The sequence below is a fragment of the Nipponia nippon genome, unplaced genomic scaffold (genome assembly GCF_047370975.1).
Source record: "Nipponia nippon isolate SJK-2023a ecotype South Korea unplaced genomic scaffold, ASM4737097v1 scaffold_1, whole genome shotgun sequence".
NCBI classification, from domain to species: domain Eukaryota; kingdom Metazoa; phylum Chordata; class Aves; order Pelecaniformes; family Threskiornithidae; genus Nipponia; species Nipponia nippon.
This window is the reverse complement of record NW_028262290.1, coordinates 39536286-40010413: the sequence shown is the minus strand read 5'-3', so window position 1 is coordinate 40010413 and position 474128 is coordinate 39536286. Positions and strand designations below refer to the sequence as shown.

At 39.3% G+C, this 474128-nt stretch overlaps 3 protein-coding genes across 6 annotated transcripts; 1 reads left to right on the top strand and 2 right to left on the bottom strand.

Moving 5' to 3' along the window:
* Positions 1–11918: 11918 nt before the first annotated feature.
* NKAIN3 (sodium/potassium transporting ATPase interacting 3) lies at positions 11919–396237 on the top strand. 4 transcript variants are annotated; one of them, XM_087752480.1, is made up of 7 exons: positions 11919–12262; positions 191513–191650; positions 200700–200780; positions 296425–296622; positions 364350–364410; positions 384657–384740; positions 388384–396237. In XM_087752480.1, the coding sequence occupies exons 1-7, from the start codon at positions 12209–12211 to the stop codon at positions 388395–388397; spliced, it is 630 nt and encodes a 209-aa protein (XP_087608606.1). In that variant the 5' UTR covers positions 11919–12208; the 3' UTR covers positions 388398–396237. The 4 variants fall into 4 exon arrangements, with proteins under 4 accessions (XP_087608606.1, XP_087608617.1, XP_087608628.1 ...); XM_087752491.1 differs by lacking the exon at positions 200700–200780; XM_087752502.1 differs by lacking the exon at positions 384657–384740.
* A 13250-nt stretch (positions 396238–409487) lies between these two features.
* GGH (gamma-glutamyl hydrolase) lies at positions 409488–426305 on the bottom strand. The gene is made up of 9 exons (XM_087752465.1): positions 426106–426305; positions 425448–425562; positions 424098–424148; positions 420816–420900; positions 417407–417545; positions 416429–416535; positions 416232–416322; positions 414814–414951; positions 409488–411567 (listed from the first exon to the last, which is right to left on the bottom strand). Exons 1-9 carry the CDS (start codon positions 426230–426232, stop codon positions 411446–411448), a joined length of 975 nt encoding a protein of 324 aa, XP_087608591.1. The 5' UTR covers positions 426233–426305; the 3' UTR covers positions 409488–411445.
* A 172-nt stretch (positions 426306–426477) lies between these two features.
* Positions 426478–445119, bottom strand: TTPA (alpha tocopherol transfer protein). Its single transcript, XM_087735463.1, has 5 exons — positions 444571–445119; positions 436281–436434; positions 434111–434304; positions 431374–431484; positions 426478–429348 (listed from the first exon to the last, which is right to left on the bottom strand). Exons 1-5 carry the CDS (start codon positions 444763–444765, stop codon positions 429169–429171), a joined length of 834 nt encoding a protein of 277 aa, XP_087591589.1. The 5' UTR covers positions 444766–445119; the 3' UTR covers positions 426478–429168.
* Between the last annotated feature and the right edge of the window lie 29009 nt (positions 445120–474128).

The following is a 474128-nucleotide window of genomic DNA, read 5'->3' as shown; positions in this document are numbered from 1 at the left end:
AATTGTTATTTGCTCCCAAGTTTTAACCCCTTTTTTTCCTTTACATAGGCAAGTGGGTAAGAAAGCAGAAGTATGAGCTGTTTAAGACAACAGCACAAAAACTTTTCTGAAGTTTAGTTTTTTATGTTTGCCATGGAAACATTCTTTGAGACATTAATTAAGAGCCAAACAGGGACTGCAACACAGTCTCTGCCTTGAAGTTTTATATGAATATATCAAGACGTATCAGAAAACTTTCTTAAGCATAAATAGCAGACTCTGATACCAGACATGCAAATGCGAACATGGCCCTCATTTCAGATTACCAGTTTTAAAACATTACATGAAAATCCACCACAAAAGTCAATCTCGGACAAAAGCACTGAAACGTTTTAACATCTATAGCAATCACTGCGTCTGTATACAGCTTTGTTAACTATGCTATTAAAAATGAACTGGGACTCCAGTTAACAGTCACAGCACTGTAAATTTGTTGTGGTGCATTAGAGAATCTGGCCCAGTGTTTGTCACAGTTGTTTAATTCATCTAAGGTTGGCAGGGTTTCTTTTTTACTTAAATGTATTCCCACCCATGCAAGCTGTCAAACTGGAATTACACTTAAGGGCTTCGCCCGAGCTGCAGCTGCAGCAGCGATGAGGGCAGAGAGCAGGGGGGCTTGCACCACTCCCTCCCCTGCTGCCTGGGACTAAAAAGGATGCCCCTTCGCTGTTGGCCTGGTCCTGTCTTCCCTGAGTGTTGACTGAAGGTCTGCTTGACCTGGCTTTTGTCTGGACTTTACATTTCATGCAATCTTAAATGACTTAGGGATACCATTTGCATTTAGCAATGGGTAAAAATCAGGTATTGAAGAGAATATCCTTGCAGCTTTAAATGGCAAAGATATCATCTGTCACCGCAGCCCTATTCTGCCTGCTGCTAGAGCAAATTCTCTTCATTAGAGGTGGGAAAAGTATTTGCAGTAAAGCATTTATTCAGAGAATTTAGCCTTTTATTTTTTGCTTTTTTCCTATGGGAATTTATCTGCAAACAGTCTGATTTTCATGTGCTGGCCTATTATTCAGAGTTATTCAGTGAGTTCTTTATGGAACCGTATTAGAGTTTATGCACTGCTCCTGAATTGCTCACTTTGGCCATTTTTCTCAAGTATGAGCCAGTCATAAATTGCTATTTGTTCAGGGGAACATTCAAAGAAGTTTCCTAACGTTGCTTTCATTTTCTTCCGAGCATCCTGGAGGACTGCCTAACGTAGGGCAGGATCTGTTGCTTAGAGACATCCATGCTGTCCAGAGTCTTCGTAGAAGCATCCCTGGTGACACAAGGGCTTTCTGTCTCTGACACGTCTCCTTCCCTTCATTCCTCCTACTGGCTTTGTGTTAGAACTTTTGACGTCTCTCTATAACTCAAAGGGACTTCCTGGTATCCTATAGGGCCCTGGGATTGCAAGTGTCTGCGTGTCATCCACTTCCCTTCATTAATTTGTCAACTCCATCTCAAAATTAATTGGCTTAATTTGTTTCTCCTAATAGCCTTGGGAAAGCTGTTCTAGACTCTCATTCCTTTGTTGGCTGGAGTCCTCCTAATTCCCAGCATAAAATCATCGTCAAAATACTGCCTGCTACATTCATCTTTGAATCCTGGAACTGAAAGGTTTTTTTCTTTAAGAGCCCTTTTAAAGCAAGGACAGAGCTGGATGCAGTAGTGAAAATTTCCAACCACATATTTAACTTTAACATAGCACTATAACTTTCAGGAATGTCAAATGAATGCAAAACTATATGGCTACATTATCTGTATTAAAATAATTAACTAATACCCAACTTCTCAGTATTGGTCATCCAAGCTGAAAATTCATCAGTACTACCTTCTTGATGAGTATATACTATGCATGATTACGTTTAACAGTCAGAGTGTACGCTATCAGATTCTAGAACTGATTCAGCTTCCATTCAACTGATGTATTACTGTTATCTTTACACACTTAACAGCTCTACTTTGTCATGGAGAAGGCTCAGTTTATTGTTCTTTATGCAAACTAAGTTTCCTGTATAATAAATTGCCTCCTGGAGTTGGTCTTATACAACTAACAAATATTAGTAAACATGATAAAATCATCATACTTGGTAGCGTGTATTGCCAGTATGTATGGACGTTGAACAGCGTGCTTACGTACTGGCAATTCAAAGTCTACAACAGAATTAGTAGGTTACAGAATGATATCTACCATGTGTAGGAGACTGATTGATAGAGAAAACAAAGGAGGAGTGTATTATTTACCTCAGCATGCATGGATCATTATCATGCAAACTCATAAACTCTGGTCTGTCTGCGAAGAATTGTTAAAATCTCTAAAAATAATGTCATAGGGTCATCTAAAACAGTGAGCCTGAAGAAGAAGTTCACTTTGAAAGTCAGGGAGATACTTATGTCATAGACTTTAGGTTATTACAAGCATCAAATCTCAATACAATTTAGAGAACCAAGGTTAGGAGCCTAAGTTCCCCACACTGGAAGCGGTAAAAGTCTTGGTAGGAAAAAGTCTCTTTAGTCATTTAATAGACTAGAGCAGAGAGTGCATCTCACCTTCCTCCTTTCCCCCAGCTCCTAGAGAAGGATCATTTCAATGTTGTCAAGGTTTACTCGCCCCACAGGTAATCCAGTAAGTATAACAAAGGAAACCCTGTCTGTAAATTCCATATAAGTACATATATGACAGTAGAATACTGTCATTTTATTATTAATTCAGATATTCAGAGGCTAAATTATGTTCCAATGAACTCAGCTATGGAAATTGAAAACTGAAAATGTATTTATTTCAGAGCGACACATAATTATATACTTCTAGTTTGCCCTGTCTATTTTAAATTACTTCATGCAAATCTCATTTTCAAGGATTATGTGTAGGGTAAAATTAGATGAGCCCTTAAATAGCTAATATAATATAATTGTGGAATTATTGTGTGTGTGCATAGCGTGCACATAAGATCCAGATGTTAATTAGTAAATCAGGTTGATTTAGCAAACAGAAATTTGTTCTGAGGAAAAAATGAAAGGAGAGACAATTACTTCCTAGAAAGTTATTGTGTGTAGTACGAGTTCACTGAAAGGAAAAAATTAACGTGGCAAAAAATACTTTTATAAAAAAAGAAAACACCAATTAAGTCATATAAGTAGGAATTCATGCTCCCAGAATCTAGTCTGATGGCTTTCTACAAAAAGACATGAGATGTTTACCACGCGAATGGATTGTGTAATGGTAAGGCAGCTTTATGTAGTCAAATCTTCCACTCACGTGTATCACTGCATTTCACCTGACAGTAATGGAGTTAGGGTAGTTTGCATCAGATGCAGATCTTGTTCCTTAACCCTTCTTTTGAGGGATACAGCTGGCTTCAGAGGGTTAAAAATTCAGTCAGACAGCATATAGTTCCCCTGAACCAAAATTCCCCTAGTGCATCTCCTTGGATGGATGCTGTTCACAGGCTTCATCCAAACGGCAACCTTGCACTCTGTGGAGAAAGAAAACTTAAGTTAAAATATTTCAGCTTCGTAGACATATGTCCTGGTTTCAGCTGAGAAAGAGTTAATTTTCTTCCTAGTAGCTGGTATAGTGCTGTGTTTTGGATTTAGGATGAGAATAACCTTGATAACACACTGACGTTTTAGTTGTTGCTAAGTAGTGTTTACACCAGTAAAGGACTTTTCAGCTGCCCATGCTCTGCCCAGTGCAGAAGAAGCTGGGAGGAGCACAGCCGGGGGGGCTGACCCAGACTGGCCAAAGGGCTATTCCATACTGTATGATGTCATGCCCAGTATATAAACTGGGGGGAGCTGGCCGGGGACGGGCTGGGCATCAGTCTATGGGTAGTGAGCAATTGCATCGTGCATTACTTCCTCTGTATATTATTATTTTATTATTATTGTAATTATTATTACTACTACTACTACTACTACTATTTTATTTTATTTTACTTCAATTATTAAACTGTTCTTATCTCAACCCACGAGTTTTCTCACTTTTACTCTTCCAATTCTCTCCCCCATCCCACCGGGGGGAGTGAGCGAGCGGCTGCTGGCTGGGGTTAAACCACGACAACATAACAAAAGAAGGTTTTTAAACTACACGTATAATAACTGTAATTTAGGTAAATTTTGTTATTTGGCATCAAGCAGACAAGTCAGTTTTGCCTTGTATTGGGTTTGCGTGGCAAGGATTTGGTAGCAGGGGGCTACAGGGGTGGCTTCTGTGAGAAGCTGCCAGAAGGTTCCCCTGTGTCCGACAGAGCCAATGCCAGCTGGCTCCAAGACGGCCCCACCACTGGCCAAGGCCGAGCCCATCAGTGACAGTGCTAGTGCCTCTGGGATAACAGATTGAAGAAGGGGAAAAAAACAACTGCAATTGCAGCCAAAGAGAGGAGTGAGAATATGTGAGAGGAACAACTCTGCAGACACCAAGGTCAGTGAAGAAGGAGGGGGAGGAGGTGCTCCAGGTGCCAGAGCAGAGATTCCCCTGCAGCCCGTGGTGAAGACCATGGTGAGGCAGGCTGTCCCCCTGCAGCCCATGGAGGTCAATGGTGGCGCAGATATCCACCTGCAGCCCATGGAGGACCCCACGCCGGAGCAGGTGGATGCCCAAAGGAGGCTGTCACCCCATGGGAAGCCTGTGCTGGGGCAGGCTCCTGGCAGGACCTGTGGCCCCATGGAGAGAGGAGCCCACGCTGGAGCAGGTGAAGAGTGTGAGGAGTCCTCCCCCTGAGGAGGAAGGAGCGGCAGAGACAACGTGTGATGAATGCAACCCCTATTCCCTGTCCCCCTGCGCTGCTGGAGGGGAGGAGGTAGAGAAAATTGGGAGTAAAGTTGAGCCCGGAAAGAAGGGAGGGGTAGGGGGAAGGTGTTTTTGAGATTTGGTTTTATTTCTTATTATCCTACTCTGATTTGATTGGTAATAAATTATTTTTTTCCCCAAGCTGAGTCTGTTTTGCCTGTGACGGTAATTGGCGAGTGATCTCTCCCTGTCCTTATCTCGACCCATGAGCCCTTCGTTATATTTTCTCTCCCCTGTCCAGCTGAGGAGGGGACTGATAGAGCAGCTTGGTGGGCACCTGGTGTCCAGCCAGGGTCAACCACAACATGCCTTTCTTATGAAAAGCTGACATTTAATGCCTGAAAATAGCTGGAAAATGAGAGTGAATTACTCAGAGAAAAATATTGCCTCTACTAAAGCTGACAACAGAAACTTTAAAACAATTGCGTGGAACAAGCTGTCATCTCATTCAGGCCCTAGCAATGTGTTCATTGCTTCCCAAACTCCCATTGATTTCAGTGGGAGTTCTGCATGTATCCCGAGCAGGAGGTACTGCCCGCATTTCCTACTGTGGCAAAACCTGTGCCGTGACCTGTGACGGTTTATCACTGATCCCCAGATCCAAAATCTCATTCACCAGGGCCCAAAAGCTGAGCAGCGCATGAGTGCAGCAAGTGTCACAAGAATATTTCAGACCAAGCATCTAAAACCTAGCATCTACCTAGCATCTAAAACCCTTTGGTTGTGAATAACACAGCTGGTATCAGTGCCATCTTTTAAAAGCCTAATGCAAGAGCCTCAGCAAGCAAAGGAAAGCAATCCATGCTGCACTCCATTTCAGATTACATAAATTCAGCTTTGCATTTTGAAGGACTTTTCTATATAAACATGTACGCGGTGAGAGCGCTGAAACATTTTTAAACAATGATGAATGGCTCATTGAAAATGTTTGTCATCATACATCTGCAGCTGGACACCTGATAAGCTGTTCATGGTTTCAGTGGGAAAAAAATGCACCTTCTCCTATGCGTTTATTCTCATCAGGGAAATGTCAGTAAAAATAACGTCGGTGTATCTGCATCCATCTGAAGAAATGCTTCACCAAAAAGTACCTTTTATTACCAAGAAATACTCTGAGGATAGAAAAAGCTTGGTTTATTGTGTAAACACCCTGTATCCATCTTTCAACGGTTGTTTACAACAAGCTTTGTTGTAAACCATTCTTGTGAACTCCACTGTACCTCCACTCGAGTTGTTCCATATTAAAATTGAGGATCGTAGCAATGCTTATTTACACAGAATGGTTCAAAACAAATCACTTACTGACCTGCAAACAAGAAGAAAGCCTTATTATTTGTCAGCTTGTTGTTCCTGTAGTTAATATGAGAGACAGTTGCAAAGATCTTGTGCTTTATCCTAGTCTGGCTTGTTCCTGGCTATAGGCACATGGTAGCACACATTTTACCAAAAAAAAAAAAAAAAAGGTAAAGAGAGAAAAACCAAACACAAAGCTGAGCTGGAGTCTACTGCTGACAAACCAGAATGGGTTATAGGGCGCCAGTCCGTGTAGTTAAAGCACTCATGTTTTCAAAACTGCTTTCGTGCAGTCGGGGCCCTGCCTGTCCCTGCCCACCCCCAGGGCTCCCCCACCCTGCCCACGGCCCAGGACCCCATGTCAGCCGCCAAGGGCCATCAGTCCCTGCCCAGCGACACCGCAGCAAGGCCGATCCCAGGGTGGTCCCCACGGCTCTGCCCTGCCCAGCCATGGGCTGACATCCCGTCCTGGCATCGACCCGTCCCCGTCCCCATGGACCTGCCCGGCCGTCGAGGGGCTGTGCCTCACCCTGCTTCCCCATACTGGGCCTGATCCTTTAAAACACTATTTTAAAATAAAAAACATCATTCACAATGAACTTATATTTCCATTCCATAAAGTACTTACATTTTAATGAAGAATACAGTTTCCTAGCAGCAGGTGTTAACATGGAAATGAAAAATTAGGTCATTATATTGTGTATCTGCCTTCAGAAGGATAAATTGAAAATAGGATTTACTAAAAACACTGATAATATCTTGAAACTCTCATTTGTCTTTAAAGGTATATTAAATTTCATGGGGTTTCTAGTTTGCTTGAGGTATTTCAAGACTGCTTGGGGAATACACAGTGGAATGTTTTTCTAAGCTATTACAACTGTATGTCTGCCTAAAGTGTGACCTGTTGAGAGCTATATGGAGATGTATTTTGATCCCTGTATCCTCTCTCATTATGGAAAAGCTTAAAAGGTAATTAAAAAGCTTCTGATTCCCAGTCTTTCTGCATGAAATGCCAAAAGTAAAGGTGAAATCGGAGGCCATGGGAATCTGTTCTTAAGCTCTGATTCTGCAGACCCTGAATGTACTTACCTAATCTCTGCACAATATCGAGGGCTACTCTCAGTGTTTAAAATTAAGTAAATACACAAATCTTTCCAGGATTAGGGTTATTCTCTGAGACTCTTGCTCATTTTTATCAGTAATTTCCTCTGAATAATATTCATGATCAAAGATGGCAAAGTCAGGCTATGAAGGAAGCGTTTCTTCTATAGTCTGTGATTATTACTGTAGTCCAACGGGCACAGTTAACAAAACGCAGCTCCTTAAGCCCAGGTCAGTCAGCAAATAAGTTTGATGCAGGCTGAGGAAAACACCAGCACAGGCAGACAAGTAAATGGCTTACTAGATGAATACACCGTTAAAAAGCTATAAGGACAGTCAAATATTATTAATTTCATTTTGTCCTCTTGATATGAGATCTTTTACTGATGGGTTTATGTCCTAAAAACTCAAATTTTCATATCTTTCATTCTGAAGAATATAACCTACCAAGGAATAGACCTGTAGGAAATACAAGTCTCTACTACATAGTCGTAATATCTCTTATAGGTATTTGTGATGCTATTTTTCTATAAATGTGAACAACCTTAGGTTTCTGCTTTGAAAGCAGTGAGATTAAAAGCACAGGCTCTGAAGGCCTACAATTGCGGCTTTAGCATAAGGACTCATCCAGTTGTGTCAGGGTATGGCCGTGTCTACATGAACGTATCATAAAGCTTTTGAGCACGTGCTTTCTTCTCAAGCGCACTAAATTTGCATCCATACAGCACATCTTGTTAGGCATTGAGCTCGTCCACAGGGCTTTTTAGTGCTTACACCATTTTTTTACCTACTTGGCATGCACAGTGCTATATTAGGGCTGTCTTCATTATGAAGCTGGAAATGAGTTTCTATGGTTATTTGACTATCAGCTTCTCTAACCAATTCATGGGTAGAGAAATCTATAAAATACAGCCCTTCCTCTTTGCTTTGTACGTTATATTATTCTTATATTGCATTCTCTGGTATGTTCTAGGAATCCTACGCCTTCTCATAATCATACTTCATTTTTAACCTCCTCCTGACCCAGGTTCCCTCTCCTGTGTCTCTCCTATGCCCAGTGCTTTCAGCTGTAGGGCTATTACATCCTAATGTAATTTAGTTCCTTGTGCTCCTGTGGAAGTCATGTTCTACAGCACTCTCTTGCTAATTAACTTTTTTTTTTTACTGCTTCCCTGACCAGGTAACAGGTTTGGTTTTTTTTTTTTGTGGAACCTTATACTCAGGAATAAATCTGCTTTACACAACTGTTCTTTTCATTTTGGGATCAGTTTTGGCTAGCTAGAGGACAGAAATTGCAAAGTACTTCAGGAACATGAGAAAGCAAACAGCAAAATGTTAGAGATTTGTAGAGCTCTAAGAAACTTCTCCCAGTGAAGATGGGAATTTCCATAAATTATAAGGATAGGCAAGGATGCAAGTGGTTTGGAAATGAGTTGGGTTTTTTTGCCTTTTAGATATCACTTTTGAGACTTACTTTTACATGCTCTGGAAGTTATCAGCTCTGGAATTCGAGTTCAGTAACACAAAAGTTAGAAAGTGTGAAGATGGGTGAGTTAAACTGTCTATACAGAAATAACCACTACTGGCATTCTCTTTTTTCTGTTTGTTTTTTGTTTGTTTGTTTAAGGTTTTTTGTTTGTTTGTTTTAAAGTACTTCTTTGCTTCTCATAGTCTGGAAGACAGCTTGAACACTGCTTGCCTCTGAAATGGCAACACTGTCCTGGTTTCAGCTGGGATAGAGTTAACTTTCGTCTTGGTAGCCGGTATGGGGCTGTGCTTTGGGTTTAGGATGAGAACAATGTCGATGATGCACTGATGCTTTGGTTCTTGCTAAGCTCTTGCTAAATAGGTGCTAAGTGGCGCTCACACTGGTCGGGGACTTTTCAGCTTCCCCTGCTCTGCCGGGTGCACAAGAAGCTGGGAGGGGGCACAGCCCGGGGGGGTGCTGACCCAGACTGGCCCAAGGGCTGTGCCATACCATATGACGTCATGCTCAGTATATAAGCTGGGGGAAGAAGAATGTGGCGTTTGTCTTCCCGAGTAACCGTTACGCGTGATGGAGCCCTGCTTTCCTGGAGATGGCGGAACACCTGCCTGCCCATAGGAAGTAGGGAATGAATTCCTTGTTTTGCTTTGTTTGCGTGCACGGTTTTTGCTTTGCCTATTAAACTGTTCTAATTTATTTTACTTCAATTATTAAACTGTCTTTATCTCAACCCACGAGTTTTCTCCCTTTTACCCTTCTGATTCTCTCCCCCATCCCACTGGTGGGGAGTGAGCGAGTGGCTGCGTGGTGCTTAGTTGCTGGCTGGGGTTAAACCACGACAAACACCCACTTGGTTCTGCAGGTTGCTGAAACAATAGCTTGGACGGGTGAAAAGTGCCTTGTGTGTCTCAGCCAGGTCCTCAGACAGTTTTGCCTTAACAAAGAACATGGATGGGTTAAGGATGTCAGCTACCGTCCTAGTACCGGCAGGTACCTGCTTTCTTGCGAGAAGGAAAGGTGAGGATTTAGCTACTTCTCAGAAGAGCGCTACCCCTGGGGAGAAAAAGAGGGGGAAGAGTTACGGACCTCATCCCACTGATGTACAAGCAGGGGCTGAATATGGCGAGTACAAGGAAAATCTCTTCAGCAGTAGCTCTTACCATTTCGTTTATCTGGTTCCTTACCCACCCTTGCCATTCTTATTATTAATCTCTGTATTATTGGGTTTAAGTAAAAAGCATCTGGTAGTGTATTAAATACTTCAGTGAAGTCCAGAGAGATGATGCCTGCTCTAAGTCCTTTGTATAGAAAACCAATTATCCACAAAATTTACCAGTTCAGGCTGGCGCAATGTATTTTTGGCAACTACCACCTTTTCAATTTACTTCCATATATTCAAGTATTCATCCTTCAAAATATGTATGTTCTCAGAACATGTAACTTCAGTAAAGTTTAGTCCGAGGTAGCACTTAATCTTAAAAGCCATACACAGAAATATAAATCTCAGGCTGCTTTATTGAAGTTTTGTATATTGTGCAATGTGGGTTATATTTTTCACTCCTTACACACACACCTAGTCAAATACATATCCCGGATGAGCAGAATATGGTTCTTACTTCTTCTGGGTCTTACCTCCTTCAGTTTGGTATATAGAACTATCTTAATGCTTCCCTACTTAAAAGGGAAGTGGTAGAAAAACGCAGCTTTCCAAATCTAATCTGACACAATACTTGTTTTGCAGTAGCTTTGTAATTATTTGACTATTGTCACTACCATTTAATGCATAAATTAAAAGTTGTATGGAGTTTGGGGATACAATACTGTGTATTTCATGGAGACATTAATCAGGTATCTTGCTAAAATGCCTTGCAGAAGGTAGTTGTTTTTTTTTCTCAGGGCAAGCTTCACTGTTCTTTGGCAGAAGTCTGTGTATCATGGAACAGCAGCTGGTAACAGGCTGTAGGAAAGCACTGTCTGGTGAGTGGAGCATGCCTTAATGCTTGTAAAAATAATCTAATTTATCCATACTTTGTTGGAGAAAAAAAAAAAAGGTAGTTGACACTTAATACGTGTAAAAATATTTTTAAGAGACAGTGTGCATATTTGTATTTATTATTTCTCCCCGAAACATTACTTGTTTACGACCAAAGTGCATACATACACAGATGTAGGGACCGCAGTATCTCCCCTGATGCTGTTTCTCTCAGCTGCCCGCCGAGGTGCTCCTGGAGAGCAGCGGTTATTCACCCCTCTCCTTGCACGCAGGGATTCTTTGCAACTCTCGCAGCCCGTTTACCTTTGCCAAGGGGGATCATCGCGGGGCCGAGCCCCTCTCCCCGGGGGCCCTTCCCAGCTCCCACCCGCCGGGGAGAGCGGGGGCCGGCGGGCTCTCCCGGCACAACGGCGCTGCCAGGGAGGGACCCCCGCCCCCAGCACCGCCTGTCAGCGGCCGAGGCGGGGACTAAACCCGAGCGCCCGCCGCGGACACCCGGGCCCCTCGCCGCCCGCGGGGAAGCCCGCTCGCCCCGCCCTACGCCCCGGGGGCAGAGGGAGGGAAAGGGGCTCCCCGAGGCGCCCCCCGGCAGCGGGCACCCAGCCCGGCAGCGGGCACCCAGCCGCTGCCCGCGGGACGCCCCGAGGCACAGGCGCCCGGCCGCCTCCCGCCCACCCCGGGACTCCCCTCCGCCCCCGGCACCGCGCAGGCCGCGAACAATGGCCCGCTCGCCCCCGGGCTCCCCCGGCCGCCGCACGGGCGGGTGCTCCGGGGCCGTCCCCGCCCCGCCCCGCCGCTCGGCGGCCGCCCTTCCCCCGCCCCGCCCCGCCCCGCCGCAGCCGCCCAAGTCCCTTGAACTTTCCCCGGGCGCTCGCAACAAGCGGCCCGCGCCGGGCTGCTTCGGCCGCCGCTGCCCGCACAGCCCCCCCGCCGGGTCCGCCTCAAGCACCGCCTGCCCCCGGCGCCTCCGAAACCCCTGCGCACCGCCCACCCAGGGACCCTCCGCGCCCCTTCCCCCGGCGCGGCGCCCTGAGCGGAGCCCGCCGCCGCCCCCGCTCCTCTCCCCCTCGCACCTAGCACAGCTCCCCCCGCTCGCCCGCCCTCCGCTGCCCTCCCTAGCACGCCCACCCGCGGCACCCCTCCAGCCCCCCGCCTCCTCGCACGCCTTCCCTCTGCCCACCCCCGCCCCGGTCCGCACACGCCCACCCCCGTCCCCTGCCCCTTCCCCAGAGCCAGACCCGCGCCGCGCCGGGCAGAGCGCCCCGCCGCCGCCGGCTCCTCTCCCCGGGGCAGCGCCGACCTCCCCCCGCTCCTTCCCGCCGCCGAGGAGGAACCCCCTCAACAAAGGAAGGGGAGCAGCGAAAGGCGGGACACACGCACACACACGCCCGGCCGCTCCGTCCGGATGCGGTGAGCCCCCCGCTTCGCCTCCGGGGCCGCGTCAGCGCGGGAGGGAAGCGGCGGAGAAGCGGCGGCTCTCGGCCGGCGCGGCGCGGCGCGGCCAGCTGCCACCATGGGCTGCTGCACCGGGCGCTGCACGCTGATCTTCCTCTGCTCGCTGCAGCTGGTGAGTGCCCGGCCGCCCGCCCCGGGGCACGCTGCGGCTTCGCGGGGGTGGGCGGGAAGGGACGGGCGCTCTCCCCCTCCCCGGGGCACGGCCGCCGGGGCCACGCAGCGGCGCTGACCGAGCGGCGGAGCTGTCCGCGCCGTGTGCGAGCGCTGGCTGCCGGCCCCGCTCCCGCCGCCCCGACGGCCCGCCCGCGCCCGCTCCTCGCCCCCGACCCGTAAGTTTTGCAGTGCGAGAGCGGCCCGGTGGCTGGGGAGGGGGCAGGGGCGGCGGGCCGGGGCGGGCAGGGGCGGCTGCCGCGGCGCCTCAGCCCGGGCGGCTGTCAGCGCTCCCCGCCCGAGGGAGGGAGACTCCCCCGCCCCGGCAGGCTCGCTCCCCGCCGGTGCGGGCAGGGGCTTCCCCCGTCTGCTGAAAGGAGGCGCCGAGGAGAAGAGCGAGGAGGACGGTGCCCCCGCCCGGCCGGCAGCCGGTGCCCGCGGGGCGGCGGCGGGGCCCCGGGGCGGGCGGCGGGGCCCGGGCCGGGCGCTGCTGGGCGCGGCCGCCTCCCCTGTCAGCGCCGTGGGGAGGGGTGCGGGAGAAACACCCCCGTCGCCGCCTCTTCCCTTCTTCCCTTTTCATAACCTTTGTAAAAGCGGGGTCCGCCGGCCCTCTCCTGTGACTTCTTTGGGGATTCCTTTCCTCTGAGTAAATATTCCTCAGCGTGCAATTGAAACAACAGGACGGTGCATCTTCTTCTCTTTGTTTACTGAAGTTGGCATATTTGTTTCCGAGAAAAGATTTGTCGAGACAAAACACTGCCAAACAATAATAATCCTTCCTCTGGCTCATTAGCCGGATGATAAAATAATGCTCTTCCTTTAACAGTAGTCCCTGGTCCCAAGAGTATTTTAAAAGATTTTTCTCTTTTCTAGTGACTCAGAGTCATCATTTTGCCACATGATCTTTCTTAAGATGAGTACTGTTCCTTCTGTGTGTGTCTGTAAAGAAGAAAAGTGGGATGCGTTTACTGTTGGTTGTTTTTTTTTTCCTAATCCTTTGCTAATCTTTCTAGTTTTCTGTTACAGCACTTTGAAATCGCTTCTGTTTCAGGCGTAATACACTTAAACGCAGTACGTGCAGTTACTTCATGTGAAGATCCTCCTTCGTTTTCAAGGCTTTATGCCAGATTCTCAGCCTGTGTAGGCTGGTGTACCTCCATTGTTTCCAGTGTGAGCCTGGACCTTATTCAGATGTGCTTTAGTGTGATGGAGCTAAGTGGGGTATAAGTACTTCAATGGCACAATCTTGCCAAAAAGCAGAGAAGACGTGCGGTTTGTACTTTTAGTGTGAGGAAAGCTTTGTTTATACATTTCTGGCCTTTTTTTTTTTTTTTCTTGTTTTGCATGAGTTTTGCAGATACTGTCCTATCGACTGCGGCAGAATCACTCCTGATTTACTTCAGTGCGTGCAGGAGGGGAAACAAACCCTTTCCTGAAATATATCTCTTTGCCAGTTATGAAGGTTATAACAACTGTATTTACTATTCTGTAGAATTACTTGGAGGCTCTAAAAATTGAAGTGCGGTGTGAATAGCCACCATAATCTGCAGAGAAATGCACATAAAGTCTTTTGGAAAAAGATTAGTATTTTATAAAAGACCTATGAGATGATATAACAACTTTCAAAAATTACTTTAACGCATAGTTTTTTCTACTGTACTTACCTGTTTTATAATAATGTTCCACTGTCATATCCACGTCTTTCAGGCACTGATGAATGTCTGTATGGCAAAATGCTTTCATTTTAATTTCTTTTTAAATAAAAGTCGTGTTTTAGATCCAAGAAGTAATGTAGCAGACGTGAACTTAAAGCTCAGGTACTTTCTGGGATCTCGGTGGTGGTAGTGTTCAGTTTATGTCGGTAGAAGTTGTTGCCACAGGCGGTGTTAGCTCCTTTTCTAACACCTCAGAGGTGAAGAGTATAAAGCATGTACAACAGAACTGCATCTCTGGACATTTCTGTCATTAAGCGAGATTTATTTTACTTTGCATCTGTTTATGGAGGAGTGAAAGAGGTATTACTGACTGTGGACAACATTTAGATTAAATGTTACGAAACCCAAAGCACTGGTAGTGCTAATTTGTAGCATTTCAGGAGTACAGATGCTTTATACCATTTGAGGAAAAACTTCAGAAAAGGAGACAAATGGGCAGGTGTTTTAAAAAAGGAAGTTGTTCACCTCAGCCATTTTCTGGTCATGTCAGAAGAGGGCCTGGCAACAGTTGAGGCTTAACCTTAATACTAACCTTTAGATATCACCTGAGAAAGTGATACCTTACAAAACACAGTTGGCAACACCCTTTATAGCATACATCTACTATGTAGATTCTCTTTGGTATAAGATGATGTGAAGTAAAAAAGCCAAATTCCTGGAAACATGTTCATACCAAAGATTTGGTTCTTGTTCTAAAGAAAGGTGCAGTGCTTAGTGGCCTCAAAGCACAGTTTCTTGAGTCCCTAAAACTGTTGTCTTCTCTAACTTTTGCCTAGGCTGCATGTTTCTGTGTTGCTGGGATGAAGAATTATGAGGTGAAGAGAACAACAGTTATTGCATGACAGTTGATAAAATACCCTTTCTCTAACAACAATACGTTAAGTGTATTAACTTCAAGAAGGTTTGTTTGTAATTATCGGTGCTGTTTGTCAGTTGGAGGATTTTGACATAAAAATGACAATAAACACCAGTTTTCAGTTATGTTTTGATCCATGAAAATGTTTATTTCTGACTGACAGGTTTTACGTTTTATAATAAACACGTTTTAATGTTGAACTCGGTAAGCCCAAGGACAGTCTGTAGTTAGTCTTCTACCGTTTAATGATAACCACATTCCTAAACGTGAATCCATATCGTTGTGTATAATACAGGATTCCGGAAATAATCACCGAGACAGGGGGCTAGGTGGCACCAGGTCAGGAAGAACTGTTAGCCGCGTGGTCTCCTTGAACCTCTTCAGGTGGACTCTGCTTCTGAAAGCCAAGGGAATTTTGCACAAGGAGAACACCGTCGCGCTCCCTCCCAGCCCCCCCACCGTGATCCTCCACTGTTTTGCTCTTCCTGACTGAAGCGCTGTCATATGCCATTTCCAAAGTTGTCAAGCTAAGAACTCGGAAACGTGTGTGTATCTCTTTGTGCATAAATCTGTCATTAAGACTATTAGGAGCTACGTATACATCGGGAAAATATATCATAAGGATATATGAATCCTTTGGATTACAGCCACAATTCTTACTGGTGCCACTAGAAGTCTCAGATGTTGGCCTTGTCTGTACTAGAAAATGAAAGCAGCTGCCAGAGACAGTGGCTGTGCTAGTGTAGCCACCATGCCGTAAAATACCGCAACATGAAAATGTTGGGAAAATAAAACAAATTCAAAAAATATTAAATTCTGGAAGGGGTAAATTGACAAGGAATTGCAGAGAGATTTAGCTGTGTGAATCCAATTGATGTTAATACGTGTCACACAGTGAAAACCTTCATGCTGCTTTGAAAATGTGTTTCTGAGAAACTACCATTGCAGGATAATTTTGTTGCAACATTTACAGTAAGCAGAAGTTTTTGGTACCTAGAAGTATGCAGATCTACAAACACAAAGAACTCTAAGTAACAGAGATCGTGAATGAGATTTTTCAAAGCGGTGAAGGGAAGATTAATGGAAAGCGCATGGCTAAGTCCCCTTCATTGCTTTGACAATCTCATTTCATGTGTTTATCCTTGGACTTTCCTGCACTGTGTTCATTGTGTAGGTCTTGATTTAGAAGTGTATGTTTTATCCAGTATAGCTAGTGTAAAACAGGCTGTTCCCTATTTAACCTCTTACTTTCCAAATAACTTAAGTGTCCAATAACACTGGAAAATGATTCCAGTGAAAACACAGCTTCTGGGTGTTAATGTTTTGACTAGCGATTGTTTGGGGAGTGCAGTTGGTCATTTTAACAGACTAATTCCTCTCAATATTCAGAAGATTTACGTTTGTGATTGCCATCAGCATTAATTATACTGATGTATGTAAATCCTTACGCTTGGAGATAAGACTATATCCATTAGACTGAATGATAACGTTTCATCATTCGTTACTGTACATAGTGGAATTTCAGCAGTTATGTGGGGGAGTGATATATGCCATTCATAGATTTTAATTGCATTTTAAAATGCTTTATAAAGCTGGAAACTCTAACTTACGATTTTGGCTCTTTGCTTGTATGTTAGAACTGACAGATAACAGTTATTCCATTAACAGCTCAGGGATTTCAGGGATTTGATAAATTTGAGAAAGTAAAATCTTTGAACCGGTAAATTGCTGCATCTTTTTATGTTGGTAGAAGAATCACTGGCCCATTGATCTGGAGATGAGGCATCTGTCCACTGATAAAGGAGGAGGAAGTATGAGGGGGTGCCTATTGTACTAGCAGGGGCGGAGGAGGCTTGGGATTTTAGCCCCAAACAATGCGCTGGTTGCAGGATGTTGCCCTTTCTGTTAAGGCAGCTGATGTGGGAATGGTGTTTTGCTCCAATAACTCAAATGACATCCCCAAAACATGTAACCTTTGCTGGTGGCTGTGCCTAAGAGGCTGATACGCTTGTTGTACGGGTGTATAAGTGCATTTAACATTAAGATTGGGAGTAATAACACTGCATCCAGTAGCACTGCTTGAGTTAAATCTTTGCAATCCAAAAAATGTATGACACTATATCATTTTTAGGATCTCTCTCATCAGGGACAAAAGAGTAACAACTAGCAATAAGTGTTTTTCACGTTGTGTTTTTGGTTTATTTTACAAAATTGTTGGGAGATAGCTGTTAGTAAACACACATTCCCAGTGCAACAGCACTGTGGTGTTTAACCACTCCACGCACCAGAAATTCAGCCTCAGTAGTGAAATCCCCTCCTGCCAAAGCTGCACATAATACTTCTTTCAGTGCAGTGATCCAAAGTTGAGAATTCAAAACTTGAGGAACCTTGAACTTTCAGAGCTCTCTGAAATTTCTGAACGAGGTGAATTTCTTAAAGAAGCCATGCAGCTCTTGCTTAGTTTTAGGCTCTGTTCACCACAGCAGGCTATTTTTCTGCAATTCCTTGGTGCTCTATGACTGATGGTCAATTGTCATATAAACGTTTAATGAATATTTTTACAGTGATGAAGTGAAAGAGTTAAGATTTCAATGAAAAAATGGCAATTAATTCACTGAAAATTGGGAATTATATAGCTATCCTTCCTGTCTATAAGATCAGTAAGTCTTGGAAATAATTATTTTAAGAACATTGGAATATGCTGCTGATCTGCTTCTATTTCAAGATCTGCCACATTCTGCCAAGACACAATTCTTGGGACTAGGAAACAAAGACTGTGTTTTTGGAAGTCATTGAAATTCAGAAGGATTGTATTGTTGGATCCAAATGGAATTTAGGTAGGACTTGCAGGACTTGAACACACAATAGGTTTATGTGTAGAGATCATATGGGATTGACTGCACTTGCAGTTAATGAGCTGGTTTTTAAATCTTGGTGATTTTGTGAGGTTTGGATCTAAAATAAAAACTTGTAAGACTAAGTAATTGTAGGTCATGTTTTCAATCTCTGTGTATCTTACATGCATCTTACAGGTATAAAGTGGATCCTTTTAGTTTTGGGGCCAACAAGTTGACAAATAAGTAAAAAAAAAATCACCATTCTTTAATTTTTCAGGTAAAAGTGTTGCATTTTGGCTCCTCTATGATATCCAAATTACTCTTCTACATAAATAAATGAATTTAATTAACTAGGTGAGCAAAGAGGGAGTCAAACCAGTTACACAGATCATCGGCCCTGATATGGCACAAGAAAAGTGAGCGGAAGTTTTGTCCTTCACCTGAATAGGACCAGAATCAATTCACACATTCAATACAGATTTTGGTAAGATGGTCTGTTCTTGGATGTGCTCAGTGAAAAGAGGAAAGGCAGTGGACCCAGGATGCAACAAGGGGGAAATTCTCATTAAATATTAGGAAAAAAAATTCACAGTGAGAGGAGTCATACATTGGATCATGTTTTCCAGAGAAGTTGTGGAAATTCCATCCTTGAATAAATTCAAAACCCAGCTGAACATAGCTCTGAAAAACCTGGTCTAACTGAAGTGTATCTGATGTTGAATTTGGCCCTCCTATGAGTAAAGGTTTTACCAGATGACCTCCAGAGATTTCTTTCAACTTAGGTTATCCTGTGATTATAACCAGAGCATAAGGAGTAAGGGCCTTCAATTCTTTATTAGGAGGGTATTTAAAATACACGGTAATTTGGGTTGTTTTGAAATAATTAATTTCTTAATTTGTTGTGGGCATAATACTGTGGAAATAGGCTTGATATGGCAATAACAATCCTAGTATTCAGTTGTATCTCTTGCAATCAAACTTCAGCATTAAATTAAATGAGAAGTACCTGTGATGGCCTTGTCATTTATTATACCACAAATAATAATTCTGTGATACAATGTAGTATGTCAGATCTTTTGAACTCATTAGTATTGAAGCAAAATATATTTCATTCATTCAGTCCTGTAATTAATTGCTAAGCAGTCATTTTGGGGCAAAGAGCCTGTTATTTCTAGCTGTATGGGGAAATGAGCTGCACATTTTCAGGTTTAGATGAGTAATACAAAGGAGCAGTAACAGGTGACTGCGTGTTTCAAGAGACTGAAAATATGACAGAGTTTTTCGCCTGTAGGTCACATTTTGAAATTCACTGCAAGTTAGATGAGGGCAAATGTCATTATGGTTTATACAAAATGTTAGTGGTCTTGATATTGTGCCAATATAAAAATACAATCTCCCTATTAGCCCTAATTTCCACCTTTTATGTTATACTAGGAGGGTCAAGGTTGGTGGCTGTGGTACTGTGAAGACCAAAGTGATCTTTTTGCTAATGTTTTCTTCAGGTCATCTTTCCAGGGATGCTAGCGGGACAGCGTAATGAAGTTTGCACTGCCTTCGCTCATACAGGACATGGTATCTTTGCTAGGGATGTCAGCATAGGGAGGCATTTGTAGGCTTCATGAATCACATTAAATCAAAGTGAAAAATAATGTTGATTGCATTGATTTTGTTTAAATTTCATCTTTTTCATTGGTCAGAAAGAAGAACATTTCTTACTTCTTTTTATTTAGTACATTTTGCCTTGAAAATAGAATTTAGGCAATAGCAAATGGAAAATGTCTCACTTTGAATCTTGAAGCAGCTCAGATTTGTCTAAGATGAAACAGTTTTCTCCTCATCTATCAAGAGCAGTTAATGCATACCTTCCTAAAGGGTATGCCAGCAGGTTTCGGATCATACAGTGCTACACTTAGTGAGACCTGCAATTCCTTGACAGAGCAGTGCCAGCAGCACTATGACAGGTTTTAGTATGTCGTGGGCTTTTTTTTTTTTTTTTTCCCCCATGCGTGACCAGTAAAATCTTTGTAATCTCACTACAGATCTGTGCCTTTGGTAGGCCTGTAAAAGACAGTGGTAAGCTGGATTTAATCACTGTTCTCTGATCTCAGGAACATACAGAGTGCTTAAGACCCTGGTAATAAAAAGGTAGTAAAAGATTTTATTTTAGTCTTTTTACTTTTTACTATACTTCCTTATCTTCTTGTCTTTCTTCAAACACACCCATACCTTGCATGTAATCTCAGCTCAGATGGATTTTTTAATGCTGTGGTGATTTGGGACTTGTTCTTACAAGTTGCTGAGTGCCCTCCAGCTCTCATTAAAGTTGCTGAAAGTCATTCTGTTACATATAGGCTCTTTATAATGATAGGTTCAAGCAAAAGCAGCAGTGAACCTCTTCCACCTAGTGAATGCCAGCATTGCAGTAAAAGGAAAGGAAAAAGAAGAGTTTTCTACTTAATAGAACAACTGGTTTCCACCAGACAAATATCCCTTACAGAAATTAACAAAGTAGTAAAATTGAAAATTTTATGAAATTCAAAAAGAAGATAATTGTAAAACAATTATTTATGATGAGAGTGACTCTCTTGAATAATCACAGTAGGTTCTTCCACAGATCTCTCCAAAGGGGGTTGAGAGAAAGGTTTTTTTATTTCATCAGTACAGAAGTTTTGGCTGAGAGTAAGTATAAATGTATGTAAAGAGCATGTGTTTGACAATGAGCCAAATGGAGCTTCCCTAAGGAGGGTTTTGACACACGTCAAAGAAGCTACAGATAAAGCAAAGCAAGAATAATAATTAGGAGATGAACCATGAGCAGAAAGATCCTGAAATGTAGTGAGGGAGATTATGTGGGAGCATGGGATGAAAAGTGTAGAAAGGTGCATTTAGATGAGTGTAAAGAAAGTGGGACATGGAAGCCGTCTTCAGCAGACAGATGAAAACTGGCTCTGTGTGTGCGAGGAATTCCTATCCTAGGCTTCACTGAAAATAAGTTCTTAATAAAAATTTTTTTATCCATCTTTTCTAACATGTTGCTGCTGATAAACCAGTTTCTCACTATTCTATTGTAAAGTTACTGTGTTAGCGTCAGACCTTGTGAATAAAAAGACCCAAGGAAACAAACCCATATTATGATGATATTTTCTAGGGAGATTGGAATGAATGGCAATCTTTCTCATCCAGCTTTAGTTTTTGCCTTTGGTTGAGCCTTGAAGCTGTTCTGGGAATGCTGCAGCTTCACTGCCCTGTCGGCAGTTCCCGGAACCTCATGTGAGCAAAGTGCTGCTGGAGCTTACGAGCGTGCAGCGGAAGCTCAGCGCAAGCCACAGTGGAAATGAGTAGACACGTAAATCCTTATCAGCCTTGTGCATCCCTACAAAAGAAAAAACCCCGAACAATTAAGTGCAGATTTTTAGATGGATTGAAAAGAGCTCATAATGTGTCTAAATGCATTTTGGAAACTGGATTCTGTTAAAATGGAGTACATAGAGAAAAATCCTTTCGGAAGTTTAGTCTCCACAATCAAAGAATAAAAATCTGAAGAATTCTAAAGCTGGAAACTGTAGTGCATTATAATGCAGGAATAACATCACAGAAATGTATAGTTCTACCTCTGCTTGTGAGCTATTTATTTTTTCCTGCTAAAAGCTTGCTGTATCTTTCTACTGCAGAGCGAGCAGAGTGTTTAATTTCTCTAACATGTATTTTTTTCTTGAATTAAGTAGACTTCATCAAGGTAAGTGTGTTTAGATTTTAACTGGAACAGAAACCTTGCTGCTCCTACAAATTGAATAATTTACATCATAGAAACCTCAAAAGCCTCTCTGCCCTTTAACGCAGATGGAGCTACTCAGAAAACTGAAGAGAGGTGGTCTCCTCATGGAGATCCCCCGAGCTACTGAAGATTCTTTAATCAGTCTATAGTCAGCCAGCTGTACATTTGTAAGTTTTAGTGTACCCACTAACACGTGCATTCAGGAAGCCTTAAAAATGCCCAGATTTGGAAGATATTTTTGCCAATTCCCACTGTTTCCAGTTAATTCTTATGGTGGTGAAAGCTGCAGCTTGGTGCTCAGCTTCAGCCTTCTGATAAACTGTTTCTGTTCTCATCAACAGGAAACTCTTGGCTCCAGTGCCTAGCTGTGAAATGATAACGCTATTTCCATTCTCCCATTCCTCTTTTTTCTTGAGCCAGATGATTTGTTCCCAGTGCTCCTCCCAGCTATTTCAGAACAAGTTCCAAGTTCTGATCTTCATCTGTTTTATCAAAGTAGGATTCAGATCCTGTTCCCCCCAACCCCAAACCAGTTAAGACTGTTAAAATTTCCTTGTGGCTGTAAATGGGCTCAGTGAACACCAGGTTTAAAATTCTCCCCATCCTGAAAATATCCTGCACTTCTGTGGTTGACTTCTCCCATAAACTGTGGGTAAAAATACTGCATCATTCTAAAGAACTGGAAAAAATGGCAAATGTGTTTGCAGTTACAAATGACAGATATAATTCCTCAGTTAAAACAGACAGAGTAATTAATGCTGTTTAGCAGAGCACTTTCAAAAACAAGGATGAATCTCCAGTCTTAAGGATCTGCATGTGTATTTCTCTAACTTCTCTTCCAGCATTATTAAGAAAAAGCAAAGGCATTCAGAAATGCATTTATGGTACTGTGGTTCATTTCTCTTCACTTGTAGGAAAATCAAGTTCGTGGTTGTTATCATCTGATTGATTTGCATCTATACAACATGAGTAAGATTTCTTGTAGTCTAAGCCACAGTTACTTCTGGTTCTTCACCTCGTGTTGATTGCACAGCATTATAAAATGTTCAGTTCAGAAAAGGCGGCAATGTGGGCGAGTGATACCTGATAAATGAACTAGTAGTGTGATTTACTGTAACGCTGTTGTCAGAGGACTTTCAACAGGAATGTTGGAATGGAATGGAAAAAGTGCTTCCAAGTCTGAATTTACAATGACAAATTAGATGTATGGATGACGGTAGCCTAAATCCAAACTTTATTCAATACTTAAACTCATTTAAACAAATGAGTTTAAGTATATTGAAGTATATTAGATGCCATGAATGGCTTTAAGTTGTATTACTAATGTATAATGTAATCATAGTGGTTTGATGAAAGCCAAAGCTGACTGAGTTGTGCCAGAAGTAACCACAAAGTGCCAAAGTTTATTTAAATTGGATTAAGTGATGAAGCCCTTCATTTCTCTAATATGTATTTTTTCATGAGTTAAGTAGACATCATGAAGATAAGTGTGTTTAGATTTTAATTGTAACCAGTTACATCTGTGAATCTGTACAACTGTAAAGGGTTGAATGTACTGATGACTCATCTCAGCCTGTGCAGCTGAGATGCGGTGTGCCGTCTTGCACAGCGGTGATGCAGGGTGCCTGAAGCCTTGTCCTTAACTGCAGTGTGGAGCGGCCACACCAGGATGTTAGCGGGTCCCATCACATTGGTACGTGCACCTTGTTGCTTGTTCTGTTGTGGGACAGGTACTAAACCTGTATCCACCCGGATCTGCTAAAATTTTCTACACACCCCACGTTTTTAAAAGAAGTGTATTGCATGATGGCTGGAGAATATACTACCAGTAACCTCTTTTGGTCACATTTAAGAAGCCTGGATCATCGAGAAAGAGGGTGGGAGAAACTGATGTCAAATAGTTTCATTGTGGTTTTGTATCCATGAAAGTTTCCAGGTTTCAGCATTCAGCCAGTATGTGATAACGTATTTGCACTGAAAGCTGAAGAACTGTTTCTGCAGAGCCTTGTGGCCAAGAGTGTCAAGGTTAATCTGAGATCTCACAGAGCAACCGATTCTGGCCTTGTCCTTGTCCAGGTAATAATTTCATTATTTGTTACTTAGCTTTCTTACGTATTTGGTTCCCTTGGCCTATCTGACCTGTGAAATTCTTGGCCATGTGAATCTCTTAGTTTTCTGTGAGATTTCTAGGCTGTAGTTAGATTTCTAGACTGAACTGTAGTTAGTAGGCATGCCAAGCATGGGGAGTGCTCCAGTACTGCTGGGGTTTCATTCTGCATGTTCATCTGTTGAGAAGACGAAGTAATTAATGCCCCAAATCCAGTCCTGGGTTTGCACTTTTAAAGATCATTTGAAGTATATTGCAGCTGAGGTTGGCTCTGGACTCGGATGTGTATCTGAGATGATACACCTTGCCTCAAGTGCTTACAAACCAAAACAGGTAATGGAGTCAGAAAAGGAAGCATGCAAATGTTTTGCTTTAGGCCCTACAGAAAGTCTCTGGAGTCCTAGTTCAGGCTGTTTTTCTACTTGGTGCTTCTTCATGTTTCTGCATACAGTTACCATAATTCCTTTTTTATATTGGCCACAAGTGACTATGAGCATCTTAACATTTCGCTGGCAAGTTGTCTTTATTTGGGTGGGCTCATAACTTGGAGAACGCATTTCTTTTTAATTGTGTATTGTTTGCAAAGCGCTTTAGAGGTGCTAAAATTCATTGCAAAGACAAAAATCTCTTTCTGTTTGAGGAGGAATGTAGTAACTATGGATTCTCTGTTGGAAAGATTATTTTCAGGTGTTGACAGATTTGAGCTGATCCTGACAGGATTAGCCCTCCTGCAGAATGAGACTTGCAAATATCTACATCTGCACTGGCTGCGTGCTTAGTTGGGGATTCCCCCTCGCCTTGTCACCTCTGGACACAGGCTCTTAGAGAAGACAGGAGTCAGTCTCTTAAGGGTGTTCTGGAGAACGGGAAGATAAACAAGTGTGCCCAAAATGCTGGAACTGACCATCTGTGTACAGGGAAGGGACAATTTTGAGTCGGGGAAGAGTTTTGTTTTCTTTCTGCTGATTGATAGATAGAAGCACTGTTTAATTTGCAGTAAAAGAGCTGTGAGTTCATGGTTTTCTTGGTATGTTACCTTTGTCAACCCATTTGTTCAATTCGGTTTTCAGTAACCGAACTGGCTAAGAAATTACAGCATATTCACTGCAACAGGAAGAAGAAATCCTAATCTCTTGGGAGGCAAACCTTATTTTTGCATGTACCTTTTACTCTGAATGACAAAAGCACATCTGACAGTGAATCCCAACTAGCTAGCAGAAGAGTAATTTCCAAGGCAACCCGTCCACATTCAATTCTCTTCCTCTAAAAACAAAGCAATAAATTATGCTGGTGTTTAAGGGGTAATCTCTGTGGCTTTAAAGAACATAAACTATCAGAAGCATACCAGTCTGACTGTGCTAAGTGTTGAGCACCTCCTCTATGGGAGTGAGTAACCTCATCTCCCACTGAGAACAGCAGGAGTTACGGATACTCGTGTCCTTCCACTCAGGCATCACTACCCGGAGGGATCGAGCTGTAACCGAGGCAGCTGTACCACTGACTGGGCTCGGTAAGTGCAGGCACTATTAGGGGGTGCCATTAGATGAAGTCATTGAACCATTAGGAAGCCTGCAAAAATGAGTACCCTCTTCTAAACTGAAAAGCGTTGTGGTTGAGAATATACTCATCGGACATCCTCAGGGGAAGATTTCTTTCACACATACTGACTCTGTCAGTGTTACCAGCCAGCATTTCACTAGCACGGAACTTAGCTTTGTAACATTTCATGGATCCCTACATCATGCTGAGTAGTGCTGGTCATCTATTATTAATATGCTCACATTTTTTGTTAGACTAAAAGTATCTTATTATCCATTTTCTTATTAAATCTTCCATTACTTCAAGATGCTTTCAAGGTCTGTTCTGCTTTCATTTTATTAGTTGGGAACAAAGGCTTTTCAAATGTCAGAAGTTAATATATGCTGATTTCTGGATAAGCAAGAAAATACCTCAGATTTTGAGGCCATTTTATTAGGTAATCATGTCTTTTAAGCTTCATATACGGTTTTTCTAAAATATTTCATTTGTGCTATTTGAGTGCATATCTGTACACAATTACAGTTTTGCATTAGAAATACTGGGCGTTTGGCAAGGTGCGACTTTCTTTTGTTATCGTAACCAGTTATTCTTTGGCACATATACAGAATTCAAAGAACTCTTAAGTTAGAGAATTAACGTTGTGTTTGCTTACACAAGTCAATGGAGACAGGCGCATGTTCATTCTGCTTTGAGATGGCCAGAGGCAAGCCAGTTTGCATCTGGGAACCGTGGAGTTAGCATCGTGTGGTGCCTTGGTTAATGAGCCTGCGGAGAATATTGCAGCTCAGGCAGTAGAGTGCTCATGCATCCACAAGGCTTCTGAACAGAAGCTGGCCTGTATCTGGACAGGCTGGAGTATAGGCAAAGCAGTCAAACCCACTCTGGAAAAGATACGCACCTCAGTAAGGTTAGTACTGTTACATAGATACTTATTCTCTAAAGAGATGTTGTTATCTGAGTTTCTCAGCTGCTGACATTGAGGTATTTCCTGTTAATTCCGATTGAGGAATTGCTACCAGAGAGCCAAACGTGTTGAGATGACATTGTCACTGAACAACCTTGAACAAAGTTTGGACTCCAGTGATTTCCATCTGCTAGATCATCTGCATCTTTCATTCCTTTCTCATGGGGGAAGCTAACAGGGCCTTTGTGTGGGGGTCTGCGGTATAATCAGGCTATTCACTTGAACATGAGAGCTGGGTCAGTGACCTGTCAACCAGCCTCATTCAGATTTTTGCATTGATGAAAGTAATAGTAGTAATAGTTACTTACCCCGTTCGAGGGCAACTGGCATAAAAAGAGGAGAGTTAACAAAATGTGAGGACGCATTCTTTGACATGCTCAGGATGTGAAGCAGCTATTGCAAAGAGATACATTGGGAGAGCAGACTGGGTCCACCAGTTACTGCTTTGTTGGATTCCAGCGTATTGCTTTGATGAGAACCTGATTTGTTCATGCCAGTCAGGTTTCTCTCGTGTTGGTTATTCTTGGGCAGCAGAATGGAATGGGCCATCTTAATACATAATGCTGTTGTAATGTGGTTTTAGGATTAGGTGAAAGGTAAGAATATCATGACAGAGCAGAAATACGCCAGCACAATCTCAGGAGTGCTGCGTTAATATCCTGCTGCTGATGGCCAGGTGTATCTGGAGTGGTTTTGCCTTTGTGCCCCTGTGGCTGAAGCTCAGGAGAGAGGGGCAGATTCTTGGAACCGGGTCAGAAATTGTATCATGCTTTCTGGAGTTGCCCTGCAAATCTCTTGCAATTTTGATTTCTGGAGTTCTGTTTTCTAAAACTCTACACAGGAGCTGTGGGTGGAGTAAACTTTCCCTTTATTATTTGGCTGATGTAGGCCTAATTTTAAGTGCACCACTTTTTCTTGGGTAATTTCTAGTTTAAAGATCTATTTTTTCTGTCCTCTTTGCAGGTTATTTTTAATCTTTTGGGAACTCTGAACTATTTCCCACAGCTATGCTCAAAAGTGGATTTGTAGCCTTTTACTGCCATTGCTGCTAGGAGATCTTTCTTGAGGCCATAGGGAAGTTGGGACAAAGCCAGGGAAAAAACCCAGACTCATGACTCCCAGGCTCATGTCTTAAGCACAAGATCACCATTCGTCTTTTATAAGCCTTTCTTGTCTGGTGCTTTCAGATTCTCAGAAAAGTTGGCCTTGAGATTGAAGCATTCATGCTTTTTCATAGCACAAAGATAGATTTTTCCTTGGGAAAGTTTGGTTACATCACGCTTGTCTGTTTATGAGCAATAAGGTGTGTGGTGATGATACAACTGAGATCATTATCACTTACTTTTTCTATTATTAGATCATTCAAAACTCGCTTTCTCTGGCTCTCTAGCCTCTGTAAATCCATTAACATAAATGGAGTTATGGTCATGTATACTTGCTGAATATCTGTTTTAAGAGATGACAGCTAAATACTTGATGGTAAGCATCCTTCGCATATTTGAAAAATTGCTTTGACAATGAATGTATATTTTTAAATATTTCTTACCTCCAAGTTTTAATAAAACGCTTAATAGGGTTTGAGATAATGGTGTCACTGGTTTGAAATATGTATATTTTAGTAGTTTCTCATACCACTATCTTCATTAGGGCGTTTGTCCTCTACCCGCTCTGCCTCCTTCATCCTTGTTCTGTTTTGGAAAGTGTAAACATCCTAAATGCAGCAGGACCCTCATAGTTTTTAGCAGAAGGCTGTTGTTACAGGGAAGGGTCAGAATAGTCCTGTAACTTCTGACCTTTCCAGAATGTGTTTTTATGTCTCCTTTGAAGGAGCATGGAGGGATGATGGTAAGGGAGTTGAAGGTGTGGCCAGCAAAAACAGACATGCTCACCATCATTTCCCTTTGTGTGTGTGTGTGAGAAGCAGCTGTGGTTAATGATTCTGCTTGTGGACAAGTGTATCTGTTGTTGTTCAGATGACCACTGCACACCTTTCAAGGCAAGACCCATTTATGGTGCTTGGCTGTTACATAGGATCAAGAGGCAAGGGATGGGCTTGAGACCAGAGTAACTCAGTTTCCCAGTATTTTTAAATAGATTTGTCTTTATATACTGTTAAGGATTTATGTACCATTGGGAGTGAGGTGTGTTTGACTATGATTAGCGAAGATTAGGGACAAGATGCGACACTGATTTTGTCAAGAGTACAAGTCTGTAATTATGGATGCCCCCACTTTGGCCTTTCTATTGTAATTTTTGTCTTTATTACATGTTTTGTATTATGGGAGAAAAGAAGAAACTATGCAGGATGTGACACTTAAAACCTTATAAACATCTAACCTAGCTTGATGATCCTTGTGGGCCCCTTCCAACTCAGGACAGTCTATGATTCTATGATTCTATGATTCTGTGATTCTATGATTCTAGTGCTGGCATCCACAGAGACATGATGTAGCTATTTATCAGTACTTTCTCTCATTTCTACCTATTCTCTGCACCCTGCAGTCCCTCCAGGACACGTCAAAGAGGCCTCAGAGTTTGTAACAGTACCCCTGGATTCATTTCCAGAATTTGCACTCTGTGACAGTCAAGATTCTATAGCAAAACCATGGATTCATAATGGGAACCTATGGGGAGGTGGGAGGGAGAAACTGCCGTTTCCTCATATTTCAATGTTTTGCTTTGACTATTAGTATTGAAGAAAAAAAACTTCAAAAAACTAAGGGTGTGACCTAAAACCTATTAGAAATTAGTGGAACAGATCTCACTGATTTCAGGTTTTGGATTCAGCCCTGCACATAGTTTTCTGCAATGCTTTTTGTGTTTTCCTTTTGTGTTTTCTTTTTTTCAGACACTTAAATGCACTTTAGTAGAAATGCTGTGAGAGGCAAACTTTAGAGTTTGTCTGTGAGAGGCAATAAACCTGGCTGTTGTTTATTGAAAATCTCAACCATAACGACGCATTAACAGAATTCTTTGCATTTAGCACTCTTACTTGACAGGGTAGAAACTTACTTGTGTCTGGAATCGTTGTCTAAAGACCTTTCCAGAGGTGTCAGCAGAGGCACTTTGTTTATGTGTTCTTCACCTCTCAGGAGAAAGGAAGGGCTGTGAGCCAAGCCTGCAACTCAGGGCTGGAACCAATGCATTCCACAGCATCACACAAAAATATTGGTAGAAAGTGAGAAACCATAATAAATGGGCACTTTTCTAAAAATGTAAGACAAGATTTTTGAAATACACATCATTTCATTTCTTATCTCAAGGAGCAGTAAGAACTGGGGCAATGGGAATATCAAGAAGAAAGGCAAAACCTGAACAGCTTTAACAGTGTTTTCAGATACAGGTGCACTTTTCCACTTAGGCAGGTGACGAAAGCTTTGGCTTCGTTGCCCTCCTTTTTAAAAACAGGAGAATATTCTCACTGAATTTCCTGGAAAAAGGGTTATGATTCTGGTTTGGATGGTGCACACTTTCCCCTGTCTTGCCTCATTCAGGAATTATTTTTGCTTGCAAAGTATATATATGATATGGGTTAAACACTGCTTCATCTTTACTTTTTCATGAATACAGTAAATTTGTCAGGGATTAGGGATTCTGTCACAGGGATGTTTGATCAAGAACATATAATTTGTACAGTTGATTCTGTCTTGAGGCAGATGATCTCTTGTGGCTACTTCTGACCCTGATTTCAGAAATGGCCGAAAGGAAACGGGCACAAGCTGAAGAAAAACTCATAAGGACTTGCAACGTTATATTGGATATAAAGATCATATAATAAAGACCCTGGAACATGCAGATATTGTGGTGATATATATTGCTTAGGCTTTGTCTAAATTGCAGGCTACAGTCTTAGCCATATTGGCGTAGCATTGTTACAAGAGCCTTTTGGTGTAGATGTGGCATATGCCAATAGGATTTTCATTTTTTCTGCAGGCTGTTACACCACGTCTTTAAATGTATAAGCTTAGCTAAGACAGCTCTTATCTACTGATGCAACCATGTCCGTATCAAGGGCTTTGCCATCCTAGAGCAGTTACCTGTGGTGTTGAAGTTTTCATGTGAGCTAATAGAAATGCAGGGCAGTTATGGCACAACTTTGTGATGCAAACTGGATAGTACCTGCCTATGCAAAAGTGAGCAACATATTCAGCTGCTATCAATTCTGACATATGAATGTGAAAGCTGTCTGTGCTACTCCTAGTCCATGCAAAGTTACGAGGCAACCCTTTTTCCTTTTAAAACAGTGAATTAAATGGTATGTTTTGAAGAGTGAGAATCTCATCAATGGCAAGCGGAAAATTGTGCACACCATTTGGATGCTGATAATCAGAAAGGCCTTTTGTTAATTATGAATTAGGTCAAATATGTCTGTTTTATGCATGTATTATGTTGCTCTAAAAAGCAATTATCAAGGGTTCTAATAATGGCAGAAAATAAACAGCTGAAAGGATGGGAGGGAGGGCAATGGGAGGAGAAAAGAATATGGGTCTGTTTTTGCATGTGAGGGTCTTTTTTCTGTTGCTGTATCATTACAGCCTTACTCTTTTAAAGTATCATCTGACCTCTGATACACATATTGATTCCAGGGGCACTCCTTGTTGCTTAGATTCTAAATAAAAAAAGTAAGTCTGCTGGGGTCAGCTTCTCTGCTTCTATGTCTTTAGTCTGGAGAGTTCACAGTTTCTCACAAACTTGATGAAAGGCCCATTTCTTCTGAATGTCTGGCAATGACTTAGAACCCTGTTTTGTCAGTCTTGGATTTTATAGTAGTTTCCCTCCATATACATGTTGTTCTGTTGCTATTTACTGAATGTACAAGGATGACCATGCCTTAGACTACACAAAACCATTTACTGAGTGGATATTGAATTGTATTGAATCATATTGAATCATATTTCATATTGAATCATTACAGTCAGCATGGGTTTATGAAAGGCAGGTCCTGCTTGACTAATTTGATCTCATTCTATGACAAGGTGACCCGCTTAGTGGATGAGGGAAAGGCTGTGATGTTGTCTACCTGGACTTTAGTAAAGCCTTTGACACCGTGTTCCACAGCATTCTCCTGGAGAAACTGGCTGCTCATGGCTTGGACAGGCATACTCTTCACTGACTAAAAAACTGGCTGGCTGGCTGGGCCCAAAGAGTTGTGGTGAATGGAGTTAAATTCAGTTGGTGACTGGTCACAAGTGGTGTTCCCCAGGGCTCTGTACTGGGGCCAGTTCTGTTTAATATCTTTATCAATGATCTGGACAAGGGGATTCAGTGCAGCCTCAGTAAGTTTGCAGACGACACCAAGTTGGGTGGGAGTGTTGATCTGCTGGAGGGTAGGAAGGCCCTACAGAGGGACCTGGACAGGCTGGATCGATGAGCTGAGGCCAACTGTATGACGATCAACAAGGTGAAGTGCCGGGTCCTGCACTTGGGTCACAACAACCCCAGGCAATGCTACAGGCTTGGGGAAGAGTGGCTGGAGAGCTGCCTGGTGGAAAAGGACCTGGGGATGTTGGTTAACAGCCGGCTGAATATGAGCCAGCAATGTGTCCAGGTGGCCAAGAAGGCCAATAGCATCCTGGTTTGTATCAGAAATAGTGTGGCCAGCAGGACTAGGGAGGTGATTGTCCCCCTGTACTCAGCACTGGTGAGGCCATACCTTGAGTACTGTGTTCAGTTTTGGGCCCCTCGCTACAAGAAGGACATTGAGGTGCTGGAGCGTGTCCAAAGAAGGGCAAGGAAGCTGGTGAAGGGTCTAGAGCACAAGTCTTACGAGGAGCAGCTGAGGGAGCTGGGGTTGTTTAGTTTGGAGAAGAGGAGGCTGAGGGGAGACCTTATTGCTCTCTACAACTACCTGAAAGGAGGTTGTAGCGAGGTGGGAGTCAGTCTCTTCTCCCAAGTAACAAGGGATAGGACAAGAGGAAACGGCCTCAAGGAAGTTTAGGTTGGGTATTAGGAAAAACTTCTTCACCAAAAGGGTAGTCAGGCATTGGAACAGGCTGCCCAGGGAAGTGTTTGAGTCCCCATCCCTGGAGGTATTGAAAAGCCGTGTAGATGTGGTGCTTAGGGACATGGTTTAGTGATGGACTTGGCAGTGTTAAGTTTATAGTTGGACTCAATGATCTTAAGGGTCTTTTCCAACCTAAATGATTCTATGATTCTGTAAAAACTCCAGTTAGAGAAACTATCAAGACTCAAGTAAGCCATTACTGAGGCCTCAGGGCAGTATCAGCCTATCTTTGTCTAACTTATTCATAAAAAAGTTATGGAAGTCTTGTCATTCTACTGCTTAAGTTTCTTTACAACTAGAAAGTGTGTCCCAGTGCCTCACCCAGACACAGATTTACTTGGAAATGGTAGGGCAAGTATCCCCTTCTCTCATTAGAATTGTCTGGGCGCATGGGATGGCTATGCTGCTCATTCACACCACTGTTATATCCAGTCCTGGTGTATGTTAAATCTCTTCTGCTGCAATTCAAGACAATTATTTCCACTTCTTTTCCCTAATGATGTGCAACTTTCTTCTCTATAATAGCCCTTGATGGTTTTGGTTATTACAAATAGCTCTTCCAACAGTTTTCTTCAGACTGAACAGTTCAAATTCCTCTTTGGTTATGCTCCCTTGTTTCTGACTGTTCCTGTTGCCCTCCTGAATTTTTACCAATTGGTCCACATTGTTCTTGAAATGTGGTTCCCAAATCTGAAGTCAGGCCTCCAGCTGAGGCCTCTTCATTGAGTACAGAGAAAGAGTTACTATATATATTTTACAATTCTTACTCTTGTTGGTACATCTCTCTTTTTTTGAGGTTGTTTGAAGTAGTATGACACTGATGACTCATTTGGTTTATCTACTGTAAAGTGCAGTCCTTTTCTTCAGAGCAGCTACCTAGCCTGCTGTTTCCCATCTGGTATTTATGCATGTACTGGTTTACACTGTATTCATACCTACTTACCATACTGAATTTCATTCTTCATCTTAGACCATTTCCCCATTTTGTCAAAATAATTTTAAATACTATATTCCCTTCTAACATGACTACAATGGTTCCTGCCTTCACATCATCCATAAACTTAGTAAGTATATGTTTTATTCTAGCAGCCAAGTCATCAATGAATCTGTAAGATAATTTGCTCTGTGGAACCAGGACAAACCCTCCAGCAAGCCCAGTTAATCTGTCAGTGACCATTGGTCAAAATTCTGCAGTGACTACAGAAATGGCTTTGGCTTTTACAACCTCCTTGAGGAACCATTCTGCTGATGGATCCTGAGACATGATCTATATGAGAAAGTGTAGCAAGAACATCTCTGCTAACCAAGCAAGGGAGGCTTCAGATTATGCTCTGGGCATGAGCTGGCAATGTGTGCTCGCAGCCCAGAAAGCTAACCGTATCCTGGGCTGCATCAAAAGCAGCGTCGCCAGCAGGTTGAGGGAGGTGATTCTGCCCCTGTGTTCTGTTCTGGTGAGACCCCACCTGGAGTACTGCGTCCAGCTCTGGGGTCCTCAGTGCAGGAAGGACAGGGGACTGTTGGAGCAGGTCCAGAGGAGGGCCACAGAAATGATCAGAGGGATGGAACACCTCTGCTGTGAGGAAAGGCTGAGAGAGTTGAGGTTGTTCAGCCTGGGGAAGAGAAGGCTGCAGGGAGACCTTATTGCAGCCTTTCAGTACTCAAAGGGGGCTTATAAGAAAGATGGGGACAGACATTTTAGCAGGGCCACTAATGGTTTTGAACTAAAAGAGGGTAGATTTAGGCTAGATATAAGGAAGAAATTTTTTACACTGAGGGTGATGAAACACTGAAACAGGTTTCCCAGAGAGGTGGCAGATGCCCCATCCTGGGAAACATTCAAGGCCAGGCTGGATGGGGCTCTGAGCAACCTGATCTAGTTGAGGATGTCCCTGGCAATTGCAGGGGGATGGACTAGATGACCTTTAAAGGTCCCTTCCATCCCAAAGCATTCTATGATTCTAAGAAAGATGGGGGCAAACTTTTTAGCAGGGCCTGTTGTGATAGGACCAGGGGTAATGGTTTTAAACTAAAAGAGAGTAGATTCAGACTAGATTGAAAGAAGAAATTTTTAATGATGAGGATGGTGAGACACTGGAACAGGTTACCCAGAGAGGTGGTAGATGTCCCATCCCTGGAAACATTCAAGGCCAGGTTGAATGCTCTGAGCAATGTGATCTAGTTGAAGATGTCCCTGCTCATTGCAGGGGGGTTGGACTAGATGACCTTTAAAGGTTCCTTCCAACCCAAACTGTTCTGTGATTCTATGTTCCCTGGGGCTTGTGATCAATGTCTGGAGCAAAGTTTAGCTGTGGGGGGCAGTAAGGAAGTGGACAGCAACAATTCCCCTCTGAAAGCAGCAGGACTGGGGGCCCATTATCAGGTGCCAGTACATATTGTCAGCCTTTGCACCAGTGACCATGACACTGTAGATTTTAAAATCCTGAGAGGAGTGAACAAGACTTGCAGAATTATGATCCTAGCCTTCAGTACAGCAGACTTTGACTTGCTCATGGATCTGCTTCGGAGGATCCCATGGAGATGTGCTGAAGACCAAATGGGGGCCAGGAGAGCTGGTTTATCTTCGAGCACAATGAGGGGGGGGAACAGGCTGTTTAGAGGGACAGTGGTATCTCCATTCTTGCAGATATTCAGAACTGGGTATTACAAATAGGTTTTATAGGAAAGAAGTTCTTTTAGCAGCTCTGCCTCAGCAGTCCACCAGTAATTTGATATATAAGGAAGCTGGAAGAGGTTTTAGAAGAACAGAGAAGTGATTAATGCAGATATTTCTAGTGGAAAAGCCCACGTACCTGGAGAAAAAAAATTACTTGAGTGGCAATTTAGACTGTAATTAATCTTCAGTGTCATGCAGTTATTTTCTTTGTCTTCACTTTAGGCTGCTAAATAAATATTTTTGAAACTGCACAATTAATAATGAATGTCTTCTCTTGGTGGCTTTGCGAATATCTACTAAGTAAATCCTCAAAGAGGTGTGTTCTAAAGTAATTTTCAGGAGAGGTTTTCCTCTTGGTTGGAATTTAGCCAGGAACATTGCTGATAAGATACCATTGGAATATGGGATGCAAACATGGTAAGACTTACAGATCTGCTGTAAGTTCCTAGGGGAAAATCTTGATACTACTGGACTCAACATTTTCATAGGTGTTTTTTTCCCTAACTCCTCATCCTATTTTTTGAGATGAGTCACACAGTTTATTCAGTTTGAAAACCGTATTGTATCTGCAGCATGGCAATCTTCAGGGGGCTCTAGGATTTTTTTCTGCATATTGAGCACAGCATTTTGATATTGCCTCCTACTGGTTGGGGTTCTTTGAAGGCTCAAAGCTCACTGAAGTTTCAGAATGTTTCTAGTAAGGGCTTATTTTTAATTATCATCATTACTTCTTTATTTTCAGGATGTGCTCAGTTCTTTACAAACAAATAAAAGACCAGCGTCTTGTTAATGACTTTAAGGTCAGCATGTCACCCAGCATCCACTCCCTGTGGACCTCCAAAACAAATGGTGATGCCATTTCAAGGACTGTCACAAGCATGAGGTTAAATACACTTGGAACTACGGGTTCTTTGGGATCAAAGGTTCACACGTGATACTGTTGCTTTCCTGGCTGGTGAAAAAACAACCATAAAGAGAAGTGGTCAAAGGAATAAATGAGTACATACGCTCTTTTTTATTATCACAGTAATTTAGATCATTCTGTTCAGTCAGTGGAGTTCAAAGATCCAGTTTCAGATAACTGTCAATTTACTACTTAAATCTTTATCTCTTAGTTTGTACAACATCTGTCACCATGGGGCTGGAACACTGAGGCACATCCATAATAAAATTCATAGTATTTTCTACCTTGTGTAGATTAGAGTCTATGAACTATATAAACGTATAAGGTATGCAACATAATGGTATATTCTCTATCAGCAAAGGTAAGGTGTAAAGATCAAACTTTATACATTAACTCGTGGAGTGTCTTCATTAATACATTGGTTTAAGAAGGAACTACACTAGTGGTCACCTGTTTCTAACAGTCAATAAAATGTGTTCCCTGTGGGAGAGCTTCCATATTAATGATAGCTCATTCTGCAGCCAGATGTTTTAACAGCTAGGAAAGCAGAAGGATTTTTGGTAACTACTGATAACAGATCTGTCAATATTTTTCTTTTTAATGCAAACTATAAAACTCTTGATGCTGTTGCCATACAGAGTGAAATATTACATATTCCTCTACTATATGATGGTATTGTTTTACTTGAAAAAATTAGAACTAGTAAAGAAACAAAAGAAAAGAAAAGCTTCTTTTTTAATAGGCAAAAATACCTTCAGTAAGAAATTTTTGGCAGAGAACATTACCTTTATTCAGAAATTCTATTGTGGTGCTTCTCTAAGAGTTAACACCTCTTGACATACCTTCAGTCCTCTCTGTGGATGTCTAGATGACTTCTGCTTTGTGTAAAGTGACATAATTTCCTCTGTTGTCATATGATTTGAATCTCTAGTCTTAATGCATTACGACAGATACGGTACAGGTGAAAAGCACCTAGAAGAAAGAAGACAAAGCTGCACAAAAATTGCCAAGAAGCATTAAAAAGCACTGTCAAATTCAGTTTGTTTGAATTTTATGCAGAATATTTTAAACTGAAAAGTCAAATTTTCACCTAATGCAGAAATTGTAATTTATTCAAAAGTCTGTCTGTGTGTCGTGGTTTAACCCCAGCCAGCAACTAAGCACCACACAGCCGCTCGCTCACTCCCCCGCGGTGGGATGGGGGAGAGAATCGGAAGAGTAAAAGTGAGTAAACTCATGGGTTGAGATAAAGACAGTTTAATGGGTAAAGCAAAAGCCGTGCGCGCAAGCAAAGCAAAGCAAGGAATTCATTCACTACTTCCCATCGGCAGGCAGGTGTTCAGCCATCCTCAGGAAAGCAGGGCTCCATCACGCGTAACGGTTACTTGGGAAGACAAACGCCATCACGTCGAACGTCCCCCCCTTCCTTCTTCTTCCCCCAGCTTATATACTGAGCATGACGTCATATGGTATGGAATAGCCCTTTGGCCAGTCTGGGTCAGCTGTCCTAGCTATGCTCCCTCCCAGCTTCTTGTGCACCTGGCAGAGCACAAGAAGCTGAAAAGTCCTTGACTAGTGTAAACTCTGCTCAGCAAGAACCAAAACATCAGTGCGTTATCAACATTATTCTCATCCTAAATCCAAAACACAGCGCTCTACCAGCTACTAAGAAGAAAACTAACTCTATCCCAGCTGAAACCAGGACACTGTGGTCTAACAGTTATTACAGAGAAACCTCAGCCATCCCTGTAAAAAATCTGAGCGCATACGTATGTGGAACAGGAAAATAGAAGTATTTTAGAAGAATGTCACTAAAGATAAATAAGTTACTGTGTATGTGTGAGTTTGTTTGTAAACACAGTTTTTGTTTGCGTTCTGCTGCCTACCTCCCCATGTTGTTTACTCTTGGGAAGGAATTGTTCCTTGAGGAATTGTTCAGTCAATCCAGAAAAGCAATGGTGTGAGGAATTGAGGGGTCTGGGCTTGTAGAAAGCCCACCTGTTTTGTTTCTGATAGGATTTTAACAGTTAATGGGTTTTCATGGAATAGTTTTATTACTGTTGAATCAGTATTTTTGGATAAAAAGTCTTCCACTGTAAGATTTTTTGATCAGTTTATTATTGATGTGCAACATTTAGACTGCATTACTGCACCTCTCTCCAATATTCCTTAACAATCAGCATATACTTAAGCACAAGCCTGTGAGCAGCGTCTTCAATAATAATGAATGCAAAGTTCAAAAATGAATTTCAGCTGTCACTGGATAGGCTGTTATTAGTTCTGGGTAGGTTCAGCAGTTGAAGTAAATGTATAGGGAAAAGATTCCCATACTGAAAAACAAACTAGTATTTGTTATTTTGTGTAGTTTGACAGGCACAAAATTCAGTAGATTCATGTAGCTGAAGTTAAATGCATGCATGAGTGTATCTAAGACTGGGCTTTAAGCTATGAATAATTGTGCCTTACCAATTTTATCGGGGCTTTTTTTTAGTGTAAAACTGTATTTTCCCTGAAAGGGATTGATAAGCAAATTGTGGATGTGACATAAGGGCTAAATAGTGAAACCACTTCATACTTAATATATCAATCTTACCATAAATTGTCTGGAGACTCTAGCATCTGCAGGAAAATTACAGTAGGCACCAAAAAAGCTGGCAACTGCATTTTCAAATTTATAGATGGAAATAAAAAATAAGTAATTGTTGGAATTCTATGTTGTGTGATATGTGCTCGCCTAGTCTTCCTTTTCTTTCTGCAAAGGGATTAATTTATAAGTATATGAAAAAAGACAATTTTTGTGTGTTTGAGCTCTTAAACAATTTTTCATATACCTCTTATTTCTTAATGTTTTCTTTAGGAGTTGCAAATATTTATTTTTAAGAGGCTTCATAGATTATTCTTTACTATACGTGGCTCTCATTCTTTCCGACTCCTGTTAAATGTAATGTTGAAGGTCAGACTCTCAGGTTGCAGCAATAGCAAGGGGATGTATTTCAGTCAGTGTTGGCTGTAGTTTCTTCTTGATGCAAATGTGATTTACTAGGTTTCATATATCCCGTAAAATAACTCATGACAGCTACATGCTAAAACAGATAGCTTTTCTTCTTTCCATAAACCTTTGACTTGGCTGTTCTCTCCACTGCCTTTCACTAAATACAAAATTTATGCTAACTCTTGCCCAATAGATGTTCAGAAAGTATGTTTTAAATGTGGTGGAAACCCATGGAAACATTTTCAGGGATCAGTTGGGTCCAGGTGGTGTTCATGCTGACAGAGATGGAGATGATTTATCTGAAGTTTTGTTCCTTCTGGGGGAAGGCCCAGTAGTTATTTCAGCATGGGTGAAATGTCTGTACTTACTAGTAAGGTGCTGGTTTGAGATACATGATGATAGTCGCTTCCCCCTTCTCCCCTTAAAATCCACCCTGACCAAATCTTCCCTAGCCTTTTTTCACATCACCTTGACAGATAGTCCTATGTTTCCCTACTTTTTTTAAATCAAAGGACTGTGTATCCTTTCTGAAGAGGCTGGAAGGTGTAGAGCATTACCACAATTCTCATGATTGAAAACCACGCTGAATACCTTTTTTTTGGGAAAGAAAAAAAAAAATCTTTTCCCTAGTTTTGCTTGTTTATATGCTTATGTGTAGACGATCATGCATATATTATTAAAAAAATATATATTCCTAATTATTTTGTAGACAATTTTCTAATGCCTTTTGAACCACCAGCTACGCAACAACTCTCTGGACTGCTAACACAGTTCTAACAGAGCAAAAATGTTCACACTGGAATAATGGTGAACTCTTATTAACAATAGCAGGGATCTAACAGAGCTTATTTTAGTGATACACTACATTTTAGTGAAGTTTCCAGAGTGGCTAGGTGTGAGAGAAATGCAATATTAGAAGACTATAAACTAGGAACTATGAATAAGGTCAAAACAAAGGCTGGAAACAGCATGCTGAGTACATTTATGAAACTGAAACTATTCAGAAAATCACAGGCAAATTGGGTTCCCCTTGCTCTATGTGGGGTGGATTCCCAGCATGAATTTTAGTTTCTGGAAACTGTGGAAGCCTAAGGAGTACAAATGTACCATATACCATCTTTAGTGTGAGAAAATTTGAATGAACCATGCGGGACTTGGTCAAACATAAGGACAAAGTGGAGACAAAAGGTATAGGTTTGCACTACAGACCTGACTTCTTTGTAATTAGTTGGTACTAAAGCAGCCTCCAAAACCCATTGGTTTATACATTGCTTTCTTCTGGTTTAGTTAAGGAGATGCAAATTATTTTTCAGAACTGTTTTTCAGGAACTAATTTTCAGGGAGCATATATGATAGGTGTAAAACTGCAGATATTTCCAGTAATGTTTGTTTTTTTTTTTTTTTTTGCAGTAAAGTAGGTTTATCCATGACTACTCTGATAGTTTGGATATTACTTGTTTAGTACCTTCTTGAAGACAAGCAGACAAGTTACTTGGACGGAAGAACGAGGAAAGCAGGTGTCATGTGTTGTGCTTCGATAATCAGCTTCACTGCAGTAAAGCCAGAAGGATTCAGAAACATAATAATTAGATCTAACAGGAATAGATTCACTGTAATGGTTAAACATTGGAACATATGAGAAGAGCTGGAGGCTGTAATCGGGTCTTGTAATGTTTTTCAGTCTGTGAATTCAGACTTTGCTAGTGTTACATCCGATCTACAGCTGTGTCAAGGGACCAGTGCTGCATTTGTGTACGTGAAGATCCAACCGTGGCCAAATTCTGCTCACTTGCAGAAGAATTTAAATGAGTAGTCTTTATGATGACAAGTGTTATCTTTTCCTACTAATTTCATTAATATGAACCTGCCATTTTGCATATTAATTATTACATTTCTGTTCCACTGTTGCAATCAAGCAGTTTAAGACTATTTTTTGGTAATTTGAAGTTATATGTACAGTCCACATAGTGCTAAGAAGGCACTCATGTTCTTGCTTTTGCTGTAAGTTTTCTTTGAAAATATTTTAAAAATTGAAAATCAAAAGCTGATTTTCCATGTTTTCTAATTGTTTGAACGGAAAACAGCAGAGTTAGCAGTTGGCTATCATTTTAAAATTGTACTTGAGTTCTCTTTGAGCAGAAGTACTGTATCTTAATGAAAATGGCATGATATAATATGAATTACTTCATAAAGACATTTTTCATGAGTAATACCAATTTTAGTTGTATTTCTTACCAAAGTTGATTTTAATCAAGTGAATAAGATAAATACGCTTTTTTCTCTTTAGTTTCTTATTCTTTTCTGCCAAATATACACATACAAATATGTGCATGTATTTATTTACTTTCTGGCTCATACCAGTACTTGCTGTCATGTAGCTATTAGCTAGCATGTTCAGAATTTCCTCTTCGTTTGTTCTTGTTAGTTTGTAGTAGTGCCGAACTGTTTGGGAAGATGTGGGCAATACAGAAGACTAATGTGTTTTTGACAGGAGGTATATTTTGAAATGCTATTAATATTTGTGTTCGGATCAAGCTCATAGGCTCAGATCTAGAATCAGTTTACAGTAACGCTTGTTATCTTCAAGAGCACTAATAATGCCAGTTGGAGAGCTCAGGGCAGCCAGCACCACACTTGACACTGTTTCAATTAACAGGTGAATGCTGGAGCTTTTGGTTGGATTTGGGGTTGGGTTTCTTGGGGGTTTCTTCTGTTTTGATACTGTATGTGTCCCCTGAAACTCTGGCACTGAGATTCTGTGCAATGACTATCAAGCTCAAAGATCCAGCGGCTAAGTGGCAACTCCCTTTTAAAAAAAGAAAAAAAAAGTGCAAGTGGGTGGTTGTTTTTTTTGTTTGGTTTTCTGGTTCTTTTAATTTGCATGATAAATGCCACATTCCCTTGCTTTCTGTCCTGAGACATTCCTACGTTTTTCCAAGAAGTGGTGATGGATCTGCAAGATTTAAAATCTTTGGAAAGTAAGACAAATGTTCTGAACTAGTAGTAATCACAACACGATTACTCTCATGTATGACATGTTTTACTGGCTCACTACAGTTTTCACATGCCAAGTATTGGTGGGATATAATTCCTTAAGGGGGTTAAATTTTAACCTCGTTATCATGAAGCGGTGGGTATTTGAAGATTTGAGTGCACTGGATAGAGATATTCATTAAATCACCCCCTGTTATTCTGCACAGATTCCTGCGTGGAAGAGTGTCTCCACAATTGGTCTCATCCTGTTGTACTAATGGAGAACTGGCCATTTCTCTTGAGCTGATCTCTTCCCTAAAACCTAGTAAGATAGATGGATTTGGATATGGGGATGCAAGGTGAGCATAGGACATATACATCCTTCACATTGGTCTACTGGAAAACTTTTGGAAATTAAATATATTAATGGATTGTAGACTAGCAGGCCCAGCTTTAGGCTCTGGAACAGGTATGAGTATTGCTGGACTCACAGGTTGCTGAAGTTAGACATGTTTTGGGGTGAACATCCAATGATTGACTAAAACCACAGAAATATGGATTCTCAGTCAAGAGGATGTCCAAAATATGGAAAATAAGATGGATATGAGGAATGTCTCTATGGATGAGAACTGTTATTTTTTAGGCTAGTATATGTTTACATGCCCTGAATCTTCTGTAGTTCTCCAATTACAGCTTTTTATTGCTTCTTAGCAGCTTAGTATGACTTAGGCAGAAAGTAGTTGATGATGCATGAGAGAAAATGGTATCCACTGGGGTGTTGTTTTTTTTTTTTCCTCTCTTCATTTTAATGCACTGCATCTGGATATCTTCAGTGTCCCCTTTTATGTATTTTTACTATCAGTGCAGAGAAGTGGAACAAATATGGGCAAGAATGGATTTCATTTGCTATTCCACTGCCATTATCCTGTTAGTACTTTATTACTTACTGAAAACCTATCTTGAAGTAATGGTATGGCACTGCTTAAGAGCAAAGTTGTGATTAATGGCAAGGTTTTGATCTTTTTTTCTGTTGTAATAGGGGAATGCTAAGTTAAAGCAGAAGTTATGTCATTTACCTTACTCACTGGGAGTTTAACATAAGCAGCGTGGAAGATGCCTGCTGTTTGCAGTAGAGCTGATGACATTACTCATTAGACATATATTCTTCTAGTGGATGGAGGCAAATTCTGCACATAGAGATCTCAGTTTTTACGTATCTATGCATTATTCAAGATAAGTGATGAAACAGTTTATGTGGATTTATTTCAGGCTCTTGGCTGTTTGGAAACCACTCACGGTGGTTGTTCTAGGTATCAGAGCTACATGACCAGTTGCCTAAATCACAGGGGATTATCTCTAATTTCCAACTGGATGATCAAACCTTACTGGGTGTGCAACAGTGACAAAGCAACATGATAAGGACAACATTGTCCTTTCCTTTTCCTGTGAGTCACTGTTTGATCTTTCCAATTTCCTGAGACAGTGGATGGCCATGGCTAGGGCAGCATTGCCAGAAGCTCTTTGAGGAGGTTCTTCTTGCACCTGCTGAAGTGGTCACTTTGCACTGAGACATTCACCATGTTGGAGAGATACCAAGAACTGCATGAAAGTACATTATCCTGTCACTTGTGAATGAGGCTGGTAACACTGGAAAGGTTTCTGGATGTGTTTTCAGGGCTGCTTATACATTTCAGTAATTGCCCAAAACATAACAATCAGCCTGGAGAAGAGCCTGAACTGCAGGTGGTCTGATAAGCTCTGAAATATGGATTTAATATTCTTCTCTGTCACCAGCAAACTGAATGAAACAGATACCCCTGCTTCCCTATCCTCTTCTAATCCTTCTTTTCTTCTCCATTCATACAAACACTCACTATCAGTCAGACTAGATGACAACCTAGTGTTTAGAGTCATGGGTTTGCTTTTTCAAATGCTGAAGAAGAAGGAATTGAGCTTGTCTCCCAAAACCCAGGCAAGTGCTCTCACTGCTCTGGAGAGGAAGCAGGGAACTCCCCAGGATGCTTTTTAAAAAGCTAGTGATGGATGCTGCTCTGAAAAAGTGACTCTAAAAAGTATGAAAGCTCCAGTGTGAATATCCAACTCTGAAGTGCCCAAATTAGGGTATTTCAGATCCCCTTAGTTTCTGGGTTCAAATTGATTTAGGAATCAACTAGATGTCAAACACTTCATCCTTCTTTAAGAAAATTTGGCATAAAGCAGAAAATTATATTCTAAAGTGCCAAGGGAGATCTAAGGAAGCAGCTGTGGCTGACGCTGAGGTCGGGAATAGTTAATGGCTATGTAGAGTTTATCAGGTTCAGAGTTAGGCACCAAAATCCCTGCAGCACTTTCAGCCTGTAATCTTAGAATTGCTGATCCAGCTGGTTTCATAGTCTTCAGATGTCTCCTTTGAAGGCAGCGGATCTTTAGGAGATCATAGGATCACAGGTCCTATATCAGGATTAACACTCAGTTCATGAAATTAGTTTATTGAAATCAGTGTTGGCACTAAATATTTCCACAGTGCTCATGGGGAAAAGCTTTATCAACAGAAATGTTGCAGAAGCAATGAAAAGGCAGTGCAAGCCTGACTGAAAGGAAATGTAGTTCAGAATCTGGGGGAAGAACTGTGCGTGGTTTTGCTTCTCTGTCTGTCCAAACTGATCTTGGGATGCTCTCCAGTACTTTGAACTTCTGCCTCTGATATCTTTGTGCTTTTTCCCCATGCTTCTCCTGTCATTTCTGGAGTTCTCTTTCATAACATCCAACATCCTTGCATTGTCCCGTCAAAAACTCATCTTGGCTTAAGAAAACCCAATATAAGCCATAACTTACTTCCTACCCACCAGGATGTATATAAGCCTGGTGTAAGGAGCTGAGGAATTGTCTTTCCCTTCCTTTCTTAGCCATACTTGTATAACACACCCACTGCTTAGTTCTTGATCTTCAAAATATCATGTAAACTGCTTTACTGAAGTTCATGGTATACTTATTTATGCAATTACTTATATGCTTTATATACAAAAGCAAATTCCATGTCAAGTTACTTGCATACCAGAGTGGTTGCAGAGAGCAAGGCCAACATTTCTTTGGTCATTTCCAGCTGTGTTTCCTGTCATAAGCTTAAAACAATCATGGGTTGGATAAAATAAGACCTAAAAATTAAAGCAGTTTTACATCAAAGCAGAATGAAATAGTCCAGGAGCTGCAGCACAAAACTGGGCTATATCTTCTTCATCATTAGTGGCACCTCTGTGGTCCATACACGCCATCAGGTAAGGATGTACATCTGGGCTAGGCGTAAGAAATTTTCTTCTTCTTTGCTACATGGTTTAGCATGTTTACATGTGGGTATCCATATATTTTAGATAATTTAAGAAAGACTGAAAGGAATTAAGAAATATTTTTTCATGCTTTTTAAATAACTAGTGCGTGGACTTGAGCTATCCTAGTGTGTATTATTGTCTGGCTTAATTCCTGTGGTTTATCTGAAGTATACTACTGATGTTTTTCAAGACAAAGGTTTATTGATTATTATGGTGCTCTCAGGGAGTCATTACTGTCTTTCTAGCACAGGTGCCTGTAACCTTTTGAGAACTGACTTCTATTTAGATGAATTGTCATCTGTTTGATCTCTGAAGAGCCATGAGAGGATGAGAGGTGACGTGGACATCGCACTTTTTTGATAAACAGCTTTTCATTGAGCTGAAATGCGTGTTGCTGTGCTTTTAATTATTCAAGATACACTTAAAAAATGCAAATGCAAAAAGAGAAGAAGGCAGTCTGAAGAAGCTATTAATGACCCCAAAGCAAAAGCAAAACCAGAGCATATAAAGGAGGAGAAACAGTCTCCTGTTAAATACTTCTCACAAAGACAGCACAGTTAAACAAGGCCTGTAAATTGTAACTATTTTTTTTTTTTCCTCAGAGAGGTGTAGGAAGTCACCAAGACAAGAATCTAAAAACTTGAGACTGGCTGCTGAAACTTAGTCTGATAGGGTATACTCAAACAATTTAGAAGACAATTTATTTGCCCAATGACATGGATTACAAAAATGATGCTATTTAGACTTTAGGATGCATTTTAAATCTTTGCAGAAGTTTTTATAAACATTAATGAATTAATTCTTGGAGCCTGAGTCAGATATATGTATTTTTAAGCATAGATAGGCTATGCATAGGTCTGGTCAAATTCACAGGGTAGTTTAATCCGAAATAAAAAAAAAAAAAATTTCAAAAATTGAAACAGGGCATGTAGCAGTTCATAAATGAAACATCATAAGTTTTCAGTGACTTAAAAACCTTACATCAATATTAGTGGCCCATGAAGACTGCAACATAATGATAAATGATATAGAAGGGAGCCTTTTGAAAAGACTGTTTGTGTATGAAAACTCCATCTCTGGCCAAGTGAACTTTTCTAGGCAAGTTTTCTGCAGGCTCATTTAGTGTCCTAATTATTAAGCTGTAGTACATGAGACGTTATTAATTGATGTCCTTGTGTATGGTGTCTAAAGCCACTTAACCCAGCCCTGTGTTTCCAAATTGTCTTTGCTTTTATTAACAAAGTTAAAAATGACCAAAGGGGAAACTGGGTTTTTTTAATTCACTAAAAAACTGGAGCAAATTTGTTTTTATATTGATCTGCAATAATAATGCATGTATGTATTTATTGGAACTGTCAGCAGGGTGAAGAAAGATTTTTGCACATTTGTCATCACAAATCCTGTCTGAAGTATAAATAGAATAATTTCTGCTTTAGAAATAGAGAAAGCATTGTGGGGAGAAGTAAATTTAAGGATGAAGTTTGTATTATAAATCTGAATTTATGTAAGATTGATTAAGAACAGTTTCTTGTTAATTTTGGTGAGACCATACATTACTCAAAGCTTTAGTATTCTTTATCTCTACATTATGTAAAAGTATCAAAGTCAAATAATAGCAGGTGCTTTTTGGTTTTCTGAGGATAAAACACTTTAAAATTATTTGTAAGCATAGTGGATGTAAAGACTTCAATTTTAAACCCAGGAAATATCTAACAAGTTCTTCTGCAATAAAGGCAATACTGTCTCTTGTTTTAAAATCTACCACCATCAGAGGTTAAGTTCCTTCTCAAAGTCTACAGTAAAGAGCTCTTTACTGTAATTACCTTGAAAACGTGAAAGATTAGAGTATTAACACATTTGCAGCATTGGGGCACAGAATAAGAGCTTTGTTTTCCATCTTTCTGTCTTTTGATCTCTGGATTTGAAATGCATAGAGAGTAAATATAAGTAGTATTGTAAGAACAAACCTTGTCACAAAATGTGTTTATCCCCTTGGGAAAAAAAAAATTACGTTAGAAAGAGTCCAACTGATTTTCTTAGTTTGCCAAAAGTTTACTTCTTCCTGTTACAAGCATAAACTGATTGTTTGGAATATGTAAGAAACCTATAAAGAAAAGAGTTTAACTTTTCCCATTTTCATTTTTGCAGTTTTGAAACTACTAAATAAGCTCTTTGCATTTTTTCTAGCTTTGTAGAAAGCTAATAGGCATTTTATGTCCTGGACATTATCTATGAATAGAAATCTCATCTTAAATTTACAGTAAAGAACGTGTCTCAGGTTTTAAAATACATGAAGAGAATTAGTGCTTCATGTTGGAAGAACGTATTCTATACATAGGATGTCCATGTAGCCTTTAGAAAAGGCAGCACTTCAGTTTTCTGAAGTATAAAGAAACTATCTATACTTTTATTCCATACTGCAAACCCTGGTTGAAATAAATCAGAATCTGAAGGTAAAAGATATATAGAGCAATTATATATTGTTTTAAGTATATGGAATACATATTTATTTAAGCTATTTGATTGGAGTGCTTATACGTATATATAAATTCAGTTAACGTGGGGCAGAGGCAAAACTGATGTTACTGAATGCATGTGATTTGTATGATATGGAGGATATTTTTCAGGGTTATAAGCAGCCCATTTGTTTTTTGTGATACTTTAAAACCAATCAAATTTCAACCAGGAACAATATTGCATCCTTGGGGTTCACTTTGGTTCAGCTGCCATTTTCTGACATTGAAAAGTAACATGGACAATTGTCTTCTGAAAAGATGATCATGGAGACTTTCAGAAGTCTGGGGTGGACTGTAGCCCAAAACCAAACTCAGTGTTTTGTTTTCTTACAAAATCTCTTGATAATCAAGAGAGTCCCTGATTTTGGTCCTATTTTTAGAGTGTACAAATAACACAGTGTTATGACCAAAACCATCCCACTTTGGAGGGTCATTACAGGTGAAGAGACGTAAGTGTGAGCAAGATCTGATCTCAGTTTGAGTCAGCTGTTGGGTGCTCAACACTTCTGAAAAAACAGACAGGTTACAGGTAGCTAAGGATCTAGAAACCTAGATCCAGTCACATGTTTGTGAAGACTATCACTGTAATACAGCATCTAAATAATAATGAAGCTATGAATCAACCAAAAAAAAATCAACAAGGCTGAAGCATAATGCCTAAATGTAATTGGATCAAATTAAGATTGCTTAGGTGACCACAAAACTCAGGTTTCCTAATGTTTCAGGGCAGTATTCAACAGCTAAAATTGAATGTATTTGAGCATTATATTACGTTAAATTTTAAACTCTTTGAAGTAGACTAAATTTATTTCTCATTTTATTTCCATTTGGCTTTTAAGAAAAATATAAAAGCAAGTTCAATATTATCTATTTGTTTAATTATTGTAAATACTTAATTGAACAAGTAAGTTGGAGAATGTTCTACTTAATATGTAAGTGAATGGGGAGACTACACATTTGTACTGTTAATATGTGGTCAGGTTAATTTAAAATAGTGTTTCTACAGATATAGTGGAAATTCTCATTTCAGGTGACCACTCAGGGTAATAAAACCTGATCTCACAAATATTTGTAGAAAATGTACACAAGAAGGTCGGAGCATCACGTAAAGAACTGATGTATAAAACTGAGGAAACATTTTCAGGATTTTTCTTATTCTTATTACTTCTCTTGCTGTGAATTCTCTTAAATTCAAAGTTACCCTCCCTTAATTTGCATGAAACCAAATTAAGCATAGCCTTGGTTAATATTTCAAAATATATTATGGAATTTCAGTGGGTCTAGCAATAAATAATTAATCTTTAACATTTCCATACATTATATTTTCAAAATATGCTCAAGGTATATTTTGTATTTAATACTTTATAAAATACCATTGTATATGAAACTTAATGTAACCCTGGGTTGTTTTTTTGCAGTATACAAGAAAAGGCATTTAATGTCTCAGTATAATTAATCACAAACTGTTTGGAGTTTTGAAGCTGAGAGCCATGCTTGTTTCCTAAATGACCTAGAAGGGCAATTATCTCTTACAAACAAAAATGCTGGCATTCTCAGTGGTAAGTGGTTGTTGGGAAGCCCTGTACAAGCACTGTCACCTTCTTTGGAACATTTTACATTTCTTTATTTAGACCCAGTAGAGAATTGTTAGAAGAAAAAAATCACATTTCCATTCTTAGCAGCCATCTCCCTTAATTGCCTGGGTATTTCTGTCAAGCAGAGGTTTTTAGTGTGATGGGGCGACGAGGCTGAGGAGCTGTCAAACACTTTGTTTCACAGCAAATGGGTTCGTGATGGATTAGCTGCATGCCTTGTACCAGAGTGCGACAGGCCCAGATGACACCAACTGAGGTCCTTTGCCGCCATGCAAGCAGGTCAGCATCCCAGGGAGACCAATTGGGATGCCATCAACGTACAGTGGTCTTCAAGGCATGAATTCAGATCTGGAAACCTAATCCCCTGGATAGTTGTCCTTTACAATATACTTCAACACAAATTAACTTTATTTTGTCATAAGTCCTCACAAATAAGGTTGCCTTGACCTCAGAACTTTGTTTCGTCTCTAGACAGATATCGATATTTCTCTGAACTTGCTTACTGCTGGCAAATTTTAATATCCCAGTCATTTTGCTGTTTGTCTTCTGATAAGTCTGCATCTTTTATTCAGGAGAGCTGTTTGATAGTGCTAATTTGTGGTACATTAACTGTGGGCTCTTTTATTGTAATGATACTCAAAAGAACAATAACCTCGCAGCATTTTACAGGAACCCAATATCAGGTGTTGAAGTGATTTAATTGCACAGCTCATGTTTTTTCATATGATTTTGTCTTTGTATTTAAATATGTATAAATGGTACAATAGTTTATAAGTGATATATGTTGCAAATCAAGTAACAAAACCACACCATCTTGCATATGGGATGCTATTCTGTGAAGATGAACACATTATAACTACTCTGGGCTTGATGTTAGCGTGTCATATACCTAGAAACTCTTGATTTCCGTGGTGTTTTTTTGTTGTTACTTTCTGTGTGTGTGGCATCCTCAGAAAAGTGTCTTGTGGTGAAGTCTTTCAGTCTCTTAACTCAGCCTTTTGAGCTTCATCCTCTCCTATCACCTATCTCCTTTCTGCATGGAAGGGGAAGCAGCTTCATTTCTAAGCAGACCCTTCATCAACTTTTTCATTGTCAGAAAAAAAGTATTGGTATTGCTTTCAAAGTTAGACTGTTTAGGTACAATTCTCCTTAAGTTTCCACTGACAGAGGGGAGTCTCCCTTCAGGGCAGCAGTTATTTTATTATTCATGGCTCCATGCTGGCCCCTTCCAAGAAGGTGCCTACTCCCAGTTGCCAGGTTTCTTGGTATGATGTGAAGGTCTTCCTTTATGTGAATCCACAATGGTCAAACATCTGTTTTGTTTGGTTTCTTTCGTAAGTTATACACAGAAAAATATCTCCACAGGTTTTGAAACATGGCTGTTAAACTTACCTATCCAAGGTCCAAAGAAAAAGCATCCATGAACACTTGCATGCCAGAGCTAACCACCCTGCAAGGGGATCTAAGTGACCTGGTTACTTTCTTGGAAGGAGAAACTCACATCAGCTGTGTAAAATCCTGCATTCTAGCTCAGTGGGAGGAAAAGCTTTCCAATGCTACCTGTAAGACCTTGTGCTGTACAAAGGGATGAGTTAGACTTATGCCATGGTCCAGATTTTGTGTCCCCCAAAGAAAACCACTTCCTTGCAGGATGCTAGGAGATTCTGACTGCATCTTTATTATGGACATTTTTTCCTTTGCCATGTGTTATATTCATACATTTCTACAAGACATTCAAGTTGATAGGGTTTTTTAATTTTTTTTTTTTTATTTTTTTGCCTTCATCTGGAATTATTAAAATATGGGCTTTAGATGCCCTTTTTTGTGCAATAGCATTAAAATCAGTTAGGAGGAAATAGTTACTAATACTGTTTGTCTAATCTAGCTGGCAATGAACCGGCAACGTGCTCTCGCAGCCCAGAAAGCCAACCGTATCCTGGGCTGCATCAAAAGCAGCATGGCCAGCAGGTCGAGGGAGGTGATACTCTGCTCTGGTGAGACCCCACCTGGAGTGCTGCGTCCAGCTCTGGGGTCCTCAGCACAGGAAAGACATGGGCCTGTTGGAGCAGGTCCAGAGGAGGGCCACAAAAATGATCAGAGGGATGGAACACCTCTGCTGTGAGGAAAGGCTGAGAGAGTTGGGGTTGTTCAGCCTGGAGAAGAGAAGGCTGCGGGGAGACCTTATTGCGGCCTTCCAATACTTAAAGGGGGCTTATAAGAAAGATGGGGACAGACTTTTTTTCAGGGCCACTAACGATAGGACAAGAGGTAATGGTTTTAAACTAAAAGAGGGTAGATTCAGACTAGGTATAAGGAAGAAATTTTTTACACTGAGGGTGGTGAAACACTGGAACAGGTTTCCCAGAGAGGTGGTAGATGCCCCATCCTGGGAAACATTCAAGGCCAGGCTGGATGGGGCTCTGAGCAACCTGATCTAATTGAGGATGTCCCTGCCAATTGCAGGGGGGATGGACTAGATGACCTTTAAAGGTCCCTTCCAACCCAGAGCATTCTGTGATTCTATGATTCTATGAATCTACAAGATTTAGGATGTAAAGAATTGCTGTGTGGCATCTGAAAGACATTTGATGGAGCCAAATGGTAATAGGGGATTCCTTCTTTGGATGAAGTGCCACTAAAACTTTTGCCAGTAGGTTGGTAGAAGGGAGAGACTAGCAGTCATCAACACATTTGCAGACAGCAGATCATTTAGGTGTCTTAATTCAGGCTTGGGAAAGAACTAATAGAACTCAGTGTCATGAAAGCCTGAGAGATTCATTATAAATACATGCAAAGCAGTGCACACTAGAAGGAATAATTTGAGATGCCTTGGATCCAAATTCTTTGTGTCCACACAATTAGATAGTTCTAACAACCTTGTTCTTTTGAAGAACCTTGCTTGTTCTTTTTTTTTTTTTTAAATCTCAGGGAGAGTATGTGTCACTTTACTTTCTAGAACTAGTACTCACACTGTACTTAGTAATATTTACTAAGGGTACTAGTACCCTTGAGGTTTCTTACTAATGAGCTAGCTTCTCTAACACCTTCTCAAAGGAGACACTTCATCAGCAGGATTGTTTGGTAGGTCAAATTGGAGGCATGGCCTTTCAGGAAACATTTTGGAGCCTGTGGTTCTTGCACAGTACACCAAGTGTGCAGTTGGCAGCAGTGGCCAAAGGCAAAGGCACGCTGAGTCAGCTACCAGAAACTTAGGAGCTATTGTCAACAGGACTCATTATCTTAACATTAGTAGCTCAGTTACATAGGTTTAGTTATTGCTTTACTAAAACAGACGGGACGGCTGCAGTTCAGCACTGTTCAGCTGAATTAGCAGGTGAAATTTAATAGTGAGCTACTACACAAAAGAAGCAGAGGGTCACAGAGAGAGCATCAGTGGACAAAGGCTGGAAGCAATGTTTACCCAGGGAGATCTAATCGGTACTCAGGTGGTCGGGAACAGGGATGGCCGGTTTTAATTAGTCCTCAGAGACATGAGAAACATGTGGCAAGCTACTTACTGTTCATTTTGGATAACCAGACAATACAAAATGCCCAGCACTACACTTGAGGCTGTAATTAAGGGTTACCATTTTTCATGCTGTTGTTTACTCAGTCACTAATTGGCACAGCCATGTGTTTTGATCTAAGTGAGGTCCATTTACCTAGCTGTTACTAAAGTTTCTGGTTTTCAGTTTAGACAGCAATAAATAAAAACCATGGAAAAAATCAGTCAGTTTACCTTCATCAGTCAGTTTTGTACTACTGGAAAGTAGTTCAGGGCTGATCACCTGAAGCATTGCATTAGGATTAGTTAAAATTCTGTGTACAGAATGGAGTTTTACAGCCCCCCCATTGAGTTGCTTCCTTTCTCCTCTTCACTGCCCTCTCATCAGGGGAATCTCAGGAATTACTTAAAAGAAAAAAGCTAAGATTATGGTGATGGCTTTCTGTTTGATATGCCTGTCCAGAACAAACCAGGCTTATTCTAAATTCATAACCAGCTCCTATCCAAAATAAAGTTTTGCTATGTAGGGCTTTTTTTTCTGAAGGGCCTAGAGACAGGGCACTTGGAACTGAAATCTCATATACTATCTGACATAGCCATTGATTCAGCATCGTGCCAGCTAAAAGTAGTTTTTCTCTCTGTAGGTTGCCTCTTGTTACCTCAGCATGCTCTAGCTAGGAAAAAGTTCATCATTCCTGTATGAGTTTATTCATGGAAAAATGATAATTGTTGAAATGGGGAATAATCTATTACAGATTTTCTGTAGATTTTATTTGAGAAATCTCTGTATTCCTTCCTCATGAGGCAATATTTAAACTTCAGTGCTACTATTGTATCTTTAATACTGTATCATTATAATGTATGTAATAACTAAAGCATGGGCTTGTACAAGCTAAATGATATTAATGTTAACAGAAACACAGCTAGACAAACCACAAGTGTGCTCAGGTATGCTGTCTGAAATAAACGAAGAGGAAGTTTACCGCTGTGAGCTGTGCAATGTGAGATACAGTACCGTCTCATTTCGTTGCAAACGATCTTTAGGCATGTCCACTGAGTGCAAAGAAATCTAGACATCTCTTGTTTCTACATTGCAAAAAGGGGATATGGCTCTTTTTAGCATGTCCTGAGGGAACCGGTACCCTGTTGGTACAAAAGGGAAGGAAGCACAATGTATCCTCTGTGTCAAAGCTGGTGTGGGTTGGTTTTCCTGTCCTACACATGGAGTAGGTAACCCAAGGAGGGATGACAGCCCTCTGAGGCACAGTTCTTCGTAAGGCACTCTCCCTGTTTGCTATGTCTTTGTGAGACTGTAGTCAAATTTAACGTGGTACTAAAGTCAGGGATGATGAGGCATTTTCTGGGAAAATATTTCTGCTGAAAAACAGCTTTGCCAGTCCCACCACCCCTCCCCCCAAGCACACCTTTTTGCAGAAGAAGTCTGGTTTAGACAGAATAATTCCTGTACTGGAGGAAAAAAAATGAGTTGTGAAAATGTCCTCTTTTAATGCTTTGAAAAAATTTCAAATGAACACATAGCAGAATAGCGTTTGTGAGCCTCAGGCTGAGAAGTCAACTCGTCTCATGCTGTCTGCAGCTGATAAGCCATAGTTTCTCTCTGCTGTGTAGTCTTGAATGAACGCAAATGCACCGATCACATGTACAACATTGCATAAAATATCCCTCTTGGGCTTTCATTTAGTAATGAGAGTACACAGCAGAGGTGTATGTAGTAATTCTGAGTAACTTTTACACTTTCCTACTCAAAGCCTTCAACTTAAGGCTTTTTCTTAATGACTTAGTCTGCCAACGGTGTCTTAAAACCTTTGTTTCCATTTTTTCCTTGGGAGAAAGTCCTAAATGCTTCCTTTACATCCATCCATCCCTCCATCCAGTCTGTCGGATCTTCACTCTCCACTGAGGAGCATTGCTTTCATCAGCTAGTCAACCCTGTAGTCATCTGTTCTTACTCTTAGTTCTGCACCTCCCGAGCACTGAGGAACATTAGACACGGCTCTGCCTCTCGTGTGCCTAGAAGGCTCCTAAGTCACTCACAGCAGGAATAACTACTGCAAATACGCTCTTGATTGGCAAGGACTGTGTGGAAAACCAGAGGGAGATGGTAGTTTCTGAAGTATAATCAGTCATTCTAAAAAGCAGAAAAATAAATTACATGCTTTTGCAATAGCGCCACAATTAGGGTATTGCTGTATTTACCTTTGTATTTCTATCAGATGAAATCTGTGTGAGAAGGTGTGGCAGAGTCTGTGAGGACAGGAACGACGTATGTTTTTGCTAGGTTGGAGGCTCAGGAAACACTGTTTAGGAGAAGTTTAACAAGCACGCCAGATGTACAGAGCTATGGTTCTTTCTGCTGTTTGCTACTTACACTGTGATTGTGCTTACTGGTTATGCTATCACTGTGGCATATTTTTTTCAAAATTAACAGTAATAACAAATTTGTACTCCAGCACTGGTATTTCCCTGAAATGTACGTGCCATTGTGGATTAAATGAGAAAGTTGATTCTTTTCCTTTGAGATTATGGCAAATCTCCTGGAATTTCTTCACTGTTTGTTGAAGTTCTTTTTCTGTCCCTGAAAATGTACCTGTTAGCAAATGCAATAGTTAAGAAAACCGACAAATTTTCTGGTAGAAGCTTTGTCTGCTTCTAAAAGTGAGGAAAAATACTGTGGAGTAACTGGGACGCTTCTTAAGTTTATTTCAAGTTTTCACTTGCATTCTTTTCATAAGGAGTAGGAGCTTTTAGAAATTAGGAAAAATAATAAAATTTAATTTTAATGCGGACATGGGGGTCGATTGATGAACTTGAACTGGAGCATCATCCATTTACAGTTTATGCTCACCTCATGACGTATTTATTCCCTTTGCTTGCCTAAGTCTGAAGCTTTGGAACTCAGCGTTATCCATATGGATGCCTGTGTTATTGAAGAGGTTTTGATTGTGAATCCGATTTCTGTATCACAGTTTCAGTTCCAGCCACGTGTCCCACAACGTGTGCCAGGAGAATGACACAAGATCACTCGTGACATGACCATAACATTTCACTGCCACCTTCTGTGCCTGCCCTGTTGCACAAAAGACAGCTACCTGCAGGGGTGTGAAAGCTTCCAGTATTTATGTACGTGTACAAGCACAAATTGAGGAAACAGATTGAGTTATTTGCTCCTTGATAGGAGTTTCCTATGATTTGCTGGTCCTGGGGTGGTGTGATTCAACAAGGAAGCCTAGATGAATTGACTTTACTCTTTGGGTTTTTTCCGAGTTAATGGAGCTTTCCATGTGTACATGAACAAGGTCAGAGATGATGGCAGTATTTATGGACTTGATTCAGAGCGACAGCATACTCAGTGTCTGTCAGGACAGGAACCTGTAAAGTAGAAGGGTGATGGATATGCCAAGCTGCTTTTGTTCTTCCTGTGTGTTTGTTCTGCGCTGTAGTCTTGTAATTGTAGTTTCCACTCCGGTGCCATGTAGTGCTTCACTCTTTAATAAAGAGTACATTGAATCTGTCAGTCTTACGCTGCGTTTCACTTTCTCAGAGAACTGTAAGGATATATGAAAAATTTGTAAATATATGGAAAAATTTGTAAATATATGAAAAAAAATTTGTAAATATATAAAAAATTTGAAATCAGGTTATTTACAGAAGACCATTATAAAATTTTTGTTACAGTCATGTCCCTCCTTGTTCTCTGCTTGTGAGTACTCACCAGGCTGTTGTATTGGGCCCATGACTTTTAAGATGACTGAATCTGAGGACTATTCAGAAGCTGTTTTATGTCTGGACTATGGAATAGTGAGCTTCCCTGTGGTGTGGAGCTCTGAGACGGGCTGCCGTATGACCAAAGATCAACGGTGAGAAGTCAGTTCCTCTTTATAGAGGATATGAATACCCCTTCAGAGCTCTGCGCTCATGGATGTGCTGCATTACTGTTTCACCCTGGAAGGGTCTTATGACAGTGTAACCCATACACACTCTATCATGCACACAGCACAAGAGACACTGAAAAATGGTAGGTGTCTCCCCACAACATCTTCCTCATTTGGCTTCCTGACAGCCTCCTTGGGGATGCTCAGTGTCTTCCACAGACCATGCACCTCTCCCTGGCAGTCGGAGCCTGTTTTTCCGTAGCAGTCTCACCCTTTCTTCTTGAACTTTTCCCTCCTCCAATCTTCAGTGAGTTAGTCACTAGAAGAGCAATAGCCCTGGGCTGGTGGTCTTGGTTGTGCTACTAGGACAACGTTGTGCTACGAGGACAGGATCAGTCAATTGCTGATGGGTCTTTCAGGGACAGATGCAGGGAAAGACACAGCAAGTAACATAGAGGAAACCCTTCCAGCAAGGTTGTAAACTGGATATCAGGACTTCAAGTAGATTAATTTCTACATAGTCATAGTTTTGATGCATTTTAAGGATGCCACAGGCTAAAGCTTCATAATAAAAGTGAATTAGTATTAGTTGGGAAAATGTATTCAAATACATTTTTTCCAGTTGTTGATTTAACACTTCCTTTGAAAGCAGCTGTAGTCTTTGGTGACTAACTCTATGACAATTAAAATGAAATGTGTAAAAGTGCTGAATTATCTCTGTCTCAGCACAATAAAACTGAACATACTTGCTAGTGTGAGTAGATCTTTTCCCTTCTAATTTGCTAAGGTCTTGAAGAGTCTTGAAATATAGCCTATTTGTGCAGGTCTCATTTCCAGCCAACTCAACCCCTACTTCATGTTTTTTTAATATGTTTTGTACAAAAAATAAATTAGGTATTTGGAAGGAACTCACTATATTTCAAAATACCCAAGTAAGCCTTTTGCTACTTGGGATAATGCTATTTAATTGCAGATAACATTGCTGCAAAACTGTGGTTCTTTTTCAGGGTTTGTTTGACAGGGACAGGTCCCTAACTGAGTAAAACCAAACAGATGGCTGCAGGTGACTGGCCTTTTGCTCTCACGTGTTACTATTTCTCTCTACTTTGGATGGGAACTAAACAAATGCAATGCCTTTGTGCTGTTCCACATGTTCCATATACATGGTAAGGGCAGGTGATTTAAAATCTACAGTGTTTTCACTGACTTGTGGCTGTGCTGAACGCTTCATTATTTCTTTTCACGTCTTCCCTTTCCCACCTGTTACTTTATATATACATGTTGTACATTGTCTTAGTAAACTTCTTGGAGCAGGTACTATGTCATTGCTGATTTTTTTGGTAATGCCTTCAGTGAGGGAACTCCTGTTTTTTAAGTGCTTCGTCATTAAAATAAATAACCTTACACCTTATAATGATAATAACCTCTATTTACAAGAAAGATGAAAAATAGTGTCTGAAAAGAATGTTGATAGTGTAATTTTAATTGAGTTCTCATTGGAATATTTGTTAGTTTGAAAAAAACCATAAGGTATAAACTTTACATACAGTTTTCAAGCCTGAATTCTACTTCAGGTTATGTGGATATAATCTGTGCATGTACATTATTATGCTGCTTCAGGCTTGGATATTCACGAGACAGAATAAACAAAAATTAATAGAAAAGGATATAATGCAGGCTGTGGGTTTGGGTGGGGGTTTTTTTGGTGTTACCAGAGGGCTACTCTTTTAAAGAATAAGGAAATCATCCTACAATTAAAACACCTAAGATTCTGCCTAGGAAATGTATTTTTTAAATGTAGATCATGGCTATTAGCCTAAGTACTGTGCATTTAGTAGGAACTAATGAAAGAGGGGGTGGCAGCTTTTTTCGAGTGTGGAATTGTTGATCTAGAGTGAAGATACCGGTCCAGTGCCTTGAAAAGTGGTTTTGGAGCCAGTTTTAGCATTTGCAGTGATGACCTTGCACAAGAAGTAACGCTTGTGAAATTTGGTGATGGATGAAGCCAGGAGGCGTTGTCAAATCAAAGGCAGGGTGACTGAATGGAGAGAAATGGGTTGAAATTCAACAGTGCAAAATGCAAGACCTTGTATTTAGGGGCTGGTATTGGGATTTACTGCTCTTAACATAGAACTACTTTGTGGCAAATAGCTGAGGAAGAGAAAGACATTATTTTATCATTTGCTAAAAAATGTCTATAAGCAGTTAGGGAAAAAGTGCACTAGCAACAGGCTGGATGCAACGACCCATGAAGTCCCTTTCAATGTTCCTAAATCAATTGCTGATTTAACAAACTTGCACACTGTTTGAAACAAAAGTGAATACAGAGACATTTATTGAATACATGATGTCTTTAATATAATGTATATACTTTTACAAGCAGTATTTTGAATAAACCAGTATGTAGTGCATGATGGAATATTGGCACTTACAATTAATTCTTTATTTCTTCTCACTTAATTCAGTGTTTCTAAATAGAGAATTATCAGGTGATAATATTCAAATGATTAATTCTTTTCCCCTTCATATACTTGCATGCTAGAGAATGCACATAGAACTTTATGCCTGCTTTGGAGAAGACTCTGCAGCTTGTAATTGAGAGACATCAAGCTTCAGGGAGAATTACATAAAAAAGAAAAAAAGCATCCAACTTTGGAATAATAGATGGAATGTGATAGGCTACCCTATTGCCTGGAGCTTTGTGTCTATGTTTCTGTATTGACTGAAATACTTTAATTTTACATTCTGTCTCAGTTACAATTGTGCTTCCAATACTGCAATTCTAAGGAAGAGAATATTCTAATTAAATGATTTTTTTAAAGGGAAATGTTTGATGATACACGTTTGCGTGATTACTTGGAACTCTTAGCTTATTTTGGAGCTCCAGCAAATGAAACACAAGATAATTTATTTTGTATAGTGGCGTTCATATCACAAAATGATTCAGAAGGAATTGACTTCTAAACAACAGAGACAAAACAAGCCTTTAAGGTGTGATTTAAGGAGATAAATGCCATTGTGGCTGAGAAGGGAGGAAAGGATTGAATTAGAGAGAGAGGAGATAGAGAAACCAAAAGCATGACCTTCCCAACTGGGGAGGGATGCAGGGACACCAAAAGGGGTGAGTGGAGCACCACGAGAAGTGGGGGTAGGTGAATGTGAGATCAGAGCGGTCAGAGGAGAAGGTCAGCAAGAAGTTTTACACTACAGGAATATGTTTTTAAAAACAATATAACTTTTTTTTTCCTTTAGGTTCAGAGGTGGATGGGCTAAAAATGGGAGATATATCTTCTTGTCTCACAAAGTAAGATACATATCTGCCTAAGGCATTTCTGGTGTTTTTAAAGCTGAGGGTGGAGTGGTGGGAGGAAAATAAAAAAAAAATTGTGGTAAGCTGGGCAATGTGTTGAAGAAGGCAGTCCTACAAGCCACCGCTTCCTCCCATGTTTAGTCCCTAAAGAAAAATATCTCTTGTCTTTGGCTATTTTATGTGGTTTTCTTTTTTAAATTTCAGGGAGCAAAAGATATAACACACCTCTGCTATTTAGCCATGTGTCACAAAATACTTCCCATCCTAGTCTTGGCTAAGAGTAAATGTAGCATGAGAAATATTCAAGCACAATTTATTTATCTGTTGTTTTTGGTAGGATATGCTGTGATAATTCACTATAGAATAATCTTTGAAATAATTTTTCTGCTGTCACTCAGAGCTGTTGAGGAAAGCTCAATCTGATGGACTTTGGGAGTTGTTGGATTTTTCCAGTTCAGTCCACTAGATCCAGGTTGCTGCGGTCCCATGCTCCTTGGTCCCAGCAGGAGAAAGGCTGAGCATGTATTCCCAATGCATACGCACCGCTAACCACCAGCAAAGTAACACACACAGGAGGACAGTGCCAGGTCTGGCACCTCACGTCTAGGTGTATGGTCATATGACATGAACGATACAAATGGGCTGATCTTGTTCTTTGCATCTGGCTAATCAGACTCCAAGCATGCTAGTACATCTCACACTCATGCATCCATACATAAAGACACACACAGAGAGATGTCTCCAGACCTGTAGTTGCTGAGAATAGCCCACTCTCGGGCTCTCCAGACCATGCTTTTTCTGGTAGCTGGCTCCCCAGACCTTTTACCCTACTCGTTGGCTAGTCCAGCATGAAGTTTGCTAACATCTCACACACGCACTCATATACAGAACAGAAAGCACATTTAAGCATATTTACAGAGAAAACAGTTGGGTGTAGAGTTTAATAAGACAGGGTAGACTGGTGATCAGACAACTGTACTGACCAGTAGCTTGCTTATGCTTGGCTGGGCCCTTTTATCTCCCCTTCTCTCCATTTTTCCATACTTGTTGTCCCCCTCCCCGCCCCCCCCCCCCCCCCTTTTTTCTCTCTCGGTCTCTGCCCTTGCCTGCTTCCCAAATAAACAACTTGTCCCTAATTATTTTTCCCTTGCTAATCCCAGTTTCACTATATCCGTACCTAAATTTGATAATACTGACAGCATTACCTAGGTCTTCTCAGCCTTATATGGTATCACTAATATGGCCATCTAGGTACTCTTGGAGTTGCAAGACTCTTCTTCTCAGAGGTCCCCAGTGCTTCTCTCAGCTTCTCAGCGAAGTTTGGCCATTTCTCACATAGCTTCCCCATAACTAACCATGTGATCCAACCATCCTTCATGGCACTATCTGTACCTTCTGTCAGCTTCTCACTCTGGTATTTGTTACTGTCCAGCAATTTCTTGTGTCGTCTTCAGAGTTCCTCATGTTCTGGTGGCTGGTATAATTTTGTGTTTAATGTATACCATATAACCCTTTTTTCTTAATTAGCTATAAAACATTATTTTTCAATGCGGTGTAAAAAAAGCAATTGTACTTCTGACAAGTTTAGCATTCAGTATGTTGCAATATGCTTTGGAAATGAGGTATTTTTATCATTATCAAAGGGTTATTTTGGCATTATACACTTTAAAGGATGCAGTAGTACATCTGTTCAATTTAAATAGTGAGCAGCACATTCTGTAGTATCTGTGAAATTATCTACGCAATGGTCATCTTTGTGTTGTCAGCTTTAGGCAATTTGCAGTTCTCTTGCAGCTGTTGGTATTTAATTCTATGTTACTTCATAACAGTTTTTCTTCACACATTCTTGTCGTGAAAAACCTGGCACATAAGCATATCCTTTCTGCTGTCACGTAGTGGAATTTGTAATTTGCCTAGGAAATGTACACTATTTTGCTTTTAATGTACTTTAAATAGCAATCAAGCATACGTAGAAGATAAACTATACATCAAGAAATTCTGCCCTTGGTCCAGCCCACTGAATGGCAATTCAAGTTCTGTTTCACTACTCAGAGACGCTTTTACAACTTTTACTGTTTAAAGAAGATTCCTTGAATTAGATTCACTATGTTGTTTGAAAGCGTGGGCTATTCCATCAGAAAATACCGAGGAACCTTTTGCATGACCAAGTGCTACAACTAATGGTAAAATATCTACTGCATGTATTTATTTTGAAATCTAGAGTACCTCAACCCTTCAGCAGAAATGTAAACAAGTATCCTGAGGTCTACCAATGTCTGTATAGGGTGCTGATGAGAAATTTTCTTGGTAAAATAAGTCATTAGTGAACTTTTGCTTTCTGAACAGAAAGTTTGAGATTGTGTGAGTGATATAGTAAATCACTCTGGATAAGTCACTTTATTGAAGGCAGATTGGAGATTTATAAATACAGAATAATTTTTATTTAATACGGAGCTTTACATGCCTCGTGGAAAGTTCAGAAAAAAATTTGTTGTTCAGCTATATTGCTGTTGAAACACAAATGACACTTCAGTAGTTTTGTGGTGGGTTTATGCATAATTGTCTTGTAAGACAAGAGTTTCTTTCTGCTTAGGAAAATAAGTGCCCAAGAGTGTGTATATCAGAAATTTCATGAGAATTCTTATTAATTATTAACAGCTCAAGGGTGAAAAATTAGATTTCACCAGTGGGAATCTCATAGATAGGAAAAGGTGTATTCACTAAAAAAGGAGATGCTTTCTGCTTATATTCCTTCAAATAAAAAAAACAATAGCTGCTACCAGACTTTCTACCGGGGTATGTGAAATACAGTCTTTTTGTCCAGTCATCTTTGTCAAAAGCTTTGGCCACTGTGAATGTATTTATTTGACTATGTTTTGAGAAAGTACAAAATCATTCAGTATCTTCAGACCTGTAAAAAACTTAGGTTTCTAGATCTTAGCTTTTTAAGAATAGTGTAGAAAAGCCCACCGTGATGGAACCTGAACTTTATATGCTGTTTCTGAATGAAAAATTAAGGCAAGTCTGCTTCATGTGATTTATGTAAAAAGGCTTCTGATGCATTGTTGGCCCTCAGTAATGCAGAAGTGTGCGTATCCTAAGATAAATGTAAATGCCTGGCAAAATTTAACAACAAAGATGAACTTGTGTTTTACAGAGGACGCCCAATGCCTGGTGTTAAACTATGCAACTTTGTGAACATTCCCTTTATGCTGAATTAAGGTCTTTCTTATATAATTCCACCTTATTTTATTGTCATTCATTGTTGTCTCTTTGCTCATGCTCTCAGATGCATTTCTAGCGTGACTTTCAATGTGGGTTGAGTAGCATCCTGTGCTTTAGCTGGTATTTACAAGCAGGAGACTTACTTTATCGGTTGTCAATTGATTTTTCCATTGTGAGGTTGAGGAAATTGCAATCACAATACTGAATTAATTTACATGAATACTGGTAGCTGCTGCTTTGCTTCTTTCACTAATTTTTCTTTAAGACAGAAGACAGTTTTCAGAAAGGCTCATGGACGAAGTGGAGCAGAAGCAGGATTCAAACCTCGTGTCACAGAACTAGCCAAACCATACCTGGAAGAAATGGGAATCAACTTTAACTCTAAGACTAGGCCAGTCAGTACATCTGGTTACATTTTGAAAATCATTAAGTGTTTCATATGCTAACTGTTATGAGAAGGGCTATACAGGCAGTGTATGTGCCCACCAGTCGAAATGAGAAGCTGCACCTGCTGATGTGCTTACATTGGATAACAGGAGTGAAGCCATCCATATGTGCCTGCCGTTTCCATGCCATTTCCAAGTTCAACTCTCTCTTCCTGCGTTGGAAAGTATAAAGAGAAACACTCCGAAAAACGTCGCAATGCAGGTAGTGACTTTGTGGGTGTCAGAGAGGGGACACTTCATTTCCCTCTGCCTCAACAAAAGAAAAATCCAGGGAAGCACTTCTCCTCAGTTGCGTGTCATTCCTTTCTTTTGTGCCAAATTTGCACGTGCTCCATTTCTTTTGTTTAAAAACCTGTGGAAGGTTGTCTATATTGCACAATTTTGGTAACCCTGAATAGTAAATTCAGATCACAAATCCTCAAAGCAGTTAATAAAGTCACTGCAATAGACCTCCCACTGAATCCTGCTGGGGCTCCTGAGAAAAAGAATTAATCTCAAACCTACTTATTTCAACATTGTTCACTCACTGAACAAATGCGTGGAAAAAAGACCTTCCTGAAATAATTACCTAGTTCACAGATTATGGTTCTGACTGAGAAAAGTGCTTAGCCATAATGGAGACGCCAGGCCACTTTTCTTATCATTTTCCTAGTGTAGATTCCCCAAAAGGAAGACTTAAGCACAAAAGCTGATGTCACTGAGAAGATGTATTATTACTATTGGTATTTTTTTTTTTTAGTGATATTTAGGAGCTTGTATAAATCAGGTTCCCACTTTGCTAAGCATTTTGTATGCAAATAGTGGAGAGATTGGCTCTTTCTTTACAGGGTTTACATCATAAATAATAAGATGAGGGGTCCAGCAGATTAATGAGCAGCTGAGTTCTCTTTGAAAAAAAATAAAAAAGGTTTAAAATTGTTGCGGTGCTTTGTCTAGATTGTTTTCCCTAATTTTGAAATATGCAAGTTTTCCATTGTTTTTGCAAATTTTTTGGGAAGCAATGTTCAGTTCTCCCTTCCAAATTTACAGCAGAATATAAAAAGTGTGGCTTGTGAGGGGCTAAAGGTATGTGGAAAGGATTTTTCATGCCCTTAGTGATTCCCTCACCAACAATGAAGACAGCATGATCACAAAAAGTAACGTGAGCATAGCCCTGTAGCTGGGCAAGTTGTGGGCTGGTTCATGGCCAAGCCTGTCCATCCGCAAGGAAGGAGCAGAGCAGCCTCTGCAGCGTGGTTGCATTCCCAGTCTGCACAGGTGAGAGAGAGCTGCAAAAAAGGTGGGAAATGGGCAGAACCTTGGCTTTATGGTTGTCACTGTAGGACATAGAAAACCCCTCGAGAAATGATTTTCAGAATACATAACTGTTGTCCCATTGTGGGAGACGTAACACCAACACCTTGCATCAGCCATAGAAAGAAGGCACTGCTGCTCAATCAGGTGTTCCTCTCCAGTCCAGGCCTAAGGATTTGGTACCTGGGTACTGTTGTTCACTTCCAGTTTCTTATCATTCTCGTCTCTCTTCTTGCTGTACTGTCTTTCAGAAATAAAGTAGAAATAAATGGCCTGGGTTCTCAGCACGTCCATGTGCTTGTTTGATATCTACCTTTAGTGGGGCGTGTGGTTTGATTTTTGAGTAAAAGCATCTTTCTCAAGAGCAGTGCCTCTGCAGTCAAGAGCTCTGTGCCCTGTTCTGATGGAGCCAGCTGGATGCTTTATTTGACTTCCATTAAATTTCTCTAAGGTTTGATTTTGCCCTCATCTAAAGAATGGCAGGTAATTCTTACTGTGCCAGGGAAGTCTGTAAGGAAGCTTAAAATCCCAGACTAGGCGGCAATGTAGCAGAGCAGGTTTAAAACCATCGTGCAGTACCTGTTCACTCAGTGACAGAAGCTTTGAAGATGAACAGTGTGATATGTGACAGTAGCCCGCTGGTGAAGGTGTTGTGCCACACACTGTTGCTGGCTGTACCGACCGGCAAAGGAGCTCCGGTGGCTGCGGCCGTAGGTGCGTTGGCTGGTGTTTGTGTGCTGAGTTCGCCTACAGGCACTGTAACTGAAGGTAATTCTTATTTTAACAGGCTTAGCTATTCTGAAAACAAATTGGACTACGCCATGGAAAACATTTAATTTGGAAATATTTATTTGTAGGCAAGTGAGCTGTGAAAATATAAATCTCTTGATAAACTCTCCCTGCTGTATCAACATTGATGGTACACAAGGCAATTTCTTGCTGTGCTCTGTTCTTTCATGGGAACTAGAAAATCCCAGGAAACATTCAGTTTGTCTTTAAAGCACAGCACTAATGATCTTGTTATAAGTTTACATCTGACACAGGAGCTACTTAGTCTGTGTTTGCAAATGTTTTCTTCCTCTTGCTAAATAAGTTCTATCAGTAACTGATTTGAAATTTAACAGGAGGCTTGCAGCAGCATACAATAAATTAACTATTAATTCAGAGGATCATTTTTTGAATGTTTGAATTTCAAAGCAATTAACTCAATAATGATTTTTCATATTGGTTCCATCCTCAACACATTAACTGCTCGTTACATCTTTGTATTGTCTATTGATCCATCTATTATACCAGTTTATTCCATTCTCCTGCTTACCAATTGCACCCATGAGCCTGAATTTATTGGAACAGTTAAATGATATTTAATGCACTGTAGCTGGGAAACAGAGCCAGTAGACAAACCTATTATTATACTAATGGAGTTTTTTGGATTACATCTCACTAAGCTCAACGTTATCTTCCATGGTGTTCTCAAACCCAGTGACAGGTGGGATAGTTTAATATCTTCTAAGCTGTGTACAGTTCTGGTCTGTTTGCTTAATGAACCTGCGGTTTCAGACATGGTTTTCCTTTATTTCTAAAGAAGCTTAAATGTTTAAAACAGTCATAAACAAAACAAGCAAGCAGCAAAATTGTTCTGGAATCCAGGTAGTTTTGCTTTCAGAAATCTGAAGAAGAAGCAGTGCACTGCTCCCATTTCTCAGTCAGAATAAAATTAGTTGGAAAAGTCCCTCTAGAAACATAAAACAATACTGGTATAAATGAGAGCAACTCACCTAATTTCTGTGGAATTATGCAGTTAAAAAATTGGATTCTGTCTGTGGATTGAAAGTTATGTCATTTTGGAGAGGTAGGAAAAAACTCACCCCCGAGGGATCTTCTCAAGTCTTTGCTGTGAAGCAGGAACAAGTGCTTTAATGTGTAAGTAGAGTAAATAGAAACATTTGTTAAATTGCTGATGATTCCCTTTAGCTAGGACTTTGTATAAGTTTGAAGAAGGTTAAACAAACCCCAGTCCACCAAATCTTTTGCAATTCAGATCATTCCTCTCTTCTTCTTATGAAATTCAGCTGGCAGTCACATTTGAAAACTCTTTGCCTCCTGGAGGGTGCAAGGCAATATTCATGCCTTGGCACCTCCTCTCCTGTAGATAAACAAATGCAAAACGACCAACCTCGTTTTGTCCTGGGAATAAGCAAGCAAAAGCTGCCAGTCGGCAGGAGATGAGGAAAAGTAGTTCCTCTGCAGTTGAGTAACTCCTTTCATGTTCACTAGGCATGTGAGCAATGAAACTTAGTTATGTTTGGGTTTTTAGCTATAGGAAGAGATGATGGCCCACCTTATTCTTGGTACTATCAACAAGAAAACAAATCTCTTTGGGAATATTAGGAATTTTACTTGTAACTATAGTAAATACAATATTAGCTTAGTTCTTGCTGGTCTGCTGGAGGCAGACATGCAAGCAGGCTCTTCTGCTGAGGCCTGACATACTATGCCATTAGTAAAATCCATTGCAGAGGTGACAAAACCTCTCCTGAGTGTGAGCTATCCATGCAATCCTGACACTCTTCCTTTGTAACGGAGCTTTTCATCCTGTCGCACTCCGCATTCATGGAAGTGGTTTGAATCCATCTCTCGTACAGGGGCAGGCTCGCGGCTCCTTGCTGGTGCTGGAGCGGGGAGGCTGCTGGACAAAGGAACTCCCAGAGCTTTTCATTTTCATGATCCGGTGGCACAGAGTTACTCAGCTCCTCTTTCATTGATGAGCTGGATGAAAGAAGGGTTATCGCAACAGCCCCAGCCTACGTGGCACTCACTGCCTGCCTACATCCTTTGTCACAGAGCCTGAAAAGAATATATTACTGGAGTCAACAGTTGTCTTGGGTTGTCAGTCAGTCCCACAGCAGCCTGCTTAGAGAGAGTTGAGGCTGGAGAGTCACCTTCCTCTGGCCCCCCGGCTTTATTCACAAGGAGTATTCTGCAGAGGCGTCAGGAGAAGCCGCAAGCAATGTTAGAAAACAGACAGGAGACCTCACTTAGGATTCAGCAATGAGCTGAATGAGACGACGGAGCTTTATCTGCACCTTTCTGAAAATCAAATAAACGTATCCCATGGATCATGTGTCGTTGTGAAATAGGATACACCTGTCCAAGAGTACTTAATCTTTTCAAAAATCTCTGTTACTTTTACTTCTGCAGTTGTTTCCTTTCCTGTCACACACGTTTTACTGAAATAAATCACATCTGCTCTGCAATTAATAATTCCCATGAAGGCATTCGACAAGCCCTTTAATATCTGAGGTCTTAGCATGAACTGTCCTCCGTCTTTTAAGGAATTTACTCCTAGGGGACTTAGAAATGAACAAATGAGATTTACAGTCATTCTTTACAAGTATAGAGAAAGCCAGTCTTTGAATAACCTATCTCAAATTAGCATTATTGGCAGCTTGGCAGGTATTAATAATGTACCTTTCCCACAATCACCTATGCTAATTTGAATGTATAAAGCTGGGGTTTTTTTCCCCTAAAGGAGACCTAAATATCACCTATGTGGATACATTTTGGGTTTGCACTCCAGATTCATTCGCTGTTACTTTTAGTTGAAATATGAACAAATGAGATTGTAAGAGCATATATCTTTTCTGTGGTCTGTCAAGAGCAGTGTCGCTTGATGTTAGGAGTATTTAGATGTGGTTCTCTTGGAATCATTCTGATTTTTATGTAAGAAAGTCCCTCTGGAATTTGCACAGAATTTCAATGCAGCCAGGTACTGGAGGACATCCAAGATCAGAAGATACATCTAGTGAAGACATTAAATAGCTATCTCAGCCTAGTAAAATGACAAAACAGATTTAAAAAGGATGAGGATCCTCTTAGTGGCTTTTTGTTTTCCACTTTGAATTCTTGCAACTCTTGGTCTCCGGTATTTTTTCCAACTTTAATTTCTATACTGTTAATGCCACTGGCAACTATTGGCGAGTCAAGAAAATCAGAATGGCTTATCTGTGACATTCAAGGTGACTTTTTTAAAAAAGGGTGACAAAATGTCTAGCAATCACTGTAAATCTATGTTAGCTGAATTAGAAAATAGTTTTCAATACCAGGAACTTGGCAGGAGTTTGACCCAAATTATTTCAGTGCAACCTTGGTGATAAGAATCAAAAATATATTAATCCAGGAGAGGGCTGAATTATTTGTTATGGGCAGTTTTATGTAGAGTTTTTCTTTTTAATGAGCAATTCACCAGCAGATCAGGCACAGCTTATCTATTATATTTACTTCCCATAAAAGTAAATATAATATAAATATAAAAGTATAGACTTCTTATATAAATCTAAAAGTATAGACTTCTGCCTTTGATGACAGTACATTTCTTCCATTTGCTATAGAGCACCTGGTGTGCTTTCCCTTCCCAGTTTTTAAGAAAAATAAGAAGCAATCATCAGTCCTTCATTTCCTTAGAGCAATAACTGAAGAACAGACCTGGGGTGTTGGTGATCTTTTTTGCGAAGATAGCATTGATCCTACAGTTTGTGGGCGTCATCTCAGCTGTGCTGAGGAGACTCAATTTTTACTGACTTCATTATCAACAGTCATTGATTTTTGGTGAAATCAACTAATGTTCAAGATGCTCAGCACGAGGAGATGCTTGATACCTTTCGGCACTGAGCTGTTCCCATAACCCAAGATTTAAAATGCCTCCTCGGCCATGAGGGAGAATGAGATATACGACACTTACTTGCTATTGGGTAGATGCTATAGTCAGCATTCTTCTCTCACATGAGCACAAATTATTTATGTTTATATTTGCATATATAGTGCCAATTGTGAATGGTGAGTATCATCATTTTTCTTTGTCTCTGTTGTCTGATTAATTGCCTGAGCACCAGGGCTTTTTCCAGGACTTTTCAGGTAACTCTTGTGTATTCCCCGATTGGCACAGCTGATAAATTCAGTAATTAAACTGTATGGTGCTGTCTGTGTGATCACTTATTTTTATCTGTCCCAGTTGCTTATCTGTGTCTCCCCCAAAGCTCTGAGTGTGGACAAGAGAACTGCTGGGTGTTCAGTAAGGTGATATTTATGTGTTTACCTATGACGTTTACTAAATTTCAGTCCTTTCACTGCTGCCCTTACTCACTCACTCCAATCACGGACCAGTTCATTGCATTTGAGAAGTAGCAAATGTAATTCACACTCCCAAATGAGACTCTTTCTGCTATAAATGCATCCCTTTCTGCAGTTTACCTTGTTTTCCTTTCTACCCTCATGTTGAAGTAGTATTTAGATGCTTTATTTGAGAAAGCTAGTGATTCTGTCAACTCTTTCTAGCTTTTTATCACCATCACTTCCAAACACAGGTAAGCCAGTCAGTTTAGGATAGACACGGTTTACTTGAATTACAAATATAAGAAAAGTCGTGTGACTAATTTTTCATCTTTATTCTGTAGCGTTACCCTCCCAAAGCCAAGGGCAGCCTAGAGGGTATCCTAAAATAATAGATGTCTTCACATAAGCTTCATTAGTTGATTTGTTAGAGAGGGATATTCTGTTTTAGCCTTATGGCCAGTACAAAATTCACCTAATTTGTCAAAAAAAGGAACCGTTTTATTTTTTATTGCTCATTCACATCTAAAAGTGGTCATAGGAATACTTTTTATAAGGACTTGCTGGAGGAATAACTGCTTAAGAGCAAGGCAGGTTAAGTTGCCAAGTAACTAGGGAAAAGAACTGGAAGGTGCAGGGCAGTTGAACATGAATCTTTTATTTACATTTTCTTCTTTTATTTACATTTTTATTTCACATTTTTGGAAACAAATGCTTGAATTTGAAAGAAATTGTTCTGTAAGGTAGATACATTCCCATTTAAAAACTGCTGTCTTGCTTTTGGCAATATTAGCATTTCTTTTATTAGCTGCTGTTCTTCAGATCTGGGCTTGCTCATCTGGTTTCACATCTTCTGTATGGTACCCTTTTTGTAATTCTAGCTTGTGTAAAATCCATGTGCATGACATCATCACATAGTAGTTGCAAAATAGCTATTGTTTTCACTTGTTTTATGCGGAAGTCTAGGACTTTCTTGCTGTAGAGAAGCTTTTGTTCCGCTTGTACAGAGTCAATGGGATGCCAAAATAGGTGAACAGTTATCATATCAAATGAGGTTACCTTTTTCATACTTTTGGCATGGCTCTAGTCTACAAGAAAGTGAAGGAATTTGATGACAGTTGTGAAAATGCTGGTTAAAGTAGTGGAACCACCCTCACGGGCTGCAGCGTTCCCCCTGTGGTCCCTACACGGCACTGCTACTGCTGCCTTGCGCAGCACTGAAAGCCACCGGGCTCTGTCACTGCTGAGTTGTGTTACTTGTGTTAAAGTCCATCAGAAATAGGGCATTCTGTGCTTAGACCATACCACTCAACAGCACTTTAGAAATGATGGTGACACTCACTTCTTATGTGTAAAGGCATAACAAGAGAGGGGTTATGGGAATCTGATCCAAATTCCAAAGGCTGAGGGAAGAGAGACCAAAAGCTACCACAATAATAACAGAGCTCCATAATTTGCGGTTGTTGTGCTGAGGTTGGCTGTTAGCATCTTTGCCAAAACAGATTATATTTACTTTCAAAAATCAGAGATTTTATTGGGTGCAACAGAAGAGAAATGTATGAAGCAGCTATAGCAAAACTGTCTGGATGCACAGCCTGTAGAATAGCTATTCCTGATTAGTCTAAATGAAAGATTGTAGTGCAAAATAACTTTCAAGCTTAGACAAACCATAACACATACTCTAATGTTAATATCATGCTGAACTTTCTGAAATTCATAAAGCGTATTGTTGGAACTAATTAATATGCTGCTTTTTTAATACTCCAAAGACCTGAAGTTGGTAGTTTGATAATTACACTGGTTCGTGTTTAGACACAAATTGGAGATGATTAGAAATGCTGAGGCACCGTGCAGGTCAAGTGTGCACCATTATTTGAGCTATTTAATGCATTTTAATGGTAGCTGATAAGGTGCAAAGTGCTTTGTAAGCTGGACGGAGAGGTTCTTTTCCATTATACATTAAATATGTAGGCATAAATAGATTTACATTTTTCTACTTCAGTTAAAAGAAACTGAAGCCCTTCATGTGATGCTACAATAAGTAACCAACTACTGCTGACAGCGACATCTGCTCATGACTAGGTACGTTAGGCTTTTCAGGAATGAATTGTCATTTTATACTTTGTGCTAGGGTGAAAAGAAAGATGATTTTTAACAATGCTACACCGTGTCAAATAGCTTTGCAGAAAGCTCAGTTTCTTAATTTTCATGGGCTTAAGTTGAGCTGCCTTTATCTTCTGCTGCCTACTTTCTGTTCTATCTTCATCTCCTCCCAAAAGGTATTCAGCTCTGCCTGAGGTGTGTGTCAAGAAGAGCTTTGATACAATCTTCTGTCAAATATAAGCTATAGGATGGACATGCTCTGCAGTAATGATAGCAACAAAGTTACAGAAATTTTAAAATACAGCAACAAAAATTTCAGAATAATTTGTGTGCCGTCAGTTCTAGACTTGAGTTTTTGAAGTTTTGGACACTCATCACCTGCAAATCAAACCTTTTCAGTATCTCAAGTAAGGAGAACCTTAGAAATTAAAGCAGTAAGTATAACTTGGCATTTTGGAAAATGTTGATGAAAGATTTTTCTGCCAGCACCTCCAACTACTCCACTGGCCAACTGTTTCTAGTAAATTTTCCTTAGTATTAGCATGCCTCCAGTGCTTAGAATGTACATATTTTTCTGAAGGGCTATGTTGCAAGTCACTATGGGAAGGGGAAAGGATAACAAATTCTCATTTGTTGCAGTGGTGTTTTTGCCATTTTCAAGAAGGAGTGAAAACTGATGCTGACCTGTTCTGAAAACAGCAGCTTGCTGAGGAGAGAGGCACCTCCAGCCCTAGGGATATCATGATACAGAGGAAAAGAAGAATTGTTTCCAATGTCAAATTGTACAGTGTTTAGAAGCAGGTCCCCTTTGGGTAGTTTTTTAATTTAAATTGCTGCATGGGAACCTCCATTCGCTAGGGAAATAGGTCATGCATAGACTGTCTTTGAGCAGAATACATTCTTCCTAGGGCCTTTTTGGTGCGTATCACGAGGAGCAGCTCTTACAGGCTAGTGAAAAGTATGAGACAAAGGCAATGAAAAAATTCTGGTCCTGGTTTGAGTACCTTTTACACTTGTAGAGGGTACTTAACAGAAAAGTTAACTGTTATTTGGACCTACAGTATAAGACGTGTGATTTGTGTATTCAGGGCCAAGTTTCTAGACTGTGCTATCCTTTATCCTCCTACAGATGTGTATTGGTTAGCATCATACTTTAAGGATGCTGAGAAGATTAACAGCTAACTTCCTTAACCAGGTTTATTTAACTGTGAGTGCAGTAAAAAAAAAATCTCACTTGTATCACTGAGAGCTTCATGCAAGAAACAAGTTGTTCCCCTCTTTCTCTGCATAAGGCAAATGGGAAAGTATGGTCCCAGAATGACTATGAAAATAGAAACAAGTGGAGTTTAAATAGTGTTTTCTACTCCTTTACATGATGGCATTCTTTGCACTAGTACATTGTGACTAGGGCTGCATATGCATCGTGGTTGAATAAAGAAAGGATTTGTAGTGGGGAAACAGTTGACAGATACGTCTTGCGGGGGAAGTCAGTGAATTGCAGCTAATACAAAGCCTTGTTTCACCAAGCCTGATCAGTTTTCGATACTAACATTTTTGATGTTATGCAGCTGAGATCAAGCTATCAGTGGGAATGTGGTGGTCAGTAACTATTGAGGTAGTGGGGAGAAATGACTGGAGGTATCCAAAAACGTTGATGGTGGAACAGAATGTGGGATCCATGTGGTGATCCATAGCTGGGGGAAAGAGGAAAACTCTACTCTATGGAAAAATGGAAACAGAAAGGCCTCATCTTCAGGAGCTGAAAGTTAGTATGGTTTGAGAGGCCGATGTCTTATGTAAAACCAAGAAGGAGTGCCAGGTCAATGCCATACAAGCACAGATTCCAGATTTCAGTTCTGCTGTCTTACACCTATCACAACACCTTCTGTTAAAGACAAGAAAAATTTGGAAGGCCATTTACAAGTAAATTTTTTTCTCTTGAAATAGAAGGCTTCTGCTTGTTTGTTTTTTTGTTTGTTTGTTTGTTTTTAATTAAAAAATGCTCAAAAGCTTTTGCCTTTATCTCCCTGTTTGTATCTGCAGTGAAAGGGGAAGACCACAGACCTGTTCTGGATATTGTAACTTTTTTCCTTCTTCTCTTCTTTACCCTTCATGTTTTCCTGAGGTTTCTTAGCTTTTTTAATATGTCATTCATTCATATATTTATTTATTTACCTATTTTTTGATGAGGAAAAATTTTTTGGTTGACTTACTGGTCATCCAAGACCATGCTTACATGGTCTTACCATGCTTGCATTTGTATTGAATAATTTACAGTCCATGGGAACAAAAAAAAAAAATCCTTATGTGTGATTTTTAAAAAATTTTTTCATTGAAGTATTTGATCTTGAAATTATTTGCTAAATTTAGGAGCAGCTGAAGGTCACTGGCTAGTATAGAAATAGCTTGTGTACATTGCAGAAATTTGGCAGTGCTTATAAATTTATACCTATACATATTCACATATCTACGTTTATATCTGTCAAAAAGTATTTCCATTTTGACTGCAAAATTTAAAATCAAAAGTACAGGTTCTATTTGCTGTAGGTCAATAAGGGATGATACAGTGTTTGACATCTCCAGTTATCCTGGTAATGTCTCATATACAGAAGTTGGCAGTACCCACAAGTCTTTTGAATTTTGGCCGGTCTATTCAATGTGTCTGGTTTAAAATAACTATGGGAACTTTGTGTTCGTTGTCTGATTTAAAGGTTTTAATATCACAGTCATGCAATGATCTTTGCATAAAGATAACCAGGGAGATCACTGTATTGTAATCCTAATGTTAGATTAATGGAAAAAAATTATAAGAATTTTCTAGTACTATTAGTACTATTGTTTGCAAAGTTTTTAATTGTCATAAGGTATCTACACATGTTTAAATCTGCAGCTTTAGAAAAAAAAATAAATCTCATTCAGTTTTTTTATCTCTATAGCTTATCTCAGTCCTTCCACAGTAGTTTTGTGTCCTCAGTGATGTACACAATTCTCTCAAAATCTAATATCATGAAGTGTGTAACTATGTTGGTACAGCAATAAAAGTCAAATCAGGTCATGAAAAGATGTTAGCTCTTCTTTCTAAGACAAAGACAGAAAGTTGCCCTACGTACTTCATTAGACCTTCTGCAGGAGAGTAGCGAGTGACAGACAAGTAATAGTTTTGAAATGATAGCTCTGGGAATATGAGAGCCACCGACAAGAATGCAAACAGCTGTGAGTTCAATTTATGCCGTTCAATTTCCAGTCATTAATATGCTTTAGTGTACACAAGTAGGACATGTAAGGACAAATATTCTTGTTATTTTGGTGTTTGTAGGGGAATATTACATATAAAGGTCCCGGCTGATATTTTTTTGAAAATCCATACAAAAAAGTTCCAAGTCTCTGAGTTTCTGCAGGGAACTTTGAATATTCATGACGTGGCTGCTTTACTACTTTTTTATTCTTAACTCACGGTTTAATGAACTATAATGGAGCCAAGCATGGAGTCACATCCCTACAAAAGCAGGAGAAATGTGTCGGGGGAGAGAATGCCCCCTGCTTCGGTGCCGCATGGATTTCGTGGATGGCTTGGGGCCATGGAGGGAGTCCCTGTGCGGCACAGGGATGCAGCTCTGATGGTTTCTTTTCCACCGCTCCTGATTCTTTACTACTCACACACACAAACTAAAGATGATTCCCCTGTCTAAATAGAAAGAAACACATTCATTGAATCTGTCATCCCTGGTATATTCAGTCATGTGTTTAATCAGGTTCTTACTTCTATCTTGCTGTTTTTCAGCCCGACTGAAGCAGCAGAAAGCATTCAGTGATGTACATAACAATGTGGAATTGATGCCTGCTGGATTGGTGTCTCGCCTTCATTCTTCACATTTTGACAGTTTATTGTGTTGCTTTTCTCATTCTCTCCTGCACATATATTCCTTCTATATTTCTCTCTCACGTATACACACCCTTCTTACCTAAAACCAGATGACAAGCATGTACACTGAATATGTAAATGAGTTAATAATTTCTATATATGCTGCATTTTGTTCCCATTAAGTGAGGGCATTAAAACAAATTAGAACATTACTTAATGTGGTGTAAAATATTTACCATATGAGCAGTCAATTAACAAGATAAAATTTGCAATAATGCCTTAGAGGTGAAATGTGAGAGCTTTTAATAAAAAGAAAATGAAAAAAAAAAAAAAGAAAGTCCTTCCTGGTTCTCAAATCATTATCAGAGTATTCAGACAACCAACCAACAGGTACATTTTACTAAAGATGACTTAAAGATCTCTTCCTTCATTACTGCTTTATCAAGGCCTAATTGGGTGCCCATCCTCACTAGGGCTGATAAAGTTTATGCAGGGAAGACAACTCCAGGAGGGTAGACTCAGAGGAGTGCACCATCACTGGGTGCAAAACTTACCTTCCATCTCTGGGCACTAGAAATGACCTCCTTTTCCTTATCTTGTGCCAAGGACAAAGACATTTCTGACTTCAGAATGAGGCTGAGGACTCCAAATCCAGAGACGCAGGCAGTGCAGGCAATAAGATGCCAGTTCTCCCAGGAACCGCGACAGTCAGCCTCCTACCTTCAGTGTCTGTGGCAGGGAGGGAAGTTCAGGTGTTTGCCATCACTCACTGCTGAGTGTCTGTACGGTGCCAGAGGTCTGGCAATCCACCTAGCAAGCCTGAAGTCATGCCACCAGTGGTGCCTTCTTTATTTATGTGTTGGCGGTTTTATTTTAAATACAAGTCATACCATAGTTCCAAAGAAAAATGCTGCTTAGGACCTTGAATTAAATCTGATCTCAGCAATCTGGCAGTTTATGTCTACACAATGTACACAATAAACCAAGCATGCACACAGAATACACTGATATGATTTTACCTATCTTTTGGATGGGTATAAAGTCTGTTTTCTGAACTACCAAGGCAGTTTAATACTTTCTAAAATGTGACCTTAAAATTTACCATCTTGTATTCTTAACTCTGTGTGTGAGCACTATTGCCTTTGAAAGAGGGAGGCGAACCGTTGCTTGGGTGCATTTACAAAGATGGTCCAAGGTGCAGGCTCAGGCCCTGCACATGGTGTGTGGTCATCCCTCGCCACAGATGGACGTCTGTGACTCTACCTGATTTATGAGAGTATTTACCAGAAGTCCACTTGGGAAAAAGACTAGGTAGAGAATTCATTATTTTCATTTTATCTTGACCCCTGTGGTGTTTAATATGATCTCAGTAGAAACTGTTCCTGAGTCAGTAGTGTTTTTCAATAGAGTTGACTATTTGTTTTCCCAAAGACTCTGATTTTTTAATGCCGTTGTGATGTCCTAGCCACAAAATGTCCTGCATACAGAAGCCACGGGATTTCCATGATTCAATTCCTTTTTCTAAGTCCAGTAGGTTTTTCTAAATCACAGCATGTTTCTTAAAATGCATTTGAGGGTCTGTAAAGAAAAGGGCTTTGTTCTGTGGTGCTTTGTTCTTGTATATGTATAAAGTCCTTTGTTCCTATATGTGTTCTTTATACCAGCATGCACGCAAGTTTTTATTCAAACTTGAGTGTTGTTCCTGTTCTAATGCAGGCTTCTGGTGTTCAGTGAAGATTTTGTTCTTTATGAATAAATTCAAGTCATAAAGACAGCCTGCCTGATTAAGAGTGCACTTAAAAACAGTAACTTCTTTCCTTTGTACAGAATAATTTTAGCAAATATTTAGTTTAATGGATGCAGAGAAATGAATCAGCCAAAACCTTTGCTAATATCTCGTCCATTCAGCATTACTGTTTATTACAAGCACAACTTCAAAATATGATAGAAGTTAAATATAAAGAAACAGCCTCTGCTTGAAGAAGCTTGAAACCTAAATAGACCACATACATACAAGTGATGAGACACAGAGCCCAACAAACTGAAAGTAAGTCAACAGTAAACTCTAATTTGTGTCTTATTGGACTTAAAAATGAGAGGCAGTTACTGACACTGCTTCTGTCCAAGCTTCAGTGAAGGGAGAAAGCTAAAGTGTAGTGGTAGCAAAAGTGTATGCGTGTTTCAAGGAATAACTGTGCAAAGAGTCTGCTGCAAAACTGATAGATTTCTTTTGATACTGATAATAATTTTTGTAATGTCTGGCATGTTGCCTTTCCTTTGCAAATGAGGTTGCAAATTAAAAATGTATTACATAGATTGACAAGCAAAGTGCTTCCTGATCATAAGACTTGCAGCCAATAATGTATGGTTGCTATACTTCTTCGACCTGTACAGGAAATCAACAGAATCTGCCCAACTAGGAGAAAGGTTTGGACTGCAAGGCACTAGCTGTGCATATTTATTTATTTAATATCTGGTATTTTTTAACATCTCTCCTGCTGTGGCAGCATCAGGCTGTAGAGGTGTGTGCTTGTAAACCTATTTGCAGACGTTATTGTACGTGGTTTGTGGAATGCACTATTTGATGTAGTATGCTTCTCTTCGCAGATGTCTTTGTCTGAAGGATTTGATTGAATGAGTTGTCATATCAGGAAACTCAGTAAGTCAATTTGTTATACTGATATTCCTGTAAAATACATGAGGACTGAGCCAAGAACTGCTGTCTTCCAAGAGGTGTTTCAACAGTCCTGTCTGATAAATCAGATTGAATTGCATTCAGTAAATGCTGTAGCTTGAATTTCCTTCCACCCTAACTTTAGCTAAACTGTGAAGGCAAGGGTATAAAAAAATCCAATCACAAACCACAAGGCTTGACATATGAGAAAGTGGAAAGGAAAGAGGCAGAAGAAGAGGAGAATTTGTTTGATAGTTATCAGCTATGCAGCCCTTGGTCCTCTATATCTGTGCAGAGTGTATATGGTTGAAGTCTTAAGAAAACTGTTCCATGAACAGTAGGAATAATTCAAATGTCGCGTATACAAAATTATGAATGGAAACAGCAATGCCTATTGAAATATACTTAATTATTGCCAGGCACCTGGCAGTTTCATTCCTTGCCATTGTAAGAACCACGATATCTGAACTCACTACAAATAGAAGCAGCAGGTAGCTGTATATGTTAGCTTATATGAAAAAGATCAAACCGTATCTAGTAAGGATATCACTAAATGGACTTCATATGTTATTGCATTATTAGTACGTACTGTAAGGGACCGGAATGCAGAACAGTACTAAAAGTTGTGTAATTCCTTTATTGCATCTGAATCAGAATCTGATAGAGAAAATGTGTCCGTTTGCAAAGTCCTGAGCAATGGGTCATTTTAAGGCTTGCTGACCAAAGCAGCAGACTATGAGTCTTAGCCTAGAAGTAGGTAGAGAAGCAATTTACAAACCATCTGAGAAGCATGAAACTGCGTTCTGTGTCTCCAGCTGACCCTTCCTGGTCCTTACTTGCTCTTTGACATTGGCATCTGAAATACAGCTTTTGCAAAGAGGATCTAGGCCTGGGTAACCCAGAATTAACTTTTGGCATTCCACAGTGTGTGGACTTTTACTTTAGAACTGAAGCGCAGTGCGGAAGTGCTTCAGCTTATTCAGTGTTATATGTACAGGTAATTTTGATGATGGGTTTTTAAGATCAACAAGTACTTTAATAGAAGAACGTATTTCTGGCTTCTGCTATTAGTCACTTTATAGCCTTAGATCTAAAATGATTATGTATGATGAGGAGGAATACTACTCATGATGCATAAAGTCTTTGCCGCCTTAGTCATTGTTTAGGCCAGGGTCACTCTCTGCCTGGAAGAGTCCACCCTCACTTGGGCCTAATCCAAAAGGCCTTAATACAGTTTGCATGCAACTTTAATCTTTTTTTTTACTTCAGTAAAATAGTTAAAGCTGGTTAGGAATTGCATAATATGGCTATTTTGGAGTGAGAAGAAGATTGCATTGCTGAAACTGTGGTTTTCCAGCAAACACAAGCTGCAGTTTCTCTTGCAAATGAGAGGCTGATTTGACTGCCCAAACAGAATTAATCAGGTGGTAAGGTGCTCACTTGGGATGTGGGAGATCCTGTCAAAGCCCTGATTGGAATTAATCAGAGTGGAAGGTTGCACTTTGGTCTTCTCTATCATGGGCAAGTGCCCTGAACACAGAACTATTTATTGTCCTTGTGGAAGGAGGAAAAAGGGGTAGATGAAATAAATCTTTTCTTCTTGTTGTTGTTTTTCCTCCCCCCCGATTTAATGCAAACTTTTGAAAAGTCTTTTTTTCTTCCTTAAATAGACGCAAATTTTGGTCAGATTTTAATAGGGTAAGACTCTGCATTTAACTCCATCTTTTCACCAGTTTCCCACATATATGTATCATGCCCTACTGCTCTCTAGAACTATTATTTATGTTCTTCCTGTCTCCTCCCATTGTGGTCTTAATCCTGTTTATAACCGTATGCCACTGAAGAAGCTGTACATGTAGATAGTAATAATGATGTGGGCAGATTTTAGCCCATCAGACAGGCCTTCCTTTTGTTTTTGTTTCTGAATGGCTTTCAGAAGAACGCTATTTTCTTAATTAAGAAATATAAAGTTGAATGTATCTTAAGTGTGTTGAAAGTATCTTATCTGAGTGAGAGAAAAACAAAGATGTTCTCAGAGGGTGTTGATAAAATGTAGACAGCTAGCTAATGTAAGCTGGCAAAATCTTTTTCCTTTCAATGGAGCTAAGCCAGTTTATGCCAGCTGAACTTCTGGTGTAAACATAGTTTTTTCTGTTTATAAAGTTCTCCTGATTGTAAAAGGAATCAGAATAATCAAGCTGAATTTTTGATGCTACATAAGAGGACCTGGACAGTTTTTCTCCATGCGTATATGCTTTCCCTGCACTCCTTGCTTCCCAGTGCTGATTGCAGAAAGATCATCTTTACAGGAGAAAATACAGTTTTGACCTTCTACATCTATTTAATTTCTGCCCTCTCCAATGGGATTTCCAGCAGGGCTGCCAGGTGTGAGTTAGATTTTCTTTCATTATCAAGAATAAAGCAGACATCGTTACATCAGTATCAGATAATCAAACAGCTACCAGGTAGAAGGTACACTGGGCTTTTACTGGTTTGTGTCACTGCACTCTAGTGACCCAAAAGCAAAATGGCTCATTTTGCTATAAAGCCACTCAGCATCTCCTCTTTGCTGTTCAGCTCCAGTGAATGAAATCATGGGGCATGTTTAGAGCTCATCTCTATTGACCAAGTCGTTGTCCCCAGGCAGCCGTTGTTCGTAAAACTGCGGTGTGATAAATGGGACCTCAGCTTTAAAGCTGCAGCCCAGGGATGCTGTGTGAGGGGCAGCTCTGTTGGTAGCCTGTGTTGCTGCCTGCGTAGGGAGGCTGGCAGAAGCATGCAGGGTAATTGCCCTGGTCCCTTGGCCAGGCTACTAAGGTGCCCAAAATGAAGATGGAGGCTTCCTTAAGGAGTCTCCCCTAGAAGAGAAAAAACAGAAAATGTTTGTGTGGCAGAATGGTTGTTAGAGAGGCAGGAATGCAGCGAGGTGCGGGAGTGAGCCTGGAACGGCAAAGTCACAGATGTCTCTCCAGTGGGTCACCTGAATCATGTCTAAGTCGTGGGGGCAGTGGACCTTTTGATTAAGCCTTCCCTGTGGAATTGCTTTTGAGTGAAGCTTAAGGCAGGTGCCTGAGCACAGCTAATACCTCATTTTCAGTTTCTTCAGGTAGCGTAGCATCTGGAGGAGATAAGGGAAAAATGTAGCTTCTTACACCATCGGTTTTCATTGGCATCCCTCACATACAGAGACACAATATATTGCACTCCTCCAGCCTCTGACCCTCCTGTAAACCTTTACTGTTTCCCTCCTCTTTTCTACTGTATCTTTCTGATTTCTGCTGGGGATAAATAGATGGTGCTTCGAAGGACTGTCAGGTACCCACTGAAGTACTGTGAATGAAGAGGCTTTGCTGGTGATCATTCCATTACTTGCAGTGGGCTTTGGAAAGATACATGCTATTTCTCTCATATTAATTTGTCCTTTCTTCACTCTTTTAAATGGGCCTCCTTATGACTTTTCTTATCTATCATTTCTTCACTCTTCCCAGTTTCTTTAGTGCATTACAGAATTTGTTCCTCCTTCTCCTCCCTGTCCTTGTCCACAGCCTTCTCTAACAGAGCCCTGTGACCAAGAAAGAGTTTTAGAAAGAATCAAGGGAGTCATTTGCCCTTTTTACATTTAATTTTCTCCTTTTTAACTTTTTTCTCATTTGTGGGATTAGTATTAATTATTTTTCACTATCATTTTACTTTATCTTTACTCACTGGAATTATTTATTTGAAAACAGAGAGAATTTAGAAAAGCTGATATTGGTAATTGTTGCAAGAGTCAGATAGTTGCCTATATCTTACTCTGATTGATAGGTTTGACTTGGGAAATGCTGAGTTGGGGCTGGAGATGTGGTGTCATCAAGAGCAGATAATAGCAGGACTGGATGCTTCTGTTACTCCTGAACCTCCTCTAGAAGTTGTTTGCAGTGATACAGAAATAGAGGAAAGAGAAATCTTTGTAGCAGAAACATTTGTTTACTCCTGGCTGTTAAGGTTTGAAAAATGAATATATTCTACTTTCTTTTAGCCTTTTTGAACTGGAGCATCCTCTCTCTTCCTTAGTCTGCCCAGCCACTTGGCTTCTTTTAAAGAGACCTTTAAGCTATCTACATATTGAAAATTGTTTCCCTTGTTCTTGACACTGCCTCTGAAATTTTGTTTCCTTTATAGATGGCCTCTTATTTTCTGTCCTGTTGATCTCTGCTCTGAAATACTAGGAGGGTGTTGAGTTTGTCCTCTCTGCTCCTAGAAGACGCTGAGAGGAGATTTTTTTCCCCTTATTGATCTTTTAAATAACACTTTCTCTCCAGTCCATGCAGTTTAGCTGATCAATGGTGTGGCACAGCAGCTATAATGTGTGAGTCTGTAAGAAAACCACATGCTAGAAATGGTTTGTCTAGCCTACTTGCCAGACTATTATCTATAACCTCTTCTCAAATAATCCACAAAACACCAACATAGTATTCATGGGAGAAAATCCAATTGACTCCATTTCTTCTGCATCATTAACAGACTAAGCATGCACAGATATTTATTTAGATCACACAGCATGCTTTATAACAATGCAAAACAGTGATGTCCTCTAAACAGCAATGACAACAGTGTTGCAGAACATACAGATTCCCCCATCACATGCAGGGTGGAATTCTAATCTGTGCTCAAATCAGTCACCGTGCTCTCATCCTTGGTATCATGAAGGGTTTGCTTACAAAGTGTATTTTCAGTGCAGTGCTAAGGTATGCATAGTCAATATAGCCCTGAAGGCTGAATCCCTTTTTTAAATTTTGAAAATACAGCCGTAGTTTAATAGTGTATTGGTTATCAGCTTTTGAAGAAGTGATGCTGTAAGATGAACCCTTATAAGGCAAATATCATCCTTGAAAATCACCTCTAATACAGTTTTATATACAAGGTGAAAGCCTTCCAAAAGACTGAATTAAATTAATTAGCTCTAGCTATGTAGCACTGCTCCCATCTCACTGAACTGACAGCTGAAGTGAAAGACATGCTCAGACTCCGCAGCGCTGTTACATTATTCTGCACCTCTGGAGGAGTCTCAAGGGTCAAAACCAAAGAATATCTCTGCTGTCAAAGGAAAAAATGGGCAGAACTTGCTTCTTTCTGAAAGTTCCTAATGTCATTTTGCACTTTGACCCATAAAATGAGGGTTATTGGCAAGTTGTAAAGGGATACAGGCTTAGATATATTCTGCTGCAGATTTAACATTATTGCTGCCCTTATGCAGCTAATAAGCAAAGTTGTGGGAATTATGACACTGTTGCAGCCAGAATCTTGCTAAGTGGCTTCTAAAAGATGCTTCTATCAGCTTAAATGAATAGCTCCTGCCTCCTCACTGTAGTTTAATTGATGTGTGCTGCCTTCAGAGCTGGCCTAGTGCTGACTGTATGGGAAGAAATTTCACCTGCAAATACTAAATATGCAGTTGGTGCACCTACTAATACCAAGTCGCAGGTTAAAACGCTTTCTCAGCCAAGGCTCTGAATATGGGTTGGAACAGGCAAGAACTGATGCAGACGCTATTGGGTATTCTTAGAAGAATGAGGGGACAGCCTGTGTGATGTTGTGGTGTTGTGGGTTTTAGGAGAGGATGTCATTAGAGTGACAGGGAGGTCTTTAAACATATGGGAAAGAAAATTCCCTTCAAATTCAAGGGAAATAGTTAAGACTGAAGGATTCAGGACTTCAGTAGTTAATATCTTGTAGAATCAGGGCACCAATTTCAAATAAATTTGCCTGTTTTAATGCTCTAAATAAATATATTTAGGTATATGAAGATATTAGAGGTGTATTGCTCTGTATGTATATACATAGAGATTATAAAAGTTATAATTTCAAAATTGCTTCATTTCAGGCAGCCTTTGATTTTTTCAGTTTGTTTTTTTTGTTTTTTTTTTTTAAAGAAAACCACCTCAAACCCTAAGCCCAACCTAGATTAGAAAAGCCTTTTCAGGATCCTGCATTGTGTTGCTCTTGATGATGGTGGCACCTGTTAACCCCTGGAAGTATCTGAACAACACATGACGATATTCACTATTGCTGATTGTGGTTGTAGTCCACATAGTAGAATTGTGTCTTTCTCAAAGGCTCTTGATTCTTAGCTCAAAGATTAGTGACCTCTTAAAAGTACCGTGAAAAGAAGAAGTTGTGAGGTGTAAGTCACTTAAGGTGCAAACAGCCCTGCAATGCCAGCAAGAAGCAATAAGAGAATAATACAAAATTACAAGTTGAAGAATTACTTATAGTGAACTTTTGAAAGAGATGCACACATTCTTCACTGTGTTGTGCATGTGTATATGTACACATACACGAATACAAATGCATTCAGAGTTCTTGTGGTATGATTGATCTTAGCCATCATGCAAGTCCTAAAGGACAAATAAAGTTTTTCTTTGACAGTCATTTTTGTACTCAGATCTGGCAGAGAATTCATTTTTAAAGGCATTTTTCATTTTCTGCACTTCTTGAATGGTTACAACCCAGAACAGAAAAAGGCAGAAGAAAAAAATGAACTAGAAAATGTCTACAATCTCATTCAGGCAGGTGCTATGTAGTTCTGAGGGAACCTATTTTGGAGGTGGTTATGTGGTTGAAGGGTTTTCAAACCTGAGATTTTTTTTTTTTTTTTTTACTAAACGAGAACAGAATAGCTCTAGAAGAATCTAATGTCCTAAATATTTAAAATTGCTTTATAAAGTACAAAAGCCAAACAAGGAACAGACCTGCACTGTAAGTACATTAGAGGATGGATCATGAGCAGAGGAGTAAAAACGCAGAGATAATACAGGATCATTTCCTTTGGCCAGAACAGTTTCTGTAGGGCAGGCGGAGAGAGGCTTTTTACCAAGGCCTGTAGTGACAGGACGAGGGGCAACAGTTTTAAACTGAAAGAGGTTAGGTTTAGATTGGATATAAGGAAGAAATTTTGTACTATGAGGGTGGTGAGACACTGGAGCAGGTTGCCCAGAGAAGTTGTGGCTGGCCCATCATTGGAAGTGTTCAAGGTCAGGTTGGACGGGGCTTTGAGCAACCTGATCTAATGAAAGGTGTCTCTGCTCATGGCAGTGGGGTTGGACTAGATGACCTTCAAAGGTCCATTCTGACCCAAACCAGTCTGTGATTCTATGATTCTGTGAATACCAGTCCCTGATTTCACCAGGGGGACTGAAGGAATGGGAAGAGAGAGCTAGAGGGAAGGACATGGTGCTGGGGCAATATACTGAAAAACTCCCTTGCAGCATCTCAATATTGAAGGATATTATTAATCAAAATATTAAGCTATGAATCACAGCTATACAGCAGAAGCTCTTAATAAGATTTTTCTCCCTCTTTATCTGAACAAAACTGTGGAATTATTGGACCACTTGGATAGGAACTGAGCACTTAATTGATTAATTTTTTAAGTCAAAAGGAAAGGAGAGTTAATGGCAGACTAAAGTTGATAGCACTTCTAAAAATTTATTCCAGGGGCACTTGTTTTTGAATAGAACCTAGGAACCAGTTATGATTTTTATTTTTTTTCTCAAGCGTCACATAATCATAAGGCCAGGCTAAAAAAACAGAAGAAATTATGCTGTGTTCAAATTCACCAGGCCCTCACAGGTTGCTCTGGAACAGCGAGTAGAAGCGTTCTCAGTAGACTGATAATTGCTATATTGCTTTTGGAGTCAGTTAAATCATAGAATCATAGAATCATAGAATCAGAGGGTTGGAAGGGCCCTTTAAAGGTCATCTATTCCAACCCTCCTGCAATGAGCAGGGACATCTAGATCACGTTGCTCAGGTCGCTAGATCATGTTGCTCAGAACCCCATCCAACCTGACCTTGAACACATCCAATGATGGGCCATCTACCACCTCTCTGGGTAATCTGTTCCTGTGTTTCACCACCCTCATCATAAAATATTTCTTATATCTAGTCTGAATCTACTCTCTTTTCATTTAAAAACATTACCCCTTGTCCTGTCGCAGCAGGCCCTACTAAAAAGTTTGTACCCATCTTTCTTATAAGCCCCCTTTAAGTACTGAATGGTTGCAACGAGGTCTCCCTGGAGCCTTCTCTTCAGCTGAACAACCTCAGCTCTCTCAGGCTTTCCTCACAGAAGACGTGTTCCACTCCTCTGATTATTTTTGTGGCCCTCCTCTGGACCTGCTCCAATAGGTCCATGTCCTTCCTGTGCTGAGGACCCCAGAGCTGGACGCAGTACTCCAGGTGGGGTCTCACCAGAGCAGAGCAGAGGGGCAGAATCACCTCCCTCGAACTGCTGGCCACGCTTTGTTTGATGCAGCCCATACCTTACTGGCAGACATCTTAAGCCCTATTTGCCAGGAAACCTGTGAAATACCTTCAAAAGACAAGCCTAAAATTCATGGACTTAGTAGAAACGTTGGCTTTGGCACATGCAATTTTCCCCATGTCCTCTCCCAGCTGAAGTGGTCCTGTGTTGCAGTTGGTAATTGCCTCTCTCTTTTCTCCCAGTCCCACAGGGACGAACAAGCTTTTCATCTGTCTCCTTGCTAGATTTGCTCTGCTTCGCAGATGCCAGCCATACTCTTCTCGCAATCAGTTATCAAAATGATTAACATAATTAAGTTAAACACAGTGCAATTGTTCCCAGATTGTATTTAGCCTGAGGGTTGTTTTGGCTTGGAAGTGGAGCTGGTATTTTCAACGCCCCCCCCCCCCCCTTTTGTTTTTAGTTTAGGTATAATATATCAGTTGTTTTCCTTTGATTTCTTTTTTTCTTTATAGATGAGAACTCTAGATCACTATAACTTATTCCATGGACCTGTCAAAACTCAAGATCAGAGGTAGTCACTTGCTTAAAAGCACAAAGTCCTTTTCCTCTGAGCAGTGCATGGAGTTATTGATGAGATTGTTAAGAGTTTATAATAACCGATCAGCAGTATGGCAGCTCAGCCAATGCAAATGATTGCTGCTGTGGTCTTTAGAGCTAGCAAACATGTTTTGTGAGTGAGATTTTGTATTTCTTTATGGGCAGAGAACAGGGAGAACAGTTTTTAAATGTCTATGGTTGAATAAAATTATGGATTCTTCTAGCTGCACTAGCTGCTTAGATCAAGAGCAGCAAACAACATGAGTTTTAGAACAGTCACATCAGTAATGAACCCCCCTTTTTGTCTCCTATTGGCACAGATTAACATGAGCCTAGTTGTCCCTATTTTTCATAATTACTAGTCTTTCAAATATGTTTTTGTTTCCAGAAGTACCAAAATGCTTCAGTAAGTCATAGTCCCGTTGTATTAAAAGCTGAATAGAGCTGTACTGAAACAGTCCCTGACTTGATGTTCTGGTGATTTAAATGGAAACTGCATCAAAGTCTGGTGATTGTACTAGTGTAACATAAACTGACATGTAAGCAATTTGTGCAAAACCCTATATAGAACATTATTTTTGTTAGTGTAGCCATTTTAATTAGAGGCAGATGGAGTGAACTGAAATAGCTTCATTTATATATGCTTAAGCTGTGTGGGTAGATGCCTCTTTGCACTGATGGAGCAAAGTATCTTAAATTGCAAAATTAATTAGAAGAACAGAGTGTTGCATTTAATCTCATCCTATAACATTGCTGAGAATGAGCAACCGCAAGGGAGAATATGGAAGAGGAGGGAGAAAGAGGGACTGGAGAAAAAATGTGGTGGCTATTTGAACTTGCTTTGTACTAGTTAGTCACTACTTCCAAAGTCAGGTTTTTTTTGTTTTTGACATGTGAATGATGCTGCTAATTATGCTGACTGCCTCCTCCATCAGGCTGGGCTTGTCTGCCCAAGTGCTTCTCTTTGGTGTTACTGTGTAGAACTTGCATTCAATTATTTGCAGTAATTTGGGGCACGACTCATCTTCTAGATGATTCTTCATGCCACAGGGGTTGAAGTGGTTCCTTTTGTTTAGCAAAACAAAACTGAATTCTAATGAGAAAGTTAATGTATTGGAAAATGGCTCCAAATGGAATAAAATCGCATTTTGCTAACTAATTAAATTTATTTTTCATCCTTTAACATAAAAAATATAATCATTTCCAGAGCCTGGTATTTTTTTCCTTTCAAGGCCTTTGGGGGATGTACTGGCATTCACTGTCTTACTCGCTCTCCATTCAAAAGATTGTTTCAAATGCCGACCTATTTCTCTGTCTCAAAGATTCCTATACTTCTCTTTCTATTGCCTAGTTTCTTTGTATTAAGGACTCTTGCTTTCCTTTGCAATCTGTAGTACTTTTATGCTATAAATCCTCTTTTTTTTTGTTACACCATTAGAACATGTAATCTAAGTTAAATCAGTCAGCTGTTAAACATTTAATTTTAGTTTTCTCTAATTTTAAGTTCTTGTGTCGGTGGGAATCCTGAAGAGTCCAACATTTTTGTTATATTTATTATAGCTTACCATTAGGTTTTATTTAATCTTGCAGCTATTTACTTGGAGAAATAAGAGCATTGGATAAGAGGTCCATTGAGGGAATCAGAATTGCCTTTAAGATATGAGTGCTTCTGCGTCACCCTCTGGTCTACAAATGAGTGGCTTTTGGCAATGTTCTTGCTGGGCCAGAAAGGCAGCAGGTAGAACTCAGAAATGTACCTAACTTTTCCTTATTACATTGTAGAGCAGTCATGAGAAAGGGCCTGAAAAAAAATGAGTGCTTTCATTCAGCCAACATGCTGAAATTTGAATGTTTGTTCAATCATTGGCCTGAAAACTTATCTGGGAGTCCTGTAAACACAGACTTTCTATAAAATGCTCCTTGTCGCAGCTTTCTTGCAAATATCACGATAAATAAAATCTTTCATTATACTTCATTTTCTGATGGCCTTCCGATTTATTCAAAAGTTGGAGGATCATTGACAGGTGTGGGTTTTTTTTAAATACTAAACAATTTTTTTAGAAAACAAAAAGATATTTAGTTCAGTGGTGTTTGAACACAGACTGCTGTCTGAGTATATGACCTAATCTCTTGCTGGTGACTGATGTTACAGACATGTCTGAGTTGAAGAGATCTTTGAATCTTTTATCTAGTCTTCCAGTCTTTTTTTCCTTTTTCCCATTTTATGTCCTGGCATCGTGAAGTTAGAGAACGCAAACTACTGTGAGTCAAATGCGATGGCAGTTCTGGGCCTCCAGGCTGGTCCCACTGATTTCATGGGCTTCCTGACACATGAGAAAGGGTAGGTTCCCAAAGTCTGGGACCTGTCAGGGCTGAAGGCTTTCGGTTCCCATCATGAACGACATCGCGGAAGGACTTGCCTCCAGGTGTACTTCCAAGACCTCAGCATGGTCTGGCCTTGCACAGACTCGTGGCAGGGAGACCTCTCAGCAACTGCTATTCAGCTCTTGGGCTTCAACCTCCCGGCTCTGTGTGGGAAAGCCTAGAAGTCATGAGAGCCTCCAGGACAACCAGGGTTACCAGTGAAATCTTATCGATAAGGTAGTTCCATGAAGCACTTTGATTTTGGTTAAAGACCATTTTTAATGAAACACATTTTTCTAATTGGCTCTTGTGTTAGACAGGTGCAATTTTAGTTTTCGATTTACTAAACAAGGAACAAGTCCAAGGCTTTAATCTACCTTTCAGAGAAAACAGTATACTAGAGAATGTTTAAATGAAAATAATATTGGATTTGGATGTACTGTAAGACCCTGACATTTTCCTCTTGTATTTTTTGTGTACACTGGCATTTAAAGATTGAGAATGCTGTTCCTTGAGGATATATTTTGTAATCTCAGCTCCATTCAGGAGAATCCAAAATTTAGGTTATTCCAAAAGAATAAGGAGAATGAAAAGAGATGTGTAGTACCTTTATTCACTTGACTCAACTATTTTTAAGAAAAACTAATAATATAAAAGAAATCATCATGAGTATATTCAGACATAATTCACCATGTAAAGTAGAAACTCTATTGTATTATATGGCAAAACAACACAGCATCCATAAAGTGCTAACTGAGAACTGATTTTCATATTAAGAGGTATTCCATCCCAAACAGGGTTTTATAATTGACTTTATAAAAAGCCCATTGAGACTTTCTTCGGCTTTGGCTTTGAGTAGCACAAACTTACGAGTATTTCTTGGAAATGTAGCTTTTTTTGAGTTACTTGCCGTGGCGTTTTAAGGGTTTCAACTCAAATGAAGTGTCGTGCTCTACCAAACATCAGTGACTGAATTCTTCCAGAACTTTCTTGCCTGTTCAACACTTACAGACTATTTCTGCAGTGTTTCTCTGCTTGCTTTTCTAATGTCGGCTGCTACATGTATTTGTAATATGGAATGGAAGTTGCTTAAATATTCACGTAGCATTGCTGATTTACCCTTCTCTCCTCTCTAGCCTCTATTACTCCACCAGGGACCCTTCCCAGGGGGAGCTGGGGATGCTTCACTCCCTGCCTTCTTGCTTCAGCACACGAACGGGCCAGAGAGGGTTTACTCAGAGGAATGAGTACAAGGCCTTCCCTTACCTTCTTCTGAACTGTAAATCACCTGCACATCCCCAGCCCTTCATCAGGTTCAGCCAGAGCAGTTTTGGTGTGAAAAGTGACTACAAGCCTTCAGGTAGCTCTGCTGTTAAAATTATTGCTACCGTTGCTATTTCCAATAAGATTACCAAAATGTCTAACACTTGTCTGACCTTTATTCCATTCAAGTCTTGGGATATTCAAGTTTAGAGAGCCTGACAGGGGGAAAAGAAGAAAAGGCTATGTAGGAGTTTCACCCCTCTTTCATGAATATGACAGTGTAATAAATGTAGCTATGCATGACTTGCTGTTTTAATTAGTGGCCTGTTACAATACATGTAATGAGCCTAGATGGAAAAAGTCCTAACATAGCTATTATCATGTACATTGGGCTGAACATTTCTCTGAAATCAGCTTAAGATTTGGGCCTTTTTAATTTTTAAAAATTAATAATTAATTGGAGCAGTGGTTAATTAAAGTGGAACGGTGGTGTTAAGTTAGTTGGCAAATCTTTTTTTCTAATACTCTAATGGGAGGCGTGTGCTTTGGTTACATTCCCTCGTATTTAGAAGAGAACTTCCAAACTTGCTTCATTAGCTGTTGTTTTTATTATGTGCAGTTTTCTACAAGAAAACAAACCAGGAAAAGAAGATGTTAGCAGACGCAAATTGCCTCTGTTCCTTTCCATAGCTGTAGGTACCACAGACTCAGAGGTGTCTGAAACTTCAAGCAAACTCTTTTTAACAGGATGAAGCACCATCGTTATTGCCATTTAGAGCTTTTTCTAACACCAGTGGGAATCTGTTAAAGAGCACTGTCTGATGAACAGTACTGTATCAGGGATGGTTGCCAACTTATTAGCACCAGCCTGACCACGGCTTCACTGCTAGCATGTGTGAGTAGTAATTTGTGTTCAGAAAGTAAAAACAGGGAAGCTGTCATGAGAATAGCGGGGTTTAGTTTTGTTGTTCAGTAGAATCACAGGGGTTATTTTGTTGATGCCTAATAGTCAGTTATTCTTTTGAGAATAGGGTGACCAAGGGAAGGGTATTTATCATTTTTAAATTGTTTTTAGCTGTGCTACCTTATTAAAAGTCCTAGTAAAAATTTAGGCTATGTTCTTCTTAAGCATCCAAATTGTGCTGGACACTGGATAAGGAATCCTAACAGGCTTTGAATACTAGTCGCTAATTTTCAGTGAACTTTGTGCAGGTGCATTTTTACATCTGACCAGAGATGTCAGAGTTAGTTTCTACCTGTGTGTTTTGAACAGAATTAAGGTAAAAACCTGAAAAAAAAAATGAGCAGAGAGGATACAGAGCAGAAAAAATTGAGCAGAAATGTCTCAAAAAATGTCTGGTTAGATGGATTTCAGTAGCAGCAGTTGTGACTGTAGGACCTCTTCAGGGAAGACGGTAGCTGTATGTAGGTATGATGCCAAAGATCTCTTGTATTGAAAGAATAAGTCATGAAAGTAATCAAGTCACTCATAATACATGAGCACTAAGTAGCAGTTAGTATCTGTGCAGTAGTCCTGTTCTTTTTTATGGCTTTGGCATTTGATTCTGGTACTTTGCCATTCTCCAAGAACTGCTGGATAGCTTTCTAGTCATACTGGCTTGCTCAACATTTGAGAGCCCTTGCAGCTTGTTGGGAAAAAACAGAGATTAAATACAAATTGTGTAAGACTGTACTCTTTCCTTACCTCCAGTTGAAACCAGTTGGACCTTTAAAGGTCTCTTCCAACCCAACCCATTCTATAGCGTATAAGTAAAAATACCTATATTTAGACCAGCTATAGTGTTTGGCACTCTCTCTGAGCAATGTTTTGAACATTTAAAGAATAATCGTACACACTTAAATACTGGGAAACAAGGGTAGAAGTGACATCCCCAGGCAGATCATGTAAGCCAGTGGAAGAGCCACAGATAGAATTGCTGCCCCTGCTTTCCGTTCTGTCTTAGAACACCACCCATAGTTTTGAGGAAAAAAAAGAAAAGCTGCTAAAGAAAAGCTGAACAGGGCTGTCAGTCCTGGTAAAAGTCTGTGCAGGGAGTAGGGAAAGGAGAAAGGACCATCTCTTACTTAAGCTCCAAGGTTGATAATGTGAAGTAATATTTATAGGCTGAGATCTGTAGGTTGTTTTAGTTATAGTGACATGGGACAGGTATCAATTAGAGAAAATTTCCATAACATAATTAAGAGATAACACTTTGCTGTTCTCAATTTTTTTTCCTTTCACTTAAAAATTCTGCATTGATTTTAATTAAGCTTGTCTTGGACTCATGACCATAATCAATGTGATTTTTTTCCCCATTTAACAGCTAGCTTTGCTCATCAAGGAACTTTTCCCAGGTGTAATATGCTCTAGTTACGAAGCTTCATTCTGCACTGTTCAACTACTGGTTCCTAGAATGACTTCAAAATGCCTTCAGAATTTAGAGCTAGAGCAAAAATAAGTATAATTTTCTCAAATTAGTGCATGTTCTCAAGTCACTGTGAATGCTTTATCATTCCACAAAAAGCAGATACTTTAAACATTAACATAAACATTGGAAAACACCTGAAAATATCTTTTTTTTTCCTATGCCATCTTATTAAGAGAAAGGGAAAAAGGGGCACTTGCTGAAGTCTTACTTGTGAATTTGAATAATCATTGCAATGTTTGTCATAGCAATTTGAGCAATCTACTTACCGTTTCTGGAATCAACATAAGTTCTTTTAATCTCCCATCGTATATACAATAATCCTGCCAAAGGAACCATTCTGGATTGTTAGTTAAACCAAATTACGTATGCTTGAATGCTGAAAAAAAATGTTTCCTTTGTAAGGGATTTTTGAGTTCCCTGTGAATGTGTTTGCTAAAACTCGGAACCTGATGCCCGTTTCTGTAGCGTCTCGTCGTTCCTACAGCAGGAAGTAACATCGACTGCCACTGACTTTCAATAGTTTTCTTCAATTTGTTGCTTGGGGAATTTCAGGCAGTGACCCGTAGAATGGGCTCATGTCCTTCATGTCTGATTAAATTTAGCTAAGAGACAAAGGATCCACTAGATGTACAGATAGTCAACAACTTTGTAATGGAGGGCAGCATGCTAATAAAGCCCTTATGCAAGTAGTACTCGGTTCTTTCGAATATGTGGTTATTAATTTCCTCATGGAAATACTCAAGAGCACTTATCTGCATAATCAGTGCCTCACAAATATTAACTAATTTCTTCTCACAAAACTTTAGTAGTTCTTTTTCAAGTAACTCAATTTTCTTTCTTTTTTTTTTTTTTTTTTTTTTTTTCTCCCCTGGGGTAGATACTTTCTTCTGTTGGAAATTTCTTGTTGTTTAAAAAAAATAGATCCTGGGAGTCTCTCACCTGAGTACCAAACACGAGAACTGTAAGAATAAATGGTTGCCTTGAAAAATTTAGATGAAGTTGCTTCCAAGTAACTTCAGGTACTTTTAAACTTCTGAATATTTGCTGTAACATTCTTTCATAACATATAGTGATTTGAAGTTCCTTATGTTTACGGACTGAGTATTTGAATAATTTTTGATATGTATAGTTTAATAGCACTGTGAAATAAGGAAGCACAGTTACTCCCATTTCACAGACTGTGAAGTATCAGACTCTCAGCTAATGGATTTATATTGCTCTGGGATCTGAGCTCCCAGCTCTGCTTGGTACTCCACCAAGCCATATCCGTAATTTCATCCAGTCTAACTTTAAGCACCTAGCTGAAGTGCTTCAGCAAGAAAAGCCTAATCTTACTGTTCGGTCAATGGATAATTATAATGTTACGTACTTATTGACATTGATTGCAGAAGGGGACTATTGTCTTCCCTTAGATTTAGGTAAGTAAGTTTAGTACCTGAATTACCTCAGCAAGTAATCCAAAACCAGCAAGGAAGATTGTGAGGAGCAGAGACTGACAGCCAGCCATGGGCTAGAGCTATTAGTATGAGACCTTTGCCCTTGTCTTCTAGTACAGCTTTTGTATAGTGTAAATATAAGGAGTCTCTATACTAGCATTGCAAAACAGATCTGTCTAAATAAACGAGGGAGAAAATAAATCCCTATGACCCTGACGTACTTCTACAGGCCCCAGAGGCTCTTTGATTAAGTAAAACTGTCACCTACTAGTGTTATCTTTTCACTTTAATTTTGCTCATTAATCTTCGATGCTGCTAACAATAGGACGTATTTAATGGGTACGTTAAGTCACTTGTAGGCCTTTATCTGTAGATTGCTGGCTTCTCTCCAGCTGCTGTAAAAGTGATTAAAACACGTTATCGTCTCATGGCTGCTCAGTAGCTGAGACAGTCCAAGTCCTCTGCCAGTGTATGAACGCCCACATCAGCTAGGCCCAGAGGATCTTCATCCACTTTCTACTGAATTCAGAGTCTGGCTCTGACATATGTGGAGATAAGTTAGTGATGCTGCATGCATCAACTCCCATCCCAATTTCTGTCCTGTATCCACTCTGTGGTTGAGAGGAGCTCTTTGGTTTTCAAGGCTACCTGTCAAGGAACTTCTATGGACAGAAGGATACCTAATATTAAATTTTTCAAACCAGCAAAGTTTATTACCTTTTAATAATTATGGATGATATCTCAGAATGTTAAATTTCACTTTGGTCCTGCAGGTCTGGAGGTTTTGTTCACTATCCGGGATCCTAAGGCCTGCCTCCTGGAGCTGCCACAGGACGTGTTCAGTGTACTACTGTGAAATCAGAGATTTGAGGCTTCCAAGGCAAGGCTGGGTATTCATGCGTCAGATGGATCTTGGCTCCTGGCTCTTAACAAAATTCTGGTTGAATCAAAGCTTCACAACAGGGAGGCTGGAGGCACAAAGAAGCTCTACTTAATTTGACGTTTTTAGCATTTACAGATCGCCTACCATGAATTCAAGAGCATGGAAACCTAGAGAGCTTTCAAAGAGGCTTGGCTAGCTTAACAAAGAGGAAGGGCTTGATCAACTAGATGAGTTAAAATTTCTGGATTTGTAGTTTTCATGATGAGAACCTGAGGATCTGGATCCTTATTCTGTTAGAGGAAAAACTGAAATTTCCCCTTTGAGCTTAACAAGAATGAAATATTGTTTGAAATGCAGAATTCCCTGTGAAAAGGGAATTTTAACTTTTGACCAGCTCTACTGTAATTGCCTATTCATCAGCTTCTGAACTAGCTGTAAAATGGCCAAGGAATGGCCTTTTTTATCATGGTTTTGATGTCAAAGTTCAGTTCACTTCATTTTGCTCTACCTTGGCTCTTATAAGTGCAGTAATACTTTAGTTTCTGCTTCAAGTTTTTTTAATTTCTCTCTCACTTTCAGCTAAGGGAGGATGTGCAGAGGAATCATAGTAGTTCAGGTGGAAGAAAAATGTGTATGAGCTCTGTGGATACAGAAAGTATTAATTAAGAATATGCATTATAAATACACTTTTATTTTAGACGGCCACGAAATTGGTTGGCTGAAGCAAATGATTTTTTTCTTTGCAGTGGGAGTTATGAAGCAAAGTAGATTTTAGTGTTCAAAGTACTGTAGGATTAATTATAGTCCTAAAACCATCAGACTTTCAGGAAACAGAACCTCATCCTTGAAAAGAATGTATTGCTCCTGAAAAGAGAGAGTGCAATTTGAGTATGCTGGTAAGAGGCTGAAAAAGAATGGCTTCATCTTCTCTTAAAAAAAGACTCAGTATCTCACAGGATTAGGCTCCTTATTCTTATTAAGGATATGCATCTTGAAGTGTGTATGTGAATTCAGATATGGCATCGTTGGGAGCAGGTAATATATTCATAGGTCTGTTGAAAGGCATAAAGCTTAGTTTAAAAATAATTTAGATAAGGTTTTTTTAATAAAGAAAAAGTTGAAATGTTTATAACATTTACAGAAACCTATTGGTATATTAAGTTAAAAAAGTTATTTTGCTTACTGAACCTCTTGATTATGCAAGGAAAACCGCCAGTATATTATATTCATTGAACCATTAAATGGGAGTCCAGCAAGTGATTAAAATTAATAGGTCAGCATGAAACTTGGGTGGATGCAGAGGAAAAAGCCCAGGGTGCCTACCTGTCAAAATGTTGCATCTGTTTGTCAAGGTGAATGGCTTAGCCCAATTTTTTTATTATAGTCTTCCTATTTTGGCCTTCTTATAATTCGTGTGCGCTTGTCATCTTTAAAGTGTTAGATTAGAATTAAATGGGCAATGTATAACCATCCTTTTTAACAATATGCTGAGGAATATATTGCTAGTTAACTTCCAAGAAATTGATTTCCTATTCAGTGGTGTTAGTTTCTTGAACTAATAGGTAAGGCACAATAGGTAAGTTACATTTTCATTAAAGACCTACGCAGATGTTTGCTGTAGGTTTGCTAGCTTGAAAGCTGTAGAAGAGATTGTAAAGCCAAAGGAAACATACAGAAGAAGAAAAGGAAACAGCTGAATGTGTGCTGCACTTGGTAGAAATGAATAAAATGAAATAGTGTGATCACAGTTCCCAATGCTATCTGAATAGACTGATGCTTTGGCAAAGGGGAGATATGTAATGTCAGGCAGGAAGATGTGGTGGGTTTCTGCTTACTTCATTGATTATTTTTTTTTCTGAGAAGAATGGTGGAGCTTCTGGGTATGAAGAATTTTTAACCCATTTGCTGCTGAATAAATGACAGGTATGTCTATTAGATTGCACCACACTGCGCTACTGAATCCTAGTGGCCACCGCTTTTGGTGAAACGCTAATGGAACATCTGCAGCACAGCAGGGAACAGGCTGGGCCTGCAGTGAAATGATTATGCTTTGCTGTAGGTCCTAATCCTTATTAGTAAGCATTTTGGAGTCCTAGCTCATTTACCTTTCTCATTTACGACAGTAGGCAGCTTTCCTAGTTCTATTATACCTTGTTGTGGCTAAGCCTTACATATGTGATGTCAGTAACTCTCTGTATCTCTTCTGCATTCCAGGGACTTCAATTAAACTTTCGGTATGAATAATACATATATTTTGAATTAAAATGAAAGAGCACTGGGTAGACACTGAATATTTTTATATCATGTTCTAAGCTGGCTATCTGAAACAGGCACTAAATTGTAAAAAGCCTGACATAGTTTAATCGTTTAGTAAAAAAAAAGGTGCACAACTCCATGTCTGATTTTGACTGAATTCAAATGACCAGACTGGATTCTCATCACAGTTAAGCAAGTATGAGTCTGAAATAACTTTCCTCACAGTGCTATTGTGGATTTACACTAGTGTAATGTAGAATTGAGTATGGATTTTGAACTTAAATCCTTTCACCTCTCACTTAAATTTAAAAGTAATTTACCTGAGCCTTTTGCTATACCAGTTCTTAAGTCTGGACAGCTCACACTAAGTCCATGATCCATCTGAGTGACAGCAGGAATACTATCTGAAAACTAGGCAAGGATGCCAAGCAAGTTTTGTGGTTAGTACTAACTTAAGTCATGTTGAAACCTTCTCTGAACACACATGCAGTACACCTTGACTCCTTTTGAGTCACCACAATATTCCTTCCTAGTGCAGTGAACTGCCTTCATTTTGAATCATGTATATTGCCTTCCATAACAAACCACAGACTGTTGGTGTTAACAGGGTAGATGGTGATGCATTGATTATTGGTTTGACCTAATTAACTCCATGATGTTAAACAACAATCAGTGGTAGAAATAGCTCACAGGTCTGTCTTTATTAAAGAAAGCCATTGGATTCAGATCCAGTAAAATTATATTTTTCTCCTGCTGTGCATTTTCTACCGTAATTCTATAGGAATTCATGCAAATTCATCTCTGAAGCGGAGATGCCACATTGCAGTGCTGGTAGGAGATGGCTAGGCATCTCCTGAGGCACAAATCCTAAAGTTTTCTCTTTGCCCCAGAAGGATTTTGTAACTGCAGAAATGATTGTCTAGCATACCAGAGGAAAAGCTGTGGGATGCTTTGAGGTGCAGAGCTGTACCTGGCCTTACCTTTTGCATAGCATGGTGTGCCACCTTGATGCAGGCCCTGCAGCCATGCAGGAGAAAGAAGACCAAATTTGTTTCAGGAAATTCACCCCTTTCCTTGGTCAGAGTATTTCACTTTGGAGGAAAGGGGAAGATTGCAATGTGGCTGTGGAGCTACCTCAGCTCAGGTAGTCTAGACAGGATGATTTTGTAAGGAAAGCAGTAGACCTACTTTTGTTAAAGCACTTCGCATGGACGTTGGTAATAAAAATTGTGGCCCTTTTTGTCAATATTTAAGCTTCATGTGATATTATCCAGCTGCTTCATACATGCATATATATATATATATATATGTTTATAAACACACGCGCACACACAAATATTAAGGAACTCATAAAAGGTCAGTTTGCACACAACCTGTCTGAATTACTGTGCTGTTTATTTTCAGACATGTTTTTACTTATCTACAATTCCTGCTTTCTTTCCATCCTCTAGGAAGGTACAATACTATCACTTTACCAATTTAGCTCACCTGAAATCTTGTGTACTGTACATGGGCACAAAATGTATCAGAGCTGGTCCTTTCAGGTATGCATTAGCCCCAGAATAGACTTAATGAAGTAAGCGTTCATTAGGAAGAGGTAAGGTAATTAGGAAGAGAATTATCTGTGACTTGCGGAAGAGGTTTCCAAGCTTTCTCATTTTCTTTTTGCAGATTCAGGATTGCTAAAGTAAATGTAGCCTTTGAAATAAAATAATTTTCTGACTGGGAACATTCTGCTTCTCTGAAAAATAATAAACATGTGGATTATATTGCTATACAATCTGTGCTTTATTAAGGGTAAAAATAATACTGTGTAATTGTGTAGTTCATTTTGAATAGAAACCACAAAATTATTTACAAAAGTGACTGTGTTTTGCAAAATGGAAAATTAAGGACAGGGAGGTTAACGACCTGCGTTTTAGAAGTGTGGAACATTTAGAGTTCCGCTTGAAGTCTTGGTGATCTGTAAGTGCTCGGCACCTTTGAAAATCAAGCTTGTCCAGATAGTCAGCCAACCCAGGATTAGAATTCAGATCCCTCACCCTCTTGTCTGTGCTCAATCCCTTAGACCCTGTGTATGTTCCAATATATATTTAATTACTAAAATAATAATTACAAATCCATATGGTAATTGGTTTTAGTTCTCTTTGATGTGGATTGTGCAGAATGATGGGTAGGTGCCAAGAGTCTTGGGAGGTGTTGGACGGTCTCATGGGGGTGTCACCATGGCAACACTGATGGATGCAGAATTTCCAAGCAATGGGTTTACAAAGGAGAAGGGAAAAAGAAGACTCTTCCACATTATGCAGGCTGTCAATATCTGTTCAAAGGCAGGGAATACGGATGGAATGCTTCCTAATAAAGTTATTATTGTATTGTCTCAGCATAATAATGATGCACTAAAAACTATTGATCAGCAGCTGAAAGCTAGAAGTAAAGTCAAAGCAGCGGGTATATAACTCTGCCATACCCTAATTTTGTTTGTAGTTGCTATTCTGTCTGTCCTGTGACTGCTGCAGTGTGGCTGTGCAGCTAAAGAAACTAATATTGAAAGAGTTGTATGGTTTTGGTTTCATTTGTCTTTTGATTACTGAGCAAGTGGCCAAGTGTTCAAGTGGCCACTTAGTTCCTGCTGTGAAGGCTAACCATGTTTAGAGATGGGCAGCAACTGTTTGACAAAGTCTTGGTCTTCAAAGGCACCAGTTTATTGAAACCCAAATATTTACATGCTTTTATAAACTTTCAGCAAAACACAAGCATGAGAACCTTCTGAGTTTTCTAATTTCCAGGAAGATGTGCTAGACGCATTGCCTCAGGGTTAGTGATTGCAAGGCTTCCAGCCTGCTTCTTGTGAGCTGGGAGGGGTGGATCTGGGAGAGCCTGAGCTCCAGGGAGGGCTCTTGTAGATTCAGTTCTGGCTTTGGAGCAGGAAGCTCCAAGTTCCCTCCCTGACAGGAGTCTCAGGGCTCCCAGGTTACTGATGGTGCAGCTCTGGAACTGGAGGACTTGAGAAGCATCGGTAATCCTGCCTGGAGTCATAGTTCCCAGACCTGCAGGGTTCCTGCTCATTGGTCCAGGGTGCTGCAAAATCCAGCGATCTTCCCTGTTATTTACATGGTGTGATTTGATTGGAATAAATAGTATTTTTTCTCCTCCCCTGAGGAGTTTCAAAAAGTCTGGTTTCTGTTTTGTGTCAGAATAGATTGTATCAGGGTTCTGCATGCAGAACTCCCATTTTTCTCTAAGCAAGGTTTCTTTGTTCTGCCTTCTGTACTCTGCTCTGAGGGAAAGGGAGAGGGGGAGGAAACCAGGAGAGCAATAGCTTCATGCTTGTAAGTGGGGAACTCCCATATCACAGTGAAATGCATCTCTAAAAAGAAATAAAACAAGGAAATGGACAAGTAGGGTAGAAGTTCTCATTTGTTAGCTTTGAATTTGGAGTTTCCCCTTGCTGAAGAACAAGTGCAAGCCCCAGCCATAAAGTGTAAGGAAAAACTGTTGCTCCAGAACACGTGCTGACCTTTTCCTTTCCTTATTATATTTATTCATTCAAGGCTACATTTGTCAATCTGCAATGTGTAACTTTTGTTACTGTAAATCTAAATGGTGACAATAATGTTTTCTTTGTTGTTTTGCTTCTGCTGCTTTAGATTTCACTCTTTTATAGTGAGCTCTCTTTGTATCTCTAGAGACCAGCCAAGAATTGTTTATCTGAAATCTCCTATTATAAAGATAATGTGCAGTTTTAAAATGCACTGTATTTAGAGATATTTGGACCAGTGATTATCTACACATTAAAGTCATAAAAGAGGAAAATTAAGAGATAAACCCTGCAGGAGGTATATAAATGGATACTTAAGGGCTTTAAAATGGTCCTTTTTGCTTTCATATTCGTATTTCTTAGCACTTTGTAACTTACAGCTTGCAAAATGGTTGTCACAGAATGTTTTGCCAGGAATTAAATCCATCTAACCCTTTGACCAAGCCTCCTAAACTAGTAAACATTAAGTCCTTAGAGAGCATATTTGGCAGGGCAAAGACTTTATTGTTTCTTTTTGCTTCTGTGCACAAAGCTGTCACCTCTCTCCTTGCCTTTCTGTCTGTTGTACGTTCTCTGAAATTTAACTGATATCAAGCTAATGGTACAGGACTTTTTTTTCCAGTAAAACCTTGGAGTATCACATGTAATCAAATGCCCTAATCCTGGATATAATGTGTGTCCTCCTGTGAACCGGGATGTGCATTTGTTGGAGATAGTGTCACTGTTGGTCTCATCTGCTTTGTGGGAAAGCAAACTGTTGGTCTTTGAAATAGCTGCTATAGATACTTGGATTTTGAAAAGAACCCCACACGAGTTTATGGAATCATAAAAAACAGGACAAGAAGGGATTGCAAGGCTTCATCTACTCTGTCTCTTGGGTATGAAACAGGACCAAATAAGCTTGCTCTGTTCTTGACAGGTATTTGCCTAGCGTGCTCCGGAAGCATCCAAGGGTGGTAATTCTACAGTGCTTTCATGCAGTCTGCCTCATCACCTGACTGTCCTTGCCACTAGAAAGTTGTATTTTCCCCTCAAGTGTTTTCTGCTTGTCCCCTGCTACTTTTTTAGCCGTTGCTTCTCTTTCTATTGTCAGAGTGGATATGGAGATCAAAACCTTGCATTTCTTTTTACAACTGCCCTTTAGGTATTTGAAGACTGTTATCTTGCATCCCCTCAGTCTTCTCTAAGCTAAACAGTCCTGATTTTTCATGATCTTTTTCTAGATCTGATCATTCTTGCTACTTGCTTCTTGACTCCTTTTGGTAGGTCCACATCTTTTTTGAAGTACAATGCTCAAAACTGTGCAATGCTGAAGAGTGGGTTTTACCCGTGCAGAGGTGAGCAGGAGACTGATTAACTTTGTGTATCTCACAGGTGCTATTTGTCTTTTGTACATTCCAGGTAGTGTGAAACTGTTGGCAGCAGGAGAAGGGAAAGAGAAGTTTTTAAAGGCCAAATGTCTTTCACCTTTCTTAAACGAATGGTCCCTCAGACAGCGTTGGGCTAATCGCATGAGTAAGACATGGAGGATTCTGACTTCAATAAATGCTATCATTTTATGTCATCTCAACATTTTAAAATACATTGAAAGAGTTTTAATGCATTTTTCTATCTGATTTTAATTTAATATAGTTTCACATCTGGCTAAGTAGAGATAAGTATGCTGGTTATCTCAAAGTTTACAAAGTTGCTAGGTCAGTGTTTTGCAGCCAGGGTTTCATAATAGTAATCGTAACACCAGAGCTCTAACGAAATGGAATATGCAACTGTAATCCCTGGAGAATCATATTAGCATTTCTGCATTGCTAATTCTGACAATGGTAACATACTTCAATTTGATAAGAATTTCATTAATGCAGCACGGGCCTGTGTCCTAGTTTCACATTGCTTTAATATTAATGACAACATGCCTGAGACTAGATCACATTTAAATGTCAGTAGAATTGGTAGGTGGATCAAGATGAGAATAAATTATTCACATACAAACAAGTGCATTAATGATTTTCTGTAAGACTTTTAACTTTTGGGAATGGCACTTGTATACCTGACAAGAAGCACTAAATATGTCTGGCAAAAGAAAACTGCAATATGGCTGATTTTTTTGCCAATCTGCAGGAGTAACAGATGTCCATTTAGCTTTCTTATGTAAAGGAATAATTTAAATCTAACCTCATACTGTAAATATCAAAGATATTTTAAACAAAACAGGCTTTTTTATCAATTCAAGGAAAGGTCACCTATAAATATTTCATTAGCCAAATTCATTAATTTCAACTACGCACAGATTGAATCTAATCCAATCACTCTTCCTCTCAACTACAATTAAAATATAACATGGGCTGAATCCACTGTGGGATATTTGACGCTGACAATTAATAAAGCAATATTCCAAATGAATTTTACTGTGCAGTGTTGCTGGTTATATGAAATACATTGAAATTAATAAGGACAGGTCAATTTAATTCCTATTCAGCCTTGCTAGTCTTGTAAAGACATGTTTGGTCTGAATATGAAATTTGGCCCATTTTTTTCCTGGCTCCCTTTGATGTAATGATATACAATATGCAAAGAGAAAAGCAAAAGAGTGATACAAAGATTTTTTTCCTGCTAGAAAATCTAACAGAGAAGATGAAATACTGAAGACCTGTGAATGAAAGACATGACAGGCTTCTTTCTTGTACTCCCCCCAGCCCCCTCTAACTGTGTTTTTTGTTTGAATGAGTTATTAGTTTCTCCCTGAGTTCCCTTCATCTGAGTGACACACTGCATGTATAAGATATCAGGAATGTGAAGCAAAATGTAGAATTAGCCTCTTGAAATTATGCATCTGTGTTCAGGGTTTTTTTCCATGTTCAGATTTCATGTTTAGATTTTCTCAGCCTGACTGTCATGTGTAGCTGTCACTGAGCTGTCACTTATCATTGCCTGGATAAGTGTTTTAATTAACTCTCTGTGTCCAAGAAAGTAGAAATTTCAAATATTAGAGTTTTGAGGGGTCAGCTCTGGACTGCAGAGACATCCCCAAAGTGCTTAGCTGAGAGCTGGGGGGAGACTGTGCTAGAAGCCATCTGAACTATTTTAAAAAAGAGGTTATTTATTTTCAAAGATATTAAATATAATACATATTTTCTTCATGTATTGCTCAAAACTGTGTTGCACAGTTGGTGGGATTATGAAAAGCATGATGGAAAATGCACTGAAGTCGATGGGAGTCTCTCCTTTGGTTTCAGATCAGACCTTTAATAAGGATGGTCTGTTCTGTCGTGGAGGAAACCTCGGCCTCACTCTCCGAAATGCCAGTTATGGTGGGACTGTCGCTCTGGGATCCAGTCCTCAAGTGAATGGAGCTGATGTGCTGCTGTATCATGAACCCAGATTTTATAAAATCTCCTTGCTCCATGAGTGTGCCGTGGCACTGATTCATTCACTTCATATAAGACATATATAATTACTTATGCACTGTGTGTGAAGAGCGTCTGGCTTCCACTTCCAAGGTGACATTAGTGCTGAATTTTGTTTAATGTGCAGATGTACTCCTGAGAGAAGGCGCGCCTCAGTTTTCTGTGCCAGCATTGTAACTGATGAAGCGGGCACCAGCGGTGGTGTAGGGGTTCCTGGTCTCTCTGGGAACCATCACGGTACTCCAGACAGCGCTAATGGTGGCTGGAAATGAAGTGGGTGAAAGATGGTCGGGATGGGCTCTGCGCTCAGCCAGTTGGATTTGCCTGTTTCAGACAGGACCCAGCTGGACTTTAGACTTCTCATACAGTTGTTAGGGAGATCCTCCGTTGGTCTCATTCCCACCTTTATTTTGACATTTCTCCGTTGTTTTTTAAAATGAAGCCTTCATTGTCTTTTCAGTGATCAGCTTTGATAGAAGCATTTAAGTTTGCCAACAACATGGTCTGTAAAGACCTGTTGGGTAGGGCTTCTTTTATTCCTGAGCCTTGAGTTGCAAATGTCTTCCTGTACTCAATGACTTGTCTTGCTACATTCAGAAATATCTGTAGAGAATGAAAACAGTTCCAGGGGTCTCTTCTAGCTTAATGTATTGATTAGTTATGCACACCTAACTGTAGCAAGATAGTCGCAGATGTGTGTGTTGATTGTGACAATAATTTCTCATTAGAGTGTTGATTTTTCAGTCTTTCCAAATTAGAAAAAGGGCCAGAAGTGATGCAAAGGAGAAAAAAAATCATAACAGTCAGTTCAGCCACATAAATACCTTAACAACTCTATACTAGTATTGCACAAATCTTGATGCAGCCAGCAAAGTGTAAAAAGTAAACATGTAGTATGCTATGAGAAGTAAATTAGATTAAAAAAAAATCAAGTTTAATATTTCAGAATGAGATTAGTGCAGGGAAGAAGACTTTTAAATATGATTATAAGATAGCTGCTATGGGTTATTTACTTGATTTGGGATGTTGAGAAGAGGAGAATGTGATATTAATCTTTAATATAATTTAAATGTTGGGGAGGGAGTTCAAATAGTTATGGCATTATTGATTGTGCTGAAGAGTGTAGAAAACAGGGCTTTATCCAATATGTAAGTCTAAAAACATGCTTGGTATAGGTTACAACCTCTGCAATTGTTTTTATGAAATACTTGCATAAAAGGAAGCTGAGTTGAAAGACTCTCAGTCATTAGCCCAATGCTGCAGTAGCCGATATCCTCGTAACAGTTATTTTGCCATGTCTGAAGGTTTTCAATGTGTATTCTCATTGGTTTATAAGAATCTCTTTTTATTTAAATGCTTACTGATATAGTGAAAAGTGTGATAAGGTCTCAATCACGTCTTAGGTCCAGAAGACCGATATCTACACAGTGTGTTTGTCTACAAACATAAACCAACATCATGTTTGCCTCAGTCTAGAGACATCAGCATTTGAGGTAACTGGAACTGTTAACAGTTTCAGTTAGAAGCACAGGTTTAAGACTATGGGCTGAAAGATTATTCTATTGATGACCATAAGAAAATTATATTTCCTTCACTGTGTTGATGATTTTTTTTCTTGTGTAGTTGAAGACTCCAGCTCCAGAAAAAGAAAAGCTCAACCCTACCAAAACTTAGGTGAATATTTGTTGATAACCTGACTATGATTCATGAACTGACTGAATCTTACTTCAAAGGCCTGGAATTACGATCAGGCCTGGGCTGTCTCAGGTTACAGAATTTAGGTGTATGCAGCTCATCTGCGGTTGTACATATGGAATTTCTTCTCTTCTGAGTGCAGCTTTTTTCTGTGTAGTTTACTTATATATAATCAATAGCTGTTTTTTTGAAATCACTTATAGATAAAAAAAAATGCAGACTAACTGACAGAAATATCCTTTGAGCTGAGTTTTTTATTGGCTGAAATGCCACATTCAGCCCAGTAGATTTCCAAATCTAAGTCATTATGAAAATCCAACATAGTTAGTTTTTAATCTAGGGTACATCTTCCACTGAACATAGAAAGTTCTGAGAAGTTTATTGATGCTTTGCTCAATATCGTCATAATAGGTATGCCTGCTTCTTCCTCAGCTAAAGGGCCCGATGAAAAGCATAAGGTGAGAATGGTGAATCCAAGAATAAACACTGATTGTGAGAAGTTGCTGACACTATTCATCTGAGAAATCCACACATTTTTAAGATCCTAGTCTTTGTTTTAGAGTGCTTAAGCCTATGTAGTGGAAAAATGGGTTAACAGAATAAGTTAGTGATTTTAAAACCGTAGTTTAACTACAGTTGCCGAATCAATGTGTAAGAGACAGTATCTAGAGTAAAACCAACAAATTTATCTAGTCAGGGATGCTCATTTGATTATGTATTGACTTGAGCCGGGATGTTCAGCTTGTTCTCAATATTGAATATCACATTTACATATAAGGGGCTACTACTGTTCCACTCTGGCACAGTACCCTCAGGAAAACAGTCTGAAGCCCTGACACCCTGAATTTGACTATGCTGCTTGTAAATCAAACAGCTTTTCCTGTTCTGGATTCTGTTTAGAGTCAAATCATGTCGACCAGTATATTTCTGAGAGCAGAACCCAAGGAAGGGTCTCTAGAAGGTGTGGTAAAGTACTATGTGCATTAAGGAACTGCATTATTTGGAGCGGGACTGCAATGAGGTTATATGTAAGGAAGAACCCTTATGTACAGGTCGCGCCAAGCTGTTCAACACTGACAAAATACTAGGGCACGTTTATCTCAGAACAGAGGTTTAGCCACCTGAGGAATTTTACTAACAAAAACTTAGAAGATAAGTAGGTGTTCAGGGTATCTTACACCTGGATTTCAACACCCAAGTTTTGTAAAAGAACAGAAAACAGGTTTCTGTTCCTGTTCTTGATCAAGGTGTGCTGGGTGAAGTGTCCGAGGTAGAAATATATGTGAGATACAGATCCTAGCAGGCTGAGGAGGTTTCAATCACATTTCAGGTGACTAACCTGTTCTAGGTTAGTCTAGGTTCTAGGATGTTATTTAGACAGATGATAACCCTTCTGGTAATGGTCTTTTGAAGGGATACAGGAGAAAGACTGAGGAATGCCCTTCTGTTTAAGTTGCATACCTGCAGCAAGTAATGCGTCATTGGATCTGAAATGAATCAGTGATGCTTGCTCAGGAGGAAGGAGATTTGGAGTTGTAGACCCAGAGTATGTGTGTACTGAGGCTGAAAGCAGAAATAGCCTGGAGAGAGGGATGATGTTTTCATAGCCTTGATCAGCTCAATTTCTTTTGGTCAGCACTACAAAATTTTGCTGGCCTAAGAAGCTGCAGAGTTAGATCATTATTCGTAGAGTCTAATAGCAGAAATATTCTGGGCTGCTGTTCATGAAAAAGTTTTTACATTCTAGAGGTAGTAAAAGGCAGTTCCTTATTGGAAGTCCTGGTTAAGCAAGAATATACTTTGTTTCCACTGTTCCACTGTGTTAGTTAAAATGTTTTGTTCTGTGCTTTCTCAGTGGGGAAACTAAGCATTTTTCTTTGAGTTCAGCTGAGTGGTCAGCACTTTGTGTAACTTTTGCTCATCACCAACACCTGAGCTCTCTTCAGTAGCCAATATAGCTAATGTTTGTCATATATTTCCTCAGCAGTTTCTTTATCTGCACCCAATGAAGCAAGGGGTCAGCAATATCTTTCAGTTATTCCACTGTCTGTGGTGATTGAAACTTGCTAAAATTTTTATTTTTAATTAGGTTCCTTAAAAGGTACACATTGTGTATGTGCCAGACAAGGTGATATCAAAGCAGTATCCTCTGCTCTAGGAAGAGAAAGTAGTAAGACCTCTGACTTCTCATAACTATTCGGAAAGCTCATGCCCAAATTCCCAGTCATGTTCCTAGTCTAGTCTAGTTTTCTCCTCAACTTTCTGTTGTGCCACAGCAGATGCTGTTATTAAACACAATTGTCATCTTGCAGTGTTACAAGTTCTTGAACTTGAAGGGACAAGGTCTTGTACCCGATTTGAAATTTCATGGAAATCAATAACTGTCAGCAGGAAAAGGGCTTGATTAGCTCATAGTACCATATTCTGCAAAGGAGATGTGTTGTAGTGATCTTTTTACTAGTTGGCAATTCCTAAGCATTGAGGGCTGTATGTCCATCTGTGTCCCATTACCATGGTCCAGCCAAGATATGATGAAAGTGTGCGCAACATGAGCCGTGTCAAGAGTCATTCATGTTACAGTGGCAAATCCTGCATTTCTAGGAAAGGTGAAAAACATTATTTGCTGCTATAGGGGCAGTTCAGGCAAGAAACCAGGAGTGCATAAATGAAGGGCTGGGTATCTGAAAGGGACTCAAAAGAAGACTTCTCTTTCTCATGACTGTAGCAGTCTCATTTGGTGCAGTCTGAGCAAGGAAATTTTAGAACTTTTCTTTCTCTGCTTTCAAATCCTTTATGCTCTCATTATCACTTCAGAGAAGTTCTGTACTTTTATTCCTCTTGCAAAGAAACCAATACTAAAATGAAGAGCAAGGCTCCCCAAGTTATTTTATGTTTCTGGATGTAGTATCTAAAATACTCCACAGAACCTGAATAAAGCCATTGTTGTCTATGTTGAGGTTGTTACAAAAGAAAAGCAGAAACTCTTGTGGTGCTGGTGTTAGAAGCTTATGTTAATAAATAACTATGTAAATAATGCTTGTGTTTGTATATATGATTGAATACCTGAAAATAAATAGATATTTCTGTTTTTTAAATATATCTGTAAATACATTGGACAGTGTTTGTTGGAGAACATCATATATTATACTTAGTATCATTCTCCACTTATCAGAAAGAAACTGAATGTAGGTTCAATGAGATTTAGTGTCTGGTCAGTATTACTTTGGGGAAGGGATTCAGACACCGTGTTCTCAGCTGACTGCGCTAAGTCATTGTAATATTTTCTATCCTATTTAATAAGTGGAAGATAAGAGTAAAAGCAAGTGGGACCACCTGCAGTGAGAGCAGCAGTCCCTTAATTATACTTATATCAGCCCTGGAATTTGTGTTGGCGTGAGAATAAGGAAAGTAAATTCGTAGGAATTTGTATATGATACAAAATAAGCAGCAATATAACAATCAACAAAACAAAACCAAATGTGTTTCTTTTACTAGACTGACATTCATTCAGAATAAATATAAACTTCTGTCCTGGTGACTCAGGTTAGTATTAGGTGATGGTACAAACATGTGCTGACCGGTTAGAGAAAATCATCATCAGCAACAGCAGTGGTAGTCTCCATGGTGACAGAAGAGCTGACAACAGACCAGCTATTTAAAAGGAAGAATAATGCTTTTTGTTGCTTTTAAAAGAAAGGGATGTCTTTATGACAGTTTGAACAGGTTTGAATCTCTATTTATTCACCTTTGGAGAACTAAGCATGTGGGACAGCAGTACTCTTACTTCTTTTTTTCTTTTCTTTCCTACATCCCCTACTCCTCCACATTTTTTCTCAAGACCCTGTCTCGCAGCCTGCTTGGTGCACTTGTAGAACACAGTTCACTATTAGATTTCACATCATCAACTAAAAGATTTGAAATGGTTTCTAATTTGGGGAGGAAGTTCTCTAGAAAAAATATTTAGGCTGTAATCATATGTTTGTGGAAAAAGTGAGACATCTTAGCCAGACCTGTCAAACTTGGGAACCTAAAAATAACAGCTTAAATCCATCCTGAAGCATGTTAAATATTTGAAAGTACTTACGTCATGACCTAATACAGCATACTTTCTGCCTTTCCAAGGGTGTTTTGCTAGAAGCAAGGTATTGAAGTGAAAAACCTGTGTGCACAGCTGTTTATCATGATGCCAGTAGTTTTACCTACTGGTGTTCTTTCTTCCCACTTTCTCTTCTCAGTCCAGTTCTGTCGAGGATTATGGACTTTTTTAGTGGACATTTCCTAGCCTCACCTAGAAAAACCTCCTAGAAACCATTTCCAAACACCTCAAGGACAAGAAGGTGATTGGGAGTAGTCAGCATGGATTTACAAAGGGGAAATCATGCTTAACTAACCTGATAGACTTCACCAATGAAGTGACTGGGTTGGTGGACCAGGGGAGAGCAGTTGATGTTGTTTACCTCGACTTGAGTAAGGGTTTTGACACTTTCTCCCATCATATTCTTATAGACAAGCTGATGAAATACAGGTTGGAAAAATAAACAGTGATCTGCATTGAAAACTGGTTAAATGGCCAGGCCCAGAGAGTTGTGATCAGTGGCACAATGTCCAGTTGGATGCAAGTCACTAGTGGTGACTGGACTACTGAAAGGGGTCAATACTGGGGCCAGTGCTGTTTAGCATCTTCATTAATGACCTGGACACTGGGACATAGTGTACCCTCAGGAAGTTCGCAGATGATGCCAAACTGGGAGGAGTGGCTGATGCAGGAGAGGGGATGTCCTGCCATTCAGAGGGACCTGGGCAGAGAGGAATCTGATGAAGTTGAAAAGGGGGAAATACCAAGTCCTGCATCTGGGGAGGAATAACCCTTGGCGCTAATATATGCTGGAAAGCAGCTTTGTAAAGAAGGACATTGGGGACCTGGTGGACAACAAGCTGAGCACGACCCTGCAATGTACCCTTGCAGCAAAAAAAGGCCAACAGTATTCTGGGCTGCATGAGGAAGATAATTGCCAGAAAGTTGAGAGAGATGATCTTTCCCCTCTACACAGAACTGGTGAGGCCACATCTCGAGTGCTGAGTCCAGCTCTGGGATCCCCAGTAAAAGAGAGATATGAATTTACTGGAGCAAGTCCAGTGCAGGACCACTAGGATGATGAAGGGACTGGAGCATCTGCTGGGAATGAGGAAAGGCTGACAGAGAAGGCTTAGGAAGGATCTCATCAATGTGAATAAATGCATGATGGGAGGGAATGAAGATAAGAAAGCAAAGATTTTCTCAGTGTAGCCTACTGACAGGACAATACGTAATTTTAAAAAAATTATAAAATAGGAAATTCCATTTGAACTCAAGAAAACACTTTTTAATTGTGAGGGTGGTCGAGTGGTGGCACAGATTGTGCAGGAAAGTTGTGGAGTCTCCATCTGTGGAGACAGGGGTTTTCTATTACATTTTCTTTCAACCTTTCCTTGCTCTGCATATCCCTGGATACATAAAATACATTTTGATGGAGCATTTAAATCTGTATGAAGTACTTCGGCCTCTTGTCAGTAGTGAACTGCCCCTGACTTATCCAGTAGCATTTCCAATGCACAAGGTAATACTTGGGTTATTATTTCATTGCAAAGTGCATGACTGGATGGTGCTACGTGGTGCTTAATGACACAGCTTCATCCTGTTCCCACATTTTTGCACAAATTACATTTGAGAAGAGCATAATTTCTGGCTGGTGGATTCATAGGCACTGCCATATGACAATGGTGCAATCCTGGAAATCAGATGATAAAGGACAGGCCCGGCTCTAAATAGAGGCAAATTAGGCACAGTGCTTATGGTGGAAAAAAGCAGACAGACCACTTTACCTAATTGAGATCTCTGAAAAGTCAGACTGTCAGCTAGTGCTACCATTACTTTCAAGTAATGGATGAATGAGGTGGTGTGCTGAAGTAGGGAGAGAGATCCTCACAGAAGTTGCTTCAGGTACCCTTTATATTCCTGTGGCTGCCTGCTCCTTCTCCCTGTTCTCCTTTCCCTACAACCGTTTACCTAAAAGGAGTGGCCCAGTCCTTGCACAGGTCGTGAGGCATCTTTCATGGCAAAGCTCATGTTCTATATCTCAGAAGCCTTGAGCTGGCTCTTGGTAAAAAGAAAGTAGCACTCTTTTGTGTCTCAATCTGCCTGTGACAGTGTCACTATTTGTCATATTAATAGCAAAGACAAATCATTCTAGCTTCAAAATAATTTTGTCTTTATTGCTGTAACCTTGTTGGAAATATCAGTTGGATTATGAAGACTAGATTTAGAGATGCTGGCCTCAAATACTTAAAGCAAAAATCATTATGAATGCAGTTTTCACAACTTTAGTTACTATCCCTGCTCCTAGGTGTAAAAGATGATCAAGGCAGGAATTTATATGGATGCAGAGACATACTGCGGCATAACTAACTAGCACAACCAATTTCTAACACAAGTTCATACTTGCATATTTTCATTCATGATTTTACAGAAGCTTGATTAATTTCCTGATTTTTTCCCTATGGATTTCTGTTCCCTCAGATCCACTATTGTGGCAGAAGTCTTTTATCAGTGCACCACTTATCCTAGGATCATTATTACCTCAGACTTTGGGTATTACTGTAGCTAAGATTGTCTCTCCACAGCTAGTAATGAATGACTTGGATGTTTCTCCCTGTTAACTCATATGCTGGTATGGGATCATTCTAAGTATATAAGAGTTACGTGTTGAGGTCTGAACACTGCCTTCCCAGTCAGTCGGGTAAATGCTTTGTTTATTAGTTGAGTTAAGCACTGGTGAAATCATCAGAATGTTCTGTTTATGGTCTAGCTAGGAGATGGTTTTCCTAGCCATGCCCAAGGGATATTTTTGTTTCTAGAGTGAGGTAGGGGTCAGCTGATAGTCTTGGGAGAGGAATATGAAAACTTGATGTTGTAATTAATTATCACATTCATGAATCATGGGTAGTCTTCAGGAAAGTGTGAATACAAAAATAAATTCCTAGGGGAAAATGGGTATATGCTTATAAATCCATTTGGAGATGGTTGTGAAAGGCCACTCAGTGAAAATGATTCATGGGGTAAAGATCATGGCTGAGAACTGGATTCAACTGCCCAAGCATCTCAACAGCTTTTTAACTGGATGGAACAGAAAGGAAAGCTCTGGGAAGTAAATGGAAAAATAGATGGCTTTAAACAGTACTTTTTTACATCTCTGTAAAAAGAAAACTTCTTTACATTTGTTTTTCAAATCTGACTCTACTAGTAATTTGTTAATAAGTTGTTTATAAGATAATTTTATTCTTTGTTTTTCATTTTTCTGGTTTTAAAAAGGTGATTTAAGGTGGCAGGTTATGCAGTAGCCTTGCCTGGAGACTGCAATATCCTGCAATAGTATCCTGCAATAAGCAGGAGACTGTTCCACTCTCCAGTAACCTGTCCTGTTGCACAAACTCAGAAATACTGAGAAGTAGTAGTGTTGTCTCTGAAGGTGTGTGGGCTGTTTCACCATCTGGTAAAACAGATTTCTTGTTTGGAAGACAGAAGGACAAGCATTAGCCAGAGAAGAGCTGTGAAGAATGTAGGAAAATGCCTGAGCCCTTGGGATCTCCTGCGTATCGCTGTTTAGGTTGATCTGCTACAACTATGCTGTGGATATCCTGCAGTTTAACATCAGCAAAATGCATGAGCCCATGAGACATCTAGGCGAGTGCTAGACTATCCTATCTACTTAGCTCTACTTAGCTGCATAGTCATCAGCTATGGGAAAATCAAGGAAACTAGTTGAACAAAAGCACCGCAAGCATCTGCAGCTTAATCGTAAGAATAATGTAATTAATATTTGTCAAAGGGCAAACAAAGACTTTGAGAAGTACTTAGTTGGAGTGCTCACATAAAATGAACTGCATGTGTAAACATTCATGGTACCAGGATTCTTTTTAGGAATAGAGCTGTCAAAGAAAGCAGCAGCAGAAACGGGTGCAAGAAGAATGGACAATGTCTCTCTTGCCATGTGTCTCTGAGTTTGAAGGTATTGGCAACACAACTTACACTAACTTAATGCATTTTTGTGGAATAGCTGTGTCCTTCAGATGCAGTGTCAACCTCTCTCTCAAAGAACAGATAATGAAGGCAATTTAATTTTCTTATTTTGAGTTTCCAGTTCTAATTTCTGATGTGCCTACAGTCTTTTTCACATTTTAAAGATATCCAAAGTTAAAATTCCACGAATGAATCTGTAGGCTAGTATATTTATTTGGTCAGTTTTCCATTTTAAGGACACTAACATAAAAAGAACAAGCAAAGATTCTAGACAAGTAAAATAGAACAGCAAAACTGCCATGACTTTGGTATAAACTGACTCATGTTCTGACATGCATCATAGTTAAATAAACATTTTAATAACATTGGGTTTTTTTCTGTCATTTCTTTATTCTTTTTGATGTGTCAGGCATATTCAGAGCAGATTTCTGTACAAACTCTTGTTAATCCAAGAGTTCTTACCATGACATGCACACTGTACTGGAGTCCATGAGTTTGCATTTGCTGCTGCGTAAGGGGCAAGAATCCAACAGCTGAATGCGCAAATACACATGCTTCTTTCAGATACATTAAAGATTTTGGAAGGTATCTGATGTCTGTCTGTGTACATCCTCTCCACAGTCTTGTATTTAAAATCATTATTTGCTTGTGCTGTATTGATTGGTTTTTCTCTTTTTTTTTTTTTTATCAGCCGTAATATTTTATGTGTTCAGGTAACTTGACACTAGAATCTCATTTATTTTCTGCTAAGTGTTGTTGGTGATTATGGTGAAGACTGACAGTAACAGTGGCTTAGACCTCTAATTATCTTGTTTTTAGAGACTCAAAAAAAAATTTGAAACAACTTTAATAAAAAAGAGTGAATTAACTTTCCCTGCAAAATATAACCTTTCCAATTATATTTGACAAGTATTTTGCTTAGATAATACAAGAAACTCCAATACTTTTGTGTAGCTGTAGTAACAAATAGAAGCAGATTAATTCAATACTCAAGAAAGTTGTGGTGAGTTGACCCTGGCTGGATGCCAGGTGCCCACCAAGCCACCCTATCACTCCCTTCCTCAGCAGGACAGGGGAGAGAAAATACAACAAAAGGCTCATGGGTCAAGATACGGACAGGGAGAGATCATTCACCGATTACCGTCACGGGCAAAACAAACTCGACTTGGGGAAATTAGTTTAATTTATTACCAATCAAATCAGAGGAGGATAATGAGAAAATAAAAACTAAATCTTAAAACACCTTCCCATCACCCCTCCCTTCTTCCTGGGCTTAGCTTTACTCCTGATTTCTCTACCTCCTCCCCTCCATGGAATGGGGGTTGCAGTCAGTTCATCACACGTTGTCTCTGCAGCTCCTTCCTCCTCAGCGGGAGGACTCCTCACACTCTTCCCCTGCTCCAGTGTGGGGTTCCTGCCACAGGAGACAGTCCTCCATGAACTTCTCCAGCATGAGTCCTTCCCACGGGCTGCAGTTCTTCACAAACTGCTGCAGCATGGGTCCCTTCCACGGGGTGCAGTCCTTCAGAAACAAACTGCTCCAGCGTGGGTCCCCTGTGGGGTCACAAGTCCTGCCAGCAAATCTGCTCCAGCGTGGGCTCTTCTCTCCACGGGGCCACAGGTCCTGCCAGGAGCCTGCCCCAGCACGGGCTTCCCATGAGGTCACAGCCTCCTTTGGGCATCCACCTGCTCCAGCATGGGGTCCTCCATGGGCTGCAGGTGGATATCTGCTCCACCATTAACCTCCATGGGCTGCAGGGGGACAGCCTGCCTCACCGTGGCCTTCACCATGGGCTGTAGGGGAATCTCTGCTCTGATGCCTGGCGCACCTCCTCCCCCTCCTTCTTCACTGACCTTGGTGTCTGCAGAGTTGTTGCTCTCACATATTCTCACTCCTCTTTCCAGCTGCAATTGTGCAGGGTTTTTTTCCCCTTCTTAAATCTGTTATCCCAGGGGCGCTACCACTGTTGCTGATGGGCTCGGCCTTGGCCAGTGGTGGGTCTGTCTAGGAGCTGGCTGGCATTGGCTCTGTCGGACACAGGGGAAGCTTCTGGCAGCTTCTCACAGAAGCCGCCCGTGTAGCCCTCCCGCTACCAAAACCTTGTCACGCAAATCCAATACAAAAATACAAATGGTTTTCTTAATGACAAACACTATGTGATGATAGATTTATTTCAACTCTTTGACTGTCTTGACTTGACAGGCTATTCATCAAAATTGACAGCTGGAATAGAGCACTGTTTGGAGGGAAAATTTAATCATTCTTGAAAGACCACAGACATTCTCATGATAAATCAGAGGTACAACATGTTCAGAAACCCATCGAAAAATGAGCATTTATTGTCTGTACATAATATGTCAGGAACTTATGCATTCACGAAGAGTGTACTTTGCATCTCTGAGAACAAAGTCCAGCTGAGAACTTTCATCTAGTTTAATTTTCAAGTTAAGACTTTTCTTCCCAGAAGACCTTGTCTCTGTTCGAGTCTCTACTCAGGCCAGCAGAACTTGAAGAAGAATATTCAAAGCATATGTCTGACCAAGATTACTTCCCTATATCTCTACAAATATTTTTAATGAACTGCTTCTGTGTCAAAAGAAGATGATGCCATGCCTTTTAATTTGGTGACCCAGAAAACTCTGTGATGTAGATGTGACCCGAGGGCTTGTGCATTAAAATTAATCTGCGGCAGACACTGCATATTAACATGATACTTGATGCCTTGTCATACTAGTTTTAGACTTTATATTTTTCTTCCTGTCTCTGATCCTTTCTGGAGGGCAGAGTTCGTGGCTGGGAATAGCACCCTTAAAGGAAATGGACTTGTGCAGCGTGCATGTTGCAACCCTAGACAAAATTGCTTTTATTTCTGTAAAAGCGCATACTTCCTGTCGCTGGAATTACAGAATGGCTAATTCTAAAGGTGGATGAGTGGCAGCTCCAGATGACTGGCCTGTTCCTGAAGTTTAAAGTGTTTAATGAGACACAGATAAGCAGGATGCTCGTTGCTTGCAAGTTTTCCTTTTAAAAGCATTTATCACATTGTTCCAAAGTGAGACTTTCAAGTATCATTCACATAAACTGGCCTCCAACTCAATTTGCAATTGCTGTCTTTAGTTTCCTACCCCTGCCCACCTCAACATCTCCGTTTATGAATATATTATTTAAAGACACATAACAAAACCATTATGTTAACAGATAACAGCAGATTAGAGATTTTATTTTGGGAGTATTATCTTTATTTATTTTATCAGCAATTCCCTTTTATACTAAAAAAAAAAATCTTCTTATGAAAGAATTTAAGAATTTTTTGTTTATTTTTACCATTGCAGAGGATGTCTGGAGGAGTGGTTTCAAGATGAAAATTTACAGTGGCCCCAGTTTTGAAAGTTAAAGTCAAAATACAGCTGAGTCACCATATTTGTACTCAGTTGTCACATATAAAGTGCTCTGGAGAAATGCTGGTTTGGGATATGTAGAATACTTAAAAAAAACCAGTGGTGTCTTAACTCTATGTTATTTGTCTGTGGAAAGGACTGGTCACTCAAAATGGTAGAAAGAACATTCTAATTACTTAGATTATGTAGGTGGTCTGATTTGAAGCATAAGATATATTATATATTATAGCACTGTCAACCTGCAGAGCAAGAGCTTCTTGGTGAACAAAGTTACAGTATGGATTAGTACTGAGAAACCAGAGTGTGAAGTACAAACTGGCAACATGATTTAGTAATAGGAAAAAAAAATGGTCGGAGAACATCTGCGGCTTGTAAAAGTACTACAGTTTTATGGAGACCTGGTAGACTCAACCTCTAGGAAGGTATACGAAGTGCATAATGCACTGGAAGCTTTTCTCATTATCTGTCATGGATAAAGGTAAAGGGATAGTCTGGAGCTAAGTGCTTGTTAAAAGAAAGAAAAGGATTTGGGCTGCTTTCCTCCATCCCAGACTATCCTGAAGAAAAAGATAAGGCATTTCAGTAGACACATTTTTTTTTTTTACATTGACCTGTGGTGTCAGCTGGACACAAGGAGGGTACCAGCCTAGGCACTGCAGTGAAAGGTGGAGTGGTTGCAGCTCCTGTTGTGCCCATGGCCCAGGATCCATATGCAGAGCTGAAGTGGGTGAGGTATAGTCTTCGTCACTCCCACCTTGGAGGTAAATACAGTATGCAGCTGGATGGATGCACACTGGGAGAATGGTGTGTGACCAGCACACTCTATCTCATAATCCACATGTTCAGAGTTTGTTTCTTAGCATTCTGTGAACTTGTGAGGGTTGTGGCTCAGGTGCCTTATAGGTGCCTTTTGATTATGATCTTTGTGCAGTAATGATCCATATTCACTTATATGGCACTATCACTTGTTCCCTTTTTATGCAAGTGAAGTACATTTTCATAATTTAACCTTTCATGTCATTGTTTCCATGATCCATTAACACTGTGAACTGTAAATCCATAATACATAAAGATGACATTGGTCTTTAAATGAGAAAAACAGCTTATTTTTGGAATGGAGAGCCTAATAACTTAGAGAATTAAGTGAACAAATCAGGCACTGGAAAGCTGAGATGGCAACATCAAACAATATAATGAACAGAACAATCATTCTAGGAAGAACAGAAGAACAGATAAGAATGAAGTTTATCTTTGCCCTTAGGGAAGCACTATGAAACAGAATACAGGATTGCCTGTTTTCATTAGTGAGTTAAAAAAAACCCCATGCCTTATAGGTTATGGGAAAGAAAATTTGTTTTGCTTTTTAGATTAAATTTCCTGAGGCCAGAAAAATATATAATGTTTATTAAAGTTAGTACTTAATTTTTTTTTTCTGTGCACAGCCTTTATTTACTTTTGTTAAAATGATGAGATTGTAACGCTGAACTTTGATCGGTAGATTCTGCATGTGTTTGCTGTATCTCCAGAGTTGTATGTCTCCAGAAGAATCTTTGGGCATGAAAGGCTCTAGTACTTGATGAGTTAGTTAGACAGACTGATGGATTTTATGTCCAAATCACTGAGAATCTGCAGAATCATGTACAGTCACATTTTAATGCAGAAAACTACATAAAGATGAGTTTTGACAAAAGTTCCCTAAAATCTAAATTTCAGACTTAAATCACAGGTTTGAATTTTCTTGAGTCCAAACTAAAGGAACAGTTTACACAAACCTCTAGAAAATAAGCCATATTCATTCACCTATTGGTACACTGCACGTTTGTCTTTCTGACTGTTAACACATAAGCTTATCTACCTGAGGTCTAGTGTAGCTAGCAAGCTACAGCAGGTATCTCAGTAGTAGACCATGTCTAAACATCATAATTAAATCAGCATTAAACAGCCGAGCAGGCTCCTGAAAGTGCTCCTCTGGCTATGTTTCAACAATCATAATTCAGGAGAGTGGTTTTCTCTAAGTTATATTTAATCTAATTTACTTTTATTAATTATTATACAATTAGTACATGAAGAAATGCTAAATTCTTGCCTCAAGCATCTCCCAGTCAAAAGGCCTGACCAGTTCTTTCTCAAATTAATGGAAAGGCTACCACTGGTTTTGATTAAATTTATTTAGAATTTTAAGACACTATTTCTGGGATTATTGGAATGAAGACATGGTAAAATGGAGAGCTGGCAGGCTTCTCAGGCTTCTTAAGAGGCAGGAGTATGGGAGTGCCAAGAGCAAACAAATGGCGTGGGTGAGACACGATTCTTCAGTGCCAAATTCGGTAAGGCCTGTCATTTTTATCAGTAAGTTTCCTGATACTGATCCCACTGCTAATATTGTTTTCTTCCTTGAGTTTTGAAACATGCCAGACTGATATTAGGTAACTTCATCTTCTGTCTTCATCTTCTATCTTCGTACAAGATAACAACAGTCTTCATTATATGCCTGCACATAATTAGTTAAAAGAAAAGGACATTTAACTCTCTAGAATCGTTCTCGTGATTCTCCTGTTTTTATGTTTCCCCTTCCTTTTGTCTGTAGCTATTACCTAGGGCTGTAAACCCTTCGGTGCTGAGATCCTCTTTTGCTTTATGCCTGTAAGTGCTACCATTCCAGTAGATTGAAACGGAGCCGAACTTTCATCTGCACCTGCAAATGTTGCAATAAGAGCATGCTTTTTCAAATCCTACCTTTACCCAGTGAGAGCTGAAGATGGTAACTATATCCCGGGCATTATCCATGAATATTTTCATAAATAGAAACAGCAAAATCCATTCAATGAGTTTCCAAATCCCGCACTCAGTCAATGTTCATAAATTTTTGAATGGATGAAGAGTCATTTGAATTTATTAAAATATTAATGAACATTGACTAAGTTAACATGAAAGTATGGGGAACCTTTCATAAATGAAGAGGCACTCATTTATATGTGAATACTAATTTTCCTGTCCAGTAATGCATCCCTGCTGGAACATGTAAGAAGTACAATTAGTCATCATGTCAGGAGACACAATACTATTATTTTAATGAATAATACAAAAGCACAAATAGCAAATGTGAAGAACATTGTGAGAAGTAAGATGTAAATGTAATAATATGATATAAGAATCTGTAATGTTTTCAGATAAAGGGTACACTGAACTATTTTGTTTTAGGAAAGAATTTGTAATATTATATACATCCTTTAGAAACAGAAAAAAGCGGCTGCATTTAGTGAATAAATTTTATTTTTTAATAATCTTCTTTACTATTCCCAAATCTGAAAAAGATTGTCAAAAAAAAAAAAAAAAAAAAAAGGAGCATTACCAGGACTATGGGTCTAAATGGATCCAATAAGGAAAAAGTTTAGGCAGATATTGTTAAAAAACCCCACACTTTTAGAAGTTACTGTCTTCATACCAAAAATTTGGATCAGTAACAAACTGCTACACAGAGAAAGTGTTGCTCAATACTATCTGACACCTTTACAGTAGTCCTGATTCTCCAATTGTTATCCTCCTGTTGCAGTGAAAGATTCAAATGGTATTGTTGCCTCCAGGTTTTATACTGGCTTATGAATGCTGTAAACAAAAATTTTCATTTTCACTGGCACTTATGTTCCTCTGTTCATATAAACTCAAAGACCTTTTGCCAAATTTTTATGTTCTTTAGTGGAATCTTCTTTTTTTTTTGCCTTGCCCCTGTTGTACCTCCCTGGTTGAATGTTGAGTTAGATCTCTAGAATGTAAAAAAACAGGGAGCAAGGTGGGAAACTCCTTTTCTGAAAGGTGTGTAAGATCTTAAGCATTTACAAGACTGAGCTTTTCTTCATTTGGGAAAACTTAATTATCATTTTATTGGTCCACTGGAGCATTTGTACTTCCTTTACTGGTCACCAACAGGGCTCAGAAGACTCAAAAATTAAAATTTTACATTTGTATGACTTTTTATAGCTGATTAAATTAATATTCTTCAGGTCATTAGTAAAAAAACAACAAAAACAAACGAAACCTCCTGCCTCACCCTCAAACCAAGCAGCCAGGCACAGCAAAGCTAAGCGTTATACTTTTCTGCATTTGGAAGAAGACCTAAAACCTAGTGACCTCATCTTCATTTCAAGGTCACTTCTTACTAATATGGATGGGAGAAGTCACTGCTGAATACTTCTGAAAATTAGACCATGTGTTAGTACCAAAATTGGAATTGGATGAAGAGACACTTTTAATGTGTTAAGGATTCTCCAATAAATCATCAAGCTTTTTTTTTTTTTGAGTGTTTCTTCTACCTTGCGTGCTTCATCACAGCTCTTGGGGAAAGGAGCATGTCCTGCCCCCTTACAACTAGCAGTGTAGCTGCAAAAGCACATAGTGGAGACATGGGACTCAGGTAATACCTGCCCACTGAACTAGGGGCAAGTTTGAAGCATCTCCTTCAGTTTCTACCACACAGAGTTCTCTATTTTTGTATCAATAATTAAAGATTGACTAAAGCAAGAAACCAGGACAGGGATCTCCAACATCCCACAGACAGCAGGACCTCACTTTCTCACTATCTTTAGCTGGAACATTTTCATTTTACCCTTAAAGCATGTGAGACAGTCACCATGGTCCAAGGGGTATCACGCTTAACAGGCATGTGGGTACGTCAGGCTCACATTCCTACCCCAGTGAATAGTTCATTAGTTATACAAGGTGGAACAGGTCATCCCACCCACAATAACCAATAACCTGATCATAAACACATGCTCTTGGGCCTTGAAAAGTAGTTGAACAGTTTGTAGCCCGTGTTAGGCAAATTTTCATGTTCAGGAGGAGTAACTTTAATGTTGATCATAATGGCTGTATGGGGTAATTTGTCTTTAACCCTGCTGTAGACACAGCTGGAAAAAAACCCTTAACAAAACTGAACTAATGTTTTTGCAGAGAGTTTCATTTTCATCAGATTGGCTTCTTTCTGGAAAAATGTCTTCCTGAAAATCTTTCTGAAATCAAGCACTGGATACTTATTGGTGCAAATCCTGCAGGAATTGAAATGGTCCTGTGAAGTAGGCTGGGTTTTATACCAGTTTCCCCAGGCAAAGGAGAGAGAGTTACATCTCCCGTGGAATTTGTGGATAACTTAGTAATAATAGATGGATTTTTGACTGAGAAGCACTCTGCGAAGGTTTAGCAGGTGGTGAGATATGACCCCAGCCGGTGACACTAACTATAATTGCTTCATGTTCACCTTGTGCTGCCCTGTAGGTTTTTGGAGGCCTCCATCTCTTACTCCCCACATTGCAGGTGGATTATCAGCTCCTTGGGGCAGTGATTACCTTTTCACGATATGTATGCTTTGTTTTACACTGAAGGGATAAGCAAGCCCTGATGGTGGCTTTTACATGCAGCTGCAAAATAAATAATTCAGCCCCAACAGTAAAAAGTATTTTCTGCTGGGACTATTTGCTGGTGATACGAGAAACCTCGTTACAGAAATGCTGTGGGAGCTATTCTGTTTTGCCTCTGCCTGTGCATCTTGCCTCTCTGCAGTTCGTTAGGAGCATGGCTCTTGTCTCAGATGTGCAGAGCGATTCAGTGACTTGCTGACATTTGTACAATGGGCCAGGGAGAAAACATTTTTACTAAAAGTATGTTTCTCTGTTCCCAAGGCACTGCCTTTCCAATACATATCTCTCCTCATCACTTCTCTCCTTTTTCCTCCATTAGGTACTCTCTCCCTCATGCGGCTTAGCTCAGCTGACCTTTTTTCTCTCCTGTTTCATGGGGATATGGCATCTATTACAACTGAAAAGGAGGCACAGAAATATCTGAACTCCTTCTGTTTTGACATCATGTTTCTGGTCACAGGATTTTTAGAAGTGAATAGACTGTTCTTTTTCTGTGCAAAAGGTATAGTAATTTCCTACTTTCAAGTATGACTCACATTGTAGAGTCAGGATGGCTTACTATTCAGAGTGGTTTCTGATTCTCTGTTTACAACTTTATTATTTCTCTGCTTCCTTCTACATGTTTTGCTTTAGGTTTTTCTTAAAGCCCTAACTTTATTTTGTTGTTTCTCCAGGTTTCACTGTCACATCAAAATAATAAGAGTATTCATCCCTCTGTAACTTAGGTGCTGTTGGGGCTTTCAGGTGTGTTTGGTGAAGAAATCAACACAGTCTGTAGGTGTTTAACATATTCATAAGTGAACAAAATTGTCAAAAAAGACAAGCTTACACTTTACAGATATGCTCTTCGGTAGACGTAGAATCATAGAGTCATTTAGGTTGGGAAAGACCTTTAAGATCATCAAGTCCAACTGTTAACCTAGCACTGCCAAGTCCACCACTAAACCATGTCCCTAAGCACCACATCTACACATCTTTTAAATACCTTCAAGGATGGGGACTCAACCACTTCCCTGGGCAGCCTGTTCCAGTGCCTGACTACCCTTTTAGTGAAGAAATTTGTATTAATATCCAACCTAAACCTCCCCTGGCGCAGCTTGAGACCATCTCCTCTCATCCTGTCCTTTGTTAACTTGGGAAAAGAGACTGACCCCCACATCACTACAACCTCCCTTCAGGTAATTGTAGAGAGCAATAAGGTCTCCCCTCAGCCTCCTCTTCTCCAAACTAAACAACCCCAGCTCCCTCAGGCGATCCTTATAAGACTTGTGCTCTAGACCCTTCACCAGCTTCCTTGCCCTTCTTTGGACATGCTCCAGCACCTCAATGTCCTTTTTGTAGCGAGGGCCCCAAAACTGAACCCAGTATTTGAGGTGCAGCCTTACCGGTGCTGAGTACAAAGGGATGATCACCTCCCTGGTCCTGCTGGCCACACTGTTCCTGATACAAGCCAGGATGCCATTGGCCTTCTTGGCCACCTGGGCACATTGCTGGCTCATATTCAGGTGGCTGTTGACCAACACCCCCAGGTCCTTTTCCTCTGGGCAGCTCTCCAGCCACTCTTCCCCACACCTGTAGCGTTGGGTTGTTGTGACCCCAGTGCAGGACCCAGCACTTCGCCTTGTTGAACCTCATACAGTTGGCCTCGGCCCAGCGATCCAGCCTGTCCAGATCCCTCTGTAGAGCCTTCCCACCCTCCAGCAGATCAACATTCCCGCCCAACTTGGTGTCATCTGCAAACTTGCTGAGGGTGCACTCGATCCCTTTGTCCAGATCATTGATAATGATATTAAACAGAAGTGGCCCCAATACTGAGCCATGGGGAACACAACTTGTGACTGGCCGCCGACTGGATTTAACTCCATTCACCACAACTCTTTGGGCCCGGCCATCCTGACAGTTTTTTACCCATCAAAGAGTACGCCCATCCAACCATCAGCAGCCAGTTTCTCCAGGAGAATGCTGTGGGAAATGGTGTCAAAGGCCTTACTAAAGTCCAGGTAGACAACATCCACAGCCATTCCCTCATCCACTAAGCAGGTCACCTTGTCATAGAAGGAGATCAGGTTAGTCAAGCAGGACCTGGCTTTCATAAACCTATGCTGACTGGGCCTGATCCCCTGGTTGTCTTGTGTGTGCTTCATGATGGCACTCAAGATGATCTGCTCCATAACCTTCTCAGCACTGAGGTCGGGCTGACAGGCCTGTAGTTTCCTGGATCCTCCTTCCGGCCCTTCTTGTAGATGGATGTCATCTACATGCTCATGACTAAAACCCAACTCTGCTCTAAAATTGACTTTAATCAGGGCAGAGGCCAAATTCTCTTCTGATTTGTTATGGCTTCTTTCCCCCAAAGCTCCTCCTCAGAACAGGCACAGGATTTCACACTGCTCAGATGCTAAGAGGGAGAGCTTGTAAGGATGTGTGCAACATTATCATGTAGGAAATTTGACCTAATTTTCACTTCAGAATTTTAATTAAAAACATTTTTAAGTTCTCTTCATTTGCTTCTCCTTTTCCAGCCTAGCTAAACATGACTTTGCTGTCCTGCTAACAGCTGGCCTCAAGATGCTTTGTTCGTAGCAAATTGTTATGATAAGTCAAATACATTATTGACTATTTGACCTTTGATCTTTGCCATGCATTGCTTGCCATGTTTGTATCATAGGAGGGTTTTTCAGTATTCAGTCAGCATGATAGACAAGGATAAAAAGTGGTATAGTACAGAGCTGTATCAAATGAAAATCTGTTTCTGCAAGGATTTGGTATTTTATTTTACTAACCATGTGCAAAGTCAGATACTGTGGTGACAGTGCAGTCAAGATGTCTACCCTGTACTATTCTGGGACAAGGTTCTTCTTGGCAACAATGTACAACTTCCCTTTAAATAGCAAGCATTTCCAAATAGTGACAAGTAGACTTAGAGAATAACTTAGAGAAGTGGGAGAGTGCATTATAGTTTTTTATGCAAGAGATGATATTGTGTTTATAATCAAAACTGTGAAGCAATGCTCATTTGTTATGTGAAGACAGGTTTATTTTTGTTCTATCATTATGAATGATAGATGTAAATTGGATGCAGTCTGATATCTTGATTTTTCTTTTTACATGAAAAGGAAAATTAAATTTTTAATATAATTTGCACAATGAGTAATGAAGTGACACGGGAAGCAGAGACCAAAGAACTGTCATATGAAAGGAAACTTTATTTAGTCATGTTATGATCTAATTTTGCATCTAATCAATAATGACAAAATCCTTGAGGACAGGCAAAAGGCTAGAGTAAAAAAGAAATTTCTTATACACAAAAATCTTTTAACCAGGAGACAGCTGGAATAATGCCCAATCATATGTCCATATGATCAGTTCTGCATTTGTTCAAGGTACAATGTAGGTGTTCAAAATCAAAACAGATTTATTTTAACATTGTAAACATTTGGGCATAAATGGATAAACATGAACAAGGCCATTGGTGCTAGAGACTGTACCACGCAGGGAGTGACTGGGGCTCACGGCTACCTTGTCTGGGCATATTCTGCCTGCAGGTGACATAGAGCAGAAAGGGTATCCATGGGAGTAATGAGGAGATGCACATACAGAGCATAACAGATACTTAAACTGTGGAAAATACTTTTCCTGACTTCATGATCCATTCAGTATGTTGAGTGGATGGGGAAGGTAGAAGGGAAAATGACAAATTTCATGTTTCTGTCCCCTTGGACATTCAAGCCTCCTGTAGCAAGAGGTACTCTGTCCCCCTGGCCCCCATCTCTCCTACCTTTTTCCCTTCACCTTCATGAGAATGATTTTTGTCTGGCCAAAAACAGAGGAGAGGAAGGTTACCTGTGTGGTAACCTCAGCTGCATTCAAGGCACAAGGCCAGCCTTCTGCCCGCCCTAGCTGTGCCTGAGGTGCCCTGCACCTACTTTGCCAAAGTGGGGACTCAGCTTCTGCTCTGCACAGCCAAGCGCCTGCCTTTGCTTTTTACTCTGTAAATTCTTTGAGACTGGCCTTGTCTTCTGATGAGTTTATATGTGAATTCTCTGTATGAGCTTATGGATATCGTGCAATATACAGTGACCTCAGCAATAGCCCCTGGATGCTAACTTGAGGAGCCTAATTATCATGATGACTGAGTCTTTCTTAAATGTCACTGTATGTGTTTGCTCTGTACAAGCAGACAAATGAAATCCTTAACCTGAGCTATTAAAAATCTAAATGAAGACAGAGAGAGGCAGGATATACTGCGAAGACAGAGGAAGGATTTGTCTCAGAATTCAATACGTGCTATTCAGGGCATCATGGAAAAATTACTCTTCAGGAGAGACGGGGTATGAAAAGACCAGTAAATCAGGATGACGTGTAAGGTACAATGAACAAGAGGAACTGACAAAGCAGGAGAAAAACTTGTTGAGGCTTATTTCATTGGCTGGGTTTATTAATGAAGGGGAGGTAGAGGGTGAAATATGATGGGCTCTGATATTCATCCTGTAATTTAGTGTGTGCATGTGCACTACTCTGTTTTCTTCTTCCCCACATTATGCATAATTCAGATATTCCATTCCATGCTGATATGGATTCAGATTTATAACAGTTTTAATTTCTAATCTACTCCTGGTGCCTTTTATGTCTATATATTATGTCCATATATTATGCCTATTATGAAAAGCCCTTTCTCTCAAAGCCTGCGTGTATGCTGTTCATGGTGTGTATGCCAAACATCTGTTGATACGATTAGGAAATAGGGTTTCCAGCTCCTAACTAAAAACATCTGGAACATTCTGACACTTAATGCATGAAAGTTCAGCACTCAGACTAATTGCAGTGTATGACCCTGAAAGCTTTAAATGTCCCGGTAGGTATTTACTGCAAAACCATCAGGTAATGGGTGGAAATTGGCTGAATGGCCTGTTTCACCATTTGCTAGTATAACTAGCTCTGTTTAACATTGGGAGCAAAACAATATTCTATTAGAGATACTCAGATTATCAAATGTTATTGTACAATTTTGATTGCTCCTCTCTCCGCAGTCCTATCCTTTGGAGCGACAGGGTCCCGTTTTTCTTATTTCTTTATGGCTTTATTGAAGGGACCATCTGAATGGCATCTATGTTCATAAAGTTAAGAGGGAATCCTGGGTGTGTAATGGGAACTAAGGAGGTTGTTGGAAAACCTTGGGATGGGTGCACGTTTTTTTAAGTACATATGTTGCAGCCCTCCCTGAAAGACTAGCTTCAAATATTGGTAGAAAAATAATAATTTTTCATGATCTCATGGGATAATGATTAGAATTTGTTCTGTACCTGGTTTAAAAGGATAAGAAAATAGACTTTTTAACATAACCATTGTAAATGAAATGAAGTATGTATGAAGTTCAAAAACTCAAATATATCATTAGTCTGACAGACTTGGGAATCCTAATGGAATTCAATACAACTATATGCAATTTCAGGCATTTAAAATATTGAATGTAAAACTACAAAGACATAAAGGAATAATTTGTATAAACTGTCAGTCAGAATAGAAATACATGTTGTACAAATTTTTCCATTTGTCATAACCGAAGGAAAAGAGAAGAGACATCAAGGCACACTTTTGGAAATGTGTTTTATTTTAAGGGCAGAATAAATGGGTTATGACTTACACAGTTGGTAATGAAGAAGAGAATCTTTCACCTCAAAGTCCTTCATTTAAATCCCAGTCCAGGTTGCTGTAGTTGCTATCACCTGAAGACTGCTGGGGATCTTTTTATACTGATGACCAAAACCAACGTGAGGTACTTAAAACAGGAAGATAAGCAAGTGGATAGATGTAGAGACTTTGTTGCTTTCTGATGTCCTGCAGTAAGCTAAAACTCTTTGAGTATCATGGTGCTACCTCTTCTGTTTGTCCATCCTTTTTTATGTCTAGATTTCTACATCATAATCTTTATCACTATCACTGTGAGACCAGAGGTCATCCATAAATGTGAATTATTAGTACCATGATAGACAGTATGTATCCAGTACTTATTGCAAGTCATTTAGAGCCAAACACTTTGTTATACAGACTTGCTTCTTTTCCTTTCTCAAGCATGGTATAAAGAAGATCATCATGAGCAAAAATCATGTTTCTTTTCTGCCATCTAAGGTTTGAATTCATGGGTTTGAAGCTTCCCAAAAGTCCAGCTGAATGAAGGAAGGCCAAAGCTCGGTTCAGTTAATCCACTTCTAAAACTTGCAGTTTGCTAAGAATATTTCTGTCCTCATGATCTGCTGCTTTAGTCAACTTACTGTATTCTGATTTCTTTCTGTATTAGACTGGAAACATTAACAAATGGGGAAGGCATAAAATATTTAAAGCCTATAAGGCACTGCAGACATCAAAATGATCTGTTCCACATGTGTGGCATTACACTGAGTCTTTTAGGGCAGCATTTGCAGCTTGTTAGCTATAGCCAGAATTGGTGGTTTGTTATATTTCACTGAAGTCCATCATGGAAGTAAAAATAAACTTTGGAATATACTTTACAATCCTAGTCTTCCTTTCTCACTTGCTTTTGGGTAACACATGTTAGATTCCAAAAGAGAGAGTAAGAGATTTACTGCATTGCCTAATAAGTGACTGAAAATGATTGAACTGGAAGTAAACCGTGGAAAAGCTCTAAATCCCTCCACTCATTTGGCGCTTGCTGTTTCTGTATCTTGCTGAGCTGTTTGTATGAGCTGAAATATTTTTATTTAACTGAAGAGGAAAGTAAGTCAACCTAAGGTTATAAAACTTCCGTTTGGGCCTGAAGGAAACTCATTAATGTCCACAGCATGTGGTCCTCTCACACTAGGACTGCCACCTGTCATCGGCTTAGCCTCAAAGCTTTGACTAAAAAAAACATGTAGGAGGGTATGTATATAAATTGAAGAATAAAAAGAGGATTGCTGTCCCTAGGGAAGAAGTGGAGAATATTTGAATCAAAATGTCTTTTAATCTTGCCCCACCAACTGTCCAGTTAAAGCATATTTAGAATTTTGTAGCTTTTTATTTTGCCTTATCTGCAGTCTCTTCCTGTGCTATATCTTTGGGCCAAGTTGCCTGGAGTTCAGAAAGCAGAAAGAAGTAGTGGCTTAAAGTGTGTAAGAACCTAGTAATGAAAAATGAAGAAGAATTAAACAGGATTGTTATAATTCCCACCAACTGGGGGAAGTCCCCTATTAATAAACCAGAAGAGCAAGGGATTCAATAAATGAATCAAAATATGTGTCCTGTGTCATTACTAATAACACTCTGCTTGAAGGAAGGGCTTTTGTAATAGAAAGTATTGTTAATAAAGAAGGCTCTTTGCGGCCATTGGGATTTTTTTTCTTAATAACAACAGTGGTGCCAGTTGGCACTGGATTTCCTAGGTAATTTTCTGCATTTCTAATGAAGTAATATATTGAAGCTACTGTAGGGATGTGCATACTCAGGTTTTTGTTGCTGTTGTTTTTTCAATTACCCTCTTTGATGAAAAAGGTCAAAGGATAAATATTTGATTTGACTGAATCTCCTGTGGGTCCCTGGTGGAAGTTCCAGCTTGTTTCTTACCAGAAATGGGTCCAGGGAGGCTCTTAGCACAGCTGTAGCTGCCAGATTGCACACATGGAGGTGCAGCACACGAAGAGGATGTTGTGGCTGGCTCGACATAGGTGGTTGCATGGGTGACGTTTCTTCCACCCATTTCACAGAGGGTTCAGCTTCTAGGTCAGGCCCTCAACTGGTGTAAATCCCCATTGCTCCAGTCATATTGTGGAGGTAGAATGACAGGTGCGAGCTGAGGTTTTTACATCCTTAACATCCATACGTATGTCAACAGAGCACTGACAGACCTACAGGCGCCAGTTGGCTTGTTCGGTCCGTTATTGCCAAGAGCTTGTTGGTACTACAGTGGTTCTCATAGATGTTTCAGAGCTTCAGTCTTAGCATTTCTCCACTGAACTGCAAGGTATTTTGCCTCCTTTCAGTCCCACAAAGAAACTTGCTTTGTCACTGTTACAGGTGTAACCTGATGTGTTTTCATGTAAGGAATATGTTAGCATAGGTCCTAACTAGGGGTATTGGAAACCTCCACAGAAGCTTTGGTGTAATGGTGTGTTGCTGACCTGCCAAAATTGAGGTTGGACTGTATGTCCTGGCTGCACTGAGTTATACCACTACAGCAGACTTTTCTACCAACAGTAGTAGAATTTGATGTGAAATTAACTTAAGATTGAAAATCTTGAAAATTTCTTTTCAAAATTAGTATTTAGTCCTATATGGTGATGGACAGGGATGGCTATTCATAGCATCTTGACCCTTTCTACTGTTAAAGAGCATACTGTCTTCTGATTTCACTGCTACCTGAGGAGATATGAACTGATCAAACATGAGAACTGAAAGGAAGGCAGCCACAGGCAGTCATTTTGTTTCTTAAAAAGCCTGTTCTCAGAATTTCTAGTTCACTGGAAATTTTTTTCGGGAAAAAAAAGGTTCCATTTGGATTGAAAACAAATTCTGAACAAACATAAATGTTTTGTGAAAAAGTAATCCTGCATTTTAGCCACCTTTGTTCTGAGTAGATATCCCTCATTCATGATATAATCACTTGAATCTAATATTTTTTGTCCATTGCAGGTAAAAGCCAAACCCTCAGTTGAGTTAATTGATACAAAAGATACAAATCAAAGCTTATTGTGCCTACTTAAGAACTTCTTTTTAAATCATTCATTCACTGTACTGAATACTGCACTTCAAGCAGAAAAGGAGGAGAAAGCTGCTGTTTTCTTCTGCATTCTTTTTTTTAAGAGTATGAACTGGATGTTAATCTCTGGCACAGAAATATCTGAATATTTAAACAGAAGAAAAGGTTGCTTAGACATTTTTCTGATGAAACTTTTTTGCTTTTATTTTTCTGTCCTGTTTAATTGCATTTCTTCTTGCAAGGAAATTTTCCTTTGAGCCTTTCCTTTGCCTTTCATATGGCAAAGAAGAAGAATGAGCATGACAGTTTATTAACTTTACAATATTTCTTGGCCTGGTTTTCAAATGTGAAGAGGAGACATTTTTTGATCATGTAATTTAACTGCCATTATCTTTAGACTTATCTGAGTATGAGGTACAATATGCATAGTTACGTGCCTTTGTATTTCAACATCATATAATCAAGAGCCCCCATGTGATAATTATTTAGAAATGGATTCTTCCATATTAGTCAGATTGAGTTGTATGTTACTGAAAAGTAGCCCCATTCAGGGGAATATCTTACTCTATTGAAATGAATAAGATATTATTTAGTATGAGAAAAGGAACTTAACTTGACCCAAAATTACTGCGGAGTGAGTCATTAGGACAGAATCACAGTGTTATTACGCCAATAGCTTGTTAGGAAGATTTACTTGGCAGCACATCATGACTTACAGTTATTCCTCCTGAAAAATAACTAAAGAAAGTTTACTATTCATTGAAATAGTTTGGATCCTGCAACATTTGGGACAATCAGGTTATGTGACTAAACTTAAGACATTTATTGAATAATTGTATTCAGATTCATACTTCATAGATCCATTTTTGGCTGAAGATGAACCTATATATATCCAAAGGTTGAGTGCAAGGCTTCTTTCGTCTGGCTGAGTACTTACATAGGTGTGTTCTTTTTGATAAAAATCATGTTCTCTTTCTCACTAACAAGTCTTTGCTCCTCATTGTAGCTCTAATTAATACAATGGTTGCAGGAATAATTTATCACCGATTCTGCTTTTCACCGAGGAATCACGGTTTATTTACTTAAGGAAAATAAATATTTAAAACCTAGCAGATTGCCTTATATTTCAAATTGCTTTGTCTCAGTATTAGCATCAAAATTTGCCCTTTGCTCATCTACATAGCAGGTACTAGTATCTTGTTATTTCTGTATGTTAGACAAATGTCCAGAAACCACCTGAGTAACTGCAGTATTTTCACTATTGATCATATAGTGATTTTCTGTCCCCTTTGTTTGGGTTATATCTCTATGAGAGCTTCAGAAATAAACAGCATCTATTTAAATCCATTTATGGCCAGTGAAGTTGTAAAAAGGTTTAGATAATTGTATGTGTGTCTCTCTGTGCGCTTGAATTTGTCTGTTACAATTAATCTTTGCTTTTCTGTCCATTAAATGTTGCCAGTATAAATTCACATTTTCATCATTTCTGTTCATTGGTGCCATTTTTAGATGCCATTCACTGGATTTAGATTTCAGGCAGGAAAAAGGAAAAACAGAAAAATGAGGCTAGTAATGCCAAGGAGTTGGTGGATACAGTGTTTGTAAGATGTGCCAGTGTGCACAGGTGTAGATATCCTGCTGTATACATGGATGTCTCTGTCCTCAAGTTTCTGGTAATGTCTCATCATATGATTTTTCATCAGCCATGATCACCTTGTAGAAATGGACAAAAGCACTTTTCACACAGTAGCTTGACCTGAGAAAACTGCTGACATAGATATATTACTGATTTGTTTTTCCTTTTCTGTATTTTTGTCTTGTCTAAATGTTCTTTAAAAGTTTGATGCAGATTCAAACTTACTCTGTGAATCTATTTTCCTCTGTCCAGTCCTTAAGGAAAAATGGGCTTCTTGGAGGATTACATCAATCACCAATATTAGATCGACAACATGAGGGTCAGCATCTCTATTCACAGAAGGAAGGGAAGTGTTGATGCAAGAGCTTTATCACATTTTATATCTTGTTATTATGACTTATTTCAACTTGTTTAAAGGGAATCTGAACGTATTAATAGTGACACGTTACATTTTTAGCACTTAAGAAAGTTTCTTGAAAAAGGCTTGAAAATAATCCAGAAATTTATATTAGGGAATATCTTTGTGTGCGCATGTCTGAATAAGTATCTTTGCAATTTCCTACTTTCATAATTTCCTGCTGAAAAGGAATGCTCTGATATGACAGGTCAAAACTTCCCTTCTTCACATTACTTAATTGCAAAATAAGAAAAGGTCCTCTAAATATCTTATTTTCAGATTTTGGGGTGTTTTTTTCTTCTTTCCTTGTTAATTTTTTATTTCACCAAATGCTCACCAAATCTATTAGCTCAATCATGTTGAAGAGTTCTTTACTCTTTAAGTAGTAATTTTTACTGCTCCCATAGTAAGAAAGTATACTTACTGTGAAGGATGATGAGAGAAGAGGGTGCTACAAAAACACAGAAGAAGTTTTAACAGGATTTAAAGTGGGATGAGGGTGTCTCTGAAGGTTGCAGGCTGAATCTACATCTTGGAAATGTCAGAAAAACTCTTCCTAGTAGTTGTGTATGAGTGGTCAGAATGAGAAATGAGTTAACAGTCCATCTGTAATATGAAGTCTGTTTGTGTTGCTCTTTACTGAAAAAACAAGAACCACATGACTGCTTGAAAGCACACTAGAATGACTGAACAAGAAGATGCAATATAGCCAAAAAGTGCTGCGTATCTATTGCTGCATCTTGTCATTAATGGTATAAAGTGATCAAACTACTTTGTTGACTATTTCTACTTTTTAAAAGAAATTCATATTTTATTAAATTCCAAAATAGAAAACTCTGCTATGCTTTCTGGATATTATAATTTATTGTTGTGCAGTGCTCTGCTGCTGAAGGATACCTATTCCATTTTTGTGGGATTATTTGTGAAAGAACTTGTTACTCATTATAAGCAAGGGTGGTAGATAAGGATATAATAGCAGAGAGAGAAATTCAGATGAAAACTTTGCTCCCAAGTATTTTTCCCCATAATTTAATATAAATCAGACATATATTAAAGACCCAAGATGTTCTCTGGAGCTGGAATGCAGTTATCAGTATGTAGGGAGAAGGCATGAAAATGGGGGTGGAATATTACGGGGAGCTGATGAAGAGAAGGGTAAGCAGCAGAGAAGAGTCATAAGGAAAGCTGATGTAATGAAGAGAGATGTTCCTTAAAGCCAGGGACAAGAACTTTAAGCATGGTGTAGATGAGAGAAGAAGCTAAAGGATATTCAGAAAGTGGAATGGCTTGTTGGTTATGAATATAAACAAATAATTCAGAAAAAACCTAAATTACCTATAAATCATAGAACCATACAATAATTGAGGTTGGAAGGGACCTCTGCAGATCGACCCCATGCTTAAAGCAGGATCAACTAGAGAAAATTACTCGGGACACTGTCCAGTCAGTTTTTGAATATCTCCAAAGATGGAGACTCCACAACTTCTCTGGGCAGCGTGTTCCAGTGTTTGACCACCCTCACTGTAAGAAAGTGTTCTGAGTTCAGATAGAATTTCTTATTTTTCAGTTTGTTCCCATTGCATATTGTCCTCCCACTGGGCACCACTGAGAAGAGTTTGGCTCCATCTTCCTTACTCCCCTCTTCACTTGCTGGCAATGCCCTGCCTAATGTAGCTCTTGGTTGTTGGCTGTTGGCATTTGCTGTAAGGGCACATTGCTATCTCATGTTCAACTTGGTGTCCACAAGGAACTCCAGGCCTTTTTCATTAAACTGCTTTCCAGCTCCAAGCAGTTGTCCTCTAACCTACACTGGTGCATGGGGTTATTCCTCCCCAACTAAGGTGAGGTGGCGTTGAGTACTTTAGCCTTTTCTGTGTCCTTTGTCACCAGGTGCCCTGCCCCATTCAACAGCAGGCCCATATTTCCCTAGTCTTCCTTTTGCTGCTGATGGACCTGTAAAAGCCCTCCTTCTTACGCTTCATGTCCCTTACCACATTCAACTGCAGATGGGCTTTGGCTTCTCTAACCCTATAACTGCATGTTCTGACAGTGTCTCTATATTCCTCTTGGGTCACTTGACCCCTCTTCCACTTCTTGTATGCTTCCTTTTTATGTTTGATTTTAGGCAGGACCTACTTGTTCACCCATGCAGCCCCCCTACTGCCTTTGCTTAACTTCTTGTGCATGGGGATGAACCAGTCTTGGTCTGGCAATCCTTGAAAATCAACCAGCTGTCCTAGATCCCTCTTCCCTCCAGGATCATCACCCATGGGATTCTTCCGAGCCCATCCCTGAACAGGCCAAAGTCTGTTCTGCTGAAGCTGAGGGTTGTGATCCTACTACTTGCTTTGTTCTCACCCCTCACAATCCTGAACTTTACCATCCCATGGTCACTGCAGCAAAGACTGCCCCCAGCCTTCAAATTTCTGACCTTTTCTTCCTTGTTTGCAAGTGTAAGGCCCAGCACAGTATCTCTCCTCTTCTGCTTCTTGATCATCTGTGTCAGGAAGTTGTCATCAATGCACTCCAGAAACCTCCTAGATTGCTTGTGCCCTGCTGTGTTGTCTCTCCAGCAGATACAGAGGTAGCTCAAACATCATTACTTTTTATTGTTAAATATTGTGGCAGCTCCTGCAATGTGGCTGCTGTGATGGATATTGGATAAGCATGTAGCATGGAGGTGATTTGTGTCTCAAAGGATAAGGGGAAAGTTTGTGGATGCAGAGAGAAAACTTACAAAGATAGCTCTTGAGCTGAACACTTAATGAAACAATGCTGAAGCCATCAGCAAAGTATTGCCTACTGAATTCAGAGAAACGGGTCTTTGTATACTCTTTGTGGGTAAGCAGGATCACATTAAACACACCAGACTCCCCCCATTAATGTCTTCTCAAAATGCAAACATTTTGCAGGGCTCTGGAATTTGGCTAGCATCCAAAGGTAAAAAAAAAAAAAAAAAAGTTATGAATACCCTTTGCTATGTTCTTTGCTGTTTCTCTTCAAAACAGCTAATTGATATTTTGATTTGCTTTTGCTAAACAATACAGTGGATAAAGAATACATTGGACAAAATTAATCTCTGATGTAATTCCATTAGAATAGCTTGACTATGGTAAAGTAATACAAGGGATTCATTTGGCTGATAAAATTTACATACTCTCACAAGGACTTGATGTTTTTCAAGCTGTGTAATTGTAAACCAAACAATTACTACAATAGGTCAACAACTGTCTATTCCATGAAATGCACATCATATTGTTACAGAAATTATAGGTGGTTTTCCATGCTGCTGCACAGTGCTTTATGAGCTTAAGCAAGGTCACAGAATATGAAAATCTGGAAAAGCTTGTGATGACTTCCTTATCTCTACAGATGTATGTTCATCATGAATTTTAGCACTGCAAATTTAAATGTTTTGGGTTTTGTTTTTTTTTTTTTTTTCTTGCTAGTTCTATTTTCAAAGTGTTTGAGAGAATCTCTTCTTGCAAGGCTGGTTGCCACTGAAGCAAAATATATGGCTGTCAGTGAAAGAAGACTTTCACAAGATAATGCTTTTCAATCTCCTAACTGTACATTTTCAGTCCCTCATAGTTTAGTAATCTTATCCTACTCCAGACTGTATGAAAAGACTAAATAGGAGAGACTTCTCCCAGGCTGAAAAGATTTTTCTTCTTTCAATCTGTTCCCTCAAAAATTGGATAAGTTCACTCATGACAAAACTCAGTATGTATTAGTAGACTGCCACCAGGGATGAATATATCCATACATTTTCATTCTGAGGGCATTTCCTCAGGATATGCAAGTCTTTCTCTTACACTTTTGTAGACGTATTCTTGAAAAGTCAAGAAGGAAGTAATGATAAACTCAAATAGGAAGAATCAGGATATAAATGGTAAGAAAAAAGGGATATGTTGGAATGGCTCATAATATTTATCATATTTCTACAGAAAAAAATGAACAGGCATCTAAGAAACAAAAGGAAGGGTAACGACCTAATTGACTTCTTTGTGCCATTATTCAAGTGTCATTTCAGGCCTCTTCTTTCTGCCTGGGGAATGCAAAGCGGCAGATTGAACTCAAGGTTTGAAACTAAAGCAAGAAAACCTGTGTAAAGTGCAGTCCAGATTATGAGAAAGGCAGCTGTCCAAAAAAGTTGACCAAATCAGCTCTTACTTTCTCTAAAAAATATTAAAAAATCTCCTTTACTTTTAATGTCTTTACTTCCCAGCCCAGTCTGAATTTCTTCTGAAGAAACAAGCATAGCATGATTTTTAATGAGCAGGATCGTCTTGGGAAGGTCTTCAGTTGAAATGGGGCTTCTACTATGATGCACGAAGATCTCAAGTTATGTATTTTGGTCAGCAGGAAGTAAACAGCATTTTTTTCGCTTGTAACATAAAAAGCTGTAGCCTAGAGATCAAAGGATGGCTAACGAATAAATAGCTATAAGGAACATGCTATCAGTGTGAAAAGAAAAGTGTTCAGTAACAAAACCAGTTATTATGTAACAGCATGTGATGATTTTATTAATAAGTTGTATGTACTGTTTTGTAATAGTCCAAACAAACAAAAAAAATGTTTTTCAAAAACCTCACATAGACACGTAAATATATTCCTATCAGTCACATGATTCCTAGTCCATCCTGCAGAATATTTCCAAGTTTATTCTTGCTGATTCACTTCTTCACTTGAGAAACTAAATACAACTGGTACAAAGCTGATGCCCTGATTTCCTGGAGACACGTACCAGCCAGACTGGTGAGCAGATTTATACTAAATGAGTATCTCCCGAAAAGATAAGGAACTACTTTGTATATTGATCATGTTGCAAGGAATCCTGATCAAGGACAGTCAAGCTAAAATTCATCTGACCCTAATAATTTATATGGATTTTGTGTCACAATGAAAAGTAAGGATTGTTGGTTTAGCACTGCTATAACATGTTGTGTTTAAACACTTAATATAGAATTTAAATAATGTTTGATACATTACATAGGAACTGGAGTCCAAAGTATTTGCCCAACTAGAGCATGCTGTTATCAAGTCCATCTGTTTCTGGCAAGAGCTAGTACATAAGAATCCTTCTCATCTAATTTAACATACAGATGAATTTGCACTTGCCTGCCTTAACCTGTAACCATTTTTAAGTCAGCAGCTAGGAAAAAAAAATTGCTAGACTCTTTCATTTAGAAGAAATTGCAATGGTCTCAGATACTTACCTCATGCAAATTTTTACATATAGAAAAATATGTAAGTCCTGTTTCCCTGAACCACAGAAGACATCAGTTTCTACTTTAAGCTAGAGTTAGGCTGATTCCCTAGATCTAACATCCCCAATACCTGTTGCCTGAGGCTCTTCAGATGAAAACTGATCTTTGCTTTCTGGTCTGTGAGCTCCTCAGTGGGCCACTTTACCAAATGCTGAGTGAGGAAGTAACATGGACAAAGACTTTCTTAGGACTTTTTGTGCTGTAACTGTTTTCATTTGTCACTTGCACTGTTTTGACCACAGATGTGAGGAGGAGAGGAGAGGACCAACAGTCACCAGGTTATGCAGAGCCTACTACTACTATCTTCCCAAGATTACTTGACGGCTAGAGAGGGTCTGGGAATGCACAGCAAGTGTTGGTGGAGATGATGGTCCCCAGATCTGGCTGGTCCTCTTTTCCTTCTTCCATCTGTTCCTCCTACATCTTCCTGGCTATTAGTTGCCACTCAAGAGTACAAGGTGCCGTATCTCTAGAGCCTCCTGCTCTGTTGCTCTGCAATCTGAAGCCTCTTTGTCAAGAACTATTGTCAGGCCTGTTAAGGACTCCAGATGATCCTGTCCCTGAACATCTCCTGAGTCGACTTTCTCTCCCTCCTTTCTTCTTAACACTGCCTCAGACTGATACTACAGCATATTTTCTAGGATGGCATCCTAGCCATACCCTGCCTCCTGCCTGAGGCAATGTAGGGCTGAGGTACCAGAGGCTGGGTGTGGAAGAGAGCAAGGCTTTTGTGGCTCACCTCTGTGAAGGACAAAAAAGCAAGTCAGTGAGTCCAGGACTGTCTGCAATGTTACAATGCAAGTCTACTGCCTACAGCCATCGACCCTACAGCCCCCCAGTTCTCTAGGGCACAATTTTCTGTGTCGTACTGAGATTTGCCCATTCCTTCTCTAATTTTTGACAGGGAGTGGTGAAAGTGAGTTCTGAGCAAGATGACCTACCTCAAAACTGGTAAGTTACCTTTATGCCATGGCCAGCATAAAGCCCATGCCATGGGAGTCTTTCTTCTGTTATCTGCTAGCCTTCGCAGCTGGAAAAGGCAGGACAGACAGAGGTGCTCTCAGGTGCTCAAATGGGAGGAAGGCCTGAGGTAGTGAATGTGAAGAAAAGTAGGAAAAGTAGGAAAGAGTTGCCGTGATTATGTCACGCTTTGTTTATGAGAACACATTACTGCTTCAAATGTCCCCAAAGATGGTGGATGAGGCTTTTAAAGCTCAGTGAGGGCATTCTACCACTGTTTAATATGAACTTGTTCCACACCAAAACACTCGCCATACAGCTTGGAGACTGGGCTGATGTGTTCCCAAGGCTGTAAAAAATACTGTGGCTTCTTTGGTAGTCAGCTACTTGAAACTCTGCCTGATCCACAGTCTTGCCTACATCTCCGTCTTGCCTTGGGTTATGGTGTGGCATGCCAGGGACTTCACAGCAACATGTTGGCAAACAGGACAAAACTCCCTTTTCTGTTTCTCTCCCTTCCCGGGGGCCTGAAATTTTCTGGAGTAGAAGTACATCTCTTCTGCACATCAGACTGAGGCCAAGTGGCTTTCATGTTTGCCAAAATATAAAGGAGAAGTATAAGAAGAGTGTTACTGGTCCCAAGCTCTACCTCAGCTGCCAACCACCTTCTGTGCCAAATAGATAGATCTGCCTCCCAACCTGTACATGTCCTAAATTTCGGTTGGGGGGACTGTTCGGATATATTCTGCAGCCCCCAGTCCTGGGGAAACTGCAGTCCTTTTCACCTTTGTGGGCCTCTCTGCACATGCCACACCTACAAAAGCACACAAAGCACATCAGGGAGTTGCAGATTGACAGTTTCAGAGCCTTTTACCCGTACATTGGTGTCACTATTCACTGGAAGACTTTTTGTCACAGTGAAACCTGCTTCTTAGTTTGGATTCTTGTGACTCTACAGTGCATCTGCCAGTTGGTTTCATCCTAAAAGAATGCAATGCACACACACCAGAACCCTTCCAAGAGCTGAACAAATACATAATAGGTGGGAATGATCAGGGCATTCACTTAATTTCTCTACTGTCTGAAATAAAGAACATTAATATAGATGTACCCATAGATGATGCACCTTTTCTCCACAGGAATGCAATTGTACTTATGATTTTCATTAAGATTTAACCACGTAAGTCTTCTTTAATCAAGTCTACCTATGCTTATATGTCCCTTCTCTGGATCAGTTGTGGAGAACTTTCTTTCGAGTCCATCAGGTATTTGATCCAACTGTTTTTGTTGATACAAGATACTCGACTCAAGGGAAGGGCCATACTGGGAGCATACAAACTAGGGGCAAGAATAGTGGACTGCTGTGGATAAGGAGTAATTTGAGTCCATAAGGTGAGAGTGCCAGCTGAGGTAGAATGTCAAGCAAAATCCAGTTCCCATGGGGCCAGTATTTCTGGGAAATGTGGGTTTTAGCTCATAACTATTCTGCTTTGCAAACTTCTTGGGAAACTTACTCATTCTTAGATTTTTTTATTGTTCAAAGAAGAGAAAAGGAGAATATTTTCCTATTAGACAATTGGATCTCTTCTTTTTGGTGTTTTAAAAAATGCAGTGAAAGCTTACTTAAACAAGAAAAAAATGTAGATGTAGGATAACACTGATGGTTACCAAATAGAAGTCTACTTAATTCAGTTACTACTTTTATCAAATTTACTTCCATCAGCAAGAGCAGGATTCACTTCTGAACTGCGCCAACATTTGCTCAAATTCTGATAAGTTCATTGCCATAAGCACCATATCTCAAACACTGGAAATGGGCTCAAGTTGTGCCAGGGCAGATTTAGATTAGATATTAGGAAAAATTTCTTCATGGAGAGACTGGTTAGGCATTGGAACAGTCTGCCCAGGGAAGTGGTGCAATCACAGTCCCTGGAAGTATTCAAAAAATGTGTGGATGTGGTGCTTAGGGACATGGTTTAGAGGTGGACCAGGCAGTTAGGTTAACAGTTGGACTCGATGATCTCAGAGGTCTTTTCCAACCTTAATGATGCTATGGTTCTATGATTCACAACACTGAAAAGGTCTTTCCTACCTGTATTCCACTGGGTGAGATGAATCTTGCATTAAGCTTTCCACATTTTGCATACAAAGACCCTTATATTTTACTTAATCAGGGAATCAATTCAAAACTTGTTCTTTACACATGGCTGATTACCTCAATAGATTGTAAGGTATTAAATGTGTGAAATAGTCTATAAAACAGCTCCAGGCAATTAATCCTGATTTCACAACTCCAAAGCAGAGTTTTGAAAGTACCTGCAAATACTTTGTTAGTGACCTTTCTGATATGTGTACCCTACCTGTCAATACCATTTATTACTACTGCTATTTAATTCCTCTTTTATTCAAATTAAATACCTTCCAGCCATTCAAAAACTGAATTATGTTGCTGCTTCTTGCAATTGTCACACTAGTTAATTAGCTCTTGGCATGCCTGAGTGTCTGAAGAAATTGGGAAAATGATTTGTAATTGTTCACTGAAGTACAAAGAGGTACTTAAAATAAATAAAGCCACATAAATGCAGAAAATAGATGCGTATTTGAGCCTAATTTAGGTGAAAGTTTTTATTTTATCAGCAAAAATTAGAAAAGCTCATTTATTTTATATGCAAGCTATGTGTTCACCATCTCTGCCTGTACTTCAGCTTAGGAATGTTATAAAACAATGAAAATAGCGAAAAAGAAAAAATGGGATTTTATAGAAGCAAACTGCCAAACAAAATTTTAAAGAGTTCCTCCCATCCAACCTCTGACATTAAATTGATTCTTATTGCCAATTTATATTGTAAGTGTGATAAACTGGAGATACTTAAATATTATAGCAGCTGGTACCTTGAGATCTGTGAAACCCTAAGCTCCCAGCTCTGGGTCATAGGACTTCTTAAGAGAACTTTAGGAGTCTTCACTGACACAAAGCAGCATTAAAGCCAACTCAAGTAACCAGAAGAGAATTTCCCTGTAGCCTTCTTTCTGGTAGCTGTGGGACTCGAGAAATACAAAGGTAGCAGACAACATTTTTCTTTCCTGCTTCTTGTTCGTCAGACTTGTGAGTGTGAAGGGGAGACCCAAAAAGCTTTCAGTGAATCCCCTTGAGTGATTTCATCCTACCTGTTGCACAGGGGATAACAAGGCTTTCATTACTACTTTAAACAGTGTCGTGGTTGCAATGGCCGTGCCTTATTGTAAACCAACACACAACCAAAGTTAATTTAGTCAAAGAAGAGGATTACACTGATCCAGACGTGGGTCAGTTCAGTGTGATCATTCTCCTTACAGTAAATCCCAGAGCACCTCAGTTTGGAAAGGTGGTTTACACCAGCTGTTTGTTAGACAGCTCATTTTTCCTTCTACATGCAGGATGCACGGTGTGCACAGGGGTAATCATAGTGTGTATATGCTGAGAGAGAAGTGGAGCCTGGGAAGCAGGAGCTTCAGAAGTCCTGTTGCCTGGTAGCTTGTTGTTTAGCAAATGTTCACTCTCCCAAGGAGTCATGTATCTACAAATGAGGATGCCAAGTGCCTTGTTAATGCAGAATTTAATGTACTGCAACAATGGTGGCAGATAATTAGCTTGACAGACCAATAGATTTTCCAATAAAACTGATCATATAAACCTTTTTTTTGTTGTTATTATTATTATTATTTAGATCGGGCATTGTAGCCTTTTGATGAAATTAAAATCCAACCGGAAATAAAGACTCCGAGTCTGTAGGCATGCCTGTAATTTTGGTCACCTTGTCTAAGAATTCTCTCTGGCTCACTTCCCCTCACTGCTTTCCTGCTCACTGTAATTCAGACTTCTTTGAGAAAAATAATCTGCTAGTGGTACATTAATGCTCATAATTTGATCAAGAAAGGCAATGCAGTGTGGAAAATGAATTTTCATGAACAGTAGCCATTTCAAATAACTTTGCAGTATGGACAGTTTAAATTTTTCAAGTAACAAACTGTCGTCTTTTCTGACACTCTAATTTTAGTCACTCCTACTCAATTTATGACTCTTTTCTGAACAAAATGACTGTATAAAATATAGCAAACATACTTTTTATTCACATTCTGTCTATGCTTCAAAGCATAAGGCAATCTAATTAACGTTTGTTGTATTTGTTGAGGATCCATGGTACTGTAGCTGGACTCGAGATGATAGCTGGGAAGCTGTGGCCTCCAGACAGGTGGGGCAGTGCCTGCTGCCTCCCCTTCTGTGGTACATCTCAGAACCAAGCTCATCCTGGTCACAGCACAGACAAAAGCCAGTTATAATAAAAAACCCACAAACCGAGTATTCAGCCTGTAATGGAGCAGTGAGACGATAGATGACCACAAGTGATGTTTAGTCCCTGTTATCTCGTTACCACTTTGGCTTCATCTACATGGCATAGGAAGAATATTTTGCAATAGGAGAAGTGTGAGTTGCTTTTCTAGAGGCATGTTTGTATTGCTTGTGTCAAGACACCATTCCTCGGCTGGAGGTGCAGAGTAGGTGTGGATTCAGGTCAGCTGTAGGTACGGTGCCTTAACAAGCGGCTGCGTGGCAGTGAGCTGGGGAGCTCAAACCAGTTCAGGTTGTTAGTTCTGCATAAAATAATTGTCAGTTACCTAGAGTTTTAAGTGGGTATTAAGATAAACAAAATATATTCTGTGGAACTTTTCAGCCAGGTAGATTTAAGATACAAATGGAGCGTGGCAAGGAACTGTGGAAAGAAATGTGAGCAAATCACCGTGTGGCCAGTGAAAATGCAGAGGTTTCTTCAGAGCCCTGCTTGGAGCTGCTGGGAGGAGAGGGGGCAGCATGGTAAAATGTCCCCTTAGTAGATCTGGCTTAAAGAAAAATAACCAGCAGATGCTTTTATTTGAATTACATCTCCCAGGACAGCTTTACCTCTGTTTTCCTTCCCAGTATTACTTCTGGCATGAAGCAGGTTTTGAAAGCATGCCTGCACCTTTGTGGTGACCTGCAGAGCAGTTCAGGAAGGCGGGTGACTGCCCCGGGGGGAGCGCGAGCCTCCTTCCACGGGCAGGCTTTCTCTGCAGGTGGTGGGGACTTTGCCTCGCTAGATATAGCAGAAAGTCTCTCTCAAACTTAGTCCTCTCCTTGCTTTGTCTCCTCATCTTTCTTTTTCCTATCTTCCTCCGGGATAACATGTTATGTACTTTTTTTTTTCGCCCGTTGCAGTCTAACAGGGTCACAGACACTTTAAAATGGATTGCAGCACTGGTATAGAGGACTATGAGAGACAAAGGAGAACACTCTGATGGAAGGATGAAATGACATGTGGTTTCGCTGCCAGTGCAGAGACAGCTTTGATTGAAGTGAAGCACAGGAAAAGTGTAAGAGTAATCACAGGGAACTATTACAGAGCTCCGAGGGCAGAATGAAAAGGCAGGCTAGGAAATGTTTATGTAGATGGAGGCAGTGGCTTTGTGGAAGGGCTAGGACACTAAGCACAGGGGACATGTTCAGCACTTCTTTGAGTCAAAATTGTAGTGTTCCCTGTAGGATTTTCATGAGAACAATTTCAGAAAGGATTTTCATGGACTGCATAAAAGCTTTAAGATGTTATTGATAGAAATGAGTTAGATGATGTGTTATTGCTCCATTAATAGACAAAGAAACTTGTTAGCGAGGGCGATAAACAAGGCAAAAACCAACACAGACGGCTTTTCTGCTGGGTACAAGTGGAGCAGTGTCAGGGTATAACCATGGCAGCTGCTTTTGCTAGATATAGCTGCTTCATTAGTCTGGCCTGTATGCAAATCGTTAGATACTTGCAACGCCTTTGGCAGGCTAGGGGAGACTGGAGTCCAAAGCCTCCTCCTTTAGGTGAGCCTGCGACTCCTCTAGAGCAGCTGGATCTTCATGTAACTCCATCTGTACAATTTACTTCTGCTCAGAGTCTGCCCCATTTACTACAAAATATCTGTTGAGCAATTTCTGAAGCGGTTAATGTTGCAAGGGACAGTAGTTAGTGACCGCAGCAAGTCCATGAAGAAAATAAAAGAAATAAATGTTAAAAGGTCTGAGGCATTGGTGTGTTCAGAAAGAAAGTTTGTGAAAGAAATAAAGACGGATGGGAAATCAGGCTTGCTGAAGCTTCTGCATATGTTTTCAATAATCCAGAATGAACTGTTACATTTGGCAGAGAGCCATGGAAATCAGAGGGTATAATCTTATAACTAGGAAATTAGGAACTATAAAATGTTTTAAGTACACAAGAGGGAATAAACATATGTAATAAATTACTGTTCAAACAAGGAGAACTAGCAAGACAGCTCCTAGGCAAAGGGTAAGAATGAGAAGAAAAATGGAAACTAACTGAATCTTTGTATTTCCTGTAGAATTCAAACCACGCTCTCTTGGGTATTTAAAAAACTTTTGAAAACAAGAAAACATTTGTCAATGGCTTGGATAGCTTAAAAAGAAAGCTCTCATGGTCTTTTTCACTGCAGTTCCTATTGGGCCAATGCAAAGGATTTTGAGTTTACAGAGATGTATAGATAGTGTATATTTATCATCTCACTGTATTTAACTGAGGTGAAACACAACATCACTTCAGTGCAGATGGTGGTAGGGTTCCAGGGCTGTCTTTTATGGCAGAAGATGACCAAGGAAAGTCTTATTTCTTGTACAAGGGTGGATAGTAAGCAGATACTTCCAGAAAATGAGTTTGAAATGCACACTTTAGTCTGATGGGTAATAAAAGTTGAGAGAATTTTGTGTGATGCCAATATTTTTGGGTTTCCTATTTCAGGCACTTTCTTGATCAGCTCCTTTTGTAAGAGCTTGTGGCAGCACGCAGAAGAAAAGCTGAGTTCTAGCAAGTCAGACTCAAGTGTGTCATGGGGTTGGTTCCACTGAAATCTCTGCTTATTTGCAGAGCACAAGATAAAGGCAATGTGTAAAATGGGAAACTGAGATGTTTTGAGGATGTCTGTTAATGCAAGCCCTGGATGAAGTAGGCTGGCGTTAAGGCTTTATGTCTCCGCCTTCCATTTTCCATCCAGACTCTTAAGTTAGCTGTTTCTATCTGTGTAACAAAGGTCAAATAGATAAAAATCTGCCATTTTGGGGAGAAACCCATTGGAATAATATTATCAACCACAATTTGACTAAGGCAGTATGCAATTCTCAAAACAAAACAGAACAGAACATTATTTTAGAATGAAAATTGGCAGAACAACCTAAGACAATTACAATATTGTGACTGTCTTTATCTCTTTATAATGAGAGGGATACTTAAAAATGGTGTTAGCTTTTATGTTAAGCCTCAAGTTAGATTTTGAATGAGATGGTAAAGATACTGGATGCAAATTTCTCCAAAACAAGGCTATTTCCATCTCATCTTGATAATGTAAGGCAGGAAAAAAAAATCCTCGTCACTTCTTTGGGTTTTTTTGGGGGCTTTTTTGAGAGGTTTGAACTATTTCCACCTTTTTCATTTTACAGTTTCTGGTCTAGTGGCTTCTCTCAGTTCCCCAGTTCAAGCAGCACTTTCCCTTTCTGTGGTGCATGTAAGAGTTGAAGCAATGTTTTAGAATAGAAATACTTGTAAGTGCATTGCACTGATTTCAGTGTATCTCTTGGTAAACAATGTTCCTTGTGAGATGCAGCCTGTGTGATAAAGTTTTATATCTAAATAAAGGCAAAGAAGAAGAAAATATGAGTTCATTTGTACTCTTTATGTGCTGTTAAGCATCTGATTAAATGCTTGCCTAAATCAGGGCTAGAGCATCCAAATATGTTGGACATGTTTCTATCTATGTTTATAGCTTAAATAGATATATTTACTAGATATAATTATTTTTGAAGTAGAAACTAAGTTCTCTAGAAGCATATGATAACCATTATCACAAATGTAAATACGCACTTCAGTGATAAGACATACTTCTTAAATATTGTCCAATACTGGGAATTCCAAAAGTGTCTTATAAATTATGAAATTAATAATGATGCTGCTGTTAAGCTGTCTTAATATTGCACCTCGGAAGTCTGTCCTCTGGTTTTGGTGCTAGGCTCTGTGTTACACCCAGCAGCTTTTTGTAGCGTTTAATTACCTACTTCAAATTATATATGGAGTAGGAGGGAGGAATGAAGACAATAAATCAGTCAGAGATGGTTGGTGTCCTACAGAAGAGAAGAGAACTTTACTGTGGGGGCTTCAACAGGGTGGAGTAAGCAGTTAAAGAATGACTTACTGGCTCAAAAAACAGACTCAATTTTTTTTGACTAATGGCCCATGGTCTGCCTTCGTAATTTCTCACCAGCCTGATTATAGTCATGTGAAATTAAAAAGTTTGTGAATGGTGGTGTTAATCCAGACTGCAAACTCACAAAGAACTATTTGCTCTGCTGTCATGAGCTGGGACCACAGTCTGGTCTTTTCTATTTCACATTAGTAATTCAGGCTACAAGCTCAAGAACTGATTTTATTTAAATTGAAAATGAAATTGAAAGTGCACTAAAGACCTGAATTTGGAGTAGAAGATGATTGTAGAACTTTACTGAGGTGTTTACTTTTATAATAATAATAATAATAATAATAATAATAATAATAATAATAATAATAATAATAATAATATACCATGGCATCATATCTATTCCTGGTTTTATCTAAATGTATGCATCATTAGAGTATCAAAAAGTGCCTAAACACAAATAGTCCATACTATTTTAACAATTTAACATTTCTTTAAAGCTGTTAAAATATACCTTAACAAAATTTATCCCAATGCTTGATTTTTTCTGCATTTTTATAGCATTTTATATAACAATTTCTGTTATTTATAACGTTTATATTTTTATATTTTTTACTAGACTAAAAAGAAAATGTATCAAAGTACCCAGTTTAGCAGAACATATTTTGCATTTACATATGCATCTTTTTGCTTTAAAAGGTTATTCTATGTAACTTCTATCCAGACTTCAAAATGTGTGCTATGTGACCTCTCTGATCAATTACCATATAACTCAATCAGTGAATCATAACTAGGAAGGATTATCACATACCTGTTTCGATCCATTTAGACATTAAAAAATGGCATAAACACTGAATACCGTACACATTTAAAAGAATCGAAATCTCCTGGCATATGTTCCTCGGACAAAAGACAGGTTAAGCTTCTCTAATAATGTAATCACTATGAATTATTTGCTCCATCCTGCTCATTGTACAATGTTTCTGATGGAATTTTCTGTTGCATAAAACATGCTCCCTCTTTCTTTATATATTATGGCAGTTTGCTTAGATCTCTTGGGAGAAATAAAAATTGATATTTATTTATATTCTGACTTCTAAACAAGCATCAAGAATCCACCTAAACCAGATATGCTTTCTTTGATGAATTGAAATGTACATGGAAGTACAGAAAATGCTGGTTTAGCTTAGCTCAATTCAGTGGCTCATACTGCTGTACTCCAGTGGCAGCAACAGGGGAATGGGGTGTCAGAATCCTGCTTGAAAGGTTTATGTATAAAAAATTATGATTTAAAAAACTTGAGACCTCCCCAAAGAGACAAGGAATATTCTACAGATACAACAATTGAAAGTGGGGCAAGACAGGAGCTTGATGAGAAAACTGCAGAAATTGAAGGATGAAATAGTGAACTTTTGCTATAAAAGAGGGGAGGCAGAACATGCTTGCTAGGTTATAATATTCCAGCCAAAGCTCAGACCTCCCCATATGGTCAGAAATATAATTGCTATCATATGTCAGAAGAGTTTCAGCAGAAGATGGTCAAAGAAGTGCGAATGCATAGTAGAGGCATCACATAGCACCAAGAGAAGAAATCAAAATAGATGTTCATAGTCCCAAGGCATGAACACTGTCTTGAAACTTTTGATCGATTGCATTCTGTGGTGTTCATCACAGCTCGGCTTCAGAAGCAGCCAGACAAACGTGTCTATTCTGAGTGAATTAATGAATTACATTTGAACTCAGAAAGAGAGAGAAAAAGAAGACTTTATAGGGCAGTCAGCAGAACAAAATCTAATATCCTTCACTGCAGTTTTAAACCAGTGCCTAGTCCAAGAAATAATTCTTAGCTACTGCACAGTGATAAAATTAAGCAGTGGTTCAAGCAGAAAATACCAGCTCACCTTGATTGCAGGAAGCAGTCACAGAGGCATGGATCAGCCTAATCAGCACCTACAGCCCCTGAAATATTTTTTTCCCTGGACATTTATTTAACCCCTTACTCCTAGGCAGAAACGGCTCAGAGATCACAGAGCTGCAGCAGTGGTACATGCTATTCTGTTCACAGCATCTGTCTCCTGTAGTAACCTGGCAGCTGCTCCCCTAGTTCTCCACACCACCCTCCCTACGGCTTCCCTCTTTATTCCTCCCCATCTCTGGCAGCCACCACAGCTCACTCATGCTGTGCACATCTGGCGTGGAGCAGCATCCCCTCCCCTCATCAGGCTGGCACAGCTGCTGCTCCTAAATGGGAGCTGGCCAGGCAACTGCTCCTAATGATTCCCCTGACAGCTCTTTTCCACTTACTGATCCAGCTTTCCTATTCACCACCTGCTTGACTTCCCTTCCCCAAACACCCTGGCTGCTCAAACCCACACTCCAAATCCTCTGCTCCCAGCAGCCTGCACACTAAAGCTGTGCTAATGCCGTTCTCCCCAGGCCGGTTCCCTAAACCTCCAGCTCAACAGCTACTGCTATTATCATCCTTAGATTTAAAATAACAAACCAATGAATGAAGGATTAGTTCTCTTGCTTCCTGTTTTGCTATGTTCTGATTCAGATCATATGTCTGCAGGTTAATACTAGAAATAGGACAAAGCAGCACTGATGTTCTGAGTTACAAAATTGGAAATTAGGGTCTTGAGCTGACTATTGGGCAACCACTATCTCTTATCCTGGAAAAAGATCATTCTAATGGTTGCGCCCTTGTGTTGTGGTGGGGACTTTCCCATAGGTACAGTCAGTCTTATAGTGCACTTGTATAGTAATGACCTTGGGCAGCAAAACTATGAAACACGCAGTCAACTACCGTGCCACTTTCTGAGACTTAAATCTGATGCAGATTTTGGTTTGGAAATTCATCTCCATTTACTGTTTTACCACAGAGCATGGCTAGTCAGGAATTTTCTGATAATTGCTTTCCCTTTTGGTAGGAACTGCTTTCGTTTCTGTTTTCCATTTTGAGAGGAAGCATATTGTATTCCATAATTGAGCTTTTTTTCTCAAAACCAGAGAAACCCAAGACCTCAGAAATACCTGGAGCTTGGAAAATTGAGCCAGGATATGTGGACACCCATGTTCAGTGCTGAGTCAGACTAGGGAAGCAAACATCAGTATCCCGTATTCTATATGAAGTCCATCACTCCAGACTAAAAACTTAGGCCTACACTTTGTATCTTACCTTTTGCACTTTGAAGTATTAAAGACAATAATTACTGTGCCAGACCATGAATGTGATATTGATTAGAACAATGTTAGAACAATTCCATTGGATGACAGACAGCAAGATCTAATTCTTGAATCTGAGTCAGGTCAAATCCAAATATGTCTTCAGCTCCCATATCCCAGGCTAACTCTTTGGTTGCTAGATGACCACTAGCACAGCATTTGCCATCCCTGGGTTTTTCCAAAATGCTGGGATGAGCACAGGTCTTTCCAGTAGACATAAGGAATGTTTTTGAAATCTCAAAAAAAAATCATTTTGGAAAAGTAACATTACTGCATACGTTCCTCCTGCCTGTGCTTTCTGGATATACATTCAAATCCTTGAATGGTCAATAACCTTTCATATGTATTGGTGAACTGAAATTATTACAATTCATTCATATGTCCAGAATATAACAGACTGTAACTTCATAGCCTTTTAAAGCTGTCTGAGGCAGTGAAGTAGGAACTCCAGCACTGCTGAAGGGGTCAGTCCCTGATTCAGAAGACATTACAGAGGATAATGTAGGGGCACGGGCATTCTGGCAGAAGAGACTAGAAAGAATAGGAACTACTCTGTGGAAAAATACAGAGAGCAGGAGGACCAGGATGATTTTCTTCAAAGCAGCCTTTGTTGATGCCATCAAACGTGACTCAAATGAGTAGACCTAATTCTAACATCTCCTGCTTTTCAGTTCCACTGACTTCCCATCATTTTTGTGAAATTAGTTTCTTAGCAGGGAATGTTTCAATTTTCTTTCCCTCATTCCCACCAGTCTAATGATTCTCTACCATCTTAATAAGTACAATGAATGTGCTCCATTAACGGACAGGGGCATTAGAGAATAATGTCATTTCTGAAAACTTTTAATACATTTCACAATTAAGAAGGCATTGATTCAAGGTCTTTTTCAAATAGGAAAAACCAAAATCATTTCCCTAGTGACATTTACTGCCCTAAGAGAAGTGGGTGTTCTAGTATGAAAGTTTCTTTTTGATTTTTTCACATGTTGGTTCATTTGGATGAATCAGCTTTGCCTGATCACAGAACCTGGCTGAAATACTCTTCTGCAAATAGCAAAGGGCTATTTGTATCAGGGTTTTATTCCAACTTCTGAATTCCAACCCAACAGAAATAGAGAAAAAACATAAATGCAAGTGATTGTGGTTTTACGTAAATGAAATTTAAATCTAGTACTATCAAGTTTTTGAAGCAGAAATTATTCTGTGTCAAAAATTTGCAATGTACTCTTTGTTCCATAGTTCCTCTTCCATTTTATTCTAATAGACGGATGCTTTGCTTGCAGTGCTCAGCTCTGCTTAAGGTGTGAATCTAAAAACATCCATTCAACCAAGCATTGCCCCTTTGACAGCGAAGGGCATGTTTATCCAGTCAAGTGCAGACAGTCATGGCATAGTGAACTGGTGAAACATGAACTATATGTACTGTTAAATTCATGTAGACACACCAGCATGTGATTTTGCATTGCCTTTCAGGTCTTTCAGGACTTTGTGCTCAGGTAACTCAGCTCAAAGCATGAATGGATATATCTGCACATAACTGTGAAGACACATTCTAATTGCTTTGCTCTAATGGCAACGAGTAATAATCGTACTGAAGCCAGTCTGCGTGGACTTGAGTGCATGAAAATAAGGATTTTCATATGTGTGGTATTGGAGCCTAAAGTTTCAGATTCTTTTTTTAGGATCTAATTCATTCTTACTGGAATGCAGAACTTCTGATTAAGTATGTGTTATGCTTCTTTCTTTTTCATTGAAAGCAAACTTTGTGGGTACCTCTACATTAGCATTAACATTAGTGCTTCTGAAGGGAATATCCCAATTGTCTCCTCTTGACTGCAGTTTGCTTTCTGTCATGGAGCACTCTCTCAGTACATGAACTAGGTTTCCTTCAAATGAAGATAAGCCAGGAACATTCATTCCAAGAGACCAGACTAGTTCAATGTAAACCCCTCCATATGCTATAAACTGGGTGGTTTTGCTCAGTAGACCTGCTGCTACTAGACAGCATTGTTTGCTGTATTGCTTCTATTGCACACAAGCTTATGTGTGCTAGCAATGAGTTTGAATGGAGAAGATGATAAATTATTTTTTTCAAGTATTCCTCTTTACAAGGAACAGAGATCATTTATTTCCAATCTCAGCCAATGTTGCTGCATGTGATTTTTAGACCATTTGATATATCCAAGTAGCTTTGCTTTGTTGTTTTACTTGTGTCCCTGCCAGCAGCAGCATATGTTTATTCTTGGAAGATATTGCATGGGCTGGAAGCTTATCAGATGCCCACAGGGCTGCCTTTAACTTATCTAAAATTGTCATCATTTATACCCTTTAACATGGTGGTTCATTGTATACGTGAACTATAATCACAGCAGGCTAAATCCTCTTTCATAAAATTATATAAAATATAGTTCTTGCAAATTCTTTACATTCTGTAGAGTCATGGGCTAATTCAGAGCACTTGATCTCTGAGTTGTGGTGTAGTGACAGCATTCTCCATGAAGGACCACCTTTCCTCTCTCTTACTATGGCTAGCACTACAGAATAGGTTAACAGTTTAATTAAACTCTCATTATTTCTTGTCACGGTTGAAGCATCTTGAGAGGACTGATAGCATCAGGAAGATAGATAACTGATGATTTATGTGATGAGAAAGACCAACATTTACTAATGTGGGGCATCACTCACAGCAACAGACCATTTCACTCTGTGAATAGTTAAGATAAAACCCAGCCATCTGGAATACTCTTGGACAATCTCCTTTAAACCCATTAGCAAGACTAAGCCAGTGCTGGTGGTTTTCCTTCACTCCCTTTCCATATGTTTTAGGCTGATGATATTCAATGGGTTAGAATACATTGTATATGTCTGCACTTCATTTGTTTTGTGATCACGTAAAATGAGAAGGTAACAAGACGTTATTCCATACAGTCCTCTTTTTCTTTTTCATAGTTAGTAGGGATTAAATTCGTTATTTACTGAGACTTCTAGAGATTTAAATTCATGACTCATTACACATGAAAAACTGGAGTTTTCTTGCCAAAAGCTAACAAGAATAGCTCCTTCATCTGAGTATGGGTGACTCTCAGAAGATTTTTAAGTTCCAAAGAATGGTCTTATGAAAGAAGTAAAAAATATATTCTCTAAATAGGAAAGCATTGTTTTTAGGTAGCTAATTAATATCATTTAGGAAAAAATTGACAGTTCTCAAATTAATATATTTGCAAAGACATTGATTGATTTGATAAAGCAAGCTTTATTTTCATATTTCAGAAATTGTTGTGGCTTCTGCTTAAATGTGTACTAGGGTTTTTTTGTTAGTGCCGCTCTCAGGTTTTAGTAATCTGCCCACGGCTGTGTCTTTGGGAGCAGGGTCCTTCTGAGTGTCTAGACATATCTAGACATTATTGCCATTACCTTGGCAGTATTACTGTTGGGTAGTTAGGGAAGAGTTGTGGTCCCCATGTAATGTGTCTAGAGTTGAGATACAGTGTGGTCAAATGATATGCGCAAGGTTATGGAAGGACACAGTACCAAGAGCTTAGAAAACAAACCAGAGGGTTTTTTGAGTTCAGATCTAACATCTCATCAGTAGGACCAATACTTTTTCCTTCTTGGGGGATACCTCTGGTTTCCCTCTCTGTCTCCTTTTATGTAATTTCTGGTCTATAATCCCCTCCTTTTAAACTCACATAATTTCCCCCCCCCTAGTACTAATTACTTTGTCCAGCTGATTTCATCTACTGAGAGGGACAGAAAAAAAGAAAAGTATATCTTGACTTTTTTGACTTGCTATACCCTATCCCAGCCATGCTTCTTCCTAAGGTTTTGGATCTTTTTGTATAGGTACCATTTCAGAAAAAAAAAAAAATGGCATATGAAATCTGAATTCACGTGAACATGTGCAAAGGTCCTTTAGCAGATGTGAAAACCTCTTCCAGCTGAATGGTTTATTCTGCAGTACACCATGTGGCACTGCATACTGTTAAAACAGATGTGCTATCAACCTAGTTTAGTGCTCCAGTGATTTATTATCTGCGGCTCTCCCACAGAAAGTCGCTTTCTATCAAAATGTTATATAAGAGCAGAACTGTTCAAAATCCTCCTTTAAAACACCTATTACATTCAATGACAAAACTACTTAAAGGAGGAAGCAGATACCTTGTCAAGATATCATTGATAAGCTTAATTGTTATAGATTTTAAGTATGTAAATGAACATACTCCCAGAAAGTCCCAAGAAGTGCTCAACCCCTGTTAGAGAACTGTCAAAGCACAGCATTTTTATGAATTGAGTGCTTGTCATGTGACAGTGAAATCTCTTATGCCCCACTAAAATGTGAATTGAATAAATTTACCTCTTAAGTTCTTCAAGGATCCTGTAAAATAGCTCAGACCTTCTAGCTAAATGGTTTTATTCCCTTTACACCTCATATTCGAACCTTCCTCTGCCTGTATATAAAAAGATGTTGATTCTCTGGATGCTGTAAATAAATACTCTGTTCCATAAAAGATAATATTAATGTATTCCCCTCTCTTTACCAAGCTAGGCTTTTGCTCTGAGTGCAGTATGCCGATATTTTTGTGATCTGGTTGGCTGCTGACCATACAGAAGAGAACGAACATTTTGATTTCTTTGAGTCTGTCCTTCCTGGCTGTCACAGCAAAATAGCAGATTTGCAGTGATATTCTTGGATTCACAACCTCTGTTTTGAAGGTTAATACAGTAAATCCCATTGTGCTGTTCTGGGACTGAAAAAGGAAAAGCTTCCTGCATCAGAAATCATTGATTTGTGACGTGTTTCTAAGTGCCTTCTACAAGGTGTAGACCTTTGATTGGAGTGTCTTGGTTTTTCAATAAACAATAATGTCAGACATGTGGTCTTGAAAATTTGTTTAATTTGTGTGTCTTCCAACTATCTTCCATGATAGCATGTGGTGTAAATGTGGTTCATTTGCTACTTATGTGTGTGGGAAGCTGTTTTATATGGTAACTTTTTTGCTCTTGTTATTCATGAAGTTAATAATTTTCTGTAATGAAGACCACTGGGATAAACCACCATGAAACCTCATCTTTGGGATCAGCCTTTGTTGAATTCCCATACATGAGAAATATGCTGTGAAATCCAATAATTCATTCCTCCTTCACTGCTTCTTCTTCCATTGAGTGAGCCTAAGGCCACTTTACCTCTCAGTGCATGGGTTTGATGGGCAATGGGAAATATTGTGTCTGCCCTCCCAGTGCTTTAGTCTTCCCATGTTTTGCTTCTTCTGTTCACTCCTTTCTTGGGTTCCTGTAGGCTTTTCTGGGAGAGTCACCCAGATTGTGTTACTGCTTCTTCCACCACCCTTTTCAGTGCTGTTTTCTCTTTCTGTGTTCGCCTAACTTGACACAAGCAGAGAAGCAGGCTCCTCACAAAGATGTGTGTAGTAGCCATTCTGCCCACTTTAACTTGAACTATTTATTTATTTTGCCTGTTTTTCTCAACTCTTGGGCAACTCTGAATGTGTGGAAAATCCATGTAGTATCTGTGTTTTAGAATACATATCTTGCTTGCCATCTAAGGCTTGTAGGCTGAGCTTGTGTAAGTAAATTCGGGCATACCAAGGAATGCTCATTGCTGAAAACCCTGGTGAGCTCTGCTAGCATTTGATAATAACTTTTTGCAGAGAGATATATGCAGAGAGATGAAAGCTCCATCTCCACTCTGCTACAAAATTTGAGGTGCCTTCACTATGTTGCTCAAAGAAAATGAACAAAAGAAATGCATTACAATTTATCGCCTTCCCTGAAACATCCCTGAAATTCCTGGGGTAAGAGAGCCAGATGGTGTGAGACCTCTGGTTAATGCCTATCTAATTTAGAGATGTATGCATGAGATGTCAAATCCCAAATGAATTTCAAGAGCTTGGATGTAAGTTCCGCTGAGGAGTTTGCACTCACTTATGCAAAGATGGCACATCACATTGCTACACTGACAAGTAAATCCCGGACCAACCGGAGTCAGTTGGAGCTCCCTGGTTTCCAAGTTTTATGTTCACAGTATACAAGCTTACACAATTAACCTGTGGACAAGGACATGCCCTTTGGCTATGTTGATAAATATTTATTTGGTCTCACTAGGCCTAATTGGGCCCTGGTGGAGTTAGTCAAAGTGCTTTCCCTTCTACTAGACAGGTATATTGCAATCCAGTTCCTTTTCCTCTTTCCTCATGCTGATACAGGCTTTATTTTTTGTGGGGAGATGCACTGAATCCTGTGCCTCTTTTTTATGTGTATTAATATATTCAGCTTCAGCTCAGTTTTCTATAGACATCTTTCTATGTTCACTCTTTCCGTGCAGATATATGAGGTCACTGGTTCCACTGAAGTTACATTCTCCCTCAATGGGAACAACAAAGCTGAAATTGCTTTTATTCTGATTTTTATGAGCAAGGACTTCTGGAAGACACCATGGGGACAGACTGTGACTTCTTTGTCTTTCCTGGTGTTAAAGTGCTGCTGCTTTTCCTACAGACGGTCCAAATGTGTCAGCAGATAAAAAGCCTTTTCTTGGTGAGATCTGTGAGACAGCAGATATCTAACTTGAGGCAGCCCATTGCAAATGCCAGCAAGGGAGCAACAAGACTGTAGAAAAGGCACACAAAAAGGAAAAGGTGAGAGAGAGAAAGCACATTAAGTGACATTTGGAGAGACACCAGCTGGTGACTGTTGGTGACTGTTACTGCCAGGGTTATTTTTTGGTTTTTGCTACATTGTGTAAACATTGCAAGAAATATTCTTTTAATATCTAAAACAATATTTCATAGATGACAGGTCTGATATTCATGGTTTGGGGGACTGGTCTTATTAACAGTATGAGTATGAACTGGCACTATGGAGAAGTAGCTGCTTGTTTGTCTTTTGTGGGTGATTTTTTGTAGATACAGATTATGAACAAAGTTGGACTGGTTGTAGTAAAATTTTAGAAAACTCACCGCAGGATCAGGGATGCTTTGAACCCTATTCTCTCTATAAAACTATGAAACACCTTTACTTTTTTCATTCAGTTTCTTATAAAGAGCCTGCTCTGCTTTCACCTTCCTGCCCTTGCCATCATTAAGAACTTCACAGAGGATGCTCCCATGATGAACAGCGATTGTTCCTTCTTTCTCCAAGTGGAACTGCTCGTTCTGAAACAAACTCTGTTTGGAGTCTTCCATTGGTCTTGAAATAAAGACCTGTCCTCCTTTAAACCTGCCCTTACACATCTCCATTCTGGCAGGTAAGGAAGATTCTGCTCCTTTGCTGGATTTACTGAGAATATACGTAATATTGACTTCCACACAATGTTTTGACCCAACACCTATGAATCTCTTGGGTAGGATGCAGCCACCTGCTCCCAAACAATCTTTTCTTGCACTAACTGTCTAAAGAGCAGAGAAAGCATGGAAGAAAGACTGGTTCATGCTCTCTGCTAATTTGAGCTGCACTAAGTAGGACCGCTCCCACCTGATTTTTGCTTTAAATATCAGGCTCAACAGCCTGTAGGAAAGGTAAGGGCAAAGGGCTGAAGAGGAGGGGGGAGTAATAAGAGGAAAAAAGGAAGAAGACACAGGAAAATATATTCAAGGAAAGGGGGTCATTTTAAGGGTCACATTTTCAGAAGGGAGGACAGTGATTTCTGAGCAAAAATGTATTCTCCGAGTCGAACACGTTTGGCAGCCTCACACTTGGGGTCATTTTCACACCTCTTGCAGTCTATTGTTACATCTGCCCTCAAGGGGCTCGAACATTTTAGACTGTTGTTTAAGGATGCCAAACCTTGGCTCCCTGCTGTGATCAAAGGAGGGAGGTAGTCACAACACTTTAGATTAGGCAACCCCCACAAGAATTTGTATGTATATGTCTTTTGATCAGCTATTATATACCTCAGTAGTTGATTGTGTTTGTAGTTGCACTTTTCCTATACCATATACTGCTACAGTAACCAATGACACTTTTACTATGAAAGCGGTACTTTTAAAAACAATTACTCCAGTATTCACAATTACTATATTTCTCACTGCTGGTAATCTTAGCAGATACTCAGATGGAAGTATTATTCAATACCTATTTTGATCATAATATACAGTATGCATCACTTAGTGTTTTTAGACCTGAATATAATACAGGCATCTTAGTCTCTTTTCAGATTCTCCAGCTTCCTTTCAGTAAAACTCTGAGCATGTTGAAAATGAAATGTGAGCTGGTTCATTGACCTGTGGTGTTGACTTTCCTCTAGGGAGATAGAAGCCAACAGAGATATTGAAGTAAGCAAATAAAATATCCATATCCTCTCTATGCTTTGCACATAAGAGTCACTTTTCCTTATTACCAAAGTTAAATACAGATCTTGAAATCCCCTTATTAGTGCACCATGATGAACTTTCACCTTATTATACCCAATCACTGCTTGACTGATACTAATTTAAAAGGTTAACTGTTAGTTAAATGTTTTTTTCTCAACACCTTTTAGCCTATGGGTGGGAGAAATGTTCCACTTCTGTAGGAATACCATAATGTCATCTATACATTAGATCGACTGAGGCATTCCCTAATGCATAAAACCTGAAAAACCACCCATCTCAATTCAAAGAGGTCCAGAGAGTAGAACCCATCTCTCAAAGGGCCTGAGCCTGTCGGTGCTTTAGCTTACTAACCTAGCTGTGATCTTGTTACTGGCATCCTTCCCTCTGCACCCATGTTTGGTGCTGGTTGTGTCAGTTCAGGGACAGCAGTATCTTGTGTACGATCAAGAAATGAACTGAACTTTGTAACCACACCCTCCTGCAAGGGCAGCCAGATGAGCTGCCTTGCCTTTCTCCACACAGCTGCTGAGACACGAGTTGGATCTTTCTCTTTCTCCAGGTTTTGCAAGGAGGTTTATGAGCTCTGGTTTTCTGCAGGTTTGTCTTCCAGTTAATTGACTTTGGTGTAGGCTTTGATGTAACCTCTTCCTGGTGTTTTACCAAATGGGACTCCTTGTTGAAGCCTTTTCCTACCTAAGAAGATGTCTCTTTTGCCTTGTTTTCTTGAAATGCTAGCTTTGAGACCTCTGCTGCCGTCTCATATTTCAACATGCAGTTGAAACAGGCTAAAGTATAAAGTGTAGGGTTTATTTATGCAAAGTGTTACAAATGTGCTCTTCTTATAGTAGTGTCTGTTTGTGATATCTTCTAGTGTAGATGCCTAGTTAATTTTTTAAGATTTAAAAATAGTTTTAATTTTATTTGGAATAGCTTTTTTTAGCTCAAATTGACCCATATGCGCATATATATATATATATATATATATTGGTTTTATCTGTGTTCTTGAAATAGACTTAAACACAACATGTAGCTTTGTTTGCATGCAAGAGAGACATCCTTGGCAAGACAAAGCAGGTCATGCGAATAGCAAGAATGGCTGCTGGTCTGCTCCATCGGAATGATTCCTAATCATTTTCTGCCTATGTGTGTGCATTGGATGTTTATGCCACTAGAATAGTAATAACAATTCTTAACTCAGAGTACCTTACTCAAGTGTTTAAGCTGGTTTCAGAAGTAATTTTCTTGTCAGATTAATATCTGATATGTCTATACTGCCATATGTTGATTTATATAAAGCATGTCCCATTCATGGTGAAAATAACCCAAATGGAGAGGCCTTAGCAATAAGCCTCACTTAAGATGCTAAAGCAGAACTTAAGTGCCATGCAGGTGCACCCACAATTTGTCCGCATGGAAATGCATTTCAGCTACAATTGAAATAGTAATAAGGATCTCTGCTGCAGCTTCTAAGGCAAGTAGCTTTGTATCTGGTCCCATCTGATTACACGGACATTTTGGCACCTGCAATTTTTCAGCATGTATCTTTGAAAAGCAAAACCATTTTTTTTAAGACTGTGCTATCATGGCTGTGAAAAATGCTTGTTTCACAGGACACATACAATATATGGTGATGACTCTTTCATCAGGTTAGCATTTCTTTCTAATCATGCCATAAAAGAATATGTGTCAATGCCAGAAAAATGAAAGGAGCAGAGGAAGAAAAAGGAAGCACACTTTTACAGTCAGTCAGAATTATGGATTTTACAATATTCTTTGATATTTTTTTCTTGTGATGTTAATGATTCATTCTCTATTTTTCAATTGCTATTAAAAAGTTGAATATAAGTAAAAATTGATCTGGATAAAGAATCTGTCTCCTTCAGTCTGAAAAAAAAAAAGGTCTATTAGTTTTGTATTTTGAATGGAATCATTTAACACATGTTTTCCTGTAGCTTGTCAGTAGAATTAGTCAAATTATGGTGCTGCAGCAAACTTGAGCTAAAATGTTAGTTGTTAAGTGCTTTTATACTAATGCTTTGTTGCATATATATGCAAGGTGTACTTTGTATTAAATTAATATAACAGGAAAAGATAGTTCATTACAAAGAGGTTTTTTGGTTTTTTTTTTTTTTTTTAAAAACAGCATAAAGGCAAAGACCTCTTCATCATTAAAAAGAATAAAAAAATGTTTAACAGTACTGTCTAGAAAACTGTGCTAAGAATGATGTTTCCATTGGTCAATAAGTTATAGTTATACAGATACTCAGTAAAAGATAATCATAGTAGAATGAAATTCATTCCTCTGAAGAAGGTTAACACAAAGCTTATATGTCTCTTCAGTACTTACTCAAGCCTCATTTTGAAGGGTTAAATTGGAATTTAATGATGCAAAAACTGCTCCCTCTGGCTTTTTGCAGAGGAATGGATTTCAGCTCCCTCAGGAATATCTCAGAACCACCACAGCTGATTATTTCATCTGGGGAAGGACACAGACCACAAATGCAGCACAATCAAATAGTCCATAACGACGGTACATAAGTGATATATTGAATAAGACTCTTAACAAGTGAATCCACAGAAACTGTACAGTTTGAAAAAAGATGAAACCAAATATTGTGTATTGATTAAGCACGGTTTAAAACACAAAGGTAGAAACTTCTGATGATTTTCTAAACTCTAGTCCAAGACAGAATAAAAGAATTAAGTCGCTAAATATGGGACTAGTTCCTTGACTTCACTCATTGACATAAGTGAGCCTTCACAATGTCATTAGTGAGAGAAACAGCCTCAGGTCCTAATCTTAGTATTATAAATGAGAATCTCATGTAAATCAAGGGAATCTCTTCACTTTCTGTGTATAGTATGTTGTCTAGTGAGCAAGAACTCAAGTTTCAGAGTTGGCTGTAGAAATTTATAGTTACTGTGCTAAGGCACTTGAGGGATGCTTGAATGCATCCCCAGACATTAAATCATTATGGACTACCTCTGAAACACCAACCCTATATTTTTATGATCATCTTCAGGCTCTTCTGCTATCCAGCTGTGGGGAGCAGGGTCATGACAAGCATTTGACCTTTCATATAGGTGTGTATATGCTCATACCTTGTTTCTATTCAAGAGTATGAAGAACAGGGTTTACAAGAAAATTCTAAGTTTGTTATCTAACCGAGGTTCATGATCTAGCACACAGCAAATGTAAAATGTTTTAAGATTATAGGGTAGTGCTGCTCTTCAGATTCCTTCAGTAAATAACTGTTGCTCAATGGCTTTCATGGGAGGCAACCCAATCAGTTGTGTACTTGTATAATAGACAGAGCTCTCACATATGAATGATTTGCTTTGCAGAAATTTTGTTGATCTTAGATTGAAACAAACATTTTGAGCATCCTCCTGGCTTGAAACAGTTATTTATTATTTACAATGTAGATGTTTTAGGACATTATTCAGATAGAATTTCCTTGACTTGGGGCTTAACATTCAAGACAGCCTACAAGATAACAACCCTGAGAAACTGGAAGGAGACTGAATTTGGTTTGAATCCTAACGAGCTGCAAAGGCGAGTCTCTCGGCAGAGCCTGTGCTGGGGAGCTGCACTGTCAAAACAGTTTCCACGTAATGCCCATGGAATTTAAAGCAAATCAGACATGCTGATGATAAAATAAACACAGAATGAACAAAAATAGGGGGTTTTAACTCAGGCATGGTTCATGCAAGATTTATTGAGAGCCTCAGAAGAGGGAAAAGATGATTTTCCGGCAGACTGGGAACCTGTGTAGGCAGTCTAATTTCACTCAATAGGTTAAACTTAAGGAAGCAGCCTTAGTAATGAAGTTTTCTGTGTTTCAAAGAATGCGACAATGAGGTCTTTTCTCAGATTGTCTCCTGACAAGAGGAAATAAGTACAAAAATACACTTGGTCTCTGAACAGATGAGGAATATAGTTTGGGCTATGAGAAACGAGAGAAAAAATGCTGAAGAGAGATGATTTCTGAGTCTTCCTTCCCCCTCTAACCCTTTTGCCCTCCACATATTTTCCTTTAGAGCTTCTAATGTCCTAAATGAATCTTAATTGAAAGAGCAGACTATTTTACAAGGTTTTTTTAGTAGTGGTTGCTCTCAAAGCCCAAAAGATATAAGATGAAATTTATTTATATTTTTTGTGGAAAAAAATGGCATATAGGCAAATCCTCACTCATAGTGTATTATCATAATACAATTGATTTAACGGAGCTGTGATATTTACACCAGGCAAGGATCTGTCTCCTGGGATTTAATTCTTCTCTCATTTACATTGTTTTAAGCATGCCTAACTCCTTAGCATTTCAAGGGGTTACTACTGATTTGCCACAGTGCTAGACTAAAATCAGGGTGACCTTTTGCTTGCTACAGTAGAAAGGTCTTTGTTTCCTAATACAACTTATGAATAACCATAGGACAGGGAAGACTTACTCTTTAGCTCCTCCAAGGTTAGAAATATGGGCTGTCTTTAAAGTAAGACATGAGCAGTATGTGACATTTTGGTGTGAGACAAATGAGCCTCATGATACTCTGGGTTCACTTTGAATACCTTGTAAGGCTGGCCCTATATACATCCCAGACCACCTGTGCTCATTTATTTTAGCTTATTTCCTTGGTTCCAATTTTGCTTACAACCCTTTCTGTTTAAAATTATGCAGTTTGCTAAACTGTACACTTATCTCACAGTATGAATTCTTCAATAATCTATATGAAATGCATTCTTGTCTGTTCTAGGTCTAAGTTAATTTACATGCCATTATGTTTAGGCAAAGTCTGGACATTTCATGTTTCAGGTCATCAGGCTACAGAAACAAACCTGCTTTTTAAAAAGAGAAAATAGGCCAGTTATGTTTATATTGTGCTACTCTTTTTTATGAAAATTTGAAAATAAGAAAGTGAGAATTTAAAGTACAATGCTACAGGATAAATTAAAAAAAAATCTACTTGTCTAAATAATGTCCAAAGGAAAATGTACATTAGGTATATAAAAGAAGTCTTCATGTTAGCTTCATAGACCAACTTTGCTACAATCTTCAGATATTGATCTATTTATATATAGACAGATATCTTTATATACACAAACCCTCCTACCCTCAGTTTTTCACATATCAGACACATTTCCAAGAGCAACATTAACACATTCCAACTACAGATTTTGGTCAAGCCGCCTGTTATTAAACAGATGCCATTAACGTTTGAATTTTGAAGGCTGGTTGGAAATTTTCTCATGTTGCTAAAACAAAAATGAAGAAGAATCATAGAGTGTGTCTGTTTGGAGAGATTCCCACTGAACTCTAGGTTTCCATTGGAAACATGACATATCTGCTGGCTACTTACATCTGTGCCTGCCTGCTCACCCAGACCCCTTTCTTTGTGTTAGTTGGGGAGGAATCTGGGACCCAGAAGAGCTTCCATCCTGGCAGGAACAGGGGAATATTATGGTGTTTCAAAATGAAAAAAAAAAACAAAAACAAACTAGACATTACTCTTCAGAAATGCAGTTTGACTTTCTACTTTGCTCCATCCCCGTCCCCATGTACGGAAAACAAAGACTTGGTCCATTCCTTCCCTTCTTAATTTCCCGTAACAGTCAGATATGCACATCTTCTTTTATCTCCCACTCCAGAAACAACACTGCTCCTTCAGCTAATGTTTTAGTTTGAAGGAGAGGACCATCCATTTTCACCAACAAAGCTGCAGAATGTCTCTGAAAGCAGCTAAGGAGATGACGAGACAGGGAAGCTTGTTCGGTTTCAGACCTGACTGCTCATGCATGTCGGTATTACCTTGGATAAACTGTGGTTTTTAAGCACAAGCTTGAGCAAACAATGGTTTGTAAATTGCATCAACCTACAAATAGCTCTGGGAGGCATTGTGCCTCGTACCACAATTCAGAATAATTGCTTACCGGCTTCCTTTTGCTCTTGGGGGATAATAATCAGCTGCTTACCTCTGTCTGTAGTAAAACTACTAAACATGAGCACAGAAAACCTAACATAAACATACACTTGCTCATCTGCCTCATTTAGCTGTTAAAGCTTTCATATCACTCACTGCTTATTTGATGCACGGCATGCAAGTCCTTACTTGCTTTCTATGTATTTGGACTCTTTATCTCCCATAACCATACAAAGATTTAATTTTTATCTCCTTGCATGCGTATGAAGTTCAGACAAAACTGCAGCCCTTAACAGTCTGATTCCCGCCCCCCTCCATTTGTGGAATGGAGATAGTAAAGCTTATTCACACTTCTAAAACACTTAAGAAGCACTGATTCTAAATTATATATAGTATATAAAATGTATTTACACTGTGTTTATGTTATAATGCCATAATGGTGTAAAGCATCCTCTCCCATGTATAAGAATCAATCTCAATATGAATAATGCTCAGTGATTTTTCCATGTGAAAGGGGTAGAACTCCACAGTGGGCTACGGGAAGATAAGATGCTAAGAACTCAATATAGGTAATAGCTTGTGTCACTCCGTGCCATAAAGTTGGATATATTATCCCTGAATCATTACAGGCAGATCTAAACCCCATTGTAATTTCACATGGAAATATACTTACTGGGTTAGTAACTTGTTTTGAAATTTCCAATGCAGGTTAAGAGGCATTTGCTTTTTAGAGATATATGCCCCCATTTGCCCCAATTTTGAGTGAATTATTCATTGACTGAAAAAGTAATTCAGTGACGATACTGGCAAAATAGGGATTACTAATTTCTTGAAAGTAGATGACCCAACAGGAGTCATTTAAGAACTAGGTCAAGAGAAAACACAATTAGCCTTCAACCTGAGTGGTTCTTTTGGTTTTACCTCTAAAACTTCTGGTTAACCCCTGCAGCCCAAGGTAATTGCACCAGTGTAAAATCCCCTTGTAACATACGGCATTACCATGGCTTGCCAAAATAGGCCTTGAGGATTTTCAAGTTGTTTTGCTTTCCTTTTAAAGGCTTTCAACATAACAACTGTGATATTTATACTCTTTTATTCTAAAGAGCATTTTCCCCATTCTATAGGAAGCTGAGACTGCTCCACGCTTGCTCCCAAGCACATCTTGACATTTTCAAAATGAACACAGGTCCCCAGAGGACACACAATGTGCTCAGATTGAACAGCTGTTCCAGTTAGCAGTATATACAGTCAAATTAAAACGTATTAATTGCACATCAGGATTAACACAGACTTAACATTCTCTGAAATCAGAGCCCACAAAATACCAATCCTTTGCCCTGTCACCGCCACCTTCACTGGTGCCATTAGAGGAAACAGATGAATAAGCCCATACTCATTTCTTCAACCAGCACCAGCTTTGTAATTCTGCAAGTTTAAAAAACAGAGTTAGCTGTAATGGAGAGTGGTATGCTGAGCACTGTGCCACCAATCCTCATAATGAATGTTAACAATATTAAAAGTTATTGATCAAAGTGTTGGAATGTGGGAATTATAGACATGCCAAAATTAACATGAGCAACTATGGAGTGAACAAAAGGGTTTTCAACAACCCACACCACTTTGGTAGTGATGACTGCTACAAAATGTATATTTCAGTCTCCAAAGGGATCCTGGGCAGTGACTAGTTTCCCTTTTCTTCATCTTCTTCATCACCTCATCATCACTGCATATACTTATTTCAACACATGAGAAATACTGCCATGAGTACTACTGGCTTACTCTTGTGGGGTGGGGAGTGGACTTAACTCATTTTGCTTGATATTGCCGTCTCAGCATGGTTTTGTTCTGAGGTCTTATCATGCCTGGACAATTCTTCCAAGCTGATAAAACTTTCTTCTTTGCATCATAGGACATTATGAAAGAGAGGTTTAATCTGTTTATCTTTAACCATAATTATCCAATTTGAAATCCAGTGGACTTAGGTCTGAATTTAGTGGCAGTACAGCTAGTTACTAGTGGTGCCCGCTGGAATATAATTCCTTATTGCTGATGGAGTTTATATCTTTCAACAAAAACAAGTATTCCGCTAACTTAAATACACTCCATCTTAACCTTTGAATAAATGGGGTTTTGCTGCTTCCTGATGGAAAATGAGCTGGGACTGGATGTAGATCTTTCAGTAGGCTTGGTCTCTGGATTAGATGTTTTACCTTGCTTTCATCACTAGCTTTGATTTCTCTTATAACATAGTGACAGGACCAACTTATTTACAATGGTATTTTTACAGACACTAGACCAAATGCATGGTCCTATAACTTTTTCATAATTCATTTCAGGTAAAGAATAATACCTCCAAAATGCAGGCCTTTTACTGTAATGCATTTCTTTCAACTCATTTGTTGTCCTCTCTCTACACTGTGAGCCTCTGGATTCAGATACTTGCTTAGTAAATATTGTCTGGCATTTTACCGCATTTCCATGGAAATAGCAGCAAAAATTGAAGCAGTAAAATTTAAAAATATGGCTCTGAAACTTATAGTTGTACATCTCATGGTGTTAAATATGATTTTTTAACAGCAGCTATTTATTACTCACCCTGTCTGCCCTTTTCTGCACACACGTACTCATACTCAGCAGAGATTTTGTAGTAGTTGTAGTTCCCCTAGGGCTACGTCATGAGAGCCGCAATAAAATATAGGACCAGAATTATTGCTAACATAAAGCAGTTTGTAGCAACAGAAAGCCTGGTTCACAATTGATTATTGATTGGTATCCTGATGTAGCCATTCCATTAATATGGAAATAAAGGAAATAATTGCCTGAAAAGGAATGAGGAAGCAATAGCTGTATATAAGGGGAGCTTTTCCCCCAGTACATCTTCTCCTTGTTTTGCTTGGCTCAAGAGATACAGCAGGATGATAATGAGGAAAGTAGTTTTGTAATGTTCTACTAGATTGCTCTTGGGGCTATTTTATAAAATCGTAGAGCAGAATAGTTTTTAAGAGTTCTACAAGTATTTGTCCTTTGTGTAAAAAGGTCTAGAGAACTAAATTTATGATATGCTACAATGTACAAGACCCTGTACCTAGAAATGACTGGAAGTTTTAGTTTCACATCCTTTTTTTAATAAGTGTACAACATATAAAAAAGAATAGCCATACATTAGTCACATTATACAACTTACTGGGATTTTAGCTAAATGACAGATTGTACCTCTTGGGCCTTGGGAAAGAATTTGTCTTCCCTTTTCTTAAAACTGAAGAAATGAAGATCAGTTACAAGAAACAACCCACTTCACTAGGCTTTAGGTGAACACAGAAAATATTAAATCTACTGTAACCAATGTTAGCATTTAAATGTACATACTAGAATGGAAAATGAAAGTACATGAGGAAAAGATCGATATATATTCCAGTATGTAGCAATATATGTCTGAAGCTAGAGCTGTCAGAAAATTGCTAAAATCATCAAAAGAGCGCAAGGAAGAAAACTGTGGCAATGGAAATAGGGTATGAAAATAAGTATCAACATGTTTGGAGGAAAAAAGATGTTAAAAATGGTGTGGGTTTCTTGAGCAGTGATAGAATAGTCAAATTGCTTAAAAATGTAGAAATTACAGAAGAGATCATTCAGTATTTCTTCTGCATCTTTGGGAAAATAATCCAAAGAAGTAAATGATAGAGGTGTTTGAAAAGATAATGATGATAAAACATTTTTTGATCCTCTGATAATTTGAGAGGATGTCTAGCACTAAATTTTAAAATGATAGATAGTTTGAAAAGAGCATGTCACTGTGTCTTGCATTCAGAGGTTTTGAAAGAATTAGGCAAGGAATTCTCTGAGGATTTGATCTTGGGTTTCATCATATTTTGGAACACCAAAGAAATTCCAAAAGAGAGCTAATGTTACGTAATAATTTAGAAGGAATCATAAATAAATTATTTACTACTGTATTCAGTGCTTAGTAATGTGCTTAATTAGACATCTTATGAAATTTCGATGAAGAAATTAAAGTACTATGGAAAATACATGGCATACCTTAAATACACTAAAAGTACAGTAACTCTAGTTCTCAAAATATAACCATTTCCTCAGGGATTGCTGTTTAAGAATATTATGTTTAAAGGCTTTATTCCTAATGATTATATAGGTGCTTTGGGTCTTATGCAGCCAAACATTTCAATAATGATCAACAGAAAACCTAAAATCATAATTTATAAGATTTGCAGGGATGCAAAAGTAGGGAAATGGTAAATAATGAAGATGAATAATGAAATTCTAGCGTTCTTGTCTCCTAAAAGACCTGACCCCCCCCAAATTATTTAGAATCCTATAAATATTATATAAGGATTGTTCTGTTATTTTGGGGTCTTTTTGTAAAAACAGCTTAAATCTGAGCTGATACCTTTTCATGTCTACTAAGAAAACAAAAGCTTTATTGCAGTAGCTTTTAAAATGGGTTAATCATGGATCTTGGGAAAAGAACTCTAACTCATTATGTCTGGCATGCTTTTGGCGAAGATGGACTTTATCTTGTAACATGAGGCTAATTGCAGTGCTTTTGGTCATTCAAAGAAAACATTTCTGGGGAAAAAGTTTACATGGTTGTCTTGAGTAATTGCCTTGTGTTGAGATATCATTGTGTCTGAAGAATCAGACCTTCCCATTTAAGTAAATATTTCCTCACATCAAAGTAGATAGGTAAGTTCTTTGAAAATACTACCTTAACAATTAAATATTTTGTTCCCCAAGTAGTCAACATTGCACTCTAGTTTAATGACTGAAAGATAATCTTTTCCTTTAGAACAGAGTATATAAACCTTGTTGATTTCAAAATACTCCTTTATTTCAAATACAAGAGTTTAATTCTTAGTCAGGCAATATTGGTCTTTACCAAATATGAGTCAATAAACAATTTTACAATGTTTCTGAAAGCTGGTAGATGTGAAATGTAAGCAAACACACAAGAAGAAAATACACTGAAGAAATAAAATTAGCGGATACCTAGAGAGTTGTATTTGATGTAAGAATTCAGTCTTTGCCATAACCATGCCATACAGGGCCAAAAACCCCACTGGCAGAGCTGTCTTCAGGCATAGGAAATTGCTTCGAGTTGCAAGTAGCCATGGTCAGAAAGGGCTGCCTGAACAGCTGGTCTCCACCTCTTGCCGGCACCTTTTCCTTATCCTCGTGCTCCGGCTGTCTTCAAGGATTTGGAGTCTGTGGGACACCAGCTGCACTAGGTTAGTCTGTCCTACTACTTAGTTTGGAGATAAGAAGTCACAAGCAAGTTCTGCCCTAGGAATAAGGACCTCACAACCAATGACTCGATTCAGCGCTGGTGTGGGAACAGTGTGGATTAGTCTGGGTGCTCCTGCGGGTGCTGGTGCTGCTGGGAGGACGTCAGACATAACCCTGCCCTCCTCACACATGCAGATGCTCCGCTGAACCTAGTAGTTTCCTGGGGGAAGAGCTTTTGGGTTAAATTACTTCCCTGTTATTATAGTATTATGATTTTCTTCCTCATACCATTTGCAGGATTTCCATTTTCCCCAGAAAAGGGAACAATTTTGAATCTAGATAGACTGTAAGTGTGATTCGGCCAGACTTTCAGAATGACTTCTATACAATTGGTTATGTATCCAAAGAGTTAGGGACACTGAATAAGTTACGTATACATATATATATATATATATATATATACATTTTATATAGATATATGTTATGAACTAGCTCCCTGCACATTTGGATGTTTGCATGGACATACATGACTTGCCTTCATGTCTGATGCCAGCCTTCTCAAACAAACCATGCACAGGTTTATGGTGAGAAGTACAGCAGCCTGTTGTAAGTGTCTCCTTTGTTTTAACCACAGGACTGTTCCTTAATCACAAAAAACCGGTTTGGACACGTGGGGCTATATTGTAAGGGAACGCTTAGAAATAGAAATCAAAGAACTGTATTCTGCTTGTGGCTCTTCCAAAGACTTGATTGAATGACTTCACTGAAGCATTTTCTGATAAATGATATATTCTTGTTTCACTGGCTTCTATTCTCTGTAAGACCTCTTACAAACTTTGGATGAGGAATGCAAATGATAACTTCTTATACCATGGAAAAAAGGAAATGAATACTAAATGTGGCTAAAAGTGTAGTGCAACCACATAATCTAGTTACAAAAACTTTGCAAACAGTAAAAAATCATGATTTAGTGGTCCCAGTAGACAGACTCAGCATTTTTCGTTGACTTTTGATTGAAATCTTGGCCTTGTGGTGTAATCCTGTGTTTGTGTAATAGGAATAAATCGTCACTAAAAACAAACTGGAAGATCTTTATTCCCAGAGAAATGCTTAAAATAAGACAGAAACAAGGGATGTGAAGACAAAAAGAAGATAGAAAGGTGATCATTCTGTGTGTGTTCCTGAAGCCATGTGGCATCTCCAGGCTTTCAATACAAAGTGACAGCTTTAATTTACAGTTGAGCTTGGAGAAATTTTTATAGCTCTGAATTGAATTCTTTTGTGTGGGTGATACAAAGAGCTTATCAGAACAAGCACATTTTTTAAAGCACAAGGGACTTTAGGGTATATACCGTGAATTCAGAAGTAGGATCTTGAATTTACGTTTAGAGAAAATATACCATGACTTGGATCATTAGAGAGTCGAAATGGAGCTAAGATTAAAGGTATACCTGAGGACATACGTATCTTGTACATTATCCCTGTCCTATTAATCCTACCCATTCTTCACTTTAAGAAATGAACTTGCCTTGGCTGTGGAGAAAAATAGAAAGAAAATGGGTATCTTACCTGCTTAAACAGGTGTTCATTGCAGAATAGGCAATATAGCTAATAGTTATCTTAATCTGTATTATGTATATTATGTTAGAAACTTACAATTTAAAACCAGAGAGCCTAGTAAAAGACCCTGCAAGTGCCAATTGAACTAAAATGCAGGGTACATCCATACTACCCAGTAGAGATGGGAAAGAAGCCCAGCAGGCTCCTCTGGGCTCTCTGTGGTGTGCCTGTGGTGCAAAGGCATAACTGCTCTTGTTGTGTGCGGTTTTCTTCTCTTCCAAGAGTCTGAGGTAAGCTTGAAATAAAAGGTGAACGCTGTGTGGCAGCTCCTCAGAGTTGTGTTTTTACAGCATGAAAAAGAGGTTGTGTGTATTCATTGTCTACCAGTGGTAGGGGAAAGATGGAGGTTGGGTATGAGAGTATGTGGAAGTGCTTGAAAATGAAAAGCCTCCTGGGGCCACTCATGTGCATGGTATTTTTAAGCGTGAGTCTGGAAGTCAGCTACCATGAGCAAGTAATCCATAAGAAAGTGAATTTGGATTTTGTCCTTAACCTTTTAGTGTAGGGGAAGTTACCTATTTTCTGGATAAATATTTTGTGTGCTTCCAGGTCTTCATCTGAATATAAAAGGTATTTCAATTGGAGCAGCAGTTTTCTGACTTTTGTAGAAGAATACATTATAATGAAGGAAATATTATGAGTTTATGGTAGAGGATGAAGGTAGTGATGACAGCCTCTCACTGTATTTTGTAAGTAGTCATGAGACAGAGATAAAGGTTGATATTTTATTCATCTCACTGAGTTGCAATAATCTTGGAAGTAATAATAGATTGCAATAAATTACTCCCAGGAATTCAAGAACATAAGAATGGCCATACTGGATTAGAGCAAATACTTAGGTAATCTGCTTTCCTATCTGTAACAGTGCTCAGATTTTTAGGGAAAGAGTGCAAGAAACATACAGGGACTTTTGGGGGATTTTGATAGTCAGAGACTTTATGAAAAGACAGTGTTAATACATTGCCCATTTACAATTAAAAAAAGATTATTGTTTAGCTAATTTTACCAAAGAATTACAGTAAGAAATATTTTATCCCTTCCTAGCACACTCTGCAGCCGACTCTTGAGCATGAAACGCCTTCTTGTTCCCCATGTTTCTCTTGCAGGGAATAAGGGATGGAGAGGTGGCAGAGTGCAAAGGGCACAAAACCCAATACAAACTGCACCTTTCCTGGGTCCTATGGTTTACTTTGGTTCTTCAGTGAAAGTAGAGGCAAGTCATTAAAATTCATCATTGCTGTTTGTCTTCAAAGTAGCCCTAGAGCAGAACAGATAGACATCAGCCCTTAATTAAGGCCAGGAATAGAAGGTCTGTAAGGTATAAATTTAATGGTGAAAGTGTCTATGTTGTAGCATGTTTCTGAATAAATAAACTGTTTGTCACTTTGTTGAGCATTAAATAGCAAAACATAACTTATATGATATATTTGCTGTGCAGTTTTGGAATCCAAACTTGTCAACAAACATAAAGCCACCAACAGCTTAAGGTGTACGTGATTTACCTCAAACTCCAGGAATCCATTAGAAATACCAAGTACACCAGATGGTGGGATATACCACAGGTGGCACAAAAATGCAGCAATCATCATTAAGAGTTTATAGAAGAGCATGTTGGAGGCACAGAGGAGATAGGCTGGTCCTAAAGAAATAAAAGGAAGACCTCTGGATTTAGTGGGCAGTGTGTCCCAGAGGAGACGAGTGAGTGTGCCAAGAAGGCATTATGGCACGATGAAACAAGAGACGTGACAGCTCAGGTGGAAGCAGGAATAAACATGTTTGCAGCCTCTCCAACTCTGAAGTTACAAAGGCCATGAGACAACAGAGATATGGGGGGCATGCCTTACATGGAGAAATATGGTAGGTTTTCATTGTATCAGCTTCCTCCATACTACTCCCATCTGCTGAATCACTGGATTAAAGAGGCTTCTCTTCTGACAGTGGATTTTCGGGAGCTCCTGCAAGATAATGCATGTTTATCATTTCTTGCCATGGCATCAGATAAGGCAGGCTCGCCTTGTCTTTGTGCTTATTCCAGCAGTGATAAGAACAGAGATTACAGCACGCCTTCCCTGGGGTCTGAAAACTCCCTGTCACAGACTGATTGCTTAGCCCTGATGAAAACAGGTGTCTCTCGCCAGGGAGATGAAGCTGGAATAAATAAGCCTAGTGACTGAAACCCACTGGATGTATACGCACGTGACCGCCTAATGTGGTTACTGGTATTCACAATGATACCTAGCATTATATAATCTCTTCACGGTCTTCCCTTCCTGAACTTGCACAGTAAATTAAATGAGGCAGAAGGTCTGCAGCAGGGTTTTTTCCTGGGTTTAAAGGCTTCCCTTTGCATTTTGTACTAATCCAGCTATTTTTGGTGGACAAAATGTGAGCAAGAAAGGAAGGCAAGTAACGTACTTATCTGCTTGGTGTTTTCAAAGATTCTTTTCACTAACTTTTAAGAATGACTTTCACAGCAGTAAGACCTTCAGACAAATATTATACTAAAGATGAAACATATGTATTCGATGATAGTCATGATTTTCCTCAGTGCATTTTCTCACTGTTGATAGTATTTGTGCTCAAATAAGAGTTTGGAATCTTCTGATTCATTTCAGTTTTTTTCTGAATCCTGAAATCAAGTCAAGTCATAATACTGAAATTTCAAGACCACTACCCTATTGGGAAACAAATTATTGTGACACAGTGACAAAAACCTTCCATAATATAAATATTATGACTTCTTGAAAGTCTTGAAGTTCATAGAACTTAGTACAGTCCAATTTAGCAGAGATATTCTCTCCAGCCTCACACTTGTTGGGCAGGTGCAAATATTTTCTAGCACTGCAAACTATGTGCAGGCAATTTGTGTCTTTTGCAGAAAACTAGGCAAAGTAAACCTTCTAAGGCATGCTTAGTGACCTCTTCATAGAGGAGACAAGTGGCATTGCAGTGTTTCAACTGCATGTGCTGTCATTAATATGAACTTCAATAGTTGCATAATAAATGCCTCTAGATTATATCATCCAAAAGTCTCACTGTGGCCTGTAGTCCCAACAGTTCTGGTATAGCAAATGCTAGGGATTTCTGGTAGCAACTACTTTTCCCAAATGTAATTTTTTTCATGCATGAAGCCAGTAATACTGTCTTCCTCTACAGATGCTTGAGGTACATTTACTTCCCAGTCCTTATCTTATGTTTAATTCACTGATCAATTGATTGGTTGGTCTTACGTTTTTCTTCACTGCAAGTATCTCTAATCAGATTCTGATTCATCTGACATTCATTTTGCTTAAGTTAACATCATGATTTTATAGAGGAAATTGCATAGTGCTGTGATGCTCCAGTCACATTATAAAGATCTTCCTTTATCTCATAGAGCTGAGGGTGAATTTTGGCAGTTCTGGCCTTTAGCACACTTACCACTCATTTATATCACCTTGTAGCTGATATGTTCCTGAACAACCCCATCAACTTCATCGGGATTACTGCTGAGAATGAGGGTTTCAGGTTCTGATGCTAGTATGACTGCCCTCAGTTATGCCAGGGTCTTTGCTCTAAACTTGTCTTAGCTTCTTATTTGTTACTGGCTTCTTTTGTCCTCTGTATGAAATGCGAACTTACTCAAGTTTATAAATTTGTTCCTGATTTAGTCTTATCAGGTCTGCCACAGCAATAAAAATAGCATATTTTGAAGATAGAAACACGCCTTGGAGTTTCTTGCATTTGCACAGTTACCCCTTTTCCACAGATACTGTCATAAGCACATCTGCTGAATTCACTAGAAATCACATACTGAAAGGCACTGAAAAAGGAAACACTTTTACTGTGAGGGTGACCAAGCACTGGCACAGGTTGCCCAGAGAGGTTGTGGAGTCTCTGTCCTTGGAGATATTCAGAAGTCATCTAGACATGGTCCTGGGGAAACTGCTCTAGGTGGCCCTGCTTGATCAGGGGGGTTGGATGAGATGACCTCCAGAGGTCCCTTCCAACCTTAACCATTCCATGAAGCATTTTTGCTCTACTAGCACTCAAGTACAACCTGTGCATTAACTTTAACGTTGGTCTTATGTAAAACCGTCCATTCTCTTTGTGTTTCCTGTGGGGCAGTTTGTACAGTTTCAGATGATAGCCGGGAGGTATTTGCACAGCATCTGTTACAGTAAGGATTATGTCTGAAACAGATTGTGAGGTCTCTCTTACACAGCACACTAGCTCTGGTATTTTTGTTCTTCATAAACGGCCTATGCAATGCAAATAGTCTGGAGGATATATTATTGTGCTCCAGCTCAGAAAAGCGCAGCACAAAAGTGTGATATTTTATAACTAATTAAGGCTGTTGTGCTCTTACCTCAGTTGCATAGGAGCATTACATATATAGCATTAACACAAACACCTCCTTCTGATGATGCACTGACAAATGTTTCGGAAATTTTGCAAACCTTTGGGATCAGTACCCTGAAATCCAAAGGAGAAATCTTGTGCCATGGGAATCTATTATATTGCATGACTTCAGACCAGTCTCTCTTCCCATTTGCCTGTGTAGTCTTGCTGAGCATCTCTAGATAACTAGGGATAATTACCTCTAGCCTTTGAGCAGCGTTGGTGTATTTCACGACGTTCTGGTAGCCCCCCTGCTTTCCTCAACTTGTTTGTTCTGTTCCAAGCCTTTCGAGAGACAATTGACAAGTTTGGGTATGTCTGTTTGCTGGCTGAGCTTAGGAATGGACAAAAGAGCTGCTGGAGAAGGTTTGACTGATGGGATAAATAGAGAGAACACTGCCGAGATAAATGAAGAGCTCCACTGAATATCACTAGCTATCTTCTTTTTGTAGTATATACTGAAATACCAGCAGTGGAGAGTGGCAGGAATTCTGAAGATAAAGGGAGATAATTGCTGCATCTGTGGTTTGCAGGGACAAGGCTAGATAAACTTTTTTGAAACACTGCAGGCCAGCTGCTAAATCAGTGTTGTTTGTCAATGAGAGGTCATTCAAGGGAGAAAAAGCAGAAGTTGGAGGATTAAATGGAAGTAAGTCACTGAGAGATGAATTAAGGTCTGTTAAAATCAGAGTAGAAATATTAAGATTAAACAATTTGAACACTTATTTTATGAAAGAGTTCCAAATATATCACATATGAAGAAATTTTGCACTTCTTTGTGTATACATTTGAGTTTCAAAATGGCCCCGAAAGGTATCATCCCTACTTCTAAATGCTTGTTTTTCATTCAGTTCATAAATCATCCCTCTCTCCCTTATGAACTATGGATTACCATTTAGTGCCAAGCAAAAGTTAAGATCTTTTTATTTGATACCAAATGAAAATAGGTATTTCCACTGGAAAAGGAACAAATGAGAGTTGGTCTGCACATCTAGAGTTCTGGCCCCGCATGTTCATGAAAGATGAATTCAAGGTGAAGCAGGTGAGGTATATTGCTGTTTGAAAGATGGCGTTTTGGAATGGCATTCCAGAAAGGGTAGTGGGATCAAGCCAGTTTAGATACCACCCAAACAATTCTTAAAAAGAGTAATAGAGTGGAGTAGCTTTTGGTATCAGGAAACTGGCTTAGATGACCCAAAAGTCATCTTTTAGTCCCCTGTAGCTCTATCACAATCAATCTTGCAGCATTTTCCTGAAAGAGTCACCAATCAGTGGCTTTGCAAAGAGTCACGCACCCAGCACAAGTTACCATCCTTATGGCAGGGCACTTTCATGTTTAGGACCTCGTTCTGCATAGTGTACATAGTGTTTCATGCTTCTGTTGACAACTTTCTAGTACACCACACGTAGTTATATATATATTTTGAGAATTTCATTCTCCATTTAATGTGAGGATGCTACAAAATCACAGAAATCAATGGGAATTTGGGGTTTTATTTTTACAAAAGAATGGGCAGATCTTCCAATGCATGTAAAAGAGCAGGATTTAAAGCAGGATACTGGTATTTTGTCACCCACTTCTAACTATAGTTATTTTCTTCCATGTTTGGGAATAACCTCAGACCTCCCATTATTTTTACTCAGAATGTTCTTATATGTCTAAATGAGCCATAAATGCCCTTTTAGCTGTATGCTATATATGTGCCACTCCCTATTTAGGGGAATCAGGGTCTGTTCATACGTGATTAAACTTACTTCCCTGCCCTATGAATGTGTTGAAACGGCACACTGAGTACACTTTTACAGGCATTTTACACATTTTACAGCAGATTGCATTGAACTCTGCTTTTTACATTCACTTTAAGTGCTCTTTAGCATTCTTATTTCTAAAGTAGCAAAGTAACAGGATTACCATGTCAGCCACTAACACTAATTTGGGCATTAACACAGTACCTTTCTCTTCCCAGTTCTCCAATAAACCTCTAATTCATATTTCAATGAATTTAGTTCTCACTCTCCTCTTTCTTGTTCTTTTCTTCATAGAGGCAGGAAAAGCTTTGAGAGACAACACAGAAAGCTTTGTAAAATATAGCCCCCTATTGGAAGTTATTCATACAATAAACTTTGTTGATGAATTACTTTAGATAACATGAGGTCAAAATAATTTGTTATGCTGCTATTCAGTCCTATCCTTTTCTTTCCCTTAGTGGAAGAGGTTAAAAAAAGAAAAGAAAACAGTTGCCCTACTTTTTGTTGATAGCAGCTGGCAAGAGGATACTCATGGGATGCTGTGTATGTGTCCAGGCTGCATGATCAGATATTTGATATTAAAGTATGGTACTTGAAAGAGAAAAAAAAGATTTAGTGCAAAGGGCATTCCACATAGAACCATTGGTGGCTCACATCCAGCCAGTTACCTGGGTCCGTAGGAATTAGGAGATGCAAGCTGGTACATGCCAGTCCAGATCCTGCATTATGTTTTGTGTGTTTGCAGGATTTCAGCATACAGCAGGCAGAACCGCTGGAAGCATTAGATATTCTTGATTATACAAAAGAATGAACAAAGAGCAGCTTTGTATTTATTATTTTTCAGTAATGGGCTTGGACATCTGCTCTAAATGTTGCTGCCTTAGGTTCAGTTGGTTTAGTCACTTCAGCTTACCTTCCTAACAACAGTGTAAATCGACTTGCTCAATTATAATGTCATGAACAGACTCACTTGACTTGCCTCAAAGGGGTGAGCTGGGCTGCTTGTGGGGATGAGACAGAGCTCAAAAGGGAGAAAAAAAAGACAACGGTAAATAAGACTATGGAAGAGACTCAGGTCAGTTTGATACTCACTAAATATCTTTTCCTCTCATCAAGGAAAAAAAAGCAACAGCCTTTTCAGCATGTGGAAGTAGCAAGTGCATCCTCTGTCATCACTGCAATCCTTCTTCTTGGCCAAATAACTCATGAGGTGCAGGGATATCATTGCTATGCTGTAAACAAGGAAGGACTTTTCTCTATTTTATGTGGCACCATGAAACGATCCAGTATCAGAGATTTTTCTCGTCAAACCCATATGCAATGAAGAAGTCAAAGGATCCATGAGTGTTTCTAGTATGCTTGAACTCAGCATTTGATAGCAAATGAATGAACTGCAATGCAGGGACCGATTTAGACGCGTCGTCAGACTTCTGAGCCAGTGCTAAACTGCTTGTTTTTCCCTTGTGCATCTGGCGAATCTAAGCAGATGCAGTCTCTCATTCTTCTATTTTTGCATAGCTGGGACTCAAGAGAGGCACTAGAGAGAACTTTTCTGGGGAAAAGAAAGGAAAAGTTATTCAGGCAGACATCTGAACTCCTCCCTGCGGTGGAAATAAGCTCTATGCTGTGGCTCAAATTAGAGGTAACAGGCAGCACATGATTTTTATTACTTTGCTGCCTTGGCTTAATACTTTGTTTTGCCTGAAGAGATTTGGTGATTTAAGATATACTGCCTCTTTGGAACCACAAACTAAACCCTAACAGAATATGCACCATCCTGTGGGAAACCTTATGTTTCACAAGTTCTGGCATGAGTCAATTTGTGCCGTTTGATATTTTGTGCCAAAGCTCATATTAGATAATTTGACTCAGTTAAAGTCGGACCTTGAACGAACTGTCCAACTTGTCCAGCTCCTTGTGAACTCTGAACATGTGTCTTCCTTAGTCATGGAAGGAGAGCTCAATCTGGCTTAATTTCTGGCTTCTTTTGGAGCCTACATTAAAACCCAGGGGGAGTATAGGGCATTAAAAAGTCCTTGATGTATTTCATAAGAGTAGAGGGTTGTTCTTTGGCCAGAAGGAGCACACCATTCATCTACTAGAGGCTCTAAATACTGTTTTACCTGTTTACCTTACCGGGATTTCAGTTCATCTCATGCCTTGAAGTCTGGGTGCCCATCTCAGCCCCTCTCCCTTCACACACTCACAGTCTGCACTCACAGGTCCTGCAGCAAGTGTTCCCAGCTTTTTCTCTCTTTTTTTCTTTTTTTTGGCTGTATATCATAATCATCAAAATCTAGGAGGGATCTAGGGCTGTCAGAATCCCTGTTATCAAGTGCTGGCATCACCAGTTACCTCATTGCCTCACCTACTATGCCCTGGGAAGTTAAAGTAGTAGTAAACATGTTCATTTCTCGTTATTTTTAGTTAGTAAGTGCTTTACTCCACCATTTCTTAAGCAGTGATCGAGGAAGCCTGTACAGGTACATAGATTTATTGGATGTGTTTAAATGTAAAAATAAATGAAAAAACCAACCTTACAATGATGAGAATTTAGGATGTGAAGATATGAAGGGATATAATGGTACGGCAAATAAAAGCTTTCTTTTGGATTAAAGCCACTGTATATGTAGCTTGATATAATTCCAAAGACGACAAATTTTAATTTGCTTTTCCCTTTTCTCTAGTATCTTTTGACATGGAGTTTATCATTCATAATAAGATAGAAATCTTTAAAGGTCTTTAACCTATAACCATCTCTCACACTGTCTTTTGCTGTATGTGTGCTGGCATTTAAATGCAACAACCAAGGGAGTCTTAAATGCCATTATAAGCACATTCATTCCAGCTGTTTGCAGGATTGTATAGGTCAACCAGCCAAGGGGCTTGACTTTAGTGTTTTGGGATCAGTTACAGCTTCATTGGAGGGTTGAAATTCAATCTTAAATCACTGTGCTGTAACGAGTTGATGCTACGGGGTTTTATTGCAGTAGTTGGCTTCTTCCCTAGCATGGCTACCCATAGACTGTAACTGCATTTTTATAGTGTCTGTTTGGTACAGATGTAGCAGTCAGCCTCGGGTATATCACACTGGCACCCATAGTGTTCTGGGAAGTGGGACTATTTGATGCCACCTTTTATATCACTGCAGTCAGGCGACCCTGCAGAATAAATATTAACAGACTTCCTTCCACGCTGATGAGATTCTTAAATAATTTACTGCTGCCTTTCTGAGCCAGGTCCTGCAGCCTTGATACAGTCACAGCTCCTTTTGACTTCTGCGGGAGTTTTCTCTGAGCCAAAACTGGAGGCTCAGGCTCAGTTTGGTGAAAGTATGAAACACCCTCGTATCAAATCCATCACTCAAAAGCTTCCTCCACATCACTGGTGTAGCTGCAAGGCTTTTGTAGCATACATAATTAGGAAAACATTTTTCCTTTAAGAATTACCTTTGTTCTGTGCCTGTCTGATAATGTTAAATAGTGATATTAAAAATACATACATATATTTGTTAAGATGTGGAGAAAATGAGCTAAGGAAGAGAACCCTTTCAGCATCTTATAATTACATTTATAGATTTCTAAGATCTGGCATTTACTAGCTCTCCTTATTATACTATGGACCAAATTCTCAGATGAGATCAACTTCTTTGCCAGTCATTTAGTGGTGGCTGGTTCTGAGACATTAGTACAGTGTATTGGCTTTAAAAAATAATTGAACATATACTGCTCGCTACTTACCTGTCTTTTTCCTTAAGCAGTTATTGAAGAACTGCTGGTAAAGTATTGATGAGTGACACTTTTTTTTTTCTCAGAAAAAATACTTTGAATTATTTTGCTAAAATATGATGTCTTCTGCAATATTATGTGCTACCGCTACCATAATCCTCCAATGAACTCATTCAGTAAAGTGCTTACAAGAATGGTGGAAACACCATTATCTAGTTCTGAATATTTTCTATATGAATTGAATAGTTGAATACGAGTAATATTCACTGTTGAAAGGCAACATAGACTCTCTGAAAAAGAAAGACTTTTTTTTTTTTCACACCTGCCTTTCTTTTCTTTGTTTCTATGCTTTGGCCTTCACTAACCTTGGCTAGTACACTTTTATTGAGCTCTTTCAGCATATATATTTCTTTTGCATTATATTTTATCCAGTCTTACAGCCACCCAAGTGACAGCCAATTACCTATCTATCTGACCAACAGTGCAAAGGCACTTTTGGTATTAGATCGTCGGGGGTTTTTTCTTCTTTGACAATTACTTGTCAGAAAGCTAGCAGTTTCTCTTTTGCTCCATGAAACTGAACTTACTATAAACATTAGTGATTTACTCAGAACTTGAAATTCAATAACCTTCATGCCACATAATCTTATAAATGTATTTAGTGAGCTGTTATAAGGGATTACTGTCTTAAAATCACCCAAAAGCTAGTATTTCACCTAGACAAGTGAATTCAGATCATTAAAAATCTAATGGGAATCTCCTTTGTGGTCAGATGATTGCTTTAACTGTCACCAAAAGTATAAAGAAGTGATTTAAGTCAAATTTTAACATTTCATTGTGATGCAGACTACATTCAGCTTTGGTTATGAAGCCTCTGTTGAAAGGTGGTAAGTCACAGGTAAGGAGGCTGTACCCGTTAGCTGAGGGACAGTAACTTCCTAAATAGCGTTTGTCAGCCAAGAGCGATAATCTGACACCACCCTTTCACATCAGATTTAAATATTCTCCCCTCCGTTACAAACCTGGCATTTCTCTCATGTTAAATCTTATTTTCCTTCTTCCTGAAGTCAAGCTTGTCAGTAAAATTCTGAAAATACAGCAAGAGTATAAAATTTGTGTAAAAAGTGCTTTATGCTTTACCGGTCAGTCTTTGATGCAACTAATTTTTTATTATTTTTTTTAACCTTCTTTTTGCTTCACCTGTTAGCTTTCTGTTAGAAATTCTGGATTTTAGCATTTGGTAAGTCAATCTTTTACTGTCCAATGGTGGGGTTTTATCCAGACTAGTTTGGTAGCTTTTTGGTGTTTTTTCCCCTTAAATTAGAAAGTGCATATTCTCCAAAATAATGTAAAAGTATGATGTGAACATTGTGCATTTGCCCCAAGGTTTTACAAAAATGTTTTCTCAGTGGATCATCTGTCAAGAAAAAGGAAATACACACCTAAGAGTGCTGCAATGTGAAGACAGCGTTTAAGTCAAATGTGGCTAGTGCTAAAAATGACCTTGATCCAAGGTCTTCTCTATTTCAGGCGAGTACCCAGGCTACAAGGTGGTGTAAGCAGCTCCCATGCTCCTCTCCTGCCTTGGCATTGCCCTCTTCCTCGTGCTTTGCATGGGGTACGCAGTGATCTGGGCAAAAAAGGAGGGAAGGAAAGAAGGAAGGAGGGAGAGAGGATGGGATGGGATGGGATGGGATGGGATGGGATGGGATGGGATGGGATGGGATGGGATGGGATGGGATGGAAGGATAGGCTGGGAGGGAAAGGTGAATGCACTGCTGAGCTCAGCAAAGGTGTCCTGGGGCTTCAGAACAGAGGGCACTTAAAGCTCCAGGAAGAGTTTCCTGGAGGAGGCTTGGGAACCAGTTCAGTTTTTAACAGTTGCATCTACCAAACTGGACTGAACTGTCAGTAATTCAGCATGCCATGTTGGAAACTAGTGGTAATGGTAAAAGGAGCAGCAGTCCTCAGAGATTCCTCACGTCCAGGAAATTCTTTCTGAAGCCACAAGGTAAATGTATGGCCATAAGATGAAGCAGAGAGTTTTGGAGAAAACTTCTTTATCCTTAGGAGCAGTAGTTAGTATGGATGATGAGCTGTGCCCTGGCACTTCTCCTGTTATAATTATTAGCAGCATCAGCCAACTCTGAGTCTTACATGCATAATTCAAATGTTTCAGATAATTCCTGACTTGAACTTAGAATATGAATGCTCTGGACTGTAATTTTTGGATTCACCATTTTCACATACTGTTTTCATTTTTGAAAGCTGGGGAAACAGTGTCCCTTTGGGAACTGATAATAATCTGTGTCTCTTTTTTCCTAGTTTTTAAATTGTTTTTCTTTTAAAAAAGATTTCAAAATTATATAGTTTTACAGCTCAGCAGTTATTAAGTATTTAATTTTATGGTTGCTGTTAGATTACTTGAATACAAGTTTGTTAGAGAGAGAATGGATACTTTTCTGGTTATTATAATTTCTAGGGATTGTCCTACATGACAAACTGAAGTAGCTTTTTAATATCAAATGCAGAGTAGATTATACTTTCCCAATTTCATGAACTCAGTAATTTATAGGGTATCAAATTTGCAGATATTTCTATATATCATTAACATTTTCATTTTCTATTAAGCAATTCTATGTTTTTATATTTATATCAAGACACTTTTAGGTCTTTTATTGTCTAAAATGATCTGTTACATATGAAACCTCTTTTTCTTGATCTGGTGACTCCTTTCGTTATGGATGTAGATCTATTTATTCATTTCAAATTCACGTGTCATTTATAAAAGCTTTTCCATTAAAATATAAAACTGACTGATACCCATGCGGTTTCTGACAGAAGAGAAAATTGAGTTTTTATACTCATTTTGAAAAGTTGACTTTGTAACTCTGCTGTGGTGTCTCATCACTCAGACAGCTTCTGATACGTATTTTGAAGTATAATAGGACCTGAGCATTTAGAGGAGGGGTTTACTCCATAGGGGACATTTGTTGCAATCTGCTCTCAAAAATGTTTTTTGATCTCTCTGTCGGTGATTTCTTTCTGTAGATCCTATGCAGCATTGCTGGTTGCTGTGTCACCTTTTATTTTGTTACTCCTTCACCATAAGCAGCATATGGGACATTAAGGCTACAGCTGCCCTATTTCTTCTGTTCAGGATGTTCCAAATGTGCTGCACATCTGGTTGATTCATCTAGGTAGAGAAGCTCAAAAGTCAAACAGAATAGCTCACCTGAACTTTGTGCTGCTCTTAACACAAAAGGGCTTGGGCATGGCCAGAAGAGAAAGTTCAGCCTGTGTGACTTTAATGCAGCCCAGTGCTGCAGCTTGGTACCTTCTCCTTGCACTTTGCAGAAAGAGGGACATGGGGAATATTTGATAGACTTAGCGAAACAGAGAGGTAAAAGAACAAGACAAATGTGGCACATCTTCATTAAGTGATCTGATACAGTCCCACTAGAGCATTTTCCTGCTAGTCCTAGTCTTGTGAGTTGTGCACTTTACATTACAAAATTGTCGATGCTGATGATGACTAAATAACAAAGCACTCCCTCGGCAGCAGTAATAAGAAATATTATGTCTTCTTTTCCAAGTGTTGTTATGATAAGAAAATGTTATTTCCTATCAGCTTTGATAGATTTTTATAAGTTCCCATGAAAATTTTTCATATGTTTTACTAAAACCACACCGCCAGTATTTAATTTGCCAAAACTGAAATTGTCCTCTTTTATTTGCAAGAAAGGTTTGGGTTTTCATTCCACTTTTATGTTAATCATTAAAAAAAGAGTATCAAACAACAATTTATGACAGACACTCCCAAACTTTGTTGTCTTAGTTATCATGAGCAGCGGAGGTGCCAGCCTCTCCCAACATGTGCTTGTTAGGAAAGTGATATGACAGTAAACCCCCAGAGGACCTCGGTCACATCGAGCATACCCCATTTCTCCAGCCTCGAGCTCATCTGCCTTACTAAGTTGATATCTGTCTTCTAGCAATGGGAGAAGTTGAGCCAACTAATTTTGGGAACCTCTGCCTTGCCTTCAGGTTTCAGGTTTTTTGGCTGTTTTCAGAAGAATCTGAAAATGGCGATGAAAGCAGAAATTCTCTTGGGAAAATATCTCGTTGAGAAAAACAGCCTCTTCATCATCAAAATGTTTTTGGTGAAACATTTAAAAGCACTCACATGCACATAACTCCAAGTGAAACTCTGTCACAGTGTCTGCTCCTTTCCGACTGCACCACGTGGCATAGGTTAGTCTGGTGGCCACTTGTGGCTACAGAGATTTTGGATCTGTGCAAACACAGATAGTACTGACTCTTCATATCTGAGTAAAAACAGCCTGTAATTGTGCACAGCTAACTGTTTCCCTCCCTTTATTCTGATGATTTCTGTGCATTGAATCACCTGAATCACAGACTGGGTTAGGGACTGCTTTTATTCATTTGCACAGAGCTAAAAAGTCTGTGGCCTTCACCTCTGCTTGGGGACTCTGTTGAGTGAAGTACTAGACAACGGAACAGCAGCACTTAAATGTTTTCTCTATTCGGTGTATTTTGCTCATGGTATAAAGAAAACAGAACTTAATGTATTTCCTCTGGCATTATAATGAATTATTATTTTTTTAACTTCTATCTGTGCTGTCTGCAAGAAGGTTATAATTTAGAAAAGAGTAGCAATTTGAGCAGGATAGACATGCCTCCTACCTCTTTCTTTTCTTCAGATTTTTTTCCCCCACTAATGTATTCTGTGGGCTTTAGGGATGAGACAAATTACTCTGTGTTGACGACAAGAGCAAAGTAAATGAGACTTAGCTGCACAGGAAAGTCTCACTGCATAGCCTGATGGTGAAAACCCTTGTTAGTGGGGAAGGAATGGTGCTGTATGTTTGGTGTCCTGCTCCCAGGACTCCTTCAGTGGTTTACATGCTGTCACTGTACATAAAAATAAAGAAAGAGCCCTGCAGGCAAGAAATACAAGCAACTCTCCCAATCCCAGATAAGTGCCATAAGCAGTAGGCTGTAGACTCATGTTTCTCCTTGCCCTTTCTTTTTGACTCGCTAAACACAAATTTTCATTTTTTGGCCGGTGACACAGCTTCAAGGAGAAGCTCTCCCCCTTGGTATCCTAACAGATAGGAGGTGGGAGGAGAGGAATAGATACCTCGGTAGGCAGCAGGAGAGGAAATTGAACCTTATTTCTCTGTGTTTGCAGTGGGCGCCTTTACCAGAGTAATCCATAAAAAGACTAATTATTTTTTATACGTGTATGTCTATCTATGGTGCATATAAACATTTGTATGGTCATCTTTGGGAAGATACTTGTGGCCACCATGCTATTTTGTGGGAGCCCAGTTCTGCTAAATGTGCTCAGAGCTTGCATGGCAGATATCAAGGAGGTATACATGAAGGCAAACTTTGTATCTGATCCAGTTTAGGCATGAGCTGAGTACCAAACCTGTTAACATGGGTCTGTTGGCAAAGTGGCTGTGTTCATTCACATTACAGTACTATGTCCTTCAGACATTTAAGGTGCTGATCTACACAGCTCTGAAAATTTCTCCTAAGAACCAGTTTAAGAAGGGTAAGATACTGAACAGCTTCATTCATACCTGTCCTGCAGTATTCATATCTGTGCTGCAGGCTTTTGTCTTTCAGACAGCTCTAGGTGTTTCAACACTACATAAAATGTCTAAGGGCAGCCATCTCTTGCAGCAAACCATCTGTGTGAAATTAATTTCCTCAACACCTACTCTGGCCAAGCCCTATGCTCTCAACACCAGCAAATTCACATGTGCCTGGGGAAGAAGCCAGGCAGTGGCATACCATTGTGGATGCTAGTGAGCTGTTAGAGTCCTCCATCATGTTAACCAGGCTCATTGTGACCAGCAGTCTTCCCAGACAGTTCACCCATGCCCAGGGACCATTTTGAGCAGGTCGGTATGTAGTTTGCGCACAGCTGCCCTGTTTCAGAGCCAAGGACACTTTACTGGAGGCAATCCTAAGCCAGCTGCCTTCAGTACTGGGAGCATTATAGGACGTACTTAATTTAATGGTGCAGGTGAAGACCTAGGCTACATGAGAGTTTCAACGAATGTCAGAGCAGAGGTGGCTGATAAGCAGATTCTAGTCTAATTTGGCAACTCCATCCTCTGTTCACTTGGTAATGTCGGGGCCCCAGGAAGAAGACACATTGCCTCTGAAAAATGGTGGTCTGTGAATTAGTTAGATGCTTTGTGACCCTGGAAGATCTCTAATTGTAGTGGTGGGAATGAAAAAGGCTCTGGCTCTTGTCATGGATGTCATAAATGTCTTTCTATGTGATACAGCACAGGACTCTTGGTACATTGTTGCTAATACCATAAACTGTGAGTTCTGCGTGTGCCAAAGAGTTTTTGAAACTCTCTACCATCTCACACATGGGATTTGGGGCACCCTTGTACTGTACTGTGTGATGTATCCTGTTGTTTAGGGAAGGTACAGGCAGGGGTTTTCCCAAATGTGAGATCACCTGAATTGCCTGAGGGAGCGCATTAGAGAGTGGTAGAAAAAGCACGTGATTCTGAGGTGTCCCTAGTGAAGTCCCAACTAGGCCATTATTGTGATGCTCGTGAGTCTACTACAAGGTGAAGACATTACAAGAATGACTTCGGGGGTCACCGTTGCTGTTAGGATACCCACATACTTCCAGGAAGGTGACAACCACACCATTAGGCATTGAAAATCCATCTGAGGTCCATGTAAATATGTCATTTTCTGGATTTGGTCATTAACTTCTGCAGTTCTTTTCCATACCTAGGGGAGAAAAAAAAATATAGATCCAGAGGGACAATGAGTTAAAACAAGAGAGTGCAGAGTGTGACAAAAGCAAGGTAGATAGCTAATGCCACTTGAGCCAACAGCTTCACTCACATGGGAGTGGTGTTCCCTCTGAGATTCTCCCTTACCTACAGCACGAAAAGGATAAGATAATTTCTGTTAAGATAGGAACATCTTACATGTCCAAGAGGATAATATGATTTTAACATTGTCTGCTGTATGATAATTTTTCATTTATATATACTGGGCCAGATGTTTAGCTGATAAAAGTCCATGTAACTTCACTGATTGCAGAGGAGCTGCACCAAGTTGATTATTCAACCTTTGTCATTTAATTGTTTAGATTTATCCTATTTATTAACCTCAGCATAGAGAATGTGGTTTTCATGACTGGTGTAAGGGATGATTTTTGTACAGAAAAGATGGATTCTGCTCTCAGTGACACCTAGCCCTGTCTTGTAGGTGAGGATTGAATCTAACCATTATGTGTAAAATGAAATATTTTATGTGAAATACACACATATGATAATTCTTTGGTTGGTATTCATAGGGCCATGCTTACTCCATCTGTCTCAGATATAAATATTTTAAGTGCATATTTGAGTAAATTTTAGGGTTTGTAACAATGTAGTAAAATCAAGTAGATGTGTAATAAATTCTAGCAAGCACAGAAACTCAGTTGTTTCTCAGTAGGATTAGCTGCTCAAAAATGTCTTGCTATGGATGGAAAAATATTGAAACAAGTTGAAACTTCAACAAGTATGATGCTGAGAAAGTTGATTTTAGTATCTTTAGAACAATTAGACTGGATTGTCAAGAATGAGTAGCAAATATGTTTGCAGAAGAATTTTAATCTGGCTTTTTTTTTTTTTTTTCCTTTTTTGCTTAACCTTCAGAAATGCAGAATTACCTAAGAACCACATGCTGACGCAAGGATGAAGGTTGATGCTCCTTAGATTCATCCATTTCCACACCCAACTGAATCCACCCCCGAAATGCCATGAGGACAGTGAGAAGAGAGCCATTAGGCTGCCACTTTGTCTTTCTGATTCGCACTTGCCCAAAGTAACCTAGCAGCTTTTGGCAGAGCACAGATGGCTCATTGGCTGTTGGTTTTGAAGCTTTTACTCCAAGGTCTTCCAACAGTTTTTACAACCTTTCACTCCCTGAGACTACCTCCGTGCCTCAGGTAGTGAGGAGGTCCCAGAAGTCTTCCTTAATTCCTGCATTAGGGAACTCCCAGGAATGTACCCAATAGCCACATCTGGGACTCCTCTGAGCCTACTCTGCCTTTTTTGGCCAAAATCTCTCTCCTTTAGGAACAGAGTGAGGAACTTGCAGTCAAGTCTAGTTGAGACTAAATCTAAGAAAACAAAGACATGGGGAAGGGAGGGAGCATGATGATACTTCAGTAACAACAGCAAGGTTCACATGGCTTTGCTCAAACTAGGTGAGCCCCTGTTTAAGATAAATTTTGTATTTAAATAAATATTGTCAAGCCTTAGAGTTTCCAGCGTTCAAGAATAGAATAAAACTTGTCTGTATTTGGTTTGTAGCAGTAGTTTTGTATTCTATGAGGGTTTTACAAGTATTTTCTTAAGGTTTTTCCAAGTGTTTTTTCATTAGGAGATCTGTATGCTGACTAGTAGCTGTCTTCAGATACCAGTATACTGAAACACTGACAAAGGCTACACCCAGGAACCATAGTTTTGGAATTTTGCCATACTTCTCCTGGTGAAGCCTGGTGCAAATAGCAAAATGTCAAATGTTCTGTCTCACCCATAATTAAAAAATGGATGTTCTGTTTATGTGTTTTCTTACAGCTGGCAGCATTAGAGAGACAGATCTTTGACTTCCTTGGTTTCCAATGGGCTCCTATCCTTGGCAATTTCCTACAAATAATAGTTGTCATTTTGGGTTTGTTTGGAACCATCCAGTTTAGGCCTCGATATATAGTCGTGGTAAGTCTCATTTATTATCTATTATTTTTTGCAATTCGTTTTGAAACCTGTCACATTGCAAAGCAGAATTTTCTTAGCCTCAAAACACCAGATGGTATTTCTGTAGAAACTTTAGAAGTCTCCATGTCTTTTTGCAAATTTAGTGGCATTTCTGAGATTTTGGAAACTATCAAGAAAGGGTAACCTAGAGAAAGTGCTACCGAAAGTACACCTGTGATACAAGTTCTTAGTAAGATTCTTTAAAGAATGAAATACCTTGATGGGTCACGGGAACATCTACAATTAGACTATGCATAAATGAAGAAAATAAATACAAATTGTTGTTCTTTTTGCAATAGACAAGCAGAATCAATGGCCATTTTAAAAAAAAATATTTGTAATGGTCAGATTATATTTAGCTACATCTTCCTCTTAAACAGGGAGAAGCAAGGACTGTAGAAATGCCTTTGGTCCTGTGACCCATGGGTTCCAAAGAAATCTCCTTCTCACTTACATCTAACTTTGCCAAGACCTGTACTTACGGCCTTGACCCTAAATTGCTGTAAGTTCTCTCCAATGCTTGTAACTTGAAACTTCACAGATTTTTTTTCCCCATGTCCTCATCATAGCCAGGAATAAAAAAACTTTCAAAGCTGTGAAGGAAACTGCCAAAAAAAAATATCCCTTTTCCTCCCCCACAGTCTCTCCTGAATAGATGAATATTATGTCTTTACCCAGCAGTGTCTGTATCTGGAATATTTCAGTTGTGTTGTCAGTAATGGATTTTAAGAGGCTAAAGTTTTTTGTTTTTTTTTTCCTCACAAAAGAGTGAAATAAGTGTCTACTGGGGAAAACTCATTAAACAAATACTTAAAAAGCTTCGTCTTTTCTAGTCAAGCCTGGAAACCTGTAATTCTTTGTCATGTCTTAAAAGAAAAAGTGAACAAAAAGTGCACCCAAGGTTCTTTATACTCACATTAGCTAAGCATCACAAGCAGACTATAAGTAATTGAAAATGGGTTGATGTATTATCTATTACCTGTGGTTGGAGAACTGGGCAGCAGTGTATGTACATCCACATATTGATGACTCACCTTTCTGCTTCATGTCCTCCATTTCATACATAACACATCGGAAGCAAGTGCAGGTAAGCATCTGTAAAATTACAAAGGAAATTTGTGTCTGAAGTGCAAACCACAAAATCTCTTGCCCCTCAGGTTCAGCACTGCTCTTCAGTGGTGGAAGCTCTGCTTTTGTTTTGAAATGAAACACAACAGATGTTGACTGTTTCTATATCTCTTCCGATGTAAATGAACTTTTTATACTATATTAAAGTTGTTTTAAAGTAGAGGTAGTAAACTCATAATTAAAGAAAGAAACACCCCAACAAGATACTTTATCCTTAGATTTAACAGAACTCACATTCTGATTTAACTTTAAGCATTTATTTAAGAGCTCAAGCTATAGTAGGGGCAAATACCCACTACTTGGGAAGATCAAGACTTTAGTGTAGCTTCTATCCCTACTAACATAAGGTTCCCAGTGAAGCAGGAATAGTTTGAGCCAAATCCTGAACTCTGAAGAGTGAAAGTACACAAGTTGTCTGGAACCAGCTTCACAGCTCAACACCAGGAGACAGGGGTGGCTTGCATGTCTCCCTATTCCACTGTTCTTCTCCCTGGCTGAATGCTTCTCCAAACCCTCTCCACCAATTCTGGCAGCAGTTAACCAGACCCTTCAGTAAGCCAGTTCCACTCCTAAGCTGTCCGAAAACCAACCTAGTAAAAAGTGGAGAGTTTTTTGCTAGATTGGTGAGCTGAAGCCAGTCTGTGAGGTTCCCAATGATTAGTAGGGCCAGCATGAGGCAGGGACGGTGACCGTGCAGTTGTGAACAGCAGTGGGGAGGCAGTGGGGAAAGGAGGAGGTGCAAGATTTCCCTTGTTGAGAGCTACAAACTTGTCAGTTCAGCCTCTTGTCTAGCTTCACCCTTAGGCTGAATTCAGTGAATACCTCAAGCCAGCATAAGCAATAATCCTCCCTTTGCTCAGCTGCTACCTTCAGTCCATGTGCTGTTCCTTCATTTGCACCAGCACAAGTGGCAGTTCAACCACTTGATAAACTATCAAACCAGAACAGATCCAGCTGAAAAGCAACCATTTTCTTTTCTGGTGTTAATTTAAGTGCCAGTCAGCTTTCTGACCTGTTTCACTACTAGGCTTGTTCCAGCAAAAGGGAGGAGGTGGGAGAGGGGAAACAGGAGCAAGCAGCCAGAGGAAGGGGAAAAGTGCATAGAGTCTTTCTGCAGCAGCGCATGGTTACACCAGCTTAAAGTGCTTGTTGAGCTATAGTCTGAAATTCTTCCAATAACACATGCTCCCCAGAAGCTGTGCTTCCTAGGGCTGTCCCAACTGCAGCTGGGCTTTGCCAGCTGTCCTCAGAAGCCCTAGAGGTGTCAGTGATACGGACAGCAGAGACCCCTACCAGTGCCAGCTCCAGGCTGTCTTCACTAAGGCAAAAGGGAATCCGAAGGCACCTCTCCCAGGAAAGGATATAGACTTCCTTCCTGCATCTGAAACCCTATAAAATCACGTTCCACCTGTTACAGTGGTAAACTTTTACAGCTGGCTTCAAATATAAAGTCTGTTTAATACAAATCTTCAGTAGGGTCCTGAATTTCAGTATTACTTAATATGCAGAGAGATTCCTATCCGGGCTCCGAGTAGTGAATTGGGCACCAAATTCACTGAGAAGCTTCATGGGCTTCCACGTCTGTATCTGCACTCTCAGCCACATCTAAGCCACTGGGTATGCTAGTCATTGGTGTCCCACATTAGAGTGAGAATTTGGTTCTGTGGCTTTGGCAAAAGAAATATGTTAAGTCATGCTTTTATGTACTCTGATTGCTGAAGCTTCTGGTTTAGCTTAAGCTAAATCCAGTTTAACTAGAAAAGTAACCAAATACTTCAGGAAAAGTATGCTTAGTATCCACTGTCTTTTCCTTAAGACTTCCCTGGAAATCAGCTTTGCTGGTGTATATGATCCCATCGGGATATAAAAAATTGAAGTAAAGAGAGAATCAAGTCAGATACAACAGTTCAGTTCTGTAAACTGTCTACACAAAATTGATCTGGCGCATGTACACGCAAATTGTCCCCATGATATTCTATCGTACTCTTGTAGGGATCTTAACTTAAGCTGACCAGCTCTAGGGTGCTTGGTTTGACCTCAAGAGAAGGTGTTTTATCTGTCTTCTGTGCGACGAAGGCTGTGCCTGAAGGTTTCCCTGACAATAGAAGTTACATAAAAGCTTTCACTTTGCCATCCTATGCTGCATATGTCATGTTCTCACCCCTCAAAATCTAACATATAGCAGAAATGGGAAAATAAGTGAATAAAACTGTTACATGTAGGGCCATAAATTGAAGTACATCTATACTGCAGTCAAATATGAGACTGTGGTTCTGCAGACACAACTGAGCAGGCTTTTGGTGCAGGTACCTAGAGCCATGTAGCTGAGTGAGGGCTGTGACAGAAGCTGGATAAACACAAAAGCAGCTGGGTACCCTTCAGATACAGTACTATAAGGATGGTGATTCTGAAATAAATCTGGAATTGCACTTGCTCACAGGTAAAATTCTGAGTCCTCAGAGCTTAAGAAACACACAGAGAGAGAGGGAGCAACTGCATTAACTCCAAGTGTCCTAATTAGTTTAAATCCAATAATTATTTCTAATAGTTTTTGTATCAATTTCTAATTTAGATCAATTTTTGTGAACAATTTGTCCTGTCACTAAGCAGATGTGCTATTTTCAGTACTTGAATATTTTGTGGCTGAATTAAATCAGTACAAAGTTCCCAGGGGACACAAAAGTGCAGAGCTGATTCCTAATTTTCCCATACTAGCTCATTTGAAACTTAGACAAACATTCGCAAAGAAGAAAAAACAGCTAAATTTCAGTTCTAACTACGTTGTAACACACCCATCACTCAACTCCAGAGCTCTGCTGTGATCCATTTCCCTGTGCATGCTTTTCCTTTGTTGATAGAACTTGCTATCACCAGCAAGATTTTCAGGCTGTTAAAATTGATTAAAAATTATGACAGGATACTTGTTAAAGTTGGGGTTTTTTCCCTTCTCCTACTTCTGATATGGGACTTCAAAAGCCTTCTGAACGATGAGTCATATAGCCAAGATTGCACAAACCTGGCCCGAAGCTGAACAGAAATGTATTAATGAACAGTGAGAGGTGAAAATAATACACTTAACTAGGGGGAATATAAGGTGGAAATCTCTGCTTTGCTTGCCTTAATTTATTCCATTAAATAATATGATACATAGGCAATGGGTACACCTGAAAAGCCAGGAGGCAGTTCGTTAAAAAAAAAAAAAAAACAGCAGAAGAAAGGCTATATAGGATACTTTACACAGTATTCAAGCAAATGTTATACAGACACTCAAAACGTGTGAAATATTTAGGCATCCAAAATTACTCCTTGAATAACCTTCCTGGTAAGTCCTGAGTTGTTACTGTTCCATCACGTTGATTTATGCCACTTTCGTTGTCATCTTTCACAAATATGACTAAGTAGGGCTCTGTAAGTACTGATGCCTCTGAGGCACAGCCAGGTAGTACAGGGGGACGATCTGATGACCGAGTAGTTGCTGCCTTTGCCTTGAAGTATCCCTGAGCCAATACTCATTTCCCCTAATGCCAAGACACTGTCAGAGGAGGTGCTGCACTTCGGATTAAATATACACTTGAGATAGTTTATTCATTAAAGCTAAACTTATCCCACAATCCTTGTAATATCCAAACTTAGAAATTTCCCTTTTCTCTCTTACCTTTCAGTTTAAGAAGCCATCTTTCACATTTTTCCTTAACCCTTTCTTTTTGTGACATTGTGCCCATCTAATACCAATGATTTAACTCTAGAAGTGGTTGTATTTCACTGGTGTATGACAGGTATCTCTGCATCGATTTCAGTGTGACCTGTAGACTCAAGAGAGGCATAGAAATATCACTATTGTAGAGGGGCTGGCATTGAGAAAGGGGATCTGAAAGGAACCTACTGGGTTTAACAATAATTTAATAGACATTTAACCTGTAAGGTTAGGGAGTACTCTTGCCACATAACTTATAAGACTCCAAATGCTTCCTCACACCACATAGTATACAATTCTTAGTGTAAAACACCAAAAGCAAGAAAGTATACATGGGGAGAAATCCACAAAGATTATCACCAGTGTCTTAGGTCCTTCCAGCAGAAGGAATCTGTTAGGCGAATATGTCCGGATGATTTTTAAGTAGTGCATCATATGGGCTATAAAATAAAAAACCCTACCCTTCTTACTGATTCAACCCGTGTGGAAAACTTCTTCATGCCAGATACGGTGAGGGTTGCGATGCTGAGCATGACACCAGCTGAGCCAGGGCGGGTACTGAATGTGGCTGGCCAAAGAACTGGGGCAGGAATCGCTGGGTATGGCGGGGTCAGAGTGAGCAAACACAGCGGGACCATCAGGGTAGTGTTCAGGACCTGGAGCAGGAGAGGTGTAATAGCAGGTCAGGTCATGAAACAAGTTAGGTGAGGTTCCTTGGAAGGGAAATTAACCCTGAGGTTCAGTGTGAACCTGATGCTTCAGACCCTAACCACTCCTCTGTTGACAGCAAATGTCTGCCAGAGTGCATGACACCTTCTCCTGCTTGTTGTCCCTTCACACAAAGGACAACAACCCGGGGCTGCAGGCAGTTTCTCTGCTAGCTCAAAGGAGACGTCTTCATAATGGATCTAAAAGTTAAGCCTCACGTAGCAACCCAAGCAGGTGTTAGTGTGATGACACATAATGGAATATTGTTACTTTTTATTTTTTTTAAACCCTGAAGGCATATACATGTAAATTTACAGACATAATGTTCAGAAAGTATTACAAATTTTTCAGGAAGAAACACTCAAAAATTAAGAAAAGGTGTTATTAAAGCCCTCCTGTGCAATCTTAATGTGATCCTTTTATATATTTGCAGTTTTGAACTCCGTGGATGCATACCAATTTTTGTCTAGGTAGGGGCACCTCAGCTACAATAGAAAGGACAGACATTTGTGGGTTTTTCTGGTGATAGTAGCTATAGAATAGAAACTTGATTTGCAGAAAACAGAAGACATGGGAAGAATGAGGCATGTGACAGCAAGAATAAAAGGATTGCTTTTGTTGTGAAGGCTGCTCTGGGTAGCAATTTTATCTCTGCTCTTAACTACGGAAACCTTTTTTAACACAAAGTGAGTCACTTAAATCAAACTTCTCACGTGCTTTGTTTTTCCCTTGCGTTCTGGGTTCTCATCTTGAGACCTTCTGGTCTGATTTGCACAAGCACTGAATGCTCAGCCACAGGGAGCTGAACACTGAGCTTGCAGAGTGCCGTATAACCCCAAGTGTTCTGAAAAATGAAGTCTTAAGCATCTCAAGTTGGATGCCTATAATGTATGAATACTTCTGAATGTAATCTCTGCATGTATCAGAACATCATTTGCATTCTGAGAGCTGTATCAACATAAAATAAATTAGTTAATGTTTGTGCAGCTCTCACACATTACAGTGATGAGCATCTTAGAAAACCTCATGAGGAAATTAATATTCTGTCCTCAGAGCAGGGTCTGAGCGACAAAGAGAAATGAAGTATTGAGTCAGCTGTTCATAAAATGTATTGAGTAAGATAGGATCTTTTAAAATAAAAATATACCTATGATGATTTAATTAATGTTTGCATTGTATTGCACATCCACAAAAGAGAAAAATTAAGATGGCAAATATAACCAGAATCCTGACATTTCCTAATTTTGCTTTCTTGCTTTTGCTGTCTCAAAACTTTTCCTTTAATGTAGTCTTCCTTAAGTACCTATGACACTATACACGGAAAAAACTTGCTACTTGCATAACCAAAAAAATGTGGTTTCAAATGTGGAGAATAACTTTCTTACTTTTAAAAATTATGTAGTACTAATTACTGAATATGTAACTTATGTTCTTAAAGAAAACGGAGCCTGAATTTATATTTCTGCAGTTCAGTGAGAGTTAGGAGGAGCCTCTCCCTTACACGACAGCTGGGTTTCAAGGTGCGCACCTGCTTTGCACCTGCACTTCCCTTTCAGTAATCATCACAGTGGATAAGGGACCAAACAGGTCCTGACTGTGTAAAACAGCCTAGCTTGGCCCGGGAAAGCACGTTCAGACAGCTTTTACCTGCGTGGTTCAGAGTTGTCATTGGTGCCCATGAGACAAAATGAGGCCATTAACAGATTTGGCTTGGCCTGGCAGATCAAGTACGTTTCCTGTTGTTGTAATGACAGATTTCATTCATGGACAGATAAAAAATTCTATCTTAAAACAGGAAATTCTCCTGAATATTCTGAAATCTGCTTTTATGAGCAGCTGGGCTTGTGTTAAATGTTCATTAACTTTGAACACTCTGCACCTGATGTTCTGAGGACATACGTTGGAAAATCAGGAGCTTATGAAGAGTTACTACAGAGTCAGTAAATGTGGTAAAATGTGATATCCTCTTTTAAGTTAATCTTATTAGTAGTACAGACCTTATACTGCTCACAGACCATGGCAGCTTTGTCTATTTTATAATAACCCAGCCTTCAGCTGCCACACTGCCCTTCTCTATAAGCCAGAGGAAATGGCCCAGGAGTGTTACTCTCATTTTGTTTATTAATGACCTACTTCTTATGACATAGCCACCTACAAACTGCCTAAGTACCTCACAAGAAAATAAATGAAAGCAGTTAACCTGTTTGGTGTACAGAAACACTGTATCCATGTGGGGTTAATCAAAGTGGGGAAAAATTCAACCCTTTTCACCTGCACCTTTCATTATACATCACAGGGAGGGGAAGGAAGAGGGGAACATCACCCAAAACTGCCCAAGAGAGCCAAGCTCACAGCAACCGTGCAATGGAAATGGGATCCAGCATATTGTAGATTAGGGTGTTGGGCTTTACTGAGTATATTGAAGCAAAACAAGAGCATATTAGCCTCACCTGGTCACAGCTAATTAGACTTGCAAAAGCACTTAGCAGCAGTTCTCTGTTGAGAAGGTTATAAGCACATAAATGTAAAGTGGCAGTGCTGCTGCTGTGTATTACGTTTTTCAGGTGGATGTAGCTCCAGCATGGCTGAGCGTGCACTTAGCCTGTCAGACAGAAATGCTTCTGAGGTGTACTACTTGGAGAGTTAATTGGGCATAGTTTACAGTTGTATATAAGCAAAGAGTGCATCTGTAAGGAAACAGTGCCAGTCAATTACGCTGACAGTTAAAATGCAGAAGATGATTTAAGGTAAACAAATTAATCTCCCATTCATGCTGTGGGTGGAGTATGAGTTCAGTCTTGCACTAGGGTAGGACACTGGAGAACCCAGAAGAGATATGGATATGTTCTTCTGTTAAGGGTGCATTGTAGGATGGGGTTCATGGCCACAAGGACTGGAGAAGTATAAGCCTTTTTTAATGTAATTAAAATACCTTTTACTGAAAGACTCTTAAGAAATCAGATTTAGCCTTTACCTGTTTGCTTTTGAAAAATATCCAAACATCAGATCAATAGGTCTTCTGTCTTACTTTATGGTGTTTTTTTCTTGTGTCTTTCTTCATAATATTTGAATATTATTTTAATATTTGCTTATTTAGATTACTGTGTTGTTCTGGAATCTCCATTAACAGAGCTCAACATGATTTACGAGTGAATTGCAGTTGTCCCAAAAACAGTGTTTAAGTCAGCATTTTGCACTTAATTGGCATCACTAGGATAGTGTAAAACTGTAAAGAGTAAATCTGTTTTATTGGTATGTATTTATAGCAGCAACGAATATTGGATTTGTAATTTCCTGTGGTTCTTAGGGGACTTCTGCAGGAAGAACTCCTTTTCTGAACTCCCTGTGCTTGTCTGTTCCCAGAAGAACAATGCTTATTGATATCAGGGTTTTTATTATTGATCTACTCAGTATAAAGATCTCTTTCATCTTCACATTTTATTTTTCTGTCTTTTTGCTTTCATCCGGCTTTGTGTTTAGTACACGGTGTGGACTGCCCTGTGGGTCACCTGGAATGTTTTCATTATCTGCTTCTATTTGGAAGTAGGCGGACTTTCTAAGGTAGGTCACTTATTCTTCTTCAGGTTTATGGGAGGGTGTTTTAACAGCAAGACTTAGATTTTAGAAGGCTGGAACTATAGAGGAAAAACGTGGTTGTTTGAACATACAATTTGATCTTCGTAGTTCCCCTCCAATGAGAACTCCGGTGTTTGAACTTGTCTCTGATAGTAAATAGTCATGGGTTTGAAGTACATAAATGCAATGAATCTGAATTACAGTTGCCTTCTGAAGTACCTTCTGGGTGGGGGGGAGGGATTAAAAATGTTATTCAGTGGAAAATTTGAGGTTCTGCCTGATTGTTGAAAAACAGACAATGTCATTTCGGTTGAGTTTTCAAGTGTGTATGGAAAATGTGTCTCAATTTCCAAGACTACTTTGAAAGCAGCTAAAGAAAATTACTAAGAAGGTTAATGTAACAACTTGTTGAGCAAATTGGTCTCACGGTGAGAATGCTAATTCTTTATAAAAAAGAACAAATGGCAAAGGATGACTTTTTTCACATCTGAATAAAACTTTCCTTTACACGACACTCAATGCTCTAGGTCACTGATGCCTTATTCAAGCTTCTGATTAGAGCAGAAATGTTTGCTGGAAGTATCGAGGTACACGTTGCGTTTGCACAAGGTAGCACTTACGTTAGCATAGGTTGTATTTAGCATTCTATCTACAGTGAGTTCCATACAACATCTGCAGGTTTTTATCCTCCTGTTAGACATAGATGATATTGATCTTTATTTACCACATTCATACTTAGGTGTTTCTAGGCACAGTATGCCCGTAGTGCAAGCAGATTCTGGTATTATTAATAGAATAAATGTCCCCATTATTAGTTGTAGATTTAGTGATATGAACTAAATCACTGTTAATTCATGCAATGCTTCTAGAGAATTGTGAGCTCCACTCAGTTCAGATGGGAATATTTGTGAGTTACATGCTTTTTTTGGGTTCAGCATTAAAACCCCTAGATTTTCACTGACAACAAACAGAAAACTGGTGAAACCGATTTAATAAGAAATAAAATTTAATTTACTCAGTAAAAATTCCATTAAAATTAAAGCTTTCAGTGATAGATTCCTTTGGTGATAAAATTTCATAATGAAAAGCTACAACAGTTTATTTTTTCTCCAGATATGATGTAGTTCACCAGAAGTCATAGGCTTGATAAGGAAATTAGTGCACTTCATAGACGATCAAAATAAATGATCGTACTGGTATGTTCTGACTTAAAAATCTATTAGATGAATGGAAGAGCAACACATGGAAGAGATGAATGCCCCAAGTAATTTTTCAATTTCATTATACATAGAGTTCATATTTTTTCAATCAGTTGGGTGATGACTTTTTATAGTCACTATTATATTTTTATAGATAACTAGTGTTTTTATCTAAGTGCCTAGGAAGTGAAGTGAAACTTTTAGCCTGACCCTTGAGTCTGTGAAAATTTGAGTGGTCTTTCCATTGATTGCAAAGGATTGCAATCATATCCTTAGTATAAGGGGATTATAAATTAGCAGGTATGAATTGAAGTCTTGTATCTTCCAGTTTCACCACTGTGTTTCACTTTTAGGTCTTCTTACTTAACGTATATGACAAATTACAATGCAGAGAAACAGTAGCATAAGTATTACTCAGCAGTTGAGAAAAATTCTTTTTATTAATATGTACTTCAGTTGATCTCAGAATTTTGGTGAAATTCTTATCTTGTGGTTTATAATTACTACATTTGAAAAGTAGCTTCTCAACAAGGCGATAGACACAAAATTATTTCCATGGAAGTTAAATGCTCTTGTATAGATTACATCAAAGGCACCAATATTGGGGCCAAGCTAGTATTGATAGAATCAAAATTTTTGTTCAGTAAACTGGAATTTGGGGTCCATCTAATGTGTTTCTGAAAACTATGCTAGAGGTGATGCAGTCATCAAGAGTCTGAGGTATTTTTGCACCATATGCATAAAATTCTGGGTCTTTACAAATTGATGGGTACTTGACACTGACTTAATTGAGACTCAAGTTTTACCCAACATGCTAGCTCAAAAATTTCATCGTTGCTTTCCATGAATATGTTCCTGTGTTGTCAGGCATGATAGAAAGGTGCTCTTATCAAGGTACGTTAGTGTGGTTGGGAAATCAAACGTCATCAGAAGCTTTTCAAGGATGGCTGTTTTCTCAGCATTGAAATCTTGGCAGGGAATATTCACCCTTTTTCTTGCTATTGTTCTATTTTTCCATTTTAAAAAAAGGTTTTGTTTCTGAAATGAATGCAGATTGATTATAATTTTTACCTTCTGTTGACATACTGTCAGGGAAAATTATGATGCTGTCTGGCAGGTGACTGCTACTGGTTTGTTTGTTTTTAAACACTATCAATGCTTATATTTGCTCTGACTGGGATCAGAGTTAGCTGTTGCTTGGAGTCCTGTAAATTTATTAGGTCTTCGATTATGAATACTGTCAGAAAATATACCTTGGTGGAATATTAAATGGTAATTTTAATTCAATGCCTTCACATGGAGTGCTCATAAAATGTGGACAGACTTTTCAAATGTCCTAATAGAAACCCTCCACTGCTGAAATTTTGCTCAGATCTTATTCTTGTGGTGGAAAGGAAGATCTCCTTTGAATATTCTCTGTTTGAATTCTGCCAAGAAGTTCTGCTACTGTTAATGGAACATTTGAATAAGAATAAGAAGGATATAGGTAATTTAGGACTGTTCTTTGCTGTGAGACTTTGAAGGAAACATTTTCCCTTCAGTTGTAATGCATAATGTTCAGGTTTTCCTGGTAAACCAATTTTTTTTTTTAAAGGAACAGCTTGATATTTAGTTTAAAGTTTATGGATCTAGTACACCAAGATCTTTAAACTTTTGCTGATAAGGAATGATGAAAACTTCTGCCACCCATGCTTCCAGTGTCAATCACGATGTATGTGACTTGATCCTTTCCATTATTTCAGAAAAGTATGTTGTTTCTTCACAAGAGTGACATGGAAAGCCTGCATAGTTTTACTTAAAAACAAATTTCAGGTTTTAAAATAATTTGGAAGAAAAAAAGGCAATTTCATACATACCCAAATTCCCACCAAAGTTTGTTTTTAATAATCTGGGAGGCCAAACCAGTAAACCTGAGGGGAGGAAGCTGGTGGGGAGGGCTAAGTTGGGAACTGGAAGACTGTATGTATGGCTGTAGGCTTGTCGTCGAGGAACTCACTTGGGTTTCGATCCCTGCTCCAATTAATATTGTTTTATATAAAGAGGGAAAGCTTCACAGAAGAGCTTTCTCTGAAAGCACCCCCCAATAACTACAGCATGGTAATTAGGGCAATCTCCTGGGAAAAGGATGATATGGATTCAAGTTGTCTCAGGTGTGAAAGGGAAATAAACCTGGCTCTCCCACAGCCGGGTGTTGTCAGTAGAAAGCTAATGAGTAAAAGTTTCCTTTCTAACTACCTTATAAACAATGTATAAGTGAAGCTCCTTTTTCACTTATGTTACAGATGTGCGAATAAAATTTTAATGCTCTTTCAGGGCTAAAGAAATTGTATTTGATCAGAAATAAAATAAATATACCCATATGACTCTTTGTGTTAACTTAGGTTTTTTAATTCTTTTTTTCACTTCTGATTTTAGCAGTGGAAAAACTGCCAGTATGAAAAATGAAATTTGCCTGTACTTTTTGTTTACTACTTTTCTGAAACTGAAAGCATAATTTTTAGCGTTAACCACTCGGTATGAGAGAAACAAAGCTGCTATTACAACATGACCTTTTAATCCTCTGCTGCAGGATGACAGATTGCTGCATCCATACATGAGCTCGTTAGTTGTTTGGAACTTATTCTATGTCTTGAAATGAAAATGTGTTCTAATTGCCATGACAATTTTAAACATATAGACATAAACACAAATCTCAAGGCAATAAGAGGCAAAAAAAATTTCTCTAAAGCACGTTTGAAAATAAAGTTTGTGTGTATCTTACCTGGTACAATACCAGAAGCTGTTATTTTGAAGTTTTGTATGTTCTTCTTAAATATGGACAAGAGAACTTCTATCTTGTAGAAACCAGCCTTCCATCCCCAATACATTCTTTTATGTACTTCTTACTTTACAAAGGAGACCTCATGTATTTAGTGCGCACTGCTAATATTTCTATCATTTGTATCCCTCCAGTATTTCAGATCCAGTGTGAAAATAGCTGCGTTTATTTGTATTTATCATTCACTCTGCCAACTGATACTTTTTGATAGACCATTTTTCTATTACTTGTTTTAATGTGGGTTACGGTGACATTTGTTTGCATGTGTTAATGCCTTTACCCAGTAAATGTATAGCAGCTCTCCAGTATTGTGTACTCATTTTCTCTTATTTGATATACCTTACCTAAGCAGCTGGGCAATGTTGATGAGCTCTTCTCTTTTCTATGATATTTCTGCTTGTTCTGCTTGTTTTTTCTGTGGCATTCTTCTTCAGCATGAACTTTGCTTCATTCTGGATTATTTTAAGTTGAGCTCTCAAGGTTGAGCGCTCTGTCAACTATGTCTGTTGTATTGCTTTTGGCCAAGAATTTGTATGACACACAGTCATATAATCAGTAGGAAACTGCTTCTAAAACAGCTTACATTTATTATCTGGTCCTTAGTTTTAGGTCTTGAATTTAGGTGAATGTGAACTGAAAAAACTGTCTGTATTAAAAATGAAGTTTGCCTGTGTTTTTCGTTTACTAGTTTTTATGTCTGTGTCTTGAGAACTTGGTTCTGGGTCAGGGCAATCCCAAAACACAGATACAGACTGGGTGACGAGTGGATTGAGAGCAGCCCTGTGGAGAAGGACTTGGGGATATTAGTGGATGAAAAACTGAATATGAGCCAGCAACATGCACTCGCAGCCCAGAAAGCCAACCGTATCCTGGGCTGCATCACAAGAACCATGGCCAGCAGGTCAAGGGAGGTGATTCTGCCCCTCTGCTCTGCTCTGGTGAGACCTCAGCTGGAGTACTGCATCCAGCTCTGGGGCCTCCAGTATAAGAAAGACATGGACCTATTAAATCAGGTCCAGAGGAGGGCCACAAAAATTATCAGAGGGCTGGAACATCTCTCCTGTGAAGAAACACTGAGAGAGTTGGGGTTCTTCAGTCTGGAGAAGAGAAGGCTCTGGGGAGACCTTATTGCAGCCTTTTGGTATATAAAGAGGTCTTATAAGAAAGATGGAGAGACACTTTTTTACCAATGCCTGTAGCGACAGGACAAGGGGCAATGGTTTTAAAGTGAAAGAGGTTAGATTTAGATTGGACATAAGGAAGAAATTTTTTATGATGAAAGTGGTGAGACACTGGAACAGGTTGCCCAGAGAGGTGGTAGATGCCCCGTCATTGGAAGTGTTCAAAGACAGGTTGGATGGGGCTTGGAGCAAGCTGGCAAGTGGAAGGTACCCCTGCCCATGGCAGGGGCGTTGGAACCAGATGATCTTTTTAAGGTCCCTTCCAACCCAAACCATTCTATGTTTCTGTGGTGATTTTATGATTCTATGATGACACTAGCTTCATTAACCTTTCCCTTGAAGCCAAAGGAAATTTGCATATGTTAATTAATAAAACAATCTTTTTCACTTTTTTTTTTCTAATATTATTTACTTTTATCAATGGAAGTTCAAAGTCTCTAGGGCTCCTGGCCAAATTTATTAAACTGGAGACAGAACTACAGACTAAACTTTAGTATGGATCTGTAGTTGGAGGACAGAATTATAACTCGGTTAAAATTAATGATTTATTCCATCTGAGGACAAAATGGACTAATAAATTACTTAGGAAAATGCTGTGGGAATGGTAACTTAATACTCTTACCTAAACAACGTATTGTACATCAGAATGGGAGCTAATCATGTGGACATTATCCTGGCTACTTCTGGAATCCAATTTATTCCATCTGGTGCATGTCAGTCAAACCTTAATTGTTGTACAATTATATCTAATCACCTCAAATGGAGTAAGTTAAGCTCAAAACCAATGCTATTTTGTAATTAATAGAGATGCTTGTGTCTTTTTTTAATGTGAAATGAGAGCATAAACATTGCTTGAATTTAGGCTAACAATATGAAAGAAAAAGTGATTCTCATTCTAACTTGTGCTGATGTAAGTGAGAAAATAGAGACAATTATTCTGGCATAATTAAGATTATAATTAGCTCTATGGCATAGCCCACTCCAAAATGCTTGTGGACAAAGTTGGCAGCATCCATAGGAGAGCAAGAAAAAGTGATAAACTTAAAAAAAGTAAAACCTATATGATAAATCAGCGGGGTGGTGGGAGGTGGAGGATTTCCTTAGTCTAAGCACAAGGCTGAAGGTAGGGCATAGTACATCTACTCACATGTAAGTGATTTTTATGTAGAGGAAAGTGATCAGATTTTTTCATACTCACTGGGGAAAAAAGGGAAGAAATAATTTGCTGAGCATGTGGCAAAGAAGATTTGGTTGGAGGTCAGGAGAAGCTTTTTAATAATAAGGACACTGAATAGGATCTAAAGCTGTTACAAAGCATCGTCACTCGATATTTTGAAGAATGAATTAAAGGAATATCAATGTGGGATGATCTAGGTAACTCTTCTGCCCTGCCATTTTTAATCTATAGAAATAAGCCTCTGTCAAGATAAAAACCCAACCTAGTATTGCTGTTCACTCCTGATAGAGTTTAGGCATCTGTTACTCATAAGACTCATGTGCTTTCTGTTCTGTTGATGAATTTTTAAGTGAACACAAATCATTGCCTTTCACAACAACACATCCTTCACTGAGGACAATGTGAGAGTGATAACAGTATATTTCTTCACTGCTGGACATGGTGCATACCTTCATGTCCAACTCAGCTAAGAATTTCTTCCCACACACCTTAATTCATATCAGTTGCTTTTGGTCAGCGTCTCTCTTGGGCCTTGGGAGACTACAAACCCATTACCTTCTTATTCTCCCCATTACTATATGTTCATTTGCTTCAGCTGATGCCATCAGCTGCTACTAGCTGTGATATGCACAGTAATGGATCACACTAAAGCAGTGGATGTAGCTGTAGACATTCTGCAATTTCTAGACGTTACAAATGACTAGTTTTATAGCAGTAGTTAAATACAATCTCTTCCTAGCATGTGTGCTAACAAAATTCAAATTGCAGAAATTAAACCCGATGAAAAGAATGTTTTCATTTCTTTGATGTTTGGACCCTCTTGCCTCTTCCTCCTTCCCCAACTTTATTATTCCAAAAGGGTTTAAAGAATTGTTGTTTTAAAAGTAATGTTCCAGAATTTTCTCTGATATGGAAAAAGGGAGGAATACTAAATAAACAGCATTTAAGTAAATAGAATTAAACTAATATAAAGGCAAAGAAAAACAGACCCAATATAAGTTTAAATTCTCATGTCATATAATCCATTTAATTCCCTTGGCCTTCACTCTTTCTTTGAACCATCTCTCAGAAGTAACAGGGTTTGTTTTGTTTGATTTTTTTTTTTTTTAACAAAACAAACCCAAGTTTTTAGAACCAGTTACTTTCTTTTTGTTATTCTTGTGCTCTTTCCTACAAAAGAGGTTCCACTGAAATGTGTTTGCTAAAATATGAACTTCTAATATGACCTTTCTTATGCAAGTTGCTCCTCCCATCCTGCTGTTCTCTCACCATAAAGAGAAATAATCTCCAGGTTCAATGGTATTTAACACTTTTCCATAATGTTCTGTTCAAACAGCAACCTTTTGAATTTTTAATTATTTTGGTAGTAAACCTGGAAACCAATTTACTGTGAAGTTATGCAGTGTAATATTGAACAGAAACAACATTTCAGAGCTTCAAAATAATAGCTCTGGCCTTGGCTAGTATTATGTACCATTAATCATAGATTCAGTGTGTTGGTGGTATGCCTTTCAATGGTATTTGCAAACAGTATTTTTTGATGTTGTGTTAGGCTGACATCAGTATGTGCAGGAGCAGAAACTGCGTGTGGTAGTTTCTGTTTAGAATACAATGACTGCTTCCATTAAAAGTTAGAAAACGATTAGCCACAAACTGTGAATTCCTCATGGTAAAGCTATGGAAAAATGCATTATCTTTTTATTTGCAATTTCATTTCTCAGCCAAAAAGGGAATAACTACACTTTCACACTTGCCATTTGAAAATAAAACAAAAGGAATGCTACCTGCAGAATGCTTAAGAAGAAGACTGAATACATGCTCTCTTAAAGAAAAAAAAAAAAAAGGGGGGGGGGGGGGCAAATTAAAGACCGGAAAAGTATTAATCTGTTGGTACTCTAATGTTGAAATCAGTGCATGTTCCTCCAATTCTAAATTTTCAACAATGAGCTAGCCTCAAAGACTTCTATTTTAGCTGAAGAAACTTTGTGGTTGTTTTTTGATGTTCCAGATTTCACGTAACCAAAGTAATTTTTTTATTCAGTCTGTCTCACTCTACCGTGTAAAGCTGCAGCATCATGTAAGTTTTAATGAAATATATGCTTACTCTTGGAAGGAGAATTAACATGCAGCTAGCTTGGTGGCACAATTTGAGCATAAGGTCATTCTGGAAAAAAAAATTATGTGGAACAAATGGGACACAGATAAATGCCACCGTAACTGCAGAACGTGTCATTCTGATGTTAATTAGTTTGTTTAGGTGATACGATCACATTACTGAACAACTTAATCAGGAGTACATACCAGATGGTGCAAAAATTGAATTTCATATCCTTTCAGGTGACATTTACAGTGGTTCATAATATTATATACAATCAGCACCATTAAAATATGTTTTTCAAAAGAATTTGTGTTCTTTTATAACTCCTTGATGCTAAATTCTAAGATTGATATTTGGAGTGTAGGCCACCATCATCTTCATCAGTTTAAGTAACCAAGATGATAACTGTGGCTTTTTTTTTTTTAGTGACCCATTTAATATCCATGGTTGATTGGCTTTGGGAATGATGGGTGTGGTATATATCATTAGCTAACTGCTACACAAATAAAATTATTAATACAAACATCACATTCATATTTGTTTGAGTTCATTAGCTTAATTTTTAGGACCTTGAAGATTTAAAAACAAAAAAAGTAAAATGTAGCCTCACAGGGAGGAGGTAAGTAGCTCAAGTAGCTTGTGAAATTTTTCCAAAGATACCTTTGGATATGAAAAAGAACTAAGGATGCAGGTTGCAATGATGCAGGAGTGCATGGTGCAATGGCTAGTGATGCAGAGAGGGTAAATCCCTGAGTACCTATAGTATATCTGTGCCTGACGCCCATAGCAATATTTGAAAAAGGATTGGGTATTTAGATGTAGAAGAAGAACATACAGAATAAGGAATCGGAGCATATAAGGGCAGGAAGGACCATCTAGTCATCTATTCTAACCTCCTGTGTCTGGAAAAAGTTGAATTAATTAGCTTGTTCATGGAGTGAGAAAGGGAGATTTCTGAGTCGTGGTTGGATTGTAAGCAAGTATGTCAAACCCGTCTGCAGATAAGGGTGAACTTAGGTTTCATTGCTCAAGGTATATTATTGACAATTTGATCTATTTTATACCAATTGTTATGCTCTTATTGCAGAATAAAGGAAGAGTGTTGCTGAGATTTTGATTTTCTTCTTTGTGAATGTGATGTCCTTCTGGAAAACCTGCAATGATAGATACTTTGATTATTTCTTTAGTCATATTCTTGTTTATACATTGCATCAACCACATCTGCTGTTTGTCCAGCAGCTTCTAACTACTGACAAGAGTGACTGCTGTGTACAGATTTTGACCGTTATGTAAGGCAGTATACTTATTTCAGTGCTAGAGCAGGCTCTATTTATTGCCTGCTAAGGTCTAATTGCTGTTTTTTGCTAATAATTTCTATATACTGTTTTTCTGTTGTAATGTATCCTTTGGAATTTTAGTTACTATATTGGCCAAGTAAGGAGTTCTTCCTGTTTATGGGGAAGCCTGTCATTTTATCAGTCCTATAGATATTTGCATTCAACTCATGTCTGGTTTTACGACAGTTTTACTCTTTTGAATAGAGTCTCACACTGATTCATAAGTTACTTAGTGTTGTTTTTTTGTTTGTGTGTGTTTTTTTTTTTTTCCATTTGAAGACAATGCTTGCTTGGAAGAAAATTTAATTTTAAATATTTTGTAATAATTTACACATGAGACAGTCCTAGACCTTGATGAAAGTACAGAGGATTTATTGTCGGTGATAGTAGAATCTGAAAAAGTTCTTCCCAGGAATGATGATATTGAATTGTGTGGGAGTTTTAAGTATGTCAAATGCTTCTTATATGGCTTGATAATAGTGTGACTTCAGGCTATTATAGAATCATAGAATCATTTAGGTTGGAAAAGATCCTTAAGATCACTGAGTCCAACCATTAACCTAACACTTTCAAGTCCACCACTAAACCATGTCCTTAAGTGCCACATCTGCATGTCTTTTAAATACCTCCAGGGATGGAGACTCAACCACTTCCCTGGGCAGCCTGTTCCAATGCTTGACAACCCTTTCGGTGAAGATTTTTTTCCTGATATCCAATGTAAACCTGCCCTGGCACAACTTGAGGCCATTTCATCTTGTCCTATCGCTTGTTACTTGGGAGAAGAGACCAACCCCCACCTCACTACGACCTCCCTTCAGGTAGTTGTAGAGAGCAATAATGTCTCCCCTCAGCCTCCTTTTCTCTAGACTAAATAATCCCTAAATAAACCCAGCTCCCTCAGCCACTCCTCATAAGACTTGTGCTCTAGACCCTTCACCAACTTCGTTGCCCTCCTCTCGATATGCTCCAGCATCTCAATGTCCTTCTTGTAGTGGGGGGCCCAAAACTGAACACAGTACTCGCGGTGCGGCCTCACCAGTGCCGAGTACAGGGGGACAATCACTTCCCTGGTCCTGCTGGCCACACTATTCCTGATACAAGCCAGGATGCTATTGGCCCTCTTGGCCACCTGAGCATACTGCTGGCTCATGTTCAGGCAGCTGTCAACCAACACCCCCAGGTCCTTTTCCTCTGGGCAGCTCTCCAGCCGCTCTTCCCCAAGCCTGTAGCATTGCATGGGGTTGTTGTGACCCAAGTGCAGGACCCAGCACTGAGCCTTGTTGAATCTCATACAGTTGGCCTCAGCCCATTGACCCAGCCTGTCCAGATCTCTCTAGATATTATATAGAGAGACATGTGTCATGTTAACATGGAGCTATCTTTGACCTGGAAAAGAAATACAAGAAGCAGGCGATTTGCTCATCACCTCTAGATGTCATCCAGGTGACTGTACTTGCATCCTTTGGGATTCATGAACTCTACCTAATTTAGAGAAAAGGCAAGGGAGGATACAAGTTTGTTTTACTTTTCATAGATCTGCATTTGACAACCAAGGAGATTTTACTAACTACATAGAGTCTGTGTTTCCACTCAGAGATTTTCTGGTTCTTTAGGATTTTCTAGTATCTCAGCATTAGACATGCATAATTTTGAACTTTCTGAGTTAACATCTGCTTTAAATTACTTTGCTCCTTGGGTTTGGTGTTGGCATTTTGCTTTTGAGTTTTACAAACATTGTAAGTCTGGTGGGCCTACTTGAACCTGACTTTCACGAGATATTTCAAAAGAGCATCTGGAAGAAATTTTTGCCATTCAGCTCCTACTGAGTAGTTCTTTCTTGGTGCACAATAAGGGGGACTGTAGGGCAGTGTCCTTGTCTTACTCCCAGTATTCATTTCTTTCGGAGGCTTCAGCAAACAAAAAAAGTCTGGTTAGTTCAATAGCATACCTTGGGTAAGCCTTACATATATTTCCAACATGTCTGTTTTAACAATCTTTTCTTTTGTAGAATGCTTAACATTTCTGTTATGTTAATCTGTCTTAATTAGAAGAAGGATTTTGATTCTTTAGGTCATAAGAAGTAGTCTCTTAATCTTTGTGGCTCAAGTCTTGGAGCAAGTTTATCTCCTAAATTTGGTTTCAATGTAATAATTTATTTAACCTCCATAAGGTGAATGGGTTTTGGCAACTCCTTTTCAATGCACAAGGGAATGGGAGGGATTGTTCCTTGTCTAGATTATTATACTCTTTCTTTTCCTTTTTCAGCTGTCCTTCAGGGAAATTCCTCACTCATGTTGATGATGTGGCTGAGTTTATTATTCATGAGTACCAGCACTCCTTTGAGCAGACTTCTTCAGTTTGGATAATGGGGAAAGAGTGAGAGAATCCTGTTGAGGATTTGGCTGCCCTCCTGCCCTTTGCTTTGCTAGGAGGTTTATTGTCAGAGTGGCTTTACTATACCAGGAATAATGCTGGGTCTTTTTGACCTATTAAGTCAAATGGGGAAGGCAGAAATGTTGGAAGAGAAGTCACAGTGATGGCAACAGTGCTTGCCTGAGACTGTCTTCCAAGGGCAAATGCTGTTTATGAATAATTTGATTGTCTCTGTTAGAGCAGCACTGCATTCTGTATATTTAGATTCCCTCTCTACTTATATCTTTAGAGAGCATGTAGAAGTTCTTTAAGATGGTGTTTTGGAAGAGCTTTTCCATTGCAGGGGAAGAATATATTATACCCATCTGGTGAGAACTGCTGCTCTGTGCTACTGCTATGGATTTTCTGCATGCTTAGAAGCAGCTTTTTCTCTCGTCCCTTGCCCCCCTCACCCTCCCCTTTGGTAGATCAAGATTCAGGTTTGATTTGGGAGTTTTGGCTGAAGATTTTCCTTGTTTATCTCAAAGATGTTTGAAGGCTTGACATTTTTTTTTTTTTTATGCTGAGACAGTTTGAACTCTGAGCTGCCTGCTGAACCCTCTGTCTAGTTCTGCTGTGAGGGGCATAGATGTTATTCCTAAAACCCTGATTACTTCTTTGCAGCAGATATAACACAGTTGATTCATTTTACCTTTATTTTCTGTGAATTATGGATTATATTTTTACTTTTCTGTTTTATTTTTGTTCATTTCAGTGGTTTTCCTCAGTTTGATCAGAAGTGACCAAACTGCTGGCCAGCTTTCTCATGGCCAGTATTGCCAGGGCGGATGATTTTCCTTTTGAGCCATCTCATCTTGACTAAATTAATGTTTCTTTCTCTTTATCTGTTACTGAGGCATTCACAAGTGCTTCTTATTTTCTTCACTTCAAAGGTGGGCTGTTAGATAAAAGACTACATTCAGCGAGGAAAAAGCTATATACATGTTCAGCTGTGAAGAAACTGACTTCTACCAGATCTTAATCTCAAATATACTTGTACATTGTTCAGCTTCAGAGTTGTTCATGCTGTTTTGGGACTATTTTCATATGCTTCATGTCTACCCTGAGTTGCAACTACGGTTTGCTTCAGGGTATCCATCCTTATGTCCTGCTTTTAACATGAGCTAGCTATTTTTATTGTTAAATATTGTAGGCATGCAGACATTGTGTATACCTTGCAAACATTAGCACAGTCAGTATAAATAGTTATTTTGGAAAAGCCAATGATATAAATTTCTTAATAATCACTTTTTAATTTGTACTTCTTGATATTTTTATTTATTTTAGGCTTAGTTTGTATATATTTTACTCTTATGAATCAGTTGACTACCTGATGATTAGTTAAAAATATACTTTATATTCTGGTTTTAAAACTGCTATTTCCTATTAAAAAAATAAATCATCTTGTGGTATCATTTTCTTTGAAAACTTCTTGCTTCACTCTGATACAATATGCTAATATTTGCGAAAATGTCCACATCTTAAAATGTGCTTGGGATGCAAATTTACCTAGTTTTAATACATAAAATAACCAAATGGTTTTAAAAGGTTGTTAGAGAGTTTTAAAATGTTCCTAGATGTTAGCAATGCCATCAATATCCTAGGTTTTCTTAACTCCTAAATGTCTAAGTAACTTCACTTTAGATCTGTAACTAGGCAGCTTGCTTAAACATTCCAGTATCATATTAACTTTTATCCAAATATCTTATTCTCTAGGATGCAGTTTCCAATTCTGTTGCATGACTTGTATTTCCTGCTTCCAGGCTACATCACTTTGCTTGTGTCTATAATTTAACGGATTTTGTTTCCCTGACCCCAGCTTACCAAGTAGTCCAGATGGCCCTGTACAGCTGCCTGCCTTTTCATTATTTACCCTCCTCCCTCTCCTTGTGTCATCTGCAAATATATCCAGTACAAGCAGTGATTTTATATTTACTTCTAGAATACTGATGAAGATGTTGGATAACATCAGACCTTACATCAGTCCCAAGGGAGTCCTGCTAGAAACACTCTTATTCAGCTATGATTTTCCATTGATAACTATGTTAATTAGCTAGTTTTCAATCTGTTTAATTTTCAGTCCATTAAAAATGTACTGCCATTCTAATTTTTTCGGTAGGAAAGCTTTGTGAATGCCTTTTAGAGGTCTAAGTATATTATCTTCTTGTAGCTGCTTCTATCAACTCAACTTTTAACCTCTTGAAGTAATGAAATCGAGTTTGTTTAACAAGTCCTAATGTCCTATGCAATCTTATTGACTGGCATCAATGATACTGCTTTTGCTGGTTCTCAAGCATCTGTTTTTAAGTCATCTTTCCCTTGATTACTTTGGGACTGATGCTAGACTAACTGTCCTTGAACCATTGCATGTGCATGTTTTGAACCTTACATAAGCTTTAAAATTCTTCAGTTTCATGAAGTTCCCAAGATTTATTAAAAGTTAACTTCTTTACATTCATGGATCTCAACATCCAATGCTTTTGTGTGATTGCAAGTTGTCCAGACCTAAAGACTGAATACGATTTATGAATTGGTAGATCATTTACTAATGGTTTAGCAAGTGCTTTTTCCTCCTCTTCTCATTCTGTTCTTTGCTAAATAAAGAACAGAAACATTTATTAAAGATAACTGCTTTTTCTGCCTCTTTAAAAAATTCACAGTCTTCATCTATTAGGTTTAGACCATGTCTATAGTTTCTTTTGTTATTAATAAGCTTAAGGAACAATTTCTTACTGCCTTTAACCTTGCTAGCATGGATTCTACCTGACATATTTTTCTTCCCCATTAAGTATTCTCCAGTATATATCCTCTAATTTATACTGACTGAAATATTTTCTCCACTTTTATTCTGGTTTCTTGAGGAACAGGCTGACACAATCAGTGTATGCGTGTGTGTGTTTGCCCAGCATCGAAAACTTTTGTACCCATTGACTGCAGAAACTTTCACAATGGATGATTTTTTCATAATTAAGTTCTTCTATATGTGTGCCATTACAAATGAAAAAAAGGTAACTGGAAGAGGGGACAGAAGAAACTGTCTAGTGCCTCCATAGAGAGAAAAGTTGTTGCAGCCTCTCATTAGAAACTTTATAATTGCTGTCTTTAGTTTAAACTAAACCAGAAGAAAAACTACAATGAGGGAGAAGGGAAAGAGACCCTTTTGTATTCCTTCCCAGTTTCTCTCCTTCACCCAAAGCACTCTAGCTCTGGATCTGGAATACTCCTTGTTAACCCCAAAACTCTGTGTGCCACTCACCTAAAGCCTCCCCAGCCCTTCTTCCCGACTTGCTCAGTACCATGGACTCTTACTTTCTGTGACTCCCTCAGGACAGTATGGTAAAAATGTATTTTCCCTCACTGGGAAGTTTTTCCCATGTTCTTAATATGCACAACCTTTACATCTGCTTCAGAAAGGCAATGAACAGAACACACCCAAAGGGCTTGCTATAACCTAAAATGCAGGGGTAGTGTGTGCAAATTACAGTGATTATTGTCCTATAACATTGTGTGTTCCCGCTACTTAGATTTCTGTATAGTTTTCTCCTGTGGCTTCAGTACAGCAAGACACATGATTAACTTAAAATGCATGAGTAGTCTGATTAAACTCAATAAAATTACTCACATGCTTACTATGTGTTTAAGTAGTTTGCAGAATCAGCATTAAAATAAGAGGTAATCCATAGACCTCTCCACTTCTCATATATTAAAGTTTGGGAAGGAGAGGAGGCTTTAATATAAAAGCTGAAAAAAACCTAAGTATCCATCAGGTACAGAAATCTTGGTTTATGCAATAAAGTTGATATGCAAAGATTTGAGATATTTGATATATAACATATTAAACAAATGCTGATGTATGAGTCTGTCTATATTATTCTATGTTTTTATATTATGCACATTACAATATTGCCTAATAGTATCTCTTGACAGCATTTTCAAGGCATCAAGGTTGCATTTATTTGTATTGATCTTGCATATATTACTGTGGCACCTCTTCCGTTGTGCTTGTGCTTTGTAAATTCTTCCAATACATAATATTAGGTGAGAGAAATCCATTGAATTGGAGTCAGAAAAAGTCAGGGAAGGATATGTAGATGTATGAAGTTTGTGTTAATGTTTTGTGATTTTTTTTTTTTTTTAAAGTAATCATCTGCCTTAGCTTACTATTTCAGTGCATCTCTGAAATATTCAGTGTTTTAAGGACTATATCTTTAAGGTTTTTATAAGGAAGAATAAAAAAACACTGAGAATTAAAGCTATTCTCAGAACACAAAAAAGATGCGGAGCCAAAGAAAGCATTAGGTTTGTGTGAAAAAGACTGCACAGTGTTGCTTTTTATGATCTGCGACCCACCCAGCAAAGAACAATTCATTACAGTTTGTCCTGCTACATCACATCACCAAGACTGGGAATAGTGTAATAAATACTCTTTCTGACATAGTTTGTCTTTTAATTTAGTACTTGCATTTTGAGTCCCTTTATTAGCATGGAAATACAAATGTGTTCCTGTATTTAAATGTTTTGCCAACAGTAAAATAAGTTGGTGTGTCAAATAAGTATGATTTAATAGTTCACAGGGTTGTGTTCTGCCTCTCTAACAGAATTATCACTCCCTTTTACTTGTAATTCCACTTCCGCTAAGAGATTATTTTGTCAGTCCATTGAGTGGCTGTTTAATTCAGGTTTTACTGTAGATGAAAAGAAATACAGGAGCTTATGAGTTACGCTATCATAAATAGAAGGTAATACATAATAACTATACATTGTACTGAAAACAAAATATAGTATTTCAATACCTGCAGATTTTTCTACTGCTCATGTATGGGCTGATGGTAAATACCATTTTTAGGAGAAAAAAAAATAGGATTTAATTTTGTGAAATGTTGTTAATATTTCAAAGTTCTTGGCTTTCTGCTGACATGGTATAAACTGACATAGCTACATGAAAAAGCATTGAAACCCTGATCATACAGATTAGATAAAAATTTGACCTTGTTGGCTCAATTATTTCTTTAAAGCAAAGGAAGACACTTGTGTACAAAGTAACCTTAAAGGAGAGACGGGGTTTTGTTTCCTTTTCTGAGGAGGAACCCTGGAGGGCAGTGATGTAAAGCTAACTTGACACTGGCAATGCGGTTTTAGGGATGCAGTCACAGGTTTCACATAGGCCTCTCATGGGCTAGGACGGAGCTTCTCCTTTGAAGACTCTGCCTCGGTGGTAATGCTGGGAAGGAAACAGTCTCTCTGTGAGTCTTACTGCCTCTCCAGAGGGAGGAGAGGGCCTCATCTGTGTACTCAGGACTTCTCCTACTATGCATTTCCATAAAGAGACCATGCCTCTTTCCATCTGTGAAGGAAGGATGCTGCAGTCCCACTTCATCCATCTACCAGGGTAGAAGAATATTTGCTATGATGTCCTTTTTCCATGAAGCACTGTGCACCAACTCATGCCGTTGCTTTTCCCTCTGAGCTGTGTAGCTTTCCTCTATGTATTTCTTCTATCCCTTTCTTTCCAGACAGCTATTGCTTAGATATTTGACTCATGGAAGACAACCTTGGCTTCACTGTGTTTTTTAAAAGGGACATGAGTGCTGTAGTGTTCTGGATCACCAGAATGAGATCTCTTCTGTTGTATTTACCAGTAACCCTGAGGTACTCACAGTACTATACGAAGACAAGCTAAAACATTGTTTGTGTTTGTTGTGTGTTTGAAAAAAATTGGCCACTTATGCTTGCTGAGTGAGTCCTAAAATGTATTATAGATCTTTGGTACCAGGACAGACTTCCAGTCTTACATTTGAGAAGTAAAAGTCAAGTATAATATTTATATTTATCTAGTAAAAAGGCAGACTACAGGTTTCTGAAATCAATGACTCTCAAAATTGCCCAAACATTGAATGATATGCATGAATAATTTAAGACTGTTTTGTTAAATGTGCAAAAGTCAAGTTATCTTTGCAGTGAGACTCATTGTAAATCGCCGGCAATTTACTGTGTTTCTGAAAACCACAGGCAGCAATTTACAGACAAGATTAGACCTGTTACTATACACATGTGACATTTTCTTGATTTAAACTGTCATTCTGAAAAGCTGTTAACTGACAGCCGGAGTTTGGAATGAGGTTATAAAGTTTACTGAAGGACTCCTTACCACTGAGGTTGAGCTATATATCTGCTCGGGTAAAGAAGAGCACGTACACCTCCTACCGCAGCTGAAGTATGAATGCATGCAAATTAGCACTTTCAAGGGAAATTATACATGATCTTTTTAGACATTCATGTGCTGCAGTGGTGTATGGTGCTGTGCTGACATTTTACATCTCATAAACACAGTAATATATTTCCAAAATACCTTCTTTCTTCTGAGGTATGTCAGAAATTCTGACTGTAAGTGCTACAGATGTCTGGCAGTATAGCAATAGTCATCAGCTTTGACATTTTGTCTGCTCCCTGTACCTGATGTTTATCAAAGTTGCTTCTGAAGATGTTCTGTTGGGTTCCAGAATATCATGTTGGGCCAGGGTGAGGAATATTAATCTTGATTTACTTTTTTTTTTTTTTTTAAATTACCATGTAAACTGGAAGTCTTCCTACTAACTCAGTTCCCATTATATTTCCATGGCATGTAGACATGCGGTACTTGACCTAAGGAATGTATTTCATCACTGTCTTAACTACTGTCTCTTTGACATTATAGGAGCCATTTCAGTATGAGTGACACCTTCCTTATCTTTCTCTAGTGACTTTCAGAAATGAGCACGCACTCAGGCATGCACTAACTTAGTTGTGTTCTCCAGGACTTATTTTTGACATGAAACAACTCCTGCTCAGGTTCTCTGTCTTTTAAATAGTTGCAAGGTACTTTCTGGTAGTCACTCATTCAAAACTTATCCAGTTTTGCAGGCTATTGGTCTCAATAGGTCATAGAATCATTAAAGTTGGAAAAGACCCTTAATATCATCGAGTTCAACTGTTAACCTAGCACTGCCGAGTCTACCACTAAACCATGTCCTCAAGCACCACGTCTACCCTTCTTGGTATAAAGAAGTCATCATGGTTAGTGAATCATCCAGGAACTGCCAAAATAGAAAAAGAGAACTTTAATTTCTTTTGCTAAATCCCAGCTTCTAAGATATGCTCTACAGGTATGATAAATCTTTCTCAAAATTTTCACTGACAGTTTCAATCTGAAACTTCCTTATTTGTTATAAAGAAATCAAATTCTTATCAGGGATATGACATTCCTAGATTTTGCATAAAAACTTTTTTGCATAGAAACTTAAGACAACTCTGCTTTCAATAACTCTCTGAGGAGAGAGAAAGTCAGTCAGCCTAAAATTGCATTGGCTGGGATATTGTGGACATAGTGTACAAGTGAGTAAAACCAGAAATTAACACTATTGACAGGAGACTTTCCTTCGCCATTCCCCTGTCGATACACCAGAATTTTCTTCCCTAGCAGATGGGCATGGTTCAAAGACAGGAAACCATTAAAGTAGAAAGTGATCATAAACACTGGAGAACATTTTAAAAGGTGACCATGAGGAGGTGCACTGTAACTTGGAAGTTCAACATTTTCAGAAGAATCTCTTGGGAAAAGAGTTTGAGATAGTATCATATATAAAAAGAGACAAAGGAAAAGACTCAGACCACTGGGATCTGAATTACATGTAAGAATACATTGGAGGAGAATATCCAGAGACAGCCCTGTTCAGCTGTATGAGTCAGAGATAACCAAGAGCTGATGAGCACTTGTGTTACAGGCAGGTGGTAACAAGAGATGATGGAAATGTGTGGCAAACCTAACAGGTTAGAGTGAAAAAAGAATGGACCTCTTTGTAAACCAGACAAGTTGCAGTTGTCACAGGCAGGTGACGGTTTGGTCTTCTGGGAACAAGGTGACCCTCAGGCATTGCCATTCCTATTACTCCAGCCAAACCAGTGAAAGGTTTCAGCCAGGATATTTTGTTACGAATAGGTTCTTAAGAATAGTCAGTAAAAAATAGAAGGGAGGAAAAAAAACTCTAGAATGAGCTGAATTAGTCTTCAGTAAATGAAAGCCTGGTTTCAGAGGGGACCTGGATTATTCCTTGTACTGGACTTAACAGGTTGTTGGAAAAAATGTCAGTTAACATCTGGGGACCTAATTGTCCGCAACTGAAATTTTAGTGACTTTCCCACTAGCAAAAAGTCCCTAATCTTTGATTTATTGAAAAGACAAAACCTTATAGCAAAATGTCTTGCTATGACATTTTACTTAAGCATCTTTGATTTATAATTCGGTCCCTGTGCCCAAAATGTATACATGTATATGCACAGAAAGGCTCCTTTTCCAACTTGCTTTCTTAAAAGCTCCCTTTTTAGTTTCTGTGAGGTGGGTCTACTGCCCAAGTAGTTCTCTTTCCTTTGGTGGAACATCAGTCAAGTCTGCATGCACAAGACCTTGTGGCAATGTGAAGTGGTAGAGGCCATGATGCTAATGGTAATGCACGGTGCTGCTGTTGGGAGATCTCCTGCCTCGCATATAAGTACATGAATTTACCTCACTGAGTGCCAGTATGAGTTATGCAGGCTCCCAGGGAATTCAGCAATGCTGCTTTGTGGATAAGCAAGGCAAGAGTAAACTGCCGAAAGCTGTCCTGGAATATTTTTTTATTCCTTGCATTTCAAATCAGCCTACTCCAAATTAGTATCTCCTTTCATCTTTTGGTTTATCTGAATGCCAACCGTCACCCATTTTTTCTCAAAACTGAAAGCTATGACAGATCTTTAATAAATTGCTGGTTTCCTTTCCCCTTTTAACTTCCATGGACAAGAACAGAAAATGTTAGAACTTCATCACAGGAATTAAAAAGTGAAGTGGTCAGTGAATACAGATTAATATTAGCCCATTAGTCTGGTATTCCGTGAGTTGTTTCGTAAGTCAGATCAATATTACACAAGCTAGTTCCAAGTGGCCTGTAAAATCTTTCATCAGCTTTTGATTTTTCAGAAGTATGAAAGGCAGCTTTAAATTATAATAGTAATTATTTTACCAGCCAGACCTCAGGCATGAAAGATATGGGCTGCATGTTATTCACAAGGTCATAAGATCTGACCTGATAACACAACCATTACTTTGAATTATGTGGAAGAACCACAGTTCCTTCACTCATATTCTCTTCTTTAAAAAGCAAAACAAACCAAGCATCCTTCTCATATGAGAAGCGACCAAATGCAAATTTCTAGCTCTTTTGAACTGTCACAAACAAGCTCTATTTCCAGTGTTGAATCTAAACAAAGTAGGATGCCAACTTAATTTTCATAAACACATTTTAGAATTAGTATTAAATACCTTGTTCTCTTGTGCAAGCTCATTTACTTTGTCTTTCTCTGCTCTACAAATGCTAGTCCCTCCAAATAATTATCCATGGGCTGTTTGCTGTTGGTCTCCCTCTGATCTTGTGCAATGCCTTGTGGTGTTCTTGGCTGCCTGACATCTAACAAACAAAAGGTCTTTAAATAGATACTTGTAAGTACCAAATAGCACCACCAAAGAACAATAAGCAAGAAGCAATCTTAAATTGCTACCATACATATTGCCCTGTCTCAAGTATAAATACTTGGTTTAAAAAACAGTCTGATTAAAAATTGTTTGTTTAGAAAATTTGGTTTTAAAAAAGTGGATTGTAGCATTGTGGCTAAACATATCCTAACAATATGGTTGATGATTCCTTTATGTTACTCAATTTATACATGCACTGCATCTGATTTTGACCTGAGGAAGGTGCTGTCAACTTTTAGTGTGAATTTATATGTTTTTAAAATAACTTGGAACTCCCAGCTCCACATTGTTCTGTAATAAAAAGTAATCCTGCAAAGAAACTTTGTTTCTGTTAGTTTCATTATCATTTTAAATGAAAACATGTCAAAACAATGTAATCAAAACAATAATAAATCATGAGAGTGAAAGTTTAATAATTAGTGACTTGTTTGAAGATCCCTGGATTATTGGATGTAATTAAGAAACTGAGTAACATCTTATGGTATTCCCTATCAATGGAATATCTAAGTCATCGCTTAAAATGCTCTTGAAACACACAATTTATAACTTGTTGTTACTGTCAGTTTCTGACTCCTTGGTTTGTTTTATCTTTGTTTTTTAGTAAATGCAAGAAGGATCTTATTTTATCTGCTTCCACCAAAAGAGTGGTAATGGAACAAGTCACTTTATGGAAAACTCAGCTTTGTAAAAACCACTTTCTGCTATCTGTGGATTTCTGTTTGAGTATGTCAGGCAACATCTTCCCTTAAAATCTGTCAGTGCTCTCAGCCTTGTCATTTTATCACCAATTTTTATATTGGAAAACGTAAGCTGCTTTGACGTCTACCTATCAAAAAATTTTGAGAGGCATGAGTCATCTGGGGTCAATTCACGGGGGAAAATGCTTTTTGATGAGCAAAGAAGGTAAAAAATTACTGAAAAAGATGAAAGCATTTTCTTAATCTCAGTAGTCTGGAATTACAAGATCTTTAAGAAAATAACCGAGGTAGTTTGCAATGAATTTATGAAATATTTTGTAATGAACTGTTTAGGTATTTTTGTCATGTGTTCCCTTTGAGCATATGGTGTAAACTCATGGATTCTGCTATGAAACTGGGATAGAATATTGCAGTTATGAGTGAATAGCAGGATGTGGTGGTGATTGTAGACTCCATATGAGGATGGACAAAGGATGTTGTGCTTTGAATTTAGTGTGTTATTCTCTTGATGAAAAGTTTCATTGCTCATTCTATCTCATCAGCAGTCTTTGCACACAATATAGGAGAATGTGTCCGCAGAGGGGGAGAACACTATAAATTCACTAGACTGGTAATTTTGTGTTGGTTTTTTTTTTTGTTTTTTTTTTTTTTTGCAAGTGTCTGGGCCCCTCACTACAAGAAAGACATTGAGATGCTGGAGCATGTCCAAAGAAGGGCAATGAGGCTGGTGAAGGGTCTAGAGCACAAGTCTTCTGAGGAGTGGCTGAGGGAGCTGGGATTATTTAGCCTGGAGAAAAGGAGGCTGAGGGGAGACCTTCTCGCTCTCCACAACTCCCTGAAAGGAGGTTGTAGCGAGGTGGGGGTCGGTCTCTTCTCCCAAGTAACAGGCCATAAGACTAGAGGAAGCAGCCTCAAGTTGTGACAGGGGAGGTTTAGGTTGGATATTAGGGAAAACTTCTTCACTGAAAGGGTTGCCAAGCACTGGAACAGGCTGCCCAGGGAAGTGGTTGAGTCCCCATCCCTGGAGGTATTTAAAAGATGTGTACATGTGGCACTTAAGGACATGGTTTAGTGGTGGACTTAGCAATGTTAAGTTTACTGTTGGACTTGGTGATCTTGAAGGTCTTTTCCAACCTAAATGATTCTATATAGTACTTCTATGTGAATCTAATTCAATAGGAAATTTAAACAAATAATATTGGCATTTTCTACATAAATATCCAGCATCATTTTACATTCTGGAGATGTGAGAAAGATCAAGGTAATATATGAGACACATAAGCAGAATGCCTGATTAAAGCATGTTTCAGCTGGGACAGACTTGTGAAGGGTTAAGGGACCATGACCTCAAGCTTGCAAGAAATGATTCTCTAGAGACCATCTGAAGCCATAAAGTGATTCCTAACCATTATCTATCCCAGATCATGTCTTCATTTTTTTTCCTCCAGAACCAGTGTTTTTTGGAGGGTAATTCCTTAATTTTGTATTGTACAGTAATGATAAATCAGTGTTTAGAGAGGTTAGTTTTTATTTTTATATGAAAACTTTTAATGCTTATTTTTGTAAAAAGAAAACAAACAAAAAAAAAGAATGGAGGGGAAAAAAACCAAAACCCCCCAAACAAACAACAAATCAGAGCCCTGACAGTTTGTTCCATAATCAGATCCACATGTATCGACGGGAAGATGTGTCCTCACTTCACAGGCACATTTACATATGCAAAACATAGAGGGAAAGTTGATTTGAAACGTGAACTTTATGGTATCAAAACAAGCTTTTGTGGACATGACTGAGAGTAAGAAGCTGCTGATTTGCTCAAAATCTTATCTCAAAAACATCTATTGGTTCTAGAAATTTTTTTGCAAGTCTCATTAAAGCAAATGTCTCTGTTGCTCTTGTGGAAATTTTTGTTCTTTTTTCTGGTAAATCAAAGTTCAAGAAAGTTCATTTAGTTTTAGAAGAAGGCTTGAGTTTTTCTTATCTTATTGAAACCAGCTTGCTCATCCAGACTGCCTTCTAGGTTATTGGAAGAACCTTATTTTCTTGGTTTAGGCTGCTCTTGCTTTAAACTTCTTAGGGTAAGCTCTGTGTGGCATATCTCCATCTCCAGGGGCAGCTGAGTATACAAGCAGGCCCTATAAAGGTGCCTGGTTTGGGGAGCTGTTCCTTTTGCACCATTCAAAGAGGGATAAAGGCTGTTTCTTGTTTTTTACATCTTTGATTGTCTGAAAGTATTTGAACTCCCTCATCTTGATGGAGGGAAACATCTGCAGTTTCACTATTCCAGGTGCTGGTATCTAATAAATTGGTATTTTCTTTAATAAAAACTTCAAGAACGTTTACTTTCCTGATCTACGCATCTCCATTTGAATTATGGCTTTTACATTAATTGCCATTCAAGCCAGCTGTATGTGTCTCTTATATTGGGAAGTTGTATATGTAACATGTAAAGTCTTTTCTGGTGCATACTGAGCAATTATTATTCCTAACTACTCCTACAGCTGGAATAGTGTGAAAATATAATTTTAATTTTCCCCATTTCCCTCAGAAACCATAAAGCTTGTCTATTTCCCAGCCGTCAAGCTACTGACACACCTTTCCATACAGAAAGTATGAATATATCAAACCGTGGTCTTAAAAAGGCTGACATTTACATACTTTTTTAGGTCAATGATTAAAGTAATGAAAGGTGCCAGTTAGTCATTTGAGAACCACAAGACGCATTTACCTGAAAGGTCAGGTAAATGCAGGAGTTGGCGCAGAAAGCTGTGAGGCTGGGCATTAATTCCAGCGGGTTTCTCGGTATCGATTACACAGATTGCGAGTGCTCATTTGTAGGCCAAAAGGCAGATATGTCTCTTTGCAGGCCATTTGTCTCCTTTTGTTTCTTAATTAATATCACAGATTTGAAAACTTGTGGTAATGAAATTGGCCTGTTAATTAGGCTAGTCTTTAGCAGTAAGGTTTTGATATCTTAGTTTTTTTCCAGTGCAGTTAACAGCAGTCTTGTTAAAATTTATACTTGTTTTCCTTTTGCAAAGTTGCCTATAATTGAAATAGTTATACTGACATGAGAAATAAACACATTTTCTGCTTGGTAACCATTTTAGTGTTAGATTTCAGAGAAAAAATACTGATTTTAAAATCTTTATTTTTCTGCGGATGTCTTTAACCCACTGCTTTTTACAATTAATATCTTACACGGGGAAAAAAAGGTGTGGTTTTTTTTCTTTATTTCAAACATCTGGGAATATTTTGCATGATGTAAAATATTGTATCACAATATTTTGATGCAGCTTCCCTTGACACAGTCAGTTTTCTCTGATGATTGTGCAGATTTTTTCCAGAACAACAGAAGAGATGTTTTATTTCTTTTTAAGAGTAAAAAAAAATTAAGGCGTAGCTGAAAAATGAGAAGAGGGACAAGAATACCAATGAAATATATACGTAGACATCTTAGTGAGTGTTTTGTGAGAAAGATGTTCTGTTTGGTCTAAATTAATTTTCTGGTTTTATGTTCACCTTCAATTAGAAGACAACACTATTTTTTGTGGGTTTGTTTTTTTTAGTTTCTAATAGATTGCAACTTCATGTTAAAAAGTAAATAAGTAAATTGTTCAGGCTTGTTCTAGGTTAAATTCTGAAGAAGTTATCACTAGAAATCACTGATGAAATCCCATCCGTGTGGATGTCTCATTCTGTGTCCTGTATGCAGCCCTTGTGGTTCACAGATTCAGTCACTTAACCTTTCATTACCTCCCCATATTTACATCATTTAGGTCACTAAAATGAGTATTGCTTTATTTTAGAACATCTTTATTGGAGTGAATTATGTTTACGTCAAATAGATGAGAAGTGTAAGTCAGAAAACAGGAGTGGATTTATTAGAAGGGTAAGTGATCCCTCTGTAGTGGTAAGGTCAGAAAATGTTTTCACATCAAGAAATATTATTGCATGTTTTGGATCTCCCCTAGGAAATGGCTGTAGGAAGGTGCAGTAGGCATAATTGTTCACATACACAGACAAAAAAAGCATCTTTAAAATGAACACTTACATTGTCCCATTTTTTTTTTCTTTTGTGTGCTACTGTGATATTCCTTTAGGAAATGTTCAGGATACGATGTTATTTTAAGGTAGCTGGAAGGGGTAGAAAATATTGTTGGAACCTGAACATCTTCTAAATAAACTAGTCAGAACAAAGGAATCTATTAGAAAACACTTTTGTGAAATCTGTGAATAATCTTTCACAGCCTATGACCTTATGTATACTCAAAGATAAATATTACATATATCCACTCAAGTGATGAAATAAGCTACTTATTCTTTCCTTGAACAACTAAAGAATAGGTTGCCATACTATGCTCACATTTTCCGAAAAACATCATGATTAGGAAGAAAGATTGAATATATCAGCTCCCTCAAACCTGAGATTTAAATTGTTTTAAAACTGCTATACAGAAATTGCACACTGGTTTTAACTATAATGATTTCTGCCTCTCTGTTGTACATTTTACATTGCTGTTTCTGTACATTTAACCCAAACAGTAGAACTCGGACAGCTTTAATAACACCTTATATTTGGCTGCCAAAGTAACTTTGTTAATTGAAAATTTCATCTCAGTGGCATGGCTCTTGCCATTTTTAATAAATCTTGATGGATTTCAGTTTCTGTCTCTGCTTCATTATTTTTCCTCAGGGTTTTCTGAAGATTTTTCCCCTTTTCAAACACACTATAATATAAGAAGGCTGTTGGATAAATCTGGCAAATCAATTAGTTGTGGCCCACACAATGAGAGACACATCCAGTTGGTATTTCCTAGGCCACATGAGTGAAGCAAATATCTCAAAGCAGAAAAACAAAACAAAACAAAAAACTAGGAATAAATAGTGTACAATGGTGCATCCTGTTAAGGATAGTTTCATTTCCTGAGCCAACAGGTAAAAGGGGGCTGGGTTAAGAAAAGTGGACATAAAAGACACTTTCTCAGTTATTCTTTTGAATAACCAACAGTCCTGTCATATAATCTCTTTCATAAACTAAAAAAATTATTACATATCATGTGATTATATGATCCAGTGTTGCTTTATTTTGCCATATCACAAAATACATGGATGTTATGATCCACATACCACATAATCATTTGCAGTTGCAAATTCTGGATTTGTTGAGTAACATGATGGACTTCTCTTGACACTAAGTATTCTTTTCTGATCTTCAGAAAACCGCATACCTATCTTGTCTCTTATTTTCCTCTTTCTCTGCACTTCAGCATTGTAACTGCCTTTCTTGTACAAAGACTTTTACCCAAGACTGCTGCTTTATAAATTCAGGAGACAATCCCATCTAGCACAGAAGAAGAGCGAGGGTGGTTATGAACTACTTTTCTCAGACTGAGATTTTTATTTTCAGAGAAGAACCAACAGAGCATCTTAAAGAAAACAGCCGAATCCTTTTTCAGATAACCAGTTGGTCACAACCATGTGAAAAGTGCCTGTAATAGTTGCGTGTCATTTTGTTCTTAAATTTAACTGCATCAAGAATCTGTAGATAGATCTGATAAGGTTACAGCTGAGCCGAAGTGACTATATAGTTTTATAGGACTGTTACATTGTCACACTGTTGTGAAGGAAAACACTTTTTCTGTATTCAGAGATAACTGTAAAAACCCAAGAAAAACGTACTTTCTTTAGTATTTTACTTTCAGTATTGAGTTAGAACTGTTAATTACAAGCCATATCTTTGCATGAAGTGCACTGAGCACATAACTTTTCTTCTTTCCCCTGATTCTTAGCCTTCTCTCACAATAGAAATATGCGAAGTTATACCTCATCATTTTGGGGATGAGAAATGAAAACCAAGAGAAACTGGCAAGTTAAGACATGGCATAAGTGATCTTTTGATGTGTGTTGAGGAAATATTAAAAATACTGTTCTCTACCCTAGGGTCACAGACAATGTGCTGCCTACAAGACTTCCCAGCTTTGCTTATAGGCATAGGAAATTAAAAACATAAAAATAAAACTTAGATTTTCAGAGGAAGCAAAGGATGATGGTGCATTCTGTGTCAGTACTGTTGCCTGTGGTCAAATATGATTGGGACCACTGTTCTGAGATATAGCTCAAAGTGATATTGTTTCATCTAGTACATTCTAGGTTACAGCACTCTCTCTGACCTCTTTGAGGAAAGGGTAAATGTGGAATATAAGAATAGTTTTTCCTACTGTATCATCTTTTTTTTCAGTACTTATGCTACAGAATGACTATTTTGCATTGAATCAAGATAATATTTATGGCAATTCAGTGCTCCAGTAAGGGTAGCTCATATAATGTTATAAAAAATGCAGTATTTGTTATGATGGGTGCAACATTGTATGCCCATGAGGAGAAGCTCTGCAGATACTAATACTTTTCAGAGATCATTTAAAATTTCCAAGAGAAGTAAATGGAAAACCAAATTTCCCAATGAAAGAGCACCTTTACTTGAAATCTGACAGTTTTGACCCAGACGTGCTGCTGCAGCATCTCATGGGAGTAATGGTCCAGCCTCGTGTCTCTAATTCTCTTTTCTGATCTAGAGATCTGAGCTGACCACCTTTCCCATGTTGAACCATGTTCTCAATTCTTGCCGAACCACTGTGATGCTATGATCCGTAGTCAGCTGAAGGAAATAGGAGGAAGAAACAAACTACAGTTGCCATTAACATGAGATGATATTTCAGAATCCTTTTTTTTTTCCACTCCAAATTATTGGCACAAAGCTGATGGTTGGGGAAGAGAGGGGTGTCATTTTATTTCTGCATATTAAGCCTAAGATGTCACTAAATAAAAGGTATTTTTCACTCTCCAAGAGTGAACAGAGCACCCCTAGAAAAATAATTTTTGTGGAGCAGTTTGAACAACATGTTTGAACAATTCTGTAGTTTGATCCCAGTTTTAAGGTTTCTCACCCTCAATATCTTTTTTTAAATCCAAACTGCTAGATAAAGTTGAAGTAGTAAACAATGTATGTATTTCAGTTCTGTTGACAGCATCCCTATCCATATGGGACAGTTTATAGAGGTAGGGTAGGGTACAGAGAATCATTATTTGCTGGAACAGAGCCCAGCCATTAGGGAGTCATTTTTAACACTGGCTGAGAACTCATGAACTGCATTTTAAAACGTCCTTTTTTCAAATGCAGTAACTGGCACCATTCCCAATGCTGACATTAGAAAAAACATTGTTAAAAAAAATGTATGTGCAACATGTCATCCATATAGACACACATACTTTCACTACACTAACATAGCATTAATGTGTTAAAACTCTTTAAGTGGGGTGAGGGGTTTGATGCAAGAGTAAGATGTGGTCAAGATTTTAGGAGCATTTTCTGCTATGTAGTGCTGCTTTACATGAAGCAGAAGCCGTTCTTGTGCACTGGTCCCATCAGATGAGGTCTGAGGTGCATTAAGTAGGTGTGAGGTGTGCGTTGTACACTCTTATGCCAGCTGGATAAGCTTGGTTTAGCATCAAGAAGAGAGTATTTTGTGCTCTGGATGGACATAGATCAGACAGGTACTGTAGCAAATTCTAAGTCTTCATAGGCTTTTTTCCAACAAATGATTCATCTGCTGAAAAGCATCAAGCAGCAAGAGTGACCCCAACTCCCCCAAAGTTTCAGTAGTTTGTTTTTATTACTGTCTGCTTTTTTCAGTTGCCCATGGTCAGACCACATAGCTGTGATGGGGGAGAGAGGGGTTCATAGTCTAAACTGCTACTGCAGAGATGGCACTGCCTAAGTCACAAGGGCTATCTGCAGCACGGCAAAACATGAGAAGAGATATTTGAAAATTAATAGACTTTATTAGTCACAGCTGGTAGTGAAGGGACTCTGAGCAAAAATATCATAGGGTTCAACATGAGACAGAGGTGATTCTGGGCAAAGTAGTTGGGGAATTGACGGCACAGGGACTTTTCTTTCCTAATTTTACTACTGAGCAGACATTTCTGTACTGTCTTTTTATGGTTTAGGTCTGGTCTGGACAGGATCTTTTTGATTAAGTTCTAATATTTTTCTCTCCCAGAGTGGACCCACAGCTCTCATGAGGACTCTTTTTCCCTTGATGAAAACTAAAATATCTTCTGTGCAGGGGAATGATTTCAAAAGGAAAACTTCTCCTAGAAGATTATGTAGCTTGTTGTCAAAAGAATTTTCTTAAAAGGCAGATGATCATGATTTAAATCCCTCCTTTTGATCCAAGAAAAGGGTAACAACCTGGATTTTATGTAGCCTGGCTGACTGCCCTAGAGAAAATGGTTCCTCTAAATGGGAAAAGATTCTTATTTCTAGTCACCTTTGTTTCTAATGTTTTGGGTTTTGGTAAAGATCTGCGTGAACTAAAATATTCTGGGTTGAAGTGAAATATTTGTTTGATCCAGAACTGTTTCTTTTTTCACTTTGGGAAGACAGATAAGCAAACAATTTAATTTATCTTAAAGAAATTTAAGAAAACCCTTCAAAGTAAACCCAGACACTAATAATGCCCCCCCCCCCCTTTTTTCTTTTTTAAAGGTACTTAAAACCTTAGGATTTTCTAACAGTGAACAGCATTTTCAACTCTCTCATACCCTGTGAGGCACCACTGTTCAGGCATGTGGTCCTGCATATGATGGTTGCAACAGCACCCTGGTCTGTAACTTTAATCACTAACTTCCCCAGAAGGGTAACATTTTGTTATTCATTTGTATTAATGTAGCACTTCAGAATGTCTGCTATGGAGCCCAGACTCCCTCTCCCTCTTGTACAAGGCAGAATAAAAGTGGAGTTTCTTTCTCCAACGCGCTTACAATCTAATTTTTAACCTATTATATCAGTTTTCATTCCAAAAGTTGTTTTCTCCAACCATTCCCATTTTAAGTCTATTCGAATTCTAAGAGTAATTTTACTTTTCAAAATTAAAAAAAGATTTTTTTTTTTTCCAGGAGTTTTTAAAATTCATTTTCTCTAGGTGAAAATTGGCAATGTAGAGCTCCTTTAAATAGCTGACTCTTCATTTTTAGGAATTGTTAATAAAACATGTCAGAGTTTCCATGTTTTAGTTATTTGTATAGGTTTTTAATGTATGTTGCTATTAATCAGCTGTTACTAATGGAAAACAACTGGTATCTTTAAATCTACCCTAAAATTGCTTTGAAGAGTTTCTCAATACATTTGGACACAAGCATAGCCTTAAATTTGTATGTGATTTTTCTGGTAGGGGAGTGCTACCTACAGAACTGGGACACAAGAGCACTGTTTAGGATGGGAAGGTATTTGTACTTGCTTGTTTCTAAATTAATATTGTTTGCAGCAGTAATCAAACCAGTCTCTTGTTGTGGTCTGCACAACAGACACATGTAAATAGAAAGCAGGTTGTCTGGGAAAACAGTGAAATTGCTCTTTTTCCTATAAATCTGGCCTGAACCAGCCAGTGTTTGACATGGTGCCAAGAGGTGCAGTGCTGCTGAAATTGCTATAATTTAAAAATCTAGTTTTGCCTATTTGCATCACTGAAGATGCTCTGGCACTGTTAGCTGGTGTTGAAGTTGAGCACTCTGATTCTTGTATCTGCAGTCCCCATAATGTTTTGACATGATGAGGTATTTCTTATCGGTATTAAAAAGAAATGCTGTGTTCCCACTGAAGAGATTGCTGAAATAATCCTTCTATAGATGTTCTGGTTATTTGCTGGGCTATATTTTAGCATCAATTAATATCGATAAAGAAGCTGAAGCCACTATTTAAAAAGACAACATATAAATACAAAGCATTGTTTCTTTCTTACTTCTGAGAATTTATACCTTTCATAAGAAATATTTCATGCTTTTACACCATGTAAATGCTATATAAAAACCTTCAAAGGGAGCTGGCTGCCTCCTAGGGGCAGATATATATCCAAATTTCTGAAGAAAAGAGTTGCTGCTGCAGTGGGTTGCTTGCTTTAGTGTGCTTTGAAAAGTATATATTGGATGTCAAGCACCCTAAGACATTGAGCAGCCATTTAGTGGGCTGGCAACAGCGGATTATGCTGTGGCATACCTGTACTATATGTCAGAGGAAGACACTCTTGTGTATTACTCAGTCAGTAAGATCTGCCTCCGAGGGAGCCGAGGGTGAGGGCACTATCTTTCAACTCTCATGAATGGGAGAGAGAGGAGAAGATTGCAGGAGATCACATCTTTCATTTGTGTTATAGATTAAGTGCCACCAGTCAAATGCCTTGCAGGCTCCTTTCTCAAGCTTGGTTCAACAACCACTTCCTTCTTTGCTGTCTCTTATATATTGTTTCAGCACTAAATAAATAGATAAGGATGCTAATTGCATTTAGTACCTCATTTGTAAGAGGGGAGCAAGCCAAAAGGGAAGGCAGAAAGATTTTCCATGTTACTCCTGGATGGATACTATGGGTAATAAATTAAAAGCACAGAAAGTAGACACTGTATGAGAAGACAGAAAGAAAACTGTTGAAGCTGGTGAAACATGGTTTTGCCTTCTGAATGAACAGCTATGACTAGACCTCTTCTGCCTCCTTATGAAGGCAAAATAATCTTTCATACTTTGACAGCTCCTGGGAAAAGTCTCTTTCCCTTCCAGTTAATATGAATTGTATCAAATAGTCAGATCATTATGTTATGCTTTTAAAAGAGGGATGCTGCAATAACACTGTCCTAACTGTGTAGGTCATTTGTCTTATGTAGCTATGAGTCAGAACCTATATTTTTCCTTGGATTCTAGGTGGGAAGAACTGAAAAATGCCTATACTTGTAAGGTAAAATCTAGGAAACCTAGTGCTGGACGAAGATGTCAATAGCATTTAATTAGAGATCTAACCACCAACTTGGAGGAAATGTTTATTCTACCTCAGTTTGAAAGATAGTGAGGAGTATGCATGGTAGGGTGCTCACCACTTCTAAACAAGCATGTTGCAAGGGGAAGCTAATGCCAGGTGTTCATCTACCAGCAGCATGGAAAGAGGGAAGCCAGTTAGCGTTTCCTCGTTAATTGTGAACTAATAACCCCCTCTCAAACTCCCCTTGCTCTATGTTTGAGCTCAACACAATGGGTATGGCTGGTGTACGATCTATATCTACACAAGTGAGCGTATATGGAGTGTTTCTGACCCCATGGGAGTGGTTCACACGGCAGTGTGGCTGAGCACAACTTGGCCTTTCCCAGCTCCCCTGGTGCTGAGACCCTCCGTCTGAGTGCCAACCATTCGTGCTTGCTAAGGGCCTGCCCTCTTCCCTCACGAGGACTATGTCATGGTTTTTGCCTCAAAACTGGGATGCTAATGCATCTTTAATAGCATTGCGTACTGCCTGCCTTCTTGAATAGTAGACCCGACTTTGATCATGCCGTACCAAGTCTGAAGAGCATTCAAGAAATGAATGACAAAGAAGTATGGCTAAGGTGTAGGGAAGGGATGGATGGGGACAATACGCAGTTCAGAGGGAGAACAGCAGCAGCTGTAATTCTTATGGTCACTATTGATCTCATTTCATGGATTCTTGTGCTTGGAGCACAAAACTTGGTTATCATGAGACTGGATGGAAGGGTCAGATGTCCAAGTCTCCTGCCACACTTATTAGTGAAATAGATGTACCACATGGCTGTTTTCTTTCCTATAATATCTTTCAAACAACCTTCAAACTAGGGAATAAACCCTGTGCTGTAAATGAGTCAAAATTAATAATAAATACTATCAGAGGGAGAGCAAATTAAGGGAGAGAGAACAGATGAATTTTCAACTTAGTCTAGAAAACCTTTTAATCTCACAGTAAAACATTTTTCTAATATACCTTTTTTGGACTTTGCTACAAGCTGGGGTGAATGACCTGGGAAATTACCTGCAAGTTTGAGTCCACCCTGGAAAAGACTTTATAGTGGCAGAGGATTCATATTTTAGTGCCAGTAGCTAGTATTTTGTATCAGCATCCAGAACAAAAGAAGGAAGGTATTTTGGCAAAGGCACCTTTTCTTTCTAGCTGAATATCTGAACATTTTTGACAGTATTAAGAATGGCTTTAAAAAGTTGCCTCATTAAGCGCTATTACGCTAACACAGGTTTTAAATCTAGGCTTGTCTTATGGGTTTACCTACCTTGGAAAATCTGTGAAGCATAGTAAGATTTTAATTTATACTAGCTACTGTATCTTAACACCCGCTGTGGAAATCCCGGGTGCATAAAATATGTGAATTAATTCAGTTCAATTAATACATGCTGATATCCCCACCAAGAGTTAAATAAAAGTAGATAGTGTGCAGTAGGCTAGCTTGTTTTGGAGCAAATTTTCAGAAAAAGCATGTGTTCTAAGAAGTTCTTCAGCTTCTGCTAAATAGGTGCATTAGCTCTCTCAGGAAACACTTCTGTGTATTGAACAATTTCGGCTTGTGTTTGAGTTATTAAGTAGCATAAAGTCTCAGCTCAGTTTTCATGAACATCAGTTTCTAATCGAGCTACTTACTGCGAACCAGCACAGAAGTAAATGTGCTCTTAGGCATTAGTGGATTACTGATGAATTTTTGTTATTGTGATCAGGCATTTTCCCCTTAATCTCATAGCTGCAAAGATGTATTAATGACGATGAGTGCAGTCTGTATTCTACAACACTAAGCTTACTCAGCAGCTCTTCTTAAAGAAATCTGACTTCCTGCAGATGGAATTTAGCTTTATGTTATACAAATTGGAGCCATTATGAGCGTTAAAAATTTAGTTCTTAGAGAACAATTTCTGCAAATATCTTATTGGTTTCTGGAACCTTTTCTACTGCTAGTCACCAAATCAAACACTGTGGCAGCCTAAGACTCTGTAAAGACTTTTTGCCTTTTTTCTGGAGAAGCGAGGGTTGAAGAAGAGGAACTAGCATAGCTGAAAGTGCTCTGAATATTGTTCTTCCTATTCTCCCTGTTATCCCTCCATCTCTTTTAGATCTTAGCCATGGAAGGCATCTGTCAAACATAATATTCACTCCTGTGTTGGAGATTGATTTTCTGTCAAATGATCTATACTGGGTCCCACTTCGAAGTTGTTGAGGTAGAAGACTATGAGGATCTTTGTAAAGTTTTGACAGACTTTTTCAAGACCCAACAGTATAAAGCCCTGAGCAACTTGGTCTGATCTCATAGCTGACCCTGCTAGGAGCAGGAGGTTCGACTAGAGAACCCCTAAGGTCCCTTCTATCTGAACTATCCTATGATCCTATAACTAATTTGATATCATAGTTTGTCTTTCTTGCAGTCTGGTTAATAAATTTTGTAACTTGTACTTCTATGGATCTTCATGTTGTCCTTGCCTCTTCAATAATTTGGAGTAAGGGAACAGTATTAATTACCATGTTTAGGAGGATGCCTTCTGTAAATGCATTTGGTACCAGCTGGACTTCCTGGAGACTCTGTTGCACGAATTTTCCTTTATCAGGGAGGAATGGGCACATCTGTGATTTTTGAGCTTTCTCTTGCTAGGCTTCAAATGCTCCCAGGAAAAAGAAAGAGAAAAAAAGCTAGCTGAGGCCTGTAAGATTTCTCTTACAGCAATCTGAAATTATAGGAGAATCATCTCTCAGTGGTATAGACACATCTATGTGAAGCCTTTTCTCATTTCTTTTGATTAAAGCTTCAAATCAATTTCTTGGTTTGTGGGTTGGTTTGTCTCTCAGCAATTGAGTGAAATGTGTTCTTCAGTCTCTCATTAGGCCAGTTCTCACAAAATTGTAAGAGCGCAGCTGCTACAGTATCAGCTGTGACTGAACAGGCGGAAATGATACGGGATGATGTGCAATAGTATCTACTGCCTGGAGCCACCAGCTATTATCCAAAAGCTCTTCTTGGGCCCAACTACTGCAGTGGTTCTACTGAAAAAAAAGATTGGTATAAGTGTGGTAGCAGACCTTCTTCTCACAACTCAGCATGCCAATTTAGTAAGGCCACCTTCACAGCTGGATGCCAAGAGCTGCTTGTGAGTGAGACCATAGCAGGCTGCTTGTGTCTTCCCCTCAAAACAGCATGAAGCAGCTGGTCATAAGTCCCAATCCTAACAACTACAACTTGTCATTAAAAAACAAAAAAGCCTCAGTAAGGACATTCTCACACACACACACACACCCCCCCCCAACCACATCTTATTATTGGGTTTGTCTGTGGCCATCAAGGGACCTAGTGGTGACTGAGGCAGTGCTGCCCAGCTCCTCTGAGCTGCTAGTGCTGCTGTTCTGCTTCCTTCTGGTGTCACCACACAGTGACCTACCTGCACCTCCTTTGCCACTGGCCAGCACAGGAGAAGTTTGCATGCCTGTGCTTGTGCCATCAGTCAAAGAATTACCGCTTTGCTGTGGTTTTCACCTGGCTTTATAAACTTTGTGGTCCACACTGCAGCTCTGGGGGTGGGGGAACACTGCACCATACCTACCCTTCATTTTACTGCTTGCATGAGGTGTGACTGGTCTTTCACATCTCTGTCAGTCCATAACAGACAGGCTCTTGCTGGAAAACATCTAGCTCTCTGGCAACCCCATCTTCCCACCTCACAAAATGTGTATTTCTGCTGATGTTTTCAAAAGCAGGAAATATGCCAGATGCCCCAAACAGTGGTGGTTTTAATCTTTTGGAGCTGCTCTTGCTTCTGTAAAATGTGGACAGTAATACCTCTTCATATCCCAAGGAAGTTGTGGAAACAAATTTAGGGTGCCACCCCAAGCAATATCTAGTACAAGTAAGTAGATTTTTTGCAGTACATATTTAGGATTATGAACTAAATAACAGATAGTAAAGGAAAGAATGAATAATTAAGCAAATATTTATTATAAAGAACCTTTCCTTTTCTTAAGGGGGGGGGGGGGGGGGAAAAAGCATGTGTTCATAGAACTAAAGAGTGTATCAAACTGCAAATGCACAAAAGGGCCACATAAAGACTGCATAAGCAGTTTTAATTCTTGCACTTAATAACTTTTTATGCTTGATTTTGCAAAATTCACATGCTTTGGACTTCCATGGGGGAGTTTGCTAAAATGACTAACTGTAAATTAGGTTGCTCACTGGTGAAAATCAGAAAGTACTAGTGTCTTTATAAATAACACTAGTAAATAATACACTTTGATATTTTGGGGCTTACGGAGCATTAATGAGATTTGTAAGAGTGATTGTTATTTTTAAAAATCACAGCAATTTATTGATGCTAATTACTCTCTTGGCACTGCATGTATTTAAGATTAATTGGAATGTCTGTACTCAGTAATGAGGTCCCATGTAGTTTACACTGACTGACAACATCTTCCTTTATCTGGAAAATTACCACGCTGGAAAATTTGTAAACAGGGCAGTAGCTCTTGGCAATCAAATTTTGAAAGTTTTACTTGATACAGTAGCTACCGAGTTACAATAAAAAGATCAGACAGTTCCAGCAGTTAATAATAACAATAAAAAAAATCCACAGGAATTCTGTCATGAAGGTACAACTTACACACACAGAAATGGATGTTTGACTCCTATGTAATGAGACAGCATTCAGACAGAGACCTGATTTCTCAGTATGATACAACATCATGAGTTAAAACTGCAGCATTTCACAAAGATTTATTTTTATCACTATTTTGCTACTGTAAATTTAGTCACCTAAGGATGGATGCTGGAAGAGCAATCCTTTCATCTCCATCTTGAAAAACTGTGAATAAATAATAGTAGGTGTTGATGACAGAGGATTATGTTGTAGTGTGCTACAAGAATTTTTCTGAAATGCTTTGTTTGTGTATACATGTATGTGCATGTTCGTGAATTTAAATATTCTTTGGCAGCTGGTCTATTTCTGTAGTTTCCTTAAAAATGGGAGCTTTGTGTCATTCTTTCTTGGATGCATTTACCAGGTGGGGCTGACATAGAAACATATTACAGACGACTTTGTCAAAGAGTAGGGTGACTACTGGTAGTAGAGTTCATTATTATTTGAACTGGAGACCTGGTCTTCTCAGCCAAAGGCACATTTCTGGTGCTGGAGACAAAAAAAAAAAAACAAGCAACCAACCACCCACAAAAATACCTACCCAAAACCTGCATTGCAAATTTGAAGCCACACTTAGTAACCTTATAAAAAAAATAATTGTTTTCTGTAAGCTCATGATCTTCGTATAGAATTCCTCAGGTAATGAGGAGGTCTTTCTGCAGAAGGTATGGGGGTGCAAATTTTCGTGTAGGCAGGCACTCAGTCTGTAAAATTTCAAGTAGAATTACCAATCAATCAGAATTGTCTTGAGCATTTCTTAGATGAGCCATTGAATAAAACCAACAAAGTTGTAACATTAACAATCAACAAATAAAGTGGTTTGTTATATGCATCTTTTTACTTTTTCAGTGCTAATTTTATAGTTTCTTATAGGCTCACCTCTGCTCAGCTGGTGAATAAATGAATTGTTAGTATGGAAGTTACAGCAAAATTAGCAGATATACTATGAGTTGTAGTTGCTTGGACCACTGTGTATCCAGGTATTAATGCTGATGTTTGAATCAATTTGGAATTGCATTTTAAATGGGAAAAACATGGATATTTACTCTGGTGTTTAATGAGACTGAATTAGTCTCAGAGCACAATTCTGTTCTATTGGGTTTTTGTTTTGATTTGATTTGTTTTGTTTTGTTCTTTTAAGGGAATGGGGAAGAGATGAGGTCCTGACTGTTCTGGTGATTAGTTACACATCTTCATAGCATTTCAAAACTAAAATGTACATAAGGCCATGTGTGTTGGTACACATTAATTCTGAGTGGTTCTGCCCAAAAGAGATAAAAGCATACATGCTCCTTTTCAGCTGGCCAGCACCCCAGCAAGAGTCTTTCTCCAAAGCTTGCCTTTGCCCAGAGGGTGCAAAAAAAGAGCAAGACTCCTCATATGCTTATTTGTAGCCATGCGCATCTGGGCAAGGGCCAGGAAAAGTCTGTCTCTTGATTAACAGCGCTGTTTATTATACACCAAATGTTTCTTTTCTCCTTGGTAACAGCACTCTGACTTTGTTAAAGTGGCTCAGAAAGAATGAAACCGGAGGGGCTGCATGACTTTGTGCAAAGTGGATAAGCATGGTCAGGTGCTTTTTCTTGCTGGCCGCTCCTGTTGCGGGCAACCAAAGAAACCAGGGAGAAGGATCGTGTCCAGCTAGGTTAGTCTTGTCACACATTTTGTCACTGTGTAATCTTAAAGGCTGGATGCAGTCACCAGAGCTGCAGAAGATCAGGACCTATCTACATCCATGCTGCAATCTTGCATCTGGGTTTTTAAAGCGTTTTTTTTTTTAAATTACAGTGGCACAAAAGGAGATAATAACCAGATGAAAACGCTACACTCCCTCTGCATTCCCCTAATGAACTAAGTCAAAGCTGACACCACATCCCACCTTAGCTATATATATTTTCCACAGGTTTTTATGGGGGCTGTTGAATACTCCTCCTCAGGGTTGGTGCAAAACTTGACAAGTGTTGTTGAAAATGAGCTATTAAAACTTGGAGATCAGAACAGAAATGAGAAAATCCAAACCTTCTCAGCAAAAATACATTCTGAAAGAAAAATATATTTGAGAAGAGTGACCAGGTTTATGTTGTGTTATAGAATTATAGAATCATTTAGGTTGGAAAAGACCCTTAAGATCGTCAAGTCCAACCGTTAACCTAGCACTGCCAAGTCCACCACTAAACCACATCTACCCATCTTTTAAATACCTCCAGGGATGGAGACTCAACCACTTCCCTGGGCAGCCTCTTCCAGTGCCTGACTACCCTTTTAGTGAAGAAATTTTTCCTAATATCCAACCTAAACCTGTCCTGACTCAACTTCAGGTCATTTCCTGTCACGCTGTCACTTGTTACTTGGGAGAAGAGACCAACCCCCACCTCGCTACAACCTCCTTTCAGGTAGCTGTAGAGAGCAATAAGGTCTCCCCTCAGCCTCCTCTTCTCCAGACTGAACCACCCCAGCTCCCTCAGCTGCTCCTCATAAGACTTGTGCTCTAGATCCTTCACCAGCTTTGTTGCACTTCTTTGGACACGCTCCAGCACCTCAATGTCCTTCTTGTAGTGAGGGACCCAAAACTGAACCCAGTACTCGAGGTGCGGCCTCACCAGTGCTGAGTACAGGGAGACAATCACTTCCCTAGTCCTGCTGACCACAGTATTCCTGATACAAGCCAGGATGCTATTGGCTGCCTTGGCCACTTGGGCACACTGATGGCTCATATTCAGGTGGCTGTTGACCAGGTCCTTTTCTGCCAGGCAGCTCTCCAGCCACTCTTCCCTGAGCCTATAGTGTTGCCTGGGGTTGTTGTGACCCAAGTGCAGGACCCGGCACTTCGCCTTGTTGAACCTCATACAGTTGGCCTCGGCCCAGCGATCCAGCCTGTCCAGATCCCTCTGTAGGGCCTTCCTGCCCTCCAGCAGATCGACACTTCCACCCAACTTGGTGTTGCCTGCAAACTTACTGAGGGTACACTCAATGCCCTCGTCAAGATCATTGATAAGGATATGATACAGAACTGGTCCCAATACTGAGCCCTGGGGAACACCACTTGTGACTGGCCAACAACTGGATTTAATGCCATTCACCAAAATGAATGTTTTGTTTTGTTTTATTATTATGTTTTTTTTTAAAAAAATATCCTAATCCAGAACAACTTGGTAGGACAAGTCTTGCAGATTCCCCAGCTGTCCTGGCCCAAAGAGATGCTATTCCTAGGAAGCTGGGCACCTCCTGGGAGATATCAAGGAGTCATAACAATCCTCTGATAGCAGGCAATACAGAGGTCCTCATAATCTTGGCTCCTGGTGGGACCCTCAGGACTCCAAACCTTCCAGGCTCCTGGGAGTCTGGTTTACTTATCTCTAAGGCATTTTAAAGCCACTCCTTAGTCCAGGGGTCTTTCAGCATTGTGTAGTGGTGCTGCCTAGTAGGCAGAAATTTTAAGACCTTGCACAACCCAGTGACTTGTGATACAGAAGGTCAGAAAACCCAAAAAGTTATTAGCAGAAACCTGTGTGTTACCCAAACCAGTACATTTCTGTAGATAGTAACATTTGTCTGAATCATTTTGTCAGATAATTCCTGAGTAGTTCCACCCTGTGGCTGTGCAATGTGAAACCACTGTACATGCATCCTTGAAGTGCAGTCTGAATGCTGCTGTCATTTTGCATTGCAAAGGACCCAAGGATTTTTAAAGACCAATAATTTATTTAGAGTTGGGGTTTTTTTGCTTATCTTTCAAAAGAATTGAGTCTAGCACTATCTCAGAATTATTGGTAAGGTCGAGTGCTGTTAACCCAGACAATCAAAAGTAATGAATCAAGGCCAGAGAAATAATGAGATTTCAAAATAAAAAATGATAGTTATTAATTTGCCTTCAGATGTCTCAGATCTCTAGGGTATTTTCATAATGTTCTCTATAATAACAAAAGCTAAACCCTTGCATTTTGAGCAAGGTACAGTTCTTAGATAAACATTCTTCTGCTGCAATGGTAGTCTAGCATATTATATACTATAAATACTATATAATACTATAAATATAATATATTGATATATACATCATATGTATATATAAGTAATAAATGTTGCAACTACTGATAAAGCCATGGTACATGGTTACATAGGGGGTTAAAATAAGCAGACCTATGGAAGAGAAAACCAAGAGGAGATTCAAGTTCTCTAGAAGAGGGTACGTTATGACTGCTGGAAGCCACAATGCATGGGAAACAAGTCTCATATTGCTTTGGCAATAGCGTTCTGTCCACGTGAAGCACTGACAGAGACAGCTATCAAGGAAATAACATAGATCAGCCATCATACACTTTTACCCCGGAGACAGCTCAAAGGCTCCAATCACTTGTAACACAGCACTGAAATTAAAGGTATACAAACATTCTTCTTGTCCCTGATGTCTGGGTGAAGCCATCCAGGTCCAGAAGCCTTCGCTGTAAGTGCCAGAGTCTATTAGGAGAGCTGCCTGCTGAGCTGTTCCAGTAGAGAAGGTGTTCCTAGATGAGATGATGAGCAATGCCAACAGCTCTATTGAAGCTGCAATAAGGGAAGTTTCTGGTTTGTCGTAATGAAATAAAGGGATCATTAACTTAGGTGTGCATGCTTCTAGCGAGAGACATTAGGAGGCCATTGGCAAGCTGCACTTCTTAATCCTTAAATTTTAGAATTGCTTGTCAATGCCTTGGTTTGACTATTACCTCAAAGGAATAGCCAGTTTTTAACTCAGATAAAAATCAAAGCAAAAGTAGCAAAATCTCTAAGGGGAGCTAATAATGTAGCACACCTTTGTCTTTCATCCTCTGAGTTGTATAACGATTACCTCCTAGTGACTTTCTAGTAATAGGATTTGAAAAAAATGTGCTTTTTTTCACACTAGAAATGTCTGATTTTCAGGTCCAAACCAATGCCAATGATTCATGGTTTATTAATCCTTAATTCTTATTGCTTCTTTCCCAGTCTGCAGTCTCTTGCTTAGAATTTTGTCTGCTTCTTTATTTGTGGATAATTGATACATTCAAAATCATCAAAGTTAGAGAATCGAGTTTTTGCAAAGTAATGAAACCTATGACTGGTTTAGACTCTGAATGAGCATGATCTTAATCTCTTATTAGCTTCTTTAAGAGTTTTCATCTAAAATTTTCCCTCTGGAGGTTGACAGCTTCATTAGTACTCATCACCCAAACAAATCAAGCTGAGCCAGGTCACTCCAAAATAATGAGATTGTCTTTTTATTTTTCTGAAGTACTCCTTCTCTTTCCTGGTTATATTAGTCTTTCCTACAATTAGCACCTCTTTTTATGCATGGTGATTTTGAAAGCTGAAAAGTAATGTTATTTAATGTTATTTAAAGAAGATGCAGATTTGGGCATTTTATGTAAAATGATGATGTTTCACCCATTTTTGCCTCCTCAGGGATTCCCAGTGTATGGAAAATAATTTGAACCATGTGGAACTCAATAGCTGAAGGCATTAGAAAAGAAAGTAATGTCAGTCTTTCAGGAATTTCTTTCGAGAACTCCTTAAAAGCAAGGAAATGAGTGAAACGTGTTCATTAACATTATGATCTTGAAAAAAAATTACTGTTTTTATAGGCCATAAGGGTAGATAAAGCAATGTTAGTGTAATATGTAGTTGTTCAGATGCTTGTTTTTTCTATGTTACTTTACATATCTTTAGCCTTGCAGGCATATTCTCTGGTAAATCCAAATAGGAATGAGAATAACTGGCTATCTGCTGTAAATAGGGTACTTTTATAACTGTATCTCTTTTTGCCGAACACAGGACAGCAGATCCCATAGCTGCTTACTACCAAGCTGCAGTTGTGAGAAACAGTGGGTGCCTTAATAATGTGGGGGCTGTATTGTCCAAGAAATAGATGCTTTATTGCTGTTCCATGAACATCTTGTGGAAATCAACAGGATTCTTCTTGCTGTATTTTGACGTAAAACTAAAAAAGAAACAAAGCAAGCATCCCCAAATGACCATTTGCTTCTTAAAGCAATCACCCAAGAAAAGACACAGTCTGCTTTGCCTCTTCCAACATTTGAAATAAAATAGGTAGCCTAGTAGCAATTCTGCCTTATTATACTTCTAAAACAGATTTCACACCATCTGCACGTCTTATGCTTGTATTAATATCACCTTATTTCTTATGTACTGTCTGACTGCTTTGTTTTTTAGTGGTACTGATAGCTGTAAAATGCATCAATTCATCTGATGTAGGTTGGGTGCTCTCTTGGTGAGGCAGCTGGTTGCATAAATGAAAGCTGCAGCTTGTGCATATCTCCGTGGCTGTGTTCAGTCACCCCCTCCCTCATAATTCACTTGGGGATGTGGATTCCACCGTTATGCTTTTTCTTTTCTCAATTTGTTATGGTATTTCACCTTCATTCTCTGGAATCAAATAAGGGGCCTCAGAAGTGAGACATTGCGATCTCTTGTTTCAGGAAACATTTATCTTTTTTTTTTTCTTTTTTTTTTTTTGTTTAACACAAGTTGCAAATCAAGCTGGAAAGGCTTTTTTAAAAATGGTTTGCAGATCATCTATCTGTATATTTGCAAACAGCAGTCTTTGTGAACTGAAATAACAGTGCACAAGCATCTATATTTAAGTTCCACAACTAAGAGGGAATTTCATCCCTTGGGCCCTGTCAAACAATAAGGCAAGTGTATTTGTGTATCTTTTCTTTTCTAAAATACCAAATGTGGACCACTTTTGGAGATAGGATACTGGGACTGGCCAGTAGGTAACCAGACTGTGTAAATCAGATCTTTTGTACCTAACAGTGTCGAAGGTGGCAATGGCTCCAACAAGTGATCTATCTGCCAGAGTTTAATAAAGTACTCTCCATCCTCTAAACTGCAGTAACGAACTGTGTAGCTTTTCTTATCTCACAGATTAGGCACGTTGTATCAGATCAAGTCAACTTCATTCCTAGTTTCAGTGGAAAACTAAAACGGAAAAGCAGCTGGGCTGCTTATAATGACAAGACTCAAAATCCTTGTAGGAAGGTTGCCAAACTTGCTTGTGGTTGTCATTGGTTTTGGTTTCTATATTGGTGAATGTTACCAAAGAGTGTACCACGCACCTTCAGCAGATGCCCACAGCTGAATTACACTTGTACCGTAATTTATTCTTTCTAGCAGAAATAAAGTATCAGCATGTCCATTATTCTATTTTTATACATTAATGTGAATTTCTTCAAGAAAACCTAGTTTTAATTCTTCTGTTTGCTGAAGAGTTCATTCAGGGAATGTTGGTGTCCATTTAAAGAAACAAAAAAAGAGATTCAATGCAAAACATAAATTCCTATGCTGTTTTTACCCCCTCTTAAATCGGTTTTATAGTGCGTTTTATATGGATCACTAGCATGTCTATAAATTTCTACTGCGTACATCCATTTTGAGACTCTGATGAGAAATTAAGAAGAAGAGAGGAAAAAAAAATCCAGGTATTTAAGGTTTTGGATCATCTCAGCTGAAACTCATTGCCTAGTATCTAGTTGACTCTGACTGCTATGTTAATGGCAATATAAACATCAAGTTTGATATGCTGTAAGCTAGAAAATAAGTATAAGAGCAGACATTTTATTATTTCTCACAATATAGACCATCTTTCAGCCAAATACTTAAATGCATGCCTGACTTCTGAGTTGCTCACTGTTAAATCCAGCATATTCTTGAATGCCTTGATGAATGATGAGCTCAGCAATGAAATGTGCTGAATACAGGGCAAGCAAATAAGATGACGAAGTATTTTGCCTGAGGAGCATATGTGCTAAGGTAGCAGTCACTGACTTTTACTGGCCAATAACCAGTAAGACCAGTAATGTACTGCAACAAGCATCATCTGTTGCTCTCCCTGTGGGACTCGGTTTTCTCTGTTTCAATCTCCTTGCTCATGAAGTACACCAGAGGGTTTCCTGGGCAACATGCTTGTGCAGTCCTTAAAGCTGAGGACCTACCACCAAATGGCTTATGTGCACTACGAAGATTATACTTGCCACTGATGCCATGAGTAAATATGTCCACTCTAGACAGATCAGGACAAACGGCATTCGCTTACAGTCATTTCTTTGAGGATGACACTGCTTTTCCCTGTCTACCTTTGCAAGTCCCTTCTGAGCTTTGCCAGTCGAGCCATACCTATTGCTGAGGTGTGTTGTTGGCAGCAGTTATTTTCTTTTTCAAGATGAGCTCTTACTCCTCCTGGCATTTACAGTTTTATATGTGAGAGCACAGACAGTGTAGCCTCGAGGTCATTGAATTTTATCAAGTATATTGTTTCACTCCTTCTGCTCTGGCAGAAGTGGTAATTACCACATGCTGTTGTTCCACCATAGCAAGAGGTCTGAGTCATGAAGTACAGCTGAGCACAGCCAGTTTGCATTCAAACTAGGTTTGAGCAATTAAAAATTACCCAATCTTTCCTCCCTAGGTGAGAACACACTGTAGGAGTGCTGCTGAAGTGTATTAAACCAAGGTATTAAAGTAACTCGAAGTATCTCTATTCTAGAGCAGCTTTACTGTTCACAGACACCAAATAATTTTTATGTAAACTACCTATTAAAACACAAGTTATTCATCACCATAGAGATGGGAGCACTAATTCGCTAACAAGATCAAAATACTTTTTTTTTTTTTTATTTTAAAGCCCAAAAGCAAGGTATAAACCCTATGGTTGTTGTTTGCTGCTAATTGATGGTGTTGTCTAAGAAACATCTAGGATTCTAGGAATCTTTTTTTGTCTGGAATAAGTAAAAGTAGCATTAGAATGTAATGGTTAGAGTAAAAGTGGTGGTAAGCGATAGGAATTCAGGAGTAAGCTAGAGTATTCTATAGGAATGCCAGAAGTCCATAAATGATGTAACAAACAAGAAAACAAAGATAACTGATAAAACCTTTAAAGATGGAAAGAAGACAGTGAGTTTAATTCTCTGTTCACATTCTCAACCCTGGCTTCGTCTTTCACATATACACTATAGACCTCTATGCAAAATGTTTTGCCTGTAACAGCCACTAAAGTATTTTCTTTTTCAGCAAATACACCTGTTTTCTGCAATGATCCAGCATTTTTTTACGTCATTACCATAGCATCTGGGTTATATGCATAATAGCACTGTATTTTGGCTCCTGTATGGATATGTGTATGTATGTGTATATTGATAGATATCCACGTGCATCTATATATACAAAAACATATATACATTTAACTGTATAGAGGTGTATAAGAATACATTATAAAATCTGTCAACAGAAGAAGGAAAAAAAGGAAATTATCTACCCTAACTCATGTATCTCACGTTGTACAGAGAAGCTATTTTGCAGGTCCTGTTGACAGAAGCTCAGATACAGAAGCTGCAGTGATGACAGGTACAGAAGAACAGATCAGGCAGGAGAGCTGACCACTCAAAACCCAGCATTTAAGACATATGGCACTCATATTTCTGTTCAGGTTTTTCTAGGTTACATAAAGTATGGCTTTATACATATAACGTCTATGAATTGTTTCTGTTACACTTAGGGGTGATAATCAATGGACTGTGGAAGAAAGCGTGGCAATCTTGCTAGTGGTAACAGCAATGATATGAACAAATGTTTAAAATTGTTTATCCAAGTAACATATTTTTTTCAATGTTCCTCCAGTAATTCTTAAATTAAATCTGCTGCAGAACTGAGGATCAAAGAATCTAAATCACTTGAAAAATATCATAGTCAGATATTATTCGGTAGAAAATAAAACTGCAGCGTAACAACTGTGCCTGAATGGAGAGCAATGACATTTCTCCTCAATTAATCTATCCTAGTGCCCAGGCAAACAGCACATCAAGCAAATCTCATAACTGCGTAAACAAACAGTGACACTAATGGAAAAACAACTTGCTACAGGAAAAACATCATAAAAACAAATGTTTTAAGAACAATAACAAACAAAACACATCAGAGTAATAATTGTTGATGAAAACAGAATTAAAATTATAAATACATCGTTCTCATAATACTTTTCTCAGAATAAATCAGTTTAAGCAGCTTCTAATGTAAGAGCTAATAATATAAATATAATTAAAAGAAATAAATTCAATATATTTAATACTGGAGATAAAGCATACAGTCTCTGAAGACCTGAGTTTTGATTACATTATCTCATGTTTTTTGTCAGCACAGGGGAGACTCAGGAAGTGAGTGGATATTTTAATAAAGTTGTGTTGCTGTGGTGAGACAGTGAAAGTGGCCTGCCAGCCTGACCTCGGTGCCGGGGAAGGTCATGGAGCAGATCATCTTGAGTGCCATTACGCGGCACGTGCAGGACAACCCGGGGATCAGTCTCAACCAGCATGGGTTTATGAAAGGGAGGTCCTGCTTCACTAACCTGATCTCCTTCTATGACAAGGTGACCTGCTTAGTGGATGAGGGGAAGGCTGTGGATGTTGCCTACCTGGACTTTAGTAAGGCCTTTGACACTGTCTTCCACAGCATTCTCCTGGAGAAGCTGGCTGCTCATGGCTTGGATAAGTGCACTCTGCGCTGGGTTGAAAACTGGAATATGGCGATGGCAGTACTTTGAGCAAATTCACTACCTAGTAAAGGCATTAACCCAAACTCTGATAGGACACTGAGGGCACCGGTGTAGGTGCTGTACTCGGTGACTCACCAGAATAAATACTGGAAGACTTAGGATGCTTTGGGAGAGAGGACTTCCAGATGTGGGCACCACATGGGCCAGGTACACCCAATTTGTCTGAGGGTTGCTCTTCCAGCTGAGGCTCTGCCAGTGCTCCAGCAAAGTGCTGCTGCGTTCAGATGTTGTGGAAAAACTAAAGAATTTGCACACACACCTCACAGTCCCAATGCAGACTCCAGCAAGATGGGGGAGACGCAGGCAGTGACCATAGCAAAAGTGTATGAAAGGAAAAAATGTGCATTTTCTGTATCGTTTCATGTGGTCTCACTTGCTTCAGGTTTTTTTAAAATGGAGTGATTGGTATCCTGCCTCCTCCTCTCTCCTGCTCTCCAAGTACCAGATATTCTCAATGAAGAAAGCAAATAATCCTTTTGGATAGTCACCAATGTTTGTGATTACTTGGTGCCAGAATTTTAATGAGTGGCAGGTTTGCAGAATATATAGATTTAAATATTGGATGTTGAATGTGTGTCCGCAGCGTGTTGGTGATTATTTCTGTGCGCGTGTGTGTTTGTTTATTCATCACTTATGGAGGAGTGTCTGAAAATAGAGATTTCTGTGGCTCAGCTACACAGATGGAATTGGCTGTACAAGACCTTTCTTTTAAATTATCAATCTTTGCTCTCTGTGGAAAGAAAAGGCCTCTACTAGAAGAGCCTCATCTTAGCCTCTTCTCATTGTCTCAATTGAGTCTTTGAACTGCAGTCAGTAAAAGCTCACAGCAAATACAGTATCCAATCAGATGTATGTTTTTAAATTAATCTACATTTGAATACCTTCCCTGATTTCCCCCAGCACCTGCAAAAGAAAAAAAAGGGGGGGGGGGGGGGAAGGAAAAATGTTTGAAAAGAAAGGGAATACATTTGCAAGTTTAATTTCCCTAGGGAGAAGGGGGCTTTTCAGAGCAACTTTGATATGTTTTTTTCTTCTTTGTGTAACCTGTAGTTTAATTTTTGTTCACATTTTTTGCATTCACATTTGCATGATAAAAGAGGTTCCGCTTTTCTTTTAAAGATTGTTCCAGAAAGTAAAAATTATTCATAGGAGAAAACCAGTAATAAAATGAAAATTTACAAATTGTCTTCCTTTTCAGTAATTTGTATATACAATCCACTACGATTTCTAATGCTTTTACTGGTATGAGCAGACAGCTATGTTTTTCAGAAAGCTGCATGAAATATTGTTGCATTGCTATTTCCATGATGATTCTGTAAGTTGAGTCTGCATTTTTAATGGAATGAATCATCCCAGACATGGAATTTTTGATCTTCAATGTTGAAGATATTTTCAACAAATTTTCTCCAACCCAAGCAGATGGCTGGGCTGCTCAGCATCCCTTCTAAAAGCTTCTTTCATGCCACCCGTCCTGCAGCTGAGATGCTGTGAAGCTGTGAGTGAAAGGACATACAGAAAATCTTTGGAGCAGAGCAGAAAAATTCCCTGATCTGTATTTGTTAGAACTGGAGGCCTATGGTTTATTTCCTGCTCAGGCATGTTTTACACAGGGATTTCCTAATTTGCTCTCTTGACCACTGGGAAAGCAGAAGCAGCGCTACTTAGTAACATACATACATACACGAGGCGAGATGTTTGCTTATCGTATAGGATCTGCGTTTTGCTTTCCTGTGATATGCTTGCCATGCAGAGATATGTGGAGCTCAGTCTGGGGACCTCAGTTGTTGTCTTTTCATGTGTTGTCTTTTCATGTGATGGCTGCCCCTCCTGCTGGCTTCCTCAGCTTCGTCAGGTGCAGCAGGAGGATTGTCAGGCAATACAGCAAGCTGCAGAGCAAAAACCTAATCTATATTATACCTCACAAGCAGGAGCACAAAGAAATTTCTAGCTGTCCAGAGCTAGAAATCCAACATTTACTAATCAAAGCTTCTCTCTACATTGTATATTCCAGGGCATTACGTCCTAATTTCACAACATAGCTACAGACTTCAGGTGCACAGATATATACATACATGTACATGTGTTGCCACTGAATATCAGATGCATGCCCTTGCCGTGTTTGGAGTAGCTCCAGCTTGCAAGTGACCTTTTGAAGGAGATGGCATATATATGGCTATTCACAAGCCCAGCTTCATCTGAGCCGCAGGCCCCGTGTGTCCTTTGCCTGCCAGCATTAAGTATTATCCAGCATTATTCAGCCCCATACTGGGTCCTAGCTGCCAGCTTCTATCCTAATTATCAACTAAAATGTTATAATTATCTAAACCCATATCATATTCTGATTAGCATCCTCATCTACAGTAATATGAATTATACAGAGCATAATTCTCTGTGTGTTACATATTATGGCAATGCAAGTAGTTTGAATCCTATCACCTGTTTCAATTCTTATGTGGTATAAAAAACATATAGCACCTAAGCAGCTCACGGTATTTCATGAATAAAAAATGGAGAGACCCTCTGCTCTTTCTTTTCCCAGTCTGCCTGAAAGAGGACTAACTTGGATAATATAGACACTTTGCTTGCTTATAACTTTCAGTGAGCAGAGGCAGAAATATAGGTGAGTGTGAGAGAGAAAGAGTGGGAGAGGAAAATATATTTAGGGAAAACTGTGAAAGCTAAACTACTGCAAATGTTCTTTTTTGTGGACTCATCTTATTTCCTGCTTGGTCGAGCTCATATTCAAGTTTTGGTCTTTCACTTTAAAGAGTTTTCTTTTTTTTCCTAAGTTTAAACTTTTCAGCTGTTCTTCAGTGTAACAATTTTGAAGTGTACATCACATCTAGCTATGGAAGGCTTCAAATATCGTCAGAGATCTTGATCAGGGGCAAAGAGTAAGGGGGAGGTACATTCAAAGTAACCTGAGATATCCAGCAGAGAAACTAATGTGTTTACTCTCTGATGGCAATTCTGTAATGTTTTTTTTCCCAGTACCAATTAAACTCGACTGTCACATGTGCAAGGATTTTTGTTCTGTTTTCCATCTAATTGTATCACACATGTGATGGGTTGACCCTGGCTGGATGTGAGGTGCCCACCAAAGCTGCTCTATCACTCCCTTCCTCGACTGGACAAGGGAAAGAAAATATAACAAAAGGCTCGTGGGTCGAGATAAGGACAGGGAGAGATCATTCACCAATTACCGTCACAGGCAAAACAGACTTGACTTGGAGAAATTAGTTTAGTTTATTACCAATCAAATCAGAGGATGATAATGAGAAATAAAACCAAATCTTAAAAACGTCTTCCCCCCACCCCTCCCTTCTTCCTGGGCTTAACTTTACTCTTGATTTCTCTACCTCCTCCCCTCCAGTGGCAAAGGGGGACAGGGAACGGGGGTTGTGGTCAGTTCATCACACGTTGTCTCTGCCGCTCCTTCCTCCTCAGGGGAGGACTCCTCACACTCTTCCCCTGCTCCAGCATGGGGTCCCTCCCACAGGAGACAGTCCTCCATGAACTTCTGCAACGTGAGTCCTTCCCACGGGCTGCAGTTCTTCACGAACTGCTCCAGCGTTGGTCCCTTCCATGGGTGCAGTCCTTCAGGAACAGACCGCTCCAGCATGGGTCCCCTACGGGATCACAAGTCCTACCAGAAAATCTGCTCCAGTGTGGGCTCCTCTCTCCACAGGTCCTGCCAGGAGCCTGCTCCAGTGTGGGCTTTCCACAGTGTCACAGCCTCCTTTGGGCATCTATCTACTCTGGTGTGGGGTCCTCCATGGGCTGCAGGTGGATATCTGCTCCACCAGTAACCTCCATGGGCTGCAGAGGGACAGCCTGCCTCACCGTGGGCTGCAGGGGAATCTCTGCTCCGGTGCCTGGCGCACCTCCTCCCCCTCCTTCTTCGCTGACCTTGGTGTCTGCAGAGTTGTTTCTCTCACATATTCTCACTCCTTTCTCCATCTGCAGTTGCGCAGCAGATTTTTCCCCTTCTTCAATCTGTTATCCCAAAGGCACTACCACAGTCGCTAATGGGTTCAGCCTTGGCCAGTGGCAGGTCTGTCTTGGAGCTGGCTGGCATTGGCTCTATCGGACACAGGGGATGCTTCTGGCACCTTCTCACAGAAGCCACCCCTGTAGCCCCCCGGCTACCAAACCCTTGCCACACAAACCCAATACAACATGAAATCTCCTCAGGTTCTGGTTTTGGATGTTCAAGAGCACAGTCTACTTGAGATTCTAAAGCAGCTACAAAGGATCCTGAGGTTTCAGCCGCATAGGTGGAGATCCCATCCCCAGTGAGGGATGCTGTAAAGGAATCACATTCTTCAAAGAATCATAGAATCGTTTAGGTTGGAAAAGACCCTTAAGGTCATCGAGTCCAACCATTAACCTAGCACTGCCAAGTCCACCACTAAACCACGTCCTCAAGCACCACGTCTACCCATCTTTTAAATACCTCCAGGGATGGAGACTCAACCACTTCCCTGGGCAGCCTGTTCCAATGCCTGACTACCCTTTCAGTGAAGAAGTTTTTCCTAATATCCAACCTAAACCTCCCCTGGCGCAGCTTGAGGCCGTTTCCTCTCATCCTATCACTTGTTACTTGGGAGAAGAGACCAACCCCCACCTCGCTACAACCTCCTTTCAGGTAGCTGTAGAGAGCAATAAGGTCTCTCCTCAGCCTCCTCTTCTCCAGGCTAAATAATCCCAGCTCCCTCAGCCACTCCTCGTAAGACTTGTTCTCCAGACCCTTCACCGGTTTCATTGCCCTTCTTTGGATACGCTTTAGTACCTCGATGTCCTTCTTGTAGTGAGGGGCCCAAAACCGAACACAATACTCGTGGCGCGGCCTCACACATCTTTGTGTGAGACATTTTTGCAAAGAATATTTTTGTCGCAGGAAATCCCTCACTTCAACATTTTGCTAAAACGCAGTAACACCTCAGGAGCTTTCTTTGGTCATTAAGAAAACTAAGAGAAAGGTGGTTTGTTTTTATAGAGAGGAATCCTTAAGTGTTTTTAATTTTAGAAATCAGCCTGTGTTATCTCACAGCACTTAGATAACTGCATGCAATAGCAGATGAGCCTTTTGACTCATCTGAAGAAAAAGGGTTGGTGTAGACAAAATATTGCCTGTAGGGATTCAGTTTGAGTGATATGAGCCATTTAAAGGTTGCTCGCCAATACCCCTGCAACGTCATCAAGAGAGGACAAATGTACTTGGTGTTTGTCAGTAGCTAACATCAAAGAGAGCTCTTGGAGAATAGCATGAATATACACTGTACTGGTCTGTAACACCAGGTCACGCCTTTGGATCAAGCCCTAAATGTGACTCAGAGAGTGAAAGGCTTACTTACATTCCTGATTCCAAGGTTGGCATGAGGGTAAAAGAGAGAATGTATACCATACAAGAATTACAACATTGCTCAAAGCAAGAGGTTTTCACAGCCCCTGGTAACACTGGCCCCACGTGGTCCTTCTCCTCAAGAAGGTCAGGGTCAGAGCTATGAGTGATGGCCCTGATTGCATCAAATGCTACTGTTGTGCTATTTTGAAAGCAGATGCTTTTTATTTTCTGGCCCTTTTTTTTTGGGGGGGTGGTGGTGGTGGTGGTATTGTTCAAGTGTTGTTTTTTTTTTTTTTCTGATGACTGTCAGGCCATTAAGGATGATGATTTTGTATTATTCTTCAGTCCCTCCTTTTGTGCTACTGTAGTGTGCAACAGCAGTTCACCTTGGGTGAAGAACCTTGCTTCTTAGTCAATAGGGTTTGTACTTCCACAGCATTGATCACAAAAGCCTTTTCTACTGTAAATTTCACACACATGCTATGAATACACTAGGTATGTGCAAAATTTTATATGTTGAAAATGTATAAAATTTTTGAAGATCCTGGTGTATCCCTGAAAGAAGTACATTGCTGTATTAATTATTTTTCACACTTAAGTCTCTTTTCCTATTTTATCAATGGTTTTATCCTACCTGAAAGCTAGACTGAAGGTTTCTTGTTTGTTCAGGAAAATGAGCAATAAAATGTTTATTGCTCACACATTTCTTCACTTTCTGTTTGCTGGATGTTTTTTCCATTATGTCTTTATTAGTTATAAATTGTAGAATGTCAGGATTTTCTGCTTGTTAGTGTTATCCCACATTTTAAATTCAAAATTTACTGCATGAATAACAGTTACAAAATAGACTGACCAGGATGTAGAAAAAGGTAATCTTAAGTAGAAACCTTAGCACATAATTTTAAATTACTTTTTTTTTTATTTTGTTGGGTTTTTTTTAATCTTCTTGTTAATGTATGTACAGAACTAAAACCAAGGCTTAATAATAGGATCACAAGAAACATTTCATCTTATCAGAAACAATTTGATATTTTGGTATGCTCTTCAATGCTTCTAAATTATTATTCAACCTAAAGCCTTTCTTTTCATTCTTTACTGTAATAAACACAACAAATACATATCTTCCACAGCTTTTCAAATTTTCTGTCCACAATTCTTTATCTGCCAGATGCAACAGAAGTCAGATCAGCTGCAGTCATTCCTGATTTCTTTTTACTTTTCCAGTTTGTATTTTGAAAGGATTGTCTACTTTACCTTAATAAATAAAAAGGTTCATTTATTTGTGTAAATCCAAATATCATTTGATTTCATTTAGTATAATTAATAATAGGAAAATGGCTTGTAACTTTTCCTATATCAGCCAATATATCATGATTCTTCTCCGGCCTACCGCCCTCTTAAGCAAAATCTCACTTTTTTAAAAATAAAGTACTTTTCCACCAGATAGGAAAACTGTATACTATTGATACAATAAATCACCAAAGCAAGAAAGGTACCATGTTTATATGAATAATAAAACTATACAGTGTCAGAGCACATTAACAAAAGTGCTGTTGCAGGGCTTAGAAGCATGATGCTTCAATTTGTAAAACTGAAGTAGGAGTAGGATTTAATTTTCATAGGCGGTACTTTATTTTCTAATAAGGGGCCTGTTGTGATTTCACACACCTTCCCTTGAAGTTCAGTTGCTAACCAGTCTTACAGGGAAAAAAATGCCCTAGGATAGTTCTTTTGGTTTCATGATGCTGTGTTGGTAAGGAAGAAAAGCAAATTAGTCCCCACTCTGAACCAGCAAAGGTTGGGAGTTCCCAGTGCATCCTGTCACTGGTTGTGAAGAGGAAGTAAATATGTGGTTTTTAGGTAGAAGTCCAAGCCCAAATGGGGTGGGGGCATAACACAAGCAAACTAAAAGTAGCAAGTACCACAGTGACATCTTCAATATTAAATATTTCTGCTTGGCGATATTAATTAATTAATTAAAGTATTTAGTTATTTTACAAAGAAACACATTCCACTTCCTATGAAAACAGACAAAAGCATTCAAAGGAAACACAATTTTTCTGTTACAGTTAATTTTGAGAAAGAACTTGTATTTGGCTGTAATAAATGTCCTGAAACATTAGAAGCAAAGTACATTACTTGGCTATAAAAGAACTGAAAGTTAACTAATGAGATTAAGGAACTGTTGGCATGATGCAGCCATTCCCTGCCGATTGTGTGCAAGGGAGCTTGCTGAGAATGAGGTTTTCCTTCATTTTGTTCGCTTAACAGGTGGATGATTGGGTTAATTTGACTTAATGATGCATTACAGCACAGATTTCTTTCCGTGCAGTCGTGAACAGCTTCACTATATGAGGGGATATTGTGGTATGGTCTGCTGGACAAAATGAGGAGTGCCCTGCCAAAGCCATCACACACAATTTACTCGATGCTTAGTACTTTCTGATCAAGATTTAATAGTATGTTTGATCACATAGCGGTAGAATCTTTCTGGCTGAGTAAGTGAAGTTTTTATGCTTAGATGCATTTGAGCAAAAGCCTATGTGCTTTTACTGAGTGATTACACTATGTGCAAAAACTCCCGTCTGTCCGTAAGGTGTGATTGGAAAATGTCAGGTCAAGGCAGCAAGGGCCTAATGCATAAGTTAACTTTTGGCTAAGGCTTTTTAAATAACTGAAAATACCAGTTATTTGACAGCGTGGAAATGTGTTAATGATAATTGGTTCCAACGTGTTGATTATTCTCATCTGGCCTGGGAAAGCAACTGATTTGTCCCACTAAAACTGAATTTATTACATTTGAGCCCTTTTTCTGCTCTTCACAGGTATTGTAAAGAAAAGTGGGGTTTTTTTATTTTTTTAAAGCAATTTATGATGATCATTTCAGACCTGATGTTTGAATTCATTCGAATTATTTCTGTAAAGTTCCAGTTAAATGGTTCAGACACAAATACAGATAAGTAAATAAGTTGTAAAATAATTTATTCCAATAAAACATTGTGCTCTCTTGGGTAAAAAGCCATTAGGGAAAATCATGGCTGTTCTGCTAATCTTCCAGGGTTTTTTTTCTTTTGGAAAAAAGATCATGGCATTTTAAGCAGTATGGAGAATACCCAAGTACTTGGCAGGAAGAAAATTGTGTTCAGGATGTGTTAATTATTTTGTACAGAAATTATTTTTCTCAAGTCCATTTCCAATATCAAGGGCTGACTGAACTATACTGGTGATGTTGGGACATGGGGTGGGGAATGAGAGGGGGAAGAGAGAGAGGAAGACACAACTGCACGATCTCTCCTGCACGAGGTGCAACCAATGGACCTCTAACGTCTCTGGTCCTTCTTATTCTTATATCAGTTCTGTCTTTGCTATGATTACTGCCTCTCAGCTTTGAAACCAAGGTTTCCTCATAAAGCCTGCTTTGCATATCTCTGAAAGAGTATCTGAGCTGACCTTGTGAAACCAAGACCATTTTGTCATGTTACTTCTCTCCATGATTATTCCAGACCAGTGTGGCAAAGTGTGTCTGCATATGTTTAACTTTTCAGAGTAAATAGTCCTGGAATGGACTCGTGGTCTTTAGGCACTGTACATGAACAAGCCTAAGGATTGTCCACTATAAAAGGAGCAATTCAGCATTGCCTTTCCAAAACTCTCAAGCTGATCTAACCGAGCTTTAAATTGTAAAAAATATTCACTGAACAGAGCAAATAGGTAAGCAAAGAGCATGCTGGGGGCAGGCAGTTCTCATTCTACATGTGTCTGTGTCAAGATCCAAAGTTATAAGCCCTCTGAACAGGCTGTCTGGAAGAAAAAGAGGTGAAAACTCTGAATAATTGATGTGATTAAGCTGAGCAATCTGCAACCTTAAGAAAGGCTTCAAGCCTGTCCCACCTGTTTGGAGAAAATAGTACCCATGAATCAGGATGTTCAAGAAACAAAAGGAAAAAAAAAGTGCAAATTATTTATTTTTACTTATATTTTAGTGAAATGATACTTTAGTATCATTTATTATTTGTTTGTGTATACATACGCTTGCACACCAAATCCATCCATCATTGAATTAATTGGTAGAATCTTTTGTTAAAAAAATAGCCAGTGATTTCTGATAGCAGTGAAATACAAGGAGATTGTGCTGGGGAGCTTTATATCCTTAAACTGAACCAAGATATAGTGTTGACTCTCTGGGCATTTTCATAGATCTTGAACTCTTTGTTGTTCCCAGCAGCAGTTAGCTAGTCAGCTTTAAACTAGTGAGCTTGAGAACAGAAAATATTGCCATCATGGCAGAAGAGTGCTGAAACTGAGTGAATCCTGCTGCTGTTTTCCTTCCCTGAGTACCATCCGCCATGGGTCAAAGTGCTGTAGTTGCTACCTTTAATCTTAGCGCAAAATAAATCCTGCAGAAGTTAGCCCTCCACTGTGTTCACTTGTTTTACTTGTTTGTCAGCTGTGTTAATCTAATAACTAAAACACAAGATACATTGACATAGTCTGAGCCCCACCTTCAATTATGTTGCTTCATTTTAATGAACAGTTATATTACAGTAAATGTGCTTATTATATACATGTTAACATGTATATTTGCTTGCTTAGGCTTTTAAATAAAATCCCTTAAAAGCATGCAGAGCTGGTTTTATTTATTTATTTAATTTATTCAATTACCTTTTAGTATAGTGTATGAACTTAAAGGCCATAGGTGACCTCAGATCATAACTTTACAAGTTGCTTTCCTATGCTTCTAAATAAATCTCCAGGTCCTTCACAGGGGCTGTATAACCCATTTTTATAAAACTTCTGACTGTTTTCCGTAAAATGGGTCTTTAACAGAACAAAGTAAAAATGTTCCACCCTGCTGTTTCTGAGACTTAACAGACTTAATACAAGAGTATGCTCTCTAGTTCTCTCTGGCATTAGTTTAAGTAACATTTTTAACTTTCCTTTAAGTGAGGAAACTGTAGAAAAATGATTTGGGGTTGGCTTGATTTGTTTTTTGTTTTTTTTTCTTGTTCATCTGAACAACAACAACAACAAATATTATGCATTGTGCATGCAACACTCTGCATCCAGCTGTTGGACCAGAGACCAAGATCTGCCTGCTTGTATTCATTTAATTTACTGTCAGTCATGCTTAACCCTCTTTTCTTTATTGTAATCTCAGTTCAGATGAGAAAGTCTTAGTATGCCCTGCAATGCAATGTTCACCCTAATGTTTCTACTATAGAAGTAAATATTGCCAGAAGAGCAAAGAAATTCACTTGAAGCAGAGTGAGAAAGATTTCCAAGAAGTGTTGGAGTGTCCAGAGATTTTATATTATGCTTTCACTGTCTTCTTTCATTTGACTGCTTAGAGCATTTTGCATCCATTTGGCTGGTGCAGTTGTATGGAAGGAGCTGTGCTATGATGGATGGAGCCATCTTAAATCCTGCTGAGCTGGATAGTTAACTATTGGGCCCGTGCATTACGTTTACTAACAGCTGTACTGTGGGAAGTCAGAGCTGCCTTCCCCTCCCCTTTTCAAGCTAATAAAGCAAAGTATAGGCGAAAAACCTATATAGATTTGGAAGTAATTTAAAAGGGACTTTTTGTTCCTGTACAGGCTAAGCATGTCAGACAGATGATTTCAGAAAGGTTCTGTCCTCAGAGATTTTTCACTTAGAAACGAATAGTGCCCTTCTAACCTAAACACAGATCGAAGATGAATCCATGACAGTATCACGTATTTATTGGATGCAACTTAGAGACCAAGTCTTAAGATTCTGAGTACTTTAATGGAATGAGAAAAGTAGTGTCATGAAAGGACAAAACAATAATGCTTTCTGTTTTATGGATCCTCTCCTAGTTCTTGCTTCTAAATCATATCACTTTGACATTTCAAATTAAAATACTAGGTGCTTTACCTTTAGATAACTTGTCTCAGTCTCTCCTTGTTTCTGCATTCAGGGGAAGCTGCAGTTGCATATTCCATAAGTCTTCTGAGTGATATATTTTAACTTTATTTGAAATGTCACGAGTCTTTCTTCCATAATGAAGAGCATGGAGATTTCTGTATATTTGCTTCTGGAGCTCATTGCCTTCAATAGATTCATATATCCAGAATGACTTTAAATTTTTTGTATTAAAAATATGTAAATCATTAAAATAATTATGTTTTAATGTAAAATTAAATAATTAGAAATAAAAAATAATTACCTGCTTCCTTTCACTGATTTGATAATCTTTGCGACCTGGGATGTGTATAATTTACAGATCTTCAAAGCTGTGTTAGGTAGGAATAGCCTCATTTTATTCATGGTGAGAGTTAAGGTTAATTTCGTATAGTTGAGCTCTTTGAGGAAGGCACCAAGGTAGTGATGTGATTTTCAGAGGCACTGAGCACCCGCAGCTTGAACATATTCCAGGGAGTTTCCTGCGTGTGTATTCTAGATCCTAGATTTTGGCTTCTGATCCTAATTCTAATCCTAACTAATGCTAATAAAAGCATCATACAAAACTGGCTGGTGTCAGCATTTCTTAAGTGAAAGATTTTTGGACTATTGGATTTCATCTGATACTAAAAATTCAGTTGGTTTACACCATCTACCATTGTGATTCTCTTTTTTTACCGATACCTTCTACTTCTGGTGTGTCCCAGAGAGTAAATTTTTACTAGGCCATACCTATTTTTTGTGCCAGAACCTATTTAAACATCTGCCGTTTGCTGAGTTGTCCATATGATTATACAAATGTGTTCTGCATGTGAAAAATTGCCTAGAGATGAATGCATGTGCATCTGTAGTTGACAACAGCCTAAAAGCAGAGCTTTAAACCACCTCCGAATTAAATAACATGCAGCCAACACAACCAAGACTGGAACAAACAGTATAAGCACTAGTCCTCAAAATATACAATAAAGATATTATTTTGTCTGAAATTGTAGTTTATTACTTCTGAAACTCTTAGTTTAAGAGAGAATCTTATTTCCCCTGGATCCAATTCATCTCTGTTCTCTGAATAAGAAACAAGAATTGGGTCTCTGAAACAATTGCTGTTGTGGCAGCCACAAATTACACTGTGGTGTTGCTAATCCTTGTGGAGCACAATGCATTTGCAGCCTCCTTTTTTTTATTGATTCTTTCTGTTAGTCTGCACTGAGCCCTACAGTAGAGCTACAGAATTTCCAATATAATTTCTAGCAGAATTTTATTTATTATTATCATCATCATCATCATCATCATCATCATCATCATCATCATCATCATCATCATATTCGTTTATTTTCTCCTGTGACCTCTGAAGATGCAATATTGCCAGAAGAAACTGAAATAATTGTGGTTTTTCTCTGTTGGTAATGATCTGTTTTCTTCAATTATTTTTCTGTGAGGTTTAAAGCAGCAAATCCCAGTGTTCTCTCTGCCTTTATTCTGAGTGCCTTTGGTTTCCATATGCTTTAAACTATTCTCTGATGTGCCTTTCTGTCATCTTTGGTTCTCTGGAAGCAATGTGGTTCTCGGCCATAGAGTTATGGAAAAAACAAAATGAAATTTCAAAGATTACAATGAAAAAGTCCAAGTCATTTAATTTGTAAATCATCATCAACTTGGCCTCCACATTTAAGCCCTCAGGTCTTCATGAACTAGTACATAGACCACAAAAGCCCCCATCTACATGTAGGTAAGTGCATGCAGATGAAATAGGTTCCTTCCTACCCAATTTTAACATGTAAATGGTATTTCTACATGCAAATGCTTTTCTTTTATTCTTTTTCTTAACATATACTGTGTATCCAAAATTGCAGGAGTATGGAATCATGAAAATTACACAGGGAGTGAAAAAGTCCATTACCAGAAGCTAGTTACGTCCTTGGTCCATCTTAGTCCTTGACAATGTATCTCTACACAGTGTTTTGTCCTCTTTTTTTTTTTTTAATTAGTTATCTTAAGAAGCAGAGGTTTCTCAGTTTTCCTTAAGAATCTGCAAGGCTTTCTACCAAAAGTGTTTCACTGCTTTCCTTCTATTTCACTCCTCTTTCTCACCCAGTTAGTGTGTAAGCCCTTTCAAGGTCTGTAAACTACTACAATCTCCCCGCCTGCACAAACTGGGTAAATGCATGGAGGGAGGGAAACACACTTTTTGTAGAACTGAGTTTTTATTTAGAATTTACCTCAAACAATAAATTTTATTATACATATCTAGCCTTTGTTTTCTACTCTTTTATATCAACTCCTCGCTTTCTATTCCCGATATCACAGTTCCCTTTAAATAATTATTTTCCACATTTTTCTATTTATAGTATATTATTCTCTATTTTTTAAAGAACAGACTGGTATTTTACTCTAGTATCCTTCGTCTTTAAGAAGGACTTTCTTATTCTCATTTTTTTTACTCAGCATCCTTTTCCTCCCCCTGTTTTTGATCCTCCCCTAGGAGATTTTCTGTTTCTTTTTGACTGAGATACTTAGCCCTCTACCATTAAGTCTTTGTACTTTTTTTCTTCCTGTCTGTTTTTTACTACTACTCTAGCAGACAGAGGACATAAAGGAAACTGTTAGAAATTGTCACCAAGCTCCACAAGGTGAGAGTGGAACAATGTCTCCTTGCTTTCCTTGGTTTTGATGTGGCTTCTCATGTTTTGGAGAGTGTCTGCTCTGTACGTAGGTGGGGAGGTGAGGGAGAAGGGCTGCCCTCCACCTCCGGCAGGCGAGAGATGTGCTCTGTCAGCCTGAACCAGGCATGCCACTAATTGGACACCATCTCTCAGGCACAAACCCAGTGGGAGGGAAGGAGACCAAATTAGTTGGGTTTTGGTTTTATTTTTTTACAACTGTCATAGTGTGGAGTGGGACACATGGAGATTATTTAATACTGAATGTATTTGGGTTTATTTTATTACATGGGGGGTCATACTGTGAAAGGTCTCCAGTGAGAACACCTGCAGCTACAAGAGAGACTGGGGGAGCTGAGTGGTCATTTCATTGCCACAACATCAGGACTGGGAGGAGACCACAGCCTCTTTGTTACTCCCAAACAGTAAATCCTCCTCTGACTTTTTCAGCATGAAACTGCACTCTCTGTACTAGTCATGTACAGCAAAAAAAATCCATCAGCCTGCTCTGGAACCGCAAGGGGCTTCATTGTGGGAACTGCTACTATTGCCCCAGTTCCTCCTTGATCTGGGTCTGGACACACAAGGAGCAGCTTGGCATTGCATCTCAGCTCTGCAGCTGACTAGCAACTGGACAGGAATTTCTGAAAAAAACAGTTCTCTAGCAGAAAATGTTCCACCCACAGAATGAAATTTCAAGAGTGTATGGATTTCAATTGACATCTTAGTAAGATTCTTCTCAAAACTTTCCATTTTGGTTAGGTCAGGAAGTCTTATTTTACTGCTTCAGGTTTTGTGTTACTCTTATATGACACTGTTTTACAGAAACTAAGAAAAATAAAGAAATTATTAAAGCTAATCCAGATTGTTTTGAGGTTTCTAAATGCATAATATTTAGAATGCCATTCTATTTTTAGAAATTTAGTTATTGTTTTTTCTGCTTGGACAAGAAAAAATTTTGGGGTATCAATTTTTCACCAAAACAAAACAGAAATTTTATTTTTGATTGAAGGGCTTTGTTATACTTCTTTAGCACAGCTATGTGTGTTTGATAATATTAACACATGGATTGTTTGATTTGAGCTTTCTGATCCCTGGCATAGACCTCTGCCACTGTAACTAGTAGAAAAACAGCTAGAAAAAGTGGTTTGACATCTTGGTGGACCAGAACTGAAGTGGGAGAAGAGATTTTGCCCATGGGTTTTACAGGGCAATAAGAGTTTTTGGACTGCACTCGCAGGAAGAGAGGTGACTGTGCTTCAGGAAGCACAAAGCTCTGGGGAGGTAAAGTGTTTGCCACTTTCTGCCCCGTCCTCCCCAACCTCTTTTCCCTCCTTTTTGTCCTCTCTTCCTCACTTGTCAGTCCCACTCCACCATACAGGAGCCTTATCCTCTACCTGATTTGTATTCCCCTGACGTCTCTCTCTTTTCCTGCTTCCTTCAGTGGTGTATTTCTATCAAGACTAACAGTCCCAGTCTCCTTCTTAGGATCTTTTGTTCCCTTCTCACCCTCTGTCCCTTATATAGTATCCTTCTCAGCTGCTCCCAGCTCTCCAGCTGCACATAAATCCATTTCCTATGCTGCTATTTGATACATCTTCTAGTTTGACATCTCACCTGAACTTTATTGCTGATAACAAACTCTCTCTTCCAGATCATCAGTGAACACATGAAAAATTATAGAGACAGATTACATTACATATGCTTGGCAAGGAAGGTACTTTGTGAGGGTTTTACATTTTATTACATGCTTCTCAGCTTTTGAAGATCTCAAAAAAAGAAAATTAAATACAATTTTACAATGTCACAGCAGTAAGTCAAAAAAGGTAACATTAGAAGCTTAAATTTGGATCAATCTGACTAACAATTCCATTTCCATCTTGTTTCCAAAACTAGTAAGAAGTGTCCAGTATTTAAAAATTTTCTGAGCCTGGGCAAATAAACGTTTGCACAAAAGACCACAGAAGATTCTGCAGCACAGTGAGGTAATGAAGAGACAGAACAGAGGCGTAAGAAATGAAAGTGCTCACAAATGAATTTTAAGTACCTTTTTTGCTAATGACTCATTGCAGTAATGTAATTTTGTGAAGAGGTGAACATGTATCGGAGAACACAGAAAAGTGATTCTGTGTTTAGCAGAACACATGGTTGTGAAGGTCCCCGTCCTTCAAGGGGGACGTTTCTCATCAGTGTGAGCATGGGAAGGAAGGGAGCTTTTTTTATAATTGCTTTCCTAGGTCTACTTTTATCTGTAGTGTTCTCTCTGTCTTGCTCACCTCTCTCTGTCTTTGTATCCCTTTTATCTTTTTTTTTCCCTTCAGCTTTTTTCTGTTCTTCTTTGCTACTGCTACTTTCTCATATTTGCTAGTGCCCTTTCCTTCAGCTCTAGCCCTCTTTCTGTCCTATCCCACAAGCCTTCCACTAGCTCCGTCTTCCTAGGCCCCAGTATTATTCCTCATTTACTTCTCTCCAGTTCTAATTTGATTCTGTTACTATGCAGAGTCAGAACACAAGTGAGGAGAATAGAGGTAGGGATTCCAGTTCTTCCCTTTCACTGTTAACTTTTCCCCTTCCTCCTTACTTTGCCATTTAGCTGTACTTTTAAAACAGCTTTAGCTTTCTCAATTGGTGCTATTAAAAATATGCTTTGCATACCCAGTATCAAACGTTAGTGATGTCTGTCTGTTATTCCATCTTTTATGGTACCCACAGAGAAGACCCTAGGATTTGCAGGAAGGCCAGGGAGATAAGTCTCTGTAATACTGCCAAATTAGTTGACTCAATTCCTGTGAAAGGGAGCTAGAAAGGCTTTATGCTGTTCCCAAAGGAAAACAGTGCCGAGATCCACAGTTGTCTGAATGAGGTAGAGAAACAATTTCAGATTTGGGCTACTTCATCAGCAAATGTGAGTGGCTACAAGAGGGAAGTGAAAATAATCTCCTCCTCTGTTACAGCAAGCAAAGGGTGGTATTTCAGGAGGGGTAAGAGCCATCAGGACAAGTATGTGGCCATGACATTCGTCAGGTATAAACATATGTAAATGAGATAAGGCTCAGATGCCCCAAATCTTTCCCAGCTGAGGTTTACTCTGTCAGCCTGCCAGGAGCCCAGCTGGAAGATCATAATATATACAATAAAATAAAATAGATTGCTCTTGGCCTTATAATTCTTTGTCCTCAAATGGAGTCCTACACACTGGGACTGAGACCTCAGCTCTGTTTCAGAGATGAGAGGCATGGCAGGGACATAGCTTTGATCCTTTCTTCACTGGTACAAACCCAGAGTCAGACAGTTTTCCCCAAAGTGTAGGAAAACAAAAATGAACAAACTATTGGAAAAAATGTTGGCTGCATCAGCTATTACACCATGAAAGATGCTCTGATAACACAGCTTAAAAAAAAAAAAAAATGCTCTAGAGGAACAGATCATTGCATGATATTGATGGCCTTGTAGAACTCCTAATTTTGATTTGAGAAATCCTCCATGAAAGCACAAGATGAAGGGATCTAGATACAAGGCAATTTCTTGAAGTAGATCTATACATTCAATCACGTCAGTGCCATGATGAATTCAGAGTAACTAAGTTATATTTTTGCAGTTTTTAGTCTTTTGTACTGCAGGTCTTACATTTTCTACAAAGCTCTGGGAAGGGTTTTATGGATAGATATGGGAATAGGTGGAAAGATAATCATGTGGACCTTTCTGAACTAAAAATTTATTGCGTAGTTGCCCATGGCTGTAGAAAGCCAGCCTTGATAGCTCTTGTGACACCTTCAAGAGCCCTTTCTGGGTTCTGCTTAAAGCGCGGTACAGGATAAAACAGCTCAGGAAGTTCTCCTTTCTGTTCTTTCTCATCTGGAAGGTACTCATTATCATCATGGCTGTGGTAGGAGTTTCTGTAACTAAAATTGCTAAAGTAAATTCACTCACTAAGAGGGATTTTAACTGAATATTTTGCGGGGGGAACTTGTAGCATCTCTTTGTAATTCAGAAAGTTAATCTGAAAGATTATTTTATTTTAGTGCATTGGTTATGGCTCCTTTTTCAGTTTAGAAAGAACATCAGAGATGCAAGGAGGGGATTTGAATGACTTAAAACCATGCCTTCTTCAGCTGTCAGACAAACTTTTCAGAGCTTCAGAATGTTTTCAGTGATTTAGAATAACTCCTAATAACAAAGAGTTATTTAGTCATGAAAATAATCCTGATTAACATTTGGGTTGCTAGAAACTAAGAACTAGCTTGAGATGCTCAAAAAGAACTTTGTGTTCCCTTCCCATGTATGGTTCTGTCTGTGAAGCACTTGGCGTATTTCTCCCTGACAATGTTCTTAAGTGCTCACAATGGTATTAAAAGTCGTAGCCCTGACAGTAACACCTGAATGTGGTGTCCCTCATTGCACATAAATCCTATTTCATATCAGGAACAGCACTGTGGGAGTGCACACCCTACTTGCTCTTTCTGCGAGAGGAAATTATTTGCTATTTGGCCTTACACCTGACATCACCACTGAGGTGGGATCCTAGTTATGCAGCCTCACTGCCTGTCAGCTCTTATTTTTCTACACAATAATGTAACATCTTCCTAATTATACTGTAAAAACTGATGACCCAATATCCTTAGTAGTACGTAATTATCCTTTTTTTTTCTGTATTCTGAAAGTCACCATTTCCAAGAGATCTAAAAACTGCAGGTTGCATGATAATTAGTCACTAAACAACTGGATTATTTCAAACATGGCTGACAAACGTTCTGCAGAAAGAGTTAATTGATCAGGATGTATAAAGCATTTCTCACAGAATTATTAAAGATTTTTTTCATGTTTATGCATGCATTAAAAAAAAATTGATAAGGAAAATTCCCCCAAGTGCTTTAAATTAAAGCAATAATTTCTCTGAAATTTAGTTCAGCAGTTACTTATTGCAATAGCCATTTAGAAAATTAATTTACATAAATGTCATCTTTGCCAGTGTTGATTATATAAAGATGCTGCTGGTAACTTCAAGGTATACCTGATTACTTGCAGATGACATTCTCCATCACTTTGTATTTATGGATCTGAGAACATAAGTCTGCTGGTAGAGCTTTATAGGTAGTGTGTTCTTGCAGTCCTTTGTCATCCAAAAAGAGAGATACCGTTATTTATATGGAGATAGTAGTTGGTGTTTGATGTCAGAGCTGCTCTTCCATTATTTGAAAATTCCTGCTGGTACAATAAAAGTTATTCCTTAAAAACAGTTATTTACTTTTCAGTTAGCCAACAATCATCCATCTGTTTGCATCCACAAGGCAAGAGACAGTGTTGTTTATGGATTTTGTACAAAGTTAAATGTGATGCCAGGCAACAGAGGGCAAGTTTTCCAGAGTTTTTTTTAAAAATCTAGCTACGAGGTCAAATTCTCACCCTGAGAATAATCACTGAAAAGGTCTAGTCTGCCTTCCTCAGGGAGGAATTCCTGTTTTGGTTTTACTTCACTACAGTCAGTCAAGAAAGAGGCAATATATAAGAGCACAATGTATTGTTTTCCTGTTTTGTCCATGAACTTATTGAAGGATTTATGTTTCATAGGGGTCCTAGGTTGACTTGTGCCTCTTTGTCAAGCACAACATGGTGAACACAGACACTGCTGCCAGGAAAAGCCAGGAAATTAGAGACTGTGGTACACATCAGGCTGGAGTGTATGATACGTCCACTATTATGAACTGGGAATTCTTTTTTTTTTTTTTTTTTTTTTTTAAGAATTAATTTGGAAAAATTGTTATAATTTGGATGTTTTTAAATAAATCCTAGGAGGAAGCCACCACATTTAGTTCTGCTTTTGTCCTGAGCCTGGACTCCAATGTGGTAGAGAAATCAAATACGCTATTGCTCTGTCCACATGTCACTTAATCTCAGCAATTTCATAGCTATTGCATTTCAATTTCATACCTGTGAGCTGGATTCAATAGACTAAACATAACCCTAAATCATATCTTTTTCTTCAGGTATGCATGAGAACTTTTTTTCTGAACTGTTCTTGCAATCTGTGTCTTTGAAAGAATAATTCAGTTATCAGTGTAATTAATTTCTCTTAACATTTACTCTCCCTTGGCAACCTTTTCCATGAGGACAAATATTGGTGGTAGCCTTTTTGTCTTAGGAAAACGTGACTTCATACCACAAGAGAGCAGCCGTTCCGCCAGATTCGTGTCTATATCTTTCCCTATGCAAATGAGGCTGGATGCCTTTCAGAGAAACAGTGAATTTTGTTTCATTTGGTTTCACAGATATTTCTGACTATTTCTAAATACACTAGAGCTAATGTTTAACTGTTGGATAACTTAACTTTGCTAACCCAATTTGCTTTCAAATTACATCTGATGAAAGGATTACATCTCATTAGAAAAATTAATATTATTTTCCTTACTCATTCTGCAAATTTGACTTTGGAAATTTTAAGGTATAAGTGATGAAAAGTTAGTGAAGAAATGTAGGGAATTACTGAATAATTTATTTTCATGCTATTTTTAAAGGAATGTTTGAGATTTTTTCTATCATGTATTCATCTTCTGTGGCAAACACTTTGAAGTCAAATTTCTCTTTGGACTTGAAGTGAACTGTCATTGATATTCCTTAGTATTATCCACTGCCCTCTGTTCCCTGAGAAAATTGCTGACTCTTAGACATAGAGTATTATTTGGGTTTGGACTTTCATATTTAACACAATGTAACTGCCACTAAGTGCAGAATTCAGCCAGTCTACTTGCAAGAGTAACTGCAGCTATTAAAATAGTCACACTCACAAAATATTGACTGGTGGAGATTTCCCTTTTTTTCACTCTTATGGAGATTAATGGTGTGATTTCTGTGCCTGGAAGCAGAACAAGAAGGAAACGTACGAAGTTACTTCTTTAAAGCATTAAGACTGCTTTTCTGGAGAAAAATGGGAAAGCAATATCTTTGCAGATTTGGTTTAAAACCTACATGCAGTAGGTCTGCAAAATGTTATACAGAAGAGAAGGTTAGGGATAAATCTAGTTCATTGTAATGCAAGAAGCAGAAAGGATTATGCACCCCCAAGGAAAGGATCTTTTTGGTTTGATAAATACAGAGTAAATTATACGCTACAAAATGCCAAGTCATTCTAAAAGTACACTGATTTTTGTGCTCCTGTCTACTTTAGGAGCATGGATTACTTTCGCTTTTTGTAGTTGGGAAGGAATCAAATAATTATGAAATGGTTATTTTGTAGATACTGGTAAATTGTGAGTACACAAAAATTTATTTTTTTTTTCTAAATGTGGTGCAAATGTAAATGTATATAAGTTATGAAGAAAGTAGTCAGCCCTTCCAGAAAGTCTTTCTGGGGACACCAGAGATTGTGGGGTATATCAGAGGTGTCTGATATACCACAAGAAGTGAAGTATATACGGAAGGCAACAGAGATCAGGTTAGACAAAAGAGGAATGGCAGTCTGATGGAGCAGTCTGAAGGCAACAGGAGTTTTAGTGTTGTACCAGCTCTAAACTGCAAACTGGAGATTTTTGGACCATCCACGCAGAAGGATGACAATGCCACAATACCACATATTTTATGACCTGTTAGCCTTATTTGCTCCTTCTGTGTGAAGGTAGATTATAAAGCTTCTCTTAAAGAGGAAGCTTGAAAAAAATGACATTTCCCTGTTTTTTCAGCATTTTACTCTCCTGGGAACAAATTAACCCCATCTTTAGTGGTTACTGTTCAGAGCAATGTGGCTGGAGTGCTTGCAGCCTTGTGGTGCTGCCCAGCGAGCTACCCTTTGCCATGCTCCCAAACATCCATTGGCTTTCTTCTTAAGACCCCCATTACACTCTTGTTAAGTGTCCAAATCCGGTTTATGCGCTTGAACATATTGTCCTGCTTTGGAGTACCTAGTACCCAAAACGCTTAAGGCTGTCCAGCTACTTAGGACAGCCTTTTCAGTTCCTTAATCATTTTATTTCTCTTCTACTTTATCCTCTATTTGTCAACACCTTTCAAAATCTGAAGAGCTCAGAACAGTGTTATTTATAGCTGGAAATTGGATTAGGTTTTCACCACTAAAATAAAAAGATAGAAATGTCAATCTGGAACAAACTGTTTTATTAAAGGAAAATCTTATTATTAATAATTACTAATATAATTTATTAGTATGATTACTATATTTAAAGAAAACCAAGCTGTTACCTGCTTCTTAAATTACTATATTTCAACTTTTCAGTGTGCTATTTAGAAATATGAAGTAGTCACCTTATTATACACCATCTTCCAGGATTTGAAAGCAACTTATACATATAAATGGATTTAGCCTCATCAGTACCTCTAAATGATGAAAAAAAATGCCATTTATTAAGTAAATGCATCTAGTGCAGATCCTGTCTGCTGTATTTAAAGTCTTGATTTACATTTCAAAACACTTTGGAGGATTAATCATCTCAAACTAGTCTAGGTTGATTATGTGGGCTCCTTCCATCCTCAGCGGAAAGAGGGAGAGACATCCTCCAGAGGCCTCTCACACTAACTTTTAAGTACCCATTTGTAGGAACAACCACCCTTTAGAGGTACATCTCACTTTCCAGGAGGGACAGACAATTGGGTGAAATGAGGTACTTAACTTTTAGACACTTTAGACCTACTGAAGATAGGTGAGATTGATCTCTTCTCCTGAGAGTCTAATCATTAGTTTCCTTTTGATACCCTGTAAAAGAACTCCTAGTGTGTGCCATTGAAATACTTTAGATAAATGAGGAATGGACTGCATGGCTTGACAAATTAGATCCATCTAATGAGTAGTAAGAATTGGTAAAATTAAACCTAAGCTTTAACTAATTAACTGATAAAGAGAGAGAAAATTCTCTTTTTATCTCTCTTGCCTCTTAAGATGCTTAAGATTCTTTCTTTATCACTCTTCTTGCTATTAATTGACTCAGAAATTTTTATCCTCCATAAAAATATTTCTCTATTTTCTTTATTTAAAGGAAAAGATTATTATCAAGGGAAAATAATGGAAGCCTGTCTCAGTTCATCCTTCCATTTAAATATTAATTCAGATCTTTAAAAATGGCTATTTGTTTGATATACTGTAATTGGAAAGTCAAAGTTTCAGTCGGAGTGGGACTGTTAAAGAGTAACGCTAGATATTACTTGCCTGATGTCACTTAATTCGGTACCCTGGGGAGACCTTCTAATTGGAGAAGGCTAAGTTATTATACCAGCTGATTATTTTTGTGACAAGTCATATTAGGAAAGGTGCACACCTCACTCCCAGGTCACTGACTTGAATATCTCTTTCTGTTTTACTCAGTTTCATTATCTGTGCAGTCCTCTGAACTAAGCGAAACAGCTTTAACAGCTACTCTTTTCCTCAGGTCCACTATCATAATGTAATCTTCAGCAGTTAACAAATAAATAATCTTTTAGTCCCCCAGTCTATATCATCAGCAGTTAGTTTTTCTTTAGCTGTGTTAAGAGATATTGATTTTTTTCCTTTCTTAGCCTTTGAACTGATGGTAGCGTTTCTTTTCCTGGTTTTTCATCTTTGTTTTTGCTTTTTCTCTTTTGCCTGTCAAGAATGGGGTTTATTTACATTTATGGGCACATAGATATTCAAGTGTCTTCTGTAAGATTTTAAGGAAATTATAGTGAAACCTATGAAAAATATGGTTTAACAGCTGACTTATGGGCCATGGAGAGCACGGAACCAGCATATGAGAAAGATCTCAAACTTGTAAGAAAATATGTCCAATACTGTATGTCCATGCTGGAGCCTTACCAGGGACAAAAGGTACATGAATGAAGAGACTGTGATTGCCCTTGGGTTCTCTTGAATAACCTTTTCAGCACACCTGAGCCCATGATTGTCTCGAGATGTACCCTGGTCCTTGGGGAAAATGCACACAGGTGCCTTAACGGGACTGCAGAACAAATGACATTTCATTGCTGATTGATAGAAAACTTATTTCTCCATAAGATAAATAGCCATGAAAGGACAATGGGGCCTTACAGGGCCCGTTACAGGTTGTTTTTTTTTTTTAGAAACTCTTTTAAGATTTTGAACTGGGGCCTCCATGCAAAGGATTATTTTGGGGAGGGTCAAGGGAGGAGAAAGGACTGGAAGGGCTGTCCTGTGGGGATAGTGCCCCCTTTAGCCATACAAAGAAAAGAGAGGACACTCTCACATTGTGTGTTATGGTTGCTCAATTACCGTTCCTGACACCAAAATAAACGGTCTTCTGCAAAAGGCCAGGTTGGATGGGTCTTTGGGCAACTTGGTCTAGTGGAACGTGTCTCTGCCCATGGCAGGGGGTTGGAACCAGATGATCTTTAAGGTGCCTTCCAACCCAAACCATTCTGCTTCTATGATGATTCTATGAAAACACAAAAATTCCTTATGAAATCAATGGGCACTTTCTTTCTTAAATCTCTTTCAGGTTGTAAAAGAAAATGCAAGTTTCTCAAGCTGGCTGTTTTCCACTGTTTTCAGAGTTATGTAGTTTAATTTAAGAATATGGCAAAATAATAGCCAGTCAGTCTGTATAGTACGCATCATTTTACTGTAGGGCATCTTGGAAAAAAACACCAGAATATTTGCCATTTTTTTGTATTGTCAGAAATAAGGGGTGTCCTTCATATACTCTGTGATGTCCTCTTCACTTACTGGCAACACTGAATAAACACAATGACTTTCATGAAGTCATGCGATGATTTATTTCAGCATTTCTTTTTTAACATTAAGTGGCTATAAATCCTGTGCAATAGGAATGGAGATATTCCAAAAATTAAATTCTATAGGAGATAAAAGGTTATATACAGGAAATTGAATCTGATATTGTACTATAGAAAAGTTGTCCAAAGCTTTAATGCCTGGGACTGTACCTTTTGTGTCGTGACCATCGTTAGCACTTCCATATTACAACTAAGGACAGAAATAGAGGAAACAAGCTAAAAATATCTCAATGAGACAACAAAAGAAAGCATCTTAACTGTGTTGAAGATCTATCTGTCATATGGATCTGTTTCTCCACCTTTTCTGCTCTTGGTGTCACAACTGGCATATTGGGAACTGGAAGGTGACATACCTGTGGCTTTTATGAAGTATGTTGTTCTTGTTCTTACTAACTAGCTGGATTTTTTGAAAGGATAAGTAGCAGGCACAGTATTTCAAATGAAGAGAGGGAAAGCAGCCTAACTACTGTGAGTAAATGTAGCTGTTCTCACTGCACCTCCAGTGAGACTTGCTTTGTGAAGCGCAGGCTGTTGTGCCAGGGCAGATGTGGTATCTGGGAAATTTTCCAGAAAAAATCATTAAAAAATTAGGTTCTCAATATTATCTGCTGTGTTTACCTATTTTTCTTTCTCAGACTGTCACTAGCAACACTGAAAACTATACTGGGTGACGGACTGAGAGCAGAAACCACTCGCACAGGAGCACTGAGGCAAACACGGTGTTTTCCAGTGCACTTAAACCCTTCCTTAGCAATCTGTAGCCATTTTCAGAGAATAAAAGAACTCTTTCACTGCTATTCCACCATTTGACTATGGGCAAACTAACCACATTCTGGAAAACTGAAAGTTTAGGCTTTTCCCCTGACATCTGAGAAGTGATGCCGTGGGAGTAATTATGTGATTGCTGCTGGTACTGATGATATCTCCCTGCCTGGCTGGTACTGCTAATCTATTTTACATTATCTTCTGCTTCAGGAAAAAAAAACATGGCTAAACTGAGGAGGAAGATGTTAATGATGACATTGCTTCCAGCATTTTGTGATAACGTTCTACTGATGATCCTGTCAATACAGATGGTGTCTGCCAGGTGCCACTTTTAGATATTTCTGAAGAACCGGAGGGACAAACAGACAGAGGCTGGGACAGATGCCACTTTTCATTGTACTTCTTTGGAAAGATCTTTAAAGAAAGTCCAAATAATCCTGCTTTAAATAAGTGGTTGAGGATTTCCTTCAAGGTTAGAGACTCTTGTGTTGTAAACCTACCTCACCTCTTTGCCACACTAAGAGTTTTTACAAAAATACTTGAGAAGAGCATTATGTACAGGAGATTCCACTAAGAGGGATTATTGTAGCTTGTGGAATAGGGAGTTACAAAAAGATTGCTCTGAATTAGCCTGACACCAAGATTTGGCAGAAGCGTAACGTTGATTTGGAGCTACTTTTCCCCTTTCTTAGACAGCCAGCATGCACGTAAAAACTGAACCTAAGCAATTCATAATAAGCAGGGCTGCAATGACCTTGGACTAACTAATCAACATTCTGAATTAAGCATGACTGCAGCTTTGGTATTTTATACAGTTTACAAAATCAAATACTGAAATAGGAGAAATATTTGTGGTATTTGCAATTTTATAATTTCATCTAATTTTACCTGTAAAAATTAGTGAAAATACTTTTTTAAATCCATCCTAATATCCTAAAAAAAAAAAAAATAGGAAAACAGACTTCTCTGAACATGGCAGGCATTAAATATTAACAAGATAATATTAACATCACTCTGTATCTTTCCAGTCAGACAACTGGAATTATTCACGGCAATAGACAATGCTGTAAAATATGATGGCAGTAGTTATTTGACTGTAAGTCTGATTCTGTCAGTATTCGTAACTGTTGGTGTTTCTTATTCTCTTACTATTGGCTTTTCCAAGCTAAAATCCAATGCCTAATTTCTGTTCTTCCTTGACTACCACATTCCCAAGGCCAAATTCTTTAGCAAGCTAAACATTCTTATCTGCATTCGCTTCAGTGCAGGTGCATCAGTGCATTTCATTGCCCATTTTCTCTAGCAGAGAATCTAAGCTAGGAGGGGAGGAAAGGAAATATTCTAGAGAGACAAACTTCTTTTTCCCCCTGTAGCATAGCATTAGTTTTGAATTATGTTTTATCTTCCTTTGTTGTTTATGTAATATGGAGGGGCTTGTAAGTATTCATAACTTTTAAAAAGAACCAAGTGTTGCAGATGAGTATGCATATATTATCAAAGACGGTAAGGTTCCATACTGCCACAGCCTCATACCATGTTCTGGAGCAGTAATTCCCATGACTGTATACTTTGTTTGCATATTGTACCATGGTAGAAAATAAATTCTCTGATTTATTTACAGAAGAACATTTTTAAAATACTGAGAGTTGTAGTAGATAATAGTTGTTTTCATTTGTACTTGTTTACTTCTTTAGACATTAAAAATGCACAGAAAAAGCACCTAGTCTTTCGCTAAATTTAAAGGACCAAAGATTGTGATAGGAATAGCAATCCAGCATGGTGGCTGAGTTGGATATGAGTAGGGTCTCGAAGGCAAGGACAAGTTTCAACATAGGATGTGGAAATTTAAGCAGAGACAGAAGCAAAAGTAATGCAGCTGGAGTGAAACTTTAGCTCCAGTGGAATCAACAGAGAAACATATGTTGGTTTCAGTAGACCAGCATTTCACCAGATGTGATTCATATAATTTTTGCAGCTGTTTTCTGTACAGATCAAAGTACGCAAAAAAGACTATATTATGAAAACAGAGCAATAAAGAAGAAATGATTCATATGTGCTGAAGTAACAGCTAGAACAAGGCATAAATATAAAAAAATATAATGACACACAAGACCCAGATGGTTTCTTTAGGATAATACATGTGGCTTTAAGTAGAAGTGATGGTGAGGACTTGAAAGAAATGATACCGAAAGTGAGTATCACAAAATGCTTCTAAGAGTTAAACTGGGAACTGTCTTCTGTTGACTTCCCTGCTTCACACTGGGGAGGGGAGGGTGTTTGCTGTTATGTAGAGCTCAACAAGATCAGTCCTAAGCACATTAATTTTCTTGTATGCTTTCTCTTTTCTCACTCATCAGTTCCTCCTGGTCATGACAGACCAGAAATCTGGCAGAGTATTTTTCAGACTTTTTTAAGACTTCCGCAGCCTGCAACTTTTTTTTTTCCTTCTAATTTTTTTACTTTCTCGTCTTAAATTTAAGTCATACACTCTAGGATAGCAACCATCATATACAGGTTTTAGAGTGAGTTTCCCATTCTCTCTTCATTAGATCACCCGTTTGTATCTGGTTGTTTATTTACAGCCTTTCCTCTTTTTTTAACCATGTTTCCTCCCAAACCCTGGGTTGGACTTTTTCTGTTTTTCCTACATGTCTTTAGGTATCAAAAAGGGAAATAAGAACTACCAATCCGTCTTGGTTGGGAATATGTACAATAGAGCTGAGACCTGTTTTCTTGAGAAGCTCCCTTGTCTCTTCAAGACACCTCTCACTCCTTTTGGGAGCCTTCCTCTGCCCAGTCTTCAAACATCCTTCTCTGCCCATAAAACTCAATGACAACGTGCTCTTTCACTGCTTGTCCTTATTGTAACAACCCAGGCTGGCTAGCTGGGCGGACTTCCTCTCATGGTCTTTGATCAACCAGTAGCACTTTGTAGGATTTTACACCTCTTGCTTCATGCAAGATGTCTGTTTTGTTTCAACTTACCTTCCTCTTACAGAATCTTCTTGTAAGTCCAGCACCCCTGGATATCCTGCCTGAATGCAGCGGGCAGGCAAACATCAGCCTGTGCCTCTCAGTTCCAGTGAGGCAAGTTGGGGTTTTTTTGGTTTTTTTTTTTCTTTTTTCTTTTAATGAGTACATAATATATCTTGATACTTTGAAAACAGTTCATAATTTCTGATTGCCATTCTCCCCAAAATGTAGTAATTCCATTGCTTGACAATATTCAATCATAGCATTGTTGAAACCCTGGTAAATATGCAATATAAGTAGTTGTATGAGCAGTAGAAGTATGATGCCTCATTTTATATTTGTGCTTTGACATCAATTTCCCTTATGGTTTCTCTGATATCAGAAAAAGACAAACTTTCCCTAGGGTCCTTCTGCTCTTCCTGGTTTCTTATTTTAATGAAATCTTTAGGAAAGTTAATATACTTGAGACCTTTCGTCATTTGCAAATGCGTTAAAATGCCCCCATGTGTACCAACTGAGATGCTATGAGCTTGCTTTCTTTAGGAAAACTAAAACCAGATAGGATCAGCCTAAAAAGCATACCTGATTTATTATACGCATGTGAGTATTAGCCATACAAGACTGATAGGTCCAACATTTCTCACTAGGAATGTACTGCAAATGCTCAGTTGACCTGAGACACACAGCAAGACAGACAGTCTGCACAACGTATGTTTGATGTCGAGTTGCTCTGCACATAAGCTGCAGTCATTTGTTTAGGGTTTCCAGAGACTTGGAACATCACTATCAGAATTTAGTAGTTTACCACCCAAAGCAGTACTTCATCCATGCATATCAGTGAAGCTGTTAGGTATAGATTAAACAGGCTTTCTCATTTCCTTAAAAGTGTCTGTAAGGACCATCTGCAAAAAAATTTTTAGTGGACTTTGAGTCACACCAGCAGTGTGGACCAATTGTAATTTTGTTAGGGACCTTTATATAACATTTGCAGGATAATTTACTCCTTGATAGACCATTTTACAGAAAGTAAAGGCTTGGGCTAAACAACAATGCTACTACAAGAGTTAGGGGTGAAATTTTAGTTTTAATTACATTATTGAAATGGTATAGTCACCACCATGGTCATTATTATGCTTTATATTACAAAGCTTCCTTATACCATTACGGTTTATTCTCCATACTGTAGCACAATAAGAAAGACTGTTAAAATGCCTCTATAATGTTATAATTGTTTCTACAGCGGTGGAAGTCATGGCAATTTAATTATATCAACTTAGCTGAAGTAATACCACTCTGTGACCAGGCTTTGGCTGTGGCAATCTGTGTGATTTACTTCTGTATGATTTACTCCTGTATGATTTACTCATGCTGTGTTAATAGGGACTTTTTGTTTTTTTCTGGATTTGGGTTATTTTTTTGCTTTTCATTCATGAGTTAGCACAATCTACATGAGTAAAGATCTTAGAGATTAAAGGTTGTCCAAAGAATCATCTGTGCCAGCATTTAAAATGAGCAGGAGCTCCTTTCTTTAGTGCTGTTTTCTCTTTTTTTCTTTGGTAAGAGGACTCCAAAAAATTTATTCTACAGACATGATCCATGTATAAAGTTTGTCAGGTTTTTATGATTTTTATTTCAGGGAAAAGAGATTGTTTGCTTTCTTAGAAATTAGGTGTTTTGTAGAAGGCTGTCTTTTTTTTTCTTTTCTCAGACTTTCTTGGCCTTTCTGAGATACCTTGAAATTGAAAAAGTTGTGGGAGGGATTGTACTGGAATTGAGTCTAAATCATATAATGAAGGTGGTCTCCCCACTTCTAAGAAAGTGCACCTTCCACAGAAGTAATCAGTTCAGCTAATCATAGCTATTGAAACATCCTTTTGCTGACAAGACCATTTGTATAACCTTGTTAAGGTAATCACAATAACTTTTTTATTCTATCACAGCATTATTGACTTTGCCTGACAAATAAGACTAACACAATTTTTGAAGAACAAAGATATTTTCCCCAAATCATAGTAAGGTGAATTTTAAAGCAGCAATGTACTAATATAGGAAGAAAAAGAGTGTTATGCCTTCATGAATCATAATGCTAGCGTTAGAAGTTGCCCTCATTTGTACTGATATTTCATTCCTCTCATTATATACTATCACCTGAACGTGCTCCATTTTGGAAGTACATTCCAATAAAGCTCATTTTGGGATATAAGGGGATATCATTCCATGACAAAGCCTTGCAGTTCAGTTGTTTCCTTTCTGTCAGCCACTACTTTCCTTTCTGTCAGCCACTACCACCCTCAGTAAGTTTGCAGACGACACCAAGTTGGGTGGAAGTGTCGATCTGCTGGAGGGCAGGAAGGCTCTACAGAGGGACCTGGACAGGCTGGATAATTGGGCCGGGGCCAACTGTATGAGGTTCAACAAGGCTAAGTGCTGCGTCCTGCATTTGGGTCACAACAACCTCATGCAACACTACATGCTTGGGGAGGAGTGGCTGGAGAGCTGCCCAGAGGAAAAGGACCTGGGGGTGTTGGTTGACAGCCACCTGAACGTGAGCCAGCAGTGTGCTCAGGTGGCCAAGAGGGACAATGGCATCCTGGCTTGCATCACGAATAGTGTGGCCAGCAGGACTAGGGAGGTGATAGTGCCCCTGTATTCTGCACTGGTGAGGCCGCACCGTGAGTACTGGGCTCAGTTTTGGGCCCCCCACTATAAGAAGGACATTGAGATGCTGGAGCGTGTCCAAAGAAGTGCAACAAAGCTGGAGAAGCATCTAGAGAATAAGGCTTATGAGGAGCAGCTGAGGGAGCTGGGGTGGTTTAGTCTGGAGAAGAGGAAGCTGAGGGAAGACCTTATTGCTCTCTACAACTACCTGAAAGGAGGTTGTAGTGAGGTGGGGGTCGGTCTCTTCTCCCTAGTAATAAGCGATAGGACGAGAAGAAACGGCCTCAAGCTGTGCCAGGGGAAGTTTAGGTTGGATATTAGGAAAAACTTCTTCACTGAAACGGTGGTCAGGCATTGGAACAGGCTGCCCAGGGAAGTGGTTGAGTCTCCATCCCTGGAGGTATTTAAAAGATGGGTAGACGTGGTGCTCGAGGACATGGTTTAGTGGTGGACTTGGCAGTGCTAGGTTAATGGTTGGACTTGATCTTAAAGGTCTTTTCCAACCTAAACGATTCTATGATTCTATGATTCTAAAATTACTTAACATGTAAACATGTTAACATCATAATCTGTTTTTGACATTTAGACATTGTTTTCTACTTTTGTCAATCTCTCATCACATATTTTTTCAAGTTGAATTAAGAATAGTCATCTACATTTTTAAAGTGGTTAATTTGAATGATGATGAAGTCACACTTTTGACTTAGGAATTTAATGGCGGCCTTAGAAGATATTACTAACTCACAGTGACTTCAGCAGTTGCTCATTCTGCTGTCAAACAGGAGAGGTAGATCTGCCATATGCACTCATATAAACTGTGTTTATTGGAACCTCTATCAGTGGAAATATTTCATAGCAGCATAGAATCACTGGATAATTTGGGTTGGAAGAGACCTTTAAAGATCATCTAGTCCAACCTCCCCGGCCACGGGCAGGGACATCTATCACTAGATTAGGTTGCTCAAAGCCCCGTCCAACCTGACCTTCAACACTTCTAATGCTGGGGCATCCACAGCTTCTGCGCAACCTGTTCCAGTGACAAATTTCAAGCTACGCCAACAGAACATCCAATCCTCTGTGCTGTTTCTGAAAAGAAAGCAGAGCAGTGTGGTTGATTATAGGATTAGTATTTCTTTTCCATAAATATCATGTTTCGTGGCTTCCAGTGCTCAGCAGCCCACAATACCTCCAACAGAGAGAATTTGCTGGAAAGTGAACAGCAACTGTGGACTTACAGATCTGACCTGCAGCCCACAGATTTTACCTCTCTAAAATACAGTGCAGTAAAGTTAGCACGATTTTACAAGACTTGTGCTTTCTGAACTATACCAGTAAAAATAATTAAAATTGCTAATATTTTTTTCTTCCAAGTAGAAGCTGAATTTAATAAAGTGTAACAAGTTAATTGTAAAGTTTTTGGAATCTTTTGAAAACCAGGTAGCTTTTATCAGTAAGATTTTAAAAAGAAACTGTAACTAGACCACTAACTTCAGGTTAGAGAGTTCAGTAAAATCATGTGAAGGGACATTTTAAAGGTGACATCTCAAACATTTAACTTTTTGTTTCAAATTTTGGACCCATTTCAGATAATGACTTTATAAAGTCATGTGGAATAATTGTCATATTTCTGTATTTCCGTAAGAAACAGCCCAGTAGCAGAATTATACAGTACCATATTCTCGGTGATATTTAAAGCTGTGAAATTAGATCAGATGTCTCCTTAGAAATCCTCCTTTTCATGAGTTTCTAACTAGGCCATATTCTTTGTTCAGAGATGATAAACCTTGAGACATATGGTCTTTTTATTACTGGCTTTTAGTCCTCTTACTATGGAAGTGCATTCTCAGCTGAAAAATTGCTTCCTTCCCAATGCGTTTAAAATGAAACAGAATGTGAACATTCAGGTGTTTTTGCTTGGATTGTTTTTTTTCCCATTAGGATATTTAATTGTTCGATGTTCGGGTCATAAGTCTTTACTGTGTAATATTCACTTTTCCTGTTGGCAAGAGAAAAATTCAGAAATAACAACTTCATTTTTTAAAAGGATTGTCAAGTTCAGGTGTCTGCAGATGTGCTCCCTCCCCACAATGTTCTGCATGTTGTGCAAAGACATACCTAATTACAGCGTATGAATGACTTAATGGCCTCCTTGTATTTGCATGAGTAATTGTATTTTTTAAAAAATAAAATATCAAGTTGGCAAAATCTATTTTGAATCCAAAAAGGAAAGCAAAGTTTAGTGGAGGGCAATGAAGGTATATCTATTTTCTAGGTGTGCATGTCGATGTGCCTTTATAGCTACCCAGCTGTAGCTATCCTGTCATCTCAGATCCTTCTCTTTTAGACCGAAGTGATGTGGGCTTTCCTGTCCCAGAGTTAAGTTGAAAGGGATCTAATTCAAAGCCGTCTGAAGTTCCTGAGGGTCTGTACTATCAATGGCTGGTTGGCCGTATCGCTACTATGCAACTTAGATTTAAAACGACATCCATGAAAATGTAGATGTTAAGACTTGCAATGTTATAGATGTGAAGACATGAGAGTTATCTAGAAGTACTGAGGGGGGTAGGATTTGGTGAGATTTTCCCCATTGTATTCCTGATCCCTAGCCCTGTTAGACAACATCCAAATACACCACACTGAGGTGGCTTTCCCGGGCAGGGCTGATTTCTGTTCTTCTTCCCCACAGCTGCTGTCACCTGAGCTGGCACTGCTTTGATGCCCACAGACATGCAGTCTGCACCCAGCCGGCAAGCAATTAAAGCTGACCCGTCCCCTCTCATCCAGCCTGCCCTCAGCAGTGCTTTAAGACGCAAAAATTGTTCTTCAGTTTCTGGCTCTGAGAAGAGGCAATTACTGAAAGAGCAGCAGTGGGGAAGTCTGCGAGGGCCAGGGAGCAATAAGGGGCAGGAAAATTTCTGCCGTCCTACTTAATATCTCCACATCTCAAAATTCCCCTGCTTTATCCTATCTACTGTCTTCCCCCGGACATGCTTAGCGCTGATTTTGTGTATATCTTTGCTATTTCACACACAGACATTAGCTGGCTACAAGCGAGGAATAAGCTAATAAGCTGTAAACAACATCTACTGTCTTCATGCTCCTCTTCCTCTCCCAGAGGCTGAAAGGGAAATTCACCTTTAAAAACATATTCTTAAGACAGCAGCAGTTGCACCTGAAACATTAACATCCACTACAGTTACCTGTGGACTGTTTTCACAGACTTAACTACAGTTTTACAGCAAAATATGCCACATGTTTGTTCAAGGAAACCTTCCTCTGTGCATCAGTACGCTACAGAATTCTGCACAGGACATACTATGGTGTGTTTCACTTCATGTTGCACTGTAGCCTCTAAATTTTCAGAAAGCAAGCTCGTCATGGTCAGAAGCAGAAAGGCTGTGTTGATTTCTTACTTGGACGGAAGGCCTCGGGGAAAAAGGCAAATGCTGCCAGAAATTATAGTGATGCAGTAAGTGACACTGTAGTCTCTGAGTCCCTTTGCAACCAATTCTCAAGGAACTGCAAGGCAACCCCATGTTGTTAAATCTGTAGCCCTAGCTACTCTTCAGTATCAGAGAGAGTAGGTGGAGATGCATGGTGCTTTTAAGCCATCCCAAGGTTACCATGGATAATTTCATGCATCCAATATAAATTCTCTCTGTGTTTTAAACGAACAATTTCTTCACCTCTCCCCACAGAAAACACATTGGGGTAGAATGAATGTCATGATTGCTGCCAAAGGTTGCTGAATTTCTATGAACCGTATTTGTTTACACCTGCTATACAGAAGGTAACAGATGTAAAATACAATTATTAATTATAGTAATCTACTGTGATGATAATCATAGAATCATAAAATGGTTTGGGTTGGAACAGACCTTAAAGATCATCTGGTTCCAACCCCCCTGCCATGGGCAGAGACACCTTTCACTACACCAGGTTGCTCAAAGCCCCAGTCTGGCCTTGAACACTTGCAGGGATGAGGCATCCACAACTTCTCTGAGCAACCTGTTCTAGTGCCTCACCATCGCCATAGTAAAGAACTTCTTCCTTATATCTAACCTAAATCTACCCTCTTTCACTTTAAAACCATTACCCCTTGTCCTATCACTATGCTCCCTTGTAAAAAGTCCATCTCCAGCTTTCTTGTACGCCCCCTTCAGGTACTGGAAGGCTGCTATAAGGCCTCCCTGGAGCCTTCTCTTCTCCAGGCTGAAAAACCCCAACTCTCTCAGCCTGTCCTCATAGGAGTGGTGCTCCAGCCCTCTGATCATCTTTGTGGCCTTCCTCTGGACCCGCTCCAACTGGTCCATGTCCTTCTTATGTTGGGGGCCCCAGAGCTGGACGCAGTACTCCAGGTGGGGCCTCAGAAGAGCAGAGTACAGGGGAAGACTCACCTTCCTGACGTGCTGGTCACGCTTCTTCTGATGCAGCCCTGGATACGATTGGCTTTCTAGGCTGTAAGCGCACGTTGCCAAGTCATACTGAGATTCTCATCAACCAACACTCCCAAGTCCTTCTCCTCAGAACTGCTCTCAATCCATTCTCCTCCCAGCCTGTATTTGTCCTTGGGATTGCCCTGACCCATGTGCAAGACTTTGCACTTGGCCTTGTTGAACTTCATGAGGTTTGCACGGGCCCACCTCTCCAGCCTGTCAAGGTTTCTCTGGATGGCATCCCTACCCTCCAGCGTATTGACTGCACCACACAGCTTGGTGTCATTGGCAGGCTTGCTGAGGCTGCACTCACTCACTCAATCCCACTGTCCATGTCACCGACAAAGATACTGAAAAGGAATTCTATGTGATCGCCAAGGTGTATACAATTAGGCTAGTAAGAATTTACTCATATGTTCTTACCTTTCTCATTCTTTTCCTCTCATATCTTTCGTATTGACTTTCTGCTGGCCCTAATCCAGCAAATGTATGTAGATCCCTGATGTCAATGGAATGCTTGTTGAAATTAAGTAATGTGCATACATGCTTGTCGAATCAACTCTGTAGCTTTGTAGAATTCTCAGACTTTCAGCTGCCTTCTGGAGTCACACTGACATCCTCATATCACTGCTTTTAAAACCAGTTTTAAAAATAGAAACACATACATATTGAAAATGCTACTTATAGTAGTAATTACTATTATTTATTGTAAAGGTTAATTATCTCCGAAGTATATTGGATTTTATAGATGCTCAGCAGCTTGCTGAAAAAGGCCTCGTATTGGCAATGTTTTGATTTTTTTTTCCTCAGCAAACTGAAAATTCTTTTTCTATTATATTTGAGGAAGCTCTTTACATAGTAGTTTTGATTTTGTACATTCAGTAAGTATGTAAACTGATGTTAATATTACTTGTCCTTTTACAGTTGTGTCCTGCTGTCATTCACAACTCTATCAGCCTGCTAAAAGTTGATTATTGTTCTTCCCTTTGTCTATTAATATTATTTCAAATTTGACAGTGAAATGAAACTATCATTTCAAATATCAATATGTATCTTTGCAGTGGTCTCATTTTGTTCTTATTTATTAGAGCAGGGTATATTAAAAATTGCATGATGAAGGACTACAGACAAGTCTGTGATGTTAAAGAGTGAACGGATCATTAAGCTTCTCTGTGGCTTTATTCATCTCTTAAAGTGACCAGATTTATATAACATCTGTTAACAGGACCATTAAGTAATCCACCTAGACTTGAAGTTCTTAACAGAGCCTTTTATACTTCCCTCTTGAATTAAAAATACATTTCTGGGGAACATAGAATCATAGAATTGTTTAGGTTTGAAAAGACCTTTAAGATCATCAAGTCCAACTGTTAGCCTAGCACTGCCAAGTCCACCACTAAACCATGTCCCTAAGCACCACATCTACACACCTTTTAAATACCTCCAGGGATGGAGACTCAACCACTTCCCTGGGCAGCCTGTTCCAGTGCTTGGCAACCTTTTCAGTGACGAAATTTTTCCTAGTATCCAATCTAAATCTCCCCTGTTGCAACTTGAGGCTCTTTCCTTTCATCCTATCACTTGTTACTAGGGCGAAGAGACCAACACCCACCTTGCTACAACCTCTTTTCAGGTAGTTGTAGAGAGTGATAAGGTCTCCCCAGAGCTTACTCTTCTCCAGGCTAAACAACCCCCGCTCAGCTGCTCCTCATGCAACTTGTTCTCTAGACCCCTCACCAGCCTTATTGCCCTTCTTTGGACACGCTCCAGCACCTCAATGTCCTTCTTATAGCAAGGGGCCCAAACTGAACAGAGTATTGGAGGTGTGGCCTCACCAGTGCTGAGTACAGGGGGACAATCACTTCCCTAGTCCTGCTGGCCACTCTATTTCTGATACAAGCCAGGATGCTATTGGCCTTCTTGGCCACCTGGGCCCACTGCTGGCTCATATTCAGCCAGCTGTCGACCAACATCCCAAGGTCCTTTTCCTCTGGGCAGCTCTCCAGCCACTCTTCCCCAAGCCTGTAGCGTTGCATGGGGTAACCATGCAACCTCATTAACCACATTGATTAAAGGAATTTTTGTGAGAAATTTCTTCAGAATGAAAAAAAATATAACTAGACTTAGCACCTCGCTGATTTCCTCTGGCATGGCAAACATGAAATTATCCAAAAGTTAGTGGACACCATCTGATCCTTCTGATTAATCTCATCAAAAGAACTTCAGAAGTGTGATTATGATGAATGTAGACCTGCTATAGAGAACATATGTCAGAGAAAAAGGGGTCCTTGTTCCTGAAATAGTCTTCTGAAAATCTGAAAGTTACTAGAGATGGCAAAACTCTCTTTTATGTGAATGTCTGTAAGAGTTATTTATATTTACAGGTAAATATAAATATATGTATACTTATTTTATATATTTATGTAAATATATACATTTATGCATACTGTGTGTACATAAATAAAATACAATGTATGCATGTATTTACATAAATACATAAAATGTTTCAAGGAACCTAAAATATGGACTAATGCATATACTCAATCTGAAATGAATAATTAAAAAAATCATATTAACTGAGCTCTGCTACAGCAGATTCTCTTTCCCGTAGTCGTTGGTGTTTCACTTCCTCTGCTAGGAAAGGGAGGATTTCAAATTTCATCACATGAACTTAAAGTTTCTTTAGGGACTGTCTTTGTTTTTTTTTAAAATGTGTATCAAATTCATTTTGGAGACTGTCATTGTTCCAGCAGAATGCAAGCGAGGCCTGTGATTAAAGGCTTGCTCTGCTAAAGCCAAGGTCATTGGCAAACAGCACCACAAATCTTGAGGAACTGGCAAAAATATGATGACCTGATATCCCAGGCAAGAAATATAGAAACAAAAGTGTCATGAGGAAGTTTATGTTTCTAGGAGCATCTTATGCTTCACTGAAATGAAAATAATAAAAAAATAGACTCCTAGTAGTTCAATACACTTCTGCTGCTTATTGTTTCGTATCTCATTTTGTATTCTGAGTCTTCTGGAGGGCTTCAGCAGTACTGATACTCACTTAGTGGCAGACAGTTTTATTCAATGAGCTGTGTAGGAGTTCACTCAAAAGATGCAGTGACTTAGCACAGCTTTCTGGTTGCCGCTTGCACACACTCTAAAATAAAAAATAGGATCTCCTGGCAGAAGTTCCAAGAAATCATGCGGTTTGATTTAAAATTTACATAAAATTAAGTATTGCTTAAGACCTCTGACTTTTAAGGTTTTAGGGTGCACTTAAGTAATTCCCTTTGATCACTGTTAAAAAACAGTTGGTCCTTTCCTATACCCTGAAGGATCCATGATCGTCTGAGATGAGAGACTATGGCACATGGTGCCCTGGATAGCTGTGATCTGAACTGGTGATGCTGATGCTTCCCATCTAGATTCCAGGAGCTCAGCTTTAAGAAAAGTAGCAAATAATGCCAGTTATGGCACAGACTGGAAGTGCCTAGCAGTAGGGCTCATGATTTTTGAAGCTTATACTCTTCAGCTCACTTTCTTGGAACAAGCCAAACTTCTTATTGTAATCTCACATCCCTGGGAATGGAGGCTTTAACAAAAATGCTGAACGTAACCAGACGTGCCATAAAACAACAAGAGTTGGCAATATCATGAGCAATTGCATTGCTTCGAGCAAGCAAAGCAGAGAACACAACAGCAGTTGCTTAAACTGGCCTATTAATCTTTAAAAGTGTTCCTGTATGCAGGTAGGAACATTTTGGTTAGTCTCAAAAGAGGAAATTATTTTTCTTGTCAGAAATTTTAACATTCAAGTGAGTTTTCAGAAGTCTTTTTATGGTGCTTTTTAATGTCATTGGAGTCTGGTACAGACCCTTAAATTTAAGACCCACTTTCTTGTGCATTTATCTCATATAGCATGGGATGTTATGGTATTCTTATAGTTGGGACAGAGAGACAGAGCAAAGAACCCACAAGAAATGAAGGAAATTATTAAAATTAACTGTACTATTATTGTGACATTGTATTTTTAATCATGCCTTTATCCCCATGCTTTGTCTTTGTTCACAACCACTGTGCACAAAATACAGCTATTTGGATAATAACGAAGTTGAATCCTGTTTTGGCTAGAGGCTGCGTTGCATCTGTTCCTCATACTGGCTTATGTGGGCTTTTGGCACAATCTGTGTCTCATATTTGCATACATTTCCTAGTAATGTTAGAACCACGACCCCAAGAAGGGGTCAGTTTTGCAGGGTTTGTCACATTAGGGTGTCCATGGTACAAAAGATAGAGAACTACAGAAGAATGAACAGTTTTAGCATGATCAGGCCAGGCCAGACCTGTCCATTTTATGTGTAGAAATCCAGTCCCCATCAACATTGTAAGAGTCTTCTCAATAGGTAAATACTTTCTTAACCAATGTATTTGTCGAATGCTTAGAGACTGTATACAGTGGTGAGGTACTCACACACATGAGTGTGATCACTTCTGCTTTGGGTATCAATAAATAAAATATTGCAAAATAGTGTGGGAAGAGCTTTCTATAGCTGTTTGAGGCAGTTTATCTTTGAGGGAAGGTGTGTTGGTGACAAATTTTAATTTTGTGATATTTCAGATCTATGCATAACTCCATAGGGATCTCAGCAATTTTGTTTAAAAACAACAGCAAAAAAATAAAATAAAAATTATAGGTTAAAATGTTCTTGCTGAGACTCAAAATTGCTTTACATTATAAACTCATTTTTCAAATGTTCATAGTTTTATGAACCTTTTGGACAGAATTTTTTTATGGCCCATAATTGGAACTTTTTAATTTTTTTTTTTATACCAAGACTTTTTCATGCCTTCTTTTACCTTTCCTGGCTCTCTGCCCTGAGAAGTTTTCCTACAGCATTTGTGCTGGTGCCTATGTACGGCCTGCCTATGATGTTTCCAGTTCTTTACTATTACAGTTACATTTCAGTATTGTCTTTATTCTCTTGATTCTTCATATCAGTCAAAATTAGATATCGCTTGAGTGAGGGACACACCAACCTGCACAAACCCTTGACTTCACACAAACCCTTATCCTATTCCCAGTCTTCAAAACTGGAAGCAGTGCTCACAGTTTGCCGTCACTCCAAACCTATGTTGTCTCATACCTCTGGATCATCAGAGAGAATAGGTGAGAGCAATTTTCAGACTAAGTGCTCAGCTTAATCACATGTCAAGGACTCCATCGGAGCACAACAGCTTTTCTGGGTAGTCATGACTTCTTTGTGCTCATGTTGAACTGCCTGTGACAAGTGACAAATAAGGCTCATGTTGATTCAATCACCTGTCTCATGCCATTTTTTCCCTTTGGGCTTGGACCTTCTTTCTGCCATCTCTCTGGGCTGTTTCTTCTTACAAAACAGAGGTACCTCTTACAAAAGGGAGGTAGACCAAGGAAAAAGCATAAGCCATGGAGCTGGGATTTGAGTGTGGATCTGAATATTGCCAAAGATCAGAGTTCATCTTTAGGGACAACAAGTTTCAGAAAACAGCCCCTTGCTGGTTCTTATGACTTGTTCTTGTAACTAATACTAACACTGCATGAAGAAGACAGCAGTATGCTTCTCTTGTTGACTTCTTGCCTTCTCGATTTCTAAAGACATTCTACTTTGCTAGTAAGGTCAGTAAATCTAATTTTAAAATTGCCTGTTTTGCAAGGCAGGAAACAGATCCCTGAGCATGTGGCAAATTAAACAACACAGAGGAACTATTTTTATCATTTAGGTAGATCATCTGCCTGTTTTTCAAATAAATTTCCAAAAGTGTTTTTGTTCACTTTTAAAAAATAAAATAAAATAAGATCTGACAACACTCTCTGTCGCACAAGGAGTAAAAGAAGTGAAAGAAGGAGAAGACAGTACTAACGTATATCTATTTTTGGGGGTGGGTGGGTAAGGGGTGGCCTGTAGTCAAATGGTTAACAAGTGTTGTAGTGTGGATTGGTTGGAAAAAAATAGATTAAATCAGTGTAACTTTCTAACAGTAGTTGTGCTTGACACGAAATCCTTTCCTGTAGTCATGGTCTGATGTCATAGTTACAGAATTTGCTCAATCTGTGAACCTCTAATCTCAGTGAATGAGAACCATGAGCCTCTAACTTTACCTCCCAAAACGACTTTGCCTTTTTACCTCTCTTAACCACTCTCAGCCCATAATGCTGGGGTTACCTCATGGTCTATGTCCAAAGATCTTGATATTATGAATTTTCTCTTTTAGTAGTAATTAATTTATGTGTATCCCATGGTCGCTCTGGTCTCGTGTGCATTGGGTTTGTTACCACAAAGAGATGAATTTCCTAGGTCCAGTCTATCAGCCAGTTCAGACAGCTGAATAATCCCGATAGAGTCAACCCATAAGCTTCAATTTAAGAATGCTTTTCATGTAATCTCTTCACCAGAGTGCTCAGGATGAGGAAGAGATATTGACTATTATGTTTTCAGCAGCCACCTCAACCTAGAGAGCTTGCCTGGAAGCAGCATGGTTCATAGTTCCATCACATTAGCAGGAATGTTATGATTATTGCTACCTTCAATCTCTAGCTCATGGGGCACGTAAAAGCCATTTGTGTAACACTTAAGCAAGAGTTCAAATTAAAAACAAACAGAAAAAATTTGAGTCAATAGTTAATATTCAAAAATTATCATCTCCATCAAGACAGTATGGGAGCTAGTGACACAAGTTTCCCTGTTTGCCAATGGACTGCTTCAGTATTATCTGCCCAGGCCTTCAAAACCAATTTGTTCAGCAGTACTCAGAGGAGATGGAGTGTAACTGGTCACACACAGAGCAAGCCGGGATCAGAACCCATGGTTTCAGAAAATAACAGGGTGGAAAACTAAGGTTATGATGCCAGTGGGATTTTTTCTTTGGCTAATAGCTGATGCTCGTGGTTCAAAGTACATTTGCAATTAGAGCAGGTTTCGTTAATGCTGGAACACATCATTTGTATCTAATGAGGATTAATGTCTCCTTGAAATTAGATACTAAGGAATGTGCTTGTCACTTGTCCATGCCAACACCACTGAATCTTAACTAAAATCTTAATTGGGTGCAGGGAATTACAAGGAAATGTACTATTTTTTCCTAGCATTATGCGTATTATCTTTTATTATCTATTGACCAGGTATTTATTTGAAAATCTTTTCTCCTTACTGTTAAAAGCAGAAACTGGGTTGCAAGTCAGAACTGGAGCATTCTTCTTACTCTTAGGAAATGGGATGGGAATTCTTATTGCCTCAGCCTAATTAATGTTCATTTATAATAAGCGTTATAGTATGTATCAGTATCATAAAAAGTGTTAGGAAGAGCTAGGTACCACACAAGCAAAAATAAAGTCAAGATCTCTAACATTATGTTTTGCCAGGCCTTTGTGCTCTTGCACCTTTCTGTGAAATTTCAAATGTTGACGGCTGTCTTGTGGCAGAAAAAGTGCTTCTCCTCCATCCCACTTAACACGCTGTCTTTCGTACAGTTTTCCTAAGAGTGTATTTTTCAGATACTAAAAAGGAATAAAAGAAATATAAAATAGCATGTCATAAAGCAGAGAAATACAGTTGAAAAAGATATTTCTGCAATGCATAATCATCCTGTCACAGCATTGTATTTGTTTGTTATACGAGGCCATCTTGGTCTGTTGTTTTTTTTTCCTGGAGTTTTAGTGTCTTTTTTTCTTTACATCTGTTGATTTTAGTTAGCCTTAATTTCTGATTAATTTTCGTGTTGCTGTTATAGCCACTGTACATAAAGTATAGACAAATAAATGAAAGCAGCATCATCCTTATTATTGCTCTTTAGTTTTAAAATAAACTGTGTTATGCTTTTATCTGTTAAAATTTATCTAGATTCACCATCTAAAAATAGAATCATAAAATCACAGAATGGTTTGGGTCAGAAGGGACCTTCAAAGATCATCCAGACCAACCTCTCTGCCATTGTCAGGGACATCTTTCACTAGATCAAGTTGCTCAAAACCCTGCCCAATAGAAAATATCCACTTGAAACCAAATGTAGAATTTAAGCAGATCTAATGAAATTAAACATTATCTCCAAGCACTTAGAAAACAGTATTATTGGGACTTAAAGGGATTACATCTCACCTAAAAGAAAGTACCTGCCATAGCAATGATTTCCAATAACGATCAAAATTAATCCTTGGGCTGACAGCCAACACAAATCCTATACATAGTTTAAAAGCTTAAAAAGCTGTAGACAGTTAAGTGGGACTCTACATCAGAAGAGTGATTATTGGGCTGATCCTACGCTCAGGAGCAAACTTCTTACCACAGACTGGACTATTCTCTCAGTGCTGACTGAAAAAGGGAGGAGTAGGACATAGGATAACCCTTCCCTGTGTCACTTCAATAAGTCTCACATGATTTTTCTGGAAGTCCTATTATCTGTGTTCTGCCCACTCTTCATTTATGGCATCTGTCTGAGAGGTTACCAGCCAAGGAAGTACTGTGGACCTGCTGATGTATGTAATTAAGATCAAGATATATGTTATGAGTTGGAAGCTCAGAAGACAGCAATTTTCCATCCATGATTGAAATTTTAATTGTTAAATTAATTCCTAAGAGACCACTTGATGTCTCTTGTACAGAGCCTGAAACTGAGTCTCTTGCTATGAAACAGCAGCATTCTTCTACAAGAAATAAGCAGTTTACTTTACATCAGCTGCTGAAGATTAAGTATTTTATATGCATTTGCTTAATGATTGCTTGTGACATTGGAAAACAGTACATGATCTACTGAAAAACTTAAAGTATCTGCTTGTACTTTCTGAAAGAATTCTTAACTTTCATTAAATGTACAACTGAGAATAAGCCACCTGGGCAGCAGCTTTTCCACCATGCACAGGGTTTCCAAGCACTGAGTTCACACATACTGAAACACTCTCAAAAGTTCACTGATATTTAAAACCTGTACACCCAGGCAAAGAGTTTTTTTAATTTTCTAAACTCCTGCAAATGATGATAAAGGCACAGGTTAATTTTTTAACGCCTGGCACATTCAACTCACTTTATGGATTAAGAATCTCCAAGAAGTTAGAGAGGAGCGTGCTTCAGCCACTAAAAAAAAGAATTGATTTTTGTCAGGCTTTCTTTTATTGATTGGCAGCTTAACATTTATCAGCTCAAACAGCTTACGGCTGCCATTTTGTGAAGTGATATTTTAGAGGTCAAGCTAATGCACGAGGTGGTTTTGTTTGCATTTCTAAAACAGATCTTTGCTGGGCCATCATTATCTGCTTTTACCTGCTTTTATCCATAATTTCTGGATAATATTTTTTTTTAAAAAAAGCAGCAAGTGCTGTGATGACCTCTCTTTTGTTTTTAATCAAAGAATTTTAACTACAATATTGCTCTCACTGCATCACCAGCAGCCTTGAAATATGGACATGACCATCTAATTAAGCATCTCTAAACATGACCATCAAGTCAAGAAATTTTTTTTAGTCACCCCAAGAACCAAACGTTTCAGAATTCCAGAAATGAAAGATTTTATTTGTAAGAGCTATTTGTACTGACCACATGCCGAGTTCTTACATTTTAAATGTGTCACCAACATTTATCAAGCTGTTTCCGCATGCAAATTTACCCTTTTTCTTTGCCATTGGCTGTGAACTAGCCAAGCACAAAGACTGAAAGAGGGCATAATAATCAAAACTTAAAGACAAAAAAAATAAAGGAGAAAAAAAACCTCAAGAGTGAAGAAAGCTGTGACACCAGCTCCATGGACATCACAATTTATTCCCACAGTTGTGATAACAAAATGTTACCTCTCAATATTTGATACACACTAACCCACATGGCAAATCCATATTCCTACTAAACAAAGTTACTGAAATAGATAAGAGTGAATATGTGTGTGCTGCTTGACAAATGCCATTTCTTACAGCTGACGATTGTTAAAAGCACTTGATAACACTGTGCAATCTCTGGCATTGTTGTATGAAGAAAGCCTCGGCTGTTTCCTATGACTATATATTTATAATTATATTTTCATTAAACTGAATTGTCTGTCAGCTTCTGATTTCACAAGTCATTTTCATATGGCAGCTGAAAATTTTCTAAACCAGTATCAAGGAATGACACGCAAAGTCAAAAGACAAATGACTCATCAACTGTAAATGGTGCTCCAGCAAGTCTGCATTTTGAGGGTAAAGAAGTTACGGAGAGCAAAGCAGCAAATCACAAAGGCAGATTTCTTACTGCTGACTAGCAGTAACAGAGACTGGCAGGATGTAATTCACCCGTTAATTTTCAGGTGTGGCCAGAATAAAGCCAGTTAACAGAGGAAAACAACAAGTGGACTCCTCCTGCAACTGTAATCTGCACCGAATGTCCCTTTGGTCAGGGTGAAAGTAAACGGCCACAGACAGACTGACAGAACAGATATTCAGAGTGGGATGCAAAGGGCGAATCAGTGTCACGGCAGCGCTGACCAACTGGCATGTATGGAAACAGGGGTATTTTATGGGCATACGGCTGACAATTTTGCACACATTTTTTACAGCTACCTTGGAGTTGAGATGGGGAAACATGGAAACCTAAATCTGAATTAATTTTTTAAAGTATCAGTGTAACTAATCTCACATTTATCTCCAGTGAGGAGGTTGTGTTTTGGCATTTAAATGGTGTCCATTCAACTTCAGTGTATTTTATGTGAGCGTGACCTAAAGACCTAAATCTGTTGTTAATTCAGATGAATTTTCCTGATTGTACTTCATAGATAAGCTGTTATAAAATCTTCAGTGCCTTAATATGTTTGCGGCTTTCACTGCTCCAAGTGGGATAATGTGAACTAAAATGCACAGACAGTATACGTACTGTGTGGGCTATGGTGCAGTCAGTACGTGTTACGGTAGGTTTAAGGCCTGATCAGACAAGCTGTGGTTGAGGCTGAAGATAATTTGAGTGAAAAGAATTTATTGCGTGTATTTTAAACCCAGATTAGTTCACAGAAGCAGGTTTGTTAGCTAAACTGAGATGATGGTAATCTGGATGGGGGACAGAGGGGAGAAAAGAGAGCAGGGTGCTTGACTGGAGACATACTTTCATTTGAGTCTTTGGCAGCTGAAACAGTCTGCCTGGCTGTGGTCCTCCTTAAAATAATAGTTATAATTTATAGTTATTACTTTAAATACATATGGTGGAAGTTTGTTTTAGATTATCTCCAGTACCGTGGGGTAAAACTGTCTCTGTTGCCTGTTAAAAAAATTAATTCTTAAGTGACATTCTAATCAAGTAACAATGAAATTGCTTTTCAGGCTGTAAATCCATGGAGATGTAGGATATGCACTGTGTTTTGTACAGTACCTGGTACGACAGTTCTGCCAGACAGAAGCTCCTATGCACAATTACAAAATAAACGATAAATGTTTGCAATTTCCTCTCTCCCCTTTAATGGCCTACTTTCATGTTAACATTTCTGGGGTGAGAGGGAAGGCAAGTTATTTATCTCACTTTCCTTGTAATAATTGGAAGCATCTTTTATTTCACTTGCTTTACCTTAAATAACACAAAGTTAGAGGTTTTCACACTCCTTCCCTCCCTGTCTTCTAGGAAACCGATCTCATGACCTTTAACATCTCAATGCACCGCTCTTGGTGGCGGGAACATGGGCCCGGCTGCATACGAAGGGTGGTGCGTCCTTCTGCCCCTGGCATCCTAGACGATTACTCCTACGTCTCCGTGACAGGCTGCATAATTGATTTCCAGTACCTAGAGGTCATTCACAGCGCTATCCAAATACTCCTCTCCGTAAGTTCCAGTTTCCTTTTGTACTTGGATCCCGGCAGTCCTTTCGCATGCAGCCTGCTGCTGTTGGGTCTCTCTGTCCTGAAAGGGGGATGTAGTAGTTGATGTATAGCAGCACAGATTTTTAATTGTATTTTGAATTAGAGAATGATATTCACATTATTAAAATGTGCACTGCTCTTCTCTTTCCTTATATCTCGTAAAGCTCTGTACAGGTGTAGTCCTCATTCTGGCCTTTGCTGGCACAGGTGAAAATTAACTTTTCTTGGCTCTCATTCACTGAGACATGTACAGCGAAGGAGAGCAGACTTGTCCAAATTAATTTGCCTACACCTTTCCAAAGTTCACAATCAATGACGGTATTTATTCAGCCCTGAAGGTGAATATATTTTACATGATACATGGCTAAGTTTCTTCCCAAAGTGAGATATGGGTGTAACACTTGAAAAAGGTCAGAGAAGTATTAGGAATTAAAGTACTCATTTATATTTAACTATATTATTTGTTCTTTCCTGGGACTCTGCATTATCAGAATACTCTACCTCCGTGATCCACATTTTGTAGTTGCAATACCGGTCAAAAACTGCAAGTACAAGAAGTCGTTATAAAAGTCTGCAGTTCAGGGAAGCGCTGAGGCTGGATGAGCTGCGCTGGGAGCAGCAGCCCAGTCTTGACTCCAGTCTTTCCTCAATCTGATGGCTGCTTCTGCTTGTGATTAAAAGGCTGTTTGGCATGAGCTGCATGTGATCTTCTAGAAGTGGTAGCTCTTTCTCTACATAGCTGCGTGTAGTGCGTAGCAACCGGCCCAGCCCATGTGGGTGCACATAGGTCTGATGTCTGGACCTATTCTGAGAACATAAATGCTCATGGCTCGTGGTCCTAACCACGGCCACCAGTGCTTGTCAGACAGTGGGAGAGGAGACACAGTCTGCAGTCCACATCTACTAGTCAGGTGAGCTGCCTGGTCTGAGCAACCAGAAAGGCTGGATATTCCTGGTCTATTCAGTACTTCAAGCTGTTTTACTAGCTGACCAGTAAATACTGCCACTAGCAAAGTAAAAGGGATATATAGGATAAATCTCACTCATTAGTTTAAAATTATTTTCAAATTTTAATTTATACATTTTTTAAAGGTAAGGACATTTGCCTTTTGAAAGAAAAAAATCAATGTATGTGGTTACATCTATCATCCTGCCCAACTGTCTAATAAACTTGTATCTTACAGCAGTGATTAATGAACTTCGAGTTGACAATCCAGGTCTGAATTAGTGCACTTGGTTAATACACCAGTGACACCACATCCACCTACAGAAGCCATGTGTCTGCTCCTGGCCTATCGGCTTCTCAGGCACCAGTGACATCACAAGCACATACACAAGCCTTCTCGAGGCTGCCGTTCAGTCAGGCAGCAAAGACTTTGAGTCAGGACCTTTTCCAGTGAAGGCAAAATCACTTCTCTTGAGGCCCAGCCCTGCATATGTCAACATACATTAGAACGTTACTGTGAAAGCAGGCCTTGCAGAAGAATTTTGCACACTACATCTGCAAAACTTAACTGAATGCACCTTCCTTACTCTTGTGGGGGCCTGATACTGAAAGCAGGTTGCTTCTCTTATAAGCTCTTCATTTGCAGCAAATTCCCCTCGCAATGCAGTGTTATTCGCTCTGCTACAGTGAGCCTGTACAAGGGAAACTGAAGTGTGGTTGATTTAAAAGGAGAAAACCATAAATATTTCCAATACTTCCTCACTTCTATAAGAAAAAATGTATTGTGTTAGAAATTTTTCTAAAATTTTTGTGATTAGAAACAAATTTAGAGTTCAGTGGAAATACAGCTGATTGTTGAAATCAGGAACTATTTTCTTCTGCACTTATCAGTGCAGTACACTTCTGGTCAAAATTTACCAAATGACTGGAACAGAAATATTAATATTAGAATAATAGCATAAAAACATTTAATCTATACAATCAAAAAGAAACATGAAAATGGAAAAGTATAAAAACTATGTAATAATTACAAAGCATAAGATGTAACAGACCTTCCCTTTCTTGTGGAGTGACTCATTGCCTGGAACAATCATAAATAAATTCTGGATACTATTCATTGCAAGTTCAAAATGTGCTAGGAACTTATAAATCTTGACTGTGAATTAGATAATTGCCAGTTTCAGATATTGCTTTTGACTAATATACACAATGTTAAAATTAAAATCCCATACACAAAGTAAGGTTTTCCTCCAGTCTTATTATCTTGCTATCCCATCTGTGACGCGTTATGATTAGCATACCATGTGTCTGCACTTCAGTTTCCATCTGAATTATAATTTAGGCTTGTTTAATTTACTGTCACACAGGACAGAAGTCACCAACTAGATTATCAGATCTGTTGCAGTTTCCTCCCATTTTCTGAGTGCTGTTGACCTGAGGAAGTTCCCGTTCATTTTGGATGCATAACTGCTTTTTAATTGGGGTACCAATTTCAGTTGTTAGTTAAAAGGTCATTTAGGTTGTCTTTTTACAGTATTGAAGAGTTGTAGATCAGAAGATCCTTCTTTTTTCTTTTCCTGGTGGCTGGTCCTAAAACCAGCCTATTCCTTTTTGGACCTTACAACCTACTTAATTTTCATAACATTTTTATGTAGCAGTAGTAGCGTAACAAACCATTTTACAGTGTAACAAAAACTTTATTGGCATAACAAATCATTTTATCATGCTAACCCTTGTTGAAATGACTGGGAAGGTGAGTACTTCCATTTGATAGGGAGTTAGAGCCTCTGTAAGAAGAAATCCCTCCAGGGGTAAATATTGGATACCTGTCGACACATATAACTCACTAGCAGCAGTTCTCCATTTTTGAAAGGTGACTTTTTATTGAAATCTTTTTTTTTAACTGGTATAAGAAATTTTCTATGCACAGAATGCTGCAGCTATGACTACATTAGACCCTGCTTCAGGGAATAGGCTCAACAGTCATTTATTTAATTCTGACACAGTAAGGCTCTTTTTGTATTTGCTTTATAGTTGTTTCTAAAAAAAAGTATCTTTTCTTGGTGAAACAGTAACTTTGTATCTCATCCTGATTCTGGGTGTCTATTGAAGTGATTGGGGGTTGAAGGTGTTAAGCATTTCTTTAAATTGGGGGAAAATCAAGAGAAATATGAGAGTGGGATGCGATTAATAGTAAAGATGACATATATTTAAATTGTGTGTTTAAAATCTGCATTTATTTGATGTGTAAGGCACAATACGTATTATATTGATGAATAAATCCTTCCGCACAACATCTTTAATTTTAAAATCCAAAGTAGATCATCTTTACTGAAACCTGAATTTTTAGAGAATGGATATTACACTCAAAATGGTGACAGCTTAGCAACTTTGCAAAAGGCCCTTCATACAGTCTTTTTTGTTATTTGAAAATAGATAATGCACACTGAGAATGTTAAATGCCAGGTAGACCCTGGTTTTGATAACCTGAGATTTAAAAAGTTCTCCAAGTGATTGCAGATAGTTTTGTATTAGACCCTGAGCCTAATATCATAGTAACCTTGGCCACAGCTACACTGTGAAGCAGACACTCCCCCAAGCTAGGGTTCACCAAGACAGCTCTGGAATTAGTAGCCGTATAACTTCATCAGTGCTGAAAAAGCAAAATGAATTAATTTTGGCAGAGTGACAAGCTGACACAACTAGACTGCTTCTTGGGACAGGAGCTACTACCTACTCACAACACTGTGTTGCACGAGGTGAGGTTAACTTTTCATCTGGGTCTCATCACGTTACTCTTCACTGTATAGAAGAGCCATTCCTAAAATCTAGAACTCTGAAGGAGGGGGGAAAAAAAAAAAAAGAAAGAAAAAACCCTAAACCTAAAACCACACAAAACATTCAAGCTGTCTGGCATGTTGATGCTGACTGAATGCAGGATATTTTGAAGAAAAGGACTGGCTCACATAGCAGAGGTCCATCCGTTGTCTCTCAGAAGTGTCAATTAGTATAACCTCTGGGTGACTGCTGGACCTACAAATGAGGAACACTCACTGAAAAAAACCACTCCTGGAGACTCACCTGGTTTTCACTACAGTGTAAAGCCAGGCAAAGATGTGATACAGAGAGATTAAGAGTATTGAATCTTTTCCATAGTGGAGTTAAAAGCAGTGAACATACCTGCCTAAGGTAAAGTCAGGCACTAATCAATGGGGAATAATTTATCCGTAATGTTACCAAACACAAAACACAGCCAGAAAAATATATTACTTTCTACAGAATATAATGAAGTTGTAATATCACAAGTATAAGAAAAAGCACTCCTGGCAGCCAAACTGGGAGTTAGATACTGTGGTAACTGGGAGTCTGAACAATTCTCCTGCAAGATGGACAGACTACATCTATACACATAAATTAAGCGTGCCAAGGGAACTGGGTACTGAGGCCAGCTGGCTCAGAACAGCTCACATCTCCGCTGATGGTCTCAGCCTTCAAAACAGGCTGGTGTGTTCAAGCCACCCAGCAGGAAAAATCCCTGGACTGTTCTGACCAAAGCTATGCCTGGGAACTGTTTGGGGAGAGTGGTGGCTGGAGCAGGCCAACCTCATGGCTGGCTGTGTAGCGGCATGGGTGATGGTGTGCCAGTGCCAGGAATGCTCCCAGGCATGCAGGAATTCCCTCCTACCGATGCAGCCGTAGTGGGCAAATGTCCTGCCGCAATTTGTTCCTCAGAGTGGACTGAGGCAGGAGCTGGCAGGAAGTAGTTAGATGGTCTATTTACCTAGAGGGATGTAGAAGAACATTTTATTTTTTAAATCTCTGCCAGAGAAAATTATCCCTTACCTTTTTGACATGGTAGAGAAAGGTATGTTTTCACATGACATCTAGTGGTTACACTTATGACATTTATAGAGATGGTGCAGGGTTTCCATTCAGGGGCATTCTGTCCTATTAAGCTCTTCTACCATCCTAATGAGGGAATAGATGAGCACCTCCAGCCCTGCATTAAGCAACATGCATCTGTCTTATGTCCATTGTTCTGCCACCTTCTCCCCAGATGAAGAATGGGGCGTGGAGCTGAGACTTTGTCTGAATAAGGATTGAGTTTCTGTGCTGTTTCTGGATGTTCTTTCACTCTTGGACGTGTGTCTCTTGAAGTGCAGACAGAAAAAAAAGCTGAAAACACCTTGAACTTGGGGTACAAATCTGAAAGGATTGAGATGTTCTTTATGTATTGTAGGAATTAATTTCATTTGTATTTGACCTTATTCTGGCCCTCAGAAAAGGTCTGTCATTTGCATAAATGATGACGTGAAGATGCTATCAATCAAAAGCAGTGGAGCTGCTGACCATGGTTTTAGTCTGAAACTCTTTCTCTGGTGCTGTAGAGGCTGTTGGGGCCAAAACCATTAAAGAGTTTGAAGGTAAAGAAGTTGGTCTTCATTCAGTATCGGTTGCCTTGGTCTGGAGCATGCATTCACTCTGGCACAGGAACACATCTGGTATGGATATAGCAGTGTGACAGTGCAGAGGCAGCTTGCGTTGCTGTATAGTAGTTGAAGGAGGACAACTTAATATCTGGGTATATTTAACTATGGTTCTGCATGCAAGAGATGACAAAACCACATGTAACTTGTCACTGTCTTCCAGGATTTGTGTTAGACAACAAGAGCACATAAAAAATATCTGCTAAAGTATATGCCCTGAGAAGATGTCTTCCCAGTGCACCTTTTTCAGTTACTGAATTTATAAATGTTGTACACATTCCCCAAAGAGGCAACAGACTTCTAAAGCAGCTTTCAGTATAGTGTCTGAATATTCAGTGACCTGTCTACCACTGGTAGAAAAATTGCAACCTCTGTATCACAGAATCACACGGAATGGTTGAGGTTGGAAGGGACCTCTGGAGGTCATCTGGTCCAACCCCCCACTCAAGCAGGGCCACCTAGAGCTGGTTGCCCAGGACCGTGTCCAAACAGCTTTTGAATATCTCCAAGGAGGGAGACTTCACAACTTCTCTGGGCAAACTGCCAGGGCTTGATAACCCTCACAGTGGAAAATGTGTTTTCTTATGTTCAGAGGGAACCTCCTGTGTTTCAATTTGCACCCATTGCCTCTGGTCATGGCACTGGGTACTACAGAAAAGAGCCTGGCTCCATCCTGTTTGCAACCTCCCTTCAGGTGTTTATGTATGTTAATTAATAAGATTCCCCCGATCCTTCTCTTTTCTAGGCTGGACAGTCCCAGCTCTCTCAGCCTTTCCTCATAGGGCAGAGATGCTCCAGTTCTTTCATCATATTTGTGGCCCTTCTTTAGACTCTCCCCAGTATGTCCATGTACTTCTTGTACTGGGGAACCCAGAACTGGACTCAGTACTCCAGGTGTGGCCTCACCAGTGCTGAGTAGAGGGGAAGGATCACCTCCCTCGATCTGCTGGCAATACTTTGCTTAATGCAGCCCAGGATACCATTCACCTTCTTTGCAGCAAGGGCACATTGCTGACTCATGTTCAACCTGATGTCCATCACGACCCCCAAGTCTTTTTCTGCTGAGCTGCTTTCCAACTGGGTGGCCCCTAGCATATTTCAGTGCCTGGGGCTGTTCTTCCCCAGGTGCAGGACTTTGCACTTCCTCTTGTTGAACTTCATGAGGTATGTTATGCTAAAATAAAATTAATGATATTTCTAGCTCTTACCTCATTTTCTGTAAAAATAGTACTTACCTGTCCAAAAGGTTCATAATTATTGACGTAAATTGATCCTGAACACTTTTAAAAATCTAATTGTTAAAGTTCTTAGACTTGTCATCCTTACATTTGCAGGTTCCTCTGTTTTAATTAACCAGGTAGGATTATTTCAAATATTTTGAATTTTCATTATTATTATGATGACTCATAATAATACAGTCATCCCTGTCATAAAGATCATTGCTTCCTCTTGTTTTTGAGGAATTAATTCCTTTTACTTTTTCCTCACAATTCTCTGATGTCCTAACTGTGTGTTTTTTCTCCCCAGAACATACAGCATTACTTCCATAAGGAAATGCTAAACAAAGTGATTACATTTCTGAATATCTGTCACCAATCAGTGCCTCATACTGACCCCATGCAATTGCCTCACTTTGTGAATTATTTCTGCCCTGCTGTCTTCAAGGAATCTGCCAAATGTTGTTTATTTATTATGAAAATGAATTATGATATTTGGTAGATTTAAATGCTTTTTTCCGTCAGAGAAAAATAGAATTTAATTAAAAACCATATTTAGCACAACAGACATTAAAATGGAGGCTATGAGTCCCACATAAATAGTTAATCAGGAGAAACATTGTGACTGTTGAGCTATAGAGAGACTAAGATCGGGGACAGTGCTGGAGTGGCTTAATGAAGTTCAGATTGTTGACCAAGCTTTTACTACTGAGCCATAAGTTTGAATCCTTTTTGGGTTAATTTGCAAGGCTCTTTCTCTGTCCCCGATGTTAAGATTGCCTTCTCTATGCCATTTGGAAAGCTCCAGGAGTCGCTCCAAAAGAGGTTGCAAAGCAGCTTTTGCCCCTCCCTTCAAGCAGCCAGAGCTGCCGTTTGGTTCGTATTCATTTAAATGTAACAAAAGAGCTAATGATATCACTACATAATGTGGTTCCTCCAGGGCATTGCAGCAGCCCCTTTTTTCCCATTAGTTATGGCCCTGTCATTTTTATAATTGGACAGAAAAGGATGCTAGGAAGCAAGTCATGTATGTTGTTCTCCAAAGGAAATCCCTGTAGGGGGTGACACCAGTGCTCAGCCAGGTTCCTTGCTCTCTTTCCATTTCCTCGAGTGACATGTGATTGATGAAGAAAGCCAGTCAACATCAGCATGTGATAGAAAACATGAGGTAATTTAGTGTTAAAGGCTACAAGAATGGTACATGAGTAAAATACAGTTGTCCTGAAGGTATTACATAATTTCTTGAAATTTTGCTTGCAATTTTTTCACCTTTTTTGTTTAGGAAACAGTTAACATGTCTTCTTTTCCATAATAAACAATTACACAGGTGGAATGGAAAATTAATCTTGCATTGTCTGCAGAGCTGAACTTCAACATTACTTCAAAAGAGAGTATGAAAGATATGCCTGTTCTTCATCCTCGTCCTCATCATCACAACAACAACAATAATAGCCAGGAACACTTATCTCAGCCATGTGAACAGTCAGTTAAGGTAGCCTGTTGGCTTCTCACAGATTCATTAGTTAAGTTTAGAGTGATCAACAGGTTATTGAAAACCAGAACTTTCTCAGCCTGAGCAGTGTTACAGAGGAGTTGTCAGTCTCTGGAACAGACTGCAGAGAGGCTACAGAGGATTGTGCAAACCTATGGCTTTTGATGTTACTCCCAATGCTTTGTAGTAGTTGTGTCATTGTATTTTTATCATAACCTATGCCTTGTTCAATTCCTCCAATGTTTATAGTAGATCAGGGATGCATACAGCCCATTTCACCTTTGCCAGTATCAAGCCTTCAGTGTTAAAAAAGTATAACCAAGAGAAACAAAATTAGTGAGAGAATGTATCTGCGCCTACATTCTAGAAATGGCCTTGTCCTTTCTTGTTAGATTTAGTTAGACCTCATTATTCATGGTAGTGTGTAGGTAGTAAAATACACACATATATTTGTCTAATTACCAGTCTGAGTCAATAAAGCAGTTACATGAGACAAAATCAAGAAAAATCTGTGGTTTTTCCATCTCAGTTGTCCTTTCTGGGGACATCTGCCTTTTCAAGCAGCTCATTTAAAAGGAACTGAAACCACTGATATTATAGTTATTTGCATGCTCATTTATTCATTAACTGTTATGGTATGGATTTGTGAAAAAGTTAGGAAACTTCTGCAGCAGAGCTGGCTAAAGGTGAGGGGATAGGGGACAGCAATTTAATCACTAGCAATATAGTAGTGCCTTCACCCTGTCAACTAATCAATATGAGAACTAAATTGTTCTAGACATTTTGCAGTAATTGATATAGATTTATTTTCCATTTTACATTAAAATTACTATGGCATTTTTTCAATATTGTACAAAAATTTCAATGAAATTGTGTGCAGGTATTATGAAATATTTTTATTTAGACAAAAAATATTTGGAGTAAAAATAAAAATTGATTGCTTTTTTAATTTTTTTTTTGAGTTCATTAATATTTCCTTAAAAATGATGGAGAAACACTAGAGATAAATGGAAGATTTGGAAAATATCAATTTTTTTTCCCTTCAACTTTTGCCCAGAATTACCTCCCCCATGGCAGAAGCAGTGTAATAGAATATATGTCTGCAACTTAGTTGCTGTGATTCTCAGTTAGATACTTTCATTCAGATCCATTTCCACTGTTGTCAGGTTAACCTGAACTGACACTGAACAGGGAACTGCAGCGGCCCGGTGTACAGTAAGCTTGGTGGTCACTGATTCCAATCCAATCCAAGGCAGCATCTCTGCAAATAAGCAGGAGAGGTGGTGGAAGAGGTAAAGACATATTAAAGTGCCTCAGCAAACTTGTATTCCTACATGCTATCTTTAGAGCTGAGTAAAATGCTGAATTTATGTTACACTAGAAATTTGGAAGTTGTAAGAGAAAGTACTGTTCTGCACTGGAACAAAGATCAGCAATTTAAACGTTTTTTTAGAGAATGAGGAAATCCAACATTTTTTCATTTAGAAAAAATGAAGCGGTATTTCCTTTGTACTTTAGGGATATTTCATTGACTATATTGTCTGAAACCATGAACTTCTTCGGTGGGCTACTGGGACACCAAAGATTCTGGAAATTCCTATTTAAGCCTGAGCATGGTGCTCCCAAGGATATTTGTCTTCATGCCTCTCAGGACCCTCCCGAGCTTTCAGCAACTTCTGTGGCAAACAGTGCATGTTAGTTTCCTCGGAAGGTGGAATCAAATTCATAGCTTTCTGGAAGCTGCAATTCAATGCAAACAGCTCTGCTCCATTTCCAGCAGTGTGCTGCATCAGGTCTGCTCCAGTTACAACGCTGATAAACCAGCCAAGGAAATGAACTCCTTCTCTAGGCTAAGTGTTCACATGGTGATTGACAACTCTGGCTGAATAGGCTTGACTTTGTTGGGTTTTTTTTATTTCCAGAAAATGCAATTCTAATTGATTTTTACATGCAGATGTGCTTTTAAATAATGAAAAAGTATTTTACCAAGAAAGTCCGATTCCTTAGCCTGTGTCTGCACATTTAGTGTAAAGGATGCCAGCAAACCAGAGGCAAACCTCACGCTACCGTCTCACTGATCCTAACAGCAATAGGTCTGTGCTCACTCATACTCATCAGGCTGATTCCTGCTGCATATCGTAGTTGATAGCCATGTGACCAGACGTTCTTATACGGGGGGAAAGTATTCACTGATTAAAACCCATTGCTGTGTGAGCTTCCACCGACAGGACATTTTTCTTTTAATCATGTACTGAATTCACAGCCTAGCTCTTCCATTAAATGAATGTGACCTGGCTGCAGAAAGAATTCTTTTCTCTTGACTGCAGTCCCCGATGATTTGCAATGCTCTCTGTTTTGTCCTAGGGAAATATGAGAAGACAGAGCAGGGATTTCACTAAACAAGCAGTGAAACAGCTCATACTCCTCAAGCTTTGAGGGAATGATTTGGTTTTCACCGAGGAAGAAAGTCAATGTACATATGTGCTCCTCTCAGAACAACTCACAGAAAGACAGACAAGGTTTTCTGGGAAAATATATTTTAATTTAGGAAGATTGCAATCCAGAGTAAGTTTTAAAAGGCACATGTTCTGTAAATGCTGCCTTCATAAGCTTTTGTAGTTAACGCTTCTGGCCCAAATGTTTTAACGTATCTGCATATCTTTTGACTGCTCTTTGTTCACTATCTAGTATTGTGGAAACTGTTGAAAAACTTCTTTTAGCTGTTTCCTTTATATTTCTGCAAAGCAGAGCAGGGACTCCCAACAGCAGGTGTGAGGCCCAGCACAGCGTGTGCTTCCCTGGCACCCATGTAGGTGACAGGTTTGGAAATGGGGCAGGGTGGACTCATTACGGGGCCGTTCCATGCCCCGCTACAAATATCTGCTTAGCTCCTATTGACTCTCCCGTGGAAGTTGCTGGGCATGGAATCAGCCCGGTTCATGCAAAATCCTCTGACACAGCGTGTGGGGAAGGGCACTGAGCTGCAGCAGTAATGCCAGTGTGGTTCTTCTGCTACTTCAGTACCTGCCAGATGGCTGCCGCGACACTCTTCGTTCACAGATTAGGTGTGTGTAGCTGCGTGGAGGAGGAAGGAAATGGAGGATTATAGCCCACGAGACTCATTCACACAGGTAGCAGAAGGCAGAGTTTGGGTGATACTGCAATATAACAAGAGAGACTAATGAAAAGTTTATACATGAGTACAGTCAAGATGCATGTTGATAAGTACGTAAGAAGTGATGCTTCACAGTATCACAGTAGTAATTTACGTAGTTGCTTGATGAATTTGCCTTTTTTAGTTTGAATTTCTTTTTTCAGTGGTTGTCAGGCTTGCCTAAGGGAGCAAGCACTTTTAATACACTTTTATAGAACAAAAGAAATGAGTCTCATGTCATGGAAAGAAAAACACCAAACACAAGTGAGAAGGACAGTGGTTGAGGTTGTGGCTGGAGTAGGTATATATAAGGATTTTTGTGTTCTCTGACGGTTCAGAATAGACAGAGATTGAGTGAAATGAATGCTTGAGGCATTTCTTTGCTGTGGTTTGATTATGATTTGAACAGGTAAGATTGCTAGTGGTCTTGAAAAGGAAACTGATGTGAATTACTTTCAGCTTGTAAGTTTTTGTCTGATGTCAGTAACTATTCTGAGTGAACAGAATATCACCTTAAAGTAGAAGCCTGAAAAGCAAGTTTCATTTCTTCTCATCCTTGTATATTATGTAGAAGACTTCAGTTGAAACAATTGCCCACATGGAAGGATAAAAATGATGAATAATGGTGTTGCTCCATAATTCTGATGTTAGTCTGAATCAAAATGATAATTCAATAAATCAGATGTTGTGAAAGACATTTGCTAGATCTCTGTCTGGATCTATGATATAGGTAAAGATTTTCCAAGAAATCATTCCTAGTGATGTGGAACTTTTCTAGCTTAACTTTCCATTACCTCCTATGTAAATTCCTGCTATGTAGATTAATTGATAATCACTGTGAATGACAGTAAAAAATGGTGGATAATTAAACAGCCTCTTAAAAGAACATGATCATTTCCATTTTTATTTGTGATTAGTTTAATTTATTTTTATCTTGTTTATTAACTTATAGTGCACCTGATATATTCACACAGGTACATGTATAGAGACTCAAATATATAGTTAAAACATAAAGATCAACACAGAAAACTAAAGTTACATTCTGGTCACTTATACCTTGAGTGTTTATTCAAGTAAAACACTGATTTCCAGAAAAAGTGTTCAAGAGTGAAATCCTTCATGGTGAGTATTTGAAATACCGTCTCCATCACCTGTAGGCTTTTCTTACAAATTTGATCTTCCTGGTAGTTCTCATCACTAAGGGCCAAGGATTGCCAAGTTCACCTTCCCTGGATGCTAATTTTTTACTCAGGCAAGCAGGAGTGAACTGGAAAGACCCAAATGTTTCATTATTGCTTCTTCTCCCTTTTGTCGTCCTGGCACCATGATTTCACCAGTAACAAGTTTCCTTTCCAGAGGAGCTGAGTCTAGAACACAAATGGACTGCAAGCTTTGTGTTTCTTTTATTTCTTTGTTTTATTTCCTTGTTTTCTCTACTACTTGTGAAGTGAGATCTGGCTTAATTATAAAGAGGGGCATCTGTTCCTTCACTGCCATGACTCTGTCATTGCTTTAGGCAGATGAAATCAATTTTCTAAATATTTTGTTATGGGTACGAATGACCAGGAGTGGGAGTGAGTTATGGGAAGCCATGCCGTACTGGGGTTTTCCACCACTGACCTCACACATAAGAGGCTGTGCTAGAAAGAGGAGCTACATTTTCTGGCTCTGCTGTTCATTTCTACCTTCTTTTGCATGTGTTTATCTTGTTTTGTCTGAAAAGAGTCTAGCTTAGAGTCTTACTTCAACCTCGTCCTAAACATCCTCTAAAGAGCCCTTTCCCATCCAAAATGCAGAACAACATCTGGGACTATGGATGTGTCATGTCCCATAGTCATTTGCCCACCTCTCCATAGGGCCTCTCTAGCCTAGACAGACGGTGGGGCAGGGAGGTGGCACTGTCATGGGACTTGCCACGGGCACATGGCATGCCACGCATTCGTGCATTCAATGAGGACAGCTTGGTCCACTGCATTAAGGCTCACCTCTTCACTCTCTCCCAGTCAAACCTGAGGGAAAGAAATGCAGGATTTTTCTTTTTTTAATTCAAGTTCTTCCTTAATATCTTACATATGATTTTTTTTGACAGTTTGTATTGCTAACTCAGTACTAAAAAGATACACAAAGAGATACAGTGAAAAATAAGCCAATTTTAATATGATTCAAAACCCTAGTTCACGCTTAAATATTACAATAATGAGCAAAGATATTAGTAACATCTTACCCCTTCTTAGGTTCAAAATACCTTTTCTATCCACATGGCAGCATTTACAGGCACTGTTTAATGCTCAGTTCCTTACATCCACAAGACCTAAGAATGATTTTGAAACCAGCCCCCTAATCTTGTTTCTATGAGCCCAAGACACAGCAACAGTTCTTGAGGAGAACAGCAACCCAGGATCAATATTAATTGTCCAGGGGAAACTATATGAATGTTTGTTGGCAGTATTTGCACCTTTTTTTTGTGGGGAGGGGAGATTTTAAATAATATTTGAAGGTTTGAAGTTTTTGGCTTTCTCCACATTTTTGTAGTTTTAATCAATTTTTTTTTTTCTAAAACTGGAAGCCATGTTTTATTCATTTGCAGACCCATAGCCTTATTTAAACACATTTCAGTCTCGTTATCTGTGCCATCGTGTTGTTCACAGGTAACGTGGATCATATCTGCCTCATGCTACCAAGCTTTAACAAGTGATACAATACAATCTTTTATCAATATACAATCTGGGACGGGTCCTTCCAACCGGAAAGCTTAATAGATGTTATCAAATTTAGTGGCTGTCTTGACAAATTTTCCTATTACAAGATTCTTTTTGGCCTTAACTTTTTGATTTTCTTGTGCAAATCCTACATAAATGATGTAAAGATGGGACCTTAATCAGGGCTTGTTGTACCAGAGAGTTTGTCTGCTTTTTCTAACCATGGAAATTTTTATAATGTGAGCTAGAATACTAATATAAAATTATATCGATACAGTATAATGTGTGATTATCTTAGTATTATCATGTAATATATAATTAATAATAGTAATAATATAACTCTCCTTACCTAACTACAATATGATCCAAGTAGTTAGACTCCAAGAAAAACGCACAAAAGACTTCAGGATATTTTAATCTGCTCATTTTTCCGCAATCAGCTAAAGTGGGGTATGAAAGTCATAAAAAGAGCAGTTCACCATCCCCCTCCAATGCTCTGCTTTCTGTGTCACTCATACTAATAGGCAGGACATCATCATGTTTCCAACACACTCAGTGTGCATTGCCCTATCTAGATTAATAAAACCAACAGAGCCAGAAAATGAGTTTGAGCATCACCCTCTGTTACCCATCGTACGTGAATGTTAGCATCACGGTTGTGGTGGCCATGTTGGACACCAATGCTGGGCACGGCGCGGGTCCACTCTGTTTGGATCGTGCAGGGGGATAGATGGGGAGGACATAGGTGCCGAGGTGTGAGCCATGCCAGCCGCACCACTTACCCTGGGGTGGCTGGTATTGTGCCTTGGCCCATCTTACGTACTCCTGCTATGTAGTCCATGGAAGCAAGAGTGCTGTGGAATTTGTTGCTCAGGTTTTCTATGATTCACCACTGTGAACGGGACATTTCCATAGGGTTTGTGCCTGATGCAGGTACAAAAATTGTACAGGGTTTGGGACTATTTTGGTCTTTTTCTTTCCTGTTCCCCTGTTTTCCACACTGCCTGTCCAGTTTTCATAGGTACGGGAGGCTGCATTGGCCAGTTATGAGATACACACAGCCTCACATTAACAAGAATTCATACTTCATCTCCAGGAATTCTTGAGAAAATAATACTCAATTTCACAGGAAAGTGACTGCTTGGTACCACGTCAGTTTATCATTTCATACAAACGCATTCTTTAGCTCTTATACCAAACATGGCGGGGGTGTCCAGTTTACTCCTGTAATAGAGTGGCTGAAAGAGTCGGGTGTTGCTTTCAGTCTTAAGCCTTTCAGAAATTCTTCTTACTTTACTGATTTGTGGATTTTTTCCCCAGACGATGGAGATGGGACTCCGTGGGAGGTCTGTAGACAAAAAGCATAAATAACATAGAAATCTCCCAGGCGCTTGTTTTTTCATTATGTTATATTGGCAGATTCTCATACCCTCAGGCTAAGAATATTTTATAGCCACGGGTGTTTTCTTCTTTGGTCTGTTAGTTTCAGTCTAGAGGTGCCGCTTGAAAATAGCTGATTAGGGATTTTTCTTTTTCATAGGGGAGTCATTCATTTTTATTAAAATATTGTAAACTAACACCACTAAAACACACCACCATTTCCACCAGAAATAATTCTGGTGAAATAAATGGAAATACACAGTTGTAAAGCTGATGCAAGTGAAAAATAAGCCCCTAGGTGCTCATTGATAAGGAATTTATATAGGAAACAATGAATAAGGAGAAGATTGCTTAGACCTTGCAGTTTCCAGGACTTTCACATATTTCCTAGCAGCATTATTGAACCTTGGGCACTCGTTACAATAAATAGCATGTTCCTAGACACTCATTTCTTTGTAGGATTTTACACAGGGGATGGAAGGTGTATTCCCCTCTGGTGACAAGGAATACATCCGTGCATTTGCTATATAGGGTGCCTGATTTCATGAAAGACCAAAGGAGTATCACCATGATATATTTATTTTTAACTACCAGCCACTGCATATCAAGCCATCTGAGGGAATAACGTCATCTAGAAAAAGGCTTTGTTTACTTAAAGCTCTCCTAACTTGCATTTATTTTCGTGTTCGAAATGCTTTGAACAGAAATTACATTGAAAAGCACTTGAGCTATAAACCCTTCCAAACCAACTGTTTCGCTTTCATATTAATATTCTCGACCTCTTTTGGGGGGGAAAGTCTTTCAGTGGTAGATGTCAATGTGAGGACTGTATCTTTTGGGGTCTCCTTTAGAGCCTGAACAGAGATTCAAAGAGTTCAAAGAGGGAGTGGAGAGAGCTGGCAGATGAAAAGGCACCAGACTTCTTTGCTCCCTGTCACCTGGGAACGTTTTACGAAGGAATAAAGGAATTTTACAATTGCAGCCATTCCTCTCCTCCTTTGGGCTAGCCACCCCAGGCACCATACTGGCCCACAGAGCCTGCAGTTGGGTGATAAGGAAACGTGACAGACTGCCTGCTCTCAGGCCCATTTTTCAGGCTCAGGGACAAGAACAGGCAAAAATGTCCTGCAACTGGGAGTCTGACCTTGCTTTTGTCGACACCTGCGTTGCAGACTGAGTGACAATGACTGCCACATGCATCAGAAACAATTACATTCCTCTTGCTGCCCCTGCTTCAACACCAACACCTGCTCCACAGATTAGGGGCCCCCTGGTCTACAGAGGAAGAATTTTTGAGCATGGTAGAGATTGATGACTTCCATCCAGTGAGAAATTGAAGCACTTTATCATGTAAAATAAGGCAAACACACACAGTAAATACAAATATCCTCAAATGAGTTAGTTAGGAACTTTGTAACTTACCCTGGTGCAGATGAGCTGAACTTCTGAGGAAAGCTGTACAGAAGTTTTTCAGAGAATAAAGTATGAGCTTTGTTTCTGCTTTTATTCGAGCAAAATTAAAAATGCAAACAAAGCAAGTGGGATGTGGGATTATCTGTGCAGCTTTGAAGTGGCAGTTAGAGTGCATCCATTCTTGTGATCCAACATATTCAAAACAATAAAGATACAAGTAATGCTTTACATGGAACATCATCTGTGCCTTTAGCATATGCAAAGACTTTGCCTTGAAAAGTTTTGCACATTTCCATGGTGAATTAAACCCTTTTTTTGTTGGAATTCCTTTCATTTGAGGAAACAGAGGCTCTCGAGAATGAAAGTGCATCTGCACAGTACAGACTCACTTTCCCACTCCTTTCATCTCTTATTTTTCAGTTTCTAATTTGTCGCTGAAATCAGCATTTCAGTCTCTGGCTCAGATTATGATTTTCTGATAAAAGAAAACTTCAACAGCAAATAAACTGAATAGTGAGGAACAACCAGAATAAATACGAAAAGACAAGACACATTTAGGGCTGAGCCTGAATGTTTATACCTGTCAGAAATAGCAGACCTTGCCAATTGACCCAGTCATGAATATGTTAAATTGAAATTCACATCCTACACCTGAGCCATGTTCATTTGGAACATAAGATGGAGTAACAAAAAGTAAATGCAGTATTCCTTTCTTAAAACTGCAGAGTTAAGTTGGTTTTATGGGTTTGCTCTACTTGGTGGTAGAATTCCTTACCAGGAGCAAAAATATAGGATGTACGTATGTAATATATTGATTTGTCCTTACAGAATACATTTATGTGAATATAAACTATACAGTATATAGTTTTGTCCTTGAAGAATACATGCACTTCTAATCTGTAAGATGCCAGGTCCCTGGACAATTACAGTTCTATATTGCCAAGCTCAAATTCTAGGTGCTTCAAGGAGCTCAAGTGGAAATTTAAAAAAGAAAAATGTGTTTTGTAATTGTGTTCTGTCAGATAGACTATATAAACACAGGAGCTGGGCTGGTTTACATCAGAATGCACTTGGTTATTCACTACACAATGGACTGAATAATCCTATAAATATTTATGAGTAAACCACAGAGGATTTACTCTTTCTTCCAGCATGTGGAGATTTTATAATGTGCACCATGTTAGTTCAAAGTAAAATCTAATGTTTTGCTTACTACTTAATACATATAACAGCATGGCTCTGCATCACATATGTGTAGACTCTAGACAATTACTCACAGACAATATTTTGGGATGTAATTCAGGAGGAACTTGTCTATGACCACCTAATTCTCAAAACCAGTACTTACAGCATATGTTGGGGTTGGAGAGGTTGTAAGGTAGGAGCTGCTTTGCACTTTGACCTAAGGCAGCATCAGCTGGGCTTTGTGGATTAGTAGCTTTTAAATGAGTAGTTCAGACTGAACAATAATCTTAGTGGAAAGGAATGGAAACAAATATAAAAATCCCAGGAGAATCAAATTAGACTTTAGTGGTTGGATTTTTACACGTACAATGGCTTTAAGAATGCCAACTGCCAACTCCCAACACGGTGAGCCTTATGGTCTGCAAAGCTGCCCTGTTCCTGAAATGGGTAACTCATTTGGTTTCTGATACCATCACACGAACAAGTCTACGCTGAGTTCAAATTTAATATCTTTCAGCTAAGGGTAATTTCCATGCTTCCCTCATCTACCTCTTCCATGATACACCTTTAGTCATAAAATAGACTGTCATCTACTCTCTTTGTAGAGCAAGAAATTTGCTCCCTTCCCACTTTTCTCTTACTTATCAACTTTAGAACTCTTTTTTTTTTTTTTTTTTCATTTGTCAGTTGTTCTCAACTGGGGGCTAGGTCATTTATGTTCCTGTTTTGACATTTCTCTCTGCTGCTGATCAATCATGTTGCATATGTTCCACTCTGAAGAGTGGACACAGGCAAATGTCATTAACTCAGGTTTTTGCTGAACCCCCAGTCAGGTTCTGTTGAAATCAGAACCTCTAATTCTGAGCACAAGAGATGCCAGATGAGCCTTTGTGCAAGCAAATGAAAGATTAAGGTATCCAGAACCCACGGGAACAGGATAACATTTGATGGATATCCTTGTTACAGTTCTTGCAATATTATCCTTAGTCCTGATAGCATGCATTTATATTACTGTTTCATTTCCAATGAGAGTTGGGTTTTACAGCACATCTCCCAGCCATGCCAGCTTGCTGTGCTGTGGTTCACATCAGGAGAGATCTCCAAGTACATGAGCTGGATTCCCTCTGCTTGAAACTGATCTGGAAGATGAGCTCCTGGAGGACACATCAGGCATGAGAGCCCCAAACGGGCTGATAGGATCAGACCAGAGCCAGTCCGAAAGTTAAAGCCAAACCAAAACAGAAGAACCTGATATGTGTGTAGTGTGGGTATGAGGTTCTTAGGTCCAGCTGGTTGACTGTACAGTTTTGTGCCTGTTGGTCTGCACTGCTTGCTAGTGTAGACACAGCCCTGGTCATCATTGTTGTTAAGGTTGCCTAGCTTTATAAAATATTTTCTACTAGCATATAATTCTACCAAATTTGAAATATTCTGCCTAAAATTTCCCCTGGTATGCTAATGCCTGAAGCTAACTTAGCTCAACTATCAAAACTGTCCTGAGAATGAGACTGAAATAAAATGTTCCACCCTGCCAATTAGAAAAAACAAGGAGATCCTTGTTGTAGAACAGGAGTTTGAAGTCTGCAGGGTGGAAGAGATGAAGGAGAGTTCTCTAACGTTCAGTATTTTTGCTCTCTGACTACACAGAAATCTGGTAGAGTCCTGTTTCAGTAACTTCTCTTATGCCATATTCCTTCTCTGATGATTCTGTTAATGCAGAGCAGGTTTCAGCCCTCAGAGCTGCCTTGCACTGTCCCCATAGGTGAGCTGCAAAGGCCCAGCAAACCTTTCACTTAGAGCAGCTGTTCCTGGCATTGTCTTTTGATCTCATGCCTTTGCTGATGACATGTGAGGAAGCAAGGCAAGCACGGACTGATAGAGAAGGCAGAAAAGTGAAAAATGTATGAAGAGGCTAAGTGATAAAAGGCAAGGGGAAATTCTCCCCTTCTAATGTTAGGCATGCTCTTCAGAGAAGATGTCTAAGCTGACTCTAAGCAGTACATTCACGTCCTATATGAAAGCACAGATGCTCTATTTCTTGTACATGTTTTGTTCCATCCTTCACAGTGTTAAGCACCTTTCCATATCCGTACCTGAACTATCGCACATGCCTAATCTAGCCTGACATTTCTGGGTTAAGTGTTAGCTACAGTTAGTGTGTCTGAACTCAACTGAAAGAGTGTTACTAATTAAGTACCAATTTTGAAATACCCCAGTTCTCTTAACTTTATTCTTCTACGCGTTTATGTAGACAGTAATTGAAACTGGACTTATACCTGCTCATATTAGGACTAATTGCTGTTTACTATTTTTCAAGAAAAAAAAAAGCATGCAAAGGCTCAGAAGAGTTGCTAGTTGCAGCTAGCTGCTGCTCAAGTGATGTGTGCTGTAAAATCTAGGGCATATTACACTCTCTTTATCATTCTTTTTTTCCTTTGTAGTGTCTTTGGTAACTTTTCTCTCATCTGTCTGATCCTGAATAAAATGCTGAAGATCTTCAGAAGGTGCTGAGCACCTCCCAGATCAATCTCTTTGATGTAAATGTGTTGGCTGAGTGATTCTGTTTGTACTTGTCCACACAGGTAAGCACAGTGCCAGTGCTTTGCAAACAGAAACACCATCATCTGCCAATAAGTAAAATAAGGCAGCCCTGAAAGAAGAGTGCTCCATATAGCAGTGGTCAGACTCCTAGTATGCACTGCACCGCGCAATACTGTAAGGCGGTTTTTCGCTCCCACTGTTTCCTCTCTCCTTTTCTGTGGTGAGCAACTGCTTGAAAGCTTGTGTTTAGACTTTATCCGGTGATAGGTATCTGAAAATAAGTGGTCTGTTTAAGAGAGAGTGGGTCACCGCTTTCACCAGTTTGTTTGCCTGATGTTGGGCTACTGTCATCCAGGCACAGGACATGGTCAGTGGTAATCAGAGACTTTCCAGAGCTTCTTCAGATTAATTTAGTGGCAAAAAAAGCTGGTTTAGATACTGAGACCAATTTATTTTAGAAGTTACAATCCTGAATAAACAGGAACACATTGCATCTGACTGTCATTTACTAATTGGCATTTTGAATTTCTCAGAACATTCATTCACTCGTTTCAGTGGTGTCTTATCTGTGAATTATGATTTACGATGAGCCAAAGTGAGACATGTGAGACGAAGCAGACAGAACACCGACGCCTGTCACACAGGCGTGTACTACTGCTTTTTAACTACCAGGCAAAGATTTAAATGAGCAAGGAGCCTTCAAAGAAAGCATCAGTCTCAGTAAGCAGTAAAAAAACCTTCTGTATTAACAGTTTCAACTGAGCAGACAGGCTCCTAAGCAATGCTGAAGATTTTGAGACCGGACAAGTACAAAGCATCAAAGGAATGCATAGACATTGGAGAAATTCCTCACGGCTTTTTGTTAGGAAGTGTATAACAAAGAGAAAGGACAACAGTATCCAGCTAGAGAAGAGAACTGTCTGGCTCTTTCTCACTATTAATATCTGTGGTTGTGCAATCACAGCCTGGCTCTGTCAATTGGAGAGGATATTTAGAGGGGACAACTACTAGCAGCAAATAATTACAAATAATTTTTCCTGCATTCATTCATGAATCTTATGTGAATACACTGTGATTTTATTACAGAAAGTTATTCAGGAAATCTTCCACACAAAAAAATTTTAGGCAGTCAGTTGGCTGCACTGTTTTTTGATTGCACTAATTATAAATAACTACCAGCTGGAAATGGGTCATTCAGCTGTGCGTTTTAAGCCCTGTGCTCTAGGTTATGCAAACCCTTGACACCCTTGATTCTCTCAGGGAGTAAAAAAGAATATTTCTTGTGGGATAAGGATGTGTCTGAACTTCAGATTTCTTGTGGGTGAACTAAGATTGATTTTCATTGACATCTTTTTCTTTTGTAAATAATTTCTGTGCTCGGGTACAGTATGTCATCTTCGTGAGCGTTATCACACTTCCTTTGAAAACTGCTGGTTTGCCTTTCTTGTTAGCAAGCCTAGATGCTTCCTTCTCAAGAAGAAGTGACATGCAATGACCATGCCTTCTCATGGGTGTCCCACAGTACCTGGCTTGCCAGCCTGCCTGTGTGTGCCACTAGTGCTCTGAGACACCCCAGCCCAGTGTCACCTCCCTGATGAAACGTGGCTGTGCAGCTGGATGTCGCCCCTTGCTGCAAGACCCAACCTAGCCTGTTGGGTGTGTGGATATTTCTGGGTAGTCTCACGTTATGATTGCTGTTATCAGTCCTTTCTGGAGAGAGGGTAAGTACAGGTCCCTCTGAGTGATTAACATTCACTTAGTAGGATTGACTAGCAGGTCTGCAAAGAGAATAAAAAAGCTGGGATGGAAAGCAGCAACACAGGGCCACAAAAATGATAAGAGTGAAGGAACACCTCTGCTATGAGGAAAGGCTGAGAGAGCTGGGGTTGTTCAGCCTGGAGAAGAGAAGGCTGCGGGAAGAACTTACTGCGGCCTTTCAGTACTTAAAGGGGGCTTATAAGAAAGATGGGGACAGACTTTTTAGCAGGGCCAATAGCAATAGGACAAGGGGTAACAGTTTTATACTAAAAGAGGGTAGATTTAGGCTAGATATAAGGAAGAAATTTTTTACACTGAGGGTAGTGAAACACTGGACCGGGTTGCCCAGAGAGGTGGTAGATGTCCCATCCTTGGAAACATTCAAGGCCAGGCTGGATGGGGCTCTGAGAAATCTGATCTAGTTGAGGATGTCCCCGCCAATTGCAGGGGGGTTGGACTAGGTGGTCTTTAAAGGTCTCTTCCATCCCAAAGCATTCTATGATTCTATGAACATAGTAAAGCAGAGGAGCTTGTGGCAGGTTGGAGGAGTGCTAGCAAAATGACAGGGCCTCTGGGAGACTTCATACTGTCCACAATTTGTGTGAGGAGCTATCACGCATCAGTTGGAGGCCCAAAGATGAGAGGAGACTATATTCAATCAGCACGGTGTGATATTAATATGATTGTAAGAAAGGCTTAAAGTGTTGATTTGTGAGCACGGTGGCATTGCCACCGTTCTAATTGTCTTTCTGTCCTTCTGAGCATTCAGTCTCTTTTCTCTCACACTCCTACTACCTACTGCTCAAAATGGGACAGGTATTAGAAAGTATACAGATGTCCCCCCTCCCTAAGCGTGCAACACAGCCAGTGCTTAGTGCTTTTCTTTTCAGCCCCTATGCAGGATTTATTTTTTTGGTCCTTCCTTTTTTCCATGCCCAGGGTGAGGGCACTTCATGGGCTGACAGGAATAACATTCAAGGAAAAAAGAACATTTATGGGAACAGACAGAAAAGAAAAAGTAGCAAAGAAGGGGGTTGTCTTGTGGTTGCATTTAAGGACTCTACTTTGAGCTGACATGAAGTATTAAAAGACAAGTTATCCACTGCGTGTTGGTTTTCAGGTATGAAAATGAACACTGCCAGTGCCCTGTATTGTCTCTGCATCCAGCACAGAGCCCACACTGCCGGGCGTTGCCACACAACAGTCTTCATCCTGCTGCCAACATTTCTTTCTACCTTCTCCACTAGCTCTGGAGTAAATAGCAGTAACTACCATTACCTAATTTTCTTGTTGCCTTTATGCAAAGAGCTCTTCAGTGCCTTTTTTGAAAGACGTCTCCAAAGAAACAACTTTGAGACATCCACAAGGAATTACTTACTTTGCTTCAAACCTTTCCACAACTGATATCAACCCACCCATCAGTAGTTCATGGGGACATACAGGCAATTACTAGCACCTGCCTTATCTAACCTACAGCCCATAAGGAGTTCCTTAGTTCTTTCATCCCATTATCATACACCACACACACACACTTTGCTTTTAGCTTGCTAACAAACATTATGCATTTCACAGAAAGACGTATGTGTGAAACCATTGCTCAAGCTCCCAGGAGTCTGTAAAGCCTTTGGAATATGTATTTATGCAATATCTAAAAAGTAATGATTCGACATTGACTTATTATCCTCTTGTATCTTTTTCCTATGAGAAAGTAGTCTACGTGGTTAATTTACTGCAAACGTAGCTGCTAGGGATAACAGGTAAGCAAACAACTGACCTCGACATATGGCCATGGAAACAAAAACCTGCTCTCAGTTTATCCTTTTTCTAGTCTGAAATGCTTATTAATATGGCTCAGCACTACATATGTTTGCTAAAACAAAAATCTACTTCTAGCAATGCTTACTTTAGCACATGTAATATTTGTTTATTAAGACATCACTGGATACCTGAAAAAAGTTCCATGGTATTTCAAGAGATGATCAGGTCTCACTTTCTGCACTGAGGCAAGATCCAGTAATCTTTACCATCCTTTATAGATGTTCATATGATCTCTTCTGCAAAGTCTGACCATGCCAGCATTTCCAGCCTTCCTTGTTAAAAATTCTCATAACTAGAAATTTTTCCAACGTAAATTTTCTTTGCTAAAAACGAAAAGCATTTTTTCCACCATGTTTTTCATTCTGTGAACAAGGAAAAAAATGATTACATTTCTCTCTAGAATTTTTTTTCACATATTTGAAAACTATTATCATACATCCTGCTGATTACCATAGTCTTTTCTTCTCCAGATTAGCTGTACTAATTCTTCCAGTTGTGACTTTAGGTCACTCTTCCCAAGCTCATGATCATTGTCATTGTGCTCTTGATTCTCTCCAATATTTCCTGAAGTGTGGTGCCCAGCAGAGAACATGGTACCTAAGGCAGACTTTAATTGCTGATGTCATCCTACCTTGTACTTGTGCTAAATTCCCAAAATGCATCATTTAAAAATTTCACCCACTATATGATAAAAAAGAGTTGAGCAGTGAGCCTCATTCATATCTTAGATAAAATGACCTTCTTTCTTCATGGGTTGCTTCTGCTCTCACAGTGTGACTGCAGAGCCTCCCTAAGTCTGGCCCTCTTCTGTCTTGCCAGTCTAAACTTTGATTGCATCTCTGCTGGCATTTGTGAGGCTTTTCCCCAGGCACCTACAAAGGTTGTACAAAACTCGGGAAACAAAAATCAGACCAATGGTTGTAGCTGGTAAGAGCTAACAAGGTTCCAGGTACATGATTCCTTCTTCATGTCTGGAAGCTGATCTGATAACAGATATTATCTTGCCTCATATATATTCTTCTACTACTGAGGGAATCACTAAAAGTCACTTTCTCCATTCAGAGACGCCTTATTGCGAAGTGAGCATTGTGTAGCAATCCTAGAAAATGCCATTTTCCCACATTCTACATAGCAGCCAGAGGCAAAATGATTTTTCAATTACTTTTACTGCAAATGAAATATGCAGAAGGTTTAGATTCTCTCTTAAGGAGGTCAGTGTGGCAATAGAAACAGTTGCAAGCCAGTAAGAGATATGTCAGTACTACTACCTTAGTCATCCCTTAGTAAATATTTGTGTGAAATGTGTTATGCGCCAGTCTAATGTAGCCTGAAATTACACTTGGATTAGAAGCAGGAATATTCCTCCTGCACGCTGGCCGCAGTTTGCCTGCTACCTCACACAATTGCTCCATGAGGCTGCATTTTGCCTGTTGAGCAGCACCCGACTGTGGAGGGGAGCTCAGCAAAATCAGTGAAGTAACTGTACAACAAACACATCACCAAATGTGCAGAGAGGTGACGCGGTCTCATCCGCGAGCATCTCTTGGAAGGATTTTCTTCCTTGGCGAGGCACTGCTGGTGTCGTCACTTCCCCAGCGCTGGGTTGTGCAGCTGTTACTGTGTTATTAACTGGTTTAGTCCTACGACCTCGCTCTGTTCAGCGTTGACATACACTTGTCACACGGTGTGTCACTGTGCTCACGCTATTAGTCACGGATCAGTCTCTTCTCTGGCTCGCTGCTGAGTTACAGGTAGCTGCAAGACAGGTAGAAATTAAAAGAAAAGCCAAGTGACAGTAGGGTTAATAGCAAACAAAGGTGGGATGTGAGTCAGAGGCATCAGACTCACAGATTTGTTTCATACAAGCTATCAGTCTCTGATTTGGTGTAATTGACGTTCCTTTTGAACACAAGTGCTTGAGAGAAACATCGAGCGAAATGAAAAGCCCAGAGCAGCTTCCAGGCTGCTTGGAAACTTGCAGCAGGCTCTGGCAGCCTTGCAAAGCAGCAACAGAGAGAGTTGTGAGCAAGTTAAGGAAATCGAGTCAAGCTGGCTGTTTCTGATATGAGAGTCAAACATACCATCAGGGATGCAACACCATTGATCAGTCGAGCACAGAGCTGTGCTGATCTTATTGCCTGGATGTCTGGTTGTCTTCCTGCAGGGGCTCTTTGAGCCAAGGAGCGCTCATCTTTCCTCGGTTAGCCATAGTTCTATGTCCTAAGTCCTCTTGATGAAACTGTTTCTGAAAGGAAGATGAAAGCATGGGCACAGCTGGTAGAGCCTTTGATACTATTTGTTAGGACGAGGCATCGCAAAGGCACAGAGTATAAGGTACCAGGCAATTAAAATCAGTTTCAAGAACAAGCTACTCAGCCTCTGCTTTTGCAATCAAGCTTGCTCACCATCATAACACCGCACTAATGAGTGCTTCACAGGTCTGAGCATAGACCACGTTGTATGATTTAATAGGCATCATAAAAAAGTCTAATTGAGCACCCACATGCTTCAAATGAACCTGTGGGACCAGTGTCTGAGGAAGACCTGCAGGTTGAAATGAGGCTGGGAGATGATCCCAGTTTGAACTAATGTCATTATATTGGTGCTATCTGAAAGTGTGATTCACATGCATGCAGGCACTTTTCTTACATTTATGGTTTTTTCTGCTTTATTACCTCATTGTAAAATGCTTTTACAAGCAGAAAAAAATGAGAGGGGTATTGCACCTTGCTGACCTGTGTCTTAGCTTTGTTATGTTCGAAATACTCATAGGACTATACAATCTGCATGTGAATTGCAAGTTGATATGTTTCTTCAGGAAAGAAGAAGCAATGTAAATAAATGAAGATTTTCTTAAGACACTAATTGCATTGGAACTTTACGTTCATTAGTATTGTCCTCCTTGGAAAAGCAATTTTTTGCAGAAATGTTTGTGTAGCTATTATAAACTGCCACCCTTTCTCAGGCTTTGTTTCACTGCTTAATCCAGTTGGCTCCCTGGGCCAACTGCTGTCTGCTCCCAAAATATTCAAAGAAAAAAAGTTCATCTAAACCTGAATGGTTAATATGAATCAGAACATATGTTCTCAATAATTCTAGTATTTCCCTCTGTCTGTGCTTTGTTTTTGTGGTCAAATTATATAGACATGAGCCCTTAGAAGGAGAATATATATGACATGTTATGATAATTATAAAATAATAAATAAAAACATATATATAGTAAATATATATTTATAAATATAGACCTATATATAATTACTTAGGAATTCTAGGGTTGTGGAAAGGTATTTAAAAGTGAGAAAGTAATTTTCCTAAAATCAGTTCAAATTGTGCTTTGCTACAACAGTAAGTAATCATACTTTAATTATTTGTTTTGCTAGAGGGCATAATCTGGCTTTGTTGGCAAACTCTTGCTCCCTTTTTTGGCTAAACTACCAAATTTTAAACTGATTATGACCTGCAGTTTGCAAGTAGAGTTGGCTGTAAAATGTGGAAAAATCTTAAATTTATAAAAATGTTTTCATAACTTTATTTTCAAAGTAGTCTTTACTCATTTTAATTGATTAATATCTATTTTTTAAAGGAGGAATATTTTAAAGGTTGTTGGACTTTTGTTAGCTTAATTTTGGATGAGATATTTTTCAAAGATCAATTTGGAAAACTGCTTTCTGGGAAAAAAAAATATATGCTGAAAATGCATTTCCCTATTCAAAATAAATTAGCAGAAATGTTTAGTGTGCATAATTCTTTTTGAATAATCACCAGATGTATTTGAAAAGACTTATTTTGTTCAGTTTAAATCAAGATACACCATATAGCAGCAGCAGCAGCATCTGCTGCTAATTTTGCAAATGTCTGAAACTTGTGATACACATGCTTAAAAAGTAAAATTGTTCTTTGCTTTGGTCAGTTTAAGAAAAAGACCCGTTAATTTCACCTAGTAAAAAAAAACAGCAAAAGAAATTCTGAGGCCCAGACTCTGACCTTAATCTTGAGAGATGTTCAACAGTGCATGCAAAATGGGCTTGAACTGCATCCCAGTTCAGCTGTGCACTCTCCCCACTACCCTGCTGCTTGTGCAAGGCTTCGCCTACCTGCTTGGTGTCTCCTACCAGTCTTCCCCATCCTTTGACTTGCTGTCACATATATTACTACACTTACTTACTTTCCATTCTAGCCATCCTTTCCAAAGGGCGGCCACCATTCCCTGCTCAGTTCAGCTCCCCTCAGAGTTTAAAGGACTGTAAGCAGGAGGTTGTAAAGGGAGAAAACAGGCAAGCACCAAAGGTTTCTCATTACAAAAATCTCTAAGAGCACCTCAGTGGGTGTGCAGGTGAGTCCTGGCAATGCCTTGTGGAGAAATTTAAGAGGTTACTTCGTAAAATGCACTGCCAAAGGAATTGTCTGTGGGAACTTTTTGTGAAGAGTCCCACTCAAACATCGTTGAGACAGGGAGAAAGATAACCCTAAGTGTTGATTGGCATTTTCATGCACCTCTGCATTCTCAAAAACACTGCTCTCTTTTTCATAAAACATCTTTTTCTGTGAGATCTTTCATGTATTTCTCACAAGACTTTTTTTCGCAGTTGAACATCTTTGTTGGAATCAGAGCAATCAAAATATCAAATTCAAAATGTGATGGCCTTGAAAATCTACTAGAATTAGATTTAGCACAACCTTTGAAGTGACCCTTGCTTCAGGCTTTTTTAGGGGTAGGTCTCTGATCAGCTAATTAGTTTGCCTCAAAAGTCATTATCATTAAGAAAAGCTCCAGAAGGGGTCTAGGATGAAATGAAATACCTGCTCTTTTCATCACTAATCCACTCTTATTTCTTCAAGATAATAAGCAGTATGTTTTCTTATATTTATCCAAGACACAGATATTTATATATGATACCTGTGTTTCAGAGCACACACAATTTTTTGCCATTAAAATTGAATTCTGTATATGTTAGATATTAATCAGGCATTTTGGTTTTTGCCAGCATTTCTAACAGGCCAACTTTGCCTAGTTGACATTTTCTTTAATACGAAAAAGAAACAACAATGAAGAACTAGGGCATTCTCTACAAATACCTCCTGCGTTGCCCTAATAAACCCAAGGCACTGTTCTTCAGTCAAACAGCTGGTTAAAACCATCTGACATTTTGTTCTGGGCATGGCGATAAATTGCAACAAATCTCTCAGCTTTAGCAAAGAAGGACGCTTGGGGAAACCAGAGAACTCACTGGCTCGCTGTCCTTGAGAATGAGTGATCAGAAGAAACTGGAACTATCAGGAAATACGAGGCAACCTTAGTTTCTCTGCGCGACCTCACTGATTTTCAGATGGAAAAGGGTGAATCTGAGCAATTTGTCACTGTGCGTCTTACCCTGAATGGTGACAGAGCCTAGGTTGGCTCTGCCCTCCTGCCCTCTTTCTGTCATTGCTCCATTTTCTTACAAGGGAAGGTAAAAATTAACAAGCCATTTAAATCACAGATGCAAAAATAATAGTTCTTCTGTTCAGCATCCATACAGGGTCAGAGAAATCTACTTTAAAACATATAATCCAGTTCTAGATGATGGTTATAATATTTCCCATTGTTTAACATACGGGAAAAAAAATCTGATTCTCATTCTATATCAGTATCACAAATATTTTCTGATTCTTTCATCTTTTTAATCTTTAAAGTTTATTTACTTACATATATAATATAGGCATATGTAAAATATGCTGATATACCTCTCTAAATTAACACTCCAGAGCCAGGAAAGGTTGCTACAGCTGTAAGAAGAGCAAAACATGACTGCTTGCTCAGAGGACACTGAAGTGCAGAAAGTCTAAAGAAATACTATTGACTCACTATTGTTACATCTTTGAGCAAAATCTTATTTTTTCCTCTTCAGTTTTGTAACTCCTGAAATATATATTCATTTATTTCAGCACTTCACCTAAACAATGCATAATACCCAACAACTGAAAATTAAAATTAAAGAAAAGGAACCTAAAGTGGGTTAATCTGCCAAATTTAAGTCTGTGTTAATATGTTTGGTTTTCCCTATTAAGTAGCTTTACTTTAATGGTGTCAAGCAGAAATTCTTGCTGTTGTGAAAAACAAGTACATTTTAAGTCAGTCAGTCAGACGTAAAGGTAGATTCAGGGATCCAGTGTTACATTCCCATTTCTAGACTCTTGCAGGTTTTTTTTCATTCTTCTTGTCTTGCCGCATGTGAAAACTCCATTTGTCACATGCATATATTTATTTATTTATCTCAAAATTTCTTTTTATTTGCTGACATCTCATACTGAGATGGAAGATTCTAGGTGTGGCTTTATCAGTGCTGTGTAGAAAGGGGCTATTGGTGTCCTAGCATGCACTGTTTACGTGTATCGGGCTCAAAATCATACTGGCTTCCTTCACTTCCCAGCACAGATTCACATCCAATTTACTATCCTGTACCTCCCCTTGGTCTCTCCCAGCATTATTGCTTTCCAAGTATTTCCATAAGAAAAATTATGCTTTAGATTATTATTTTCAGAATGTGCTGACCTGCTTTTTTCACCACTTGAATCTCAGGCTCCTGTTCCTGCCCATGTTGCCACCTTCTTCCTTGCTAACTTCTTTCCTCTGTTCGTAGCTTTTCCTAGTTTAGCATAACGTGCCTATCTGGGAAACTCGGTATCTGTTTTTCTACACCACCACCAAAGCCGTGGGAATGAATCTGATCTTTCCTCTGAATAAAATGTTAACCACTGCACTGACTGGACTGGGTGGTTGCTGCTCTGGGGAGTTCTCTGAGCCTTATTCCAACTTAATGCCTGTATTTGGACCAACAGAATAAAACTAGAATTATGACTTCACTTAATATTAGTTCATTTTTTTTTTTTATAAATAGGTCTAGGATTTGGGGCTTGAGTAATTTAATTTCTGAGCATGCAAAAATATTCTTTTTTTTTTTAACTGTCTAAGGCTGCTTAGAAGGGTGAAGCAAGGTAATTTACTTATGGTGCAACTAATTTATGGAATTGTGTCACACATGGATTCATTCTGCTGCTAGCTGGGAAATGTGAATAAAATAATTAGCTAATGCACATATACATTTATTTTAATAATTAATATGTTTATTACATGCATTCACCTTGTAGTATGTATTTTAATTCACAGTACCAAACATATTTTGAATAGAAGTTTTTCGTTTAGACAATATATATTAATGATATTGTGATGCACAAAGAGCTATAAATAATCTTATAGGCAATTGTAACATGCTGTTCAAATATTAATGAAATCATATTAATTTAATTCCTAACCTTGCTCAATTAATCTTAAATGGCATAATGCTAACAGTCTCACAAGGATAAAGCCTGCACAGATACTGCCAACAGAATAAATGAAGAGAAGAGGGGCACATTCCATTTGTTTAACTGCATAACTGAAAGCTCCCTCTGGACTGGAGAGAATAAAGGTCTAATTTTCTGCCACTAAAAGACATTTTCTCTTCACAGAGAGTTGAAGGATCTACTAGTCTCTATTCATCACTGCTGCAAGACTTCATTAATATCTGTTTTCTGAGAAGTCACAGCTAACAGTAAAAGGCTTAGGCTGTGTTAGAAAGGCTGTGAGAAACATTGCTTAAGGAATTAACATGCATTTTTAATGACCATGGCCTTGCTTCATTCTCTTGTCCATCCCGTGACAGATTACTCTTTTCAGTCTTATCAGAGCATGCTTTGCCCTTCCAGATACTGCTCTCCACTTTTGTTGCTATAAATAGTTGTTAAGTTAATTTTTGAAAGCAAAGAAGTCCAAGGCAGCTGAAAAAGAGGATGATTTGTTGTTCTGATAAAGCACAAAGAAAAAATGAAATCATAGCCTTATCATGGTTTTAGATAACAGTGGAGGAGAACAGAGGGATTTAGAACAGTTATAAGGGGAGAAGTAAGAAGATTAGTTTGTGTGCAAGAATACTGATACAAACATAAAAGGAAGGAAAGTGAAACTAATCAAAACCAACTTTAATATTTTATATCAAAGTAACTGAAATAATACGGTAGTTGAAAAAAAGGAATATGAAAGAAGCTTGTGCAGAAGAGGTGCAGCAGTTTTGCTTTTGGAAGTATCAACATTCCTGAAAACAGAGAGAGAGAGAGAGAGACATAAAATGTCATGAGCAGGGAGTCACACCAGGGATAAAAAGACGTGTTTGAGAGCCATGACTGTGAACAGCATACAAGAGACTGTAGGAGCTGATGGAGATGAGTAATGAAATGAAAAGGTATGAAGACAAGGAGAGACCATAAGGACACCAAGAAGAGGAGCAAGGAGCCAGCAGAATGGGTAACACCGAGACACTGAAGCTGGCACAAAGAAGCAGCCAATGTCACGATCGCAAGGTCTGAGACACAAGGAATTACACAGAGTGGAGCAGAAAACAGAGAGAGAACACATTTTTTGGAGGAAATAAAATAGATGGCCTTACGAGAGATGAAGGGACTAATATAGGACAAATAAAAGAATATGTGTCCTACCTCTGTCTTTGAACCTCACCAGAAGGTTTCATCACATCACCAAACTATAGAGATAAGTAGTAGGATTGCAGCAGCAGGATATGCAAGGTCTGTTTGACAACAACAGGGCTAAAAAGTGGTGTGAAGCAGTAGCCTGTGATGTTTAGAGTTCCCACTAAGGAGGGGAAATACAATATTCATTTTATTGTAGCCAGCAGTGTCTATGCTGTTTCTCTTGACACCTTCTCCTTATTTGTCTTGAATTTTAGTTGAGTAACAAGCCAGATGCTTCTTGGTTCCCCACAATGTACGTGGGAAGAGTCGCCACTGCTTTTAACTTCTACTTCTTTACCCTGAGAAATCTGGGTTCAGGAATGCATTTGGATTTAAAGGCTATTTTCAGAGAAAGGAGGTTTCTTTTCTCTGAAGAACAGCATTTTATCTTCTCTTGCTTTAGCAATACAGCACTCTGGCAACTGCCTTTTAGACATTTAGACAGAAAGCGTATCCCAGAGCTCCTTCAAGAGGTAAGTCACCCAGGACTGCAGAGACAGAAACAAATAAGATGCTTTTTCGGCGTCACTTGGAATACATATTAGGCAGGCGCAAACTCAGGCTTTATTGAAATAAGTCTGATGACTCTGACTCTGAAAACAATGGAAGGTAGGAGAAGGGACTGAGGAGCTGGAGACTCAGTCCTAGAAATCTTGGCTCATATAAATACTCCTTAAATATGTTCCTAGACTTATCAGCTTGAATTATGTGGCTCTAGTTACCAGCGAAATGCTCATGGGAAGAAAAACCAAAATGAGGGTTAGAAACAAAAAGCTTGAAATTGTATCTGGGCAACTAAATTTACCGGTATGTGTAGGGAGACGAGAGCAGCCAGTAGTCCAGAAACTGATTCATGATGAGTGCTGTTATTTTTTATCCTTTTTAACATGCTTTCATTTTTCATGTGGATTTTTAAATGGAAAGCCCACGATGAATGAGTTCCTTAGGACTAACAAAAGACATACTGAATGCAAAACTACGGAATACAGAGTTATAATATTCTCATTAGAAACAGTCAGTTAGACCTCAGGAATATTTTGTTTAACCAGGCTCAATGGTAACGGCAATCTATATCCACTGATGTAAATTATTAGCATATTCTAAAAGCCCCTGATAAAAACTGACAAGCCAGACTCTTGGTAAAAGCATAAGGTATGGATTCCAGAGGTAGGCATCGGACAGCTGCAAAATGAGTTGAAACATCATAAATATAGAATGAGGATGCAGAAAAATGGAAATAATTTTGTCTTTTTCAGTAGATACTTTTGAATCCCTTTCCTTTCTCTCATTACTTGATAGTGGCTGTGAAAAATCTGGTCCATTTTTATTACATACATATTTAAAGGACATGATTTCGAAAAATCAGTCTGTATTTCTGTCTGTGTGGTATCGTGCAGATGTTTAATTGGGGATATATTTTTCTACTTACAAAGTGGGTACGTTCAGAATTAAAACAGGATTGATTTTCTTTTCGACAGAGGGTTTGCTTATTTAATTCAGATGTGATTAATCAATATAAATGTATTTTAGCACAACAAAAGCAAAAAGCAGAGACATGGAGAACCACATAAATGCACACATTAGGAGGGTCAGGAGCTGACAGAAAAATCCTCTAAACTTAGTTGTGTATGAGTGTTATTTTTAGTCCACTCTAGGTAAATTATTCTGTTCGTGCTAGGCAGTAACTCTAGAAGAAATACGTTCATAAAGGAAACTTGAAGGAAAACAAATCTGGAACAGGTGCCTGAAAATTGCAAAACCATTATCATATTGAGAGCCATGACTATGAGAAATGGTTCAACAGTCACAGCTGAAGAAATAAGAAGACAGGAGCTGTTTAAACAAGAATTAAATGACGCCATGAGGGAGTGAAGAATGGTGAAGTCCACTACTAGCAGATGAAACAAGCGTTGCAAGTATTAATTGTTTCTGCGCAGCTCTCCTCCTTTCATATATCAAGATAATTACACTCTAAGTTGTCTGATTAGAGAAAAGAGAGAATGGTTAAAGTTCAGAGTTTGAATGAAGACTTGAAAATACTCAGTGGGCTGCCTAGCCCAACCTAGGCTGCTACCTAGCAGCCTATACTTTGTTCTTACCGTGATAATAAATATAACATGCTATGCCTCTTATTGATTTCAGGAAACTTTGTATCAGCTTTCCAGTGTAAGAGGGTACTACAGCCTCACTGTTATATGTGTTAGCCATCTGCAAAGTCATCACAGGAAATTACAGGGTAAGGTGGTGATGGCTCATAACACTTCAGTAATGCACACTGAAAATACAGCTCTTTTAATGCTCTTGTACACTCAGTCAGAAGATTGCTGCCTGGAGGTGCCCCAGAACAAAAAGGATGAATTGCAGCATGTTCCTACTTGCACCATTGTTAAGGGTTTCATTTCAAAGCAAGCTATAATTTAAATATTAATAAGAATTAACAGTCACAAATCCCAGTTTTGTGTGGCATACGCTCATACAAACTGAGTGTGCATTGGCAGCGACCATATTTGAATGGAAACAGCAAGACTTAACTAAATCCTAGGCAAACATTTTTCTTGTAAATCAATGATAAAAAATACTGGGCTGGGTTTATCAAAAGGAGAATGGATATTGTGCAAGGTTTTAATTTTTTTGAAAATATATGGCAGAAATGAATCTTTTTAAATGATATTCAGGCACAATGGCTAATGGCCAAATATTGTTCTTACCAGAAAACAGATGCACGTGAGGATACAGAACAGTCCAAATCAATGTGTATTTAAATATTAAAAATGGCATTTTTACAACAAAATACTTATATATGTTCTTCGTTCTATTTTTCTCATGTACTGCTCTCACTATCTCCTTTTTCAGGTAACCATGAGAAGAATATGATCTCCTTGTTAAAATGTCAGCCTCTCATTAAATTCTAGTGTCCATCTTTTCTCTCATGAAAAATACATAGCTCTATAACTCTTTATGCACTCATTTATTTATGGTGTAGGGAAGCTCGTACTCCCCAAGCCATAACAGCTCACTCTTTGATTCTCCACTGGGCATGTTTCTGGAGCACCAGATTCAGGTTTTTCTGATGTTGTGTTGTTTTGTTTTGTTTTTTTTAAAGCAATGAACCTCAAGGAGAGAGGTTAAAGGGAAGCAAAAAGACAGTGTGCTTGTCCTCTCTTTCATTTCCTCTTTCCATTTTCCTTTTGCCAGCTTTCACTGCTAAATGTCTATTCCATGACTCCTCACCTTTTCTCCACGAACATCAGATACTCAAAAATAGAGTCCACTGTGCTCTTACACTCTGCTCTGTCTTTTATTGCACTCGGGCTTCTGACACGTATTTCTAAATGTTCTTAAGATACACTGCTGCTAATGGTCACTGACCTGCATTTCTCATACGGATTTTGGAAAATAAAACTGAATGAAGCTTTATTGTAATGTGAACTATAATAGTCTGTTATGTTTGGTTTTTTTCCTTTTCTTTTTCAAAGAAAGAATTTGAAGTGAGAAGTGCAGATTCATGTGGCATTTCCACAGCCATAAATTTCTTGTCCCACTGACTGCAGTGGAGCATTTCCATCTCAAAACATTTTCCTGGCCACTTTTCATTTCTATTCTATATACTTCCAAGATTTTTGCTTGGCTGTATAAAGAAGTGCTAGCATCCAATTAAAAGATACTGCATGGCTATCAGAAGTGACTGAATATTGCCTCTGGCTATCAAGGTATGAAAGAGACAGCTATCTGTGGTTTTTTGGGACTGGTCCAGGTTGCTGGCTTTCTAAACCACCGCAAGTAACTCTGTAAGTGAGATAGTCAATGAAAATAGCAATTATCCTTTACTATGTCTTTAAAGAAGTATATGGCAAACCAATCCCTACTCTAAAGTGTCATTCTGCATTAATATGAGTTATTTTATTGTGTGCCAGGCAATACATTTTATGCCCTTGGCAAAGATAGTGTCTTTGGTGCTGAGAGAACAGCACATAATACTACATCTCGGAAGAAAAAAGCTATGCCAAAAGGAGAGTATGGGCTCAATTCTCGTTTCACACTTATTTTATGTTGCTGTATTTCTATTGCTGTTAGCTGAGCAGCCTTTGATTTATGCTGGTTTAAGCAAAATTAAAACCAAGTCCTCTATATCAAATGTTGGCTTTATGTATCTTTTTATTATTTGTACAGAAATGAAAACGCATGCAATTGAATTGCTTAGATATAAAGCTTGTTATTTTGGCCAAATTAGGGGCGTATATAATTAGCACCCCAGTGTACTTTGTTTTCTTTGTAAGCAGATATTAATTTCCTTTCTTAAAACCATGTTTGCCTTATTTTCTCTAAAATTGAAATATAGACAACATATATTTTAATATGTATACATTAAACTGATACTATGTCTGTCAAAAAATGAAAGACGCAAATGACTTATTTCGTGGTCTAGCTGATTAACACAATCATCTGGTATATGTTAGTGAATTCTGATTTTGTAGATAACTCCTATGTCCATCCATACAGTGTATTTCATTACATTTGTCTTGGGCAAAAGTGTAATAGATATATTTTCTAGCTCTAAGACTATTCATACATTTGCAACCTTGTGAAGAATAAATCTGATTTTTTATGGAACTTGGGCAATTTTGAGCTTTCTTACATTTGCTATTAACAACAGAAAAATATGTAAATGACTGAAGGAATAAAGTAGGGTCGATTTGCAAAGACGAGATATAAAGAAGCTGATATAAAAGGTCTTTTATCTAGTGTAATGCAGCGCTTGTGAAACAAATTGAGCCTTTTAGTCACCATATGGCACTTTTAGAGCTCTATTATTGTCCTTATATCGTAGACCTCTGCTCTAACCAACCAGATTTCCCCTCACATCGTGCCTTATTTACTTCGTTATGTGCCATTCACATTTTCCATTTGACCACTGGTTCTGATTAGAAGGAAGAAAATGATTCATCTCATAAGAACAAATGAGGATGTTAGCAGAGACAAGAGCAGTAAAACTAAGCAGCTGTCTCCTGCTTTTTTTTTATTGACAAAAAAAATCCAAACTGCTTTTATCCGGTAGATAAAACTAGAAGCAGAGATTCTGCTGTCTTGCAGAGAGGTACAATATCCATTCTGAGCATACAGCACCTGAGATACTAAAGTATAGGTCTAAACATAAGTCTACTGGATTAAAAGTAGTCACAATAAGTATCATGTATAAGTCCATTATAAAACATATAATTAGAGAGTTGAAGAAGATGGAGTACAAATAAATGCCTTAGCTGGGGAACTCAGAAATAAATGTGACTGTTTCTTTCTACTTGAAAATAGACTCTCAATCAAATCTATAAAGATATGACTTACGAGAGCATTTTCATTATCTGAATATCTGTTGGAAAATGAACACAGTCATTTATTTCCAGGGAAAATTTTACACTCATTCAAAGTCATGATGAAAGAGCATCAGAGGAAAATGTGATTTTGATCCATATTTTAATAAATAAAAAAAGAGAGAGAAAGAGACAGGGGGGAAAACCCGAAGGCTGAAGACTGCTTTAGATCGTAGGTCATTTATTTGAAAGGAAAGCTCTGTTAAGTTAGAGAGTTAAAGAGATAATATAACCTTTACACAAGGACTACCAGAGGTTCTGTGTCCCTTCTGCAAGTTATCGATTCAAAGTAAAGGTACTTAGGTTTTTATATCCCATAGGTTAACTTGTCAACAGAGTAATAATGAATATGAAAAGAAGTGGGAGAGAAAATTGTTCTGTTCCATCGATAAATATATTATGGATTTGACAAAACAAAGAAAAAGAGTCAAGCATTGAAACCCATATGAAGCTTCAATTCAGTGAAAGTTTCCCTTGCAGAAACAGTGTGATAGGGTCATGAATAACGAAAACATACAAGAAGTGAAAATTCAAGGCGAGTGCTCTGCATGGCTAATCACTGCTTGTGCAGAGTGGGAGCCTCACCCTTCACAAGCCAGGACTTTCCAAGGGGAAGGAGCCCCGCTGGGCACAGCGACACCAACCTGCTTTCAGAGCGGGAACGCCAATTTCAGAAGACAATGTTCTGACCCGGTGTGTGGCAGCTCCCTGTCTCTTTACTGATGTAAATACTTGTGCTGGCACGCTTTAAATCTTTTTCTTTGCTGTTTATTATTTTAAAGCTTTTTTTCTTCACCTTTTTCAAAATCTTGGACATTTCTACCACTAGTCTTACAGGCTACATGCAGAAATGGTGGCAGCAGCATAGCTGAGAGAAGAGCAGCAGATCATGCCACAGGCATACAGGAGACACCGAGGGGGATTCAGGATGAGGAATCCACATTGCTGGTGATGGAAGTGCCTGGGTAACTTCAGCCTCTGTTCCCAAAGACTCTGGTGCTGAAAAGCAAAATGTGTTGCTTTTTTCCATATAAATGAAAACAACCAGTCTTTAAACCACCCCACTCACTCCCTTGTCAGATGAGAGACAGAGAAGCAGATAACAAGGAAAGGGGAGGAAGCTAGTTCCTAAGATGGGAAATTATTTTTAGACGTTACTGTTGTTAGCACAATGAGAAGCAAGAATCTGAGAGAAGTTGAGTGTGGATGAAATCCTGGCCCTGGTGCAATGAATCACAAAACTCCCACTGGTTTAAATAAGAAAGGATATTTTTTTCCTTTGTATACAGATTTTACCACAGATACAAAACACATTCTCCAATGCCATTTAAAAATCAAAAATGCTGAGAGTTTAAGTGATGACTGTAGTTTAGATTAAGTAATAGCAGCAACTAATGAAAAGGAAATAGCACATCAGTATCCGATAAATTTTCAGGTACCATTTCCTTACAACAGCAATAATAACCATAATAATAATGAAAGGGAGAGAAGCTCTTCACTCAGCACATCTGTCTGCTGCCGGGAGCGTGGCAATCATTACAGAATACCGCATTCTACTCACTTTCAAGCTAATTCAGCCATCTCACAGAGTTTCTTATGTCATTCCCATACCCCAAAGTGCTCTCTTTCTCTTTTGTGCATGTTCCTTGGCTGTCAGTCCTCCTATCGTGGCCAACTTCACTGAGGCCTCACAAAGTCTGAAAGCAAGCTTTGGCACCATATCGACTATAGAAACTTCTCAACAGAACAGGCAATGTCTGTTGCAAGGATTTTAGACTGTATGAGATACACATAAATCCTCTTAAACGTATAAATAATTATTTACTCAATTTGCTCTCCATGTCTAAGTATTTGAAGGCATCTGCCAAAAAATCTGGACAAAGATGAGTTTCCAGTCTAAATCAATTTTGAAATACAACAATGCACAATAATTTGGGAAAGTGCCCTGAGACCCCCCTCAGACCGTTTGACCTGTTGTATACTCAAAGATGAAGCTTGAAGTCTTTGTTCTGGATTTCCATGGCTAAGTTTGCATGTGAAATAACATATTGTTTAGTTCTGTTGTGGTGAAGCGGTGAGGACTGAAAATATGAAAACAGGCTTTATTAAGGGAAAATAGCTCCAGTCTGTAAAGACTGAGACTAATTCCTCCATACAAACACAGTATTTAGTGGTGTTCTGAAAACCCAATCGCTGATTCTGTAAACACTGTATGAGATAATCCTTAGAAAAAACCCATAACGAACAGAAAGAGAGCGTTAAAAAACAGAGTGACTGGGCTAAAAAAAAAAAAAAAAGAAAAAGTTCATTGGAAGCCTGGGAATTTCGAAGGAGAGCCTAGATTTGCTAGTATTGCGTTTTGAAGCTTCAGCAACATTCAACCATTTGCAAGTGCTGTGTAAAAACTGTTATTTTTACGTTCTTCTCTACTATATTGTGCATCATCCTCAGATCATCTTTCACTGAGTAAGGAGGGTGGAAACTAGGGAAATAATGGAAGGACATAGGTCATGAAAGGCGGGAGAATTCCTGCTGCATGGATGGCTAAGTACTCAATGAAAAAGCAGCTTGGGGAGGCTTTTTCTGTTACTCTGAATTATGATTGGGAGTTTCTAAATGCAGAGGCAGTCAACAGTGCATCTGCATGTTAGCATTTGTGCAGTAATTTGCTCTATAAATGCAGTATTGATTTCTTAGAAGAACATAGTATACACCTTCAGAAATTGTCCCTAAGAGAAGAAATCTTTATCTTTGGCTTTTTGCTTTTCAGTCCTTTGCAAAGAGTTCCACAACTTGAAATGGGCTCCCTGGCTACAGAATTTATTACAGTATAGTTCTGCTCTTCTCTTACCCTTTAATTTGACCTTTCTAGATGTAGTCTAATAATTTTCTGTCCTATAAAGTTAATTAAGAATTGAACATTTCCACCTGTTAATGCAGTAAAGTGCGGTTGTTCTTTTGCTAGAGCATATTAATAATGTCACTAATTGAGACAATAATTGTCGTGACATGGGATATCTCATTTTGCTCTGAATTAGTTTTACCTATGGGAGAAATAGGCTATGACCTGACATGGGAGATGTAAACTCTAGTAATGAGAGAACATGTTATTAATCACCTTGTAAGGCTGGGGAGACTCACAGCAGAAAAAACTGTGGACAGGAGAGGTTCTGTGGGGCTGTAGCACCTGTATGCTGTTATTAGGGACTTTGGAACAATCATCCAGTTAATCTGGCCAATATTACCCGTGTGGTGCATCCTTATTCCCCCCACCTTTCCTATGGAGAAGTACAGCGTTGCAGTGGCCCAGACCCCTGCACCATGTGGATTTTCCTCTGAGGAGCCAAGGGTAGGTGGGTGGTGTGGAGCAGCCTCAGATCCATCTCTAGAAAGGCACAGAAATGCTGTTAAGAGCCTTTGGGTGTGACTGGTTTTTAAGACTAGCTTTTCAGGACAGCATGAGCCTCAGCAGAATTGCACTTCCAGGGAGCAGCTGAGAGAGAACGATGTTTTCAAAGCCTCCGGTGATGGGATGCCACATCCCTAAGAAAGAGGTGCACCCTTTTGCTTGGTTTTACTGATGCAATAGGTGAACCATAGATGGCACAGTGGACTCAGTGGGATGATTTAGCAGATCTGGGAGAAGAAGCCAAATTTATTTCACATCAGATCAGCTTCTTATTCACTGTATCACAGTACCTCTCAGAAACATCACCTGAAGTGTGTTTATTGGTCATGAGATCAGATTGTCTTCTGCTTCACCTTGGAAAAATTCAGTGTGAAGTATTATCGGAAGTATTTTGTAGGCAAGAAACAGAGATAAAGATGGGTTAGAAACCTGATTTGTACCTGGGGGCTTTGCCTGTCCTACTTATGTTAACACAAGATTTTGGATTTTGACTAGCGTGTGACATGGGATCAAGATTTAGGGTTCTCTTGTTCTGCCAGGCTGTAGTTAAACTCCAGTATCTAGCTTTTTTTTTTTTTTAATATATAATTTTAAGACCTCATGTCTCTTTGTGCCTCAACCACAAAAGCTCTAAAATATGTCTATGCGTTACCATTATTTGACTTGATATCTTTTAACACACTGTGTACCTTTAAGAACAATCATTCGCTGATGGAAACCTGTAAGCTGATAGGTCTTTGTCCTTGTTCTGTGTGACACTGGGGTGAAAAAATAGTTTAATAGTTATGCTTCCATAGCTATTAAATGAAATTACTGGTATGTAGCTATGTATCTTATATGAGGGCTAATTAACAATGTTTGTACTTATAGAAGTAAGCATAATTTTTGCATTTCTGGGAAAGGAAGGGAGGAGAAAGTATCTACTCTGAATTCATTCTAGGTTGAATAGCTTCTGTCCATAGCAAAAGAGGGACAGTCATTTGTCATCTTCTGTCAGTAGTGAAATGTTAGAGAGAATGGTTAGTGTGATCTTTTTCTACAGGTAAGTCCTCCACAAAGTGTTAAAATAAATATTTGCTAATCCTTTATATATGTGCCTTTCTTTTCAAGATTTGAAGTCTCAGCCAGGTTTCTTCAGCAAGGCAGGGAAAATCAAAAGCACAGCTTCCTATGTTAGAAGCGCATTATTCTTGGCTACAGTTTCTTTGCTTTAACATGCTGTTACCTTCTGCCTGAATTCAGTGCACTCAAGCATTCTCTTGATGTTCTTAACTGCTGCTGCCTACTATTCAGATATCTTCATCAATCTCTTCATGATTGTTCCTAAGGATTTGTTTTTTCAGAGGATCCAGGCTGTTCAAAGCCCATCAGTGTGTTAAAAGTCTGATTAAACTTTCAGTATATCTGACAGGCCTAGCTGTGGGGATTCTAGATTAACCATCTGGAATCATTTGATCTTAAACAGTATTAAAATAATGTTTCAATAAACTCATGTTTGAATGCCACCATGTTTATAATCCAATAAATGCTATCTCAGTATCAGCTTTTATTCACTGAAGAAATGACTTCTCTCTCAGCTACCTCAGCTGCAATACCTAGTCAGGTTTTTTTAGCGTTTTTGCAAATTTATCTTAGCAGGATTATATATCCACTCTATACAATAGTGTGCCATATTTTTATTGAATGCTTGCTTAAAATATGCTAGAAAAGTAACAGTTCAAACAGGTTATTGTAGGACCTTGTAAACCCTCTACAGAGTTTTTTAGGAATTGAAGTTTTTCCTGTACCATGTCAAAACAGTTTCTATGGTGACCCGTTCTTCTGTTCATGAATCAATCACTAGGGCAGTCCAGCTGGATTCAGCTGAAATCAGTTTTCCTCCCCTAACAATCCCAGACGTCTCAGGTGCACCTTTCCTAAGGGTTGTTGACCTGATCTACTGCTAGAGCAAGATGCCTTTTTAAAGTAGAGAAATTGCTTTCCATAAGTGTTTTTGTTTGAATGTAGCTGAGCTTTGACTGCAGGATGCTTTACATATATAAATCCTAAACCCTGATTTCCCTCTTTTCTTGATCTTGACTTGCTGCTCTGACTACAAGTTAGTTTCATGAGAGCTGAGGACAGAAAACAGCTAACCACCATAATGGAGGGTGTCCTTGAGCTCTGCAGCTGGAGACACTAACCATGGCATCCAAAACGTGCAATCGATATGCAATATAAATAAATAACTTCCCAGTAGATCCTCCTTTGAAGGGGAAAATAAGCAAGGCAATAACATTAGAAAGCACAGTTAGTCTGAAATCCTTGCTAAGCTGCAGATGATACGTAGCTATTTCCATAGCCTTTTGTGGAGTCAGCTGGCTTCCTGCAAGCAAGCAATGAGAAAAGATAAGGCAGGATTTTGCTGTGGTTTAGTCAGTCCTCTTTCCCACACAACCTCCAGTTCACTTTTAGTATATCTTCTTCTTTCCCCTTACCTCTCCTTTCTGTCAGTTTTCATCATGCATGTAAAAAAACCTTAGGAAGCAAGATAAGCTAAGCTAACTGTTAATGCCTATTGCATATTAGTCGTATCAAACTAGCTAAGCTGGGCAGAAAACAAAACTCACTTACCTAGGAGAAGATAATATTTTCATATGCACTGCACCAACTAGAATTCTTTATTCTTGCTAGTCCATCACTTTAAAAAAAGAAGGATATTTTAAATAGATGAAACTGGGTCTGTAAAGCACTTTATCTGGACAAAGGATATGTTGTACTAATGAGATGTTATTGAAAATATGGGAAATGCATGGTAGAATTTTCTGAAAGTAACTCAATACCTTAAATGATGTTCACACACATAAATCTTTCTTTGAATTAATTGTCTTCCAAAAGTAGGAATTCTGGTATAGTAGGGATTAATTTTTGTATACCATGATATAATAATTGTTCTTCTGAACAACTCATCTAAGAAAGTTTCAGATGAAGTAAACATTTTTAGAAAGTATTTGGGAGATATATAATGCTACAACTAACAGTAAAAGAAACTAGAAATGCCAGTCAAAATATCTCATTCCTGAGGGTCTGTACAGACAAACAAGCAGAGAAAATTCTTCCAGCCTGGATTATTCACCTTCTGTAATGCAGATAGGACATAGCATAGGTACAAAACAGATAGGATAGGCATATATTGAAAAGAGAAAATAAGAAAATTAACAAAATGCAATAAGGGAATTTCATTTACTACTGTTTACTGCAAAAACTACAGCTTCCTTTTCTGACAAAAAGATAAAACAATAGATATTTTGGCAGTGTAATCTCTTGATCTGTCTTGGAAATCTAAGATGGATACAGCTTTCAGGAATTTTTGTGTTGAAGTGTTGCAATTATAAAGTATTTTCATTCTGTATTATACTACCACTTCTTCAGTATAATAATCACTCATGTTTATACACTACCTTTTAGTCAATTAAATCTTAATAAAGCTATAAAAACCTTATTGATAAAAGTTTTCACAGTAAGAACCACCATTCAGTAATATTTGGCAGAATTATGCAGCTGAGAAAGGGATGTTTCAGCAAGAAACTGTCCAAGTTACATTTTAATTATCACTTCCCCACTTGCTGTGGCTGTCATTGCTATTATTCAGCATCTTTCTCTGATCTCTAAAAGACAGTTGGACTATGTCTTAACATATTCTAAGGTAAGATTTTACCTCTTTTATACTCTTCAGCCAAGCTTGGAAAGCATAGCCTTTTGATATTGCGTATGCTTTCAAAAAGGCAGCCAAGTATGCACTGATGCCAGAGTAGGACAAGTAGTCAAATCCTGATCCTTAACTGGCCTTTTGATGTACAGCTCCTCTTCTCCAATTCCCCAACCAATAAGCCTTGAGAATCAAACTGTTCTTGAAAACAAAGTTATCAGATACACACACAGCCAGGCACTTCTGCTTTCCTTTCAGCTTCCTTCACCTCCTTCTTTGGAAAGCTGACAATGCCTTGCTTCTCTTTTTTGCAGACGATCTTGAGAAAACTGATACAGGAAAGGATGTAAAAATGGTTTCATGTCAATCCTTTGAGGGTCTAGACCAAAAAGAAACATACTGCCTGAACTCTGCTGTAATTTTTCAAAACTTAAGGCATAAACCAAAATATAATAACTATCCTATTCCTTGTCAATACCATCTTGTAACCAAATAATGCCTGATTCTTAGCCTGGATTAAGATTGTCCACCTTTTTAATTAGTTAAATGTCTCTGGAGGTACATGCAGGACAGGGGAAACCATCATTTCAGACTTTGGCTGAATGTGTTATTTTCCCAGAGTTCGGAAGGTGATCTCCATAGCTTGCACAATATTTTTAGTACAGCACATATTTAATCCATTCCACTTAGTTTTCATCTGAAACTTGTGTTTCTTGGTGTCTTTTTGTCCACAGCACAAAATCACACCTTTTGGAAGAGAATTCTCTTGCACCCTATGGACCAGTTCTAGGTTCCTGCACTCCTCTGCCTCCTCTGGGAAGGAGACTTTAATCTAGGTACAACCACCCCCAACCCACATCTAATTCAATTTCTCTCAACAATGTAACACTGTAATATGTAGATGGGAAGAACATCGAGCATTTTGTACAGAACAGCTGTACAAAACCTAATCACATTTGGGTCAATATAGGTGAAGTAAAGTGTAGATAATGAATAAAAACTTTCTAGAATACCTTTTTTTTTTATTCTCCCCAGTTTGGAAGATATCTTGTGCCTTCTAAATTAAAGTATTTGATGTCATTGTAGGCACATTACACTATCCCACCCAGTTTTCAGCTGGCTGTTTTAAATGCCTAAGACATCTGCATATGGTAAGGGGGTGTTAAGTGGGACTTACAAGGTATCGACCTCCTGGAGTGGCAGCTGGAAGCTTGGCAGAGTACTCTATGATTCCTAAACTTAGATGCATATGTTTAGGCATCTATCCACCTTCTGGGTACGTGTGGGCATCTGGACATCTGGCTGCCAATGTCTCACAGGTGCTTCCTAGAAATTATTACAGAGTTATTCTCATGTACAGCCCAGGGTCCAGCACTAACTTATGTTTTGTTTAACGTTGAAGATGTTTACTGTTTCATGGTGATGATTAGTTTAGCCTATTGGGAAGGTAATATCCCATCTTGAATAGTATGTCTTCACCATCAGAGAATAATACCCCCCACACACCTTGTTTCTCTTTTCAGCTTTGGATAGATTTCCTGTGTGTCATGTTTCTTTCATAATAATTGAATCTTGCCCACATAGTAGCCAGCACAAAACCTGAAGTGATCAGATTCTTCTTTGCATCTCATCTGCTCTTGTTATAGCTGTCAGACAAAGTTATGCCCTGTCTAGATTCATAACAACTTTAATGATATTTTTCATATATTGGCCTGAAAAAAGACAGTTCAACTGTATTAAGATTTTCCCTTACAGTGGGGACTCAACAAGAAGTATGAATCATTATTGACACACTCAAAATAATCTGTCATGCTGCTTTGAAATACTAATGAGAAAACCCTTGAGTCTTTTGATATTAGTAGTTGTTTCATGTTGTAATTGAATTTGAAAAGCTCTGTTAAGATTTTTGTCCTCTGACAGTAACTTATTATTTCTAGAATAAAATTGTTTGATAAGTGGTTTAGATGGCAGCAGTCTGAAGACCTTTGCACTTAATCTTGCTATGAACAATGTGAGTTAACAATACTCTGTAAATGCAGTCTCCCAGATCCAGAAGTTTTAAGGGAGTGTGTAATTTAGTATCATAAGCTTTCCACACAGGTCATGTTTTTTAGATGTTTGATCATCCTTATAATTCTCATCTGGACTACTTCTAATTGGTTCTTGTCTTTGCTGAAGGGAAATCTCCAAAACATACACTATCTGTCAACAGATGCCTCATTGGTGCTGTGTACTAGGGCACTCCTGATTCACCTTGAAGTTCAGTTTTACATCCCAGTATGCTGTCTGATTTTTTTCCCAACACTGTGATATTATCAAGTTGTAGTCAGGGTGTGATTCATTATTCTGTGGAACTGCTATGTAGCCTGTTGTTCACCCTATTCTGTCTTCGGGTACTTCATTATTCCTACTTAAGCATAGTAATTTGCACTTGGCCTTACTGAATCACATCCTATTTTTTTCCAGACCCTTTGTCAGTTTGTCAAGATTATTTTAATTCTAATCTTGTCCTCCATGGAGCTTGCAACTGCCGCTGGCTTACTTCCATCTGGACGTGTAAAAGGCATAATATCTCTTCAGATAACCAAGTGACTAATGAAACTACTGGGTAGTACTGGACCCAGGTGGAATTCTACAGAGCCTCATCAGCTACCGTCACTTAATTTGATATAGAACAGTGGGTAGCTATTTCTGAGTGCAATTTTCAAGCCAGTTGTTCAATCTACAAAACAGTACTTTGGTCTAAGCAGTATTTTCATAGTTTGCTTATAAGAATGTCAAGCAGTGTCAAAATGCTTACTAAAATCAAGATATATCACACCTGTTGCTCCTTCCCTAACCACAAAGCACATTGTCTCTCCTAAAAAGGAACAGACTTCATTTACCGTGATTCAGTTTCTGATAAATTCATATTGGCTATTACTTATCACATTGTCTTCCTCCCAGTATGTTTATTTACCCACTAATAATTTGTTTCCTAATTTCAATAAGTTTATAGTAAGTGAAGTTAAGGATATAATTCTGTGGGTGCTCTTTCCGTTCTCTTTTTCTGTCTTTGTGTAAAGACAGGGACAATCCATGACTTTCTGTTCTTCAGCCTCTCCTGTTTTAATCAAAATCTTACAAGTATCTTCTAACATGCTTGAGTTTGCTTTAGCCAGACTCCTACATGCTTTGAGGTGAATTTACCAGGGCTAGTACATCTGAATTTCTTCAGATTTCTAATTTATGCAAATGATCAATAACATATGCTTCCTTATTCTTACCTGAGTTCTTCATTAGTATCAGTGGCATTACTTCATTGATCACAGTTCTTTATTCCCTTCTTTCTACTGAAGAAGAGAATACAGAGAAAAGACATTGGATTTTTCAGCCATCTCAAGGCCATCGTTCTGTATTCATTCCCTTGAAGGCAATGCCATTTAACATAGCCAAACCTTATCCCCAGCTGCTCAAACCCATGCCTCCAGTTGGCTGGAGGAGATGTTTGCATAGCTGCAGTGGGCTGCCCAGCTGATAGGTGACCTGCCCATGCTGGAAAATAATTGCTGCTGCCATATGCACCTACAGCCTCAGGGTCACATCACTGAGGACTGTGACAGCTCATTGCTTGAACTTGCTCTTTATTAGTAATGTGCTATTGAATATTTTTTATTATGCTTTATTCTCTTTTTAGTTGTATCTTGTGTCTTGCCTTTCTGAGTTTATCCCTATACACTTCTGGTTTTATTTTATATTTGTCTCTGATAATCTGTATGCAGGTCATCCAAGAGACCATTATTGAGCCAAATCCATGACTTTCTACACTTCTGCTTGGAAAAGTTCTTACTCTTTCAGTGCGTGTTCTTTCAGTCAGTCTGATGGCTTTCTTGACCTTCTCTTTCTGATAGACCTGTTTGCTCCTAGAAGCTACCTTCCATCTTGGGTCACTGCAGTCTGGTTCCTGGGTGTTTACTGTCCTCATTCCACTGTTCTCCTCCTAGAATCATTACCTCTAGTAGTTCACAGCTTCTGTAGTGCAAGCTGTCTTCCCATTCAATGTTATTTCTTATAGATGTTATCATTTTTCTTCTTTATAACATAAAAAGGAAATCTAATCCCTTTCACAGGACTTTCTGCATGAAAGTGAGTAAGATCATACAGATTTTAAAGTTTTCTTAGTATCAGTTCTTACCTCTAAAGGAATATAAGGAATACTTAAATTTTTTTCTTCATAGTTATGCAAATCTTTAGAGAAACCATATAGAAGACAAAATGACTGCTTTCTTAAAGCAAATAACATTATTTATCTAAGAATATTAGAAGTTTACAAAAAATATTAACAGTTATTAGGTTTGCATTGTGTTCCCCAAATTACTAAATTTAATAATTTTTAAAAGTTATGTAAGAGTTTCACAAGCTGAAATTGTATGTTCATTTTCCATGTACAACATTAATTGTCTGATCCCTGATAATCAGAAATATGTCCAATTGTAAAAGAGATTACTGACATTTTAGCATTTCATGATATAATAATTTATAATCTATTAAAAGTTATTATAAGAAGTTTCTTCTTAACTTAATACATTAGAGATTTTCAAATAAAGTTATTGGACAGCTGTATTTTAATTTTTTCACCTGTAAAGATGCACAAGCTACTTTTTTGTCTTAAAGAAGCTATCTGAAAATTATTTCTTTGTTTAGATTAATGTAGGGGATTGTATTGTACTGTTTTCTTTAATTCACTGTTTATCCATTCTGAAATACCTCTGTCGCTTTGGACACAGAGTCAAGTGCCTTGTAAATATCTTCTTTAACTGTGCTTGTGTTCATGATCCATGTTGCAATCTGAGAGGACAATTTATTCTATAAACTTCTTACGGATTTTGTTAAAGCATTTGGCAAACAAATAGGAGCCTAAGCAAGCACATTATTAAGCTAATTTACTTCAATTCAGCTAATGGCAAGGATGGAATATATGATCAAACCAATACCACAATTAAGATTGAGTCAATGAACCAGCGAGTTCAGTTTCTCACATCATCCAGCTAATACGCTACCAGGTAATAAGATTGAATGCCACTGGAAATAATTATTTGTGATTTCTTTAGAGTCCATTTTCCTTCCTGCTTAAGACCCTATCAGTGATCAATATAATTTTAGCATTAGGCATGCAAAAGACGTAAGAAGCCACAGGCCACAGTTTAGGTACAACTTTCGTATTGGTGCACTGACTATTGCACTTTGGCTATTGGATATTTCCCAGAACAGACAGAGTTGTCCCTTGGCTCCATCATGGTGAAGTTATTTTACCATTTCTCTCTTAAACCTCACTCTTACCAAATATTATTAGTTTATTGCTCTGTTTCTCTTTTCCTGTAGTAACATAGAATCTTTCCCCCAACTTAAAATAAATAATGGTCAAGTTCAACATATACTTTTTTTTTTTTTTTTTGTTAATAATTATTTTGAAATAGTTAATGTACATGTAATTTAGAGATCAAAAATCTTTCTTGTTTAATGCTGGGGACTTTTTGAAGTGTCATTCTGTAAGCACACACATTTTCCCATGTACACATCTAAAGAATGAGCCATATCCCTAAGAAAATACAGAGAAGAATTAAGGAAGAATGAGTTCTAGTGAAGCTTGAGTCGCACAGCTGTGAATATCTCTAAACAAGCAGTAGGAGTTTACCTGATGAATATGAAATCTTTCAGGTTTTAGCAAACTTGCCAAACTTCGTTAACTAAATCCTCAGGTCACCTTTTTTCTGGGCTATGAATACAGCTCAGTCCTCTCACACAGGACAGGTTTCTAGGCTTTGTTCACAGAGGAAAGTTGCTTCTGGGCACAGCTTTTCATTTCAACATATCCACTAAATTGACTATGAATGAACTTATTTTCCAAAAAATCTGAAAAATACAAGGTACTTGGAAGACTGATGTCAGTTTTTTGAATAAAGTTGTGAATATGAGTCCCACAGTCAGCTAAATAGTATTTTAGAAATGTTAACAATTAACATAACACATCCTTCCTTTCATTTAAGACGGCTTTTTTTCCATGCAGTTGTTTCAGTTCTTAAGTATTAATGATATTTTACCAACAAAGATTGGCTGACTAGTGTGATTTTTTGGACTTCAGAACCAAATCCATAAAGTATTTTGACATTTTGTTATAGCCAATTCACACATAATTAAACAATAAAAGTTCTCCTAGCCCAGCTCCAGTCATAGCCTGTTTTTCTCACAATGAATAAAGTTACAAGGAAATCTTGGATTATGAACTGCTGAGAGTAATCCTAGAAATCTAGCATGATAGCTGAGCATCACTCATATCTATTCTCAATATTTTATATGGAAGTATCTAACATTATGTCTTCCCTTTCATCTGGAATAGGTAGCATACCTAACTGAATCATTTCATATGAATTCCAAAAACTGAATGCAACCAAACTTCAATTAATGTATTTCAGTTCAACAAATAGTGGATTGAAATTGTCACACATACATTAAGCCTAGAGCTAACATTTTAATCTCTTTCCCATTGTGTAAATTAGTCTTCCATACTTCTGATTTTCCAGTTATGTGATTTACAGCTGAACTTAGCAAATATAAATAGTAGTAAATTGACATGTTTAATGCAGCAAACATGAGTGCTTAACATCTTCTGGCAATATTGCCTGGGACTTCCTGGGACAAATCTGTTGTAGCTGAAATGTTTTTCATAGCCTTCGATGAACATTTTTTCCCTGAAGGTGTCTAATCAGCTTTTGACCCATGTATAATTCCCACCTCTCCAGCATGCTCTGGGCATTGAGTTCACGGTTTAATTCTGATTTGTGTGGAAAATGTCCTTCTTTCAATTTGTGATCAAAGGCAACCCCTTAGCCTGTGATCTGATAATTTGGTTTGATTTTTCCATTGTTTTTACAAAATGAAAAGTGGGACTAATTATTTTGTATTCATCTTTTCCAAGACATTCATTATTTTTTTTATAATTCTGTGATCAATTGTCTCCTTTCCAAGGGTGAATTTGTTTAATCTCTCCTTATTCTAAATCCACCCATATCTTTGATTATCTTTGACACCTTTCTCTGTACTTGTTCTGATTCAACTGCTTCCTTTCTGAGATGAGGGGAAAGAACTGTGCTTAGCACTGCGGATGCAGGACACAAGGGATTTGTACAATGGCATAATGATGTATTATACCTTTTTTTTCTATTGCTCCTCTGCTATTTGATTCTCCTTTCTGACTGCCGCTAAGCACTGAGCTGATGTTTGTAATGAACTATTCACAAGTTTTCCAAGAGGTAATAACAAATTTAGATTACTGTATATGTGTAGTTCTGGTTGGTTTTCCTTATGTACATTACATTGCATTTACTGACATTGAATTTCAGCTGTCACCCAGTCACTGAATGTCATGAGATCCATCTAGAACATTTTGCAGTTGACTTTCATTTTGCGTTGCACCAATCGTGGTTGAGTTCCTCACCCTATTTCCCAATCGTTTGTGAATATTTGAAATGCACAGGGCTGAGCATGATCTTGTATGGGGCACTACAGATGACTTCCTTCACTGTGAACACTGATCTACTCATACACCATTTATATATCCTTATAGTTTGGCTTTCTACTAATCTGTAAGATTAAGAGATGAATCCTTTTTATTCCATGAGAGCATATAATTCTTGAGAAGCTGTGTTTAGGGATCTGGTCAACAAATCTTTGGAGGTGCAAGTGCTCTATATCAATTGGATCACTTATTCTCCAAAGGACTTTAACATGGGACGTGGCTTTCTCCTTCCATCATCTTTCATTCTTCACAATTCTGTCATGTTTGTCCCCATGTCCTCATATTGAATAATTACAGTTTGTGCCAATTTGCTTATTACAGGAGTCAGACTGCCTCTCCTTTATTTTCTTTTTGATGAAAATTGGCTTTTGTAAAAGTTAACATTTCAAAGAACTGTGAGAGTTTTCTATAAAATAGACCTACCTGAGTTTCCTTTAAATGAGCTAGCTCTACTTCTGCTCACAATGTAAGGGAATTGTAACAGCAGGGGAAAGAGTGCCATAAAGTTTAACCTCCCAGGTATTTATTCAGCTAGCCTGTGCAGCATTGCATGGTTTAGTAGGCTGAAACTTATATGTACCTGCAAGAAAACAAAGGAGGAGGGTTTGAGCAAACACCAGTCCAACGGAAGCAGAAGAACCCTCAAAATGCACTCTCGATGTCGAAAGCTGCCTGTTTTTGTGATGCCTTCAGCCTCCCCCATGTATTTTAATGTTTCTTCCAAGGACTACGGACATACTACTGAGGTCCTGGTGTCCCTCATGTACAGGGGGGACATTTTTTGGCAAAGATCTGTCCGAACTCTGGATGCAAGGAGGAGGAGGAGAAGTGGGCTAGCATGTCAGAACAAGACCTGAATAAGCACCATCACCTATGTCCTAGATTTCTTTAAATCTGAGCTTGTTTTCTAGAAAGAAACTTTATGTGCTGTAGCCAAAAGCTCAGTCTAGGTGAGCCAGACTCAAGGACTCGAAAGACACGCTTCCAGTTAATATTTGTCTCTGGTCAAGATATATTCTCAGGGCAGAAAATTCTGCTTTAGCTCATTTTGCAATTGCTTTTACAAGGTGCAGACTCTCTTGCTGCATTTGCATTTCTTTGTAGCAGTAGCTTCAAGGTAGGAGTTAGGGCCCAATCCCTCTCCCATTTGCTAAAACACCCTGACAGTTGATTGTGGGGCAGTACATTTGCTGCCACCCGTATGCCCAGCACATGAGGGCACGCTCACCAGCCGTGTAGAGATGCTTATGCTGGTTTTGTGCTGACAGTGGGAGACAAAGTCCTTTCTAGAATGGTTTCAGTGTTGCTTGTGTATTTGCATGCTGCCTGATTACAGGCTGAGCTTAGGGCCCTTGGAAAAGAAATATTGATTTTGGGTGCACCCTGGGCTTCAGGCTGCAGAATCAGACCCAGAGGAAGTTAAAGGGAGCAGTGGGATGCGCTGTCAAGTGAAAGTTGTTGGTAAGAAATAGGAATGAATAGGACGTGAAGCCACAACATACATATGGGGACGATATACTGCAAGAAAATAAGCTGTGCCTGGGAGAGATGGTATAAGAGATCACACTGGATCAGATACAATTGGAGAAGCCGCTTCTGAAATTCATTAGGCACTGATAGAAAGTGAAGCTTCACTGCAATTCTTGATAGCTTTTGTGCCCAGTGGGAATCCAGCACAAAAGCCTTTTAGCACACAGTTTAACTGGGAATACCTGAGCAAACTGATAACATTGCTGCTTTTATGGTAGTCTTGTTTCTCACATATCATAGCAGGCCACTCCACAAAGCACTATAAGGATGTGTGTGTGTGTGTGTATTTATGTACCTCCATCTGCACATTCAGGTAGCAGCTTGAAGGAATTAAACAATGTTATCCATAGTAAGAAGAACTACAGTGGGAAGGATTGCTTTAAAAGAAAACCAACTATCATACAACGGTTTTTCAAAACGACCTGCATTGCTATTGTAGAGTTCTTTGTTTTGCACAATTTTAGATGTTACAGCTGAGTGAAGAGGCTGCTATGTTACCTGACGAAAACATAAATCCAGCCACATTTCTGATTATAGTATTGTTTCTTCCAAAGAGCAAAACCAGATCAACTGTGGCTCAAATTCGAGTCATTTGTTCTGTGGTTTGAATACAGCAGATTCATACAGAAGTGCAAGAACACGTGTGGTAGATCACCTGCTAAATATCCTGTTAGATGGAAATTGATTAGGAAAAACAAAGTGATGATTAGGAAGGAGTTTCGTATCTTCACCTGTTCTATCACCTGTGATATACTATTGTTCAACACTGTAGTATTTCAGTGAACACACAAAAAAGTCAAAACAATATCAAAGCCTCTGGTGGATGTAGAAGTTATTTTTTTCATTTTTCATTTTTGAGAATCAAAATCCATCATATGTTTGCCCGTTTTGTCTTTTCTTACCTTCTTAAAGATGTAGGTAAACTTTCTTTGCCAAGAATAGACACACTTATCATCTATGGTCCTCTAGGTAAGATAAGATTTTAAGAATTTCCAGTATATATTTACACATCCAAGAAAAAATATAAAAATTATTACTTTTTTGTGATTTTCCTTGTCTGTATTGGACAAAATATTAATAGAAAAAGAAAACTGAACTATGCAATGTCCAAAAATAATTTGGAATTGAGATCCGCAAAGAGAAATACTGTATGTTGCTTTTCCAGCTCCCTCTGCAGACTAGATTATAAGAAAAGTTTTCAGACTATCTATGTTCATCCAGGTCGCATTATATGAATTTCTACACTCTTGTGAATTTTAACCAGCTCTTCATTATTATTCAAGCCTTTTTTTTTTCCCTGTGATTTAATTAGTGTGGAGTCTAAGCTGGTGCATGTCTTTCAGACTTTGGAGCTTACTTCCGAGGTGCATTTCTGTGTCTACTACTCCTGAAAATCCTCTCTGAGGGTTCCACTAGGGGGGCTAATGTGAGCCGCCTGGTATGGTTAGAGATTAAATCTTACTTTGCAGTTCATTAGATCATATAATATTTCCTAACATGAGTTAATATGATGGCTTAGGTTTTATCTGCGGGTTGCTTTTTGTTGTTCTATTTTTCCCTGAGGTATGCTCTGGCATAATTGTTGTTAGTGAAGGCTTTGCATTTTTTTCCATACAATTTTCAAGCCATGTTTACAGATTAATAGGAGCTAGAGTAATAATGTGTTCAGTCTTAACTATTATTACCTAGGTAATCTATAGGTAGGTATATATAGGTATCTATAAAGGAGATTAGAGAACAATGGGGATCAGGCTGTAGTAATTCTATTCTTGCACTCACTGTCACCCCACTGAAATCTTAAACTAGTTATTTTTATTTCCATGCCACAGTTTGTCTGTCTTTAAATGACTACTGCCTCATGGTGATATAATAAAATCATAGAATCATAGAATCATTAAGGTTGGAAAAGACCCTTAAGATTATCAAGTCCAACCATTAATAGTTTCATGCATGTGTTATTTACATGGTGCATGAAGAGAAAGAAATGATTCAGTAGAAAATAAGTAATTCTTACAGATTGTAATACATTCTTGGAATTAAAATGCATTCTCTGTGTCTATTACCACAAGTAACTGGAAATAATACTCTCATTATGTGCCTCTGATCTAACAATGACAGAAAAAATATCTTTTGGCATTCTATCAACAAAGGACATCTTTCATAATTGCAGTATAAGCAGTGGAAGAATTTTTAAAAGAGTATTAGCATAAAAAATGGCCAAGATTTGCAATACGCTGCTGTTCGGAAAGGAGTTTGCTTTGGTACCCTGTACATGCATAGTCAGTTTCCCTGGGATTCAGAAACCTTCCCAAGTACCTTGTCAGATGCCACAGAGATTTACATTGGCTCTAGACACTGGCAGACATTTCTTTTATTCTTTCTTCTGATTTTGTTACCAGTTTCCAAAGTGGTACATGCAACTTAGTGGAGATGAAGTCATTACCTGATGGATACTTTGAAGAAACACTTTGGGTTTGTCATGGTTTAACCCCAGCCAGCAACTAAGCACCACACAGCCGCTCACTCACTCCCCCCACCCCAGTGGGATGGGGGAGAGAATTGGAAGGGTGAAAGTCAGAAAACTCGTCGGTTGAGATAAGAACAGTTTATTAATTGAAGTAAAATGAAATAGAATAGTAGTAATAGTAATAGTAATAGTAATTAATAGTAATAGTAATAGTAAAAGAATATTCAAAATAAGTGATGCACAATGGAATTGCTCACCACCCGCCGACTGATACCCAGCCTGTCCCCAAGCAGCGATCACTGCCCCCCAGCCACCTCCCCCCAGTTTATATACTGAGCATGACGTCATACTGTATGGAATAGCCCTTTGGCCAGTCTGGGTCAGCTGTCCTGGCTGTGCTCCCTCCCAGCTTCTTGTGCACCTGGCAAAGCATGGGAAGCTGAAAAGTCCTTGACTAGTGTAAGCACTACTTAGCAACAACTAAAATATCAGCATGTTATCAACATTATTCTCATATTAAATCCAAAACACAGCACTATACCAGCTACTAAGAATAAAAATCAGTGCTATCCCAGCTGAAACCAGGACAGGGTTACACAACAACATCAAACCCGAATTTTTTTGCTTTATCAAAGGATGTGAAGTGTCATGTCATCTGCAAGTAGCTCTGAAATTATCCTTAACACTGACAAGTTAAGGTAAAAGCAAATAAATGTAGTTATTTAGAAAATATAAAAACAAATAACACAAAGTTAGGTTTACAGAAATGAAGGCAGGCCATCTTTCTGTCTGCTTATTGTAAAATTAGATGTAAATGATTTTCTAACTCCCTGTTATTCAGCTGTCAAGCCAATTAGTCGTTAACCTAAATAGGAGAACCTCAACCCTATTCTTAGGAGAACTTTTATTTTCTGTACGTCTTGAAGGAAAACTAGATCTAGAGAAAGTCTTGCTTTTTTATCCAGCTCATTTCTGGTGATTTTATTAGAGTTTCTTCAGATGTAGATCTCCCTTCTCTCCCTCTTCCTTCTCACCACCCCCATCGCCTTCGCTTTCTGTCCTTTTGTTCTGCAACTTTCAAGGTTTGTGGTTGGCACCATTTTACACTATTGACTTTCATTGTATTCAATTAAGTCATTAACAAGCAATTAATATATTGCAAGATAAAACACTCTATACTACCCAGTCATGTTTCAATACTGTGTTCAATGTCTTGACATATGGAGACTTTATTTTCATTCAAAATATAAAACTTAGATTATCTATCACATGATAGACAAAAAAATAAATAGGGTTAATGCTTGGGGTTTATTTCTTTCTCTTGTGAGAGCAAAGGACAAAGGTTCTCAGACTCCTTCTGTAGACATAACTCATCTGGAGCATGAGTACCCCAACCTAGTCTGTGAGGGATGCTCTGGCAATGTTATCATTGGGCTACCAGAGTATCTAGATGAAATACTGTGACCTACAGATTTATACAGGCGTCTGGATTAAACAGTTTGTTCCAAATCCTCCAACCTTCTGTTCTAAGAACGTATTAGAGTCTTTCTAAAGGTCCTGCAACAAAAACAAAGGAGGGATAATAAGCCATAACTAAGCTAAAGTGGCAGAGGGGGAGAGAGAACACACAATGTTCTCGCCTGTTTTTCTCAACCTTAACCAAGCTGGGGCACACCTTGGCAACATTGCACGGCAGTCCTCCCTCTTAACTGGTAAAGTCCTTTTGGGCAACTGGGCAATAGGGGTAGCTATATGTCTACACTTTTGGAGAAATAAATTTCCAGGCCAAGTGCAGGTAACAATGGTTCTGATCTTGGTCTGGGAAAATTAGATTGTCAAATACAATTTTTAATTTAAAGATGAAGGGACACTGTGGAGGCCAGGATTTGAGAACAGCAGATACAGGGTAGGACTTCAAACAGCACAGTAGCTAACAGATATAGTCTTTTCCAGCACACTGCTCTCCCCTCCCAGTGCTAAGTAGATGGCATTCAAGAGGAATTATCTCCTGCAGTATTAGCCAATAGCAGTCTCTATGTATTTTAAGAATAGACTTCTATTTAATATCTCTGCTCACTTGTTTCTCCCTGGTCAATATAAAGCAAAAGTACCCATAAGCTCCTCTCACCCATTTTTAGAGTCCTTAACACATTTTAAGGCCTATCAGAGTTGTAGCCTCTGGGAGCTCTTCACTACAGCTGTGAACAGCACAGCACAACCAGACTGGCTCTGAGTTGTGCTACCAAAATCTGTAGACAATGCCCCTAAAGCCTAAATTTTATTCAAGTAAAATCCAGTAGATTTTAAGAAGATGAAGTGTTGCGGTTTAACCCGGCAGGCAGCTAAACAGCACACAGCTGTTCTCTCACTCGCCCGCCTCCCCAGTGGGATGGGGGAGACAATCGGGAAAAAAAAAGAAAAAAAAAAGTAGAATTCATGGGTTGAGATGAAGACAGTTTAACATGACAGAAAAGGAAGGCTAATAATAATAATAATAATAATAATAATAATAATAATAATAATAATAAATAATATTCAAAATAAGTGATGCACAATGCAATTGCTCACCACCCACCGACCGATACCCAGCCTGTCCCCAGGCAGCGATCACTGCCTCCCAGCCAGCTCCCCCAGTTTATATACTGGGTATGACAGCATACGGTATGGAATAGCCCTTTGGCCAGTCTGGGTCAGCCCCCCTGGCTGTGCTCCCTCCCAGCTTCTCGTGCACCTGGCAGAGCATGGGCAGCTGAAAAGTCCTTGACTGGTGTAAGCACTACTTAGCAACGACTAAAACATCAGTGTGTTAGCAACATTATTCTCATCCTAAATCCAAAACACAGCACTATAGCAGCTACTAGGAAGAAAATTAACTCTATCTCAGCCGAAACCAGGAGATGGAGGAAAGGAAAAAAATAACGCTTAGACAACATAATGTACTTCAGAAGTTGCTGGTACCATATCCTGTCATGTTTTCTGGACATTTTTCCTGTTCTTTGCCTTTTATGTTTTTAGATTTCTAAGTACTTTAAGGTTGAGACTTCTACTGCTACTACTGTAAAATGTACATTTCATCATTTAGTTCTAGAAAAGAGAACATACCTTTGAGACTCTCTCTTCTATAATTCAAAAATTGCATTCAGTTTTGAAATTGTGTATAATTATATAGTTTTACAGTATATTTCTAATATAATGTATATAATCAGCAGTTATAGTGCATGATTATATACAGTCATATAATTGGATAACTACAATAGTATATAGTATATAATAATGCAGTTATAGTGAATAGTTATTGTTATACTACAGCTATATACTACTGTTACTCTTGATCCTATTTCCTTTTCTCCAGATTGCATTTTTGGCTATAAATACATGGAGTTATAATTTCTTTGTGCATGATAGTCTTAGTCATACTTCCGTTTTGCTGGCTCATGTATACACACAGATCCTGGGATAATATCCTATTTCTTTTATGTACCTCCCATTCTGATTTACTTTAATGCTTTGCTAGTCTTTACAGGAAGAAAGGGCTTTACAGCCTCTTTGCGGAGTGTTAAAAATGTTAGTGGTAAGCAGGTTGCTAATAAGATGAACTACTCGTGTTCTGCTCTTTCCTCAGAATCTGTTAGCTCTCCTAAAAATACTAGTCAAGAGATAGCAATAGTCAGTATGTTTTGTAATTTAATGCATTTTTACCTTCGTACTACAGTAAATACCCTCTTGTGACAGTTTCCATTTTGCAAGTTAAATGTAAAGACATCTTGTCAAGCTTTGTATCCTACACCCTTTTTATACATAAACATTTGCTTTAAAAAGTTTCTTCTGCTTTCGTACTCCCGTAATCATTGTGGGAAATTGAGCGATAGTGAAATATCTTGCAGAAAACAGGAGTTGTGTTTGCCTATTTATACGACTCAAGTACCACAGAGATAGATGGGAAATATTGTTCTTCAGCTGCTATCAGCTAAAAAGAAGTCAAGAAAAAGTCATAGTCAGTGGGATGACAATCTGGGTGGGCTGGGTGTGTACAAAGAAGGACGTGAAGCACAGTTCTCTTATCTTTTTGAGTGGAGGACTCTTCCAAATCTAGTTTACCTATAATATCTCATACATCCTCTGGGAGCCAGGACTACTGAACGTTTATTTAGTTTATTTGGATGGTCCTATGTTGTTGTAATGAAATCTCTACAAAACTCTGGGTGGTGGCTTAACAGTGATAAGTATCCTATTGTACACCTGGTCTTGAAGATTAACCTGGTAGCCTAGGGCACTGCTTCATGTAACCTTAAATACCTAGTACACACTCACGTATCTCCTTTGAGCCAGTGGAACTGCAGTATGTGACGCAGATAGATAGGAAAGTAATCATGTATTGTGAGAGTGGATTTAAAGGCCACAGCTGATGATGAGAAAGCCAAGCAGAAAGATTGAAATCAAAATTATCTAAATCATAAATTTTAATCAAAAATATTTCACTCTGCAGACAATAGCCTTGGTTTAAATAGTCACTTCTAATTTTATTTTGCATTTGTCCTTGTTTTCCTAGGGAAAGGTTAATCCACATTAACTGGTAACTATTAAAATACATTAATTTGCAAATAAATATACATTTTACACTCAGTTTGGTTCTTCTTTTTAACAGGATATATTCTAGCAGTATTCATTTATTAAAGCAATTACATGGCACAGCATATATTTGCTCAGATTATTAGGGTTTTTAATTTCTTACATGTTTTCATAGTTTCTTACAGTTTAATGATGGGCAATTATAGAATCTAATTTCACTTCTATTAAACTATGCATTTATATTTCATGCAGATGCCCATAGCTTAAGCCTAGAGATTTTAGATAGACTGAAGCATTTAGGTCGGTCCTCTAGAGACTATACTGCCTTCACAGGAGAAAAATAACAGAGACTACTACTTCATTTCTACCTAAGGCTATCAGCAGAAAATAAATTATGCATCGAAAGCCTTGATAATAGCATCATATAAATGTACCTATGTTCCACTAATAAGAAATCCCTTTGTGCACTCCACACTGAAGTCTCTGCCAACTTAGTCTAGGTGACAATTGTTTCCCACATCCTGAGTCTGCTCATCTCTATCATTTGGAGAATGTGAGCAACGTTTATCAGCCAGTCACTGAAGAAATAAGGTTTTGGGTATGAAAATACTGGTGGTTACGAAAATACTGGATGTATATTTTCAAAGAGTTAAAGTCAATGGCTCAATGTCCAAATGGAAACCAATAACAAGTGGTGTCCCTCAGTGGTCCGTACTGGGACCAATGCTATTTCATATCTTCATTAATGACATAGCGGGATTGAGTGGACCCTCAGCAAGTTTGCTGATGATGCCAAGCTGAGTGATGCAGTTGATACACTACAGGGAAGGGAAGGCATCCGGAGGGACCTTGACAGGCTTGAGGAATAGGCCTGTGCGAATCTCATGAAGTTCAACAAGGCCAAGTGCAAGGCCGTGCACCTAGGTGAGGGCAATTCTTATTATCAGTAGAGACTGGAGGATGAAAGGATTGAGAGCAGCTCTGCAGATAAGGACTTGGGGATCCTGGTGGATGAAAAACTGACATGAGCCGGCAACGTGCACTTGCAACCCAGAAAGCCAACTGTATCCTGGGCTGCATCACAAGAAGTGTTGCCAGCACGTTGAGGGAAGTGATTCTCTCCCTCTACTCTGCTCTCATGAGACCCCACCTGGAATACTCCATCCAGCTTTGGGATCCCCAGCACAAGACAGACATGGATCTATTTGAGCATGTCCAGGGGAGGGCCACAAAAATGATCAGAGGACTGGAACACCTCTCCTATGAAGAAAGGCTGAGAGAGCTGGGATTATTTAGCTCCAGGGAGACCTTATTGTGGCTTTTCAATATATAAAGGGGGCTTATAAGAAAGACAGACAGGTTTTTTACCATGGCCTATAGAGACAGGACAAGGGGCAATGGGTTTAAAGTGAAAGAGGTTAGATTTAGATTGGACATAAAGAAGAAATTTCTTCTGATGAGAGCAGTGAGACACTACAACAGGTTGCCCAGAAAAGTTGTGGATGCCTCATCATTGGAAGTGTTCAAAGTCAGGTTGTATGGGGCTTGGAGCAACCTGATCTATTGAAAGATGTCCCTGCCCATGGCAGGGAGTTCGACTAGATGATCTTTAAAGGTCCCTTCTAACCCAAACCATTCTGTGATTCTGTGATTCCAGGAAATAGCTGAGTATTTTATTTATTGCTTATTCTTCCAGAGCAGGATGTGTACTCTAACCACAGTGCAGCTGGATGAAAGGAGGGGACAACACCCTCTTCCCACAGTTTCCCTCTGTCTTGTGTTTTATTTCTCTCTCTTTGTTATTTTCCTTTTCATTACAATTTATTATTGTTATTATGGTTTGATTTGATTTTATTTCAATTATTAAACTGTTCTCATCTCAACCAACGAGTTTTCTCACTTTTACCCTTCCAATTCTCTTCCTCCCATCCTGCTGGGGGGGGAGTGAGCAAGCAGCTATGTGGTGCTTAGTTGCCAACTGGGGTTAAACCATGACAATAGTGCACGGATTCTAGAAGGTTTCCATGCCTTGAAACTCAACACTGCAAAGACAAGCCCACCTTGGCATCTAAATTGTTCTCTGGATCAAGCCAGAGGTTCCTATTTATACATTCAGGTGTTAGTGGCTTTTGATGCTTTGGACATCCTGTTCCGACCACTTCATTAGTCCCTTTGAATGATTACTGAAGTCCAAGATGAGCAAATTAAGTATCTTCCAGCTCATTTGCATCACATTTTCATTAGTTATCAGGGAACACACATTTAAGTCTATCACTTGGTGCCAGGCCAATAGCCAACATTTCCAATATCAAGAAACCGGGCAGTACACATCAGTCAACTCACTGCAAATTGGCAATTAACAAGATGGCTAGATAGGTTCACATGAGCGTAACATTATTAATTAAACAGCAGCTGGGTTAATCAAGATAGCAAAAGTAATTTGTTGGAATAAATATTTTATTAGTGTGTCCATCAATAAAGCAAAAGAAGAGGTTTTAATTAATTCATTTATAAAAATATTCACACTGTGGTGGCTGTAACTCTGTTTAAGGATCTGGAAACAGGTCTGATCTGTAGAAGGATATATTCCCACTTTATCACTTCATGTTAATTGTACTGTAGATATCAGTTACCCAACTGTAATTACTAGTATGTTAGTTACAAGCCAAAGAGTGCTGCCCACCTCTGAACAGCAATACCTGACAATTGATGCTAAAGGGCTCTTTTTCCTCTTTGTTTCTTTATTCTTTCAAAAATGTGCATTCTGCCATTTAATTACAGAAAGATATTCTTGGAATATGGTGGGTTATGATACCTCCCGGCATGATTAGAGACCTGATCTTTCTTTTTCTCCCCAAAAAGACCATGAAATTAAGAAAGGGTAAATATATTTTTTTATTTCTCCTGGTATTAATAACTAAACAGAGGGTGGAAAATGATATATTTGAAACAAGTATATGCCATAAACACAACAGGTGGCAGTGATTCCTATCTGACTGAGGAATATTTATCTACTAATGCTGAGAAATATAAAGAAATACTGAGAAGCAGAGAGAGGCTGATGATTTTGCAAGAAGGTCACAGATTAGACAACGTGTGTCTCAAACACTGAAGAAAGTGGGAAAAGATTTACTTTAAGAAGATCTATTGAAAGAGCAAGACATAAGCTGTCAGGACTGTTAAAACAATCAGGCTTGCCAAACCCCATACTTTTTTGGAGAGAAGACCTCTGTGATGGGTTGACCTTGGCTGGATGCCAGGTGTCACCAAGCAACTCTATCACTCCCTTCCTCAGCAGGATGGGGCGGGGAGAAAATAAGATGGGAAGAGAAAAAAAACCTCATGGGTCAAGATACAGGCAGTTTAATAAAGCAAAAGCAAAAGTTGTGTGCGGAAGCAAAGGAAAACGAAAGATTTATTTTCTACTTTCCATCAGCAGGGGATGTCTGGCCACTTCCCGGGAAGCAGGGCTTCAGTACACATAGCGGTTGCTCTGGAAGACAAACACTGTAATAACGAATGCCCCTCACTCATCCTCCTTTGTCTTAGCTTTTATTGCTGAGCAGACATCATATTGTATGGAATATCCTTTTGGTCAGCCTGGGCCAGCTGTCCTGGCTGTGTCCCCTCCTAAGATCTGGCCCACGCCCAGCCTGCTGGTGAGGGGGGAATGCTGGAGAGACAGCCTGGATGCTGTGCAACCATTGCTCAGCAGTAGCCGAAACACTGGTGTGTTATCAACACCTTTCTAGCTACCAGGACAAAGCACAGCACTATGAGGGCTGCTATGGGGAAGAGTAGCTTCATCTCAGCAAGACCCAATACAACCATTATTTTAACCCGTTGCTTTCTTCTTGTGTCAGGTGGTTTATCATACATTAGAGTGGAAGTCTCTTTCTGTGCTTTATCCACCTGTCCAACATCTTAGACATGTGTGAGAAATTTGCTGGAAGCCCTTGTGGATAGATGTTTTATATAATATGCATGGATATGGATATAGAATACACTTGCGCATAGAAAGAAGGAATTGCAGTTATAAAAGTAAAGTTAGTTTAATGCAGAATAGTAATAAGAAGAAAAAAGAAAGAAATACACTACTGGAAAATAGTAAATAATTCTAAATATTTGATCTTCCTTCACAAACATCTAACCCACAAGCTGTACTACAATTCATTTTTATCATGTTCATTATTTACTCAGCAGTTTTACTCTTCAGAATATTTCAGTCATGTTTAGGGAAAAGAACAAACCCAAGTGACTTACACAGTTAAATTGCACAACACAAATTGCACAATACAAATGGGAAACATTGTAAATAAACAGGTGACATTCCCTCATGAAAAGCGACCTGTTTTCTGGTATTTGTGTGGTACCAATGAAATAATTATTTAATCTATATGTAACATTCAGGTGGTGCAAGCAATACACCTCAAGTACGATTGTTTTTTTGATCCTTTGGAAGCCTTTATATCATATTGTTTCAGTTGTCATGCCTGAAAGGTGCTCTAAACTGTGGAGTTTAGGGAAAAAATGTGCTTAATCTGTCAAGGAGTCTGTAAGCCAGTGCTGGTCCTGGAGGTGCAGGGCAGCTGAACCACAAGATCCCATTTTCATTAACAGCGGGAGGCTGGACTCCTCTTACCCACCCACACAGTCTTCAGCAGGTAAATGTGGGCTCGCACTGAGCTAGGCAGCCCTGCTGTGGCCCTAGGTCCCATCCAGCTGCAGGCACCATGACACTGGGCACAGTGCGGCTTGGTAGCTCAAGCACAGCTTGGTCCTAGCCATCTCCAGTGAGCGCCTCCTCCAGAGCTGGTTTGCATTTAGCTGACTCAGAGCACAGTACAACAAAGTGGTGTCCACCTGATAGAGGCTGTGGCAATACCACCCCAGTAAATTGGACCCAAAAAAAGCCAAGGAAGCTGCTGATACTTCAGTCTGCTCAGAGAGAGAGGAAAGTTGGATTAAACTCACTTTCCTGAAACACCAGCGAGGTGAATGCCCTGGAGAGGAAGCTCAACATGACTGTGCCACAGTGCTGTGACAGCTCTCATTCACAAGTAACTCAGCTTTAGCGTACTGTAGCTTAATTCTCCATGGGGAAGATTAATCCCTTGGAGGAGGATTAAGCTACAGTGAACGAGGGCCACTTTATTTCTGAATGGGAAAGGCCACACAGGGATTTAATGTACTTTATCTTATGTGCATTGATTTCACAGCTTTAGTTAATTCATCTTAACTTCCCTGAATTCCCTTGTGCAGACAAGCTTTTTGTCCACAGAGAGGCTCTTGGAGCTCCTTGTAAAGCTCCTCATGCAGCCTAGCCAGAAAGCAGGTTGGAATGATTTCTGTGCCTCTGAAGGAGCTTATACCTGTCTAGATACTATTAAATTACCTCTTTCTCAGATGGTTGATCCGTGACACCCTTAGAAGAACTATTTTAATTAGATTTTTTGAATGGACCAGAGAAAAAAGAGTTTTCTTAAAATTAATCTCTGGGTTATTTTAGAAATCTCTCATGAACAGTCTTTTCACGGTTTTCAGATAGCATGAATTGTGTACAGCTGTGCAAACAATATTTTCTCAAGTACGGACATGTTTGGGCAGTGCAGTTTAATAGGCTTCCTTGCCCACTAGGATTTTCTTCTTCTTTGGTGGTGGTCATAAGAAAACATTTTGTCTATATGGAAAGCAAATGAGCAGAGTTTCTATTCCCTGATCCTAAAGATCTTCATCCCATCCTCCCGGTGGCACAAGTGACACAGATCTGGGTTGAGGATGATGTTTTTGTGGGAGCTGCTGTTAAAATAATGGCATGATTTTGTTGGAGCTGTCCTTTGGGGAAATGAGCCTGCTTATTTCTTGCATAGTTAATGTCATTTACTGATAGGCCCTTCTGGTAAGGTGTTTCCTGACACTGATGAATCACAACCCAGCTTTACCGTTCAGCTACATCATGACACTTCACACATCAAATTAAACTTTTGCCAAGCAGTTCTTCACTGGGACACTTTACGCAGCACAAAAAGACATCTCTTGTGGATTCCATACAAGCTTTACTCTGACTTAATTCTGCAGTAGTCAATAAATATTTTATCTTTTTAATAGGTAAATGATTTGCTTAGGGGGCAAACAGAGGTACTGAACAAACAAAAGAATGTAAGTAATAGCTGAACATCAAGGTCCAAGTGTTTTCTACCAGTATTACTCAATAGTAGTATTCATCAATACTGATCTCAGTGGGACCGTGAAAAGATTTAAAAATATAACACAACATGAGCAAAAGAGAGAAAGTCTCTTTAATTTAGCTGTTTGTGACCATTTGCACTGGAACTTACATATAAATACAGGAAACGGAAGCAAATATTTTTTAAATTTAGCTGTGATACCTGTATTTTTATACCATTGTACTAAAAGCTTAATAAGTGTTCAATGTGTTGTAATGATTGCTTTTCCTCTTCTTTCATACAGTTGATTGGATTTGTGTATGCCTGTTACGTGATCAGTATTTTCATGGAGGAGGAGGACAGCTGTAAGTACTGATACACACCTCTCCATCTCTGGAGCCACACTACCTGGGGTGAGACTTAGTCTTGCATTAACTACCAAGGCGAAGAACAAAGTTTTAAAAATGACAGAATCTGGCATTCATGTACACAACCAATTGTGCTCAAAGGCATACTTATTTAGGTACTACCACCTTATCTAGGTGACAGGATTGTACTTAGTAAACTTCTTCATAGAGGTCTGTGAACCGCTTGCATGAGCCAGTCACACTGCTGAAAATCGTGTGATCCACATATATATATTTGTGTAAGTCTTTATGTATGTACACTTAAATTTGAATCAAAGGTCCTGAAGTCATTTAGTCTGTTTTTCCAAATGACAGCTTTATCAGCAGTAAAGTTAATGGAGATGACAGATCAAGCCATTTACAGTGTGCAGTATCACTCTGATCCATAATTAGATAGACCTGTTCAACACTTACAAGTAACTAGACCATGCATCTAAAATGCTGACCCCCGTGTTCTTAACCTGTCTTTATCAATAAAACCCTTATATACATACCCATACCATTCAAAAAGTTTGAAAATGTGCACACCTTTAAAAAAGTATTTATCAAAAGTCAGTAAATGGGCATTGGAAAAATCTGACTATGCTGAACATTTTGGCAGGGTTCTGTCGGAAATTCTCACAATCTTGTGAGAATTGCCTAACAAGGTCGCCATACCCACATGACTAGCATAGCGATTGGAAAAAGCAGTAGTGAGAATGAAATAATATTGGATGAGCAAAGAGGAGCGAATACAAGAACAAGTCTATTTAAAAAAGGGACAATGGATGATCATGCCAGTTACCTCCTCTCATATATGGGGAGTTAAGCGGTAAAATATCTGCCTCTAGGGAAAAAAAAAGGAACAAATGCCAATACCATTTTATGGCTATAGGATAAATAATACACAACCAAATTCATAAACTTTTATTCATAAATCTTAGCATAGTTGTTTTGTTTCTTCACAGAATAGCACTAGTGGGTGAAATGAATATAGTAGAAAAAATTAATTCAGTTTGTAGGAAAGCATTTGATAATATCTGGAAAATCTTATTGAAAACATAATTCAAGTAATTCATGGCTGTGATGGAAAAGCAGACTTTTTGATTGAAAACAGTGTGAAGGACCATAAACAAAATGCTTTTCCATTGCTACAAACTGTACAACATTCGGTTCTCCATCATAATGCAACAGACATTAGTGTCAAATCTATTTTAACACTTTCATTTAGATTTCTAATAGGAAGAAAATATATCAAAGAGGTTCTCAGATAAAACTGAGTGGGAAGGAGTCATAAGCATGTTGTGAACATAGTGTATTGTGAAAAGGTGCAAGGAGTCTGGACAAAGACTGATGCTGTAAAGGAGAAATATGAACACTTGGAGAAGCAACATGAAATGTAGGTCTTGAGGAGGAGCAAAAGCCCACACAACGCTCCCTCAGAAAGCTAGGAATTGCCAGTTAGTCAGGAACCAGTAACACAGGATAACAGCAGAGGATAGTGAAGCAGCAGCAAGAAGGCTGTATAATTTGGGATGTATAAACAGAGTCTTTGGTCAGTGAAATCCAGAGACAACTCCTTTCCTTATGGCTGTGGTGAGTCATGATGGTAGCTAGTGCTTCATACGAATATCTGGAAACTTCCTTTATAGAATCATAGAATTGTTAAGGTTGGAAAAGACCTTTAAGATCACCAAGTCCAATCATTAACGTAGCACTGCCAAGTCCACCACTAAACCATGTCCCTAAGCATTACATTTACCTGTCTTTTAAATACCTCTAGGGATGGAGACTCAACCACTTCCATGGGCCACCTGTTCCAGTGCCTGACTGCCCTTTCAGTGAAGAAGGTTTTCCTAATATCCAACCTAAACCTGCCCTGGTGCAACTTGAGGTCATTTCCTCTAGTCCTAGCACTTGTTACTTGGGAAAAGAGGCTGACGCCCACCTCGCTACAACCTCCTTTCAGGTAGCTGTAGAGAGCAATAAGGTCTCCCCTCAGCCTCCTCTTCTCCAGAAAAGAGACAATGAGGCAATTACTAACAAAAGTATGTTGTATGTTCATATATAATATGTATTACTAACAAAAGTATGTATTATGAGACAATTACTAGCTAAACTCCTGGAACAGGGAGGCTTCACTAAATAATTGGGAAGGCAGGCAGACTGATAAGGAAGATACAAACTACAGTGCCTTTAAAAGAGCAACAGTGTGCATACATGCACACCCACAAGCAAACACAGATATATCTATACCTGGGAAGACAGGCTCTTCGCTGTTTACACAAGTATGTTATATTATTGTTGGTTTTGTTTAGTCCTTTATAGTGTGCGTCACACATCCATGTTTTATGCATGTGTGAAAGAAAGACAAAGCTCCCACCAAAGAATGCAACATGTTCATGGAAAATGCAGTCACTGGCTAAAGAGTATATGTGGTTTATATTCAGGGCCTCACAAGAGTGTTATTGTCAAGTTAAGGGCCTTGTTCACTTAGAAAACATGTCAACTTCAGAAGAGTTGGGGCAAGGTCTGTCTTTGACATCCAAGGCCTGATCCACTTTCCTCTGACTGCAAGCCCACCTTACTGTCTTTTGAGTTTTGTGCCATATGATACTAATGGAAATTTAAATCACTGAGAATGGAGAACAGCTGACATTTATTAACATGTAAAACACATCAAGTGCTAAGGTGATCCAGTATGTAAACTAAGCCAGTGCCCATTCTCCACAAAGGAATCGGGTATCTGTGTTTAATTTCTGCTTGTCATCCAGAACTGCAGATGGAAATTTGATGTTTTTTGCAAGTGAAAATCACCTCACTCATCTTGGAAAGTATGGTGTAATTTAGCTCAATCCCCTTCGTTAAGAATGGGCAAGTTTCCCATTTTCACTTGTACCTTTACATATAATCTTCTAGATGCTTGTGTGAATAGATTTTTTTAGTTAGTGGAGGATGACCTGGGACAGGGGCAAGAGTGGTGTGCTGGAAGTGGAGCAAAGAAGCAGAATAGATACATCTAGGAGATTTTACAAAGAGTGCAGGGAAATAATTTCTGCTTTGTTACTTTTTTATTCCCTTCTAAGATCCTGAATCCAATCAAAAGCCACTAAATAGCCCTTTAGTATCTCACTTTCTGCTAATTTGTGTCTTCATGCCCATTTGCGTTTGAGTCCTCTATGCTTATAGATAAATACATTAAAGACAAATGTTAACTCATTCATAGCAATCCCACAGATCTGTTTTAAATGAAGAAACATTTGTGTAAGGCCCAGTGGGAAAATGGTTTGGTTTGGTAATTAACTGAGAAGAACAGGACTTATTCTGGAAAAATTCACATTGTTAACTTGCAGCGTAATGAACAAAAATTTATTTAAGAGAGAAGTGCAGTGGTACTTCAAAACAGTCAGGTTAAAAGTAGACAGTGATTACATTAGGATAAAAGTCCAAGAAACTGCAACAAAAGAGCAATTTTATTCATTTTAATATGATGCAGTAGATTCTTTTCTTAGGTAGATGCAGCTATTCTATCATATTTTTGCAGTAGTTTGCACAGAATAAATCCTCAGCCATCTGAGAGTCAAAGCCTCCCTAATTAAATGTACTCTGCAATATTCAGTGCATCAAGTTAACCCCACTTCCTGGTCTGAAACCCGTCAGGCAGACTTAAAAATTAATAATAGCTGCCTGTTTAGCCTCTGTGCAGTGCTTAAATGGATTTTGAGCCTGACATTTTGGCTGATGGACACTTTTCTGAACAGTAATAATGCTTGAGGAAACATTTATTTCCAGCTATTGCTCACCTTACCTATGTTTCAGACTGTAGTTAACTTCTACTTAGAAGGAAGATGATAGCAGGTCAAAAGGAATGAAAAAGAAGACATGTAAAAGGCACACTGCAGTAGTGGGGTTAATACCTTCCATCACTCATCCTAATGAAAAAGTCTATTTATATCTCTTCCCTTCATTTTTTCATTTCTTTCTTTGTAGATCTATCAATCTATATAAGCCCTTTTGAAGGAACAGAATATGTGAAATCTGTAATCATAAAAGCCTGTCACTATCCTGTTTGTGAATCATTTTCTCCTAAAAATGAACTCAGAAGATTCATGCCACCTTGTCAGAGTTACTGAATGGTTTTAATAAAGCGAAGTCTGGAGACTAGGCAAAATACATTGTTAAAATCATTATTAAATTTATAAATACTTTCTGGATTTTTTTGAGAAACAGTTGATAGCACTATGCTGCTAAATACTAGCTCATAAATATGACATTGATATATGTCAGAAGTGATAGTTCTGTACTGTAAGTGAATTTGTGGAGTGGAAGCTGAGTTGCATACAAATTGCATAAGGCAAAAAAAGTTAAATCAGAGGGGAACATTTGCCACAAAACTACAATTGAGATTTCAGCATTTATTTTAAAAACAAGACCAAAACACCAAAAAGTCAGTCCAAGGATGCTCAAACTTCTTTTGTGCATGAGCAAAAAGAAAGGAAAGGGCTTCCATTCACTATGAAGGAAAGCCTTATCCCCTAAATGAAACCATAAGAATAAAATTAATAAACAAAAAAATGATTTTTTTTTGTCTTCCCTATGCCAGTTGTATTTAGAGCTCAGCTATACTTTCAGAACAGAGAGGAAGATTAATCTGTTTTTAAAAAGGAAGAGTTTCCCCATACTGTGATATCAATAGGAACCTCCATATGCCATCATTAGACAAATATCAAGTAAGGCAAGATACATTATTACCACCGCTGAAAAACTACTGCATTGCCTTATCTCACATGTGGCATTACATTTATGCACACCATTGAGCATCTGTTGGCAGTAATCAAACAAGAGAGAAATAATTTTTTCCTCATATTTAATTTAATATTTGTAGTTACACAGCAGGTCCAGCAGTGATAAATTTCTTATAAATATGCTCTTTTTTGCAAAATGAATGAAGAACTAGCAATAGCTAATATTAGCAACAGACCCATATATGTTTGTATGTGTGATCACCTTTATATATAAATACACGTTTCCTTAACTAAGGAGTTTTTGGGAACCCACTGCTAATATCTTTACATCAATTGTAATTGCCCATGTGGTTGAGTCCATTTACCTTCTAGAAAAGAGAATTTTTATCATAAATTGGTTACTGACAAGGATGACCAAGAAGGAGGATACTGCACTACACTTCTGTTGGGCAATACAAGAATCAAACATCCCCAGAAAACGACTATCTTAAATTACATCACTGAAAATAAGGACTTTCCACACAGCAGCCAACAGGACAGATCATCACCGGGCTTTAACATTCACCACTCTCACCTTTAGGCCATAATGACCTGAGATATTGAAACAAAATATGTTGTTACTGAGCAATGGATGAATACGCTTGACACAGACTTTTAAAATGATAATAAGTTTTACTGCCTGGCACTGAAACAACACTATAGCTTCCAGGTTGACAGCATTCTCCTGGCTTTGGCATTTCTGTAAAATAGCAGTGACTATCTGTATTTTTGGAAGGCTTGAAAAGCAATTTGCATCTTTCTGTTCATCTGGACAAGCAACCCAAAACCCCAGGATTCTGATATACCAGTTTTGGTAAAACAGCAGAATCAGTTATTTTCACCAGGCATAGACTATGCATAGTGCTAGGCACAGAATTATAACAACAGATCCATAACCAAAATATATTCTGTAAGCATTCATTCAACTGAACAGTTTTCTAAAAATAAACAAATGTGGACTCCTGCAGAGATGAAGAGTCCAACATAGCTGTACTCAAAGGTGGTCTGTGACATCTGGAAAGCCAGGGAGTCCAGCTAATGCCATAAAACATCTGGCTGATGACAGGTGGTTCCTGCTGCTCCTTGCACTGAGGTGCTGCCCACATTTCAGGGTGGCTGGTGCCAGGGAGTGACTCGTTCCCTGCTAGCAGCTGCTCTCATCGCCTTGCAGATGGCCACCATGAACCGAATGAGAGGTTGAAGTGTGACCAGAAATAGCACGAGGAGTATCCAGGAGGCTCCCTCAGTTCAGCTGTGACCCAGGCCAATCCCACCAAACGTGTAATGGAGACAAATGTCAAGATCCATTTTCTGTAGACTTTAGAGGTCTATCCAGCTGGAGTTTGTTGATTACATGCAGACTGACCTATTTACTGCCTTACTAAACCTGGCTCCACTTTCTCTCGTACTGGAAATATAAAGGATAAACCTGTTATTCTAACAACATTGTATGGTCTTACAGTCCCATTGGTGTCCTCCTATTAATCATTAGCCTTAATGTGTGAATTAACTGAAAATGCATGCTCACTCCTACACTAAACTAACAAAATGAATTATGAAGCATTTAATGAAGGAAGAAATACAGCAGGAATGTTATATGATTTGAATTACCACTACATACTATTTCATTTTTTTTCTTTTTTTTTTTTTTTTACTTTAAGTTATCATACATTGCCTGAACAAGTATTTGTTCTCATTCCTGTGGAAATGTGTGTATAGATATAATGCACACAACCAAGGGTAAAACCTCTGAGGTGGAGTAAAATAAAAGCAATTAAACAATAGAAATACTAAATACTAGAAGAAATCTTGATCCTAGTTACATCAGTGGCAAAAAAATTGCAGCGGAGGTATGATTCCCCCTTCTTTTTTTCTGCTTAAAAACTATAGATTAATAATCCGTCACAGGAAAACAACTCAAACAAAATATACCCGTGCCACCCTCTGCTTTTACATTGCCCTAGCAAGATGTACAAAATAGTTTTCATTTCCAGTTGTAATCTCCATGGACTGTTGCGGAACACCTTGCTCTAGCTGAGACATTGTCTTTAAATAACAGTGCATAATATATGAAAAGGGAAGTCTTGGCTGTGGAATATTTCTAGCAGCAGCAGAAGTTATCTGCCTGAAAGTATCATACATTTAATGTGTAATGCAATACGTAAGGTTTATCCAGATAGGGTGCAGGCAAAGCGCAAGAAAATGGCAACATCTAAATGACACGTGTAAACTAATTCCAGTTTTTCATTGATAGAGCATAGCTTGCTATAAGGTGTGAATCAAACAACTTGAAGAAATCCCCCCTGAGTTTCTATACCACTTGAGTGAAATATTTTAGTCTATCTTCAGTAAAGAATTAATTTCTTACTGGAGGGCTGCCTCTAATTTCCTCTTCCTGCACCAAGTTTAATTATGACTTTAAACTCGGACTAACTTGCCTGGCAGTAGGTATGAAGATAATAGTCAAGATTCCATTTCCATGCAAGCCAGCAGATCATTTATTTTTCATTAAGGAAAAGGGTAAATCACTCAAATTTTAAGAGTCCTCCAGTGCCTTTCCACAATTCCTCCCATAGGCACAAGACGGAAAATTTTTCCTGAAATTCAGTGGGTTAAATCACCTCAATCAGTTTAACACAAAGAATTATTGTCAGATATTCCCTGGAATATTAGTAGATGAGAGCAATAGTGGTGAACACATGGTACGACTTTTTGAAATGTTCCTGTGTGGGTGAGAAAAACCCACGTACCCACAGCCTGGCACTACAGATAGCTCAGTAGTGATACATACTCTCTTCTGCTTCATACATCGAAATGCTCCTTGGTCATTTTGATCAAGTCATAGTTATCCACTCATACTTTAGGAGTGCAAAACCTGATATTTTTTTTAAGATCTCTTTTATACCAAAGAATTGTGTGAGCTTTCAGATACCAAACGGTACAGAGCTACAATTACTTGCTTACATCCACCATTTGGGATTCTGACTGTAGAAATATGCACATAAATATGACGATTTAAATGGAACTTCAGGAGTACAGGTGAAGCATTTAGAAATATCTGTAAGGAAAGCAAATATTTTTAACATATTATTTGCAGAAAGTGCTAACATATTCTTCTGAACAGATAAATGTGTCAGAACAGTATTAGGGCATATATTGGGCAGTTTCAACCTGTTTGGATAAATACATACATCTATATATGTATATATGTGTGTAGATGGAGACGTATATGCACGTGGTTGGATATGTATGTGTATATATACATATTTTTTTTCAAATGTAGGTATATACAGACTCCCCTTACATTTAAATTGGTTTCCAGACTGATAACTAGTAAGGAAAGTTTTTAAAATCTGGTCCACTACTATCTCATAAATTCTTGTTTTCCAAATATAATTCATGTTAAGCATTTCTGCCATTGATTCTAAATATTATATGCCACATCCCATATATATACATTCACACACACACACATATATAAACATAAAAGACAGTTCACTTCAAATAGGAATATAATTATAAACATATAATTTTCCTTAAACTGGGGATAATACCTTCCTTTAAGATTTTTTTGTTTACTACTGTAATAAATAATATTCTATTAAAATGGAATTATTATTCTGATTAAAGGGGATATATTGTTTATTGAGCATTCCTTGACATTTCTTAGGTCCATGCATTGCTTCCCTACTCCTAAATACTCAGTATGCCCTTTTTTAACTAGATGATTTGATTCAAGCTTCTACTTAGCTAATTTAATATTGATTTTGTTTTAGTCTCCACCTTCCACCTCCTTGGCCTTTCTGTTTAAATTACATCTGCTTTTGAATGGATGCTATCTCAACCCCCAGTTGCCAGCACCTTAGCCTTTTCACTTAAATTGCATCTATTGTTAAATCAATCTTACTCCAGCATCCAGCGTCCCTCTCCTGAGCTTTCCACTTGACATCACACACAGGCCTAAGTGGTGCCTGTTCCTGTCCCTACCTTTCACCCAGCTTCTCCATTAAAATGAAATCTCTTTACAAATCCATTTTCCACTTCCAGTACCAATCTCCTTACTTCTTCATTTCTAAATGGCAACAGCTTTGTGTCTATTTTAATTCGTGGAGCTTAAAAAGAAGCTTTTCAGACTCCCACTCTTCTGTGTAAACACCAGCTCCTCCAAGTCTTAACTTTCATGCAGACGGGTTATCCTAATTTCTGGGCCTCAGCTTAAGTAATATCCATTTCATTGTTGTTGTTGCTTGAGTGATAATTTCTCAGTTAGTACATCACGCCTAAGAGCTCTGCCTTGTAATAACTGCTGCCTTTGGTGTGGGAAGCGTAAGCCTGGAGCGAGTGGTCCACCCATGTGATGAGGTGGTGTACTGAGCCAAGGAGAGTACAGGACTAATCAAGCTCTACACTGGGCCATAAATTATCTTGGTTATATGCTGATAAGGAATCTGGGGATTCAGTGAGCTAAACAGCTACAGTTGAGGCGAATATTCCCACTGCTTCCTGTTATACGTATCTCAACGTGTTTGACACGCTCAACATACTTGTGGATGAATTAGCTGTTTAGGTGGCCAGAGTTCTCAATGCCTTTTACTTTATGCCCATGTCTGGCTTGAGAGAGTGATGGTGAGGTTTCATTTCAGAAAAAAGAGATGTCCTCCCATTTTCCTTACCAACAATAACCTCAAAAATGGAAACAGATCCATACAGACCAGCTGAGCAGAGACACTGCCACTGACTGAATTTTCCTGAAATTGAGGTTTATTCATAGTTCCTTTCTAACAATACTAAGCTTTGAAATACAGCACTAAAAAAGCCAAAACTGCTTATTTCTTGTTTTAAGGGAGTACCCATGATAAAAGTCATACAATATGGGTCCCATTGTATGTAACTAATCCCAGTGTATGTAATCATACATTACAGCCTTAGAGGCTACTCAAACAACTACTTTGCAAAACAACTACTGCATAAATCCAAAAAGAGATGGCTAACCAGCACAAGTCAGTGAAGTACATTGAACCAAGCCATAAATTGCAGGTGACAGTCAGGTAATTTTAGAAGATCATTTTATTTGGTAATGTATACTTTCTCAAAATGTGGCAAAATCAAACTCAAATAAGAATTAACTATCCATAGTTTTACCCATCTTTGAAAATCTCAGCTCTAAATCTCATAAATCTAAAGGCGATCAGCATGTTCCACCAAGAAAAGTTGTCAATTTTGTTTGGAAAATAAAGGGATAACAATGTTGCTTATTGATAAAATCAAAGCAAGAGAAAGACCCATGCGAATAAAGTATCATCACAAGGATTTCTTAGAAGAACTACAGTCAAAGAACAGGAGAAAGGAGAAGATATTCAAATATTAAAACTAATTTGCAGGGTTTTTTCTAAACTCTTTTTTTATCCTGTTGAATTTTTACTGTAACCTATTCTTTAGTTCTCTTTACTGTGTCTCTGATGTCATCAGACCTTCAACCCTTCACAAAATAACCTTTCTAAATTCCTCCTATTTGTAAACCTGGACTGTCTGTCTATATGTTGTACTTTTCAGATTTTCTAGTTGTACTATTTCCATAGCCCTAATGATTTCAGGATATAAGAGAAGCAAGATTATAGCAAGGGGTGTTATCTTACTAAATTGGGTCATATAGCTGATATGGTTTTCCAGCTAGGCCAGTTGGTCAAATAAAATATATTACCTCTTCCTAAAAAAACTATTTTTCAAAAAGTCTACATTATATTTATTGTATTTAATCTGTGTTGCTGACGTGCTTTATTAGCTCTATATCATAACAAGTCTTTCTCTTACCAGTGCTCTGAGATCTGGGTCATAGCTGGACTCACTTTAAACTTTGTTTGACATTCTTTTACCTTGAATCAGTAAACGTACAGTTGGTTTTGTTAGCAGAAATTTAATCTCAGTGCATCTGTGCTTTTCTCAATATTACAGGTTAGGTGCAGCAAAACCAAGTAATGCTATGTGACTCTCACCATTTATATGATGACTCTTATTCCTTGGCATCGATTTCTACTTGTTTTCTTTTCCTCCTTAATCATGACAGCGTGTTATTTTGGAGTACTAAAATTCGAGAGTTACATGGTTTTCATAAAAGTGTATTTTTTACTTCATCTTTCTTCAGGGAGAGGATTTTTTTATTGATGAGGTCAGTATTGCATTATCTTTCTTTATCATTAGGAGATTGATTCACTGGTGGCTTCAAAATGAGTATTAATCCTGTTACAGACTCTATTCCTCTTTTGCACATTCATCTTTCTCCTAATATGAAATGATACCATCTTTCTAACAATGAGAAAACCATTTTCCAACCATCATGTTTGCTGACACGCATGATATTTCTTTTTTCACTTCATCATATATGCAAAGGCCACTGGCCATTGTAAGCTCCACTTTTGTAATGCTCTACATTCTTATCTCTATTTTCAAAGCCGAGGATGTAGTCATATTATATTTTGGGGTTTTGAGGAGCTAATTTGAGTTGGTGACAGAGTTGGTAATGCCAAAAGAAATAATAAGAGATCAGCAAGACGACTTGAAGGTGAAGACAGAGCAGGACAAAAGCAATAACAATATGAGGTGCAATAAGTTTCCCTATTTGCAGAGAAGCACTCACAGAGACAAATGAGTATTCACTGCTGCACTTGGATGTGATTAAGTAGTAGGCTTACCAGAAACACCCACAATGGCTTTGAAATAGTGAATGATCAGATATTCTGGGGCAGACTGAGGGTACCATAGAAGGACTTGATAGTGCATTTACTGGGCTGGCATGACACTGATCAACAGAGGGGTTATTTTGCTGGCTTTCCCACCTTGAAAAACTAAAGGCAAGAACAAACAGAAGATTAGAGCTTGCTGATTTGTGCTCTTCCGCAGAGATAAAAGATTGTAAAGGAGAAGATTGAGAATCTTGAGATCGCAGAAGGAGTTTATCCACTTCTGTTTCTGTCCTGTAGACTTGAATTCAGAGAAGGTACAGTAGGTACAGTAGAAGGTACAGTACTGCTGGGATGAGGAGAGGAAGGTTTCAGCAGTGCTGGAGGCAGCATTGTCTGCTTAGCAGAGGAAAAAAGGTAGTTTGGAGTTTAAAGAGGCTGAAACCCTGGCAGATGTGTGGTAGAAAGTCTTCAGGTCTGCCTCCTCAAGGATTGAAGCAGACCACTGCTAAGCAAGGTGTAGCTGTAAGCACAGTGTGGTTGCAGAGGAGGGAATGCATACAATGCCCCATACTAAGGAGCAGATGTCATGCAGCAAAGCAGAATTTCTACACAGGTTGTCACTGATGGTGATGGGGGCAAAGACAGGATGATAAATGAGAAGGAGGACGTGGAAATGGAAATTGCCTCATCTGAAATGGCAAACAATAGTGCACAGTGTTAATGTGCTTGATATCATAAAGTGGAAAATATCACCAGATTAGTATTCTTCTAGAAAGGCTGATACCTGACCTCTCAGGCTACTGGAAGTACATGTTTTAGCATGTGTGTCAAGTTCAAGATGTCAAGTCTGTCAAGTTAAAGATGGTAGTTCTGAACCTGGACCCCAGCAAAGTCAGCTCCTAATAAAGGAAGGAAGGGTCAGGGGAGAAGGAGACTCTCCTGACTGACAGCAAAAGATGTTAATGGGCAGAGATGTTAAGCAGATTTTAAAGCAAAGATTTGAAAACAGGGCTATAAAGGAAAGACAAGAAAAATTGCAACATGGGATGAATGTGACAGAACTTTAGTCAGCCAGAGCTTTGAAGTCAATGTACATGCTCACCTTTATAGAGAATGCCCAAAGAAAAACACAACACTGAACTCAAAAAAGGCAGAATTAATTTGATTATAAACTAGCACACTTCTTATATGGAAAACTCAAAGTTACTAGATCATACAGAGTAGAAATGAGAGGTTTACAACATTTCCTCCCTTGTTGTCTGTGTCCACGCAGTTGGCGAACCATGCCTCCCATTTGAGTCTCAGCCAAACCTCTGGCCTCTTGAATTGCAGCAGACTCTGCTTTGCCTCCCAAGTCCGTAGCAGTGCCTTCTCTCCATCACATCTAAGACCCGTCCGGTTTGCTGCTCCCCTCTGCAGCCTCTGCTTTGAGGAGCAGGCTAGCAGCTCCTTGCCTCTCTGGTTTGTGTCCTCTGCTGTGCCATGCACACAGACTTGCTCTCCTGAACATCCTCAGCTCACTCCTTTTCACTTTTGATAAGACAAGTAAAGATACAAACACATGAAGCAAATATGTCACAGAGGATGATAGCAGCAAAGTTCAGGAACAGTCTTCCATCCCTAGGAAGGTGGGAACAAAAATCCAGAATCATGCAATGACAAAAAGAGTCCCTCCAGTCCTGTAACTTATAGTTTTAAATAAAGTTAATACTCTTCTGTTGTGAATGGATCATGTGAACTTTCTTCTATGTATAGAAATCCTTTCCTCCAAATGCCACAAGTGTTCTGAAAGGCATGGCTTTATGTCATGTGTTTGATGTTGTAAATACTTTGCTCTAGGAAGTTTATCTTTAGTTATTCAATAGAGTTGAACAGAGTCTGCATTATATAAGGGGACATTAATTTCACATACTAAAGCATCTGTGACTTGTGGTAAAGGTTAGAAACAGCAGTTGTGATATTCTTGGATACATAATAACCAGGCAGATATAGATACTTAAATTTTGTCTCAAAAATAAATAATTGGATCATACTGACAGATAACTGAAGCAAAAACAAATTGGTATGAATACAAAGAACAACAGGCCAGAAATAGAGACCCATGGGATTCAACTGATAGGAAAAAGAAAAACTTGAAGGAACCAAACACCTAACTCGCGACTTAGCAATGAACTGTAACTGGAGCAAATCAATTCCAGTCGGTCCTGGCATCTGCACTAAATATTTTTAAAAGAACTCTGTAGTTTATGGTATCAAACTCAGCGAAATATAAAGGCACAATAATACATAACATATATCCCTGAGCATAACTTCAAAAAGCAGATTCAGAGTTTCATCTCTTCTGAAGCCAACTTGGACAGATTTATTGTGAATATCATGTGTTTGGAGGTGTGACTGAAGCTGCAGCAGCCTTCTGTACAACAGTCTTTACTCTTGACTACTTGAGTTGCCATTTTAGTGGATTGACTGTGTATGTGTTGTGAAAGCTCAATGGCATTGTTTCTGTCTTGGTATTGTGTGAACGTAATTGATAGATGTAGTTTCTGGGCATTTAATATCTTTCATGCATGGATTATTTTCCCTTTGCTAGCTTAATTTGTACATAGGCAGTATAGTAACCCTAATGGTAAGAAAAAGAGGGAATCCCAGAGCATTCTGCACCAAAAGAGATTAGATCAGAAAAGGTGCCAGAGAGAGGAAAATCAGTAATTAGTGAAAACAAATGAGCTAATATTTTTCACATTTCCAATTTTCTTAAGGTATAAAAATGATGTAGGGGGTCGTAAGTGGAATCGTTTGTAATTTACTTGGGTCATATGCAGAAAGAAGGCTACCCTTCACTGTATTTGAAATCTTATTTTAGAACTAGCAATAACACCTTTGAATACAAACCTCAGGAAAAAAGCTTTCTTTGTTTGAAGTGGTTTTAAACACAATTTCCATATGCTTTTTTCCACAAATAAATAACAAGTCATAGAATCATAGAATCATAGAATGGTTTGGGTTGGAACAGACCTTAAAGATCATTTGGTTCCAACCCCCCTGCCATGGGCAGAGACACCTTTCACTACACCAGGTTGCTCAAAGCCCCATGAAACCTGGCCTTGAACATTTCCAGGGAGGGGACATCCACAACTTCTCTGAGCAACCTGTTCTAGTGCCTCACCATCGCCATAGTAAAGACCTTCTTCCTTATATCTAATGTAAATCTACCCTCTTTCAGTTTGTAGCCATTATCCCTTGTCCTATCACTATGCTCCCTTGTAAAAAGTCCATCTCCAGCTTTCTTGTAGGCCCCCTTCAGGTACTGGAAGGCTGTCAGTTTGTTATTAGTCATTAGACAAGTATTTTAGTCACAAAGAAAAAATTAAGAAAAAAATGTTAGTATTCTCATTGAAATGTTAGCATTTTCATTAAAATGAGGAACAGAAAAATAGTGACCAATATAGGAAGAAAATGTATCATCAGAAATATTTTGTTTGAACAGCATTGCTGGTGAATAACATAAGTCATAGCCAACTATGCTGAGATGTATGGGATGTTTGATGCCCAGGCTGATTTGCTTTGCCAAAAAAATTAGGCTCTGATAAGTATTTAGAGAAAGTAAGATATAGCATTTTAAACCAAAATGGAAAACTATTCCTCATCAACTTAAGTTTTGCATATGGGTTTGCAGATAGCACAACGTCACGAAAAATAGATGTTTGCTGAAGCCTAAAGGAAAGAATACCTACATATTTGCAGCTTAATTTATATTATTTTCTAATACTAAATTAGTGTAGTAAACTTGTGACAAGTATTTTTCCTATGGACCTTATGTGTGATGACTGTACTCTTTTAAGGACTTTTACCATGTAGTGGCCAAGAGTCCTTAGTGACCTGAAAGTGATTGAGAAATACTCTACTTAACTTTTCTTAAGAAAAAAAAACATAATCAGGCAGCCTGTCATTTAACCTCAGTAATGGGATGGTATGGCTGTAAATAGCTTTCAAAGACATGGCACAGAGAACACTTTGGAAAGGTATTTTCATATTTGGAATGACTCAGGGATCTGGGATAAGAAGGTTTGAGCCACTTTCACTTTCTAACAACTTTGATCTTCCTCATACTTTTTTCATCTTACTAGGCAGTCATATCCTTGGAAAATAAAAAAGTCTAAATATCTGATATTAAAATCTTGGATATCACAACACTGATACAATGAAGAGAGAGTTCAACAGCAAAGATCTAGTTAAAATTTCTGTACCAGTGCCCTTTTTAAGGCAACTTGTGAGAGTTGCAGTGCAGTCCTGTAGAGAAGTGTGGTACTCACATGTTACAATGTAGGGCAGTTTTTAAAATGATGATCTATGTCACTAGGTGAAGACTAAGAAGAAAATCTTGTGCAAAATCTTAATAATTACTGTGGAACCCTGAAATATTCCCCTTCTAGCTTCCAGTAATAAAAGTTTATGTGGAAGGTTGTCTCTCAGTAATTTTCTACCACTTTATCCTGTTTTAACCTGATTACCGTCTGCTAGTACTTTATAGAGACAGAGCAGCAATCACAGTGTCACATATGATTACTAATGTCTCTTCTTCTCCCTTTCTTAATTGTCTTGCACACACTTTCCCTCCTTTAGTCCTCTACATAAATGAGAAGCTATTCTTAGGATCCTGTAAAGGAATGTGTGAATCTTCTGCTACATAACTTGAGGCTTTGGTGCTCAGACTTAGTATGAAGAGGGAAAAATGGATAGTATTGGCTCCAGCTGGGTCAGTCTGGCTGGTTCAGAGAAGGGTGCAAGAACAGTGTGTCCCTTGGGAATGGAAGCAAACTGAAGAAGTAGAGATCCTAGAAAAAAAAATGTGCTTATCTGGAAAGTTTAGATAAACTACCAGTGCAAACATTGGAAAGGCCAAAGTTTGGACTTTATGCATCTAGCACTGACTTATCATCAATACTCCATTTTTGCTTCCTCTTTCTTGTTGACTTTGGCTTTTTCTTACTACCTGTCACTTACGTGACCTGGTTACACCCTCCCTAGTTGCATACCTTTTCTTAACGAATGTGATTACATTAATATATTGCCATTCAGAAAATCGCAGCACAAGGAAAATAATTCAGTGCAAAAGAGTATTTGGAACCCTGTAGGTTAAGAAAATCTTCTGTACATAAAAACACACATTCAAGTAGCTGCTAGCCTGCCCCTCTCTTGGAAAGGGGACAGCTGGAGGTGCCAGCCATTCAAACCGTCAGTTTAGGGGCTTACCCTCATTTATAAAAAGGGGAGGCAAGCGTCAATAGGATCTAAGGTATTCCAGGGCAAGAGACAGCAGGATTTACTTAGAATTGTGCTATCTGCATATCGCTGCTCTGTTCATACCCTGCACCTCCAGACATGCTTAGAATTTGGCAACTTTGAAAGGAGAAATTAGTAATATACCAATGGGCTGACAAGCTCTGGCAGCTGTTTGCATAGGGCCTGCCAGCAGGTCAGTGGGATATTGCCAGAGAAGCTGAATTCCAGATGAGAGGGTGAGAAAGGAGAAAGGATTTTTTTCTGAGCTCTGATTCTTCTGCGCTAACTTCAAAGGAAAGCAAATTTTAACTGGCATATGGGTGAATGCTCTGGGTTAATAGTAGTAAGGCAAACCTAAATGTCATCTGTCTAGGAAAGAATAACCCTCAAAATTACTGATGACAGTGGATGCACTTTCTTCAGCCAGCAGCATATTGCAGTTTTCTCACTCAGGCAGATTATGACAACCGTTCCTCTGATATGGCCTGTGAGTGAATGAACATCATTTTAATGGACTACCCGTGGTGGACAGCCAGCACAGATTTGCACTTCCAAGCCCAGCAGGTAGTGAACTCCAAAGGAACATTTCACACTGGCCATTAAGCATCCAGCATGACCACAAAACCGAGGTGACACAAGGAGAGAGCAATTCCCTGGGAATATGGATCATGTTTTGCAGCCAGCTGCAGATAAAATAACTAGCTTCTGCTGTAACCTGCTATTATCTGTGGGGTGCTAAAAAATCCTCTCCCTAGGATTTTAAATTTCTCTCTACATGTCTGTAGTTAATGACTGGACTTCATGGGGCGTTCCTTGTTTAGTGACTGAATATCCCTACTGCTAACAAGTTGTGTAGGTTTGTTTTGTTGGTTTTTGGGTTTTTTTTTTATTTAATGCATAAAATTGTAGAACTGTATAGAAAATTACTTTTTTCATTGAATTTCTTCCAGGCATATGCAACTTTCTGAAGTTAATTATTGTTGCCTTATGAATCTATGGCAGAAATTATCCATAATCCATTAAACAGGCAAGAAATAAATGATTATTTGATATCATCCTTAAACTAATGTTTTGCCCTTGGGAAACTTATACAATTGTTCCTGCTGTTTACTTTTGACCAATTAAACAGAGGGATGTATGCATCCAAAAGGTTCAGTGAATGTAAAGTTTCAAAGTATTTGACCAAAGTTGGATGTCTAAGATGTCTGCTTGAACTGAAACGTATATAGTAATGTCTTCGTATGGAATGAAAAAAAATTAAAATTTCTATATTTTGTGGCTTTTTGTGGTCTTAGTCCTGGAAGTCTACGAGATACATAAGTGATGAAAATATCAGGTAAAATCAGACTGAATTTTTAAAACTAAAAGTAGCTTATAATTCAAATAACTGATGATGAATCTTCATATTAAAGAGCTATCAGCCATAAAATAGAGAGCATAATGAAAAATGGCACATTCCATTGTCTTGTGCGGTAGAACAGCTTCTTTCCTTGAGAATTAGCTCCACATGAATTTTAAGTCGAACTTCAACTTTAATACTGTATAACACATCTTGGATTACAAAAAAAGAAAGCCTCAGCTAAACAGGTTTGAGCAGCTCATCTCAAAACTTGTTGGCTGGTGCTATTAAATATATTTTCTTTGTCAGACAAAGATACGTCTATGTTGTCAATCATTAATACATATTGACTTCATTTCTTTCTCTAAAAGATTTGTTGGTAGAAGAACTAGTTACTTTAAATTCTCTCCCTGCTTACAGTTGCAGATGATGCTTGTGATTGCTGAGAGGAATGATGTGTGGTTCTGAAGTGTTGAATTATCTCAAAAACATACTTTATAACTTCTTCTGTCACATGTCCTCAGTAAAAACAAAACTTCTTCAGAGAGCAGGGAAAACTAAAGTATATAGCCACAAAAAAAAAAAATATCACTACTGACATGATTTATTCTGAAAAATGAATCAGTGACTATGTCTTACATTAGACATCTAGATATTTTAAAAATCAACTTTTACAAAAATATATCTGCAAATATGTCTCTTTGTAAGGGTTTCGTCCCATTAGTGCTTAAGTCAATTTTGACATATGTTATTTTATTTAGTGACAGCATTCTGAAGGAGAGCTGCAACATGAAAGAAATACAGTATGAAAAGGAGATGCAGATAGGCTAGGGCTGACACTCAGGCTGGGCTAGCTCTTCAGCATTATGTCCTGCTCAGACAGTTTTAAGAAAACAGTCTTGCAGCCTAGGTGATTCTGTATGATTGAAGTACATCGAGTTCAGTTTTCAGCCAAGCTACCCCTTTCCTGGACTCAAGAGGAGAGGCAACTAAAATCAACAGGAGCATTTCCACAGATTTCAGTGGGTATTTCATCAGCCCTTCAATCTCTAAGCCTTATTTCCCTCATCCTGGATGAGCACTCTTTCTTGCTTTGTTTACCTAGTGCATACATTACCTGGGAAGGGGCTGTTTCTTATTAGGCGCTCATATGTTGATTAACACAATGAGGATCTAAATTCTGCTTAGGACTTTTGTATATATGCCTATATATAAACAAATTAAGGCAGTTGCTTTCCATGGGACCAAAGAATCCTGATGTGCTGTGCGTTTGTCAGCTCTGTACAGGTCTGCAAAAAGCCCTAAATAAACAGCAAAATAACCTTCTCCATGAACCTGGTTTTAAGATTTCTAGGATAGCTTGGATGTGCGGCTTCTTGAAGCTGCTTAAAATCTTACCAAAAATAACAAGATAGAAGGCTCAGACTAAGATGTCTTATTTTAAAATCATTATAACCATAGAAGAAACTGAAAACTTCTCAAGAGCAGATATCCCCACATTATTTCTGACATAGAAATCTTGAGAGAATGTAGAAGGATTCTGAAAAGGCCTCCTGTCCCCACAAGTTCACCTGGAGAAGATGCTGCTGCTTTTTCACATTCAGTTCTCACCTGTTTATTCTTAACTCAGAGGACACACATTTGGGTTTTGTTGGTGAGTTACTTTCCTGTGAGTCCATTGAGTTGTAAAAGTTTAGGTGAAATTAGGTTCACGAGCTAAACTGTTTCCACTGCCTAAATTTCTAAACACTTCAAAAGGAGTTGAAAGTGAATTATGAAATATATGCTGAGATTGCCCTAAAGAGAAGCAGCTACGTTACCCCACAGTGGTTTCTGTTTACATACTCTGCAGATCCGTGAATGCTCCTTTTGCACACACACTGGCAGGAGTGTGCATGTCTGGTCAGCCAACCGTTAGCCTGTCCTGCCAGGCACAGGGCTAAATGGACCCCAAGGAATACAGAGCACAGAGCCTTCTGTAAGCAGTTTCCACAGCATCTTTTCCTACTTGGTTTATTTCTTGTATGCAAATCTGTGCATGTGCTTACTATTTTTTTTGACATAATTTGTCCACATTTCTTTTTCAGTTAACATATTTTCATTTCCATTTGTTCATTTCTGGAACTGTTGTATTTTCAGTTGATTTCATAGGCGGACTTGACACATACTCCTACCGACAGCCCCCACAGGAACATGTTGAGTTAAAGCCTGTAAAGCCTGTAGGTAAGGTTCTGGTCCTACGGACCACATTAATCCTTCTAACTGGACTGAAAGCTAACCTTCTCCTGAAATAATTTTGGCATCAGGTTACTAATAATTTAATTATATTTTCATTAGAACTTAATTAAAAATTAATCCACATAAAACATGTGAGTAAGGACACTTTGTCATTGGTGACATAACCGCTAAAGCAAGGATTAGTAGATAACACCATGTCTGCCATGTCGTGCCTCGGCTTAATGCAAGGAGAGGCTCGCAGTGAAGGATGGAATTTCTTCCCTGCTGACTTTTTAGCAAGAAAAGAGCTGGTTTATGGCTGCTGCTGCTGCATAAACCTTAATGAGATTAACCCATTTATGGAAAAGCAGAAGCTTTTACATTTGTCTAGCAACTGGAAGAAAAATGTTTGCTGAAAAACTGCTAGGCAGCTTAAAATCTATCATATGTAGAGTTTCACTGGAACTTCATTATCTCTTTGTCATCGCTTATTTGCTCCCACCATGAAAATCACGGTTTCATAGACTCTTCCTACTCTGCTACCTAATGAATAATTTTGGATGCATATCTATTAATTTTATTTGGAATGAATTAAGATATGGGGAGACGTTACTAGTACATATATTTTGGCAGAAGTTCAGATAACTTCAAACAGATGATATTTCAAAGTATTAGTGGTAAAACAGAAGATGTTCATTTGGAAATTCTTCTTAGATACTTGTAAGTTGTTGCCCTGATGCTTTCTGTCTTTAAATTTGCCTTCGGGTCTTTCATGTATCTCAAATGCAACATGAAACCCACGTGCAGCTAATTGACTGAAACTAATTTAATGACTTACTGTATTTTACTTACTGGTCAACAGAATTAAAGTATGAAGGTTTTTCCTGGTGTATGCATGTGTGCATGTGCTGGCAGTTTTAATTTAAAGTGGACAATTGCTAACAAAATGTTTTGAGTTGGCACTTGACACATGAACTTTGCTTGTGACTACTAAGTTTTGCATGTTTTTTAAATATATTTTATTCATGCTGCAGCTTTCATTTTGTAGAAGTAAACACGGACAAAATTTTACTCAAATTTAGTGAGTAAATATTGTAAGGTTATGAAGGCCCCTTTGTAAGTATGGTGGTGTATGTTAGAACAGGAAGAAATATCACATTAAGACAACAAAATGAAACAATGAACAGTTTGACATGGCATTACATTGGAATCTCCATTTTCAGTTATATTTCATTAAATGCCAATTTTGCTGCATTTTCTGTGGGAAAGATGACAGCAAAATGGGGTTTTGACCATTCTGAATAAACTGCTAGATTGAAAAAGTGAAATTGGTATCCAGGAGGAAGAAAGCCACAGCTACAACATTTACTCCTCTCCATAAAAGATTTTAATGTTTAAACCTGCACTGAGGTTAATTTTAAAGTATTAGGTGAATAAACGTTCAGTACTTTCTTCACAAACTTGCTATAACTAAAGGAAATGAAAAAAAGACATTTTCACAAAAGACTTATAAATATGTTCCTGCATAATCTGTTCATTTGTTTTGCAGTAGAAAAGTCACAGAATCTGAGAATTTGTTCTTTGATAGCAGATTTTGATTAAGTAGTTCAAAGGATTCTGGGGTTGTTGGTGAGCTTGCAATACTGGAGAATAAATGGCATCTTCCCATTTCCCATGTACGGGTATTCTTGTACAGATGGGAGGACCCTCTCTGGCCTCTTTATGGCTGCTAGAAGTATAAAAGTGGAAGATAAATTATATTGTGTTTTCTTCTTTATTGACATTTTGGTTTTAGGCACTGAAAGATATGGAGAGGATCTTTACCTAAGCAGGGAGGAAAAATATTATCCGTGATCAAAGTCTGAATTAGAAGCCAAATTGCTGGGAACAATTTGAATAGTCATTGGATTGTGCCAGAAATCTGCAGATGCTTATCTCTCTGCAGCACATGAGCCTTCTTGACTTCTTTTGATAAGTTAATTGCTATCTGTATCAGTTATATGTAGTCTGAGAAACCATAGTATCCCTAAGAAATGTGACTTCTGGTATCCAGGCTGTGAAAAACTCCATTTCTCTTCTCTTAGAATTGAAAAAGAATAGTACTTGTTAAATACATTCAAGGCCTTAATAAAGGTTACAGATCTTTTGCCATCCTTACCACTTTGCCATCCTTACCACTTTACTCACGGGGAAAAATTAGCATGATGCTTTTTATGGATGAAAGCTTAGCTATATTTCCCTTTTTCTCATCCCTTTTATTTCCCTTATTTCATTCACAAATTAACTAAACATAGCCCATTGAAAAAATAAGGTTCTGTGGCCTCATCCAAACTATGTAGAAGACAGTCTGTTTTTATCAAGTACTCATATTCAGTATAATGTCTACTTAGTGCTGCCACAATTATTAATGATTAGCAAGTGTAAGAATAGTTTTCCTTTTCACCCCTGAGAAGAGGTTAAATTTGAACTTGTTCTCACAGTGAACATTTTTTAATGCAAATATGAATGATCATAGCTTGTCTGTTTGCTCTTCATTCTGCCTGTAACTCCGTTAGGCTACCAGACAAGGAGAAGCAAGATCTTTGCCCTGAACTGTGCAGTTTCAATTAAGATGTGTGTAAGGCAGGAGAAAATAGGGGGGTGGAAAAAAATCATCATGTTCTTTTTGAGACTAAAGCACAAGGACTATAAAGACTTTTGTGTTTTCATCTGTTTCAAGCACAATATCAACAGCCAGGTCACTCAGTAGTATTTAGAATTGCTTCATGTACTGTTACATGGAAAAGAGAGGAGCATGTGGATTAGTAGAAAAAAAAACCTTTCATTTTGGCTTGTATTAGGGTTTTTTATAATTATTATTATTAATCGTTTGCAAAAATTAAAGTTTACATGTGCCCCATTCCTGTTTGGATGAGTAGGTCTGATCCAGGACTACTTCAGCTTTGGGCAACCCTGTCTGGACAGACACTATTCCAATTAGGGATGTCACTAGCATCTCTAGGGACATTGCTAGCTTCTGCTTGTGAGACTGATGCAGTGTCTGAGAAACTGCCAGTAGAGAGGTTACCGCTCTGTGATGGGTCTGTGTGACCCTGTCCTGTTTGCATCTTCTCATGAGACTCTACTCACCATAAAATCGCTATGAGAGACCATCATAGATTTTCCAAGATTAGACAAGTGAACATGGTTTACAGGCAGACATGTGAGAATATATAGATTCAGCAAGCGTGCAGTTGTGGTAAGGACTACAAATAGTGTGAGTCCAGCTCAAATGCACATATTTGTAATCAGGTCATGTCTGAATTTTATAACCTGGTGGACATACATCTTATACTGTTAAAATATGTTATGCTAAAAAGAATCTATTATTATGTGAGCTTCAGACATGTTTCACTGCCTGTGGTATTTTTCCCCAAATGTTTTTTGCCTTTGTGGTATGCATGATACAAAGCTACCACTTTGTACCCAGCCATTTATTCTTTACCTTATGTGTGGGTCTTACAGCTGAGGAAATTAGTGACCAGAGGTGCTTTATCCACTTGTTCATTAGTTGCTAACCTGTCAGCTGGTGTGAATTTACATCTCACAAATTAGAAGCTAAACAAAATAGGTCTTTATTTGTAAGTAATTCGTACATTCTGCTTTTTAGGTCGAAGTAAGTAATGAACATAGACTCAAGACTTCTGCTGCTGTAGCTGAAGAAACAGATTCTAGAAGAAAAGACCAACCTTGTGACTCATCGTTCTGGAAGAAACCCACCATCCGTTTCTCACGGCATGTGGATTGTTCTTCCCACAGGCTCAGTGTCATTATCAGCGTTGTTATTTCGTAGATCCTTGTAGATGATCTTGAATTTTTGAATAATTTACTTATATGGACACTTGTAAATTGTAAATTTTTTCTTTTTTAATTTCAATATTTTTACAACATTTAGTGTTAAGGCATGAAAACAAAACAACCTGTGAAAACTAGGAGCAGGGTGCATCTTTCTCAAAAAAGTCAGTATTTTTTGACTGATAGAATCATACTGTGCCCGGTCAAGATTGTGTCAGTATACAGTAATTTTGACTCCAAAATATGCAGCAGGAGTCAAACCCTAACAGTGTACAAGAGATCATTTCAATGCTGTATTTAGAATTCACAATGTCCACTCCTTGCATTTTTTGAACTGCTGTATGCAGTAGGAATTGATCTATGACTCTTCTTACCCAGATGTTCCAGCACTAATGTACTCATCTAATTATTGCAATTCATATATGGCTCCTTCTCCCTTCCTAACCTCTTTTGCCCTCAGCCCACCACCAGTAGCTGTCTCTGATTTGAAGAGCAGAACGACTGCTCTATGGATGTCGGTCCCTAGGAACCCTTACATCCAGGGTTCTTTAAATATCTGTGATTTGCACATTTTTAAACTCTTTTCCTCCCTTGTCCCAGGAAGAAGCCAAGCATGAATGTACAGTACAAGGCACCAAATGAAGCCTTAGAAGCCTCTAGGGACTAATTTTACTCTTAATTTAAAAGTAAACAAACAAACCTGAAAACGTGTGTAAAAATTTGTAAAGCTGTTTGTAAATACTTCTAGACAAAGAACATGTATGTAACTCTGTGGTATTTTGTTTTCTATTCTGTCACCACTAGCATAAAGTGATACACAAAGCTATTTTCTCTGGGAAACCAGCAGTCTTTCTAATAGAATACTGTGTTTCTTTCTTCTTAATTACTATATGAAGTGCTGTGCACAGTTGTGTGCCCCAGAGAGTTATGTCTCTCCACAGAGCCTACATGCCTCAGCATTCAGCAGATACTTCCTCAAGGTTTTGGAGCTCTTTCTGGTTTTGCGCTTTCTCATTTTATGGTTTCCTTGGTGGCACTGTCGGGAAGGATGTTCCTTCTGATATATGTACCTCCACCTCTCCACCAGAGCTGAATGCAGGTCCACTAAGTTACTTCATAAATATCCTAAACAGTCTTCAGCTGGTAATTTCTGATCCAACAGCATTCAGATCCTAAATTTGCAGTCTTCTCCTAAAGAATACCTCCCATTTATTTTCAATTCTGAGCAGATGAGAGCTAGGAGAAGGCTTGTCTTGATTCTTTCTCTTCTAAAGTCTATTTTTGTTATTTATTGACACAAACCTAGTGGGGATGTTCATACATACCATGGAGGTAGAGTCTACGATTTTTAGGTGACAAGGCTCTTGTGGTTCATCCACCTATTTCCCACCTAGTTAAATCAAAGACCTCACTGCCTTTGGAGAAAACACAACCTGAACATAAGTTAACATAAGTTTCCCTGAAACTGAGCATGAACTAAGTGTTAAGACAAAGTCAAGGGAACCGACAACGGAATAATCCCTTTCTTAGTATTCTTAGGATTGAATATACCTCAAATGATATGTCTTTGTGTGGAAAGTCAGACTGCCAAAAAGAGGGATGCTTTGTATGAAGATAATGCCATCTGTCCTCATGTATTTGTGTGTTGCCTCATAACGCTCTTTTCCCCTGTATTCTAGAGTACTGCAAAGTACCAGGTTTGTCCCATCTTGAAGACCTTACCTTAGCACTAAAAAACAGGTAGTTTGTCACAAAACTAGTAGAATAATATCATTGTTAAGGCATCATGAAGAAGATACAGTGTGAATTGCTTTATAGTTGTAATATTTTAATAAGATGAAAACATTTTTATCTACTTCTGTAATATTTTATTGCTGCTTAGCACAACAGATTATTTTGTTTCTTTACATGATGCCTTGAACAATGATGATGTCTACCTAGCCAGTGCCTGCAGCCTTCTGTGTTTGTGATGGCTCCAGAACTTCGGAGACAGGGATATCTGAGCACCATTCAGTGCAGCTTCCAGAAGCTGCCTTGCTTCAACTTTCTCAATTACAGAGAGAGCCTAGGATGTGGGCATCTAGCATGATGATTCCTATGATCAATGCAGTTCCCATTTGCGCTTTACATTTCAGCATTAATGTCCCTGAATTAATTATTATGGGCTGGCAGATTAAAGGCCTCCAGCTGAACCCAGTGCTACCCTCAAGACCAGGCGGGATCTTTGGCAGAGCTTTGGAAGCGTGTATTTAATTTTCCACCACGAGAAACATGTCTCCTGGACCATGTTTTACAAATTTGTCTGAATGTGTCTAAACCCTGCCTTTCTGTGGGTCCTTCAGGTTTTCAGCTTGATAATGAAGAGCTGTGTACACACCACAAAAATTCTGCAAAGACAGAACCTGACTTCCATCTGAAATATCGATCACTTTTTAGCTGGGGAACACAAACCAGTTGTATTGGGTCTGGCTGAGATGGAGTTACTTTTCCCCATAGCAGCCCTCATAGTGCTGTGTTTTGCCCTTGCAGCTAGAAAGGTGTTGATAACAGAACAGTAGGTTTTGGCTACTGCTGAGCAGTGCTGGCACAGCATCAAGGCCGTCTCTACAACATTTCCCCACCTCACCAGCAGGCTGGGGGTGGGCCAGATCTTGGGAGGGGACACAGCCAGGACAGCTGACCCAAGCTGACCCAAGGGATATTCCATATCATATGACGTCCACTCAGCAATAAAGGCTAAGAGAAAGGAGGAGGAGTGGGGGGCATTCATTATTTACGATGTTTGTCTTCCAGAGCAACCGCTATGTGTACTGAAGCCCTGCTTCCCGGGAAGTGGCTGGACATCACCTGCTGATGGGAAGTAAAGAATAGATCTTTTGTTTTCTTTTGCTTCTGCACAGAGCCTTTGCTTTTGCTTTATTAAACTGCCTGTATCTTGACCCACGAGGGTTTTCTTTTTCCATCTTATTTTCTCCCCTCCCCATCCTGCTGAGGAGCGGAGTGATAGAGTGGCTTGGTGGGCACCTGGTGTCCAGCCAAGGTCAACCCACCACACCAGTATATCCCAAATATGCTTAAAATCTCGGAATCGTTACCAATACAGCGAGTCTGCCATCTGTCTCACTTAATGAACTGAACGATCCTGATTGAGAGGAATTTGTCTTCATTAGAACAAGCCAAAATGCACGCTGCAATGCTGAGGAAACTGTCGTTCTTTTCTAAATTGAGACACAAAAAATAGTACCAATCAATCTGTACATGTTGGGGAAAAAAATCTTGAGAATAATAAATGGCTTTGATTGTTAATTGCCGTGTCCTCCAATACAGTAGAACATATTGGCTAATATTTTTGTAGGAAGCCTTCAGCAATAATTCCTTTATTTTTGCAACACATACTTTCAGTAAGGTGTTAGGTGAGTCCCAGATCTGCCAGCTACACAGGAAATAAGTGTTGGCTTTCTAAATAAACTTGGATAGTTTTCTTAAGCTTAACTGTAACATGCAATTTCAGGAAATGACTAGGTTTGTACTGCAAATCAGAATTTGCTGACAATCTTAAAACCTCAGAGCAGATTATCAGTTGGTATAAACTCTTCTGGTGGCATTAATAAGTCATACTGTAACAACTTAAAACAGCTGAAGATCTGTCCTTCCAACTTTTAGACTTTTTTCCTTTCCCCAAATTTCTACTTAATTCAAGTTTTACATAGATTCAGATTTGCAACAGTACTGTAACTGATAGCAAAACTGGAGATGTGACTGCAGAAATATGGCATTACTTGTTCCCTAAGGACTGAGTCAGGTACCACTAGTTTTGTAAAAGAGCAGCTGATGTCTTCAGGACCTGAAAACAAGAACTATATCGAGAAATGAAAATATTGTACTGTCTGGTACAGTGACACAGAGTGATTATATATTACACCTTCTGGTGTTGCTGGAGGAAATATTGGGTGGGCTGATGTCCCCAGCTCTTTTCTATCCATAGAGATTTTTTACAAAAACTTCGAAATAAATAATTTTTTTGAAGTTCAGTTAAGATCTGAAGGAACTCTCTAAAATTAAACAGTTCATAGCCTGGATTTGCTGAAGGGTTTTTTTAGTGCTAGGATATGACATTAACTACTACAAATAATTTTCAATAGATCTTTACCAGTTAAAACCCTGGGAATTGTGCCTGGTTTTATTTAACACCTGCTTTCTTTCAGTAGTGCAGAAGATGGTTTTAAGAAGATGGTATTGACCACATATTGATAAGGATATTAGAGTTCAAAGCTAGGGGTATGGTTGCTGGTTAGCATGTAACAAGGCTACCTTTTCTTGTTTAAAAGCTGAGAACATATTACTGGACCACTCAAAAGCCTGCAGTCCTGCCCCAAAAAATGGCAGATTTTAGCCCAAACAGCTGGTGGTTTGTCTCTTTCAAACACCTTTGAATGTAGGCTTTCTTTGTTTGTAGCTGCTGTGCAGGGATCTGCTCCATGTTTGGATCTTGAGTTTCACCTCTCCATCCAGTTGTCCACAGCTCAGGCGTTGCAACACCGTTGTCACCTCTGAGTGCCACATTGGCAGGTGCAGCCTTTTTTCAATGCCAACTGCAATGTTCTTCTCCTCACCCGGCTGCCTGCCTATCTTTCACATGGGAATTATTTGGCTGAAAAAGCCAACCCAGCAATCTATCAAGTTCCTATAACAGACTTTGACAGTGGCAAACAAAAATTGATGTCCCAAACTAATTGGCTTGCCTTCTTCCAGTATCAGCCTCATCTAGTTTAATTATAACAAATTACAGCCTGGGAGCTCTTTTTATACATTGAAGAAGTTTCTTTTCAAGTTGGGAAAATGTTCCTTCTGTGTACAGCTCCCATGTCTGCAGGACGTTTTGCACAAACAAATTCAACCCTTACCCGCTGTGCTGAACATTTTGACAGAAACCTGTTCTTTAGTGCAATGCAGCCTTAAAGAAGTGGTGTCTCTCTCCTCTCTGGCCCAGGAGCAGACTATCCCTGCAACCATAACTGGAGATCAGCCTGAAAGATTTATTAATTTGCAGAGGGTTCATGAGCTAACTAATATATGTCTTATGGACAATCAGGGAATTCAGATCTGTGAAAATGAGCACATAAAGAAGATATTTCATATCAAGATTACTGCTGCAGGGTTTGCCCCTTGGAGCTATGTCTGCATTGCATGCTGGTGTGCTTACAGCATGTCAGAGCAGCCCTGATCACCTAGGAGTACCAGCAGCACTCTGCTTCACTGTAAGGGCACACTAGGCTGTCCAGGACCCTAAATAATTATTTAGCAGCTAAGAACACAAATCTAGCCTTTACTGCTTGCTGTATGACAACTACATGTAAGATGTGCCGTTTTCCCCAGGTTGATAGGCAACTGCTGATAAAGGATGGTTTCTTGCCATAATTTCCATTTCTTTCACACAAGTCAGAGTTTCTCTTTGATTTTAAACAAATTAAACACCTGGATTTAATTCCTGCCTCCAAATGTGTCCCTGCTGGTCAGTCACACAACACAGTCCTGGATGTGACAGCTTTGTGGAATAGCTGCTCTTGCATGGTCTATTGCTTCTCAAAACCAGCAACAGACTCTGAAGATAGTCTCACTAAAGAGCAGCCATGCATAAATAATACCAGGAAGGCAAAAAAGATTCTCCTTGTTTTGCTTATCCCCCCTAGGACCCAATATCACTTCTTTAAGCTTTCTGTCCCAGTTTCCTATTTATTTCACACCAGCCATATGCGACCATGCTTTCAAAACACTCCTGTAAGTCGGTGCCAAGCAGACTCACTGAAGCTGAATTATAAATTGGATGAATGCGACTCCAAGAGTAATCTAATTTCTCTTTTTCCACAACATTGCATACCTGACTAATTAGTAGAGCATCATATACAAGGAAGGGTTACGGCATTTCCTAGCATATGACATACTTGGAATGAGAACTGTGTTACACATGAGCAAACAAGTCAGCTCCTCACTGCGGTCCATGATATTCAATAAAACGTCACTAGGGTGTACTTACCCTGCTTCATCTGTAGCCAGAACCAGAGTGGCAAGCAGGTACAGAGTCCCAAGTGCTGGGGCAAATGAAAGCCAACAACTTGTTTAAATGACCTTGGTTTGATACTAATAATCCACACTGCAATATGTTGTTTTTCTTAGCAAATAAAGCTGCCTGACATACAGGTTGCAGCCAGATCCTCAGGTGTGTGATAACCAGTAACCTTCTATGCCATTCTTACACATATATATTCACATTCATGTTTTGGTTTCTAAAGGCCCTATAATTCAAACAAGTCTGTTTGCCCTGAAGTTAAGATGAGGGGCTGTATCTTGACTGCAGTAGGGAATGTCCCTTGGAGTGTTTGGAGATCAAAATAACACCTATGGAGATCATTGCCTGCCCATGGGAGCACCCCCAGGACCCGTCCTGGTGCCAGCACTGGCTGGCAGCTCTGGAGGAAACCCAGAGGAGCCCAGAACTCTGAGAGGAGGAAGAGGGTCTGGCTGCCACAGCCAGGTCCCCCCCCGGACTCTGCAACCTGCAGCAGCCTGCTAGGAAACAGCCCTGAGAGACCTCATCAGGGACCTCCCTTGATTTGCTCAGGAGCTGCATTTAAACGCATTTAAATCCAGGCTTTGGGCCATAGTCCTCACCTGAGCTGTGCTGTGCCCGTGTCTGTGCCTGGCCAGGGACCTCCCTGGCCCCAACTCACCAATGTCGCTTCCTGGCTCCACCTCGGACCCACCTTGTCACCACCACCTTTGCTGGTGATCCCTGGATGGTGCCTGCTTTTCTCATTGGGCACAGGGTGACAGGGTCCCCATCAGTACAGGCAGGGTCCTGCCAGTCTGGCCATCACCTGCGACTCTTGGCTCACATCCCCTGGATGACGATCCCCATCCCGTTGCCCCCAACAAAGGCTCACATAACACCTTTGTCCTGGCCCCATCTCTCCCATCCTTCCACTCGTTTCTCTGTGGGCTGGGAAGGGGAGGATCAGGATATTTCCTATATAAAGTATCCTCCATTGACAGCTTAAAATAACCTCCCTTTTGCATCCCTTTGCTGTAAGCTGCTCCAGTGATCAAAATGAGTTGTAGTAGAAACTGTTTTTACTAGGGAAGCAAGACCTATGGCATATAGTCCAACTGCTGATTTATGACTTGCCAGGGAGTTTTCCAAATCTGCAAGAAGTATTTCCGTGCTGGATTTTGTCTAGGATTAGAGTCTTTGGCCTTTTTTCCTCAAGCAAGCAAGTACAAAAAGCTGTGCTCAACAAATGTATTTCTGATGTGCTTTTGATGATGAAATATTAAATTCATGCACTCTGATAAAGATGTTTTTATTCAAATTAAGACTCCACCGTGTTACGGTAAGCTGTGTGTTTGGGGAAGTATTAGACTCAAATATGTAGTTAATGGGTGTGCAATATGATTTGAAAGACACTCCTATTAATCTGCCCAGTTAGTAAGAAATTAAACTTGTGGCTATTCTTAACCCATCAAATCTATTTCACATTAGAATAATGTGAAAGGAAAATCAAGCCTGGAGAGAGTAGCTCTGTGAAGGAAGAGAGATTTGGGAAAAAGAATAAATCAGACTTACAAAAGGCAGAACACTAAAAGCAAAACTGGGTAGACAGTGGAAAGCAAACTAAAAAAAAAAAAAAAAGAGAAAGAATTGTGATTTTATTTTTAACATCATCATGTAGTAGTATGCTCAAAATTATTATTTACTGGAATGAAGAGCACTACAATATACATGCACACAAATATGTATCTTTGTCATTGCTTTTGTAATAGTGTAAGGTTTCTAGAAGCTCAACTAGTTTTACAGCCTGTCTTTCACCATTAAAATGTAATATGCCAAGGAATATGATGTACAAAGGAATATTAAAAGGAAGGTTTGACTGCTGTTCTGCTGTGCACGTTATGCCACCTCATGGTTAGTGGCAGAAATACCACAGTCCTAAGAGCGCTATTTCAAAAATATGGCAAAGGAGAAAGAGCAGCACATCTCATTTATTGGTACATATTGCTGAAATGTCACAAGTCCCACTGGGTTCAGTCATTGCAGAGTGCTAAGATCAAATCTGTGAATTATATATAAGGACAAAGTGCTGCAAAGCAGATCTGCTTTTAAAAGTTGACTTTGCTGTTTTCCTGCAAATATATTGCTAACACTACATATAATCTAAATCTGACCTGGTACTGTCCCATAAACAACTCTTCCTGTGGAGCTACATTCCCATGTTTAACTTGTTTCAGTAGGTTGCCATTAACTGGAAGCACAGAGTGTTATCCACTCTGGGAAGTATCATTTCTTTGCTTCTCTCACTTCAGTAACAAGAAATATTATTTACTTACAGTTGAATAACTAACATGGAATTTCAGTCCTGGATGTGTATAATATACACCTAATTATTGGACTTGGATTTTACCATGACCTAAAATTCTTAAGGTAAAAAAAAATCCAAAACCTCAGGAGAACATAATTTTCACTTGAGTCAGGAGTTCATAAGATACACTAGCAAAGACTAGATTACATTTTTACACTAGAATAAATTATACAATGAGATAGAAATGGAAGCTGGGTGAATTGATGAGACCTGGAGCATACAGCCAGCTAAATGATGCCTCGAGTCTCAGCTATGCTAAAGTCACTTTGGAGAAAATGTTTGTTAAAAGCAATGGGTTGAACTCAGATGGCTCGTGTATAAGTAGAAATAGATTAATCTCACTTAAGTTTAGGCATTTTAGTATGAAATATATAAATTTAGGAGTCTAGTCATCTGACATTATCAAAGGAGTGGGAGGAAGGGAACTGTGTCTCTCTTGCTCAAATATGGGGTTTGTGGTAAGCAAGCTCTTAATTTGGGCATCTCAGTCCCACCCAGAATGAGGCCAGAGGAATGTAAAACAAATGTACTTTCAAATCCTGTGTTTTTACTTTCCTGATCTTTCAGTGAAGCATACTCGGCTTCAGACAGTTCAGAATATGGTCAGCTGCTGAGTATCTGAGGAAATCTAGATAAAGCAAAAACATTTATTAATTAGGCAAACACATGCCACCTTGAGAAGTGGAAATGAGGTATCAAAAAGTTAGGTCTTTGGTTTTTTTTCTATGACCTGGTTAACTCACAAACCAGATAACCCATCTAGGACACATGAGAAATGACTACGCATAGTTTAAAACTCCTTTTCTAAAGGATACTACAATCTTTCCATCATGACAGAGGACAGAGTAACTTTAGTTGGTTTATCTCTCAGCAAGAGACTTGTAGGTTAACTTTGTAAAAATAAATGTGAAAGTCTGGCACCATTTGCATTTTGAATTTTCACATTCTCTTATTAATGTAGCTGTTCGCAAAAAAGGGCTGTGCCCTGTTTTTGATGCAATCTAATTCAGACATAACAAAATACTTCTGTTTTGTATGTTTAGAAAGGCTACGGAATGCACTTGAAGCAGTAATCTGCAGTACAAAATTACTGATGCATTTAGGGATCATCCTCATTTCTTTGACTTGCCAGAAAGTTCCCAAAGGATGACTTACCATGCAAATAAATTAAAATGCCAGTCTCATCAGAAAAAATACTAGTTATTTTCTGTTCAGAAGCAATTGTTTATTACAGCAAAACAAAATACATTTATTGGTAACTATGCCAGTTTTTAAACCTACAATGCAGAAATACCTAATCACCCTGAAGCTTCTTTCTGGAGAGTGCTTAAATAGGGAGATCATGTGTGGAGCAAATGCAACATTGGAGTCAGAATCTTTGGGGAGTAAAAAAAGCTATAAATTGTGCCTTCTTCCCATACTTCCAGTTTCTAGGGTTAATTTGGCCAGCCATGAATAATGCATTGCAAGACCAGCTTCCTACCTTTTGAGATTCATTCTGTTCATCCAGTGTAACTATTATGACTCTCAGTCTGCTCTGTGTGACATATAATTTTGCATAACATTAGTCAGTATGTTGGAAGTGGGGTTTCTGCTTCCAAATTACATATAGATGACTTCCTGGAGCTGGCTGGAATATGCACTCCATAAGCTATCTTCTGAAAACACTCACGTCCTCTATAATGACATTTAAAATGACTGATGAAAACCTGCTTGGGCCAACACATTAGTAATTAATGGTGTATAGTTATGTCTTTGTCCTCCTGGAGAAGAATGAAGACTCGGCTTTCTCACCAGATGTGGCTGCTTACTTTACTTTAACACAGCTATTACTCTGAGGTCCAAGCCTTACCGGAAAACCGAGGAGAAAATGTAGCCCTTTTCCCTTTGTGCTAGGAAATTGCAAGGCATTCTGCTAGCTGTATTTGCCACAGAAACTTTAAGGAAACAGAAGACACTCTGGGATTTCTCTGAAGAAGCAACACTGCCTGCTAGTGAGACCTCAACATAATGGCCCAAATTATATTGTGGCTGTGACATGGAGTCCCACCGTGGGACTTGGACTGTAATATTTAATCTCTTGGTACCACACTCCTCTATAAAATGAGAATAGTAATAGCTATGTAGCACTTGCCCACAGAAACAGGATTTTACTCAGATTTTACTTATATTGTTTAGTGGAGCTGCTGACTACAAAGTAGGATGTTTGTATGGCAGCCATACTAGCAGTGCCCAGGTCTCCTTCTCAGATTCAATTTCCATTGACTCCAGATAGGAATTATCAGGTAGTTGCAAAGACAAAGGACCAAGGCTCTACCACCTTCAGAAAGCAAACCTGTGCTGGCGCCGAACTCCTTCTCCCTTGCCCTCCATCCCCCCAAGTCTAGTCTGATGAGGGGAGGCCCGGGGTCTGCCCACAGCTGTGGCTGGTAAAGATTAGGGCATAACAGCTGCTCAGGCTCTGTATCGCCTAGTACAGTGATGCAGGATGGGGCCTCAAGCACCAACCCTTGACTACCATTGCTGTGGCATTGTCACTAACCCCTTGGTGTGATTCTCAGCAAGGCCAGCTCAAATTCCCAGCAAGACTGGCCTGGACTAGGAGAAAACATGGGCTGGGAACTGTCCCCAGTGGTCAGTATGGGTGGGTACACCCTGCTTTGGGTTTTAGCAACATGTGAATGAGCTGCACGGGGCGCCTTGAGCAAAAAGTTAGAGCACAGGTCCTGGCCCACTTTATTTTGTGTACTGACATAACCACAGTGATGGCTCTCCCCATCTTGTTGAATATGCTGTATGTCACATGTGTACACATAGGGGTGGGCATGGCTGTAGTACCACCAACCACTTTGCAAACCTTCAGTGCCTGGAGCACACATCATCCTCAACACCAGATCCCAGGGCAGCGGCAGGAGGCTTACAACATCCCCAGGGCTCCTCTTCCTTCAGCCTGGATGGATAGGGCACGGGGAGAAGATCTCTGTACAGGGTGGGGATTGAATTTTGGCTATACTTGAGCTCAGAGTGGGTGGAAAGCTCAGGCTGTAAAGTCTCCCTTGCCTTCTCTTGAGCACCATATTTTCTTCACTTCATGAACACAGACATTGAGGGGATACAATGAGGTGTGAGGTGAGGCATGAAGAAAGGTCTGAGCATGGGTACATTTGCAAAGAAAAGGATAGGGAAGGCAATGCCAAAACCATCCTCTGAATCATGCCATGTAACTGTTTGTTAGAAAAGTTCTACCTCTGTTAAGGAAAACCAAGGTAAGGACAAAAAGGAGGGAATGATATGGCATGTGACACAAATCATGGAAAATAGTGAAAAAGATCAGGGTTTTGAAAGGTGCATCAAAGAGGAAAACATAAGAAAGGGAATATTCCATATTCAGAGAGAAAAGGTAATTTAGAAAAATATGCCAGTCACAGAGAGATTAACTCCACGGGCTGTGCGAGGAGCAAACACAAAAGAAAGAGAAAGAACTATGCAGGAAACGAACAGAGAGAGTGGGCTTCTTCCATTACATTTAGGTTTCTGATGGCTTTTTCCAAGGCATGCCATGGGGGTGTGCAGTTTGACGGTGAAGTTGTCCACTTTTATAAAAAAGAGGAAAGTATTTGTCCTTTTTTAAGTATAAGGATTATATATAAAGGATTATATATATGTATGTATAAAGGATTGTGCCACTTCCTTCACACACAACTTTAATGGGCATTCTTTGCAGACAAATTAAAGGACTTAAAAGTTATTAAGAGCTATACATGAACACATATTGCTGTAGGCCATGGGGTTTTCTTTTTCATTTTCAGATGGATAAACTAATCAAGCATAGCTGAGTTCAGGAACTAAAAATAATGTGTTGTCATTTACAGGACTGGGTTTTATCTACGTCTCTTTTCCCTCAGGGGAAAAGTGAGAGACGTTAAAAAAAAAAAAAAAACAACCACAAACCTCAAAACCCTCCATGGAATAGGTTAAGAGACTCAAGTAGAAATGTATTATTCTTCATTGTAGTCAAAAGTGCTACTGAACACTTAAAGCAGTTTAAAAACACAGTCAGGAAATCTGACACAGTCATATAGTGATTGCCCTGAAGATCAGTTGCATGCTTCACAACTGAGAAGTTGTACACTTCACTCTCACCTTTTTCCTGAGAGAGATGAAATCTTTGCTGTGTGGCACCAGTGACTTCCCCTCCGTGTGGCTGAGTGGGTTGACTGATGGAGGGAGGGGAAGCTGTGCAGTGCCACCTGCACAGGCATAGGGTCAGCTACCACCTTTCTTCAGAGAAAGCCATTTCTGCAGTGCGATGGGGCCTAGTACAGTGAAATAGTGCCTCATTCGTCAGAGTGGTACCTTCCCCCTGTGACGGTGTGCTTCCCTGCTCCCCCCAACCTTTATCTCCTGTAACGCTGCACAAGCGATAACGACCCATGGCAGTCGTAATGGATGTGTCTGGTCATGATGGCTGTATCCGGCTCAAAGTGGATTCGGGAGACAGATGACAACACAATAGCCAAGGGCTATTGTGCAATGCACCCACCTAATCACAGAGAAGAAGCTAAAATCTGTGGTTGGTATGCAAATACAAGTATCAGTCAATCATCTTACCCCCATAAATAGTGAGCAGTCCAAGAGCCCTTTGAGCTCTCCTACACGGCAGCAGGCTGCACGCTCTCCCCTTGAGTAGGGACGCCTCTCAAGGTTACTCCTCCAGGTTGAGAGATTCCTTGACGCAACAGATCCTCGGTAAGTGACTAACAGCATGCTAAACTTTGTAATCTTAGCTAAGTGATATAAAGGATTAATCGCGCACATATAAACCTTTAGGCATAAACCATTGACCGAGTCTGGGAGTAGGATTGGATCCAGCCACACCTAGACTCCTCTCTGAGAAGGAGTTTAGAAAGCAAGGGGGTCCTTGCTGAGCCTCATGACTCAACAGAAGTGTCTCCCTGACAGTTTTGTCTGACCCTGTTCTCTATGCAGTAAATAATCGTGTACCTTGCCATTGAATCTTATTAAACCACTGTGGCATTTACCATTGAACTTTGTTAACTCGCTGTTTTATATCAATAAAGTTTATTTTTGCTTCTCTCTTACAAGTGAACTGCACTCTCACTCCATCCACAACACCTTCCACCACCTTTTCCCTCAAAGGACTTGAAAAGGCCCACAGAATTGGTGCTACATAACAGATTCCCTGCAGCAGAGGGCTTAGGGATTATTCACTTCGTGCGCAGCCTTCTCCTGGCATTTTGCTGGTGGAAGCAGATTATCAGCGCTGATGATCAAATGGTAGCTACCCGCTGAACACTGCCATTTCATCCCTGTCCTGATCTGTAAGGCTTAGAAGAAATCATCTCTAAGGATTTCCGTCTTTCGCATGCTGCAGCTGGCAGGCAGGCAGATGACTGAAAGCCACAGGTACTTGTTCAAATCAAGAAAAACAAGAGTCAACCAGAAGTCCAATGCCTGAAGAAACTCACAGTGTTAACCAATTGCAACTGCCACGTCTTGCTTCAGCTTGCATCCAGGACCTAGGTGCTAGTTTCTTTTATGGCACTGATGTATACCTTCTCATTTCCATATGTTCGCTGTATTACAGCAGCTGTCCCAGCAAATCCCAGCACACTTGTTACTGTACAAACGTGTAACAGCTTCCAGCAGCCAGAAGGCACAGCAGGTAGGAAGGCAAATGGAGGCAGAGAGAGGACAGCAGCTCACCACCAGCTGTGTGGTAAGTCTGGATGAAGCTGTCCCAGGCTGGGCTTCCTCCCGCATCACCTTGCAACCCTGCTTCTGCCCGGGAAGGGCTGTGGGATCTCCTCGCCCACGCAGGAGGGAAAGAGGCAGCGCTAAGAGGTAGTTCAGCTTCAGTGTGATCATCAGTGTGATGGAGGGTGTGAAGCAGGGTGTCAAGGTGGCCAGTTGGGATGCTTGCCCAGGCAAGGCCGTCCCTGTACTGCCTGATGTCCACATCAGCGGACACGGCTTCCTCCTCCATCTGAAACTCCCCGCATGCTGTCACGTTCTCCTGCTTACCCTGGCATTGTAGACCATGACATTCACAATGCAATTTAGGCTCCAGGCTGCTCTATAGTCCACCAGTTGAGCAAGGGCCCCATCTTCAGGTGGAGATTTCTGCAGTGCGCTGAGGAAATGAGGTTAAGTGGCCCGAAGGACCCAGCCTGGCTGCTGTCACTCGGCCAGTGTTATTTATCACACCAAAGCAGTCTGCAGCTTAGCTGTAATGATCAAAATAGAGTGATTGCAGACAAAAGAGGAAAGAAGACTGGGCCATAATCAGAAAAGTCTAGAAAGCACCAGCTTTTTCTACCGGAAATTTTCATGAGCAAATTTCCATAGTTAATGGTATCAAATGAAAATGCTTTGCAGATGCGTAATATACCAAGGCTCAGTGAATTTGAGAACAGCAGATGGCTTATATACATCTGAGGAGTTTTTTAATATTAAACAAATAAATGAAGATTGGAGAGGAGTGTCAGTCACACATCTTGTTGGATGTTTAATCAGGCAGATGAGACATCCCAAATTTTAATTGCCTCTATTTTTTAGTGCTTCAGTCTAATTTCAAATTGCATAAATGAAGCTCTTCTTTAATTTCTCTTGTCTGGTTTGAAGTCTTGGTATCTAGATTATAATTTATCAATAAGTTCTACAGGACACAGAGAACAAGACAACTACCAAAAATCCTGGTACTCATGAAAGTATAAGATCATGTTTCTTTTTAATTGCTTCTCATATAATTAATCATCCATCTGCCTGGGTTATATTCTTCAATATTATAGTCATGAGTTAAAAAACATGCAATGAATTCATCGCAAGCTTAGCAGGAGATAAGCTGTGCTAAAGGAATAAAAATGATGTGTGGTAGTGATTTAGAGGCTGCAGCAAAGTCCATAAGAAAAGTGTCGGTTTACCCCTTCATTTACCATATGGGGTCATCTGTCTTGTAACTAAGCACTGAGCAGGACAATAAAGCTCTGTTCTAAAGACAGCTTCTTTTTTTACAGGATTTTTTTCCCTGCCACAGTAAATCCTAGCCCTAATGGCACTGTGTAAACGTGCTCCCACTCCTCAACCTGGGGACAACTGATCCCAGGAGAGATCTGCTTTGTGTCACCCACAACACCAAATAGGCTAGTATCTGGGAATTCAAATTATACACCAGCTTTGTTAGCAATGTCACTGCATAGATGAGCATTCAACTCCAGTAAGTGCACGGGAGGTTTATTGTGGTCACCGCCATCCTTCTTGGACCACACAGCTGTAGGGCAGCAGTAAGGAAGCACATCTGCTGCCGGGAGGGATATCCACGGAGCAGAGGATGGGGCTGACGTCACATCTGCGAGCCTAGCTCTTTGCTTCTTTATAAATCATGGGGATATGGCCAGCAAACTGAAAAGGTGAGCAGGAGAGGAAGCACTGCTAACCTATCGAGGTCCCAAGCAGCAGAAGAGAAAAAAAATCCCATTTATTTGGACAAGATACAATTTCTAAATAGAAATCATTTCATGTGCTACATAGGTATTAATTTTATCTCTTATGAAGAATGAAGGAAGACAGAACATTATCTGGCACCTTATGACCTTTCTGAATATCACTTTAAGTCCTTTGTGAACAGCATAAATACATGGCACGTTTTGCGCACATGTCTGCGCTCACTGGTGTGGCAGCGTAGAGTACGAGCCTCGGGCTTGCTCTGCTTTTAGGAAAGTGACACTCTCCTAAATTGTTTAAGTGTGAGACGTGACAGACTGGGTGTGATTCGTGAAACCCTGACTTGTCAAACCTCATCTGCCACGTGACTTGTATTTTTCCACCCCCACAGTTCTGTGGCCTGACTGCCACAGCCAGCCAAGCCACAGAAGGCGGCATCACTGCATTTAGCACCAAAGCCCTGGTGTGACCATTGCCACCTATGCTGAGCCTTTGCAGGAACGGTTGTCAAGAGGGTAGTTTATTGTAAAATAGCCTGGACTCTGCTATCAAAATGCTCAAGTGAGGAGTTTGGGGAAACGAAAGATGCCCAGCAAGCCCTGCTGTTCAGACAGGTGTTATTGTCTGGACTGGTATTCCCCATGCTGATGTGATGTGATTCAGCTTCTCTTAAAATTAAATTTATGTATAAAGACACATTTTCATCTGTATCATAACTTTTCCGTACTCACTACACTAAGGTGAGGCTAAAAGCCACAGTATATCCACAGTGCAAGTTTCACTTCTCTTTCAGTTAAAACAGTTGGAAATTAGTCCAGATTTATTCATTTCATGTGTCTCAGGCCCCCTGGGAGTGGAAAATAAAGAGGAAACTGCTGACTGATTCTGAACAGCTTGCTTAGGGAAGCCTTGCAAATGCAACTGAGGGAGGGCAAGAGCATTGATAGTTAAGAATACAAGGACATGAAAGACATTTATGTTAAAGTACGGGCTGCCTAACCATAGCTCAGGCTAGGACGGCCTGAGCTGCAGCTTCAGATGGCACAGGCTGCTGCTTCTGCTCCTTCCTTTCCAGCATCTCCCCCCAGTGCAGTGCAGCAGGCTGGGCTCCAGCTAGCATGTGCACTGGTGCTTCAGGGCCAGAGAGATACTGGGCTTCTCAAAGTGGGAGTAATTTGGGAAGACTATGGCAGCTGTTGCTGGAAGAAGTAGTGACTGCTGGCTAGAAGTTATGGCAGAGTAACTGAGCTCCCTGAGGAGCTGCAAAGTAGCATGGGCAGCAAGAACCAAAGTAGGAAAACTGCAGGGATGTGTTCAAACTCATTCTTGGGAGGGAGGAGAAACTTGAAATAAAGCTTAAGAGCCTAGGGATGAAGGGTAAACCAGCTTCTGTTTCTAGTAAGAGGAAAATGTTGTTGTTTTCAGTTTAGTAGCACAAAGAACAAACAAAACTGTTGTGGGTATAACTCCAGAGACAAAAGGTTTACTGGTACTCTTGGTTGAAAGGGTGGAGTGAGATGCTTCTTGCAAATATTAATGAGAAATAATCAGTACAAATTCCTCAAATGAAGGCAGAGCAGGTAATAAGGTTCTTCAGATTTCTCTCTTTTCCACTGGATGTACAAAACATGGTTAGATCTGCTTTGAGAGGCTGCAAATGGCCTCCATCAGACTCCACCAGTGGTACAACGGTATAAATGCTAGCGATTAATTTGGAAGCCTAGAAGGATTGCAAGGACTAACTCCATCCAGGGTGAGAATGGGTCTGGCCAAAATCTTTGGAGTACTTCCATTCTGCCAGGGACTCTGGAAAAATCCCAGAAATTGTCTGTAAACTATTCATTGTACTTTTTGTCTCCTCTGTAACACTAACATTATTATTAATAAAAGGTAATAATAGTATTAACAATTAGTAATTAGTATAATAACAATAATTGTGTAATTAGTCACAATAATATGTCTCATTGCCTTTTGACTAAGCAGGTCCTTACAAGTTAGTCTAGTGTGAGAGCTGCGGAGTTAATCCCAGTGAAGTACAGGTCTGTGAAGTTTAAACTTCCCGCTCTGAAGCTGAATTCAGAAGGTGATTACAATCAGTTTGTATTGGTGCCTCAAGGAGGTCACTGGGAGAAACTAATTTCCTAATGTGCTCCTAGCTAGAAAATTGCTATTTTAGGCTTTCTGGTTTTGCTGATCTACTCTTCAGGAAAATAGTGAGAAACTACACACATAGGAAATCAGCTCTCGGACTTGTATAAGTGCAAAACCACAGCGAAATACCTTCCAGTCTAGATCATCAAAGGAAGCTTGGGAGGTACATAGTCCCAGGCTAATAGTACTCAACCCAATTGCTTTGACCATCAGAAGCAGCAATTGCTAGAATTTCCCCCCTTCAGCCTTTTGTTTTGTTTGTTTTTTGCTTTTCATTTACAGAAAGCTTGTTTGCGAGGGCTGTTTGTTCACTACATTTCTGAGAACCACAAAGAAGAGAATTTGAGGTTTTTTGCTTAAGTTTGGAGCAAATGCTTTGTTCAAGTGCTCTTTCAAAGAGTGACAGCTATTTTTAGATGGTCTAGACTTTTTTTGGTTATATAAGAACTCAGAGAAAGTTGGCTCTTAGCACATACTGCTTACATTATGAAACAGATACAAACATTATGAGGAAGTGATGAAAGCTGGAATAGTATCCTGATCAACATGTGGCCCTGGGCAGGCTATTCCTCACCGTTTGCCCTATAAATAAGCACTGGATTAGGAAAAAGGCCTGCCCTAGGGAAAGACACAAGGCTAACAAGGGAATGTAATCAATCACCTCATAGTATCTGTCAATGTCTTCCATGTAAGTACTCAAACCAAAATAATTTGAACAGGCATTTAGAAACCTCAATGGGACCTGAATGCTAGCCAGCTCCCATAGCTTTTCTGACACCACCACCACCAGATACATACAAGTGAACTCCACAGAAGAAAAAAAAAAACACCCCAGATAAAATAAAAAAAATAGTTAATTACTGTGATAAAAGTGACTGTGAAATCTTCTTGTGTACACCGTCCCACCTCAATCCTGAACATACTTGAGTATGCATTTTGCATGCAGTCTTCAGCTGCCTGATCACACCCCCAGCTCTTTCTCTCCCCTCAGGACTCCTGCCTCATGAGGGCAATGCAGGAGTAATGCACAACTGGGAAACTATTCGTTATTGTTCCTCCGGGTTGTTCAAACTGTCCCCATACTTCCTTCACTGTTGCAAGAAAAGAACCACCACATCCCTAATAGGCCACTAACTTCTATGGAAATCTGCCCAGAAATACAGCATAGTCTAGCTTTCAATATCTTTTTGCTGAGTGGCATCCATAGCAATGAATAAGCAAAAAAGGTTGAAAATTAGTCTAAAAATAAGCTAGTCAGCATTGAAGCAGGAATAGGGTCATGGTCTGCTCAGACACTTATCTCTGCTTTGGATTCACTACCGTGGTGGGGAATTTTGCACAGCTGGTCAGCCCCGAAGGGGTGGGGTTTGGGGTGGGTTGTTTGGCGGTTTTTTTCCCCCCACAAAGCAGCTTGTGGGTTCGGCTCTTCCTCTTAAACTCTGTAATTAAAGCACGCACTTACTCAGGATGTTTTTTCCTTGTAATTTCTCCCTTACCTGAAGGAATTCAAACTGGTCTTTCCTACCTCCCAGGCAAAGGTTTTCTAAGCTCAGGTTCTCAGTTCTTCCCATGTAAGCTGTTCTCTTTTGCATGAGCTACTTTCGTATTTATAGAAAAAGGAACCTGGACAGATTCTATAGCTATAGGGGAGGAACAACCACCTGAAAACAGGGATGTCGTTCCAGGTACCTCCAGCTAATGCTCAAATGTTTTAAATATTCACCGGAATCAAGATTTAATCCCAGCTGAATTAACTCCATGCTCATGTGCTTTGTTTCTCTCCTGCAATCCTGCCAATCGGGCCAGTTATGCCAGTAAGATTCCAGCCTTAGTCTGCCTCCTCCCTTCTTCTTCCCCAATATCCCAAATACCCTGGTACATAAGTAAATACCACAGTACAGTAAATATCCTATTCAACATGTCACTTTAAACTTTTGAGACACCACCACACCCGATGACAAAACTGCCCGAAATACTGGGTCTTGTGGGCCATCTAGTGGTAAAAGCAGAACAGTACAAAGAGAAAACCAAACTTCTGAAACCTTCTGAAAGACGATTTAATATAATCCGCAAGGCACACAGAGTTACCTTGCTGAATAATGGATGTTTTTCCCACACAGCAGCAAGTAAGATGATTAGGCTCACAAGCCATACTCTGAATAAGCTGAAAGTATGGCCACAGGCTCCTTTTCTTCTCTCTCCAGAATTAATCCTAAAAACTATATTAGAAGTTGTGTCTGAGCAACAAAAAACCGTATTGTAGATCACTTAGAGCAGAGAAGAGGTCTACTGAAACTTCTTTAAGACAAATTTTTAAACCATCTGTTGGGTGAGTGCTAGCCAGTTCTAGGGTTCCTATACTTTGCTTCTGACTGGAGAACTCTATGGAAGATGTCAGGTATTATAAGGAACAGACAGAAGTTTGCATTTCATTGAACATTGCAGACAGCAGTTGCTTCGCTTACTGCTCTCAGAGCCCTGAGAGCACCCACCGGTTCTGCAACCCCTTCCCACCTTCGTAGGGGTTTGGCTGCCCATGTGCAAGCAAGCTCCTACACCCTGCACCTGGGACGAGCCTGCTGTGAAAAGGCCACATGAGAGACCTGTCAGCAGCCTTATTGAAAGTTTCTGCCCCTTGGCTCAGCAGCTGCATTTAAGTGCATTTAAGCTCAGGCCCTGGGCACGGGTCCCTGCCTCAGCTGTGCTGTAGGTATGTCTGTGCCGGGCCATGGATCTCACTTATCCTGACCCTGACTTGCTGACATGACCGTACGAAGTGGACACAGGTTGCAGTAGCCTCCTGATTTGTGACTGTCACAGATGGAAATAAAAAGACAATGACTGTTAATGCTTTATCCATGGTACCTAAAAGAGAACAAAAATACACATCTGCTTGAATAAAAGTTTATTTCATGTATCATAGAAAAATCATGGATACCATCAAATAAGGCTTTAAAAGATAAAGGATATAAAGACACATACAAATTTATAATAAATACACTGCTCTCTCATCATATTACACACAATATTCCCTATGGTTACACACTTAGGAACTAATTACTACCATTGCAGGTAGCAGACATTTCACTTGCAAGATTGATCTGTATTTTTAAGGCTAAATCCTGCCCTCCTTACTTAGGCAAATTCTTAGAGCTATTCCAAAGAACTCAGCCTGAACAAGAAGACTGGACTTAGTTTGTAAGTATCTTAGCTGCTACACTTAATATGCAACTGTAGAGCTTAATCCTCTTTTTACACTTGGTTCTCCTCAGGAGTCAGCTACTATAGTTAATATAATAAAGTCACCTATATTAAAAATGAGTTCCATTTACTGAATTTGGCTGATCTGACAAATGTAGAAATAATGTGCAATATCACATGTTTAAACTTGTAATTACCTGGTAGTGTCTTTCTGGTAGTCACAGTTAATGTTTCCTTATAGTTTTTTTAACTAATGCATTCCACCTTCTCTTACGCAGTTGTTTCATGATAAAGAACAAGTTAGAAAGTCTTTTACTTGAAAAACCTGAAAAACGTACCAGCTTTATTCAGATATGGTACTTGAGAGTATAAGGTACTACAAAACAGAGCTGAGGTATAAACTTGAATTCTTCTTAAACTCCAAACCCCTATTGATGTTAACAGAGTTTGGAAGCTGTGCAATAGAGGAGAGTTATATTTGATTGTCTCATGTTAGTTCCTTTTTGGACACCACACAAAACCACTGAACAAAATTTTCACTAAGTCTGCAGTGAAGCAAAGAAAAGAAAAAAGGTAGCACAGTGTATTGAATGCAACTGCTATTATCACATTATGTCAACATTAATAAGTTTCTCACATACATTCATCTGCTGTTTGAATTCCAGCTGCACTAAACTACCTAACGAGACAGAAAGAAACTACTGTCTTTACTAAATTAATGGCAAACTACCTCTTGACTCAAAGTGAGAATTCTATCCAATAGCTACAGGAAAAGTCAGACTACGTAAAGAAAAAATTAGGTCCACATTCTTTTAAATACGAAGAAACGGATGTCTGCATCTCATATCTGTCTGCTGACTCCAGTTAGTCTCACATAAATTCTTGGGAGGATACATAAAACTGAATTTGAAAAGAACAGAAAGTGGAATCAGCACTTAACTATGCCCTCCAAACTTACTTATTTTCCCTGGTATTTGCAATGCCTAGTTTATACTGAATCCTCATATTTATGTAGACTTCACAAGGTATAAGCACTCCAAACAACGCTGAATGTACAAGAGAAACAGTTTCACAAATGGGATAGAACATGTGCTTTTTAGGCAAAAATGTGTCTTTGCTATCATGCCTCCTTACTATTTTGGTCATTTTTTCAAATGACAAAACAGTCCCTGTCAAGAACTTGGTTACATAAACATATTTATGACAAACCCAAGAGTCTCATTTGTTACATCATTTGAAAAGGATAAGATTTTACTAAAGCAATGCATCTAAGCCTCTAGTGCTCATAGTCCACAACATTTTGCAAAGATAACTCTAATATTTTAAAATGTATTAATACAGTGTTTTTCCTGGTACTAAACATGATTACTTCCAAGTTTATAAGCATAATCAAGACCTCTTCCCTGGAAGAAAAATGCATTTTTCTGTAGCTTGCCTTAAAGTGTGATCCAAGACAATTATTGTTACTGAATGTAAATTTTTGTATTAATGGTCCAACAGTGCAGAAGAAATACAGGATAAATCATTGTAAAGGAAAAGAACTGTCCTGGCTTTCTGTCACGTGCAGTGCACTATATCAGCTTAATTACGCAATGCTGGCAAATAATTCCATTTATAAGTAGCAACACTGCACCTTTGACATGATACTCAATCAAAAAAATAGATTTGCTGAAATGAAGAAAATGTTCCTGTATAAATTGGAGTATAATTATAAATCAATTCTTTTCTTTCCTCATCTTCACTGGAGAAACGGTGCAGGCTCTTCCGGGCTGTAAAACAATGTAAAAGTACAGATCAGACCACTTTACTGCTATTGTTATTACCAAAACCCTGTATTGGGTTTGCGTGGCAAGGGTTTGGTAGCCGGGGGGCTACAGGGGTGGCTTCTGTGAGAAGCTGCCAGAAGGTTCCCCTGTGTCCGATAGAGCCAATGCCAGCCAGCTCCAAGAGGGACCTGCCGCTGGCCAAGGCCGAGCCCATCAGTGACAGTGCTAGTGCCTCTAGGATAACAGATTTAAGAAGGGGGGGGGAACTGTGCAACTGCAGATGGAGAGACGAGTGAGAATATGTGAGAGGAACAACTCTGCAGACCCCAAGGTCAGTGAAGAAGGAGGGGGAGGAGGTGCTCACCGGAGCAGAGATTCCCCTGCAGCCCACGGTGAAGACCACGGTGAGGCAGGCTGTCCCCCTGCAGCCCATGGAGGTTAATGGTGGAGCAGATATCCACCCGCAGCCCATGGAGGACCCCACGCCGGAGCAGGTGGATGCCCGAAGGAGGCTGTGACCCCATGGGAAGCCCGCACTGGAGCAGGCTCCTGGCAGGACCTGTGGACCTCACACTGGAGCAGATTTGCTGGCAGGACTTGTGATCCCACGGGGGACCCACGCTGGAGCAGTCTGTTCCTGAAGGACTGCGCCCGTGGAAGGGACCCACACTGGAGCAGTTCGTGAAGAACTGCAGCCTGTGGGAAGGACCCACATTGAAGAAGTTCATGGAGGACTGTCTCCTGTGGGAGGGACCCCATGCTGGAGCAGGGGAAGAGTGTGAGGAGTCCTCCCCCTGAGGAGGAAGAAGCGGCACAGACAACGTGTGATGAACGGACCGCAACCCCCACTCCCATCCCCCTGCGCTGCTGGAGGGTAGGAGGTAGAGAATTGGGGAGTGAAGTTAAGCCCAGGAAGAAGGGAGGGGTGATGGGAAGGTGTTTTAAGATTTAGTTTTTATTTTCTCATTATCCTACTCTGATTTGATTAGTAATAAATTAAACTAATTTCCCCGAGTCAATTCTGTTTTGCCCGTGACAGTAATTGGCGAGTGATCTCTCCCTGTCCTTATCTCGACCCATGAGCCCTTCATTATATTTTCTTTCCCCTGTCCAGTTCAGGAAGGGAATGATAGAGCAGCTTTGGTGGGCACCTGGCATCCAGCCAGGGTCAACCACCACACCTCCTTGACAGTATCTTTCTTGGCAACAGAAGTTATTCTGTGTAGCATAACAGCAAATGGAATTACAGTAACTTGTATGTGAAGAACTGTGAAGATACATCTTCAGCAAGCTGGTTATAGCATATGCTATTACTGGGGAGAAATTTAATTATTAATTTAAAGTCAAGACTGTAGAAAAATATTTATCCATGAGATACTGGCAGTATCTACCAGAGATACCAGTACTTGTAGTACTGAAAAAAACGCATCAGAGTACCAGCCTACTGAAAGTTGCAGTGTTAGCATGGACTGTGCTGGTGAGGACAATAAAAACTGAATCCTTGTCTGGTTTATCGTGTTGGCAACTCTACACAAGTTAAAATTAACGATGGATGGATATGAAAATGATATTTCAATAGAATGGTTTAGTTATGAAGTAATCATAGATGAGTATATTTTTGCCAGCTGAAAACACTTTTCTTTTTTTACCCCGTGGTTTATTTTCAGAGTTAAGGAAGACATTCTGCCTTACATTAGCTAAAAACATCAATTACTCATTGCAACGTTATGATATGAAGTACTCAGTAGGAGCAGCTGTAGACAGATTGGGGAGGTAATGAAGAATAACTCGTAATTTGGTATATGAGATGGGGGGTAGACACATATAGGTGGCTGACACAAGTTTTCTCTACTAGAATTGAAGGTCAACAGGTCCAAAACCTAGTGACAGATCTGTGTGATACTATGCATAAGCTCATTATATGTGTATACATATATGAAAGAACTCACATGCACTGTGTCTCAACAGAACTTACAAGCAGAGTTGGCACTTACTTTGCCACATTTGCTTGGATAATGGCCTGAGCAAGCTTACTTCTGCCTGTAATGCACTGTGCAGGCAGACACTAGAGAATGTAGCAAACAAAACTAGCATACATGCTGCATTCTAGTATTAGACTACAAAAGAAAAAACAGACTCATACCATACTTTCTTCTATTTTCCCCTTTTGTCTTAGTCTCCTGTAAGTATGCTATCAAAATTTTTAAAATACAGGAAGCTTATGGATACTGACGAGGAATTTTATGTGATTTTGCTACCTTTTTGTAAAGGGGAGTAGGACTACATTATGCAAAAAAGAGCCTTGAACTTGTATGAAGCACAGCTCTTATTTCTGCACTCTCACTGACCGGGTCAGCACAAGTTGCATTTCCTTAAATCACTGTCTGCTTTCTCCAATTAGGTTACTCTTTTGATTAGAGATCAAATCTAGAGACCAAACTCAATTAGGTTATTGATTATGTTCTTCATAGCCCAAATCGATCAGGTAAGACAATTTCATAAATAGTCAATTTAAAATATGAAAAGTATTATTTTGGCAGCATGGTTTAATAAGGATAAATAAAGGAATAAATTAAGTTTGATCCCTTCAAATACTCCTGTGTTTATATCCTGCTTATTTATAGAAAATAGACCAGAAGTGTCATAAATTATCAAAATTCTACACATTAGTTACTTCTAGCTTCTTAGGGTATAAACAAACAAATTAGCAGCTCTGTAAAATTCAAAAACTTCTTGTGCTGTCTATAGCATGTAACTGTTGGGCACCATATTGCACCCCTTTGATACATCTGTATACTGTCCAAGCAGTATTTATACTCTTGGTGCATATATTTTGCAAGCAAAACTGAGAATACATTGAATGACTGTAACTCAGTTTGGAACTGAAGAAACCTCTAGAATTATGAATGAAGTATTTTTTTTGTTTCATTGTCTTTGTGGAAGGGAGGCTAAAATGTTACAGTGATCATTTGAAACAGTAGAAAGTCACAGCACAAACAATGCTTTTGAGCCAGTCTACTCTGAAGAGTTTATGGAATGCCTGGCCTTTTGATGTCACTTTTACTAAGTCATTCTATTTCTAGTATCCCTTGTGTTTTTTATAAGCCTATAAAGCTTGCAGAGTAATCTCCTCAGAAAGTAGTAAGAGGTACTGAACTTTGACAGCTGAAAAAGAGGTCTGTTGTCTTCAAAGATTTTCACTAATGCCTCACTCTAAAAAACAACATTTATAGATAATAAACTTTTTACCTTCATTAATGAAGAAGTCAGCTATATAATATGCTGCTTTTATAGCTGATGGGGAATGTGGAATGCCTGGTGAATTCTTCCACTCAAAAGGATTTTTCTCTGGATGCCACTGGACGCCATAAATTGGATATTTGTATGCTGCAACAAACACAAAGCATGTAAGCAACATCTACACCTTAAGAATTATGTGCTTAGTCTTACTGAAAAAGAAACTCAAAGGATAAGCTACAAAAATACCTGACTTATCAACAGTTTCACAAAAGCTTAAAGAGCAAGTTGAAACACTGTTAAAGTCATAGTAGAACTGAAGGAAAAAAAATGGACATTGTAAAAGAAGGGTCTCATTCCATGCAAGAAGATTTTTGTACATCACTTTTTTGATTATTAATTTCAGAATTTATAGAGAGAGAGATATATACTAAAAAATAATGTTACAAGTGTATCAGTCTCAAAACTTCCTATCTACTGCCAGCATCACTCAACATACAATATTCACAGCCACACAGGATATCCCTGGCAGTTCCATGGGACAGATCCAAGTCTTAGGATCTCCTTGAAGGCCCAGTCAGGCCAGGGGCAGCTCCTATCTGCTCTGTGCCAGGCCTGATACACGCAGGGGGAAGCCAGCCCTTAACTCTCTTACAGAGAATAGCAACACAGCAGCTGATGACTGCTCTGCGATAAACCGCTTGCAGGCATGAGAGATGTCTGTTATTAGCCTAATCAGGTTTTCTGATCAAACTGCTATTCTTCTCTTCTGGAGGACAGCCAGCATGCCATGCAGAAGAATCCCATGGGCTGACAGCTGGGCCCTTCTGTAGAGTGCACTGATCAAGACAAACCACTCCCTAAAGAGCTAACTTGTTTCCTGAGCTGAGCAAGCCTGGTGCAAAACATACGCAACACAAGGTAAGTAATACAAAAGGCTTTTGGAGGAGGGCAATTACCAGTACTCCTTCTAAAGTAATGAGGCATGTCGCTGTTACCTCAGTACCCTGAATTGTTCTTCCCCTACAACAAACAGATACAGAGCATCACAGCAATGCAAGCGTAAGCAGACAGAAAGAAAGCAAGGTGCAACAGAGGTACGTTGCACTTTAGAGGGATTACACTACTCCAGGACAAGTGCTGTACACTTCCCATCACAGCACATGAATATTCCAGTGCTAAAGTGTAACAGTGTATCTGAAAGGGGAACAGCGGGTGAGAGAAGTAATTAGGCTCACAGATATGTACTCAAAAGATAAAATATCCCTGCAAACAGAGCATGTTCCTCACAGCCAGAGCACCAACAGGGCTGATGCTCACCCTGCTATTCTAACAGCAAGCTTGCAGTACAAATTAACATCAATGCCACAACACCTCTAAAGAACTAGTTTGTTATAGTCACAGTTTACAAAGAAAATTCATTTCCCTACCTTCCATGGTAGATATAAACTCCACTTCATCATTGGTGTTAGTGGTCAGAACATTATAGAACTTATGAAGCTTTTCATTCTTTGTGAAATTCTGTGATAAGGGGGGGGGGGGGAGGGGAAAGATGTTATTTGCTCATTCATTTCTAGTTTTAACAGAGCAACTGCATTTGTGTTCAGGAAATAAAATGATCAAATACCTCCATGGAGAGGCTCCACACATGAAAGTTTGATGTCAATGGCTCAGTAGCAAATGCATGTAATACATCATCAGGGAAATTCTTGAATAATCTACTGCCTTTTGCAGCTATTACAAAGAAAAATGAAAAAAGGATATTGTCCATTACCCAAGCTGCTAACAGATGGACTAATACTGAATGGGAAACAAATTTACTAAAATACTGCATTAAACTTTTTTCTGTAGTATAACTTTATGATTTTACGATACGCTGCAAGGAATCAGTGGAATAACTACAACAGGTTTCCAATATGCTGTAACCACTGTCCTCCAGTCTTGACCCAGAGAGGACCCAACTTTGCTACCTAAGTTCTCGCTAAAATAAGCATCATTCTTTGCCACTCATTTCGGTGACCTTTCCATTCACAAGGAGCACAAATGACAGAATTTGTGAATGCCACATGGTCTGCAGATGGATTACTCACAAATTAAAAGATGAAGTGTCAACAGAGGCCACATTTTACCAGTGTTGCTGAGTGGCACAGCTCTATCTTAAAGGATCTCTCTGATTTCAATATTGTGCAAGTGGGACAGCAATGCTAATATTCACCATTAGGAAAGATGCAATCTGAAAAATTTAAAGTCACCTGCTCTCCTAGTTTGACAGGTGTTGGACCTGTGAATTTTGTTCAACTCGGTAACAAAAAGGGACCTAAACCCACATTATTTTTGTAGGTCCAAATTACCAAATGACTCAAAGAGCCACAACTGCGTTTTTTGCTGACTGCTGTTGGTTTCAAATGGCTTGTGCTCACATGTCTGCTTTAGAAGTGACAGAGTTGCACTGACTTTATAAAAACAGCCATGGCAACTTAATAAGAAAGAATTTAATAAGATAATAATCAGAAATCTCCCAAACATTCACCCCTGCGTATTTATCATGAACAAAACACAACACCTCTCAGCAAAACTCAGACATGGGATGTAATGGATTTTTCACCTGAGGTAAAGTTCAGAGGAAGTACAACACCATCTGTCTTGGTATTAACGAGTAAAACTTCACCACTTGTGAGATAGGTAAGCTCTTCGTGTCCAAGACATGTTCCCCATATTGGGAAATAATCTCCTTTATCGTTAGCCTGCAAAATAAAAAGCAACAACATAAGGAAAAAATACTGAAGATTTACAGAAAGAAGACTGAAGAGAACTTCCTACCTTTTTCACTTTCTCTTGCGTAGGTGAGAAGTAAAACTACTACAGTAGTACAAATTGCTACCAGAGGAATTGTAACGGTTCAATTACAATTGAAATAAACACAGACTCCCTTAGTTTTTCTTCTAAAATATAAAGGCTAGGGGATATACACACATCCATTGAAGCAGTAAACTGAGCCTAATATTGATATTAATTTGACTGTTCAGTTCTACAAATAAGTAATGTTGAGAGTAGCCTAAACAGAAACCATAAAACGGCAACATTTCTATAAAAAAGGCAATCATAAGAAGGGACACAAACGAATCTGTCGCCATTTTGAGGAAAAGCCTATTCATTATCATTCATACTTTTATATGAAGCACGTTATGATCACATAGCAAGGGCCTTTTGCAATGTCCATACACCTGTGTCCACACCCATCTGTACTAACAAAACATACAGTCTTGAGTGACATACTTATATGCTTAACTAGCAGGTTTGGACCTGTGTTCCAGAAAGAGAAATTGTGAGTTTAAGCAATACAAAAAAGTGACAATCATTTTCAGAAGAGTAAAACTTGGCAGGTAAGTGCAAAAACAAGAGAAGAAAGCAAAAGGTAGAAAAGGAAAGCAAAAAGAGAACACAACTAGCTTCCCATCACTTAAGTAAGCACAGTACATACACACAGTGGAAATTTGCATTTTTGTATGCTTTAGTCCTGATAGTAAGCGCATGTTGGAGACTGGAATGTTTCAGAACTCCTGATTTGTGAAATCTGAGTAGTCTTTCTTAACTTGTTTCTAAATTTTTTTAAGTTATGCATACCACCCACCACCCCCCACCCCCAAAGAGCTGCTGCTCAAAAGCCATTTTTGAGAAAGCTGATATTACAAGCTTAGAATAAAAATGTTACCCTACTGCATTACAGACAGTATGATAATAAAAGCCCATATAACTACTTCTTCTCAGAGCAAAACATGGAAGATTTACAGAAAGGAGGCTAATAGTACTGCAGAGTCTTCATGACCACCCATCATGCATAGCTAGACACAGGACTCGCAACTCCACTGTCTGTCTTTCATATATGTGAGGAATAAAACCACCCAAGGCAAAAAATAGACTACTGTTTAAGAACAATTACAACTGAAGTGTAAACATTTTGTGCCCCCCCCTTTTTATACATTAGCCTGCAAGCTAAGCATATATCAAACAACATTCAAGACATCACATTTTAAAAACTAATTTAAAAGCTGGAAAATGGTATTTCATTTAGGTTTTTACCTAGCTAGTAAAATTCTATTGACTTGGATGGGGATTAGCATTACACGTCTTGTATTCATATTAAAGCAGAGCCAGACCAAGTCATTTTTCATTGTGAACATTTGAAAATGAAGAGAAAAGAAGCCGTCATACATTTTAAACAAACATAAAATTCAGTCAATTCCGTACCTGCTAATATATTCTTGACTATGGTAGCTTACCTTACATTAGTAAAACTACCAATATTTTATAGCACTAATTAAGTCTCAAAAGATGAAAATCAAAACACACAATCATCACAAATAGCACAGAAAAAACCCTCAACTTATAAGAAAGGTTTACCTATGATCAACTGAAAATTATTTTCTGCCTTTCACTCACCTGAAGTACACACACCATCTAATAAACCTGCCTCTCTGATCATAAAATTATGACACATGCAATTCAGTTAATCATTGTGAAATGTCAACAGAATTTTGTAATAGTACTGCAAACCATGAGAAACCCTTGCCCCAGTACTGAATACCAAGACACAGGCTGCACTTCACCCAGGGAGCAGTTTCAAAGAGACAGATGAGATATTGTCTCACATAAAAGTGAGATAGTCTTTGCAAGATTCAGGTTTAAGGCGACAAGACTAACAATCACCACATATACAGACAGACAAAAGAATAACAGCATTGGTGCCATGGGAACTGAAGAGTAGGAAACTTAATTACTGAATTGCAGCAGCTGACTGGTCCTGTGAATGCCACTGCCTGAACTTTCCTTGCCTCCTGTTGGAAAGTCGGCAGCAAGGGTAGAAGATGAATTCCTCACTGCCAGTGAATGCTTCTACCATGGTAACAGTTTAAGCACGGCTCACAACTGCCTCTAGAATTGGGCAAAGTTTTCCAAAGTATGACTTCTGTGACAATTTTAATCAGCGTTAGCTGAAAATGAAATAAAGCCAGTAAAGAGGAAAAAAAATGAAGAAAATTTACATTTTTATTCAGTCTCAATACAGATGATCCTTAACAAATCATAAGGATTGTAATAAAGCTCAGTGAATCTCCATGCCTTTCCAGAAAGCAAATTTTACTTCAAAATGTGTTGATTACTATCTGAAAAAACCCACCTCTTATGCTCTAAGAGAACTAAATCTTCAACAAGGATTCAGAGGCTTCCTGATGTTCTTTGAAAGAAACAGCTTTCCCAGAAATTTAATCTTTTCTTAATAAAGCTAATGATCATATAATTATTACAAAAATAATTACTATAACCTTTCAAGTGTTCTTCCCACTTTTTTTCATGTTATAAATTAAGCTAGTGTTCACTTTAAAAATCTGCTATATTTACAGTTACCAGCACAAAGAAATAGGTAAAATGATACAACATGCTAATGTAGATCCCTCATCTGCATCTCCAAAGATATATTTAAATCTACTTATAGATAAGTGAGAATAAAGGTGTTTCACTAGCTATAACACATACTTAAAGGAAGGCCTTAATGTTATATTATTGTAAATTGGTTTATTTGAGAGTCTCTCTAAAATTCCTTCTGAGTCTAAACTTCAGTCATAAGACTTCTACAAATGATCACATTTACATACATCTTTGTTCAACATTTAACGTCAATGGATACTCTGGGCTTTTGGAAGGAATTATTGTTACTTTATTGAAAGTTTCACACAGCCATAAAGCTCCAGGTACAATGAATAAATGATACTGTTCTCACTCGAAGAACTTGGGAGTTTAAGATCATGACACAACATATAACAGGAGAGGGTGTCAGGAGTCTGAATCTTAAGCTACGAAATGATTCTTTATGCAGAAACCAGCAATGAGCTACTTATTACCGGGCTTACAGTTAACACACTGGATGCCAATGGAAAACTATGAAAATATAAGCCTCCCTGTCATTTTGATCCCTGAACAGTGACAATAACAAGAACAGACTGTTCCTTAGTAATTACCTCTAATGCCTTGTGGTAAAATATCTTAGCAACCCTGGAATATTCTGAAGTCTTAAGATCCACACCACCTCCTGGAAAAAGTACCCTGAAAGGCAACATCCAAGAATCCGATTAGCAATGGTGATCAAACTGAAACCTGGACAATGTACACAGAGAAAGGTCTGATAGTGGTTTTAAGGGTAGGATTCAGGTCTAGATTAAGCTATCTACATTTCAGAAATCTATAGATAGGAATGTAAGCTTCCCTTATGGACAGCAGGGGTCCAGTCAGAAAAGTCAATGGAGGCTCAAATATGTTTTCTAGAGCAGACACCTACCTGGTCAGTAGGCTGAACAGCCCTGTAGGCTCCACTGGCTGTACTGACTAGCACTCCGTTAATTATGTGAGTTGAGACAGCTAGCGCACACGCAGGCAGCTAGGTTTAGGTGTCTTAGTCTTTAACTGAATCATATCCTGTATCTTAGTGTTCTTCCACTGAAGAATGGTTATTATCACAAAGTAGTGACCAAGCCTAGTGCAGTGTAAGGAAGAGGAGAGTAAACAGAAAATACACACAACATACAGATTTCAGCTGGTATACAAAAGGGTTGCTTGCCATGACTCTGTCAAATCCTGTCCTGACTCTTAGCTGGCTCTCCCTATCACTTTAAAATCCTGGCCCCAATCTTAATTCATCCTGTTCAATTTCAATAAAGAAGAACTGTGGCCCTGGCAGAGTGATCTCCTTATTGAAGACAACACAGATCAAAAAGTTTTTATTAAAAAAGGAAAAAAAGTATGTTTGGCCATAACCTTTGGTCACACAGGATCTAATATAGCCAAAGAAGACAAAGCAATCTCAGAGACAATTTCAAAGAAATAGTGCACAATCTTTCTCCACCACAAAAAAAAAAAAAAAAAAAAAAAAAAAAAGCAGCAATGGCAATTCTCTGTGTAGCTCCCCAAACCCAACCACCACAAAAGAAAAAGACTCAGTACAGTCTAGCAGAGATTTCACATGTACATGTGATGACATGGGAAGTAATCAAGTACCACCAGAGACAGTAACATGAAATAGAAGCCTCTTCTGGCTGTTACTGGAACAGTACCCACAGAACCGACAGAACTGAATGTGTGAGCGCTCCCTAACCCACTGCAGCAGAACCCTAACTAGATTTACTCAAGCCACATCCATCAGTTGCTGATTGTTTACCAAAATGGCTGAAGGATTTCCTCTACACTTCTGTGCTCTGGAAAGGGCAACCTGTATCAGTGAGATACTAACAAGCAGCTAGAAACAACTAACATCTCAAATGATCCGAAGCATTTGCAGAGCGAGTGTGCGTTTAAACCCTCGTGACCAGGTTTATTTTAAGGTGAATGATGCACAGGATCATGCAAAAGCCACCAAGTATTTGGTGGAGAAGTAGACCAGTATTCACAAAAATATAAATCAGATTACTCCCCAGTGCCAATATAGAAAATAAATACAGCTGATGGTATTTTCAAAACAGACCAGATTATAGATTTCTACAGACATCTAGTTAGACAAATAAGGCGATCCTTACCTGGAAGTGATAGAAAATTCACTTCACCTGTTCCTTTTGTTCAACCCAAAAACTGGCCAATACTAATTAGGAAAAACAATTATCATTTCTGGTAATGCAAAAAGGAAGTAACCCATTAAGTAGCAATGATAATGGTTTGACATTGTCATAAGCAGATTCAAGTGCAGCTACCTGTATTCCAGTCTCTCTAACTGATTAGAGCAGACAATGTCTACTGTGAATTTCAAAGGCTATCTCAGGAGTACATTGCTATATTAATAAAATTCTGTCTCTACTACAGTATATTTCATGATTTTAAGAAGGTGGTGTTTAATAATAAATAATTTCCAACTGCAAAGAACCTTGAGCTAAGCTCTTACAACATGAAAGATCAATATATCTCTTTCTTAATTTAAGTTTCCACAGAATGTAAAGTCCTTCCCTCTAGAGATCTTATTTGTTATTTACACACAGCTATACTGTGGAAGCCATTAGCTGACAGTGGAGGACAACAATAGGAAATATAGACCATCCTGACCCACCTACATAGCACAAATCCAACTGCCAGTCACTGCAAAGACAGAAGGACAAGGGAACCGGATCTACGTGCCTAACACCCTGCACTGAGGTAGGTGGTGAGGTAGAAAGAACAGGAGACCCCATTGGTGAAAGTCCTTCTAGCAACCAAAGAGAGGCCGGCAGCCAGGAGAAAGGGATTAAATGATCCATTTTGTCTCCAACATAAGGAGTCACAGGGGAGAAGGTGTCACTGTCTTATATTTGCTTATACCACAAGGCTGTCTTAGTGTACAGGGCATGCTGTGGAGGGTAAGAGGACAACGCTCTCCCCAGACAGCCACAGGTCTAAATCTGCAAGTTCTACACATGTTGATTAACATTCTAGTATATGCATGAGCTTAATAAAAATATTCATGGTTTATGATTCTCACCTCATGACTACAAGTAGCCTAATGGCGTGCTATGGGCTCTCATACAATCAAGCCTGTGAAGTGTGGCATCAGCTGGTTTAACTCTTCTAAAGTGCACTTTTCGCACAAGGCAAACATAAAAGGTTTTGATTTTGCTTAGTCCACAAATAAAATGTGTTAAATTAGATCACATTATCCCACATTTAAAATGTAGGAAGAACACATGTGTGGACAGTTGCCATAGGTCAGCCAAAAAGTTAGAACGTTTGTCTAACAAAGACCTAAGCCACAGCATCACAACAGGCAAAATGGGCCATTCCAGTAGCAAGAAAGCACCGAAAGAGAAAAGGGTAGAAGAGACTGGAAATCAGAAACTTTTATGATAGAGGAGATACAGAGAAGACTGGAAGAGGGAAGAAAGGATAGGAACAGGGATGAAACACTCAGCAAGTGCTATTAAATATGAAAATTAAGGTGATCACTCAAATGAGGATGAGGAAAAAAATAACTAACAGGAAGTGAGCTGTTTCACTTGTAAAATTGTTAACCACTATAACGCCACTTCTCTCTGCCTGCAGACAAGCACAGGAGAATGCCAAAATGAGCCTTGGCACTGTTGCAGATTATCTGACATATGTTCCTCAAGGAAGAAAAGAAACCAGACAGACATCAGATGAAACAGTGCTGTCTTAGAACATATTTACATGTCTGCAGCGCTCAGCACAAGTTCTTGAGAGAGTAGAAAGACAGTGTTCTTAAGAATATGGCAGAACTCAAAACCAGAACTATCACATCTTTCAACAGAAAATCAGTGCTCAAAACTTACCCATTTATAGAGTGGAATATTTTATCATATTCTTCATCTGAAAGATTTAATCTGAAACACCAAGAAAATAGTTACAGAACACATATGAAATATACATATTTAACCACAAAAATATCATCATTATTGAACAGAAACATGGGACACAAAAACCAGGTAGAAAGCGTACTTTAAACAGAATAAAATAGTCCCAAATCAAATGAAACATTTCACTTGAAACAGCTCAGTAGAGACTGAGGATCCACACGATTGAAAATAGAACCCTATCAGGTACAGTTCAGGATTAGGTACTCTGAGACCCCTTTGCAGACACTTTTTAAATTTAACATTTATATGAATGGCATGGTTATTATTTCCTGCAGACTGGCAACTCCGGTTTCCAATTGATTCCAAGAAGGGCAGAGCTGCAAACAGTGGGTCACACCCATTCTTCAGCAAAGATGTAGTTGAGAGGTGGAAAGGTGAGAAAGACCTCAGCATCAGCAAAACATCAGCAAACCGGTATGATGGCTACACTCATGCAGAACTGATACACTGGCTATATTCAAAGCATCCAGCTTTGCTGTATCTAACTTAGTTGCCAGAATTAGAAGCCTCCATTCATCGATGAAGCTTCTGGTCCGCAACCATTCTGAAAGCTCCACCAGCTACATGAGGAACACCGGCTTCTAATTCAGGCACTTAACTAGTGCTCTTATTGGACTGTGTAGGCACATCCTATTGTGATTTTCTACAGCTGCATTAGTATCATTTTTAACTTCTGACAATTATCGTTTTAACATCTGATTTTAGTGCATTTACTATCTTACAGTTAGTTGGCTATGTTGGCTATGAAGCATTGTCAGTTCGTTTACTACTCTGCTACTTTTTACCCAACAACCAACATACAACAACACATGGAGTTAATGATCCATAGTTTGAACAGAACTGGACTTTAGTTTCTTCAAGGAGTACCGATAGCCTTCCTCCATTACTTGAATTCTAGGGCTACAGAATGTGACAAAAGATAGTATGTATATATGTATCTAGATATCTATGTGTGGGGGGCACTACACATTAGATTGAATATAGCTAACTTCGAAAACCACAGATGCAAACTATGGAGGGTAATTTTACAGGTAAAAAAATATTATTTTTCAAAGAAAGGTTATTATCATAAGAAATATTAAAAATTACATGTTCCAGTCTGCTTTTGTTCTGATTTCTAAAACACCCTGAAAATTGTGGCATCTTCAAATAGCCTTCAAGGAGCTCTAAACACTCAGAAAAGCAGCACAACTGCTTTCTGTGTCTCTAAGATGACACCCTTACATTAAACAATTATTACCCACTTGTAAGGATATAAAAATCTACCTTATTGGCACAACTCGGGCACCGGCAGATTCCAAAAACTTCACATATGAAGCTGCAATATAAGAACTTCCAAATCTGCGGAACTTATCAAAGTGACATTCCTGCGACAATATCCCTGAAGGATCCAAGAAAGAAAGTTAGCACTATGCAAACAGCCAACGCTACACACCGAAAGACAAAATTAAACTCCGATTTCCTATACGCCATGTCACAGTGCTACATTTACTGCCCGAAAGAATTACAAACACTGAGGCAATATGGGGCATCAATTACAATGCCTAGTCACAAGGTACCAAATAAACACACGTTATCTGGCTAAGACTCAGCTTCCCTGCTTTAACTATTCAGCACTACTTCTCTTAAATAAGTTATTGGTATTTTAAGATTTTTTTTTAAACCAAGTATGTATAACGTAACGCTGCTTACAAAAGCTTTCACCAAACCTACGCTTCAGGAGACCTTTCGCTCCACGCAGAAACCGGCAGGGCTTCGGGTCGGTTGTGGGAGCCGTCCCCTCCCCCAGGACAGCGAAGGCAGGGCGCCAGGCAGCCCCGGGCCGGCCGGTGACCCCCGGGGAGCGGCCGCCGGCAGCTGAGGGACCGCCACCCGCTCCTGCCGGCTGCCACCGTGCCGCCCCTGCCCCCCCACCGCCCCTCACCAATGATGGGTCTCTCGTTGCCCTTCTCCAGGCGGCCGCGCAGCACAAGGGAGGCTGCGGCGGCGCAGCGGAGCAGGAGGAGGAGGAAGAGGAGGAGTGCGGCGGCCGGGACGGGAGGACGCCCCATGGCCGCGTCGCCCACCGGCTCTCGGACCCAACCGCTCCGCTCAGCCACCGGCCCGGCGCCGCGCAGCGGCCCGCCCGCCTGACGCCGCGCCGCGGGGCACGCTGGGAAACGTAGTTCCGGCGAAGGGGCGCGGGCGGCCTGCGCCCGCAGGGAGCGGATGGCCGCGGCCCCGCACCGCGGGGGCCCCCTCCCCGTCCTCAGCAGAAGCAACGCTTCTATCACTGAAAAGCGACGGACGAGGCTGGTTCAACTCCACAAATTTTATTCATACAATGATGTTAATACGTAAAAATCTAGAAAACGTTGTGCATTCCATTGTGCTTCCAGTCAGTAGTCAATTATATTTGCATCATATAACAGCAACTTACTTTTTTCAGAGGCACTCCCCATATTCTTAAAGAATAATGTGCTTAGAGATTTTTACTTTTGTGTTTTGTTGACTCTGCAGCTCAAAGCTGCCATGCCCATCATACCAATACCTCTTCCATTCATTATGCAAATGTCCCAATTATCTTGTGTCCTCATTATTAGCAGCAACTGCAATTGTCCCTTACACAGAGTTCCTACCTTCTACATAACATGTAAACATTAAAAAATACTGAAGAGTTCATGAAAAAATAACTGCACTCAGTGCTCTAACTCTTGTGTTATTCAAACACATTACCATTTAAGAATCGATTCGGGATATTTTTGAAGACATTTAGGACTTTATATCCATAGAGCTGGTGTAGTCCACATGAAGATTTAAAGAAAACGAGCTAAATTTTGTCCATGTGCATATATATACGCAATCACACAAAGTCTCTGCTACATAAAACAGCAATGATTAGAGATTGGTTTCATAGGAAAAGTTTGAATTTCCCTGTTCACTGAAACACAGTTCATTCCTTTACACAGTTTACAATCAAGGATCAAAATTGAAAGAGCATAAAATTAAGACAATAGCTTCAGTTCTCCAGTTTGTAAATGATTTGGAACTTGAGTTACACACCTGAAGAATTGCCAGATGCCTGACTACTTAGTTTATTTTCTTATAAAGAAGAATTAGCACTTCACTGAACTCCTCTATTTAAAGAGCTTTTATATCACAAAATAGTTCAATCTGAGAAAAAGAAAGATATACAAAATATATGAAAATGTATCTGAAAAATGTTTCTTTAAATTTAGGCTCCATATCAAAGATACCTGAAAGAGAGGAATGAAAAACGCACTTGAGGAAATTGGAAGAAAAAAAAAAAATTAAAAGTCCTTGTCAGTTTTGAAAGAATTTTGTATCTGGCATTGATCTCACCACAGCAGAAGAAACTACAACCAAGTACCCTATGGGCCTTTCATTCATGTTCCTCTTGCTAATAAAGAATAGCTTCCAATGGCTTTTGCAATAATGCAGTATTAATGATAATCGAAAATAAGACATTTCTGATTTAATAGGATAGTCTTACTTCTCTCCCCTAAGCATATGTAAATATAACATCCCAACGTCCTAAAGATTCCAAACTAACTGAAGCATTTCTAGCTACCTGAGAAACAAAGTATTTGTTATGGACTCATTTATACAAAGATTCATATGGAATGCTTAAATATATAATGTTTATGCGAAGACCTCCTGGCTTATTACAAAATAGAGCTAAAAACTGGGTAAATGAACTCTAAGAGTTGGTGTAGTAACAGAGCTTTTAACAAAAAAACTGAGTGAAAAGTAAAGCAATGTTTTAGATTAGTAAATACTGAGGATTGCAGGATGATACTGCTATGTAATGTGAGTGATGGCTTTTACACATGCAGTGTTCATACCTGAATCATGTCCCTTAAAAAAAAAAAAAAAATCTGTTTTCAATAAGTATAGACAGATTTTTTTTTTTCATTACCCCTACAAAAATAGAGAAGAGGGCTCAATGGAAATTTAAAAAATCATTTTTTCCAGTGCCCCACAGAAGATATAGACTGGCGAGTTGCCAATTACTTTTCTGAAAATAAAATGGAAGATACCCAGCATCTCCTGCGCTGAGGTCCAAAGTGACCTACAAGCACCCTTAAACCACACAACAAATACTTCTAAAGTTCATATCCACAAAGGGCAACCTACTTTACCCTCCAAAACAAATAGATACTGCAAACAGCTAAGAGCTCTTGACCTCTGTAGTGCTCTACAGTAGGAATTAAAGGTGATCATAATCTGAGTTGCTTATAGCTTGTCCATAGACAGTATCTATTTGAAGAAAGAAAATCAGAATTTTCAAGGTTGTTTTGACTCTCTTGCCAGCTCCTCCTCCTGATTCACACTGTCCTTTGAAGAACAGGTACATCGTGTTTTCCCTATCTTCCTCTATAAAATTGAACGATTACTGTGTTAACTAGCACAAAAAGGGAAGTTGCACAAGCAGTACAAAGATTAACGTCTCACTATTGCTGACTAATTTCAATTTGACACAAACCAACAAAACAGCCATTTTCCCTGAGAATCAATCCAAAAAGCAGCCTCTTTTCACTCCTTGTAGATTAGCCCTGTAGTCATACTTCTGCAACAAACTAGTCTACTCCATTCACGTTCTGTTCTTTTTTGTATCCTATCACCTTGACGAGCCAAGATACAAGAGCTAAGCATAAGGTTCCAGACTGCATTATTACAGATGAGTTGTCTCCAAAGACTTAACAGAAGCAGTATCGATCTCTGATATCTAATGCACTATTCAGCTTTTTGGCATACAAGTTAATCAATTACAAACAGTATTGCAAACATGTAGAAGTCATTAATCTCTTCAGACATACATATTGATAGACTCCAGTTAGTATAAAAGTGCAGTCAATATAATACTCAGTGCCCTGCAAAGACATACTGGTTTCATTTACAGTAATTTCAAGTTCACATGACAGATTTCGTATTAAACTTATTTCCACTTCCAGTGTTCAATAACTGTTATAATACTGTAGTAAGGTTATTCCTGGGCAAGCAGAGAAATGCTCTGAAGATAATCTGCAGATGCCATTATAAATTCAGTCCATTCCTTGGCCAGCTCTTCAATGGAGACTTCCTCCCCACCATATTCCTGTGGGAGAATGCTGACCGGGAAGTGTTCGGTCAGACTCTGCATGTAGTTGTTTCCATGCATATGCACCTAAAACAAAATATGAAAAGCATTTACTTGGGTAAGAATGCTAGACTACTGAGTGAAAACAGGCAGCAACAAAACTCAGTGCAAGAGCTGAAGCCACCAGCTTGGTTCGACTAAACAAGTATACTTGTTCATAATGAGCTCCTTAAATGAAGAAATATCACCATGTAAGTGAGCTTCCCATGGGTGCTCAAACTCTGTCCCGCTCAGTATCTGCAGCTTGATGAAGCATTGACTACAACCAGAGAACTGCATTTTATGCAGCTGCAAGCACAGGAGCCGAAACTAACTACACGCTTGTTCCAGACTGGTTTAGCGACACTGATAAGGGTACACATTACATTCGTAGAGCTAAAGTGACTTCAACCATGGGAAGACTGGGGTTTGGTCTTGTCATGATAGACATCACGTACTTGCTTTTCAGTCATTTCCAAGAAAAGAACAGTGTTTGGCTCCTGGCCATTCGTATCTGTTCCCGCCATATGTATTTAAAACCCACATTATGTAGTATGTAGGTAGGTCCAGACAGGTGCCAAGGAGGATATTCAGAAGAATCTATATCTCAGTCCTTATGTTTCAGTTCCAGCTGAAATTAGATCCTGGACTACTCCTCCACTTTAACCCTTGTAATACTGTAGTTTTGATTCTTCTTTTCTTGCTTTATTGTAGCTATTTTGAAGCCTCGTTCATTACTTTCAGTCAGAAACTTTTATTGGCCTCTTATTAACACCTGACAAGAATTTTCTGCAATTATTATTACACAAAGACTACAAGAATATGTACTCAAAAGGTAGCTGGCTGCCTTTCATCTAACACTTCCTCATCAGGAAGTAAGATAATAAGTGAATAGTAATTCCTATGAAGGTATGAGGAACTGGCCCTTAGAGGTTTTTTTTCAGATCATACCTGAAACTCTAAGCCAGGAGACAAGCCAATCTGCTCCTGTTCCATTCCATGACGTGGGATATCTGGTTTGTTTTCTTTTAGGCCTTTACTGTCCATCTGCCCCCTTTTCTGCTTTTTGAGTTTTAGCCTGAGATAGTCTGAGCTGGATCAGGTGATAGGGGCTTGTTTCGCAGTTATTAGTGTGAGAGAAGAGCCACGGCATCAGGCTGCTGGAACATCCTCACTTCATCATCTTTTCAGAGTGAGGGACTGACTGCACAAGGCTGGCAGAAACGATCCTGCCTCTCTCCCATAACTAAAACACATGGGCTAGGAAAAGGGAACTGGCAAATAACAGCCAACAGTGACCAGAAAAATCGGCATCTACTGTCCTCAAGTGCAATGGCTACTGCAAATGCACAAGATCCATGTGCTGAAACAAGGAGGCTTCAGAGTGGGAATAACGATAGGCAGTGCTGCTTATTTTGTACCTTAGTCCTGCTGTTAACACTTCACAGTATTTCCTTTTCTTCCAGCTGGAACCTTCAATATTCTTCCTATGCTACAAAACCCAGAGTTCTGCCAGAATTCCTGGCATGCTTTTGCATCCGAATTCAAACAGGGTTTTCAGATTTAAAACTGCAAAACAATTTAAAACAACTAAGAAGCTATTTGGAAAGAAATTTTGAACTCAAGCCTAACCTATTTTTGATGCATAAATGCCTCTGCAGGTCTTTCAGAATGAAAAAGTTGTCTTCTACTAATTCTGCACAACTTGGAGCATAACATCACTGTTCAGTTACAGTTTCTCTCTGTCATTTATAGGCAGAGTGTTGGGAGATCCGGGACCTATTTCTTCCTAGTCCTGCAGAAGAATTGCTGTGTGACCTCAAGCAAATCATTTAACCTCTCTGTGTCACACTGTTTTTTATCTTTAGAGTGGTGATAACAGCAACCACTTTTAACTCTCATGTTATTGACAACTGCAAATGCTTTACAATTAGATTCCGGAGGCCTGTGTGGCACTAACACACAAAAATGATTTATCCTCTTCGGTGCCCAGGAGTACCAGATCCTAAGGGAAGTGCTGCAGGTTGTCATGTAGGGGGTTTGTTGCAGAAAGAAATATTTGTGTGCACTCACCCGTTCTTTTATTTTTTCAGTGAGAAAAGGCTTAATTAGAGCGAAGACTGGGTGGAAGAATAAAGGCTCATTAATCAAGTGGATACCTCGAACTTTTAGTGGAAAGGAATCCTGTCAACATATATGAAAAACACCATAAGAAAAAGAAAATATTGTTGAAAAGATTCTATTGTTAACGACAAATCTGTGAAAACTGTCTAGTCCATAAGTTAGAGTATTCCTCCTGACCTTGCTAATACCTGCACTTCAGAGTGTTCTTAGTTTACACTGCCCCAACAATGCTTAGAAAAATTACATCTTGTTCCTCCCATTAGAAGGGAAACAAAACAAAAAACCAAAAAACAATATGAGGAGAGGTTACTAAAAAAAAAGGCAGCAAACAAACAAAAAAGCCCTCACCAAATTACACATAAGTAATGTACACAACGTTTGTGCTCAGCCTTTCCTCAGAGGTACAATTCTTCACAGCAGAGATTCTGCTGCTAATTTACCAAAAAACTATCTAGCCATGTGCTTTCATTGGCAATTCACAGCCTGAAGGTTAATATGTAAATATATATAAATATAAACCATTGAAGCTACTAACTTTAAGTTAAATAAATTTTGAATATAATTTAGAGACCTTATAAATGTAATTTAGAGCCTTGAAATTACTGGGAATTTGCCCAAGTCAGAAGTTCAGCTTTACAACAAGATTACTGTCATAATGAAAATAAAAATTGTATCTGCTACACAGCCTTTATAATATGAAATACTTCCACGTGCATTCAAGATTCATTTAGAAGTCCCAGACCTTTGCAAGTTAAAAGAAAATATGGTGGTGCTCAAAGACAGCATTATGCAATGAGGAAAGTATAGCTTCCATTCATATCCCAACTGATACTGCCTCTGTGACCAGAGGTTTTCTGCTTATAAAAATGGTACTTCTCACAAACAGTTGTCCCCACTAGTACAGTAGCTCTTCTCACGTTATTTCATGCACTCTTCAATAGATTAAAAAACCCAAACCCCACACATTTCTTCAGTGCAACTCCTTTTAGATTTTAATGTATGATAAAGACCTTAAAACTATCAGATTATAGGTTTACTGCATTTTATTATGTGTTATCATATACTTAAAGTCTACCATCACATTTTTCACAAAACAGTTTGGTTTTGCCTGGGATAAAGATTTTTCAAGATGATCTTACTAATGTTACTATGCTTGCCATTCCTTAGTACCTATTGCTTTTCTGTTAACTTCTGTTTCTTCATACAGGGTAGTACTTTGCAAGACACGTTTCTCAAGAAAAACATAGGGTTGAAACTAAGATTCCTTAATTTTTACTTATAAGCATATTGAACAACACTAAGACAATCTCTGGGTGAAATATATGAACTCAATTAAAGTGATGAAAGGAATCTGAAAAAAAAATGAGTTAAACTTATTTCTCTTCTTAGAAAAGAACATTGGAAACACAATTTTTTTTCTACCTTTTTTTCAATAGGTATAATAAACATTTAGAAGCTTGAAAAACATGCAACAAATTTGAAATAGGTCAAGATGGAAACATCACATTCAAAGAATTTCCTGGTTCTAGATAATGGATTGAAACCTTCAGACATAATTGCAAATCCTATTCTACCTCCTTTCTGCTCTATTTCAAGGTTAAAAAATTACTAGCAACTGGTTTACTACCTCAGAAATCAACTGAAACACTCTCACACATCCTGTTCTCATGAGATCTGGCCCAGGATCAATGAACAACAAGAGTTCTAATTCTAGACGTGAAAAGTTGGGAATACCTGCTGGTTTCACTGAAGTTTTACAGTAGATACCAAAAATGAAGAACAGCTGAAGTTCTCATGATATTAGCTCATGACTAAGCTTTGACTGAACCTCAGATATGAACCTTACCAGAGGTTATCAGAGCAAGAGATTATCTCCCTGGCTCATTTCCACATCATAGGCTAACAGTTTTATTATTACTGATTTTCCTCCTAACTTCTGAACGAAAATGGGATTATAGGACTACACTGTAGCTTGCCTGTCAATTCTCTGTCCCCTTCTTTTTTTCTTTTGTTCCTTTTTTTCCCCCCTCTCAAATCCATTAGCAAAGTTCAACCGAATTTGACAGAAAGGAACAAGTCTTAAAGACAGTAAAGTCCCTAGAAGTTTTGTGAAAAATAGGTGAGGTAGCAGTGAGTTGCACAAAATAATGTCCACGTTGGGGGGCAAAAAGCTAGCAGACCGTAAACATTATACATTCTGTTGGTAGCAGCTGGATGGTTATGTAGCATCATCCATAGTGGTAACAAGTTAGTACTGTCTTGCTCTTAACTACTCTTAGCACATGCTATTTTTCATCTTCTCCAAGTCTCAGGGGAAAAAAGCTTTGAATGTTGTGTTAATGCACAAAAGAATCAGAGAGATGAAATGGGATAACAAACGCAGATCCTTACAAAACTGGGCTTCATCTGCTCTTACACAAACTCTTGCGTTTTAACAGGTTGGTGGAGTTCTTATAAAACATCAGAGGTTAAAGGACATTTACTGCTATACAAGAACATACTTTAAGTGAAATCAAGCACAACCTATGCCTGAGCTATCTGACTTTTAATGGATTTAAGATTTTGTTCTTTAAAGCTGCATAGACTCTAAGAAGGTCTAAGGAAGGAAAATTTACCATAACTTAGAGCAGATGAAAAATTGGGAGTTATAGCAATGAAGACACATAAAGCAGTATGTCATACTCACTGTGAGCACAGCAGCAATTTTCTTGGCCACTGCTGGACTGATTTGAAATGCATGAGCAAATCGCCACCCTTGAAGATCAAAGATAGCCTTGACTCCATTCCGCTGAGTCTCAATCTCCTTTACAATGAGTTCAGATGTGATAAGACTTACACGAAACACATCGTATGCCGTAAATAACTTGGGATCCCATTGTCCTGACGAGTAAATAGATTGCACTGCGTTACCACAAGGATGCCACATACACCTGTACTTTTTATTACTGCTTCTGACGTGCTTCTCAGGAACAAAAGCAGTAACCAGCAATATCAAAGGCCCTGAAATAAACAGATTTGCCGTACAGAAGTTATTTTGTGTGCCTATTCTGTCACTCATCTTTTGAGCTCTTTTTGTAGATGGTACCACCTAACAGTAGATGGTTGTAGATGCCACCTAATGTAGTATGTTCCGCTTACGGCCGTAGCCTCCAGTACAAGGTTTTGACAAGAACACCTTAATTCAGTAAGTCATGTTAGCAGAAACTACAGATCATCAATCCAACTAATTCATGTAATTTTTCTTCAGTGCAGTAATTCTGTCAAGATTCAGTGAATCCCACTTTTTTTCCTGAGGCCTCAGCAAAGAATTACATGGGACGAGCCTTAACCCTAGATGAAAACTTCAGAGAACACAACTTTGCAAAGAGACACATTATTTTCTACTGGACCAGCTGATATTAAAACAATTCTTTAAAAGTTGGCAAAACTAATTTCTGTGTCCAAAACAAGCACAAAGAAATACAGTAACACGTTGCCCTGGTTTTGGCTGGGATAGAATTAATTTTCTTCTTAGTAGCCAGTATAATTCTGTGTTTTGGATTTAGTATGAGAATAATGTTGATAACACACTGATGTTTTAGCTGTTGCTAACTAGTGCTTACACTCATGCTCTACTGACTGAGAAGGCTGGAGGTGCAGAAGAAGCTGGGAGGGAGCACAGCCAGGACAGCTGACCCAGACTGGCCAAAGGGATATTCCATACCACATGATGTCATGCTCAGTATATAAACTGGGGGAAAGCTGGCCAGCGGGCTGCTGCTTGGGGACTGGCTGGGCATCGGTCGGCAGGTGGTGAGCAACTGCATCGTGCATCACTTGCTTTGTATATTCTTTTATCATTATTATTGTTATTATTATTACTATTTTATTCCAATTATTAAACTGTTCTTATCTCAACCCATGAAGTTTTTTCACTTTTACTCTTACGATTCTCTCCCCCATCCCACCAGCCAGGAAGTGAGCAAGCGGCTGTGTGGGGCTCAGTTGCTGGCTGGGGTTAAACCACGACACGTGATCATTTCACTACACGTTTTTTTAAAAGACTTTTGGGAGTGCATGAAACAAACCAAGGACCTTCAGAGTGTTGTTAAATAGGGCTCTCTGGATACAGCTAAACAGTGAAAACCCAGTGAACTTCTTATCCACATCTAAACTGAATCCAGTTGGCGGCTGGTCACAATTGGTGTTCCCCAGGGCTCAGTGCAGGGGCCGGTCCTGTTCAATATCTTCATTGATGATCTGGATGAGGGGATTGAGTGCACCCTTAGTAAGTTTGCAGATGACACCAAGTTGGGTGGAAGTGTCGATCTGCTGGAGGGTAGGAAGGCCCTACAGAGGGACCTGAACCTGTGCTGCACGTGCACCAATACCACAGTCTTAGCACATGACTTTGAAAATCCACCTGGAAACAAATAATTGTTGAGACACTCAGACCGAAATAACCACATATTCTTGCAAGTTTTAGGGTTTTAACCTTAGGACTTTTTTTGATGCAGACAAGAATTCCACTAAAAAGGAAGTTCTTCATAACGGATTGTACAGCTTTAGCCATACCAATATATAAATCAAATGATCTAACTGTTACAGCTCAATAAGCTCACCTTTATATTAATGTAAAGGTATTCTTAACAGGGAACATAAATGTGTTACCTTTCTACTTAAGACATTCTGACATTATCTAATTTTATCAACCCCTGGTGTTGTACCCATAAAATAGTTTTATTTTGCTGCTCAAATTGTGATAATTAAAGGAAAAAAAAAACAACAAAACCACAACAAAACAAAAAAACCCACAAAACAAAAGCATCAGTGCCAGAGCCAGGTGTGAAACAGGTCCAAGCAATTTTGTGACTCACCAATTCTGTACATCAGAACTTTGCTTCCATGCGGGTCCCTTGATCTCAGGACTCCATGATAGCCAGCACGCAAAAGACCAAGAACAGAAGATGGTTGTAAATCTGCACTTATTTCTGGGCATTCAATTCTCCACTTCTGGTAATTCTTCAATAACTGGAAAAAAATAAATGTGGATGACAGATAGCCATCAGGTATTACATGAAGAGCACAGTTAAAAATGTGTTTTCAACATACAGTCACAGTCAGAGGTTTAACTCATTAAATTAGCTATCAGTTCATTGTGTATTTTAATCAAATCCCTCCTAGTAGTAGAAGGTTGCTATACTGGATCAAATAAGTGAGTTAAGTTATGATGAATTTAGAATCCTGTCAACTTGTTAATGGACTGCAGTTGCCATTTTGTGTCAGAAAACTGGAATATGGAGAAAAAGCCAGTAAAATACATCTAAAACTAGTTTTCTTACTCAGGTTACATTTAGGATTATTCCGTTTGATACTGCATCAGATTTGTTCAGGATTTGTTGAACTTAGATGTGCAAAATCTTGGAGAAACATTCCCCCTTCACCATCTCACCCCACATCCCACCCCTGCTAAGTATGGGCCCATCTTGTACACAGAGTAATTTCAGTTTAGTATTTGAAACAGATTTGATCATCAGCATGTCTAAAGCACATTTTCAAATGGCAGAATATAACAATGTACTGGGTCTATTACCCATTAAACAATTTCCCTGCCCAGGAGTGGAAATAATGAGAACCTGTTTTGCTACAATAGGCATCCTGTCCATTATCAGGGACATGATCACCCTGGTTCCATGCTGCTGGAAGGCAGCATCATAAGCTAGGACGTCTAAGGCACAGGAAGGGCTGTGTGTTGAAAGGCAATGGCCTAACTCTAAGGAAGAGTCAATTAAAGGTGTTCCTTTCTGAGGTAACATCTATGTAGAGAAATTACAGGTGATACTGTGAAAGGTCATCTTAGAGATGGATCATGAAAAATTAAGTTGGTGATGCAGTAGTTCCAATTTCCAAGTCTAATTACTGTTTCGCCTTTAATATTAATTAAGTGGCGGTGGAGAAAATGAACTGCTATGCCCTGCAACTAAGATTTATTTAAGCCATTTTGCATAGGTAAGTGGGAAGCTATGCAAGACTATCTTCTAAAAAGCTTCCTCCCAATTTATCAACTAAATTCTGCCTCTGCTGTATCACCCATGCTAAGTTCTCTAGCACTAAGTTTGGAGGGTAGAGGGATAGCTATGGCAAGTAACTTAGATTTTGTATTAAAGTTTCCTAAATAGCTACAGTTTAGACTTCTAACCTGAAACCTTCAAAGGAGCTAAGAGAATTAGAATTTTTCAGTACCTTGTTTCACAACAAACTGAAATGTAGGTTTAAATCTCAAAGGTAGCATGCACAGGCTAGCCTTTCAAATTGTTACTATATTTCATCAAACAGCAAAATCAATCCGATCCTTAGCACAGTTTCACAAAACGTGTTCACCACAACAAAAGCATCAACCAACAGTCTTATTTCTGTTAATTCGTATTAACAGAAATTAAATTATTAATTTCTCAATTACTCCATATTTCACAACAGAAACATTACAGTTAAAAAACCTCTCAGCTCCAGCTAATAAAACATAACCTTAAATAAATTACAAATTTCTTGTTTCTATGCAAGTATGATTTTCTTCACAATTTTCATAGAAAGAATGGTCAGAAGGAACCTCAGTGGATACTGAATTCATCCCTTGGAAGATCACAGTATCAGCTACGCTGATGCTTACCTACAGACTCTTGGAGGGAGACCTGAGACTCGTCATCCTGTACCTCATAGCATGCTTGTGTTCGATAATTAGTCTTATTTCTTACCCTTCCCTCTACTTTCAAGTTCCTTGTATTGTTTTACATAAAACACATACTTTTTCTTCAGCTTAAGGCTTTTCTGCTCAGATGAAGGTCTTGAATTATTTTGAAGGTCTCTCAAATGACTTGTCATAAGAAAACTATTTATAAGGCATTACTGTTTGTCAGCAGAATTTACTTACAAATAGATGATATACTGATCAGAAATTATCTATATCCATCACGGAAATAGCACCTATACATATGTATTTGTAGGTACAAAAATGAAACAGTTCATCTGCCACGCTAGAATCGCATTTGATTTGGCAATGAGAAAGTTGATAAAAGCCTCATCCTAAACCATACACCGTAGACAGAAATATTTAACCATTAGGAGAATTTTACTAGAAGCCTTTGACTGCATTAAATCAGTTCTAGTCTAGACTAACTTAAAAACAAACAAACAAAAAAGGTTGGGGGGGAGGAAGTAGGGAAAGTCAGTTAATTTGTGGAATAGAAATTCACTGATTGCAAAGACAGGCCTGATGAGGTACTCCGATTATCTCACTCTGTTAGTGCTTGACTCTCTACAAAGGGCACCGTTTGAGCAATCCCAACCGCTTTGTGCCAGCCAGACAGCACTGTCAACATAGTATGTTCTTTTCCTTGGTCTTTCCAATACAGACACATAAGCAGCAGAAAAATACAAAACCACCCTCAAAACAACTATGCAAACATCTGTAGCTTTGTCATTTCTCTGTTTTCTTCTAAAATCTGTTGTACCACTACTTAATGAACCTAATTATTACATAAATATTTTAAACATCTTTTTGACGAGCTGCCTGCCAAAACCAAGATGAGCGTAAAAATGATACATTCATTCAATACCCTAAATAATCCTATCTTGTCAGTACAGTTAGTTTCTCATTTTCATGAATATTTACATTTTCCAAGTTGGAAGTAACAAGGATTTAAGTTCTGGACTTTGGGAGAAAGGGAATGATGTTCGCAGCTTGTGACACACTCAAGACCCTTACGGAAGACAGAATTTATCTACTGGTGTGTCCGTTAAGGAGTAAATATATGGATGGAATACTTCTGACACCTTCCATGACGTGGGCAAGTGGTACATCTGTTAGACACATAACATGGCTAAGCTCCAAACATAATTCCCTTGGACAGAAAGCCACAAAGTGCTGAAGAGTTCTCATTTGAAAACCTAATCTAATTACCTGAAATGATTTAGAACTGAAGTAAAGGTTAGCATTAGACAACCTTCCACAGCATCTACAGCTCGTTTTTGGACCTATTCTCTAAATTTTTACTTATGTAAACAATTCCTTTCTTAGCTGCTGGACATACTCAAGTCACACACAGCTACTTACATGAGTAATCCTTAAACATATAATAGAATTCAAAAACCAGCAGTGGGTACTTACAGTTTTACTTTATTTTGAAAATTTCTAGTTTAACATTGTTTAAACACAGAAATTCACATGAAATATTTTTAAAATGTGAAAATATTTTGTTAGTAAAGACAGCAAGGAAAAACATATATATATATAACAATCAGTCTGGATATAGAAGATGAAGCAACTTAGTATCAGGAAAAACAGGGTATAAAAAATTGTACTTATAACACAAGCGAAACATCCCAATGTATAATTATCTGTGTTTACAAACTGAATAACCTACTTAGCATCCACTCAGCCTCTGAAAATAGATGTAAGACAACTTGATAAATGGGGAAAGCTGGATGAAAAACTCCAATGTCTGGAGTTAAGCATTAATTAAGAGGTTTTTTTCCCTGAGGTCTGTTGGGGATAGTTCCAGATTTCTTAACATCAGAGATGATAAAGTTACTGATTAATCCAAGATTCATGTGCTACAAAACAAAGAAAAGTGAACTTAGTACTTAGAATTAAAAAAACTAGAAAACAATGTGCTTGTTACAGAAACCAATGTATTTGTATATTTAAATTAGTTATTTTTTTCTGGACTAATAACTATTTATTCATATTAACAAGGATGCTAGACAGAATTAGGCCTCTGCTCTATCAGCAATTGTACCAATGCACACGATGTTTAGAAAAAAAACATTTTCTATTGGCAATCTTCGGAGGAGAAACCAAGAGCTCAGACTTTGGAATATAAATATATATATACACACACATAAACATACACCTCTGTGCATATATATTTTATATTTTTTTTATATATGTGTATATAGCTACACACAGAATTTAATCATATGGTATACACAGACCAAGAATTTAAAATATTTTTATAGAGACATAGAACTTTCCCAATTTCACATGCATTACCTCTTTGCCAGTTGGGAGAAGACTGGCACATACGTAAGTTGAGTCATTTGGCTTAGCACAAAGGAAAGACTGGCTGACTGATTTGCGTTTCCTCAACAGTCAGGCCAGAGAGCCTAATAGGGGCTCTTCCATCCTTTTTGAGGAATCCTTCTGTATTGATAGAAGAAAAGCAGCCAAGTAACTGATTTAAACTTGGTATTTATATTTGAATGATGTGAAGATCCTCAGAGATAATGCCTGAGACTCAGCAGTATGTTTGACACAATGGAAAACAATCCTCCTTGTATATCATAGTTATTCTAAGCAACTTATTTGCAGTATAACACACTAGGAAGAGTTGATTCCTCCATAAGTCAAATGCAGGACAAAGACAAAGTCTGCCTATATACCTTCCTATCAACCAGAACTCCTAAAAGGATCCTAGATATTTAGACAGTTTTGAGTGCCATAAAAACGATACTTAGAAAAGTCTAAGTAGTATGTTATGAAAACATCTCTTGGCATAGGGTTTCAATGTTGCATTTTTACTGAATTTAAAGATTTTCATTTGTTTCCCCAGAGTATAATCTATTTCAAGTACAAAAAGACAGTATCCCCAAATCACTGAGAATTAGCCTTATACAAGAGCTGTGGAATGCAATGCAAGGACGTAATAAAATGCACTAGGCAAAAAGATTTATGGAGGAAAGGAGATGGTAGGTCTCCAGATTTCACATATCACTACTGAATCCGAGTGACAGTGTTTTTGATCACAACAATGAAGTCAAACACAGACACATGGCTGGTACATTTTAAAAGTGATATATAAACCCATTGCTTTAGCACAATTAATGGAGACCCGTGGCCCTGCTTCTCATTTTACAGCATACATAGTAGGTAGGTGTATCTGTACAAATTAATGAGCAAACAACATGCTCAGCTCAGGTACGAATTTATATCCAGACTAAAATCTTTTGCAGCATTAACATCTGATCCCTACCTCTATGTCCCACAGGGATTACAAAGGCACAGAATACGCTGTAATGATATAACACTGTTCCTTCTGAGTGTTAATTTTTGGTAGGGAAGTATTGCTTAGAAGTCTCACAGGACAAGAAAAATTCTTATTTACCTATTGAAGGTTTGTTGTGTTGTTTGACAGTCACTGTTAGCCTGTGTCAAAGGACTTTCTATTCATTCCTGGAGTCTGCCAGTATTTCATAGACTGACTTAACACTTTCTTACCAATAACATTCATGCATTTGAAATCCTTTCATTGAAGCTATCTGCTTAACTTCACCTCTTCTTCTGGAGCCCAGACTTAAGTGGTTTGGGTTCATGCATACATCTCCAGCCACTTTCTAAGATAAGGCATTGGGCCAAGTTTAATCCTTCCTGTGATTCTAAATGCAGAAAAAGAATTCTCTTCTAACTTGAAAATAGTCTGTTACTGAGCTTATTTGAATAATGATTGGCTTTAAAAAATACAGACAGTTCTAGCTCTTCTTCAAGTTCTTCAGTTCCAGCTACCTGTTTCAGTGGTGGATTTTCTTCTAGCATGACATGTATCAATAGATCAGTACTTCAAAGCAAGTCTGGAATTGCCAGTGGAAAAATGTAAAAGATTGCTGTTGGAAGGAGTCATCATAGAAGATTCAGAAACGGAATGTCCTGCCACAATCTACCTGATCATTCTTTTCTGAAGCATTTTCAAATGTTCATAAACTGAAATCAGATAAATCTGTGTCAAATATTAATCAGGAATGCATCGATAAACAGTCCAGTCAGTTGCCAGACTCTTGATTCATATTTAAGGCTAAGTATGAGCCCATACTAAGAAAGATGCTTGACAACAGCTTGAAGACCTTTGATTATAAGCACTAACAGAGCCACAAACTTAGATTATCCCTTAGCTGCTCTACAAGTACGATGCAGTAGTACATAGGAGCCCAGTGGGCAAGAAGGGACTGTATCAGCCTGAACTCCAAACTGAGAGGCAACATCGAACCAGGATGGGAGGGAACAGCCACTGTCTGGACTGATGGCAGGAGGGCTCTGTCTAGGATGAAGTACTAACATAACCTCTGCATGAGATCAGACTTGGGTTAGATGAATATACATCTTATGACCACCACAGATTTTTGCACAATAATTCTCTTGGGCTTTAATATACCAATTGAAGATAAACACATTCCTTAAAAAAAAAATAATAAAAAAAAAAGCTTCTTTTCTTCTTCCCATGCTATAAGACAAGTAATCATACCAGTGTCAGCTGGTATGTGGAAGATTAAGTACAAGTAGTTACAGCATTTGGAGACCTGAAATTCTAGGTAGAAAGATTAAACACAGCTGGTTTTTGAACATCAGAATCTCTTAGTTCAAAGAAGGGTCCAAGCAAGAAATTTAGAAACTTTGCAGCCTGCAGAGACTCAGAAATTCTGAAAAGATTCTAAAAAGACTTAATTTTTCCAAAACAGGTCCCCAGCCCTAGAGGGCTGATTCTCAAGAAGAGTATAGGAAATTTGGCACTTCGTAGACTCCATCTCTAAACCTAGCTTAGATTCCACACTCTTGGAGATTGGTCCTACCTACAAGACATCTCACAATTAATCACAACAAAGTGCAGAAACGCATGGGCCAAATTCTGAAGTGCCACTGTCCTGTCTACAGGATTATCAATAACAACCAATTGCAATGCAATTAGGAGCGCATATTTAGGAGCACATATTGTCTTCTTTAAGCCCTACTTTTTGGAACCAAGGAATATAGGAAAACAAAATGGCTTTTGTTGGAAAAGAAAAAAAAAGGCACAGTCCTACAATTGTTAGTGCATGTCTGATACAAACAATCTCATGAACTTCAAGCAAAAGATCCATAAATACTCAAATTAATCTGACTTGACTTGCTAGTTCTTCTGCTGAGGAGGAAAGGTTTAAAGCTGTGATGCAAGTCTTACGAGCCAAATGAAAAGAACACAAAATATATTTTTTAAAGCTATTTGTGATTAAGGGCTTAGTTTAATTTCTCACATTCTTGTTTAGCTACCCTGACTCTGCAATATATCCATATGCAAACAATCTTCTCTTATGGTAACTAAACTTGGAAAATCTACAGTGCAGAGAAGTCAGAAACTAAAAGGTGAGGTCTGTTGGGCAATGCTGTATCACCAACATCAAATTCCAGTAAAACAGTTTCCAGTTGGCACAAGGGAATAAATGCTTTTGCCCTGGGAAGATTTGGAAATACTTTCTCTTCAGAAGAGTTAGTGGTTGTCAATCTTTCCGTAAAAAAAGAAACAATTAATAACAATTTCTACCTTTGGACATAAAAACTACGCATGCACTGTCTGTAAGGCAGAGCCATACAAACAGCCAGGAAAGTAACAAAACTTACCAAAGCCTGAAAGGAGAGTTGTAAATGACTGAACTCCAAAAGAAAAGAAGTTTTTACTCATAGCTTTACGTTAGAGTAATTATAAATCGGTAGTGAACTAGTAACATTACTAGTAACAAGTAATCTGAGCCTGATAAGCATGGGAAGGATGTCCTTTAAAGGAAATTGTTTCGTCATTGGAGTTGTGACCTTACCACACTTACCGTAACCTCTACATTATGTGACTGTACCACACTTACCGCAACCTTTACATTACCTCATCGAGACTGCACAAAGCTAGCCGCGATACCACACGGCTATACGGCACCACGCCGAAGACACGCGTGACAAGCAACTAGTCACACCCTGAAACTCCCTGCTTGGCCTTGGCCCACCCAAGCAGCGCAGCTCACCCACCTGACACCCGCGCCCACCAGCTCTCTCCAGCAATAACCACCCATCCACACCCCCGCCGCTTCTCGATCCCCCCAAGCTACCCCGTGCCTCGCCGTCCCCTGGGCCTGAGGCGAGGCCCCCCGGAGGCGGCGGGGCCGCGGGGTGCGAGGCCCGGTGGGCCCGGCGGACCCCGCCCCGCCAGCGGGCGGTTGGGAGGCCCCCGGGCCGGGCCCGCCGGCTGACAGCCGCCGCGGGGACTCTCCGCACAGAAGGAGAGGCTGTCGCCCTCTCCCTGCCCTCAGCGGATGGCGGGAGCCCCCCAGCCCCGCGGGGAGCCACCGGCAGCGCCCGCTCCCCCCGGCCCTCCTTACCCTCCAGGCCAGGTCCAGGTGGAAGTCTCGGGCGCGCAGGAACCTCACCAGGAAGGAGTCGGCGAGGGGCTGCGGCCAGCGCTGGCCGGGCTCTGCCTCCGCCCGCCGCCGCAGCTCGGCGACGGCGCTGCGCACCCGCGGCGAGTGGTCGGGCAGGTCGTTGAGGCGCCCCGCGTCCGCCGGCCCCTGCGACATCCCGCCGCTGCCGGCCGGCTCCGAGGGGACGGCGGCGCTCAGCCCCGCCGCCTCGCTGGCCCCATTGGAAACCCAGCCGCGGCGGAGCCGGGCCGAGCTGCCTCCGCCCCCGGCGGGGCTTAACCCCTGAGCACCCTCCCGGGCCGGAGGGGCAAAGGGGAGGAGGCAGGTGTGCCGCGTTCCCAGCCGGCCCGGCTGCGACGGTTAATCTTCTGGGGTTGTTTTTTCACGCTTATGGACTTCACCGGTTTTTAGAATTTTACGCTTTAAGCCCATATCTTGCTTTTCGCTTGCAGCTCCAAAAAACCAGCCGTGCCTGCTCCTCCCCGGAGGGAGAGGTGCGGCCCCGCGGCGCTGGTGGCCGGGCCGGGGCAGGCGGCGCGGCAGGGCCGGCCGCAGGCTGCTCATCCCGGGCCCCTGGCAACCGCTAAGGGTGGGGGCCTGCCTTTTAGGCGAAAATTATCCGTCTTCAGATATTAAATGGCAAAAAGCTGCAACCTCATTACAGCTGGGAACTGCTGTGAAAGGAGAGACAGGTGTTGGTGGAAAACTGCCTTGGAGCACCTAATCATTAACATGAATATACAGTCATAGAAATATATCCACTCTGCCTGCAGAAAGGATGGTGAAATTGAATTCAACTTCAGTCCAACTTTGCTGCCCAGCAGTGAGTTCAATTACCTAAGGTGAAGAGTTCATTGCTGCTATTAGTATTTTTATTATAACCATTTCCTGTGATTAGGTTTCCTTTGAGATCTCTCTGGGCTACTTAGGCTAAAAGCCTTACTTAATTTGACATATAATTTATAAGGCATACTTAGGCCTATTAAAAGGTTTACAAAACTTTTCTCCAGATTATCTTCCCCTTCTCTGGCTTTCTACATTGTCGTGGTTTAACCCCAGCTGGCAACTAAGCACCACACAGCCACTCGCTCACTCCCCCCCGGTGGGTTGGGGGACAGAATCAGAAGGGTAGAAGTGAGAAAACTCATGGGTTGAAATAAAGACAGTTTAATAGGTAAAGCAAAAGCCATGCACACAAGCAAAGCAAAGCAAGGAATTAATTCACTACTTCCCATAGGCAGGCAGGTCAGCCATCTCCAGGAAAGCACAGCTCCATCACATGTAATGGTTACTTGGGAAGACAAACACCATCACTCCAAATGTCCCCCCCTTCCTTCTTCTTCCCCCAGCTTTCTATGCTGAGCATGACATCATATGGTATGGAATAGCCCTTTGGTCAGTTGGGGTCAGCTGTCCTGGCTGTGTCCCCTCCTATCTTCTTGTGCACCCGCAGCCAGCTCGCTGGTGGAGTGGGGTGAGAAGCAGAAAAGGCCTTGACTCTGTGTAAGCGCTGCTCAGCAATAACAAAAACATCTCCGTATTCTCAACACTGTTTCCAGCACAAATCTAAAACACAGCCCCATACTAGCTACTATGAAGAAAATTAACTCTATCCCAGTCAAAAGCAGCACATTCTCTACCTCTTATTCCATACCATTTACGTCATGCTCAGGTACCACACTATCCAATACATCCTCATTAACCACCCCCTCCCTTCCCATCCTTTGATACAACACAGAGATATCTTTCCCTTAGTCTATGGAGCACCTCTATAAAATGTCTTTAAAATGTCCATAAATGTCCACAAAATGTCCACTGAGTTCGTTTAGTCCATGACTTTGCACTCCATCTGTTATGTGGTCACTCAGGACAGGAGAGGTGGTGTGTTGCATGGAGTTATTGGGCATGAAAGCCAGCTCAGGTCTGGTCACTGCTGCACTTGCACTGCTTCTTGTAAGGCTTGTCCTCTACTGGTTCAGATGGTTCCTGCTATAGTAATTCCTATGGCATGCAACTCAAATCATGGGTTACAGCAATTTAAAGGTATTTTCATTACAATCTCCACCCCGGTCCCTTTGGACCAGACCATTGGGTTTAATGTTGCAATGAACTCCTCCCCTTGCCCCTGCTCCAACGTGGCCTTACCCATGGTTGCAGTCCCTCCAGAGGTGTACCTGCCCTGTCATGGGCTTATCCATGGCCACATGCTTTGAGGTGCTCCAGCATGAGCTCATGCACAGCCACTGATGCTTCAAGGTGTACCTGCTGCAGCACGGACTTATCCACAGCCACAGATGCTTTGAGGTGTACCTTCTCCAGCATGGACTTATCCTTGGGCCACAGTCCCTTCAGAGGTATACCTGCTGCGGCACAGACATCACCACGGCCACAGACGCTTCGAGATGTACCTGCTCTGGTGTGGACTCATCCACGGCCACAGACGGTTCAGGGTGTCCTGCTCCCGCATGGACTCATCCACAGGTCACAGTCCCTTTGACTCGAGTTCACACTGGAGTTCCATCCTGTCCAGTACAGCAGCTCAGGAAACAGCAGCGATGCCCTGGCCATCTGCCAGCCCAAGCACATCGCCATTGCTGTTACCAAACTGCTCCCAGGCACAGCAGAGTAAGGTGATAAGCAGTACAGCAAGCAGCGAAAGCAAAAAGCAGCCACTAACGAGCACTAGACTCTAATGTATAGTAAGGCAAGCAAGCCCCGTGACAAGCACAGGAGCCTGCCAATTAATAGCTAAACAACAATAACAGCTATAAATTTGATCCAGCACATTCCAATCAAATCTGTTGTTAGATCAAACCCTTCAAGCCCCATGTTGGGCACCATAAAGGACTGTCATGGTTCAGCCCCAGCCGGCAACTAGGCACCATGCAGCTGCTCGCTCACTCCCCCCCAGTGGGATGGCGGAGAGAATCGAAAGAGTAAAAGTGAGAAAACTCATGGGTTGAGATAAAGACAGTTTAATAGGTAAAGCAAAAGCCACGTACACAAGCAAAGCAAAATAAGGAATTCAGTCATGAATTCAGTACATGTACACTTAATTCTTGCTTACTTACTTTTTGATCAGCCTTTTGGTCATATCTAGCCACATCTTGGACTCTTACATACTGCTGAAATGTCTACAGGTATCCTTCTAAGTTTTATGAATGTAAAAAAAATCTACCTAACTAAATGCATATGGGTAAAGAGTGGGCGGAGTGCAAATAATCATGCTGTGCTGGTTTTGGCTGGGATAGAGTTGATTTTCTTCGTAGTAGCTATCATGGGGCTGTGTTTTGGATTTGTGCTGAAAACAGTGTTGATAATACAGGGATGTTTTAGTTATTGCTGAGCAGCACTTACACAAAGCCAAGGCCTTTTCTGCTTCTCACCCCACCAGCGAGTAGGCTGGGGGTGCATAAGAAGCTGGGAGGGGACACAGCTGGGACAGCTGACCCCAACTGACCAAAGGGCTATTCCATACCATATGATGTCATGCTCAGCATATAAAGCTGGGGGAAGAAGAAGGAAGGGGGGGACATTTGGAGTGATGGTGTTTGTCCTCCCAAGTAACCATTACATGTGATGGAGCCATGCTTTCCTGGAGATGGCTGACCTGCCTGCTGATGGGAAGCAGTGTATGAATTCCCTGGTTTGCTTTGCTTGCATGTATGGCTTTTGCTTTACCTATTAAACTGTCTTTATCTCAACCCACGAGTTTTCTCACTTTTACTCTTCCAGTTCTCTCCCCCATCCCACGAGGGGTGAGTGAGCGAGCGGCTGTGTGGTGCTTAGTTGCCAGCTGGGGTTAAACCATGACACATGCCAAAAAATGAGATTAAAGCAGGAACTCAAGGAACTGAACAGGAATGATAAGCTTGCAGGGGCAAAGTGTTGCAGTGAAGGATAAAAATTGGGAAACAGGTGTAGCGGTCAAGATTATATAGAGGTGGATGTGCAGAATGGCAGGGAGGAGGAAGGCGTGTGGAATTATGAGCCTGCTCTAGATCAAGAGGAAAAAGCAAGCTGGAAATATAAGATGAAACAGAGAACAGAATGTCGAGAGGGCAGTAACAGCAGGTTGTGCTAGACCTTTTTTCTGTACAGAGCTGAACAGAGCCTCCATGGGAAAAATGGCATACAAACGTGTAACCCAACCACGGGTGTCACGACAAACACAAAGGGATATCACAGCAAGGTCATACTATGCTTTTAAACACCATTTTCTAATTTTTGAGCACTTAGTTTTGCCATCTCAGTGTTCTTACATCTTAGGTGTTTGTCTATAAAACATAAAACATGAGAAAATACAGACACCTTTTATTACACCCTTCAGCTGAGCAACTTACAGCTTTTAGCTAGCTTTTCTACAACATTCAGATTGCAATTTTGGCTTCATATTTGACCAAAGTTAGTTTTACTAGCAGTTTCAGTGATTTCCCTCAAGACTGAGTTACAAAAATATCTGCAAATTTAAGGTTTCTATTAAAAATTCCATGACTGAGACTGAATTTGTAACACTAATGAGAACTCCTGTCTCTGACAGAGATGTGATATTTTCAGGGCTTCACACAGAGGTGCCAACATGTTGAATACTTGACCCTTCACCAGAGCAATTAAGACCTGTTGCAAGACGAGGCTTGTAGGTAAAGCTTTTGTTTTGTTTAATTACATGTGGAAAAGAGCTCAAGTGCCTGAAAGCTCTGTCTAAATAAAATATGTCTGTTTGTAAATAAAATATGCCTGTTTGTAAACGTTGCCTTGTTTGTTTCCTTGGAGTATGATGATTACTGCTACAACAAAGAGTTGAAATTATGGCAATATCTCTTAGATGTTCCGTTTTGGTGTATTCCTGTGACAAACAGACTTTTCGCAGACAGCTGGAATTTGCCCTCCTTCAGCAGAAGCTTTACATCTGTGCAAAACCCATAGCATAACTTCAACAGGTCTTCTGTGGCAAGTGTTCAAGGGTTGTGTAGGCAACTGTCTTTGACTGTAAAATCACATACACATACATTTTATATACATATATGTATATGTATCTAAAAGGTGACAGGAACAAACCCTTCCTGGAGTTTAAAGAATTCACCTCTATCAGCTTAACTGTTTTTTCTTTACTTGTCTTCACATGTGAAGACTTGTGATATGTTCTCCAAACTCCCATCCACTAGCCAGTTGTACCAAAGATCCCATGAGCTCATTTGGAAAATGGGCAGAATGGCTTTGGGTATGCAGCGTCAGTGAGCACTTGGCCTAGAAATGAAGTCCTGGGTCACAGACTGATGTTGCAGACAGACGTCATTTGTTTTTCCAGAGATTTTGTAGACATTATCTGTGACTCAAAAGCTATAGTTCCAGTCAAAGACCTATGAAAAGCATTTACACCGAGGCTGGGTTCTTACTTGCAACTCAGAAATCACCTTTCCGATACACTGTATATAATAAGAAAACATGTATTAATACAAAGTTATATTATATTATAGGATGTTTCTAAGGCATTAAAATATATCTGTAAGTTAAAAACAGTCCTTTGGTTAAGTGAACTGAGAACAGGGCATTCCAGCCTCATAATATACTGTCTATGGGTGAAATCCTGAATCTACTGAAAGAAATTCATTGTGTATTTCCATAGTACTCAGTGCAAGGGAATCCTAACAATCATCCTGGCTAAAGTGTAGATGTGGCACTTAGGGACATGGTTTAGTGGTGGACCTGGCAGTGTTAGGTTTATGGTTGGACTCAAGGATCTTAAAGGTCATTTCCAATCTAAATGATTTTATGATTTTAAGTTCAGAAAGGTCAGGGAGTAGGAGCTGTGAAAGTTAGTAGTACATCTTTAGCAAAGCTTCTGAAGCAAATGGGAAAAGAAAGCTCAACACTGAAGTCTTTTCCTTAAGAAGCATGAGTCTGTGCTCTTTTTTTTACAGGACACTATAAAAAATCATAAAAGGTTTTTGAGTTTCAACCCTACAGTAGTAGTTGTATGTTCTTTCTGTGAATGATACAGATAAATAGAAGGACCTTGTCTTTCACGTACACATATTTAAGCTACCATTATGACACAAATTTCAATAGGATCAAGATTAAATGTTTAACTTTCATAGAAGCTGAACACTTAATTTTAGTCAGTGATTATAGCAGGTAGTCAGCATCTCTATAAATTAAGTTCTAGTTAACTTGCTTAAACTTGTGCAGAGAAAGCTGTCATGCAATGTTTAATTTTCAGATCTTTGATTTTTTACTAAGAATTCACATATTTCAAAAGTGGAAGTGCAGAGGTGTGAGTCAGCAAATCAAGACAATAATTGGGAGAGCTGTTTTACAGGGTGCCAGATGGCTTGCTCTTTCCTCTTGCCTTTCTCCTCAAAGAAGCACCCAGAGCTAAAACAAAATAACCCTACTCTACCAAAAAAAATTAAGTTCAAGTATTTATTTTTCAAGCTTATCATATATTCCAGGGTGCATAGGCATTTGGGAAGAATTATGTTACCATTTATTAACTAGAGAGACATGAAATTGCATGTCACATGGAAAAAATATTATTTATCACTCTGGTATTTATTATGTACAGGTAAAAAAAAACAAACCAACAGTCCTATACAAGCAAACTCGTGCACAAATGCAAGCTTCCAGTGAAATCTAGAGCAGACAGTCAAGACAGTCAAAGTCAGGGAGACCCCCAGTTTGTCATGGGAGTCTGTTCACATAAAGTACTTCAGAATATTACTGTGGAAGAAATAAATCTTTCAAGCTAAGCCAAACTGAATTGAGAACCCATTACTGTACTGAAGGCTGACCATTTTGTACAGCAAAGAAAAAAAAGTTTATAATAGCTGTCATCCTTCTCTGAATCAATACTGTAGGAATGCCTCAGCAAGGGACATAGTAGTGCTGAAGATGTCAGCTTTTCAGTGAAACCTAAACCCCACGGTGTAACAGGTCTGGTTGTTGCAGTAAATGCTGTTTGATTTTTATCTGCATTTCTCCACGATCCATCCTTCTCTTGTCTGTGTGCTCACTGGTGCTGACAGCATTGCTCAAAACTTTGGCAAACCTTTTCCTATTGTACTAGACCTTAAAGTTTATAATATACTGTCTAGCAGGGTTGGTTGGTGACCCAGCAACTTAGCAACAGTCTTTAAAAGTCTTGCAATATAATATGATATAATATGATATAATATAATATGATATGATATGATATGATATGATATGATATGATATAATATAATATAATATAATATAATATAATATAATATAATATAATATAATATAATATAATATAATATAATATAATATAATATAATATAATAATTCAGCAATCTCAGCAGACAGTTGATGGTCTGCTAGTATGGTACACTGGCAGAGAACTTGTCTTTCCTTTTACAGCACCATAGATTATTTGCAAAACTATCTTGGTGTAAAAATAAGGGGCAGGGAAGTATAGTATAAGCACCGTCCAAGCTTCTAGTTAAATTATATCTAGTTTATTCTGCTCTGTAAGACACTGCAATCCTTGGTGTGTGAAGAGATGATGAAAAACGTTCGTGCTCAGGAACTGGCAAGGTAACTGAGGGACTGAGTGAGTGATGAAGGGGAAGACTTTGATCCTGCTGTCTTGCTGTAGCAAGAGTATGAATCATCTGCACTAAACCATTTGCAGAAGTGATGGTTTATTTACAGTCAGATTTACGGGCATCCCCTTGAAGTCTGGGCATGTTATGGAAGCAATAAGGGCTAGCTAGACCCAGCCCTGTCACGTGGCTGGGAAAATATGCATCACACTATATGTGTTTAAAGAGAGGCAAGACTTGTGTGGTTCCTTAACCCTTGTCTCGTTCTCCTTTCAAATAAATCTGTGCCCATAAGTATGGGGAAGGATTTACCTGTTGGCTGTATATTTAATTAAATACTTTAGGCTTTAATTTCACCTTTCACAGTTTTCCACCTATCACTCATTTTTAGTTGAAATTTATCTAACTAATTTCACTGGGTTTTCATTGAAGAGCTTCTGTAAACTCGTGGTGACAAGGAGCCAAAAAAAAAAAAAAAAAAAAAGAAAAATAACAGCTCTTCAGCAAACTTCTTGTTATTCCCTGCATCTGCGTGTTTCACAACTTCCGTCTGTGACCGTGTGCTTGGTCTGGCTGGCTGTAGTGTCCCTCCCTGGGACCTCTGTTCACAATTTTTTGCTGCTTTTGCAGCTTGTCAACATTTCCACTGTATAAGCATACAAGTGATAAAAGATGCTAACTCAGGTTGCTGGGGCTGACAGCTACTGGAAAGCTGCAAGCAAAATCAACAAGCAGAATCGATAGGGTGAATATTTGTTCATTCACATGCACAAATATTCCTGCATGCATTCCAGCATATGGTTACTGCCTGTAGTATAGCTGTAGCAGCAGCGATCTATGGGTTATGATTTGCTGTAGCAAGTTCTCCTTTCCTTTACCTTTAATGACAAGTACTCAATCAAAGCATGTTGCTTCAAGATGTGGTTCTTTGCTGCCTTGTACTGAACTTGATTGCACTCTGCAACTACTTTGTCCCATCAGTGTTTTAGTCCTGTTTACGGTACGCAGCAGGATATGCAGGGTAATAAATACAAGCCCGGGCACAGAAGCAGTATCCAGTACCCTGACTTAACAAATTTTTGCCTGGGAAGATGACTCTAAACGGAGTTTTACTACCCAGAGAGTTAGGTGCTGACTCTGTGCTCTCAAGATGTACCCATCTCGGAGTCCTGCATTGGAATTCTGCACTAAAATGCATCAAAAAGAAAAAACAAACAAACAAACAAGGAAATAAATTTCTGTCATTAAAACATAGTCACTGGAGAAGGGGACATGTTGTTTCATATTAATGCCAACATGATGGTTAGAACATTTGCCAGGACTCTAAAAGTTCTAGATTTGATTCCTCCCTCTGCCTCCAAATCCTTGTCTCCAGAAAACATGCCTTAATTGCTGTAAAAGAATACTATGAATACTAACACCTCCCTTAGCTATAGTACACATCGTTCATTAGGGTTATTTGGGGTTTAGGGCATAATAAGATGAACTTGACAAGGCAGCGTAGCAATCAGAGTACTAAATAGCATATAGGAGTAAGAACTTTGGTTCAGGATCCTGCTCCAAGAACTGTTTGTATATTTTACAAGTAATACACAAAGATATCCAGAAGGAGGGACGGCCAAACAGTTCTCCTGTCACTGAATAAACGTTGCTGCTGCTTTGGAAGCCTGCATGAGGCATGGAAATCTCAAAGGCACAGAAAAAATGTTATTTTTGTCTTTCGAAAAGGGGACATTTGGGGAAAAATAAAACATCTGCAGTAGTTATTTGCAGCAATTGTTGGCAAAATATTACTTTAGAAATAAGTTTACTAAGTATTATTTAATACATAGAAAATACTGAGATGTATGTGCTAAATAAGTTTACTTTTGAATTAAAACACTGCATTCTATCTAAAGACAAAAGTGTACCTCTCACAAAGGTTTTTGTCTCTGAAAAAATTAGAAAGAAAATAACAATAAGAGAACATCAGTAGCAGTGACAGTAAACACAGAGATTACAACCAGTGAAGCTCAGCAGTGATTTATAACTAGAGATCCAATGTTGTAATACAGATTCTGAACAAACTTAAATTATTCTAGTTTCAATTAAGTTATTTCTAGAGGAAAAGCTTAAAAAATGAGCATGATCTCTAAATATTAGAAGCAGCCTCAAGAAGTTATATAAACATGGAGACTATATAAGCCTATAATATGAAAGAATTCTGTCTAAACCCACAAGATTTTAAATATTGTAAATAAAATATATGTAGAAAGCATTTTTAGAATTGAAGTGCAAAGTGAAACCACAATTTTAAAGTTACTATTAATTTCTTTACTGTGAGTAAAAATATTTCATACAGAAGCTTCTGAAATTTTTGCCATTTCCTAATCTGACCTTATAAAGAAGGAGAAAACAACACAAAAGGGTTGCCTCAAAAGTTTCTGGGGTTTCCATTTTTTCCGTTTTTTTTTTTTTTTCCCTCTCAATAGCTTTTCCAGATCAACCTACTGACAAAAAGACTCTTTTAGAACTAGCTTGTTGACCCAACCGGATTTTATGTATTGAAGTACGTACTGATTTATTTAGCACTGTAAGGACTGAAAAAATCCTAGGCATCCATTAAATACAGCCCCTGCAATTGGGTTAGGTAGCTCACACAAGCAGCTACAAGACCTAGTTATTGGGATTTAAATACCTAATAGGTACCTAATTCTTATCTAAGGCACCTGATGTCCTTCACTGATTTGGTTGTGAAATACTGCACTTCAACATAATTCTCAAACAGGAGGGTTCAATTCTGCTCACACTGTAATAAAATGGAGCAGGGAACAAGTCAACTGTTAGATAAACATTGTCTCTGTACTGTTCAGCAGCTTTGAAATGTTCATAATCAGAATTTTATTATCATCAGCTTGTCCACCCAAACCCACCCTGTATCAGGCATGTTGCTAAATTGGCTAAGGGTCTGAGTTAGATTCCAGGTAAATCAGAAGGGGACTGGAAGACAAAGAGTGGAAAGGCTTCAGGAGTGGAAAAGCTTGAGAACCGCTGCTGTAGAAATTTAAACCTTAGTAATGAAATTAACAACGGTGCTATTCAGCTCAATAACCCCAGCAAAGTTAATGGTTAATTTTATATCCTAAACAGGTCTGCATTTTCTCTGGTGATCAATGAATATTGTTGATTACCAGTGCTGTGGAGGTAGGGATGACATTGATGAGATTTTCATTGATCTCATCTATTTGTAAACAGAGTCACAGAAAAAAAATAATGTTTTGGCAAATAAGATGGCACTGCAAAGACTACTAAAAGCAATTTCCAGGGAATTAATTAGTACATGGTAAACTTTGTTCAAGGGAGGTTGTGGAGCTTTGAAGACATTCACCTCCCTCAGAAATCTGTGAAGTTTAAAGATTCTGAGTAAAGCAAAGTCAGACCTACTGTGTCCTTGTCACATAAGAATATATAGCATTGGTTCTCTGAGACACTGGGAGAACCATTTGCAAGCTGAAGCCTGTAAATAAAAACTTAACATTGAAAAGGGCACCTGCAAATACTGCAAAAATGTATCCAGGTGCACCATGAACACATTTGTGCATGCAGAAATATAAAAACTAAGCATGCATGGTTACCTTTCACTTCCATACCAGATAATCTGATGCATTTTCCTGTCTTTCTTCTAGTGTTGTATCTATTATAATACTATATACCAAACTAAATGCAAACTTTTTGGGGGGTCTTGCATTTTATTAGGGTTTAGGTTTTTATTTTGCCTATGCTTTAAATAAATCATCTTCCCTGATGAATTTATACAGCTGTCACTCTGAGTCTAAATAGGAGAGAATCCAGTATATCATACTGGAAAAGAATGAGAGACATACAACACTATTCTTCTCTAAGTTATATGGAAGGGAGAGATGAGTTGTTTTTTTCTGGAAAACACTGAGATATGTGTTAAGCTATGGTCTGCTACTACTGTTATTGTTGGAGTTTTATACAAGGATATTCCTGTACAGATCAATTCTTACAATAAACAGACATTATGCTGTATCTAAAATTATAAATATTCTTTTTTACAATGCAGAAAATGCAATATTGCAGTTTCTTTTTTCTTTTTCCTCTTTGAAAAAATGTATTTATAAGTATTTTCTCTTGTGAAACCCAGATTTATTTATTTTTTAAATCATGCTGTTAATCAGTTCTGTTAGTAGATATGCGCAGCAGCAGCAACGGTAAGTGCTGCGACTGGGCGCTAGATTGGGGTGGAAAAGGGGGTTTCCTGTGCCGGGGAACCTGATAAAGAGCCTGGTGGGGCCCTCGTGCCAAAGGAAAACTGGCAGACGGGGCTGGGGCATTGCTGGGGCAGCCGCGGGAGATTTAAACGGGCCCCTAGGGAGCGCGAGCGACCAGGGCGTGGTGCGGCAGTAAGGGCGTGGCAGTAAGGGCGTGGCAGTAAAGGCGTGGCAGTAAGGGAGTGGCGCGGCAGTTTGCGCAGGCAGCTGTCGAGCTCTCCTTGTGGTCTCCACCCTCCCGGAAGAGACTTAGCCATGGTTTCCACTCGGACAAGAGCCATCGCCAGAAGGGGTGTGGCGACGCAGATGGAGCTCCCACTCAAACAGGCAGCCACCCAGGTCTCTGGCTGCAGGAAGTGCCAGAGCCTTGCTCTGGTGATGGAGGGCTGCCGAGACAACACCTGCGTGAGGTGCGAGCAGGTGGAGGATCTGCTCAGCATGGTGGCAGAGCTGAAAGAAGAAGTAGCAAGACTGAGGAGGATCAGGGAGTGTGAGAGGGAGATAGACTGGTGGAGACACTCCCTACCATCCCTGAGATGAGCACGCCAGATGGAAGCATCAAGAGAAGCAGAGGCTCCCCTGCCCTCTTGCCACCAGGCAGAAGGAGGGGACCTAAGAGACGGAGGGGGATGGAAACAGATCCCTGCTCGGCGCAGCAGGCAAATCCTCTCCTGGCCGACCTCGCCCTCCCAGGTGCCCTTACACAATAGGTTAGAGGCTCTGGAACTCGAGGGCCAGGAGGATGAAGATGTGGACAGTGATCCATCCAAGGGGTTGACTAGGGAGAACCAGTCAGCCCCACGCATTACAATGGCCACTGGTAAGAAAAAAGGAAGGGTAATTTTCATAGGCGACTCCCTTCTGAGGGGAACAGAGGGCCCGATATGCCGGCTGGACCCATCCCATAGGGAAGTCTGCTGCCTCCCTGGGGCAAGGATAAGAGACATTACCAGGAAGCTCCCTAGGCTGATAAAATCATCCGATTATTATCCACTATTGGTTGTTCAGGTTGGCAGTGATGAGGTAGCTGATAGAGGCACAAAGACGATCAAAAGGGATTTTAGAGAACTAGGGCGATTACTTGAAGGATCAGGAGCGCAAGTAGTGTTTTCCTCCATCCCGTCAGTAGCCAGGAGGCATACGGAAAGGAGCAGGAAGACCCATCTCATTAACGCATGGCTCAGAGGCTGGTGCCAGCAGTGGAATTTTGTTTTTTTTGATCATGGGGCAGTTTACATGGCACCAACCCTGCTGGAGACAGGTGGGGTTCACCTGTTGCAAAGGGGGAAAAGGATCCTGGCCCAGGAGTTAGCTGGCCTAGTTGAGAGGGCTTTAAACTAGATTCGAAGGGGGAAGGGGATAAAACCCGGCTTGCAAGGGATGAGCCTAGGGGTGGCATGCCTGTGTTGGAGAAGAGATCTATAGCCCAACTGAAGTGCATTTACACCAATGTGCGCAGCACGGGCAATAAACATGAGGAGCTGGAAGCCATTGCGCGGCAGGAAAACTATGATGTGGTCGCCATCACGGAAACATGGTGGGATGACTCATACAACTGGAGTGCTGCAATGGATGGCTACAAGCTCTTTAGAAGGGACAGGCTAGGAAGGAGAGGTGGTGGAGTAGCCTTGTACATCAGAGAGTGTTTTGATTGTCTAGAGCTCAACGAAGGTAATGATAAGGTTGAGTGCTTATAGGTAAAGACCAGAGGGAAGGTTAGTAAGGCAGATATCCTGGTGGAAGCTGTTACAGAGCACCCAACCAGGATGAAGAAACAGATGAAATATTCTACAAGTGGTTGGCTGAAGTCTCACAATCTCTAGCCCCTGTTCTCGTGGGAGACTTCAACTTACCAGATATCTGCTGGAAATACAACACAGCAGAGAGAAAGCAGTCTCGGAGGTTCCTGGAGTGTGTGGGAGATAACTTCCTGACACAGCTGGTAAGTGAGCCAACCAGGGGAGGTGCCCCGCTGGACCTGCTGTTTACGAACAGAGAAGGCCTGGTGGCTGATGTGGTGGTCAGAGGCTGTCTTGGGCTCAGCGACCATGAAATGACAGAGTTTTCAATTCTTGGAGAAGTAAGGAAGGGGGTGAGCAATACCACTACCCTGAAGTTTAGAAGGGCAGACTTTGGATTGTTTAGGAGTCTGGTTAACAAAGTCCCTTGGGAGGCAGTCCTGAAGGGCAAAGGAGTCCAGGAAGGCTGGACGTCATTCAAGAAGGAAGTCTCAAAGGCGCAGGAGCAGGCTGTTCCCAGGTGCCAAAAGACGAGCAGGTGGGGAAGAAGACCAGCCTGGCTGAACAGAGAGCTTTGGCTGGAACTCAGGAAAAAAAGGAGAGCTTACCACCTTTGGAAGGAGGGGCAGGCAACTCAGGAGGACTACAAGGGTGTTGTGAGGTTATGCAGGGAGAAGACTAGAAAGGCGAAGGCCCAGCTAGAACTTAAAGTGTCCACTGCAGTTAAAGATAACAAAAAATGTTTTTACAAATACATCAGCAACAAAAGAAGGGCCAAGGAGAATCTCCCTCCTTTGTTGGATGTGGAGGGAAACATTGCCACAAAGGATGAGAAGAAGGCTGAGGTACTTAATGCCTTCTTTGCCTCAGTCTTTAATAGTCAGACTAGTCATACTCAGGGTTTTCAGGCCCCTGAGCTGGGAGATGGAGATAGGATGCAGAATGAAGCCCCAGTTGTCGAAGAGGTGGCAGTCACCGACCTGCTTCTCCACCTGAATGCTCACAAGTCTATGGGGCCAGACGGGATCCACCCAAGGATACTGAGGGAGCTGGCAGAGGAGCTGGCCAAGCCACTCTCCATCATTTATCAGCAGTCCTGGTCAACTGGGGAGGTCCCAGATGACTGGAAGTTAGCAAATGTGACACCCATCTACAAGAAGGGTCAGAAGGAGGATCTGGGGAACTACAGGCCTGTCAGCCTGACCTTGGTGCCAGGGAAGGTCATGGAGCAGGTCATCTTGAGTGCCATTACGCGACAAATGCGGGACAACCAGGGGATCAGGCTCAGCCAGCATGGGTTTATGAAAGGGAGGTTCTGCTTCACTAACCTGATCTCCTTCTATGACAAGGTGACCTGCTTAGTGGATGAGGGGAAGGCTGTGGATGTTGTCTACTTGGACTTTAGTAAGGCCTTTGACACTGTCTCCCACAGCATTCTCCCGGAGAAGCTGGCTGCTTTATCAATGATCTGGATGAGGGGATTGAATGCATCCTCAGTAAGTTTGCAGATGACACCAAGTTGGGTGGAAGTGTTGATCTGCTGGAGGGTAGGAAGGCCCTGCAGAGGGACCTGGACAGGCTGGATCATTGGGCCGGGGCCAACTGTATGAGATTCAACAAGGCTAAGTGCTGCGTCCTGCACTTGGGTCACAACAACCTCATGCAACGCTACAGGCTTGGGGAGGAGTGGCTGGAGAGCTGCCTGGCGGAAAAGGACCTGGGGATGTTCGTTGACAGCTGCCTGAACATGAGCCAGCAGCGTGCTCAGGTGGCCAAGAGGGACAATGGCATCCTGGCTTGCATCAGGAATAGTGTGGCCAGCAGGACTAGGGAGGTACTGCCCCTGTACTCAGCACTGGTGAGGCCACACCTCGAGTACTGGGTTCAGTTTTGGGCCCCTCACTACAAGAAGGACATCGAGGTGCTGGAGCGTGTCCAAAGAAGGGCAACGAAGTTGGTGAAGGGTCTAGAGCACAAGGCTTATGAGGAGCAGCTGAGGGAGCTGGGGTGGTTTAGCCTGGAGAAGAGGAGGCTGAGGGGAGACCTTATTGGTCTCTACAACTACCTGAAAGGAGGTTGTAGTGAGGTGGGGGTCGGTCTCTTCTCCCAAGTAACAAGTGATAGGACGGGAGGAAATGGCCTCAAGCTGCGCCAGGGGAAGTTTAGGTTGGATATTAGGAAAAACTTCTTCACTGAAAGGGCGGTCAGGCATTGGAACAGGCTGCCCAGGGAAGTGGTTGAGTCTTCATCCCTGGAGGTATTTAAAAGAAAGGTAGACGTGGTGCTTGAGGACATGGTTTAGTGATGGACTTGGCAGTGCTAGGTTAACGGTTGGACTCGATGATCTTAAGGGTCTTTTCCAACCTAAACGATTCTATGATTCTATGATATTTTAACAAGCAGTTCTAGGATACATCAACCCAATTAGGTGTGAGCAAACCACCATTCTGTTTGAAACAATGGGCATCTTCTCACGTAGACAAGCTTTGGACCTCCAAAACATAAGTGCTATGGCCAGAATCAGGCCACTATAGCACACTGCTATGTAGAATCTATGCATAGTTTACATTATGCCTGGACTAAACCAGTAACTTAAGCCCTGACATCTCTTTCTGTAGTAAGCATCAATGCAGCAGAAATTTCCCAGGCCTTGTCTCTACTGCTAAACAGGTTTGTGAGGTAGAGAAGAATATATTGCATTATTGCCTTTTACTCCAAGTGAATAAAAATAATTTACCTTGTCATGATTTAGATACTTAGATAAAAATCAGGCATCAATAAATTCTGTGTCTTTATGGGAAAATAAACTGGTTGATTCCAGATAGTTATAGCAACGGTTTCAACCCTCTGTAAATACTTTGCAAATACTCTTGAGTAGGTGAGAAAAATAGCTACTCCTCTATCCTAACTTTCCTTCCACATAGTGGATAAAAAACTGGCCTATGCTGCCTCCAATTGGTACTGCCTCAACACAAAGAAATCTTTAAGATGAGCCATTGACAACCTAATTTAATTTAACACCAGGTTCTCTGTTTCTAGCTGAAGGTCAGTCGTTTCTACTGACTTTTACTGAGCATAGAATCATAGAATCATTAAGGTTGGAAGAGACCTCTGAGTTCATCGAGTCCAACCGTTGTAATAGCGTTGTCCATTCCCTTGCCGACATAAGGCTTCACGGGCCTGGGCATTAACATTTTATTTACAAAAGAGCCTGCATGTGAGAAGTCAAGTTAGAGCCACAGCCTGTGGATAGATTTCCATTCCTTCCTCCCAACACAGTGTCCGTCCTGCTGGCTGATCACCTGGGATCAAGATGAGGTAAACCTTGAGGATGAGAAATACTATCTGGTGTGAACTAAGACTAGAAAACAGTGCATCTGCTGCTGGTGGCACGTCACAGAGCCAGTCTAGATCGGAGAACCTTCTACAGGGTAGGCACCAAAGTCAGCTCTTCAGTAAAGCTGCTGCTACTGGGACACATCACTTTTCTTTGCCCTTTGCAAGACAGCAAAATTGTGGAGGCTCAGAGAGCAACCAGTTTTAAAGAATTTCTGTAGACCCCTTTCAGAGGAAATGCATGGTTTTCAAGAACGTTTTTGCAGAAGCTGTGTTGAGAAGCTACTCTTCACTGTTGGCTACTGGAAGTTAGCAAGCAACTGTTTTTAGATGATGAAACTAATGAAGGCTAATTTCCAGTGGACCTGTGTTTCAAATTTCTCCACCATCGTCACCAGAGTAGTGCCAGTTAGCTCCTGGAGCTGAGGTGAGACCCTCCCTCTGGTAGAGATGGTGGTGCTGTGCTGGCTGTGACCGACACACATGCTGACCGGTGAACCTGTGTGGACAAGAGACAAGTGAGGACAGCTGAGCTCATGCTGCAGCTCTTGAGGGGAGAGGGAAGGTTGCATGTGAGGACTTAATACCTTTGGGCCCTTGTCTTTCTGTCAAATGTAGTTGATGTTAGCTGTCAGGTTCAAAGTTTATGAGGGGGAGAGACAGATGGGAGAGACAGATCAGAGACTGACTGATGGACAGATGGGCAGGCAACGTGATCACACTTATTTCCTTGGGAAATCAGATCTCTAAGTCATATGCAAAACTGTGGATTGTATGTTTGTGAGTGGGGTTTTCAAAAGCTCCTATGACCCAGAGCAGCAAATTTATTTATGCACCTCATCTTAGCTCAGATAAAAGGAGAATTAGGTACCTAAGTAACATTAAAAGTCTAACCTAAATGACTTTAATAGGATTTGCTGTATCACTTGAGTAGCCTTAATCCCACTTGCTGTATTTAAAATGGTAGAGGATAGGAGTTTTGGCACTGATTTAGAAGAGTCTATCATTTTATAAAGCTTAAATAAAAGCAATGATAATGCCCCAAAACCTTGAAAAATTTAAAGTTACAACATTAGATGCTTTAATTCACATGCATTGTCTTAATGGCAGAATGTCACCAGAAAAACAAAGCCTTGGATTGGTGCCAAACAGTCAACACTGAAGCAATGTTCCTACAAGTTTTTACATTGATCCAGGCAAATAAAAAAAATATTGGATAAGAGATGTCCCATTTTCTATAGCCAGTTAAAACATATAGTATGTCAGGGAAGAAGACCAGTGAAATGTTGCAAAGGCACAGTCAAGGCAAGTCTTCATTTGGTTTGCATTACTTCTGCATGTGAGGTGTGTAGCAAAGAGCTGTATGCCATGGTAGATAAGGTGTAGTGACGCTGTCAAGACCTGTGAGCAAATTCTGGTTGATAACTATTGGCAAGAAGGATTGCAGAGGAAAGTTGGGAGAGTGACTACAAGTATAGATGCAATACCTGTGTCTGACGGACATTGTGAAAGTAAGACTGGTATGCACCACTATCAAAATTAGTTTCTCGTAGTCAAATGGAAAGCAGATTCCATCAGTGGGTCCAACATCTCACCCTCAGTATTTATTTTTTCCCAGTAAAGGTGTTTTTTAAGAAGACTAGGTAGTTTTAAATTGTTATTTTTTTAATAACAGCTGAGAACAAGGGCTTTTTTATATGTTTTTCCAATAACCAATTTAAGCTGGGGATGTAAATAAATCTGTCCAGAGGACAACCATCCATTTACTGCCTTCCAAGATTATGAAATTTAATTTCATTTTATACTGTAAAACCCAAAACCTATGACAGCATACTATGTCAAAATATTTGGATTTGGATTTAAAATGTCAGATGTATATTTAGATATTGCACTTGCAGTGACTAGATAGTCAACATGGGACGTTTCAGGAAAAAACTCAATCCAAATTGGTAGATCTCTGTGCAAGTAGATTGGTAGATCTCTGTGAAAGCTTTGAGTTTAAATGAGGAATATCTTCTGCAAAGAAATGGTTCTGAGTAGCTTTACTGCAAAACCTAAATGAATGGCTTGATTTTCAAAAGTGCTTAAACTGGCACAAAGTACCAAAGGAGGATAAAGGACTACTGAAAATGATAATGTTTATTGAGAAGCTTATCTCTAGGAACTTATAAAGAAGTTGGGCAGAGACTAAGCAGTGCAAATAGTTTGACCCATTTAAATTCTAAGCATTAGGAGATTATTTGCCCATCTCCCTGACAGTAAAACCAAAGCTAATAAATAACCATGTTGCATCATCATTCCTTGCTACCTTCAGGGAAATCCTGTTTACTTAGTCCCTTGCCTGCCAAGCAAAACAATATTTGAGCACTTGAATGACATATAAACTTTAATGCAGGTTGGCAATCACTGGGTATTCACTGACTCAGCTGAGTTAATAAATGAATTAGGTATTTTTATTCTTGATTTTCTTTACCATTTCTTAAGTGAACTCAACTAAAAAGAATGGTGATGCTGTCTATATTGCTTATACTAATCATATTCAGAGTCTCTATAGCAGCACCATTGAAGGAATCATACTAGAGCCATTTCTAGCTTGTCAATGTTTTCCTTTCTTTTAGTGCATGAAGGTAGCCAGAGGACAGAACTATCCTTAGACACTGAAATAGTCCTTCCCTATGATGTTCTTTCAGCTGTCCAGGCAGGGGAACTTGGTATCATATCAGTGAAATTAAATGAAAGGCATGAGCACAGAAGGACTGAGAAGGTAGTTTCATGATGTGGTTAACCCAAGAAGATGCCTGTGAATCCTAAAAACCATGTAAGAGAAATAATATCATCCCAGAGTCCTGAGGGAATTGGCTGATGTAGTTGCCAAGCCACTCTCCATGATATTTGAAAAGTCATGGCAGTCAGGTGAAGTCCCCGGGGACTGGAAAAAGGGAAATATTGCAGCCATTTTTAAAAAGAGTAAAAAGGGGGACCCTGGGAACTAACGACCTGTCAGCCTCACCTCTGTGCCTGGAGAGATCATGGAACAGATCCTCCTAGAAGGTATGCTAAGGCACATGGAGGACAGGGAGGTGATTCGAGACAGCCAGCACGGCTTCACCAAGGGCAAGTCCTGCCTGACCAACCGAGTGGCCTTCTGTGATGGAGTGACTACATCAGTGGACAAGGGAAGAGCTACGGATGTCATCTATCTGGACTTCTGTAAGGCCTTTGACACGGTCCCCCACAATATCCTTCTCTCTAAATTGGAGAGAGAAGGATTTGATGGGTGGACTCTTCAGTGAATGAGGAATTGGCTGGATGGTTGCATCCAGAGGGTAATGGTCAATGGCTTGGTGTCCAGATGGAGAACAGTGATGCGTGCTGTCCCTCAGGGGTCCGTACTGGGGCCAGTGCTGTTCAATATATTAATGAATGACATAGCGGGATCGAGTGCACCCTCAGCAAGTTTGCGGATGACACCAAGCTGAGTGGTGCATTTGACACGCCTGAGGGATGGGATGCCATCCAGAGGGACCTGGACAAGCTGGAGAAATGGGCCTGTGTGAACCTCATGAGGTTCAACAAGGCCAAGTGCAAGGTCCTGCACCTGGGTCGGGGCAATCCCTGGTATCAATACAGGCTGGGCGATGTAGGGATTGAGAGCAGCCCTGAGGAGAAGGACTTGTGGGTACTGAGAGATGAAAAGCTGGACATGAGCTGACAATGTGTTCTCGCAGCCCAGAAAGCCAACCGTATCCTGGGCTGCATCAAAAGCAGCGTGGCCAGCAGGTCGAGGGAGGTGATTCTGCCCCTCTACTCTGCTCTGGTGAGACCCCACCTGGAGTACTGCATCCAGCTCTGGGGTCCTCAGTGAAGGAAGGACATGGGCCTGTTGGAGCAGGTCCAGAGGAGGGCCACAAAAATGATCAGAGGGATGGAGCACCTCTCCTATGAGGAGAGGCTGAGAGGGTTGGGGTTGTTGAGCCTGGAGAAGAGAAGGCTGCGGGGAGACCTTATTGCAGCCTTTCAATACTTAAAGGGGGCTTATAAGAAAGATGGGGACAGACTTTTTAGCAGAGCCAATAACGATAGGACAAGGGGTAATGGTTTTAAACTAAAAGAGGGTAGATTCAGACTAGATACAAGGAAGAAATTTTTCACAATGAGGGTGGTGAAACACTGGAACAGGTTGCGCAGAGAGGTGGCAGATGCCCCATCCCTGGAAACATTCAAGGCCAGGCTGGATGGGGCTCTGAGCAACCTGATCTAGTTGTAGATGTCCCTGCCAATTGCAGGGGGGGTGGACTAGATGACCTTTAAATGTCCCTTCCATCCCAAAGCATTCTGTGATTCATTCTATGGTTCTGTGATTCATTCTATATTATGTATGCATTGATGGCATTACTACTATGGTTGATGTTACTGCATTACCCTGTTCTCTTAGGTTCTGTGCAGACACAGAACAAGTTGGTCCCTGGCCTCAGGCAGCCTGCATCTACATATAAAAAATGTCACAAAAAGAAAGAGTTAGACAGAGGATAAGAAACAGTGAAACCGTACTGGTCAAAAAAATAAGCTTAAATTATTACATGTCTTCAATCTAGTTCTTGAGAAGCTTGGAAATGTCCCAGACAAGAGCTTCAAGGAGGGACTGAACGGAGGAAACGCCTTTTGTGGAGCTTTTCCCAACAGTGAGGGCAAAAGGGGGCCTGCACCTAATTCTAACTCACTGCTAAAGAAAAGCTGGTGCCATAGGTTAGATGGCAACAGTAAAAGGTGCTTTGATTTGAGGATAAGCATTTTAGGTTTGATGTGACAGAGAAATGGGAGTATAAGGATGCACACAGAGAGCTAACACTTTCAGATGTGCACAAAAGGCAATCTTTACAGCAGCCTCATGGGCAGGTGTGAGCAGGGCAAGACTGATTTTGATAAGACCAGAAAAAAGTCTCAATAAATGAGACAACCATAACATGAATGAGAACTTCAGTTTTGTGAGTAGAAAAAGAGAATTCTGTCCTGGACACATTATGCAGAGGGAATTAGTTAAAAAAGAGGTATGAACTAGGGATGAAGATACAGTGGAGCCTGATAGATGTTGAGGTATAGCCAAAACAACAGGCATCTCTGTCATCATGATGACATCTGCCATGGCATCAAAGAGGAGGCAGAGAAAGGCCAGGCTGCAAGGCGGAGACTGTTGGCTAATCATCCATGAGAAGAAGCCAGGCAGACATACTAATATTTTAGTTGCCAGTGATAAACGTTTTAGAGGTAAGAAGTGGATGTGACAATCCTAAAAGAGTATGACCAATTGCATGGAAATAAATGGTATTTGATATGTATCTGAGACGACAATACAACCACAAAACAGAGCACATAACCATATTCTATCTCAGAATAGTTATTAGTCAACTCTGTTTTGTTGCAAAGGGGGAAGGTATCTCATCTTTGATTTCTAAGAGAGTTATTTCCATCTCATATCAGCCTGTTTTTCGACTAAGTGGGTAAAAGGCTTTGCTTCCAAACAAAAATAATATGGTCTTAATGCAGATCCCTGGGATCGCCTGTTACTAACCTCCTTCTATTTGGAGAAACAGCCATTCACTCCAGCTTTTTGTTTGCTTGTTTGCTTGTTTTCCTTACATACTCAATGTTTCCTTCATAGCAAACCCTATGATTATTCATCCTCTTTAATCATCTTCATTCTGTGAGAGAGCCTGTTGAAAAACTATAGAAACTATGCTTTTAGGACATCTTTACCTGCTATTTCACTAGCTTTTAAAAAGCCTGCAAAGCAAAGCATTTTTCTTCCCCTTGACAAACACTGTGTTGGTCTGGCTTTCTATCAAGGTATACTTCTGCAGTTCTGCCCTCAGACTGACTTCTCTCTAAACTTTATACTTTCTGTCTTACAGATCACCCCAGAAAATGTTTCTAAACCCCTGACATCGCTCAGTTGTGTGGAGTTACACCAAGAATGAATTTGGCCTAGTTTAAAACTAACAGTAATTTCAGAACATGGCAGGGGAAAAAAAATTCCTTACTTAACCTAGACATTTTTATAGTTAGCTTGCATTGGAAAATTTACAAACTTACTGAAGGAAACATCACTTGTCCTACCTTAGCATTAAATACTAAAAAAGCCATGTTTTCTTCTTTTGATCGTGAAACTCAGTTATTGCTTTTAGTTGTTTTTGCAAGAAATTATGACAAACTAGCTAAACCACTTGTTTAATCAAGTGAAAATTTACATAACCTTATGCCACTGAAATAGAAATTAACTCTTTCCTGTTCCTAGCTGAGGTCTTACCAAGGCAAATACAATCTGTTCAGTGCTTTTTCAGCTCCTGAGCCTGAATTCTCTCTCTTCAAATCATATTACAGCTGATGATAACAAAAAGTGCGATGTTAAAGCTCAGAGATCAGAGTATGTTCCTTCTGCATGTGGATTTGGAGACGCTCTGTCCCGAGCCTGGCACAGGGAGAAGCTCCCTTCCTCTTTGAGGACTCACAGAGCCAAGGGCTTCCTTCTTGGCTCTCTGTCGAGATGACCGCCTACAGTTCTGTCCTTCCCTATGCGGCAGGTTCACGTCGCTGGTCAGTGGCTCTTCTGGTAATTCTGCCACTGACATCATCTGAGCAAATATTTTATCAGTCTCCTCTTTAGCTGTGAAAATGAAACAGAAGCAGTAAAATAAGAATTAGGTTGTTAACTACTCCCATTTAATAAATACATAAAATAATTAATAAAACGAACTAACCCCATCAACCCAAATGTGACTTCTAGTTTTAAAAAAAAAAAAAAAGACTAATTTTTGGCAGTATACATATTGAAAAATGAAGATACTCAGATACAAAACTAAAACTGGTGTTAAACAGTTGTTAAGCAGCAACAACAAACTGAATAAAGAAAATACTATATATATAAAATTTGTGTATCCATTTGAGAACAGCAATAACAAAGAAAAAGGAGGAAGCTTTTGAACTATCAACTTCCTATTAATTGAGGGTTGCACTGTCATTTTCTAATCTGCATATTTCAGATTACTGATATCAGCATTATTTCAAGATGCATTGCAGCTAATTAAGCCTATTTTTTCATGTCCTATAAATCATCTTTGCACAAAATGCTGAGTTTATGATTACTTTCTTCTCTATATCTTTCCAGTGACCTAAATTCTTCTTTTTTTCTGTGAGATCAATATCCTTAGGCTGTTTCTTCATAGACTATGTTTTAAACATGAAAAATACCTGCCATGATGTCACCATACTGTGAAAGATTAGCTTCTCATATACATCACCCTAGATTATATATCTTACTCTGCTTCCCACCCTTGTGATAAAAAGAGCCTTTGTGCTTTGGCCATGAGCAAACCACTTTTCGTTACACCTAAATGACACATTACATTTGACTTCAGTGTATTTATCAATAACTAGGTCTGAATTCTCTGGATTCACATGTGCACCCTTTAGAGACTTTTAGAATAGACTGTCTAGAGTCTCTTCCACTGGCAATTCACACATGCTTTTCCTTCATACCCTGCCTCAACGTTAATTTTAAACATTTTTTCTATGAATAACAGAAGTCTGGCTTACTCTAAATTTGTCCTGTGTCTCTTAAACTATTCCAACTGTGGTTACTTGCAATTTCGTAATCATCATTAGGAAACCTCTGATTCCTCCCCAGCTTCACTTTCCCACCGGGCTCCCCCACTTCAGCTCTCCAGCTCCCTCACCCCAAAAGTGAAGCCCTCCTAGACCTGCCCTGGCAATCAGAGCTCTCTCATGGGTCTCACCTTTGCTGGCCTACTTCTCAGGCAAGACTTGCATGGGCTGTGCGAGTGTCAGGACTGCACAGGTATGGCCCGGGCAGCTGCCCTCAGCCACCTGCCTGCCACCATAGGCAAGCAAAAAGGATAGGGACACGTTCATCCTGTTTCCTCCCTCTCCTTCTCCATCTATTCCCTGCTCACCATATGAGTTAGAGGAGTTTGTTCTCCTGGGGTTTGCAAAAAACAGAGAAATGCCTTTTGAGGGGCACTTCCCTCAAAACCACACGGCGAGCGAAGCCTGGATTGCCAGAATTTCGCCTTCAAGGCAGAGGGAGAGGCCCAAGGGCTGAAGGTGTCACAGCTTCTCCTGGCAGCTGGAGGAGCTCTGGAGCTCCCACTGGGGCGCTGGGCAGGTGTTTGACAGGACTAACACCCTCTTTGACAGAGAAGCAATGTCAGGAATTGTGCTAGAAGCTTGTACTGTCAGATTGAAAGGCAGGGGAATTACCAGGCAACCGACTGGTGCATAGCTGACTGAGAAGTCTGTAGTGGCTGTGCTTTTTTCAAAACTCTGAAGAAGTTGGTTTACATTAGGAAGAGTGATTGCATAGCAAATGGCTAAAGAATAACCTGAGAAAAGCCTTGGTCTCCACAAGGAACTTGGCACAGTGTCCGTAATTCATACCTGCATAACTGGCCATACGTGCTTTCCTGCACCTTCCCCTGGCCATGCGCAGTAAAATCGCAACAGTCTTCCTTCATTTCTTATTGGAAGTTAAACTTCTTTCAGTACTGGTGAGGCACTTGGGGAATGCCAAGCTTTGTCTTTATTTAATATATTTAAAGAACTACTTATCCAAATCACTTTGAGTCTGGACATAAACTTCTTCTTCAAATGCCAAAAATACTAATGGAAAATGATCTATTTTAAGAGTACCAGAAGTGAAGGAATACTGAAATTCATAATGGAGAGCAGTACATCTCCATAATGGTGAACACCTAATTTTACCTCTGAAACAGAAAACTGGATTTTGGAAAAGGAGGAACCCAAATACGTGGATAGCAATCTTATTCCTGTTGCCAAGAAAATTCCTGTTGGAGTTTTGACCAATGAATTACAGTTTAACATTTCACAGCCACAATAATTTCCAGTTGCCCCTCGATTTCTGAGATGAGCTCGGCAATCCTGAGCGAGTCACACCGGGGTAGCTTATTTCAAGCACCACCTAGTGGATCTATTTAAAAGACACCAAAAAGAAAAAAAAAAAAAAAAGATTAGCAAAATATTTGAGCTTTGGAAGACAGGAATAGCAGCAGTCAGTCTCCCCTCTTTACGTGGTGCTATTTGATTGCTCATTAATAGCAAGTCACGACAGCTCTGAAAAATGCTAAATTAATAAAGGTGAAAAAATACTAGTCTGTTGAGCTGTTCCATGTACAAAATTTGGCTCTTACTGAGCCTCAGCATTGGACATTCTTTTCCAAACTCATCGGGCCCAAAACATTAAGAGAGATATGTCCTTTAATGATCAGAATTCCCCGAGCACCGAAAAAATAACTTCTGATTTTACATGAAAACAAGTGAGAGAGAAAGATTGAGATGTCATGATTTTAATAATGGAAAATAACTAACCCAAGAAGGTAATTCCGATCTTGTTCACTGGTCAGTAAAATGTGGCTATATAATTATGTAAGTATATAATTTTTAAAATGTAGTCTATTATGCTTAGAGACACTTGACAGGCCTATTATCTAAGCAATTTCCTAAAATAAAAAATAATATAACGTGAATCGATACAATAAGTTTATTAATACTTTTATTACTTTTGTTGATTTAAGTGTGGAGGGATGGTTACTTATTTTAAATTTTGTATTTGATCTGAGCATTGCATCATAACGTATATAATTCATACATTAAATATTACCTATGAAGAGCATTTTTCAGCAAGACTTCAGACTTATTGTTGCAAGAAACTGAGATTTGATTGAAAATATTAAAATATTGAGATCCTTAAAGTGATGGGTTGTCAGCCTAAAGTAAACTTGAGTTTGCCCTGACTCAGGACTGGGACCAAACCTTGAGCACCTGAGTACCTGTGCCTTGTCTAATTAGGGTGCTAGCCAGTGCAGACCTTGCAATTAAGACTAGGGAATAGAGATGTCCATGATCAGGCAACTGAAATATCAAATAGAAAGAATACTGTGAAGTGTCAACAATAAGAGAAAGTACTGTCATGCCAGAATCAGCATAACCATTTATGAGATGCAGTTACTGGTGGCTGAAAAATCAGAACAGTGGCAAACAGAAATTAGTGAAAGAACTGAAAGCAGAAACCAATGCTCAGAAAAAATAATCCTGAGCTCTCTGCCCTGGAGACATTTTTGAGTGGACTAGAATTAATGGTGTTGATCCAGCAGCTGATCAGACATTTGATTACATAGGTTAATGAAAAGCCTTAAAAAAATTGACAGTTTCTGTGTCTGAAATGAAATATAAGGATGTAGAAAGGATTGTATATCTCTCTTTGATGAGGCTGTTAAAATAAAAACGGATTCACAATAGCCAATGGGTTATGGGTTCCACCATGTAATTAGTTGTCAGCTGTATTTGGTATCTATTTATTCAATTAATCTATATTTAGAAAATAAAACTCTTAGTTCTAACTTTTGTATATTGAAAGCATTTTTCACCCATTTTACACTAAACTCACAGTCTACATTTAACTTGCTATTTTACAGTAAGGCATGACTGAAAAAAGATCAATTCTTGTAAGGAATCCAGAGCTACAAGTAGTGACAAAGAACAGACCTTTCTCATTTTCAGCTGAGATAGAGTTAATTTTCTTCTTAGTAGCTGGTATAGCGCTGTGTTTTGGGTTTAGGATGAGAACAATGTCAATAACACAGTGATGTTTTGGTTCTTGGTAAGCAGTTGCTAAGCAGTGCTTACACTGGTCAAGGACTTTTCAGCTTCCCATGCTCTGCCGGGTGCACGGGGTGGGGGGGGAGGAGGGGGGCTGGGAGGGGGCACAGCCAGGACAGCTGACCCAGACTGGCCAAAGGGCTATTCCATACCAAATGACATCATGCTCAGTATATAAGCTGGGGGAAGAAGAAGGAAGGGGGGGGACAGACCACATTTGGAGTGATGGCGTTTGTCTTCCCAAGTAACTGTTACGCGTGATGGAGCCCTGCTTTCCTGGAGATGGCTGAACACCTGCCTGCCCATGGGAAGTAGGGAATGAATTTCTTGCTTTGCTTTGCTTGCGTGCACAGCTTTTGCTTTACCTATTAAACTGTTCTATTTTATTTTACTTCAATTATTAAACTGTTCTTATCTCAAACCACGAGTTTTCTCCCTTTTACCCTTCTGATTCTCTCTCCCATCCCACCAAGGGGGGAGTGAGCGAGCGGCTGCGTGGTGCTTACTTGCCGGCTGGGGTTAAACCACGACAGTCACTAATGAGAAAACGTAGTTACTTTTAGTTGAGTGAATGGAAATGACCAAAGTACTATGTACTAATCATCACAATTTTATGTTTATTTTGAAATTACCCAAGTTGTTTTGGTCTGCATGTGATACATTACAAGATACCTCTGCTTTAAAACAGAATTTAAGTTGCACTCCTCCTCCTAATAATAATGGGGGACTCACATTTTGGTTCCCATTTGTTCATGGTATTCTTTTGTAAATATTTGGGTATTAAAAATATAAAAAAATATTTACTTTGTGCCTAATTAGATAAACACCTTTATCCTGGGGATGCTGAGTGGCTTTGCTGACAAAGTAGGTGCAGGGCTTACGTATTTCAAAGAAAACAAAACTTTCTCCTTCTCCAGATTTGGATTAAGTATTTTAAAGTGACACAAATACAAAATATCAAATGTTCTGATTCATAGATCTCCTTCTTCCACATACTGTGGTCAAGGAAATAGGCGAACAGAGAAATTAACTGAATTCTATCAGCCTTTGGTGATTAATTCTTTTTATTATCATACTGATAAACGGGTAGGTGGCTGGATTTTGTGCCTGTCCTGAAACCAGGACAAAAGGTAAATTGTAATGATGGTTTAGCAATGCAGAACTAATACATATTATAAATCATAAAGCTGCCTTCTGCAGCTTCTATATTTTTGAGGGTCAAATTCAGCTTGGTGTCAATGGACACAATCCACTGACGCTAATACTAGGGTTGAACTTATCCTCTTGCATTGCTCAGGGAGAATGGATGTACATCTTTTTCCTGTTTTTTTGTTCAGTGACAGACCATGGCACTCAAAGTACACAGAGAAAAACATCAGCCTTTCTGTTGTCAGAACCACGCTTCCAAGGACTCAGAAGCTCTGGCTTGTATCCAGATTAGGATTTATTAACAAGACTTCAGCATCCCAGAAGGTGGATACTTTTAAGGAGTATGTCATCCAAGGACAAAGAAAGTTACTGTAGTTCATTGTAAAAAAGTTTGATTTTAAAAAGGCGATTCTGAACATAAAAATATTTCTTAAATAAACAAAGATGACAATATAATCTACATAATCATGCATAATGTGATGATATAAAGTGATATAATAAAATTAGCATATACCTTAGCAGAGGAAGATGATACAGATGCAAAAAAAGATAATTATTGTAGATATTTTTAAGGCAAATATCTTTCAGGAACACAGTTCTTCATTTACTGCCTTATTGCACCCTTATTTGGTGGGGGTTTGTTCGACTTTCTTGGGGAAAAAAAAATGTGGAGAAATAACCCAACATATAAAAGTATGGCCTGAAACATACTGCTTCTGGTAGGAAGCATACCATACTGTTTTAGATTTCAGTAAATTTTATGGAGC

Coding starts and splice junctions, on each gene's coding strand:
- NKAIN3 (XM_087752480.1), top strand. CDS start 12,209: ATGGGCTGCTGCACCGGGCGCTGCACGCTGATCTTCCTCTGCTCGCTG. Junction 12,263..191,512: donor TCCTCTGCTCGCTGCAGCTG/GTGAGTGCCCGG, acceptor GTTTTCTTACAG/CTGGCAGCATTAGAGAGACA. Junction 191,651..200,699: donor GGCCTCGATATATAGTCGTG/GTAAGTCTCATT, acceptor CTTTGTGTTTAG/TACACGGTGTGGACTGCCCT.
- GGH (XM_087752465.1), bottom strand. CDS start 426,232: ATGGGGCGTCCTCCCGTCCCGGCCGCCGCACTCCTCCTCTTCCTCCTC. Junction 420,901..424,097: donor ATATTCCACTCTATAAATGG/GTAAGTTTTGAG, acceptor GTTGCCTTTCAG/GGTACTTTTTCCAGGAGGTG. Junction 416,323..416,428: donor TGTGGAGCCTCTCCATGGAG/GTATTTGATCAT, acceptor CCCTTATCACAG/AATTTCACAAAGAATGAAAA.
- TTPA (XM_087735463.1), bottom strand. CDS start 444,765: ATGTCGCAGGGGCCGGCGGACGCGGGGCGCCTCAACGACCTGCCCGAC. Junction 434,305..436,280: donor AGTTCTGATGTACAGAATTG/GTGAGTCACAAA, acceptor TTTACTCGTCAG/GACAATGGGATCCCAAGTTA. Junction 429,349..431,373: donor CTGAAAAAATAAAAGAACGG/GTGAGTGCACAC, acceptor ATTTTGTTTTAG/GTGCATATGCATGGAAACAA.